Here is a 564,132-nt window from a genome sequence, read left to right as displayed (position 1 = left end):
TCACATCAGGTTAATTATTATATTCATTGAAAAGGTTTGCCTGGCATAGACAGGCTTGATGAACTGATATAAAATAACCACGGTATTTAATTGCACCTTTATTGCTTTTCCAGTTGCATATTGTATAATGTATTGTTCTCCCAGCTATAACTGTACGAACTCATCATTGGGAGCCATGGTCAATCCACTGCTGGATGAACACGCATTGCTCGCGTTTAAACAAGCATGCTGATATGCACGGATCTTGAGCCTTAATCGATACTAATTCGCATGATACTAAGTGTTCAAAGTTATGTCTTTGTAAAAAAAAAATTAGTGTTTTCCTCCGGTGCAGTGCATTACATACTACGGAACAGAACACATTCATGCGAAGGGAGCTGGTAGGAACGTTGGGTTGCTCGGTCAATGGCCAGGGTCAACGGCGGCGTGGTGTATTCCGCAAATATGCCCGACTGTGAGGCGGGCACAAGCCGGCGTGAGTAGGTTAAACGTTGAGTTTTATAAGGGCACCACGGGGTGACCAGCCCCTCCCCACCTAGCCCCACCCCTCCTATTCCCCAGCCCCTCCCCACCCTCCCCACCCAGCCCCTCCCCACCCTCCCCTCCCGACCCAGCCCCACCTCCCCACCCAGCCCCTCCCCACCCTCCCCACCAAGCCCCTCCCTCCCCACCCAGCCCTCCCTGCACGACGGATGGACGGACACAATAATCCCCTGTGGGCTGGTGTTACCAGAGGTTCCTACCAGTACAACTGTCCATTGTAGTTTAATATAAGTGGCCACATTTCATATGTCCCTTGATGATGCTACTTTAACGCCAATGGTTACACAAGCACAATTAACAAACTGAACACAGTCTTCAACAAAACTGTGGCCTTAAAAGGAAATATATATTCGGCAACGTGTCGGGCAATAGCCCTTCTTCGTACGAATATAACTGTGCTAGTGATATATATTTACACGTTCTTATGTTGTTCCAATTTAGAACGCAGTTAATAAGGAAACATGAATACGGAGCTTCAGTTGAAGTTGCCATGAGCTAATTAAAACTCACTCTGGCACATTGTGTTGGTTAATTAAACAAATACGCATGGCCTCCCTTATCTCCACGTCAAAATAGTCTTGGTCGGTTAACCTATGGCCGTTCCACAGCAACGTTATTCAGTTCTAGATTTGAAGCTTTCGTGACTGCAAGGATTCAAGTCGTGTTTAGCTACAGCATTGTTCATTATTAACGGAACTGCCCTGCAAATATTCAAGAGCAGAGTGGGTGTTTTCCGTATGGAAGAAATGTATGTTATTACTCTTCTGTGTCATGCATTTTTATAAAATATATATTTTTACATCCGCAAAATAACGGCTCCCATAACAACGCAGGAGGCCAAACACTGACATCTGGAAAGAATTATCTCTGCGAAGACATACTTAAATCTATATGTTTCCGGAGCGTTAAATTATTAAAATCATGATATATACGAGCTCAACGCTGCAATTATGGTATTTTACAATCATGACCAGGTTACAATGACTGCCACCATCACGCAATGAACGAACCCCCCTCCCCTCTCCCTTCTCATTCATCACGTTTGTGATACTTGAATGACCAACTCACCCGATGTGCACCCGATCTCACTGGATCTCGGGTAAGCTCATACTTGTCAACCCCTTATCAGTGCTCTACCTTATTACAGACCAATTCAGACTACCATACACTATACACTACACTATACACTACACTATACACTGCACTACTATACACTACACTAATACATACCTGTCAACCCCTTATCAGTGCCCTACCTTATTACAGACCAATTCAGACCTTATTGGTCAACCCGTGCCCATTATAACTCTCAGCGTTCATCCTCCAAAGTCCAATCACAAGGGAGAAACACAAACAAATAGACGGAAATTATTTTGCCCGTACTGAGACGGCTGTACGCCGTATGGACCTGAAAACTAAATCTCCCTGTACAAGGATAGGGGTAGGTTGACATCTATGGTAGCTGGTAAGGTACTAGAGTTATGTTTTTTGTTGTTGTTAAAGTTATTTAAGGGGTAATCGGGGATGGACTTGCTGTAATGAAAGCATTACAAGGTTGTGAGTTAACTTGACTTCCACTCCACTTTTTTGGTTGACTTTGAATCAATATGCGCTTGAACAAGTTAGTTTCCATCCATCTTAACGGAAACCCCAATGTGTTAAAAAGTCGAACCGAAGATCTGAACTAACTGCAAATTTCCACGAACATAAGCCAGAAGCATGACCGAAACTAAATAACTTATCTCGAAACAAAGGATTTTAACCGGATCAGTAGTTGTTGAGTCTTTCGATACGAGGCCCTTATTGTTGGGGCAGGTATTGTCATATAATGGGATGGGCATGGGAAACCACCACGACGTTTACAAACGTCACAGACTAATTTTGACCTCGTGGAGCTCCAGAACCGGTTTTAGACGTCACTCACGATAACCGTGGCCGGGAAATCGAACCGAGAGGGCCAGGTTCGTATCGCAGTGCGCGCTCGCCGCTCCACCTGATGGCAGCAGGTCACGGGACAAAGGTTTTGTGTGTCGACTGCCCGAGATGTCACGCGCAAAAGACAAAAATCCCCCGTCTAGTCTCTTCCAGGTTCCCGAGGCAAGTGCTGTTAGCGAGCACCTATGAAGGTCGGCACGGCGCACCACACCCGGCCGCCTTCGCCTCCCCAGCGGCGATGTTTATACACGACACCAGGTGCTCATTTGAGGCCGAGTCGACCTAGGGGTGGGCCCAGGACCGGTTCAGATAATCGTCACTGGTGTTGGCCACGATCAAGAATCGAACACGGGTCGCCGGGTTCGTAGCGCAGCTCGCTAACCACGATACCACCGCTCCCCGGGACCGGTTCAGATAATCGTCACTGGCTTTGGCCGCGAGCTGGAATCGAACTCGGGTGGCCGGGTTGTTCGGGAGCTGTAGCGCGCTAACCGCGGCGCCACCGCTCCACGCATCGCACATCAACGACAGCACGCGAGGTCCCCCCTCACTCCCTCCCTCTGTTGACTCATCCAAGCGCACCCTTGCACCCCCCCTACCCGCCTCCGCCAATAATGACGTCTGTGGATGGAGGTTTCCTCCTCCTGCCTTTCGCGTGAGTAACCCAGAGCAGAGAGAGACCCACACACACACAGAGAGAGAGGCACCTTGTATATATACCCCGAGCCGAGTCGAGGGTGGGTCGCCGTGGATCGATCGAGTGCTCGTGTATTTATTGACAGGGGGCTCTCTCACCTGGTGAAGTTGGGTTCACCTGGACACCTTTGGAGCCAGCACCAGTAAAGGTATGTTCTGTGCAACACAGCCCGAGCCACAGAATACGAAATCACAGCGATTCCACTCTGCTACTCATGACGCCGTGATTTGGGCTTGACCATCCGAATGTGAAAATCGCAGTCGTTGCTTTGCCACTCAATCAGCCGCACGAAAGAAGAAGATACAAAAAGCGTTGTGTTTTTTTTAGTTGTATATATACGCACACACACATACAGTTATGGTTATGCAGACGTAGTTGTCCGTACGAAGATCCCGTGATGGTTGATGGTTGGCACACTGGAACTGCATTTCAATTCATAGGACGCCGAAACGATTGCAGTTGAAGCAATTGGTACCCATTTATACCCAGTGGTATAACTACCCAGTGGCGTCAATGGGTACACCGGAGTCAATGGGCAGGCAAGGTCATGGCGTGCGGTGTGGTGGGGTAAAGCGTGGGTGACTCCCGCCTCTTGAAACGCGTGTGGCCCAGCGGCAGCATTGGAAAACTTCGACCATACTTCACCGCGCTGGTCAATGAGGGTCGGATTCCGATGGTCACACAGTGAGACTTACAGCCAACAGTGTCACCTGCAAGGGGCTGTAAGTTACACTTATACTGTGTGATAGTTAGTGTGTTGTCATGTGAAGCCCTTTGATACATTGTTTTATATCAGCGCTGTAGTGGCCGTGTTTGTGTCTATGGATACCGGTTAGATGGGCCATAGCACATGAAGAAGGGTCATTGCCCGAAACGTCGCCGATTATATATTTGTATTTATTTTAAGACAGTGTTATTAACGATTGCGTCTATACGCACTTACTACAGATCGACTGTTTTTTTTATACACCGCATTGGATATAGCGTGACTGATAATTCGATGAAGTCACGGTATACTGTATATCGTATCAAAGGCGAAAGTCGATATCAGGGTCTATATCTGGAGGTAGGCGAATGCTCTTTTGAAGGTGGACCTTTGTTCATCAGAACACAGATTGGCAGTCTGTGGTGGGGGAGAGGACACACTGTTTTGATGTGTTCGTGTGATTATTCACTTCGAGTTCGATTTAATTGGGTTGTTTGGAGCAAAAGCAGTGAACAAAAGATGTGTTATGTCATTGGTTTACGTTTTCTGTGGGCCAAGAATGTTAATGACTCGCTTAACAGAAACAGTATTTGTACTACTCCAAAAGCAATTTGGCCAGGGAATTACAGTATTATCATTAGGTTGACAACGTTCGCTATGTCGTAATTATATGTTAACAACAACAAAAAAGGCTAAACGTATTTGTCAATAACACTGTTGGCCTTTAAAGGAAACACTTCAATCGGTGACATGTTGGGCAATACATCTTCTTGGAAGCACGCAGAGAGGCAAGAGAAGACGGTGGATAAGAGTTGGAGTCTGCACTTTACACCTTGGGACCTGATAAGAATTAAACAATATTTATTTTCCCTGAAGAATTGGCATATGAAGTCACCTATTACTAGCTATTGAGTAACAGACAAGCCCTTCAATTTGTACTCAAAGTAAAATGACAGCATGCTTTTGGCAACGTGATTATTATTACTATTTTCACATGTTGGTGGTGGTGAGTGGTGGCACGTTGTTCCAGTACGCCTCGAGTCGATTCCAGGCCACGGCTACCAACATCAGTGGCGACGTGTGGTATGTGAACCGCACCGAGATCATGGCCCTTTAAATTTCGATTTAAAGCTTTCGTGACTGCAGAGATTAATCTTCTTGGTTCTTTCGGTAAAGTCACGTAGAAGGGAAATAATAAAAATAAAACATAATAAAATACAATTATTTCCCTTCTACGTGACTTTACCGAAAGAACCAAGAAGATCAGACTCTGTCTCCTCGACAGACCTGTTCTCCACCTGAGGACGGCTACTTGCGTTGTGGCCGAAACGTCGTGAGAATTATTTTATTATGTTTTATTTTTATTATTTTATATTTCCATTCTACGTGACTTTACCGAAAGAACCAAGAAGAAGATCATGGCCCTTTGTTTTACAGCGTCATTTAACAACGTGCGGTGAAATCATAGCCACTGCTGGCTTACCACCACACCCCCCGGCATAAACGTGCCCCTTGTGCGAAAACCAAAGCCTACCGAATGATGTCACATCTCCGGCGTGCACTCACTCGTGTGTAGCTGGTTTCTTTTTGCGCGCGGTATCATAGGATTTGCATGAGGTTCAGTGATGCTCTTATTTGTTGTTGTTGCTGAGTGGGAAAAGGAAACCGCTTGTGGGGGAATAACCTAGGATTGAAGTTTTCGAGACTGCAGAAATTATACTCATTGGTTTTTTTACCGAAAAAACGCTTGAGGGGGGGGGGGGGGTTAAGAAGCCGAAACGTCCAGATCTTTTTCTCTCTGGAATGGATTTTGTTTTTTTTTAAAGAGGTATTTATCGTTAGGTCGTTTAAAGGAGAACCACTGCAGCTTGCCACACGAGAGCAAGTAAACCATTTTAGAGATGTGGTCTGAAGAAGGGCCATTGCCTGAAACGTCGAAAATGATATATACATTAGAGATTTTATATATATTAGTTGTAATTACTGGCGAAACGTCGTACTCACATTGTAAATGTTGTGGCTTTGCTTTCCAACACACCGGTGTGCTGTACTAGTGACGAATTGGCACGTTCTGTTTACGTGACAACCCTTACTAATTTACTGTGCCGGATAGTGACGGGTTTAACGACACTTTTATATATTTACGCGATCTAACCCAACAAAAACCTATATTATATACATTCGAGATATTTACAATAATGCAGTGTTGTTGACAACTGTGTTGAATTTTAGGTGTTTGAAAGTACACAGTTATTTTATTTTTAAATTCTCAGGGCCATTTACATGAGTGATACGCAGTGGTTTGTGCATTGCACTCAGAACCCAGATTCCTGACTTCCAAGAATCACAGCCACAGCTATCGGTCCTGCTCGCCCGCCGGCGTGGAAAGCATTGGTGTACGGGAGTGCACACTGAGTGTGCTTGGGAGTTTTACATCAATTGCACCCATTGCGATCTTGTGCTGGGGAAATCCTTTCTTTCAAATGCATTCCTCAAACCCCTTGTGGCCACGCCCTGTACAATGTTCCACACTATTCACGACGTTAATGTATAGCCCCTGCCGCGTAATGTATACAATCTAATGTCGACTGCGCAGTGTGGTTGTCACAAGCCATGGTTGGTTGGTTCACTGCCTGAGTGTGTGTACGCGTAACAATACTAACAACACCACTCACAGCAGTGAAGAGAGGCGCTTTTCCAAAGCATCACCTTAATTCACCGAAGCACGTGAGGAATGCACCCGTTGTCTGTTTAAATATTCGCAAAGAAGTCACCGTACATCTGTTTATTGTTTCTGCACATTCATATAATAATTTTCCTATGATCGGTGAAAAAAATACAATCAACCCGAGCCCACTTACGCTCGCAGGGGATGTATGATTTCACGCTAATTTATGCCTGTGCAGTAGCCTGGTCACTCGACGCGTGGTTAAACAAAACAACCCAGACACTTGAAGATCGACAATACATTCCAATCGAATAAGGCAGTTTACTAGATGCAGTGCTCGTTAGGCAACAACAAAAAATCAACGCATTAGTAAACAACACCGCCTGTAAAGGAACATGTAAACTGGACACTGGACAGTAAAAAAAACGGGTGACGTTTTGGAGCTAATGGACAATATTCGTAGGTACGAAGAAGGGTCATTCCGCGAAACGTCGTTTATTTCATACAATTGTTTTCTTTTTAAGGCAGTGTTATTCTTGGTTCTTTCGGTAAAGTCACGTAGAAGGGAAATAATAAAATAATGAAAATAAAACATAATAAAATAATTCTCACGACGTTTCGGCCACAACGCAAGCAGCCGTCCTCAGGTGAAGAATGAAACACCACCAAGCTTGGAGCGTATATTTAAGCTGGGTTGGAGGGGGAAAAAGAGCGCCTTGACAAAATAATTTGCATATCAAGAGAAATTTTGCACATTTATGGGAAATGCGTAGGAGGTGGGCGGGGGGTTTGTGTTGAGTTTGCTGTTACGTGCGCTTGAGCACCACTGCCCACGCAATTCTCTATCCACTGGCAGAAGTGGAATTAAATGAGTTTGGTTGTCTCGTTTTGCCATCAGCAATGTCAGTTCCGTGGGCGAAACAAAAACTTTAAGTCGTGATGGATTGGGGGTTTTCCTTGTGCGTATGACTGATGACTTTTTGACACTTCCCGTGTGAACAATTCCCCCTCGATTTTTAAGATCCCATTTGTCACGGTGATTTAAAGAGACGTCGTCGAAGATGGAACAAAAAAATAACATGCAAATAAGGGAGTCCCCACTGTTAAGGGTGTAATTACAAGCTACGCGTGTCCAAAAAAGTGGGGATTTGACTCATGATGTAAAGATCTCACAGCTGCCAGCAAGCAGGTCTCTAACGAACACTTGCCATGTGATATGTGAGCTTGACTCTGCATAATAAACAGCCCATCGACACGCATTACCTTTTGTTGCGCTATAGTCCTGGCGATAAACTTCTTTAATGTATTTCTGTGATTGCCTATAGCTATGCACTGAAGATGACTCGGCTAACGTTAATGCGCGGTGTGTGAGTGACTGTCGAATGGGGAGTGGTGGTGCAGTGGTTAGCGCGCTGCACTGCCACGAACCCCTGCGATCCAAGTTCGCGTCCCGCTCACGGCCAACACCAGTGACGATTATCTGAGCTGGTCTTGGGTCTCCCCTAGGTCGACTCAGCCTCAAATGAGTACCTCGTGCGGTGTGTAAATATCGCCACTGGGGAGACAAAGGTGGTCGGGCGTGGTGCTGGCCACCCACGCCATCGTGTGCTGTGTCGGCCTTCATAGGTGCTCGCTGACAGCACTTGTCCGAACAGTCTGTTAAGGCTATATGGGGAATCTTTGTCTTTGTTGTCAAATTGGGAGTAGCGGTGCAGTGGTTAGCGCACTGAGCTGCCACACTCCCCCCCCCGCGACCCGGGTTTTGATTCCTGCCCAACAACCAACATAAGTGACGAATATCGGAACCGGTCATGCGCCTCCCCTAAGTCGACTCAGCCTTAAATGAGTACCTAGTGTGTAAACATCAGCACTTGGAGAAACAAAGGCGGCCGAGCCCGGTGCTGGCCACCCACTTCCCACTATACCGTGTCGGCCTTCATAGGTGCTCGCTAACATCACTTTCCCCAACAGTCTGTGTAGGCTATACGGGGATCTTTGTCTTTGTGTAGTCAGATGCACTATATGTAGTCTATCCTAGATCTGGTATTTATACTGGTAGGAACCTCCTGGTTATACCAGCGCAGAGGGGATTATTGTGTCCGTCCGTCGTGCATCCAAAAATGGGAGGGGTGGGGCTGGGTGGAGAGGGGAGGGTGGGGAGGGGCTGGGTGGGGAGGGGCTGGGTGGGGAGGGTGGGGAGGGGCTGGGTGGGGAGGGGAGATTGTACCCCAAAAAACAACCTCTATTATGGATCATGTTGGCCGCGAAAGCCTGCCACGTGTTAATGTGCCGTGCGTCTATTCTCTTTGCAGGCTGCGAACACACAGAGACAACTCCAACATGGACCTTACTCTTGACTTTGACTCGGAAGCCTTCTTGAACTTCACCGACTACTGGGATCTGGAGCCGTTGTGCAACGAGTCTACGGACGCAAACTGCAGCTCTTCCTACAAGCACTTCGAATGCCCACAGGTCCTCAATAAGGGCGCCATTCTCATCGGCATATCCATCGTTTACCTCTTCATCTTCGTCGTAGGAGTCGCAGGCAACGTGGCCGTGTTCTGCTTCAACGTGTTCTTTCACAAAAACAGGTTCGAGACTCATCTGTACGTCGTCAACCTCGCCATTTCCAACATCTGCATCGTACTCGTCATGCCCGTGATGGTGGCCTCGTTTTTGCACGACGACCAGTGGCTCTATGGCAACTTCCTGTGCAAGCTCACCAACGTCACCTTCAGCGTCAACTTGTTCGCCGGCGTGTTCTTCGTGACCGCCATGAGCGTCGACAGGTACATCACCTTCGTGCACTTCCACGAGGCGTCCAGCCGGCGGAAGCAACGCGCGCGCCTCCTGATATGCGCCATCGCGTGGCTGCTGGCCGTGGTGGCGTCGCTGCCCGAGATCATCTACATCCGAGCCGTGACAACTCCCAACGGCGAGACCCACTGCCGCGCGGACCTGCCCCCGGACCACTTTTTCAAGTGGATGGCTGGCATCACCCTGCTGTACAACACGCTGGGCTTCCTCGTGCCCTTCCCAATGATCGTCGTCAGCTCGGTGCTCCTCTACCGGGCCATCGCGTGGCACGGCCTCTCGGAGAGGAACAACGGCCGCACGATCGTGCTGGTGTACGCGACGGTCTTCGCGGTCTGCTGGACGCCCTACCACGTGCTCTTGCTGGCGGACGCGCTGGCGCTGCTGCGCGTGCTGCGGTTGGGCTGCGCGCTGGACGAGGCGCTGTACGTGGGGCTGCACGTGGCGCAGTGCCTCGCCGTGGGCCAGTGCTGCGTCAACCCCGTGCTCTACTGCTTCGTGGACAAGCGGCGCCGGCAGGAGTTCATCCGCTCAGTCGTGGTCAAGTTCAAGGCGAGCACCGCCTCGCACGACCTGCTCGCGGAGGACTGCACCTATGTCACTCAGAACACGGAATGCGCGGTCATACTGCCGAACCGATCCGAGGCGGACCGCTGACTTTGAAGCCAGTTTGTCTGGAAAAATTCAAGACCCCCCGCACGGTGCACGCGATTACCCAGTCATAGATACGGCTTGTACCCAAATGTAAAACTTTGCTGCTTAAATTGTCAACTGTATTCTATGATGTGTAAAGAATGACCAAGTAAGAGTTTGCTCGCCGTGAGAAAAACCTGTAGATGCTAAAATACTTTTTATATATATAAAATGTCGCATTTATACAGAGTGCTTGTATGTAATACTGGATAATATTGGTAAGTAAAATATATTTTACGACATGTATTTTCTAGGTATGAGACAAACAGGACTAAAAAGCAATGGTATACATTTCCCGAGCTGAACTTTTTTTATTGTATAGAATTATCAATTCCATAATGAAGACTTATTTACAAAATAAAGACTGGAACGCCAATGTTTAATAACTACAATTTAAAATACTCGAGAGAGACGATGAACGTTGTAACGGATCTACTGTTACAAATCATTCAACATTTCAACTATTGGATCGTAAAGATACTGCACGGTTTTCGAATAAAAAAAATAAACCCTCTTTGGAATCGCACGAATGGAGTACTGTATTCAAGATATAAACAATATACAACTATATTGAGGTTGGTTACTCATAACGAGCTGTAAGTTGTAACAACATGTGCTGTAGAGCCATTCATAGTCTTACCCATTAATGCTATTTCAGATTATCAGTTCAATACCTTAACTGGATAAAGTGAAATAGTTGTTGGGGGGGATGTCTCTGCCTCTGCTCCCACATGTGCCGCTGGACGGGAGGTGATGGGTGGGGGCTTGGTGATGTCATCATCACACTGGGCGTGGCTTGTAGGGGTTTCCCACCTTCAGGAGGCACGATGCCGTCGGGGCGAGCACAATTTTTAAAGGGACCCAAGAAATCGACCGCAACAAAAAAAATGCGGATTACTCAATTCACTCCATTGATCGACTTCATCGTCGCAGCTACATTTTTGTTTTACCATCGTCCATCAAATGCAGAAGGATGTCCGTTTCTGTCTCAATACAGAAATTTCAAACACAACGTGTGTGGGATGGGGGGGGTGGTCACTCTGCAGACGCAAGCAAAGTTGTCATTCGGGCTGCACTACCAAGGGGGGTGCAGCAGGGTACGGCTGGATGACGCTAACGTCTCGCCAAGGCCACGGTGGGGGGGGGGGGGGGCGGAGGGGCTTGCTTCATCACACATCTGACGAAAGCGACTCACGCAACATGCTGCTTCCTCGACCCCCCCCCCTGCCAAACCACCACGTCATTACGCAGTGGGGCTGCATGACCAAGGTACGCGCACATTTGGTGGAAACAAAGGTATCCATTTAAATGCCAGCGTAGGATTTCTGTGCGTGACCGTCGTTGAATGTTTGGAATTTTGCCAGAGAAATTTCGTCGGAGAAATGTTGCCAGAACTTCTTCGAATCCGCAAAGCTCAACAACGCGTTCGTCAATAACACTGCGGCCCTCCTGCCTGCATATGGAGAAGAATCACATGAGGCAATTGCCCAAAAGTCGCCTAATATCAACGTTTTAATTTTAAGGGCAGTACCGCCAAATAATGTTTGATTTGGTCCGAACTTAGGTAAGCCAGATATTTATTTCGCATCGTTCCTTTACAGGCCAGTGTTGAGGCGCTACCGCTAGCGCGCACAATACCATGGATGAAATCGAGCCGTGGGACACGACCTCGAATTACTCCTACTTGGACCCACCGCTGCCGGACGTGTCCGACAGAGTGTGCGACTTCCTCGACTGCCTGCCGTGCAAGACGGTGGACAACGACGCCTTCAACACTGGAATCTCCGTCCTCTACGGCGCGGCGTTTGTCCTCGGCCTCGTGCCAAACCTCGCCGTCCTGTGGCTGCTGGCCACCGACCACCCGCCGGGCGCCCGCGTGTCGACAGCGCTGCTGCCCCTGAGCCACACCGCCGCGTGCCTATGCGGCATCTCCACGCTGCCGGCGCTCGTCGTGGTCACGCGACACGGCGTCGGCCACTGGCCGTCGGGCGCCGAGGCCCTGTGCAAGCTGCTGTTCTTCACGTTCGAGCTCTACCAGTACGGCACTGCCCTCTCCGTGGCCTCCATGGGAGTGGAACAGTTCTCCACTTTCGGGAGCGGGACGGTCGCGAGGGCGTCGATGTGCGCCGCGTCGTGGCTCCTCGCCCTCGGCGCTTCGCTGCCCAGCCTCGTCGTCGTGACGGCGGCGGGCGGCCAGAGGTGCGAGCCGGACCTCGACTTCGAGAGCGCGCGCACGTGGGAGGCGGCCGTCGGCGTCCTCGGCGTCTCCTTGGGGTGCGCGACGGCCGTCGTGGTTTTCGCGTCGTTTTACATCGCCGCCCGCAGGAACCCGGCGTTCGACTGCAGCGGGCGGCGAGAGCTTGCGCGCGTTTACTTCTGCTTGTTCTTGGTCTGCTGGCTGCCGTACCACACCCTGCTCTTGGCGGAGGCGCTGAAGTCGGCGGATTTCTTGACGTTTAACTGCGTCGCGGCCGAGGGGGTCTTCTACGGGAAACAAGCCGCGCAGTGCCTGGCGTTCCTTTACAGCGGCGCGACTGCGTGGGCATTCGTCGTTTTGAAATACGCGAGGCCCGCGCGACAAGCAGATGGCACGGCGCAAACCGCCCTTGCCCTATCTTAGGCGTGGATGTACGGACGTTGAACTTCAATCACAATGTGCACGTAGCCAGCCCGTGCTGATCAGATGAGGTGCAGAGTCAACGATATGATCGGCGCGACTTCCTCCCGCGTTTGTAACCTCCGCTTGCGGTGCAGTGGTTAAAAGCCGCTGAGCGACAATTTCCGGCGACCCGAGTTTGATTCCCGACCACGGCTAACATCGGCGGCGGGCGATATCCGAAGCGGTCCTGGACCACCCTCCGCCTGGGTCGCTTCGCCAACCCGCACTGAACCGGCGTGGTGAAGTATGGTCGTACGACACGGGGCGGAGAGGAATCCATCAAGTTGTGGACTGGCAAACGGCCGGTACAGTTCTTATGTCACGACCGTGGTTAGGCTGCAAAGCAAAAAAAGACGCGGCGAATGGTTACACGAAGACTTAAAAATAATACACCGAAAAGGCTGACTTCATATTCAGAGGCTCCCCAAGGCCTTTTCTAATTCAGCCGCATGCAGCCTGGGAGTGGCGGGGTGCAACTCTTTACATCTTCATGTACGTTACAAAAGCATTTAAATAGATACATTGTCACGACTGCAAGTGTCCCATGTGTGCCGATGGCAAGACAAACGAGCGAATGCGTTCGGAAGGAGAGCATTACGGTATTAATGAACGAGGCTTGGTAAAACGCGACCGTAAATCAACAGTGCTCCTTGGGTTGGGAAATCAACAGAGTTTTATTGGGATGAAGCAAGCAGCCTTCTTCCGCGAATTAAAGATCTGCGGGAAGATAATGCCTCGGGCTGACGTGGCGTGAAGCCACGTGAGGGGTCATGGCGATAATCTCCGGCCCGCCAGCAAGAACTGCGGCTCTAAGCATCTCGTTGCTTTCACTGATCCTGGGTTCATTTTCTACGGCTCATTCATATTTATTGATTTTTAAATTCAGCGTGTGTGTGCAACAAAATATATATATGCTCAACCATTAATACTGGTAGGAACCTCCTGGCTACACCAACCCACAGGGGATTATTGTGTCCTGTCCGTCGTGGAGGGAGGGGCTGGGTGGGGAGGGGCTGGGTGGGGAGAGGAGGGTGGGGAGGGGCTGGGTGGAGAGGGTGGGGCTGGGTGGGGAGAGGAGGGTGGGGAGGGGCTGGGTGGGGAGAGGAGGGTGGGGAGGGGCTGGGTGGGGAGAGTGGGGAGGGGCTGGGTGGGGAGGGTGGGGCTGGGTGGGGGGTGGGAGGGGTGGGGCTGGGTGGGGAGGGGCTGCTCACCCCGTGGTGCCCTTATAAAACTCAACGTTTAACCTACTCACGCCGGCTTGTGCCCGCCCTCACAGTCGGCCATATTTGTGGAATACACCACGCCGCCATTGACCCTGGCCATTGACCGAGCAACCCAACGTTCCTACCAGCTACCTCCGCAGGAATGTTTTGCAGCTACTTGGCTCATCGGTGCATTTTGACGTACAGGCACTTTGTGTTATAGAGTTGTTTGGGTATTTTTTAGCTATGACATTAACCTCTGATACTTTTTTTTTATTAGAGGGACAATGCACCCGCGAATTGTCGGAGTTCCACCGCCTGTTGCTGAGATGCCATTCCATCCGAAATATAAGTCTCTAAACATCGTGATACTGTCTGTAGCATTAAGGCTAAACAGGTTTCCTTCGCTCTGTGCGGGAGGAAATGCGTTACATAAGGGGGGGAGACACACAAAGTGAAATCGCGCAAATTAACCCATCGACTATCTAAAAATCGATGTCTTTGTGTGTTTTCGAATAGGCATAATTTTTTACATTGTAGTATCAATTAAATAATATATTTATACTACATATTAACAAGGCCCCTGTGAGTGTAAGAATGCGTTCCATTTCCATCAGGTTAAGAAACGTGCGAGTTTGTTTTTCTCCGATTAAAATTAATGGCTCGAAATAATATTCGTAATTATATGTACATTAACTTCAATGATTACACGTGCTCTATCATATACCTTTGTACTGCACTCAAAAAAAATAAACACTGTGAAATTATTACATATTTCTAAACCCTTTCATCACATTCCACGTGACACTTTTGTAAATCCCTTATTCTTAACTGTAAATCACAAACCTTTACAGCACATCGCCAAAAAGGTACTTGCATGTGCCGGATAAACGTCACACGAAGCCCGATCAGAAGAACAAATTCCCCTTGAGTCTCCCTACGATAGCAAACATCAGTCACAATCACCACGACCGAAATTGCGCAGCGCAGTCCTCTGCCCGATATGCCTGGGCAGCTCACGCGGTGGTCACATGATCACAGCCTCGCCTTCAGCTGCTCCCCGAGTTCTTGCTTGCCAATGGCCGAGAGGTGGACCTCATCCGGCCCGTCTGCCAACCGCAGGGTGCGCGCCAACGCGAGCCTGCAAACGCAGACGCACGCGCCGCCGGGCGACGACCAAGTCGGCGGATCTTCACAAAAAGGGATGCCCGCGAGGGAAAGATAGGGCACATGGCCGACAGTTGGCCTCCCTGCCCCCCACCCGCAACCCCCCTTTGGAGTACACGCAGAGAGCAGAGAGAACAATAAAAAGATAAAAAGGGGCACAGGTTGGGAAGTGGTTGCATTTACTTCTTGCTCGACTGAATTTGAGGGGAGATGAGGAGGTTGAGATGGGTCGGGGATGTAAGCGGAAAGGAGAAAGGCAGGTTACCTATACAGACACTAGAGTGGCATTCTGGAGTTGGAATGCGAGCGGATCACCTAAAGTCAAACGGTGATGAGATCCCAAGAGGAGACTTTGCAGATATGGTATCAACTGTGCAAGAGTTGCATTGTCTGGCAGAAAGAAATCATTGTCGAGGTGTGGTTAACAGCTCGGGCAATGGCTGCGTTCAATTATCGGCCTTGATCTCAGGACTGGAAGAAAAAAAACCCGAACTATCTGTAAAGGACCGCTCTGTAAACCCTGAAAACGGCAATGTGCTTACATATGCGCGAGAGGGAAGTCTTCCGAGACCCCTGCACCCCCGTGCACCTGAATGGCGCGGTCCAACACTTTGCAGGCCATGCGGGGGGCGGCCACTTTGATCATGGAAATCTGCGGCAGCGACGACGACAGGAAGAAGACCACACAGAGTCCACGGAGGCGTCATCCTATCATCGTCGCATGCTGCAAACAAAGTCCGTTAGCAAAAACAAAGATCCCTCGTGTAGCCTGAACAGACTGTTGGGGCAAGCACTGCGAACGATTTGCACCTATGAAGGCCGGCAAGGCACACGGAGGGGTGGGTGGTAAGCACCCCGCCCGGCAGCAACGTTTACACACCGCACCAGGTCATCATTCTAGTCTAAGCCGACCTAGTGGAGGCCCAGGACCGGTTCAAATAATCATCACTGGTGTTGGCCGTGAGCGGGAATCGAACTCGGATCGCCGGGTTCGCAGTGTGGCGTGCTAACATTCTACGCTACTGCTGCCCCATAGTCTCTTACACATACACTACATAACATACACATGCAGAATTGAAGCCTAAACTTGAAATAGTTTAGTCATGCATACCGATCGTCATTGTAGAGCGAGCGCTTGTAACACATGCCAAATGCGGGGAGGCCCAGGACTGGTTCAGATAATCGTCACAGGTGTTCGCCGTGAGCAGCGTACTGCACGTCCACCGTGCCACACTCTGCAACTGTGCGATTGCGATCGACCATCGTGCCACGCGAGTTGAGACTCGCCATAATTCATCATCACCGCTGCCCAACGACGGGAAAAATACAACAGCCGTGCGGCGGTGTATTGGGAAATGGCCCCTAGCGGAGGGAGGGGCAGGGAGACTAACTGACCTGGAGTTGGAAAAGAATGCCCCTACCCCGTGTGATGCTGAGAGAACTGGAAGCCCTTTTAGAGAAAGTTGACAAAAATAACCATTTTAGAATTGCGCGTGAGCAGTTCCCCGGCGGACGACGTTGATTATCCAAACTCTTAGTAAATCAAAACGTGCACGCGTCTATTGCATTTTAAAGAGTAAAATGTGCGCGTTGAAATGCATAAAGGGAAGATTGAGTGTGGACAGAAAGACTGCAAGTCAGCTGAATTTATGAAGAAGACAATTCACATTTTCTCCCTGCACCAATGAACAATAGCGCAGCACTCATCCCCGCTGGTGACCATAAGCCAGTGGTGGAAATTCCACGTTTCCATGGAAGGGGCCAGTCTATCAGCGCGATGCACCGCTGTTGACCGCTGTCGACCTCCCATGGAGCGGTTACTCATCGGCCGCGGATGGACGACAGGCCGAGTCCTACTGGACATCTGTGTAAAATAGCTCTGTAGAGCTCATGTGGGATTCCTCCAGGACAAATAAACATTCTGATTCTGACCCCCGACCCGGATTTGAGCCCACTGGCTACAACGCCACCTCGGGCCGGATGACAAGACGGGAAAGCAGAGTCGCCACACCTCCTTGCGGGCACGGGCGGCGCCGACGGCGTCGATGGCGTGCGCAGCTTTCAGCGTCAGCAGCCGCGACTGCTCAATCTCCAGCCGGCACTCGGCCACCTGGTGAAGGACGACCTCCTGGGGGGGGCATGAAGGGGGGGGGGGGGGGTATGCAAGAGGGGGGTGAGGGGGTATGCAGGCCCACACGAGGTCACGGTGCGAGAACACTCCAGGGTCAGCAAGGGACTTGGGGCGCTCGCAAACGACCTCTACGCGACGTCGAAAACAAGTTTCAAAACAACACACGGAGATGTGTAAAGAGCACAAAGACAAAGACCACGGTATAGCTTTGACAGGCTGTTGGGGCAAGTGCTGTTGGGGCAGCACCGATGAAGGCCGGCACGGCACACGAGGGGAGGTGGGTGACCAGCACCACACCCGACCGCGATTTGTCCCAGATCGCACCAGGTACTCATTTGAGGCTGAGTCGACCTAGAGGTGCTGCCACTGCTATCCAGTGGCCTGAAATCAAATATATAACTATAGATGACCAATGCGAGAAATTATCATGTATTTTGATTATAGTGTGCTGCTACTACTATTGTTACTTCAGCTAGCGAAGGATGCTATGTTTAGTAATATGTGTTATGTATGTCGCTATTGTAAACTTTCAATCACATTTTTTACGATCACTGTTACATTGTTTTTATAGCATTATTTCAGTAATTTCTAGAGAGGCTTAGTTTAGCCCGATTATTGATGTAGTATAGAGTTATACCTAAATTTTTTATCAATATTGTATTATGATTGTTATTGTGATCTAACATGAAAATAGGATTTTGTTGCCCATTTTTGTACGCAGCATAAACAAACGGTGCTTTTTCTGGAAGATGTTATTGTTTTTGTATCTTGTAATTGTATTGTTTGTTGCGGTTGCACCCAAATCAAGAGCCGCATGGCTCACAGGGTTATTCCAAATAAATGAAACTGAAACTGAGGCCAAGGACCGGTTCAGTTGGCCGGGTTCGTAGCACAACTCACTAACCGCTGCGCCACTGTTCCCCACCTGTGCACACAGCTTCTGTGCACGTGCAAATAATGTGGGCATTTGCTGAAGAAGTGCATTTTTTTTTGCAATTGCACAAAAGGTTGCGTGCTTTTTAAAAAATGTTGAGTGTTTTTTTTTACTTGTGGATTTTCCGGCCTGCACTGTTATTCCGTTACAATGGGGGTTTTCGCGTCATTTACAGATGTGATTACTGTTGGCATTAGCCGAGCTAATGGGGCCCATAGCGTGCATGTGGGGACTCCGCACACGTAGTTTTCAGAGGAAAGCCTTTGCAGCAGTAGACTCTGATGACTGACTCTACTGTACTGATGAGATCTAATGATGATGTAACCCGTCCACAGTTGTCTATTACTGTGTCACCACTGTCGATCACGTTTGTTCAAATTTCTTTTGATGTTGACCTAAGTAAGACAAGGGGGGACCACAATGCAGTTTCAAGAACTGACGATATTTTCCCAAAATGCACATACAGTGCAAAGAGGAGTGGGACAAAATCCCTCCTGAGATGTGTAAAAACCTGGTGGCCAACTACAAGAAACGTCTGACCTCTGTGATTGCCAACAAGGGTTTTGCCACCAAGTACTAAGTCATGTTTTGCAGAGGGGTCAAATACTTATTTCCCTCATTAAAATGCAAATCAATGTATAACATTTTTGACATGCGTTTTTTCTGGATTTTGTTGTTGTTATTCTGTCTCTCACTGTTCAAATAAACCTACCATTAAAATTATAGACTGATCATTTCTTTGTCAGTGGGCAAACGTACAAAATCAGCAGGGGATCAAATACTTTTTTTCCCTCACTGTAGGCTGTGATGTTTTTTGCACGTTACCGTGTGTTGTTGTTTGAAATGTATGGTTTCTCCAGCCTGCGCTATTATTCCGTTATGACGATTGGGTTATTCTCCTCATGTACAGATTTGACTTACAAAAATGTAAATAAAGTCAACGTGCCTCATTTGTCATTTACTGCTTCATATTTACGACTTAAGCATGAGATTCGAGCCTAAAAATAAAGAATAAAGTGATCACGTGTCTCCATAATCAATTGAACTCATGAGGAATGAGCAGCCGAGTCGACTTGACCTTAGATTTGACCTTTGACACGAGTCCCGATGCGAGTGGCACGCTCTAACTCGGCTTGGGTTCGCCGCAGGTGCGCAGGCAAACAGCAACATTACTTGGCAGGCACGGCAACTGGAAATTTGAAAGAGTGTTATGAGATTATTTACTCTATCTGATATCCGTTACGGCTTTGCGCGGACGATGAATCAATAAGAAATAAAAACGCGTTAGCCGCCGGGCCAGGGAATGCTGCGGAGACGCACATGTGCGGAATTGCGTTTGAGAACCCCGTGGAATGTTGTGGCAGGCTCGGAAATACTTTATTTATTCCCAGGAAATTTTACCGTTCGTACGGAACTCTTGAGAACACCTCTCGTGCCAAAAGAATGCCGTGCGGAATTACTCATTTGGGGATTCCACATAGCAGCATCGATCACCCCCCCCCCCCCCCGAAGCCTCCTGACAAAAGTTCCGAGACTCGGTGAGGCTTTCCTAGCTCCACAAGTGCAGTACATAATAACAATAAATAAGCATCCTTAAAGCACTTGTGAGAAATTGGAGGCGCTGTCATTTTCCCAATTAACCCTTTCCCCTTCCGGTGAATGTTATCGGTATCGAGACTCCCAGCTATCGTAGAGTGCGGTCGTGTCACTACAGTTCTCTGCGGTGAGTACAATGTCTTTAAAAACAGCTGTGCGACGCCTCTCTCAATGATGTTAACCCCTGGGACCCACTCTGCAACTTGCAGATATTCCGTAATGGTGCTAATACAAAAAACCTGTCAAAACCTCTCCGCGCACGAACCACGAGGAGGTGCGGGGCAGCGCTTACGTGCTCGTAGAGCTTGCGGCCGAACGCCTGCCTGGTGGCCGCTCGCTGGCACAGCAACTCAAGCGCCCTCTCGGCCAGTCCCACCGTTCGCATGCAGTGGTGGATGCGGCCTGGCCCCAGCCTGCCCTGGGCGATCTCAAACCCCCGGCCGTCGCCTGCGACAAACGGAGAACGTACGCGCGGAATGCTCTCCTATTAACGCTGCGTGTTTCCATCACGCGGATTGGACGCAACGCGATTAATGTGTTCGGGGACGTATTTTTGCTATAACGCGGATGCGAATTGGATCAAACGCGATTGAGTGAACAGAACTACGTTGCGCGAGTAGGAATAAGCGGCTGTACGGCTGCCTCGGCGTAGCATCACACAAGAAGCTGGATGCTTCTAGATGCTACCCACGTGCCTCAGTCTTTGTTTTCCCTGCGTACGCATCTCACGTGGTATCGCGGACTGCGCTTAACCCTATATTAATAATTATTTATTAGAACGCAATTTTTCCTAAACGCGGTATTCTTCAGGGACGCAACTACCGCAGCGTTGTAGGAGAACGGACCGTACACGCACGTTGGAACTAATTTCCCACCGCACGTAACACAACCGCGCACTTATAACCGGACGTGCAGGGAGAATGCCACTCGGCAATCGGTCGGCGTGGGTTTGTTGCGAGCGAGGACTCGTCAAGCTCCCTTGTTTGTCCACGGCAACCGGGCCAGAGCGGCGGGCACGTTACGCGGGAAGGCACGACTGTTTGCAAGGGTTCATCTTCTTGGTTCTTTCGGTAAAATCACGTAGAATGGAAATAATAAAATAATAATAAATATTTAAACATAATAAAATAATTCTCACGATGTTTCGGCCACAATGCAAGCAGCCGTCCTCAGGTGGAGAACAGGTCTGTCGAGAAGACAGAGTCTCCACCTGAGGACGGTTGCTTGCGTTGTGGCTGAAACGTCGTGAGAATTATTTGATTATGTTTAATTTTTTATTATTATTATTATTATTTTCCCATTCTACGTGACTTTACGGAAAAAACCAAGAAGATGAATCCCTGCAGTCACGAAAGCTTTAAATCGAAATGTTTGCAAGGGCTTGGACACAAGAGTCCGCGGGCCCAAACCAGATATTCACTTGTCGGTACCGCCGGAGGTGTGCGTACGCTGAACTTCTTTCGCACTGCACGTAGCCAACGGTGCTAATTGGGGGTGGCCATCGCTTCAGCTGTGTGTGGCCAACGACGGCGACTCACGTGATAACGCTTTAACGTGAGTCGGGCTGTCAAATAATACACATTAGTAATCGCCATTTTATGTGCGGTGATATTATTACGTATATTTTATGCAAAAAACGTGCAAATGATGTAATGTCAGATTTAGGCAAATTTGGAGGAAAGGAAACCGTATGAATGAGGGAGTCACCCTGAGCAGTCACCCTGGAGAGTCACTCACCCAGCAGTATGTTGGAGGCAGGAACTCGCACGTTCTCAAAGTGGATTTCAAAGTGCCCTCCATGAATGGCATCTGCACAGCACAGACACCACCGCCACCACACCGTTACCACACCACCAGCACACCACCGCCACACCACCACCACCGCCGCCACACCACCACCACCGCCACACCACCGTCGCTCGGAACGCTCGGGCAATGCCGTTCGTGATCGTTAAGTGAGCATTCGACAAGGTCGGACAAAACAGCTCACCGTCATAGCCGAACACCATCAGGGGCCTGATGATCTTGACTCCCGGTGTGTCCATGGCAACCAGTATCATGCTGTGCTGCTTGTGTCTGGAGATGACAGCCAACCACAAGTGGCATTAGGCATGTGTTACCAGTGCTCACTCGACAATGACGACAGGTACTCATGACCAAACTATTCCAAGTTTAGGCTTCAATTCTGCATGTGTGTGTGTGTTATATAGTGTACGTGTAATGGACTATGGGGCAGCAGCAGTGTAGCGGTTAGTGCAACGCACTGCGAACCTGGTGACCCGAGTTCGATTCCCGTTCACGGCCAACACCATTGACGATTATCTGAAACGGTCCTAGGCCTCCACTAAGTCTGCTGCGCCTAGAATACCTGGTGTGGTGTGTAGAAACATCGCCGCTGGGGAGACAAAGGCGACCGGGCCTGGTGCTGGCCACCCACCCCTTTAGTGTGCCGTGCCGGCCGTCATAAGTGCTCGCTAACAGTACTTGCCCCCACAGTCTAAGGCTACATGGGGGAATCTTTATCTTTGTGTAGGAACTATGGGGTAACGGTACGTTAGCGGATAGCGCACTGCACTACGAACTCAGCGACCCGAGTTTGATTCCCACTCACGACCAATAACGGTGGACAATATTTGAACGTGACACCTAACCCTCCCCCCCCCCACACCCACCACCGACCTGGCCAGGGAATCATCTCCAGTCTTTCCCATCACCACCGCCAACGTGCAGTTTGGGTTACCAGCTCCTGAGCAACAGAGACAAGGGGAGCGTGGGTACAAACGGAGAGGAGATCGTGCGGCGAGCTCAAAATATCCTGTCCCTCGCTGGAGATGTACGTGCTATGAAGCAGGGCCATCGCCCAAAAACGTTGCCGATTTCAGATATGTTTTGTAAGGCAGTGTCATTGATGGACGTCTCGTGTTGCGTCTTTAGTTGTTGTTGTTGTTGTTGTTAATTGTGCTTGTGCACAACTGCTAATGCGGCAGCAGCATCTGCCTCTTTGACGAGTGCTAGCTTCAAGGGTTTTAGAGAAGGCGGTGGCTACTCTGCACCTCACTGCCTGCGATCCAGCGCTGTGGAGGCAGCAGCGAGGGTAGGTGCATCACACCCAGATCATTGTTGTGAAACTCCCTTCACGTGGGTGATGAAGAGGAGCCCACACCCTTGCTTTCCGGGAGAAGGCAGTACAGCCATTGGACTCATCGCCATCTGTTTCAATCTGTACGGGGATAGTGTGTTGCCCCCTCGCACAAAGCATGGGTTTTTCAGCAGATGCTCTGGTTTCCTCCACAACGTGTAACAATAAACACAACTCATCATGAGTTGGGCTGAAAACATCTTAAAATACAAACCCCAAATGTAGCAGCAGGAGCCACTTTAAGAAGAGTCCTACGACTCAGTGTGGCTCTCCTGGGTAAATAAGTAGTTTATTATAAACATCGAACCCCTAAGACTATTGAAGGTGACAGACTGGCTCCCACAGCTTTGAGCAATAATACCCTGAACCCCTGGGAAATTCCAAGGGCATCTTGGCTTGGATCTGTGCACATTATCACTCGCTGACACAGATGCGGTATTCGAGATGACAATCAAAACCATCCACATTAACTTGTATCTTGCCTTGGGCCCTCTAATTGTACTTCCTTTCATAGCCTCGCAGTTTACAGCTGCAGAGCGCAGTAATGATAACAAAACACGCGACAACGGTTACGTAAATTACAAACACAGGGGAACGCAAAACGAGTTCAGATAACCATCGCAAGCAAGGAGTAACATCGCAGAAAAAGCCCTGATCAGCTGACAGTCAGGGTTGCTGCTGTTTGTCCGCACCGAGCTGTAACAGCCAGTACCACCACCTCGTAGGGGTGGTAGCAGGCAGTACCACCACCTCGTGTTGTGGGCTAGAGGTGGTAGCAGCCAGTACCACCACCCCGTGTGGTGGGCTAGAAGTGGTACCAGGCAGTACCACCCCGTGACGTGGGCTAGAAGTGGTACCAGCCAGTACCACCACCCCGTGACGTGGGCTAGAAGTGGTACCAGAAAGTACCACCCCATGCTAGTCCATGACTGCCGATGCCAGACTGTTGGGTGGTGCTAGAACCGGTGCCGCTTCAAGGGCAATCGGGGTCCCAAGTGAAAAGCAGTCCCGGGTCATTGGAAATAGGCCTAAGTTAGGGACGTACCTTGGTGGGGTCCACGAGGATAGAGGGTTGCGAGTGGCACCGCCCCGAGCGATTCAATTAATTATCAACATTCGGTTCGTACGATTCAAATTCAGGTGTCGATTCATTGTTGCCTCGTTCATACGGTCTCATGTTGTATTCTCCGCCTCGTATCGTGTCCTGCTTGTTCCATCTGGTTTGTTTCGTTAGCCCAAAGGTTAAGTACGTCGAGTATTTAATTTACATCCGAGGCTAAAGGTGCAGCCCTGAAAATACTGGCACGCGAAACTGCTGGCAGAAGAGCCTCCATTGGAGGAAGCTCAAGGAAGCCCCTGTCAATGGTGTTTGGCCTTCTCTTACGTGCAAATTTGAACATACCGTGCACGTAAGAATCGATTGCGGATTCGCCTAAATCGGTGAATCGGTACTGTTGTGATGCAAGTCTGCGCGTGTTTGCCGCCCTTGCAGCCGTGAGCCCTCGGCACAAACACCAGCCGCCCCGTCGCCCATCCGGCCGGGCCTGGCATCGCTCACCACTGCTCCACCACTTGCGCCCATTCACCACGTAGTGGTTGCCGTCCCTCCGGATGCTGCACCTGATGTTGGTGGCGTCGCTGGATGCCACGTCGGGTTCTGTATGGGGGGGGGGAGAATGTATGAATGTAAATATGTCTAGATGTCGAACTTCTTTCGCACACCGTACGTAGCCAACCATGCAAATTGGACGTGCGGACTATATTACCATGGACTATATACAATGATGCGAACAATATTATGTCCGCTATATAACTCAGCTCAAGCCTCCCGTCAATAATGTGACTGCTGTGTGGCCACCCCCACGCTGAATCCCTCCGCTCCTCCTTGCTGCCCCCTGTCTAAACACAAAAACACGCTGCACCGTGCAGCTCACCTCTCCTTGCTCCTTCCTTGTTTCCATCTATTTCCTCCCCTCTCAACGTCGCCCTCTCATCGTCGCCCTCTCAACGTCGCCCCTCTCAACGCCGCCCTCTCATCCCCGACAGCTGGGCCTGGTCATTTCCTACTCCCCTTCCTCCTCCTCCTACCCCTTCCTCCCTGATGCTCATCTCGAGCTATTCCCTCTTTGTTTGCCTTGGGGACTTTCCGTCCTGGCATCTCTTCCCTTTGCCGATGCAACAGATTCTTACTTCCGTGGCGTGGCCCCCAAAACAACAAAAAAATCACAGCACTTGGTCGCTGGAAGGCTACGCGCTTTAAATCCGGCGCTTATATAAATCATAACCCCGGCGCGAACACAGAGCCAAAGTTTAAACACCCGGCGCCCGCAAGGGCCCGACAACACGGCGCGTTACGCAAGTGCGCGCGCCCCGTTACGAAAGTAACTCGGAGCAGGTGGAGGTGGCGGTGGTGGTGGTGGGGGCTCTCGTCTGCCAGGTTGGCGGCAAAACCGTTTGTGTCTGGCCAGACATTCGACGCCGTCGGGCCAGTGCGTCAGGGGCAGCCTTCATCTGTCCACCGGGTTATCTATTGCGGCTTGGAGTGCAGCCCTCGCGGCGTGCCGATGACCTGTCATGCAAAAGCAGGAGTGGATCTCCCCGCGCAGCAGGGGCTCCAGCCAATCCCTCTTCTGTTGCTCCGTCCCGTAGAGATGAAGAACCTCCATGTTGCCCGTGTCTGCAATGATAATAATTACGATGTAATATACGTGCCATGCAGAAGGGCCATTGCCCGAAACGTCGCCTGCTATGCACCTTCCCTATTAAGGGCGCAGTATTGTTGAGATAAGCATTGAGTCTTGTTGTCAATTATAACAACGATGATGACGATGAGGACACGTTGCTGTTAAAGGTGGAAATAAAGTCCACACGTATCCACGACATGCGATGCTTGTGCATAGCCCCGGTGGCTTCCTAATATCGGAAGGAAGAGCGTTCCAGATGGCCGCAGATGCACATCTGAAAGCGCGCGATGCGGTGACCATCTTTGTTCGATGGCCAGCCAAAAGCTGCTGCTGCTGCTGCGTGGATGACCAGAGTTTGCAATAACCACCGCCGCCCCTCTATAATGGTCTGTATGTATGTGTAACTTCGTTTTGCACCATCCGTAGCCAACCGTGCGAATCAAAGGACAACACGCTAAACGCGCGCTGTCTCTCGCTGCGTCTCCCAAGTGGAGGTGCTGGTATACTGGCCCCGGTGCTCGTCGCAGATAAAATCAACTCAGGGGAGGCTCAAAGAAAACAAAAGAGGGTCTCTCGCTACGACGGAGCGCCAACGGACACGGCCAGGAAGGAGGACGCCAGCGAGCGCAGCGCGGGATACAAACAAACGGCGCCATCGTGTAAACACAGCACAAGCGCGACCACAGTCACGCACGCGTGGAAAGGGCACCTTGTGAAGAGCGGACAAAGTGTCCGACGTTACCTTCGTGCTCACATGTTTGGGAGACGAGACCCTTAGCAGTTGTTTGGCAGTGATGCTGCTACTGCTGCTGCATTAGCAGTGGTCCACAAGCATGGATAACGACAAAACCGCGCAACACATCCGTCAATACAACTGTGTGGCCCTTAAAAGGAAATGTATATGGTAGGCAATATCTATGGGACCCTTTTGCCATTATCATTATCTTGATACTGGCCAAAGGGTCCCCACAGATATAACTGCTTTACACAAACTGTTAATGCTTTGATGGATTGCCCTTGTACTGGTCGCCTTTTGGTGGAATTTGGTCTTTCACTGGTGAGACAGAGCTGTCTCTGGCGTAGGCCAATCCGTTTCAATTACATCATCAAAGCACGTTTGTTTAGATTATTTTCTTGTTCCACACGTACGTGTGGTTCATGCAGACTCGTTGCCTTGTCATAACACCGGTATTTATGGCAGACAGGCTAAATCATTAAATAAGCAATGTTTCAGGCAATGGGCCTCCTTCATAACACATACATTATATATAGATTTTAAGGCAGTGTTGTTGACGAACGTGTTGGGATCGTGTTAACCACTGTTAGTTCTAAACTAGCTTCAAATAAAACATCGGAGTGCTCACGTCACTCCGGTTACACACCGCGCGTCAGGACGTTTTTTTGCCAGAGGATGTTTCTGATTTTCCCAACAAACGCGTCACAAACGCACGCACAAGTTTAATTCGAGTACAACGTTCGATGACGGATTCTTGAGACTGCTGCTAAAACGTGACCACTTCATCTCCATAAGGTCAAACATATCCAGCCAAATGTTTCTTCCATAATAGAGGTTTTTGGGTTAGTGACGAATTGTCATCACTTGTGACGAATTGGCCACGTTCTGTTTACGTGACAACCCTTACTAGTTGGCTGTGTCGGGCAGTGGCGGGTTTTAACGACACATTTATATATTTACGCGATCTAACCCCAAAAACCACTATTATGAATGATATCGGTCGCGAAAGCCTACGTGTTAAACCAAATGTTGCTTCGTAATAATAATTTCAAAATGTAATAATAATAATCTTCATCATCTTCTTCTTCTTTCGTATGGCCGATGTAGATGCAGGGCAGGGAGTTTCACAACGTCCGTGCGTGGTGATCGACCAACCCTTGCTGCTACCTCCGGTGCTGGTTGACAGGCAGCCACGTGCATAGTCAGCCACAACCGCCCGACTAAACTTCTGGTTTGTGATGTAAACCAAAATAGCCCTCTACTCGATATCCAATACTGCTAAAACCCATGAGACCCGTGAAGACCATTAAACCCGACCTATTGAGAGTTTGCACAGCGGGAGAGTGAGAGATGGTGGACGGGTTCGGGAAGAAAGGCTTTCATCCGGCAGTGGATTGAGCGTGGCCGATAATGATGAGGATGATGATGCATAATAAATGGCGACCTGTCTGCCTAAACAACAGAGGCTCGCGTGAGCCGCATTTCACTAGCACAGGGGGTCGGTAAACCAAAATGACAAGAAGAGGCATTTTTTGTTCGAATTCGGTACAAAAAACTATTTCATAACGCGGCGGAGCAGTCCGTAAAAACCCCGCGTGCGGCTACGGAGCCGACAAAAAATGTTTTACGTATAAATTTGCTTGATTTATTCACAATTTCCCGTGGAATTTTTTCTTTTAAAATATCGACGTCAGCCCGGCATCATTTCGAAGGTAACCAAAAGTAATTTCCTGCCACGAATGAGTCACACTTTGTATAAATCTCACGTTGACCACAAGAACAACGAAGGATGCTGTGATACGGTATGTGACGACGAAGCAGTCCGTATCCGTCGTTGTTGCGACGTATACCTCGCTGATCTTGTCAAGGAAAATAAACCATCATCGCGCAAACTCCAGTCATCCTTGCATCAGCAGCCGTTTTTTGGCTGGCCATCGGACAAAGACGGTCCAACGCATCGCGCGGCGCTTTCAGATGCCGCTTCTGCTGCCGTTTGGAACGCTCTTTGGATATCAGGAAGCCACTGGAACTGTACACTTTTAAAACACATTCCTGCTGCGGAGGGAGCTGCTGGTAGGAACGTTGGGTTGCTCGGTCAATGGCCAGGGTCAACGGCCAGGGCGTGGTGTATTCCGCAAATATGCCCGACTGTGAGGGCGGGCACAAGCCGGCGTGAGTAGGTTAAACGTTGAGTTTTATAAAGGCACCACGGGGTGACCAGCCCCTCCACACCCTGTCCCACCCAGCCCCACCCTTCCCACCCAGCCCCACCCTCCCCACCCAGCCCCTCCCCACCCTCCCCACCCAGTCCCTCCCCTCCACACCCAGTCCCTCCCTCCCCACCCAGCCCCTCCCTTCACGACGGACGGACACAATAATCCCCTGTGGGCTGGTGTAACCAGGAGGCTCCTACCAGTATAATCGAGATTGAAAACTAATTTCTTTAGACCTGCTTGTTTGTGTTTAGATTGTTGCTCTTCCCCCCGCATCTCCGATTAGACACAATTGGCTACGTACGGAGCGAAATAATTTCAACATACATACATTAATATTTCGCTACAAACTAAACTGTGGGTGTGTGACATTTCGCCCTATACAATTAACCAGAAAATATTCCCGCGCACCTCAAAAGGAAATTGCATGCCAATGGTCAAAAGGAAAAAAACTTTTTTAACTCGACACCGAAGGAAGCAGTTGTACGTTTTAAGAAAGTGCCACCATATGAACCCATTTCCACCTTCCAAGGGAAACCATCAATGTGGAAAGGCTACCAATGCGAGCATATGGAACACTACGCTCATCCTCATGCTGCTGCATATTCCCGTATAAACATTTCCAAGTATTCGAGAGAAAAACACAGAGATTTACCGCATTGAAACTGAGGCAATTCAGACATATATCAACGTTTGCTTTATATGGAAAACGTTGGCTCTAAGTCTGTTGAAATCATGTGTATTTCCCCCCCCCCCCCATCCTCCCCCCCCCCCTTCTCACCTCCACTTCTCACCTCCAGATGCTCGGGATCTCCCTCCTCAAGTTGGTCTTACCACCCCCCATCACCTCCCCTTCCCCTATTAATCCCCCGCCCCGCAACCAACCAATCCATTTAAGAGCCGACTTCCCGCCCACCACCGGCCTGACGCCCCCACGTGATTGGGGCAGTGGTCCAGCTTGTCCCCATCCTTTATCCCCCACCACCCCTTCCCTTAAATGGCTTTGTCGTTTTGGGATTGTTTTTCCAGCGAACGAAATCAGCCGGTTGTGCACGCTTCGCAGCAACGTGCTGTGTGACGGGCCTGCGTTCTTGTTCAAAAAAAAAAAAGTAATTCCGTAAGACAGGTTTTTTTTGGGTTAGATCGCGTAAATATAAATGTGTCGTTAAACCCGCCGCCACCCGACACAGCCAATTAGTCAATAAAATAAATATTTTTATTTTATTTTATACCTACACGACTTTACCAAAAGAACCAAAGAGTATGGATCCCTGCAGTCACAAAAACTTCAAATCTAGATCCAATTAGTCAAGTTTGTCACGTAAACAGAACGTGCCAATTCGCTACTAGTACAGCACACCGGTGTGTTGGAGAGCAAAGCCACAACATTTACAATCTGAGTACGACGTTTCGCCAGTAATTACAACAGCCAGATTTGTGGAGAAGTCCTCCTGTTTCGTTCCTTAAATAATTAATCGTACGTGTATCAAGGCTTCCCCTTTTGATGCAAAGGGTTTATCAGGGGCAATGCAATCGCTGCCGCAGAAACCTGAATCCTTCTTGAGGCTGAAGGAGGAATCCAATGAGCTATGAAGCTCTTTTTCACAGATGTCCAGCAGGGGCGGTTCAGAAAGTTACAACAACAAACTAAACCAAAACAGATAGGAGTGCAAAGTATAGGAATGGTAAGCAGGTCATTAAAAATAAGTGAATAAACAGACGCAAATAAATAAAGTTTAAGTACAAACTGCAGAAGTACATCGATTTTTCAACAACAAATGCAAACTTGGGCGAGGCAACAAAACAACAAAAACAGTCCCAGACCAGGGAAAGACAACACACAGTAGTCCTCAAAAACAACTGCACATTCAAGCGGAACTGTCGATACAACAGGCTAAAAGGATCCAAGTTGGGAGGCCGCAGTGCGTGTCATTATCCAATCGTGCAAACTACCTGAAACACATGTTTACCACGTGTATGTGTTTATGTGTGTGTGTGTTGGGGGTATGTGTGCAATTTTAGTGTTTCTGGGGCCAATAGGGTTACCCTAACGAGATTCTCCGTCTTTGAACTAAGCATGAAACGAGAGACTAATTTTTTAAGCGTGAAGATTAAAGCCTCGGGGGGGGTTGGGCAGGAAGTGTCCCCCCTTGCAGGCAGGATGGCGAACGCCGTTTCTTTGTACGTTAAACTTCTTTCGCACCGCACGTAGCCAACCGCGCTAATCCGAGTTGCGGGGGAAGGACAACAAACTAAACACAAAAGCAGTTGTGTAAAAAGAAACGAGTTTTCAATATAGATTTAAAAGAGCGTAGCTCCAGCGGCTTCCTACCATCGGAAGAGCGTTCCAGACGGCCGCAGAAGCGCATCGGAAAGCACCGCAGCGATGCGGTGACCCTCTTTGCTCGCCGGCCAGCCAAAAGCCGCTTACCCGGCGCCTGGCAGTTGAAGATTTCGGGAGCGAAGACGCAGCGTCCCGTCTCCTCCGCCACGAAGGCATAGTCCAGCTGGCCAAGGCCGCTCACCGCCGGCAGGAACAGGTTCCACAGGCCCGCCGCCTTAGCCCTGTCCTGAAGCGGGCCGCCGTACAATACAGCAGGGCGGCAGTTTAAACCACAAAAACATCTTAAACGTATCTTCTTGGTTCTTTCGGTAAAGTCACGTAGAATGGAAACGATAAAAGTAATAAAATAAAACGTAATCAAATAATTATCACGACGTTTCGGCCACAACGCAAGCAGCCGTCATCAGGTGAAGACCAGGTCTATTTTTATTGTTTCCATTCTACGTGACTTTACCGAAAGAACCAAGAAGATGGATCCCTGCAGTCACGAAAGCTTTAAATCGAAATCTTAAACGTAATTTAACGTGAAGATAATTGATTCAATATGGCAGGGAATTGGGTGATGATGGAATGTCTCGGTGAGAACAAACTGTACAAGAGTCAAACTGTGTTGTTTAAGAATAACTAAGGGGGGGGAAACTAAATAGATGCAGTTTATTCCATCACCTATTTTGCTTAAGTCAGAATGCGTTTTTGCCATCTGATGTATACCTGCTGCTGTGTTCGTGTATGTGTACAAGCAGCTCTGCGTGTGATGCAGCTCTGGAACTATTTTGGTCAAAGACAAAAACAAATAAAAAAGGCTCTTCTTCTTCTTGCCGACCCCAGCAATGCACGGTGTTCATAAAATCACCTTTCCCATTTTAAATGTAAATTGAAAAAAAACACCCAAAACTAATTAGACAATAAAACGAGCGGTTAGCGCAATCTTTGTAGCCCAACGCCAAGAGTTTTTATTGACACTGCCAGCCGACTTGCACGTGTGAACCGTCAGTAGCTCTCGGCACGTCCGACGTTCAATTTCAATCCACGGTGCCTGCAACAAGTTTTTCACGGTCGCCGGTTTGCGGGTTTGCTCCGCGCACAGGAGTGCGAACCGTAAGTAAACGGTGTCAAGGAAAAAAAACCGATCTTGAATCAGGCTACAAGATGATGCCAATTGCTCTTTTTTAATGTCTTATCAGTAGTTTTAAATGAACGGTCATCCTCGCAGCAGCGACGTTTGGCTGGCCATCGAACAAAGACGGTAAATGCATCGTGCGCTTTCAAATGCGCTTCTGCGTCCGTCTGGAACGCTCTTCCTTCCGATATTAGGAAGCCACTGGAACTATGCACTTTTATATTATATACATTGAAAACTCGTTTCTTTAGAACTGCTTTTTGTTTCTAATTGTTGTCCTTCCCTCGCACCTCCGATTAGCGCGGCCGGCCACGTACTGTGCGAGAGAAGTTCAACATACATGCAAACACCCAACCACGGAACCAACGCCCGTCCGTATTCATAGAGAGGCTCCTCTCTCTCCCTCTCCAGGGTGGCACCTTGAGCTGCTGGATGATGGGAGGGCGTTTCCACCGCAGTGGGGACGAGGCGTGCTGATGGTAGTACTGCAGCACCTCCTGCGGGACGCAGAGGGGCAGCGCACGTCACCGACCGTGCCCAGCTCTCCTCTGGGTTCCGTAGTCCAAACAATATCACCGTGTCCGCGTCCTCAAACAAGGCTTTCCCAGGCTAAGAAAATTCATAAGTAATGCCACTTATTTACTTAGTTGAGTTTTACGCCTTGTGAAGAAGGGCAATTACCCGAAACTTTTCCTTTCAGAAATTTCCTTTTTTAGCACCACAGTGTTTTTGATTATTGTGCCGAGTTTAGTTTTTTAGTAAAGTCTTATGTCTTCTTGGTTCTTTCGGTAAAGTCACGTAGAAGGGAAATAATAAAATAATACAAATAAAACATAATAAAATAAAATAATTCTCACGACGTTTCGGCTACAACGCAAGCAGCCGTCTTCACGTGACTTTACCGAAAGAACCAAGAAGATGAATCCCTGCAGTCACGAAAGCTTTAAATCGAAAAGTCTTATGTCTCAAGGGTCCAACATTGGGATGTTTGGCCAATCCTGGTTAATGAGAGTGTGGCTTGTTGGTCACACCTCAGGGGCCACACAAGTAGCTTCAAGAATCCATTTGATTCAATTACCTCTCCTGGCCACCTCGCATCCCGAGCCTCCAAAGCACCCGGTATTCTTAACCATTTCCCATTCCGATTAAGTACTAAAATAACGGGGGAGGGCGTGTGGCACAGTTTTGGCGCCAGCTATCGTAGAGTGCGGTCGTGTCGCTACGGTCATCTGCGGTGAGTACGATGTCTTAAAAAAAAAGTTTTTGCGCGATGCTTCTCTAAATAAAAATGTACGCCAACCGCTTGCGCAGTTCCCAGATTCAGCGGTGAGCGGGGCAACCCACCCTTCGACTTGCAGACATCTCGGAACAGGAAAGGGTTAAGTTAAGCAGGCTCCAGACCTGGGATCACAATTTAGAAATTGTAACGGACTGCATATTGTTGTTGTATTTTCAGCAAACAGAACTGCCAAAGATCTACCGTATTTATAATTGAGCCCATGTCTGTCCTGAGAATTATGAAAGTCTAAGTCTAAGAAGGGACTACGAGACTGTTGTTGATATTCCACTATCTAGTACCTATGTTATCGACCCTGTAAGCATGATGGCCTCGGCTGCCCTCCACGATCTGGAGATCTGATGTCACCACGTCCCCAGTACGAGACTGTACACTCGGCCATGGTACGACTGCACCGTCCGGATTACAAAAAAAATCAACAGGACAAATTAATTCCTGTTCCCATTGTCTGCATACCCCCGAATGTGTTTCCATGCTCTCCTGTCAGGCGTGGCCAGTAGATTGATGGGGAAAGTTTCATCTGCAACCATAAATTTTGTACCAGCTGTTACGGGCACACCCCAAGCGGGTGAGCGTTTGGATAACAGAGAACAACATGCTGACGCATTTGCTCTCTCGGAGGAAGTGTGGTTGAGATCATTCCGAGAACTAACGGCGCTTATGTCCAAGAGAAAAAAACATGAAAAACGGGGGCGACAGGGTGGGTGGTGCAGTGGGAACACATGCGCATCGCAGCAAGGGCCTGGGTTCGATTCCCCACTTGAGTGACTTTCTGCTCTAGTTTCCTCCAGCTTCTGCGGTTTACTCCATAGCTAAAAAAAAAAAACCATCCCATCTAACTGGTATCACAGCAACAAGCGCCTGAGTTCGAATCCCGATCCGGGTGGCTTTCTGTGTTCCGCTCGAGTTTCCTCCGGTGTGCTTCGGTTAACTCCAAAGCTAAAATAAAACGGTATAATGTAACCGATATTATCCCAAAACATCCCAGTGCTGAGGGATTATCTGCAAATCACTCACTTGCGATTATACAAAGCAGCAACACCTCCCCCCCCCCCCACTCCTCTTGCCAAAACTTGAGAGGACCCTCCTGCAAAAGCCTTCTGAGAGTCAGCGTAGCTTTCCCGGGTAAAAAAGCATAAACGATTTGAGAAAATGAAATGACAGCTTCTCAAAAGCCTGAGGCTCACCGGCTCTGCAGGGTAGATATGCTCGCGGAGGAAGGCCCGGACCTTGTCGAGCATCAGCTGGCCCACTGGGGAAGGCCTGAAGAGCTCAGGGGAACTGAACTTCCCTTCGACCTTGGCAGGCACCCTGCTGTAGAGAGAAACAGGCTGTGTGCTTTACGCATCAAGTGCAGATGTATGAATGTACGTTGAACCCCTCTCGCGCCGAACGTAGCCAACCGTGCTAATCGGAAGTGCGGGGGCAGGAGGATAAACTTTAACGCAGCTGCGGTAAAAGCGCAACTTTTTTTGCAGTGTCGGCGATCAGAAAATCACGGAGCGTGTCAATTTGATTCGTCTTTGCACAACGATGAAATAAACGCCATGACAAGTTAGTGGGAGTTTTTATTATATTTTCACGACAACTTAAATGTACTTTAGAGTCGAAAGGTTGGCGACGAGACTCACGCTGTGGCTAAAGCGAGCGCCGTCTCGGCCAGAGGCTGCACGGCGCCGCAGAACTGGGAGGCGTTCTCCGCGCTGGCGTTGCCCAGCAGGTGGCGGGCGTACACTCCCTGTGCGCCACACCGCACCGCGCCACACCACGCCGCACCACACGGATTAACCCGATCAAGCAGGCATTATGGAGTTCTTCATTGGCACTCGTAAGTCAGTGGTGAAAACCACGCACAAAAGCGACGGGTCTCCTGGCAGGTTGAGTCAACACCTGAATGCGATTTTGACTCGACAAAAAAAAAACCCTGACAAATATCAGTCAACTGGTATGTCCACACATGCACTGAACTGTATCAACGCGATCAGAGCGTCACTGTGATTTTATTTGATCGAGTTTCAAAAGGACGGTGGCGTTGATTCGATTTCTGTTATATGAAGGGGATTATGGAGAGCCATAAATAAACTCGTTGAAAGAATTCCGCTTTTAAACATTGGTCCGAAAATATCGCTAGTCCAGTGGACTAAAATATAATATTAACAATGTCAAGGGTGAGAGCAAGGCCACCGTTAACCAGAGTCAACAATGCGTTGTTTTTCGGGGCGACGCGCTGTTCATTTGGTGCGCTTGGCTAACTGTGTCCGCGTACTTGGGCAATGGAAGCGATCTTGAACAGAGCCAAGGCCATGAAGAAATTCCAGTGGGGCAGGGGGGACGCTGGGCGTTTCCCGGCAGCGGCAGTACACGGACAGGAGCTCGGCCTCCTGTGGGAACTCCTGACAACGCACGGGGGCGAGGGGCAGGGCGGGCGTGGTGGGGAGGCATGACAAAGAAAACAGCTCATGCCACTGGACTTCGATCCGTATCGCGCAACTTTTGAAACAGTTAACAATTTGCGCGTAACATTTTTTTGCTAGAATACACGATGATCTCCATTCTGCGATCGCATGATGGCGTAACCTGCTCGGATATTTTTCGTAGAATATTGTTCGTTTTTCAATGCAGGGTACAGTAATGAGTGGATGCATGCCTTTGAAAAATTGGGTGAAAGGCGGTGTTGCATCCTTCTCAGCTGAAAGTCCACAACAACGTCGTCGGGCTGATAAAATCAACAAAATGCCACGGCGAAATGACATACAAACCTTTGCTCTTCTCCCTGCCAAGTTGAACTCAAATACCCCGAGACTCCAGGCACGGCACTGCGATAAGAGCTGAAACTCGCAGTAAATTCCTCCCCTTCTTCTTCTTCTTGTTCTCCCCACCATGTTTCCCCACTCACACAGGGCCAGCCGTTTCTGCCCCTCTATCGCCGCATATATTTTGGCCAAACAAAATTTCTGATCATGAATTGTACTTGAGGACCCGAAGCCGGAACATCACAAAGGAGAAAAAAAACAACAACAAAGACTGCGATGGCTGGAGTGGCCACGCCCTACGAATAGAACAGAAGCGCAACCCTAAAATTGCCCTGAGATGGACGCCTCCTGTGTTGTGATCGAAACGTCGTGATTTTTTTTTCCTATGTGCCTTTATTGAAAGACCCAAAGAGTATGAATTCCTGCAGTCACGAAAGCTTTAAGTCAAGATCAGGGGCGGTTTCTTCATTAGGGCGATTGGGCGACGCACCGCCAATGTCATTCAACCACAGAGTCACGCTAGCCGTCACTGTGCCTCTGGATATAGTCCAATCAGCGTCATGTCACGTTCTGTGGAGTACCGCCTCTTTTTGGGCGATTTCACTCCGGCTGAGAATCGCCCCGAGTGGCCCCATAGACTTACATTCAAAGATGTTTTTTTTCGACCGGGGGGCGCTGCAATGCATTCTCTATGGCTTCCGGGAGGGCTCGCCCTAACGTGCTTACGTCATCATACGTAAGCACGTTTCATCCAACAATATAATTTGTCGCCACCTAGTGGAATCTTTAATAAAAGAAACTTGAGTGGATTGTATTAATAGTGAGTATAGAAACAAACAAGATGTATTGTAAGAGTCACTTTATTTTTCATTAATATTAAAGAAGTGAAGTTGCCTTTACATGCTTAAGCTGTTAATTTATCCATTGCATGGGTGGACCTTATCCTTATCAATCATCCAGACATTTGCCCCCCCCTGAGAGATTTTGCAGGAGCCGCCACTGGTCAAGATTCATTCGCTTAGAATTGCTTTTTGTGTTTAGTTTGTTGTCCTGCACCCGCACCTCCAATTAGCACGGTTGCCTACATACGGGCGAAGAAGTTCAACAAACATATATCAAAGAATCGCCGAACTGCGACTGGGGTGATGTCCAAACCAACAAATGGCAACATCCTGGTGGTGCGGTAACGCTGTGATCCGCACAGTGTCTCTGCCGTTGTCTCCTTGGACTGGTTGAACAAACATAGCATTCAACCATAACGTGTTTCAACACTGTTCCTTTTCCCTCCTGCCATATGAAACATAAAAAAATCTGCAAAGTCCTTCGTACCCTGGTTCACCACCTCACACCGTCGCCCCTCGCCTCTCGGTCCCCACCCTGCTGCTTCTTCCCAGTTCCGTCACCTTTGTTCTTTGGATGTAATTTTTCCTCCACTCCATATGGCTTTGTTAAACATGAAGACACAACTCACCGGGCACGGTTGGGATGGGGACGCTGCCCAGTACCGAGGTCATGGCACCAGTTGGGAGCTGGTGGTACGGCAGGAAATTGTAGGCCAGGTCAGCCAGCGGGTGCCCGATCGTCGCCAGCTCCCAGTCCAATACCGCGATCACACGAGCCTGGGGATGCAAGCGTTTTGACGCGCACAAGACAAGCCACCGGTCACCAACTGCCACCGACTTTCGTCAGCGATGGTCTTCGCTTTCTACGCGGGCGTTCATTGCCTGGCCCGAAGGCGCCGTGGCAAGGGAGCCAAAGACACAGTCGGAAAGGTTCGTGTTAAAATCACGGCTGCGGGTCGATTCACGCATTCATCCCTCTAGGGTCAATACATTTATCACGACTCTGTGAACGGCTGGCCTGTTGAGACTGGCCCTGACCACAGCGATGTATGCCGCTGATGGAGATGAGCACATCGCTCTCCTCCTAAGTTTTATTTATATATGGCCATGGAAGTTAAACTTCAGGTCTTTAATTGGGCATACGGTGTCAGATAAAGTGGAGTTCTGAATTCATTGTAAGCGTAACTCTACAGTACATTATGGGATGGCCACACTTTTTAAACTCTTTTTAACTCGATGGTCTAAACGACGATACATCCACGCATTCAGTGCTCTTGAGCTCGTGGTGTGGGCAAGGCCGAGGGAGCTTTTGCCCCCCCCCCCCCCCAGCGCTGCGCATGATACGTGTGTTGTTGGGTCTATGCGTACCTCTGTGGGGTGATAAATCAGATTGTCTATCCTGAAGTCTCCGTGCACAAGCTTCGCTTCGCTGTCGTCGCCCGGAAGGTTTTTCTGCAGCCAATCGGACAGCTTGTTCATGCTGTCGATGTCCGTGTGTGCCGCGGCGTTGTATTGCTTGGTCCAGGTGAGCACCTACGGACACGCGTTCCAAGGTTGCTTCACTTCATGACGTAAAAAACAAAACAAAAAAACAACATACGCCGCCGAAATTGTGCACTCCCAGAAATGTGGTGCGGCTGATATGGGTTGTGTGAGAAATAATTTGATATTTTTACGTAGCGAGATGAATATTAAAAGGAGAGACGGATTTTCTTCCCATCATATTATTTTTAACTAGTTTATTTTTCAATTCGTTTTGGCTCATTGCGGCTGTGAAAATTAAAAATGTGGTTTAATTGTTACATGACGAACACCCTTTTATATATGGCCATAGGAGTCAAACTCCAGTTTTTAAATGGGTATATACTGGGCAATCTATCTACGTCACTTTAGCGAAGACCCAAAAAATTTAATGGACAACCGGTGACGATGATGACGATGATGTCGCATGGAGACACAGGAACATTTTGCCGTATGATCTTAGGTTTTGATATCCAGGCAAGAGGAAGGTACACAGTGAATCTTCAGAGACGTTCCTGGGGAGTCAGCACCATGGATAGCCGAACACCTTGGCACTGCCAAGTGATCGTAGCTCACACGCTCACGAAGACCACGATCCGCCGCAGACACTGTTGGGACAAGTGCTGTTAGCGAGCACCATCTGGTGTTTGGTTACTGTGAGCGAAAATAGAACTTGAGCCCCCGGGTTCAGTAGCGCAGCGCACCAACTGCTACGCTACACCCCACGATCATACACAACAACAACCGCCATTCGCCATTAAGTGGCGGTGACGTCACCACGACGCTTGTGCCAGGCCAATGTGCACCTTGAGGCCATAAGCACACACGTACACACACGTACGTACACGCACGTACACACGCACCTGTCGTTTGCAGTATCCTCCTTTCTTGCCAAAGCCACTGAGACCGAGGCCCTCCCAGTCCAGCGAGTGGAGCCTGGCCAGGGTCTCGATCATGGCCACGTACAGCGCCGCACGCTCGGCCGGGCTGTGCCCCGGCAAGGCCGGATCTCGGAATATGCGGCCCTAGGGCGCAGACACGGGCGGTGAGGCTGTGGCCCATCGGTGACGCGTTCTCTTTGCCTTTGACTTTATGACTTTGAAAACCCCTCGTCCACCTCCTATGCATTTCACAAGTAGTGACTAATCCCATATCTGCCTTTCCCATAAATATGCTAAATTCGTCTTGATATGCGAATTCCTTTGTCAAGGCGCTCTTCCCCCTCCAACCCAGCTTAAATATACGCTGCCAAACCTGGTGGTGTTTCATTCAGACGCTGTCTTTCCGACAGACCTGTTCTTCACTTGAGGACGGCTGCCTGCGTTGTGGCCGAAACGTCGTGAGAATTATTTTATTATTTTTATTTGTATTATTTTATTATTTCCCTTCTACGTGACTTTACCGAAAGAACCAAGAAGATAAATCCCTGCAGTCACGAAAGCTTTAAATCGAAATCTCTCTGCCTTGTTGCAGGGGTTCGCGGGTCGTATGTACGTATGTTGAATTCATTTCGCACCGTACGTAGGCAGCCATGCTAATCTGAAGTTCGGGGGAAGAAAAATTCATCGCAAAAAGCAGCTCTAAAGAAATGAGTTAGTAATCTAGATTTCAAAGTGCATAGCTCCCAGTAGCTTCCTGATATCGGAAGGAAGAGCGTTCCAGACGACCGCGTTAGTGCATCTAAATGCGCGCGATGCGGTGGCCGTCTTTGTTCGATGGCCAGATAAAAGCTGCTGCTGCTGCTGCGAGGATGACCAGAGTTCGCGTCATGGTGGTTTACGCTCCGTTGACGAGATCAGCAGCAAGGTAATTGTGGTTCATTTGTGGCAAGCACTTTGTGTGTTAATGAGTGCGACCTTATAATGTGTCATGAATGCGACCGTATTACTGTGCCGCCCCCCCAGTAAATAATTATTAGTGTGGTTGTGTGGATTAACCGTTAAAATACTACCCGCCGCGTGCTTCATCACAAGCGGATGCTAAGGAGACAGTGACGGCCGTTCAGACGAGTGGGCCGTAGCGTGCCGGGGGGGGGGGGGGGGTGTCACAGTCCAAATTTGGCAAATTTGGACAAGTGACAAGAAAGTTACTCAATTTGAGCATAGAGTATGTGGGTAATGGTCGCCCCCTACTGCGTAAACTTGGTAAGGCCCTTCTGATACAAAAAAAAACATGAGACTCAGGCTTTTCTGGGTAACCAATAAAAAAAAATGTATAAAAACATGGGCCACAAGGCTAATAATAACTAATGAACAAGCAATGCACACAAACGTTGTTACCGCGTGGTGCTTCACTGGCTAGCGTGCCACACCGTGAACCCAGTGACCCGAGTATTGATTTCCAGCGACGGTTAACATCAGTGGCGAGCGATGTCGGAATGAGTCCTGCCCTGCACCCCCCACCCCACCCCCCTTTTAAACACCCGCGCTGACGAGCGTGGTGAAGTATGGTTAAAAAAAACCCATGCCTGTCATGGTGTGGACGTTCTTCTGTTTGTGGATTCAGGAGAATGGCTGAAATAAATTGCCATTCATTTATTGCAGGACAGTTCCACTGGGTCAAACTAATTATGGACTAAACAATATTTGAGATTAGATGTAGGTGGTTGACAGTGCAGAAGGTGCGTGGAACGATGCACCGGTTCATCGACATCGATTCTCGAGCTCACGACACATGAGATGAATCGCATACAAAGTGCCGTATATGCAAGAATGTTATCTTTTCGATTCACGTGCGTTGCATGTAAAGGGTTAACTTCTATCACCTGTGCAGCTCCCGAGAGACGACGCCAGCACTCACTTAAAAATGAATACAAGAACCAATTCTTGACTTGAATGAACGCCCGGAAGTGATAATTCAATCTAATGGCCACGGGTGGAGATGGAAAGGGTGGTACATGGTTGCAACCCCGGGCGCAGCAGTCTGACCAGGCACGTGCCCTTGCTCCAACGAGCAATCAGGAGACATACCTCGACGTGCTCCATCACGTAAAATGGAGTTCCGATGATGGACTTGTCTTGGCAGTACAGAAGTGGCCGGGGCACAGGAAACCCCACGGAGCTCAGGGCTTGCTGCACCCGAAACTCCCTGTCCACCTGCATGATGACACGCAACTCATGGGCACCGCGATGTACAAGGTCAGACTCGAAGCCTTGTCCCATTGCTCTGCCTACAAATGAATGTTCCCACGTCTTTGGTCAGTACAGAAAGTCACCTTGCGCCAGTTTCTTCCTCTCCCTACCTTGTCCCTTCATTCACCAAAAAATAAAAAACACCTGCCCCCAGGATGCTCTTCCCCATAACCGACTTTCCATTTCCTTCTTGTACATCACCCTGAGATGCAACTGCATGATTCCACCTTGTACAGTCTAAATGCACAGTTGTTGACCATGTGCATTTGTTTTTGAATTGCATTGTTTTTTGTTTTTGTTGCTGTTGCTGTAACCGGGTTTCTCTTGTGCAAGCGGGGAACATCCCGAGTGGCCGAGACGCCCCTTGACGCATGGGGCGAACGAGGGCCACGTTAGCAGCATGCTGGAGGGGCTAATGGCAAGAACGTTGCCACACAAACTACCACTGCACGTGGCCGAACCCTCAAAATCAAATGTGGGCCAGCAGGTTTCAAGTGTGTTTGTTTGGAGATGAGGGCCACCGAATGCCTGACTGATGGGTGAAAATAAAGATCCCCCCCCCTTGCAGCCTTAACAGACTTTTGGGCCAAGTGCAGTTAGCGAGCACCTATCAATGTCGGTACGGCACACGAGGGGGCGGTTGGCCAGCATCACGCCCGGCTACCTATCTCGCCAGTGGCGTTGTTTACACGTCGCACCAGGTACTCAATTGATGCTTAGTCGACCTAGGCGAGGCCCAGGACCGATTCAAATATTCGCCACTGATGTTCGCCTTGAGCGGGAATCGAATCCGGGTTTCCGGGGGTTTTGTAGTGCAGCACACTGACCGCTACCCGCGCACACAGACACACACACACACACGCCGACTTTGCGCTCTGCAAATCGAGAGGGCACGCGACCACCCCCTTGCTCACACACCTGGTGAGCTCCAGGCAGGAGGGCACCGGGAGGACTCTTGCGCAGTACCAGCTCCTGTCCCGCGGCCGTGCGGAGGTAATACGTGGGGTTGGACTGACCCGCGCTGACAAGACAGGGTCATGTGGGTGGGTGGGGGGAGACAATCAGGTTAGAGCCGTTAGCGGAGCTTCGTCTGCGCACAAACGTTCCCGACACATCACAGAATATTGGTTGGTTTTTGGCAATTGCAGTACAATTGTATCTCCCCACCGCCCCCTCCCCAATGCCTCTTGAGTCTATCTGGCTGAACCAGGCCAGGTGGCATCGTTGGTGAAGAATGCAACTCACAATGAGGTGAGCTGTAAGTTCAAATCGGGAGTTTTACTGACAATAATAGTTTCAACTTGGAACGCGCCACGCAATATTCTCTTTCTCACAAGGCGCGAGGAACTGCAAGCAGGAAAGCAGCCAGGGAGCGAGCCGGCGTCAACAATTGCCCACGCTCTGCAGTCCTCTCTATATGAAGGAAACCCGAGCATCTGCGAGGAGGAAACACTCTACACCATAGAGACGGTAGGGGTCCACATTTTTCGCTCAACGGTGGAGTACTGTGTCCTGCCTTCGCAACAAATGTGCAATCCACCAACCCTCGCATCCACAGCACTGGATTACCGACGCGGCCCATCATGATGCGAGTGGTCCGCCAAATGGGGCCGTCCATAAATGACGTCACACGATTTTGGACAATTTTTGATCCCCCCCCCCCCTCGTCACACGGCGTCACAAAAAGTCAGATCCCCCCCCCCTCAAATATGACGTCACAAAGCTCTGCCCCCCCCAAAATAAAACATGCTTCAAATCGCTTTAAACTATTGTAATTGTAGTGCGTATTTAATGTGGCGCTGCACTCTGATGTTGTAGGAGAAAACATTTATTAAAAAGTCTATTTAATTAAGTAGAACGTGTTGTCTATATTTATTTAAAGTTGCGCATTTTGATGTAACGTCACATTTCTCAAACCTCCCCCCCCCTCGTCACACATCGTCACAAATGTCTGACCTCCCCCTCCTAAGTGCGTGACGTCATTTATGGACGGCCCCAAATGCGTATCGCGTATTTTTTAAATCCTTTATATTAAGTTCGCTTGCTTGCTTGCTTGCGTGCTTGCTTGCTTACGACCGTGCAAATCTTTCGGTCGTGTTTTAACCCACTTCCCGTGATACAATCGAGCTGACATTTGGCACACAGACTCGTTGTGCGAGACAATTAATGTTCGTGTAAAATTTTTTCCAAATTTTTACACTGTTTAGGGAAAACAAATTAAATATTTAATTACCAATTGCTTAATACTGGCAGACAATCATCTGACCCATAGGTGGCAGCCATCTCAAGCCAGAGGACGAGAGGACTCTAGCCGCCACGCATATAAAGGATTTAGAGTGAAAAACTTTGTTTTTACGGGTTATACTTTTATGGGTCAACAGTGCGGAAAGTGTAAATGTGAAATTGCCACCGCTGGGTGCGTGCCGCAAAGTTTGCTCTTGTAAAGGAGACACTTTATCCGGACTTCTCAGACGTTGGTTTAACACTTGGCCGTGTTGCAGTCCGTGTGTGTGAGTGGCAAAGACAAAGATCCCCCGCATAGCCTTTAACAGCCTGTCGAGGCAAGTGCTGTTAGCGGTAAGCGCGCTGCGCTACGAACCCGGCGACCCGAGTTCGATTCACACCGGGTGACGATTACCTGAACAGATCCTGGGCCTCCCCTAGGTCGACTCAGCCTCAAATGAGTACCTGGTGTGGCGTGTTAACATCACCACTGGGGGAGACAAAGGCGGCCGGGCGTGGTGTTGGCCACCCACCCCCCCTCGCTTGCCGCGGCCGGCCTTCACAGGTGCTGCTCGCTTACAGCACTTGCCCCAACAGTCTGTCGCAGGCTACACGGTGGACCTTTGTCTTTGTGTGCGAGTGGCACCTGTACTGACGCACGGAGAGAGGCCCCCAGGGCCCAGGGCGAGCCGGGAGATTGCGCTGCAGGAATTCCTGGAGGGCTCTCACGTCCAGAGGGATGCGGACCTCTGTGCTGTCTGCCATCTCTGCGTGGACAGAGCTTTTGCCTTCTGCGTCTATGGAATGTCTCCCCCTTTGATCGCTCGCTCGCTCTCGATTTCGTCCGCAGTCCACAGTCCACGGACACTGTATCGGAGTCTCCTCCCTCTGCATGGATCTGGGGTCATTCCGCCCCACGGTGACCCCACGCGGTCGAGCAGCGTCTCTTCCGCAAGCCGTGGGTGGGTTGGTTGTGGTGTGGATTCCACTCCCCTCCTCCGTCGACTTTGCAACAGAGGGGCAGGGACACGGCGAGTTTGCGCCGCTAGAGTGCGCTACTAAGACAAAGATCCACCTTCAGCAGACTGTTGGGGCAAGTGCTGTGAGGGGGGGGTTGGAGGTCAGATATTTGTGACGATGTGTGACGAGGGGGGGACGGGGGGTTTGAGAATTGTGAGATCACATCAAAATGCGCAACTTTAAATAAATATTAATTAAATAAAATTGTTATAACAACACAAATTTTGATAAATTTTCATCATTAACTATTTGATTATTTAAATTTACTAAGGTCAAGTTTTATTTATTCCATGAGAGAATGGAAAAGCATACATTTTGTAAATTTGTTGAATGATTGTTATTTTTTAAAAATATTCTAATGATCCTACCAGAGCTTTTCATTCTGTGGAATGAATATGTGATTGTTATAATTGTACTCTCCATTTTGCTTAGTTCTACTACAAAGTTTCAAGTATATCAATATCATATTCTGAACATCTGCAGTTTTAGTTAGACGGTGAATATTTTCAAGTGAATTGCATACTAAATTTCAGCTTTCCAACGCCTCCTTTTTAATGTGTTTTCTCCTACAACATCAGAGTGCAGCGCCACACTAAATACGCACTACAATGACAATAGTTTAAAGCGATTTGAAGCATGTTTTATTTTCAAAATGGGAAGAAAAAAAATTTGGGGGGGGGGGGGCAGAGCTTTGTGACGTCATATTTGAGGGGGCTCTGACTTTTTGTGACGGCCAAAATCGCGTGACGTCATTTATGGACGGCCCCTAACCGCTATAATTCCGTTTAGCACGTAGGCTTTCGCGACCAATATCATCCATAATACAGGTTTTTTTGGGGGTTAAATCGCGTAAATATATGTGGTGTAGTGACATCGGCGCTGTCTAGCTCAGTGGGCCTTACCTGGTAAAATGAAAACAGTTTACAGTTTCACTCCACTTGAAAACCCAATTTAATCACACGCAGTTGAAATCTGGATTTGAACCCAGATCCCAATGGTGACAGCCCAGTGAAAATCCCTCTCTCCCCCCAGCCACTTCATCTTATTTACACTTTTCATTGGGTGTGTGTGCATGTGTCGAGTAAATGTGTTAAATGTGTACTTTACCATTTGGAATGTATGATTATTTTTAAACTAGTTTGTAAGTGCTTCAAGAGTTATGATTGCAGAACATAAATCTATTGGGGAACAACTTATTCTCGGGAGAGAGGCCTGCGACCATACGATGATCAATCGCCCAATTCCGTTGTGCCAGAGATTATAATCTCGGCATTAAGGCACTGATGAGGCTCGCTATTGTCTAAATATAGCTAAGTAGTCTTTTGCCCACCAAAGAACGGGTGTATTGCAGTAAATCTGAAACTTGCAAGCGAAAAGCAGACCGCGACGTGATATTCATTGCATCCATTCGTGTGCAATTTGTAAGGCCGCGGTGACACAGACTTGTTTCATTCAAAGGTTATAATCCCTTGTTCGTCACGACGTCCTTTTTACTTCGAGGTCTCAACAGCGTTACGCAGATCGCGTGACGTGAGGGTTCTGCCTTTGTAGTGAGGGTTGTAAGTTGACGCCGAGGAGAGGAGAGGAGGCGCCTCGCCCCCCCCCCTTCCATGTGGAGTGACGTCACCCGCTAATTATTATTAATGCTATGGTGTCCATTTGGAGGACGTCACCTGTTCATGATTATTAATGAGGGGGGCTGTTCAATGTGGAGTGACGTCACCTTCTCATGATTATTAATGAGGGGGGGTTCTCCATGCGAAGTGACGTCATCCACTCATGATTATTAATGAGGGGTGGGGGGTCCGTGTGGAGAACGTCACCTGTTCATGATTATTAATGAGGGGGGCTGGTCGACGTGGAGTGACGTCACGCGCGGGACACACAGATATTCTTGGCTCATTATAGTAGTAAATAATGTCACAGCCTATAACATCCTCTTCATGGAAGATGGCATTCTTTGATGATATTCTGCATGTCTGGTCGAGTTGAGATGTTAATTTACGTTTGATACTTACGTGAGTAGAATGTACTCTCAACAGGTATAATGCATTGTATTGAAGTCACGAGTCATTTTGATAAATGCCCGACAATATTTAAAGATAACCTATGGGGAGATGCATAAACGAGAGCCTTGCACTATTTTACTGCAATGTTGCAATGAACTACCGTACAAAAACTTGGTCTAAAAATAAAATAAAAACTGCGAACATGATGCAAGAACAAAAAAACCTGAGAGAGGTTTATTAATGAAAATATTTTTAAAACCTTGCACTCAAAATAAACAAAAACAACACACTGTGGCACACCTTATGAACGTACCTGAACAGACTCCAAGGATCACGTGACCTCTCCTTAACCGCGCGTGCGTGATCGTTTTTTTCTCATGCAAACTCAACCTTTGCAGAGTAATTATTGTTCTGTGCGAGTTAAACCCTCATCAACTGGCTCGTGTACACAGCCTCTATTCCGCTATAAATCCACGCAGGCTTCTGTTTGTAGACAAAATGTTGTTATTGTTTTTTACTCCGTTAGTGATGAAACAAACTGAAGCTTTCAACAAATGAATTCGAATATTAACACAGCATGTACTTTTTGGGAAAAACTAACTTTCATCTGAAAATGTTCAAAACATTATTTCACAGATGCGTGGCCTTTTATTTCGGCCAGCCCATCATCCTTCGCCATGGTGTAGAAGATGCCCCTCTTCTTCAGGAGAGCAGCCGTCGAGCACCATGACTCTGAAAGCGACACACACAGATTCCCACTGGCCATGCCCACATCAGCACCTGTGCCTAGTAACTAATGGCCACCAGTTATTCCCGGCCAGATGCCAATCTCGAGGGTTGTAGTGTCCTGTGTGAATTGCCAGCAAAAGTGGCTATTGGCCACGTGTTCTTGCCAAAAGAAGCGGCTGGAAATGGTGCTACCTGCAAAGGTGGGAATAGCATCCAATTAAAGCAAATTGCCAATCCACTTCTAGATGAAGACGTTCCCGAGGCTCCGATATGGAACAATATTTAAACATCAGTAAAAGTATTCTTGAAGTTATGTCTATGTTTGTATAACATAGACATAATTTCAACCGAGAGGATGGATTCAAATTGAGCAATCATTGGAAGGATGTAATTAACCAAGTTAAACTTTAGCTGCCGTGAAGTTTACTGCTAGACAGCCAGTTTAGATTTATTTTCATAATCATATCCATATTCCCATTCTGTTATCCCCAGCTTCACACACTACCATCACCATTACCACGTTGTTTTTCATCTTGCGTATTTCTAATTTACCTCCCCCCCCCGGCAGCATAACAAAAGGCTGCTTAATCTTAGCTTTCTTATCTACTTCTGTCTCCTGCATCACAAAGCTTCAGTTTGAACTCCATGCGTTGCCTCCCAGCGTCCGTTGCTTCACAACGTTGTCTCCCAGTCCACAGCCCGCCCACACACTCACCATGGCCCCTCCCCTCCCTCCACCCCCCGCGACTATATAATTCCTCGTCACAGCCATCTCTTAGACACACTTAAGCGGTTGCGCTTTCGCTACGTTGTCCCCGCCTGAAGGACCCTTGTGTTGCGCCCGAAACGTCGTGATTTAATTTAGTTGTTTTCATTCATTTAATTTTTTACCTACGTGACTTTACCGAAAAAAAAATAACAGACTGTTGGGCCAAGTTTTGTTAGCGAGCACCTACGAAGGCCGGCACGGCACACGAGGGGGTGGGTAGTCATGACCACGCCCGGCCGCCTTTGTCTCCCCAGTGGCTATGTTTTTACACACCGCACCAGGTACTCATTTGGGGCTGAGTGGACTTAGGGGAGAAGGTCCCGGACCGGTTTAGAGAATCATCACCGATGTTGGCCGTGAGTGGGCACCGAACCCAGGTCTCGTCGGGTTTGTAGCGCGCAGCGCGCTAGCCGCTGTCCCACCACTCCCCCCCCCCCCCATTGAGGCTCATGCATGCCCGTTCACATCGACACGCAGTCGCTCACGCGCGCATCTCCACACCAATTTGTTACGCGACGCCCCGGAGAGCGGCCAATTAATTGTGAAGACGAGCTGGGGGATGGGGAGGGGGTGCTGGGCACGTGTTGTTTCGGGAGGTGGTGGTGAGAGTGGTGGTGGTGAGGTTTGTCGTGAGTGAGCACACGGGAGCAGACGGATACGTTGCTGGAGAGGCGCGTTGGAGGCTTCGACGCTGGACGGAGGGACCCCATCCCATCGCTGCCCTCACCCCGAGAGAAGCTCAGTGGGGAGGGGAGGAGGCGGAGGCGGCACGAGAGTTAACGCTCTAACCTGAAGACGGTCGTTTGTTGTTGCGATCGAAACGTCGTGATCCATTATTGTTTTTCGACCTACGTGAATTTTACCGAAAGAACCAAAGAGTATAACGCTGGGAGGTGAAGAAGGAGCCGCACGCAGGAGTGGGATGTGTGGGTGGGCAGCGCTGGTGACCTCGACCCCTGTCCACGTGTGATCGATCCTCTCTGCCGTCAACTCGTATCGGAAGGGGGGCAGTTCGATGACCATGTGCACCCGGAGTCGGCGTCTTTGGCGTCTCGCTGTGCCGCTCCCCATCTTCTTACTGCTGCAGCTGCTGCCCGTAAGTGCCCGAGGGGGCGCGGTGACCCCTTTGCCACACACCTCGAGCCACCCCCTTGCTATACCGCAGATGTCCCCCGTGTTGTCGCGATGTTTGATGGTTCAAACCGAGACCCCCCGAATGTATCCATAACTCTCGTAATTGATGAATAATGACGACGATTGCTGAATAATACGAATGACAATAATTGTTATGATGATGGTGGCGGTGATTCGTATTGTTTGAGGATAATGGTTAATGATGATTGACTGATGATAATCATATGTGGTTGATGATGATGGTGATGACGGTGACGACCGCGTTTGCTGTAATCTGCACAGACGAGGATCCTCGTGAGCTCGAGTCCCGACGAGTCGTCTCGGTCCCGCGGGGTCCCTGGCTGGGTCTCCCAGCCCTGCGTCGGGACGCACAGAGGGGACACCAGCGCCTCCTGCGTGGGACACGTGCCCTTGTTACTGATATCAGCAGCACTAGCAGAATCAGGCTTACCATCACTTGTAGCAACTGACGATTTATCAGCATCAGCAACATCAGTTGTAGTAGCAGCAGCAACAGCAGATGAGTCACCATCATCAGCAACCCTATCAGTAGCAGGAGATACAATAACATCTGCGGGGGCAGCAATAGAAACAAAATCATCATCAACAGCGCTCGTAGCAGCAGCAGCGCCAACAGAATCATCACCATCATCAGCAGCTGCAATTCCATCAACAGCATCATCGTCGTCAAGTGTCACCTCAATGCATCTACGGCGGCTCCGAGCGGTGTACGTGCACGGATACAATCAGGGTGCAGGTACCAGTCCTGGTCCAGGTCCAGGTGGCAGACCCCGAAAGCTCTTCAGCTGGGGGGACTTCAGCGCCAGCATCCGCACGTCCCGGCTCCAGCTGCTCATCACGGCGAAGATGGTGGACCACGGCAACGGCTCAGTGAGCGTGCACTTTCGGCACAACGCCACGGGCAGAGGCAGCGTGTCGGTGAGTCTCGGGCCGCCCACAGTGCCGCTGTGCCTCACCCCTCACAGACCCTTCACAAGCCAGCAGCAGCAGGAGCGGCAGAATCATCATCAGCAGCAACAGCAGTGTAGTGACAACCAGCAGTGGGATCATAACCAGCAGAACCAACAGCAGCAGCAGCAGGCTGAGTCAAAGGCGCCCAGGGACACGGAGCCTTTCCGCTGCCGTGTCGAGTACGAAAAAGTGGATCGAGCGCTCAAGAGCGTGCCCTGCACCCAGCCACGCAGGTCGGACCCTGCTGCCAGTTTGAGTCCTGGTCCTGGCATAGGTCCCGGTCAAAGTGCTGGTTCGGTGCCCGGCGCGGGCAGCTCTTGCTACCGCGAGCAGGTTCAGAGTCACGTGTCGTGGATCTGTTCGAAGCCGATCAGCGCATTTTGTATCTACGTCGCATTTCAGGGCACGAACTACCGCCTGGCACACAAAGTCTGCCCGGACCTCCACATGGTGCGTACGCCCAGCGGATGAGCAGTGTGGGACGGGTGGTGGATACAGAAGGTGGACGGACGGGCAGCAAAGGTGACGAACAGACCATGCTGGATAATTATAAGTGTCAGAATGTAGCCCAATTAATTGAAAATGTCGTATTTCAACCATATTCAGCGTAACGTATATGTGTTAACTTACTACCCATGTCGCAAAAAATAACTGGACTATGAATATACGAGAAAGAGAGTTGAATAGTTTCAGTGTTATTCGATATTTTGAGATACATTTTGTTTAATTATATGCATTATATTTATAAGTTTGTTGTGAATATTAGATTGGTACTTTCTTTCTGTTTCAGCAGAAACCTCATTTTCTGATATAATGACAATTCCGCCCATTCACCCGACTTGATGCCTTTAGATCTTTTTTTAATCTCTTTCTTCTTTAAAGTAAGGTCTACAACTAGCAAACCAAGGGACCTTGCATTATTGATGATGCTGTGTCATCATTCATCCCTACAGCGGTCTTGGAAAATGTGTTCTCAGAGTGTAAACGCCGAATTAGATTGATGACAGTGAATGATGGACCACATGTAGAAGTTTATTCAAAATTTGAGAGTATCTAATCAATAGCAGTATTTCGAATTACATTTAATATGTACTCATATTAAATTCATGTCAGTGTTTCGAATTACAATAAAGCTATTCAATGTTCTTTTTGGTATATCCATTTTCGAGCACCCTGTATATTCTTCATTTATCTGTCTCTCCATTTCACTCATAATTTTATCAGCAGTGATCCAAAACAAGCAAAATTTTCCGACAACATCTAACAGTTCACCAGCATTAATTCAAGCAAGCGTGACTCTGCTTGCCACTGTTTGTCAACACCGGTTCAGGATTGAATTTGCTTTTACAGAATCAATGCTGCAGAAAGTATATGCACGCCCAAAAGGTCGTGGAGCCGACGGGTTGTGTAGGAAAAACGTTTTATTGTTCATGTAGAGAGACACATATGCAGAAGACTTTTTTTTAATGGAGCTACAGTAATACCCCGATTTACGCCCTCCGCACTTTCGCTATAATGTACTCAACTCATTGATACCCAGTCCCATTAAGCGTACTGTGGTACCTCGCCAAAACATACTCGAGATTTACGAACTTTACCGCAAAGACTCTGTTGTCCTTCCCCCGCACCTCCAATTAGCACAGTAGTGTCAGTGAGTCGGAGACGAGGTTTGTCGAGGCACCTTCTTTATTGAACACACATTATCTCGCCTGCACACTCGACAGTCGCTAGCCTCTACACAACACTCGCCATCTAACATCGATGGCGCTGACCGAGACAGCCAACAGGCTATCTAGCAGCGCAATATCGAGCGACGATGGCGATGAGACGACAGCAACGAGACGATCCAATCCCCAAAACCAGCAGCCTCGAACTCCTGCTCTTGGCTCCTTTTATGCTACCAATGCGGCCTGGCTCCGACCTAGCCACGCCTCCCTTCTCGAACTCACTAGCAGGTTCCAGGAGCTTCCAGATAGGGTCCTCCATGACCCTTGCCCCAGTTCATCCGCCCTGCCGACACCCCTGTATATGCTCACCGGCGTGTGCACTGTTTGTCCACCACAGTTTCCGTTGCTGGATACTAGCCAGCGCTATTACACTACACATACATACACAGAGATCCAACATTGTTTACGCTACAAGGTGACATTCACGTGCCATATGTTGCCCTAACATTATCGTCCCTGACTACAGGAGTCTCTTTCTGGCGACTATTTTTATACAAGTGTAAACATTGTTTTATATGATGAACAACTAATGTTACCTATAAACGCCATTTTTGTCTGTCTGCCTGTGTCTCTGTCTGTCTACGCACGCCTTACAAAGCTTTTAACTGACAAGCTGTTGGGTTTACGTTTCAAAAAATTACACAGATACAACACACTAAGCCCCCGGATGAAAATGTGCTATTTGTTTTGCCCTCGGTCAAATGTAAACTAATAAAATCACTCTTCATAATAATTTATTATTACACAAAGCATGCATCTGCGCATGCGCAGAAATGCTGACTCGCGGTTGCCCCGAGCAATGCACACCACCTCACTGAGCGGCGACTGGAGAGAGAAGCACAACACTGAAATAAATTCTGAACAGTGTGATGTTCTCTTCTCCCCCACCCAATGTGTGCAGTTACTACTGTATAGTCAGTAGATACCACTGTAGAGTCGGTAGATACTGCTGTACAGTCGGTAGATACTAATGTACAGTCGGTAGATACTACTGGAGAGTCGGGAGATACTACTGTCGAGTCTGTAGTTCTGTCGAGTGGGTTGATACTACTGTGGATTCGGTAGATACTACTATAGAGACAGTAGATACTACTGTAGGGTCGGTAGATACTACTCTACAGTCGGTAGATACTACTATAGAGTCGGTAGATACTACTGTAGAGTCGGTAGATACTACTACTATAGATGAATAGATACTACTATTAATTCGTAGATACTAATATTGGTCTGCCTCACGGCAGGGGTGGGGGTGTGCGTACACAGGAATTTCCTGTATTGATGTTGTTTGGTCACGTGACCAGGAAGTTAGGATTTGACATTCTCTAAGCCACGTGGCAGGGTGTCAGCCATTACACAGTACAAAATGGAGGCACAAATAGCGTCTCAGTGAAGACAGGTGCATCTGTTCATTGTGGGACTTTAAGAAGCATTGTTTGTAAGTTCGTTTATGTTTTTATAATACTCGTGATGATGTTATGTTAGAATGGCCGTTATAATGCTGTAAATGCCTTTATAATGCTGTTAAATTGTTATGATACATATGAGGCCTAGTTACCAACAAAGCCTGTCACTTGCATTATTGCGAATGTTACTTGTAATTGAATAAGTCGAGTCAGACTTGTACCCATGTAACTTTATTGCGATCTTGAGAGCAAGGATGACGAAATATCTCACCCACAGTTCAGTGTTATGTCCAGTGCTGTACATTTAGGCTGCAGTATGGTGATTACACGATGTGCCCTTATTTAACAAAGTAGCTTATTCTCTTGTATAGCTATTCAGTACTAATGTAGGTACCTGGTCCATCCAGGATATATTGTTGAGTTTCATGTCATCTAAGACAATGTTATGATGCTGTAGTAGTTCATTCATTGTATTGATATTTCCAAGTATTAACATATGCTGTATTTGTGCTGTGTTTTTCCATCAGTTTTACCTCATTCAATCATTAAATACGCTTGGAGTCAGATGTTCACCCTGGCTCTGAAGGTTTATTGAATGCGAGGTTATCTACTTGGATAGTGGTGCAACGCAGCACACAGCGAGACCGAGATAGTAAAAAGACATTCTTCTTGGAGCTCCGAACCAGCCAGCTCCTCAGGCTTGGAGCTCTCAAGCAGCCAGCTCTGCAGCGAGTCTACATTAAACTTGTGTTGCAAGCATCGCAGCATGGAAAGCCACAGTTCAGCAGGGAGAGATGTTGAAGCAAGTGATTTGAGCAATGCAGGACCTCCCATCGTGCCTCAAGAAGACCAAGGGAGTTCAAGGCCCCAAAGAGAGGTGAAGCTGACACAACAGGCCTTGGAAAGCTATGATGCTGAGAAGCAGGACCTTGATGCCAGGATACAAAGGGCATGGGACCAGGTTGAAGCAAACATCTGAAGCTCAAAACGCCTCAGACACAGTGGCCTCAATTCAGCGGGCCATACATCGAGTGAAGGTGAGCAGTTCAAGCTACAAGCTGCTGGCGAATAAATACATCTCCCTCCTGATGAAGGTGAAAACAGACGAGGGCATCGAGGGAGTGCTCATTCAAGAGCACTTCCTTGAACTGCTCGATGATAATGTGAAGGCAGTGATACAAGACGCAATGGACCGTGTGTAAGTCTTAACAGAGACACGATCTCAGCACTCTGTCTCCTCCAAGTCCACCACAGGATCTAAAGGCGCAACACACTCACAGATATCATCTACCAGTATGGCAGCAGCTCAGGCACGTGCAGCAGCAGAAGCAGCACCCGGCGCGGTAGGCAAAGATTCATACTGGGGAGACGAAAGTCGGCCGGGCGTGTACTGGCCACCCACCCCCACCCCCTTGTTTGCCATGTTGGCCTTGGTAGGTGCTCGCTAAAAGCACTTGTCCCAACGGTCTTTTAAAGGTTATATGGGGGGGTGGGGGGGTCTTTGCGTACGTTGTGAGTGGGCAACAATTGATGATTTACATTTGGTATTTTCATATTCAATCTTCACAAATTTGCCACTTTGTACAATCTGACCTCGTTAGCCAACACCTCGCACCGTCACTGATTTTGTGTAAGCACAATCCCCATAACACAGACAACGATATTACATGCAACTGTCAGCATTATATGCGACTAATTACCTACTATAATCAATGTCTGTCCGTCCCGCGCGTGACGTCACTCCCCATGAGGTCCACCCCCCCCCCCCCCGCGTTACCTTACTCCACATGAGACCCAACCCACCTCATTAATATTCATGAGTGGGTGGATTTTTACAAACGCAGAGGAAGGTCACGCTAAATTAAATAATTTATTGCGCAAAGTCGCTTCAAATATGACGTGTCTTACAGAAAGTGACGGGAAAAAATCTATACGCAGCACAGTGCTACATCCGTGCGTGACGTCACTGCCCCCCCCCCCCTTAATTAATATTCATGCCCGGCTGAAAATTTACACTGACACACTCGGTCGTGCACTCCACATACCGCACCCCTCCCCTCATTAATAATCAAGAGTGGGTGACGTCACTCCACATGCTGCACCCCTCCACAATAACCATGAGGAGGTGACGTCACTCCAGATGCCACACTCCTCCACAATAACCATGAGCGGGTGACGTCACTCCACGTGGGGCAAACCCCCCTCATTAATAATCATGAGCTGAACAATTTTTCTATTTAATATTTCAGATTTACTGCAATATACACCCGTCCTTGGATGGGCAAAAAAGCGTGTGTATCCATTAAAAGCTCAGTTGATGAAATCATAAAAAATCGCCATCAGCAGCATCAATATCAGTAGTATCAGTTTCAACAACACGCAGAAAAGTGTACAAAATGCACTCAGTCTTGTGCATTATAAAATAAAAAATATCCAGTTCATGAAAAACTGTATTGTGGTCATATACCTTAGGTTGCCATCAAATACATTTTAGCAAATGTGACCAACTGAAAGGCAGCAGTGACACAGACAACTCTACCCTGGATTTGTTCTTAAGACGATGGTACTTTGCAACCGTCAGCAGTGTGGGTGTGTGGAGCAAGGAGCAATGATTGCCTGGCGGCCCTTTGATTGGTGTAGACCCACTGCAGGTGTTAATTGTTTTCGCCTACATTAATATTAGCTGCCCCGCCCATGCTGCTGACACACTTGGGCGAAGCCCATCTCTAAACCTTTATAAACAGTTTGCCTTTAGAGGCTAACCCCCCTTTTCCTGATGACGACCGCTTGTGTTGCGATCGAAACGCCGTGGTTTTTGTTTTAAATTTATTTGTGTTACTGAAAGAACTAAGTCGACATGAGACTGCCAGTATGCTCACTCAGGTTAAGAACCAGGCTACAGTCTACAGTATAGACTGCCAGTACTCACCCAGATTAATAATCATTGCTACAGGCTACATTATAGACTGCCAGTACACTCACTCCGATTAAAAACCAGGCTACAGTCTACATTAGTTTTTTTTTTTACTTTATTTTTTTTCAATCTACGCGACTTTACAGAAAGAATCAAAGAACATAGGGTTATATTTACTTTAACACATCACATAGGGTTGCAGAATTTATTTTAACAAATGTTCAAACTGACTGCCATTAACATTAATCCATGCATGAATTCGCCTTTGAAATGAATTCAGGACTTTTTCAAAGATTACAGGTGTGTAATCTTTGAACATTCATAAATTCAGTTTTGTCTCAATTCATTCCAGGGTCTTGGTCGAGTGTTGTAAACGTCGGATTTAAGTAACCCCACAGAAAAAAAATACACTATTACCTTAACGAATAATTAATGCGTGCATTAACGTTAATCAAAGTCAGTTTGAACATGTGTTAAAATAAATGCAAAAAACCCTTTGTGATGTGATAATATTAAATAACCCTGTGTCCTGACTTTTGAGCCACTCTGTATTAAAACTAAATAATCAAATCCCTAAATGTAATGACATTGAGCGATCATTAGGTCGGGGTGAAAAACCAAATCTAAAGTTACGGGGGGGGGGGGGGGGGGGTATTGTTTAAAAGCTATTAATCAGAATATTTATACTGGACGAATCCGATGAGCTATGAAGCTCTTTTTGCACAGATGTGGGGGGGTAAGAACGTTACAACCAACAATATACGATGGCAGTACAAATAGCAGTACTGCTATTTCAAAGGAGAATTCATGCATGGAGTACTGCTATTTGTACAAATATTTGTACAAATATCAGTACTGCTATTTGCAGTACTTTGTACTGATATTTGTACAAATAGCGGTACAAAGAACTGCTATTAGTGGACTGGGTTGACACCACCAACTTACTCCGCTAGAGAACCTGGTTCAACTGTGGTGGGGGGGGGGGGGGGTATTGCGGCTGAAACCCAGAGTCTCGGGGCAATGTTGGCTTCAATGTCTCCGACCTCCGGACCCCCGATCTGCCGCTCCTCACCAACTGCGTGAAGTCCTCGCCTGGCCTTGAGACTCGTTCGTATTTATGCAGTTTCACCCCCCCCCCCCCCCCCCCATTAGGATTCCTCACTGCGTTGTGATGAATTCCCACGGGAGCGGTGTTTTTAATTAAAAGCGATGTCTGCCGTTAAGTGGATGTTTAAAAAAAAAATCTGACGTCGCCGGCAGATGAGCCCCCCCCCTCCCCCACCGTGCATGGCTGAAGGCATCCAACATCTCAACGAAAGAGGTTTTTTGGGTTAGATCATGTAGATGTGTCCTTAAACCTGCCCCCACCTGACACAGCCGATGAGTAAGGGGGGGGGGGGGGGTTCTCCAACGCACTGGGGTGCTGAACTAGTAACGAATTGGCACATTTTGCTTACGTGACAAACCTTACCAATTGGCCGTGCCGGGTGGGGGCGGGTTTGACGACATTCAATTACTGAGCGGCTTGTTACCAGTGTTGTCCCCGGTCCCCATGGCCGAATTTCCTTGGCGTTTACCGACTGCCCAGCAGCCCAACCCATGCAGGAGGCGGCAGGGTCCGTTCCAAAGGTTCGCTACTCTTCGAGGTCTCAACAATGAGATACAGTACTCCAAAAATGTAACATTGTACGACGATCATTACGATATCAGTTCCCATGCATGTTGTAGTATCGTCCCGTTTTCTTTCCATTAATGCAATTCAAATGCGAATACAAAATATTTCAAATCTGTTCAACACAAATGACATTCTCTCAGGCAGCCATCAACTTAATAAGCCTCGCGGAGTCTTTTAACCAAGTGTTTCGTAACTTCTGTGCCATGCTGCGGGAACCCCCCAAGTGTGCCCTGTGGTATTTTCAGGGTTATAGGAAAGGCGAGAATTTCAAGGCCTCCATCGTCGCTCTGTCGTGTCCCAACCGAGTCGTTAGCCTCCCAGCCACGGCCCTTGAAACTCCACGTCGGTCACGCATGCCCCGTTGGGCAGACACGGAGACACGCAGAGACATGCTGTAATGGTGCGTCCTTTTGGGACATGCTTTGGCGGGTTTCGGTTTATATCCACAACCCTAGCTCGCATCACTGTTGTTTAAATTATGGCGGGGGCATCTATTTCACGCGACGCCCCAAATTACCGTGTGCGGAATATAACCAAGACCACTGCCGGTATATTACAAATGTATCGGGTTTACTAAGAATTCAATCTCTACACAAATCTTACATTTCGATTTAAAGCGGTCTCATTCAGACGCCGTCTTTCCGACAGACCTGTTCTTCACCTGAGGACGGCTGCTTGCGTTGTGGCCGAAACGTCGTGAGAATTGTATTTTAATCACGTTGTATTTTTATTATTTTATTATTTCCCTTCTACGTGACTTACCGAAAGAACCAAGACGAGAAATCTTACATTGCCAAAGGACAACAGGCACACTACTTCCCCGGGAGGAGTGCACGCATCACAAGCCACTATACCAACCCAAATGACCCTCGCAACAACACAACCAACACCGTCATACAACAACCCGACGACCACGGCTTCACAGACCAGCAGGATCAGCAGGCCACTTTCAGCAGGATCAGTAGTGGAATAAAATCCCACCCGCCTCAGTCTCCATCTCCAGCACAGCAGCCGCCTCGAACAAGCCGAGGCGCAAAATGAAATCCCACGCCCTCTTCCCTTAGTTCCCCACGATGGGGCCTTTTATTCAATTACATCCAAGGGCTCTTCTCCCATTCGATTAGCACAGCGTGCCCACGAGTCAAAACCCCCGTGCCCACGAGGCAATTCAATCCCACACACCTGCAACCACTTTCACACAAAGCCTCACCCCCCCCCCCCCCCCCGCAAGTCCCCTGCTTCTCCCCAATCAAAGAAACACCCCGTCCCCAAACCCATCAATCCGACTGCCACACATGTGGAGTAGCATGGTTGGGCACTGTGTACATTTCCCATTCATCCTTACCTGTAGTAGCAGGCATGTGTCAATGGCGGGTGGTATACTGAATGGGTAAGATGAGTCGGCCCGTTGGGCAAATAGGGCTCCCCAGACCTCAAGAGAGGGGTTGGGGGGATATTCCAGAGCCCCCTAGAGAGTTCCAGAAACAAGGCGGGGCTAGGAGCGAAGAGACACTGGAACGGGTATAAAAGCCGCGCTAACCGCTACGCTACTGCACCCCACAACACACAGAGACAGACACACAGGCATGGAGACACGCACACAAACAACAACAACCGCCATTCGCCATTACGTGGCTGTGACATCACCAAGAGGCTTGTGCCAGGCTATGTGCACCTTGAGGCCACGTGAAGTGTCGAACACCCGTTGGCAGGAGGTCACGGGGCAGACCCAGATGTCACAGGTCGACTGACTGAGATGACTGGCTGACGCACAGACACACACTGAGACACGCACAGACACGAATATACTCACGCAGTGGGGGATATTATTGTTAAGGATTTTGACAGCGACACTTGATGTCCATGTTCTCGATGAGATGAGTATAAGCGAGGGATTGTTAACGCATTCCCACCGACCAAGCCGGTCGTTCGGTCTGCCGGGACGATGGAGCAAGATCTAAAGTGAGTGCCATGGAATTAAAACAATTGAGAAGCCCTGGGATAAACCAATGCGATTGTACAATCTACAACGCTTATGATGCACATGCAATAATAAAACATTTAAGACGTCATATAACAACAATGCAATCAATGTATTCTGAAAAGCTGAAGCCAGGTGGTATATGGAGTTAAAACAATGCAGCCTCTGTGCATTGTGCAACAACAAAAAACCCCATCAGAGATTCCTGAAGAAGTGCATTGTGTCTTGACTTAAAGCTTTCGTGACTGCAGGAATTCATATTCTTGGGTCTTTCGGTAAAGTCACGTAGATAGGTTCAAAGAAAATAACTTGTTATTTTTGTTATTTGTGGGTTTCGTCAGACAGCAGCAGTAATGGACACGTGGTTTCGTTCTCATTAGGACTCATCAGTACAGGATAGTCACTCGTGCTCACTGCTGCGAAGCCTGCCTCAAGGGAACCAGGCTTATGGAGTCCCCGCTTCCACCCCTTAGGGGTCCATTTGTGTCTACTATGATGGCGTTTCCTCATCATCTAAAGATGTCATTATTGAGCCAGAGAATAGAACGGTCTTTAAATGGACCGTGTCCAATTTGAGGGGTGCATCGGCCCAAACGGGGCTTTAAATTTACTGAATCTGTCGCTGGAGACAAAAAAGTCGATTAATCAACAAATATATGTCAGAAGCGACAAATGCCCCGCAAGCCACATGCAGCTACACAACCCAACAAAATCATTATTTTATTATTTTATTATGTTTTTATTTTATTATTTCCATTCTACGTGACTTTACCGAAAGAACCAAGAAGATGAATCCCTGCAGTCACGAAAGCTTTAAATCGAAATGTGTCGTGTTATCTGGGCAATCGTGCAATCAAACCGATAATCGATAAGAGCAATTGCTCACTTAAGTAATAATAACAGCCCAGATTGCAGTGAGACCGCAAGAGTGGTCCTTAAAGGATCAGAGGGACATGCGGGCAGCTCTGGCCTTCGGGCACGGCAGCCGCTCTCAAAACATCCCAACGTTATTGGGGTGAGTATGTGAGGCACCGCTGCTGGTGTTTAACAAAGAAAAGAACTGGATTTAAAAACACAAAACAAAAACACATCAATGCGGAGGATGCTGGGAATTGCAGAGCAGAATCCGGTAAACAACTTGAATGTTGGGAACAGATCGTGACGAGAGTGGGTTGTGGACGCAATTAAGGGCGGTCCATAAATGACGTCACGCACCTAGGGGGGGGGGTCAGACATTTGTGACGATGTGTGACGAAGAGGGGGGGGGGGGGTTTGAGAAATGTGACGTCACGTAAAAATGCGCAACTTTAAATAAATATAGAATTGTTATAACAACACTCCTACAACATCATCATTAAATACGCACTACAATGACAATAGGTTAAAGCGATTTGAAGCATGTTTTATTTTAAAAATGGAAATATGGTTTTGGGGGAGAGGGGGCAGAGCTTTGTGACGTCATATTTGAGGGGGGGTCTGACTTTTTGTGACGCCGTGTGACGAGCGGGGAGAGGGTAAAAAATCGTCCAAAATAGCGTGACGTCATTTATGGACAGCCCCTAAGTGGAATCCGTGGCGAGGACGGAGGACAGTTTACGGAGTATGGCAGTGGAAATGAGACGGACTTGAAGAGCAACAATTAAGAGCGTGTCCGCTTTTGTGACAATGGGAAGACCTTTGCTGCGGTCACGACTTCACAACCGTTGTGGAATCTCTCAGAAAAGGGAAAGCGCTGTCGAGGTGCGGAAGCGTTCAGGGCATTGGTGTGGCCACGATGACCTCTGGACCTTGACCTTACAGAATCACCAAACAGGGAGGGTTTCTCGATTCATGAATAATGCTCCCGGGACCGCATTGTCACTTAAATCGCGTCTAAAGGCGGCGCCAGGAGCATCCCCAGGAGTCACGTGACATCCCGAGCATGCGAAAGGGCACCCCCGAGGGACAGATTTCCCCTTCTGGGACCACAAGCGACTCGCGGTACATGGCCTGCAAAAAAACAGGCATTCGTTTTCCAGGATGAGCGGTGATGATTCTCCAAGGGATACGTCGAATGCCAATTTATTAACATCGAGGTGGCGAAACGCACCGCGAAATTAGCCGGGCATGCTGGAGAGAAGGAAATGTCATGTAAAAGCTGATTGTAGGATTAAGAGCTGGGGGGGGATTGTGGGGGTGGGTGCGGGGGGGGCTAGCGCGGTGCGCTACGAACCTGACCACCCGGCTCACGGCCAGCAACAGCAGTGACGATTATCTGAACCGGTCCTGGGCCTCGCCTATGTCGACTCAGCCTCAAATGAGTACCTGGTGCGGTGGTGTGTGAACATCACCACGATAAAGGCGGCCGGGTGTGGTGCTGGCCACCCACCCCCCCCCTCGTGTGCCGTTCTGGCCTCTACAGGTGCTCGCTAACAGCACTTGCCCCTACAGTCTGTTAAGGCTATGCGGAGGGTCTTTGTCTTTGTTTTGCAGGGGGGTGTTGCCGCTGGTTATTGAACGATCCCGCGGCCACCGAAGCAGCTCCGACTCCGCTGCGCGCTTAATTCCTCGCAGACGCGAAGGGCATTAACGGCGCCCATAACGGAGAAATATACGCGACGAGATGAGCGGGCACTCCGCGAGGGGCCGGGGTTGGGAGGAGGAGGGGCAAGGCTGTACTCTATATATATAAAAATTAACCCGTAAAAACAAAGTTTTTCACTATAAATCCTTTATATGCGTGGCGGCTAGAGTCCTCTCGTCCTCTGGCTTGAGATGGCTGCCACCTATGGGTCAGATGATTGCCTGCCACCATTAAGCAATTGGTAATTAAATATAAAAAAATAATTCCTAAAAAGTGTAAAGTTATGGGAAAAAATTTTCACGAAAATAAATTGTCACGCGCAACGAGTCTGTGTGCAAAATGTCAGCTCGATTGGATCACGGGAAGTGGGTTAAAAAACGACCGAAATATTTGCACGGTCGTAAGCGCGCAAGCAAGCAAGTGAACTTAATATGAAGGATTTAAAAAAGGACATTTGTGGTTATGTGTGTCTGTTCAAAATGTTTAGCGTACTTCCCGACATGCAACAAACTTGAAATTTGGCATGTGGGTACTTTCCAGAGTGTACACAATGCAAAAATTATAAAAATTGACTTTTGTAATTGTTTGTGGGGAGGGGGGGCGCAATAATGGATATATTTTGCACGGCAAGTGAGCGGTGACGTCACATCTGTGATGTCACCAGCATGCGGCAGCGTCACGCAGTGTGCCTTCTGACGTCACGCACCCCCCCCCCCACCCTCCGCGTAGGCCGTGTGTTAATCCAAGACAAGAATCCAAGTCTCGGGCGAAGCCGGGTAGTAAAGCTTGTTATAATATATATTGGGGGGGGGGGCACATCTCCCCCCAATAATCAACTATGCTTAAAATGTCCCCCCCTCAATATATTGCTATTTTTCTAAATAATAATTGCGATGATATGTAAATAAATAAAAACTATTTGCTAAACCTTGGCCACAATATCTGGACTTGTCTTCATATAACAATGCATGGATTTCTGTTAATATGATTGTGGTTATGGTTGTACTTTATAAATCCCTAATCTCTGCCATTACATACAGTTAAACAAGAAAAGGTAAAACATAAAAAACAGCAATGTAATACATTACACTATTAGACATTATTGTAAAAAAAAAAAATCCAAAGTCCATCCCATGTGTTAGTGAATTTTTTTTTATATTTTAGGCAGGAAATGGCCAGGAAATTATTTTCAAAATTAGATTTTTTTCTGGGGGGGGGGAGGACCCCAGACCCCCGGAAGATTTGCCCCCCCCCCAATGTTGACTCCATGGCTACGGCCTTGAGGAGAGGGTTGCGGGGATGGTCAGAGTCGGAGACGTCGCGGTTGTCAAGTTTTCTTGCGTGCTCGAGTAGGAATGAGTTGTTGATGATGGCGAGTGGCAGGGCAGGAGGGAAAGGGGTTGGCAGAGATCGGAGGGTTACGGTGGGGATTGAAAGGTGGAGAACTGGGGGCTGGGGAGGGGGGGATTTGGAGTGGTCGGCAAGGACAGGCGGAGAGGTTTCCCCCGGCCGCTTTCATATTTAATTAGGAGTGCTGCAACGCGGCTCCTTAATGGCCCACGCGCTCCAGTTAAACGACTTTTTTGTTCCAATTAAGAAGAGGCGAGCGCCATTACTCACGTGGTACCTATTATGGGGCAGCGGGGTAATTATCGGTGAAGGAATGAGCTTAGAGGTTCCGTCCGTATTTCTGCGAGGTGGTGGCGCTAAGAGGCTGCAGGAATTCATATTCTTGGTTCTTTCGGTAAAGTCACGTAGAATGGAAATAATATAAATAAAACATAATAAAATAATTCTCACGACGTTTCGGCCACAACGCAAGCAGCCGTCCTCAGGTGGAGAACAGGTCTTTCGAGGCCAAGGTCTCCTCGACATAGCCAACCGTGCTTATTGGAGGTGGGGAGGAAGGACAACACACTAAACATAAAAAAGCAGTTCTAGAGAAATTAGTGTTATGACTTTTATACATTCGTTCTTATATTTAATGTCCAAGCATTTTCAAAAACTGTAATTTTGATCACCATATCCACGTCAAAATGGTGAGTGTCATATAAATGCTTGAAGATTCTATTTTTATAAATACATTTTAACATCACTGTTTTTTGTGTGTCAGACATTAATGAACAGGCTGAGACCACGACCGCGCTGCACTCGATGAGATCCCGGTTTAGTCACGGCCGATGGAAACCCTGCGTCCTCATAGCCATGTTTTAGGGTTGGTCCGTGAGGAGGAGGACGAAGTGAGTGATGCGAACGGTGGTGTATTCGTCTACATTTGACCCTGGTGTGTTTTATTTTGTCAAGGCGCCCCTTCCCCCCTCCAAACCAGCTTAAAAATACGCTGCCAAGCCTGGAGGTGCCCATTCAGACGCTGTCTTTCCGACAGACCTGTTCTTCACCTTAGGACGGCTGCTTGCGTTGTGGCCGAAACGTCGCGAGAATTATTTTATTATGTTTTATTTTTTTTATTTTATTATTTCCCTTCTACGTGACTTTACCGAAAGAACCAAGTAGCTGGTGTGTTTTGTTAAAGATATGCCCTGCTGATCCTAAACGAGGATACAATCCGTTGACAATGTCTTGTTTTGTGGGCAGTTCTTTGCCATCCAGGAATAGTTTTTGTTTGGTAGAACGCCTTGCTTTCCTTTGGTTTCAACTGCCAGAGGAGTCTTGGGTTTTTGTGTGAATGTGGAATAGTTTGATGGATCATATGAAAATGTAGCGTTTCTTATTTGGCGAGTACATCTGCTTCTTAGTGTTCTATAGGTAACGGGTGCCGCGATGGCGAGATGGTAACTAACTTGCCTGGTATAGGGGTGGTTGTGGGTTCGTAACCCGACCCTGACGCCTGTATATTTGGAGTTTGCATGTTCTCCCCGTGGTTACGTGGAATTTTTCTCTGGGTCCTCCGGGTTTTCCCTCCACATTTAGAAACACGCGTTTAGAGTATTTGGATGCTATAAAGTCCCACACAGTAAGTCACTTTGTTGCTGGACATTTGTGAAAAAGAGCTTTATAGCTAATCGGATTCTTACAGTATAAATACATATTCTGATTTTGCTGAGCTATCATTTGTGGCCAGGTCGCTTCTGAAAAATAGCTTTTAGCTCAGTGGGCCTTACCTGGTAAAATAAATAATAGTTTAGTGTTAAAAAATCCAATCAGAGGTTGTTTGATATTCTTTCCTTATTCCAGGCTATATTTCTAGTTTTTATTATTTCAGAAATGTTTGGATCAAACCATTGTGGACGATCACTCTTAATTCTGAACTGTTTTAAGGAGCATTATTGTAATTAATTTGGTTTATAAATTGGTTCTTAAAATATGTCCAAGCACTATCAAAAACTGTCATTTTCCTCACCATATAAAAATTGTGGGTGTCATGGATAAATGCTTGAAGGTAAATTATTTTTTTTTATAAAAAAAAAAGTAACAATTTTTTTTAACAGCCATTGACGACCGGGCGAAGACCATGAACTCACTGCACTCAATGAGAACCCGGTTTAATCACGGGCGATTGAAGCCCTGCCGTCACCATAGCCATGCTGTAGTGGGGCTGGCTTCGTGTCTCTGAACACGGCTATTATGAGGCCACGCCTCGAGGCTCTGCTATCGCGTGGAGATGTTACAGCTCAGAGTCGCCTTTTATGAAAATTACCCGCGACTGATTATAATAAAAACGTCACGAAGCAAGGATTTACTGATTTGGCTCCAACCGCAGCTCCACTTGCGCGTGACATGACACACTATTTGGTGGTGGTTTGATGTGGTGCAGTGTAGTGGTGGTAGTCGTGGCGAGGGTCGTCGTGTGTTGGAGTGATTGTGGTGGTGGTGGGATGAAGGATTCAGTGTGTTGTTGCTGTTTTGGAAAATGAGCGGTGTGTGGTGATAGCGAGGCATTGTTGGCCAGGATGGATGATTCGAAGGGAGATTGCCGGTGAGGTGGAGGGAGGGTGTGGTGGTGGTGGTTATTGGTTGTAATGGATAGTTACGTGTGATGTTGATGGTGGCGATGGTGAAGGAGGCTGTGGTGGAGGGGGTTGACGTTTTGGTTGTGGTGTCGCTGTCGGGGAGGAGGGGTGGGTGGTGTGTTGCGTGAGTGCCAGGGGGACCCGCGGTAGTGAGAGTTAAACGGGGACTCGGTGACCTCCGGGGACAAACAACAACGCGTGCAAACGTGACGGATGCCAATTAATTAAGCTACCAGCCTCATCCGCTTAATGACAGAGCACGTAACGAGGCAATTAGGCGCAGATGGGGAGTAAGGGATATTTATAGGCGACATGAAACGGGGAACAGCGGAAGCGAGAGGAGGATCAAAAGGGATCGCGGTTCTTTCGTGGAGGGAAGAGCGTGGGCACGACGACTGGCCCAGATCCGACGGGATGGCGAAATCCTGATTCGAGTGGGAAAACAGTGCCGAGTGTAGTATTCAGACTCTCGAGTCTGATCCTGAATTCTTCCCTATCGAATGGGACTCTAGTCAAAGTCTAAAGTCGCTTTTAATTCGGCTCAGGTATCCCTTTGTAAGAGAACCGCTTTCTCAATGGAATCAATGGATAAGCGTTCGCGGCCGTCGCCCCACCTCCCCCCAGGGAAGCTCATGATCCAAACAAGCACTGACCGAAATTCTGCGAGCTCCAACTCAATTACGAACCCTGATGACAGCCTGCAGATGGCATCGTCGTGTAACCCTCCGGGTTCCCTTGCCTTGGAGCCCGCATTGCGAATTCGAAAAGTCAACGTCGAGGGTTTGTCTGCAGCCTAGCGCAGCAGCCCTGGATTATACTATTATTAAACTATATTTAGTTTTACCAGGTAAGCCCCACTGAGATTATATCACTCTTTTGCAGAAGCGATCCGGCTCAACAAAGTGGCTTATTTCGTGGGACATTTATACCAGCGAAATACTCTAAAAGGCATGTTTCTAAATGTGGAGGGATAAACCAGAGGACCCAGAGAAACATCCACGCGACCACGGAGAGAACATGCAAACTCCACATATACAGGCGTCAGGGTCAGGATTGAACCCACGTCCTCCTGTATACCAAGTGAGGGAGTTAACATCTCGCCACCGTGGCGCCCCACAACCACTCCGACCTAAATGCATTTACTGTAAACAATTAAAGGACACGTACATATTCGAATTTTTTTACGTGATACATTTTAAGGACGTCTACTTTGATAACCGTCCAATTTTTTTTAAGTCTGCAGCGTGTACTCGGTTAAAAGCCAACTGAGTACAATCACTGCGGAGATGGAGCGACTGACATACATCAGTTTGTTTTGTTTAACACGTAGGCTTTCGCGACCAATATTATTCAAGAGCAGAGCCTCACCATTCTGGCGAATTGCCCGATGATGCTGGATGCAATTACCAGCGAAACGTCGTACTCAAAAAATGTAAATGTTGTGGTTTCTTGCTTCAACACACCGGTGGGCTAAAGCAGTGAACTATTTGTCTTTTGTCAACGTGACACTTTTTTTGCTGATTGGCCGTGTCGGGTGGTGGAGGGTTACGACACATTTATAAATAACGCGATCTAACCAAAAAACGTTGATTATGAATACATCAGTTTGTGTGCAGGCATGAGATGGATTGCTACATCGTAGGACCGTGAGATTCGGCGACATCTTGGAGAGGCCTTCATCCAGCGGTGGAACAATCGTGGCTTCCACTGCTAATATTGATGATGTAGTAGGTGGGTGTGAGATAGATCGTGTAGGTTAGGTGTCGGGAGCCACGGCTGAGTAACGGTGCCCGGATCGATTTTACTTCAGCGTGAAGATGAACAGGGCCACGCAGAGGGCATGGGGACACTTTGGGAGTCACCGCCACTGCCGCCGCCACCACCACCAGCACCACCATTTACATCGCCACCATCACTACTACCCACCACCAACATCACCAGCTGTTGCAGCAGGTACACAATTTTAATCAGACTTTAGTAGCGACTATCGGAACCTGTCATGGGCCTCTCGCGAGCGCGACCCCGCCTTAAATGAATGCCTGGTGCAATGTGTACAAGTACTGGAAGGACAAAGGCGGCCAGGCGTGGTTCTGGCAACACCACCACATCCTGCGCCATGCCGGTCTTCTCGGTACTCGCGAACAGCATTGTCTGTTTATATTGGGGATATGTATGTGTTCCATTATACGTAGTGAACGCTGATTAAAACCAGTTACATGTTATGTGTTGAACTGTCATTCGGCGTGTGTAGCATGTAACCACCTACAATCATTTGCATTTAAAAGATGACATTTGCGAATCGGAAACATTAAATTTATATTTTTTGTTTACCCAGGAAAGCGTCATTAGGTCCCATGGGTCTCTTGAAGGAACGTCCTGCCAGGTTTTCCTTGTTAAGAGGTGACGATTGCTATGCATATTTAAATAGTGTAATTTGTAGGGAACTTTTAAAATGTGGCAATTTTGGATCATGACGCCAGCACACAACGGCCAAATCATGTGCATGGCATCAGGTGATATTTAATGTCCACTTTAAAGCAGACGACGCAGACATTTTTTACGGTAAATACAACCCGCAGCATTAATCAGGACGGCTGCTGAATTCGAACCGTAAACATCTGCCACAAGCGGTTAACGGGCTCCCGCTCGGCCATGTCACCGAGCGTACTGTGATACATGGAGTTTACGACACTTTTGAGCCGTAGGATTGACCGAATAAATGAAAATAAAGTAAAGTCGTCTAGCATCACTGCAGGACCGACTTGCGCTTCTCACAAATAACACGGAATGGGCAGATCTGGGAAGTGAGCGCGCCCTGCCGACAATCTACACCCAGCGCCACGCGGGGCTCTGAGCTGCGTCCGCGGTCCCAACATTGGGCCGAGATCTCAATTAATCTTCGCCGCGCACCGAGGGGAAGTGGGGGGGGGGGCGTCCTGCATGCATTCCTGTCTGATTATAATTACATCCAATTTCATTTAATCTATTTAACTGCGCGAGGGCCCATCGAGAGCCCTCGTCTTCTGGGAGGGAGGCTTGAGTGCGCGCGTAGTTGCATGCATACAGATATTCAATATTTCACACAGCTGGGAATGGAGTTCACAACGGGCACCCACCCGGGATGTGCCATTGGACGTCGTGTGAAAGCCCCTCTTCACGCTCAACGCACCCAATCTCATTAGATCTCAGAAACGAAGCAGGTTTAAACCTGGCTAATGTTCGGGTGTCTGGGCACTGGCTGCAGGAGCAGTGCTCACGTTGTCACTAGACGCTGCACCAATACCGCCAAATATTAGTTTGGAAAGTCATGCCACACTTTGTAGATTCACTTAAAGAGTCTAAGAGGGTTGATAATGGAAACATTACTCAACTTTTAACGATTAGATTTAGCATGCAAAGCTATCCAGCATTGCATGTACAATATCGTTCAGCCTTTTCTAGACCACAAGCTCCAAATAACTGAATGTGGACATTTGATAGTTTAGACTAGAAACTTAAAAAGTTGAGAAAATGGACACGGGCAGCAGCGATAGAAAGCCACAACCCCAGTGTAGATCTAGGCCCTCTCCATACATGGGGCTCCCAGAAGTATTTGGCAACAGCGAACATCAATAAATGTACTCTACGAATTAGTCGTGATGAAGACAAAGACCGGCCGAACAGTAGCGTCTTTGTTTTACTCCTGTCTGTACATATTGCCACTTTTTCCCAAAATGGAAAAATAAACAATTAATTCAGTTATTTTGAGCTGGCGGTCTGAAAAAAGGAGTGAGCTTTTGCACGTAGGATGCCACACCTTTGTGTGTTGTGAAATTAGTTTCCAGACTGCATCAACTTTTCTGTTTTGAAAGGGTCACTCATCATTTAGACGTTAACATTTTAATTGGCTTAATTTGTGTTTCCAATATCATTATTATTCCAGCTGTCCAACATATAATCGGCTCATGACCAAGCGAGAGAACAATAAACACAAGCACTGATTTGTTTAAAAATAAACAGTATATACAAACGCGAGCGCGCACAGCTAAATATTGAGCAAGAACGAGGTGGCAGAATATGGGGGAACAGCCCCTCCACCCTTTTCCGCACTACCCAACGCCGGCTTTAATCCTAGCAGATTAGGGAGTCGCCTTGCCTCTTAGTCAGGATCTGCGGCAGAAGCCTTTGCCAATGGTAAACTGGCAAGGAGGGGAGAGGACAGAGAGGGAGAGAGCAGAAGGCGAGTTCTGAGTGCTGAAGGCTGAAGCGTTACCTGCTGTATGACCGGTTGCATTACATGTGAGTTGTCAATAATGAGACCTTGGCCGAACACCGCGTGAGCCGAATCCTTTCACCCACATTGGGTCGATCCGAGCCATGACCCCCCCCCACCTCCAAATCCCATTCCTTAACCCTTCCAACTCGTTCAGCCGTTCCCACCACACAATCCCCTATCGTACTCTTAGGTTTTTTCGGTAAAGTCACGTAGGTAAAATGGCACCTTCTACAAACAGAATGAGGGTACCCCTATGGGCCCCCCCTTGTCACCAGTGATAGCCAACATGTTCATGGAAAAGTTTGAATCAGACGCCATCCAGACATCCACCCTACGTCCTTCCCTGTGGAAGAGGTATGTGGATGACACTTTCGTCATTTGGCCACATGGCCTCCCAGCATTGAACCACTTTTTGGACCACATCAATTCCAGACACACATCCATCAGATTCACCATGGAAGTGGAGAAAGATGGCAAACTACCATTCTTAGATATTCTGTTTGAGAGGAGACCTGACGGATCCTTGGGACATTCTGTCTACAGGAAAGCCACCCGCACAGATTCCTACTTGAAACCTGATTCCGACCACCACCCATCTCAAAAGAATTCTCTCATTAAAACGCTATACCACAGAGCTCATGGCATTTCTGACCAACACCACCTGGCCAGTGAATTAAGACATGTACATCAGGCCCTCAGGATGAACGGATACTCTGACCGCACCATCCGCCAAGCTGTTTCTCCCACCATACAGAAACGGCCACTTGAAACTCCGATCAAAACTATCACGTTGCCATACTTATCAGGCGTGATACACACGGCGTCACAAAAAGTCAGACCCCCCCCTCAAATATGACGTCATAAAGCTCTGCCCCCCCCCCCCAAATAAAACATGCTTCAAATCGCTTTAAACTATTGTCATTGTAGTGCGTATTTAATATGGCGCTGCACTCTGATGTTGTAGGAGAAAACATTTATTAAAAAGTCTATTTAATTAAGTAGACCGTGTTGTCTATATTTATTTAAAGTTGCGCATTTTGATGTGACGTCACATTCTCACCCCCCCCCCCCCCCCGCCATGTCACACATCGTCACAAATGTCTGACCCCTCCCCCCCCTAGGTGCGTGACGTCATTTATGGACGGCCCCTATGATACCATGAAAATGACTTGAATTCACTTTTGTTTGCCATTTAATAAAAATCACTAAAATCGTACCACTTCAGGTGGTATAATTTTTCCTATGTTCCATGGAATACCGTGTGTAACTCCGCCTATTCAGATGTCACTCAATGCGTCAGTCTCCAGGGAATGCGTGTTGCACGACCCTGGTAATTGGTTGCTGGAAACTGAAGATACTAATCGTAATCAATAATTATTGCAGTCAGCACCACATTCACGCCGCAACCATCAACACTAATATCATAATTACTGTGAGGCCTTCCATTTTCATAACCATCAATATCATCGATTCCATCATGATAACTCATGTAATTGCCACCACTACCCGCAGCGTCATATTCACAACAATACTTTTCACCACCATCATCACCAACACCATGTGGATGGTGACATGGCGTTAGCAGTAGCGTCTTCGCCGCTTGTTGATGAGGGTCAGTTCCAACTCAGCGGTTCCCCCGATTATATTATTACTGCTGGTGTTGTAACCCAAAAAATATACGTGCCGTCTGCTTCAAAGTGGACGTCGTAGGCCTGTGACGATATTCACAACAGTAGGCCATTGTGTGGCAGTGTCGTAATCCAAATAAAAAGATACTTGCAATGGACTCAATTGGGATACACATTGCAATCATTGCCCCGACTGTAAAATCCATAAAATGCATCACAAGACTCGGCGAGGTTTGCCTAGTTAAACGAGCGTCAGTGTCCACAATCATCTCTACCATGATCACACCTGCCCGGCCATCGCTGCACGAGTTCTCCAAGGACTTGCCCGAGCACGCCACTTGCCCTGGACAATTGAGAGACAGCCACTCGTCAATTAAGGGGGCATTCGTTAACAGTGTGTGTGCGAGGGCACGTCACATTCTCTCCATACGCCTCCAAAACATCCCCCAGTCAAGACCAACTGTAGGATGCGCTGCTATCACGAAACATCTCTCAGAATCAGAAGTTTATTATCCGAGTAAATTGCCCATTGAGCTATACAGATCTTTTTATAAGGGTGACTCGGTCCGGCAGACAGACACGGCTGCAGCAAGAGTTAATAATCAAGATATAAAATATTAAAAAATATTAAATAAATAAAAACTAATGATCTTACGAAATAATTAAGTACATTCGCATTTGTATTGTTTCGATCTCTATAATGTCTCCCTCGGCGAACGGCAATCGTTTTGCCATCAAGTTTCTGCAACGATGCATTAGGTTCACTTGGTACTTAGTGTATCCAGGCGGGAGTGCCAGAATTAATTCCCTTTTGCAAGGCAAACCTGGCGCAATGCAGATATATTCTGCAATCTTCACATTTGTTGAACTGTTACTTAAATGCGTTATATTTTATTTACCAATGCATTGTTTTTAACAATACATTCTGGTTAGTTTTCTATATATGTAGTGACTGTGAATGTCAGTGCGTGGTGCCAGGCGTCTTTCCGACAGACCTGTCTTTCCGACAGACCTGTTCTTCACCTGAGGACGGCTGCTTGCGTTGTGGCCGAAACGTCGTGAGAATTGTATTTTATTATGTTTTATTTTTAATATTTTATTATTTCCCTTCTACGTGACTTTACCGAAAGAACCAAGATGAATCTCTGCAGTCACGAAAGCTTTAAATCGAAAATTGTGGAGCTGGTTGAGTCTCTGGTGAAGAACTACGGCACAATGGGCTGTAGGATGTCCGTCAAAGTCCATATCCTTGATGCTCATCTTGATAAATTTAAGGAGAACATGGGAGCGTACTCGGAGGAGCAAGGCAAGCGCTTCCACCAGGATATACTGGACTTTGAACGCCGCTACCAAGGACAGTATGACGAGAACATGATGGGAGACTGCATTTGGGGGCTGATTCGTGAATAGTGATTTACAGTATAATCGTAAATCTCAAAAAACTACTCACTTCTAAATCTTTTGTAGTCATTTTTGTATTACTTTAGTATAAATACATGTTAATTTTGATTCATGTTATTTTTGCTGACTTTATATGAACGAAAAGACACAAATTCACCTGTTTTCTCATTGAAAATAGGTACATTTCTAAATATCACTGTCCTGGTCATAAAAGTAAAGTTTGAGGGGAATAATAGCCAATTTATATACTGTTGAGGCATAAGCAATTACAAAATAATACTCACTACCCAGGAACAAAAATTGTGTTACATATTGGAATCATAGAAAGGCCTCTCAAGCAGTCGGTGTGGATTTCCGAAAGTCTGGAAATCGTTTGCGATGGTCACTGATAACACTATGTAATACGAGTTTTGTCCCTGGGTAGTGTTATTAAATCCTTTATATTAAGTTCGCTTGCTTGCTTAGGACAGTGCAAATCTTTCGGTCGTTTTTTAACCCACTTCCCGTGATCCAATCGAGCTGACATTTTCCACACAGACTCGTTGTGCGTGACAATTAATGTTCGTGAAAATGTTTTTCCTAAATTTTACACTTTTTAGGACAAAAATATTATATTTAATTACCAATTGCTTAATGGTGCAATGCAATCATCTGACCCATAGGTGGCAGCCATCTCAAGCCAGAGGACGAGAGGACTCTAGCCGCCACGCATATAAAGGATTTATAGTGAAAAACTTAGTTTTTACTGGTTATACTTATTTTTTTATTTCGTATGCCTAAAACGTATAGAAAAGTGCAATTATTCCCCACAAACTTTGCTTTTCTGACCAGGACTATATTTGAAGGAATGACACAAATGCACACATTTTCTCATTGAACCGGATCACGCGAGGTATTTCCCGGTATGGGGGGACTCTCCCTTGCATAGGGGAGGGGATCCGAGGGAGAGGAGGTGTTGGGGCTAAGGGCCTGGGAGAGAAAGGGGAATTAAAGGTGTGCCGATTGCGGGGGTGGAGGAGCACCCTGCTGTGTAAGGTGTTGCCGATTCACCAATGGGGGGCGCCGTGCTGTGTAGAATGTTGCTGATTCACCGATGGGGGGCGCCGTGCTGTGTAGAATGTTGCTGATTCACGGATGTGGGGCGCCGTGCTGTGTAGAATGTTGCTGATTCACCGATGGGGGGCGCCGTGCTGTGTAGAATGTTGCTGATTCACGGATGTGGGGCGCCGTGCTGAGTAGAATGTTGCTGATTCACCGATGGGGGGCGCCTTGCTGTGTAGAATGTTGCTGATTCACGGATGTGGGGCGCCGTGCTGTGTAGAATGTTGCTGATTCATGGATGTGGGGCGCCGTGCTGAGTAGAATGTTGCTGATTCACCGATGGGGGGCGCCGTGCTGTGTAGAATGTTGCTGATTCACCGATGGGGGGCGCCGTGCTGTGTAGAATGTTGCTGATTCACCGATGGGGGGCGCCGTGCTGAGTAGAATGTTGCTGATTCACCAATGGGGGGCGCCGTGCTGTGTAGAATGTTGCTGATTCACGGATGTGGGGCGCCGTGCTGTGTAGAATGTTGCTGATTCTCCGATGGGAGGTGCCGTGCTGTGTAGAATGTTGCTGATTCACCGATGGGGGGCGCCATGCTGTGTAGAATGTTGCTGATTCACCGATGGGGGGCGCCGTGCTGTGTAGAATGTTGCCGATTCACGGATGTAGGGTGCCGTGCTGTGCAAAATGTCGCCGATTCACGGAAGTGCGCGCCGTGCTGAGTAAGATGTTGCCGATTTGCGAGATTGGGAGCGTCGCGTTGGGTTGAGTGTTAAGTTGGTTAGCAGGGGGCACCGGGGTGGTAGCGAAGTGTGCCGTTGATTCGCGGGGGGGGGGGGGGGGGGCACCGCGGTTGTAACGGGATTGTGGGAATTTTTTATTCCTTCGTTGAGTTGACATTAGGAGTGTTCATTGAGATTAGGGGGTTGCTCTGCCTGTCCACCAGTTGCGGCTGCTGTATTGGCAGCCGGGACGGCTGTTTTTTTAACGAAGGGGGGTGATGTAGTGACACAGCGCCGACTGCTGTACAGCAGCAGCAACTGCAGTGGACACTTAGCGTACACGCCGTTGAGCATATACACGGGTGTGTCGGCAGGGCAGAGGAACTGGGGCAAGTGTTACGGTAGACCTTATAGGGAGGCTCCTGGAACCCTCTGGTGGGTTCAAGAAGGGAGGCACAGCGAGGGCGGAGCCAAGCTGCACGGAAGGGAATATCAGCAGCGGAGCGCGAGAGCTCTGGACAATGTGTGCGCCGCATGCCACACGCACGCCTCGGACACTACAGTATTTACCGACTGTAGTAGTAACTACTGACTGTATAGTAGTATCTACTGACTGTAGTGCTGTCTAATGACTACAGTAGTATCTGACTCTATAGTAGTATCTACAGCCTCAATAGTAGTATCAACCGACTCTATAGTAGTAGTAGTACACTTGCACTGTTTTTTTATTTGGTGTTTTGTATACAACTGTTACATACCCCGTTTGTTATTGTGCAATATTCTTTTAGGATCTATTAACTCATTCTCTGCAATACTGACGTTTTTGTCTGTGTTTTTGTTAATGTGCTCATGCACCACAGATCTCCCTTGTAAAATATCTGGGCAAAGTGGCTTGGCTATGTACGGTGCGAAAGAAGTTCAACACATATACATATATTCTTTGGGTCTTTTGGTAAAGTCATGTAGATAGGTTCAACCTATCTACATGACTTTACCGCAGTATTAATCAGAACGTCTGCTAAGATTCAAACAGTGAACCCTCTGCAATAAACGGCAAACATGTTACCGCTATGGACATGTCATAATCAACTTCATCCCGAGGTAAAAATATACCAAGGAAATTTTTATAATTCAGAACCAGTAAATTTTAGGCAAACATGAGACTTAATGACTAATCCACTTGACATTTTATAACAAAAATATGAATCCGGTGATAAAACCACTCGGGTGGTAATTTCCCAGATGCAATCACAACTTAGCTTATGACAAAGAAGAGAATGAGGTGTTATATTTGTTAACTTTATTTAGCAACTGTTCAATCAACATATTCACAAAAGTGGTATGCATAAACAAGAATAGCAATGAATGAACTGTATTGAAAAATTAAAATAATGAACTGACATCCCTCGGGATAAAACAAACACTGATGTGCTTCCACAACTGGCAGTCAAGGGAAGAGTGTGTGCTGGGGCAGAATGTTCAGCTGGAAAGTAAGAGTGGGTGGGCGCACTGGCAACAAGAGACAACCTTGGCAATCGAATAAGGTTGGCAATGCCTGTTGCATTGTTCCTGCGGGCGGAGCGAGGGTTTACGCGATAAGACGTGGCCGGGTTACAGAACGAATGCTTTGTAAATGCGTGCGACAGCTTTACACGTCAACCGAGTGAGATGTGTCCAACACTAACTCGGAATTGGGACTTCTCCACGTACCACAGGGAGTTATCAGGTAAATTAAGATTTCTGCTTTAGAGAAAGAGAGCAGAGCTCCAAGCCCTCTCCCCTCCCAGGCTGAGATGTGCTGCTGTCGCCTCTCTTGTTCATGTTTCTTCCAAGCAACACATACAAAACTTCAGTGAGCACCGGCTGGTTCTTGCCACTTCCCCTTGCCAGGCATGGCTAACACAGAGGCAAGCTAGTGCTCCGAGCCGGCTGCTGTTACATTCAGGCTGAAATCCTCAACAAAGGCTTGTGCAGGAAAGTGGCAAAGCTCACAGGCAAGCTTCATGGCTCTGCTAACCGATGGACATTACCTTATTCATTCTCACATGTGACCAAAACAGGCTGCACCAAACTCTTTGGTTCTTTCGGTAAAGTCACGTAAGTAGAAAAATAATAGATCACGACGTTTCGATCGCAACACAAGAAATCGTCATCAGGTGGGACAATCACTATTATTCTTCTACCTACGTGACTTTACCAAAAGAATCAAAGAGTATGGATTCCTGCAGTCAAGAAAGCTCCAAATCAAGGCTGCACCAAGTAAGACTCAGACACTTTGGCCAACCCAGGTCATGTTTGAGAAGTCATTGTGTGCCAGACGTGGCCACGTTGTGGTTGCATCGCATCAGCACGGCTGCTGAAGTTGAGGATCTTGCTTGATTCTCTCTCCATCGGGCATGGGTAGTGATGCCGTTGGTTTGCGGGTGGCCAAGGCCGGGTTGCAGGAAACAAGGGCGTTTCACTGAGGTGGTGCTCATCGCCGCGCCATTGCCTGAGCGACGTGCACCAGTGCGGAGAGAAGCTCACCGTGCGCCTGCAGTAGCAGAGGCAGCGGCGTGGCCCTCAGCTCTTCGCTAGGATTATGGTGCGTCAGCGCTGACACCGCCGTCAAGAACCCCGTGCCCGCTGCAGAGACAGGAGCGCCTGGGGCTTCAGCTCTGCTCGCCTCCTCGCTCAGCCCATTCACCAGCGCCTTGGAGTCTACTATGTTGGAAGCAACATAGAAAAAGACACAATGCCAACATCCTCAGTCAAGAACTAGCCAAACATCTCAGGGCAGGCTCCGAAAGTGGTTCACAAAAAAACTCAACTTATTTGTCGAAACAATGTTTAACTCAGTGAGGATTATATATATTTTTTAAAAACACTGACATGGCGCTGGTGGCACGCATGATAATTATAAATACTTTTATGCTTTTGATTTGTGTCAGGGGTAATATTTCTGCATTTTAAATCAGCTTAAACTCAGGTTTATTTTCCATCAGAGAAAATCTCAGCAAGTTCTCCTAGGCAGAGAATTTGAACTGATTATTCTTATTTATTAATAAGAATTTGGAGAATGGAAACAAGAAAACGTTGCATAACACAAGAGCTCTGTATATCACGAAATGATAGCAATGCTTTAACACGTAGGCTTTCGCGACCAATATCATCCTCAGAGTTTTTTTTGGGTTAGATCGCGTAAATATATAAATGAGTCATTAAAACCCGCCACCACCCGACAGAGTCAACTGGTAAGGGTTGTCACGTAAACAGAACGTGCCAATTCGTCACTAGTACAGCACACCGGTGTGTTGGAGAGCCAAGCCACAACATTTACAAACGGAGTACGATGTTTCGCCAGGAATTACAACCAGCTTCATCAGGCAACAGCCAGATTTGTTTTCTGATGGAGCTAGTTGTAATTACTGGTGAAACATTTAAATGATTAAGACGATTTACATTCGGTGGCTGCTACCGTTTTTCTTATATGGCCTCAATCCAAAGACTTTTTTGACTGTCCCCTCATCAGGGTTGAGAGAGGAGATAAACACTGGCTTCAGGGAGAGGTCACCTTGGTCGTCGGGAGGCAGCACCAGCGCCATCTCCTGCTCCGTGGCCCCTGGCCCCTTCTACAAACCACAATAACATCAACCACCACCATCATCATCCTGTTTAGAATGCGGATCTCTGGGCAGCAGAGAGCAAGCACTGAAAGCGAACCCACATTAAAGTCACATCATTTGGTGATACAGCCTGTTCTCCTATAACGGCAGGAAGAGGTTGTGTTCCTGAAGAACACAACGTGATGGGAAAAATGGCGTTATAATAATTTTATATATAATATAGGGATGAACAAAGACTAAGGCGTGTGGTGGGTAGCATCTAGAAGCATCCGGCAGCATCCCGCCGTACAACAGCTTATTCCTACTCGCGCGACATATTTACTTTCACTGGATTGTGTTCCCGAATATATTCATCGCGTTCTATCCAATTAGTGTGATGAAAACACGCGTTATAGGAGAACAGACTGTACTGCGTTTGCAGTCGTGCACGAGCATAAATAACAACAAAACGCAAAATATTTATTAGTAACTTATAAAAGTCCCTTCGGTCCAAATATTTATTGAGTTTCTCTAATCCGGTTGAAATGATCATTTGGCCCAGGAATGCATCACTAAGCAGATGATGTTAATGATGGTTCTGTTGGCCTCACTATAACAGCATACCAAAAACGCAATGTGCCAGGAACATAAACATTTACTTTGAATCCAAATGAGCTTATTGAGTGACACATTGTTGATCATTGCAGAGTTTGCCTGTTCATCAAAAGCTACTAATAAGCACCTATTCAAGTGCTAACTAAAACAAAAAAGTTCGAAAGAAACTCTATTCTAATTTTATTATCATCATGCCCCACGGTGTAAAGTGCAGCATCCAACAGTTATCTACTGTCTCCCTGGCCTCTCTATGTTCCATGAAGAAAGTCTATAGTCCGAAAACGTCGCCTGCAATATATTTATTCCTATTAAGGTCAGCAGAGTGGGGTGGTGGTAGTGAAAGCAGGAAACAACACCAGTCCAACCCCCCCCCCCCTCCCCAAAGTACTTATATGTTACATATAATTAACCTTGAGGAGCTTAAAGCCCGATTAAGAGACTGATCATTGCTGCTAACGCTGTGTGTGGGAAATGACGCCCAGCCACTGGAGTCATGGTAATGTTGTTGCTGACCCACCCACAGGTCTGCCCCTTCACGCCCACACATGCATAGTATTTAAACCATACAAACTATATTTTAGCAGGTAAGGCCCACTAAGCTATAGAGATCTTTTTCAGAAGCGACCTGGCTACAAATAATAGCTCAACGAAGTGGCTTATCACGTGGAAATGAACACCAGCCAAATACTCTAAAAGCATGTTTCTAAACGTGCAGGATAAAACTGGAGGACCAGGATACAAAACCACGCGACCAAAGGGAGAACATGCAAACTCCAAATGTACAGGCGTCAGGGTTGGGTTTGAACTCACAACCTCCTGTATACCATGAGAGGTAGTTAACATCTCGCCACCATGGCATACACACACACATCACTGTCTGCTTCACCCGTTTTGCTTAATTCCCTGAATCTATATTGCACAGGGGAACAAAGTGCCAATTAGCACTTACGTACACTTTAATGTATTCAAGCAATGAAAACAAAACAAAGGAAGCCAATTATAGCATTTCGAGTAATGTTCCCATTATCAACCCTCAAAGAGATTTTACAAACTAATGTATTGTATTATTGCGCCATGGCTGATGATGCTGTGAAGACTACTCCTGGAGTGATTGGGCATTTCCAATTTAAAGCCAAGAGTGACTATTATGTCAAGAGAGAAGGATAAGTGCATTAGAAATATAACGTTATCTATATATCAGTACAATAGGCACTATATAGCTGTTTACTGTACCTTAATTGTAATTGTACTATGATTAGCTTAAACATAACCTGTCATAGCCAACTTATGCTTAAGCCAATTTGTTATTTAGCACCGATGCAGATTTGTGCAATATTTACAATGTCTCGTGTGAAAAGGTTGTTTTTGCAGGGTTTTCGATTTTCTTCATTGATGTACTTTGTCTCGCTTTTGTAATTTTGGTGACAGATCACTCTCCCAAACTGGACTATCCTGGTCTCTTGACCTCTCAATTGCTTAAACAAATAAAATGTAATTTGATTGGCGATGGGACACCGACTACCTACACGTAGTCTATACACCATCGTTGTAAAGCCGAATCATTATCCCTTCACTAGTTAGCTTCTGCAGTGGTTAACACAATGCACTTTGAACCCGGTGACTGAAATTCAATTCCCGGCAAATAATTTGGGGTGTATTTTTCACATTTGGCAACGTTTTACCATGGTGCCAGCACTAAAATGGCCTACTTTTTCTTCCAATGTCACGGGATCTTAAATATACATTGTGGAACAGACCGGAGGGGGGGGGGCTATTTTACGGTTAATTGGGCAGAAGGATGGCACAGTAGTAACACTTGTCTCAAAGCACGAATATCCGACGTTCGATTCCGGACTTGGGGCCTTTCTGTGTGGAATTAGTATGTTCTCCTTCTATTCTGGATCTTCTAATTTCCTCCAATAGAAAAAAACAAGTAAGTGGTATTGGCCAAACAGCCCTATGCTTAGACATTTCCTGACAATTACTCAATTGGCATCATTACCTCCTCCTGAGAAAACTTGGTAGGTCTATGCTGAAAAGAGTGTTGATACTCGGTCAGGCTTTCCTGGGAAAGCTTACAGAATGCATCCACAAAATTAATCAGAGTTGCGGCTAGGTTCCAACCACAAACCTGTGCAAATCAGCGGATGTGCAACCGCTGGGCCATGTCACCAAAATACCGGCCATCTCATCTCCCTCTAAATGCCCACGAGTCGATGGGCTGCAGCAGGACCAGTCTCATCAACATCACCACCACCACCAATAAAAGGAAAAAAAACAAGGTTGCACCTGCTCATGGAAAATCTTCAGCACTCTGTGCAGCGTGTGAAGCTTGGGTGAGCGGATGGGGAGGGAGTGCAGGTCTGCGGCGTTCAGTGCCGCCAGGTCGCCCACGGTGCTGATGGAGCGCGCTCGCACCAAGTGGCCTAGCCCACGGGCCCTGCACACAACACACACACACACGCGCACGTGTCAAGACAAAAAAATATCCCGTGTGTAGCTGTTCACACCGTTGGGTAAAACTATAACTATAAAGCCTCATTGAGTTTCACGACTATGTTTCAGGAAGGATCCTGCCATGTCGCAGTAGGGAGCGATGGTTGCCATGTATGAATAAAATCGATTTAAAAAAATGTATACGGAACATTTTGAGCACAATGTCGGAATATAATGGGCCTACCCTTGCGGATGACATGACCGTGAAGCATAGCCTTCGGGAGTATAGTACAGTACAACAAAGGATTTCGCTAGACATGTATTATTTATTGTAAAATAATATTGGTCTGCCTCAGTCCACTGAGTAGTAGGTTCAACACAGTCAGTTCTGAATCCCTCGCTGGTCTGAGATCACGTCTCGTGAAGTTTCATAACAACATCCACTTGTTCAAAATGCAGAACTAACTTAAATGGAAACTTTCCTATCAACTATGTTTATTTTACCAGGTAAGGCCCACTGAGTTATATAGCTCTCTTTCAGAAGTGACCTGGCCACAAATGATAGCTCAACAAAGTGGATTATCACATGGAAATTTATATCAGCCAAACACTCTAGTAAAGGCATGTTTATAAATGTGGAGGGGAAAACCAGAAGATCTGCAGAAAAACCCACGCAACCACGGGGAGAGACATGCAAATTCCAAACATACAGGCATCAGGGTAGGGATCGACGTCACAGCCTCCTGTATAGCAGGCGTGTTAGTTAACATCTTGCCACCGCGGCGCTCTGTGATACACATGGTTGTGGCACTGTGCGATTGTATATGTGTAACAGGACTGCTGTACATGTGGCCGTGCCAATAGTTAACACTGGCCTCACCATATCGCCGGCGTGAGCTGGTGCAGCACGGCCTCCACTGGAGTTTTACAGCCGATGAGCGCGGGGAAAATGGGGCCCACGCTCTGCACGGGAACCACTTCCAGTGGCTGGGACAACATGGTGCACAGCTGTTCCTGCTGAGGATGCACGGAGCAGTGAAAGCGTGGAAAGTCATGCTGCGCAACGCACATAGCAGCAGCACAGCCAACCTGGCTGTAACTCGAAACCCGATGAGACTTGGCACATCAAAACAAGGTAGGGGGCAAGTAAGGGAGCAACAAAAATGCTTTCGACACAGCTTGGCACAAGGACGTGGCACTCATCTCTAAGGTCGTCTTCATGAACCGTAAATTAAAGCCCCACATGCCTAGCTACTAGCCATGTTGCTTGCTGTACTATTTGGACACTTGGTTATCAAGTCAAGTTTATTTATTTTCCTAGGTTAGAACTCAAGAGACCATGATTGTCTCATTTGCAAGTGGCCTATGTCACGATAACGACAAAAAAAGTCAGGGAAAAAATAATGGCAACAGGAGAATCGGAAATATTGCAAACATAAATCAATGTTAAATAAAATATTCCCTGTAATGTAAGTTGGTTCAGGCAGATCATTTTATCACTGACCATCATAAGAATTACAATTAAGTTACAGACACATACCAACTATAATCACCCAGGAATGTCCTTAATGCTCGTGACGTCACTCCAAATCGACCATCCCCCCTCATTAATATTCATGAGCAAGTGACGTCCTCCAAATGAACACGCCCCCCACCCCTCATTAATGAGCGGGTGATGTCAGTCTGCACGGAGAACCCCCCCTCATTAATAATGAGCAGGTGACATCACTCCACATCAAACAGTCCCCCTCATTAATAATCATGAACAGGTGACGTCCTCCAAATGGGCTACCCCCCTCAATTAATAATAATTAGCGAGTGACGTCACTCCACGTGGGGGGTCGATGCGCCTCCTCCCACCTCCTCGGCGTCAACTGACAACCCTCACCACAAAGGCAGAACCCTCACGTCACGCGATCTCCGTAACGCTCTTGAGACATCAAAGTAAAAAGGACGTCATGATGAACAAGGGATTATAACCTTAAAATGAAACAGGTCTGTGTCACCCCGCCCTTACAAATTGCACACGAATTCATACAATGAATATCAGTCACGGTCTGCTTTTCGCTTGCAAGTTTCACATTTACTGCAATACACCGGCCTTGGACGGGCAAAAGGCTAGTTAAACAGAAATAGAGTTACTATTGTACAAATATGTAAACAACAATCTGCCACTCCTACTGGCCGACGATTTTTTTGTGTAATTTACAATGCCTCTAGTACTTCGTCGAAATGCGCTTTATAAATGTAATTCATAATTATTACACTCACTCGCCTGCTGTATTCCCTAACACTCCCTGCCACCACACTACCGCCCCTGGCACTCCCTTGCTCTCTCCATTGCCACTGCCACTCCTCCACTCACCAGCCGCTTCTTGGGTGGGGTGTTTCCGAGAGCACGACGAGAAAGGGGCCGCCGGCTCATCGGGGAGGTCCGCGTCGGAGTCAAAAGGTGCTGTGCAACACACACACACGCACAACTGTCACCATAGATGGGGGCTCACAACCACCTGTGTGCTGGTGTGGGCAATGCGGAGCCAGGATTTTCAGGTGGGCGGGGGGGGGGGCAACCCCTCCAGCAATGAAAAATTATAGTTGTTAGTAAGTAAGGACTTATCCCTTGCTTTTTATTCGACGCGTGTGCAGCGATGATGCAGCCATCGATCGAGGGTCGAATTCATACCGTGTGTGATGGGCATCGCGCTCGCTGAAGGTGTTTGCCTTCAGGGAAGTCGTGTACTGTATACGCAACTGCGCACAATTCTGCGAGTCACTTGTAACTGCTTTACCATTACTTATTGCCAATTATGGACTCGGACTATTGTCCTATCATCTCACAGAGTCCCTGGCACGTAATAATATGCTACACAGTGGCAGTGGGGGTCGCCGAATCCCGATTTATTACTAATAAACACCAATGATCTGATCGAAATTAGGGATTTCGATCAGATCATTGCGGGGGGGGGGGGGGGGCGCACGTACCACCCCACCCCCCCCCCCCCCACTGGCTCCGCCAAGCAGTTGCCCTCTAACAACAACGGAGAGCAGAAGAGTGCAGCTCACAACAACGAGTGGAGCATTGGGCGGCTAAAATACAACAAAAGTTGACACAGTCAGGGGCACAGGTGGTGCATCTGCCAGTCATCTCAGTCAACCCATGGCACCTGGGTCTGTCCCGTGACCTCCTGCCAGTGAGCTTTCCATTCTTCAGGTGGCTTCAAAGTGTACCTAGTCTGGCACAAGCGTCATGGTGACGTAACCGCCACCGAGTGGCGAATAGCGGTTGTTATCCGTGTTCGTACGTACCTGTGTGAACGTGCGGGACTGGCTGCGGCTGGGACTGCGGCGGTCGATGTCATCTGCCAGCGTTTCGTGCCGGATGGGGTTAGCAAATGACACGCGTCGTGTCTGTACACATACACACAGAGACATGCTGCCATGTTTAAACTAAAGTAAACAAGTCAAAGCGTCCCCCTGTTGAAACAAGCGTCGTGCAAAGCACATCTCTGTTAGCGATTGTGAGATGCCGGAAATTCCACGTAAATGGTGGCACCAAATTCTCCTTATAACAACCGCTGTTGGGCATCCCACATGTAATGACCATGGAAAAGTGATGGACTGAGTCGATGCATTAGCAGGATCTGAATAATTCTAGATTTGAAGCTTTCGTGACTGCAATGATTCATATGATTCATATTCTTAGGATCTGAATATTCCACTCTCTTAACTGGCAGTAATAGGATGTTTTTTGTGACGCAGGTCTCACCTTGTTTGGTGGAGAGTCTGACGGCAGCTGCTCAGCCTCCGACTTCATGCCCGCTGCCTTCTTGAGGATGCTGGGGGATGGGGATGCAGCTGGGGACCACGTGCCTCTTGCTGCGACCGGCGGAGGGCTGCTTGCCCTCTGGGCGATGTCTCCGTTCAACCGCATAAGAGTGCTGCACCCTGGTGAGGCTGGAGCCTCCGTAGTTTGGGCTGCAATGTCCTTTTTTTTCTCCTCCTCCTCCTGTTGCCCCTCCTCCATCTTGCTGTCACCCATGTTCCTCTTCTCCTCCCCCGACACTTTCTGCTCTCCTCCTGCCACTGCCTCAGTCACCGTAACCATCACCTCCTCGCATACGGCACTGACCAAGGGCTCTGCTGGGGAGGCCCTGCTGGAGTTGATGATCTCCAGCTCGCTGCCATCCTCCCCAGGCAATATCTCCTGGCCCTTGGGATTGCTCTCTTCTGCTGGGTTCTCCTGAGCGGTCAAGATTGGTGATGCTGTCTCCTTGCTCATCTCACTTGAAACGACACCAAATTCTTCCTCCACAAATCCGCCTTCGGTTGGCACGGAATGAGATGCGGTGGCGATTGTATCAATTGTGTCGGGATCCGCTCCACATGAGAGAGAGGTGGAGGCAGCACAGTCACTCCCTCTGGAGACCAGCAGCGAGGGAGAGGGGGGCAGCATCACATTGTCCGGCTGTTCCCTATCTACAACTTGAGACGTCTTCCCCTCGTCATCTCCTGCATTGACAAACTCTGTTTCGGGGTCTTGCTCCTTGGCTTTAAAATCAGACGTGGCGATACAGTTCAAATCTATAACCGATTGTTCCTGAGCAGCGCATTCCATGGTGTTTTTTGTTTCGCTGAGCCGTGGAGATTCTTCAGGCCCCACCTGATCACTCACATTATACTCCTCCTCCCCATCCTCCTCCATATCCTCCTCCATCTTCTCCTTGGCAGTCCCTTCCTCCATCTCATCCTCAACATTCTTTAGTAACTTTGTATCCTTCCCGCTTCCTTTTTCTCCTTCAACTGTTCTATGCGACAGTTGCGAATCTGACTCGGTGATGGCATCTCCACAAAGCCTGGCGCAGGCTTTGCCCTCCAATTCACAATCGTCTATGTCGCTCACAGCGGCTCCGCCAGCTGCTGGGTTTGACTCTAGGGCGGACGCCACGGGCATCGAGCTTCTCCTCTTCATGGAGACATTCTCCCAACTGTACCTTCCGCAGCCCCAGCTCTTCCTCTTCCTCTGGGACCGCCTCAGAAAGTTGCTCAAGCCGAGCTTAGTCTCCAAATGTGAGCTACCCGAGAGGACGAGCTCCGAGCACAAAACACTTGTTTCTGCAGATGCCGATGTCTCCGTGGGTTGCGGGTTGGTGTCCACAGCTGTGTTTTCCCTGTCCAAGATTCCGGCTGCTCCATTGTCCCTCGTCACACCTGCACTCTGCTCACTCCTCTCGAATGCAGTAAGCGCTTTCTCCCCATTCGTTGGTGTGCGCACCACATCGCGTACAGAAATACGGACACTCCCGTTTGCCCACCCAGAGTTTACCTGCCCACCTGGGATGCTCACCAAATTCACCCTCCTCTTCTTTGGCTCTCCACTTAATTGGATCCGACCGTCAGAACTAGTCGGTCTGCTAGGGCTGGCCTGTGGGCTGAACACAGTACTGTCACCGCTGGTGCCATTAATCTCCTCTTCCGTTGCCACCGCTGCAGTGTCACTTGTTTCTGTTACACCATCTCCAACATTTGAGCTGGAGGAGCCGTCCTTTGCTTGACTACTAGATTGTTTACCGGAATTGAAGACCTTGAGCAGGCTCAGTGCAACTATTGGTGAAGGAGATGAGGACTCTTCAACCGCAGATGAGATCGTGGGGGATTCTGCCATCATAGGAGTGGATGACTTTACCACTGCAGAGAAATATTTGGAGGATTCTTCCATTTCAGAAGAAATCATAGGGAATTGTTCAACTGGAGCAGCAACAGGTAACTGTGCCACTACAGGAGAGGTCGTGGCAGGTTGTGAAACCACGAGGGAAGACACAAGAGATTGTTCTGCTGTAGTGGAGGGTGTGCTGTTGTTGGTGCTTAGCATGGAGATCTGCGACAGCTTTAGCTGTCGCCCCCGGATTGCTTTGCTGCGAGGAGTGTTGAGGTCGTTGCTACATCCTGGGATTGCTGCATCTCCCACTGCAACACCAAAATTAGCATTCCCTTTCAAACTGCTGTCGGCCATTAAGCCCTTGCAAGAACCATGCTCTTGAAAAGAAGCGCTATCTGAGAGGGATTCAAGTCTGCTCTTATCAGAACTAGATTCTGCTTTCGTCACTTCCACCTCTGAATCTCCCATGTACATGCCGGGCTCGCTAGTAAGCAGCTTCCTGCGGGATTTGCTTGCGCTCAACATCCGCCCCTTTTGAGATGCTCTCTTTTGGTTAGCTGCCTGACCATCGGTCCGGGTGTTGGCTGTGGAATGTCGCTCTCCATGACCAACTTACTCCTTGGGGTCACGATGGGAGCAGCATGATCACTGCTCTTTACGCGGCACTGCCTGAGGCCGCGTCGAGGCTGTAAAGCGCCATCTGGTGGGACTTCCTCCTGGCTGTCGACCATTACGTTCCGTTCTGCCGTCAACTTGCCATCCGACTCCGAGTTCGGGCCCTCACGCGCAGCGTTTTCCCGACTCTTACTGCGGCGGGTTCTCGGTTGTGTCACCGGCGTGACCGGCAGCTCCCCGGAGGCATCCTCCTGCTCCTGCTCCTCCTCCATTTCAAGATCGACTTCAACTCCTGAAACGTCTTTCTCGATTGGCTGCCAAGAGTGGGGAGGGCTCGCTCTCCCGGAGTGTGCTTTGGCGGGGTACCAGCCACCATCTCTATCGACTCATTGCTGCTGTTGGCAGGGCCCACAGCCACATTATCTTCACTGGCTTCCTCCGTGTCGACTGCAAGCCCCATTGCTTTCCCGTCCGAATCCAGGTTCGCTCCATCTTTATCTGTGCTGCCATTACAGCCCAGAAGCTCCGGTTCGGCCTCTCCGTTGTGAGCGTCGCATTCTGGAGCATCGTTTCCACTCGGAGGGGCCTGCGCTTTGTCGTCCACGCATGAGGAACTTACTTCAATCTCTTTGCTGCTGGCACTATTGATGATCTCGTCTTTACCACACGGTGTTGACTGCACCACCTCTTGAGCGTTGTCGGCGCTTCCATTCAAGTGTCCGCTTGACACCAGTGCAGTGTGGTTATTTTCATCCACTGTTGTGTCCGTTGACTCTATTTCTGCAATGGCTCCTGTCTCCACCACCCTCTTCACAGCCGTCTCATCCGCATTCATCTGACCGGCGAATATCGGAGTCTTGTGTGTGAGAGGGCAGGACCCACTGCTCCTGCAGAACCAGTCATGGAACACGCAAGTCAAGCTAATGTTTGTCAAACTCAACAACAGCCACCGGTTAAAACACACCTACTACCGTCAGGTCAAAACATCTACAGGCAGGGCTACGGCAGCCATTTATCAATTCCAGTCCTCAAGCCCCAACCACAGCATAGGCTTCAGTGTTTATAAATCATCAGCTGGCTACCATGTGTAACTATTTATTTTGGTTCTGAACAATAAAATATTTATTTGGTGATGCTGCGTTGTCAGTGTACCACAAGCACAAAAACTCACATTCATCACTAACACCGTCTATTCTGGGCACTGATGGCGCACACCTGTAATCCAGCACGATGACAAAATGTTACCTACATCGCCTGGTAGGCAGGACATCGTAGGTTCAATCCCAACCCTGACGCCTGTATACGTGGAGTTTGCATGTTCTCCCCATGGTCATGTGGAATTTTCTCCGAGTATTTGGCTGGTATACATTTCCACATGATAAGCCACTTCGTTGAGCTATCATTTGTGGCCAGGTTACTTCTGAAAAGAATCTCTATAGCTCAGTAGACCTTACCTGGTAAAAAAAATAGTATTTTATAGTTTAAATAGTATGCATGGTAACATAAAAATAGTTTTAGTTCAAGTGTTGGTCGATCTGATATGTTGTGAAACTCCCTTCTAGTGGTCATCGAGGTGCCATACCATGGCTGTCAAGAAGGCAGTAGAGCAAGTGGAATAATCGCCCCCCCTCTTTCCATGTGCAATGGGATGGTGTTGCACCATCAAATGCGTAGGATTTCTCCGGGTTGCTCCAGTTTCCTCTAGCATGTATAAACACTCACCATTAATTGGCTGTAAACATCTTAAAATAAAATATAAACCCAAAACAGGACCCTCCTAAAAAAAAAGAGTCCTATAATTCAGTGTGGCTTTCCTGAAAAAGTAAGTAAAGCCAAAAAGTAAAAACAAATAAAAGGTGACGTATTATGTTAATATATTAAATATTTTTAAGCATATATTATCAGAGCATGTTTGTTTGCATGTTTTGCCACAAGAATATGTGGTTAATGCAGACTTGATGCCTTGCAAAGGGTATCTGACATCTGCTGCTGTCACTTCTCCTAATGCTGAACGGATCTTGTTCAGGGCCGGCCTAGCCCTGATCTCAGAGAGAATATTATTGCTCTGATTTGAACGAGACAATTTATGACAAGACTCTCTTGCAATCACACTTAACATTGACAGAAAAAATGTCTACATCTGATTGGGGCCATGTAGATAACATGACAGCCTCTTCAGCTGCATAAATGTCAGCTAAATGCAAAGATAGCCTGATTTCCAAGTTCAACCTCCTTTCCAAGAAGAAGCCAGATCCACACGTTAAAAAGTTAGATGGTGACAAAAAATTTTTCGATTTAAAGTTTTCGTGATTGCATGGATTAATATTCTTGGTTCTTTCGGTAAAGTCACGTAAAAATAAAACATAATAAAATAAAATTATCACGTTTCCACTACAACGCAAGCAGCCGTCCTCAGGTGAAGAACAGGGCTGTCGGAGTTACATACACGCTAAATGTCTCATTAACACAGCCACCGTTTCATATTCTTGGTTCTTTCGGTAAAGTCACGTAGAAGGGAAATAATAAAATAATATAAATATAAAACAAGCAATCATCATGTGTGAAATCCACACCTGATGATGATTGCTTGCGTTGTGGCCGAAACGTCATGAGAATTATTTTACGATGTTTTATTTTATTATTTTATTATTTCCCTTCTACGTGACTTTACCGAAAGAACCAAGAATATGAATCCCTGCAGTCACGAAAGCTTGTAATAACAAATACAGCCACCGTTGCTTCTTGTCCTCGAGTTGGCGGTGTCCCTCGTATTTTAACGAGCTGGATGTCTCACTAGCACAGCCACCGTTGCGGTGGTTCGCTTACATTGACATTCTAATCTCTCACAATACAATGGCCACCTCCACAGCTGCATCGTCGTGGATGTATATCTGCTCTCCGATCTTACATTTACACGCAAATTCCATCTCTAGCCCCACCCACTTACCCTTGGGCTAAACCCATCTCAAACCTATATAACATCCTGCTTCAGCAGCTCTCCCGCTATATTTTTTCACCTGATGACGATTGCTCGTGTTGCGATCGAAACGTCGTGATATTTTATTATTATTCTATCCCCGTGCCTTTACCGAAAGACCTGAAGAATACAAAGAATATCTATCTGGCGTTAACACCTCCTGTTTCATTGCTAGTAATAGTAAAACCGATTCTTATTGTTAATCAATTTGGATACTCGCAAAAAGGTCACAGATATTTAACATGTTTACATCTCCCATTATAGATTTGTTCCATTTCAGGCAGTGTTTCAATTTCTAAATGCTAAAGATCAGTGAATTGTAAAAGCAGGCAGAGGGCAAGATAATGCTTACAATGCGAGAGGATAAAAAAAATACTATTATAATTGAGATTAACACCTTGCCATGGATATAACTAGTTTAATAGGCAGGGTAAGGAGTGTTTAAGATGTGTGGTGATGATCATGATAATGACGATGGTCCGTGCCGTGAGCGTGTGGACGTGGGGGCAGAGTACTCACTCAGAGTCCTGCGTGCCGGACAGCTGAGAAAACATGGTGGAGTCCTGAGAGGCGTCCAGTGTGTTGTACATGGTCGGTATGTCCACCCTGCTCGCCAATGGTGGGACATGGGCGGTGGGGGAGGGAACGTAGCAAGAAGCAAGGGTGAGAAGAGACAGGCGGAGGCAGAGAGTGTGATGCCATGCATTGCGTACCACGCTCTCTCACACCATACGCTTGGACTGGTGGCCTTGAAGTTAGTGCATTCCAGTTCACATGTGGTCAGTTAGGCATCGTTCATGCAGATAGCCGGTTATGTCTGCGAGGAATTGGCAAAGCGCACAATCATCTACAAGATCGACTTGTATGAAGCCAAAGCATTTACCATTCCCAAGACTATGCACCTGTGCCCATATCCCAAACGAAATTTCAAATCGAATTGTTGTGATACCCAGAACTGATTGGTATGGTATGGTGAACCTGTATCATGACACACGGAATGCTAAACTGTGCATTATCCATAATAGAGGTTTTTGGATTAGATCGCGAATCGCTAAACCCGCCACCACCCGACACACCCAATTAGTAAGGTTTGTCACGTAAACAAAACATGCCAATTGGTTACAAGTTCAACACACCGGTGTGTTGGAGAGTAATCCCACAACATTTACAAGTCGAGTATGACATTTCACCGGTAATTACAACCAGCCTCATCAGGCGACAGTGAGAATTGTAAACAAATCCTCCTGTTTTGGTATTAGAGGGATAGATGTTATGTCGTCTCTTGCGAGCCAATCAGCCGCGGGGGGACAAGAGGGGGGGGGGGAAGATTAATGTATTCATATAAATTACAATCGATATCTATTATTGGTTGGGTTATTCACAGTTAAATCAACATACATAATGTATGTACATCATGTATGGCCATTATGCATAGACATTATGTGCATTGTACGGGTCAGTCAGCACCTCTTGGTCCGCAGCACCTCCTTCTGATGCTCTGTGAGCACACGGGATCGGCTGGCAGCTGTAGCTGGCGGGGGGATGAACACAAAGTCCTGGGAGCTCTCCTCCTCGAGCTGAACACGTTGGCGTGTGCGTACTGTCCTGGGCGACTGCAGGCTGCTTGCCTGTTGTGCAGCACAGCGCGCGTGGCACAGCAACAGTCCGTTTTAACCAATTAACACTTTTTCAAAGAGCCTCAAAAATTAACGGGCTCAAATGGAGTCCAACGCTGTTCAGAAAAACACTGACATTTTCAAAACAGCACGTGTAAATCATAACCGACAACTTATATTTTGTAACATTTTGTCTGCTGCACAACACAGTTCCTGCAGTGTTTGTGGAAGGGCCGGCATATAACATTACATGCATATACCCAGCAGGAAATGTTTAACATACCAAATTCTGCTGAAGAAGCTTAGAAAGTTTGAACAAGGTTAGAGTTTGCCCACGTAAACAAATGCTGCCGAAAAGACCTACAGATGCAAATATTTCTGGTTTCTTGCAGTTAAAAAGATCATTGTCTTTATCTTAACGTATTGCCTATTATCCATTTTCGTGGTACATTTGTAATGACAAAACCAGAAACGGACTGACACTAAAAAGAAGACAAAAATAACCTACTTTTGAACAGAATCGTGACCCCAAAATGTGACAGTTCAAACTGCCGTGAAGTTTCATTTTTAAATGGCTTGTAAGAAGTCCTAGTGGCAAACAAGTGGGCGCTTGCCAGGCTGCAACAACAAAAACTGATATTCGCCTCAAAGTGAGTGACATCACCACAGCGCTTGTGCCAGGCTAGGCGCACTTTTGAGGCTAATTGAACTGTCAACGGCTTGCTGACAGGTCAGAGGACCGACCCAGGTACTGAGATTACTGACAGATGCACCCCATCTGTGTTCCCCACTGTGCCAACCTGCTGGGTTTTAGATGCCCGGCCATTGTTGTGAGCGTCACCCCTCTGCCTTCCGCTGTTGATAAGAGGGCAACTGCCTCTAACTGCCAAGTAACGTCCTTCACAAGCCTTCTACACAGAGGCGGATCTTGACACTGCTTATACCAGTCTTCAGCAAGTCCAGAGTTCCAGATCCTTCTGCACAACATCGGCCCCTCTCTTCTCTCGCCTGTGCCGTGCTGGTTTAGTGCCCGCTATCCATAAAAACAGAAGCTGCTTGGGCATGCCAAGCTGCACACAAACACACACGTACGTACGTGTGCGTGAACGAGCGTGTACCTTCGGTGTGGCTGCCTTTTCCACAGGCAGGCACGGAGAGGCCCAGGTAGCTATGGCGGTCTTATTACGGGTTGGGGTAACAGGTGTGGGAATGGTTGGCTGTGTCTCCTTGTGGATCGCTTGTGCCTCCTTTACGCTGGTCTCCGTGGGATGCCGACCATCCTGGACTGTGGCTTCCTGCTGTCGGAGTGTACAAATGAGATGATGCAATGCGATACCAATGTCTTGAAATCAGCTTCAGAAGTAACCGACAGAACAATTCAAGCGACATTTTATGAAAGGTTCACAATGGGCAGATTTTCTTTGACTAACCATTGGTCATAATACACGGTTGTGTAATGTGGTGTGTCATGGTGTGTGTGTGTAATGTGGTGTGTGGGGAGCTGTGGCACAGTGATTAGCACATTGCGCTACAAACCCGGTGAACCGGGTTCGATTCCCGCTCACGGCCAACATCGGTGACGAATATTTGAACTGGTCCTGGGCCTCCCCTAGGTCGACTCAGCCTCAGATGAGTACCTGGTGTGGTGTGTAAACATTGCCACCTCGTGTGCCGTGTCAGCCATCATTGGTACTACTCGCTAACAGCACTTGCCCCAACAGTTTGTGAAGACTATACGGGGGATCTTTGTCTTCGTCTTTATCAAGGGTTGTGTGTCGGAGTGGTGAAGCAGTGATTTGTGCATTGCACGACAATCCCCGTGAGCTTGGCAAGATTCCCAACCATGCCCATCAGTGTCAAGTGGTATTTGGCATTGTCTTGTGTACCAGTGCAGCACACAAAGGGTAGTCAGGCATGGCACTGACAACACCGTTCCCTCTTGTGTAGGGCTCGGCAGCATTTCTGCAAGGAGAATTTTCTCCAATTGTTTATATAAGTATGTTGAAATTATTTCACACCGTACATAGCTTACCATGCTAATCGGAGGTGCATCCTTCACAGTACAGTTAAGAACACCCATGTCTCCCCATGGCATGAGCCCATCCCACAGTAGAATGACAAAAAGGGCTCTACATGGGCCAACATTTAATGCTGGCTGCTGCACCTTGACAGCGAAGCGATTGGAGTCCCCTTTGTCAGCAACAGCGTCGTTGTCGTCGTCGTCATCATTCGAGTCGTCAAGCAGCGGGGCGGAGCGTGCCTCCTCGTCTGTGAGCTCCACACCAGGCAACGCAAGCAGAGATCGCTGGCGCTGCATCACCAACCTGCGCAGCAGCCACGTCAGCACACAGAAACAGAATATTTATACCGGAGGAATCCGATGAACTATAAAGCTCTTTTTCAAAAAATGTCCAGTCGGGTCATGGGGGTAAGAATGCCATAACAAACAATACAAAAACAAAATAGTTGTGCAAAGTACAGGAAAGTACAAGAAAGGCAAACAAATCACCAAAATACGTGTGCATACCCCGATACCACCACCACACATACAAATAAAACGAAACCATCCCCAGCCTACCATGCAAAGCCCACTGAGGTATAAACTTACTTTTCAGAAACGACCTGGCCACAAATGATCACTCAACAAAGTGGCTTATCATGCGGCAATTTATAGTAGCAACATCATCTAAACAATCTCAATGCATGTTTCTAAATGTGGAGGGAAAAACCAGAGGACCGGGAAAATATAAATCCACCCAACCACGGGGAGAACATGCAAACTCCAAATATACAGCAAGCATGCACACACATCGTTAGCCTCATCAAGACGTCAAGGATTAATCTATTAATGATGACCTGCATCAACAAGTCTATGTAATTACGTGAATTATTAATGTGATAAATATATAATAAGAGACGACACTGCAAAAGGATTGCCGATAATATAATGTGCCAACAACATGTTTTAATATTACTACAAATGAGTTTGTAGGAATACATTTTTGATTATCGGAGAGTTTTTCTGTTACACAATATCTAGTAATAGGTAACTACACACGTCATTTTTAAACTTAATCAGAAAATATTTGTAAAATGCAATTCTTATCAGGCCCCATTGTGTATCTCCAACTACTCTTCACCATGGCTCTTTGGCCTCTCTAAATGTGGTAAGAAGAAGGACCATTGCCCGAAACCTCGCCCAGTAGATATTTTTCCTCTTAAGGACGCAGTCTTCTTGATACAGAGGATGCCGTTTGAGACGAGGCTCAAAAGAAAGCTGTCTCTGATGTGGACCAATCAGTTTCAAGGACAATGCATATATTATCAGTGTTTTTGTTTTGCATTTTGACCATAAACATTGTAGTTAATGCAGACATGATTCCTTGTAAAAGGTTTCAGTTTGGTGTTTTAACATCTTAACCACTGTTTTGTTGCCAGAAAAAAGGGGAAAAACCTATTATCATATCCACATTTATCAGCCACACGGGGCTTCTTTGAGTGCATAATTTTAGTAGCATTGATTCAACACGAGCAAACTCTGGACCAGTTTCAACACGCAGTCTCATCAGCAGTCAGGATTGCTTGAATCAATGCTGGCAAACTGCCAAATGTTATAGGCAAGAACTCTTCTTTTTAATATATGGGTCTTAGTTTTATGCAAAATCAAATGATAAATAACTCAAAATAATGGTTTGTGTAAAACATAATTTATTTTAATAGATATGTGAAGGAGACATTGTCTGCTTATGTATTTTGTTATTTATATTCTCCACACTGGCTAATGATTATTTTAAATTAATCATCAAACTGAATGCTTAAAGAAACACTGAGCAAGAAAATGGATAAATATTTCATAGCAAGGCACATCCAAGTACAGACAAGATATGCACACACTCACAGACACACGAATCGCAGCTGTTCACACAAGCAATAAACAACATACACAAAATATATAATGAGCGCAGATGTCACACGATTAAGCGGCGGCTGCTATTTGAGAACAGTGCACAGCAGGGTTCCCATGAACATGTTGCAAGTGCATGACAGCGGCACAGACAAGCTGCCTCATTCAGACAGCCTATACCCTCATAATAAGCTCGTGCATGTGCACTGAAGCAACGGAAATGTGGTGGCTTTGCTACCAACACTGGCGAGACAAAGGTGAACAGGTATGCCAAACCAAAAACTTGCGTTTGGCCAACGCAAATAGTCCCCTAAAGCAAGGGTCCCCAAACCCCGGACCAAGGAACTGGTACCGGTCCGTGGCCTGTTAGGAACCGGGCCGCACAGCAGGAGGTGGTGAGCGGTGAGTCCGCGCGTGGCCCGCTCATTATATTATTTACCACTTTTGTCCGCCCCTCTTTCCCGCACTGCGCACTTGTCTCAGTCACAGTTTTGGTAAGCCCACAAGCTATAACCCCGAGCCACAATGAGTAAAACACAAACGTCGCTGGAGAGCTTCTTTCAATGATGAACACCCCCCGGTCTGTGAAAAAATTGTTATCCACCAAACCGGTCCCTGGTGCCAAAAGGTTGGGGACCGCTGCCCGAAAGGAGAAATTAAATGGGCTCCATGGTGGCGAGATGTTAACTACCTCGCCTAGTACGCAAGAAGGCATGGGATCGATCCCAACCCTTGATGCCTGTATATTTGGAGTTTGCATATCTCTTTCCCTGTGGCCATGTAGATTTTTCTCCAGGTCCTTGGGTTTTTTCCTCCACATCCTGAAACATGCGTTTAAGAGTATTTGGCTGCTATACATTTCCATATGACGGGCCACTTCATTGGAAAATCATTTGTGGCCAGGTCACTTCTAAAAAAGAGCTACATAGTTCAGTGGGTCTTACTCGGTAAAATAAAAAGTTTTAATAGGTTTTTTTGGTTTTTCATCTGGAAAGTATGAGTGAGAAGCCAGACAGTACCCCCCGTGTCACACCATCTTCCCTTGTCTCACACGAACACACCCCCTGCGTCACACCACACGTGTCCCAGAACGCACACGCTCCAAGCACCTGAGCTGCTCAGGGTAGTTCAAAGGCGCTTTCGTCCTCCCGAAGGTGGCGTCCCAAAATTGTGCAGCGCGCGATCGCACAGCAGGGGTCCGGTGAGGCAGTGTGTGGCACAGCAGCGGTGACAGGAGCTGCAGCAGCGAGTCGTCGTGAGGTCCCGCCGACGGGCCCTCCAGGAGGCCTGCCACAACCTCCCACAGCTCAGGCAGCTATTCGACACACGTGGGGCCGAACAAGACGGCGCAATTAGCAACCCGGCGTTTCTTGTTCCTCGCCACGATTAACACTGCATCACGTTTTCTGTATTGTTGGAAACGAAGAGGGACTCGCTCGCTCACATCGCTTCAAATTAAAGTGGCTGGGTAGCTTTGGAGGGTGTTGGTACTGAAACAGCAAAACTGTGGCTTATTTCAGCAATTAAGTTTTCAATTTTCAGTTTGAATCAAATCGAAAGAGGTCAGTTGCCATCACAAAGGCTTGTTTGGCAGGTCACAGGACAAATCCATATTTTGACTGGCTGACTACAGTGACTAGTGAGCCAGCAGTATGGGCGTAAACACAAAGATCCCCCATATTGCCTTAACAGACGATTAGGGAAAGGTTCTGTGAGCGAGCAACTATGAAGACCGGCACATCACATGAGGAGGTGGGTGGTCAACACCACGCCCGGTTGCCTTTGTCTTCCAAATTCTGATGTTTACTCAAAGTACCAGCTACTCATCCCGGCTCCCCGTGGTCATTTGTGGCCAGGTCACTTCTGAAAAAGAGCTACATAGCTCAGTGGGCCTTACCTGGTAAAAGACAAATATTTTTTTTAAGGCAGTCAGGCATGGTGCTGTTACACCCCCATTTCCCCTGTTGGCCGTCATTGATGCTCGTGAACAGCACTTGCCTTCACAGCGCGCTAGAGGCTATATTATGACACTACAGTACTGATGATGCTGAAACTGCTTCTGATGATGATAGGCCGATTATGCACTCTGATGATGATGCTGCTTCTGTTATGACCCAATTGATCAGCTTTCAAACAACAAGTTTTACTTTAGAGTAATGGCTGTCCCTTAAAAAGAGGTTGCACAGCACATTCAGTGTGAGGTGCAGATTCCACGGGAAACTATTTATCGGTGCAGCAGGTGCTCCAGGCGCATCGCCGGAGAAGTATGGATGTCACTTAGGATGTCACAACCGATTTCCCCGAATACTTATCGTGAAAATCTGTCATCGCCACAGCTCTCACCTTTGAGTGGGGGAATTCAGAGCCCTTTCTGTAACTGGTCTACCCTGCACTGGGCTACCCAGTCAAGGCCACATGTCACCGGGTGAACCCTGTGTGACTTACACCAAAAGTCAGAATTGTCACCAATAGGAGTTATACCCTTGCCAAATTGACTGATGTCGAGATTGCAAGAGTAAATCATGCACTGACTTGCTAAGCCCTAGAGCCGAAAAGCATGCCCTCTCAACAGCCATACTGACAAATTCAATTCCGGCAGATCCTGGCACCAATTGCCCCTCTAGGACAACAGGTCTGGGCGACTTGGTAGGTCACCTCGTTTGGCCCTAACTGCACAGCCAGAAGGTCCAAGAACCAAACTTGAGTTTAGAGAGTTTGGTTGCTATAGATTTCCAAATGATAAGCCACTTCATTGAGCTATAATTTGTGGCCAGGTTGCTTCTAGAAACAGCTATATAGCTCAGTGGGCCTTACCAGGAGAAAAAAATAGTTTATAGCTGCCGCCATGTGTCCCAGCACCACGGGGAAGACCCTGGCGGTGGACCCGCCATGTGAGAGCATAGTTTCCTTATCACGTGCACCAGCTGTTCCCACTTTTCCTCTCGCACAAACAATGGCCTTCCACTTCGTATCCCACACCAGTCCGAGGTGTATGATGCGTTGGGAGGGCTGAATGTTGCACTTCGGTTCGTTTAGCATGAACCCACAATGCTGGAGGCCATCCACCACCAGACATATCAAACCCTGCAGCGCCACTGCCGATGATGAAGACACTCGGAAAAACCGAGAGGTCAAACAGTAGGAGGAGGCAAAAAAGTCCTCTTTGGGTTTTCCAGTCTCAGCTGATATGGCTGTGCAGGTGAACTAATTGATAATTTAAACACAAAGGCAGCGTGTGGTAGTGGCGATTCCTGGGAACATGCGTGGGTTATGGATGCCCGCCTGTTGAAGAAAGCAGTGCTGATGAAGCCACTGCCAGACCATTTAAGTTTTTGCATGTGTCATCTTAGACTGGAAAACCCAAGATGATAGACTTTGTTGGCTCCTCAACCTGAAGCCACAAACCGGCACCGACACATGCACGCACACGTGTTCGTAGTGTGACGTCTTACCTTGCCCATCAGCAGGGGGCTGTAACGATGGCCCTTTCTCCCACTCCTAGAAACGGGACACAGTTGAGTGCATTAACACAAGACAGCAACTCAACAACTCACAGGATGAAAAAAAAATCACCCCAAATACCCCGTAATTGCGATCATCCTCGAGATGCTCACTGTGCGTAAAGGCTGGCAATGGGAGGCACCATCATGGTCATAGCCGCCCGGATCTCAGACGACGTCTGCAATCGGCGAAGCAGCGTAGCCGCCGCATCCACCAACTTCGCGCCTGTCGCCCAAAGCTTGGTCTGCGCTGTCTCCACTGTCGCCGGCGTTGCTGCAGTACTGCCGAACGCCTCAATGGCCCTTGCGAGCAAAGTGATCAGCGAGCTCAGGTTTCCCAGGGAGTCCTTCCTCACCCGGCGAGGACACACGGGGCTCAGGCACCCTGGCGTTTGGGGGGGGTGGAACACGGTGGACATGCCATGATTCGCTATTGCCACGATTCAATTCATTCCGATGATTGGGAGCTACAATTCAAATTTAAGAAATGTATTTTGTCGTCCAGCTTATACTGTCACGTTTGAATCGTCTGTTTCTTCTGTTCAGTGTCATTTTTCCTGTCTTGTTTTGTTTCATAAGCAGAAAAAAGTTAAAGTTGCATATCTGGAATGCACAGTTTCTGTAAATTCAGAGGCCCAAGAACAATTTCCCAAGCTCTATGGGCCTAAATTTTGATGTTTGGCTAACTTCATGAATATGGGAAAAAACAGGACCACTCTGAGAAAACCCACACATAGGAGAGGGCAACAACACTCTATTCTTGCAGAGAGCCAATAGATGGAGATTGGTCCACATTTGCCAGACTGCCTTATGAGGTAAGACAGGGTATGGCACCTCAGCACTCATGGGAAGGGAGTTTCACAACATTTGTGCGATCCACAAACCCCTCGCCACCTAGCCACCAACACCGCCTGGCAGAAATCTAACATTTGCATAACTTCAACAATGCATTCTTATACCCACCATTTTAAACATTCAACCCAAGTGTAGCAATGAATTTGAATCCAAGAATTCATGAACAATTACATGCCGTGAGCCAGCCTCCACGCGATTGAGGGAAAACCCGTGGGGGCGATGGGGCACGCAACCCCTACGGGCAGGGTAGCAAGCTCACCTTTGGAACTGTCCGTGGCAGCCCGATTCTGCGCCAGAGCGGAGAAGTCGAAGTTGGCGAGCATCACGATCACCAGGTGAGCCGTTGCACGCAGAGAATGCCAGTGCTGTGGAGGGAGAGGTGAGGAGGGTGATGATACGGAGTCCACAATGGGGTGACCGCACTGCTCAGGGGATGTGAGGTGATGACATTATTATAAACTACGCAAAAAAATACTTGTAAAGTGAAAATATTATCAATACGCTAAATGTGAAGGTGTATTTCCTTTGCAATTTTTTTTCAAAACGTTGTGGTCACTCATCCAAAGACCCAACCAGGCATATATCCTTATGAGTGTAGCATGGAACTCTGAAGCAGAGCTCCAAATTGAGTAATGAGTTCCGGTGCATGGGCCATGTGTACACAAACCATTAATGGGATTATAACGCAGTGCATCACAGCGGAGTGCCGAACAAGCGATGTGCAGCGCCATGCAGACTAGTGTGCGATGCAGTGCAGTTGGATTTGATACAGTGCAACACGTTACAGTGTGGTGCAATTGAGTGAACAGTACTATAAAGTAATGCAATAATGTGCAGTTATAATTGATAGGCCTTTGTCTATACATTGTTGGACAAGGCTTACAACAACGCTGTGCGAGCCATGTTTCAGGTGAAACAGTTATTTTGTTAATTACAATATTTTGGTAAGGTTCATTCAATATATTGCTAGTTTTTACATTATTGTAATCAAATAATATATTGCTTTAACTTGAAATGCTAGAGCTATGATACTATAATTTGGTATAATTTATATATAATTTAGTATCATTTATACTAAATTATAGTATAACTAGCACACTACACCTAAACATAATTAAGTATGGCCTATTTTCATCAATCATTAAACAGATGCAGTTTTTTTACACTATTTTAAACCTTGTAAATTATAATGAAATTAATCAGCAATCAATTTATTCTCAAAGCGATTCACTTGTATGGCTGTTCTGATGACATGATGGGATCTACTTAAGGATCCAGATCAGGAAGCACTATCAATTAAGATCTGAGCTCATGCTAATTAGGCTGTGCTTGTTTTTCAACATTGCGGTTTGCTGAAAAACTATTATGGTGGCACATTTGCCCACGTGACAACTTGCTTTGGTTGGCTTTGTTGGGTGGCTCTAATCAACATTACACCTACAGAATTATACCAAAAGAAACCCTTTCTTTGGTTTTTTCGGTGAAGTCACGTATAAAAATAAAATAATAAATTAAATAAGAGCATACGACGTTTCGATTGCAACACAAGCAACCATCATCAGGTATAATGAAATAGCGACATAGAATATAACCAGAAAACTATAGACAGACATATAAGCAGACAGATATCACCAAGATACATAGAGAGAGCAACCCAGGTACAGAGAGAGGTGATCGTCTCTGTGGGGTGGCCTTAAATAGACAGAGGGGGGCAGAGGCAGAGAGAGGGAGGGGGTAGGGAAAACATTTACATGTCAATGAGTACGAAGGGAGGGGAGTAAGGTAAGCAGGCTTAGAGGGAGACAGAACACACTAAATTAAATAACCTAGCAAAGTATCGAAATGTTATGTAAAACGACACAGAGAGTCGGTCTGTGTCGTTTTACATAACATTTCGATACTTTGCTAGGTTATTTAATTTAGTGTGTTCTGTCTCCCTCTAAGCCTGCTTACCTTACTCCCCTCCCTTCGTACTCATTGACATGTAAATGTTTTCCCTACCCCCTCCCTCTCTCTGCCTCTGCCCCCCTCTGTCTATTTAAGGCCACCCCACAGAGACGATCACCTCTCTCTGTACCTGGGTTGCTCTCTCTATGTATCTTGGTGATATCTGTCTGCTTATGTCTGTCTATAGTTTTCTGGTTATATTCTATGTCGCTATTTCATTATACCTGATGATGGTTGCTTGTGTTGCAATCGAAACGTCGTATGCTCTTATTTAATTTATTATTTTATTTTTATACGTGACTTCACCGAAAAAACCAAAGAATAATTCCTGCAGTCACTGAAAGCTCCAAAATTAAGACAAAAGAAACCCATTGTGAATCAAACTTCACCACGCTGGTCAGTGTGGGTTGGCAACAGTCAGGAGCTAAGACCAGTTCAGATATTACTCGCCACCAATGTTAGCCGCAGCCTAGAATTTAACCCAAGGTTGCCGAGTTCAACGTGCATGTTATTTGGTTTACGACTGCGCTAACTCTCCCCACCTGAACAGCAGAGCATAGAGTGCAGTAGAGTAAGGCTCGGCCACACGGGGCTCAGTAACATTGGACGTCGATCGGCGTGGTGGACTGGGACGCTCACCGCGAGCTGGTCAACATGCAGGTGCGGCAACGCAAGGGCGCACAGCTCCTCGCACCACACGTTTGCCTCGGCGGTGCACACGAGGGAGGCACAGCACGAGAAGGCCTGGTATAGCTGCTTCCAGCTGTGCAGCACCGCCGTCAAGCTGGCCTGCAGACGCACACGCACTCTGATCACCAACAACTACCGGAAAAAAAACCATCGCTGGTCCAGCCCGGTTCTGAAGCACTTTCCTTGTACACAGACATCGAGAAAAACAATGCGCTCCTCTGCATCACTAAATAAAGTTGTTGAGATGCTACATTAAAAGACACCTTTTCAGGATGTCAGGTGTAACCGCAAGCATTGAACCTCCGAGTTAACTACTTCTGGAAATATATTTAGGGTGCCATGTATTTCATCTAGATTTTAATATAATTAAGGGGGAGACTGGCAGTAATATCCTATGCAAGTGTGGGTGTGGTACCGGACGTAGGCTGGCCGCTGGGAAGATGAACTGGATGGGCAAAAGCAGGGCCTTGTAAAGTGCCGTGAAGTTGTGCTCCAGCGTATCTCCCTGGTTCACCTCCTTGGTCTGAGACAAAACCACACAAGTAAACACACACATCATACTCGCCCCTTTACCCTGCCACCCTTAGCACAATCCGAGTGTTCACACAAAAGACAAAAATCTCCAATGTTGCCGACACAGTCTGTTGGGGTAAATGCTGTTGGCGAGGGGGTGGTCTGGCCAGTACCACATCCTGTCACCTCTTGTTTCCCTAGCACTGATGTTTTCACATATTGGAAAGTTAACCTAGGGGAGACCCAGACCTAGTTAAGATATCACATACCTGTCAACCCATGTGGTTTACCAGTATTCTTGCACAGGAAAATTGAGTTTTCAAGTCCATATGGTATACAGCCATTTCAATACTGGCAAAAAAAAGTCCATTTGTTTTTCTTCGTTGTGATGAGACTTTGTAGGATGAATTTTCAGATTTATAAGGGACACGGGGTGACCAATACGGTCTGAATTGATCTGTAATAAGGTAGGCACTGCTGATAAGGGGTTGACAGGTATGATATCACTTGCCACTCACATTAACCATGGCTGGGAATCGAATCGTTGCTGGGTACATACCGCAGCGTGCTAATACATACACGTCTGCACATACCGAGTTCACTTAACAGGAAGCCCACAACAGATTGGCAAACAATCGAACTGCAGTGGATGGGATTCTCGCGAAACAATGCATCTCTACAAGAGGCAGAATTACGTTTCAAGGATATTTACAAAAGCCAGTACAGCACAGTAGAGCAAGTCTGATTTTTTATCCATCGGTGCATTAACTGTATAGCTTAAATGAGTACTTCTCTAAATACTCAAGTGGAAATTGGTCAAACATTGCATGTGTAGCACATCGAATTGTAGAGCGTATGTCTAGTTCAGTGGCTGCACGTTTATTGTTTAAAAATAAAGAAAATTAGTCAATTCAGGTGTCAACGGGCACACAACAATGGACGTAGAGACTTCTTTGTGGTGTTTTTTTTATATGGAACTTCAGCTCGAACCTCCTGTATGCAAAAAGTAACACTCTCACTTTAGCCCGTTTTCTCCCTGCCTCACGGGCTGACAACATCTCTGCTGTGAATCTGATATTGGTTTTCTATCTACCCACTATTTCATATGAATAACAATATAATTACTGGCATTCAACAGTATTAACACATTTAAAATATTAAACACTAAAACAATAACTTAAAATCAAAACCACCAAGCGAATTAAATAAACTCTTTGACAATAACTACAGTACTGTATTCATTTACGCAGCAGCTGACAACGTTCAGTGAGTAAATTACCACACACATTAATCGAGCCAGTCTCTTAAGGCTCTGTATACCTGTACTCTCATGGACTAATTAATCATATAAATGAATACACCAGTCGATTTTAATAAAATAAACATTTCACAAATGACTTTATATTCTGGTCTAATTTATTCAAATTAATGATAAATTATACAATTATTATATAATTGTTCAACCATTATTATGCTTTATGCTCATTCGCCTCCTTAAGACAATTAATTAAGGTTAATTACAGCATATTTCCCAATCATATTTGCTTGTAATCATATGCAAACATGCAAACGGGTTTTGAAAATCATGTAAGCTACGTAACTATGTTATTCTGGATGCGTAACTATCCATATTACATCTGTAGTGACTGCCCACCATCATCTAGTTCCTTAATTAATGTGAGCAGAGTCAGGGATTGTGTAAGTACGAAGAACAAGCCAGAGCCCAGGCCTATTGATAGTATCATAGGCCTTGACCAGGTCAATAAAGCAGATGTAGGTGCTGCTAGAATTCCCTCCACCTCTGCTGTAGCAGATGGACGTAAAATATGGCATCTGTGCAAGACCGACCTAGCCTGAGACCACACACACACACGCACCTGCTGAATGCGGGCCGTCAGAGGGTGCACCACCAACTCCCAAATGGTGCACAGGCGCTGGCAGGGCAGGGTGGTGCCCACCGCGGCTTGCTCAAGCAGCCCCAGCACCGCTGCGCTGAAGCCCAGGGGGGACGCCGGCCCGTCCAGTACGCAGCCAACAAGCGTGTGCAGAAGCGACTCCAGCCTGCGCCCGCAACCCACATGTGTAGGCGCACTCGGCATGTAACGATTCACACACTCCTGCCCCCAACCATCGATACGATCATGTGTCATGATTTCGGGATATAATTCAGTAAAAAAAAATTTTTTGTATCTTTTTGACTATCTAATATGTGAGTTTAACACGTAGGCTTTCGCGACCAATATCATACATAGAGCTTTTTTGGGTTAAATCGTGTAAATATAGAACATGTCAAAGAAGCGCTTCAAATGAATGGTTACAATGATGCACAAATCAACAGGGCATTGAATTCCAAAACCAAATCAAATAACACGAGCATTGAAACTGCCCAAGTAATTAAAACGATCAAAATACCATACATTGCGGGAGTAACTGATAAACTAGCCAGATGGGAAAAACAAAACATGCGAGTCACATTTGGCACGGTACATAAAATACTGAAGCTATCAACAGAAGGTGTGTACAGGATTAACTGCACGTGTGGTGAATATTATGTTGGGCAAACAGGACGAATGATCAGCACGAGACTAAAATATCATCAGAGAAATATTAATTTCTCCCAAATACAACGGTCAGCAGTAGGAGAACACACGTGTCAACAAGGACACTCAAAACTAGCGACTACGAGCCAAGACAAATTAGATAATCTATGGAAATTGAAAGAAATAAAAATTATTTTAACCGTTCAGATAGTTACCGCCTTAGTGCTGCGTGGAAGCGAATCGTCAAATAATACATTATTAAAATGCATGCCTATAAAGGGCAGAATACCTCAATAGGGATTACCGTTGGTACGGCTATTTTAATACACAATAGACAGGAAGGACAAGATCGAAGGGCTCACATAATGCATAATGTAGTTGACTCAGTAATCCCCCCCCCCCCACACTTGGCGCAAGAGCGCAGAAGCATGGTCACCACATCTACGCCTCTATATAAGGAACGAAATAGTTAGACTTCTCCACAAATCTGGCTGTCACCTGATGAAGCTAGTTGTGATTACTGGCGAAACGTCGTACTCAGATTGTAAATGTTGTGGCTTGGCTCTCAAACAAACCGGTGTGTTGTACTAGTGACGAATTGGCATGTTCTGCTTACGTGACAACCCTTACTAGTTGGCTGTGTCGGGTGGTGGCGGGTTCGAATGACATGACACTTTTATATATTTACGCGATCTAACCAAACAAAACCTCTCTGATGCATCTAATTTGTATTGTTTGGTCTATCTCGTTTCTACCCCTTTGTTTATATCTTTAGCTGAAGTGTTACACGAGATTATACATTTTGTATACCTTGTATCAATCATAAATAACCAATTCTTACAAGCACGAATCAATGCACATATCGTATGTACGAATACATTGTAATCAATGCATTGTTACAATGAAGAGCAACATATATGAGCAGGGCAAGTCTCCTTCATGTATGGGTCTCTCAACCTAAAAGCCCCATGGCTTTTCTGAGTGTGCATAAATTCAGCAGTGTTTATTTAATACGAGTCTGACTCTTTTCAGGAGGGTCCTGCCAATTTTTTGCAGGAGGTTCTGCTGATTGCTATGCATAGCAAGTCCTCTATGTTGCTCCTGTATTAAAACTGAAATCTATAAAAAAAAGGAAAAATGTATTTTACCAGGTAAGGCCCACTGAGCTATATATCTCCTTGTCAGAAGCAACCTGGACACAAATGATAGCTCAATGAAGTGGCTCATCGTGTGGAAATTTATAGCAGCCAAATACTCTAAACGCATGTTGATTGTAAACGTGGAGGGAAAAACCGCAGGACCCGGAGAAAAAATTCCACGCAACCACGGGGGGAACATGCAAACTCAAAATATACAGGTTGGGATCGTACCTATGAGCTACCTAACAGGCAAGGGAGTTAACATCTTCGCTACCACGGTGCCTTGAGAGCATGAGTGCAGGCACAGGCCTGCCCCCCTTATACATGATCACTACTGGTTTAGCCCCGCTCACTTCCCCTCCCCACTCCGGCATTTTGCCGTGTATGTGTCTTAGCTTCAGCACTCCACCACCCTCTCTATCTGTCCTCCCTGGCTCCTCCCCCCTTCTCTTACCTATATAGTCTCTTGTTACAGCAGCCCTTTTGCCCACTTCAGCAATTGTTTCTTGCTGTGGTTGTCCCACCTGATGACGGACGCTTGTGTTGTGCCCGAAACGTCGTGATTAATTTTATTTTTTTATACCTACGTGACTTTACCGAAAGAACCAAAGAGTACTGGATTCACTCGTTTCGTATTATCAAGGCAGTACGGTATTTTTTGCCACTCTGTATATAACCTCGATACTGTATAATGGTTTTGTTATGAATAGCCGGGTAGTGGTGGTGGCTGCTGCCTGTCGTGAGATCGTGCGCTGTGGAGGCAGCAGCGAAGGTTGGTGGATTATCGCACTGATGGTGTGAAACTCCCTTCTACTCCTGGGCGTCAAGGAGTTGCCGTACCCCGGGCTAGCCAGGAGGAGGCGGTATAGCGAGTGGACTAATCGCCATCTGTGTCCATCTGTACAGGAATAGAGTGTTGCCCCCTTGCACAAGACGTGGGTTTTCTCTGGGTGCTCTAGTTACCATCCACGTGTATCACAAACACTTTGTTAATTGGCTGAAAACATTTTAACATAAAACCCCAATGTAGGATCAGGACTCTCCTGAAAATAGTCCTACGACTCAGTGTGGCTTTCCTGGATAAATAAGTAAATTACAGTATTATTTAATTGCAAAAAAAATTAGTAAGGAAAACTGGAGAGGTAGTGCCACCAGGTTAGTATATTTTGAATCGACAGCTCAGTGTGCTCTTAAAAGATGTAAGGCTCATGTGCTAAGCGTAAGCGAGCGCATGTGCATTTGTGCATGTTCGCGTGTTTACCGTTGCTCTGCTGAGTCAAGTTGCAGCAGGCTGTCATGGAAAAGAATCTGAATAAGGAATAGTGCAGAGGTGCCCTACACACACATACAAAAAAAAACAGTAAAAACTACTACACCAGCTGTAAAGCAATCACAGCGAAAAAAAAACTATTCACCTGATGACGATTGCTTGTGTTGCGATCGAAACGTCGTGATATTTTTTTTCTATCTACGCGGCTTTACCTGAAAGACCCAAAGAATATTATCCAAGATAACTTTTAAAACGGAGCCCAGTGGTATTGTAGGTCGCATCCTGGGCAAAGCAAATAACCTAATGGTAGAGTCACCTGATGACAATTGCTCGTGTTGCTATCGAAACGTCGTGATATTTTTTTTTCTATCGACAAAGCTTTACCGAAAGACCCAAAGAATATGAATTCCTGCAGTCACGAAAGCTTTAAGTCAAGATTTATCTTGGTTAATTCCGCTAAATACTTGATGGATATATTTTCCCCCAAAAGAAAATAAAGAAAGCATTGAGCAAAGTCAACGCTTAACACGAGTCAATAAAAGTTCAACAATCTCCACATCCACCCTCCTACACACACATCCACCAGTCTCCGGCCAGCCTAGCCTCTTCCCCTCTATCTCCACCCTCCTCTATGTCCACCGGTCTCCAATCCATCTCTACCCGTCATCTCCTTGCCCACAGCTGTCCACATCCCGGGGCAAAGCGCTCACCTGCATAACGTCCATGCTCGCCACATGGTACGCTGGAGAGCCCAGAACCTTCTTGGGTAGCCCGGCCACCGTGGCCTCCAGTAGGGACTGCAAAAAGGAGCAAGGCAAGTGCACGGGCACTCATTTACGACATGTCAACTTAAGACACCACGTGACCGAGACCAGGGTGGTGACATGGCCAAAAGTAACACATTTGCCACTTGTTGCCAAGGTTCACGGTTCAAATCTAGTGGCCACTCAGGTTAATACTTCTGGGTGTATTAGCCGTAAAAATACCCCCCTCTATTTAAGAAATAGGAAGATTTCTACACAATTCTGGCTGTCGCCTGATGAGGCTGGTTGTAATTACCGGCGAAACGTCGTAGTCGAATTGTAAATGTTGTGGGTTTACTTTCCCACACACCGGTGTGCTGAACTCATAACTAATTGGCATGTTTTGTTTATTTGACAAAGTTACTGATTGGCCTATGTCGGGTGGTGGCGGGTTTAACGACACATTTATATTTACGAGATCTAACTTTCTTTCGAGCCTAGTCTCAAACAGTGTTAGACTAGAGGACGCCTTTTGGCGTCTCTGGTGTGGACAAATCAGTTTAAAAGACTGCATATATTATCAGAGTATGTTTTTTTTTGCATTCTGACCACAAGTATTGTGGTTAATGCAGACATGATTCCTTGTAAAAGGTTTCAGTTTGGTGTTTCAACATCTCAACACCTGTTTTGTTGCCAGAAAAAAGGGGAAAACCTATTCTCATATTTTGGTACTGGCAAAGGAGGTCCCATGATGTGTATCTATGCTTGTAATAATGATGGGAGACAGAAAGATAAACACATGAATTGGGGAACATACACAGGTGAAGTGGGTTATTTGTGCTCACCATGGAGAGGGAGGCAGGCAGGTTCTCCGATCGCACCAGATGCTGGAGGCTCATCAGCAGTAGTGCGAAATTGTCCGTTCCATGCCGCTCTTTGCGGTTGCCAGCTAGCCATGCCGCATATGTACGCAAGTGCAGAGATGCACACACGCACACAGGGAGAATTCACACACCAAGAGCCACCTGAGCAAGCACAATTACACAATTGCATTTTGGGGAGAGGGTAGCTGACGCATACCCCACATCCGAGCAGTAGCACATTTGCCGCTTGTTGCAGGAGTTCACGGTTAGTATCCAGCGTCTACCACGACTTATATTGGCGGGTACGTAAACATACGCGGTCAGCTTCACAGTGGATGTTGAAGATCCGGTGACATCATTTGTAAGAGTAGGCCAATTGCGTTCCAGTGTTTTGGGATCAAATGAGCCAAAAAAAATTATTAACCAAAAATACCCCATTGGAATGTGTAGTGGTTATCGCCACCCCCCTTCTGTGAAAACTTGGCAAGACCCTGCTGAAAACGTCATGAAACTCAGCGAGGCTTTCCTAGGTACACAAGCATAATAACAATAATGTCTGCCTTTACCTGACTCGATGCCTGCTGCCACGTGGCTCAGGAGCTTATGCCACACCGGCAACACCAGCGAACCTGGCAATGACAACAGCAAGGATTGCAGAAATGAGGTGTGGTAATGATGACGATACATTGTCGAGCGAAAGGTGTCTAAGTATGTGCAGACGGACAGAAATAGTCACCCATAAATTTCACTACCCTGCTTGCAAGGTTCAGGAATTTAAAACAGATGAAAGACCCTTTGATCCTAACAAATAGTGAACGCCTCTCCAACCATATTGAAATGACAATGATAATTGGGACAAGGAATGCATTATTAAGTGGATTATGCTAATTATGGTTTGTGAACCTCACTGCAACAGGGATATCCAAATTGCAATGTGCTAGCAACATTTTTATCATTTTACTTTTGATACAAATTAGTTTATTTAGTAATATTTGGTATTATTATTAAAGGGTTTGTCTGTTACTCAGTAGCTACTAATATATATATTTTTTTTATTCTTATCGGACCCAAACGTGTATGGTATAGCCTCCAAATCTATCTATGGCCTCCATACGTACGTGTTATGATGAAGAGGGTACATTGCCTGAAATGTCTCCTAAATATATATTTCCTTTTAAGGCAGTGTTTTTGATGAATGTGTTGAATTTTTGTTCACGAAGACAAGTCATCTGCCTCCTTGCTATTCCATCACCTGCTGGTGGCCACATCATAGCCCTGTATGTTGGGACACCTCCAACAGAATGAATTCTGCACGTGCTATCACAACTCCACCACTGACTTCATTACAGTCGTGCATTACCACGATGATTGAAATTAGTTTTAATCACTGCGTATATGTGAGAGCATGCGTGTTGCGTGTATGTTGTGTGTGCGTTGCGTGTATTACGTGTGCGTTGTGTGTTGTGTGCGCTGTGTGTGTTGCGTGTTATATTGTGCTGCATGTGTTGTGTGTTACGTGTGTTGCATGTGCGTTGTGTATGTTGTATGTGCTGTGTGCGTGTGTTGTGTGTGCTGTATATACTGCGTTTGCGTGTGCTGTGTATGCTGTGTTTGGGTGTGTTGTGTGTGCTGCATGTGCTGTGTGTGGTGTGTGCTGCGTGTGTATTGTGTTTGCTGCGTGTTGCGTGCAGGCGCTGCTCACTTTGCACATCACTGCCGGCGATGCTGAGGGCGTTGTGTGTGGCCATAATCAGAGTGGGGGCCAGGCGCGTAAACGAGCTCCCCGCCGTGATCGGCACGCTAGCCAGCGGCGCTGCAAAGAGATCGACAAAGACATCACGCACAAAGAATCAAAGCAAAACTTTGTATAAACCTAAATCAAAAACCTGCGTACAAAAATTCACAATAACAACAAATCACTAAACGTAATGGGGCATTTACACATTTTGTGCTTTTTTAGTTTCAATTGTAAAGCTGCAGCTTGAAGCAACAATGGCTGCTTCGAGGAAACACTTTTGTCACAACATAGATACATACCTACGAGTTAAGTTTATTTTCTTTAACCAGTTGAGAACTCAAGGGACCAGGATGGTCTCATTTGCAAGAGTGATATGGGTCACCAAAACGACAAAAGCCAAACAAAGAAAATAAATCGCAACAATGAAGCAGTTAGGCAGGCCTGGGAACACTTGGGAATTCCCCAGGGAGACCTTGAGTCTTGTTGCCAGGGAAAGGGAGGTCTGGACCGTCCTACTCAACATGCTACCGCCGCGACCCTCACCAGGAAAAGCGGATTGAGAAACGAACGAACAATTAAGCAAATAGAACTCAGAACTAAAACAAATATAACACATAAAAAAATTAAATTGTTCAATAAATATAAATAGATGTCAAATAACAAATTTCCTGCAGCACAAGTTGGCTCTGGCAGATTACTTTTCTATTCGTCATTATACAATAACAATTAAGTTACATAAACCATGCAAGAGATATAGGGTGACTGTTGCACTAATATGTAAACAGATACAAGTCAAATGCAATTGCAGGTGAAGATAAGGAATGATTGTTTTCTGCCAGTTAATGTCTTCCATTTAAGGCGTACGTACCCAAGGTCAGCGGGAGGCCAAGCACTGCAATGTCAGGACCCAGGAGCAGATGTCCGATCACCTCACAGCCTCGAAGCTGCATGGCACGGGAGGACACGCGTGCCGACCCCGAGCCCGTACCCAGTGACAGTCGGAAATTGGGCGTCAAGGTCACTGGCAAGCCTGGACAAATGCACAAAACATCATCTCATCAACCACATGGGTGAAAGGTCGTGATATGGCCCAAAGGTACCGAGTTTTCTGATTGCTGCAGAGGTTCACGGTTCAAATCCAGTGGCTGCCCTGGTTAATACTGTGCTTGTCATAGCCATAAAACACTACGCACCATCTGCTGCACAATCGACATTAAAAGACTCTGTGACGTCATTCACAAGAGTAGGCCATCATGTTCCGGTGTCGTGGTCCAAATTTGGCAACTATAAAAAAAATCCCCGCAAATTACTCAAGTGGAATCGACATAGCGATCATCGCCCACGACTGCAAAAACTTGGCAGGACCCTCCTGAAAAACATGATCCAATGAAATTTTCCTGGGTAAATAAGCGTAATAGGAATAATTGAAATGAACCACATGACCACATTCTTAATTGAAGCTCAATTATTTAACCAGGTGAGAACTCGAGATCAGGATAGTGCTGCCCCCTGGTGGTAATACAATTGCAATGCGAGTATGATGCACATCGTTACCGGGCTTCAGTGACCCAGTTGGGGTGGAAGCGGAGGTCAGCAGTTGTCTCGTTCAGCGGTGAGCCCAGGACAAACTGCAGCAGTGGAACACACACCTGGGCATCGTCCGGGGAGAGCAGACAAGGGGTGAGGTTGGCAGATGACGTTCTTAGGGTGGTGCCAACTTTATTTGTTTAACCAGGTGAAAACTCAAAAGAGACGCTGATAGTCTCCAAGACCACCAAAATAAATAAAAAATAAAGTACAGCAATGAGGCAAAGAGAAGTCGGCACAATACAACTGTTCTCACAAGAGAAGCATAAAATATTGCACAAATATGAAACAATTTGAAATTATACATTCCCTGGAGCAGATTATTCTTATACCGATTATAATGCAATCATAATTAAGTTACAAAAAGCATAAACAGATATAGGATGACTTGTACTGATGTGTAAACAAACAAGGCTACATGTCAATTGCAGAGATCAAGTGACCGATTATACAATTTTGCAAAGATCCTGGCACTGCTAATTCCATTGGCTGAATACAATCAAGGCAAAACCTCATGGAAAAAAAATACGTAACAATATTCCACTAAAGTGGATGTTAGGATTCCTGCTGCAGTTGCTTCAACACTTCACCATTGCTTCCATCCGCTAGATCCCGTAGATGTTATCAAGTATATCCCCGATCTCAAAATAATCATCGGCGTAGTTGTGGAGATTATAACAACATAAATAACCAGACGCTAAGTCCCCTTCGTACATCCATCATTCCATCCAAAAGAGAAAAGTATGTGTTACACAACCCATAATATGTTGCTGTTTATACTCTTCAAAACCGTGATGATCATTTTGAGTTACGTATTATAGAATTTTGCATGAAACTAGGACCCCTGTCTTAAAGAAAGGGTCCTTGCCTGTAACCTATGGTAGTTCAACCCTAACGATCGCCTGGCGTCAATCGCAAGAGAAGGCCATTTGTGTTCTTGCAACAGGGTCCAAATTTGTCTAATAAAAAAAATTACCCAAAAATTATTCAATTGGTATTTTACATAGCAATCACTGCCCCCTTCTCAGACTTATGCCCCTTTGTGTGCTGTACTAGTAACGAATTGGCATGTTCTGATTACATGACAAACCTTAATAATTGGCTGTGTCGGGTGGTGGCGGGTTTAACGACACATTTATATTTACGCAATCTAACTCAAGAAACCTGTATTTCAGGCCAGGTGTTGAGTCAATTTGAATCAACAGGGACAGATGCCACTTGTGGGTGACCTTTAAAATATTTGAGATGAGATGGAAGTACTCTGAGATGCTTATGGTGCTTTACCCAAAAGCAAATAATTATTCAACTACTTTAAAGATGGTGATGACCGATAACGAAAATGGACTGAAGGCGACTGGAAGGTGAAGCCTTGAGGTTAATAAGCCTTACCTGCTCAAAGCTGCTTGCCACCTGCTGTTTGAGGCGGCCAACCAGGTGCCACCACGTATGAAGCATGGCCTGGGCCAGCACCTCGACCCGCACCGTCGTCACCAACAGTGGCTGCAGCAATAGACGCAGACGCTTCCCGTTGCTCAGGAGCTCTGCAGCCGGTCGCACACAGCGCGATGAGCAAGCAGCACGCACGCAAAGGCCGTCTCAAGAGGCGAGGCTAAGCCACGTGCCTTCACCGCGACTATTGTCGTCATGACTTTAATCCACGCGGCTTAACGGTATGGCGTTTGCTGCTTGTGTGGTTCATGGTATGGATCCAGCAGTCACCCTGGTGAATACTGCCATGTGTATCAATCCTAAAAATAAAATGCAAGGTCTGCTTCACGATTGATGTTAAAGATCTCGGAACATAATTTGCAAGAATGGGCCATTGCGTGCCAGCAACCTAGTCCAAAATTTAAATTAAACACCGCAAAATACTCAATTGGAAGATGCACAGCAATTCACCCCCTACTCCGTAAAACTGGCAGAAACCTCCTGAAAACGAGTCAAAACACTCAGTGAGGCTTTCCTGGGTGTAAAAAAAACGTGATATAAAAAGTTTAGTGGTCGGAATGAAACATTGCAGATTCATACATTATCTCACAACTTATGCATGCTTTAAATTGTGCATGCTAGAATGTATTCATTATGGTCTATGTAAATGATAAGCGAATTACAGGAAAAGCTCTGTTATCCAGCACTTTACCATCCAGGAATTCTCTATTAATCAACATCTGCTATAGACGGCAATTCAAATCTTCCTTCACGCATGTGGGAAAATTTCCGATAGCCATCCGGCAGCTTTCCGTGCGCTTCTCATAGATCCACTGCTTACAGAAGCTTCAAGACACTGACAAGTGGTGTCGCTATTGGCAGCCTCAATTGTAAACATCCGCCATTGCGATCGCTTTGTGCTTGTACCGTACCCTTAAGTTAAGTTATAAGTGTAGTGTTATAAGTGCGACACTTTAGTGATCTGGGTAAACGCCATGAACTGCCTAACCTAATTTAGTTTCACTGTACTGTATATACAGTATTGTACTACTGTATACTGTACTCTAAACTGCCCCACTGCTTCTATAACATTAACTTAGAATGCTCTACAACTGACTGGTGACTACCTCTGTAAAAGAACTAATTATTTCTCAAATCATCGTTAAAATGGAGACTTCATTTCTTTCTTAAAAATTGTATGTTCTAGCCAAATTTTGGTGAACCAAAAGTTTCACTCAGAAAACCGGCATATTCGATTAATCTCCATTCTCCATGGATACAGGATAACCGCGGCTTTTCCTATAAATGCTGGTTAGATTTGGGCGAGCAGAGTTCACAAAATTTACAATAAAGAGAAAATGAGGAACAATGCACAAAATATATTCTCGAACCGATTCTTGTAGGGGCAAACATTTTTCTGAAATCTGGCACTCCCAGAAGGCTGTGTGGCCGATGGGTTGTTAAAACAACAAGAAGAAGAAATATAGTTTGCTCATCTATTTAAATATAAATATCGTTTGCATATTATATTAAAGACGGCACTGCATCGCACGCTTTCGGATGCGCTTCTGCGGCTATTTGAAACGCTCTTCCTTCCGATATTAGAAAGCCACTGAAGCTATGCACTTCTAAAAAATCTAAGTTGAAAACTAATTTCTTTAAAACTGACTTTTGTGTTTAGTTTGTTGTCCTTCCCCCGCACTTCCGATTTGCATGGTTGACTCCGTAAGGTGCGAAAGAAGTTAAATCATAAGTGTTTTCGTGAGTCAAAATTATCATTATCTTCATTGCTGCTGCTCACCGGGCTCGGAGGTAAAGTTGTCGATGAGGTTCTTCCACGCGGAATAAGCCGCGCTCTTAACCTCCGAGGAGCTGCTACGGAAGCCCAGCTCTGCCAGGTGAAGCACGGCATTGGTGAGCTTCCCTCCTTTGCGCAGCACCTGTGCAGGGCAGCATGGAGTACAGACAACACAGGGCGTATAGTACGGTGCACACAAAACAAGGTGCGTGGCACACAAAGGAGAAGACACACAGAACGTAGTACAATCCTTGAGACTTGGCACACGAGACTAAGCAATGCAGCGCAGTTCAACGTAGAAAAGTGCAGTTTGATGTTCATTGGAGTGTCGAACAAGGAAGTGCTGCAGTGAATGCGCAATGCATCAAATAGACCCTCCCGCACCTCCGATTAACACAGTTGGCTACGTACGGTGTGAAAGAAGTTATACATACATACCGAGTACAAGAGCGTGACGCACAGAGCCCACACGCGCATCACGTGCACCTCGTTCTTGGCAGCGAAAAGCTTCTCCATCTCCTTAAGCAGGTTCTGCAAGGCAACCAAAGTCACGTACAAGCAGTCACACAAGGGCAGCACAATGTCGCACACGTGCACGCACTCTATAAACACCGCTCTTGCTCCAGCGCTGCGTGCAACAAACGACTTGAGATATCCAGGGAGCAGGTGTGTACATACAGGAGTGGAATTATTGTCTCTACCAAACCTATTTACCCAGGAAAGCCTCACCGAGCCTCAAGACTGTTTTCAACAGCAACTTGCACAATATTCGCCTAAGGGTGTGATTGCCATGTATATTTGCAGTAAAATCTGGGCCATGACGATGGCACACAATGGCCCACTTTTATGAATTAAGTCATTTAACGTCAACTGTAAGCAGACTGTGCGTAGTATTTTCTTGGAATTCAATCCGTGAACCTTTGCAACGAGCGGCGAAAGCGTTTGTGCTGGGGCGATGTCACCGGGCCAACCCTGTCGTACGTTCGTGCGCATGCGTAATTTCTCTCACTCACGCTTTTGAGCTGAGCCTCAACGACGACGGAGATAGCAGCGGAGTCGGAGGCTGAGAGCTCCGCCGACGAGCCGGGGGTTAGCAGCGGCATCGCCGCCTCCAACACGGACAGGGCCCGCGCACGCACCTTAGCGATGGAGTGGGCAAGCATAGGCAGCAGCAGCGCAAGCCACGAGGTGGACTTCTGTGTCATCGCACGCGGAACCTGCTGCAACATCCTGCGATCGGGAAGCACAAGCGCACTGTTCATGTCGCCATCCTTCCACGTCAACTCAGTTGTCATCATCATCACATCAATAATGTCACCGTCAATATTCAACAACAACGATCTATCCACTTGAAGATGAAGGTCTATCCAAGCCGGTGCTACCCCTTACGGTCTCCTGATGAAACAAGCGATCTCAATGCTGCACAAGGGCTGATCTCATTGCTCTGTCCATAGTGGTAGATGCTAAAACGTGTTGCCTGCTTTAGCTATATTATGAGTTTCGACCACTAGCCATCATCACTGCGAGAAATGTATCTACCCAAGCTCACTTTTATGTCTCTGATTCGCGTTCTCTGATAAATGTATTATTTTTTTCTTTTTTTTAAGTACAATTCCAAGTATGCACCTCTCCTTGCCTTCAGACATCAGCTTTTGTTTTTTACATCGTCCATGTTTCCAATTCAAATAGATTTGAGGTAATACACAGTGATTAATACATATTCTATAGGCATAAGAGAAAATTCATATTCATGATATAATTAATTATTCCAAAAGCACTCCAACTTGCTCTCGCCAGCCTCTTTATTTCATCAATTTAACCATGGTCCATTTTCAATAAATACCTTAAATTATTTTACATTTTCAGTAATTCAACAGAGATCTGTTCGGAGTGAAATTATACATGTCCATTAATTACTTTTTCTCTTCGGCTCTATTTAAAAGTGTAACGTTGAGCAAACTAGCGTGTGACCACTTCCCGTGTCGAATTTGTGGAGGAAAGAGAAGCCTCTGACAAACCTTAGAATCAGACTTTATCCCCTGCAATAACCAGCATGGCAAAGAATGGTAAAATAACACCCTACGAATGACATGGTGAGGTAAGGTCTTCATTCAGCAGTGGACTAAGAAAGGGTTGTAAATGACTATAATACATTTATTTTGTCACAGTTAACCCAAGCATCATAACTTCACAGTAGTTGCTTCACGGATGCCTTGTGATTTCAATGCAGGATGCCTCTGTTGTTAGCACAGACAAGTGACGGTGCCCAGTGCGATGCTAACCTGCTCAATACTTTGAGAGCCTCATTCTCTACCACAAAGTGAGCCTCCCCTGGCGCCATTAGCTTCTCCAGGAGTGACAGCAGCGAAGACAGCTGTGCAGATGCCACGGGAATGCACGGGTTGATGTCAACCACAATCGCCTCAACCACAATACATCAAGCACACACACCACAGGCACATGTCAACCACAAACTCCACCGCCATAAGCGAAGGCCAACCAAACACACACCACACCATCATAGGCACACATAGGACGCATGCATTTCATTCATATTTATACAAATCAACCACACACACCATTGTCATGTCGACCACCCATAACACACTGCCACAAACAGCACATGTAAACAATACATCACATATTGCATGGCTACCACACTTGATCAATGAAAACCTTTCATCCTTATTGGATTGCTCCATTCAGGCATGACATCTCCTTTTTTATTTTAATGATTTTCGTAAGTATTAAGAATATTCTTTCCGGTATTCCAGATCGCACCTCAGGTTTGTTTAAAAGACAGGATTATGTAGGTCACGATTGTCCTGCGAGCAGCACACCTCATTCTGCAGCGAATCCCTCTGAATTTTAAATACAAACCGTGGAAGCTTAAACAACCTGTCTGTGAAATAAACGCTGCACTACAGCCACTTGTGAGTGCAGTTTGGCAATAGCCCAGTGGTGTAACGTGGTTGACACGGGCGCTGGAGCGAGGAGTAAAAGGGGGCGCCCTGTTCTGCACAGCGCATGCAGACTCAATCGCTACGCCATAGCAAAAGCCTCACTGCTTGTACACCACAACCATGAGATAATTCAATGCGACAAAACACATGACAACAAAACACAATACAACACCATGCAACGTGGCACAATCCCACGCTTAGGCCGGCAGTGATGGGAGAAAGTGCCTGAACCACTACAAGGTTCCAGAGACAAACCTTTGCCTCCATGAAGGTGGGTGGCAGCAACTGCTGAGAGAGGGCCCACAGCACCCTGGTGGAGGTGTTCAGATCACCTGAGCCGTGTGCCACATCCAGCAGCATGCACAGCAGGCTATCGGCAGTGTCATCTGCACACGCAGACATGAAAGCACAAGCTCGTTAGCACAGAGGCACATGGGCGGATCACGAAGCATGTGCGGAGGACCAAGCGGACAGAAAAAAAAAGAGATTCCGCATATAGCTTTGTAGGCCATTGTACTCTTCTGCCAACAGGAGACAATCCTAGCAGACAAGCTCCACACAAATGGCTCACAAACAAGCCCCCAGGACACCTCATCCAGGTTGGATTCAAACCAAGGGATCTTCGACTTGCAAATCCAACCATCGGATCGTGCTGCCAACTGACACCACAGAGAAGAACGTCAATGACATGCCAAGAATTGCATCATTACCGGAGAGAGTAGCAACGAGCAAGGGTTGTGCCAGGCAGAAGCCCAGTGTCCGCAGGGCGGCATTCTGAACCTCCGCTGGAGGCACCTGCTGGGAGCTACCCACTCGTGACTGAGAAGATGGATGGAAGTGGGAAACAAGAGACAAGGGGGCGTTCGGAGACATTGATTATGGGCATGTGGAGATTTTTTTTCATTTGGACCAACTTGGTTTGGGTTCAGCATGAATATAGGTACAAGTGACATGCACACACCTGCAGTAGTGTGAAGAGGTGTTCCGATTTGGGAACCAGTTCCATAACCACCTCACCAGCTGTTTCAGAGCTCAAGTTACTGCACACACAGACAGACATGCTCATCTATTTAACTATTTTAAATTTTACCAGGTAAATCCACTGAGCTATATAGCTCTTTTTTTAGGAAACGATCTGGCCACAAATGATAGCGCAACCAAGTGGCTTATCGTCACGTAGAAATTTATAGTAGCCAAATACTCTAAACGCATGTTTCTAAATGTGGAGGGAAAAACCGGGGGACCCGGAGAAAAATCCACACGACCACGGGCATTAGGGTCGGGATCGAACCCACGACCTCCTGTATACCAGGCAAGGTAGTTAACATCTTGCCACACGAGCAATGCTAGTTGACATTAATACACAAAACGCAATCAATGCTGCATTGCTACGATAATGCACACAGTGCTTGTGTAATAATCATTTCATTATCACATAGTTACCATGTACTCGTAGGTCACTTTTGTGGTGAATGTAGTTATACTACAACTGTCTTCACCATTGGTGCAATTAAACATCACCACAACTTACATTGCCAGGTTTGGGCTGCAACAGTGCAGTGATTTCTCCGCATTATTACCACTGCAATTGATGCTACTTGTAAAACGGACTGAAAGAGAAATTTCATTATTTGCTGTTCATTGAAAAGGACCGAGGATACTGCACTACAGATTCAGGTTAGAGAAAAGACAGTTTAGACACACCATCATTAGTTCTAAACCCTAACTCATAATCTCTGATCCCTATTCCTAAACCCCTAACCCTAAACAAAGCAGCGTCCCTTCATACTTGGTTAACTAAAAGACAAATAAAGACAACACGTAGAGAGGACCATCGATGGGCAACTATAACCCAAACATTTTCTACGACTGGATGAACATATGCGTAGACAATAGCGGCAGAGACTAAGTTTCCATCCCCAAAAATAATCTCCAAAATAACAGTACAGTGGTACCTCGGTATACGTTGTTAATTCGTTCCAGAAGGTAGGACTTATACCGAAAATGACGTACACCAAACGAATTTTTCCCATAAGAAATAAAGGGAAAGGAAATAATCCGTTCCAAAGTATAAGAAATAATATTTTATATATGGCATATTATACATTAATGGGGTTGTATAAAATAATTTAGACACTTCTTTTTACTAAAATGCATACATAAATTAAAATAAATGTATAAATAAATTAAAATAAATTGAAATAAAAATACAATTTAACATGAATAATTCGCAAAAATTTCACGTTAAAATGACAAAAAACACGTGAAAATTCACGGAGAGTTATAGCACGGGTTGTGCACTGAACGAGATCTACTGTACAGGCAGACTGAGGAGTGGCGCTTTGTTTTAGTCGTGAACGGGGTCTACGCGGGTACGCGGTGACTCAACCCGACCCATACAAGTTCTAGCAAGCGGGTCGTATCCCAAGCAAGACGTCGTATCCCAAGCAAGACGTCGTATCCCAAGACATTTTTTGCTCGTCAAAATATGATGTATACCAAATGTGACGTATTCCAAAAGCGGTCGCATACCGAGGTATGACTGTACTTACATATTCGCAAAGAGGTGACCCTAGGCAGACTGATATGTGCACCACAGCTGCATTTCAATTCTTGCTGAGCAGCTACCCCTGACCACCATTGGCCACGCCTGGACAGGTGCAACTAGGAACACAAACTCGGCAGCCCAACAGACATAGCTAAAGTGCATCTTCACCTGGAGAGGGTGAGCAGCGCATCCACCTGGTCATCCGGGGGACCATCCTGAAGCGTGCGGAGGAGGCCCTCCACGGCCGGGAGCGGCATTGCCTATGCACACACCGACAACACACCACTCAGTGTCACTGCTCAAGACTCATGAGGCCGAGTCCATCTATTGCAGTGGTTCTCAACCGGGGGTACGCAGACCCCTGGGGGTACGTGGCAATGTCCCAGGGGGCACGTGAGGTGATTAATGTGTAAAATTATATCATAAATGTAGTAATTGGTGAATAATCAGGTATGAATCTGCTACTATAAATAACTACGATAACATTCAAATCCTTATAGTAACCTAGAATGATATAAAATACTTTTCTAAACTCATTAATAGTAAACAATGTGGGTTTGAAGAGTAACCAGCGAGCGTTTTCGGGGCACAGTTTTGTTCTCATTATTCGCCTTAACGCAACTTTGGACATCACGTGAATTTAGATTTATTTTTTAGCGCAAATCTAGTCTCACAGTGCATTGTAAACCTAAATGATTCAATACATAAATCTAAGTTTCCATAGATGCCCCCTGTGGCACTCGATCTTGACAGCAAATAATCTGCACAATACAGTACAATATTAAGTTTCCAACTATCTGCGCAAAGCCTTGAGCGTCACCCCGGTTTCCTTCCACATGCTAAACATTCCTGAATGGAATAAACAAGTTTGTTGGAGAGCTTACACGAGTGAGGTGGCTCTACATTCGCAAATTACACCTTACACAGATAACTTCTGAATTGAATGGCAAAACATCCGAATACAAGACCCTCTTGTATATGACTAATAGGAGTATTAAGGCTAAACGCTTTACCAGAAGAGACCTGGCCACTAATGATAGTCCAGCGAATTGTCTTATCACGTGGAAATGTATAGCAGCAGCAGCCAAATACGCGTGATATTGATTCTAAACGTGGAGGGAAAAAACCGGAGGACCCGGAGAAAAATCCACACAACCACGGGGAGAGAGACACGCAGACTCCAAATACAGAGCAGCCGTCAGGGTCGGGAACGAACCCACGACCTCCTGTATCCCAGGCGAGGTAGTTAACATCTCCTAGCCACTATGATGATGAAGAGAGAGACAAGCAGACTCCAAATACACAGCAGACGTCAGGGTCGGGAACGAACCCACGACCTCCTGTATACCAGGCGAGGTAGTTAACATCTCCTAGCCACTGTGATGATGAAGAGAGAAAGACACGCAGACTCCAAATATACAGCAGGCGTCAGGGTTGGTGATAGAACCCACGACCTCCTGTATACCAGGCGAGGTAGTTAACATCTCCTAGCCACTGTGATGATGAAGAGAGAGAGACACGCAGACTCCAAATACACAGCAGGCGTCAGGGTCGGGAACGAACCCACGACCTCCTGTATACCAGGCGAGGTAGTTAACATCTCCTAGCCACTATGATGATGAAGAGAGAGACAAGCAGACTCCAAATACACAGCAGACGTCAGGGTCGGGAACGAACCCACGACCTCCTGTATACCAGGCGAGGTAGTTAACATCTCCTAGCCACTATGATGATGAAGAGAGAGACAAGCAGACTCCAAATACACAGCAGACGTCAGGGTCGGGAACGAACCCACGACCTCCTGTATACCAGGCGAGGTAGTTAACATCTCCTAGCCACTGTGATGATGAAGAGAGAGACGAACCCATGACCTCCTGTATACCAGGCGAGGTAGTTAACATCTCCTAGCCACTGTGATGATGAAGAGAGAGACGAACCCATGACCTCCTGTATACCAGGCGAGGTAGTTAACATCTCCTAGCCACTGTGATGATGAAGAGAGAGACGAACCCATGACCTCCTGTATACCAGGCGAGGTAGTTAACATCTCCTAGCCACCGTGGAGCCTGGACGAAGGATTGTATTTGTACGCCTGCCTGCTAATTAAGCTCCTGCAAGTGCAACACAAGACGCATAAAATCTCACCACCTAAGGTTAGTCGTGTACCGACATGTATACAAGATTTAATTACTTGACGACCCGCTTATTTCAGTAGATTATTAAATGTTTCAGCCGACTTGGCCGCATATGGAGAACACTGAACGCTCAAGTAACGTTCACTTCAGGTGGTACCCACGGGTGAAACATTTGGCTTGGGCTTATGGCAGGTGACGTGTAGAGAAAAGGGAGTCCCGATAGACGAACAGGAGTCAGTGACAGAAGAATTAAGACGAAACGAGACGAGAGAAAAACACGCGGGCGCAAGATAGCGACGGGGCAAGGGGGTGACACAGGAGGGACGAGAGAGGGCAGACGGTGGGGAAGGGTCGTGCGTGCGACACAAGGGGGGACAGTGTGCGAGGAGGTTCTCACGGGAGGCCGTGAGACAGAGACAACAACAACAACAACAAGGGAGGCCGACGGAGATGGAATGCGAGAGATTTTAAATCGCTTGCTACGGAACCGAGTGCTCCTACTACAGTCGCGATTGTTACCGCTGGGTGTTGATGTCGCAGTCGTTGCGGGTTGCGTGCTTGCTACTGCTGCTGTTGTTTTGAAGCGGCACGGCGATAAGGTTCCAGGGAGGCGACGACGACGATGAGGAGGACGAGGAGAAGGTGGCGGGCGGGAATCTTGGGTCGCCACTTTCGCGGGAAACGCGAGGGCGCGTGCGCGCAGCTTCCGCTTCCAGGTCACTAAGCCACGCCCCCGCACGGGGTCACGAGAAATGCTTTTTTTAAATCCTTTATATTAAGGTCACTTGCTTGCTGGCTTGCTTGCTTAGGACCGTGCAAATCTTTCGGTCGTTTTTTAACCCACTTCCCGTGATCCAATCGAGCTGACATTTTCCACACAGACTCGTTGTGCCAGACAATTATTGTTCGTGAAAAAAAATTCCCAAAATTTTACACTTTTTAGGCAAAAAAAATGTATTTTACATATATTCAAATAGAACTAATTCATGGCTTTGGCTGAACGTCAGAGTGTAAGAGCCAAGAGCGTAACCCCTCCACAGGCCGTGGCGGAGTAGCGCAGTTGGTAGCGCCCTCGCTTCCCATGCCAAAGGTCGCGGGATTGATCCCCGCGTCCTCCACAGGCGAATATATTTTTAAATCCTTTATATTAAGTTCGCTGCCACGCATATAAAGGATTTATAGTGAAAAACTTTGTTTTTACAGGTTATACTTATTTAATGCGAAAACCTCACAACACAAATATACTCTTTGGTTCTTTCGGTAAAGTCACGTACATGTAGGTATAAAATATAATTATTTTATAAGATAATATTTTATAAAATAAAAATATTTTATCAAATAATTAAAATAAATTTATTTATTTTATTTTAAAATATTTTCTAAAATATTATTTTATAAAATAATTTTATTTTATACCTACGTGACTTTACCGAAAGAACCAATAATTTATTTTATAAATTAATTTTATTTTTCTACCTACGTGACTTTACCGAAAGAACCAAAGATTTTATTTTATAAAATAATTGTATTTTTCTACCTATGTGACGTTACCGAAAGAACCAAACATTTTATTTTATAAACGAATTTTATTTTTCTACCTACGTGACTTTACCGAAAGAACCAATAATTATATTTCATAAAATAATTATATTTTTCTATCTACGTGACTTTACCGAAAGAACCAAAGAGTATGGATTCCTGCAGTCACGAAAGCTTCAAACCCACAACACAACTCTCATAATAGAGGTTTTTTTTTTACTTTGGATTGGATCGTGTAAATTTAAATGCGTCCTTAAACCCGACACAGCCAATTAGTAAGGTTTGTCGCGGAAAACAGAACGTGCCAATTCGTTACGAGTACAGCACACCGGTTGTGTGTCGGAGAGCAAATGCACAACATTTACAATCTGAGTGGATTTGCTCTCCAACACACCGGTGTGCTGTACGAGTAATGAATTTCCACGTTCTGTTTACGTGCCAAACCTTACTAACTGGCTGTGTCGGCGAGTTTAACGACGCATTTACATTTACGCGACCTAATCCAAAACAAAAATAAAACCTATATTACGGATATTGGTCGCGAAAGCCAACGTGTAACAACGTGTGTACGAAACAATCGTTTTAAATCGGCGTTCGAAGTGTTCGCAACGCTGCGTGAGACACGAAATCGTCGCTGTTCGCAGCAGGTGTGGAAGAGGCCCTCTGGGATCGAAGGAAGATCGTCTCTGGGGGAGGAGGGGTGGTTGTTGTTGATCTCCCACGAGAAGCTTATGGTGAACCCTGAACCGCATCCACTGTGGTAGCATTCCTATATATGACCTCTATACTGTAAAATGGTTTTGTTATGAACAGCCGGGTAGTGGTGGTGGCTGCTGCCTGTCGTGATCGTGCGTCAAGGAGTTGCCGTACCCCGGACTAGCCAGGAGGAGGCGGTATAGCGAGTGGACTAATCGCCATCTGTGTCCATCTGTACAGTGATAAAGTGTTGCCCCCTCGCACAAAACATGGGTTTTCTCCGGGTGCTCTAGTTACCATCCACGTGTATCACAAACACTGTTCGTTAATTGGCTGAATTTTTTAACATAAAACCCCAATGTAGGATCAGGACCCTCCTGAAAATAGTCCTACGACTCAGTGTGGCTTTCATGTATAAATAAGTAAATTACAGTATTATTTAATTGAACTCAATCATAATAATGTATTATGCATTTTCAGTTCATATGTGTCCCTGAATACGACTGCAGTGCATTGGCTTCACTCTTATTGGGGATGAGCAGTGAATCATACCACTTCTACACTATGCATGGTCATTGGGTACTGCACAAGTTTCAGCATTATTAGGAATCTTCAGTGTTGCGTGGTCAGGTTCAACTCAACATGACCTGTGGTTCAAAATGTATTAGACATCATTCAGCATTATAGTCCTGCTACCTTGTGCATATGACAACTCTGTGGAATGGTGCCATTCGTTATTAGACGTAATCAGTAGTTACCAGACATGACCAGTGTGAGATGGTTTCACCTTCATTATACATCATCCGTGCTGAACAGCACTGGTACTCACACTGATGCTTTCAATGGTTGCTGAAGAACCTCTATCAATTATATAATTTAAAACTAGGGCTGACCGATTTGGGGGAAATATCTAATTGCGATTTTTCTGACAGATATTGTGATTAAAACATTTTAAGCCAAGCTTCAGTTCATAATTCACTGTGTAATAGATTTAAACATGTGATGGAGCATTACCATATGATACCATTAAAATATGAACTGCTCTTTATTTTCTCATGCAAGGATGAGCACTTAAAAGATAGTAATTGCTTCCAACATGTATTTATTTAAAAAATAAAATGAAATAGAACAATCAAACATAGAAAAATTGTTAAGTTAAGTAAATAAAGTTATAATAACAATAAATAATACTATTCGAATAAGAAAGTAATAGGACTTTTAAATATCAAAAAAATCGCAGCCTTTGCGATTTGCTAACCGCATTGTTTCAAATTGCGATTTCGATTTGAAATCGATTAATCGTTCAGCCCTAATAGAAAATATTGGTTTCCGGGTGCACCGAAAACCGTTAGAAAAGGTTTACGGTTCAATGGGTTAAATGCTTTTTAAAAGTTCGGATTCGGGTAAACGTTTGAAAAAACCCGGTTTTAATTTTCATATTGGCTAAGTAAAAAAACTCACGTATACTGTAACTTAAATTGAAGGCTACACCGGAGGCTTTTGTTTTGTTAAAATTATCCTAAACATTCTTGAACGTGCAACGTTAATTGCACGCGGTCTTTGCCTCCCAAGAGGGGCGGGGGAGAGAGAGATGGGGGGCTCATTCGCACGCCCGTGATTGGCTCCCGGCGCACCCCCCCGCCCCCCGAGTGACGTCACGGAAAGCGCTCCGACCATAAAAGGAAATCCGCACGCGAATTCCTAACAGTTGCCGCTCCACTCACGCAGCAGCACCACGCACGCAGCACGCTTTGTCTCGTCGGGGGGGAGACATCAACATCATATCTGAGAGCTCAAAAAATACCTCGCGGCGGTCATGATGGGACGGGCGCAGTTATTGGCAGGAATCGCTCGCTGGGCTCGAGCCCCCGGGTGGTCTCCGGTGGCCTCGGCGCGCTGGGCGAGCGGCGGGGAGGCGGCCGGAGGCGCTGCCGAGGGCACCGCCAAAGCAGCCGGGGCCGGGGCCGATTCTCCCGGGGCGCCCGTCGCCTTCAAGCCGTTTCGCCTGGAGGGCAAACCGGGCAAAAGGCATTTGTGGTGCGCGTGTGGCTTCAGTCGTAACCAGGTACGGCGGGGTTGTGTCGGGGGCTGGGATCGCACGGGCGGCAACTTTTTTGCAAGGGGGTCAACCAACGTGACCGGGCCCGAGGTGGTGTGGGATGGTGTGGGATGGTGCCCTCCTTAGGGTTCCAAATCCTCGTATCGTGTCAGAAATAGTTGCTGGAAGGTGTATGCGTAAAACCAATTCGATAACTTGTTTCATCGTATGTTAATCTTTTACAAGTGTTCGCGTCGATGAGCGTGTACGTAACGTTGAGAACGACGATGGGAAATGTAGCCACCAAGTGTGTCTAACATGTGTTCCCCAACATCCTACTAGTGTAACATTTTGCTTTATAGCCAAATAAAGGGGGGGGGGAGACGATTATTTCAGGTACATTTAGACACCAAAAAAACCCACAATTAAATTTCGATTTAAAGCTTTCGTGACTGCAGGGATTCCTCTTCTTGGTTCTTTCGGTAAAGTCACGTAGAAGGGAAAAAAAAAATAATGGCACTGCTTTGGAAAGTTTCGCAATCGCCTGAACAGTGACCGGGGCAAGTTTAGAGTTCGAACTCTCCCACATTTCGCCCTCAAGCCCCAGCTTCCAGACGCTTCGCCACTAACAATACAACACACACGTTTAGCTTTGTGTTCATAAAAAACACACGTGGGATTTTTGGCCTGAAGAAGAATAGCACAAGGTGTGCATTTAATTGTATTTACGGTCTTTGCGCAGCTGTTCCATGTTGCACATACGGTGTACGGCGCCTTGTCAAGGTCACAGTGGCTTCTTGAGTCGAGAGCGTGCAATACCGCAGTTGCCGTGCACTCTCCGTGCACCTCCGACAAGCACGGACGATTCACGTAGGGTGCGAAAAAAGTCCACCGCCTGCAGTGTTTCCACACTGCTCTTCGCCGATTGCAACTCCTCAAAGGCTGTGTAGTTTGAGATTTTCAAATAAAACCTCCATAAACTTCCTCCACCGCAGTCCGAGACACACCTACGCCTCCGAGAGTTTAAGCGGTTCTTGTGTTTGCAGTGCAAATTTCGACACGTGTTTATTTAGGTGATAATCCTTTTCCGTTTGTCCAAGGCGCGGGCGACCCAACCAACGGGGAGCGCCTTGAGAGCGCCGTGCAGTAGTAACATGTATCACACACACACATCATTCATAATACACTTTTTGGGTTAGATCGCGTTATTTATAAACGTGTCGTAACCCTCCACCACCCGACACGGCCAATCAGTAAAAAAGTGTCACGTTGACAAAAGACAAACAGTTAACTACTTTAGCCCACCGGTGTGTTGAAGCGTGAAACCACAACATTTACAATTTTTGAGTACGACGTTTCGCTGGTAATTACATCCAGCATCATCGCAATTCGCCAGAATTGATTATGCTGGATGTAACGCGATCTAACCCAAAATAAAGCTTCTTATGGATATTAGGTCGCGAAAGCCTACGTGTTAAACTGAGGCAGTTCTACATGTAAGAGAATTCCAAATCTGAGGGCCGATAAAGGCCAAGCTCCAGAACGCTTTTTTTGCCGAAAGCATGGATGACGAGAGGCGCATGGTACGTGATGACCTCAAAATCCTTACAAGGGTTGTAAAGCTGCACAGTTTACCGGTCAAATGTTGAGGCTATTGCTGAAAGATGGCTTTGTAAATTAGGAACGATAATTTGAATCGTGCACAGAGCTCAATTGGAAGCAAGAGTCGGTCCAGTAAAGTTTGGGAGGTTGGGTACCAACAAGAACGATGTGGGTCAAACGTTGCACACAGGCGTTCTGAATGCATTGGCGTCGTCTTAACTCGACACCGTAGAAGACCCACGCACAGGGCATTGCCAGTCGAGACGAGATGTTCGGAACGATAGCACGATCTCAGTCCGGGAGGAATGGTTTCAGCTTTTTTATGTCTTCAGTGGAGCAGAAACAGCAGTGGATTGATTATTATCCAACACCAAGCCTCTCGAGTCCTATATACTAGTTGGGGTGTCATTCAATTGACAGTTAAAGATGCTGGCATGAGGCACGTTAACAAGTTTAGACTCCTGTCCAACCAGCAAATATTGCTTTGTCCGGGTTTCAGCCAGTTATCAGACATCCAACTATCGATATCCAACAGACAAGCGGGCAGGGTAGTAAAGTCTTGCTTGTCCCAGATTTCAAATGTCATAAGCACACTGGTGAACAGAAAGTCCATGTCCTCTGATCAGATCTTCCGTGGCGGAATGTAAATAAACGTGATAATACCGATCCCTGTGGAACTTAACGCGACTGGCTGGGCTGAAGAAAAATTAGAAATCGATGATGATTTTTTGGGGAACAGATGGTCGAGAATTACCTTAATCCTTTGACAGCAGTCCCGCAGATTCCCACATTCCACTTACAAATGGCAGTCGCCCGCATTCATCATTGTGGTATGCGTAAAACATGTTGCTGGAATAGGCATTTGAAACCATGCTCTTTTATTCAAGATAGCATCACGTGTATTCATTCCCATGAATCTGTGTTGGTGCTAGGCATATGCAAACGAAACAAAGGCATCGTGCACCCCACAGCGGCAGTTTATTAATCTTCTCCATTCACGTGTCAATTGATTAAGTTGATTTACCGTCTATCTTGGTGATTGTCAAAATGTGAACATTTAGGCAAACACCTGGGTCGTAGACTTGCGGCAAACCCATTTCTTGTTGCATATGACTTTTGCTTTTTTCTCTTCATGTATCTGCCTTATCAAGTTCTCACGTTTGCTGTAGTTACTTTCCAATGGTAATGCCAATACCTTCTGGTCTGCAAATCTAAGACCGTTAATGTTTTCTAGGTGTCAACCACCAGTCGCAGCAAACCATGGAAATTCGCCATTACGCACATTATACCTGTCAAACTGAATGCATATCTACGTGATGTATTTGCATGTACAGCCCTTTTGTCAATCCACTGCTGGATGAGCCCCCCCCCCCACCACTGGGCAGATCGTCAGCGTTATTTCACGCGGGTTGGTGGAGTGGGAAATTGAACTTAGGTCGTTCGGCTCCGAGATAATCACTGCTGCACCCTTTCTGCATGGAGTAAAAGACCAACAAGCATGTAGGTGTGCAACCCACCTCAACGCAGTGAGGAATAGATGGAGTTTTATGAATTGTAAAAAAAATACATTTGTAAGGGGCATTACATCAGTAGATCCCTTAGCCGATATGGTCAAGGGGTCACCACTGATGCCTTGGCTTCTGCACATCACTGGTGATTTAATTTGTGCCAATTTGCGTAATTTGTATCACTGGTTTCAAGATGCAAAGTGAAGTTTGTTTTCACGGAAGGGTTTTAATTCCTCACTGAATATTTTCTGGGTGATTGGGAGCTAAAAAAAAATCTGGGAGGGATCACGTGACAAGTAGCCACAGCGAGGACAGGTACTGCATGTGATGTGCCGAGTGAGGAAATCTCTTGGTCGCCGAGTCTAACTTTCACGTTTTCTGACTCTCCCTCCTCCCCCATCCCAAAGCCGTTCTGCGATGGCTCTCACTTCAAGGCGCGTTGGAAGGGGGAATCCAAGAAGTGGCCCGTGCTCTTCAAGGTGCCCGAGAGTGGCGTCGCGTGGCTCTGTCTGTGCAAGCAGACAGGCAAGCCACCCTTCTGTGACGGTGCGCACAAAAAGATTGGCACGGCGCCATCCGAGAATCCTCCCTCGCAATGACAGGCTTCTGGGTGGCGCAGGCTGCTCCTGTCAGCTGCACAGGGGGCACAAGAGCCTCGCCGACAACAGGGCCCTCAAGTGCCACCTGGTGGTTATGCCATTGTCGTCCATCGCCTGCTGTGACGCCGACACGGCCCAAACAACACCCAGTGGTGGACCCTCATTTAGAGCCAGTGGGGGCTGGGGCTTGCTACTAAAAATGCAGAGTAATAATACCTCGATGATACTTTCCTGCTCAGATTATAAACTGCATACACCCCTTCCCCACCCCCCGCAGGCTTCCATGACCCAATGTCCACCAGATGCCACTTCTGACACAATCGTTATGTTAATGCAAATGTGAAAAAACTCGCCAAGCTCACCTCAAAACTTAAACCTCAGTCAAGTCAAATGTTCTCACTCTGGACCCATCTGTCCATTGTGATGGTATTATTTTATCCTGTCTTGGCACGTTAAATAATCATTTACTTGATTTGTGTGAATGTTGTTTATATAAGTCACAAAATAAAAAAAATCTTCAATGGAAGTGTGCAGTGTCTGTGGGACAATAATGGGATGCATGGACACAAGTTGTGCATTTTCACTGATTAAACGACTAATCAACACGGAGCCCATGTGACCTCTCATACCATGTAGCCATGGGGTCTGGCAAAAACCAGTGGTCTGCAACAGCTGTGTTACGACAGACCATGAAACACCTGGGAGATTAAGGCATGACCTAAGATAATATGGCACAGCAGTGGCGAAGTGGAGTTATAACTCACCAAGCCGTTAAACCTTGGGTACTAATTTAACTTGTGATCTAATTGGAAGTTTCCATGCCATTTGCCCTCTAAGACAGGGCAACCTGCTACCCGTGGTCTCGACTTCAGTTTCATATGGCCTATAGCCACGTGAGCCCTACCACAATATCCACTGGAGGTATTTCTGCATCCCCAATTCAATACTAGACGAGCATACTTTTGGAAACGTGAACTTTAGTGCACTGAATCACTTGTCACTTTCAAGAGCCTCGTGTTCAGAGATGTAATCAAGGTGTGTATATGGTAATGTGCTGTGCCGACCAAATATATTCCAGAGTCCTGTTTGATCTGCAGTAAGGAATGCTCCCCACCCTTTTTCTAGAGTAGAAGGGAAGGAATTGGCTTTTTCCAAATTTGGGAAGCAATATTTTGCACCAAAGAAATATCAAATGCCAGTGATATGGGTACCCTTAAATTCCCCCCTATCTTTTTTATCAAAACGCCACATGCCCAACTTTCACAAATTGAAGCATGATGCACGAGACTTGAAACGTATCGGCAGGAATTATCAGGATAATCTCGATTCTAAATGGACAACTGTATCACTGCAAGCACCTGAACGCCTTCTCACAGGTGAAATTAAACAAGCTTGTACATATGCAGGCTTGAAGGCAGAGCAGTGAATCGGCTTGGGGAAGTTGCATTCAGAGAATGGAATGCAGGGCTTGGTGTCACATTGGAGGGTTGATGTCCACGTCAGTTCTTGCTGGCAACACTGCGTTTAATCAATTCAAGTGAAGCTGCCCCCTCCATCAGACATCAGCTGGGTTGTCAGGAGGGAAAGGACAGGTTTGGGGACTCTGGCCAGCAGCAACCTGAAGCCCTATCGTTTCAAGACTGCGCAAAAACAGTATTTGTTGCTGCAGGACATCTTATGCAAACTGATCGGACTATCTGGAGAACACTTTAAAGTTGGTAAAACTGCTAATTTTAGTGCAGTCACTTATTGCAAGCGACGTTAATGCGTGCCTTTCCAGAGGTGAGGAAAGTTTCCCCAACTCTGCTGTAGGAAGTGTTGGCCAAAGCATTCCCTTCCTAGACGGTGGTTATCGGTTTATAATCATTAATGTCTAAGTGAGTTCTCATTCTTGTCACCACTTGATAGCATATCCACACTTCATATTCATACTGTCATTGACAAATCGAGTTTTGCACACAATGCACTGGGGTGGAGCCTGGTTGCTGAAAACACTGAATTTAAGTGTTGGCCATGGACTCGCATTGTAAACAAGGAATGCGGTCCACCCAAATTAAGTGGTGTGGTGGTGCATTCCTTAAGGCAAGAACCATATAGATTAGTGAAACTCCCAAAGCTCGGAGTGCAATTCAACCACAACGGTACAGCAGGAAGGTTCATGAACAATTGTGTTGTCCTCATACAAGTGGGGTTTGTTTAAGCACTAGTTTACAATTTTAGGAACTTCCTCAAAAGTATTTATTGGCAAGGCTTTCCTGGATAAATCTCATGATCCATCCACGAGAGGTTGAAGACATCTCCAATCTATTACCCGATTGTAAATAAATTGAGCGATTACAAGATACCTGTAAATCCTCACAATACCAGCTGATACAGTCCCAGGCAAATGGCCAGTTACGGTTGGACAGAGCAAACCTAGATCCTGCAGGCACAAGCACAGACAGTTTAGTACAGTGTCCAGGCGAGTTTAAAACCTCACGAGGTTCATTCAGACGGGCACCATTCCTCGCAAGCCGGAATTCATAGCTGATGTCATTTTTTACAACTTTCATGTCATTTAATTCTTCAAAAAATTTGATTAGCACAAAAATATGTAAAAAAATATTAAACTGCAAAAGACATTTAATTACCCATTTACACTTTAGGAAGTATCAGGTACAAATTTGTACAAAAATTGTACACATTATTACGCAACTGGGAAGAAAAATCACCCACTGTACATCCTACAAACCAGACTTGTTTCCCAGGAAAACGTGTAGAAATAAATTAGAAATACAAACACATCTGCTGGGCCTCTTCAACGTACAAAATGAAATGAAAATGTGAGTTAATATGCAGAACCCCATTGCGTGTTGAGCAGGACGCAGGTGTGCTACCATCGTGCCCCCCCCCCCCCACTCCTTCCCCATCGCGACATGCACGGGCTAAGACCAGGGGCCGGGCCAGTGCTCAGCAAACCCCCTACAGGAATATTTTCAACTGCGTAGCGCTACAACACAACATGCCCATTACCCGCGACATGATGACACGTGCACAACGTGAACGTTTCGCTCGTTCGCCACGGAGATGATCGACCTTTCGAACAGAGACGCTGCAGAAAGAGCTTCGAGGAAGAGAATGGAGGAGCTTCCGGAAGCGGTCGCACCAACGGCCTTTTGGAGGCCCCTCGCCAAAGAGTGGCATGGAAGATGCATCGTGGAGGAATCTTCGTGAATGAAACCCTAATCAAAATAAAATGAAGAGGGCATCACGAAGTTTTCTGGACGAGCCCACACAAAAGTACTGAATGTAAGATCGATTGTGGAGACATCTCAAGGAGCCCGCCACGTTGCGACCCTTTCATTGCGCGCGTTTTACGTTCGATGGCCATGCTTGTCATTGCTAGTGCATACGTGTGTAGTGCTTCAGTGTTGGTAAGGCAACGGGCTAAACGGTGCCCCGATGGCACAGCGACACGTATGGACACGGGCACGTCCACATGCGTTTCGCTCGCGTCCCTGAGCAGAACGTTTCAGAGGCTCGTAGGAACATGCCACCGAGCTGCCTCCCCGAAGAACTATTCCCACAGTACAGTTCTGATAAAACCCATGCAAGTTTGTGTGCAGGGCGGCTAAAAAAGGCCTGTGCTCTTTTTTTGTATTATGGGGCAGAGGAAGCTGTGGGGAGCGTGGCCTTTGTTGGGCAGTTTGCAGAGCGCCCTAAGGTGAGGTGTGGCCAGTGCATTTAAATGTACAAAGATAACACAATAACACAGATTGAAATAATTTCCTGACCTGGGCAGTAAAAATCCTGGAGATAGTCGGAGAATGGGGTATGGGCTGGTTCATGATGTTCTCAGGCTAATTTCCCATCTGGATAATTTGTTTGAAAGTAGCTATGTTGCTGCTCATTTCTGAACCAAAATGTGTTGAATAACTGTATGGGTGTTTGTCGCTACACTGGCTGTTGTACATTTCTTAAGTGGTTCATACAAGATCATGGAATATGTTTTTTTGCGTTGCACCAGTTTGATGGTAAATGCAAATCAGTCTCCAACAAAAATCTGATTCAGTCTGAAACACGCGAGTTATCACGAGGTACGGAGAACCATTCTCAGCATGCAACAAGAAATCAAATTTTTCTCCAGCAACAACCAAAGAGTTCCTCCAGGATATTCAGGAGCCAACATATTCATAATGGTTGTCAGATCTTTAGGCAGAAATTTAAAGAACTTAATTTTTACCACTTCATTAGCACTCATTTGTCTCCCAATTGTGCACGTTTGTTAATTTCATAGGTCGAAACATTTGCTATTGCATACAATTGCATGAATTGTAAATAACCAATTCTCAAATGACAAATTGATGCACGCACCGCAAGCATAAGAATCAGTTCTATTCCATGAATGTTATGCCACCGACTATCAAATGTTGGCGATCACTAACTGCGAATGCATTTTCCACATACAGTTGAAGTTAGAGATGGGGTTGAATTTACGTGTTAAAAGATCGATGTGTAATCACCAGGACGACAGCTGGAACAATGGCCAATCATTTTAGCTCCGTCGCCAAAATCTGCGGATGGAGAAGCCAGGGTGTGAGACTGCCCACCGCCAACTTCGACTGCACATCCTGTCCATACTGTAAACAGGTGGTGGTAGTTACACGTGCAATCACGCGTAGTTTCGTGCATTAGAAAAAAAGGTATACATACAATAACGTATACATTACTGGCACCACAAATTAATCACTCATGAAATAGTTCTTTCAAGAATAGCAAAAGGTGGATATTAAAAAAAAACAAGTATCCTAGGCATTGAGATCCCATGCTGGGCGAGCTCCTGCCATATCATCAATGGCAGATGGAGTTTATAGAGTTCAAGAGCCAGCGTCTTGGGTTGAATGAAGAGGCACCTGGGTCAGCTGACGAGGCCCCCACGACACGGGCAAGATCTAATGCACCCCCGCCTTTACACTTTGAGGAAAACAAAAATAGTGTAAACATGGAAACATTTCATCGAAACAATACCTGAAGATGAACGCGTCTGTCTGTGGAGACCTCGGGGAGATCATTGCCGGGTAAAAATGGGTAAAAAGCGACACCATCAAACCTCAGCCGCAATGATCAACGTTGAGGCCCAAAGCACATGGGGAGGGGGCCCTCGATCCCCAAACGGCCGCTCGTGCCTTCACCGCAACCGCACGCACGCAGGGCCTCGAGGTCTAAGGCGCGTGTCGGCTAGCACCCCCCTCTTCTCTCTTCACACACCCCCATTGCGTTTGCAATAATCTCATTTTTTAATACGTATAATTTAGCTTTGTTTATAAAAGATCTAGTAGTGCTAAAAACCTGATTTTCCACGAGGCACAACTATAAAGGTATTTGCTACCATCGGTCTAAAACTGTCGCGCGCGAGGGCGGGGGGGCGAGCGGCTTCCAAGATGAGCAGCGACGCAGGCGCAAAACGGGCACGGGCGGTGGCAGCAACGTCATTCGGGTCGGAGTTTTACAAAATGAAGAGGAGAGAAACAAGGCCAGGCATGTGAGTCCCTGCACTGTTAACTTTCCCCTCGCACCTTTTCGCTTGTGACGACTCCTGTGGCCACATCCAGTGTTTGTGCACAGTGCACAGACTTCAGTTAATGCTACACGGCATGCAAGCAGCCTTCTCAGGGACAAAGAGAGGCCTGGGAACGTGCATGGGGGCTCGACTCGGGCTTGCTCATGAGTGACCGTCGTGCGTGTGGCAGCAAGAGTTCACTCGCTGCGAATGCGCACGGCTCTGAAACTCGGTCGTGGTGTTCGCGACAGGCAAAAAACCACTGCCCGAGAGAGCCGTATGCCAACGGCCTGGCCGCCAATTTCAGCGTGGTGCAGAATTGGCAATGCAGCGCAGGTTTGGGAACGGCGCAGTTCTACTTCAACGAATACCGCGTCTCGTTCAGATTGCGGCGACCACGCTCTCTGCTGCTGGGGACAGATGCTGCCCCCCCAGTCCAGCAGCTGCTGGCAGCGTGAACCCCAACGGCACAAACTCGCCGTGACCGGGACTCGCAAATTGAGGCATTGTGCCTGGCGTAAAGGGAACCTGTGCCTGCACACAAACTACCATAGTAGCAGATTTCATTGTCTGCTGCCAGGACTGAATATATCCCTCTACGGCTCGGTCAAGAAGATGCGTGCAAGGGAGGTGTCGATGTGCATCAGGGGCCACAATATGCTGGCCTCTCATTGGTGAATTGTGCAGTGGATATAGGGAGGGGGGTGGGGGCACTTGCAGGGATGATTTTCCTGGGTTTGAGTCCTTGTCCATGAATTTCTGTAACTTAAGCCCCCCTCGTGACGGATAGACCATTTGCAAAATAAAATCCCAATGTGGGCCCCCCCCTAAGCACACACGTGTCCATTTCAATACGGAAAAACATAAATAAAATTATCAAGTTCATAAAAACAAATAAACTTTACTTTTTCTATAAACGTGGTCTCGTCAGCTCCGCCATATCCTGGGCCAAGACGGGCGACTGCTAGTCCTACTATCCACAATCCGTTTTTTGCGAAAATCCAAGCAATTTTCCCACATTAAGTTAAACCTAGTGGGCCACTCGCTAAATATTTATACATTCTGGGAATTGTAAAAAATATATATAATACCACTCAAAAGCTTGCCTCCCACTCATCCTCACGCACCATAAGAGCAGTGAGAAAGTGGAGCGGCAGGCGTGCAGAGCAGCCGTTGCCGAGACCATGCCAGAGGAGGTAGGTACATTTTTGGTGTCTTGTCGATGCCTCTCCGTGTGCTCCCCCAAGTGAGTTCAGTTTCTCTGGGCTCAGCTCAAGTAATCGGTGATCTCAACGGCCGTGCGACGAGGGCAAGCCGTCACCGCTGCCATCTCCATGCCAGCATAGCATGACATCCCCCACCCCTGCCCCGTCTTCTTCCTCTTCTCCTCAACCCCCTGCACTGCTCACGCTAGCTGCCCTGCGCAAACTCCGCAGATCCGGCCCTGCGGAGACGACCCTTCAGCTTCCATCGCCGCTGCCGGGGGTGCCTCTCTCGCTGCGCTTCTGTGGTGGACGAGAAAGTGGAGAGCGCAGAGGAGTCAGGGGGCGATCATGGGGCCAAATATGCATCGTCGGGCTTTTACAAACATATAAAGAAGAAAAAAAATCTATATTTGAGCCAGGTGATGTCGTACATGTGAAGGAGCAACTTCAAGAGTTTAAATATTTGCATCTTCAACCCAAACCCAGCCAATATTAGCTCAGTGTACCAGTCCACATTGTTACTGTATACCATATCGAGACAAAGTCAAGCCACATCTGCCAGTGCATGAAACTTTTGAAGAAAAAATGCAGCTTATTTATTACTAACTAGCTTTATACTACCCGGCTTCGCCCGAGACTTGAATTCTTGTCTTGGATTAATACACGGCCTACGCGGAGGGTGGGGGTGCGTGACGTCAGCAGGCACACAGCGTGACGCTGCTGCATGCAGGTGACGTCACAGATGTGACGTCATCACAGATGTGACGTCATCACAGATGTGATGTCATCACAGATGTGATGTCATCACAGATGTGACGTCATCACAGATGTGACGTCATCACAGATGTGACGTCACCGCTCACTTGCCGTGCAAAATATATCCATTATTGCGCCCCCCACCCCTCCCCCCTCAAAAATACAAAAGTCTATTTTTATACTTTTTGCATTGTGTCCAGTCTGGAAGCTACCCACATGCCAAATTTCAAGTTTGTTGCATGTCGGGAAGTATGCTAAACATTTCGAACAGGCACACATACACAAATTTCCATTTTATATATATAGATATATCAGCAAGATGTCAATGCATGTACACTGCCATCACTGGGCCACATTGAAACCCAGGAGGTTTGGCATTTCAGAGCACAAGATGAAATCAGCTCGATCGACCAACCCTGCCACCAAAGTGGTTTGGTCTGCAGGCGTGCGCCGCCACGGCCGCCACCACGCCCGCCACCGCCGCCACCGCCACCTAGTTTACAGCCCAAATCAAAGGAGAAGAGCAAAGCAGCAGCAGCAGCTTGTGCAGACGGTTCACCTTCAGAGCAGCCTGGTCAGAATGAAGACTCAGGAAGGGGTTTGCCTGGCCAGGAGCAGAGACGGGCACAGGGGTGCCGCCCAGGGGGGGCAGCGTGCACGATGGGCCCCCCGCCAGGTGCTGCTCGTGAGAGGCGGCGTTGCTGGGGCCCTGCTGCTGGTGCTGCTGCTGGTGCTGCTGTTGCTGCTGGTGCTGTTGCTGCTGGTGCTGCTGCTGCATGAGGTGGTACATCAGTTGCTGAGGATCCTGTCCAGTGGCCATGCAGGATGGGGGACTCAAATCAGTAATTGTAACTTCTATGCTCCTGTTATCTATTCAAGCAACCTTCACCAATTGACACAGACCAGCGTAGTTAAGGATAGTCAAATAACCCCCATGTCCCGCATGATGTAGGGAGGCCCTTATCTATCAACGGGTTGACAAACGGGCTTTACCTGGACAGATTCATTCCAAATTTTGATTTAAAGCTTTCGTGACTGCAGGGATTCATATTCTTGGTTCTTTCGGTAAAGTCACGTAGAAGGGAAATAATAAAATATAATAAATATTAAACAATAAAAGATTCATTCCATCCTTGTGCATGGCAATATATTCAGGGCTTCAGGAGAGAGTTAGTGCAATTTTGCTATTCTTCCTCAGTTGACGGAGCGTAGACCAGTGGTTTATTATATGGTCCGTAATTTGGGTTTCATGGGCTCAATCGCACTGTGGCTTGTATTTAATATTCCAATTATGAAGGAGGTGTGCGCATTGACCTATTGTTCTGATGCAATTGACGGTACACATGTTAGTTATTACACTTATGGTTCACTCTAAATTGCATCCGCACAAACAGTGGCAGATGCGAAGACCTGATGCACAAATGGAACATTTACAACTCTCCAGTAGTGTGCGACTGGTCATCCAGAATAGAGGCCGTACAACCATATAACGACGCAATGCCCGATCCACAAATGCAAAGGAGACATCACAGCGATCGATACACTCCGCTGCTCCCGATGCGGTTATCTGGCTTGACCACCTGAATGTGAAATTGTAGTTGTTGCTCTGCATCTACGTCAGCCATACGAAAGAAGAAAATAACGCTGCAATACACAACAGTCCATGGTGGAGGAGGGGGGCTTGAGGGGCCCTGTGTAAAATCATTACACGTAGAAAACTAAACTTTTCTTAGACGACTGCTTTAGAAATGGCACGGGGTAAATATGCAAACAGATACAAAATACACTTGGGTACGAAAATTCCCTTAAATGTTAAGGTTTTAAATAATGGATTATTACAAGGTGTAAATACTCCTCTATAACTGTATTTAGAGCAATAAAAACTATATATTGATCGACAAATCGTTGCATCCGCCAAGCGAATCAATAATTGGCGAACTCACTGGTGCTTGCTTGCACCTCTGACAGCCCAAGAGTCTGACCTGTGTGAAGAGCTGGTCTCCCAGGAGTTGGTGGAAGGATTGCTGTTGGTGCATCAAAATCTGGCGCTGCTGGTCTTGCAGCAGGGCGAGCCCAGAGATGCTGCATACACACGAGAGAGTCAAAGACATGCACCGGCGGAGATAAACACGCACGCGGACGCAATTCTGCAGCAGCAAGCCACACAAAAGCATGTCAATATTTGCCAGAGGATGCAAATGAAAGTCGGCAGCAAACAACTCTGGAAGATAAAGCACACAGTAAAAGTGGCCCAATTAATGACGTGTTTTTCAGAGGCTATTCCCACTTCAAACCACCTGGTCAGACCATCTGGGTTTCATCCTTTAAAAATCTCTCTGTCTGGCTGCATTGCACAATGGGCCTAAGGTGACGATAATTAGAATACACATTTTTTTTTTTTATAAAAGAGTGCTTGGATCATAAAATAAGACCAGATGTCATTAGATGTGGCCGGGAGGAAGGGGGGTCAGTAAGCGCCCTCATTCGGCACTGCTGAGATTCTGGGTTTGAATCCACGCAGCCACCTGTGATGACATCAGGTTCTCAAGTATAACTAGTCGATGGTCTCAGCCTGTTTAACAATGACTGTAAAAGAGGAAAAACATTAAAGTGGGTTTGGGATTTTAATTTGATGAAAACGTTTTATTCTTAGAAATTCAAAATTTCAACATTATATTCTCAGAAGCAGAATTGGTGGGAAAGTGCTGCCCCCGACTCGGTGGAAGGAGAGGTCACTTGATGGGCTTGCAGAGGTGGCTCTGTGAATTTACCTTGCGCACAGCACATTTTTAAACTTGCAGTGTTTAAAGCAACTGCTCTGTGAGAAATCCCAATAGATTCTAACTTCGTGATGATGCCGAGCAAAATTAGGTAAAAATTGTGGACAAAAGCCAGACAAGTCAAAATAAACAACAACAACAAGTGAGCGGGCGCATGTGGACGTTGGCAGCGCGCGGGCGGGTTCATCTCCACACCTGTTGCCGAGGCTGCTGGGCATCGAAAGGCCCAGCGTGGGGTGGTTGGGGCTCGAGTTTTGCCCCATGGGCGCTGCCGCTGGCGTCTGCACGACGCTGTTGAGTGCCCCCACGAGTCCATTGATTGAGATTTGGCTGCCGGGGAGGCCGCTTAACATCCTGCCGGCGCCGCCTTGCATCGCGCCGACACCAGCTGCCACCTGCTGCTGCACACCCGTCAGTCCGGCGCCCTGATGCTGCTGCTGCTGCTGCTGCACGCTCATCGACGGCATTCCAACGGTGTTATGCTGCTGCAAGCTGAGCGACTGCTGCATCCCCAGGCTCTGTTGTTGCTGCTGCTGCTGTGGCGACTGCTGTACAACCAGACTTGGTATGGAGTTGCTGCTGCCAGGGCCCTGAGGGTGCACGAGCATTCCCGTGGGCACGCACGCCGCCCCTTGAGCTGGCGTCAGGGTGGGCATGGCTGCTCCTTTCTGCTGCTGCTGTTGCATGCCGAGCATGCCGGAGGCGACAGGCAGTGAGTGCTGCTGCTGCTGGTGCAGAACGCCGGCCACTCCGGCCGGGGTGAGGGAGGCGCCCGGGAGGAGAGGGGAGCTGCTTGGTACGGACAGAGGGGTGCCCGAGCCCGACTCCTGTTGACCACGGGGGCATAAGCAAACGAATCTGAGCGGCTCATCTCACTGCCACATTCACAACATTGCGATTAAGTCTGCGACTGGATTTGAACTTTAAAACGAGACTTGAGGAGTTGTAAAACTGTCCTAACTACCAGCAAACGGGAAAGCCAACACGTGGCTGCAGCGATCCATTTAAGAGTGAGGCCTTCACCACAGTAGCTTAGTTTGTTTAAGAAAAACATACCCTCAGACATAACTACAGTACACTGTAACATACAAATACCTTTGATAAGCACGGTTAACTACATACGATGCGAAAGAAGTTCAACAGATACATACCACAAAGTACTTTTAATTTTTTGATATGTACACGAATACACACATACCCAACACACTCACGTTTGTACTACATATACTGGAGAGCTTATTTGTGTGTGTAATACACATACACGTGTTTTTTAATGTATATTTTTATTGAAATTACGGCTAGCCCCCGAATTTTCAGCTGGTCGGACCAGGGCTCCCCCACCGAATCGGTTGAGCGGTGAGGAATAGCGATACAGAAGAACGAGGGGGGGAAGGGGGGGGGGAGACGACTCACAGCGGCAGACATGGTGAGCGACCCGTCCATGTGAAACCCGGCACCACCCGGCGGAGTCTTCCTGCTGCACTGCTGATCTGTGGCAATAAACACAAGGCCCCGGGCGGGTTTGACAAGAAGCATTATAATCCCAAAGTGAAAACAAACAACAACAAACCTGAGTCGTTAGGAAATCCACCACGGGACATTGTTTTGTGTGCTTGTAAAAGTTGACGGCTGTTTTTCCCAGAGTGATCACCCCTGGGCGGCAACACCCTGCGGTTCAATGTGACCATCTCGTAAGATCTTTTTATCGATTCTCTCTCCGGGTTCGTTTTCATTGCTCTATCAGCCTAAATGTAACATCGCCACATCACTTGCAAATAACGATTGATTCGTGAGTGCAAGAATTTGTTTAAATTAGGCATCGTTTCACATCAGATCGGTGGGAGGTGGTGAAAGTAAGAGGGGAGTGTGCGATGTTGGCGAGGGAGCAGAGGCTGTGCTGTAATTACAAAAGTGTAACTATGCGTGAGATTTATGGATAAACACGTAATGCAAGAGAGACACTGTTTATCTAAATAGAATGATAATATAATACTGCACGAATGCCAGCTCTCATGCTGTCCTGTCAATTAGGACCGTAATGATTCAGTCCCCCATAACTGATTTAATTGTCAAAATTTGAGCTCGTGATCCCATTGGGGGATTGATAATTACTTTGTCGAGTTCGCATGTGTTCTATCGTGGTCAGTATCACTTCTTCCATTACTTGGACGACCTCCCCTTCCCTCCACCACCAACTCAGTTCTGACTTCTGACTTGCAATTCTGTATGGAAATCAGAGGCTTAAGTCTGCTCAGGGTTCACAACTGGTAAGGATAAGTAGTCTTGTGGTATTTCTTTTATATTTTGGTAGATTTATCTTATTTACATGATACACAATTAACACTGTCCAAATGCATCCCTTGTGTGTGCTTGCCCCATTGATATAGACGATATGATACCAATATTTGCTGACGCCTGCAGATACATTATCTCTATTTACAACCAGGTAACCAGGTAAGAACGCACTGACAGCACAGGTTTGTTTTTCACGGGTAATTTACATTTGTTAAGTAATTGCCATGCCCAACTAATATATTCAACACTGCACCCATATGGGGCCTCCAGTTTAACTCGAGTTCCGGTCCTCCAGTTGTGACGATCAATGAAGTGGTGCTATAACCTGCATGGTGTGCCACACTGCCTCGCTTTCGCCACACCGATTAGCGCTCACCGGTACCCGCCAGTGCCAGTCTGTGTCTGTTAATGCCTTTTAATTCCTGCTTATGTCCGCCCATGCCCCTTAGTGCTTACCAGTGTCTGCCAGCACCCGCTAGTGCCTGCCAGTACTTGCCCGCGTCCACCAATGCCCGCCCATGCCTACCAATGCCCGCCAGCGCCCACCCACGTTTAGCAGCACCGTACCAGCGTGCCCCAGCGGCAGAGCGAGCTGGCTGCTGAGCAGCATGAGGCGTTCGCGTCGCGCCGTCAGCATGCGGATCTGCTCCTCGAGACGACGGTTCTCCGTCTGCAGCCGGTGCAGGCCCCGCAAGTAGCCTATGACTGCACGCGCAGTCGGACAGGATGGGCGGGGGGTTTGGTACTGAACGTGGGTCGCCGTGTGCGTCACCGTGAGTGTGTTGTGTGGGTCAGAGTGACCGTAATATGTGGGTCACTTAGCGGAGGGGAGATGTTAACTACCTCGCCTGGTATACAGGTCGTGGGTTCGATCCCGACCTTGACGCCTATATATTTGGAGTTTTTATGTTCTCCCCTTGGTCGTGTGGATTTTTATCTGGGTCCTCCGGTTTTCCCCTCCGCATTTAGAAACATGCGTTTAGAGTGTTTAGATTTTATAAATTTCCACATAAGCCACTTCATTGGGCTATCATTTGTGGCCAGGTCACTTCTGAAAAATAGCTATATAGCTCAGTGGGCCTTACTTGGTAAAATAAAAAATAGGTTTAGTTTTAAATAGTTTTAGTTTAGTGAATGACGGCAAGCTGGAACGCACCATCAGGCGGAGCGGCTTGCTCAATCAGGAAGTGTTGCCCCTCGTTCAGCTGCCGCTCCAAGAGCTGCTCGATGCTGGTGGGTGTTGGTTGCTGGGCAGCCTCCAGCCCGGCAGGGCCAGGGCCCATGCCCATGCCTGCCTGGCCCAGGTCAAAGCGGTTCGGCGTGTTTCCCAGGGCCTGGTCGAAGCGGCCCATCCCGGGCCCCAGGTGGCCCGGCTCGTAGCGCACGGACAGGCCAGGCTGCGGGACATCGTAGCGCCCGGAGGGAGCGCTCGGAGCGGCGTCGAAGCGCACTTGCATGTCGGACGTCTGCAGACTGCACGCACCGGGCATGGTGTCGCACGTTCAGGCAATAACGCGTGGGCGCACACCAAGCTAAACAAATTTTTTTTTATTTGACCAAGGCCCACTGATCTGTGTAGCTCTTTTTCACATTGCAGTCGGTGCAATTCGTCAAAAGTCAAGGGGGAGCTCTGGGGGCAGCCCTCATTCCCGTTGAGAACTCACACCACCCATGGCTGGGCCAGCTTCTGCATGGGATGATCACAAAGTTGACGTTCCACAAAGTTGTGCTTTACTCCTCTACTATGAGCAACTTTGGCAACTGCTACAAAGTGACAGTTGTTTTCTGGCCAATGAGACAGAGTTTTTGAAAACTGTATTTGATGAACGCTAATAGGTCGACAGAGCACACAACCTTGGATTGTCATGTGATCTCTGTTCTGATTGAAAGTTGTCATCCCAGTTGTCAACGAGGGGGTGGATCCAATATTTGGAGATAACTCGTTTTTTTACCACGAAGAATGGTGGTGGCAACCAGCAACAGAGAGAATTTCTGGCACCAACTTGTTTTCAAATTGCCCCGACTTGATAATCGCCTCAACTCACGATTGTGCATGGCAGACACACGCCAGCCGGAAGGTGTTCTCGTGTGGATACTCACAAAGATGGGGCGCTGTTGTGCGACGCGACGCTCTTTTTATGTAGCCTCGAGTCAGAGCTGTCCACTGCCTTGTCTACAAACGCACGTGCACCATCACGCAAACGTCAGCGAGATGCAACTGCTAGTGCAAAAATTTGACAAAATGTCGGTGTCTGCAGCGTGTACACGCATCGTTAATCGTAAACTTGGCATATGCAAGAGCAATCGATGTAAAAATCTTATTGCAAAAGTTTTAATGATGATGTAAAATTAATACTGCACGTATAGAATGATTGTGTACATCTTCAAATGTTCAGAAAATGACGACAGTAGTGATAAAACTTATTGCGATAAGGACGATGACGATGATGGTAACGATGATATGAAGACGACAGTGGTGACGGCGCTAGGAGTTTTGCCGATGGCTGCGCTGGCGACACCGACTGCGTTCGAGAAGCTGACTCGCACCGTCCAGGGCGCTTGTTTCGGCGGCGGGTGTAATGGTGGGCAGGGCGGCCACGTTGGTGGCCGTACTGAGGGGACTCCCGTACAGATGAGCCGGTGCCAGACCATGGGGAGACCGCAGACACCCTCCACTCTGCGCACACAAACACGCAAATAACCTTGCGTAACACCTACATAGGCTGTTAGTGAACACCTATGAAGACTGGCATGGCGCACAAGTGTGCGGCGTGCTTAGTACTACACCTGGCTGCCTCCCTCTCTTCAGCGCTGACCTATATACACCGTGCCATGTACTCATTCAAAGCCGAGTCGACCGAGGGGAGACCAAGGTCTGGTTGCGATATCGCTTGCCACCGGGGTGAGCATCAGTGGCAAGTGACCAAATTAATCAGCCTCTCTCGTGTTCGAATAGAACATGATCGTGACGGATAACAGTACCAAGCGCGACACCGCGTGTGCATGTTGCCCGCTGCTCACTTGAGCAGCTCAGTGGGCTGAGAGTCGAGGAACGGCATCGTCTTCAATAAGAGGAGGCGGTGAGGGGGTGGGGCATACAAGAAGCAGGCGCAGACGTACGGGGGAGGTAGGGATGTAGGGAGGGAGGTAGGGAGGTCAACCGCACCTGTGTGGAGAGCGTTGGTGGGAAAGCGGGCGAGGAAAACTGCAATGGGGGCAGCGTGGGTAGGTGCGGCTGGGCCAGCGCCGACGGAAACAGAGGAGAGGGCCCCCCTGAGCTCTGCAGGGACGGTGGTGCGTCCCCACTCAGGAAACCACCTGAACGCGCCCACAAGTGCACAGCACGCACACATCGCACGCTCTGCTGGGGAATATGCACCACATGCATCACCAGCAGCATACGGACCACAATGACCGTACACACCGCACGCAGAGAATTCACCACACACAAGCACCGCATACGAAGACAAAGATCCCCCGTATAGCCTTTACAGACTGTTGGGGCAAGTGCTGTTAGCAAGCACCTATGAAGGCTGGCACACGGCACAAGAGGGGGTGGGATGGCCAACACCACGCCCGGCCTCCGTCTCGCTAGTAGCGATGCTTACACACCGCACCGGGTACTCATTTGAGGCCAAGTCGACCTAGGGGAGGCCCAGAACCGGTTCAGATAAACGTCACTCGTGTTGGCCGTGAGTGGGAATCGAACTTTGGTTGCCGGGTTCGTAGCGCATCGTGCTGACCGCTACACTCCCGCTCCACGTGCACAACACACACTGCCATATAAACCAAAATACACCCTGACAACGACAAGGAAAATAACGTTGATGGCGACGATGGTGACACGGCGTACCCGAGGCAGGCAGACCAGGCGGAGGCGGGCTGTGCGAACACGAGCCGGGAGGGGAGGCGCTCGCTGCCCTCATGCTGTGGAAGCTGCCGTTGCGCTGCGACGACGGCGACTTGGCGCTCGAACCGCAAGCGCTGCTCGTCGACGACGCCACCGAGGACGCCGACGAAGAGTTGGAGGAGCTCGATAGGCGCGAGGACGTGGGCAAGGCGTCGGGCCGCCCTGCGCCGCCAGCCCTTCCTCCCCCGCCACCGCCGCCACCTCCTACTCCACCACCTGTCGCCAGCCCGTCCAGCGCGGGGGGCCCCGCCGCACCTCCGCTAACGGCGCCGCCTCCGGGGCACGTCGCGGCACTGGCGATCGACGAGGCGGCGGCGGCGGCGGCGGGTGGTGGCGCCCCCCCGGGCCCACCGACCGACGCGGCTGCGGCCCTGGCGAGGCCCACCGAAGGCTTGGCCTTCTTGCTCGCCTTGCGCTTGTTCTCCCAGCCGGGGCCCGACTCGTCTTTTCCGGACGAGCAGGGGTGCGAACGCTTCCCAGCCACGGTGCTGAAGCCACTCATGACGTACTCCTCGTAGGCCTTCTCGTATAGTTTGGGGGGCGACGAGTGCTCGTAGGCCTTCTCGTAGAGCCTCGGTGGCGATGCGGTGGGGGCCGGCGCGCACAACGACGGGGGCGGCGGAGGCAGTGGCGGCGGCGGAGGCGGAGCGGCCGAGCCGCCGAGCGCGGCCTTGCTCTGGACCGCCGCGGGGTCCTGGCAGGCACCATCCATGGCCTTGGGGCCATCGCGAGTGGCGCCGGAGCCCTGGCCGGATCCTTTGAGGCCGCTCGCCGGCGCGTAACCGTCCTTGTGCGTGTTGAGGTCCACGTAGCCCAGCAGCTCCTGGGCTGACTGCACGAGGCTTACCGACTTGACGGCGCCACTGCCGCCTGTGGCGTGCACGTACGATTGTGAGACGTTGCGTCGTCGCCAAGTGGGAAGGGAAGGGGCCATGTGTGGAAACTAAAGTATCAATGGCCGCGTGCAGGGACTCAACTACCAAGGTCACCAATTTCAATGTTTAACTTCAGTTTTTATGAACATTTTATACCGAAGTTTTTACTAATTTAAGTCAAACATGTTATTATTCAATACTAGTACAGAAAATGTAAGAATGGATTTTAATGTATTTAATGTATCAAACGGTGAATCTTTACATGCCCTATTACTATTGTTACCACAAGACATTTTCAAATCAGCATTTCGTCATTATGTACACCGCACGCGTTTTGGCGTGTGGCCCTGGACGATAATGAAATCACAACTTTTACAAAAATACTCCCCACACTCACCTTTCTTTCCCTTCTGCCCCGAGCCATGGGGCAGTTTCTTCTTCTTGCCATCCTGACCTTTGCCCTCGGAGCCCTCACTGCCGGTGCCAGAGTGCACCGGCACCTCCTTGAAGTTGGCATGGGTGAATCGAGAAGTCGGGTCGTCTAGGCGCTTGAGCGACGCGTTCAGGAAGGCGCCACTCGGGCTGGTGTACGTCTGTACCACGCGGCATCCGACGGACATCGCCTGCTGTTAATTCATGTAAAGACTAGCTTTACTCGCGTCACTACACATGCCTAAGGCCGACCATCACCACTTGCCACTCTTGATAAGCACCGGACATTCACTACTCGCCACTCACCAGACACGCACCACGCTTGGTGATAACGGACCGACAACGAGGAGGATCAAATAAACTCATTTACATTTTCCACTTCACGTAGGCAGCTGCCAAATTAACCCCGATTGGTCAGTGGTGGCAAATGGGAGACCGGACAGTAGTATTTTAATCGAGAGATTTGTTACATCACTCCAGAGAGCGTAAGTACAACCAGAGAGCCAAATGCAGCACGAGGATGAGAAATAATAGGTTTTACCCTTTCTGGCAATAAAATAGGTGTGTTAAGATGTTCAAACACCAAATAGACGCCTATTGCAAGGAATCAAGTCTGCATTAACCACACATGCTTGTGGTAAGCATGCAAACAACATGCTTTGATGTTTGCCACAAGTACGTATGGTTAATGGAGACTTGATTCCTTGCAAAAGTTATCTATTTGGTGTTTGAACATATTAACACCTGTTTAATTGCCAAAAATGGCAAAAACCTATTGTTATTTTTCATACTTTGATACTGGCAAAAGAATGTCCCATAGGATGAGAAATACACCAATTATCCAGAGAAAGATCGCCCCCCCACCTTGCCAAAGAACCAAGTTTGATTTTGAAGAGGGCCACACCCTGCCCTGGAGTGCCAGGAGAAAAAAATGTTTGATGAAGAGAACAGTTCCGGTGAGAACTACCTGCTCGGCATGTACCGCCTCTTCCATCTGCGTGTCGCAAAGCAATGGATAACGAGCGAATATCAGAGAAGTACGTATTTGGTCACTCCAATTAATCCCCCATCTTTCACGACGATCACACGACGACAACAACACCTGTGGATATGGTCACCACCATTAGGCACTACGGATGCGAGTCATTTTACGCGATAACATTTACCTCGCCTATTAAGTTCTAATTTTTTTCCCCACCAAAAAAAACACAGAAGCCCTCTCCCGAAGTAAATTACCAAAAAACATATGTCAATTATAGCTTTGATGCAGCTTACCAAACGGTTAATTTGTCTTGGAAAGTAAACGAGAATAAACGGACTACACCTTGTCAAGCGTGCACGGGAACAAAACGTCTTGGGTGTTTAATGCAACCCAAACCCTCCCGAAGATGGCACAGCAAAAGGGACATCTGGGAAAAATAAGACAATTAAGGACATCGATGGCATGACTTCTGACCTTCTCAGTGGTGACGGTGAGGGAAGGCAGTAGGGGGCTCGGCTCCCCCACTCGTTTATGCCTCTTTTGCTTTTCCTTCTCTCGATTCTTCTGCAAACACGGAACGGGTAATGAGCCGGGCTGGGATCCGGATTGACCCAACGTGCCTCCCTGTGTTTTTGCACAGTGCGCACATCACCACTCGTCAGTCGTGTCACATCAAGCGCTTTACCACAACTTGCACATTTTTCCCGAACAATTCGCACAAAGACTCAATGCCACACCCACAAACGGAATTCCATAAAACCCGTTTGGGCACGTCAGGACAACCGGGACAAACCTCACACAAAAATGTGATGTTCTCTGCAGGTGTCCGACAAAAGCCACTGGAACTCTAAGCCACTGGGAGACAGTGTCTGGCAGTACTACGTATGGTGCGAAAGAAGTTCAACATTCACACACACACAACCGAGCTTTGTAGCCGGTGTGCCGTGGTATTTTTGGAATAATAGGAAGGGAAAGAACCTCAAACACCCACAGCCCACCTCCCGCCCTCCCCTCTCCATTGGTCGTGGCAAAGTAGACAGCCATCAGTCCGTACCCCCCGCCTTCATAACTCCCTCGGTCGTGCATACGCAGTTAGACAAACCGATACGAAGGCATACACACTAAGACACATGCAGAGACACACATAGAGACCAAGCAGGCTGTTGTATTGAAGGATACATACAAATATTCACAGGAACCCATCAGTACAGAGACTGGTACAGCAGTACAGATTGCATCCCTGTAGTACTGACACTGATCTAGCAGTATTGACTGCGATGTATTAATACTGATGGAGGATCATTATCCTAAATCAGTGTTCTTCACCAACTTTCAGAGGGGGGCCACTTTCGCCGATAAGACATCGTCAGTATGAGGGCCACCACATATTTGAAACCATTGGGTTTGACAGCACGATGATGGGGGGTGTTTTCACATTTATGTATTGTCAGGGGCTGCACGTCAAAGGCCGCATTCAAGGCCACCAGTGGCCCGCGGGCCTTGCAATGAAGAACACTGGCCTCAGTAGACTCCAACTTTACTAACCCAATACCCATCAGTCCTGACAGATACTCAGTAGCACTGAGACTCATGAGTAATGGTCAAAAATCAGTACGACTGAGACTCATTGGTACCCAATGAATCCCAGGAGCACTGAGACTCATTTATACTGACTGGGAACCTAGCAGCACTGACCCGAGCCCCATTAGGACTGAGCGCATCCCGTTTGCACGGACATGGACACAGCGTGTGCAGCGGTACAAACGAACCTTCTTGTCGCGCTCGTGTTTTTCCTGAGAGTGCGACGCAGCCTCGCCGAGCCCGGCATCAAACGCACTCCGTCCAGCCGGGCGCCCCTTCTGTTGGACAACACCGTGAGCGTTACAGTGGCAGCAGCGACAATCACAACATCGCCGCTAATATCAACCCTGCACCAGCAGTGCCAACTACCTACGTAAGCATCAATGTCCTGATACTATAAAACGAAACTATTTTTTATTTTACCAGGTAAGGTCCAGGGAGCTATATAGCTTTCAGAAGCGACCTGGCCACAAACGATAATTAACGCTGCGACTTACCACGTGGAAATTTATAGCAGCCAAATACAGTAGACTCTCGATTATCCGCTTGCGGCTTATCCGATTTGCTTTAGCAAGCAACTGCAATTAAGAGCGAGATAGGAACGTCACAAACTCCACGACACGTGCCATTTACCATCTTGCTGTAGTGGTACTTGCAGTAGCCACAGTACTTGACATTGTCGGCCCCCACTCCCTCCTCCTCGCACAGCAGGCCGGCCATCTGCGCGCTGTCAAGGCACACACCGGCATCACTATGTGCAGCAGGCATCGCACTGAACGATAATCACTATTTTTAATTTTTATTTACCAGGGTAATGCCCACGGAGCTATACAGCTCTTATTTAGAAGCGACCTGGCCACACAAATGATAGATCGACGAAGTGGCCTATCGCCACGTGGAAATGTATAGCAGTAGCCAAATACTCTAAACGCGCGATGTTCATTCTAAATGTGGAGGGGAAAAACCGGAGAACCAAGAAAAAAAACCACGCGATTACGGGGAGAACTCGCACACTCCAAATATACAGCAGGCGTCAGGGCCTGGATCGAACCCACAACCTCCTGCATACCAGGCGAGGTAGTTAACATCTCGCCACCGTGCCGCACCACATGTATAGGTGTGCGGCCACACTGAAGCAAGCACATAGTACTCCCCTTCAGATACCGACACCTGGGCATGTTATGGCCATCGCTGCTGGCAAGTGACCCTGGTAATAGTTGCTGCAGTTTTCCAATGTAAAAGAAATGCAGTTTCCCATATCTGAATGTCATCGATGCTTCCCCCCTGATGGGCTATTGGAAAGGCAATTTCCAACCAGATCACAGAGGTCACATGACAACCCCCAGAGTTGTGTGTATGCTCTCAAACAATAATTGTTATTAAAATACACCTAAATAAACTGTCCTCGTTGGCCAGAAAAAAACTCCGTCATGCTATGCCATCATACAATTAAAACAGGTCCGTTAGCGTACACATGTGGGAGAGTACCACCGTATGAACTCTGGGTGGGAAATTCCGTATAAGACTTTCAAATACCTTTGTGGGCCACACAAACACACACATCTGTTAACGCAAGATGCCCTTGTAGCGAACGAAATGACCGAATGCATGAACATTAAATGTACAACATTGTCCTTTCATGCCAAATCAGTGAGGCCAAATCGTTTGCAACGACGGATTTCGTTTTTGGGCCATTTTCAAGTGGTCGGCCTCATGTGGCCGCGGAGTATCTGAAATGATGCCTCGGGCCATAGGATCCTCATCCCTGCTGATATAAACCAACACAATTATAAACTACTGTCGTCCCTCGGTTAACAGCGACATCGTTTAACGTTTTTTTGCTTAACATTTCGCCTCCGATAGGACCGCATCATTTCGACTAACGTTAAAATGTTGATAAATACTTTTCTAAAGAAAATGTTGATTAACGATATGTTTGCGTTATGCATGCAATGGCGCCAACTTCGGCCAATCCGAGCGTGCACTCGGCCAATCAGCGATGCCCATTTGAGCGTTTAGACCACGATGGGCTTTGTTTATATTATATTTCTATTTTGGCAGTGGAAACAGCTCTCTTGCAGACTCAGTGATTTTTTTTTACTTCTTTTTTTTAGTATAAGTGAATTCAATCAACAGTTATTTTGGTTAACAGTAGTTTTCGTGGAACGGATAAAAAAAAGTTTAACCGAGGGACTAATATAGAATGTTTTGTGTGTGTATGCATCTGTGCAGGCACGAGCGCTCATTGTACCATGTGACATGAAAAGCCTGCCGGCACCCATGCTTGTTGCAGGTCATGCAGGCGCCCGTGGCCGCCTTGCTCTCGCGCCCTTGCTCTTCGCACAGGTAGCACGTCTGCGTGCGCAAACGCGGCGACAACGAAGCGGCACTCCTCAGCTCGGCCGAAACGGAAAAGTGCGACGCGACACAGCTCGGCAAAGAATGGCGCCTCTTGGCAGAGGCGGCGATGGCTTCGACGGAAAGTGCAGCGGGGGAGGTGGGCGGCACTCACCTTATTGTAGCGATCGTGAGGCACGTACTGGAGTACTATGGGCTCCATGGTGGACACATTGGCAAACTGAACCTCAGGAATATATAGCGCACACACCACGTGTGCCCAGCCTGCATGCCCGAGGTGAGAGAAAAATTGCCGTCAGCGTGCACCTGTGAAGAGACGAGCTCGATGCACACGCCAACGACTACGTCGCCACCCCCCACATGCGTATACATGAAGATGCATCGTAACCTTACGGATAGCAGGTACAAATGTTTGTAGCGAGATACTTAATTAGGCTGACCTGCCATACAAGGGGGTCAAGTGACCAGTACTGTACTATGACCAGTCCATCTGTGTCTCCGCTTTGCAGTTTTTAAGTAACCATGCAACAGTGTAGACACACAGGTGATTGAATCGACGACTTTGGATTCAATGTACCACGCATTAAACATGCGCAGACATTAAAAGATGTGGCAATGCAAACCAGCGGCAGATTACAGAACTGATTGTAATGAGGATGGCCAAGTTACCCACTTCCTTTTTGGACGTTTCATCTCATCAGGCTCATTGGGCCATGAGATCCGCTTACACGAGTGGGCATGTGAGAAGGATAGCCTGGGCTCGTCTCTGGTGGAAGCCCGCCGATCCGAACAGCATGCCACACAAGCTCGCCTTTCCCGTCTGTGGATGTAACCATTTTCCCTGATGGCCAGTCAGTTACCTCCGTTATCCGTCCTCTTCAATGCTCCATCCTTATGTGGACAAAGCTCACATCTCTGTGGGAACATCAATCAGCGTTGCGTGCGTTAACATCGAGCAGCAGGTGACGATGGATCAGAGGGCTTGAATGCACTGCAGGGATCTACATCCAAAGTGCGCCGTCTGCCGCGACACATACGCTTAAGAAACCCACGAAGGCGCATTCTGAAAGCAGGCCCATTTGCCACACACTTGAACAAGTCGGCATCTTTCCCATTGAAGCCATGCGATCAATCAAACCTACTTGTGCATGTAAATAGTTCACAAATTACTATTGACAATGGTGACCCTTGCAGGAAGGTAATGAGTAAAAAGGGACACACCCTGGGTTTTTTTTTTTGAAGGAGCAATCTGACAAGCCGCTGACCGTTGACCCAACACTCAGCATGTGCCAATTGTGTTTGCGCCCCGAACGTGCAACAAAAAAAATTGAGCCTCTTATTAAAATGATAAAACCAAAAAATGTGGTTTCTCTTAGACAACGCCCGGCACAGACAACCAAACTGGAATTAAGATAACGAACAAATATTAATGTCAAAAATCGCTTTGCTGCGTTAACATTTCGAACCGAGGTCTGTTCAACAAAAACATTTAACTAATGTACATATACAGCCCTTTTGAAGGCCTCTAATGCCATATGGGTCACCATGCTGGTCAACAATGCGGGTTAGCGAATGTGAGTGTGATATGGGAGCACGTAAGCAAAATACAAGAGTGGATATTTCTGCACTGCCAAATGCTGGCCCTGACTTAGCTCTACAATAACAATACTCTTAATGTACAAAGTATAAATGGGGCATTTTAACAGATAGGCATTCACCAGCAATATTATTCATGATGAAGTTTTTTCGGTTAGATTGCGTAAATGTAAATTTGTCGTACACTTACCTCCAACAGCCACAGCAAATTAGTAAGGTTGTCACATGAACAGAACCAGCAAAATGTCACTCAATTGGTAATGTTGTAGGTGTGTTCCATCACACCGGTGTGGTGGAGCAATACATGCCAGGTCAACCTTACTAATGGTCTGTGTTGGGTGGAGGTGGGTATACGACACAATTACGCAAACTAACCCAACAAACTTTATCACGAATAAAAGGGGCATCTCAAGACTGTACCAAAAAAAAACCCTTGAATAAGTTGCATGGAGGGACGTGGAATGCAGCAGTGCATGGGAGCGTTAGCATCAATCGTGGCAAGCGGGGAAGAATCTGATTCGCGCACCCATTCTAAGCAGGAGGGGCTCTTGTCGGAGGCTGTCATCGCCTGCTGTCACCCATTGAAAACGCCTCCACGCGGCCGGGCACACAGACACAATAGTGTCTTCAGTGGCTATTTATGCGCGCAGAATGCAGAGCGCACTACACGGCAAGCCAAAGATAAAAGTGCGGTGCCGCAAGTTGCTATTGTGACCTGAAGAAAAACCAACGGTTCGAATTCCATTTTGGCAAATAAGAAAAATCTTTCCTGAAGTTTCTTTTAGGCACAAAGTACACCTTCCTTCAGAAGGATGGTATTAATTTCCCTTTCTAAGACTGGGCAAAGATAACAAGTGGCTATTAAATAGTTTTGCCTCTTCAAAAGTATTGCAGCTCAGTTACTTAACTAAGCAAATAACATATCTACCTATTCATTTGTTAAAATGTACCTATTTCTCACACTCGTGATAGACACCAAATGTTCATGCAAAAATCAGACATTGATCTCTATGCAAATCAAATGCACATATGCTGTTGTATTTATGCTAATGTTTTAAAGTTGTACAAATGACACAGAATACCTAAGAAAACAAGCAATACAGTAGAAAAAATGGGACAATGAGAATTGATTTAATGGGGTGGGGGCGGGGTGTTGAATCGTTACATGCCGATAGCAATGCTAAAGTATCGCAAAAGATTAAGAAGCATTCCGAGGTCCTAGGCCACTACTAATGTAAGTAGGTGGACAGTCTTGAATGCATGCAGAGCGATCATGCACATGTGCAGGGTGAGCATGCATGCATGTGTGAAAGTGTGCAGGACCATTTGCACTACTCACCACTCGCGCTGCTCGCTCCTGCGACTCACACTTTCGGCAGAACCACGGCCCCGTGGGGACATGCACTATCCCGTAACAAGCTGCGGACGACAGCAGCAGGCGCATGATGCAACGGGGAGGGCCATGCGTGCGTACACATACGCACACCAGCTAGATAACACCACACTGCCTGGTTATAAAACTACGGTGCACAGCGTGAATGAAACATCGATTAAGTTTTACCTGATTTAATTACACGTTTTAATTTCTTATCAATATCTTACGCCACAGTTTAAACGTGTCGTGAATTAACTATTAATTGCGATTATATCATTGGGCAATCGTTCAATTTGAGCAGTTGGACAGGAATTTGTTAGCAAGCATTGGATCACACAACAAAGTCACAGTCATTAATAGAATTTCCACATCTGTCCAATACACACTTTGTGTAAGTCTTCTGAAGGTGTATTTTACTTGATACTTATTAACAAATTCCAACAACACTTGTGATGAAAGTTGTGAAAGTGATATTGAAAGAGAAATTATTTTAGGAAGAAATTACATGAACTTGTGAAAGAAAAAAAATTGACAGGTACCCTTCATGTCACCAGTTAAATAAACAAAGAAAAGTATGTAGACTGATGTTTTTTTATGCAAATGTTTTAAGTGGAAGGATAAACCACAGCCCATTTAAAAAAATATAACTCTTTATCAAGTCTTGGTACTCAGTTTGTAAATGTTGTGGCTTCCAACACACGGGTGTGCTGTACAGTACTAGTGACGAATTGGCATGTTCTGTTATATGACAACCCTTACTAGTTGGCTGTGTCGGGTGGTGGCGGGTTTTTACACATTTATATATTTACGCGATCTAACCCAAAAACCTCTATTATGCTTCATACTGTTAACTTTTAAACAATACAGAAATAATCTTTAAACACAGAAAACCCGAAGGCAAGAGGCCCCTTGGGTTATGTTTGCAAGTAAAGCGGTGTCAATGATTATGGGTGATCTCCGATTATCTCTTGAGCAGCTTGAAAGAGCAAATGAGTTGCATGTATTGTTGTTCATCGTAAAAATATCAACGACGGCCTCGTAAGATGCATCATCTTCAGTGCTGGAACTGTAAGTACGAAGTTCCATGTACACGGAGGCTGACAATAGAGATCTCAGGCAAGATTGAGCCAGTGGATCGTATTGCAAATATACACACATGAGCGTTATTTAATACTAGGTGAGAACCCATTGATACAAAACTATATTATGCAAATTATATATATACATTTTCACTACTACATTAATGACAGCATGTCACAGTAATAAATAGGTTTCTGTGTGAAAGGACCAAAATACCCAGAGAAATTCCATACTTAAGAATGGAAAATTCAAGTCCACAAAGAGGGTTCTTGAGCCACATTTCCATCCTGTTATCTCCTTGGTCCTCTTGCAGCCCAGGGGATTTGGGAGTTCTGGACCATAGTGGTGTGCGCCAGTATGTCGTGCCCATCAGTCGTTAATTTGTCGAACGGTAGTAGTCTACATCGAATGAAGATAATGTTACACAAACTGCATTTGACTGTATGTCTGCACAGTAATTTGATACCACATAGATTGTTGTAGCACACTACTGGTACGAAACAGTGGTATTTGGTGATTCGTCCTGACCACAGTGTTGTATAGTTTACACAGTGTCAGTTCTGCACTAAACACTGAATGCACTTCTCACATTCACTACAATTCGGCAGGCACAGGTTAGGTGTCCTTTGACAAACATTATTAAGTCTACGGCAGATGCTACTGTTAATAATCCAGCAGGGCCCTACTGATCTGAGTGTCTAGTGGGCAGTTGCCCCCCCACTCTCTACCACCTCTCATTTCCATGGGAGTGTGAGTTAGCTGGCAATTCTGGCACTGTCCCCCATGTCTCCTCTGGGGCTGCCCTGAATTCTGTCACTATTCTGGTCAAAATGGAGTACATTACCAAATGTGAATAAAAAATATTGTAGGCAGAATTAAAATTTAATTTTACATACTACGCAAGTGATCCAACTAACTTTTGTGACAACTTGAGTAACTTGGGAAAAAACCGTGAAACTCCGTGTTATCAACACAACTTGAGTTGTCATTCAAGTGCTGGGAGAAATCAGGCCAACTTGAGTCCACTCAAGTTCACTTGAGTGGGTGGCCAATGACAAAAAGGTGGAAGTGGAATTTTCCACTTAGATTCTCACGTCTCTCAATGTACAAAAGTTACTGGCCAATGATTGTTAGCCATATATATAGCGGACAAGCCTCTCGGCAGGGTCTCTACACTACCTTTATAGAGGTGAAGTCTATCATGTCACCTGACATCATGCAAGAAATACCTGCGTTAAAGGATAATGGTTTTGAACTCGTCTGATATGAGCTGGAAGAGTCGAGGACTACACCACCCACAGGGATAAACATCTAAAAGTCGCGCCAAATACAGAACATAAATCGATGCGGTCCATTGGTCTATGGGCATTTCATACAAATGTTTTTCAGCAGCATAAAACTGGGCCAGTTGTATGTTCTCGGTCTCATCAACAAACACAAATGAATTACATAATCTACTTTTGCCTGGTGTTTGTAATGAAGCCTGTATATATGTAGTTTTCCTGTTCTCCCCGTGGTCGCATGGATTTTTCTCCGAGTCCTCCGGTTTTTCCCTCCAGATTTAGAAACATGCATTTATATAATTTGGGCGCTATAAATTTCCAAATGATAAGCCACTTCTATGAGAAATAATTTGTGCCCAGGTCACTTCTGAAAAAGAGCTATATAGCTCCGTGGGACTTACCTTTAAAAAAAAGTTAACACGAAGGCTTTCACGACCAATATCATCCATAATACAGGGTTTTTTTGGGTTAGATCTCGTAAATATAAATGTGTCGTTATACCCACCACAAATCTGGCTGCCGCCTGATGCCGGTTGTAATTACCGGTGAAACGTCGTACTCAGATTGTAAATGTTATAGATTTGCTCTCCAAAACATCGGTGGGCTGTACTAGCAACGAATTGGCATGTTCTGTTTACGTGACAAACCTAATTGGCTGTGTCGGGTGGTGGCGGGTTTAACGACACATTCATTATTTACGCGATAAAACCCCAAAAAAACCTTTATTATGCAAAATAGTTTAGTTTCTAATAGCCAGCATGGAATATTCTCCCGAATGAACCTTTAACTCACACCCTAACCACAAGCCAACGTCACAGCAGTCAAAACATCTCATGGCAGTGAAAGCACGCATCTCACACGTGGCCAATTCGAAAAACCTCTGCTGCAGTAGAACGCGAGAGGACCTCATTAAAGGGAACGAGGGCAGGCTCGGCGCGGAACCGACGCCGCATCCTCACCTTGATGCACGGCCACGCTGCAGCCGTGTCCATCGCAATACACGAGCGGGTTCTCAGCCCAGCCTCGCTCGTCAGAGCACACACAGCAACCGCCGACCATCTCCTTCATCGCGCTCGGGCCCAATAAGCCAAGCGCGGGCCCCGTCCAGACGCCACCGCCACCACCAGCGCAGCCTGCGCCGCCAGCGCAGCTGTCGTGTCCGCCTCCTCCTCCTCCTCCCGCCGCCGCCGCCGCGTCCGTGCCGACGCGGTCCAACCGCTAAGAGGCACGAGAAGAGACAGAGAACAACAACAACAACCACAACAACAACAACAGTGTCAACGCAGCAGCACGCAGTCAGTCAGTCAGTGTCACGCGCGCGCAGATTGAAACAAAAACAGGCTGGACATTGACAACGTCACACGCACATGGCAATGCGGAGGGAAAGGCATTAAAACACGGCGGAACGCAGAGACAAGCAGTCACACACGCAGGTATACAGAGAGACACGGCGCGACAGCGAGGCGCGCACACACACAGGGGCACACTCACGAGGTGTAAGCCACACAGACGCGCGTTGAAAGAAACGCACGGAAACACGGAAGCAGAAAATAAGACGCAGAAAAAAGTCGAGAGAGGAGGAGCAGCAGTAGCAGCAGCAGCGGCGGCGGCGGCGGCGCATCGGGACGGCGCCGAGAAACGAACGCGGCAACACGCGGGCAAGTCTCGCTCGAGGAGCCACGTACACAACCACACTCATCATCGACCTACACCGACGTAGTAGAGAGACAGCGAGAGACAGCGAGAGACAGAGAGGAGCGGGTGGAGTTTAAACCCTCGCCGCCACGCAGGGCGAGAGGCCGCGCCGGCATTGCCCCCACAATGGTGACAGTGGCCTCTTGGGCCAGGCGGACACGTGGGGGGCGGCGGAGGAGGGGAGGGGGGGTGGGAGTTCAACTCGCCCTCGCCTTTACCGCACTCCCATCGCCCTGCGTCGTCGTTGTTGCTATCCCTCTACGTGTCGCGATCGCTACGGCGCGGTGGTTACGGTGGTCGTGGTTGGCGGCGGGAGTTGTGCTCGGATGGGTGGGGTAGGGGAGGGGGGGGGTCAGTGAGGCCTAGTGATCAGGCCACCCCGGGTGACCCCTCCGGCGGCAGGAGAACTAGGAAACGCGGGGCTCCCGACGCGACCCCCGAGTGCGCGCGCGCGCGCGCGGCCTCTTACCGACGGCGAAGGGCGCGCGGGTCACGTGGCCCAAGCCTCGTGACGTCACCCGGCTTAAGGGGGGGGGGTGTCAGGGAGGGGAGATGGAGGAGCCGCGGTGGGGGGGGGTCAAGTCACGTGGTACGAAGTCTGCGCGCGCGCGCGCGGCCCTCGTGACATCACGCGAAGTTGGGAGGGGCTAACGTGGGTGGGGGTGGTCTCGGTCGTCACGTGACGCAGCCGCTTTAAATAGTGTGACGTCACGGCGGCCCGCTGGAGGTCGTGGGTTCGATCCCGACGCTGATGCCTAAAATAAAATAAAATGTTTCGCTCCGGATGACCGCTGCAAAGTATGATCTGTGTTTTGATTTAGTGTGCTGATCTTAAAAGTGCATTGACAATTTTTTGATACTCCGACTGATGCTCCTGCTGTTGTGGAGTGACTCATGCAGCCAGCTATGGCTACAGGGTTTTTGGTGGTACATGTGGTTTATGTCGTTTATTGTGAAAATTCGGTCACAGTTTCTATGATCATTGTTACATTGCTTTTATGGCTTTATTTTGGTGATTTCGAAAAGTTTTTTGGTTTGGCCATGTTTGTTGTAGTACGGCGTTAGACTGATGGCTTTAATCTAAGTTGTCTTGTGGTTGTTGTTTGACTTGCATCCCACTGGGATTTTTGCACACAGCGTTGGTGTACGGTGATTTTTCTGCAATATTTTGCTGCCTTTTCTTGGATTTGCTGTTTGCACAAAGTCACTTTAAGATGTTTTATTGTTCATGTTTTTGTTTGTTGCGGTTGCACCCGATTCAAGAGCCGAATAGCTCACAGGGCTCTACCAAATAAATGAAATGAATGAAACTGAAATGCCTCCTGCGTCTCTCGCTTTCTCTTAGGGGCCGTCCATAAATGACGTCACGCATCTAGGGGGGGTCAGACATTTGTGACGATGTGTGACGAGGGGGGGGGGTGTTTGAGAAATGTGACGTCACATAAAAATGCGCAACTTTAAATAAATGTAGACAACACGTTCTACTTAATTAAATATAATTTTGAATACATGTTTTCTCCTACAACATCAGAGTGCAGCGCCACATTAAATACGCACTACAAAGACAATAGCTTAAAGCGATTTGAAGCATGTTTTATTTGGGGGGGGGGGGCAGAGCTTTGTGACGTCATAGTTGAGGGGAGGGGGGTCTGACTTTTTGTGACACCGTGTGACGAGGGGGGGGGGTCAAACATCGTCCAAAATCGCGTGACGTCATTTATGGACGGCCCCTTTCCCCTCCACGTTTAGAATCAACATCAACGCGTTCTGAGTATTCGGCTGCTGCTATAAATGTCCACGTGGTGACGATCAGTCCACTTTGTCTGGCCATCATTTGTGATAGCCAGTGGGCCTTACCTGGTAACATACAAATAAGTATAACCCGTAAAAACAAAGTTTTTCACTCTAAATCCTTTATATGCGTGGCGGCTAGAGTCCTCTCGTCCTCTGGCTTGAGATGGCTGCCACCTATGGGTCAGATGATTGTCTGCAGTATTAAACAATTGGTAATTAAATATTTAATTTGTTTTCCCTAAACAGTATAAAATTTTGGACATTTTTTTCACGAACATTAATTGTCTCGCACAACGAGTCTGTGTGCAAAATGTCAGCTCGATTGGATCACGGGAAGTGGGTTAAAAAACGACCAAAAGGTTTGCACGGTCGTAAGCAAGCAAGCAAACAAGCAAGCGAACTTAATATAAAGGATTTAAAAATAGTTCATAGTTTTGTTATACCGTATGATAATTGTTTTTTACATTTTTATCTGGCAACAAAACTGACACCTTTTTTACAAGGAGTCATGTTTGCATAGACCACAATACCTGCAGTCGGAATGCAAACAAAAAACACAACTCTGATAATGTATGCACTGTCCTTGAAATTGATTGGTCCACACCCGAGACAGCTTTCCTTAGAGCCTAGTCTCACATGGTGTTATACCGTATTTTAACTATAATTGACTTCCTTTCAAGTGTGGGAACGACGTCATAAACCAGCCCCGAACGGGACTTCAAGTGGCGATGGTTGCGAGCAGATCTCCAATAGAGCCCGCCGGGTGGCGCTGTGAGCCCGTGCAGAACCACCCAGACCCCAATAATTAGAATCGGAATATTGTATTTAAACTGCAGGAGGAATCCGATGAGCTATAAAGCTCTTTTTCACACATGTCTAGTAGGGGCTTGTCAGAATGTACAACAACAAAAACAATACAAAAACACGCGATAGGAGTTCAAAGTATAGGTAAACAAATAAATTATAAAATAGACACAAATAAAACTAAACAATATATTTTTTAAATCTTATCACGTAAAACCCACTGAGCTAGTAACTTATATTTTATCCAGCGGGTACCTAAGAAGGCCGGAGGGGCGGGGCACAACCACGCCCGGCCGCCTTTGTCTCTCCAGTGATGTTTATGCACCATCAGGTAGTCATACTCTTAGGTTTTTTTGGTAAAGTCACGTAGATAAAAAATAAATAATAAATAAGAAAAAGTATAGAAATAATAATAGAAATAAAATTATTAAATAAAGTTTTTTCTATTATTTTTATTATTTATTTTTACCTACGTGACTTTACCGAAAAAACCTAAGAGTATGAATCCTTGCAGTCACGAAAGCTTCAAATCTAGAATTAACACCATCAGGTACTTATTTTATGGTAGGGCGCAGGACCGGTTCACATATTCGCCACTGATGTTAGCCGTGGCCGGGAATCGAACCCACGTGGCGCAGTGTCCTCACCAATATTCCCACCTTGTGTTACGTGCAACCAAAGACAAAGATCCCCCGTATATCCTAAACAGACTTGGGGCAAGTGCTGTTAGCGAGCACCTATGCAGGCCGGCACGGCACACGAGGAGATGGGTAGCCAACACCACGCCCGTCCGCCTTTGTCTCTCGAGTGGATATATTTACACACCGCACCAGGTACTCATTTGAGGCTGAGTCAACCTAGGGGAGGCCCAGGACCGGTTCAGATAATAATCGTCACTGGTGTTGGCCGTGAGCGGGAATCGAACCCTGGTGTCCAGGTTTGTAGCGCAGCGTGCTAATCGCTGCACATACACACACCTAGGTGCACATTGGAGGAATTGCCTTGTCACTGGACACGTGTAGTCGTTGCTTGTTGTCACTGGGACGACTGTTACAGCTGTGAGTCCGTGTGCACCTCCCATTATCACGGTTGGCTACGTACGGTGCGAAAGAAGTTCAAGGTGCTGGCCACCCAACCCCTCCTGTGCCGTGCCCACCTTCATAGGTGCTAATCGCCTACAGCACTTGCCCTAACAGTCTGTGAAGGCTATACGGGGGGTCTTTGTGTAGATTCCTGGGTGTGAATTCTATTTATCGAGCAAGGCAGTCTGACAAGCCACACGCGCATCTGCATATTGCGTGTATGAAAGAGTAATTAAAACTCTGTCCGACTATCCATAACACTAACCACGTCAGTCCAACACACCGGTGGTGCTGTACTAGTAACGAATTGGCACGTTCTGTTTACGTGACAAACCTTACTAGTTGGCTGTCGGGTGGTGGCGGTTTTAACGACACATTTATATTTACGCGATCTAACCCAAAAAACCCTATATCATGGATGATATTGGTCGCGAAAGCCTACGTATTGAATTGTCTTTAACAGTTTAAATTCATGTCTTTAACGTGCGCGTGTTCTCTAAGCCACGTGTTCCTATTTCTGTCTATCTCCAAGCGTGCGATCGCTTTACGAGTACGCATTTTATGAGTTGTTTTGTTCCACATGGGGACATTCAGTCAACACAATCCCCGACGGTGACACCAGCCACTGAGTGGCGCACGCGTGCCTAGGCAGCCACCCCAGAGCCCACGGCGCTGACTTGGCACGGGGCTCCCGACACGAGAAATAAGAAAGTTAACCACCCCCACTCCTCCCTCTTAATTGTTTTCTATAAACGCTGGACGTCTAAAAGCCCAACAATGATTTGTAATGCGGCATCGCAAAATCATGCGCGTGTCCTGTTCTTAAAATAATGATTATAAAAAATATGGGTTGACGTTATTCGTGAAGAACCGTCGTCTTGTATTCACATGTATTGTGGTTCTTTAAATATTTAGTTTTTTTCACGGAATTCGAAGAAAATAGCTCTTCTTGTTAACCGTTAAAGGCGCTACCCAGAAATGGCCTTGCTCACGCCACTGCTGGCGAAAGATCCTCCACTAAAATGATCCCTCGGGAGAATTTGAGTGGTTGATTTTTTTCTCTGCACAGCCCTCTACAGGCCACGAAGCCTATAGCACCTGTTATTTTTGCGCGAAGTGGTCACCAGCCCATGAATGAACGTATTATAGAACGCGAACGGAATGATAACACAGTGTAACACAATATTTGTTCCTGGGTAATAAGTGTTATTTCCTAATTGCTTAAGCCTAAAAAGTATAGAACATGGCTATTATTCCTCACAAACTTTACTTTTGTGACCAGGACAGTGATATTTTGAAATGTACATATTTTCAATGAGAAAACGGGCAACTTTGTGTCTTGTCGTTCATAAAGTTATTAAAAAAACATGAATCAAAATTAACATGTATTTATACTAAAGTAATACAAAAATTACTACTAAAGATTTAGAAGTGAGTAGTTTTTCGAGATTTACGATTATACTGTAAATCACTTTCACGAATCAGCCCCCAAATGTAGTCTCCCATCATGTTCTCGTCATACTATCCTTGGTAGTGGCGTTCCAGTCCAGTATATCCTGGTGGAAGCGCTCGCCTTGCTCCTTCGAGTACGCTCCCATGTTCTCCTTGAATGTATCAAGATGAGCATCACAGATATGGACTTTGAGGGACATCCTACAGCCCATTGTGCCGTAGTTCTTCACCAGAGTTTCAACCAGCTCCACATAGTTTTCGACCTTGTGATTGCCCAGGAAGCCACGAACCACTGCGACAAAGCTGTTCCAAGCCGCTTTCCCCTTCCTAGTGAGCTTCTTGGGGAATTAATTGCACTCCAGGATCTTCTTTATCTGTGGTCCAACGAAGACACCAGCTTTGACCTTCGACTCAGACAGCTTAATGAAGACGTCTTGAAGGTACTTGAAGGCTGCCAACTCCTTTTCTACAGCTCTGACAAATTGTTTCATAAGGCCCATGTGCAGTGGTGGCATCAGCACCTTCCGGGGGTCGACCAGTGGATCCCACTTGACGTTGTTCCTCCCCACAGAGAACTCGGCCCGCTGTGGCCAGTCCCGCCTGTGGTAGTGCGCCTTGGTGTCCCTGCTGTCCAAAAGCAAAGATAGCAGGGAAATTCGGTAAAACCGCCTTGGAGACCCATCAGGAATGCCACCATTTTGAAGTCTCCGATAACCTTGCAAGTGTACTCATCATACTTCAAGGCATCCAGCAAGGTCTTTATGCTGTTGTAATCCTCTTTGTGGTGCATCGAGTGAGCCAGGGGAAAAGACAGGTACTTGTTACCATTATGGAGCAGCACGGCTTTGAGGCTTCTGGATGAGCTGTCAATGAAGAGGCGCCACTCATTCTGGTTATAGGCAATTCCGATTATCTCGAACAGACTGGTCACATTGTGGCAGAAGCAGAGCCCATCTTGACGGGTGTAGAAGCTGCAAAAAGGTTGGTGACGCTTCCTCTGATCTGCGACTTTCACACTTACATTTCGGCACGACAAGCCACTTCGTTGGGCTATCATTTGTGGCCAGGTCACTTCTGAAAACGAGTATAGCTCAGTGGGCCTTACCTGGTAAAACAGTTATTTCTTATATAGCTGGCTCAAAAACGCAATCAGCAAATGAACAAGATGCACCTACGCCCCCCACACCTCATACACCATTAGACCACTACACGCACGCGGGGAGAGAGGAGCCTAAAATACAGTCCTGGCGTCAGACTTCCCCACCTGATGACTTTCTCCTGAGGCAACCCGGACAGTGATTCGGCCCAAGGTGTCCTCAGTGGACGCCTGGAGGTTACATGTCAATGTCCCATGAGCGACGTGAGCTGATTTATAAATGTGTGAAATGATAAAATACATGGCAGTCATTGGTGAATAATCGCGTATGAATATGCTGATATAAAATAACTACGATATATTGTAAATCCATATTGTAGCCGACAAAAATACAAACCTTTATAAACTCATTGATAGTAAACAAAGTACCCAGCGAACAACTTACCTCACGCATGCAGAGCGTCCATAGGAAATCAGTTTTTATCTGCTTGCGGTTTCTAGGAAAATGGACAATTGGTAAAAATATTGATGTTCATTATTCATACATTTATTTATCAGAACCAAAGGGGGGTTTACTCGGTTGAAACAAAATTCAAGAAGCAACCGTTGGCCTAGGGCAGGGGCGGGGAACCTTTTTTCTGCCAAGGGCCATTTGGATATTTAGAACATCATTCGCGGGCCATACTAAATTATCAACTTAAAAATTTGCCCGTTATATTTGGTCAAACATTTAATTAACTCGCCCCTAATGTGATGGTTGGAACTGCTTCTCTTTGGCGAGGCGTGTGATGTTAGCTGGTATTGATGATGTTGCTACTCGCAACTGCGTTTCCAGGTTTGCTCCTAGATTTATTGAATTTCGAGTCCCGCCTGCGGTTGCCTTGGCAGGGCCAGACCCAAATGATTTTGCGGGCCTCATACGGCCCGCGGGCCGGACGTTCCCCACCCCTGGCCTAGGAGATTATGTAATGCAGTGGAGAGGTCGCATCGGGACAAGCGACCACTAAGGGGGAGAGTTTCAGGACCTGGCAGCCCAGCAATGGATTAAGCCACGAATTCAAAGAGTCACGTAGGTATAAAATAAAATAAATCACGACGTTTCGGGCGCAACACAAGCGTCCATCATCAGGTGGGATGATGACGGACGCTTGTGTTGCGCCCGAAACGTTGTGATTTATTTTATTTTATATCTACGTGACTTCACCGAAAGAACCAAAGAGTATGGATTCCTGCAGTCACGAAAGCTTGAAATCAAGATTGAATTCAAGGAGGTTTGGGAATTCTGAGCGACATCGAGAGCTTTAGTTCGCGAGGGAGACGGCTGTCACCTTTTGGACGCGTCACCCGTCTCGACGCGCAAACTCCAGCATCGCTCCGCGGTGGCGAGATGTCAACTATCTCGCCTGGTATACAGGAGGTCGTGGGTTCGATCCCGACTCTGACGCCTGCTGTTTATCTGGAGTTTGCATGTTCTCCCCGTGGTCGTGTGTATTTTTTCTCTTGGTCCTCCGATTTTTCCCCTCCACATTTAAAATTAACCTTAAGCGTTTAGAGTATTTGGCTACTGATATACATTTCCACGTGGCGATAGGCGACTTCCTTGAGCTATCATTTGTGTGGCCAGGTCGCTTCTGAAAAATAGCTGTATAGCTCAGTGGGCATTACCTGGTAAAAAAAAAATTGCTGTTTCAATGGCACACTTCAGTTTGCGGTTGATGTTCCAAGTGGACTGCGACCTTCAAAAGAACTGCGCCATCCCCGTGGTTGCCCCCCCCCCCACCCCCCGTGATCCGTGGATCAAACAAATCACTCGAGACGCCGGGTGCATGGCAGCAGAAGTTAATGCGAACGTCGTCTTAAGCGGTCACGCGTTTTTGCGCTATGGTCTTTTGCTGGCTATGCGTGATGAATGAACGTTAACAGACAGGTGAGTGGTCGGTAGCACGGAAGGCTGCCAGTTGTAAGGAATCGGCTCCCCTAATGTCAGGTGCAATGGACAGGTTGGACGGAGATAAACACAGAAAGAACCAAAGACAGAAAGAACCAAAGAGCATGGATTTCTGCAGTCACGAAAGCTTCAAATCAAGATCAAATCAAGATAAAAAATTTTTTATTTATTTTACTTTGATTAATTTTAATTTTTTTTACCTACGTGACTTTACCGAAAAAAACCTAAGAATATAAACACAGAGGTAAGAGCACCCCCATCTTGCCAGCCCGAACGCCGACCTTACCTGTGCGTGTCTCTCTAATCCCACGCTGACCCCGTCCGAGTGTCGATCTCTTCTCGGCGAACAATAGAGGCAGGGCGCACGGTGGAAGCCGAGTGAGCTAACGCCGCAGCAAAGTCCCCAAGAGAGAGAGAGAGAGGGAGAGAGACAGATGGGTACGAGGGAGGTCGCTTGTCCTGCCGAGGTCATTTTCAAGGTCGCAAATAAACCTGTCAACTTTAGCAAACGTTGTGTGCCAGGTGGGCAGCGTAGTGGCATAGGGCGTGTCGGGGATATGTCCAGCAGCAATGTAGAGTCCCGCTAGCATCGGTGGTCGGCGTGACCAGGGCAGTCCATACGGGGGTGCGGGGTGCGGGGCACGGGGCAGATCACACTAAACTATTTTAAAAACTTAAACCGTTTTTATTTTACCAGGTAAGGTCTACTAAACGATATAGCTCTATTTCAGAAGCTAACTGGCCACAAATTATAGCCAAATTAAGTGAATTATTAGCCATATACTCTTAACGCGTGCTTCTAAATGTGGAAGGGAAAACCCTGGAGAACACTGAGAAAAATCCACGCGATCACAAGGAGAGAGACGCGCAAACTTCTAATAAAAAACAGGCGTCAGGATCGAACCCGCGGCCACCTGCATACCAGGCGATTGATATAACACCGCGCCACATTGTGTGGGGCCCCCGACGCCTTTAAAACTATACCGTAAGTATATACATCTGAAACCGTGACGATGAAGCACAGCTACCCCCGCCCCCCAAAGCGCGGGGCCCGGGCGGTCGCCCTCATTCGCCGTGTAACCCTCGGGACGGGCTCTGGGCGTAACCCGAGGAAACCCAATCTAGATTTGAAGTTTTCGTGACTGCAGGGATCCATACTCTTTGGTTCTTTCGGTAAAGTCACGTAGGTATAAAATAAATTAAATCACGACGTTTCGGGCGCAACACAAGCGTCCGTCATCAGGTGGGACAACCACAGCAAGAAACGTCGTGGTTTAATTTATTTTATACCTACGTGACTTTACCGAAAGAACCGAGGAAACCGCTTGGTTTGTGCAGAAGCCGCGTTGGCCACCGAACAGACGCAGCGATATTGACGCCGTGGGTTCCCTTTTGGGTAGAGCAGCATCGCCACCTCGTGGGCCTCTTGACGCAGTGCGAGGTGTGGGCGCCAACGGTGGCGACGTGGTTAACTACCTCTCCTGGTATAACAGGAGGTCGTGGGTTGAGATATCGACCCGGACGCCTGCTGCTGTATATTTGGAAATAATAAAATAATAAAAAATAAAACATAATAAAATTATTCTCACGACGTATCGGCCACAACGCAAGCAGCCGTCCTCAGACGCTGTCTTCCCGACAGACCTGTTCTTCACCTGAGGACGGCTGCTTGCGTTGTGGCCGAAACGTCGTCAGAGTTATTTTATGTTTTATTTTTATTATTTTATTATTTCCCTTCTACGTGACTTTACCGAAAGAACCAAGAAGATGAATCCCTGCAGTCACGAAAGCTTTAAATCGAAATGTATATTTGGAGTTTACATGTCTATCCCTGTGGTCGCGTGGATTTTTCCCCGGGTCCTCTGTTTTTTTTCTCCACATTTAGAATCATGCGCTTATATTATTTGGCTGATAGACATTTCCACACGATGAGCCACTTCGTTAAGCTATCATTTGTGGCCATGTCGATTCTGAAAAATTAACCCGTAAAAACAAAGTTTTTCACTATAAATCCTTTATATGTGTGGCGGCTAGAGTCCTCTCGTCCTCTGGCTTGAGATGGCTGCCACCTATGGGTCAGATGATTGCCTGCCACCATTAAGTAATTGGTAATTAAATATAATTTTTTTTTCCTAAAAAGTGTAAAGTTATGGAAAAAAAATTTCACTAAAATAAATTGTCACGCACAACGAGTCTGTGTGCAAAATGCCAGCTCGATTGGATCACGGGAAGTGGGTTAAAAAACGACCGAAAGATTTGCACGGTCGTAAGCAAGCAAGCAAGCACGCAAGCAAGTGAACTTAATATAAAGGATTTAAAAAGAGCTACATAGCTCAGTGGACCTTGTTAAAATTAAAAAAATATATATAGTTTCTAATCGTTTCATTCGTTGCATTCCTCCTCGGTATGTCACCTTTCTCTCTCCTCTTCTTTGGTGCCATCTCATCACCCACGTTGCTTGGGTTTCGGTCAAAGCTCCCCGAAGCGTTTCGCTTCAGCATGTTGGGGTTGTTCTCTCACGCACACGCATGGCATATCCACAGGGGCCAGTGGGCCAAGTAGATTTAGATGACATCCGTCAGGCCTAGCCAAGGGCTTTACGGTCACACCACTGCGCACACTCGCAGCGAGCGAGGTCTGGGTCATCTTCACTGACGACCCTCAGCCATTCCATATTCCCATGGCGGGGACTAGTGTATCCATAGAACAACCATTGTTAGCTTTTCCACAACGCGGTAAACGTTGCATCGACCCCTGGCAGATGATGAACTGAATCGACCCGAGACTGGGATGTGAACTTCGAACATTCACATTGATCGGTAGACGCAGTCTATAACTCTACGGTACAGGGTGTGTGTGTGTACAACAAGCTTCTGAGCCAGGCCACTAAACGTAGCCTCCGTTACATAAGGAGATCTGCGGCTGTGCAAAGAAATTTGCGCACGAAACACACGCAAGATGTATACAGACTCGCACAAGACACCCCGTACATTGACTTACATTGAGACCCACAGACTTACGTGATGCTGGGCTAAGTCTGGATACGCCCACCTCTTCCACGGTGGCGAGATGTTAACTACCTCGCCTGGTATACAGGAGGCATGGGGTCGATCCCGACCCTGACGCCTGCTGTGTATGAAGTGGTCGCGTGGATTTTTCTCCGAGTCCTCCAGGGTTTTTCCATCCACATTTAGAATCAACATCAAGCGTTTAGAATATTTGGCTGCTCTACATTTCCACGTGATGAGCCACTTCGTTGAGCTATCATTCGTGGCCCAGGTCGCTTCTGAAAAAGAGCTACATGGCTCATTGGGCGTTAACTGGTAAAACAGATAATAATTTATATTCTTGGTTCTTTCGGTAAAGTCACGTAGAAGGGAAATAATAAAATAATACAAATATAAAACAATAAAAATTCTCACGACGTTTCGACTGCAACACAAGCAATCCTCATCAGGTGTGAAAATTTTATTGTTTTATATTGGTATTATTGTATTGTTTCCCTTCTACGTGACTTTCTTCCAAGTCGTCTGGTCAGCATCGAAGAGTAGGCCAAAAATGGCCTCATGGGCTCCTTTTCGTGGACCACCTTGGCCAGCTGTTTCCTGATGAGGCAAGGGTCCTGTCGCGACCTTTGACCTTTTGAGAAATGCGCGCGATCGTCCCATGAATGTCCAACATGCCACTGGAAACGGTTATCGGTTACTGGAACCGGTAATTGAATGAGGAAACGGTTACCGGTTTATATGCTCCGTTTTAACACCGAAATATATACAGACTCACGGGGTTATACTGACATATACTGTAGACGCATACACACAAAGAGACCCATAGAGTTACATAAAGTACGTGTTATGAAGATCTTGTCCCACCAACAGACCCACGCGCGCTGTAGTGGTTGGTGGCTTCTTACCTCAAACGCTTAATTCATCACGAAGCCTCATGCGCGCGGGCGATGTTGGGATCACATTCGCAAAGTTGAGCCTTAAGACTCATCTTTTTTCAAAAGAATATCCCTATAAATTTTCCAGTCCGCATCTTTAAAACCTTCACCATCCTCCCCCCGTCCCCTTCCTAACCTCCCCCTATCACCACCCTTCCTTGCCACCCCTTCCCAACACTCAAACCCCATCACTTTTCCCCATCAGTCAATAACTAATGAAAATGTTATAATTATTGTAAAGCGCTTTGACGAAGCGCTATATATCCTTGATAAGATCAGTGTCGTTTAAAATCACCCTCGATTTAAATAGAGGCGGCTTAATTCACCATCGCAATCCATTCGTGGAGATTAACTCTGGACTTGAGCACGGACAGGGAGCCAACAGCACGGGGGCTGCGAGCGGGGAGTGAATGACTATGGCAGGCAGCAGAGGAGATTGGACTATTTTTTTTTATAACTTTTTGTTGTTATTTTACCGGAGAGGGCCCCGCACCGAGCTGTATAGTTATTTTTAGAAGCGACCTGGCCACAGATGATAGCACAACGAAGTGGCTCGTCGTGCGGAAATTGATTTCAGCCAAATAATCAAAGCGCACGTAAAATGATCTAAATGTGGCGAGAATAATGGGAGAAAAATCCACACGACGACGAGCTCGTGAAAACTCCAAATATACAGCAGGCGTCAGTGTCTGGATCGAACCCACGACCTCCTGTATACGAGGCGAGGTAGTTAACATCTCGCCACCGTGGCGCCCATTTGAACATCATCATCATCACCACAAGCATCACAAACTATTAATGCGATTTCAATCAAACGGTTGAATCGGACCCGGACTGGACGATTCGCGAGTTCTAGTTCGAGCAGTCCCCCGTCGATTTCCGCCGACACAAACATCGCGCAAAATCGGCGGAAAGTTGCGGCTGAGACGGCAGGTGGTGAGACACGGACGACGGGTGGGGGATTGAGGATAAGGAGTCGGGGGGTGGGTGGGGGAAGAGGTGGGACGTGGATATAGGGGAGGGGAGAGAAGGAGCTGTGGTGGGAGGGTGATGAGGGTGGTAGTGGGGGGGGGGTCGGAGAGGTGGGAGGGGGGACAGAGGGGAGGGGGCAGGGAGGGGAAGCAGGTGGGGAAGAGGTGGGAGCAGGAACCCCCGCTGCGCTCGCGCGCTCTCATTGGCTCGCGACTCGTGAATCGCACGTGCGCGCGCGCGCGCGACCCGGGACCCGGGGACCGATAAAGAGGCCACGCGCAGAAGCCCGGGGCTTCAAACCGCACCTGCACCGGTGCTGCACCGGGGGACCACGTCCCATCCGGATCCGAACCACTCTCTACTACCGAGACCCCGCATCGCCGTGCCCTCAGAAACGGGCCACCCTCCAACAGAACCACTCCTACCTCCTACACCCCGCACCTCCTACACCCGGTCAACATTATTCTCACACCTGTACCATTACACTTGTAGGCGACGTCTACAACCGTGCGTTACACATCGAGACGTGAGCGCTAAGTTCGCCTGTTGGCTTTGCTCACAAACCTGACGCAGTAGCAACAGCAGTAACCCACTCCACCTGCACGCCGTACTAAAGGACACGCATATTTATCAAACACGTGCATACCCACGCAGCGGTACATACACAGGTGCACATATACTCGCGCGCGCACACACACAGTGTGTGTGTATGTACACTGGTATAGACACACGTGCATATAGACGCAAGCGCACATAGTCGAGTACGTACACGTACGGAGTGCAGCACGCGCACGGCAAGATACACGTGTGTACACAGAGGCACGCAGCGAACACAACGCGCAGACACGCACGACCGCTCGTGTGCACGTGTGCAGACACATACACGAGCACGCTCACACGTGTGCTCACACCCACACGTGTGCTCACACTCGCAGGTGTACACACACGTGTGCACACACATCCACACGTGCACTCACCCACACGCACACGTGTGCACACACATCCACACGTGCACTCACCCACACGCACACGTGTGCACACACATCCACACGTGCACTCACCCACACGCACACGTGTGCACACACATCCACACGTGCACTCACCCACACGCACACGTGTGCACACACATCCACACGTGCACTCACCGACACGCACACGTGTGCACACACACTCGTGTACCGACCCACGCGTGCACACGTCGAGACGCACGCGCGCACGCAGCATGGACGCCGTGCTGGAGCAATTTGTGGACATGGAGCGCTTCTCCTCCTCCTACCTCATCGACGACGACGACGACTTCTTCAGCGACGAGGGCGGCGGCGGCGGCTCCTCGTCGCCGCGCGACCAAGTGGACCTCATCATGTGCGACAGCGTAGACTACCTCGCGCACTCCCTCAGCGACTACTACCCCGACGACGACGACGAGGAGGACGAGGAGGAGGAGGACCGCCAGCACCACCACTCACATGGACAGCAGCAGCGTGGAGATCCCGGGTCCCTTTTGCTCGCGGGGGGAGGCTTCGAAGGTGGCGTGGGGACACCTGGCGGCGGCGACGGCGGCGGCGGCGGTGATGGGTCCGCTCCTCCGGCGCATCGGAGGTCATCGGGCAGAAGGCGCAGATCGCGCGTTCACGGCGACATGTCGCACCTGCGGCAGGCGGCCAACCAGCGAGAGAGGAGGCGCATGCAGTCAATCAACGCGGCCTTCGAGGGCCTCCGCGCGCATATCCCCACGCTGCCGTACGAGAAGCGGTTATCCAAAGTGGACACTCTGCGCCTCGCCATCGGCTACATCTCCTTCCTGGGCGAGCTGGTCCACTCGGAGAGGCCCCTCCGCGCACAAGCGGGACAACCGCTGCTGTCCCAGCAAAAGAAGATCATCATTTTCCATCGCGCGTCCGGTGAGTGAACTTGACTGCTCCTCGTCTGTCTTCCTCATCTTCCTCCTCCTCCTCTTCCTCCTCTTCGCGGCACGCGTGTTTCGGCCCGTGTCATCTCTCGTGTGGCTCGCTGTGTCCCTTTTTATTGACGAGTCTCAAGGCTACTTTTTAGGAGAGACCTGCTCAGGGCTATAATTCTTGACTGCGTATTTTCCGTGTCGCTGTGAGACCAGATTGGGTACGTGCCGAGTAGCCCAGACCGTTGCGAATATATCTACTCTACTGTATGTGGTGTTCATTATACAGTTTTTTGGGGTTAGATCGCGTAAATATAAATGTGTCGTTAAACCCGCCACCACCCGACGCAGCCAACTAGTAAGGGTTGTCACGTCAAAAAGCATGCAAATTCGTCACTAGTACAGCACACCGGTGTGTTGGAGAGCGAATCTGCAACATTTACAAGCTGAGTACGACGTTTCGCCAGTAATTACAACTTGCTTCATCAGGCCACAGCCAGATTTCGTTGTACTCGGATTGTAAATGTGGATTTGCTCTCCAACACACCGGTGTGCTGTACTCGTAACGAATTTGCACGTTTTGTTTTACGCGACAAAACTTACTAATTGGCTGTGTCGGGTGGTTGCGGGTTTAACGACGCATTTATATTTACGCGATCTAACCCATAAAAAAACTGTATTATGGATGATATTGGTCGCGAAAGCCCTCTACGTGTTAAACTGTATGTGGTGTGCCGGTGACGGAAATATTGTCCGACTCGTTGTGTCGGAGAGACTCGGATGACAGTAAGCCATGGTCCTGTTACATGGCCATGTTTGGTCAATCCATTATCGTTTGGGTGGAAACTGGAGTACCTGGAGAAAACCCATCACGCATGTCAGGAGATATCACTCAAAAAGGTCCGCACAGATAGATTCAATGGCATATCGGTGTACTCCTCCCTACTGATCACTCGCTGCAGCCCAATCCTACAGTACCTGTTATTCCCAGACAGTCTAGCATCCAAGTACCAACCAGTCTCAAGCCTGCTTAGTTTCGCAATGATTTGGTCGTAGGCTGCGTGGATGTATCTGTCTCTCTGAGTCTGTGAGGAGCGGGTGACCCAGCGTTAGACTCCCTGCCGAGGCTATCAGCGGCGGGTCATCTGAAACAGCCCTGGGTCGCAATCCCCTCTGTCAATTTAGCCGGGAACGAGGACCTGGCGCGTTGTTGAGCTATGAACACGGGATACATTGGCAGGCAGGGCGATGTTCTGGCCGCACCGACTCTCCATGCTCCGTGTTGGCCGCAACAGGTGCGGTGCTCACGAACAACACTTGCCCGAACAGTCTGTATGGTGTCTTCTTGGTTCTTTCGGTAAAGTCACGTAGAATGGAAATAATAAAATAATAAATAAATAAAATACAGCTATCGTGCTGTGACGGTTCCACCTGAAGACGGAAGCTTGTGTTGCCTCCGAAACGTCGTGAGAATTATTTTATTATGTTTTATTTTTATTATTTTATTATTTCCATTCTACGTGACTTTACCGAAAGAACCAAGAAGATGAATCCCTGCAGTCACGAAAGCTTTAAATCGAAATTTAGTCTATATGGTGGTTTTGCGGGGAACCTGTATCTGTTCTGCCACTCTGCCTCTTTATAAGTTGTGCGTTTGAAGTTTGTTCTGAATATTAGACTACTCTGTGATATTTATTTAGATAGTGTTTGCTCTCTATATTTATTTTGTGCGTTTGTTGATATATTATGGGGGGATCAACGATCGCATGGCTAGAAAAATAAACGTAACTTGATTAAGAAGTAATACCTTCAAGACCTTGACAAATACACGTACATAAACCTTTGTTTCGCTTCATCACTCTGCCCCCCCTTCATCTCCACACAGCATCAGAATATATATTCATACTGGAGGAATCCGATAACCTATAAACTCTTTTCCACAGATGTCCAGTACACTGTCGCTCCTTCCATCCCTCCCCCTCTTTCTCCTCGTCTCTGCCTCTCGCTCAACCCCCGCTCTCTGTCTCTTGATCGTCTCTTCGTTTCCACTTGGCGCACGCACGCAGGGTCACCGTCCGCGGCTCTCTCTCCCCCAGGTTTGTCGCCGGGTCTCACCCCGCTGGCCGGACATTCCCTCTCCTGGACGGACGAGAGGCAGCGCCGAGAGCGACACGTGGTCCGCACGGCCCGGGTCTGGACCCCCGAGGATCCCCGCTCCCCGGAGGGTGCCGACGCGCCGAGAGAGGGCCCTTTATGACCACCCCACCCCGTGCGAATTCCCAGGCATCCTTGCCCGCACGCGCGGCGTTCATCCCTCCAACCGCGTACACGGGGATCTGACCCACGGTGGCCAAGCGGGTGACCCTGTGGAATGGACTGACACCATGGATAGGCTGATTCCCGCGCTGCTGAAAATGTGGATTTTTCACCACTGTCCCACCGCCGCTGCGGGCAGCAAATGAAGCCACTAAAAGTTAGTTACGGTAGAAGCCCTCTTCTTAACGACGGTAATTTGTTCCAAGAAACCGGTCATTACGGTAAGCGATTTGGTCGTTAAGCAAGTATAGGGAATACACGGTTAAAGGGTTCATTCGTTGCGATAGCATCGAAAGTTACACTTTTCACCCCAAAAACGTGCTTTATTATAATATGTAAACAATGGACATGCATACATGAAGGTACTAACAACAATATGAACACATATTTAAAATAAAACATGGTTAATCAATGCATTCATTAATATTACTGTACCTACAACAGCGATTAGTCGTTAGCAGCAGGGGTGGTCGTTAAGAGGGGGTTCTACTGTTTAAGGACTTTAGTTTAATCACTTTGATGACATTTTTTTGCGACTAAGCCATTAGACAAAAAATGATTTCAGATAAAATTCAACCCAAGTGGGATGCATTTTCCATTAAAATGGTAGTGTGGTACAACGTGAATCTCGCGAGTTCAAATCCAGGTCGCGAGTCGAATTATCGTCATCCCCACGAGGTGGATAAATGAGACTAACTTAGTGGGACATCGGGAATGGTTATCTTTTGGATGAACCAGCCCCTGGCATAGAAATGGGGAGTGTCCAATAATGTCTCAGGGACCGTCAGTGACAGGGAGACGCTCAGTTTTGGCTGTATTATATAAGTACCGTAGTAACTTATACAAAAATTGCTAGAATGTAATTGTGCTATACAAGAACTGTATAAATTACTTTGTAAAATGTGATGAAATTGACCGTATTGTCTCGCATTAAAACCGACTCGACTCCATCACGCACATGTGCAGAAATTTTCTCAATTTACCACTGGATACTTACTTTGTCGAGATGTTAACTACCTTGCCTGGTATACAGGAGGTTACAGGTTCGATCCCAAGCCTGACGCCTGCTGTATATTTGTAGTTTGCGTGTCTCTCTCCCCGTGGTCTCGTGGATTTTTCTTCGGGTTCTCCGGTTTTTCCCTCCACATTTAGAATCAACATCACGCTTTCAGAGTATTTGGCTGTTTTACATTTCCACGTGGTAAGCCACTTCGTTGTGGCTATCATTTGTGGCCAAATCGATTCTGAAAAAGAGAGCTATATGGCTAAGTGGGCCTTTCCTGGTAAAATAATATAAAAGTTTATAGTTTAGTCTACTTCACCACGCCGGTCAATGCGGGTTGGTTAAAACGTTGAGCATAAACGTGGTAACACATGAACACAGTACAACAACAGATGCTGCTGCTCTTCCCTCTGATGATCACCCACCAAGCACAGCCACGCGGTCGGCCCGTTCCACCAACACACGCGGTCAGGCTCAAACATTTCTGAGCCTCACAGACACGAACAAGGTCGTTGCGCGTTCGGTGATAAGCGAGCAGCACCACGAAAGTGAGAATTGTAGTTCATTAAGTTGCACGTGGATTGCGGGGAGAGCATTACCAAAACCACGAACACGCCTCTCACCCCCGAGTTACATCACCCCTCGCCCCCCAGCAACAAGGCAAACTGATCGAGACATGAAGCGATTCACACCCTCCTCCCCCTCCTCCCCACATGATTAGATTATTCGTCATGATTCATGGTCACGTTTCAAGTCAATAATCGATGTTTTTTTGCGTCTAGATTATTTCGATTAATTTGCTGCTGTGGATTTCCACGTGATGTTGGGCCACTTCGTTGAGCTATCATTTGTGGCCAGGTCGCTTCTAAAAAAAAGAAGCAAATGGGCCAGTGGGCATTACCTGGTAAGATACAATGAATAGTTTAGTTTTATTTGTATATATTTTCAATGTGATGTGTTTTTACCCTGTCTATAATTTGCACTCCGATCGTGTTTTTTTGCAATTGTGTTGTTGTTGTATCGTTCTAACCTCCCGACTGGACATCTGTGTAAAAGAGCTTTATAACTCATCGGATTCCTCCTCCGGTATAAATACATATCCTGATTCTGTCGTCTCGTTTCTGTTGGCTGCCTCGTGTTCTTGGTGTCGCTCGTTCAGTCCCTTGAGTTCATTTAAGCTAAATGCAACATTTGCATAACATTTGCATACGCTTTACATCTCATCTGCACATAAGAGTGTATGTATAGCCACGCCAGGCCGTTATGAAAGGCGGACGTGGGTGATCATGATAATTATTATAGAAGGCGGTGGACGAAAGCGGCTTGCAAGAGTGCGTTGGCGAAGATTGAAGTTGACAATGAGCAGTAGGTCACGCTCGTGATGGAAGAAGAAGGCTCTCAGTCGAAGCGTGGCGTGCGGATCCTCTTGAGCCAGCAGTGGAGTGGCCAAGGAATGGCAAATTATCAACACGAGATAGCACCAAAAAACACACACATACACACACAGAGATACAGACACACGCAAATACACACACAAACACAGTAACACAAACATACAAACGCACGCACTGACACACACAGACGCACACAAACACAGTAACACAGACATACAGACGCACGCACTGACACACACAGACACACACAAACACAGTAACACACAAACACACAAGACACACTAACACAGTCACACACACAAACACAGTAACACACAAACACACAGACGCACGCACTGACACACACAGACACACACACAGACACACACACAGTCACACAGACACACACACAGTAACACACAAACACACAGACACACAAACACATACACAAACACAGTCACACACACAAACACAGTCACACACACAAACACACAAGACACATAAACACAGTCACACACACAAACACACAGACGCACGCACACACAGACACACACGCAGACACACACAAATACACACAGTAACACACAAACACAGTAACACACAAACACACAGACGCACGCACACACAGGCACACACGCAGACACACACAAATACACACAGTAAGACACAAACACAGTAACACACAAACACAGAGACGCACGTACTGACACACACAGACACACACAGACACAGAGACGCACGCACTGACACACACAGACACACACACACTGACACACACACATGCATACGCAACACACACGGCGCTCTTGTGGCAGAGCGAAACACGAAGACGTTCACCCCCCCCCCCCCCACCAAGTTCGAAGTCTTGCGAGTCAAATGAAACTTCAAATTCACATTCATTTCGCGCCGCCGTGACGTCAGTGCGGTGGCACTTTAGTCCTGTGACGTCACTGGAGCCCACCTGACGGATTTAAAACGAAAAAATTTTGGTCGCTCGAGCGAAGCTTTTAAACTCGCGTGGGACAGGACACAGGCAAGACAATACGTCCATATTTTAACGTAAAATCGCATTTTATATCCGTCCATCGAAATAATGACCCCCAAATTGTTGTTGTTTTAAGCAGAGGTTTTCTACTTTTTTTCGGGTCTCGTCAGCAATGGTGAGGCTCTTAAAAACTAAAAATAATAAAAACGACTCCTGGCTTTTTCGCCATGCGCCGGAAAAGAAAACGTCGCTTCTCAGGCCGATCTGAGGCACCCCACCCAAAAACGTGTGAAATCAGACACGGTTTAGGCGGTGGGAATATATTTATTTAAAGGCTTAAGATGACATTTTTTTTTTTACTCTTAGGTTTTTTCGGTAAAGTCACGTAGGTAAAAATGTTTAAATTAATAAAAAGTAAAATAAAATACATTTTTTACCTACGTGACTTTACCGAAAAAACCCAAGAGTATGAATCCTTGCAGTCACGAAAGCTTCAAATCTAAAAAAAAAATTTGTCAGCAAAGAGGTCTTGGCATTTTCTTTTTAATTCGTAACGTCTAAGATGCGAGAGGTCCATGCCCCTTCCTCCGGGCTCGCGAAATCACGCGGGAGATGAGCTTCCTTCGGCCTTGTGTAACACCATCACTTGCTGCACACGAGGAGCCAGTTGACCAGGCCAACATGCACCAGTGGATAGGTCCTGGTGTACGACTATTGTTGTTGTGCATCACAAGTGTCACGACACAGTCAGTTCATGCACCATGCAGAGTGCTGTGGAGCCGACGGGAGTTGGAAGATTCCTCAGAATAGGAAAGCGTCAAACGCTGGGGGGGGGGGCAGGGGGGGTCTAACGATGTATCGATTATTTAGGACTCTTGACATCCACGTCATCGTGGGGTGTATAATAATAATCGATATGGTTCGCTTCGTACGCATTTCCATTACAGCAGAGAGGTACGCGTGGCCCGTGCAGGCCCTTACATGCCGCTATTTTCACCACATCGCCGATTTTCTGTTGTGTATATATTTATTTACGGTGCTGCGTGTTATTGCATCGAATCGCACGAACTTAGTTCGCGACAATTGACCGAATTTCAGGGGAGGGAGGGGGGGATGGGGGAGGGGCTGGGGGAGAGGTGCGGGAATCAATAAACCCTCGCTAACACGAAACGATCGATACCGTAATTGATGTATTGATCCCACCACCTTCAGATAAGATAGCGGGCAAGGTCAACACACAACATCACACACACACACACACATCCACGGTGATTGGCCACCGAGCGAAGCGACACGTGGCTCTGTACGACCTCTTGAGGCCATGCCCGTACCGAGACGCTATACAAATGGAAACAATCATCAACGACTCTTTGTAATTGAAGACCGAAAACACGAGGAGGATTTCTCCACAACTCTGGCTGTCTCCTGATGATGCTGGTTGTAATCACCGGCGGAACGGCACAGTGCCCGAATTGTAAATGCTGTGGGTTTACTCTCCAACACGCGGGTGTGCTGAACTAGTAACTAATTGGTACGTTTTGTTTACGTGACAACCTTACTAATTGGCTGTGTCGGGTGGTGGCGGGATTAACGACACATTGAAATTCACGCGATCTAACCCCCACAAAAAACCCGCTCTATTATGTATAATATTGGTTGCGAAAGCCTACGTGTTAAACTGGCTATGTATGTATGTTGAACTTTTTTCGCACCCAGATGTAGCCAGCCGTGCTCATCCACTGCTGGCTGAAGGCCTACCCGTGCCATGGAGGTTGTTTTGACCATACTTCACCACGTTGATCGTTAGGGGGGGGGGGGAGGCGAAGGTTGAATTGACACGACAGCAGTTTTCCGTCTCGCAGTGCAACGTTACTTAGCAAACAAACGTATGCAACAGTAAAACACCCATAAACTTATTAAGATTGAAACTCTAAATGCGACTGAACTACTGCATTATTGGAGCTGATGCGTACCAGCGCAGGTCACAGTGTTGTAGCAAACGAGTCACAGCTTTGCGTGGGTGAGCGAGTTCATAGCTGCGCGCATCATAGGTACTGCTCGCTAATAGCACTTGCCCCAACAGTCTGTTCAGGCTACAGGAGGGTGGTCGTTGTCTTTACAGCTGCACATGATGGGGAGCACCTGGCTAGGTGTGAACGAACCTGTTCTGCAGTTGTTCTCTGCTCTGAAGAAGGGTTATTGCCCAAAACGTCAGCCTATTATATATATCTATGTAATATTGCAGTGAATGACAAATGTCAGTAGTTATTTTGAATTGTATAAATAAAAAAACATCATGACACGTGCCCATCTGCACGCGCCCATACACCTTGACTTGATTTAAAGTCGAACCGTGATACGATTTCTGCAGTCATGGCTGCAGATTCGGGGGGTGGGGGCGAGGTGGGCAGGAGAGTTGGGGGGGGGCTGACCCTAAATGTACGCACACGAGATCGCGTCTTGCTCACACACCCCCAACACTCGGCAACTCACGTGTCCCCTTTCCACGTGTCCACCAAACACCACGGAGATCGTTTCCTTAGTCACGCGTTTATTATTTTCTACCAAATTTCCAGCTAAGGCTTTCGTTTCCTGCATCGCAGCGGTGGCGCGATGTTAACTACCTCACTTGGTATACAGGGGTTCGTGGGTTCGAGCCCGACCCTGACGCCTGCTCTATATTTGGAGTTTGCGTGTCTCTTTCCCCGTGGGCGCGTGGATTTTTCTCCGGGCATTTGCGTTTAGAGCAGCGGTTCTTAACCTGGGGTGCACGCACTCGCTGGGGGTGCGAGATGACCTTTCTGGGGCTGCCAGACGTAGCCAGATTTTTTGAGAAAGTAAAGAATCGAAACACAAATTAAGCACGGGCACGAAAGTTATATCTACTTTGTTTTTTTAATCAAACCTGATGTATTTATTAACATTATAAAAAATTACGATTGATAACCAAAGGGGTGCAAGGCTGCAGTAAAGGGTTAAGAACCACCGGATTAGAGTATTTGGCTGCTATACATTAATTTGGCTATCATTTGTGGCCATGTCGCTTCTCACAAAGAAATTTACAGCTCAGTGGGCCTTACGTGGTAGAATAAAAAAAATAGTTCAGTTCAGTTTGACTTTCTCTATCACGTTCCACACGACCGTCTCCACTTACAAAGCTCCCAAAATTCCCGTCACCGCCAATGTTCGAGGCGTCCGTTTCGACCACGAAATCGGTGTGTGTTAGTCCTCTTCATATCCCATGGACCCATGGCCCACAAAAAAATCTCGGCTGCTCATCTCCATCCCATTGTCAAATTTTCACTCGGTTGATGTTGTGAATGGAGGAGACGCGCGTGGCAGGAACGTAAACGCCTCGTTAGGCGCTGACGTGCCACATTACGTGACATAAATGCACTAAACATGCCTCCGCGAGACTCTCAGATATTCAATTGACAGCCTGCGACAAATACAACACTCGACCGAGAGGTCCATCTATCGCATACATGACAACATCACTACATTTCGTTTTGGTACACCAACATCACCGACGTTCAGTGTTTCAGTCGTTATTACTCGTCTTGTTTCTTATTGTGTAAAAAAACACGTCTGTGAGAATTGCTCGCCTACGCAGATTGGTGGTCCATAAATGCGTGGCATTTGTGGACTGTTTTGCTCGTGATATTTATTTATTAAAAGTTAAAAGTCGAGCGGGTCTTTGAATAAGTGACCTCGACCGAGTTGTTTTTCATTCGTGGGCCCGTGTTCCACTCTCAGTGCCACTTCCTCACTGTCGGGTGGACGGCATCTTAAACGCTCCCCTCCTGCTCACGGGCAAGCCGTGCAAGCCACAGGTAACAAAAAAAAGACGCGAATCATTAGGGACCAATTTGAACAAACGCTGGTTTTTTTGCCGTCTCTAGAAATCTCTCTGCCCCAGTTGGCTCAGTGGCGGTGGGTAAAATTGTAGGTAAGCGCCCATCGCCTGTCAGCTCTTTTATCCGACGCGTCTGGCCAGCTTGGCAGAGTTGGCTGGGTGCCCTCTCGTGCCGGTTGCGAGTGGGCGGTGCGCGGGAGCCGGGGCTTCACCCGTCCACACGACGTTAATGCGATGCCCTTTATTCGACCGCCACGTGAGAGTCCCCCTGGCTCTTCTGTCGGGGCGTCTGGCAAACACATACTGACACTGTCGACGTTGGTTGTTGAATCTGGTTTGCAGGTGAACGTTTATTAATGTCACATTTTTAAAATGTGAGATAATCCCCGCACCCCCCGCACCCGCCCGCCGCCCCCTTCTCCGAGCACGCATAGGAAAGATTAAGGCGATTAATGCGTTGTTGCTGTCATTTATTTAACCAATTGAGATTTATAATTTCAGTTTAAGAAGAGAGCTGGGATACAGTTGTAGCTTCACATATGTGAATATATATTATTTTCCAAAAATTGTCGTTAAGTTTCAGGAGATATTATTGAATTTTCGCAACAGCACACAAACGTCCCACGCTTACAGAAGGTGCCCTAACAATCCAATGTCTACTTTTCAGCAGCAATAACATTCTGTACAATTCACCAGGCCAGAGATCTAATTGTGAATTCCGTGGCTCCGTGGCTCAGTGGCAAGAGCGGGCACCGATTCCAAGCCACTTTGAACGCTCTGCCATGGGAGTGAGGAGCCGCTCGGGATAATTCGACTCGCAACTCCACCTCGCCGTTCCGATGGCCGATGCCCCGAGCCGTCGCCAAATCCCATGCCCAGCAGGGTCCGCCATCTGTAGACCCATGCACGCCCCCACACGCCTCAGTTTCTCCCTCTCTCTCTCCGTCTCTCTCCGATATCTCTCCCCCACTGTCTCGCACCCCTCCACTCGATCTGGCTCTCCTTCAGTCTCTCGCGGACTCCCGCAGGTGACCCGTGTGGCAGAGCGAGAGGGAAACGCACCCGGGGGTCCAAGCGAACGCCGCGTGGGAGCCAAAAGCTCTCCAGGGTCTCATGGAGCTTTGGGAGCCACGATGCCGCTTGGCTCCCACCACCAAAGCCCCCCCCCCCACACACCATCTCCCCGTCCACCCCCACCTTCCCATCACCTTCACGTACACCCCCACTGTGCACCAGCGCCACCCTGCGCCGTGCCTCCCGCGACGCCGACCAACAGGTGTGGAGTCGGGGACAGCCAACAGCTCACCCCGAGGGGACGAAACGGACACACGGGGAACCTCTGAGCTCGTGGAAGTGGGGGGTTGGGGTTGGGGTGGGACCCAAACCCCACGAGCCGCAAAGGCCGAATTCACCCGCGCGACGGTGTCCCTTGAACCCGGAGCGCGGATACGAATCGGAGATCCCTCCCAAAACCAATTGCCTCTCGTGCCCGGGGTTGTGCGCCTAGTGATTCTCAAACGCAAGTCGATTGGGACATCTCTAAAATGTGACAAACACGAGCAGAGCACTCTCCTGTCCGGCTCATCCCAGCGCACCCATTCACAACCCCCCCCCGCGCCTCCCCTTATTATCGCCCCCCCGCCCGCCCGCCCCCACCCCCCCCAGCTTGCGCTGCGTGGCACGGCGATTATTTATTTATTTGCACATTAAATTAATTTACTGTAGGGGTCTGACCGATCATAAATACAGCGACATGCACACGCTCGCACTCACGGGAGGCAGAGCGGCGCGCACAATTAAAGCCAGACCTTCTGCTTTGTAATCAGCCAATTAAATTTTATGTCTCTCGATTTTTCACATCCAGAAAGTCTTTCTGTTTGACCCAAACACATTGATTTTCCGAACATCACCTGGCGCCGCGAAGCCGCGCTCCATCTATCACGGGGGTGGGGGGGGGGACCCGCCAAGCGTTATATAAAGTGACTCCAGTCACCATAAGGGCCTCACCATAATGTGCCATTGTTTGGCCCTGTTAATAACTCATTACCAGGATTTAACAAATCAAGCATTACATATGTTTTGTCCCTCCATATTTTGATGCCTGCGATCAAGCAGATGTTGCAATTGAAGTGGGAGCGCGCGGGGCGAGTCCCCTCTTAAAAGGGAACCGGCTTGTCGAGAGCTCAGACAATGAGCGGCGCCCGCCGATTGAGATAGACACAACGAGAAACCGGGCACATCGCGTCGAGCCGCGGCCACCGTGGACTCTGAATAATTAGGGCAAAAAGAAATCAAAATAAAAGGTGTTTTGTGTCCCTTGAATGCGCCGAGCACAGGTGCGGGCGGGTGACACGGATGAAATATACAGTCTCTTTTTTCCCCCCGCAACACAAAAGAGAAACTTGCCAACTTCGCGTGATCTATTACACGCAGAGGTAGACGCTGTCCTTTGCCAACCGGGGGTCCATGAGCGGCGGGACAAAGCGACCCACGGGAGGCAGCGAAGCCGCGGGCGCCGGCGCTGGGCACAGTGGCGCGTCCCCCGCGCGTAACGCTCCTCTCTCGCCTCCTGCACAGATTCTGAGTTTTGTGCTTTGTCCTCGCTAAACGAGCCCCCCCCCCCCACGTCACCGCACGCCCGCCCGGCAGCCGCGAACCCTCGGGCCGTCGCGCGCAGTTTTCACGCCCAGAAGCCGCCGCTGGGCGCGACGCCGGGAGCCCCTGGGCGGTCTCCACGCCGCGGTGTCCGCGGCTGCCGGTACCGGGCCACGGCGCAGCGCGCAGCGCGTCCCGCGGGGGCTCTCTTTGCGCAGTGGAGCGTGACGAGGGGGCGACCCGACCCGACTCGACCCGACGCCCCGCGGAGCCCGCCCGACCCGGGCCCCACGTCCTGCCCCGTTGGGCCGCGACCGCGCGCGCCGTGAGCCCGCGGGGACGACACGAGCGAGGGGACCGCGTGCGGGGCCGCCCGCATCTTCCTCGACGCGTCGCGAATGCGTAAAGACGCGTGGGGACCCGCGGGGCGCGCGAGGGCGCCCCGCGGGGCACGTTCCCGTGCGCCGGGCGCGCGCCCGCGGAGGGAGAGAGGGAGCGAGCGGGCGAGGGTGGATTCGTGGAACTTGGCAAGGTCCCCGATTTGGAGAGGAAGGGGGAATCTCTTCGCCGTTGTTTCACTTTGCGGGGAGAGATGGAGACGCGTCTGCGAATCGGGCGGGCGGTACCTGCCGTGCGTAAACGTTGCGCAACTCGGAGCAGTGGCGGGAGGTGCGGCCTGAACCCCGTTGAGCCCCGAACCTGGCTCGCGCCGGCTTCGATTCTGCCCACGGCTCTCACCCCGATGTTGTTGTTGTTGTTGTCGGATTTGAGTCGTAAACGGTAAGAGGACGCGCAGCCGGCTCGGTTCCCAGCGGCTTCCCCCGCCCTGTGCGCGCTCCTCTCGCGGGGTCCGACCCCGAGGAGAAAGGGTCTGGGAGCACGGAGAGCGGGGATCGAGCCCGGGTACGTGGGGGGGTCTCAGGTCACCCCCTCGCCACCGTCCGTACCTGAGCTCGCGTCCATGGCTCCAGGTCGGGGGGGTGGGGGCTGGGGGCGGGGGGTGGGGGGGGAGATGTGGGGGGCATCAGGGGGTGTACAAAAAGGGGGTGGGGGCTAGGGGAGGTTGGTAATGGGGGGGGGGCGAGGGTGGGGGCTGATCCATGGTGGTGTTTCCGCGCTTGCCCCCCCCCCCCTCTCTCCCCGACGCTCTTGACCCCATAGCCCCCCCTCCCTCCCAAACTCTTAATTTATGATCCGTCGCGCACCTGTGCTGGGCACACGATGCGAGTCATTTACAGCCAGAGATGTCACGCACGCACGGTACACACGCACACACACACGGCGCGTACACGCACACGGCGCACACACACACGGCGTACACGCACACACACGGCGCACACGCACACACACACACGGTACACACGGCGCACACACACCCACACACGGTACACACGGCGCACACACACACACACACGGTACACACACGAGATCATAGATACAAAGCAAGTGCTATTTGCGCGTTCATCTAACTTAGAGGCCACTAAAGAAACTCAACGCGTGTTCGTTTACCACCCATGTGTGCCATCTTGTTTATGGGCATGTCGAAAGCGTGAGTGGTGTAATTTAACGCAGAACTTTTTTCGTTTTAAATCGTTACCTGGTCATATAAAGCCCCAAAAGGCTCATGTCAACACGTGTGTGTGAGTGTGTGCAGTTGGATGCAGAGGCGCGGCGATCACAACAACGAGCAGAGCGCCGGGCGGCTGAAATGCAGCAAGTTGGCACAGAAGGGGGCACAGGTGGTGCGTCTGCCAGTCATCTCGGTCAGCCAGCCCATGGCACCTGCAGGGTCTGTCCCGTGACCTCATGCCAGCGAGCCTTCGACACCTCACGTGGCCTCAACGTGCACCTGGCCTGGCACAGGTCCCGTGGTGACGTCAACGTCACTTTGTGGCATTGGTATTGGTGTGTATGTGCCATGCGTACCGTAGGTGTGCATTTATACCTACAATGGTTCCACGTGATGTCCACCACCGTCGGTGGAAAGCTTGCGTGTGTCGGACAATGTCTTCATTATCGTTTGGGATTTTCCACGTGGACCACGCATCGACTGCGTTGGCGATGCGTTGTGTGCCACACTTTCACCTGTTGCATCCGAACACGGTTACGCGGGGACACACCATTCGTACGCTGCTGCAATGATTGTGACCAATTATCGAGGAAGTAGCCACCGCCGCTGTTATGGGGGCTCCCGTGCGGGTGCAGGGGACGCAGTCGTGACTGCTGTGCACATCGCTGGCGCCAATGGTCGGCCGTATCCCCTTGACGACATCATCACCACCACCACCAGGTGGACCAAGCACTCGCCACCAAGCGTTCCCAAACCCCCCCCCCCCCCCCCGTCCTCGTGCACCACAAGTGTCCGCCCTTCCTACTGAACCAATCATTCCCGTAAGTGGGAATGCAGGAGGTCGTGGGTTCGAACCCGACCCTGACGCCTGCTGCTGTATGTTTGGAGTTTGTGTGTCTCTCTATACCGTGGTCGCGTGGATTTTTTTCTCCGGGTCCTCCGGGTTTCCCCTCCACATTTAGAATCAACATCACGCGTTTAGAGCATTTGGCTGATATAAATGTACACGTGATAGCCACTTCGCTGAGCTACCATCTGTGATAGTCAGGTCTCTTCTGAAGAAGAGCTACATAGCTCAGTGGACCTTACCTGGTGGGCCTTACCTCAAACACATTCAGGACTATCACGTGAAATTATTCTTATCGCTGTTTAGGGAACGCTCAGAATTCACGCAGACTGTCCATGGACAGCGCCTGACATTAATGGGACTTACTCTTTAGTTCTTTCGGTAAAGTCACGTAGTTAGAAATAAAATAAATCACGACGTTTCGATCGCAACACAAGCGATCGTCATCAGGCGGTCGTCATCAGACTGATGACGGACGCTTGTGTTGCGATCGAAACGTCGTGATTTGTTTTTTTTTATTTTCTACCAACGTGACTTTACCCAAAGAACCAAAGAGTATGGATTCCTGCAGTCACGAAAGCTTCAAATCAAGATTAATGGGACTGTCCGAATATTGGAGAATGCGGGCAGCAGCTAATTCAGATTGCTTGCAAACTCAACAAATCCGCCTGAAATGTTGTGAGATGTTCAAGGAAATGTTTGAAGGGTGTACACGCTGATTATTGTGGTGATAAACACTGCCAATGTGACCATTCCGTAAATATGATGGTGGCACCGGTGTAACTTAAAACGATATAAAACGAATCGCCAGTCGCAGGGGGTGTCAGTTTGGGGGACGCTATTTTGCCTTCACCAAAACCCCAACGGAACGCGTGCACATAGATCCAGGAAGCAAGACAGGCGAGCGGTGTGTCCTGGACGCTGCTCATGCTCAGGGACTGAATGGTTGTTGTTGTTGTTTGACTTGCATCCCACTGGGATTTTTGCACACAGCGTTGGTGTATTGTGTTTTTTCTGCAATATTTTGCTGTCTTTTCTTGGATTTTCTGTTTGCACTTAGTCACATATTCACTTTAAGATGTTTTTTGTTCATGTTTTTGTTTTTTGTTTGTTGCGGTTGCACCCGATTCAAGAGCCGAATGGCTCACAGGGCGATACCTAATAAATGAACTTGAACTTGAAGCGGTGGTGGGGGATCAGTGGGAGCGGGGGAGAGCTGGAAACGACTGGTCGTACGCTCGATGTCAACGAAGATGCGAATCGATGCGGAACACCTGGGCCATGTGAATGGGACGAGCTCAATGAGCCAAGTCGGAGAGGCGCGGAGTCCCCTCTTAGTGAATCAATGATCATTATCGTCATCTAGATTTGAAGCTTTCGTGACTGCAATGATTCATACTCGTAGTTCTTTCGGTAAAGTCACGTAGGTAAAAAATGAAATTAAAATTAACAAAAATAAAACAATAAAATCACGACGTTTCGGAGGCAACACAAGTCTCCGTCATCAGGTGGGACCGTCATCAGGTGGGATGCAGCAAATCTGGCTGTGACGGTCCCACCTGATGACGGAGACTTGTGTTGCCTCCGAAACGTCGTGATTTTATTTTTTATTTTTATTAATTTTAATTACATTTTTTACCTACGTGACTTTACCGAAAGAACTAATAGTATTATCGTCATCGTCGTGCGTGTGGCGAGCGGCAGGGAGAGGGTTTTGGTGTTGAGCCGGAGCCAAGAGCCAGCAGTGGAAAATTCCACGTTCCTATGAGGAGGATCAGTCCATCGAATCAGGAAAACTACCTGTGATCAGGCCAATTGGTGCTGCCCCAGTAGACGGTATTCGATGAATTGTAGCCGGTAAAAAATAGTTGTATATTACAGTACGTATAGTACTTATAAATTCACGTCCAGAGGGTCGCGAAAGTGCACGTGTTCCACGCGGCTGCAAGAAAATGTCACCATCAGCGGCCATGAACAATCCACTGCTGGACGGAGATCCTCCACACGAGGTCGCCATTCATCATTGCCCCAAAACGCAATGACGTAATATGAAAAGCAGCCCGACTGATGATGACGAGGAGGACGATTAGTCGATGGTGCTGCTGCTGATGGTGCCGATGGTGACGACGACGGGGAGAGAAATGATATTGGGGACAGGCGGATATGGGGAGACAAATGTACGGAGACACAAGATGCGGACACGAATAGACAGGTGGCTAGGATTCATACTCTTAGTTCTTTCGGTAAAGTCACGTAGGTAAAAATGAAATTAAAATTATAAAAAATAAAACAATAAAAATCACGACGTTTCGGAGGCAACACAAGTCTCCGTCATCAGGTGGGACTTGTGTTGCCTCCGAAACGTCGTGATTTTTATTGTTTTATTTGTATTAATTTGAATTTAAATTTTTACCTACGTGACTTTACCGGAAGAACTAAGAGTATGAATCCTTGCAGTCACGAAAGTTTCAAATCTAGAATTAGGTGGCTAGGAGATGTGTAACTACCTCGCCTGGTATATAGGAGGTCGTGGGTGCGATCCCGACCCTGACGCCTGCTGCTGTATATTTGGAGTTTGCGATGTCTCTCTCTCTCCCCGTGGTCGCGTGGATTTTTCTCCGGGTCCTCCGGGTTTCCCCTCCACGTTTAGAAAAACGCGTTTAGAGTTATTGGCAACTGCTGTACATTTCCACGTGATGAGAAGCCACTTCGTTGAGCTATCATTTGTGATAGCCAGGTGGCTTCTGAAGAAGCGCTATACAGTATAGCTCAGTGGGCCTTACCTGGTAAGGGGCCGTCCATAAATGACGTCACGCGATTTTGGACATTTTTTGACCCCCCCTCCCCTCGTCACACGGCGTCACAAAAAGTCAGACCCCCCCCCTCAAATATGACGTCAAAAAGCTCTGCCCCCCCCCCCCCCCCCAAAATAAAACATGCTTAAAATCGCTTTAAACCATTGTCATTGTAGCGCGTATTTAATGCGCCGCTGCACTCTGATGCTGTAGGAGAAAACATTTATTTAAAAAAAGTCTATTTAATTAAGTAGAACGTGTTGTCTATATTTATTTTAAGTTGCGCATTTTGATGTGACGTCACATTTCTCAACCCCCCCCCCCCCCCTCGTCACACATCGTCACAAATGTCTGACCCCCCCCACCCCCCTAGGTGCGTGACGTCATTTATGGACGGCCCCTAATATAGTGAATAGTTTATGGTTAGGTACATGGGGAGTCGAGAAAATGGGGATGCGAAAGGTAGAGTGTGTACAGTAATAAGTACGCAGGGGTTCGACGTTTAAAGGACAACTCAAGGACAACTTTAAAGTTGTGTGTGCCACCGGTCACCGATGCATGTGTATCGAGACGACAGCGATGGACGGGCGTTGGGCATGGCGCCGGTTCCATCACGCACATTGACGACTCTCGGATTTCTATCGATCCTGTGATGCCAATCGTCATCGAAAGTTGTACTTCACCAGGAGACGGCAAAACACGCCGAGACAACACGAAGCATGGTCTTGTTCGCAAAGAGTGTCCCGGGTTACATCGCACGGATATTGATTTCAAAAATCATACAGGCAAAACAGGGCATCGATAACATATCTGATCAACAACAACAACCACGGAAACTCGAGATTGAGGTGAAATTGTACGTTAACAGGACTCCGAAAGTGATATTCGCAAATTGTTACAAACGCACAGCAATCATATAAACGACGCATCCCCCGTGAGTCTCGTTGACACACCTCCAAGATTAGCACGGCCAAACAACGACACGGAAATAAACCACAGCGCTGAACGATAGTGCACAGTCGATTTGATGATACCATTAATTCTAGATTTGAAGCTTTCGTGACTGCAAGGATTCATATTCTTAGGTTTTTTCGGTAAAGTCACGTAGGTAAAAAAATTGAAATTAAATTAATAAAAGTAAAATAAAATAAAAAATCACGACGTTTCGGAGGCAACACAAGCCTCCGTCTTCAGGTGGAACCGTCACAGCCACGACAGCTGTATCAAGTAAATGAGAGATTACAAGAGCTACCACTCCGTATATATAATACCATTACTGTGCTCTGTTTAAACTCTCGTGTTTTCATTGTATCTGAACCAGGTAATACCTTGCACGATATTCCTGTATGACAGGTTCCCGCTTGGATTTAAATTTCGTTTTGGTGCTGGTGGTGTGTGGAGCGGTGGCGCAAGTGTTAGGGGCCGTCCATAAATGACGTCACGCACCTAGGGGGGGGGGGGTCAGACATTCGTGACGATGTGTGACGAGGGGGCGGGGGTTTGAGAAATGTGACGTCACATCAAAATGCGCAACTTTAAATATAGACAACACGTTCTACTTAATTAAATAGACTTTTTAATAAATGTTTTCTCCAACAACATCAGATTGCAGCGCCACATTAAATACGCACTACAATGACAATAGTTTAAAGCGATTTGAAGCATGTTTGATTTTTTTTTGGGGGGGGGGGTGGGGCAGAGCTTTGTGACGTCATATTTGAGGGGGGGTCTGACTTTTTGTGATGCCGTATGACGAAGGGGGGGGGGGTCAAAAAACCGTCCAAAATCGCGTGACGTCATTTATGGACGGCCCCTTAAGGGCGCCACGCTACATACCTGGCGACCAGAGTTCAATTCCTGCTCACGGCCAACACCACTGAACCAGTCAATGAAAAAATGTATGCAACTACATCGGCCATGGGAAAGAAAGAAGTACGGACTGATGAAGGGGAAGGGGGGTGCAGGACCAGTTGAAATCTCATGCTCCACTGAGTTTAGCTGTGGCCAGAAACTAAACTTAAGTTAAATTTCGATTAAAATTTCATTGGGACACTGTCTTTCCGACAGCCCTGTTCTTCACCTGAGGACGGCTGCTTGCGTTGTGGCCGAAACGTCGTGAGAATTTTATTTAATGTTTTATTTTCATTATTTTATTATTTCCCTTCTACGTGACTTTACCGAAAGAACCAAGATGATAAACTTAAGTTTATTTGTTGAGCTTTCATTTGTGGCCAGGTCTCGCTTCTGAAAAACGAGTTAATACCTCAGTGGGCTTTGCCTGGTGGAATGGGGATGGTTTATTTTAATTTGTATGTCTTTGGGTGATTTGATTACCTTACTTGTACTTTGCACTCCGATCGTGCTTTTGTACCGCTTGCTGTTGTAACGCGCTTACCCCGTGCCCCGACTGGACATCTGTCAAAAAGAGCTTAATAGCTCATCGGATTCCTCCAGTACGAATACAAATTCTTATTCTGAAGTCGCTGGGTTCATAGCTCAGTGCGCTAACAATTGTGTCACCCAAATGTGATTATTAGATCTCACAAAAAAATGTGGAAGAAATCAATAACCGGCAATCGACGATCATTCGTTGCAAAGACACCGAGGTGCGCACTCATTGCCAGGGTCAACGCAGGGTGAATGACTATGTATGACGGTCACAGTTGCAAACCGCGCAGCAGACAACACGCACCAGTGCATTTAAAATTAAATGGGCATTTTTAAAAGTGCCCGCGACGACCCTTGGGGGCTGCTATCCCCGGTACACGTGGAGTTTTCACCGTTTCCATTTTCTCTCTCTCTCTCTCGCAAAAAACACAAGACAGGGCGTTGGGGAAAAACGTTGCACACAAGATCCTCTTGTAAATAATGGCCTCGATGTATCACACTCGTGGAGAGATGATGGAAATAAACTTACGTTGTGATCTTGATTTGAAGCTTTCGTGAATGCAGGAATCCATACTCACGTTTTAAACTATCCTCCATGTATCGAGAAAGCCTCACTGAATCCAATAATATTTTGCCGGCAACATCCCTTTGATAGATCCGAATTGATATGAATACACCTTTAGCTTCTGGAGAAAACCCACCGTGCATACGAGGGCATAACACAAGTCAGCAAAGACGAATCGGGAAGCCACTTTATCTCCTGCTATTGCCGAGCCATCTTGTATCCCTCTGTGTGTATTGGGGAGCCTTTCAAACACACGACGATGATCATCTCAAAGGCTTAGGACACATCCAAATGGACGTTGCGAAAGCTGAAATAGCCACTATCCTCAAGAATGTTAAGAACCTCACCTTTTAACTACCTTTCCTGGTATACAGGAGGTTGTGGGTTCGTCCCTGACCCTGACGCCTGCAGCATATTTGGTGTTTGCGCGTTCTCTCTGTGGTTGCATGGATTTTTCTCCGAGTCCTCCGGTTGTTCCCTCCGCATTCACAAACGTGCGTTTAAAGTATTTGGCTGCTGTACATTTCCACGCGATAAGCCACTTCGTTGAGCTATCATTTGTGTCCAGGCTGCGTCTGAGAAAGAACTACAAAGCTCAGTGGGCCTTACCTGGTAAAATAAAAAGTTGACTTTTTTGTTTAATAGTTGAGAATGAACATGTGATGGGCGTTATTTGCATTTATTATTTCCCTTCTACGTGGTGACTTTACCGAAAGAACCAAGAAGAGAAAAAAATGTCACTCGGATCAGACGAGAGAGACAGCGTGGGTTTTGAAGAGACACTGTCGGTAAAATCCTCCAACTGAATTTACAAGTGAAAGGGGGAGAATGTGATGACGCGGAAGGCTAGAGACATGACGCTGTCTCATACAGCTGAGTCAATACTAACAGATTTCAGTCCCTTACACACAAGAATCACGAGGAATTGTATAATCCATAATCAACAAACACAAGATTGGTAACCATCAGCTGCATTTGGCCAGTATCGCCCAGAAACAATTCGTTGATTGTGGAAATAAGTTAAAAGGACTGGCGGTCTCAGATTCTCAAAATGGAATATAACTCACAAGTTCAGATGTACAGATAACCAGATAAGAGGCCTATACTAATTATCATGATGGCTAAAGACTAGTTTCTGCCAAAATTTAGGGGGACAATGGCTAAATGCTAATTTGGCAGAAACCTGCCGGCACTTGAATTAGGTCCCAGTTTCTGCACAATGGTACAAAGGTAAAAGACATTTGAAAAGTAATTTGCTCAAGTATGTCTCACTTGAAGTGGATACAATGCTCCTGCAGGTTTTCAGTTTGATCTGCCCTCTTTATCTCTCCAAAGGTCTTCCACTTTGCATTCAACGAAATTCTCAGCGATGAAAAGGAATGGCTCCATGCGGTTCTAAAGCCAGCCATTATGAATCACGAGGGTCACCGTGAAACCCGGCATCCTTGTTAATGTTTCTCTGAAGTGTAAATAACAGCGGGTGCTAGGTCGAGTTCTGTGCTTTGCCTATTGAGTGGATGTTGAGTTTTGTGTTTGAAAGGTGTAAAATTGCAGCGGGAATGGTTGCGATAAATGTGTCCACACCAGCACAATGCAACACCAGGCACCGTCCCCGTGCCAGATGAACGTAGACATGACCGTGAGGGTTACTTGGCGGTGGCTGGGGGCCCCGGCGGACGAGTCAGGAGGGCGCATGACTCTTCCTGTGTACCCAAGAACATCCCTGAGCCTGTGGTACAGAAAATTTACTTCAGGGAAATATTACTTAACCCTCTTCTTGGTTCTTTCAGTAAAGTCACGTAGAAGGGAAATAATAAAGTAATAAAAATAAACATAATAAAATACAATTCTCACGAATTGTATTTATTTCCCTTCTACGTGACTTTACCGAAAGAACCAAGAAGATGAATCCCTGCAGTCACGAAAGCTTTAAATCTAAATTTACTTAACCCTGCCATATATGATGATCCACGCTCTTAATTCAAACTTTACGAAAAGACACAGTTCTAGATCCACGTGTGTATGTATGTTGAACTTCTTTTGCACCGTACTTAGCCAACCGTGCTAATCGGAGGTGCGGGGGATGATCAACAAACCGAACACAAAAAGCCGTTCTAAAGAAATTAGTTTTCAATCTATATTTTTTTTAAAGTGAGTTTTGAGTTCATGCTGGGGTGGCCCGTGTGCGAGCACTGTCGTACCCCACAGTGAATCACGCGAACCAGCAGGGGTCCCTTTCCACCCTCCGCCACCCCCACTCGGCGAGGAAACTTGCTGGCTGACGTGAGGCTGCAAAGACAAAGATCCCTCGTGTAGCCAGTTTAACATATAAGATTGTTGGTTATGATCGCAAGTTGCGATATACCCAGCCCATGACGTCGCAGGTGAGACATTTCGATAACAGCAAGGAAATTGTAGTCATTGTCCATTTGATATTCTGTACATTTGGAACCCGAATTTTCGTTCGTTATTCAGTTTTGGCTCGGTCACAGTGACGTCCTATACTGGGCACCTGCCGGTCTTGTCGCGGTCTGTCGTGGAGCCCATGAGCACCGCAATGACCCCACGTGTGCCAGGGTCACCGATTGGCAGTGCTGTAAACGTGCCCCCCCTTGGCGGCCCGTGCCGATAACGAGATTCAAAGGACAACGCGGTCCCGACTGCTGCAGGAAACCATGGAGGGCTCGGCGGTCAGGCAGTAAGAGCCACTGTTATAAAATATCTGTGGGCTGAGGGGCTGGGTGCTGTGGTTGAGATTACGGTGGTGATTAGTGTCTTTGTTAGGGTGCATGCCCGTTTTAGGATTACAGGTTTGAGCGAGGGTTACGATATGGCGAGCATTAGGTTTACAGTAAAGGTTTGATACGGGGCTAGGACCAAAGTTAAGTTGACGCGAGGGTTTAAAATAATAATTATTCAACCTCTTTGCTCTGTCACCATCGTAACTCACACTGCCTCTAAGTGTACAGGATGTTGAGGTGATATTCTATTCTTTACAAATTCCCATCTGGTATTACATTGCTCCAAGAGGGATTTTGGTTGGAGTTGTGAATCTGGACCACCTCTCACGTCGCCAACCACCACTATCACTGTTGTGTGCACACTGCCCCCCCCCCGCCCCGTCCCCTTCCACATCCTCCACCACCACCCAAACCAGCCCAATCCCCGTGTCTTGGGGGAGCGGTGGGGCCTAAACAGAAAGAGGCGGGGCCTAAAGAGGAAGGGGTGGGGTCTAAAAAGGAAAGGCACAGAGCGAAAGGAAAGGCACAGGGAAAAGACATTGGGGCCGAACAAGGAAGCGACGGGGCCTAAATAGAAGAGGTGGGGACCTACAGAGGTCGAACTTTTTTGTTGATTTAAGGCAATAGGAGCACAGACTCAATTATGTACAGCAGGCAGCATACCTTTAGTGCTGCAGAAGCCCAACTGTCCAACTCGTCGTTTTTTCCGGTTGTGCCTAGGAAGAGGGCTAAGGCTAGAGGAATTGCGAGTATGGGTATCAATTAAAATAAATGTGCCAGCCATGCTCAGAGCTATGGTTTTTGTTAAGTTGACATCCAGTATATGGGATAAGCTGGTGCCTTTACTTTTGCTTGTTCACGACGGAAGGCAAAGGTTACAGTTCAAAGTTTAGGCCAGAGGTCGAGTGTGATGCTGTCCCTGCCATTTGACCCCTGGGTCTTACCATGTAGCCAACGGCGGCATGGTGCAGGATGGCCGCCTGCCGCTGAAGCGAGGTCCTCAGAAACATCTCGTCCTTAACGGCATGCAGACTGTGCGCCAACACAACCCACAGCGTGGAAACACACGAGGCACGCAGTCATCGCTCACTGCTGAGGCACGTCATGAGGAGTTGAATAGATGTTATATACCCTGTGACAGCATTTAACAGAAGGGCCTCTAGTGTGGCAGTGTGACAGTAAAAATCCCAGTTATGATTACCATTATATTACAATAATTACATCACTGGGGTGGTGGGGTGGGGTGGCAACGCAGTTGTTCAATGCACTTGCACTGTGAATCCAGCGACTTGAGCGATTAGCACAGTCGGCTACGCACGGCGCGAAATACGTTCAACATAGATATACTAATACTTCACTGATATCTTAACATAATTTGGGCACCCCTTCACCAACCTGCCCTGGCCCGTGTGGTGAAATATGGTCAAACCACTCCCACAATGGATACGGCATAGAAAGACCATCCTTCATCCAGCTGTAGACTTAAAAGATGCTGTATATCATCACCGATGAATTGAGGACACCAAGCTCCTCCAAAAGAAAAACCTGCCGAATTGAATTTCGATGACAATTTCTACATTTTCTAAATTACATGCGAACTGGGAGACTTTTCAAGGCACCAGCCGTCCGTGCTAAGGTCCGACAGCGCGCAGAGGCTGGAGAGGGCCTGGCACTCCTCGGTGATGCCACAGCTGCTGGCGCTCACCTCTGCTGCAGCACGGCAACCTTCTGCTCCCACATCTTGTTTGTCCTCTCCAGCTGCTTTCGGAGGCTGTTGAGACAAGCGCAGACGGTGAAACAAACCCACCGTCGCCGCTTGCCCCTCCCAAAGAGATGAAACCGCTGCAAATATTTCCCGGCCCATTTAGATCACGAAAGACGAAAGACGCACTCATGCGCTGCGTTAAAGAGGCCGCATGCGGCGCTTGTGCGATCTGCCAGGCGTGTGTTTAATGTGGGCGAGTACTGGCGAGTGTGGGTGTGCGTGCAGTGGAGTACCGATTATCAGCGACGGTTATCTCAACCGGTTCTGGGCCTCCCCTAGGTTTACTCAGCCTCAAATGAGTACCTGGTGCAGTGCGTAAAAACATTGGTACTGGGAAGACAGAGGTGGCCGGGCATGGTTGTTGGCCACCCACCCCCTCGTGTGCCGTGTCGGCCTTCATAGGTGCTCGCTAACATCACTTGCCTCAACAGTTTGTTACGGCTATACGGGGGTTCTTTGTCTTTGCAGTGGAGTAAACGGAGAATAGCAATTCACTACCATGACTTATCTCAATAGTCTAAATATATTTAGACATTCTTCGATCCATGTATAAGCGCTGACCCAGTGACATCACTATAGGGCGACGACAGTGTGACTGAAAACGAGTTTACAGTTTGATCTTGTTACGAATAAAGCGTCAAACAAATGTCAGGCAGTCTAGGACATACCGCCTAAGTGTGTATCTGCAAGATAAGAGATATTTATTTTGGGTTGCATCTTATTGTGAGCATGCATTGCTGCACTTTAGAAAGGGATGCAATGACCACTACAAACCCCCCCGTGCAGTAGTGTAGCCACGGAGTGTGCCGGCGGTGCAACTGCAATGGGTCCCGCAGGCCAGACTAGAAAGTGGACAGAAGGCCCCTTTTATTCCTTGCCCCAGGGCCCGTGCCAACCCCGCTGCGCTGCTTCCCGTGACCCATCGCCATCGGCACTTGCACAGGCCGACGGGCAGCGCCGAGACAAGCTGACAGGGAGGTCTCAAACACACTCAGGGCTCGAGACTCCCGCACCGTGTGATCTGGGCCCTCTGGTCTTCCGTCTCCGCTCCTCCTTCCCAGCTTCTTGGAGACTCTCGTTTGTTTTTAGCAGAGGCCCTGGCCTGCAGGCGAATGGAAAAATCACGCACCCAAGGGGCAGACAGACACCGAGCTCAAAAAACGACACCGAGCTCAAAAAACGACACCAGGCAACAGTTCTGTGATGGGAAATGTCCTTGGCAAGGGAAGGTGTTCTGTGTATCGCAGAAAAAGTCCCACCTCCAGGTTAACTCCTGAAAAGGGATGATCTCATTGCCATTGTTAAAAAAAAGAGGTTGGGAGGTCTATCGAGACCAGAAGTTTCTTTCTCAAGGGAGACTTTGGAAATAACCCAATTTTTTTAAAACAGGTTCCTAAGTTCAAACAGAATTTAAACTAATTCCAGGTTTAGGAATATTACTTAACGAGTTTTGTTGAAAGATGAACAACATCAAATATATGAAAGAGCACGGTCTTGTGGACTCCTCTTCACGGAGCTGAGCACGGCTGCAACACAGGCTCCTCTGTTTCTCTGGTTTATGCTCGCCCTGAAATTTCTAATCAGCCACGATTGGCAAATTGTTGCTGGGGTTTATTGCATGCGACGTCACGACAAAGTCTCAGAATAACTCAATCAATATCGCACCGACTGTGCCATCTCCCACAGACGAGTGCACACGACCCTATTTGTGGTGGTGTGTGGTTTCGTGTACAAAACGTGCGGTTGTCAACCCGGGTACTAATGTTGATGAGGGCACAGGTCGTTTTGCGGAGCTGTAAACACTGGCTTTCATAATAAAGTTTTTTTTGGGTTAGATCGCATGAATATAAATGTGTCGTTAACCCACCACCACCCGACACAGGGAATTAGTAAGGTTTATCACGTTAAACAGAACGTGCCAATTAATTATGTCTTCAGCACACCGATGTGTAGGAGAGTAAACCGACAATATTTACAATGTAATAACTGAGGCACCTACTTGCTTATACAAATTAATTATCAAAACACGGATGAAGATCCAGCAGTGAATGGATCAGAGCTGATAATGATGATGCACATAATATTAATATGATACCTTTGGACCAATGTTTCTCGTATTCCAGACCTCATGTCCCCACACGGTAAAACTTTCTGAAATTACCAATCGTATCCATCCATATGCAAAATAATATGCTACGTTGCACAAACCCGATGGTTGATAATCACGGATTTTCTGCTCCGTAAGACAAATTTAAGCTGAATGGAATAAACAGGACGGAACAAACAAGGCAGACAACATGAACGAGACAGTACAAATGAGACAAATAATAACTCATTCTTGAATGAAATTGTGACCATGATTCCTGACAATCCAATTGCAGGGAGAGAAAGGTGAATTGTTCACACAGGGCTTAATTTTCAACTGAACATTTTCCAGGGCACTGGCAGACTAGAGTAGGTACGTGCATAGAAGCCACAGCCACAGGCGAGAGGTGTATTGGATGTGGCATGCCAGGTGTGGAATTCTTTTCCGAGCCGTTGATCCTTAAAGTCCCGGCTAAATACAACCCTGGTTCAATGCCGAGTGATTGCAGTCCGAGGCCCTGTGGCTGAAGGCAGACGGGGCCGCAAAATATACGCTCCAAGCGTGGTGGTGTTTCATTCAGACGCTGTCTCCCCGACAGACCTGGTCTTCACCTGAGGACGGCTGTTTGCGTTGTGGCCGAAACGTCGTGAGAATTATTTTATTATGTTTTATTTTTATTATTTTATTACTTCCCTTCTACGTGACTTTACCGAAAGAACCAAGAAGAAGGAGAGTCGTTCATTCTTAGCTGCAGTCCCCATCGTCAATCACGCAGACGGGGGGGGGGGAGGTTGAGGGGGTGGGGTGGTGCCTACCGCGGCGCTGGCGCGCGCCGTCTCGACAGCCCGGTGAGCGTCTTTGAGGGACAGGGATTCTCGCTCCGCCTCCATCTTCTTCGACTCCATCGCCTCCTTTTCCGCCGCCTCTCGCTTGGCCAGTGTCTCGGCCTCCGCTGTCCTCTGCTTCTCGGCCCGCAGCTGGAGACGTCACGTCGGGAAAAACCCACCCACAGCTGTGAGCGGTGCAGTCTGGCAGATCCTGGTACTCTGAAACTATTTTTATTTGACCAGATAAGGTCCTCTGAGCTATATAGTAGCTCGTTTTCAGAAGTGACCTGACCAAATTATAGATCAACGAAATGGATTATACTCTTTGGTTCTTTCGGTAATGGCTTATGATAATAGGGTTTTCCCCTTTTTCTGGCAAAAAAACCGGTGTTAAGATGTTAAAACACCAAACTGAAACTTTTTACAAGGAATCATGTCTGCATTAACCACAATGCTTGTGGTCAAAATGCAAAAAAAAACATACGCTGATAATATATGCATTGTCCTTGAAACAGAGGACGTCCTCTGGTCTAACACAGTTTGAGACGAGGCTCAAAAGAAAGCTGTCTCTGGTGTAGACCAATCAGTTTCGAGGACAATGCAAATATTATCAGAGTATGTTTTTTTTGCATTCTGATCACAATCATTGTGGTTAATGCAGACATGATTCCTTGTAAGAGGTTTCAGTTTGGTGTTTTAACATCTTAACACCTGTTTTGTTGCCAGAAAAAAGGGGAAAAACCTATGATCCTATTTTGGTACTGGCAAAGGAAGTCTCATGATGAAATGGCTGACCTTGTAGAAATTTGCAGCAGCCACATTACTCTAAATGCACGTTTCTAAATGTGGAGGGAAAAACCAGAGGACCCGGAGAAAAATCCATGTGACCACGTGGAGAGAGACATGCAAACTCCAAATATACAGCAGGCGTCAGGATTGGGATCAAACCCACAACCTCTTTCATACCACGCAGGGGACTTAATGTCTCTCCTCCGTTGGCGCCTCTAAAATAGAACCTCAAATTCTATCAGGCACATGCCTGTAGTTTGTTTCTCAGTGGGATGCTTGTCTCTCTTCTATCATAGGGGTTTCCAAAAAGGAAACCGCACCTACAGATGTCGATAGCTCTACTGGGATGTAATTCATTAAAAAAAGAAAGTGGATAAAAACTCAGCAACTCAATGTACATGAACCCATTATTGATGGTTGTAAACACTGTGGGTAATTCTATCATTATGATTATATAATTATATAAATTAAGCCCTCAATTCGTCTCTCTCAATAACACAATCTATTTTACAAACAAATATCATCTGGCAGCCTCTGTTTAAACAAGCAGCAAGTGCCTCACACACTCTTGCAACAAAATTATATTTGAGGGGCAATTTGTGGACCGGATGGGGACCTGTTCATTAATAAAAAAGTCACACAAAAGTCACTTCTAAATATTTACACAGTGCTCAGCAATGCTCGCATTTTTATATTTGGGCTGTGTATATTTATTTTAATTGGAACCTGTGGCTCACGGGGGGGGGAGTATCAACGCGGGTAACGAAGTGGCTCATTGTGTCCAGGCATACATATCCACACTATCAATGTATATGGCACCCGCGGAGGAAGTTTGTACGATTTGAAAACAAATAACAGATTGAAAAAAAAAACCCCAGCTTCATAAAGCGAGGCCTGTGCGCGTATTTTTTCGCGCTGCCGACTGCCGGAATGGTCTTCCTCCGGCAATATAAGTTGTACATTAACTCTCAGACCGCACGCGCGCGCGTATCGGCTCACGTTGAAGGGACCCTGAGGCCAAACCACAGCCGTGACCCCCCCACGCCACCCCGCTGTTGTTGCCTGCTGGTGGAGCACGGAAGACAGCCCAATAAAGTGCGTCGGTTTTAGGGGCCATCCATTTAGTACGTACGCATGGAGGGGGGAGCGGGCGGGGGGGGTCTACTGACAATGTACTTACGCATAGGAAACGAGGGGGGGGGGGTGAAGCCTCGATAATAATTTAATTTGTCTATATTGGTCTTCAAATTAGTCCGGCGGTTGGACTATCTGTTTGCTTAAACACGTTAATATTAATTCTAGATTTGAAGCTTTCGTGACTGCAAGAATTCATATTCTTAGGTTTTTTTCGGTAAAGTTACGTAGGTAAAAAAATTAAATTAATAAAAGTAAAATAAAAATAAAATACAAATCACGACGTTTCGGAGGCAACACAAGCTTCCGTCTTCAGGAGGAACTGTCACAGCACGATAGCTGTACTTTTATTAATTTAAATTTTTTACCTACGTGACTTTACCGAAAAAAACAAAAAATACGTTATTATTCATCCTTGATCGTTTCTGCGTGGATTAAATATCGGCCGTTCTATAGGATTCAGGAGGGGGGGTGTAAAAAGTTCGCGTGCGTACAGGGAGGGGGGGGGTCAAGTTTAAACAGATTTTTGCGTTACCTACTAAATGGATGGCCCCTTATCTAAACGCTCTCCAATTCAACGCGGGAACGCGATAACTCTCGTAAAAGTGGTCCAACACGAATTACATTTTCAATGTAAAGGAGCGTTGCTGTTCAGGACTTGCCCTGCAGAACAAAAAACGATTGTTTTGGCGATGCTGCACTGCTATTGGTGTGCAAGCGCAGATGACAAAAAGTCAACAAACTCGTCAACAACACTGCCTTAAAAGACAAAGGTATGCAATTGGTAACGTTTCGGGTAATGGCCTTTCTTAATAGCACATAAACATAGAGGATATAGAGAGAGACAGAGTTAATAGGGGTACTGAGACTGCACTCAACACCACAGGGCCTGATGAGAATTAAATGTTTAAAATGTTTTCTGATTACCAGTTTTCAAATATGCATATGAATAGTTACCTATAGAAATAGTTACCTATAGAAAACCGGACACATATATGGAAGGGTTTGCTAAAACTCGGTGATAAAAATCCAGTGCTAATCAAAAATAATTTCTGGCTGTGTCGGGTGGTGGCGGTTTTAATTACACATTTATATTTACGCAATCTAACCCCAAAAAAAACTCTATTATGGACGATGACATATTGGAAAGCAGATGCAACAACATGCATGTGCATGTTTTTTTATTCTTGCTTTATAGTACCTGCCCAGACGCGTCAAAGTATAGATCCATACTCTTTGGTTCTTTCGGTAAAGTCACGTAGTTACAAATACGTGACTTTACCGAAAGAACCAAAGAGTATGGTTTCCTGCAGTCACGAAAGCTTCAAATCTAGATTAAAGTATAGATCCTAAAGCCAGAGCGAGTAAAGGTTACACTGATGCACTCTTCGTCAATTAATATCGATTCTTCTAGGTCAGGATACATGCGTAGAAAGGTAAGAATGAAGAATGAATGTTTTCCAACTTGTATATAAGTTGTATGTGATGGGCTGATGTCATCACTACAGCCACTGGAGGTGAAATACATCTCTACAATTCAAATAATATCGATTCATTAGTGTAGTGAATTGTTCCACCCTGAAAACGCTGTTTTATAGCAATGAACAATTACTGCTTATATACCCTGGGTTAGCAAAAATGCGTATCATACAATTTGCATTTATTAAACATTTTATCATGACTGCATCTCCAAATTCGGTTCAGAGTGAAGTGACACACACAAGAAGGGGTGCTTTATCAGGCAAAGCCTGAGACTAAATTGGGTTCTCAAGTGCAGTACGTTAATTGGTCTCAGTCCCATCTCCCCTGGCCGCATGAAATCTCACATGGTCAGTATGCACAGATCGCCCCCTTGTCCTCCGCTAGGAGTAGGTAGCCAATCACAATATAAACCCTGCCTGATTTACATCATGCAAAGGTGTATTGTTCTGGATACTATTGCAGCTGCTCAGGCGACAAACTCTTCAAACAAGATTGCTTAAGAAGAGCAAATTAGGCGGTGAGGCAAAGTAACTTGGCGTATCATTGTCAAGATATGAGGAGAGGTTGAACCATTTCTTATTTCAAGGTTACGGATGCTCTCTTCCCGACGGGATGCACTGGTCATGGTATACAACACTGTGATCGGTCTCAACTGACTGTTTCACAATTCCGGACGGGCTTGGTTCTAATTTGCGAGGTGATGCTTGCAAAGCCGTTCAACAGTAATTTGGTGTCTTGTCAATTCACAAGAAAATCCACACAAGGTGTGCATGAGTACGCAGTCGGCCAAAACCGGCAACAAGAAAAAATTAATAACAGACATTTTGTCATCATTTTAGGACTCCCACAGTTTAAAAAAAACAAACATAATAACAATGGCACCATTTCTGTCTATCTGTGCCATAGGAACTAGCGGTTAGGGTCGTTCTGTATTGTCAAGTAATTTTCAGATAACACGCATGCAAAATAAATATAAAACGCTGCTCTCGCAACACTCTTTTATGACTGTAATTCAGCGCCGGTGGCGGCGATGGTATTTGTGTAAACCGGTGCCTGCCGGTGCGTTTGGTTACTTTGGCCTCTGTTGACATCCTGTGGAGATAACGCACACCATGGACTGGGAGGCTGCTGGCACACTGTGCGCTGGGAGGCTGCCCCATGCCGCACGACTTGTGCACGGGCGTCGCACCACCACTGTGAGCGAGGGCACTGCTGCACCACTGCGTTTTTAAGGAAGGACACTTTTTTAATACAATTTTAATTAACCCAACAATTTCTCATCGAATGTGTGCAATACGGCAGTGCTAGTAGTGAACGATGGGCGCATTCTGATGCGCGACTACTTTTTTGTGCAAGCGCAGATTTTTGTTCGGTCACTGATTATTGTCTCCCACCAAAAGAATGTGTGGCGTTGCCTTGCCACGAGATGCCAGGACATTAAAACAAACAATAAATGCCCCTTTCTGATGGCGCTGGAATGGCGCCACAGGGGCCGCCCGCTGTGCCCATTCCGCGGCCTGAAACCCGGAGTCCTGGAGCCAGCTTCAAGCGAGAGAGTGCTTCTGTGTTCCCTCAGCCGCAGAACCAGCCCTTCTCCCTCCCAGCCAAATGAAGCGTACCCTCGAACCCAAGCCGCGCACACTTCCAGGTACATTTTAATAATATTATAACAGCCCAGCCATCTGAACTGGTAATTGCGAGCCAATTTGTCTCTGGGCTCAATGTGAAACGAGTTACGAATGACGGCGGTGCAAAGCGCACACTCACCTCCATCTTCATCGACGACAGCCTCTGCTTGGCTTCCTTCTCCAGGCTCTCTCTCTGTTTCTGCAGCTGAACATCGGCACATGGCTGTGGTTACTATGTGGCAGGTGCGGGCCTCAGTGACCTGGTCGCAGGTCAGAATATTAGTAATGCCCCTATATGTACTAAATATAAAACCTATAAGTCACGCTCCATACACCATATATACACCCTCTCTGTTCACTTTCCATAGATCCTCTATCATATCATATATCAACCACCATGCATACAACCGATTGTTAAAGGCTGCTGTGGGGCTATGCTACATTGTGGGCATCAGAGGACAGTGCAGCAAAATCCATTGTTGCACTGTGCTCATATGCTCCCACCTTGTTAAACAAGTAAACTTGGTTTACGCTCTCTGCCCTCGCCAACCCGCACTTGCCAGAGTGGTGAACTGTGGCCACACAACCTCTAAGACTGCGTACAGGCATCGGGAGGCCCTCATCCAGCAGTGACAAAAGGGCTGCACGTGAACTCGACATAAATCCACGTCGTATTGTGTCGTCGCGGCGTGGGAGTGGTGTGGGAGCGGCGCGGGCGCCAGCGCCGTGGCACCTGTGCGCTGTGGAGCGCCTGCTCCCTCTCCAGCGCTGCCCTCAGTCCATCGCGCTCCTCTTGCAGCTGCACAGGACACAGGGGATGGTAACCACACGTGCGCCACTATCAGGCGTTGGATGGTACATGGTGGGGGGGAGGGGGTGTCTGCACCCTGCTCACTCTCCCAGACGCCCGTACACTGTGAGGCACAGAGAACAACACAGCAAGGTGGGGGGGAAGTAGTGATGGGATTGGGTGGAGGCCAGAAATGTGCAGCATTCATAGGTTTGTAAGATCTTTAGAGTGTTTGGCATTCCGGGTGGACTACCATGCTTACTTGGTACGTAACAAAGCATTGGTTAATTGATTAAAATATATTCCTATGCTCATGATACATGAATCGAATTGTGGATGTGAGAAACAATGATTTATACTTTACGCAAACTTTCTTGGAATCACACTCCACTGTTACTTTACACGAATGGAGTGAACAAAACCACTCAAACGAGACGGCCCAAAGAGACAAAAAAAGCATCATTCTCTTTTTTAATTAATCGACTTAGAATTGTGACAAATCGGCAGGGGTATGAATATTTACCATTTCCCGCTCCTGAATTATTGGGCTTGCCACTGACCCATTTCTCACTAAGACGTTGGCTCAATTTCCATAAACGCTCGGTGATTACCGCAAATGGCATCTTTAGCAAAGCATGCACCCTGCCATAAGTGTATGTTTGTTGAACATCTTTCGCACTGAACGTAGCCAACCGTGCTAATCGGAGGTGCAAAGTAAAGTGGACGTGAAAGACCGTGTGACGTTGTTCGTAATAGGAGGCAAATCTATTCACCACAATTCAAAAATGCACATTAAAAAACCAATATGCAACTAACTGTTACATTTTTTTCCATTTATTCACATGGATATCACCGAAAAAATGACAAAATCAATCGCAGTGTGTTATAAATTGGTTAAACAAAGTATAATGAAGTGAAAATGTTCCACTTACTGTCAAACACTGCCTGTTCATCTTCTCTTTCATTTTAACTATCTCACTTTCTGAAAACACAAACATACACACATATATACACAACAACAACAACCGCCATTCGCCACTGAGTGGCGGTGACGTCACCACGACGCTTGTGCCCGGCCACATATACACACAAATGTGAGAAGACATGCAACAACGGCCGTCACTTGTCTCTAAGTGAAGGTGACGTAATTACAGGAGTTGTGCCAGACTAAGTGCAATTTGACGTCTCGTGAACTGTCAAAGGCTCACAGGCAGGAAGTCACGGGACAGGCCCCGGTGTAATGAGTTAATTATGGTTAACAGAGATCTACACATACACACGCACGCACAAAGACACACACGATGACGATTGGCTACGGCTACCACGGCCGAGATTTGAACCCTTGAGATCCTTCAGCTAAGTCAAGTGACCTTTATCTGGGTCGTCACATCGTGCAGCCACGCGCTGTGTAAGTGTAAACACACAGTGCATAACTTCAGCGCTCTTGACTGCCGGGCTGACGTGCATGGGCAGCACGTGAAGATGAGGGCAGCGTGTTAAGGCGACTAGTCTCACCGAGCTCCGTGCTCTGCTGCTCCTTGGCCAGCAATGCACTGTGAGATGCCTCTACGCGGCTCTGCAGGGCCGACAAGGCCAACTGCAGCGCCATGTTCTCCTCAGCGAGACGTGCGGCCTCTTCAAGATCCGTGGTGTCCACCGGCTAGTAAGGGCAGAGAGGGCGACAGAGGGCGCGAGTAATGGCCGCTTGTTACGGATGGCTTGGTCAGTTCTACGCACACTGCACTGGCCCCTCTACACTAGAGAGCACGTGCCTCTGCATACCACGCGAGTCGGTCCCGCTGCCTGTCCCCTATTACTGTTCTGAAACGGTTTCCAGTTAACTTTTGTGTTCACGTAAGTACCGGTAAAACTTGCTTAGAAAATATGTGTGTGCATTAGCAGAGAGCGGTGGAGTAATAATTAGCGCACTGCGCGAAAAAACTTGGCGATCAGAGTGCAATTCCCAACCATGGCTAACATAACATGCCCTGGGCCTTCACTAGGTCGACTCAGCCTGAAATTGAGTACCTAGTGTGTTGAGTAAACAAGAAGGGCCGGGCGTCGTGCTGACCACGTCACCCCTTCGTACATCATGCAGGCCCTTTATGGGCGCTCGACTAACATCACTTGTTCCCACATTCTCCTCAAGGCTATAGAGGGCAGCAGTGGCCAACTGGCATCCCCTGAGCCGCATGCGGTTCTTTGGTCCACCACACGTGGCTCTATCGAAGGGGAATAACGTAGAACGTGCTACTTTCACAGAAGCAAGAAATAATGATTGTCTCCCGTACTCTTTGGTTCTTGCGGTAAAGTCACGTAGGTAGAAAAATAAAAGAACTGTTGACATAGGAACTCCTATGTCAGCAGTTCTCCTGCTGTATCTGTTCCACCTGATGACGGTCGCTTGTGTTGCGATCGAAACGTCGTCATCTATTATTTTTCTACCCACGTGACTTTACCGAAAGAAACACAGAGTATGGATTCCTGCAGTCACGAAAGCTTCAAATCAAGATTGTCTCCCGTGTTGTGCCAAAAACTGTCAATATATATACTCATATACATTTGGCTCTTAGTCTGTTCCAGGTTGACTCTTCCTGCCATAGGGGGATCTTTGTCGTTGTAAATGAGTGCGTAATGACTACCGGTGTGGGCGAGGGCTGATTTCCCTCTTCCTCCCTCAGAGCCTCCAACTGCAGTGTCAGCCGCTCCACCAGTGCCTCCTGCTCCTCCAGACGCTCCCGCAGCCGCGCCAGCTGCAGCTTCGCGTCCGAGCCAGCCGGGCATCCTCCTTCTGCCTTTCGTTGCCCATGCGAGTCCTGTCAACAGCCAGAGTACCCGTAGCAGCAGCAGCATCAGTCTTTGAGCCTTAATTAACCCAGATCACCCTTATGTATAAGATCACACTTCGTATTGTCTTAACTCGTTGTTGTTTTTTTTACCTTCTGGCACATATATTTGAAAACATTGAAAAATTCACCATGCAGCGCACTCACCATGCAGCGCAATTTTACATATCACAAGAGTTTTTTTTATCTCAATCACTAGGCCCCCAATTGTGACACTTGATAGCGCACGATATGTGCGATAGTGGTGCATATGGAACGCGGGCTGGCGCAGTGCGGTGAGCGCGCTGTATGGTGAGTGTGGTGAGTGCGCTGCACACTTTCTTCACCTTCTGTGCACCATCGCGCTGCACCAGGGCATCCTCCAGCTGCTGTCGGAAACTCCTCCGGGCAGTGTTCAGCCTCTGCAGCGAGACAGACAGGAAGGGAAAATGAGGTGGGGAGCTTGGGGTTAACAATTCACCCGCTAGACCACCCCACAGTGATTCCATGAATTGTCACAATTCGGGGTCATGACTTGATGTACGGCTATGACCAAATCACTCGGAATGCACTCGATCTTGTCAGATCTCAGAAGCTACGCATATTTGAGCCTGGGCAGTGCTTCAGCAGCAGACGGCAGTCCAGAAATATCCATTGCTGCACTGTACTTCTACGCTTACACATCCCAACTTCACCAATTCATGCGATTGGATATAAGAATTGATTGCCACGATCGGGCAAGTAGTCTCCAGTGGCTGCGGGAGTCACGTCCACCAATAACATACTATAGGTGTGAAACAATAAATTGTAGTGATCCAGGCCATGATTCCATTAGGCCAGTGGTTCTCAACGTTTTTTGGCTACGACTGCACCTCCTTGTTGAATTTAGTTTCAACCGAGTAAGCCCCTTGGCCTGACCCAACACGGTTCTGAGAAATAAATGCATGCATAACGAACATCAATATTTTAACCAATTGTCCATTTTGTGAGGTATCCTAACCAACTAATAACTGCAAGCGAATAGAAACGAAAATCTACGGACGCTCTGCACGCGTGACGTAATGTGTTCGTGCTCGCCGGTTACTCTCGGAAACCACATCGTTTACTCTTAATGAGTTTAGAAAGGTCTTTTATATCGTGCCAGGCTACCATATGGATTTACATTTAATTACAGTTATTTTATATTGGCAGATTCATACATGATTATTCATCAATGACTCATGTACGATATAATTTCACGCATTTATAAATCACCTCAGGTACCCCCTGGGGCTTTGCCACGTACCCCGGAGCATCCGCGTACCCCCCCGGTTGAGAACCACTGGCTTAGACAACCAATTGTTTTCCGTCTCAATTTTACTGTCTAGTTTCTATAGTTTCTTGTTGACCTCTCTGGTTTGTACAGTTTTCTCTGTTCTGGAGCCATTCTCTAACACAAGGAAGTCTGCAGTAGAGTGCCTATTGTGAAAGTTCTAAATGGCAAAAGCCTTAATTTCATAACTTGGCGACAAAATGTCAACTGATATATAATTACAAAAACTTAAAAAGAAATACCCTCGAAAACTAAATTCGCAGAAGCACATCCACTTGGAGGGAAAGCAGACGCAACGACAGAAGCAGCTGAAACAGTGGAGCGCAGCAGAATAAACAGATGCAGAAGCAGCAACAGCAGTCTGAGAAATGGAAGCAGACGCCACAGCAGTCAACGTGAACTCTGTGTCACGCCAGTGCGGCGCCACCCCCTCGCCTCCTCGTGCAGCGTCTCCAAATGTCTGAGCTTCTGGTTGAGCGCCGCGTGCAGCTCTGAGGCTTTGTCGCGAATGTTCTCCTCGTACTCGGCCCTCAGTAAGCGCTTCTGCAGCTGCAGCTCCTGCTTCAGCTCACTCAGCCTCTGAGGACGCACCGGCACACAGAGACGGGGAGCATCGAGCGAAACCATCGCTTACCCACGCAGTGGAACGCAAGCCTCTATTAAACTAAACTTTGTATTTTACCAAGGCGCACTGAGCTGTATAGCTCTTTTTCGGAAGTGACCTGGCCCCAAATTATTGCTCAAAAAAGTGACTTATCACGTGGGAATTTATCGCAGCCAAATACTCTGAATGCATGTTGATTCCTAGTGTGGAGGGAAATACCAGAGGACGAAGAGAAAAATCCACATGACCACGGTGAGAACATCTAACCTACAAAAATACAGGTGTCAGAGTCGGGATTGAACCTACTACCTCCTGTATACCAGGCGAGGTAGTTAGCATCTCGCCAACACGGCACCCGATTGAGCAAGCAAGAAAAATAAATCAATGGGTGGAGCCCTGCAAGTTCCAGGTTGGTTCCCTGCTACAACTAATCTTTGCTGTAGGGACAGTGTCATAGCAGAGGCCAGTATCCCCATAATACAAGAATGACTATTGAGTTGTTGAGTTTCCAAAGTGCAACTTATTATTAATAAAAAATTGCAGTCAAAACAATTCACATGTCGATGGAAATGTGTAGGTGGAATGATCAACATCTCCACTTTGGCATGAGGGGCTGGTCCTGCGAGAGTGTGGGGTAGCGGTGCGTTCGCGTAGCGGTTAGCGCACTGCGCTATGCACCCGGCAACTCGGGTTTGATTGCCACTCACGGCCACCATCAGTGACGATTATCCGAACCGGTCCTTGGCCTCCTCTAGGTCGACTCAATCTCAAAATAAGTACCAGGTGCGGTGTGTAAACATCGCCACAGGGGATACAAAGGCGGCCGAGTGTGGTGCTGGCCACCCACCCCCTCGTGTGCGGTGCTGGCCCTCATAGGTGCTCGCTAACAGCACTTTCCGCAGCAGTCTGTTCAAGCTATACGGGGGGGATCTTTGTCTTTTTGAGGAGAATGAGCCTCAAACCTGACTGCAAATGCAAGTGCGGCGCCATCTCCTGAAGCGCCGCTCACATTGCACTCACGGCTTCCCCTCGCTTTCTCGCGTAACATGCAGTGAGAAAGGCTCACCCCGTCAATTCAATTCCTTCCATGAGTATCGGTTTATAATCACAAGCATCATGGCTAAAAATAGTGCTTGTGTTGAGGCTAGGAATCGTATTTGTGTTTGATTAAGGGGGTAGGTCTGGGGCTATGTTAGGAGTCAGAGTTCGGGTTTGTTCAAGGACTATGACTTCGGTTTGGTTTTAGGACACGGATTTAATGTTAGGACCAGAGTTCGGTTATGGCTAGGGCCACGGTTGTTGTTCGGGGTAAGGCTAGGTTTAAAGATAGAACTGAGGCATGGGCTATTGCTCATGGCAGGGTCAAGTTCAGGGTCAGGTTACTTATAAATAGTTGACGTGATGGACACTGCTTGGATTACGATTTTGGTTGTAATTATGGTTTGGTTAAAATTCCTCATCTTTATTGGAAACACTACTGTCATGTGTCACGTTTTCCACACCATTGTCGTCCGCCATGATAAATCCACTGCTAGATCAAGGCCGCTCAAAACTGTTGCCATCTCTCACGTTCTGCGATGTAACGATCCACCTCGCACATGCACACGAGATGATTTCGTCGCTCCATCTCCATGGTGTCTCCTACCCCGATCATGTTCCCTCCTTTGGCTCCTTTTTTTTTATTCTTGACCACCGTCCATCATCCTCTCTAGCAATGGGTTTCTGCCCAAGTCCACGAACTCTTCTTCAGAGTCAATATGATGTCTCTAACTTTGCATATCTTCTTTAGTCCATGTGTTCCCTTATCTGTATCTCCGTGTAGGCATTGTGTTTAAAGTGCGTGTTATTTAACAATGTCACAAATGGACCGTGATAACAACTTCTTCAGACGCAACAATGTATCTTAGAAACAAACAGGGTCCTTTCCCAGAGATGAACTACAATAATTTTTTAAATACCCAACCGCTTAGTCCAATAAAATACAAATAACTACATCACGTCGCTTTAAAACTGCATGAGAAAATGTTTCTGCCGTTAATCATATTTGTAATAGTTCCAAAAGTTAATAATAGGTTGAAAATTATAAAAAATAAGTATTATTATTATCAGCCCTGCACACGAGTTCTCTATCTGCCAATAGTTACAATGATGGCTTTTAAAAGCCCTGCATCAATCGGCGGTTATTAGTGGTGACTCAGTTGTTCTGAGACTCCTCTATTTATAGGCGATGAACGGTGACACCAATCCGAGAGGCAAGGGTATCTCCACATGCTCTCCCTCACAGCTGTGCTCATGCATCACTCACTCTGAGTGCCCCACTGAGCACATTTCTTTGCAAAGAGCTCAGTGGTTCGATTTAGATAAAGCACCTGGAATGCACTTCATCAGACACAATCAAGGCCCAAGGTTAATCACTATAGGCAGATATCAGTGCTTGACTTAGCAGCATAGAGGTTGTGGTTTCTGCATAGAGTCAGCCTGTAACTCAAGGTTTACCAAACGCCACTCCTCGGGGCCCACCATGGTCCACTTTTTCACATTTTCGACCAATCTTGTCCGTTAAAATACAAATTATGCCTTTAGAAATAGCACAGGCCCGATGACCGATGAACATGCGCCACGCGACACCAAGAGCACCCGCAGCGGCGGACACCGAAGAGCTGCGCTCCTCACCAGCGTGAGCGTGCGAACGGTGGCCCGGAGCTCCTGCAGAGTGCAGATGTCGCTCGCCTCCGTCTGCGTTGCCTTGTTCTCTCCAAACAGGTTGAGCTCTAGGAACTCAGCCAGGCAAGGTCTGAGCGGTGGGAGAGAGGGGAGGGAGGGAGAGATGTGTGGAGAGCAGAGACATACAGGCATGGAGCAGAAGGGCTTGTAGTGACTTTCCACCACGCTGGAAGGTTTGATATTAAGTAATTGGGTGAAGCTCTGTTTATGAAAAAAAAAGTTCCCCTGTTAATTTCCATTGGTGGACCTAACCCAATGGAAAAAATATCAACACTCATTTGACAAGGCCCCATCTGTCCATAGGAAAACCACTGATGACTTTCGTTCAGCTTATAAAATGTGGCCCTCAATATCTTCCACTTGAGCAATTTCCCATGCTACGGGTGAGCTCTGTAAATTGAGCAAGGTTGCGTAAATTTCCACGCAATCGCCAAGACGCAAAGGGAAAATACCATGAAGTAGTTATTCCTCAGTGACTGAAAAGATGAAATTGGATTGTTAAGTTAGGACAACTGTGTTCAAGTCACAGTAATCGGCGAGTTGTTGCACATTTTGTACCTGCCTTGTGGCTCTTACACTACTGGGTTGGTGTGAAGGCCATCAGCTTATCAGTCTCTGTGTATCGATGATGCAGTCCTTCAAATACTGGACTGTACTCTACATTTTCCAGTGGTCAAGCTCTGGAAGACCCGAACAAGTAACGACGTGCATTTGCTCACGAAAAAATCTACTTGTTGAATATTTTACGTAATAAGACATTAAATGGCTTGAATAAGCTCAAGCAAGAGCCTGTAACACAATACCAAAGCCATCATACCGAGTCTCTTGGCCCAAGGATTGTGTCCTAGGCTAAACCGCTAATGGCTTTCATGACAACTCAACCTGTTTGGAGAGAATTGCTTTTTGTTTTTAGTGTTGTTGTCCTACCCCCCGCACCTTCGATTAGCACGGTTGACTACGTACGGTGCGAAAGAAGTTCTACGTTTCAAGTTTCATTTATTAGGTGAGCCATGCGGCTCTAGAAACAAAATATGAACAGAGAACATCTCAAAGCGACGACGCGCAACAGAAACATCCTGGATGAAACCAGCAAATCTTCCAGAAAAAACCCACCGCATTACAACGCTGTGTGCAAAAATCCCAGTGTGATGCAAGTCAAACAATAACCATAAGACAATTTAGATGAAAGTTATCAGGCCAACTCCGCACTTCTGCAAGAAACATGGCTTAACCATGTTTTCGAAATCACCAAAATAAAGCTATAAAATACAATGTAACAACAATAATCATAGGAAGTATGATTATTGTTGTTACAATACCTGCAGTCATAATGCAAACAAAAAACACAACTCTGATAATGTGCACTGTCCTTGAAGTTGATTGGTCCACACAGTGCACATTATCAGAGTTGTGTTTTTGGTTTGCATTATGACTGCAGGTATTGTGGTCTATGCAAACATGACTCCTCGTAAAAAGGTGTCAGTTTTGTTGCCAGGTAGAAGGGTAAAAAACCAATTATCATATTGCATCATTGTAAACGTTGCAACGTGACGACAAAAATCTCTGCGATGACGTTTGTCTCAATCCCATTCCGCGTGGGTATGACGTCATCACTCATTACGTAATGTCCACTGCGCATGCGCACGATAGCGGCAGAACACCTCTTTAAGATGGCGGCAGAAGCCTAAGGCGAATAGGCCTTTCGCCGTGAACAGCTGCGGTGAGGGCTATGGGGGGGCGGGGGAGTGGTTTGTTGCGCACTGGTGGCGCCCTGATCGCCATACCTGGCTGTCCCGGCCGTGTGCCAGAGGCCGTGCAGAGCGAGCGCCGCGTCCTGGCGACCCTCACACACGGCGCTCGCACACTGGCCCAGGGCCGAAGCCCCGCGTCGCCTCGTCGCCATGGCAACTGGGTCACGTGCTGAGCCCGGGGGGAGGAGAGGGGTCACGTGGGCACGCTAGGGAAGTCATGGGGGCGGGGCGGGGGGGGAGTCATGGGGGGGGGGGGAGTCATGGGGGCGGGGCGGGGGGGGCGTCATGGGGGCGGGGCGGGGGGGGGAGTCATGGGGGCGGGGCGGGGGGGGTCCACGTGGGGACATCGACAGACAATCTTCGTGGGCAGCTGGTCGGGGTTGCAATGTTGGGGTGGTGGCCGGGTTCTAAATTAAATGCCTTAAGTTGATCAAATAACGAAGCAGACAATTCGCCTCCCCATATCTGTCCCCTTGTCCCCTCCACAGACAAAATATAGACGTATATTTTGCACATCCAATCAGCCACGCGGGCCTTCTGGGAGTGTGTAATGTCAACATTGGGGCAAAATACGCGAAAAACTCTGGACCGGTGCCGACGTTGGTTTTAAAAGTAATGCTGGCGAACTGCCAAACGTGTCCCTCTCTCTTAGATTATTAAGTATGTTTGTCTTTCAGCGCCATGAATGCCAAACTAATTGGACAATTCCACTTAGGTTAATTTATTTCACCTAAGTGGTCTTGCAAGCGAGACCTGGAAAAATACTAGTAATATATATGTCCCATCAGAAATTTAATAAAAACTACTTCGTTCCGTTACCCCATGGGTCTTTTGGACGAATGTCCAGCAACATTCGTTTAAGTAGGAACATTTTGGACTGGTTTCGATTTAATCACGGAACAAGGCCTGTTTAATAAATGTTACAGTACTAAGTTGTGTGTGATGTTATTAAGGTGTGAAACCTATCTGATTCATACCAAATGTATGTCTAATAAAATAATATTAACACCGTTAATTAATAACCAAAGCAACACGACACGTTGGGGTTCCACGGTGGATTTGGAACCTTATTGGAACTTGACAACTGGAAAGAAGGCTGATAAAATACTACATTTCGATTTAAAGCTTTCGTGAATGCAGGGATTCATATTCTTGGTTCTTTCGGTAAAGTCACGTAGAAGGGAAATAATAAAGATGAAACAATAACATTCTTTCGACGTTTCGATTGTAACACAAGCAATCATCATCAGTTGTGAAAACCAAACATTTTCTTGCTGTGATTTTCACACCTGATGATGATTGCTTGTGTTGCAATCGAAACGTCGTGATAATTTAATTGTTTTATTTTTATTAGTTTATTATTTCCCTTCTACGTGACTTTACCGAAAGAACCAAGAATAAAAATACTACATATCTATGTGAATAGGCATGATACAAGCTACACAGCATCGTGTGTACAGAAAGTATCACAGGAATAGCATCGCTCGTGGCCTCCCTGCATGTGGTTATTGTTGGTGGAAACCCCAATCAGAAGTTTTGAGAATTCAAATCCCTGTCGTGTGTTGACTACGCCCATATCTTCTTGCCAGGGTCTGTATAAATAAGAAACTGTTTATATGAAGTCAAGTCAATGGTGGGTGCCTAATGGAAATACTGACCGGCAATGGAAATATGGAATTTCCAACACTGGCTTAGGGCTGCCAACAGCGACGAGTGCCGTTCTATTTGTGCCACGGTGGCTATGAGATGTGAACTACCTCGCCTGGTATTCAAGGAGGTCGTGGGTTCGATACAGACCCTGACGCCTGCTGTGTATGTGTACCAGAGGTGTGGACTCGAGTCATGTGACTTGGACTCGAGTCAGACTCGAGTCATGAATTTGATGACTTCAGACTCGACTTGGACTTGCATAACAATGACTTTGTCCCACCTCTGAGGTGTGGACTCGAGTCATGTGACTTGGACTCGAGTCAGACTCGAGTCATGAATTTGATGACTTCAGACTCGACTTGGACTTGCATAACAATGACTTTGTCCCACCTCTGATGTGGAGTTTGCTTGTGTTTCTCTCTCTCCCTCCGGGGTCGCGTGGATTTTTCTCTGGGTCCTCCGATTTTTCCCATCTACATTTAGAATCAACATCACGCGTTTAGAGTATTTGCCTGCTATAAAATTCCACATGATGATAAGCCACTTCGTTGAGCTATCATTTGTGATAGCCAGATCGTTTCTGCAAAATAGCTATATTTCTCAGTGGGCCTTACCTGGTAAAATAAAAATAGTAAATAGTTTATAGTTAGTTACATGGGGAGTCGGGAAAATGGGAACACGGAAGGTAGAGATTATATACAGGATAAGTACACAGGGGTTCAAGGTTTAAAGGACAACTCCAGGACAATTTTAAGTTAAAGGTTTTTGTGCAGCCGGTCACTGATGCATGTGTATCGAGACAATGCGCTGGGGAGACAAACGAGGAATTGTTTTCTATTTGCTTGATTTGAGAAGGGAAACGTTTTGATCTCTTGCTTTTTACTTTCTTTTGTTTAGATCGTGCATATAAAAAAAACCACAACACGACAGTTTCATGCTTTCACAGATATCGTGGTAAGCTCGCTCCTTCAGACGAGGAAAATGGCAAAGCAGTTTCCACGTAACAAGTCTTTAAGGTCATCTCCCAACATCGCGGGCTATGTTTGACTGTTGATGTTTCTCGGACATGATCCATCCGCAGGGATGAAGACGCTCGCCATAGCAGCAGGACAACACACCAGTTGCTCTGCGTTGCAGATAAGCTGTCTCAACGTCACGTCCTTAAAAAATACGCAATCCTTTAAATACACACACAGAACATTGCATATCCTGAAGCAAAGCACCCTCAAACAATGTGAAGACAAACTCAGTAAGCCATATTTAACGAGGCCAGTCCACATGCACCAAACAGATCCTCCGTTTGTACCGCTCACATTCGCCAATTTTCATTTCAGGACGCTTCTACCTGGAGAGAGCACGAATCACTTGATGTGAACATGGACCAGGAATCGAAACCGGCTCACTGGGATAATTGTGCTAAAAAAAATACACTCAAGAATTGGATGCAACGACTAATTGGTACAAAGACATACTCTTTGTTTTTTTCGGTAAAGTCACGTAGGTAAAAAATCATAATAAATTGAAACATAAATTAAATCACGACGTTTCGGAGGCAACAATTTACGTTGAATTTTTTACCTACGTGACTTTACCGAAAAAAACAAAGAGTATGAAATCCTTGCAGTCACGAAAACTTCAAATCTAGAATGGTACAAAGACACACAAACATGCCACGTTGGAGACCCACCGACACATGTGCTCTTTAGTGTCGTGCAGCGCACACACAGAGAGAGGCTCTGACAAGCGTTGTCTCGTGAACGCGGTGAGTTTAAAGTGTGGATAAAGTTCAGCGATGAGTAATATCAATGGCATTTTAAGTACTGTCCGAGCAGTGGAACGCAGTCGTCACCGTGCTAAACACTGCCTCGCCATCGTTGGGCACGCAGCCCGTCGAGAGGAGGGAATGTAATTGGCAGCCACGGTGGGAGCCATTCTCGCTCCGCTGTTGGACGATTCTTCTCCATTCGTACGGCCGACGTTTTAGGCACAGAGCTACAGCCACAATGTTTTTTTACGTTTGGGGTGGTTTGAGCTGGCCAGGAGTACGTGGAGTGCAAGGCCATAATTATAATTATATTGGGAGGGATGTCCCCCCCCCCCCCAATGTTCAAATATGCTCGAAATGTCCCCCCCAAAATATTGCTATAAAATAGATTTCTGTTTACATGATTGTGGTTATGGTTGTACTTTATTAATCCCTAATCTCTGCCATTACATACAATGAATCAAGAAAAGGTAAAAAAAATTTTAACAAAGCAATGTAAATACAATACACTATTAGACATTATTGTAAAAAATAAATACAAAGTCCATCCTATGTGCTAGTGAATTTTTTTAACATTTTAGGCAGGAAATTTGTTTTAAAATTGATATTTTTTTCTGGGGGGGGACCCCCTGGAACATTTGCCCCCCCCAATGTTGAGTCCATGGCTACAGCCTTGGCGGAGTCTATCGGCTGCGAAGTCTCCTTCGTGTTTGTGCAGATCAGGAAGGGGGGGAGGCATTGCGTCGTTGCACGTTCTCTTGTTCTGGACAACCACAATCGATGGAGGAATCTCTTCCACCACCACCATCCCACAACACATCCCCATTGATCACCATCGCTCGCCAGCAGAGGGGGTGGGAGAGCGTCAACAAAGTTAACGACGCCACTGCGGAACAGCACCGGGCGAGGTGTGGTTCAGGCAGGCAAGAGGGGGCGGTGGTAACATCCCACGTTCTAGAAGCCTTCCCATGTTGTATGTTGTTCATGTAGAGAGTTAAAGGGCGTCCACACACACACAGACAGGAGGACGAGGTGAACGCCGCCTGCACGCCTGTGCCGTTTAAGCCATTTTGCAATGTCGGCGTGTTTATAATTCGCGGATGGCACGCAATTTAGTTTAGTTGTATCTTTTAAACGGCACGGTACTGTTGTATATGTTATTGTGCCATTAATACTTGTGAAGTAAGCGCTTACTGGAGGGAGGGAGGGAGGTAGTGGGTGGTGAAACGTAAACAGACCGAGACAAGTTTGGAAGAGTTCCGCCATCACGTCAGTGGGCCCTCTCTCTCTCTGTATTTTTAACCCGAGCACGTAAGGCGAATATATTTAAACTCTTGCTGCAGCCGTGACGCGAGCCGCTTATTATAATCCCACCGTGTACAGAGAGAGAGAGAGAGGAGATAGAGAGAGAGAGAGCTATGGAGAAGGAGGAGGAGTTGAGCAGGAAGTTTTTTTTCGGGGCAATAAAAGAGACGGGGGACCCACGTCCACCGCCAGAGAACGGCCAAGGGAGTTGTTGTTGTTGTTAAACAACAAAAGTGGGGACCCGGACGCCGATATAAGAGTTTACAACTCGTGTTTTTCTCGACATTCCTTCGGCGAAAGCGGATTAGCCCGAGGGCTAGTGGTTTTGTCGACAGTGTCGGGGGATCAGTGCTCTGAAATTTTGTTTTTGTACCGTGTTTGTACACCGCCAACAGAGAGGAGAGATGCCGGCCCTGTCCACCTACTGCCACGACTCAGTGGCCCCGGAGAGGGCCTCGTTGGTCATCATGCCCAGGAGGACCGCCGCGTACTCCACGCAGCCAGGGCCATCCCGAGAGAGGGTCGTGCCCGTCATGGTGATGGGACGAGCTGGCAGCGTCCACCACCACCACCACCCTGGGTCGACCAGCCCAGCCAGGGACACCATCTCGTTCCTGACCGGCATGAGGTTCGAGCTCAGCCCCAAGTCGCGAATTCATCATCCGGAGGTGACAACCCCCACGTGCGTTGGTTATTGCCCAGACGACGACGACAACGACGATTGTTGGATAAGAACAAGGGCTGAGAAGAAGGAGGAGGATGATGATGAGCAGCAGAGGCAGAGATGCTGCATGGAGAAACCCTGGGGTCGCTTGCACCTCAAGCCCGCCACTGCACACAACGCGCGCTCTGCTGGAGGAGACGTGGGTGGTGGACAACGTGGCGACGAGACGACACGGTCACCCATCCTCCGGAGTGTCCGCACGCCGCCGCCGCCGGTGGTGGTGGTGGAGGCGATCCCCCCCGTGAGCGAAAGGCTTCGGAGTCAGCTGTCGGTGCCGTGCGTCCGCCAGTCGAGCTTGGAGATCGAGCCCCCACAGCCCCAGCCCACGGGGCTGGCCGCTGGCACCACGGATGCCACCACCACCACGGCCACCACCACCACGGATGCCACCACCACCACGGATGCCACCACCACCACGGATGCCACCACCACGGTCCCCACCGCAGTGCTCCACGTGGCCACCGCACCGGGGGGTCATCATCGTGGTGGCAAGCAGCCTGATGCATCATCCGTGACCACGCACCACAAAACTCCAGACACCACCACCACCAGCAAAAGCAGCAGCAGCATCAGCAGCAAGCAGGATGACCACCGCTCAGAAATGGAGAAACAGGACGATTACCTGCGCTCCAGCAGCCGCTACCGATTTCACATCATCCCGGACGGCAACTGCCTGTACCGGGCCGTGTCGAAGGCGGTGTACGGCAGCCAGGACATGCACGCCGAGCTCCGCGAGCAGACGATCCACCACATCGTGGACCACCTGGACGAGTTCGGTGCCCTCATCGAGGGAGACGTGGGCGAATTCATCGTGGCCGCGGCGCAGAACGGCGCGTGGGCCGGCTACCCGGAGCTCACGGCCATGAGCCAGATGCTCGGCGTGGGAGTTCGACTCACCACAGGTGGCAGCGCCAATTGTCCCACCGTGTCGACCATGCTGCACCGATTCGGCAAGGGCAACAATGAGGATGGCCCCACCATCTGGCTCAGCTGGCTCAGCAACGGCCACTACGACGCCGTGTTCGACACGCCGCTGCCAAACGATGAGTACGAACGCTGGTACGAGCGCTACGTGGCACAGCAGCGGGACGACGAGGAGATGGCCAAAGCCATGGCAATGTCTCTCTCCAGACTCTTCAAGGAGCAGAACATCAGGACCCGTTAGCTTGAAAGGTCTCCCTTTTGCCTGGTGGGGTGGGTGGGTGGCTCGTGACCAAAGTTTGAGGATGATCTGAAGTTCCGAACTCGAATGATTTGTATCGGGTGAAATGATTGGAACGTGGAGGAAAGTTTATTATTTACAAGGCAACTTATGAATGGCAATGGCTGGGCTCCCGGCAGACCAGTTCTCCTGGGAAGCTACATGCGCTGATTTTTGGTTGAAGATAGAGAACTTGCTCATGAATCCATCTGCATCACACGTCACCCGAGACTATGAAACCAGAGATTGGAGTGTGTTGCCACCTCGGTCTGGAGCCGAATCATGAGAGGCAGGCACAACGTTGCCTGCGTAGCAAGTGGACATTGTTGGTTTGTGCAGAAGAGATGGCTGGGCCACATGTTTTCAGTGTGCTTTTGGTGTAGGAGGGTGAAGGTTTTTGTTTATGCATGTGTAGTTATCGGACCAACTGTTTCAAACACGCACAGTCAAGCATTTGCAAATATTTTATAAGTAGCATTTTAAAAGCAGTTGTTAAACAAATGTCTACTTTCGCCTTTATTTACACAAATTCTGGTTGCGGATTGCTTGCAGATGTGGAATGTTAACCGGTCACTTTGATAATATTGGTCGGAGTCGGGAACATTTCTAAAATGTAAATGCTGGACACTGTAAGTTATATTACTTTGCTGGGTTAAAGGTTAAGCTTTTATAGAGTACAAAGTTAACTGGATTTACACTGGAAGGCCCTCTGTTTGAGGGTGACAATAGTTAAGATTACAAGTTTTAGTCGAGTTTTCAATTTAATGTTTGGCATTGTGACACGATTTGTCCCTTGTAAAACATTGTGAAAGGTGTCGAATAAGCGCAAATTATTACATGTCGCGATTGAGTTCCAGTCTAGGAATGTTTCACATTGCTGTTTTGTCAACACTGGAAAAATAAACATTTAACTTTGCATAAAAAAAATTGGCTTCGTGTTTTCATGCATGTTGCAACGTCAAGGATATCAAGTGGGAAAATGCATATTACAAACCTTTTTGCCAATGGGTTTCATACATTGACTTAATGAGGGGGCCACAGAGCCGCACTGTAAAACAAAGCTGACTTTTCCTAATGCCATGTTAATGCTCTTAATTTAATGATATGGGCCTCGGGCAGAAACAACTCGAAGGGCTGCTGACCAATAACAGCCAAGAAAAACAAAAGCACCCGAAAGGATTTCTAATTTCTAACTGTAGAGATGCAGTGTTGAAGTCAAATTGTTAACAATTGAATTGTGTTAAAGGGCATTGATAGCAATGGTAATGTCAGCCTGTCATTGTCAACAGCTCCGATTAACATGGTTGGCTACGAACAGTGTGAAATAAGTTCAAAATACATACGAGTAATGGCTGATGAAGCATCGAAGCAGTTAATCAACCATTGTCACCTTGCCCCTTGCTGTGTTCTTAGTTACAGCCCTTTTTCAAATAAAAGCCGTTTTAAAATATTTTCTATCCTCGGAGAGATTTGACCATACAGTATTTTACTATGGACAGTGGGAGATCGTGTTCACCCATCATCGATGTCAGCCACAGCTGGGAAACAAACTGGGGCAACCGGTTTCATAGTGCAGAAAACTAACCACTTCGCCACCACTCCACCCACCGCCTGATTATAATTTAAGCTTAAGTCACTGGCTTTTCAATTGCTCGTGGAATATTCTGGCAGGATCTGGATTTTTTAAATACAGTACATTATCATTCACAGACATGGTCGTTCTTTTCCCCAATTATTTGGGTTTAGTGAAAGTGGTACTCATTGGCAACAATTAACCTGCAATTATTTTCAAGTGTCCACACTACTGTTTGTTACTTTTAAACCAGCATATTACACAAGTACATTCAAATAAAACCACTGCATTAACCTGTCAATATAGTTGGCATAGCTATCTACGGGTCAATATAATTGTGGTCACGTCTTCTTTTAACGATGTTTATCTGCTTTGTTATTCCTGACATTGAGCACACGTCTCATGTGCAAAGTACGCTTGATATATTACCAGGCTCTCAGCTGATTAAACAAAGACCAACTGCTCTTTGAAGGATGTGTTGGCTTAAATCGGATCACAGTATGTTGCCAGAGCGGTCTGGACTGCAGCACTTGATGCATGGAAGACATATAGCAGTGTTCTTCACTAATTTTCAGGGGGGGGCACTTTCACCGATAAGACATCAGTGCGAGGGCTGCCACACCGCCTGCAAGGGGTGTTGTCACATGTTTGTATTGTCGGGGTCCGCACGTCAGGGGCGCACTAAAGGCCACCAGGGTGGCCAATGTGTTTGCGCACAATCGGAGGCATTCCACAGAGTCATACTGAAGCAGGCAACACCCAAATAATGTGTACTTTATTTACAAACCATAATTCTTGGCATTTAGCTGGTCATTGATGGTCTCGAAGCCATGATAAGCACAAGAAATCAGCGTCAATTCTGTCTGCCAGAAATCACAGGAGCCAAAGGCATTGCTTGCAGAGACTATGGTCTCATTGAGGAGCTGTGCATTCGTGATCAGCACATCCCACTTATGACTGAGGGTTTCCTTTCCAATAAGATGCAAACGAGTTGTAGGTCATCTGCCAATTGCAGAAATCTTTCGCTCATTTGTACCACTGCAGAGCAGGGGCTTTCTGCTCAACCATGGTGGTCTCATCCAGCTCTGTCCACGGTTGCAGTTTGGGTCCAGGAATCATTATTGTCTGCAAAAGAGATTGTGAAAATTAGCATCATGGGTATGCCAAAATAACAGCTGCGATGCAACAGTACATGCCATTTACAAGTTTTATTAAGCTATGATGCTAATGTGTGAATGGACTCCCAGTTGTCTAAAGCAGCGGTCCCCAACCTTTTGGGCACCAGGGACCGTTTTCGTGGAAGACAATTTTTTCATGGACTGGAGTGGGGGGGGGTTCAACATTGGGTCTTTCCTCCTTTTCAAAGAAGCTCTCCAGCGACGTTAGTTTTTTACTCATTTTGGCTAGGGGTTAGCTTGTGGGCTTACCAAAACTGTTACTGAGACAAGTTCGCAGTGTGGGAAAGAATCGCGGACGGAAGTGGTAAATAAAACAATGGGCGGGCCAAGCGCGGACTCACCGCTCTCACCTGCTGTGCGGCCCGGTTCCTAACAGGCCACGGACCAGTACCGGGCTGCGGACCGGGGGTTGGGGATCCCTGAGTCTAAAGGACCCAATATGTAATGATGGCAATGACTGACCGAAGCATACTTAATTCCAATAAATAACAAAAACAATTCTAATTGCTGTGGATTGCGCTGTTCAGCTGCAGATTTTTTGCATGTAAAATGTGCAGCTGTGCTGTGAGCACCTTAATGATGGGGTCCTTCTCCTTCGTCCACTGTGGCACGATCTTGCCATGGAGCCTCCAGTTGCCATAAGGGTTGGGCAAGTGCCTCTCGAACACCACATATTCTAGCACGTCCTTGGGCACCTCCTCACTGCCATACATGAGCCGTCCGAAGCGGTCATACAGGGCCATCGTCTGCAGGCCCATGCAGATGAGGCGTCATTCAGGCCATTGTTCGGGCAAAACAAGAGACATAATAGCATTGTGGCAAAGATGGCAAATATGAATGTGACAGCACAATGCGCGGTGCTACAGTGGGAGCCAAGGAGGCGATGCTGAATCCTACAGAGATAATTACTGCCCGTGTGCAATCAATTAATACAACACGGTACACGGGGGATTGTGTGGCCAGCATCACATGCCAAGTCGCCTTCTCTGCTCAGTGCTGGCATTAATAAATATTGAACTTAATAATAAATATTGAACTTTCTGCAAAAACGTAATACAAATTGCCTAGCAACGGCACAGTGGGGGAGGGGGCCGGCCCACGTGCAGAGTTTGGGGGTGAAAAGCTGACCTGCTTGGATAGCAGGCGCACGGTGACCTGCCCGTACAGGTTGCCGGGGTCGATAGTCTTGGGGCACCGCACGTGCACTAGGCGTGGGGGTTCCAGGGACTCCAGGAAGCGCCAGCGCAGCGTCTTCAGCCGGTTCCCTCGCACCATTTCCTGATCGGGAAAGTGTAAGGAAAAACAAAGAATATTAAGTGCATTGATATATGTTGATAAAATATTTATTAAGGGGCTTGTGCTTAATGTGACTTGATATAACGCATTCAAAAGTTAAAGTATCCCTCACGTTGATTATCGACTTCCAATTTGGAAGACCTATTTAACTGGTAGAACATCTTTTTTCCCTATGGCTGGGACCAATTTCTACATTGCACAGCCAAGTTCGCACAGAGTGAAACGACCTTAACAAGGACGTGCTTACTTTACTCAGCTCAGAGGGATGATGGGCTAAATTGACCCTGTCCAGGATTTGGATGTGATTAAAAATGGGATATTGCTGCTCTATCAAGCTCACATTACTGGCTATTAGCAAACATATCTCTTATCATTCATGCATCTGAGTCTATCATATAATAACATTAGTATTTACAATGGTGCATTTGCATATTTCACAGTTTATATAGTTGCAAACTGAAGACCATATCTTAATAATGTTGTTATATAAATCAATTGCAGTGCAACTGCTACAAGAATCAGCTCAAGCTGTGTGCCGAACAAACAGTAATATGTTACGGGTGCTGTGCACAGTGCTTTTCTCACCGGGAAGCATCGCTCTGTTACCAGCTGGTGCAGTCTCACTTTGTTGAAACTGCAAAGCATCGATCGGGCATGACAAGTCACGTTATGACACAAAGCAAGGATAGAGCCGTGAATGCTTGAGCTGGGCTACGGTGCGAGGTGCTGCCACTTACTTCACCAGGCAATCATGTGCTTCCACGTAAATGTCTTGGGCCTTGGTGGGAAACGTTTTAGTGCTAAATCCATCATCGTATTCCTTTACCTTCCGAATCCTGCATATGAGACAAAAACGTATATAGATATGGGGGGTGGCATAGGCATAAGAACATGTTACTTTGAACTATTTGTTGCTATATGTAACTTATTCGGAACAATTAATGGATGTTAATGAGATGGTGAGAAATAGAGACGTGCAAGGAAATACATTGTTTTATTTTAATCTAAGCTCCCAAGCATATGCTCTCTGCCATCACCAACCCGCACTAAATAGTATAAAGTCCAGTTTTAAAAAAACATGATCTCCATGATTATATAGGCCCTCATCCAGCTGTGGATTAACAAAGCGCTGAATACATGTAAACACACACATTAATGAGAGTTTGAATTATTAGGCCGATGTGGGAAGTGAAACATCTATCCGTACAAACTAGCGAAGTAACACGTGTACGCTCCCTTTATGCATCCCCAACCACAACATGGTGAATACATAACACTGGTCAACACACTTTTTCTGGCATAAGGTATTCTAACGGTTATAAGGTAATTTTGGGGTGCTGATTCCAAATCTAGCATCAGTTTTTGTCTATCACATCAGGTTTTTGAGATATCAAATATTGCATTTTCAATAAAAACTGCAGAAGAAAAATATTAAATAAATGTGGATATCTACATAAAATACAGCACCATATTTTAACACTAAAGCAGTCAATGACTCGCAACAACTTGCAATCATAAGTGACAGAGTTAATTTCGGGTAAAATCAATGAAAATGGTGTATGCCGATAGCATAAAAATGATGTGATAGAGCAAATATGAGATCAGATTTGGAATAAGCACCCTGAAATTAGTCTAAAAAAGCTGCAAAAGTCCAGGCCAGAAAAAAATGGGTTTTTTGTTGTTGACCAGTGTTATCAGACTTTACATCAGCTAAACATTCTGTAAAGAAATACACAACCGTGTGCATCTTCTCTGGAGAATTGTGCACTGGCCAATCGAATGCATCATCCTGATGAACTCACGCAAGCTGTGAAGCTGCAGTCTGCCTTATCTGCATGGCACGTTGCTTCAGGCCTTCTGAGCTCATTGACGTCAGTCGGCTGTCTCCCTCCGGAGGGACATAGCCATCAAAGATGCCGGCTGTGGGACATAAAAGGGAATGTTATTTTCATTTGTGCATTAACCCATGTACAATGACTGATACAGTATTTTTTACCCCTGATGAAGCTTCACTCTTGTGTTGGGCAGCTCAGGTCACAGAGTCTTGGTATGGGTCAACAAGACAGGCCCTACTGTGTTTATGACATGCCATCGTTAAAGAACTTTCCACTAAGTTTTTTTTTATCCATCTGGATCTCTCGCAGAACAGTGCAACCCTTCATGTCAGAGAACGTCCTACGGAAACGGATATTACAGAGCTACTACTGAGATCCCTTCGTGTAGCCCCTGTTCAATACATTAGGGGGACAGCACTTTTCCACCCATTCTGCCACCGAGAGTAACGTTCGTCGCACTGCAAGTCGCACTGACAATTTAAATTCTCAAAGCTGCAATTAAGCCGAATTGTGACGGAACCAATTTCCATGTCACGGGGTTTTTTTGTGCAATGATGACAGGGCCAAAACCATGAACTCGCTACCCTTAAAAATCCGGTTTTCGAACCCAGGATACCAGTGGTGCCAACTCAGTTGCTCCGACTCCTGAGCCAGCCAGTAACCTGCAGACCTTTGCACTACCGTGTAACAGCCAGGGCAGCCCTCATAGGTGAAGAGCGTAAGCAGCGCGTGTGGGGCGGCATCCACCTGTGCAGGTGATGTTGATGGGCCTCTCCACATACTGCTGCCGCACCACGACCCCAGCCGCCCGGGCCCGTGCCTCTCTGTCAACATCTTGCTTGTACTTGGCTTTGATGGCTGGCGGAATGAAAAACCTTTTCTTTGTTCTCACTGGGATCACGATGCTTTGGAACGCTGGCTTGATGTCACTCAGAACACCCTGCGAGGTAAAAACGGGACACATCGAGAGCGTGGGGTTTTTTGCTCAAGTACTGTACTAAAAAACGTGCGTTTAATAAGGCTGCTATGAATTCCCACATGAGCCACTTCGCTGAGCTATTATTTGTGGCCAGGTCGCTTCTGAAAAAGAGCTACATAGCTCATTGGGCTGAACCAGGTAAAATGAAAACAACTTAAGTTTATAGTTTATTTTATATTGTAACCACATTATTACACGTGCTCAAACATCCCCTATGACCTTCATCCAGCAGTAGATTAAAAACGAGCTGTACAATAATTCAAGGGGCAAAGCTGGACAGATGGCTGGGTCGAGCAAATGTGTTTACACTTCATCATTAGCCATTGTCTATCTACTGCTGGATGTTGGGCCTCCGCGCATCTTCACCATCCCTGCATTGCCAGAACCCATTTCACTCATTCACATGACCTATAGACTAATTTTTTGTCTTTTACCAGAAGAAACCTGGCTATCACAAATGATAGCACAACGAAGTGGCTTATCATTTGGAAATTTACAGCAGCCAAATACTCTAAACGCATGTTGATTGTAAATGTGGTGGGAAAACCCGAAAGACCCGGAGAAAAATCCACTCTACCACGGAGAAAGAGACACGCGAACTCCAAATACAGCAGCAGGTGCCAGGGTCAGGATCGAACCCACGACCTCCTGTAGGCCAGCCGAGGTAGTTAACATCTCATAGCCACCGTGGCGCCTCAGGACAACGTAGCTGATTAATTTTACGGCTGACGATGAGGCTACAGATAATTATGGAGCTGGTGATGCAGCTTATGATGAATATACTGATGTTGAACATAGATTCGAGATGACCCAAAACCCTCGACCTTGACCACAACTCTGGGAACCCACGCGGCTCGCCGGCCTGGCCGCGGCGACACGGGCAGAGACAGAACGAGCCACCTGCCACCTCCCGCGACTGATGCACAAGAGTGGCGCGCTGCAGATATACAACAACAACAACGAACAACATCATGAGGAGGCCCTTTCCTTGTCAGGGCCGCGACGAGCGTAGGACGAACGGGATAACCGCGGAGCGCGCTCAACGTACGACGGACGTGGGGACGTTCACAACGGCGCCCACACAACCTCTTAAATCGACGCAACTGGGCGATTAAGGGGAGCCGTCGCCGGTAACTTATTTAAGGCGTCTTGAAGCCCGCAAGGGAGCGACTCACGCGTGCCAGCGGTGACAGCCACGCCGCCTGGCTCAACCTGAGCGCCGCCATGATGCTTCCGGCCTACCGGCAAAAGGGGCGGTGCCAGATCCTGGAGGGAAAACCTCTAGCGGGGTGGTGGGTGGTGGTGGGGGGTTGGGGGTGGGTAGGGTGGGTGGTGAGGGTGGGGGGTGGGTGGTGAGGGTGGGGGGTGGGTGGTGGTGGGGGGGGGTTGGGGGTTGGTAGGGTGGGTGGTGGGGTGGGTGGTGGGGTGGGGGTGGGTGGTGAGGGTGGGGGGTGGGTGGTGGTGGGGGGTTGGGGGTGGGTAGGGTGGGTGGTGGGGGGTTGGGGGTGGGTAGGGTGGGTGGTGAGGGGTGGGGGGGTTGGGGGTGGGTAGGGTGGGTGGTGGTGGGGAGTTGGGGGTGGGTAGGGTGGGTGGTGGGAGGTTGGGGGTGGGTAGGGTGGGGGGTTGGGGGTGGGTGGTGGTGGGTGGGTGGGTGGTGGGGGGTGGGGTTTCAGTTTCAATTTTCAGTTTCATATATTTGGTATAGCCCTGTGAGCCATTCGGCTCTTGAATAGGGTGCAACCGCAACATACAAAAAACTAAAACATGAACAAGAAAAACATCTAAAAGTGACTATGCGCAAACAGAAAAATCCAGGAAAAACTGCAAAGTCTTCCAGAAAAAAAGCACCGTACACCAACGCTGTGCAAAAATCCCAGTGGGATGCAAGTCAAACAACAATAACAATCACAAGACAACTTAGATTAAAGCCATCATTCTAACTCCGTACTACAACAAAATAACATGGCCAAACCAAGACACGTCTTCGAAATCACCAAAATAAAGCCATAAGCATTGTAACAGTGATAGGGGTGTGTGTGAGGGGTGGGTGGTGGGTGGGGACAATCTGAATATTTGAGCCACCTGGTAAGCTTTGGGGCCGTCCATAAATGACGTCACGCACCTAGGGGGGGGGGGTCACACATTTGTGACGATGTGTGACGAGGGGGGGGGGGTGAGAAATGTGACGTCACGTAAAATGCGCAACTTTAAATAAATATAGACAACACGTTCTACTTCATTAAATAGACTTTTTAATAAAAAAAATTATCCTACAACATAAGAGTGCAGCGCCACATTAAATACGCACTACAATGACAATAGTTTAAAGCGATTTGAAGCATGTTTTATATTTTTTTTCGGGGGGGGGCAGAGCTTTGTGACGTCATATTTGAGGGGGGGTTTGACTTTTTGTGACGCCGTGTGACTAGGGGGGGGTCAAAAATCGTGGTGGCGGGTTTAACGACACATTTATATAGACGCGACCTAACCCAATAAAACCTCTATTATGGATGATATTGGTCGCGAAAGCCATCTTCGTATTAAACTGACAATTCAAGAACCCACTTGCTGTACTGCCATCTCGTGGCCACCTCAGCCTATCGGGGTTTAGAAACTTCACCAATGCTGTGATCCATCAACCTTCAAAGGACTGAAAAAGTACCTGAAACTCCTGTAATAGGAGACCTGATTAGTATTGTGCGAAAGAAGTTCAACATACATACATTGAGATTTAGCAAGACCCCTAAACAGGCATTTGTGCAGCTATACACTAGTCAGATACAATACACAGACAAGCACACTCATCAGATACACATCGACAGGCAGCGAGAGACACGCAGATAGAGATAAAGGGGGCAGGTAGAGACAGACACAGAGATCGACAGAGACAGACGGATAGACAAGCAGACAGAGACGCAGACAGCTAGACAAATAGACACAGCAGAAACACAGAACAGACGTCTGGCTGGCAGAGTGGAGCGGTGGCTCTGGTTAGCGCACTCCGTTCCTTAATGTTGACACTCCGACTAATGCTCCTGCTGTTGTGGAGTGACTCTTGCAGCCAGCTATGGCTGCAGAGTTTGGTAGTACATGTTGTTTACGTCGTTTATTGTGGAAATTCGGTCACAGTTCCTATGATCACTGTTTCATTGCTTTTATGGCTTTATTTTTGTGATTTTTGAAAAGTTTTTCGGTTTGGCCATGTTTGTTTGTTGTCGTACAGAGTTAGACTGATGGCCTTAATCTAAGTTGTCTTGTGGTTGTTGTTTGACTTGCACCCCACTGGGATTTTTGCACACAGTGTTGGTGTACGGTGCTTTTTCTGCAATATTTTGCTGTCTTTTCTTGGCTTTTCTGTTTGCACTCAGTCACATATTCACTTTAAGATGTTTTTTTTGTTCATGTTTTTGTTTTTTTGTTTGTTGCGGTTGCACCCGATTCAAGAGCCGAATGGCTCACAGGGCAAAACTTAATAAATGAAACTTGAAACTTGCTTTAGGTTCGATTCCCGACCACAGCTAACATTAGTGACGAATATCTGAACCGGTCCTGGGACTCCATTAGGTCAACTCAACCCTTAAATGAGTACCGAACACAGTGTTGTCCTTCCCCCACACCTCCGATAAGGGAACGTCCATAAATGACGTCACGCACCGAGGGGGGGGGGTCAGACATTTGTGACGATGTGTGACGATTGGGGGGGGGGGGGGGTGAGAAATGTGACGTCACATCAAAATGCGCAACTTTAAATAAATCTAGACAACACGTTCTACTTAATTAAATAGACTTTTTAATAAATGTTTTCTCCTACAACATCAGAATGCAGCGGCACATTAAATACGCACTACAATGACAATAGTTTAAAGCGATTTGAAGCATGTTTTATATATTTTTTTTTGGGGGGGGAGAGCTTTGTGACGTCATATTTGAGGGGGGGGGTCTGACTTTTTGTGACGCCGTGTGACGAAGGAGGGGGGGGGGGGTAAAAAATCGTCCAAAATCGCGTGACGTCATTTATGGACGGCCCCAAAGAACGGTTGGCTATGTACTGTGCGACAGAAGTTCAACGTAAATACACACAGACACACACACATAGTAGACATACAACCAGTTAAAGACATAAATGACAGAGGCTCACACACCGGGTAGCATTAATACACATTTATTGGGTATCTCTGTACAGGACAGGGTTTTCATAATTCATTACTGGCCAATCATCCATAACTGGCCACGACTGTGCGCGTCACCGAAACTCGAAAACATGAAGTGCGAGATGACGCGTCCCGTCTTCATCACAGCTCCACGAAGCATCCTCCTTCATCCACCCGGGACGCAGCACAATAAGTTTCACCGCACCTCATTCCAATATAATTCATATATATATACTATAAGTGACATAAATTACATTTTACATGGGCCAAATAAATTACAGCAGTCCGCTTCACGTAATTACACGAACAATCTTGTGGTGCTGTGTCAAGCGGCATTCCACGCACCCCAAGAGAACAGGCAGGCATGTTTATACCCTGTAGCTTCGTCACAGGGCGAGGGAAGTTCAGTGTCGCCCTGCTCAAATGGACGTGGCCCGAACGCTCAACTCCGTCGTCAGCCCTGAGCCGGTGGTGGAAATTCCACATTCATATGGCAGGGGTCAGCTTCCCCCTCGGAGGACCACCACTCTTTAATGTCTCACAAAGTAGTGGGTGTGTGTGTGTGTGTCTTGTTAACCTTGAAAGGGTGACGGGCCAAGTTTGAAAACCCGACCTGGATTTGAACTCGCAACCTTGTGATTGCGAGTGGACGATAAACCGACAAACATTAAATACAGGTACTCGAGTGGCACACTGGTTAACGTGGCTGAATTCCAGGCAGGGTGTGCGCTGCCGTGAACATACATTGGACCACATCAGTTATGAGTTGGTGAAAAGGCAAATTCCTCCGATTTTCTGTGGAGGGGAAAAAGTTCAACATTACAGAAGGCGGCAGCTACTTTGCTATTATTTCTGCGGCACGACTGCTTAAGTTGCCTCTTTTGAGCACATCTGATGCAGAGATGCGAACACACACAGCTGCCTCGGATCAAATTGTATCTCCTGAGATCGCTGTCCTTCGTAACAGAAGTTAGGCATGTAACGAATACTTTATTTATCGATGAAAAATTTAATTCTCAGCTCAAGATACATGCATGGAGTACGAGAATCAATTATTTACGTTGTATGCAAATGCTACCTATAGGCGAACAGAATTAACGAAAAGGAACATACGAGGGAGGAAATATCGAGACGGTACAATTGAGGCAAATAGAGATTCTTGAATCAAATCGTAACTGAATCATTAAAGTTTATCGAATTGCGGGGGGATTCAATCGGTACATGGATGTAATGGCGTTACCACACCGGTGCAGCAAAACAACACACCAGACCTCATAAAAGTTTGACGATGTCGCTGTTGCCCCTTGAGCGAGCTGCAGGGCTCATCCATGAGAAGTTCCACTGGGAATCAGCAGCCGATTTACCATTCGAACGTGTGACGCCACGAGTTCGTAATCTTTTGATGCCACCGTCTGCCGAGAAATGATTCCGGAAATAAATCTAGGAACCGTCCGGCCAAGTCTAAGGCACGAGGAGTCAAATCTCGCCTTTGGAACACGGAGCCAGGGTCATCAGGCTGGGTGCTATCATGTGATGTTTCTTGTTCGGCCGCTCATAACGTTCTTCTTCCGACTGCCTTCAACATCACGAGAAGTGATGTTGACGCACCCCGCAAGATTTTCCTGACCGCGGTTGTGAATCACGGACAAATAAATAATGATTGCGAAAAAAAGTGTTTCATACCGCGCATCACCGGTGTATCGCCAATACATTGACATGCACAACGGGGGAAAAACCCCGACACACTCGGCATAGCCAGCTGTACCACCTCTCTGTTATTCTCAGCTATAATGCTGCAGCATAGAGCCTTCTTCCTACCGTAGGCTTATCTCGCAGCGTTTGAATCTAAATATTACGAAATTAATGCCCACGAGATGACCCTCTCATTTCGATCCCGGAATACAACTCTTGCATGTGTGACAGTGACAGGCGTCACACGCTGCACAGGATCAGCCTCACCCGACAAAGGGGGGGGGGGGGTGAAGGGAGGTCATTGCCCTCTCAGTGTCACTCGTGGTGCCACAACACGCAGATGCTGCATCACGCACCACGCACACCTCGGGGTCGAGAGGACACGCAACGCTTGCCGCGTGGAGGGCGGTTCAGCCACACCGCGGCACGAGCACGGTCCGCGTGCGACACTCTGGCCGGAGCATCTCTCTCCTTCACTCAGTGGCGTAATGCGTACACGCGAAAGTCAAATGTCTCCACAAAGACGGGTTAACGCAACATCGTCCTCGAACAGAAAGTGTAACAACAGCACGAAGTCACGCGCAGTTGGGTTCCCGTGAGCGCCTTCGATCCCCCCACCACCCCCATCCCTGCACGCAGGATGATAATTCATGCATACGCATCATGGGTTACGTGGTAAGGCGGTTCCAACATGCAACCCTGCCCTCGGCCAGTGCCCATTTAGTCGACCACAGCCAAGGCCAAGCGCGCAGGAAGAGCAGCGGCACCCGTGGGCCACGATGAGGCAAAATGCGGGCCTCGAGAATAATTTCCCTACTCTTAGTTCGTTCGGTAAAGTCACGTAGGTAAAAAAATGAAATTAAAATTAATTAAAAATAAAGTAAAAAAATATATACATTTTGATATTTTATTTTTTATTAATTTTATTTTAATTTTTTTACCTACGTGACTTTACCGAAAGAACTAAGAGTATGAATCCTTGCAGTCACGAAAGCTTCAAATCTAGAAATAATTTCCCTGCCAGGGAGACTTGGTTCAGGAGGGCCGGGACACCTCGGCGGGCCCGTTAGCCCTTGCGTCTCCCGAGTTTCGGGGACAATCGTTTGATCAATGTTGGCTGGCTTTCGGTCGGCGAAGTCCCTGCTAGTAACTTAACTTGCCGCAATTGAATCATTTTTATGAGAGTAATTGTCCACCACACCCTCCCCCCCCCGACTCCATTACCTACAGACGTAATGCACAAACGCTTAAATAATAAAGGTGGCGCCTCTCCGCGGGGCCCTTGGACACCGTGGCTCAGATTTCTGCCGAAGGACCCCAACGGAGTGCCTCGCTTCGGATTCACTGCAGTGCAGGGGCACAGCCGGGGAGAATGCAGCGACGGGTGCAGTGTGTGGGTGCCGACACAAAAACAACAATACACACGGCACGTCTTCCAGTGACATGTACACACAGACTCAAACACAGTGTCACACGGCACCTTCTCTCCGTGTGACACGCACGCACACACACACACGTGGATCTCCAGAGTCTCAGACACAATATCACAAAGTATAGTAACGCTCTCATTGTCGCGCACACACACACAAAATAGCGTCGCAGCGTTTCACTGAGTCTCCTTACACAACGCGCCACACATTCTAATTACGCAGTACTGGACATTGTCTAATTTCCACAAGTACGCGCAGTGTTTCAGTCTCGAAGACAACGTGTGAGTGTCACACGGTACGGGTGTCACACACACACACAACAACAACAACTGCCAATAGCCACTAAGTGGCGCTTGTGCCAGGCTACGTGCACGTTGAGGCCACACACACACACAGTGTTTCACAGTCTTAGTGTCAACACACACACACACCAAAGTGCAGTGTCACAGCTCTCCTTCATCTACCTCACCCTCAAATATTAGGACTACAACATAATTTTAAAATACTACTTTCTTTAGCTTTCCGTCATTCATGTTTCTTTATAGACCTTGTATTTTTTTTTCTAAAATAATTAACATAAAGGAACAATTATATAAGTTAGACAGGAGTGACCCTTGCAAGCGTAGATTCACTGCTGCAGGATCACTGTGGAAGAGTTAGTCACGGGCTGACCGGGTAATCCCATCATTAAACGCCAATGAGGTATGTTCTCTACACTCAACGTTCCGCAACTTTTGATCACCTTCAGCTATTGCGATAAAACTCAGGATCGTGAAGTGCAACGGGGCAGCACGGCAGAGATCCCAAGGGTACACGGAGCTGCGGTTGGCATCACTCTGCACAGGAGGTCCCCTAGGAGGTTGAGCGCTATTCTGGATGTGCTGTGCCAGGAGCATACATATATTACTGGTAGGAACCTCCTAGTTACACCAGCCCACAGGGGATTATTGTGTCTGTCGTGCAGGGAGGGGCTGGGTGGGGAGGGAGGAGCTGGGTAGGGGGTGGGAGGGTGGGGAGGCGCTGAGTGGGGGGTGGGAGGGGTGGGGCTGGGTGGGGAGGGGCTGGTCACCCCGTGGTGCCCTTATACAACTCAACGTTTAACCTACTCACGCCGGCTTGTGCCCACCCTCACAGGCGGGCATATTTGCGGAATACACCACGCTGCCGTTGACCCTGGCCACTGACCGAGCAACCCAACGTTCCTACCAGCTCCCTCCGCAGGAATGTGTATATATTTTCCAAGTCATTGAGCTGGACAGACACGACTGAAACAAAGTCCTCGTGGTGGTGGAGTTCAGTGTGGGGCTGCGTGCGGAGCGCAGCCACTGCAATGGATCGTCGTTGCCGCTCGTCTTACACAATGACCATCAATACCAGGGTCGAATGAAAACCGCGGCGAACGCTGTGGAGTTCTGCCGAGGTTCATAATCAAACCCTCCTCGGAGGAGCCCACCACTGCTCCGCACGGCTTTGATCTGCCAAGAAAACCTGCGGCGCTCCATTCACCGCTTCAGAACAGCGACTGGTTTGCTGCGCCCACCTCCCTCCACAAGTGGGAAGTTAAAGGTGACCTTCAGTGTGACTGCAGCTGCCCGAACCAAACAACGGACCGTATTGCGAGCAACTGCAATCGACGCCCGTTTTATGGCAGACTGGACAGTAACTCCCGAAGCTGTCACGAACTTAAACCGGGACTCATAATTTACACATGCAGTACTTGCCAATTGAAAATAGATTTCCAAATGAACACGTGGGGTTTGGCACGTGCACGCCAGCGGAAGGGCATATTCTACACAAGGCTTTTTTTTTGGTTAAATTGGATAATTATAAATGTGTCGTTAAACCCGCGACCACCCGACACAGCCAATTAGTAAGGTTTGGCATGCAAACAAAATATGCCAATCAGTTACTAGTTCAGCACACCGGTGTGTTGGAGAGTAAACCCACAGAATTTACAATTCGACTGCAATGCTTTGCCGGTAATTCCAAGCAGCCTCATCAGGTGACAGCCAGAATTGTGGATAATTCTTCCTGTTTCGGTCTTAAATAGAGGGATAAATGTGATGTCGTCACTGTGAGCTAATCAGGTGCAAAGACTAGAGGGGGATTAATGTCGTCATATACATTACAATGGACATCTATCATTAGCCTCTATGATGGATAAAATTGGTCGCGAAAGCCTACGTGTTAAAAAGGGCATATTCTTCCGATGTACACTTTAAGCCCTTGTGCAAATACACTGCTGGATCAGGGCCTTATTACGCCGTGCAGATCTTGAGATGTTATTTGACCATACATCACCGTGAGGGTTAGTAAAGGCTGCGAGCAGTCGTTGGGGGGGATAGGACAGTACAATAGATCTTGCTGCAATGTCCACTGCAGAGGATGAAGTCTCGTATCTTTTCCCCAATTGAATAAAAAGAAAATCACAATTTTCCAGCACATTTGCCAATTTTTCTCCCAACCAAAATGTGACGCAAAAATGTGTTTCCGCCAACACGAAAATTACCCCCCCAAGTGTTCGTTGATCAATTTATACGCACGCGCGTGTGTAAATTTTTTTGTTTACCGGTGTCCAGTCTCTCGAAAACACCACGGGCCAATGTGAGAGCCACGCTCAGTTTAGGGAGGCAGCGTCACGCTCCTACTTTTCACGCTCCCTCGATCGTTCACGCCGTGCCCGTGGCTATCGAGCTCACTGGCACCCGCGAAGCAAACAACTGGCGCTCGCATCAGCGGACGTCCTGTGATCTTTGTCACCTGGGTGCAGATGACAAAGCCATGATGAGAGAGTGTGTGCGCGAGCGGTGGAGCTTGCGGGGGTTCGAGCGCAGCTCTGTAGTGTTCCACACGACGGAAAAACATGGCCAGAAAAATAAACATCTCTTATGGGAGCCACATTTGTTTTTGCATTAGGCTACACGTGGTGGTAGTTTTGTGGGCAAGATTCTTGTCATGAATCCGGCAACACCCGACAAGATTTCCACGTTTGGCTTCAGAATTTTCACTGCTGAATTTAATATTTTTGTAAACGTGGCAATGTTGTCGGGTGGCTGAGGGTTAATGATAAGAATTTTTGCCTAAATCTACTACGTGGCCTCACTCAAAAACAAATACATATCGGCGACAAAAAAAACACTTTAAGTTATTTTGCATGAATTTTTAATCTTCTTGGTTCTTTCGGTAGTCACGTAGAAGGGAAATAATACGTGACTTTACCGAAAGAACCAAGAAGATGAATCCCTGCATTCACGAAAGCTTTAAATTTAATTTAAAATATTTTTTCTTCATTACCGAAAATTTCAAATTTGTGTTAGATAAACCCGGAACACACAACCTGTGTTGTGTTTTTACAACTATGAGACATTTGTTTTGCATGTCATACAGTTCGCGTTTGGATACATTTCCTCGGACCATAACAAATAAATAGGAATGAGTGTCCGCGTCACTAAACTGTGATGCGTACTCGCTGTCGCAGCCTAGCAAATGAGGGCCGGCGTCTTGATCGACTTCCCTTCCCCTGCACACATGTTACATCATCGTAAAAATTGGAATCGTCAAGCGGAGCCACTCAGTGCAAATTGGTGTGCACGGGAAATGTTCACCGACTCCGTCGACATAAAATACGAACGGCATGATGGGAGCCGAGTGCTTCAGGACAAACAGTGAGCTTGCTGGCGTTGTGCTGCCAATTTGTTAAACAGGACACACACAAGTGGCGGAGACTGAGCTGGCTTGATAATACAGCCCATGGACATGTTGAAGCAGTAAAGGAAACGCTCGTGCATAGGCAGAGTGTACAACTAAGACGGGGCGGATGGCCCCCAGTGGTGTAGCGTGGTTGGCATGGACCCTGGTGCGCTGAATGAAATGGGAGGGGCTGTCCATTTCCCTCGCCCATCTTTGTAGCCCGTGGCCTGGGCCCCTCAGAGCTGTGGGCCCCGGTGTAGGTGAACCACCTGCACACGTGATACGTACATCACTGCGTTGCTCCCTTGAGGAGTTTTTAGTAAAGACGCTGCTGCTCCGAAAATCAGATTACGTAAATTGCAAAACCTGTGGGACAGCAAATTGTCAGCGACCAAGAAGCAGAGCTACGTCATCTTGATGGCGTGCAATGTGGTCTGCAGCGATGCGAGCGTGGGGACGACAAAGGAAAGCATCCTCAAGTGCGAAAACACCGTGCTGCTGACGACTTGCTGAGCTGATGATTCCTTAATGACGTTGGGCCAAGTGCGACGTTGCCAAATGCGACGACAAGTTTACCGGGATAATTTCCAGTTGCAAATTGGCCCCGTCCAACCGTGTATGGGGGTGGGTGGTGAGAAATGGTTGGTGGTGGTGAGCAGTGCGTGCGTGAAGGTGATGGTGATTTTGTAAAACCACAATACAGGGAGCAACGCCGGGAAGCTTTTGGGTTGCGTTGTAAGCGGTTGAAGGGGAATGAGGTTTGGGCGAGAATCGGTGGGAATGTTTGAGCGAGTGGTTGAAAAAAATGGAAGTTTGAACACAAAGTTCGGGAGTCGGCGTCGCATTGCGTGGGAGGCGAGGCTGTGCGCCGATGTTGAGCCATGCTGATGTGAGGTCCCGGGACGTGACGTCCACCTCGGTGGCTGGGAGTCAAGGGGTCACCAACTGAAGACGCGAGCCCTGGCTGTGGCCACGGTGGAGTCGGAGGCCTCGCCCTCCGAGGTGTCTGAGCCCGAGTCACGGAAGGCCAACGCGCTCTGCACGACCACACGCGGCACACATGGAACGCCGCGTCATCCAAAATTATCGGCGCGAGCGGTGCTGACGAACGCCTATCAAGGCTGGCAGGGGGCTGAGGCTAAGTTGACTTAAAGGTGGTCCAAGCATGGCTGCGGCCACGTGCAACACTTCCACGAACCCCCGTTCCGCATCTGCGGCCCCCCCGTTCCGCACCCCCTATCCATAAACCCCGTGCCACGGCCGTGCGCGCACCTGCACGGGGCTGGGCACCGGCGGGTGCATAATCTCGTCGCGCGCCAGCTTGCCCAGCGAGATCTGCGTCTTGACGCGCCGCACGGCCGTCTCCTTGTCGGACAGCCCGTCCGACTGAGTCGAGATCTCGATGGGGACCTCGGGGGACTTGGACGCAAGCCCTCGCCCGCTGCCATCCTCCTCCTCGTCGTCAAACTCATCTTCGTCGTCTTCGTCGTCGCACCGCCGACGATCGCGCCCATCCTCGGTGGCCCCCGTGCCACCACCCGCTCCCCGCGGCGGGGTCAAGGGTCGGGCCGGCTGGGGCACCGGGGCATGAGTGGGCGGGGGCGGCTCCGACTGGTCGCTGGTGTTGCCCTCCTCCAGGTCGTCCGACGCCGACAGGTTCTCGGAGCTGAACGTGGAGTATGACTGGAAGCCGCTGACGCACCGGTGTGGCCTGTTGGTGGTGGGATGGGAGATGGGGGGAGGGACGACTTGGTAATGTTGTCGGTAACTCATCCTGAGGTGTTAGTGCAGCTCAGGGTGTAAAGCATTGTGGGTGAAATTAAATCCGTGCAACTAAATGGGCAATCTATCATCATTGCTTTTCCATGCACTGCAGCCAAATTCTTAACCACTGCCTTCAAGACTGCTGGAAATTAACCATTCGTGGCTGTAATGTAGCATGGCCACTGAGGTGCATTGCTCCCACCTCTGCCTGCGTGGGAAGTCGATTTCGCTGTCCACCTCCCCTTCCTCCTCCTCGGACGAATCCGGTTGGGCCTGTCCACGAAAGCCACGGAACACGACGTCGCATTAGCGTGACACCCACACACATACAGGTACACGCAGGCACCCGCGTCCACCGCCGGACAAAACCCAACAAAAAGAATCAGCCTCGGCAAAGCGACCGCCATTCCCACGCCGATGCCCGAGCGCTGCACCCCGAGCCCTCACCGCGTCGGCGCTCGTGCGCTGTTGCAGCCTGAGATGCTTCCCCGCTACACTTGCTGCGGTGACGTCATGAGGCGCGTCCGCCCTGCTACCGCGACCGGGCAGCATTGCCGCCGCTCCGGAAACTCGCGGCGGCTGGCTCGCCGAACCAACGCCGTGGCCCGCTGCGGCATCGCTCCCGCCGCCACCGCCGGCCTCCGCTCGCCGCGGGTCGCCGTCCGGCCGCGGGGCGCCGTCATCGTCGATCCTCCCGGCGCCGATCCTGGCCGCGCCGACGAGGTCGGGGTCGGCGCAAGGCCGCGGCGGTGCGGGGGCACCACGCGCGCCGTCCTCCGCGAGATCGGCACCGTCGTCTCGACGGTGCCGGGCGGGCGTCCCGTTCGCCGCGCTGTCGGCGTCGGGCCGAGGCAGCGCCACCAGCCAGGAGAAGTCGCCGTGGCTGCCCCGGCTGTTGGTGCGGCGGTGGCGTGCGCGGCCCCGGTAGCGGCCCTTGCCAGGCGGCGTGGACAGCTGCGGCTTGTGGGGCACGGCAGACGCGACGGGGGGCGCGGGCGGCGCGCGAGACGGCACGGGGCTTGATTCCATGCTGCCGGGAATTCCCTCCGAGCGCAGCAGGTCGGGTCTGTCGACGCAGGAGGGCGGGAGCGCTACGCGTCACAGCCCGCGCGCATATGTCGCGGCCCCCGTACGCGCGCACGCAGGTGATGGTGCGCTGCCTGGCTCGCCCACCTGCTGTCACGCCCCGCGTGACCCCACCTGCGTCCGTGCGACGAGGGTTTGTGGGTCGAGGGTTTTTTCTTGATGAGACGCTCAACGGCCGATGGCCGGAGGGCCGGACGAGCCGGGAGCCGCTTGTAAACGCCGGGGTACTTTCTCTCCAGGTCCTGTTCACGCCTGCGTCACGCACATACACATTTCACATCGCCCAGTTATAGAGACTTTTGGGAGTAAGTGGAGTTAAGTGAGCACTCATAAAGATTGGCTCAGCACATGAATGGGTGGTTTGGTCAGCAAGGCACTCTGTAAATATCAGCACGTGGACGCACACAAGTATTCACAAACAAACCAAGGTCCCCCCGATAGCCTTAACAGGCAAGTATTGTTAGCGAGCACCTATGAAGTCCGGAACGGCACATGAGGGGATGGGTGGCCAACACCACGCCTGGCCGCCTTTGTCTCCCTAATGGCGATGTTAACACACCGCATCAGGTACTTATTTGAGGCTGAGTCGACCTAGGGAAGGGCCAGGACCGATTCAGGTGTTGGCCGTGAGCGCGAAAACGAACTCGGGCCGTCGGGTTCGTTTCGCAGCTCGCTAACCACTGCGCCACTACTCTCTACCCACAACTGCTACAGGCACGCAGGTGTGCAGGTGTTCCAATATGCTCATGCCCACCTGAGTAGGTCCTTTTCCCAGGCCTCGAGCTGCACCATGACAGCGCTGAGCTCCAGGTAGAGGTTGTTGGCTCGCTCCAGCTTGCGCTCGTAGTGCTCGCGGATGTCCAGGGCGTGCCTGCATCAGCAGCAACAGCAGCAACAGCAGCGACAGCAAGGCGGTTGGATCACGTGGCGGGGTCAGGGGTGGCGGCGAGCGGGGAGACATCGATGAAGAGAACGTGCAGGACAAACAAGAGGGTGGGTAAACATGAAACCAAATTAGCAAATGCATGCATGTATGGACGATGAACTTATTTCACACCGTACGTAGCCAACCGTGCTAATCGCAATGCACCAAATCTCGTGAGGACCTAAGCAGGGTTGAGCATGGGTAGTGCTTGGATGGGTGACCGCTGTGCATAGCAGGGGTTATAGGGTGCTGCCGGCCTACATCGTCAGCAGAGGGCACTGTGGAAACATTCATTGTTTTACTGCGCGATGCTCCCCACCTTCACCGATCCCCATTGACCAGCGTAGTGAAGTATGGTCAAACAACCCCCCAGGGACTGCACTGTGTAGAGACGCACTCATCCAGCAGCAGATTGACAAAAAGGGCTGCACGTGTACGTGGGTGAAAACGGTATGGAGGGAGTGTAGTGGAGGGGGGGGAGATAGGGAAGAGGGAGGTAGGGGGCGGGGAGGGGAGCGGACCGGAGCTCATGGCGCCGGCGTCGGATGAGCTCGTCGTCGAGGCGCTGGATGCAGGTGCCCTCGCTCTTGATCTTCTCAAAGTGTGCGCGCACCTCCTCCCGCCACTCCGCCTGCGCCCGCGCACGCATCAACGTCACTGCTGCGGCACGCAGGGCGGTGACACGGGCACGGCTGGGGGCGGGCGTGGTGCAGGGCGCCGTGCCGCAGAGCGGCGATTCCCAACCCTCGTGGACGATGCGGTGCATGGGAATCGCAGGGTGCACAAACTGCAATCTGGGTGCACGTGTAGGATGCTCTCGCGAGTGTGGGGAACGGTAGTGTGGCGGTTAGTGCACAGCGCTACGAACCCGGCAACCCAAGTTCGATTCCCGTTCTACGGCTGACAGCAGTGACCATTATCTTAACCGGTCCTGAGCCTCCCTAGCTTGACTCAGCCTCAAGTGAGTAACTGCTGCAGTGTGTAAACATCGCCACTGGGGAGACAAAGGCGGCCAGGCGTGGTGCTGGCCACCTACCCTGTCACGTCCCGTGCCGGCCTTCATAGGTGCTCGCTAACAGCACTTGCCCCAACAGTATGTTAAGGCTATACTGCGGATCTTTGTCTTTGCATGCTGGCCGCACCTGCGACTGGAAGTACGTCTCGTGCGGCGTGGCGAGGACGTCCGCCGCTGCGATGTCCAGGTGTAACAGGATCTGCCGGAACGACGGCCGGTTCCGTGGTTTGCTGTTCCTGTCCGCGTAGGACGCACACAAACATAAATGTACACACGGAGGGGGCAGGGGGTGGGAGAAAGGACGATCGTGCGCGCATTTCCAGGTTGGGATCAGGAGGGAGGGACCCCCTCCTCCCACAGAGCGAAGCTCAAAAACCTCTCACTCGGCGGTCAACGGGCGGTTCACGAAGGTTTGGCAAGGGGGTGGAATGACGAATTTCGGCCGCGTGCAGGCACCAAACGGGTTGCTGCATCCCAGGACAGCGATCTATGACGGCATGCTGGGGGAGGCTTTCATCCAGTCGTGGATAAATCATTGCTGAGAGTAATTTCACGCATATATTTGATTTTTATTGAACAAAACACGTCCCACAACTCCCAAGTCCAGGAGTCAACAGTCACGGAGAAGCGCCCTCACGCGACGGAGCCGTAAATATACCGGTAGTCCCCGACTTACGATGGTCCGACTTACGATATTTCGATCTTACGATGGCGATAGCGATACGACAAAATTGTTAAATATTTTACATTTCGCGCGGCAGGCAAACGCAGCAGCAGCGTGCGAGGTACGATGCTGTACGTTGGGACGCTGCCGGGATGTGCTGTACGCATCTCCCGCCTTGTGTGGTGATGCCTCTCACTCTCACCAGCTGTCTCGGTGTTCAATGCATGTTAAAAAAATTTTATAGCAGATAGGAATGTTTGCTGAAAAAACTTTCTATGAAATTGCAGTTCATATAGGTAGGCTAAGAATTTACCTTATTTCTTTTTACTTCACATTTAATGTGCAATACAGTATTGTAATTAATAAATACATACAGTATATAGTTTATACAGTACGGTACTGTAAATTGCTCGGTTTTGTTAAATTATCACCATTCTTTAAGACTCCTGGCTGGGTAGGCCATCTTCGACTTACGATATTTTCGACTTACGACGATGGGCTCGTCGTAACGCATCTCCATCGTAAGTCGGGGACTACCTGTATACTTAGGGCAGGGGTCGGGAACCTTTTTGACTGGGAGAGCCATAAAAGCCAAATATTTCTAGATATATTTAATTGAGAGCCATATAGTATTTTGAACGTATAATAAATTAAATATGTCTTACTTTTAATGCGACTTCTGGTGCTGCATGGTTTTGCTGATGGCCTTGTAGTCTGATTCATACGTGGTGAGGTTGAGCTTCGTGCAGGCGTGACCCGTGAAATTTATCTTCAAAACTAATTTCTGTTTACTTTAAAATGACACAGTATTATTAAGCAATATCACAAGTATTTTTTTAAATCAGTTCCAAACTGCTTTTTTATTTTTTATTTTTTTATTCTTTTTTCAACTCAAAATTGGCTGGGAGCCATATGCAGTCACCGGAAGAGCCATATATGGCTCGCGAGCCATAGGTTCCCGACCGCTGCTGTAGGGGGTGGGAATTACATTGCATTTTTAAAACCACCACCACCACCGCCTCTTACCAGCACTGCTGCAGCAGCAGGGAGAAACCGTCAGGGCAGGAGGCGGGGACTGGCAGGTGGAGGCTGTTGCTGCCCACGCCCCAGATGATGGCTGACGAGTCGACGTCGCGGTAGGGAACCTCCCCGGTGAGCAGCTCCCACAGCACCACGCCGAACGACCTGCCCGGCGAGGACGCGACGTTATAAAACGTTGAGCTGAAGTTGGAGCTGAGCGATGAATACAAATATTTAAAAAACGCGTACGGTTGCAGTCATCCACAGTCGACATCCCCACACTCAGCGGTGTCCATTCCACATTTCTGTGACAGAGATCATCACAACTTGCTGTTGACATCCCTCAAAGTGGGACTCATCGAACCTGTAAAAGTCGACGACTAAGCGCTGGGTTGGACTGTTTCCCAACGGGATTTGAATTTGCGACCTTCCGATTTGCTGAAACTAAAAATAAACTTATTTTTATTTTATTTTTTGTTATTTTCTTTGAACCTATCTATTTGACTTTACCGAAAGACCCAAAGAATATTAATTCCTGCAGTCACGAAAGCTTTAAGTCAAGATATTTTTTTTTTTTTTACCAGGTAAGGCCCACTGAGCTATGTAGCTCTTTTCAGAAGCGACCTGCCCACAAATGATACCTCAACGAAGTGGTTTTATCGTCATGTGGAAATTTATAGCAGCCAAATACTCTAAACGCGTGTTGATTCTAAATGTGGAGGGGAAAACCAGAGGACCCAGAGAAAATCCACACGACCAAAGGGAGAGAGACATTCACACTTAAAATACACAGCAGGCGCCAGGGTCGGGATCGAACCCACGACCTCCTGTATACCCAGGCGAGGTAGTGAACATCTCATAGCCACTGTGATGATGAAGAGAGAGAGACACGCAGACTTCAAATATACAGCAGGCGTCAGGGTTGGTGATCGAACCCACGATCTCCTGTATACCAGGCGAGGTAGTTAACATCTCCTAGCCACTGTGATGATGAAGAGAGAGAGACACGCAGACTCCAAATATACAGCAGGCGCCAGGGTCGGGATCGAACCCACGACCTCCTGTATACCAGGCGAGGTAGTTAACATCTCACCTGGGGAGAGAGAGACACGCAAACTCCAAATACACAGCAGGCGTCAGGGTTGGTGATCGAACCCACGACCTCCTGTATACCAGGCGAGGTAGTTAACACCTCACCACCGGGGCACCCCTTGCGGGACTACGTGCACTCTGACCACGGGGGGGACTCACCAGATGTCCACCTTCTCGGAGACGGGCTCGTTGCGGATCACCTCCGGCGCCATCCACGCCACCGTGCCGGCAAACGACATCTTGGTGCTTTTGTCACTCATCTCCTTGGACGTCCCGAAGTCGGAGATCTTCACCTTGTCGTCTTGGGTCACCAGCACGCTGGCGCGCAAGGGGAGGGCAAGCGGCACGATGTGTGAGGTCGATGTAACAACGCGGCAGCAACGCAAAGAGAGGGCATAGATTCCCCCACATAGACCTTTTTAACGGACTGTCGGGGCAAGTGCTGTTTGCGAGCACCTATTAAGACTGGAGTGGTACCAGGACCACGCCCGGCCGCCTTTGCGATACCTGTGCTGATGTTTTTATACACTGCACCAGGTCCTTATTTAAGGCTGAGCCGACCTAGGGGAAGCCCGAGACCAGTTTGGATGTCGCCATGGCTGGAAATGGAACTCAGATGCGAGGTTTGCAGCGCAATGCGCAAACCACTGCACCACCGCTCCCTGAGTGCATACACACAGACACGCAAACGAACGCACACACTATGCATATTTTATCAATCAATTCATTGATTCAGATATATTCTGACACTCATGATGCACATACTCCAAATGTTCATGCACACCTATGCATGCACATATCCACAAAACCTCCCATAACGACTTTGGGGCAAGGGCTGTTTGCTACGCCGCATCTAGATCATTCTTCCGACTTGAGCTCCCGACTCCAGATTCAGATACCAAAAGTCACTTGAACCAGTGGCCAGTGGCCCCGTGTCTGATGAGATGAGTATAAAGTATAAATTTGTTTTATGTGAAGGGACATATGGACGTATCGGTGGTACACCGGTGCAGCATAACACACCGGTCCTCATACAAGTCTAAAATCAATTGACCCTGTCGTCAAGGTTTTATTCTGTGTACTGGGACTTGCTACAAAAGCTCAATATTGACCGATGATTTGGGTCCGTGGAATCGAGGAACCGTCCTACCAAGTCTAGGGCACGAGAAGTAAAATCTGCCTTTGGGACACGAGGCCAATCGTCACCAGGCTGGGGGCTACGATACGGCAACACACTTGTGCAAAGCTTCACGTTCAACTGCTCGTATAAACGTTCGTCTTGCGATCGCTTCGACATCACGAGAACCGATTTTGACGCATCCTGCAAGATTTTCTGACCAGGGTTGCGAATCGCAGACAACATTTTTTTATCCAAATTATGTTTTTATTTAGATCTTAAGTTTTCGTGACTGCAATGTTCCATACTCTTTAGTTATTTTTTCGGTAAGGTCACGTAGGTATAAAATAAAATTAAAATAATCTAAAATGAATTGTGTTGCTTCCGAAACGTCGTGATTTTATTTATTTTTGATTATCTAAATGTTGTTTTATACCTACGTGACTTTACCGAAAGACCTAAAGAGTATGTGTTTATTTATTTGTTATACTGCGTACCAATTCTAGATTTGAAGCTTTCGTGACTGCAAGGATTCATATTCTTAGGTTTTTTTTGGTAAAGTCACGTAGGTAAAAATATTTAAATTAATAAAAGTAAAATAAAAATAAAATAAAAATCACGACGTTTCGGAGGCAACACAAGCTTCCGTCTTCAGGTGAAACTGTCACAGCACGATAGCTGTATCAAGTGAGGGAGATACAGCTATCGTGCTGTGACGGTTCCACCTGAAGACGGAAGCTTGTGTTGCCTCCGAAACGTCGTAATTTTTAATTTATTTTTATTTTACTTTTATTAATTTTATTTTTTTACATACGTGACTTTACCGAAAAAAAAACCTAAGAATACTGCGTACCACCGGCATACCGCCAATACGTGGCAGGGAGACGCGTCGTCTCCCACTCAGCTGTTACGATCCTCACTTGGGCGACTTGAGGTCGCGGTGGACGATCTTGTGGGTGTGCAGGTAGTGCATGCCGCTCGCGATCCCGCATGTCCAGTCGACGAGGAGGCGCGGGGACACGAGGCGGCCCACGCGCAGCACCTCAAACAGCTGCCCCTGCGCGCAGTACTCCATGATGATGCAGAAGCACGGTGCCTGAGTGCACACGCCCCTGTGGGGGAAGGGAGGGGGAGCGGAGGGCAACATGGCGGAATTGCGAGAGAGGTTAGAGGTCACCGGGCTGAAGAGTGTGAGCTCTGAGGGTGAGAGTTCAAAGTTCAAGGAGATGAACGGCAAAAAGGTCGGAGGACATGCGTTGTAAAGGTCAACAGATATCGGATTAAAGGGTGAGAGTTCAGAGAGCATGGGGTTGAAGATTTCGAGTTCAGAGGTTATGGGGCACAAAGTCGATGGGTCAGAGGGTACAGGAGGGGGGGGAGGGTCAGGGTTGGGAGAGTCACGAGTCAGAGGGTACGGGAGTGGGGGGAGGGTCACGGGCGGCCCCGGCGTACTTGAAGGCGATGATGTTGGGGTGCTTCAGCTTGCGCAGCGGCTTGATGTCCGTCTCGCGCTGCTCGCGCACCTTCTTGATGGCGACCTCCTCGCCGCGGAACTTGCCCAGGAAGACGGCGCCCTGAGCGCCGCTGCCCAGCCACTGCAGCTCTGCTATCTCCTCGAATGCCACCTCCCACTTGTCTGCGCCGGCCGGCACGGGGGGACAGTCAAAATAACAGGGAGGAAGAAGGGGCGGAGGAGCGATGGCGGTGAGAGGGACCGGCCGAGGCGAACAGGGCGAAGGCAACGGGCTGGTGGGGGGACGAGGGTATGGGGGGGATCCCTCCGCTCACCCTGGAGAACGGAAATCGTGGCATCACTGCTGGGAGTCACAGTCGGGGGTTAAACCGCTCGCCCATTTAACAGCCAAGCACCCAAACAGCCCCAACCAATGAGAGGCGGGGTTAAATAGTCGGAGTTGGAGTTTACCGGTTGAGGTTAGTTTGGCAATAGGTTGTATATTCCGGTTAAAGTTTAGCTTTATAGCGTAGGGTTAAAGATTAATGGATGAGGTTACACATTTTAGATCGCAATCAGTTTGGGGGGTTTTGTAAGGGATGGCCTATCACCTTGCTGCTGGAGCTTGTACTCGGTGGAGTAGGCCTTGCCCAGGATGCTCCACACAGGCCGCAGGCATCCGAGCAGCCCCTCCAGGAAGCTGCCGCCCGTCGACTTGCTGCGCTGCATCTTCCTCCGCATGCCCTCGAGGCTGCTCTCGCCGCCGTCCCCGCGCCCGCCGTTCGGCTGCCCCTCTCCGTACTCCTTCTTGCCTTCATCCTCCGCCTCATCCTCCTCCTCCTCCTCCGCCTCCTCCTGCCCTTCGTCATCGTCGTAAACATCTTCGTCCCTAAGGTCGCTCCGGGGCAGCCGCACCAAGTCGCCACCTCCGGGAACGGAGGTAGCGACTCTCCGCGAAGAAGAAGATGAGGATGTTGACGATGACGAATTGGAAGAGGGCAGCTCCACCGTGGTCGCGTCGCGGAGGCCGGCGTTGCCGCCCTCCCCCACGTTGCCGCCGCCACCGCCCCCTTTGCCGCCAACCTCCGGGCGCCGGCAATCCGTGGGGGGGCGGCCCCGCGCGCCGCCCTCTCCCGCGTCCTCGCCGCCCCCGTCAAGGATGGTGAGCGTGACGAGGCTGTCCCCACCGGCGCCGGCATCGCCGTCGCCCAACGCCACCTCCTGGCGCCGGCACAAGAGCCCGGCGCTCATCGCCCGGCCCGCGGACGCCAGCTCCTCCGGAGATGACGAAAGCAATGCCAATCGGTCTCCATCCACCTCCCGCTGCTGCTGCTGCTGCCGCTGCTGCTTCGTCGCGTCCGGCTCCTTCACGCAGATTTCCGTGAAGCCGCGGTCGTCGCCAGGCTTGCTCGGGGAGACGCCGCGGCGGGGACCCCGGGAACCGTCGGGGGGCCCCAGCGTGCAAGCCACGATGTCGGTCGGAGGGGGGGCAGCCGCCGGGCGCTGGGGGGCCGGCTCGCCCCCCAGCATCACAGGGGGGCCACCGCGGCCGCTCTGCGTGTGCATGGCGACGTGCGGAGAGCGAAGGAGAGCAGAGAGCGGAGGAGAGCGTGGAACTTTGGCCTACCTTTAATGGGGGACAGAGGAGGAGGACGTGGGAGGAAAAAAGACAGAGGGGGAGTGGGGGGGGCAGGCAGGGAGAGAGATAAGGTATGCAGAGAATCGTTGTGTATGTGTAGGGGTGTGTAATTGTGAGACAAAGTGAAAAAGGAGACAGGGAGGAGACAATTCCGATTAGTATTACCATTTGGATGGTCATAAACCTCATAATTTCACTTCATTATCATCTTATGTACAATTGTATACCATTGGAACCTCATTTGCCAGTAAAAAATATAATTGTTTTTTACCCTTCTATCTGGCAACAAAACTGACACCTTTTTTTTTACAAGGAGTCATGTTTGCATAGACCACAATACCTGCAGCCATAATGCAAACAAAAAACATAACTCTGATAATAAAGGACAGTGCATATATCATCAGAGTTATGTTTTTTGTTTGCATTATGGCTGCAGGTATTGTGGTCTATGCAAACATGACTTCTTGTAAAAAAAGGTGTCAGTTTTGTTGCCAGATAGAAGGGTAAAAAAAACAATTATCATACAATTGTATAATTGCTGTAAAGCGCCTCGGAAAAGGAACTTTATAAATCATTCCATCGCTGTGCTCGTTATCTGTCAGTAGTCCATCGAAGTGCATCTGTGGTGCTCATTCCCTCTACAGGATCACCCCCTCGACACCTGTCAACGTCAAGGAGAAGCCCCTGCGTTCACTTTCTTGCCACGAGAAGGCGGTAGGGCCAAGTGTGGACTGGCGCCATCGGTCCATTCTGTACGGGATGGAGTGTTGCCCCCTCGTCCGCGTGATCTGTGTTTTTCCCGAACGTATCAAAACTCATTGGTCGGCTAAAGGCATCTCGAATCGTAAAGAGTTTGGGCAATTGTTGGTAGCGGCGGCTCACCGCCTGACTGCCCTGTGGTTCATCGGCGATTGTTTGATGCAAATTTCATGGACGCCGACGCAATATAAAAGGCAACTTTACATTACGTATAAGTCACGACGTTTCGATCGCAAACACAAGCGGTCGTCCTCAGGCGGAAAAAATCATCCAGCAGTGGAACTGCTGAACCAGCGAGAGAGCTGTTACAACAAGAGGTTATGTATGTTGGCGAAGGGCAAGCAGGCTGGGTCTGAGCTGGAAAGGAATTCCATCTCCGGACGCAAGCACGTCAGTTGTGTTAATGAGGTCGATTAGGCAGAGAGAGATTAGGGAGAGAGATTAGCATGGAATGAGCTTCTGTCGCTGCATAAGAGTATCGTCCCCGCATATATTATGTTTTGTTTTATTTTATTTTTCTACCTACGTGACTTTACCGAAAGAACCAAAGAGTATGGATTGCTGCAGTCACGAAAGATTCAATTCAAGTTTACATAAAATGTTTGAGGATGTACACACACGAGGTGTGTTTTTGTAAATCAAGTGGCCGTGGCCCACGCAATTCACCGGCGCTTACATCACCGCTCGCCGCCGACAATGACCAGGGGGCAGCACTCTGACACCCAACACTCGCCCGTGTTCAGTTCCCATGCATCATTTACACAAGCTCCTGCTGGGGAGCGGTGGTGCAGTGGTTAGCACACATATCCTGCGAATCCCGCAGCCTTCCTGAATGACGGCTAGAAAAAGTCTTGGGCTTTCCATCGGAGAACACCGCATGAAATGATTACCTGGAGCAGTCTAGCTTGGCTCCGGCCACACCAAACCTCTCGTGCGCTTGTGTTGACCTCGGTGGGAGCTTGCTAACAGCACCTCCGATTAGCACCAAGGTAGCCATCCAGTCCATTTATTAATCCAGTGTTGGAGAAAGGCCTTCCTCTGGATGTTTGACCATGATTTATAATGCAGCAGCACCTTGCTGAAAAAGAGCCTTGAGACTCATCGAGGGTGTCCTGGATAACTGAAAGGCTTTTTCTAAATTATTTTTACAGTTCGTCGCTAGGGCTTATTGTGGCGTGGATCTCGGTACAGCTGCGTCCCTCCGCATGTCCTCGGCCCCGGCATCCGTGCAGTCCCACTGGGTGCGGAGTTTTATGACCCCGGCAGATGGAGGCCCTGCGAGCGAGTGGCCGCGGGCGCCGGGTGGCGATGCCGTCGAGTCTCGTTTCCGTTATCAGACCGGTGGGTACAAGGGAGAGTAGATAGAGTGCGATGCTGTTACTGATATGGGGAAACGCCATCTCGCCCAGAGGGGAGATGTTTTGGTTGTGAAAGTATTATCTGCGGAGAAACGCCTCTTTTCAGCGATGACGTAGGAGGGGTATTCTTGCCAGATATTTATTTTGAAGCTGCACTTATCTCTTAACCACACGGATAATCGCCGACAACGGGATGGATTTACACCGCTTCTGCGTGACGCCTCCTAATGTCCACGAATAAATATGAATGATTTGAAGATCATTTTTGCAGAAAATATAACCAATTCTAGGGCACAATCTATATTAGTAAAAAACAACAACTTTATTTTAGGTAAGTTTAGTTATCGCGTTGTCGTTAATATCTTGTCTCCAGCTCTGGTCCTGTCTGCTGTCTCACAGTATAGCGATTGTTTCCTCCAAGAAGCGGTGCAGCAGTGTCAGATGGTTCCCGTGTCACTGACCCCCTGTTCAATAAAAGTGTGGCATGACCCTGACCCGGGTTTGAACATATGTTTTTATGATCAGAGGCCCCCGTTGCTCAGTTGTGCCATCGCAGCCATCACAGCGGAAACGTGAGCTGTGTGCCACCTGGCTGAGAGCAGTGAGCGTTCCAAAACACACGCTCACAACCCACACGCGTGAACACACAGCATGAACCACACACACACAAACCATGATCAACATCACGCAAAACAATCATAAGACATCCACAACGCAAACCAGAACACACAACACAAAATACACAACGCAAACATAATACAAAAGCACACAACATAACTGATAGCACAAACACACAACGCACACAAACCAAACCGGAAAAACACAACATAAAAAAACACGAACACAGCACGTACATGCTCTTACGTATAAGGAAGGTGAACGTTGTAGACTGGTTGATGGGTGGTGGCAGAGACGGTGGTGGTTGAGAGGCGGTGGTGGTGGTGGTGGCAGTGGTCGTGGCGATGTTGGTGGTGGTTGTGGTGGTCATGTGGGTTAGTTTGCTCAATATATTTTACAGACCCAACCCGTGCCTATCCCCACTGCCATTGTCGATTTTATGAGCCCCTTGATTAACCACAAAACCCCAGCCAAACGACGCAGATCACAAACCAGCGTGCGTCACCACCGTCGATTCCACCCCACAAATCTGTTGAGATACTTTTCACCAGATGAAGCAGTGGTTAGCGCACGTCGCTCTGAACCCACGGGCATGAGATTTATTCTCTGCATAGGATAACATAATTGGGGAACAATATGTCCAACTGGTCCTGGGCCCCCCTATCACCAACCAGCATCGAGCAGTGTGGTGAAGTATGGTCAAACAACCTCCATGGCACGGAGGTTGTTTTGTAGAGGCTGACGAAGAGCCACACAATGTGTAGTCTAATCTAGATTTGAAGCTTTCGTGACTGCAGGAATCCATACTCTTTGGTTCTTTCGGTAAAGTCACGTAGGTATAAAATATATAAGAGTATAATGTGTAGCCTATCAACCTGTATTACGGCATGGGCTTGTTTCTACACAGGACGACCACCGTTATTGCCACACAGTTTCATCGACACAGGATGCGTGCGATTGCCCGAATTAAACCACGGCCGGAATTTGAACATTTTCTCGTCCGACGGGGAGTTGGGTGCTCTGACCTCTGCACTGGACACTTGCTGAAAAACAATTCAGCGAGATTTCAACTGGGCGCTGTCCGTTGCGTACCGAGAACAATGCCATGACTGCCGTCTTCGTACCGAAGCGTGTCAGGAAATCGATTCAATGTGAAACAAAACAAGGCACGCAGGCACCAAAGCCACGTCATCAAAGCCCTAATGGGGGAGGAGGATTAGGAGGAGGAGGGCGAGCAAGAGGCACATTCCACTTAAAACGAGCCTTCAAATGAGCAACTGAGACAGCAAACCTCAGGGATTGTGATTAATTTTACCGGTGCAGCCATGAATGTCGTCAGCATTGCACAGAGCAAATAAAATATGTCTCTGCTGTGGAATAAAATGGGGAGAATGGCTCATCCACTCCCTGAAAACGTGGTTCTGACACTGCTGACGAGCTCTGAAGCCAATTATAGGGAGATGAGATGTGTGCAGTTATGGGTGTACGTGTGTGTGGGGAGCGGTTCCATTCCCGCTCACGGCCAACACCAGTGACGATTCTCTAAATCGGTCCTGGACCTCCTCTAGGTCGACTCAGCCTCAAATGAGTACCTGGTGCAGTGTGTAAACATCGCCACTGGGGATACAAAGACGTCTGGGCGTGGTGCTGGCCACCCTTATGTGCCGTCCCGGCCTTAATAGGTGCTCGCTAACAGCACTTGCCCCAACAGTCTGTTAAGGCTATCTTTGTCTTTGTGTGTGTATGCATGTGCGTAGCTGCATGTCTTTTTTATGAACACATCTTCCAATGTATTTGGCTGTGTATGTCGAACAATATGGAAGTGTGTATAACTGCGCTTGTACGTCTACAATTGTGCGGATGTGTGATTTATGTCTCAGCGCATGCATGCGCGTGCGGGGGCGTGCGCATGTGTATACGTGCGTGCACTACCAACCAAAACACCCCGTCACAATGCCCGTCACATTATTGGCATACGAAGGTGGTCCGAGCCTACGCTGGGTCCACTCAGCCTAAAATAATTTGTAAGTGCATTTTTACAGTCAACGTCAGCACATCGGCACCGAGTCCACAAAGGCGCCGAGGCTGTAGCTTACCGCAGTGACGCTCCGCACGCACGCACGCTCGGGGCTGAGCCAGGGATCTCTGTGGCTGCATTTAATGTTCTCTGTGCACACGCTACAACATCGCTCCATGAAGCCCCGTGGCCACAAGGGAATGGCAATCGCATTTACAGGAATATCGAGGACACAGCTGCGACCACATACGTCATTCTCCCCCTCACCATCCCCACCGCCCGCCGCCCTCCCAGCTCAGTCTCAGCCTCCCCTTCCCCTGCCATCGAAAAACAGTGCCACCCACCAATGGTTTTGGATGGTGAGCGGTTTGGGATGGTGAGCGGTTAGGGATAGTGTGTGGTCTGGGATGGTGAGTGGTTTGGGATGGTGAGTGTTTTGGGATGGTGAGCGGTTTGGGATAGTGTGTGGTTAGGGATGGTGTGTGGTCTGGAATGGTGAGTGGTTTGGGATGGTGAGCGGTTTGGGATAGTGTGTGGTTAGGGATGGTTTGCGGTTTCGGATGGTGAGCGGTTTGGGATGGTGAGTGGTTAGGGATGGTGAGCGGTTTGGGATGGGGAGTGGGTTTGGCTGGAACCTCTCCTGCAATGGTCCTGTTCATCTGCTCAGCGTCAGGACCATGGACAGTGCCTTCAAGGGCGCATGTGGCACAACAGCTGATAAATGCGCAATCGTGGTGGTGACATTTCCCTGTGGAATTTGGGTCGCGCGCTGGAGCTGCGAATGAGAAACAGCTCTTCTTTTGTAGCCACACACCTCAGCTGTGTGTCGGTTGCTGTCCTACACGAGTTGAAAGCTGCGTGAATAAAAAAAAAAGGTCAAAACTTGCCGTCTTGTGGTCCATCATAGCACTTCATTGGATATTGTATACTCTGGCTGTACCTGGTTATTTCCATGGTAATAGAATTATGGAATGGGACAGCCTTTCAGGAACGCAATGATGGAGTGGTGAGCACATTGGGCTCTGAAGCCAGCAATACGAGCTTGATTCCTGGCCACGGTTAGCGACAGTGGCGAGTGATGTCTGGACAGCTGCTGGCCTTCCACCCTTCACCAACCCTGCAGTTGACAACAAAGGTCTGTATATTTTTGTTTGGTATAAAGATTATAAACGAGCTTACACAGCCGGTTTCATACGGTACACAAACAGCTCTAATGAGTCAGCATTGTAATTCCGTTGCCATGCTGATGAACGAGTATACGGGCAGTTGTACATCTCTCTTGATGATCCTAAGTCAGTGATGAAAATTCCACATTGTTACTTAGAAAAGCCAGTCTCCCCGGAAAGACAACCACTGTTTTGACTTCCCACGAAGTGTTAGCTATTTTATCAACCCCGGAGGTATGATGGAACCCTAAGTCGATGCAAACAGTGGAAGCCAGGCACGACCACAAGTGTTGATTCATCATCTAAACTGTTTTTTACGCTCGGAATGCATCCAACAAATTGTCTGCGTATGTTTGGGTAAATCAAAATGATTCATTATTTATACAACTTATATTATATGCTAGTGTTGTATTTCTGCTCATAGAGCAACCGAGGAGGCATGGCATTCAATAGACAATATTAAAGTGATAATACACACGGAGCAAAGAAGAATCGACTCTTCACTACAATAAAACAAAGATTTGATGACGCTACTGCTGTGTTGGCGATGGTGAACAAGCACAGATAGCAATGAACACATTCGTCAATAACACTTGTGCTGTGAAGGGACATCGCCAATGCGTTATTGACAAATGTGCTGTGATTTATTGATACAAATAGTCAAGAGAGAATCATCACAAAACAATAAAAAACACGATTTATACTGCGTGTATATTTGGCAAATCGGACGCATAGTTCGATCGAGAACTCAGAGGCGCAAAGCCGGAGCTTAAAATTCGCACATATGCGAGCTTGAACAGACCAGGGCTTGAACAAGTGAGGGCCTCAATAGATGAGGGCCTCAACAGACGGGGGCCTTAACAGGTGAAAACCCTGAAACAGGTGGAGGCCTCAATAGATGAGGGCCTCAACAGATGGGGACCTTAACAGGTGAAGGCCTGAAACAGGTGGAGGCCTCAACAGATGAGGGCCTGAACAAGTGAGAAGCTTGAGCTGCTGCGTGAAGGTGGATGGTGCTTAGATGCTGCTGCGTGTGTGCAGTGGGAGAGATTTCCAGATGGCTGCCAGTGCAGCTACGGAGGAGTAACGTGGCTCAACCACGATGGTCCTGGTTCCGGGTACGATGAGGCAGATTATTGGACGTGCTCCGTAGGACCACGCGGCGGTTTGCTACGGTCAGTGGAGTGAGAAGGGTGGATAGGTATGGGGGAGACTTTGAGAGACAGCTAGATGGCACAAGATAGTGCTTTTATACTATATCCTTGATTTAATATGGGAACCAACGCAAGTATTTTTTTAGCCAAGCCTTGGAAGCCATATGACCGCGTCCATGCAGAAGACGGCAGGAGTTGCTTTTAAGCCGCTGTAGTTTGCTGAGGTTTTTTCTCTCTCCTGAAGTCCCAGTAAGGATTGGCTCTGCAGTAATCAAGGCAGTTAGCCACACAGCGCTCTCCGTTAACACCTGCAACTGTGATACACGCTGGGTCGATTATTCTGAGTAGGCTGCAGCAGGAGTGGGCTGGCAGATTGTACAGTGGTTTGCGGGCTTGGAGGGCACCCTCCCATCTGCTGCCTGCCGTCAGCTGTGCCCGTGTTTCGTTGGTTAACACGCGACTGGCAAGCAATTGGCTCTCGCGAAATCCATTACTGTGCTTCCATTACAGTACTGTGCTTCCTGGCTAAATACGTCCCTCTAGAGCAGCGTTCTTAATTCCAAGGCCCAACGGCCCAATGGCGGCCCCTTGGGGTACATGAGGTTTTTTTGGGTTAAATCACGTAAATATAAATGTGTCGTTAAACCCGCCACCACCCGACACAGCCAATTAGTAAGGATTGTCACGTCAACAAAACGTGCCAATTAGTTACTAATTCATCACACCGGTGTGTTGGAGAATAAAAACCTACAACATTTACAATTCGCGATCTAACCCAAAAACATTTATTATGGATAATATTGGTCACGAAAGCATCCTACTCGGTGTTAAACTGGATTACATTTGTTTACGAACAGGCATGAGCCCACCGGCAGTGACCGTCACAGTTTGGGGAGGTCTTCATTCAGCAGGGGCTGGGCAGAGGCTACCATCGTTATGATTAAGAGCTAATTGAAACCTGGGGGAGTCTCCTTTTCAAAGGAGGTCTGAAAGGACACCGAGCCCCACATTCAGACACAGCTGTACGGAGATTAATCATTCATCCAACGCGTGTGTGCGTGTACGTTTGTATGTATTGCTGTGTGTGAAGGTGCCTTTGTAGATGAATGCGTTTACATACCCCAACAGTCTGTTAAAAGGCAATACGGGGGATCTGTGTCTGTGTGTACGCACTATATTGGTGCGTGTATACGTGTACGTATGTCGGTGTTTATATAGATATGTGTATATGTGTGGGTATGTGTGTGTGTTTATGCGTATCTATGTAGAGCTTTCACCCGTAACATCAGCTGTAAAAGAGACGAGTTTAATTGGATCATAATTTAGGGAGCGAGAGAGATTCTAGATTTGAAGCTTTCGTGACTGCAAGGATTCATATTCTTAGGTTTTTCCGGTAAAGTCACGTAGGTAAAAAATTAAAATTAATAAAAGTAAAATAAAATAAAAATCACGACGTTTCGGAGGCAACACAAGCTTCCGTCTTCAGGTGGAACCGTCACAGCCCGACAGCTGTATCAAGTAAATGAGAGATTACAAGAGATACCACTCCGTATATATAATGGTTGAGGGGGGGGGGCAGGAACGGTACACTTTTTATTATTATGGTAAAGAGATGGCTGAGTCTGTAAGGCAGAAGGCGAGGAGAGGGAGGTCAGCGGAGAGAAGAGTGAAACACCCGAAGCTCGCACCACAAGCGCCGATTCGCATCACAACTGCCGTCAACAAAACCGCGACGATCCCTCCGCTATTCACACGACCTCAACAATCCCCCCCCCCCCGAGGATGCAATGCGCCAAGTTCAACTCCAATTCCAGTCGTCTATCTCTGTGGTCAACATTTCAGTTCCACCTGACTTTGGTTTACATCTCGCAGTGGTCGGATGTTAACTACCTCGCCTGGTATACAGGAGGTCATGGGTTTGATCCCTACCCTGACGCCTGCTGCTGTATATTTGGAGTGTGTATTTTCTCCCGGTGGTCACGTGGATTTTTCTCCGGATCCTCCGGTTTTTCCCTCCGCATTTAAAAACATGCTTTTAGAGTATTTGGATGTTGTACATTTCTGCATGATAAGCCACTTCGTTGAGCTATCATCTGTGGTCAGCTCGCTTCTGAAAAAGAGCCTTGTATCTCAGTGGGCCTTACCTGGTAAAATAAAGATAAAACATATTATTGGTTCTTTCGGTAAAGTCACAAAGAAGGGAAATAATCAAAATAAACATTTTATTTTATTTTATTATTTCCCTTCTACGTGACTTTATCGAAAGAACCAAGAATATGAATCCCTGCAGTCACGAAAGCTTTAAATCGAAAAGAGAAAACAGTTCATAGTTTAGTAATAGGTTTTTACCCTTTCAACTGGTACAAAAACTGACACCTTTATACAAGGGATCATGTTTGCAATAACCACAACACAAGCAGTCAAAATGCAAACAAAAATAAACAACTCTGATAATGATATGCACTGTCCTTGAAGTTGATTGGTCCACACCCGAGACAGCTTTTCTTAGAGCCTAGTCTCCATTGGTGTTGGACAAGATGACGCCAAAAGGCGTACAACTCAGCATACTATCAGAGTATATAAAGGTGTCAGTTTTTCAGTTTTTGTACCAGTTGAAAGGGTAAAAACCTATTACTATATTTTGCCACTGGTAAAGGAGGTCTCATAGAGTGCATAGTTTAGTTCACGTTTAAATGAGTTATGCATTCTGACCAAGTGTGGCGTTGGTTTGAAACAAGTTCAAGAGACGTAACCTCAGACGAGCGAGGGATTCGTAATTCTGACTGCGGTGGACCGATAGATGCTGCTCAATGCACAGGGGCCGGTGGGGATTGAAGACTCTCGGACACACATTGAAACTGCCGAGCCGAGGGGGGACAGATTGGAGACCTCCACCGAATTTCGAGTCGTGCGTTGCTCAACGTTACTCCACGGCAGCACCACTGTAGGTACCCCGACGTAAAGCCATAATAAGCCTTACATTTTGGAGTAATTTTCGTGATTTTGTCAAAATCCGCCAGCACTGGGGCATCCGGGTGGCTCAGAGGGAGGCCGATTGTCGTCGTCTGAGAATTGTCGTGGCAGCAGCTGGTGGTGAAACAGGGGTTATGGAATGATTGCCGAAAAAATAAGTAATATTAAAAAATACTTTTTTTAAAAACACGCTTTAATGAAATGGCAGAACTCCACGACTCCAGGAAGTGGCCCTGAAGCTTGTCATAACGTAAGGGACCGTGGCCAATTACAGCCAACGTCAGTTGAGTGTGGACAATTAGACCCAAGCCGAAACATAACATATAAAAAAGATGGTTTAAAAAAAATATAATTTATGATAGAATATGGTATTGTCATCAGTAAGACATAAGTATATCAAGTTTGCAGTCGATACCACATTGGAAAGTGGGTTAAAATTGAGTTACAAGATTTGAGGATAAGACAACAACAACAGACAGAGTGAGTTAAATAAAAGCGTGTAAAAAAAGATCTTTCACGTTCAAATACGGTTTAACATATGTTTCCGCGACCAATATTACTCTCCAACACACCAATCTGCTGAACTAGTAACGAATTGGCATTTTTTTTTATCCTGACAGACCTTAGTAATCGGCCGTGTCGGGTGGTGGCGGGTTCAATGACACATTTATATATTTACGCGATATAACCCAACAAAACCCCCTCCCCTCTATTTTGGTTAAATATGCTCTTCTAATTAATTTGCCGTTTCTGGCTCTGAGGACGAATTATTTCGGGTTTAATTTGCGTGCAGGCGAAGCTCTCTGCAGGGCACACGAAAGCTATAACCACAGCATGGATAAAGAGATCTACTTAAAGTGACTTTTAAATTAGTTTTGTGACATCAAAGTCAGGAGTCAGTCTCTGCTGAAACAGGCTGTTTCACTGCTCCCTGAGAAAACCGACCGTAAATGTCTTCATCTAGTTATGCAGATATCACGATATTCACACGACTTGACAATTTCTTGCAAAGATGAAGAATACGGCTCAAGATAGGCATGTTACTATCGCCACAAATTACTTTACACACGGTATAGCTTCACGTACAATAGCCATTGTCTATCTCATGGCCATGTTGGAGAGTGGTGCTTTGTGTCTTGCGAGCACTGACCACGCAGCTCCATCACGACATCCAGGATGTACACCTACCTACACGTATACAATTGTATAATCGCACTGCATTCATCCTTAACGATGGCCGATTTACCAAAAAAAACATCTTGAATAATGTTTTTAAATCAAGTTTGGCGCGAGCAGGTGGATTTCGAGTGGCCTAGTTGAAGGAGGCAATAGAGATCGACACGTGCACTGACTCTGAACGGGAGAACGCCCGCCCGGTGGATGATGTCAGGGGATAAAAATAGGGTCACGGTAAACGAGGGGAGTCGAGTGTGCGACTCGTTCGCTCACTCCTGACAAGATATTCATGAGGCCACTTTGAACTTCATCCCTCACGCCACCCTTTACACCACCGCCCACTCACCCACCCACCCGCCCACTTGCCCTATCAGACAGCCAGCCAGCCAGCTCTCCATCCACTTAGCCGGCCGGTAAGTCAGCCAATCGCTTACTCTGGTGCTCACTATCGACCAAGGTAGCCGGCCACTCACCCAGGCACTCACGAACCGAGCCAGCCAAGCCAGCCATCCAGCCAGCTACATATACCCAAAGTATTCACCGACCCATATAGTCAGCCACTCACCCACCCAGCACATGCCCAGCCTGGCACTCACTCACACAACTAGTGAGGTAGCCTTCCAGCTACCCGTCCAGCTAATAACCCTCCCAGGCACTCAAAAAGCAACCCGCTTACCTAGCTAGAGACACTCATCCACCCAGCCACATACTCGGACAGCACCTCCGCTTAGTACAGTTGGCTACGTACGGTGCGAAAAAAGTTACACGTACATACATGCAAGATACAACCAGAAAGACAGCCACCAACACAACGTACCTGTCTCCCACCACGTGACCCATCCAGGTGGCTATCTAGACAACCAGTCACCCAACCAATCAGCCAGTCACACAGCCCGTTTGCGTTCTTCACCTGGACAGAACAGCTTGCAGCGACGAGTGTCTCGGGGAGTGATGAGGTCAGCTGACTCCACTGGCCCCTCTATCACACCGTTAATGGGAGGGAGCACGCCAGTGCGGGATTAAGCTAGGGCGGTTCCTGTAGCATATGTTATCAAGGGGCCCTAAATAAAAACACGTAAATATTAAAACACAAAATTTGTACTTGCATAGTAAAATATTAACACATTTCTTACTTACATAGTAAAGTAATTAGTTGTTTTCATTTGCTATAAAGCCAGAAAATACGAGAAATCGCTAACCTTAAACACCCAGTCGTTCATAAAAGTTGAAGGCGGTATAGTACTATAGTAATAGAGCAAGTGCTGAACCGGAAATTGATAGCTTGAAAGCATTTAGCGCAGGGCCTTTGAAAAGTGCGGGACCCGTAGCATATGTCGCGACTTTTGCTACGAGGATAATCCACCTGTGAACGCCGCCAACTTCACCAAATTCCCCGGCACACGCGCACCTGTGCCCCTGGTGTGCGCGTAGTCTCCTCGGCAATATTGACCGAGCAGAGGGCCCAGAGAGCCTGGCCAGATGCCCGCGAACCGAACACTCGGAGATAAAGGTCGTGGAACTCGCCACGTAAAGGGAATGTTTTGTATTTTGTTGCCTTGCCACTGAGGCACGGAGTTCAAAGTTCACCCTGTGGTACGCCAACAGTGTTTGTCTTATCGATAGGGATTGGGCCCCCGCATCATAAAAAAAATGTCAAAATGTAAACAACAACTTACCACCGTTTGACAATCTGATGCTGGATGAATGCCTTCCCCATGATGTGTCCGTCCATCATGGGGGTTGTTTGACCGTACCTCACCACGCTGGTCAATGCGGGTTGCTGAAGTGGTCAAGGGGAGCCCAAAAACCGGTTTTAATATCACTTGCCATGACCAGGTTATATCACCCAGGTCACATGGTTTATAGTGCAGCACGCCGACCACTGTGTTACCAGTATGTCTCTCCGTGTGTCTCTCTGTGTGTCTCTCCACGTGTGTCTCCGTGTGTCTCTCCGTGTCTCTCCGTGTGTGTCTCCCCGTGTCTCCATGTGTCTCCGTGTGTCTCTCCGTGTGTCTCCCCGTGTGTCTCCCCGTGTGTCTCCGTGTGTCTCTCCGTGTGTCTCTCCGTGTGTCTCCCCGTGTGTCTCCCCGTGTGTCTCCGTGTGTCTCTCCGTGTGTCTCCCTGTGTGTCTCCCTGTGTGTCTCTCTGTGTGTCTCCGTGTGTCTTCCCGTGTGTCTCCGGGTGTCTCCGTGTGTGTCTCCGTGTGTCTCTCCGTATGTCTCTACGTATGTCTCTCCGTGTGTCTCTCCGTGTGTCTCCGTGTGTATCTCTCCGTCTCTCCCCATGTGTTTGCAGGGGGACGTTCATTCAGGTGCGGTAAATAAGCGTAGAAATCGATAAGTAACAAAGGGTAACTGATCAACGCAATAAGCTAATTTACCGGCTTTCATGTGTGTAGAACTTCTTTCACACTGTACGTAGCCAACCGTGCTAATCGGAGGTGCGGGAGGACGACAAACTTAACACAAGAAGGAGTTCTAAAGAAATTCGTTTTCAACCTAGGTGATTTAAAAGTGCATAGCTCCAGTGGCTTCCTAATATCGCAAGGAAGAGCGTTCCAGACGGCCACAGAAACGCATCTGAAGGCGAGCGTGTTCGATGGCTCAGCCAAAAGCCGCTGCGAGGATGACCGGAGTCCGCGTGATGATTTGTGCTTCTTGACGAGACCAGCGAGGTGTTTGTGGTTCACTTGTGGCAGCACCTTGCGAGTGGTGAGGAGTGTGACCTTATAATATATTCGTTTGGCAACTGGAAAAAAACAATGATTCGGTTCTTCAGGCGTTGCTAAAATGAGCTCCATTATCTGGGAGGTGATAAGCGGCCGTGCTGATGGAGACATGACTGAACAGAACTTTACAAACGAGGCAGAATACGAATGACATACAATACAAACAAGACAGCCAAGAATCGGCTCTTGAATAAAAACCTTGACCCCGAATCGTGGCGATTAATCGAATTGCTGAGCAGAAGAAGGGAGCTAATAACCACATCCCAAGTACAGTCTGCTCTCCTATAACTCGGTAGTCGCGTTCCTAAAGAACACCGCGTTATAATAAATAATAATATATAATAGAGGGTAAAGCACAGTCCGCGGTGACAACACGTGAGATGCGTAACTCGGGCTGAACAAAGACTGAGGTGCGTGGGTGGCATATAGAAGCATCCAGCAGCATCCCGCTGCCTTGCGCCACGCTACACCGACGCGGCCGTACAACCGCTTATTCCTCCTCACGGGAAATAGTTCCGTTCACTCGATCGCGTTATATACAATTCGCATCCGCGTCATAAAAAAACGTCTTCCCTTATAAATTCATCGGGTTACATATATCCAATTCGCGTTATGAGAAAACACGCAGGAAAGCAGACTGCATTCATATTCCAGGCTGGCCCCGAGTTCGTATCACACCCAAGGCTGCCATGGCGGAGACACACAGGGGCTCTGCTTTCTTAGGTCAACGTCGCCTTTCAGTCCCTGTCATCAAAGTCCTCCAGCGAGGGAAGTGGCCCTCAAGGGCCACTGCGGTTCTGCTCTCGGCAACTCAAGAGCCCCCTTCGCTCAACTCAACGTGGACTTGGCGCTATTTTGAGCTCCCGGTTGTGCCCGTGCTTGGACCCAACACCACCCCACCCCTCTCTCTAGCACTCCCTTGCCTGGGCGGACCCTTGTTGGGTCTGCCGAGCCAAGAGCACCGCTCTCCGGCGTTAGCTTGGAGCTCTCGAGATGTTGAGCAGTCCAGTCCCCCCACTCTCCGGCCGGTTTGAAGTGTGTCACCCCACTGAGCCGAGTTGTTGACACCGATACAGACGCGCGGCGCCGGCGTCAACAACGTGAGCGTTCAGCAAAGCGCCACGACAAACAGAATATTTGTCGCTGTATTTTTCGCTTGTTTTGTGTTGTGTTTCAGAGGTTCTTTATGGTTCCTAAAGCTTCGCGAGATAACTCTGAGAGCGTTTCGTGTGCGTCTGTCCGACCGTCTGCCGCGCGTGGGCACGTTACGACTGTCGTAACGATGGCTCGCGTGAAGATGACCCAATACTCAAGATGCGACGCCGTTTTCCCCAAGGGTTGCCCAAAACTTTGAGACCCAAAACAAATGGCAAACGTTCATTGCCCTGACAGCCCCCCCCTCCCGTCAGCTTCCGCACTGCTACCTTGTGAAGACAAACGTGCAGCGTCGTAACGAGCGTGGGGGGGGGGGGCAGGCAGGGGGTGCCTTGGCCCCCCTCCCTGGTGGCCAAAGCTAAGCGTTAGGGTCCCCTTGACAACTACCATGAGACACTATGAGACCTCCTTTACCAGTGGCAAAATATAGTAGTAGGTTTTTACCCTTAAAACTGGTACAAAAACTGACACCTTTATACAAGGCATCATGTTTGCAATAACCACAACACAGGCAGTCAAAATGCAAACAAAAAGAAAACAACTCTGATAATGATATGCACTGTCATTGAAGTTGATTGGTCCACACCCGAGACAGCTTTTCTTAGAGCCTGGTCTCCATTGGTGTTGGACCAGATCTGGTTTATTATCAGAGTTGTTTTCTTTTTGTTTGCATTTTGACTGCTTGTGTTGTGGTTATTGCAAACATGATGCCTTGTATAAAGGTGTCAGTTTTTGTACCAGTTGAAAGGGTAAAAACCTACAACTACCATGAGATTTGTTTTCGACAACAGTGCAAAAGAACAACAACGCTTATTCGAAAAGCGGTTTACATTTTTTGTTTAATGAAATGACTTTCATTTAGAGCAGCGACGTAATACTGCAAAGAGGTACTAATGGAGCTGTAGGGGCTGCATTTTGCGAAGACGGAGCGCCCCATACAGCGTTAAATGTTCTAGACCGTGAGCGTAACGATGATGTGAGTAGGCAAGAGGAGGAGATACACAATAGCCTAGGTGCGACCAGGCGAGACAAATAAAAAATTGGGGCCCCCACCTGACCAATTGTCGCACCCCCTGAGCTGACGATGTTGTTACTACGCCGCTGCAAACGCGAGTTGGAGCACGTTGCAGGGTCCGAGCGTATGTATGACTTCTCCTAACTTGTTTCTGTTCTCAGTTTGGCGACCGTAACGGCGTGTTTAGTTGTGCGGTTATCCCAGGACCCAAATGTAAATAGGACTGTGTCTTGTTGAGTGTTGAGTCGAGTGGATTTGTCACACGGATGATGGTCCCGTTTAGCCAGATGCCCGGCTGTTTTACAAGGGAGATCCGTGGTGCGTGAGCACAGCAGCAACAACAAACCAAATTTAAAAAAACAACACACACAATTGAGCGTAATCACGGGCATGGAATCCCGATGGATGAGAACCTCATTTGCCAGTTCCCATTGTGTAGATGCTTGCCCCGAGCTCTCATACTCTGATGGTGCATTGTCTTTGAGTTGTCTTTGAGTTGTGAGCCTTTTGGCATCATCTGGTCCAACCCATGTGAGACTAGGCTCTAAGGAAAGCTGTCTCGGGTGTGGACCAATCAACTTCAAGGACAGTGCATACATTATCAGAGTTATGTTTTTTGTTTGTATTATGACTGCAGGTATTGCGGTCTATGCAAACATGACTCCTTGTAAAAAGGTGTCAGTTTTGTTGCCAGATAGAAGGGTAAAAAAACAATTATCCCAATGAATGAGTTAACGAGTGAACACACGAGTGAGGCCGCGATGTCCAGCAGCCAGCTCGATGTGCGTGCATTCACTGGAGGTGTTCTCCAAGGGTCAGAGTTTCTCGGTCCCCCCACTTTTCTCTCTCTCTCTCTATTTCACCACTCGAATCTCTCCTTTCTTCGCTGACATTTCCCCATAATTTCGTCACGGATGACATCCACATTTTATTCCCCTTCCATTCCCTTTCCCCTGACCTCACTCACCGCATCTCATCCTGCCTGGTTCTCCATCCAATCTTGGATGTCACGTCACTCTCTGTCCATCAACCCTTCCAAAACCCAAATTATATTTTTCCCTGCATCCCATTTCCCCACCCGTCCCACCATCTCTTCCACCATTTCAATATTTCCTCAGCCCGCAACCTCGCTGTTACTTTTTTTTACCCATCCCTCTCCCCCACCGATAACATTTCCGCCACTGCCCGCGATTGCCGGTTTTACTTGTTCGACGTTCGCTAAATCCGAATAAAGGAAGACATAAAGACGGTCAACGCATCCCCTGAAGATGCCCTGGACCGAGCCAAATGGAGAAGACAATGCCGAAAAGCGGACCCTGCGCCACAGCGGGAACAACGCTAGGAAGAAGAACGTTCGCAAAATCCGACCTCATCCATTCCCTTATCTTTCCTCGTCTGGACTGCTGACATTGTACCTATCGTAAGCTCGGTCTCCCCCATTAACACCTTTGCCCCCCTTAGACAAATCCAAAACGCCTCTGCACGTTTCATATTCAACCTTCCCTACAACTCCCATTCCTCGACGCGCTTCGCTCAACTCCACAGACTCCCTGCTGACCACTATGAGATCTCTTTTAAACTGGTACAAAACGGACACCTTTATTCAAGGCATCATGTTTGCAATAACCACAACACAAGTAGTCAAAAAAGCAAACAAAAAGAAGCAACTCTGATGATGATAATGATATGCACTGTCCTTGAAGTTGATTGGTCCACACCCGAGACGGCTTTCTTTAGAGCCTAGTCCCCATTGGTGTTGGACCAGATGACACCAGAAGGCGTACAACTCAAACACAGTGCAATATCAGAGTATTGAGAGCTCGGGGTAAGCATTTACACTATGAGATCTCTTTTACCAGTGGCAAAATATAGTAGTAGGTTTTTACCCTTTTAAACTGGTACAAAACTGACACCTTTATTCAAGGCATCATGTTTGCAATAACCACAACACAAGTAGTCAAAAAAGCAAACAAAAAGAAGCAACTCTGATAATGATAATAATATGCACTGTCCTTGAAGTTGATTGGTCCACACCCGAGACGGCTTTCTTTAGAGCCTAGTCCCCATTGGTGTTGGACCAAATGACACCAGAAGGCGTACCGTTGCCTGTTCAGATTCCCCACCCTGGTCTACAGATCCCTTCATGGTCTCACTCCACCCTCTCTTGCCGCTCTCGTATCCTTCCCTCTCCTTGTCGCCCTCTACGTTCTCAATCTTCGTTGTCTCCGTTCTGTTCCTCCTCCTCGTTGTGCCCAATCACACAATCTCTCTTCTTGCTACCCCCCCCCCCCCAACCTTCACTCGAACAAACTCCCCCTCCACGTGGATCTTCGCTCACCAGTCTCCACTGCTCCCTCACAACTCACTTTTTCTTCTCCGAGCTCATCCCACGACCCCCTGATCTCCTCTTTGAACCAATACCTCCGTTCCTGTTCATTCCTCATAATCTCTCTCAATAGCCGCCACGCATTCCCCATCCATCCAATCCATTCGTCATTATTTCCTTTCATCAATTTCAATTGGCCTTAATTCACGCATCACAGGTTCGCCCATTACTTCGTCTCATCCATTTTATTCAAGTCATCTTCACCATTACATTAATTTCTACCTAATTCTCTGTAAAGCACCTTGGTCAAGGCGCTATATAAATTATGCTAAGGTAGGATACGATTTTATGCACACTGTGTACGGTTTATACGAGGAGCGCAATGCACTCACCACTGCGCCACTGCTCCCCAACCAATTTAGACATGAAATACAATCAGCCCGTCAATTATTTTTGCAAGGGAGATCCAGATAACGAAGACAAATACGAGGAAAGTTTATTTTTTATTTTTCACGAGCCAGTCCCACGCAAGGCAGAGTGCGAGCGAACCATCGCTCAATACTACGGAGTTCACCTCCTGTAACGAGGAGCATCCATATTATTGCGCTGCACTTTCTACACTCACACGCTCACGTTCCCCACTTTCACGAAGCCACGCTGACCAGCGTGGGGATGGAGGGTCACACAGCCCCCACGGACCGCACGACGTAGGGAGCTGTAGGCCCGGCGCTCGGGCGTCAATGGGATGGGCCCTGCACCACCGATCGTACCTTTAGTTCCCCAACTCCCTCGCCCGGTATGTGGGAGGTCGTGGGTTCAATCCCGACCTTGACGCCTGCTGTTGTATATTTGGAGTTTGCGTGTTTCTTTTCCCGTGGACGCGTGGATTTTTCTCCGTGTCCTCCGGTTTTTCCCTACACGTTTAGAATCAACATCACGCGCTTAGAGTATTTGAACGCTATATATTTCCACGTGATAAGCCACTTCGTTGAGCTATCATTTGTGGCCATGTTGCTTCTGAAAAAAAGCTACGTCGCCCAGTGGGCCTTACTTGGTAAAATAAAACAATTCCTTCATTTAGTATAGTTTAGACTCTCCTGCCTAGCGTTGTGAATCATTTTTTGCAGTGGTTACCCGCCACACAGAAGCTCTGCTACCACTCCGCCCCAGAGATCCGGAGGCAGGGCTAGTGGAGAGACCATCAATCCATGAATAAGCAACACCAGTTCTACTTGGGTCAACTTTTAGCACAGGCCAATATTTGGTGCAGAGGTCACAATGGCTGCATTCGCATTTAAATTGGCAGCACGAAATAAACAAAAAAAACGTTCAATATTTAATGAGCTTGTTAGGAAGGCGCTGCATGGGTGTGTGCGTTGTTTATCGAGAACGAGGTCCTGTCATGGGGAGTGGGACAGCATGGATCTGGAGACTCGAAATGTCAACTGGGATCACTGGTTTGAATAATATAACCAGCACCATCATCATCTGCACTAACACCATCACTACCACCACCACTGGCACCATCATCATCACCATCACTACCAACACAACATCACCATCACTACACTTGCACCATCATGGCTACCAGCAGCAGCATAACCACCACCACCACCACCACAGGTCACTCATATGGTCTTTCAGAAAGGAAATAATGAACTACAAATACAGGCGAGGAGCTGAAGGGAGCCGTGAAATATGTAGAGGAGGGCAGAGGACAGATGAGGTGGCAGCCCAGGAGCAGGTATCAAGGCAGAGCTCCAATAAAAGAAGAGGACAGAAGGAGAAACACATAAACGCGCTGTGTGCAGCACTATGGCATCGATGAGGTCACACAAATACCCGTTATCTGCAGGAATAAAGCTAGGCAAACACATCGGTGAAGCCCCGTGCTGGGACAAGGTTAAATAAAGGGTCAGGGTGTGTCCACACTCGAATGCACATGGGGCAGTGCTCGTCACCATAGGCGTTTTCGATTCTATTGGTAGGAATGGAAGCCATTACTGGCGAAACGTCGTACTCAGATTGTAAATGCTGTGGCTTGGCTCTCCAACACACCGGTGTGCTGTACTAGTAACGAATTGGCACGTTCTGTTTACGTGACAAACCTTTACTAATTGGCCGTGTCGGGTGGTGGCGGGTTTAACGACACATTTATATTTACTCGGTCTAACCCAAAACACCTCTATTATGGATAATATTCGTCGCAATAAACATTGGTAGGAATTCCACATTCCTATGACAAGGGCCAGTTTCTTCAAAGGACACCCAATGCTGACTTCCCACAAAGTGGCACTCGTTTAATCAATCAGTTGAGGATGAAAACGCCGAGTTGACGCACCAGCTGGGATTTGAACTCACAAGTTTCCCTATCGCGAGCTGACTGCTCTGACCACAGAGCCACGTGTGGTTCACTCTTGCACCACCACCACCACCACCACCTTTGACCACAGTTCCACTTGTGGGGACCTCTAGCACCACCACCAGCTTTGACCACAGATACACTTGTGGTTAACTTTGCTATAAAAAATCACGGCGCTCCTCTGCAGATGCCCTCACAGCACAAAAACACACACACACAAGTCACTCGAGTGGTCTCGGGGTTTGGTTGTTTTGGGTCAAGGCTAACCCGGACACAACACCGGCGGGGTCACGATTACAATGAAAACAGACACACGTAGTTATGAGCATCCATGGCGTCACAGTCTCATCCAAACGTCACGAACTGCCCCACCACCGTCATTCGGCAAACACCGCCTCTGCTCCCCGGCAGCTGTGTCGCCGGGGCCGTCATCCCTCACTGAATTTGGTAGACTGCTGTAAGAGAGGAGGCAACGTGCATCGTTGCCAACAGCAGCCGTGGCTAGAAGGGCGATACTGGACGTAATGTGCCAGGTGCGGGAAACATTTTGCGAGTCACCTGCCCGGACAGACCCGGCTGAAACGAAGCTCCCGAGGTGCTGTGATGTGCGTGTGCACGTCCTCCCAGAATGTTCTCTCTATCGGCAACTCTACGAACACGTCTTTGTGCTTTGTCTCTGTAGCGTCTCTCTATCTGTGTCTAAGTCTGTATCCATGCGTGCGTGTGTGTCTCTCTCTCTCATATCTGGTTTGTGTGTGTGTCTTTGTTTTTGTGTCTCTCTCCAAATATATCACTCGTGTGTCTGTCTCAGTATCTGCCTCCCGGGATTATGTCTCTCTCCGTATCTCTCTCTCTGTGTGTGTCTCCGTGTCGGTCTCCCGAGCTTATTCCTCCTATCCGTACAGGACGCAGTGTTCTTGTCTTTGAGTCGAATGCTTACAACCGGCAAAGGGGGTGGAGGCAGTGGCGCTCTTGGTACGCGCACTGCGCTATGAACCCACAAAACCTAAGCTCGATTCCCGGCTAGGGCTGGGTGGTGATGAGTGATACGTGAAACCATCCCAGGCGCCTCCCCCTCCCCACCCCAAAGATAAAGATCCCCCCTATAGCCCGTAACAGACTGTTGAGACTAATGCTGTTAGCGAGTAGCACCAATGAAGGGCCGGCCCGGTACACGAGGGGTGGGATGGTGGGTCGGTGGCCCGACCGCATTTGTCTCCCTAGTGGCAATGTTTACACACCACACCACGTCCTCATTTGAGGCTGAGTCGACCTTCCTTGGGGAGGCCCATGGCGGGTTCAGATAAACCGTCGCCGGTGTTGGCCGTGAGCGGGAATCGAACCCGTGTCCCCCGGGTTCGTAGCGCAGTGCGTGCGCCAGAGGTCGCAACCGGGTACCCGATACCCGTACCCTACCCGATACCCGGCTACCCGTACCCGGCCGGGTACGGGTAGCCGTTTGCGACCCTGGTGCGGCCGGGTACGGGTACGGGTAGGACCGTGAGTCACTGGTGAGTAACCGTTTGTCACTCATTTCGGGTAGGGTACGGGTACGGGTAGGGAACGGGTACCCATTTGCGACCCTGGTGCGGCCGGGTACGGGTACGGAATCAAAACCCGTTTGCGACCTCTGGTGTGCGCTCTTAATCGCCACTTCACCAACCTGCACTGCCCACCAGCGTTCGATCAAACAACGCAACGGGTTCATCAACCCCTTCTCGATCACAAAAGGTTCAGTACGGCCGAGGTTCATAGAGGACACGCCAAGGCACCTTCAGGATTTCTTCTGATTCGGTGCTCACAACAGAACATAGACCGAGGCACGCTTGCGATGATTTCGTGTTCGCCGTCACTAACTGAGATTCAATGAAACTTCCGCAACATTGAATGGCATTCTGAGGGTCCGGTGTCAATAACTGAGGCTCACAGAGCCAGACAAAGGCACCTTCCGGTTTGTTGTTATGATTATTGGGATTCAATGTTTAGGCTCGTGCACACTTAAGCCATTGGAAGCAGCAGGCTCCGAAAATAGCTCCAGCCCTGGCCAGCAATGCACCACCGCTGCTGTGTTTGTTGCCAGAAGATTGTTTTTACGCTACAGGGGAAGGCCCCCAAATTGCGACATCGGAGACGCGCGCTCGTGCGTGCGTGTGTGCGTGTGTGTGTACAACCTGGGGAATCTGTTCTCTTACAAACATAAACAACAACAGCAGCAGCAGCAGCGACAGAGTGGCAATCAGCAACAGCGCAAACGGCAGCACGAACAGCAGCAGCAGCAACAATGAAAGATTACTGAGCAGCAGCAGCAGCAAGCATCATTGGGCAACATCAGCATCGACCACAACGGAAGAAGAAGCATAAAAATCCCAGCGGGTCATAATCGAAGCCAGTAACAGCAGCAAGCAATGGCTACATTAGCAATGGCAAAGGTAGCAAGCAAGCTCCAGCCACGTCAAAACAGCCTCTGCATGGACGGTGGCAGCCACAGGAATCAGTTGTGGTGGCAGGAAGAACGCCAACACCGGCAGGAGCCATATCACGGCAGCGGCAGCGGCGGCGACAACAATAGCCGCAACACCTGGGCAGATCCATGAACGCAGCGATGTCTAGCGCAACAACAGCCGTGTCGCCGAGATCACCAGCAAACACACAGCGACAGAATCAATCGTCGAGCAGAAGTAATGCCAGCAGAAGCGACAGCGACAGCAGCAGCGACGGCTCACACGGACACCACCACCAGTAACAGCTGCCTCAACAGCCGTAGCGGGGAAGAGCCCAGCGCTGGTGTCGATCCGTTGCCCCTTGGAGCCAATTATTCCGGAGTGTCCCTTACACCCTCGGCTATCCAAACGTCCCCGTGACCACCTCCCCCACCCCCCCACTAGCATCCTCCCTCGCCCGACGATCCCGCCGATGAGACCCTCCGGCGTACACAGGCATCTCCCGTGCGGCGTGCACGATCTGCGTGCACCACCCCGCACACACCGTGTACACACACGCGCCACGTATGATGCTCCTGTGTGTCTCATTGCACCCCCCCCTCAATGGTACCCAATGCTCCCCGCGCAGCGTATCAATTGCCGCAATGCCCCGGTGTGTACATGGCTATTCACGCATTTCGTGCTCAGTGTTCCCACGACATCATCTAGCAGTGTCGGGGGGGGGGGGGGGTACGACCCCGTGTGGCACAATGCCCCCCCCCCCCGCCCCCCTCGTGTGCCCTCACCTCTTCGCGGCTACGTCGTCATCGGGAGAGATGCGGGATTCGCTCCGTCCATCTTCCGCGTGCCCCCGCTCGCCTTCGGCCGTCGCTCCGCTCACCGCCTTGCCCGCTTATCAGCCCGTCGGCCCGTCTGCGGGACCCCTTATCCGCACTGCGCGGTCCGTTCGCCTGCTTGCCTGCCCCCCCCCCCCTCCTTCAGCCCTCCTCGTCCGCCCGACCAGCCGCCTGTACGTGTCCAGCGATCGGCCGGTCCGCCCGTCTCCCCCCCCCCCCCTTGTTGATCTGCTCGCCTCTTCCGTTCGTCCGTCCGTCCGCGCGCACGAATATGTCTTCTCGTTTGGCAGCGCCCGCACGCTCCCTCGCACGCACGCCGATGTATTGGCCGGGATCTGAGCTACGCGCGGTGCCTCTGTCCACCGGTGTCTCTCTCTCTCTGTCTCTCGTTCTCTCTGTCTCGCTGTCTCGCTCTCTCTGTCTCTCGCTCTCTCTCTGTCTCTCGTGTCCCGTCTCCTCCTCCTCCTCCGCCGCCGCGTCTCTCGGCTTCGTGACGTCTCCGTGCCCGGGGCGTCACGCGCGGGTCGTGACGCCCCGCGCGTGACGCGGGTGCTGTGCTCGCTGAGCCAAACGGCGCTGGGGGGGGAGGGGGGGAGAGACAAAGGCGGCCGGGCGTGGGGACTCGAGGCGCTGCCGGGGTTTTTTTTGTGCTCGCTGAGCCATACGGTGCTGGAGGTGGGGGGGGGGAGGGGGGAGAGACAAAGGTGGCCGGGCGTGGGGGCTCGAGGTGCGGGGCCTTTTTGTGCTCGCTGCGTCCCGGCAGGTTTAGGGGTTAAAGTCCCCTGACCGTCTTCCTGTTATCCGCTAAATTGTGAATAACAGGAATTGTGGATAACAAGATGCCCCTGTTATGTGTATAGTTGGGAGGCAGGGCTTAATTTTTATCCCGGGTCGGTGACCCGGACGAAAAAAAAATAGTCCGCACTCGGCATACCACATCCAGTATGCCACCCACCACCACCTGCTCAAGTCGACGAACATTTGAAGTGGGAGATGGATCCCTGGCGACACGGCTGTTGAGGCAGAGGCGGTGTGTTTGCCAATGACGGTAGGTGCGACTCGTTGTTTTCACACTGCTTCTGCAATACCAAGAGCAGTTCCTCATGACATTTGATTTGTGAACATTGCATTTTATTTCTCTGTTACGCCCTGGGCGATCGAGGGGAGCGGGGGGGGGGGCGCCGTGGTGGCGAGATGTTATCTCCCTCGCCTGGTATACAGGATGTCCTGGGTTCGATCCCGACACGGACGCCTGCTGCGTATTTGGAATTTGCATGTTCTCCCCGTGGTCGCGTGGATTTTTCTCCGGATCCTCCCGGTTTCCCCCCAGACATTTAGAATCAACATCACGCGTTCCGAGTATTTGGCTGTGAGAAATGTCCACATGATAAGCCACTTGGTTGAGCTATCAGTTGTGGACAGATCGCTTCTGTAAAAAGAGCTCGTGGGCATTACCTGCTAAAGTAAAACATATTTCAGTTTTTAAATAGATCGTAACTCATCATGATCTTGCCATGTGTTGCGTTCGGGTTCGCCAATCCCAAGACCACTCGAACGACTTGAGTGTGGTGTGGTGTGGGTGTGTGAGGGCCATCCGCACAGGAGCGCGTGTTCAAGTGTTTCCGAGCACGACAGATGATGGGTCTTTTGTGCGTTGGTGAAGGCGTGGAGATAAGACACGGGAGCCTAGACGTACAGTGCAAACAATGGATCCATAATAAGTTTCAAACTGACTGCAGGAATTACTCTTTGGTTCTTTCGGTAAAGTCACGGAGAAAGAAAAAATAAATTGAATAATAGCATACGACGTTTCGATTGCAACACAAGCAATCATAATCAGGTACAAATGAAAGAGAAAACAAACTTCGTAAACTTAGAAATCTAATTCTTGGATCTTTCGGTAAAGTCACGTAGGAGGGAAATAATAAAATAATAAAAATAAAACAATTAAATTCTCACGACGTTTCGGCCACAACACAAGCAGCCGTCCTCAGGTGAAGAAAAGAGCTGTCGGAAAGACAGCGTCCTAATGAACGCTGAAAGAAAGATCCAAGAATATGAATCCCTGCAGTCACGAAAGCTTTAAATCGAAATTTAGAAATATAATGCAATACAATACAGAGAGTCGGCTAACATAATAGTCAACACCCTACCTGCTTGATTACGTTCTTCCAAAGATTGCTAAATTTGAGAGAGAGACAAAACACAGACACAGAGACACAAAGACACATAAGCAGAGAGAGAGAGAGACAACACAGAGACACACACACAGAGAGAGACGCACACTGGCACACAGAAAAACAACGCCTCTGTGTCGAGGCCTTAAATAGAGAGAGAGGGGGCCAGAGAGAGAGGGAGGTAGAGAAATTAGCATGTCAACGAGATATTTGGAGCTTTCGTGACTGCAGGAAATACTAGAGCAATAACACAGAGAGAGAGAAAACACACTTAATCAAACAAACTTAGTAAAATTTGTAAATGTAATGCAATGCAACACAGAGAGTCGGTCAACACACAATTAACACATTGCCTGGTTGATTACGTTCTTCCAAAGATTGCTAAATTAGAAGATAAGTGTGACATTTTTTGCTTTTCTGTGTGCCTATGTGTGCGTCTCTCTCTCTGTGTCTCTGTGTTATTTCTCTCTGCTTATGTGTCTATGTGTCTCCGTGTCTGTGTTTTGTCTCTCTCTCAAATTTAGCAATCTTTGGAAGAACGTAATCAACCAGGTAGGGTGTTGACTGTTATGTTAGCCGACTCTCTGTATTGTATTGCATTATATTTATACGTTTACTAGGTTTGTTTTCGCTTTCATTCGTACCTGATTATGATTGTTTGTGTTGCAATCGAAACGTCGTATGCAATTATTTAATTATTATTTTCTTTCTACGTGACTTTACCGAAAGAACCAAAGCAATAATGCGTTTCGCCAGCAATTGCAACTCGCTTTACAAATCTGGCCGTCGCCTGATGAAGCTAGTCGTCCTCAGATGGTAAATGCTGTGGCTTGGCTCTCCAACACACACCGGTGAGTGCTGTACTAGTATACTACACTACAATACACTATACACTACACTATACACTGCACTACTATACACTACACTACACACCAGTGCTGTACTAGTGAGGAATTGGCCACGTTCTGTTGACGTGACGACCCTTACTAATTGGCTGTGTCGGGTGGTGGCGGGTTTAACGACACATTCATACATTAACGCGATCTAACCCCAAAAAAACCCTCTGTTCCGGATGATATTGGTCGCGAAAGCTGGCTACGTGTACAACAATGGATGTTGCCGCTGGAGCAGCGATCGTCACGTCCACCCCAGCCACGGCGCTCACCCTGCCACTCACTGTGTTCACAAACGTTGAGATTTTGTCGAATCTTCACCGACCCCGAGTTGCTACAACCGCCTACGAGCTGTGTGGATATCCGTCAGAGCAACTCGGCTCGGTGGAAATCGTGGGATAGGTGTGCGAATGCACGAAATGTCGCTTCATTTGAATGCATCGCATTGCGGCCACGAACCCAGCCGCGCTGCGCGGAGTAAAAAAAAACCTCGCCATCAGCCACGATTGATCTACTGCTGGATGAAGGTATCCCCTAGCCGTCGCCATCCTTTACGGTCTTGCGATGTCGGAAAAGGAAGAAAAAAAACCGTATCTACCTAGCACCTCCTGCCCACGAGCCGATTCCATCGCTCCATCTCCGCGGTGGATGTGCCGAGATGGTGGTTCACTGCATCAGCGCGCACTTTCAGATGCGCTTCTGTGACCGTCTGGATAGCTCTTCCTCTCGATACTGCATTAAGAACCCACTGGAGCTAAGCACTTTTAAATCGTCTCGATTGAAAACAAATTGATTTAAAACTGCGTTTTGTGTTCAGTTTGTTGTCCTTCCCCCGCACCTCCGATTGGCACGGTTGGCTACGTAAGGTGTGAAAGAAGTTCAACATCCATAGCTTTCTCTATTGAAGTTTGCACTCCGTAGTTATTATCGCCCGTCACGTGTCCTTGAACCAACCCACATCTGACACTCAGTAACTCACACGGGCGGACCAGTCATAGAACTGTAGTTGAATTGATCTTGATTTGAAGCTTTCGTGACTGCAGGAATCCATACTCTTTGGTTCTTTCGGTAAAGTCACGTGGGTATAAAATACAATATTTTAAAATATTTTTTTATAAATAATAATTTTTTTATTTTAAAATAAAATACACTTTTATTTTAGTTTAAAGTAAAATTTTAAAATACTATTTTATTTTAAAATAACATTTTATTTTATTTTAAAAGAAAATTATACTTTATTTTATACCTACGTGACTTTACCGAAATAACCAAATGGTATTTAGTGGCATGGTTGGACATTATCGCCACTACTCATAGCCGGCAGTACTAGCTTGTGTCAATAGGGGGCGGAAGAGTGACAGATCCCAGCGTCCAAGGACTACAGCCCAAGGGACCAACGGTAACCCCTTTATGGGATAGCGGATCCAGGGACCCAGACCCCAGGAGGGGGCTGGGGGATGACGTCACCATCCCAGGACCTTCTGGAAGGTTCTAGAATATGAATCCTTGCAGTCACGAAAGCTTCAAATCTAAAACCACACGGGACTTTGTTTCATTCGGTCCGCCATTTCGAAACAAAATGTGCACACTACTGTGCTGCATCTCAGCTTAAAAAGGGCATAATTGGAATAGGCGACGTTTCGGGCACTGCTCCTATTTCCAGAGCACCATTGCTCGATCTGTGACATGGAGGACCATTTCCTAAAACGTCGCCTAAATATATTAAGTCCCACAATGTATAAACAACTCATCAATTGCCGAACAAACCCTTCACAGGTAGCGGACCGCAGAGCTTTGCGAAATTAACGTATTGGCGGTAACACCGGTGATGCACGCGATATAAACAAAAACACCTTCTTGCGCAATGATGATTTATTTTCCTGCGATTCACAACCGCGGTCAGGAAAATCTTGCGGGGTGCGTCAACATCACTTCTCGTGATGTTGAAGGCAGTCGGAAGAAGAACGTTATGAGCGGCCGAACAAGAAAAATCACACGATAGCACCCAGCCTGATGACCCTTGGCTCCGTGTTCCAAAGGCAAGATTTGACTCCTCGTGCCTTAGACTTGATCGGACGGTTCCTCGATTTATTTCCGGAATCATTTCTCGGCGAACGGTGACATCAAAAGATTACGAACTCGTGGCGTCACACGTTCGAATGGGAAATCGGCTGCTGAATCCCAGTGGAACTTCTCATGGAGGAGTCCTGCAGCTCGCTCAAGGGGCAACAGCGACATCGTCAGACCTTTACGAGGTCTGGTGTGTTGTTTTGCTGCACCGGTGTGGTAACCGCTAATATTGGTGCGCGCTGGCTTGCCACTTTGGCTGCTGCCTTCCACGCTCCATCTGTGTAGTTTCCCATTCTCGTCACCCCCCCCCCCCCCACCACTATCTCTTTACGAGAGTGAGCGACTCCTGTGTGACCGTTACACGTTGACATTATAAATACGCGATGTTCTTACGCGTGCGATTCCATCCACGGTGCGTCGCTGGCGTAAGAACTGAACGTCGAGTGCATCTTTGCGCCGCTGCTGTTGTCTACACGCACGAGGTGGGTGCATTGCGTTTAACAGCGCCCTCTGTCGGTCGCGAAACATGCAAATTACAGCGTCAAAATATTCACCGTTGGATGAGAGTTGTTAGCGAGCACTTATTAAAGTACCCAGTGCCGCATTGTCCTAGTGGAAAAAGTAGCTACGTATCCTACGGGCCCCGCACTTTCAAGGGCCCCGTGCTAAATTATTTCAAGCTATCAATTCCGGTTCAGTAATTCCGCACTTGCTCTATTACTATAGTACTATACTGCCTTCAACTTTTATGAACGACTGGGCGTTTAAGGTGAGAGATTTGTCGTATTATCTGGCTGTATAACAAATTAAAAAAATTAATTACTTTAGTATGTAAGTAAAAAAAAAAATGTGTTTTATATTTGTGTTTTTTTATGTAATGCCCCTTAATAACATCAGGCTACAAGTCCCGCACCGATCTCAATCCGCCACTGGAAGTACCTATAACAGGGCGCTCGACGGCGTGGGGCGGTCGAGCGCCACATTCGGCCGCTCTATGCCTCCTGGGGTGCCGCTAGCGAGCGCCTGTTAAGAAAGCGATGGTGTTCATATTCTTAGGTTTTTTTCGGTAAAGTCACGTAGATAAAAAAAATAGAATTAAAAAAAGTGGAGTAAAAATCACGTTTCGGAGGCAACACAAGCTTCCGCCTTCAGGTGGAACCGTCACAGCACGATTGCTGTATCAAGCTATCGTGCTGTGCCTCCGAAACGTTGTGATTTTTACTGTACTTTCATTAATTTTATTTTTTATCTACGTGACTTTACCGAAAAAACCTAAGAATATGAATCCTTGCAGTCACGAAAGCTTCAAATCTAGAAAAAGCGATGGTGCACAAATATGAAATCACACATAGACCCCTCCCACCACCCACCGCCAATCCCCCATCTCACCTTGCCCGCCGATGTCAAACGCTCCTCCACAATCATCTTTTGTCCGTGGGAAAACATTCCGACTCCTGCAGATCCCCCCTAGATATTGGCACACGCCGGGGAGACCCCCCCCCCCCCGCTCCCCACGTGTACAGCAGCGAGACGGATGGATGGCGTGGGGGGCCGTGAGACGACCAAGATTCTGGCTGCCCCCCCCCACCCTTGCTGCTTGTATTAATTTCTGTCTGGAATGTTGCAGGGCCAGCCCATTCCAGGTGGGGGGGGACGCCACTCCGCCGTTTGCCACGCGGCTGATTTTGTCTCGCTGCTCATTGCTTGCTGTGAAGCTCACGGTCGGCACGCGGTGAGGTGGTGGGGGGCGTCTGTGGCGACGCCAGTAGGCACTTGCAGGCACGCTGCAGCCGTGGAGTCGAGGTGTCTACTCCCTCCTCCTCCTCCCCGCTCCCGTTTGGTTTCACTCCTGCAGCAACCCCGCTGCTGCTGCTGCTATTTGTTGCATTCAATTTAATCCCAGGTCTCCCTTGAAAAAAATAGAATTGTGGTCTTAGCGGGCTTTATGTATGTTGAACTTCTTTCGCGCCGTACGTAGCCCACCGTGCTAAATCGGAGGTGCTTTAAATGGTATACACGAATCGACACAAGCCCTGGGAGCAATGGCTGCACTTAACCAGTGGTGGAAAGTCCACATTGTTTAGGGCGATGTCAAGTTCATCCGTGCATCATCCATCGAGAGGACACGCACTGCCAATTTTCACTTCCCATATAGTAGTGCTCACCGCACGGATCACCGTCAAGCGGTCACACGCTTACACACACACAGGATGGAATCGGTAGCACAGTGTGGGTTGACATGGGAACTGTTCACAGGAATTAATTGGAGCGCCTTGTCCAGTCTCCTCCCCATTTGTTGCCCGGGGCCTGGGACTATCCGTCCCATGAGCTCCTGATGGCAGTTGTACCGCCGGCACACTCGATCGCTAACCGCCACTAGTGGTTCCATTCACACCAGGGACAATGGTTTTCACGTTATATAACGAACACGAAAGCGACACCACGCATTGTCCTGAAGGTGGCTGGTCGCCCAAAACGTCGTGACTTTCTTGCCAACTTGTCGAGACACTGCTCGTTTTTTTTATTTGTTACAGGACCAAACTGTGAAACTTATTGTGCGTCAAGACGGGGGGAGGGAGGAGGGATAAGAAGTGAGTGCATGCGTGAGACACGTGTGTGTGTGCATACACATTGCGTGTATGTTGAAGTTCGTCAACACCGTACGTAGCCAACAGTGTTCATCGGAGGTGCGATCGTGTGTGGCACCACAGCAAAGCAGTGGTCATTAGGAGGGGGGGGGGGGGTGATGGATCATCTAGAGATTCACAGGCGCTAACATACTTGACTGACCCTCCAGATTTAAGCGGCAGGCTTGTCGATGTTCAAACCGTTTTCACCGCATATGAATTTTCAAAGCAGTAGTTGCTACAATTTTTCTTCTGCACAATGTTGAGATAGAGCGGTGCGATTAGCTCTGAAGCTCCTTATAGGGGGGAGGGGGGGGGGGGTCGCAGGATAAAACAAAATCATCGGCAGCTTATCGCTTCGGCCATCGGTAAGGTTGGCAGGTTATCCAAACACACCTGCTGGGGGGGGGGGGGGGGGCTGCGAGGTGGGCACAAAAGAACGGCAGCAGAACAAGTGGGGTTCGCGAACCCGCCGCCTTGGGGGTTTCTCTTGGGCTCTACGATTTATATTTCACGCGAAGCAAAACACTCATTAATAAAGTCATTAAAAAAAGAAATAATTATCCAAACAGCCCATTGCAGCAAGACCCCCCGGAAAAAGAGCTTTGGGACTCATGCTTTCCTGAAGAAAGCAAATTATTATAATTATTATTATACTTTTAATAGTGCGGGGATGTGTATACTTTGACATGTGGCACCGACAGCTTGAATGCACACAGCATGGATCACGTGTGTATACATATGCATGTATATGTTTATATACACATTATATGTATATACAGTGCCATAGTATGTGTACGTATGCCAATACACATCTAGGTCTATATACATATATATTTATAAAGTGACTATAGTCTATACAATAGAATACAGTATACGCATACATATGTATACGCACATGAACGCATACTGTGTGCGACATATTATATATGCTATTCTGCGCGTGTGCATAAACGCCTAATATGCACGTGTATGCAATGCATCAATGGTTATCTGACAAATCTGTCTACTAAAAATGAACCGTCTGCAGAAATCAGGAGTTTAAAAAGCACCCCCAAACTCAATGATAACAACAGCAACAACATGAACAGGACAATCACGAAACACATCTTAACAACCCTAACTCAAGTGGATCCATTTAAAAAAAACACTACATAAGACTTTAAATAATGATTTAAAAAAAAGACAGAATAGTCCCTGATCCATCCATGAACGACAATGATAATAATAAGTCACTTGTGCAGAATGTCACCAATACAAATTGCTGCCTTGGGCAAATGAACTACGTGGACACGCGTTCAAACACATGCTCATGATGATACACGTTCAAAAACAAGAGCACCGAGCAGCTGAACGAGATCGTCGTGATTTCAGCCGAACTGGTCACTGAGATCGCGGCCTGTCCATCAGCGATGTCCAGCTGGGCGGCACGACTGGCAAGAGCATTCGAACGGTGAACCCCATGGGTCGGGGAGTTCAAAGTTCAAACCTGGGCCGAGGTCGACCCGGCACTCCGCATTACCCAGAGGGCTCGATGGATGACTTGACGAGAGATTAACAGCAATTGTGTTTACGGATGGACTGGCCTCCACCACGGGAATATGGAATTTCCACCACTGGCTCCGAGCTGCAAGCCTTAAGGTGAGAGACCGCCCCACCGTTCCGTTGAGCGTGGGAGACCTTCGTTATTCGCGTATTGACCGCGGGACAAAAGCTGCTCGAACCGTTTGCGTGCTCTTGGCAGACATCGGTACACCACGGTCGCTGCAGGTCTCTGAAATTTGAACGATCACCCGTCGGCCAAAATGTGAATCGTGGTTGAGCTTTGGCGAATGCAAGAAGTGTTCTTTTTGTTGTTGTTGTTGTAAAAGTTCCAACGGAGGTGATCGCGGGGCGACGGCTTACCCGCAAGTTGCCACGCCGTGGCAAACGTGAACACAAAACGGTGAGTGTGCAGGAGAAAAATCAAAACCGCGATTCGCGACGGCACGCAACGCCGGGCCGCCACGCTCGTGACGCGAGCGCATCGCGGATGAAACTGCCTGGTGCGTACAAGCCCCTCTCCTCTCATCTCGGCGCGCACGAATACCGCAAGGCTCGGCCAAAGAACCCTTCGAGAATGTGACATTACAAAAGCAAACACGGACTCAAGCGCATTCCTGTTTCAATATAATCGCTCTCAGTAATATATTACTATTTTCATCGTCATTTTCGTCATCACGTGATATAATTAATACAGAAATATGGGGGGGGCTTCAAAACAAGCCTAACATTAGATAGGTGTGGCTTTTCTATTGACTCGTTCTCAATATTTTTTGACCACTCCCTTACGTATACTGTATGACAATGTCTGCTGCGAACGGCATCACAGCAACACTCCAAACACTTTCTGTCCATCCACTGGTTGCGTCTCCGCAGGGAGTGAGGCGGGAAGAGGGAGGTGGATGGAGTTCATCAACTCCTCCCTGCCTCCCAGAGGGAGCCGAGGTACAGGGTCAGGGGTCAGGGGCCGGTTCAGCTGGGGTGTGATCTCTGAAGTCCGGATCTCCATGGATTCCCCACTGCCACTGCCCACAACAACCCCAGCAACGCAACGTGGAGGCCCTGCATGCACCATCAGCAGCAGCAAAGCCATTACCACCACCACCACTATCACCATCATTATCAAAATCACCACCACCACCAAGGCTATCACCACCATCACCACTGCCTGAACCATCACTATCATCATCACCACCACCACTACCAGAACAATCAAAACCACCACCACTATACCAGTGCCAACAGCGGCACAAATAGTCCAAAAGAGACGTCCAAGTAGATTTGGAATGAGAGAAACAGAACGGTGTCATTCATCATCGCGATCGCAGTGGTTCATTCACTTTAACGGTAATTATTGAATTTTAAACATTACTCTTGTATGGGACAGTGTCTTTCTAACTGACACTCGGGGGAGGTTGAGGTGGAAAATCCATGCGTGAGCGAGTGGGCAAGTGGCACGTTAAAGCACAAATCCGATTTGCAGCCAAGCCAAAAAAGAAGAACCCCTTCACACCAGACCGTGCAGTCGGTCACAGAACAGACCAACGCGACCCCATTACAAAACCACCCCCCCCCCTCCAGGAGCACACCGTACAGCAGCTACAAAATAAAACAACACCGAGCCACATTCTCGCCTCGCGATGGACAAAGCATAATCTTCTTTGTTTTTCTTTCAATTGAAAAGAAAACGACAATTTAAATGGGCAGGAAGAAATGTTTGCCGGTGAGACTTCCTTTTCTGGCTTCTTCAGTGCTCGTCGCGATGGGCGACCCAACCCGACCGTTTGCGGTTCATCCCCAACCCCCAAGGCCCGACAGGGAGGCCCTCTCTGCAATGTGGAGGGGGAGTCACGTGGTCCACCGTGGTGGTTGTTGCCGCGGCCTGGCGACGTTGCCGCCATGGCACAGATCCCTTCCAGCGCGCGTCCGTCCGTCCGTGTGGCACAAGCATGGCATCGCCGGCCGATCTGCCGTCCTGCGATATGAACGCTTTTAACAAAAAAATTATAAAATTAAAAAAACCTAATCAGAGGAACCATCCGTGCTGCCTCATGCTGAAACGCGCAGAATGGGGAAGGTGACTGCCGGCGACGGTGGACGTGGCGGCGGCGGCCTGTGAACGCGCGGCCGGCCGATCGTGGTCTCCTCATGCTTGGCCAGTCAAGTTCGTTCGAGGCCGACAAGCCGGCAGCCGACCGGGCTGAAGTCCACTTCGCTCCGCACGCTGGCACCTGGCGTGATGCACGCTGGCACCTGGCGTGATGCACGCTAAACGAGGGCGTGATCGTCGTGGTCGGGGGTGGGGAGTGTTCGTGTTCATTGTTCCGCATGTCACCGTCGGCGGCACGTTGCGCCGTACACTGCCGGATCGAGGCGTGCCGAGGGCACGCTGCGCTCTGGCGGGATGTCACTCGCCGTGCCGGCGTAACGCGTATACGTGCGTATACTCGCGCACCGCAGGGGTGGCTCGCCGCGCCCGCGTCACATGTTGTAGGCGACGTAGATGGGATCCAGCTGGTCGGCCAGGAAGCCATCCCGCAGGTGCATGCGCTGTTTCTCCCCGCGCGAGTTGATCGGGATGACGCCCACGTCCACCACGACCACCACGCCCACCTGCGCCACACGCGGCCCCCCGGGAGGCAGCCGGCAACCGTCATACGAGGAGTGTCGTGGTGGAGGTGTCGCGCTGTGGGTTCTGTCATGTGATACGCGTGGCGGAGTGCTGCGTGTAATTTGTACGACGTGCGGCCGTTGTTGTGCGTGCCCGCACACCGGTCTGCGGCGGTGTGGCGGTTGTTGTTGAAATGAGCGATGGGAGAACGGATGAGGCTGCCTGGGGAGCGGGGCACGGTGCCACGTGGCGTGTGGCGTGGTACACATGGTGTGCCACACGTGGATTAAACTAAAAAATATAGATCCACTGAGCTATATAGCTCTTTGTCAGAAGCAACCTGGACACAAATGATAGCTCAACGAAGTGGCTTAGAATGTGCAAATGTATCGCACTTCTAAATGTGGAGGGAAAGACCAGAGCACCCGGAGAAAAATCCACGTGACCACGGGGAGAACACGTAGACTCCAAATTAACTAGCATCAGGGTTGGGATCGAAACTATCACCACCTGTATACCAGGAGAGGTAGTTAACATTTCGCCACCGTGGATTGCCATTATGGTGCCGTGTGGTGCCGTGTGGTGCGGTGTGGTGCGGTGTGGTGCGGTGGGGTGCGGTGTGGTGCGGTGTGGTGCGGTGTGGCGTGCTGCGCTCCACCCACCAGGAGGTGGTGTTCCTCCAGCGCTGTCCCCGTCACCAGCGGCACCAGATCCAGCGCCTCCTGCTCCGAGCCGTCGAGCTCCACCACGACCACCAGCAGGTTCGTCCACGTGAACACCGCACTGCAACCACCACCAGGAATATTTGCGCGTGTGAACACCACGCTGAGACAGCGCGACAGACAAGTGTGTTCGCGGTGTCGCGTTAGAGGTCAGGGGATTGGGAGTGGGTCGGAGTATTTCGATTGGAGAAGAAGGCGCCGCTGGCAGTGGCTGCCGTACCACTCGGCGATGTTCCTGTGGGCGCGCAGCACCGAGATCTCGATGTCGATGGGGTGGTAGCGCATCCCGCGCAGCTCCATCGTCTCGTCTAGCGAACCCACCACGTACAGCGCATCGTGCCTCTCTGCACACACACACACACACAAAAACAAAGGTCCCCCGTGTACCCTTAACAAACTGTTGGGGCAAGTGCTGTTAGCGAGCAGCACCTATGAAGGCCAGCACGGCACACGAAGGAGTGTGTGGCAAGCACCACGCCCGGCTGCCTTTGTCTCCCCAGTGGTGATGTTTACACACAGCACCGGGTACTCATTTTAGGCTGAGTCGACCTAGGGGAGGCCCATGACCGGTTCAGATAATCGTCACCGGTGTTGACTGTGAGCAGGAATCGAACTCGGGTCGCGGGGTTCGTAGCGCAGCGCGCTTACCGCTACGCTGCCGCTCCCCACTATGCGAAGTGACACATCCACACACACACAGACAGCCTGTGAGTTCGTGCGTTCAAGGCAAGAGGTGACAGTTGGGTGCGTGAGAAGACAGGGAGATGTACAATTCGATTCGAATTAATGTGGCCTCCATAAGTCAAAGCCGATTCAAATGCTGAATAAAATAGTTCAACTTTGAAGCTACAAGACCAGCGTAAGCGTCGGCCAACATAACCTCTAGAGCAGCGGGTCCCAACCTGTGATCCCGCAGTCCACGGGAGCTCCGCAAGGCCATGGCAAGGGGTCCGCGGGACCCACACAGATCCCATTTCCGATCACAGAACACTGGAACGTTCACTACGCGAAGGTCGAGGATATGTTGGGAACCACTGCTCCTGAGGAAGCAACAGTGGAGTGAGAGCAGGCGATGGTAGGGCTGTCCCTTCGTTAACTCTTTTTCGTTCAGAGATGCCTGCAAGTTGCAGGGTGGGTGTCCCGTTCACCGCTGAATCGTCACTGACACTGCACAGATTGTCAAAACGCAAATTTAGAGTGGCCCACGTCAATCCCTTCTAGTTTGGAAGCGGCACGTGACGGAGTTTACACTTACGCGGAACATTAAACACATTTTCTTTCATATTCACACACAAACAAACAAATGTGTTCTTCGTTAGCCTTTGTATGCAGCACTCGCTAAGTCTAAACTTTAGTTTTTACCTGGTAAAGGCCCACTGAGCTGTTAACTCTTTTAAGAAGCGACCTGGCTACAAATGATAGCTCAACAAAGTGGTTTATCACGTGGGAATGGATCGCAGGCAAATACTATAAATGCATTTTAATTATAATTTGTGGAGGGAAAAACCGGAGGATCCGGAGAAAAATCCACGCGACCACGGGGAGAACATGCAAACTCCAGATAAACAGGCGTCAGGGTCGGGATCTAACCCACGACCTCCTCCATACCGGGCGAGAGAGTTAACATCTCACCACCGTGGTGCCTGTTAGGTGACTAGCACCTATGAAGGTGCTAGTCAGCAACTATGAAGGTCGGAATGGCACACAGGAGGTGTTGTGGCCAGGACCATGCCCAGCTGCCTTTGTCTCCCCAGTGCTGATGTTTAACCACCACATCTGGCACTCGTTAATGCTGAATTTACCTAGGCGAGGTCCAGGATAGGTTCAAATATTCGCCATTGTTATTGGTCGCGAGTGGCAATCGAACGCTGGTCGCCGGGTATGGAACGCAGTGCGCTAAACCACGACACTATTGCTCTCACACATACAATTATACACACAATCACAAATTCACATGGAAAGTACACACAGCGCCAAATATCCCCCGTATAACCTTAACAGACTGTTCGAGCAAGTGCTGTTAGTGAGCACCTATGAAGGCCGGCACGGTACACGAGGGGGTGGGTGGCCAGCACCACGCCCACGAACTTAGCACGGTTGGCTATGCGCGGTGTGAAAGAAGTTCATCATACATACACTGATACGCAAACACGCGCACATACAGACACACAAACAACAACGGCAGCTGCCATTTGTCGCTAAGCGGCGGTGACATCACCACAACCCCCAGTGCCAAGAACGGCGGACAGCAGGGCCACAAGAATTGGCACCGCGTCTCTGGCAGGTGGTCACGGCGCAGACAATGAGTTGACGCAAAGCATCGCCCTACTGGTCAACAGTTAGCAAAGGAGGATATGTTTTGTATGCTGGCAACTGGGTAAGGTAATAATACATCCTGAAATGCCTTTTGAAAAGAGGTGATGCTGTTGCATGTGTTTCATTGGGGTCATTTAATTTCCTGTTTCAATAAATATTACGGGAAAAAAAACCAAATACAAGACGCTGTTGAAAACTCACACAAGCACGCACACACACACACATTCTGGCATGCACACACCCTTCTGCAGATACACGTGCGCACACACATGCACAGGCTCCAGGATGCACACACGCACGAACGTTCGCGTGCACCCTTCAGCATGGACACGCTCGCGCACGCTCTAGGGCGCACCAGGAGGGTTAGTCAGCACCACCGTACCAGGTACTCATTTTGAGGCTGAGTCTATTTAGGGGAGGCCCAGGATGGTTCAGATAATCATCGCTAGTGTGAGCGTAAATTAAACTCGGGTCGTCAGGTTAGGGTGAGGATGCACAAAGACAAAGACCTCCTGTATAGCATTAACAGACTGTTGGGGCAAGTGCTGTTCGCCAGCACCTATGAAGGCCTGGCACGGCACACACACACACACACATTCTGACACGCACGCACACAGGGCAAACATTCAGCAATAAACGAATGCACACGCAGGGCTTTTCTTATCGCGTCTCGTGGTGACAAAGATAAATATCACAAAACGAAGGTCGTCTTTAGACAGACATTTCCTGAGAAATACCATGACAGCAGCCATCTACCACGCTCGTACCCGACCAATCAGATAAGGTAGATGCTGACAGAAACACCCGGCGTGCAGATCTCTATTAACCCTTTCCCACTCGGAGACATCTGCAAGTTGCAGGGTCGGTGCCGTTCACCGCTGAATTTCAGAATGCGTGAGCGGTTAGCGTTCATTTTATTTACAGGCATAGCGCAGTTATGTTTTTTAAGACATTGTGCTGTGCTCCCCGCAGAAAACTGTAGTGACATGACCGCACTCTATGATAGCTGGCGCAAAGCGGTGGCACATGCCCTCCCGCATGGCCTTGTACTGATAAGTCTCTATCCAAAATGAAAGAACCTCTCAAAATGAATTAACGGTGGCAACGTGTGGAAATTGCACAAACTGAGGCTTGCACGGGTACATGCGCACGCACAAACAAGGACATTCAGAGGCACAAGACAATGATTTCTCCGTATTGCCTATGACTCTTGGGGCAAGTGCTGTTCGTGGGTGGCCAACAGCACGCCTGGCCGCCTTTGTCTCCCCAACGCTGATGTCAACACCATACCAGGTACTCATTTGAGGCTGAGTCAACCTAGGGGAGGCCCAGTGGACCGGTTCAGATATTTGAACTCGGGTCGCGCGGGTTCGTGGCGCGGTGCGCATTAACCGCTACGCCGGCGCTGTCGGCAGACGTACCCCCGCTGGCGTCGGTGAGCTCGGTACGGCGCAGGAAGCCCAGGTAGCCGGTGCGCGCCCACACGGTCTGCGTGTCGCCAAAGCTGAGGCGCGCGCTGAAGTGGTCGGAGTGCAGCGGCTCGTCCCCGTACAGCGTGTAGTACCCGCTCGCGTTGTGCGGGCTGCTCACCCAGATCTGCCTCGCGCGTGCGTAAAAACAAAGACAAAGATCCCCCATATAGCCTTCACAGACTGTTGGGGCAAGTGCAGCGAGCACCTATGAAGGCTGGTACTGGTACACACACACACACATTCTGAAACGATTGCACACAGGGCAAACATTCAGCAGGAAAATAATGCACACACAGGAGCGTTTCTTATCGAGTCTCAGTGGTGACAAAGAGAAATATCACAAAATGGTCGACTTAAGACAGACATTTCCTGCAAAACCCCATGACAGCGATATGGCGATGTTTACACACCGCACCAGGTACTTCATTTGAGGCTGAGCCAAACTAGGGGATGCCCAGGACCGGTTTAGATAATCGTGATTGGTGTTGTATTATCATTTCAATCTTTTAGCCCTAGATTTACAAAATAGGTATACATTTTATACTTGGTAATAATAATTTTAATATTACAAAATTTACTTAATAAGGAGTTTAATGACAAAAGACAATAATGAAGATTAACTTTAGGGCTACTTGAACGCTTCCGTGGGCTGCTTCTACTCTCAGGCAGATCTCAGAATCAGAAGAATATTTATTTTTACCCACCCCCCCGTGACTTTTTGCAAGGAGGGGGTGGGTGAGGTGGGGGTGCTTCAGGCTGTGGCATGAATACCGCACATTTTTATCTCTTATTTTTAGGTCATTTTATTTTTTACCGACGTGACTTTACCGAAAGAACCAAAGATATGAGACAAATGCTTTCCCGAACACCACGTTCATTGGAGACGTGGACATGTGATCTCCCTGTGGCCTTAGTAACCTTGTGGTTTTGGGGCTCAATGGGGTGGGGGGGTGGGCGGCAGGGACCGATGGTCTTGATTGAAGGGCCGCCATACCAAAAAGTTTGAGACCCACCGGTGTTAACAAAGATCCCCAACATAATCGTACGGGGCAAGTGCTGTTAGCGAGCATATATTAAGGCCGGTACGTCGATTGGGGAGATGGTGTGGCTAGCATCACGCCACTACCTCCTCATTTACCGTGCCGGGCTAAATACACACACACTGTTTAGTTTGTTGTCCTCCCCCGCACGGTTGGCTACGTACGGTGCAAAAGAAGTTCAACATGCATATATACACATATATAAGTACACAAAACGCACCGCACATAAAGCGCATGACCCAAAGCAGGCACCCAAGAAATGGCAAGCGCGTTATACCACACATTAAGGGGCCATCAATTTAGTACGTACGCATGGAGGGGGGAGGGGGGGGTTAACGCAAATGAGTACGCTTGCGTATGGGGGATCTACTGACAATGTGAAGCCTCGATAATAATTTGTCTACATTGGCCTTCAAATGAGTTAGATAGTCTGGCAGTGTGGACTGTCTGTTTGCTTCAACACGTTGATATGATTAATCCTTGATCGTTTCTGCGTGGATTAAATATCGGCCGTTCTATAGGATTCGGGGGGGGGGGGGGTGCGTCAAGCGTACGTACGCAGGCGGGGGGGGGGGTTGTAAAAAGTACGCGTGCGTACAAGGAGGGGGGGAGGGGTCAAGTTTTGACAGATTTCTGCGTACGTACTAAATAGATGTTTTCGACTTACGTACTAAATGGATGGCCCCTAACGCAGGATGACCCAGAACCTGCAATCGCCGTCATCAAGGCCTCAACCGCCCATTCTCTCTCCACTGCCGCGGTGAAGGCGTTGCGTACCTCCCCGAGGTGCGAGTCTCCGAGCGGGCCCTTGTTCTCCGGGTTGACGATGATCACGCGCACACCCGGCAGGATCTGTCAATGGCAACAGTCATCTTGTTTTCACCGTCGGGAGCATTGGCAACGGAATCGAGACAGCCACCACGTGCAGGCGCGACGGGGCTGAGTGGTACGTGGCTAGCGGAGGGCTCACGGAGCTCAACTCCCTTAAAGCTATTCACCGGCAAGCATTCAACACAGCCCATACGGTAAAACCTCCAGAAGGCAAATTCTCGGGAGCGCTAGCAGAGCGTGTGATAGAGGCATTCAGTGGATCTGGGCACTAGGGCGTGTACCCTTGCCGATTGCCCTGGCAGCTGTGAACTCAACCTTGGGCTCGATTTGCTGATGCAAGCCTTGGCCTACACTCAAAGGCCTTGCGCTTTGGCCTGCTGTAGTAATTCTTGACCTTTTAAAATCCTCGGCCTAGGTTTCCTCTCAGAAGCCTCATGCATAATCAGGCCTACTATTATTCATCACTAAGGTCCCTTTGCGCCTTTCAAGCCTTACCTTGCCAGACTCCATGAGTGGTAAACTATGTGGCGATCCCCTCTCCACCAACCGCACCCTGCCGAGCAAAAAAACACAACACGTGGAGGTCAGAGGTGACTGTTGGCATGCCGCAATTCGTTTTTTTTGTCGTGTTGAGGTTGTCGTGCGTTCACGTGATTTCACATCCATTGCGGTGGGGCCACTGTACGGCCTCAATATTAGCATATGTTGGCCTCGATATAGGTCCAATAACCCTAATGGCGATGCACCAAATAACTCAAAATGGAAACGAGGAATCACAACACGGTGACAATATAAACGGGGCATGGCTTGGCACGGCACAACTTGACAGCACGCCACATTGCCAAGGCGACATTTTCGAGAACAAACAGCGATGGTGGCTTTATTAGAGTGGGACTTGCAGGGCCTCACCTGTCATGGCGGAGTGCGCGCATGTCCACGTAAACCGTTGTGGGGTCCGGTCCAGCCGTGCCCTGCATCAGCACAGCAGTGCACGACGAACGTATATACACATGTACACACACGCGCGCATGTATGCACGGACACAAATACGTACAGTGTAATTGCACAGCTATTTAGACTGCTCGGGCAAGTCCTGATAGCGAGCACCTGTGAAGGCCGGCACTGCGCAGAAAGGATGACGTGGCCAGCATAACGGACTGGCCGCCATTGTCTCCACAGTGTTGATGTTTACATACTGCACCAGGTACTCATTTCAAGCTGAGTCGACCTAAGTGCATGCAATCTTGGAAATGGTGGTAAAAACATGTGAGATTGGTTGCGTCCTGTACCAGCCTCACACGTGATCAGCCTTCTTTCTTAAAGAGGCATTTGCAATGCCTTCTGGTTCAGTATATCCAGCATTGTATGGACAGCTGAAAGGGGATATTTTTCGTAAAACGTTCAAGTTGGTCACTGGATAATTTGGGTTTTGGAAGATGATTTTGACTTCCACAACTATGAAAAGATTATGACACTATCTCATTACCATACACAAATTGAGGAAAAATAAAACTCCGTGGAAGCACTAAATCGAGCGAATAACTTTGGATGTGGTTGTGCGGTATTATGATGAATGCGATAAAAAATAAAATTTAATCTCAGATGCCTCCGCAGGTTCCAATTTGGCCACAACTCACGAATCGCAGGGGAAATTTTCAGCAGGGTCCGGTGCACATTCATGAATTCACATGGAGCGGCAATTTCATTCGTCGCTGGAGCAAGCCATTGCACATTCCCCCGTGAATTTGTTTTTATCCCGATTCTCCTATTGGCACCACGTCACGAAGTGAAGGATCCAAACAAAACTCTTGCAGAGCAGTGAGACCCCTCAGGCTGGGGAGCTGCCCACAGAAGCAAATATCGCATAACTACTTTTTAAATCTCTTTCCCACTCACCCCGCCAAACATAAATGATTATTCTCAGAGCTTGTTTTTTTGTGGGCCAATTTATAACCACATTTATATATAACTCACTGCACTTGAGAAGCTGGTCTAGTCACAGGTGGCTGCGTGGATTGGAATCCAGGATCTCAGCGGTACCAGCTCAGTGTCTTTGAGCCACCAGGCTTGGCTCTCCTTCGTGGATTGGAAAAGTTCTGAACCGTCTCCAGCGATGAATGCCGATGCACGCTCAAGCGGCGTTCACGCTCGCGAGGATTTCACCGACCACAGGCGGGGCCCCCCACCACCGTTTAGCAATCATATGGTGGGGGGGGGGGGAGCGAGGGGGGCCAGGGTCACGAGGTGGGGACGCAGTGGAGGGGGTAGGAAGGCGGAGGATTACGGCAGCTGTTAGCAGCTCTCACCGCCGCGCACACAGCCTGCCGCACACAACAAACGCACAAACGCACATAAGCAGCATGGCTGGTGTATGTCACTGAACCAGGCGTGGCCATGTAGCCCAAAGTGCACCCAGCCTGGAGAGAATGAAACGGAGCACCTCCACCCAGCATGGGGATCGCGATAGCAAGGCGAGCAGCTGATTTGTTGCGCCCATGATTGATCATGCCCACGATTGATTGGACGGGAAAAGAAAGAGAGGGGGGAGCAGCGGAATAAATGTTGGCCAAGTGAGGGGGCGACAGGATAGACACAGAAGCAGGATGGCAGGGGACGGGAGGGGAGTCAAGAGTTGGTCAACTTAAAACCGTACCTGCTCTGCCAACTTCCCCAGTCTGTGAGGCTATAAGCAGGAGGCAAGGAAAGGGAGGGAGGGGGGAGCAGGGTGGGGGGGGCGGTGGGGAGGGAGGAATGGGGGTGGTTAGTGGAGGATAAAGGGGAATGGGACATGGGCATGGCGTGAGGTGGACAGCGGGTGGCGTCGCCGAGTTTTATCCGTGGCGTTTAAAAAGTGTGGTGTAGAAAACGTAATGGGTTTGGTTTCGTTTGCCAGTCCACATGGGTGGGCGCAGGAGACACACACACACACGTGTGGAAGTGGAGGAATGATGGGAATGCACGTTTGCTCAAACGTCAATCGATGGGCGGTAAGATGTATGATGGAGAAACAAAAATAAAACAACAATAAACACAACACGTCATGGTACACTTAACGATGAAAGATGAGGTCGGTTTGATTGTAAAACCACCAAGAAGGAAAAAGGTTATGTTTAAAAATGTACGTGTGACAGAGAGAGAGATTGGGATGGGGAGAGACAAGAGAGATATTGGGGGGGGGGGGGGGATGAGGTGGCAATGTGCATGGAAAGAGGATTGGGGCATTTGCAAGCCAGGGAGAAAAATGGAGAAGAGAGAAATAAGTCAAACACTTGAAACACGGACGGCTTGGAAGCAGTCGGGGGCCGGGGTGAACCCCTCACGGCCTCCGTCGTGCGAGTCACAGGCCGAGGCGTCGGGAAAATTCTGCCCCAGTGACGGCAAAATCCTTGGCCCGGCGACAGAAATAAACCCCTGAGCCCAGCTTGCCTCCCCGAGAGCAACTCGTCTGGGCTTCTGGAGATTTCACAGAAGTCAACAAAACGGAAAACCTAACCCGACCCGCTCGTCTTCATTGTTTGTGTGCGTAATTGTAAAAAACAGGTAGCATGCAAGCGTGCGCGCGCGATTTGAAGAGCGCGGTGTTGAAAAGGGTCAACCCGGACTAATGTTCATCTCACGGCGAGACCCCACGGCACGCGCCAATTTTCCCGACCCGCCCATTGCTGCTGTCGCGGGGCTTGTTAAATCCTTTATATTAAGTTCGCTTGCTTGCTTAGGACCGTGCAAATCTTTCAGTCGTTTTTTAACCCACTTCCCGTGATCCAATCGAGCTGACATTTTCCACACAGACTCGTTGTGCGTGACAATTCATGTTCGTGAACATTTTTTTCCAAAATGTTACACTTTTTAGGACAAAAATATTCTATTTAATTACCAATTGCTTAATGGTGCAATGCAATCATCTGACCCATAGGTGGCAGCCATCTCAAGACAGAGGACTCTAGCCGCCACGCATATAAAGGATTTATAGTGAAAAACTTTGTTTTTACGGGTTATACTTATTTAGCCCTGCCTCACGAAGCTGGTCAAGTGCGCAGGATCAGTTGGATATCACTCGCCACTGGTGTTAGCCGTGGCTGGGAAATAAAACCTCAGGTCGGTGTGTTTACAGCACAGTCCATTAACCAATGCACCAACACCCCCACCTCACATTTCAGTGTTGAATAGAATTTGCGCGCCGCCAATGTTAAGGAGCTACTCCCGTCAATATTTATGATCGCCCCATTTCCACAAACTCTTGCCCGGCTAAAACAGATCTCTAACGCAGCAGCATCTCTATTTTTAATGCGCGTTCTCAGCACAAGCCTCGATGTGCAGTTGCCAAAAGTCGTTTTCTCAAGCGTATGCCACGAACCGGTAAAGTGATATAAAAATATCATCGCATCCAAAACCGCGTGTAACAAAGCCAGACAAAAAGGATGAATACAAAATCATACACAAGAATACACAAGAGATGAGGTCAGAGGTGAGGTGCTTGCAGACTCCCGGTGACGCGCGTGCGAAAAAATTGATCGAGAGCAATCAGAATCCTTATCCATCCTGGAGGAATCCGATGAGTTATGAAGCTCTTTTCCCACAGATGTCCAGTAGGGGCACGGGGTCACCTTACATTGAGGTGCAGAAAGGGGAGCGAGATGGCGACATCAACTCAAATCACAGGACCAGGCTCTCCCCTCACGCCGCTCAGTTCGGCTTCAGCCGAGGAGACCACGGGGAGCAGTGGGGGCGGGCGGGCGGGGGTGGGGGTGGGGGGGGTCCTGGAGGGGACCCTGAAGGTGGGGGTGGCCCTAGCCGCCTTTGGATGGCGGGGGGCCCGGGCAGGGCGCGCGTGGGCGACGGCTCCCGTACCTGCAGGCACACGGCGAGGTTGACGCGGCAGCCGAAGGCGGTGCTGATGGCACGCGGGTGGAGGCCCAGGTCCTTGAAGAGCTTTGAGAACGACTGAGTGAGGGCGATGCGGGGCCGCTCCTCGGCCACCACCACGCACGTGCGCACGCGCGACAGGTCCACGCCGCGTGCCTGCACATGCCACAACAAACGCGCAAATCCCCCGTATAGCCTTTAACAGACGCTTGGGGCAAGTGCTGTTAGCGAGTAGCACCTATGAAGGTCGCCACGGCACGTGAGGGAGTGGGTGGCCAACACCACGCCCGGCCGCTTTTGTCTCCTTAATGGCGATGTTTACACATCGTACCAGATACTCATTTGAGGCTGAGTCGACCTAGTTGAGGCCCAGGACCGGTTCAGATAATCGTCACTGGTGTTGGCAGTGAGCGGGAATCGAACCCGGGTCGCCAGGTTCGTAGCGCAGCGCACTAACCGCTACACTGCCGCTCCCCACAACGATACACACACATCAACAGCCACGATCTATCCACTGATGGACAAATCAATTCCCAAGACGTTTCCATCTCTCACGGGTTTTGATGCAATAAAACCATCTAGCTTCTACACATGAGTTGATGTTGTAACTCCATCTCCGAGGAAGGCGTTCTCTCCGGTGTGTTTCCTCCTTTGGTTCCCACTTCACCGTTATTGTCGACCACTTCCAGCACTTTTAGCGATGCGTCGGGCCCAAGCCCAATGACTTTCTTAACAGTCAATGTGACGCCTCTAACTTGCGTGTGTTCACCGGTCCACGTGTTCCCCTTTTGTCTCTTGGCGCAATTCGAAGCGCGCATTTGTTGCACACTTCTTAGTCAATGTCCACGTATCATCTCACACGCACGGGCACGTGAAACACAAGAGGACGGAACGGCGGCAAGATCCGCCGAAAACCTGACCTTCAGGGCCTCGGTCTGCGCGCCCAGGCCTCGCGTGCACAGCTCCATGGCGGAGTATGAGCAGAAGGTGTCGCGCACGCGGTACTGGCTCACGGCCGACAGCCACAGCGACACATTCCCCTCCAGCTCCGACGGCGGGATCAGGATCGACTGGTGGCCCGAGTACACGCTGCACGCACGCACACACGCGCGCACGTACGTACACACGTGCCGTCACAGCGAGCCGGCGACCGGGCAAACGCGACTCAGGCGAGCGTCGTCGACGCGGAGTGTGTGCGTTGAACTTCTTTCGCTCCGCACGTAGCCAACCGCGCTAATCGGAAGGTGCGTATTACAGTGGCAACGGGCGGCGCACGCCGCGGGAGCACGGACCTGCTGATGCACCAGAGCACGAAGCCCAGGCCGCAGTAGGGGTCGAGGCAGACGGCGACCTCGCGCGACGGGTACAGCTCGCACTGCAGCTTCATGGAGCGGCACAGCGCGCTCGTGGCCGCGTGCGACATCTGGGAGGCGCGCACGCGGACACGCATGCGCGGCAAACGCACAGACGGCACACGCAGACACGCACGCAGCCCGTGATTGCACGCCCCCCAAGGCAGACAGGCGTAGCCGTGAGCGAACGCCTATTCAGGCTGTCACGGCACAGCAGGGCACGGTTTAGCCAGCGCCACAATCCAGTACTGTTAACCAGCCACGGTGGCGAGATGTTAACTACCTCGCCTGGTAAGACAGGAGGTCATGGGTTTGATCCCGACCCTGACACCTACTATATATTTGGAGTTTGTATGTCTCTTTCCCACGTGGTCACGGAGATTTTTTATCCGGGTCCTCCGGTTTTTCCCTCCACATTTAGAATCAACATCACCCGTTTAGAGTGTTTGGTTGCCATCAACTTCCACGTGATCAGCCACTTCGTTGGGCTATCTTTTGTGGCCGGGATCGCTTCTGAAAAAGAGCCACATAGCTCAGTGAAACCTTACATAGTAAAATAAAAAGAGTCTACAGTTTTTAGTTTAATCCACGTGTGGCACACCATGTGTACAACGCCACGTGGCACCGTGCCCCACTCCCCAAGCAGCCTCATCCGTTCTCCCATCGCTCGTTTCAACAAAAACCGAACGCACGCACGCACCTTGACGCCAGCGAGCATGCCCGTGGTGGAGACGCTGAAGTCGAGGTAGGCCAGGGCGTCTGCGCTGCCCAGCGACACGATTTGTGGCGGCCGCTTCCTGGGCAGGTCGTCTGCACGCGCAAACATCCCACGGGCAGCCTCACGCACTGTGCGCATGGAACGCTGTCGACTGCCTTTGTCTTAACGGTGCTCGTTTACAAGACGCCACTGAGGTACGCATTTTAGGCCGAGTTGACCTAGGGGAGTCCCATGACAAGGTCGAATTCATCTCGCCGGTGTTATCCACGTGTTTGCGAACCGCGCACACATTTCACCGCGATGATCCCGCAGCGATCATATCTAAGTCGTATATATAGAAGTTTTCACAACTCTTAGATGAAAAGCCTCCCGTGAGAGATCAGTTGCCTTCATCACTGTCACTCATCTTCAATTTCACACCGAATCTCAAGGTGCGGCGCTCACACCCACGTGCCCGAGGGTGTTCTATGACAAAATGTGACAAGACTTACGTACGATTTCTTCTGTATGTGTGCGTGCGTTCTTGCACGTGTGAACGCGTGTTCGTGAGATTGTGCGTGCGCGTGAGTGTGTATGTGCGAGCGTGTCAGCACGTGTACTTGAAGCGCACATCGCCTGACACAAGCGCCGTGGTGATGTCACTGCCACTTAGTGGCGAATGGCGGTTGTTGCTGCTGTCAGCGCGTGTTTCAACGAATGTGTGAGTGAGCGAGCGAGTGAGTGAATGAGCGGGCGAGTGAGAGAGACAGCAAGCAAGCGAGTGAGTAAGCGAGTGAACGAGCGAGTGAGCAAGCAAGTAAGCGGGTGAGACAGAGCGAGCGAATGAGTGAGCGCATGAGCGGGAGAGCGAGCGAGTGAGTAAGCGAGCGAGAGAGAGAGCGAGTAAGTGAAGCGAGTGAGCGAGAGAGAGCGAGCGAGTGAGTAAGCGAGCGAGAAAGAGAAGCGAATGAGTGAGAGAGCGAGCGAGTGAGTAAGCGAGCGAGAGAGAGAGCGAGTGAGTGAAGCGAGTGAGCGAGAGAGAGAGAGCGAGTGAGTGAGCGAGCAGTCGTACCGGTGTCCAGCATGGGGGGCCACGTCTTCATGTCGACGGTGCCGCTCGCGTCTTTGGAGCGAAGCAGCTTCATGACGGTCTGCGTGGTGAGCACGCACACTGCTCGGCTCACCTGACCCCCCCGGGACCACGGAGGTCACGGCACCACAGGAGACAAAACACAGAGAGCGGTCAGGTTGCCGTTCTATAGATAGTCCCAGCCGGACGTGGAATCTTTCAATTAGGTAGAATTTCAATCGATCCATTATTTCCAGTTCAGTGTGAAGCAGATACATCAATTATGATGTTGTATTTGTGATAACTCATTCATTATATGTGGGATTTTGAGTTCCAGTGGAAGAAGGAAGAGGTAGAGGCGAAGTGATGGGTCAACTCAGATTTCACCCAGGCGGTGAGAACTCAAGAGACCAGGACGTGAGTCTCATTTGCAAGTGGCCTGGGTCACCAAAAATGACAAAAATTTATATGTAAAAAATACAACAACAATGAAGCAAATGGAAATCAGAGTAAACGCTACCAAACAGAGCCAGGGCAAAGGTAATCAAGGTTTTTTGGGTTAGATCGCGTAAATATGAATGTGTCCTTCACACACAACCACCCGAGGAAGCCAATTAGTAAGGCTTGTCACGTAAACAAAATGTGCCAATTAGTTACTACTGCAGCACCACCGGTGTGTTGGAGAGTAAACCCACATTTACAATTTGAGTACGACGTTTCACTAACGATTACGACCAGCCTCATCAGGCGATTTGCCACAATTGTGAACAAGTCCTCCTGTTTGGGTCTCAAATAGAGTAAGAAGATTAAATCAACGTGTGCCTATCAAGTGCGAAAGTAAAAGGGGAGTTAATGTCATCGCATGAATTATATTTACGCGACTTAACCCAAAAACCTTCTGCATGAACATAAATATGACGTAAAATCAATTCCCTGTAATGAAAGTTGGCTCTCACAAGTGGATTGAGGGTGATTATGGACCTGGTATGGAGGAGGCTCGTGAAGGACGCTACTACTGGTCAGTTGCAGGCAGTCGCCCTCCGACAACAACGGAGGGCAGAGAAGCGACTCTCGCAACAATGAGCGGAGCTCCTGGCGGCTAGAAATGCAGCAAGTTGGCATAATAGGGGGCACAGGTGGTGCATCGGTCAGTCATCTCAGTCAGTCAGTGAACCTATAGCCCCTGGGTCTGTCCCCTGAAATCCTGTCAGCGAGCTTTCGACACTTCACGTGGCCTCAATGTGCACCTGGCCTGGCACAGGCGCCGTGGTGAGATCACTGTCACTTAGTGGCGAATGGCGGGTCTTGGCATTGGTGTGTATAAGCAGGTGAGGGTGTACGGCAAACACCTCGATGATCATCTTGACGGTGGGGAGGGTGCTGGGGATGTTGTGGGGGTGAGGGGGCCGCACGGTCACAGGAACGCAGCCCAGGAAGAGGCAGCCGTAGAACGCCACGATCAGGTCGATGCCTGCGGTCACGTGCACACATGCAAATACACGCACACACGCACACAGCTAGGGTCAGCAGCTTTACACCAACACACGCGTGCGAGTGTGAGCATACGTGTGCTTGCAAGTGTGTGGGGAGCGGGAGTGTAGCGTTAGCGCGCTGCGCTACAAACCCAAAGACCCGGGTTCGATTCCGGCTCACGGCCAATACCAGTGATGATTATCGTAACCGGTTCTGGGCCTCCCCTAGGTCGACTCAGCTTCAGATGATTACCTGGCACGGTGTGTAAACATCGGTACTTGGGAGACAAAGGCGGCCGGGCGTGGTGCTGGCCACCCACCCCTCATAGGTGCTCGCTAACAGCACTTGCCCATACTGTCTGCTAAGGCTGTACGGGGGATTGTTTGTGGTATTATGCCATGAACTTGGCGACCCGAGTTCTATTCTTGCTCACGACCAATAACAGTGGCGAATATTTGCAACCCGTCCTGGGCCTCCCCTCAGTCGACTCAGCCTTAAATGACTACCTGGTGCGGTGTGTAAATAACAGCAATGTCGAGTGAAATTCGGCCGAGTTAGGTGCTGGCTGCACCGCGCCCACGTGTGCCTTGCTGCTCGCTAACAACAGCACTTGCCCCAACAGTCTGTTCAGGCTAGACGGGGGATCTTTGCCTTTGCGTGCGAGTACCGGGCGGGTAGACGAGGGCCACGTGGTCGCCCGGGTTGAGCCGTCCCCTCTCGGCCATCGCGGCCGCCACGCGCTCCGCTCGCCGCTGCAGCTGCACGCACGTGACGGCACTCGCGACGGCGCCCTGTGGGAAGACACCGGGGTGGGGGGCACAGGGGGGCAAGGGGGGCAGGCACAGGGGTCATTGGGAGCGTGGGGAAGCTGTCGGTGGGTTGTCCCACCCAGAATTCAGGCTCCTGCCGAGGTTGACTCCTCATCGCCGTCGTCGTCAATGTCATCATCATCATCTACGACACTTACATTATTGAAATTACGTAGGTGTAGTGGATGATGACCACCATTATCATCCCCATCAATGCTGTCGTGATAATCAATATCTATATCCCAACGTGGGGAAAAAAAAACTACAATGTTGATACCATAGATAAGATTGGCCCCCGCCATAAGAGCGTGGAGTTTCCATCACCAGCTCGTTGTGTTTGAGCAGAGACTCATTGACAGAATGGCGATTCTTTCCGTCTGCGTTTTTCGACGTCTCCATCACCAACATTTGTCTCCATTGATGCCATGAGCTTGAACGTTACAGCTCGCAAATGGAAGTTCACACACGTTGGGTAATTGTAAATAATCCAAACCACAACAACAACAACAGCAAGTGATCCGCAATGTTGCAACAACAACATGAGCACGTTGGGTGCGGACCGACGCGTCGGCACGCGTCACGCGTGTGCTCGCACGCGCGTCGTACCCGTGCGTTGAGCAGAATGAAGAGCGTGTGGTCGGGCGTGCTCTGTGCCCGCCACTGCAGCAGCTCGGCGACGAACAGGTTCTGTGGACACGGCGGAGAGACACGTGGAGAAGCCGAGCAGCGGGGTGAGCGAGCGAGCGAGGGAACACTCTTCGCTTTCCGGGCACACGCGCTCATTATGAGAATTATGGGCGATGTACTACTACAGCACTACTATTTTAAATCCTTTATATTAAGTTCACTTGCTTGCTTGCTTGCGCACTTACGACCGTGCAAATCTTTCGGTCGTTTTTTAACACACTTCCCGTGATCCAATAGAGCTGACATTTTGCACACAGACTCGTTGTGCGTGACAATTAATTTTCGTGAAATTTTTTTCCCAAAATTTTACACTTTTTAGGATTTTTTTTTTTATATTTAATTACCGATTGCTTAATGGAGGCAGGCAATCATCTGACCCATAGGTGGCAGCTATCTCAAGCCAGAGGACGAGAGGACTCTAGCCGCCACGCATAAAAAGGATTTATAGTGAAAAACTTTGTTTTTACGGGTTAATTTTTTATGTTACGAGGTAAGGCCCAAATAACCTGGAATGCAGCTTTGAGCCTGTTCTAGGCTGCTGCTGCAGAGTTAGGTGATGGGCAGCAGAGGGCCGTGCAGCGAAAACAAACGGACTCTATCTCTCTGCTCTAACATCGATGCTCAACCGCCATTCACCACCCTGCCCGCACTGACCGGTGTGACGAAGTATGGTCAAATAATCCCCACAAACAGCACAGCGTGGGGAAGCCCTCATCCAGCAACGGACCACCAGAAGTGCCGTACTCGTGTGTGAGCCGTCGTACACTGTGGAAGACTGCGTTGTCGCAGCCTGATGGTTGCAACGGCAAGGTCAGCGGCTCTGGGCCCTATGTATGTACAGTATGTTGAACTTCTTTCGCACCATACGTAGCCAACCATGCTAAGAGGAGGTGCGTTTTTGCCAGACCTCCTGTAGAGTAGCGAGTTGCAATAATCGAACCTTGTCGATGCTCTGCTGCACGTCACCACGTTGCCTACAACACGACTCAATAGTGGTCGAATGTGTCGTAGAGCCCTAAAATAAAAAAACTGCAGGACTCGACTATATTTTTGCACGTGGTGATCCAACGACATGAGACGGTAACGTGGCCACGGCAATGTGGAACGTGCAGAGTGCCGGCACCTTCTTTGCGTGTTCGCTGTCGTCCAGAGGCCCAACGTCTCGCCCGCTCGCTTGCGCAATCCGCTTCCCGGCCACCAGGTTCCCAACCATCACGGAGGCGGGCCCCACCTCTGCACGAGCGCACACGAGGGGCCACCCACATACGGACGCCCAGCCCCACGTTCAGCCCTCCTTGCATGCAGGGAGGTGCATTTCATATGCAGACTCTCACGGCCAGCATTACCATTCACATTTGAGTTTCTTTCGGGTCGGATCACCGTGAAGGTCTGATGCCAAATCTTAACTGTAACCGCCCTTCCAACCAATCGATTCAAGTTGTCACGTGGGCAAATATGCACATTTATTTGGTTTCATCAGCATATAAATTGGCATACGTTGACAATTTTTATTTTACCTTTTTCTGGAGATTAGATCCAGCATCATAAACTGTTACGAGCTCAGCTTAACACGGAGCATTACAATTGAAAACAGAAGCGGGTGCAATTGGTTGCTCATTTTTGTGCTGTCAGCATCATGCCATGCGAAAAAGCGTCCATTCCAATTCCTCGCAGAGCGGTACAGCCCCACCAATGTCAGAGACCGGCCGAGAGAAGCAGATCTCACAGAGCTACCTCCCAGATCCTTTTGCCTGTGACCTTGCCCGCACAGCAGAGGGCGCACTTTCCCATCCGATCTGCCATGTGAGAACAGTAATAGCCAAACCGAAATATTTTTTAATTCTCAGAGATGGAAATTGGCTAAATTAATTGCAGAACCAAATTTTTCTGTGCGGCCGTTGACGACCTGGCTGAGACCATCAACATGCACACGTGTACACAAAAGCACACACGAAGACAAAGATCCCCCGTACAGCCTTAACAAACTGTTTGGGCAAGTGCTGTTAGCGAGCATCGATGAAGACCGGCACGGCACACAAGGGGGTAGGAGTCCAGCACCACGCACGGCCGCCTTTGTCTCCCCAGTGTCGATGTTTACAAATCTGAGTCGACCTCGGCAAGGCCCAGGACCGGTTCAGATAATCGTCACTAGTGTTGGTGGCCGTAAGCGGGAGTCTAACTCGGGTCATCGGGTCCGTAGCAAAGTGCGCTAACCGCTGTACTATCGCTCCCTAAGCATGCAAGCACGCACACACGCACGGGCACCTGGCTGCTTCTGCCGCGGCTTGGGCAGGTTGGTGACACAGGTGTGGGGGCACATGAGCACGTTGCAGGGGTGTAGGGCCCCCTCGAGGAAGCGCTGGCGCGTCTCCGACAGGTGGATTCCGCCCAGCGGCGTCTTGGGCAGCGTGTTGGCCGGCACCAGCGCCAGGCAGTACACGCCCGTCTGGTGGATGCTGTCGATGGCCTGGGAGGGGGGGGCAGATAGGGGGGGTAATTTGGAGGGGTGGGGAGGGGAGGGATGCAGCATGGAAGAGGTGTGAGAGGGGGGGTCAGGACGAGGGAGGAGGCAGTGCGGAGCAGAGCGAGAGAGATAAGAGTGAGGGACGAGGAGGAGGTCACGAGTGAAATCAATAAACCGATGCCTTTCATTTAACCTCGTGATACTCCACTGAGATTTGTTATCTGTTCGTCAAAGAACGCTTCGGGTAGCTACGGCCACGCAAGGAGGAGCTTTATGAATTATCACAACTTTAATGGCTGGGCAATTAAAAAAATGCGCAGCGGGGGGTGGGAAGGGTGTCAATTGCGACGGCAGGCGACTTCCGGCTGCGTCGGCGCCAACGGCGTTGCGGGGGCGTTTCACGATGGCCACGTTGGGGGCCACAGGCATCGATCGGCGACCCCGCGAAGGTCACGCAGCCCGCCGAGCCGTGGCGGCTGGCAGGTTGCCTCGTTAGCGGCTAACGAGGCGGGCGGGCGAGCGGGCGGGCGAGCGGGCGAGCGGGCGCTGTACCTGCAGCACGCGGCTCATCCACTGGAAGCTGTCCTCCTCCGAGGCGTCCGGGCGTTGCTCGGCCACCACCACGATCCGCTCCTCGTGCAGGACGGTGACGGAGAACACCGTGATGCTGCACCGCGCCGCCACGCACGCAAAATGATGATGTTTACACACCACACCAGGTACTCATTTGAGGCTGAGTCGACTTAGGGGAGGCCCAAAACTAGTTCAGATATTCCTCATTAGTGTTGGCTGTGATCGGGAATCGAACTCGGATCGCTGGATTTGTAGCGCAGCGCACTAACCACAACACTACCGCTCCCCACACACGCACAGACACACGCACAGACACACGCACGCTCGCTGGTTATAAAAAGCCCAGGATTTTGTCAATTTGCATAATTATAGTGAGAGGCATAACTCTGCAACTGTTTGCGCATGCCACTGGTATCTTTGGCCTTCTATACTGACCAGACATCATAATATGTCAAGGTTATTTGTACCTCAGAGGTACCTCAGTGCCCATACAAGCTCACACTTTTAACATTTTATATTTTGCTCCCGTTTGCATGCTATTCGTGCATATGGTGCCATGGCACGAGGCTACCGTATCTCTCTCAGAGCCACCCTCCGAGTTGCCTTCTTCAAGTGACCTCCACTCCACACGGTCGGGGGGCAGCACATTCCCCACCCGCTTTGCTCGCCACTGAGAGTTGCGTTTGTCACATGACAGTCAAACGAGATAATTTTTTTAAAAATTTCTATCAGCTGGAATTTATCCCAATTGAGTGCACAACTAAATTTAACGTGATGGTGATCGGGCTGAGACGATCGACTCAGGCACTCGTGTACAGCTCAGCGTGTGCACGTTCGGCCATGACGGCTACGTTGCTACGCGTGCCCTCGCACGCCCACGTGTGCCGCACGCTGCACCAGCAGGAGGTCACGCGACAGACCGCGGCGCCATGGGTTGACTGACGGACATGGTAGACGCAACACCTGTTGTGCCCAATGCGCCGCCTTCGCTGCCGTTTTAGCCACCCGGCGCTCGGCTCGTCGTTCAGAGTGCCACTCTCAGCTCTCCGTTGTACACGCATGCACAAAGACAAAGATCCCCCGTATAGCCTGAACAGACTGTTGGGGCAAGTGCTGTTAGTCAGCACCTATGAAGGCCGGCACGGCACACGAAGGGGTGGGTGGCCAACACCACGCCCGGCCGCCTTTGTCTCCTGAGTGGCGATGTTTACATACCGCACCAGGTACTCATTTGAGGCTGAGTCGACCTAGGGGAAAGCATTGGGCCGTGATCGGGAAACGAACCTGGGTCGCTGGGTTTGTAGCGCAGCGCTCGAACCGCTACAATACACTACCGCTCCCCACAGACGCATGTGCGGATGCACACGCACACATGCACACGCACACATGCACACGCACGCGCAAGCTCACCGTCCGCGGTAGACGAACTTCATGGGCTCCACGGCGAGCGCGGTGGCCACGATGTCGTCCCCGTTGTGTCGACGGCCGCCCACCACCATGAGCCCGTCCATCTTCCCCACCACGAACACGAGCCCGCCCTGCGCAAAGACAAAGATCTCCCATGTAGGCCTCACACAGGCTGTTGAGGCAAGCGCTATTAGCGAGCACCTATGAAGGCCGGCATGGCATATGAGGGGGTGGGTGGCCAACACCACACCTGGCCGCCTTGGTCTCCCCAGTGCATTTACATCCCATACCAGGTACTTATTTCAGGCCGAGCCGACCTAGGGGAGGCCTAGGACCAGGTCAAATAAACGTAACTGGTGTTGGTGGCCATGAGCGGGAGTCGAACTCGATTTGCCGAGTTATGCTGCTGCTACGTACATACGTACAGACACAAACATACATCCATGCAGACGCACACATGCGCACAAACACGCGCAGATATGGCATTTTCGACACACGGCACGCGCACGGTCATCTCGGCCGTCGCGGGCTGCGCTGTTCCTGTCTGGCCACACGTGCCGTGACAATGTCCACCCACAGCGACGACAAGTTTGTTCTCAGACTCAGTGGCCGCTATCCGAGTGAACGAGCTCGCGTTTAGTTTTGTGCGTTCGTCGCGTCGCAAGGCTGCGGTCGCTCGCTGCTCGGGCACGGGTCTCTCTCTCTCTCTCCGTGCGTCTCTGTCATTTTGTCCGTGTGCGAGGAACTCACGGGCCCCAGGAATCCCAGCATGCTGCTGCGCACAAAGGGGACTCCGCTGACGGGGACCCCCGCGTCGTCCACCGGGAAAACCTGCCGCCCCCGCACGCAAACGCCCGGTTCAGGGGGCAGAAGGGTACAACGCACGACGCGGTGATGACGGTGGTGGTGGTGACCGTATGTGTGGGCGCCAAGGTGGATAGATGTTAACTACCTCGCCTGGTATACAGGAAGTCGTCGGTTCGATTCCGAACCTGACGCCTGCTGTGTATTTGGAGTTTGCGTGTCTCTCTCCTCGTGGTCGCGTGGCTTTTTTTCCGGGCCCTCTGGTTTACCCTCCACATTTAGAATCAACATCACGTGTTCAGAGTATTTGGCTACTGCTATACATCTCCACGTGATAAGCCACTTTGTTGAGCTATTATTTGTGGCCAGGTCGGTTCTGAAAAAGACCCTTATAGCTCAATGGGCCTTACCTGTTAAAATATTATTTTTATAAATATCTCAGTATGAATGTTGAACTTATTTCGCACAGTACGTAGCCCTACCGTGCTAATCGGAGGTGCGGCGGAAGGAAAACAAACTAAACGCTAAAATCAGTTCTAAAGAAATTCGTTTTCAATCTAGATGATGTAAAAGTGCATTGCTCCGGTGGTTTCCTAATAATGGAAGGAAGAGCGTTCCAGACGGCCGCAGAAGCGCATCTGAAAGCACTCAATGCGGTTACCATATTTGTTCGACGGCTAGCCAAAAGCCGCTGCGAGGATGACCATGATGGTTTATGTTCCTTGACGAGATCAGCGAGGTACTGTGGTTAATTTGTGGCAAGCCACAAATTAATTGACGTGGTGCTGGGCAGGGCAGCAGACAGCGGGGCAGAATAGGGATGGGCAGGACTGGGTAGGGTAGAGCAGAGTATGCCAGGACAGGGTAGCTAGCGGTAGGTAAGAGGTGGGTACACAAGGGTAAGGTAGAGCGGGTGGAAATGGGAAGGCTGCAAGAGGTGGAGAAGAGCAGGGCTGGGCTGGGCAGGACATGGCAGCAGGGCAGGGTAGGGGAGGGGATGGTAGAGCACGGTAAGAGTACAGCACGGTAAGAGTACAGCAGGGTAGCGTAGGGCAGGGTAGGGGAGGGGAGGGTAGAGCAGGGCAGGGTGGGGCAATGGCAGGAAAGAGCAGGGTATGGCAGGATCCAGCAAGGTAGGGAAATGGCAGGGTATAGAATGGCAGGGTACAGCAGTGCAGGGTAGAGCAGAGTAGACAGGGCACGGTAGGGCAGTGTAAAGTAGGGCAGGGCAGGGTAGGGCAGGGTAAGAGTTGGGCAGGGCAGGGCAGGGTAAGAGTAGAGCACGGAAGAACAGGGTAGAGAAATGGCAAGCAAGAGCAGGGCTGGGAAGGGCGGGGCACCTCAAAGGTGTGCTTGGTGATGCCAGCGAGTCCCAGGTAGGAGGTGCCGGTGCAGGGGGAAGACACGCACAGCTCCCCCACCTCGTCGGTGCGGCACAGGAACGGCACCCCGTCCGGCCGCACCACGCACACCGCGGCTGGAGACCAACGAAAAGATCGCCCACGGAGGCTGTACAACGTTTCGGGGCAAGCTCTGTCGTGAAGGACGGAACGGTGCACCCACGAGGGGGGTGATGTGGCCAGCGTGACGCCCGCCGGGATAACGTTTGTCACCCCGGTGCTGATATTCAGACACCACGCCAGGTACTCGTTTGAGGCTGAGTCGACATAGGGGATACCCAGGATCGGTTGAAATATATATTTGTGTGGCCAGGTTCGTAATGCAGCGCGTTAACCGCGACACTGCCGCTTCCCACGCACACGTGCGTGTACGCACGCATACACGCACGCATACACGCACGCACGCATACACGCACGCATGTACACACGCATACACGCATGCAGGCGGGCAGCCATACGCACCTCCCGGCATGACGCTGCCCACGTCCTGCACCGTGAGCACCGAGAGCTTCTCCTCCGAGTCGACGCGGATCGTTCCGTGGCTCAGGCCGTGCATCGAGAGGACGCCGCGGCCCGCGGGGAGCGGCAACCCGTCCTCGCTCGGCCTGCACGCACGTACACACACATGCCCGCGTGCACGCACGCACCAGCATGCCAAGTGTGAACCCTCACACACAGTCACGACAGTATGGTGCTGTGTGCCGCAATGGCACACAGCACCATGGTAGTGGTGGTGCGGTGCGTGACGGTGGTACGGTGCGGTGTGTGGTGGTGGTGCGGTGTCTGTTGTGAGGTGGTGGTGCGGTGGTAAGGCGGTGGTGCGGTGGTAAGGCGGTGGTGCGAACCTGCGGATGGCGATGGTGAGCACCTCGGGGGAGCCGGCGCAGGGGCAGATTGCCTCGGGCAGCAGCCCCTTGCTCTGGAACACGTTGAGGAACGCGTCGCATGACGAGATCGACCCTACGCCACACGCACACGCACGCAGGCATGCACACACACACACACATGCAGTCTCTCGCAACACGATCACCACCAACAACAATCACCATTTGCCTCTGTCTCTCTCTCCTCTTGCGTACGGCTGCATGCATAACAACGCACAAGGCTCTGCTCGGATTAGATCGCTTCGGTTGATGTGCAGTGGATCGCTTCAATGCCTCTGTAGAATTTGTTCACAAGGGTTTGTTCTCTGCTTTGTGGCCGACGGTCACCGCCTGCGCACACTCGCAGGGCCAACTCACTCATCAACGCAGCAGCGCAGGCGGATCCGCCGTTCCATTTAGTTGGGGCGCCACGGTAGCTATGAGATGTTAACTACCTCGTCTGGTATACAGGAGGTCGTGGGTTCAATCCCGACCCTGATGCCTGTTGTATATTTGGAGATTGCATGACCTCCCTCTGGTCGTGTGGATTTTTCCTGGGTCCTCTAGTCTTTCCCTCCACATTTAGAATCAACATCACGCGTTTAGATCATTTGGCTGCGATAAAGTTCCACGTGACAAGCCACTTCGTCGAGCTATCATCTGTGGCCAGGTCGCTTCTGAAAAAGAGCTACACAGCTCAGTGGGCCTTACCTGGTAAAATAAAAAATTGCTTTTAGTTTAGTAAACTGTGGATCATTAAACTCATCACCAAGAACTGGTGACAATGTGACCAAGGATTTCGTGCCAGGCACAGTGCACAATGCGGATGCACGGTGCACGGGGGGAAGTAAAGGTGTGCACGCGCAAGCGTAGGTGTGCACCAGTAAGCAGCGGTGTCTGTTGTATACAGCTGAGTGTGGTGCTGGACATCAACCCCCACGTGTACTGTGCCAGCCTTCATAGGTGCTCGCTAACAGCACTTGCCCCAACAGTCCATTGCGGGCTATACGGGGGACCTTTGCCTCTGTTGTGTACAGCTGAGCGTTGTTGTGCGCCGTTGCGCGACGCGCTTTTGTGCTCGGGAAAACGTGCATGCGACGAGCGTTGTGCGCGCGTGCGCGCGTGTGAATGCGTGAGTGCAGACGTGTGTAGGCGAGTGTAAGGCGAGTACTTGTGTGAGTGCGGGTGAGTGGTTACTCACAGGGGTTGGCTCCGTCCGCCACAATGAGCATGCGCAGGGCGCGCAGGTTGATGTCACGCTGGTCTCGGTGTGCCACCAGTGCCCAGTGCATGTCCCGTGACTTAACACACGCCACCCGCGCTGTACGGCACCACCACCACCATCATCATCATCAACATCACCATCGTACGTCACGAGGATGATCATCACCACCACCACCATCATCATCATGGTCACTACGATTATTATCACCACCATGATCATCATCGTCGTCGTCGTTACGATTATCATGAACACCGTCATTGTCATCATCATCATTACGATTGTGGCCAATTTATCAAGACGAGAGCGAAAAAGTACTCTGTGGAAGCATCTGCTAAGATGTGTGAGGCCTATAAGGCATATTTCGGCATGCCTGTCGGGGATCAAGACAAACCCTGGGCACCTCATTTCTCCTGCGAGCAATGCAAAAAAACTCTGGCTGGTAAGATGGACAATTGTTGCTGGGAATTTTATGTTATAAAATTTGTTTGAAAAAATTTAAATGTATTTTTTTTTACAATTTTCAATGTCCGAAATTAATCATCAAAACCATCTTGATCACCATGATGATCAGTTTAACATGTAGGCCTCTGCAACCAATATCATCCATAATCGCCTAGTATATAACGAATTGGCATGTTCTGTTTACGTGACAAACCTTACTAATTGGTTGTGTTGGGCTGTGGCGGGTTTAACGACACATTTATATATTTACCCGACCGAACCCAAAAAACCCGTATTATGCACCATGATGATCTTTACACACCGCGCCAGGTTACCGTAATCCCGCACCTCCCATTCGCACGGTTGGCTACGTACGGTGCGAAAGAAGTTCAACATACAGTACATACAGTGAGGGAAAAAAGTATTTGATCCCCTAATGATTTTGTACGTTTGCCCACTGACAAAGAAATGATCAGTCTATAATTTTAATAGTAGGTTTATTTGACATGCGTTTTTCTGGATTTTGTTGTTGTTATTCTGTCTCTCACTGTTCAAATAAACCTACCATTAAAATTATAGACTGATCATTTCTTTGTCAGTGGGCAAACGTACAAAATCAGCAGGGGATCAAATACTTTTTTCCCTCACTTTACATCACTGCCAATCGTTGCTTCCATTCGTTACCGCATTCACCGCCGCAATTACCAGCAACTACTGCCTTCACCCTCTTCTGAGGAAGAGAAGGCAAAGTGAGGTGGCGGATGAGCGATGCTTTACCTTTGTAGGCGTAGACTTTCTGAATCCAGGAGACCGGGTTCACCTTCATGAGCGAGTACGGCACGCAAACCACGTGCAGCATGTTCATCACGCTCTGTGCACCCGCCACACACACGCACACACACAAAGATCCCCCGTACAGCCTTAACGAGTAGCAAGTGCTGTTAGTGAGTAGCACCTACGAAGGCCGGCACGGCATACGAGGGGGCGGGTGGCCGGCACCACACCTGCCCGCCTTTGTCTCCTTAGTGGTGATCTTTACACATCACACCAGGTACTTATTTGAGACTGAGTCGACCTCGGGGAGAATCCGTGACCGGTTCAGATAATCGTCACTGGCGTTGGCCATGAACGGGAATCAAACTCGGGTTGCTGGGTTCGTAGCGCACTGCGCTAAACCGCCACACTACCGCTCCCCTACACGCAACTAGAGACACACAGCAAAACGCCGCGCACACAGCACCGCGCCGCACACAGCATGACGCAGCGAGCGACGGGCCTGAATCGGTGAGTGCTACACCCTCACTCAGCCTGGCTCCCTTCACGTCGAATTCTACCCACAGTGCAGCGAGGTAGGAGCTGAGTGCAGCACCCCATATCGGCCCAATCAGTGCTCTGTGCAGCTGCTGTAACAATTGTACGCTAGACGGCCGCGGCAACGATCGCTCGGGGGTTGCAGAACGAGGCTTCGGCACGGAAAAAAAAACACCAAGCTTCTCCGATGCCTCCTTCGCCATCGGAGAGAGACAGCCATTCCGTGACAGCGCAGCACGAGGAGAAGGGAGAATATAGAAGGGAGAGAGCCAAGCGGAGACGAGAGGGATCGTTAGATCTAGATGAGTGGGATCTGTAGTATCTAGATGAGTGGGATTGGTAGATCTAGGCGAGTAGGATCGGTGGATCCAGACAAGAGGGTTCTGTGGATCTAGACGAGTGGAATCTGTGGTATCTAGATGAGTGGAATCGATGGATCTAGATGAGAGGGATCTGTGGTATCTAGATGAGTGGGATTGGTAGATCTAGGCGAGTGGAATCGGTGGATCTAGACGCGTAGGATCGGTGGATCCAGACGAGAGGGATTGATGGATCGAGAAGAGCGGGATCGGTAGATCTAGATGAGAGGGATCGGTCGATCTAGACGCGAGGGATCGGTGGATCTAGACGAGTGGAATCTATGGTATCTAGATGAGCGGGATCGGTGGATCTAGACGAGAGGGATCGGTAGATCGAGAAGAGCGGGATCGGTAGATCTAGATGAGAGGGATTGGTAGATCGAGAAGAGCGGGATCGGTAGATCTAGATGAGAGGGATCGGTGGATCTAGACGAGAGGGATCAGTGGTGTGTTGAGTTGCGCGCCCTCACGGTGAGGATGCCGTGCCACAGCCCCACGTCCTTCTTGAAGTCGAGGACGTTCACCAGCGTCTCTCCTGCGTGGGGGAGACAACGGTTGCCCGCTCAGCAACACCGTGATCGCACAACCCTCATGCGTGTGTGCGTGTGTGCGTGTGTGCGTGCAGTGTGTGTGTGTGCGTGCAGTGCATGCGTGCGTGTCCGTGCGCACACCCTCGATGTAGCTGCAGGCCTGCGTGAGTGCCTGGCAGTGGGTGAGCATCGCCGCTCGCGACACCGTGACGCCCATCACGCTCCCCTCCTTGCTCGTCTTGTACTGAGCCGCACCCACGAACCACGAGCACGTGCGTCATCACCACCGTTACCGACCATCACCACCACTATCATCAGCACCACCGCCACCATCACCACATTGACATGCTCACCATTACCAACACCACCACTATCATCAGCACCACCGCCACCATCACCATCCTCACCATTACCAACACCATCACCACCACTATCATCAGCACCACCATCACCATTGACATCCTCACCATTACCAACACCATCACCACCACTATCATCAGCACCACCGTCACCATCACCATTGACATCCTCACCATTACCAACACCATCACCAACACTATCATCAGCACCACCGCCACCATCACCATCCTCACCATTACCAACACCACCACCACTATCATCAGCACCACCGCCACCATCACCATCCTCACCATTACCAACACCACCACCACTATCATTAGCACCACCGCCACCATCACCACCACGATCATCAGCACCGTTACCACCACGACGATCATCATCGTCAGCATGCTCATCACCATCGTCACCACCATCACCATCACTCTCGACACTACCGTCACTATCATCCTTACAATTACCACCATCACCATTGACATCCTCGCCATGACCACCACCACCACGATCATCATCATCACCACCCGCAACCATCACCCCCCACCATCACTGCCATCCCCGGTACCCGGTCGATGATGAAGCGGCCAGTCACCTCAATGTAGGCGATGTCGCCGTTGGCGTCACAGATGTGGGGAGTCCAGTCCTTGGGAGCTTTCCCCACGTTCCTCGACTCCGTCACGAACCACGTGAGCTTGGGCCAGCCTGGGGAGCCACACGCAGCAGTGACACACACCACACGCAGCAGTGACACACACGCAGCAGTGACACACACGCAGCAGTGTCACGCAACACACGCAGCAGTGACACACACGCAGCAGTGTCACACACCACACGCAGCAGCGTCATACACGCAGCAGTGTCACACACCACATGCAGCAGTGACACACACGCAGCAGTGTCACACACCACACGCAGCAGTGACACACACGCAGCAGTGACACACACGCAGCAGTGACACACACGCAGCAGCGTCATACACGCAGCAGTGTCACACACCACATGCAGCAGCGTCATACACGCAGCAGTGTCACACACCACACGCAGCAGTGACACACACGCAGCAGTGACACACACGCAGCAGTGACACACACGCAGCAGCGTCATACACGCAGCAGTGTCACACACCACATGCAGCAGCGTCATACACGCAGCAGTGTCACACACCACACGCAGCAGTGACACACACGCAGCAGTGTCACACACCACACGCAGCAGTGACACACACGCAGCAGTGTCACACACCACATGCAGCAGTGACACACACGCAGCAGTGTCACACACCACATGCAGCAGTAACATACACGCAGCAGTGTCACACACCACACGCAGCAGTGACACACACGCAGCAGTGTCACACACCACACGCAGCAGTGACACACACGCAGCAGTGTCACACACCACACGCAGCAGTGACACACACGCAGCAGTGTCACACACCACACGCAGCAGTGACACAGTCGCAGCAGTGACACACACGCAGCAGTGTCACACACCACACGCAGCAGTGACACACACGCAGCAGTGACACACACCACACCACACGTAGCATGCAACTGGTAGCACGTGCCAAATTTCACTCGCACCTTGCACACGTTGGTGCTGCTACGGTGAAGTTACTATAAGATCCCCCGTCCAGCCTTCACCAGACTGTTGGGGCAAGTACTTTTAGCAAACACCTATAAAGGCCGGCACGGCTCATCAGAGGATGGGTGGCCAACACCATGCCTGGCCGCCTTTTCTACCCCAGCCGTCATGTTCACACATGGAAACCGGGTACTTATTTAAGGCTAAGTTGACCCAGGGGAGGATCAGCACAAATTCAAATATTAGTGACTGTAATGAGTCGTGAGCAGGAATTGACCACGGGTCACCTGGTTCTTAGTGCAGTGGAGCTAACCACTATCGGCCAGAAGTTACGACACACAAACACACTCCACAATTCACACGACACGCACAACGCACACACACGACACGCACACACACGACACGCACACAAAACACGCAGTGTCGCTCTCTGCTCGCCGTTCACCATGCCCTAATAAGGTGCAGCCCAGCGTCTAACGGTAACGCAGCCTCCTAGCAGCACATCACATGCGCCGATGCCATCATCATCATCACCATCACCACCATAATCACCCTCACCATCACCATCATCAATCGTTACATCATCACCATCATAACCACCTTGTATCCGCGCCGCACCCGCCACACATCGCCCCATTTACCGACAGCGACCTCCACCCCACGCAGGCAGTGACCTTTGAACTGGCTGATGTCACCGGTGGGCGTCTTGGGGAGGCCTTTGTAGCAGGCGTCGCTCGTCATCGCCACGGTAACGCAGCAACTTCCCAGCAAGAATCCAATCTGTTGGCTCCCGGCATCCTGCACGGACACGCACGCACACACACACACGCACGCACACACACGCACGCACACACACACACGCACACACACACGCGCACGCACACACACGTACACACACACGCGCACGTCAGTACACACGTGCACGTGGGTAAGCTCGACGTGCGTTGTCACGTGTGCCGCGCGGGTAACCGCGCCGGCGGGCACTGAAGAAGGGGTGTGGGGGGCGCGCACTCAAGAGTCAGAATATTGATTCATACTGGGGGAATTCGATGAGCTATAAAGCTCACAGAAGTCCAGTAGGGGCGGGTAAGAACGTTACAACAACAAACAATACAAAAACACGATAGGAGTGCAAGAAGGGCAACCGAATCATCCAACAGCACACAAATAAGACGAAACCACCCCGACCTTGCGCGTGAGCGGCACCTCGATAGGCACGGGCACCAGCTCAGCGAGCAGGCAGCCGTAGAACGCCACCAGGAATGCCACCGGGTCGTTGTTTGGGTACACGAGCGCCACCTACGCGCACGCACACACGCAGGAACGCACACACACGCGCGCACACACACGCAACGCGCGCACACACACACGCAACACGCACACACGCATGCCACGTCGTGAGCTTTTCTGATTCTGAAACGTCTTTTAGACGTGGGAGTAGCCACACTTTAACCCACCACGCGCATCCTGCTGATCGATTCACTGCGGTGCAACCTGTTGATGCTGCTGGGCAGAGGGAGGCAGTGGTGGTGGGGTGTAGATTTAAGAATCTTGCCCCATTGTTTCAACTGCCGTGTCGGGAGATGGAATCGAACTGGTGTCCTCTAAATTTCGATTTAAAGCTTTCGTGACTGCAGGGATTAATCTTCTTGGTTCTTTCGGTAAAGTCACGTAAAATGGAAATAATAAAATAATAAAAATAAAACATAATAAAGTAATTCTCATGACGTTTCGGCCACAACGCAAGTAGCCGTCCTCAGGTGGAGAACAGGTCTGTCGAGGAGACAGAGTCTGAATGACAAGCCCCAGGCTTGGAGCGACTGATGGTGTCCTCTAGATCGCGAGTTCAGCACGCTGACCGTTAACGCCGCCACTGGCAGCTCTCTGGCATGTGTGCGTGCACTCGTAATAGCCGAACAATCCCAGGGGGATGTCCAGGCCTGGTTCAGACACTCACGGAATCCAGGTCACACGGTTTCGAGCGCAGTGAGCTACGGACCCTGTGACCACCGCTCCTCACGCACGCACGCACGCACGCACGGATGCACGCAGCACACACGCACACACGCACACACGCACGCCGGATCCCTGCTGACACTCGATGACGACGTTCAGGACACGTCACCAGCACACTCCTGTACACCGAGGCGACGTCATTATTCCACTTCCACGATCGACCCAACCGGGCCAGAGCAGCGGTGCATCGGTTGGCTCCCTCCGCCATGAACACGGCAACCCGAGTTGAATTCCTGGCCATCGCTGGAAAGTGTGCATCCCAACCGAATGGGGCGCTCCCCTAGCCCGAACTCAGCCTTACACGAGTACCTGGCGCGGTGCGTAAACATCAGGCCTCGGGGATGGCAAAGGCAGTCGGGGCGTGGTGCTGGCCACACCGTACCCTCGCGCCCTGCCCTGGCCTTACAGTACTTGCACCAACAGTCTAGAAAGGCTCCACAAGGTGGACCTTTGTCTTTGTTTGAGTGGGGGGCGCAGCGCCCGGCTGGGTGCTAGGCTCGCCTTGTCTCCGGGCTTGAGCAGCGCCTCCTGCTTGCCTCCCAGTTTGTGCAGCAGCGTGTACGCCAGCTTCACGCTCCGGCTCCACAGCTTGCCTGGGCGTGCACACCACAACGATTATCCACACACAATGTCTGTCCACACACCATGTGTGTCCACATACAATGTCTGTCCACACACCATGTGTGTCCACATATAATGTCTGTCCACACACCACGTGTGTCCACACACAATGTCTGTCCATACACAATGTCTATCCACAAACGTCTATCCACAAACGTCTGTCCACATACAATGTCTGTCCACACACCACGTGTGTCCACACACAATGTCTGTCCATACATAACGTGTGTCCACACGCAACGCCTATCCATACACAGTGTATGCACACACACAATGTGTGTCCACACAAGTCACTTAAATGACCATTTTACAAAGCACAACACTTCTCATGCACATTTGTACGCAGACCTGGATGGGACACATCACGGCCAGAAAAGGGTGAAGACTAAAAAACAATTTTTATTTTACCAGGTAAGGCCCACTGAGCTATATAGATCTTTTTCAGAAGCGACCTGGCCACAAATGACAGCTCAACGAAGTGGCTTATCACGTGCAAATTTAAAGCAGCCACATACTCTAAATGTGGAGAAAAAACCAAAAAAAATCCATGCAACCACGGGAAGAACATGCAATATCCAAATATACAGGCGTCAGGGTTGAGATTGAACCCAAGACCTCCTGTATAACGAGACGAAATTGATATTTACACATCAAGTTTCATCCTGTCCACAAGATATATTGTTGGGAAGGATGTGTGCATTTGTTCCTGTTCTATCAACTTCTCAAACTATTTTTTTCAATAGGACGATCGCGACTTTATTTTAGTACAAAAAATGAATTTTTCCATTTAAAGCTTTCGTGACTGCAGGGATTGGTTCTTTCGGTAAAGTCACGTAGAAGGGCAACAATAAAATAATACAAATTAAACCTAATAAAATACAATTCTCACGACGTTTCGGCCACAATGAGTTGTGGCCGAAACGTCATGAGAATTGTATTTTATTATGTTTTATTTTTATTATTTTATTATTTCCCTTCTATGTGACTTTACAAAAAATGAATTGGAAAGCTGCGAATGGCCGGCAAAATCATTTCATCTTAAGCAACCAGACCACTGAGAGAGAGAGAAGGGTGGGGTGGGGGGTGGGACACTCAAGAGGGTGTCCATTGCGAGAGATGCGGTGATGGAATCAGCTTGTGTGCAGGAGATGGGCGAATGTTTGCACCACGAGATTGTGAGAATGGCGACTGCTTGTGGTGGTGCCTCCATCCAGCAGTAAATAGATCACGGCCGATGACGATGGTGTTGACAAGGACACTGTGGGAAAGCCAGTGACTCAAAGGTCAGCGATCTGAACCGGCACCGCTGAAGACCTGGGTTCGAATCCAGGCAGCCACCTGTGATGAGTTGATGTTCATAGCCCAGTCACCAACGATCGGGCAAAAAAACCCATGACATTTACTTTAGTTTTGCACTTCATTTGACTAAATTTCACAGAAGTTAAATAACAGATTGACTCACGTGCAACGAATATCACTCTTAGGACCATAGCATGTGGGAAAGTGCTGCCCCCTTAGTGTGCGGACCAGAGGGCACTTAATGGGATCTCAGTAGAAGCTCTGTGATATCCACTTCCAAGGGCAGCTCTCTAACAGTACGGGCTGCATTGTGCCGTAAGAGATTCAAATAGATGATTCATCTCATAGCGATGTCGATAGCGCGATCAACTCGGGAAAGGGGTTTTTAGAAACGCCAGGGTTCGTGAGTGTGCATACTCGTGCATGTGAGCGTGTGAGTGAGCGTGCGGGTGAGTATGAGTGTGGGTAAGCGTGCGTGTCAGCGAGCGTGTGTGCGAGTGACCATGCGAGTGTGCGAGTGATGGTGCATGTGGGTGAACGTGCGTGCGAGCGAGCGTGCACACGAGGGGGCCGCACCGTAAGTGAGGGTGACGGTCGGCTTGCCGGCCGTGTCGAGGGCGGTGAGGCACGGCATGCGGCCCGACGTGGTCCCCCAGCGGTGCAGCGCTGCCTCCAGCGCGGGCGGCCATGCTGTGACGCCGGCGCCCAGCGGCTCGCCGCGTACCACGCTCGTCATCGCGCCCTCGGGCCGCGGCTGGTTCGGGTCGGCCTGCTGCACTGCTCACCGCCGCACCGTCGACACCGCCGACACACGCGGCTGTCACGTCTCACGGAAATCGTTTTCTGGGTCGCTGCTACCCGCTAATACCACCGGCACCTGTTGTGACCCCGCTGGTACCCCGCCGGTGCCCGCTGTCTCTCTCTCCCCTTCTCTCGCTCTGTCTCCCTCTCTGTCTCCCTCTCTGTCTCTCTCCCTCGCTGTCTGTCTGTCTGTCTCTCTCTCCCTCTCTCTGAGTCTGTGGCGCGCGTGAGCCCGGTGCCAACGTCCGCTTCAGTAGAGATTCTTCACCTACGTGGCACGATACGCGACCGCCAGGCCGCGCTTATTCATTCACATACCTCTGAGATGGCATTTTTGTCGCAACCTTTTCCGATTTGTATCTGAGCACCAATGATATTATTACTTGGTGTCTATCCTGTTTGCAGTGACTTCTGGAGTGGGTTTCGTTGAAACTATTTGTTGTTGTTTTTGCTCCGGTTCAATTGCACGTTCCTTCCCTCCCTGCCGACGGCCTCGGGCTGTGGTCATCTTCGTGACAGAGCTGCTTGGCTCAAGGGAGTGCTGATAAAGTCGCCGTTCCGTCGCGACACAATAGGCAGGGAAGGGCAACGGGGCTTGGCAATGCCAAGTCCACATGCCAATCGGCGACGACCGTGACGGGACGTATCCAGCTCGGTGACCAGCCCTCGCAGCCTTGCACTCGTTGCCCTAAGAATTCAGGTGCAGGAAGTAACGTCCAGGATTTCTCTTGATTTAAATGATTATTCTACTAGGTGAGGCCCGCTGAGCTATGCAGCTCTTTTTCATAAACGAACTGGCCACAAATGACACCTCGACGAAGTGGCTTATCGCGTGCAAATTCATAGCAGCCAAATACTATAAAAGCACGTTGATTCTAAATGAGGAGGGTGAAAAAACCAGAGGACCCAGAGAAAAATCCACACGACCACGGTGGAAAACATACAAATTCCAAATATACAGGCGTCAGGGTCGGGATCTAACCCACGACTCCATGTAAACCAGGGGAGATAGCTAACATCTCTCCACCACCGCACCCTCCGCGCCACCGTGGCGAGGAGGAAGTGGAGTCGCGTGTGTTTGTTCGTTGGCTCGTCGCCCAACACTTCTCTAGGCCCACCAAGACGTTGCGCGAAACGAAGCGAGCGAGACTTGAGACAAACACCTCGCCACAATCCCCCTCGGGGGGTCATTAAATAGGTACCACTTTGCGTGGAAGTCTACGGTGGTTGTAAACGGGTCATTTGAGACAGAAAGCCACTTTGATTTCACCACGCTGGTCGATTCGGGTGAGTGAGGGTGGGGGAAGTATACAAGTACAGTGCTACCACTGTCCACCCACGTAGCCCCACAGCAGCCTATAACACCTGTTATGCATGGCAGTCACCCATCCAAACGCACGCTCGAATCTCATCACGGCAGAACAACTGCAAAGCACTGCCACATGGTGGATGGGTGGGTGGTGGTGGTGATGTTGGTGATGCTGGTGGCGGTGGTGCTGGTGGCGGTGATGCTGGTGGTGGTGGTGCTGGTGGTGCTGGCGGTGGTGGCACTAGTGGTGGTGGTGCTGGTGATGCTGGTGGTGCTGGTGATGCTGGTGGTGGTGATGCTGCTGGTACTGGTGGCGGTGGTGCTGGCAGTGGTGCTGTTGGTGGTGGTGCTGGTGGTGGTGATGCTGGTGGTGCTGGTGGACGTGGCGGTGCTGGCACTGGCGGTGGTGGTGCTGGTGGCGGTGTTGGTGGTGGTGATGCTGATCGTGCTCGTGGTGGTGCTGGTGGTTGTGGGGGCGGTGCTGGCAGTGGTGGTGGTGGTGCCGATGGTGGCGGTGGTAGAGTGGTCGGTTGCCTCGTCTCACCGTCGAGGAGCTCCTCAAAGTCTTCCACGAAGAACTCTCTGAGCGGCGGCCGCTTGGGCCGCTTGAGCGTGTTGAGCAGCTGCTGGATCTTGGAGGAGACGCGGCTGCTCACGGGGACTCCTGCCGCAGTGGGGATAACAGAGGACCAGTTCAGAGGTCAAAGGCGTAGAATGCAGTGAGAGAATGGAATGGATTTGGATGGGGATGGAATTGATCAACCAAATGCTTTGGATTGAGATATTATTAGGCTCTCGGGCGGTGACCCCATTCAACTTTGATGCCCTCAATTTAAGGACAGAGGATCGCTCCGCTGGCTCCCAATCTAACCCTGGATGAAATTCAGATCACGCCCGCCATCTTCAAGATCGTCCATTGACTCGCCCCTGCCTACCTCTCCCCTCTCATCTCACTCTACTCCCCTCCACGCACTCTCCTACCTCTCCCCTCTCATATCACTCCACTCCCCTCCACGCACTCTCCTACCTCTCATCTTACTATACTCCCATCCACGCACTCTCCTACCTCTCCCCTCTCATCTCACTCTACTCCCCTCCACGTACTCTCCTGCCTCTCCTACCTCTCATCTCACTCCACTCTCCTCCACGCACTCTGCTACCTGTGTGATAGTAGGGAGCGGTACTCCCCTCTGCCTATGACCGATTCGCCTTCACTCTCTGCACAACAAACACGCCCACCGCTTCTGACCAGCTTCTTCATATGTGGTCACATTCAGACGCGACGCAAATCTAAAATGCATTGGATTGTGTTCAAGTCAGGGACACGATGGCATTTGTGCAACTTGGGTTGCGGAAGTTTTAGAGGTTTTCGGTGGCTGCGCCGAGAGTCAGATGCAGCAGTGGAGTGAATAAAAACAACTGGGACTGGGTCATCAACCGCATGACACACTGGCCCACAACGGCCAACTTCTGCGACTGACGCTCGCTTGGCCAAAGGGTTTTTAATCGACCGGTCAACAGATTTCCCAATCCTATACGCAAGCCACGTAGTTTACTAACAGCGGTGGTCCATGAGAGAGACCAGTCACTTGCTTTGGCACAGGGCCAAGACAAAGATCCCCGTATGGAATGAACAGACTGTATGGACAAGTGCTGTTAGCGAGCACTGATGAAGGCCGACATGGCACACGAAGGGGTGAGTGGCCAAGCACCACAGCCAAACCCGCCTTTGTCTCCCAAGTGCACCGGACCAGGTATTCATTTAAGGCTGAGTCGACCTAGGGGATGTCCAGAACCGGTTCAGATATTCGTCACTGGTGTTGACCGTGAGCGAGAATCAAACTCTGGTCTCCAGGTTCGTAGCGCAGTGCACTAACCGTCACACTACTGCTCCCTACTATCACACACAGGCGCACGTGCAACGCAATATGGTTTAGATTTACACAGCATCCCACAACGTGACTAAACATTGCAACTCGATATCTATTACCGACACCAAATTGAGGATGGCCTCCAGCCAGCAGCGCACTGAGAATGTGTTGGAATTTAAAAAACTTTTTTCAACAAAGATCTGCTCTGGAAATGTACGCCCCCCTTTGACGGGAGCCGTGAAGCTCAACTTTTACAAAACGAAAACACCAACAACAACTTACAAAAGGTGATCATTCCTCTCCTCTGGCCACGCACACACCAGGCGCACACACTCGATGCGACTCGTCCCCGGGCCAAGCCGCCACGCACGGCGACGAGACCGCAAAGACCAGCAACACCTACGCACTTTAAACCTTGGGCTTAACGCACCGGTGACGAGCAGCAGCCTTCACCCCGAGGCAAGACGCCGCCATAGAACCGACACCCCACGTCAAGCAAAATCCGTTACAAGCAGCCGGGTGGGTAAAAGCGATGGGCAAAAAATTGATTGACAGCCGATCAACAACACTCATCATTATGATATTCGTTTAACCAGGGAAACCTCATCGAGTCCCAAGACTCGTTCAGGAGGTTCCTCCATTGAGTGGGTGGATACATCTGAGAGACAAGCTACCGTGCGACATTCAAGAGCTCTCTACAGATGGATTCAAGGTCAAGTGCTGAACTACAATCTCCTGGCTCCCCCCTAACAGTCCAAGCCTACAGCACCTGATGAGTCCCATGCAGTCGCCCATCCCAAGTACAAAACCTGGACCAAACCGGCTTATAGCTTCTGCAATAAACATTACAGCAACATCCGCAGAATTGTGTCTCAGGGCGGTGTTAATACCCACGTGTTGACCAGAGTGGGCGCAGCGTGGTTGACACAGCACCTGGCGAAAAAAAAATGTATGTAGCTCCCCCCCCTCCACTGCCCCCGTCCAATTCATCCTCGAATGGCATCTGGCACACTCGGTGGCTACCAACGCCATCGGCGTGTCACCTCCATAGCCAAAAGGATGCCTCACTGCAGTAAACGGATAATTGCATTCCGCTGAACGAAGTGTTTACCAGCTCGTTTAAATTAAACGAGCCCCCTCGGTTTTAACGACACGAATACACCGCCTCCCCCACCCCCCCACACCTACCCCCACCCCCAAAAAAAAGCCTATAAACGACCTCATCTCTTCACTCTGTTCTCTCCTCCTTTTTTGTTAGTTTTTTTATTTGTCGAGGCAGCGAACGCCCCCCCCCCCGCCGCGCCACGCCACGTCCCTTCCTGGGCCGCCCGCCCGATCCTCCCCACGGCTGTCGTAAACGTGCGGCGAGCGCTTTTACAGGGGGCGGTCGGGGTGGGGGGGGCACGGGTGGGCAGGAAGGAGGGAGGGGGGTCACATTGTTTTATTGTTAACCGTGGCTACAGGCTAATATGGGCACGACATAGACACATTATTGGAATAATAATAATGACATTAGTAACAAAAAATGGCCAATCTCGACTTGAAGAAAACGACTTTTTTCGGCCCATTCATGAAGTTATTACACGCGTGATATGTATGTACGCGCGTGCGTGCATCTGTGAGCGTGCGCGCATGTGCGCGTGAAGATGCAAACGTGCGGCAGTTGCGTGTACGCGCGTACAGGTGTGTGTACACAAGTGCATGCGTGTGCGTGCATCCCCACCGTCTCCCGTCTCCATGAGTTGCGCGTTGCCCAGCTGACGCGGGAGACTTCGCACGGACGACACCTGCACCCGCTCCACGCAGGGGAGCCGCTCGGGGGGCCCGTGGGTCGCCACGTCTGGGGGGCCCTGGGGGGCCTCTACTTTGGAGCGGGAGGAAAGTGAACCAGGGGGCGGGGGAGGGGGGGGGAGGGCAAATTTGGTAAAAACAATCTGGGATGCGCAGCGAAAGAAAATTCAATGAAGATCAAATCAAGTAGGCAACTTCAGCAATTGCTGTGGTTGTCCCCACCTAATGACGGACGCTTGTGTTGCGCCCGAAACGTCGTGATTGAATTTACTTTTATTTAGTTTTATTTTTCACCTACGTGACTTTACCGAAAGAACCAAAGAGCAAAGATCAAATCGTTCGACGGACGAATTGATAATTCATCGTGCACGAGCGACCGGCGCGTTCTGGGTTTGGTGCGCGGCGCAAACCACACGGAGCGTTGGAGAGATACGGTCCACGCAACCGGCAGGATGGTGCTAATCACGGCTCTTGCATTCGCCAGGCTCGGCAGCGGAGCTCAGAAAAACGGGGTTTGACTCCTCGCCGTGACCCCACGGTCGCACGGCACGGCCGACAACTCGGCATCATTCTCTGCACAGCGCTCGTGACCAGCGGACGCTCAGGCTTTCATTTAGCAGTGGACTCTCAGACCATCGTGTCTGCTGTACATGCATTCCCACCGCACACTCCCTCGTGTGCCTGCACACCAGCGATGCAGTAGCACGGCTGACATGGGTCCTGACGCGAGGAATGAAACGGGACCCCTCCCTGTCAAGTTTCCCCCCAACTCTCTTCGTCGCTTGGCGCCCGGGGTCGCTCCGGCCCGTGGGCCCGCCGGTTCCAGGCACGCCGCCTGCACGCTCGGTAATGACGCCACCTTCTGAACACTGCGTCTGCACGGAAGCGGGAGGAGTGAATGACCCACCTATGTGCAAGCAGCCGACGCCATCGGCGAGGTCCTCCACGACCGCTTTATTGGCACCGCGCCCGCCCCCGGGTGACGCCTGCTTCCTCTCCACCTCGTCGTCGTCGTCATCCACTCCCTCAACGATTTCCCCATCCCCCACCACCTCGCTTCCATCCCCGCCGCCGCCGCCACCGCCCCCCCCGGTGTCCAAACCGCTGGGGCCGTCCCCGGTGCCGGGGCTGCAGGAGGAGGAGGCTCGCGACGCCGTGCTGGCGGTGACGGAGGACGAGCGCGCCGACGAGGTGGAGTGAGCCGAGGACGAGGTGGACGAGGAGGCGTGGAGCGTAGCGGAGGTGGTGGCGGCCGCAGGGCCGAGGCTTCCCCGGCTCGAGGAGGGGCGGCACCGCGCCCGCGAGCGCGACCGCGAGCGGGAGCGGGAGCGCGAGCGCGAGCGGCGAGCCGCCTCCGCCGCCGGCAATGGAGGAGGCGGCCGCTGGGAGCCGCCGCCATTGCCGGCGCCGGCGGCGCCACCGCCGCCGCCCCCCCTCTCCTCTCCGCCGCCCCGGCTGCTCCGGCTGCCCCGGCTGCCACCGCTGCTCCCGCGCTCGGCGCGCCGCCCGCCGCTGCCGCTGCCGCTACCGCCGTCGGCCTCCTCGTCCGACGATGTGTCTGTCGCGGGCAACGGGCGCCGGGGTCAAAACGCGGAGAGGGAATCCGGCGCCAACGAACGCGAACTGCGGCAGAGCGGTGCAACTCGCTGCGGCGAACAGCAGCTAGCCAGACGGTTGTTGAGAATTGGGACTCATCCTGGTCTCTTGCATTCTAAAACTAAAATTTAACTGAAAATCAAAACTCAGTGATTGACACCTGCACCGGTGCTGGGCCTGACACATCACCAAGTTGCAGCGTAAAATAAGGTCACACAACCACAATGACCGACACAGCCTGCGGAAGGCCTTCATCCAGCAGTGGATAGAAAGCAGGCTGAACAGGAACTAATCGGTGACATTTGAATTAGTCCAAGGCCACCTTCTTCACCAACCTAATGAACAAAGTGTACAAAAGTACGTGATGTACCCTGTCCAGCCGCTTGCTCTGTGACTTGGAACGCGAGGTCCACTCGCCCACACCAACGCGCCGATGCGCAAAGCTTCCCAGCCCAAGGCCATCAACAACACGGCTCCCGGTCGGCAGTGCGTACCATACAACCGGACCGCAATCGTCAAGATGGCATCGCCGCTGTCGCGTGACTACAAACGCCTCGGTATGAAACCATGGTGGCCGTAAAGTCTTGCACTGCGTAATATTTATGGTGATGCGTCATTGTTCGGCCTTCATCGGTGCATTGCTGGACGAAGGCCTCCCGATGCCGTTGGTCACCATGCCCGTCAGTGCCAGTCGGTGTAAAATAAAAATATTTTATTTTATTTTTATTTTACTTTTAGAAATTTATATTTTTTACCTACGTGACTTTACCGAAAAAACCTAAGAATATGAATCCTTGCAGTCACGAAAGCTTCAAATCTATAATTTATTCAGATGTCACCGATTAGTTGCTCTTTGAGTTTGTTTGAATCTTTTGTATTCAAAAATGCAAACAAACTTTTGAATGGAGCAACATAACTTTGTTGCACTTTGTGTGGAAGCAAGGATGGCGACAGCCAAGTTTATTTCTACAACACGGTTGCCGAGCACGCACGGCTGAGAGAGCAGAAAGACTTACAATCGGCCAATAAAAAAACATCACGAAAAAAGTTGGAGTAGATAAGAGTGAATGCGTTTCTTGAATCACACTAGGTGGTAACAACTTGGAATAATGACTCACTCGGATCACGCACCATGTGCACAAATGTGCAGATTTAGAGATTGAGCATTGTTCAAGGCATAACACCTACGGAATATAATGGTGTTAAATCGGAATTTACTGCATCACACGAAACATTTTCTTTTATAAAAAAAAAAGGGTGACGTAATTAAGCAATTGCATTACGTTCCGAATCAGTACCAAATATTACGTTACTTTACTCATGTAAAAAAAGCAGGTGATTAGAAATCAGCAACCAATTCCTTACCAACAGCGACCTTCCGGGTACTCCGCACTGTGCGGTGCCTCGAGTGCAGCCGCTCGTGAGGTTGGGCTAACGAGCGCATCGCTCCCATCGCTCCCATCGCTCCCATCGCTCCCGTCGCTCCCGTCGCTCCCATCGACCGCGACCAGCGACATCAACCACCCAGGCGCCCGTCCTGAGTACCGGAGGCGGTTTTTAAACCCCCAGCGGGGGTCACTGGACTGAGTACCTCCTGCCGAACCGAAGCCAGCCTGATGCCAAAACGAATGAGGCCACGGCGCTTTTGACCGCCGGACGCCGCCCGAGCGTGCGGTTGGTGGAGTTTACCCCGGCTAGCCGACCGCCTGATATACTGTAGTGCACTGTTACATGTGTACCGGAGCCGATTCATCGATTCAATTTGAGGAAGCAACAAAGTCCGCCCCGGGATTTCCAACCTCAGCTGATAACGTGTTGGTGCAGACGGACTATTTGATAAATGAAACGTGAAGGCAATGTGCAGTGGCGGTGGTGGTGATGATAATGAAGATGTTGCAACCTGGGCTGCGAGTGTTGACCTGGACGCAGCAGAAAGCGGAGATAATGATGCCACTGCCAGCCCAGTTCAGTTTGCCAATGGGTGTCAATGACAGTCTATGGATCTCGATATGAATCGATGAGATAAGTCTGTTTAAACAAATTAGTTGGTGACACTGCATTGGCAGTGGTGCAAAAGCATGTTTTGTTTATAACACTGTGGCCTTACCAGGAAACATATATATATAAGTGATGTTTGAGCAATTGCTCTTTTTCATAGCACATCAATCATTTATGTTTGTTGAGTCTTTTTTTATATGGGTCGCCAAACATGCCAGTGCTGAAAAATTACCTGCAAATTACTCAATTGGGATGACACATTGCAACATCGCCCCCTACCGTAAGCAAGTTTAGTAATTATAATAACGTGTGTTTTGTTCGCGTTTCTATGTTTCGATGTGGTGACAGCTTGGGCAGGCCTTAACCTTTCCCATTCCGATGACGTACGTGTCAAAAACTTTATCGGTACATCTTCCAACCTGAAGACGTACAGAGTCTCCCACAAGGCCATGCGGGAGGGCGTGTGGCACAGTTGGGTGCCGGCTATCGTAGAGTTGCGGTCGTGTTGCACGGATTCTCTGCGGTGAGTACAATGTCTTTAAAAACAACGGCTCGACGCCTCCGTAAATTAAATTAACGCTGATTTGCTTGCGCGTTCCGAAATTCAGCGGTGAACGGGACACCTACCCTGCAACCTGCAGAAGTTTCGGAACGGGAAAGGGTTAGGTAGCTATTTCTGCCCTCCTGCCTTATTTAATAGTAATGCACGAAGCTGCTGCTTCTGTGAAGTCACAGAGTGAATAATAGGTTAATTAAAAATAATAACAGGGTGTTTTATTGCCACTGAGAGAAAAATAAATATCTTGACTGGCACTCTTAGGGAGATATAAAGGCCAGTCGACCAAAACGTCGATATCTTTATTTTCTCTCAGCGCCAATGCAACACCCTGTTATTATGTTAATTGACCCGCTATTCATTGTGTTATCGTATCGTACGTTTAACGTCTATTTTGAGGCCGCACAAGAAAAAGATCGACTTGTACTTTAACCATCAGGATGTGATCTGTTGTCAGATGTGGAGGGAGGACGGTGTGGTTGATGTCATTTTGCGTGTGTGTGTGTGGGGAGCGGTAGTGTAGCAGTTAGCGCGCTGCGCTATGAACCCGGGTTCGATTCCCGCTCACGGTCAACACCAGTGACGAATATCTGAACCGGTCCTGGGCCTCCCCTAGGTCAACTCAGCCTCAAATGAGTACCTGGTGCGGTGTGTAAACATTGCCACTGGGGAGACAAAGGCGGCTTGGCCACCCAGCCCATCGTGTGCCGTAGGTGCTGCTACTTGTTAACAGCACTCGCCCCAGCAGTCTATAGGGGGAATCTTTGTCTCGGTCGTGGCGGTGCGTACCGGGCGGGGTGTACGCGTCGATGGACGTCTGCGCGACGAGAGAGCGCCGCTTGCTCGGCATGGGCATCTTCCTGTCCACGTGCTTGGCTAGCGCCGCCTGCACTGCTTCCGTGTGTACATCTGGGACGGGTCGCAAGGGGTCGGAGGTGAGAAGGGGGGTGGGGGTCACAGGGGTTACAGAGACGGAGTAAGCAGGGCTGGGTTTGGGGGGGGACCACTCGATCCATCGTCGCAGCCGCAGTGTGCGCCCCTCGCACGCCGCCAAGAGGCTGCGGCATCGGCACTCCCCGCTGCGATGGTGCACGCCGTGCTGCGTGTTGCTGTACCGGCGTGTAGCAAGGGTCCGGTAACGGTGCGGTAACGGTGCGGTAACGGTGCGGTAACGCGGTGTGCAGTGGCGGATCTGGGAGAGGCCTCACCGGAGCGGTAGCGTTCATCGCGAGTGCCGGAGGGACGGCGCCGTCGGCCGTACTTTGAGCAAGACGAGGAGGAGGAGAGAGGAGTGACGGGAGAGGCGCGGCGCTCCCCTCCGTACGCCGCATCCGACACTGTTGCCGTGGCAACCGAGCCAACCCCACCGTTGTCGGCAATGAGGGAAGGGGTGCGGGGGTCGGGGGGGGGGACGAGAAACCACCATCGTCACCATCACAAATCAGCAAAGCCATTCACAGCACACCCGGTGCGGATGCGAACAGCGTTCAACAACGCGGGCGACCACCACCAACCACTGGAAAAACGATGTCAGCAGTTACCAAGCAAATGCCACCATTACCCTCGCCAAGGAAAAAACGAATCGTCAGAACCAACAACATCATCAACAGCATCACATTCAGAAGCAGCAACATTCAACAGCAACAATAGTACCACCAGGCCACCACCACCCCCACCGCCATCCCCGAGTGCATGAGCCGTCGCTATCAATAAAACTAGGAAAGTGACCCTTTGTCTTGAAGACGGCGGTGTCCATTAGCATGCCGGCCCATGGCTGCTGCAGAAGCAGCAGGTAGGTGTGGCTGGGAGCGAGAGGTGTTGTGGATGGGTGGGTGGTGAGGAGGGAGGAGGGGAGAGGGAGGGGATATCCGCACCGCAAAAAGCACCTGCGTGTATAGAAACTAAAAGCGGTTACTGTTTTCCGCGCACACAGTAATCTGAAGCAACAGATAGAACCTTTTTAAAAATAAAAATGTAAATGGGCCAACGCAGAGAAGCCGTCACAGCGGTGTTAACGGTTGGCACAGTGGGCCCGAAAAATCCAGAGACCGCCGGTTCGATTCCATCTCCTGACGCGGCAGTTGAAGCGCTGCCTCTTGCTGCCCAGCAGCATCAATGCGTTACACCGCAGTGAGTGGATTAGCGGCAGGCACGTGTGGTGGGGTTAAAGTGCGGGTGGCTCCCACCTCTCCCAACGCACACAGCCAGCGTGGAGGAGTCGGCCAAATACCGTCTAGGGCAGGGGCGGGGAACCTTTTTTCTGCCAAGGGCCATTTGGATATTGAAAACATCATTTGCGGGCCATACTAAATTATAAACTTAAAAATGTGCCCGTTATATTTGGTCAAACATTTAATTAATTCACCACTAATGCGATGGCTGGAACTGCTTCTCTTTGGCGAGGCGTGTGATGTTAGCTGGTATTGATGATGTCGCTACTCGCAACTGCTTTTCCAGGTTTGCTCCTAGATTTATTGAATTTCGAGTCCCGCCTGCAGTTGCCTTGGCAGGGCCAGACCAAATGATTTTGAGGGCCTGATACGGCCCACGGGCCGGACGTTCCCCACCCCTGCTCTAGGGCTCCCTTCTAATGGAGGCCCTTCGCCAGCAGTGGCGTGAGCAATGAAGACATTTGAGTTTTGCGCCTTGACCTTTTGACCGAGCAATGAAGGCAAATGTACCATGCTGTGACTTAGACCGCCGTGCGGTTGGTACGTTCACGAATGCCAAACCTCGCATTCAAGGCGAACACTCCAATGGCATCGGTGACCGGCTCCTGACTTTCGGGAACCGGTAATCAATTCTGAAAACGGTCATGGGTTTAGTGACTGTTGTTGATTGACACCACTAGTTTATATGCATGGCTCCTGTGTGTGTGTGGCCGTGTGTGCTAACCATTTGTGGCGGACGCTGTGTAGCAGTGTCCCACCAAACAGGGCTTCATTGAAGCTGGGTCTGTCCAGGTGAGCAGCCCAAAAAAACATGCCCACACTCGGCACACCGTATCCATTAAACCTCTCGCACTGCTGTGGTTACCTGTCGCCTGCCGACTGTAGTCTACCAGCAACCCAGAAAATAAATATTTAGTGAGAAATGAAGGCCTAATTACAGGTGCACCCATCTGTCGATCTGCGCATGAGTGTGTCTGTGTGCATCTGTCAGTCACCCTCCCTCGTCATGTAACGCATAACACCTGGGCCTATCTCATGACCCCGTCCCAGTGAGTAGAGTGCATCTCGTGCCATGATGATGACACCAAGATGACACCACGGGCCCTGTAGTATACGGCTCCTCTTGTTGTGAGTACTGGATGGGTGAGTGTAGGTGGCCCTGCACGTGTGTACTGTCACGTAGAGATGTTAAATGGGGAGCGGTAGTGTAGCGGTTAGCATGCTGCGTGTGTGTGAGGAGAGGTAGTGTAGCAGTTAGCACGCTGCATGTGTGTGTGTGGGGAGCGGCAGTGTTAGCAGTCAGCGTGCTATGCTACGAACCCGGCGAGCCGAATTCGATTCCCGCTCACGGCCAACACAGTTAAGATTATCTCAACCAGTCCTAGGCCTCCCCTCGGTCGACTCAGCCTCAAATGAGGACCTGGTGCAGTGTGTAAACATCACCACTGGGGAGACAAAGGCGGTCAGCCGTGGTGCTGGTCACCGGTCCCCTCGTGTGCCGTGCCGGCCTTCATAGGCGCTTGCTAACAGCACTTGCCCCAACAGTTTATTAAGGCTATACGGGGGATCTTTGTATGCACGTTGAACTTCTTTCGCACCGTACGTAGCCAACCGTGCGAATCGTAGGTGCGGGCCTTGTGTCACGTAGTGGTGGTTAGTGCACTGCTCTCCGGACCGGGCTGCATGAGTTTGACTCTAGGTCACGGCTAACATCAGAGGCGTGCGAGAACCAGTCCCAGGTGAACTCCACCTGAAAAACGAGCACCTGGTGCAGTGTGCAAACATCAGCCCTGGGTGAAGCCAGAGGCAGCCCTCGGGCGTGGTCCAGTTCTGGCCACACCACCCCCTGCTTGTGCACTGTGACTGCCTTAACAGGTGCTCGCAAACATAACTTGCCCCATCATCAACTTGTGTAGGCGGGGTGCGGTCTCTGTGTGTGTGGCATTATAATTTACAGCACACCTTCACACACCCCCCCCTGCCCCCATGTAAAAACAACCCCGCGCCACCCTCCCAAAGACAAACAGCATCAAACCGTGCAAACAGCACGGGCTGGCCTTGTGTGCACTCGTTCACACACATTTACATAACACCTGCGTATTTGTCTACGCGACTGTAAGTTGCCGGTGTGCACCACGCGTGCAGAAGCTGGGCGCTCGCGATTATCCGAGCGACCGATTGCTCGAACGATTTCTCATCGGCACGATTATTCATCAACTCTTTCCGTCCGTGCGCCACCGGCAGAAATGTTGGCTCCGTTAGCCAAACGCCAATGTCGCGGTCTGCTGCTAGCCGCGACGAGAGGGCTTCGGGAGAGAGTTCGTCTCGTCTCGCCGTTCCTCCTCCTCCGTCGAAGGAGCACTGACCAGTGTGGTTTACTAAAGGGTCCATAGCATGGGTCGAATGCCCACAATCACACGACTGGGGCGTGCGTATTTCATGTATATCTACGTGTCTCTACGTGTCTCTGTGGGTCTCTATGTATCTCTACGTGTCTCTATGTATCTCTATGTGTCTCTATGTCGGGAGGAAGGACGTGGGGGGTAGCCACAATTGTGAAAGGGGCCCCGTAACACGAACCCAAAGATACAGATCCCCGTATAACCTTAACAGACTGTTGGGGCAAGTGCTGTTAGCGAACAGCACCTATGAAGACCGGCCACGGTACACGAGGGGGTGGGGTGGCCACCACCACGCCCGACCGCCTTTGTCTCCCTAGTGGCGATGTTTACACACTGTACCAGGTACACATTTTGAGGCTGAGTCGACCTAAGGGAGGCCCAGGACCGGTTCAATTAATCGTCACTGGTGAGCGGGAATCGAACTTCGGTCACCGGGTTCGTAGCGCAGAACGCGAACCACTTCGCCACCGCTCGCCACTACGCCACGTATGTATGTTGAACTTCTTTTGCACCGTACGTAGCCAACCGTGCTAATCGGAGGTGTACCACACGCACACACACACATACGAAGACACAACCGCAAACACCCCCCCCCCCGAGAGGGCCACGTAATGTGGAGCGGATTCCACTGGAGCCAGGGAATCGGCACCGCCAGCTGCCGGCTCAATCCCCTTTTATCCCTCCACGCATCATCACTTTGATTTCACACAAACCGCTCCGTGTACACGCATTGACACGCGCAAGTGTTGCTGGACACAAGCGCGCCAACCCACATCGACACGCGTGCACGAGGCGAGACAGAGGTCGTCTTGTTTTCGCTCGGGGTGTTTTTTTTCGCGAGTCTCCTCCAGTTTTGGGGGTCGGTCTCGAGGCATCCGTGAGCCTCCTCCCTCCCCCCTCCACCTGTCGAGGCTCGCGGCGCCGTTGCGGTGGTGGCACCAAATCCACAGAGCCACGAGCGGGGACCAGGGGTCGCAACCGGGTACCCGATACCCGTACCCTACCCGATACTCGGCTACCTGTACCCAGCCGGCTACCCGTTTGCGACCCTGGTGCGGCCGGGTACGGGTACGGGTAGGCCGTGAGTCACTGGTGAGTAACCGTTTTATCACTCATTTGCGAGCCTGGTGCAGCCGGGTACGGGTACGGGTAAGGAATCAAAACCCGTTTGCGACCTCTGGCGGGGACCCGCTTTTATTTAGCTCACTCTGTCTGTTGTTGTCGTCGTTGTCGTTGTATCCTCAAATCTTGTAAGTCAATTTTAACCCCACTTCCCAATGTGGTATCGACTGCAAACTTGGTATACTTAGGGGCCGTCCATAAATGACGTCACGCGATTTTGGACGATTTTTGACTCCCTTCGTCACACGACGTCACAAAAAGGCAGACCCCCCCCACTCAAATATGACGTCACAAAGCTCTGCACCCCCCCGAACAAAATAAAACTTGCTTCAAATCGCTTTAAACTATTGTCATTGTAGTGCGTATTTAATGTGGCGCTGCACTCTGATGTTGTAGGAGAAAACATTTAACAAATTCCTGTGGAGGGAGCTGGTAGGAACGTTGGGTTGCTCGGTCAATGGCCAGGGTCAATGGCGGCGTGGTGTATTCCGCAAATATGCCCGCCTGTGAGGGCGGGCACAAGCCGGCGTGAGTAGGTTAAACGTTGAGTTTTATAAGGGCACCACGGGGTGACCAGCCCCTCCCCACCCAGTCCCACCACCCCCACCCTCCCCAGCGTACTACACTTAAGAGCCCGGTTTGGTCACAGAGGGGCTAAACCTGGTTTCAAGCCCAGGCCCTCAGCAGTGTCGGCTCAGTGCTCTGAACCCTGAGCCACCTGGCCACCTACTTCAAAATCCAAATTTCAATGACTGACAGTGGTTTGGATGAGAATGCAGAATAAACTAAACTACACCACGTCCGTCCACACACAACGTATATCCACACACAATCTGTGTCCACACACGCAATGTGTGTTCATACACAAGTCACTTAAATGACCATTTTACAAAGAACAACGCTTCTCATGCACATTTGAAAATACACCTGCGAGGCATTAGAGAACATGTACGCGCACCTGGGTGAGACACATCACGGCCAGAAGCGGTGAAGAGCTAAATAGATATTTTTCAGAAGCTCAACGAAGTGGCTTATCACGTGGAGATTTTGTTGCAGCCGAAAATTTCTAAACGCACGTTTATAAATGTAGAGGGAAAAGCCGGAGCACCCGGAGAAAAATCCACGCGACCACGGGGAGAGAGACACCGCAAACTCAAAATATACAGGGAGCGTCAGGGTCGGGATCGATCCCACGGCCTCCTGTATACCAGGCGAGGCAGTTAACATCACGCCACCACGGAGTCTCAACCTGGTTACAGAATCTCGGCAACGCCGGCCAACCGAGCGCTACAACACGACAATTAAGAGTCACTCAATAAGCGAATCCTCTTATCGTGGATCTGCTGTCTAAAAACACACTCTAAGGACGTTCATCCAACGGCAAAAACTGACAGAGAAACCCCACTGCATCCAGCCTCGTCGCTGCCACGTTGCAGTGCAATGCAGCATTCGTACCTGGCAGTGAACTCTCACTTGCCTCAGGGAAAACATTTGTTCTGCAGTTAAGACTTCCAATTCATTGCACTGCCGAGATCCTGGGATTTAATCCAGGAAGATGCCCATGATTACACCGGGTTCTCAAAGATGATGATCTCAATCTGGTCAGTCTCATAACAAAAAAATTCACTGAATTTGGCTAAATTGCTGCTCTGAGAATTAAACATTTCACTTTGATTGCCACATTACTAACATTATTCTTGGAGGCAGAGTGGGTGGGAATCGCTTCCCCCCCCCATCCCTTTACTTTGAACTAGATGTCACTTCAAGGGCTCTCAGAGGTTGGGGGCCGTCCATAAATGACGTCACGCACCTAGGGGGGGAGGGGGGTCAGACATTTGTGACGATGCGTGACGAGGGGGGGAGGGGGGGGTTTGAGAAATGTGACGTCACGTAAAAATGCGCAACTTTAAATAAATATAAACACGTTCTACTTAATTAAATAGAATTGTTATAACAACACAATTTTGATTAATTTTCTTGATTAACTATTTTATTATTTAATTTACTAAGGTCACCTTTTATTTATTCCATGAAGGAGCATTTTGCTTCTCCATGGGACAATGGAGAAGCTTATATTTTGTAAAAATTTTGAATGATTGTTATTAAACATTTTGATTTTAATGATTCTACCAGGGCTTTTCATTCTGTGGAATGAATATGTGATTGTTATAATTGTACTCTCCATTTTGCTTCGTTCTACTACAAAGTTTCAAGTATTTTTTTATAGTTATAATTACTTTTATTATATTTTAAAAGATAATTTCAATATAATATTCTGAACATCTGCAGTTTTAGTTAGACGTTGAATATTTTCAAGTGAATTTTATGCAAAATTTCAGCTTTTCCAACGTCTCCTTTTTAATACGTGTTTTCTCCTACAACATCAGAGTGCAGCGCCACATTAAATACGCACTATAATGACAATAGTTTAAAGTGATTTGAAGCATGTTTTATTTTCAAAATGGAAATATGGGGGGGGTCTGACTTTTTCTGACGCCGTGTGACGAGGGAGGGAGGGGGGGGTAAAAAATCGGGTAAAATTGCGTGACGTCATTTATCCACTTCAACGGGTCATTCTTTAACGTGAAGGGCTGCACCGCTGTGAGGGATCCAGATGGACCCTTCATTGTTACAACGCCGATAGCGCAATCATAATAAAACAATTGAATTTATATGTAGACATATTTAAAGGCCTCAAAGCTCAACGTACGACAGCCTCCGTTTTGTGAACATCCGCGTCTGTTCGTGCTCCCGAACAACATCCGCGACGATCAGGGGACAGGCACGCGCTGCATCACGCCGTATATTCCCGGTGAATGGCACACCCCAAGGGACCGCTGGAATGCCGCGTTCTATCCGAGGCGCAGGAACGAGACATTCACTACGGAAGAGTCACCGCCGTGGCAGCCACACTGTTCCTGATTAAGCTCCCGTCGTCGTTTCATTCTGGCAGGAGGCCAGAAAGGCATCGGTGGCTCTGAGACGTTCACTGCCTCGTCTAAGTATGTAGGAGGTCGTGGGTTCGATCCAGAGGTCGCAAACGGGGTTTGATTCCTTACCCGTACCCGTACCCGGCCGCACCAGGGTCGCAAACGGGTACCCGTACCCGGCCGTACCCGTACCCGTACCCTACCCGTACCCGGGTAGGGTACGGGTATCGGGTACCTGATTGCGACCTCTGGGATGAAGCCATGTTGCAGGCGTGGGTGGGTTGATTCTAGGAACTTGAATTGTGAGAAGAGACAAGACGTTGGGAAATGAGTGACAACAGTTACTCACCAGTGACTCACGGTCTACCCGTACCCGGCCGCACCAGGGTCGCAAACGGGTACCCGTACCCGGCCGGGTACAGGTAGCCAGGTATCGGGTAGGATACGGGTATCGGGTACCCGGTTGCGACCTCTGGGTCGATCCCAATCCCTGACGCCTGTGTATTTGGAGTTTGCATGTCTCTCTCCCCATGGTCACATGGATTTTTCTCCGGGTCCTCCTCCTCAGGGTTTTCTCTCCACATTTAGAATCGTGCGTTTAGAATGTTTGGCTGTTATAACATGTCCACGTGATAAGCCACTTCGTTGAGCTATCATTTGTGGCCAGGTCGTTTCTCAAAAAGAGCAATATACTTCAGTGGGCCTTAGCTGGTAAAATAAAAGCGTTTAGTTTTAGATCAGGAGGGTTCTCTATTCGGATGTTTAGCCGGTTGAATTTTTAAAATGAGTATTTTGCTTGTGGGAGACACTCAGAGAAATCGGGATAGGATCACACAAAGGAGAGGCGAACACAAATATATCCACACGGACGGATGAATGACCCCACTTGACCACACTTCCTGTACTGTCACTTCCCAGCCGTATTGCAGTTCCATTGAGGTTGGTCGTTTAACAAATATGATTGCATCCACCAACCATAGCTTCCAAAGCGTTGGATTACAAAAACAACGCACGTACAATCATCATCCATCACCATAATCACCTCGAGAGAGAGCTTTGTGTCGCTAACTCAGTAATTGGCCGCAGTTCCGACTGGGCTCACACCGATCATCGCTGTGTGAAAGACAAAAGATCCTCCGTATAGCTGTAATATACTTGGGGAAAGTGCTGTTCCGAGCACCTTTGAAGGCTGGCAAGGCACACGAGGGGAGGTGGGTACCCAGCACCACACCCGGCCGCCTTTGTCCCTCTATTAGCGATCTTTACACACCGCACTAGGTACTCATTTGAGGCTAATTTGAGCTAGGGGAGGCCCAGGACCAGTTCGGATAATCGTCACTGGTGTTGGCCGTGAGCAGGAATCGAACTCGTGCGTTCGCTGTGAGCGTGCTAACGGCGACCAGTGAGTTTCAGGCACAGTGATAACCTCACGTCCCCAAGCCCTCATCCCATCTCTTCCATAAATCGTAAATGAGATCTCCTATCGATGATCATTGCTAACAAGCGAGAAGCCTCTCCATCTTTTAACGAGCGCTGGGCGGTGCTCATCTCCTCCACTGGCGACCCCGAGGTAGTTGTGGATATTCCACATTCCTATGGCAGGAGTATATAAGTGCATAGGCCAACTACAGTTGGATACCAGGATTTGAATATGCATCTTTCTGATCGTGAGGAAGGTATGCTGACATATACAATGGTCGTGGTTGTGAGGATGATGATGATGATAATAATGGTATCGGTGGGTCATGAGGATTACGTTGACCTTAACGATGTTGACGATAACAACCGACGTACGAATTGAGACATACAGCATCTCTTTCGCACGCAATTCGATGCGTGTCTCGTGAGTTTAAGGATCCATATTAATCAATGAGGCATCGTTGCAACCCCTAATGATTACAAATGTGACAGCGAGAACGAAGGTTAGAGATTTCCCGATGACCTCATCGTGTTGCTTCGGCACCAAAAACAAGAGGCTGATCCCCCGGGGGGGGGGGGGGGGGGGTTGAGAAATGTGACGTCACATCAAAATGGGCAACTTGAAATGAATATAGACAACACGTTCTATTTAATTAAATAGACTTTTAAATAAATGTGTTCTCCTACATCAGAGTGCAGCGCCGCATTAAATACGCACTACAATGACAATAGTTTAAAGCGAATTGAAGCATGTTTTATTTTTTTGTGGGGGGAGGGGGGCAGAATTTTGTGACGTCATATTTGAGGGGGGGTCTGGCTTTTTGTGACGTCGTGTGACGAAGGGGGGGGGGGGAGGGGTCAAAAATCGCGTGACGTCATTTATGGACGGCCCCTTTGAAGCATGTTTAATATTTTGGTGGGGGGGGGGCAGAGCTTTGTGACGTCAAATTTGAGGGGGGGGGTCTGACTTTTTGTGACGTCGTGTGGCGAGGGGTGGGGGAGGGGTCAAAAATCGTCAAAAATCGCGTGACGTCATTTATGGACGGCCCCCAAGGTCTTGGACACTGGGATTTGAGTCAGGACAGGGAGTCTCCAGCACAGACGGCTGGGGGAGGCAATTCATCACTGTGGAAAACGGTCGACCTCTGACTCACTTCACCAACGAGCTGTCGGTCGGCTAAGCACGTGGGCTGCCTCGGTTTGAGTCGTTTAAATTACGACAAATACAATGTTTATATATTAATACCTTAAAGAACAAGACAATAAACAACACGCACGGTGTCAAATGTCAAAGGGAAGCCAATACGTTCAGTAGCAATCACCATCGTTGTGATGTGGGGGGGGGGTAGGTATATAATTGTGTATAATATATACGTGAAATTTTTGTGATTTGAGAGGTTATTGTCGTGGTTAAACACATTCCTGCGGAGGGAGCTGGTAGGAACGTTGGGTTGCTCGGTCAATGGCCAGGGTCAACGGCGGCGTGGTGTATTCCGCAAATATGCCCGACTCTGAGGGCGGGCACAAGCCGGCGTGAGTAGGTTAAACGTTGAGTTTTATAAGGGCACCACGGGGTGACCAGCCCCTCCCCACCCAGCCCCACCCCCCACCCAGCCCCTCCCAACCCTCCCCACCCAGCCCCACCCTCCCCACCCAGCCCCTCCCCACCCTCCCCACCCAGCCCCTCCCCACCCTCCCCACCCAGCCCCTCTCCACCCTCCCCACCCAGCCCCTCCCACCCCCCCACCCAGCCCCACCCCTCCCCACCCAGCCCCTCCCTGCACGACGGACGGACACAATAATCCCCTGTGGGCTGGTGTAACCAGGAGGTTCGTACCAGTATTACTTCTACTGATGCCGGTGATCATCATGATCATTATGAACATCACCAAGACCAACATCATTTTGAGCATCACGATCAACCGTCACGAACCATCATCAACATTGACATGATGTTGATGATGATGACCATCACCTTATCGATCATTATTCTTTATCGATCGTCGATTGCCATCACTCACACCATGGCCACGACTATCAAACAGCATGCAACAGCAGCTGCCCTGCACTCTAACGGGAGAGGAGAAAATCTAAAGGAGACGGAGAAAAAATAAAATTCGAGAGGGGGGCGGGAGAGGAGAGAGACGTGAGAATAGCAAAGAGGAGCGGGAGAGACACGAGAGGGCAGGGAGGGGGTGGAGAGGGCAGGGAGGAGAGGGCAGGGAGGATCAGAGCAAAACGAGGATAGGGGAGGGAAGGTGGGAAGAGGGAATTTAGGAGCGAAGCAATCTGCCCACGCGCGACCAGGGAGCGAATGAGGCTCACAGCCCGCGGCGAACGCACGGCGCGGGTCCTGACCCACTCACCCCCCTCATCCTCCTCCTCCTCCTCACCCATCACCACCCGCCCGCCCACCTGCGTCCATGGGGAGGCCTCTATGCCCCCGTAGTCTTGCCGCCGCCGCCGCCGCCGGTACCGACCGCCCAGCCGCCTCCTCCTCTTCTTCTTCCCGCCATCTTCCCAGAGAGCCCTGCTGCTCCGCGTTGCCGTGGTAACGCGGTAATAGCGCTGCCCCGCAGCCCCCAAGTCCCCCCACCCCTCCCACTCGCCATATCCCCCCTCCCTCTCGCCCCCCCTCTGGCCCCCCCTCTGCCCCTCCCCCCTCTCGCCCTATCCCCCCCCTCTCTCGCCCTATCCCTCCCCCTCCCTCTCGCCATACCCCCCCTCCCTCTCGCCATACCCCCCCTCCCTCTCGCCATACCCCCCCTCCCTCTCGCCCCCCCTCCCTCTCGCCGCCCCCCCCCCCTCTCGCCCCCCCCCCTCTCGCCCTACCCCCCCTCCCTCTCGCCCTATCCCCCCCCCCTCTCGCCCTATCCCCCCCCCTCTCGCCCTATCCCTCCCCCTCCCTCTCGCCATACCCCCCCTCCCTCTCGCCCCCGCTCCCTCTCGCCGCCCCCCCCCTCTCGCCCCCCCCTCTCGCCCTACCCCCCCCCTCTCGCCCTATCCCCCCCTCCTCTCGCCCCCCCCTCTCGCCCCCCCTCTCGCCCTACCCCCCTCCCTCTCGCCCCCCCCTCTCGCCCTATCCCCCCCTCCCTCTCGCCCCCCCTCTCGCCCTACCCCCCCTCCCTCTCGCCCCCCCCCCCCCTCTCGCCCCCCCCTCTCGCCCTATCCCCCTCCCTCTCGCCCCCCCCCTCCCTCTCGCCCCCCCCTCCCTCTCGCCCTATCCCCCCCCCTCTCGCCCCCCTCCTCTCGCCCTATCCCCCCTCCCTCTCGCCCTATCCCCCTCCCTCTCGCCCTATCCCCCCTCCCTCTCGCCCTATCCCCCCCCTCCTCTCGCCCTACCCCTCCCTCTCGCCCTATCCCCCCTCCCTCTCGCCCCCCTCTCGCCCTATCCCCCCCCCCCCCCTCTCGCCCCCCTCCCTCTCGCCCTACCCCCCCTCCCTCTCGCCCTATCCCCCCTCCCTCTCGCCCCCCCCTCTGCCCCCCCCTCTCGCCCTATCCCCCCCCCCCTCGCCCTGCCCCCCCTCTCGCCCCCTCCCTCTCGCCCTATCCCCCCCCTCTCGCCCTACCCCCCCCTCTCGCCCTATCCCCCCCCCTCTCGCCCCCCCCCCCCTCTCGCCCTATCCCCCCCCCCTCTCGCCCTATCCCCCCCCCTCTCGCCCCTCCCTCTCGCCCTACCCCCTCTCGCCCTATCCCCCCCCCTCTCGCCCTACCCCCTCCCCGTCGCTCTCCGCCCGCACGCCGGCCCCTCCTCCCTCCCTCCCTCCACATCCTCCCGCCCTTCTGCCTGCAAAGCCCATCTCCATGGCTACCGTCTCCACGTGACCTGCATCCGAGTCGGCGTCACAGGGATATTGGTGGTGGTGGGGGGGGGGGCAGCAGAGAGACGGATAAGCAGGCAGGCAGCAGGCCGAGAGGAAAACTGAGAGAGAAAGTCAGAGAAGGCTGGAATCGTGGGGAGAGACAGAGATGCACATGGGAGAAAGGGCGGGAGCCAGACAGCCTATTACTCCTACTACTATGATATTAACCAGGTGAATCCCGCTGAGCTTCGAGCTCTTTTTCAGAGGCGACCTGGCCGCACGTGATGGCTCGTCGTCGAAGTTGCAGGTATCATCATCGTGAGCATCAACACGTGGGAATTTGTAGCAGCAGTTAGATAATATGTTGATTCTCAACGTGAAAGAGGGCGAACAGCAGAATAACACGGAGAAAAATCCACGTGACCAATATTATCCATAATAGTTTTTTTTCTGGGTTAGTTCGCAGAAATATAAATGTGTCGTTAAACCCGCCATCACCTGACACAGCCAATTAGTAAGGTTTGACACTTTAACAAAACATGCCAATTTTAGTTACTAGTTCAGCACACCGGTGTGTTGGAGAGTAAAACCACAACATTTACAATTCGTGTACCGTGGCATTTCACCGGTGATTACAACCAGCCTCATCAGGCGGACAGCCATAAATGTGAAGAAATTCTGGGACTTTTAGACTAGGTAATTGAATAATAACTATAAATAACGTATTAATGCAAATAGGTAACCGAATCAAATGACGAGAGAACAGAGGTCGCAAACGGGTTTTGATTCCTTACCCGTACCCGGCCGCACCAGGGTCGCAAACGGGTACCCGTACCCGGCCGTACCCGTACCCTACCCGTACCCGCACGGGTACGGGTAAGGTACGGGTATCGGGTACCTGATTGCGACCTCTGGGATGAAGCCATGTTGCAGGCGTGGGTGGGTTGATTCTAGGAACTTGAATTGTGAGAAGAGACAATACGTTGGGAAATTAGTAACAAACAGTTACTCACCAGTGACTCACGGTCTACCCGTACCCGTACCCGTACCCGGCCGCACCAGGGTCGCAAACGGGTACCCGTACCCGGCCGGGTACGGGTAGCCGGGTATCGGGTAGGGGAACGGGTATCGGGTACCCGGTTGCGACCTCTGCGAGAGAGGCAAAATGATGAAAGGGGTTGTTCACCACTGGAATAAAAAAAACACTTCCATAGTAATGGCCTGAGAGTAGAGGCAGAAAGTTAAGTCACGAAGACAAGAAGCTAGTTCTGCTTCCACACAAAAATGAGACTTAATAATAGGGATGGAAATGCCAAACAAAAGTCCCCAAGACACACAATTCCAGAAAATCCGTTTAGCACAACAATGAGAATATAAATGAGCACGCGATACGAAAATTGTTGATGATGTCACGGCAAGCAATGGGGAGCGTGAGAGCAAGAAAAAAGGACAATGATGATTGATAGATCACAACAACAGCCCTTGGAGACAAAAATGGAATCTTAGGGCACAAAAGGCAGAATGATAAAACCAGAGAGGAATTCTATGGCTAAGGTCTTCTGCAAAAAGAGAAATAAGAAGCCACTGCCCTCTGCAGTGTTACAGAAGTGAGAGCTGCCAGACTAGAGGAGATCGCTGTAGAAACTGTCAACATCGTCAGATAAGCAGGAGCCCACGTTGGAACAAATTGAGCAGACTTATTGTCTCAATAGTTACACAGAAACGAAAACACCTCCATCGTGAAATTACGCTTTTCAACCGCCCTTCTAATCACAAACGGTAGTGACACGACTGACAGCGTGCAGAATTTAAAGACCTGGCTTTAGCCACGGCCCACCAAGCCAGGCCCCCATTAACAAACGCAACTAAATCGTCACGAGCGTGTTCGTCCGTCGATAAACTTGTACAAATTGCGGCAGGGGCAAGAAAATAAAGATTCAAACCAAAAAAAAACTTCACGGTACGGAGACGCAGCATGCGAAAGCGATTCGCAACGACGTGAGGCAGGCCACAAGCCCTGCAGCAGGCGCCGCGAGACGCGCCAAGCGGCCGGGTGCTGACCACCGCGGCCTCCTCCTCAACCCCTGGGGTCTCGCGTCGCGTTGTGGCTCCAGTGGCGCGGTGTGGTGCGGCGCAGAGGTCGCAACCGGGTACCCGATACCCGGCTACCCGTACCCGGCCGGGTACGGGTACGGGTACCCGTTTGCGACCCTGGTGCGGCCGGGTACGGGTACGGGTAGGCCGTGAGTCACCGGTGAGTAACCGTTTGTCACTCATTTCGGGTAGGGTAGGGTACGGGTAGGGAACGGGTACCCATACCCGGCCGGGTACGGGTACCCATTTGCGACCCTGGTGCGGCCGGGTACGGGTACGGGTAAGGAATCAAAACCCGTTTGCGACCTCTGGTGTGGCGCGGTGCGGCGAGCGCGGTGGGAGCGCTCGTTCGGGCCGCCCCACGAGAGACGCGCAGAGCGACGGTGACGGTGCCAGCGGCGGTGACAGCGACGGGTGGGATGGGGGTTGGGGGGGTTAGGCAATGACGAGCGGTGTCAGGTGGAGCAGTCCACCAGATGAATCCAGCCGCATAGAACTCCCCAGACGGAACTCAATCAGATTCAATGTTGCCTCATGTGGCAAGCAGGAGGGAATTGTGTCCAACGGAGCAGACCGCGTGAATCGTCCGGTGTGCTTCATGTCACGTCATTCAAGGGCTGCCCTTCGCTTAACTTCGTTTGTCTGGTGTGTGTTGCATCTCATAATTCATCCGGTGCGCACCACGTGAAGCGTGTTGAATGAACCCCACCGGATAACACCGTGCCAGATGAAACACGCCAGATGATGATCCATGCCAGATGGAGCATAGCATTGTCACGGTACTCCAAAACAACCGTGCCAGCTGGAACTCGGCTCGATGAATGATGCCAAATATAGCCCGCAAGATAAATTGTGTTGAATGGATCCCACCAGATGAGGCAAACCTCATCAGACAAGTCTTTATCAGATTAACCTCACCTGATAGATCACACCAGATGGATCTCGCCAGAGAGCACAACACTCGAAGCTCCACACAGATAGATTGCGCACACTTGCTGTACTCCCATCTCCTGGCCTTCTCCAAGCCCGTGTATGATTCGCCAACCCTCACCTCCGAAACGCTGGATCACAGGCATGCGCCATCGTGCCCGGTGCAAACAGGGCGGAGAAGGGAGATGGACATCGGGCAACCGCACGCGCTGCTCAATCCACGGGGCCTACGGGGGCCCGTGGGTTCCCGGGAAAACCGACCCCCGACGCACAACGAGGGTTCAACACCAGCCGAGGCAACCGCCCCGAGGCCGTCATTCCACCCAACCGCAACAACCACACCGACCATCGCAGACACACCAACCACAACAACCACACCGACCATCGCAGACACACCAACCACAACAACTACAACAACCATCGCAGACACATCAACCACAACACCCACACCGACCATCGCAGACACACCAACCACAACAACCACACCGACCATCGCAGACACACAGACTCCACAGTATTTCTGTTGTCTCTGAAACCGTGGCAACCAAAGTAATTCCGTGAGCCCAGAGGCATGGTATAGTGGCCCTCGCCTGCACACTCAATTGATTTAAGTTTATCGACGACCCAATGTAATACAAATTGGATTGATAAGGCTTCTAAATGTGGCCACATCTCAAGATGCTGCACAGAAGCAGTGGACGTGTTTACTTTGTGGTTATCTAAATAGGTAGTGAGTCTCAGGCAGAGGAACAGACGGAAGATCTTGAGCCTGGACTTTAACAGGGCCAGGGAGTCCACAGCACAGGTAGCAGGGGGGGGGGGGAAGTTTCAGACTGTGGGAGCAGCAGAGGAGGATGAGCGACCTCTCACTGAGCAAAAGTTGACTGGGGGATTCGAAATAAAATGTTGGTTGCTGAAGTAGGAGAGTGCGTGGAGGGGAGTAGAGTGAGATGAGAGGGGAGAGGCAGGAGAGTGCGTGGAGGGAAATAGAGTGAGATGAGAGGGGAGAGGCAGGAGAGTGCGTGGAGGGAAGTAGAGTGAGATGAGAGGGGAGAGGCAGGAGAGTGCGTGGAGGGGAGTAGAGTGAGATGAGAGGGGAGAGGCAGGAGAGTGCGTGGAGGGGAGTAGAGTGAGATGAGAGGGGAGAGGAAGGAGAGTGCGTGGAGGGGAGTAGAGTGAGATGAGAGGGGAGTGGAGTGAGATGAGAGGGGATTGGAGTGAGATGAGAGGGGAGAGGCAGGAGAGTGCGTGGAGGGGAGTAGAGTGAGATGAGAGGGGAGAGGCAGGAGAGTGCGTGGAGGGGAGTAGAGTGAGATGAGAGGGGAGAGGCAGGAGAGTGCGTGGAGGGGAGTAGAGTGAGATGAGAGGGGAGTAGAGTGAGATGAGAGGGGAGAGGCAGGAGAGTGCGTGGAGGGGAGTAGAGTGAGATGAGAGAGGCAGGAGAGTGCGTGAGGGGGGGGGAGTAAAGTGAGATGAGAGGGGAGAAATAGGAGAGTGCGTGGAGGGGAGTAGAGTGAGATGAGAGGGGAGTAGAGTGAGATGAGAGGGGAGAGGCAGGAGAGTGCGTGGAGGGGAGTAGAGTGAGATGAGAGAGGAGAGGTAGGAGAGTGCGTGGAGGGGAGTAGAGTGAGATGAGAGAGGTAGGAGAGTGCGTGGAGGGGAGTAGAGTGAGATGAGAGAGGAGAAATAGGAGAGTGCGTGGAGGGAAGTAGAGTGAGATGAGAGGGGAGAGGTAGGAGAGTGCGTGGAGGGGAGTAGAGTGAGATGAGAGGGGAGAGGTAGGAGAGTGCGTGGAGGGGAGTAGAGTGAGATGAGAGGGGAGAGGTAGGAGAGTGCGTGGAGGGGAGTAGAGTGAGATGAGAGGGGAGAGGTTTGAGAGTGTGTCGTGGGGAGTAGAGTGAGATGAGAGGCTTGAAGATACATCATTCTCTGTTCCTCTCAGTGGTTTCACGTCACATTGTCCATGTGCTGCCTCCCCTTCTTCTCTTTTAATGACCCTTGCATGGTTGGGGCATCCTTGAAGTGCCTCGCATCTCTTTGACAGTCTATCAATGACCGAGTGCCACCAAGCGTGTCAACCAATTTGCATCACTCATGCCTCCCCTACAAAACCAACTGATTATGCACAACTTGCATTCCGCAGTGGCGAGATATCAATTCCATCGCTTGCTATACAGGAGGTCGTGTGTTCGATCCCGACCCTGACTCCTGCATATTTAGAGTATGCATGTTCTCTCTGTGGTCACGTGGATTTTTCTCCGGGTCCTCCATTTTCCCCCCTCCACAATTACATGCAACATGCGTTTAGAGTACCGTATATGGCTGCGATAGATTTCCATATGATAAACCACTTCATTGGGATGGGATTTGTGCCCAGGTCGCTTCTAATACAGAAATACATAGCTCAGTGGAGCTTACCTGGTTTTTTTTGTTTAGTTTGGTAGAGGACCCGAATAATTAAAAGCAGTAATTAATCATCGCTCTAACATGTATGGGTCAGTACTCCAGTTTCCTCTGACATGAAGCCAAACATCCATGAATAGAACTGATCAAACAAAAAATGCAGGGCCCACCTGAAAATTTGTCATGACACTCAGTGAGGCCTTTCTAGCTAAAATAATAATTGGAAGTTCATCCTCTGCGGAGATGGAGTGCTGAAATCGGCTCATGCCCAGGTGCTATACGGATTGTTGCATGGCAGCACCGTGACAGATCAAGCTTTAGAGCAGTGTTCTTCAATAATTTTCAGAGGGGGGCCGCTTTCGCCGATAACACATCATCAGTGGTGAGGGCCGCCACCCATTTGAAACCATTGTTGGGTTTGATGATGATGGGGGTGTGTGGTGTTCACGTGTTGTGTGTTGTCGGGGGCCACACGTCAGGGGCCGCACTAAAGGCCACCAGGGGCCGCCAGTGGCCCGCGGGCCTTGCGATGAAGAACACTGAGATAAAGTGTCCTATGTCTCTGTGACTGCGATATAATTACCTACGGTGCAATTACCGAGACTGGCTGGTGGCTGTGACTGTACTGGTGTCATACAAGCCCCCCCGCCCATTGAGAAGAGAGTCGGAAGGGTGGGGAGTGGGGTGTGTGCAGGCAGTGTAACTGCACCAGGGTTCACGAGCCGGATGGAACCAGGCGTCGCACTCCGAGTTCAACCTTCAAGTTGGTTTTATGTCACCAGTTGTGAGTTTTGTGTAACCAGCTGTGAGTTTTGTGTCACCAGCTGTGAGAAGTCAAGAGAACGGGAAGCTGCGTCATGTGCAAGAGTGACCTGGGTCACCAAACAATTGACGAAAGCAAAACGCAAACGAAACCAAGTTTGCGGCGACGACGCAAAGCAATCGGAACGGAGACCACAAAAAGCGCCGCGTCACGGCGACTTGGCGAGTCATCCGGCAGCGGACAGATTGCGTCCGATGATGGAGCGAGAAGATGCTGCTGTCGACGTCAAATCTCGGCGAAGCGCTCCACCCACGGGTTTATTCCACGCGGCAATCCAAAGACACGGCGATCTGCTGCCCCCGCTCCGCCCGCCCGGCTTCCTTGGCGGGGGATTGCAACCGATTGTCTCAATGGGCCTCCTGGCTCGTTTCTCAACAACCGCCGCCGATCGAGCCGCCCGCCGCCGTCGCTTCATCGCGGCCGCACGACGCACGGGACCGCACATCCTCAGTGGCCCTCCTGCGCCGAGGAACCCTGTGGACACCCCCCCCCCCCCTTCGTGCCGCCCCCGTGGAATATGAGGAATGCCTACGGACAGAATGGTGGCACGGGCAGTGAAGGTCGTGATGGCGATGATAACGGCGGAGCTGTAAGAGCGGCCCTTGAAGGATGTGTCAACTGTGTAAGAAGGGGAAGGCCCAATTAGCTAAATCCAGATGCTGGTATTGCTCACTGATTCCTTGCATTTATCATCGTCATCGTCATCAGCCATGGGTTATCCAATGCTGGATGAGGACTGCCTCAGGCCTTTGTCACTTCTCTCGGTCTCACAACGTTTCCTGCCCAAGCCCAATTACTTGGGCAATTTGTACTTCATTTATATTTATTTATGTTATTAAATGTTCTCATGTATCCTTCATTTTCTTTTCCCTACGGTAAATGTGATGTCTCTAACTTGCGTATGCCCTCTGATCGAGGTGTTCATCTCCGTCTCTCTCTCTCTGTCTCGCGCGCGGACGGCGCGATTCCAAGCATTCATTAATCTGGATTGAAAAGCTCTCATTAAATCCTCAACCGACGAGTGGCACATTTGACTGCTGCAAACTCGAACAACAACGACAACGACGGGTCTGGAAAAATCTCCGAGGACGAGCAATCCTGCGCATATCATCCCCCAGGTCCCAGCACCCCACGCCCTGTCCACCCACAAAAAGTCAAACCCCCCCCCTCAAATATGACGTCACAAAGCTCTGCCCCCCCCCCCAAGAAATAAAACATGCTACAAATCGCTTAAAAATATTGTCATTGTAGCGCGTATTTAATGTGGCGCTGCACTCTGATGTTGTAGGAGAAAATATTTAATAAAAAGTCTATTTAATTAAGTAGAACGTGTTGTCTATATTTATTTAAAGTTACGCATTTTGATGTGACGTCACATTTCTCAAACCCCGCCCCTCCCTCGTCACACATCGTCACAAATGTCTGACCCCCCCCCCTCCCGAGGGGCCGTCCATAGATGACGTCATCTATGGACGGCCCCTAACCCTCCCGGCACCATCAATATTCCAACCCTTGTTTCTCGCTTTGGCCCAAATCCCAGGTGGAGCTCGCAGGAACGTGTTGAGGCCAAGATGGACTCATGGAGTGATGATGGTTATGCGATGATGGATACACTCTCAGATATAATAGAGGTTTTTGTTGGGTTAGATCTCGTAAATATATAAATGTGTCGTTAAAACCCGCCACCACCCGACAGAGCCAACTAGTAAGGGTTGTCGCGTAAACAGAACATGGCCAATTCGTCACTAGTACAGCACTAGCGTGTAGTGTATAGTGTAGTATACTAGTACAGCACACCGGTGTGTTGGAGAGCCAAGCCACAACATTTACAATCTGAGTACGACGTTTTGCCAGTAATTACAACTAGCTTCATCAGGCGACAGCCAGATTTGGGGAGAAGTCCACCTGTTTCGTTCCTTATATAGAGGCGTAGATGTGGTGACCACACTTCTGCGCTCTTGCGTAAAGTGGGGGGGGAGGGGATTACTGAGTCAACGTACATTATGCATGTGCATTATGCGAGCCCTTTGAACTTGTCCTTCCTGTCTATTGTGTGTATTAAAATAGCCGTACCAACGGTAATCCCTATTTAAGTATGCTGCCCCTTGTAGGCATGCATTTAAAAAACGTGTTATTTGATTATTTGATTCCATGCAGTACTAAGGCGGTAGCTATCGGAACGGTCATTTTTATTTCTTTAAATTTCGATAGATTCTCTAATTAGTCTTGGCCAGTAGTAGCTAGTTTCGCACAGAACTTCAACATTATCAAACTCAATTGAGTGTCCTTGTTGGCACGCGTGTTCTGCTACAGCTGACAGTTGCATTTGGGAGAATTTCATATTTCTCTGATGTTCTTTTAGTCTCGTGCTGATCATTCGTCCTGTTTGCCCAACATAACATTTACCACACGTGCAGTTAATCCCGTACACACCTTCTGTTGATAGCTTCGGTAATACATCTTCTGTATCAGATATTAAATTCTTTATTTTATGTACCATGCCAAATCTGACTCGGATGTTTTGTTTTTCCAACATCTGGCTAATTTATCAGTTACTCCCGCAATGTACGGTATTTTGATCATTTTAATTACTGGGGCAGTTTCAATGCTCGTGTTATTTGATTTGTCTTCTTGGTTCTTTCGGTAAAGTCACGTAGAAGGGAAAGAACCAAGAAGATGAATCCTTGCAGTCACGAAAGCTTTAAATCGAAATTTATTTGATTTGGTTTTGGCATTTGTGTATCACTGTAACCGTTCATTTCCAGCGCTTATTTAACATGTTGAATTTCACTTTTCAGACTGTCACCATCTGACACTTTCTTAGCTCGATGAATGAGCGTCTTGATAAGAGCAGATTTCTGCGCGGGGTGATGGTGTGACTACATTCAGACAGGCGTCAGTATGCGTTTTCTTTCGGTAAACACTCTGTCTTATTTTACTATTTCGACCGCGTCCGAGCAGAATATCCAGAAATGGTGGAGTTCTGTCAGCTTCCACTTCCATGGTGAACTGGATAGATGGGTTTTGAGAGTTGAGTTGATTTAGAAATGTGTTCAGTGTATCTTTGCCGTGTGGCCAGACCACCAATGTGTCATCCACATATCTAAACCAAGCAGATGGTTTTAGTGTGCTTGAAGCTATTGCTTTTGTTTCAAAATCTTCCATGTACAAATTCGCTATCACAGGAGACAAAGGAGAGCCCATTGCTGCTCCTTCCTTTTGTTTATAAAAGTCACCTTGCCACAAGAAGTAGGTGTTCTTTAAACAGTGTTCAGCTCGTCTTGGGATATCCTTCGCTAAACCTTTGTTCGTTACCAGAGTGTCGAGTAATTAATTGACTCGTTGACCGGAACCCAGAGAAGTCACGTGAAAACTTACGAGAATATCATTAGGGTTAAGCTTAATATCTTTGATTATATTTACGAGATGTTCAGAGTTTTTTTTTATGAACGAAGAGGTCCAACCGATGGAGGGTTGTATTTGTCTAAATGGTAAAATAACACGCAGTGTTTACCGAAAGAAAACACATACTGACGCCTATCTGAATGCAGAGTCACACCATCACCCCGCACAGAAATCTCCTCTTATCAAGACGCTCATTCATGGAGCTGATTAAAGTGTCAGATGCTGACAGTCTGAAAAGTGAAATTCAACATGTTAAAGAAGCGCTGCCAAAGAACGGCTACAATGATGCACAAATCAACAGGGCATTGAATGCCAAAACCAAATCAAATAACACGAGCATTGAAACTGCCCAAGTAATTAAAATGATCAAGATACCGTACATTGTGGGAGTAATTGATAAATTAGCCAGATATTTGGAAAAACAAAAAATCCGAGTCAGATTTGGCATGGTACATAAAATACAGAAATTAATATCTCGTACAAAATATGTATTACCGAAGCTGTCAACAGAAGGTGTGTACGGGATTAACTGCACGTGTGGACAATGTTATGTTTGGAAAACAGGATGAATGATCAGCACAAGACTAAAAGAACATCAGAGAAATATGAAATTCTCCCAAATACAACTGTCAGCAGTAGCAGAACCAACAAGGTCACTCAATTGATTTTGATGATGTTGAAGTTCTGTGCAAAAATAGCTACTACTGGCCAAGACTAATTAGATAATCTATCGAAATTAAAATAAACAAAAAATAACTTTAACGGTTCGGATAGCTACCGCCTTAGTGCTGCGTGGAAGCGAATCATCAAACAATACGTTATTTAAATGCATGCCTACAAAAGTCAGCATACTTCAATAGGGATTACCGTTGGTACGGCCATTTAAATACACACTATAGACAGGAAGGACAACTTCCAAGGGATCGCATAATGAACATGCATAATGTACGTTGCCTCAGTAATCCCCCTCCCCACGTGGCACAAGAGTGCAGAAGCGTGGTCACCACATCTACGCCTCTATATGAGGAACGAAACAGGTGGACTTCTCCACAAATCTGGCTGTCGCCTGATGAAGCTAGTTGTAATTACTGGCGAAACGTCGTACTCAGATTGTAAATGTTGTGGCTTGGCTCTCCAACACACCGATGTGCTGTACTAGTGACGAATTGGCCACGTTCTGTTTACGTGACAACCCTTACTAGTTGGCTGTGTCGGGTGGTGACGAGTTTTAACGACACATATTTTCGCGATTTCACCCAAAAAAAACCTCTATTATGGATGATATTTGTTGCGAAAGCCTATGTGTTCAACTGACACTCTCAGATAATAATTTCAGGCTCAATTTGGAGGAATATTTCTGGGCCCACAACGTACACAGGTACTTTGCTCATGGATGAAGATAACAATAACGATGGCGGTGATATGATTACAACGACAACGGGTATGACGGCTAAATTCCCATGTAGCATTTGGAGGGATGCCTCTGTCCAATTGCTGTGCGAGGTTTTTTTCGTGGGTTAAATCGCGTAAATGTCGTTATACACCCCACCACCCGACACAGCTAATAAGTAAGGTTTGTCACGTAAACAGAACATGCCAATTCGTTACTAGTACAGCACCCCGGTGCTGTCCTAGTAACGTGTTGGAGAGCAAATCAGCAACATTTACAATCTGAGTACGACGTTTCGCCAGTAATTACAACTAGCATCATCAGCCAGATTTGTGGAGAAGTCCTGTTTCGTTCCTTTAATAGAGGGATAGATGTGATAACGATGGCGATTATAAAGATGAATGGCTCAACTCCAGTTGTTGTGAGCTGGAGTACCTCTTTGGTAAAAGCGCGGCACTTACGTGCGAGAGACAATAATGGCAGTGACGACGACGACGGCGGTGATGTTGATGGCAGTCGTTTTAGGCTGCATGGCGCCACGAGGGAATTGCTTCAGCTGTCTCTCCATACGGCCGGGTAAGGCACCCGTGGGACGAGCGATGGGAAGGATTACGGTCGCGCTACCTGCAAGCGCCCATTCATCGCCCCCAACCCCCCATGCACCTCGACTGCCTCTTTTCGACATCGCCGCTCTGCAGGTCCCTCTGCCGCACCGCCCACGCCGTGCGCAGATCGCACAACGGGGGCCGTGAGTCACCGCCGCGGCAGCTCGTAAGCGCCGTTCGTTCTGCGTGTGCGTAACACAAAGGTTCTCCGTGCGACCCGCACGGACCATCGGGACAAGCCCTCTAAACGAATTGACCCGTAGGAAGGGCCCAGAAACCAGAGTGGGTATTAATCATCACGTTCTTAGGTTTTTTCGGTAAAGTCACGTAGGTAAAAAATTTAAATTACTGAAAGTAAAATAAAAATAAAATAAAAATAAAAATCACGACGTTTCGGAGGCAACACAAGCTTCCATCTTCAGGTGGAACCGTCACAGCACGACAGCTGTATCAAGTAGACGGAAGCTTGTGTTGCCTCCGAAACGTCGTGATTTTTATTTTATTTTTATTTTATTAATTACATTTTTTTACCTACGTGACTTTACCGAAAAAACCTAAGAATATGAATCCTTGCAGTCACGAAAGCTTCAAATCTAGAAATAATCATCACGGTTGAGAATCGAACGCGAGACCGCCGGGTTCGCAGTGCAGTGCGCTGACCTAGGACGCAATCCCAGACACACACAAACATGCAAACCTGTACACCCACACACTCCGTAGGACAAAGACAAAGATCCCCCTTCAAGCCCGAGCAGACTGTTGGAGCAGGTGCTGTTAGCGAGCATCTACGAAGGCCAGCAACACCATTCAACAGGGTGTCGATGTTGATTCAGAGGAGGCCCAGGACTGGTTCAGATATCAATCATAAGAGATCAAATGCGTTCTATAAATATAACATAATAGATGAGATAAGATGTTGGCTGTTCTCTGGGATCAGGTCGCCGAGTTCGTAGTGCAGTGTGCTCACCACTGCATCACCGCTCCACCCACACAAAAAGACAAAGATCCCCCGTATAGCCTTCACAGACTGTTGTGGCAAGTGCTGTTAGCGAGCACCTGTGAAGGCTGACAAAGCACACGATGGGGTGGGTGGCCAGCAACACGCCCGGCCGCCTTTGTCTCCTCAGTGGCGATGTTTGTATATTGCACCAGCTACTTATTTAAGACTGAGTCGACCTAGGGGAGGCCCGGGACCGATTCAGATAATCGCCACTGCTGTTGGCCATGAGTGGGAATCGAACTCGTGCCACCGGGATCGTAACGCAGCACTCTAACTGCTACACTACCGCTCCCCCCCACACTATGACACGCACACACATAAGAATACAAACGCATACACGAATATACACCAACACCTACTGACCCATGCACTGACCTACGGATAGAGAAGCACACGTAATTATAGGCACACACACACACACATACTGACAAACACCAGTGGATCCATGCGCATCACAAGGGCGCATGCCCTTGAGAAGTGAGAGACAAGGACGTCCATGTAAAGCAATGCAGATAAAGCCCACAGCGTTAGATTCTACCGTGTAAACTCACGGGGGCTGGGGGGGGAATAGCAGCGAGCGGTGGCGCAACGGTCGGCGCACTGCACTGTGAACCCGGCGAGCCGAGTTCAATCCCCGGCCACGGCTGAGACCAGTGGCAAGTAACGTCTGAACCGGTCCCGTGCGCCCAAATAAAAATCACGACGTTTCGGACACAGCACGATAGCTGTATCAAGCTATCGTGCTGTGACTGTTCCACCTGAAGACAGAAGCTTGTGTTGCCTCCGAAACGTCGTGATTTTTATTTTTATTTTACTTTAATTAATTTAAATTTTTTTACCTACGTGACTTTACCGAAAAAACCTAAGAATATAATAATAACCCCATCAGAGCAGAGGAGCACGTGGCCAGGCAGCCCACGGGCGCCTGGGCAGAAGCAACGGCCTCTCGTCCCCCGAGGTTGATGTCTCCCTTGGTCTCTTAACATTCGTCACTGACCCTCCCGTGGCTCGGCCACCTCCACAACGATGCCTGCGGTGGCACGGGCAGCAGAGCCAAATCCTGGGAACTACAGACGGTGCCCCGCCGTGCCTCGCTGTAACCAAACTCGTCCGCACCTCATCAGATCTCAACAAGCCAAGCTGGGGGGGGCTTGAGCCTCGCACAGTGAATACGAACGGGTGCAGTTGTCGGCCGCTGTATGGAAACCCCCCATTGTTGTATTGTACCTGGGGTTCGGCAATCAAAACAACAGACAGAGGCATTATTATATTCTTGGTTCTTTTGGTAAAGTCACGTAAAAGGGAAATAATCAAATAATATAAATATAAAACAATAAAAAATCTCACGACATTTCGACTGCAACACAAGCAATCGTCATCAGGTGTGTTGCAGTCGAAACGTCGTGAGAATTGTTATTGTTTTATATTTATATTATTAAATGATTTCCCTTCTACATGACTTTACCGAAAGAACCAAGAATATGAATCCCTGCAGTCACGAAAGCTTTAAATCAAGAGGCATTATTTTTTCGAAATTGGTATGAAAAAAAAAACTCCTCTATTTCAGGAGGTGCAGTCCCCATGGTGAATACGAGCCGGCCGGCCCTTCATAAACAACGGTCACGAAGCAGTCCTCATACAGAGCCGCAGGTTGCCGACCCCTCTACCGTGCTCCAAAGGCTATTGCTCCCCGTCTTAACCAACCCGCATTAAACAGCGTGGGTGAAATCACGGCCAAGTAACCCCCACGGCCCTTGTGCGGTAGGGAGGCCCCTCCTCATCCAGCAGTGGATCGACAATACGAGGTGTGCAGGTGCGTGACGACCTCCTGGCAGGTTGCGGTCAGCATGGGATGGCTTAGAGAACAGCGGCAGCCTCGAATACAGCATCTCTGGAACACAAGTAGCCTAGAACAGAGTAGCTAGGACACTGTAACCTCTATAGTAGTAGGTTTTTACCCTTTAAACTGGTACAAAACTGACACCTTTATACAAGGCATCATGTTTGCAATAACCACAACACAAGTAGTCAAAATGCAAACAAAAAGAAACAACTCTGATGATGATAATAATATGCACTGTCCTTGAAGTTGATTGGTCCACACCCGAGACAGCTTTCCTTAGAGCCTAGTCTCCATTGGTGTTGGACCAGATGACACCAGAAGGCGTACAACTCAATCAACTTCAAGGACAGTGCATATCATTATCATCATCAGAATTGTTTCTTTTTGTTTGCATTTTGACTACTTGTGTTGTGGTTATTGCAAACATGATGCCCTGTATAAAGGTGCCAGTTTTGTACCAGTTTAAAGGGTAAAAACCTACTACTATATTTTGCCACCGGTAAAGGAGGTCTCATAGTGTAAATTCTGTGGCCTCTGTCAAAGAGCAGTCACAACTGGCAAATAGCTGCCTCATACCACACAGCGAACATCCAATTTGAAACGGCTGTTGCGGCTGGAATTCCAATGCATGACCAAGGAGGCGTTGCCATGGCGACAGAGCGGTCCTCGGCCAAGGTAACCCAGGAGCGGTTGCCATGGTGACCGAGTGGGAGCTACGGAGGTGATCAGAGAGACGTCTTCGTCGAGGTGACAAGAGGGAGCCGCCCTTGTCAAGGTGACGATGGGGCTGTCGTCATGGTGACCAGCGGGGCATTGCCATGGTAACCAGGCATTTCCTCTGGCTTGTGGTCACATTGCAAACTACCGGGCCCCTCGTGCAAGACCTCCATGGGCCCAAGAGTCAGTGAGCAACTTCTGTTCTAACAGAGGTGGCCCTAATAATAATAACAACAATACTGTACATGTTAGATAATGATCATTCATGCTTAAGCATAATATCGTTTTTTTATGGTTAGATCAAGTGTCGTTAAACCCGCCACCACCTCGACACAGCCAACTAGTAAGGTTTGTCACGTAAACAGAACGTGGCCAATTCGTTACTAATTCAGCACACCGGTGTGTTGGAGAGCAAATCCACAACATTTACAAACCGAGTACGTGCTAAAAGCATCCCATGACACTTTTGGTTTTACTTCATAACTGCGCATCAGGACCAGAGTGTTAACTACACTGGTGGATGAAGAACCCACGCCCCTCCCCCCACCCACCCAACTTGTTTCGGCTATGAGGGTTAATTGATCATACTTCACCACATTTGTCCCCACTGCAAAACATTTCACCGATGTCTCATAATATATTTTTTATACATTTCAATATGGTTTGCAGTCATTTGCACTTTGCTTACGGCAGCTTTTTGTCCAGCAATTATTGCTTTAGTGGCCCATGTCTCCCTCGAATGGGCTCTCGCCTGGTTGCGAATATATAATTGCCTCATCGATCCGTGCTGACCAGCGTGGTGAAGTATGACCACACAACCCCCTCGACCACCGTGGCATGAGGGGTGGGGGGGGGGCCCTCATCCGTTCACACGAGGCTGCGATTACTTTCGATCCACAGATCAAAAACACATCAATCATAATTTATCCGCCTACCGTTGTACAATTTTTTTAAATTAAAATTAGTGTTGTTTATTCGAAATCGAAATTGTTTTTGACAGGATACATAAAATAAGGTACAAGGAGTCCCAAAAACACATCCCACTTCCAAACATATCTATTGCCCGTGACATCACGCAATGCGGTTTTAAGTTGTAATCGGCTACAATTGACGGATTCCACCCAATTAATAAACAGTTTGTAATCGGAACTCTGCTGTAAAAAAGTAAATAATTATTTCAAAGCAAATTTCACGAAACAGTTCCGTTTTGGAAGATGGCAGATTACTCGAATCAGTTAAATAAACACAGATTCGTTTTTCTCCTTCTCAACGGAACTCTGCATTACAACAGACTAGCTGTACTACCCGGCTTTGCCCGGGACTTGGATTCTTGTCTTGGATTAGTACACGGCCTACGCGGAGGGTGGGGGGGTGACGTCAGCAGCCACACTGTGTGACGCTGCCGCATGCGGGTGACATCACATATGTGACGTCACCGCTCACTTGCCGTGCAAAATATAACCATTATTGCGCCCCCCCCCCCCCCCCCCCGAAATACAAAAGTCTATTTGTATACGTTTTGCATTGTGTACAGTCTGCAAGCTGCCCACATGCCGAATTTCAAGTTTGTTGCATGTCGGGAAGTATGCTAAACATTTCGAACAGACACACACATTCACAAATTTCCCTTTTATATATATGTACACATACGAGGGCAACTAAATCATCATGGTAATCACAATGATTTACTCTGGATATCCCGAGTCTCAACCAGCTTATTCAGCGGGGTCCTGCCTTTGCTTGTTTGGCCAATACCACGAATGAGCATTTAGCTTCATGTGGGAGCAAAAAATAGAAAATCAACCCCGGAGCAAGACTCACCACCAATGTGAGGAGATAACTCTGAGCACTGACATCTCCCGGTCACCTCGCAGCTCCGCGCCTGCGACACTTGGGGCTCAACACTGCCGAGCGTTATGATATTCAAATTAAACCAGGTGCACTTTTAGCCGTGTGAACGAATGGATTAGGCACACGTCTAGCGCAATGGCCCTTCTCACGACTGTCGAGCCAGACGCAGCCCATGGGCCACAACAGAAATCGGTAACACAAAAGGGTAGCACGGCTTTGTAAGCGTATTATCAAGCGATACTACACTGTTTAATTGCATGCCGATACAGATCACCATACGTGATTAACTGTGAGTAGCCAATAATAGGCCTTGTGTATCATCTGCATACTATTAGATTAACATAATGCACGTACATAATGTATGTTCATTAACTGTGACTAGCCCAAATCATAATATATATATATAAGACCGAAAACAGAGGATCCCTCACACAATTCTGTCTGTCGCCTGATGAGGCTGGTTGTAATTACCGGTGAAACGTCGTACTCGAATTGTAAATGTTGTCGTGGGTTTACTCTCCAACACACCGGTGTGCTGTACTAGTAACTAATTGGCATGTTTGGTTCACGTGACAAACCTTACTAACTGGCTGTGGTGGGCTGGTCGCGGGTTTAACGGCACACTTATACTATTTACACTATGAGATCTCTTTTACCAGTGGCAAAATATAGTAGTAGGTTTTTACCCTTTTAAACTGGTACAAAACTGACACCTTTATTCAAGGCATCATGTTTGCAATAACCACAACACAAGTAGTCAAAAAAGAAAACAAAAAGAAGCAACTCTGATAATGATAATAATATGCAATCAACTTCAAGGACAGTACTACTATGGCACACTTATATTTACGTGATCTAACCCCCCCCCCAAAAAAAAAACCTTTATTGTACCTCGAGCAGCACCGATGTAGTTGTATGGCTATGAGAGTGAATGACTTGATAACCCCCACTCAGTTCAAATGGTTATCACATAATTCACTGTTATTGGCCACGGAGAGATATTGCAACCATTAAAGTTATGCCACCTGAGGTGGGGCCTACAATTGCAGCATCTGTGGCCTGGGCTCGTGGACCAAGGGGGGGGGGGCGGATTCAAGGCAGAATTCTACAATGTGGTGCCGAGAAAAACACGGGGAACATTTCGGTGACATTTTGAACCTCAAGGGACCGGATCTCGTGTGCAGCAAACGTGCGCGGAATGTTTTATGTCACGGGAAGGCGAAGCCGCCGTCGTTGTTATTGTTGCAAGGTGACGCTTGGAACGCGACGAAGACGCGTTCCACGTAAGAGAGCCCGCTTTAGTGAAAGAAAAATAAACCCTCTTAGAAATCAAGACATGTACGCACAAGTACGAGTTCATCGCAAGGGTGGAGCGGTGGCGCAGTGGTTAGCACACTGCACAATGAGCCTCGGCCACCCAAGCGGCGAGTTGAATCTAAACCCTTCACCAATCCGCACGAGCCAGTGCGGTGAAGTATGGTCAAACAAATCCCCTTGACCAACACGCTGCGGATAGTCCTTCACCCAGCAGCGGATTGACAAAAGGCTACAAATTATTTACCTCGTTTATTATTGTCGTGGGGGGGCTAGGGGGGGGTTGCCCGTTTAGACTGAAAGTATTTTTTTTCTGCCAGGGAGACCTGGGCATGAATATGTAAAGACACACGCAGCGTGGGCTGGCAAGGTGAGCGGGCAAGCTGCACACTCACCGCCTGGACGGGGGACTGGGGGATAACCGGCGAAACTGGGGGACCGAGGGGGTCTGGGAGACCAGGGAACCGAGGTACCATGGGAGTGTGGGACCATGGAAAGGGGGAACCGTGGCACCGGGGATCACGCGAAGCATGTCTACGAGCGCAGCGGCTCTGCACGCCGCATGCCTGCGCATGCCTGTCAACCTCTTAATTATTGTATCAGTGCCCTACCTTATTTACAGACCAATTCAGACTTTATTGGTCACCCCGTGCCCCTTATACACCTCAACGTTCATCCTATAAAGTCCCCATCACAAGGGAGAAACACAAACAAAATGGACAAACATCTTTGGTACTCAATTTCCCTGTACAAGAATACGGGTAAACCGCACGGGTTGGCAGGTAAACCTGTGCGACGCAGCCAGACAGAAAATAACCCCGGCGCAGTCCCCTCCGCGCAGCGCCATTCAACCGGTGCCGCCGGCACGCGAGACCGGAGCTGCCGGGACGCGAGACCGGAGCCGCCGGGATGCGAGACCGGTGCCGCCGGGACGCGAGACCGGTGCCGCCGGGACGCGAGACCGGAGCCGCCGGGACGCGAGACCGGAGCCGCGCTCTCCGACGAGGTGTGAAGCGAGCCAGCAAATCACGGTGAGCGGCCATTGCTAATTACATCAGCGGCCACGGCCGAGAACGGGAACGTCGCAAAAGGCCGCCACGGCAGCACGATGATGGCGTCGCGACGATCCGTATTTGCTAATCGATTAAAAGAGAAGCGCACGCGCATTTCCATCGAGTGGCAAATGAAACAAATTTGAAAAATTCTGCGTTTTAAACGAAAAGCGGTCGTGCGCATTCGTGGTTTCCGCAACGTTTCTCATCACCCATGGCAATGCAGGTACTTTACCCTGTGATATACAGACCATATTTTTACATACAACAAAGGAAGACTGTGAAAACACGTAAACTATATATATTTTAAATGTAATTACTGACATACTGGGGTGCAACGGTGGCGGAGTGGTTATCGAAACTGCACGATGCATCAAGCAGCCCGAGTTTGAATCCCTGGCACGGCTAACATCAGTGGCGAGTGATATCTCAACCGGTCCCCCCTCCACCGCCACTCTGCCCCTCCACGTTCACCAATCCACACTTCACCATGACCAGCATGGTGAAGTGTGGTTCAACAAACAACCACCGTGACCGACGACACAGCACGGAGGAGGCTTTCATCCATCAATGGATTTACCAAAGGCTGTAAATAACAGTAATTATTATGAATTGTAATATTACCGTACTGCGCGTGTGCATTCGGGTCGTCGTGCCAAACGAGGGCGCGACGACGATAACGAAGAGAAGCAGCGGCGCCTCACAAGATATTGCTCGTTTCAAATCCATTCCCTCTCCCCCCAGCACGGAGTGGGCAATCGGGACTCGTTGCTTGGTCGCTGTGAACGCGGACGCTCATGGCGCGATTAGAAATGCATCTCACTGGGGATGCAAGTTTAATTACGAACTTGGAATTTATTTTATTTGCTGTACGTTTCGTCTCGTGCGTACCGTGCTCAACCGCCAGAAATCCACGCGCCGTCCGACTCTGAAATTCCCTCCCACCAAATCTTTTTTTTTTTTACAAATTTTCATAACCTAGCTCAACTCATGTTTTCTCCACCTCCAATAGTGCGGCTTGTTACTGGCCACTGGATGCTTTTGGGGGGCTTTGGCCCTTTTCTCAGCAACCAATGAACAAAAACCGCGTTTGTCTTTACTGAGAATTCTTGGCATGGAAAGATTTCTGGCTTTGCTCCAACATTTGTCTCACGCTTTCCTCGCAGTTACATCGACCGAACCGGGCCCCGTGTCTTCGTGATGTTGCTACCCTGCTGCTTGTTGGTTGCTTGATCCTGAAAGTATTTGACCTTCAATTCACCCACAGTTTCTGTTACCCAGTTTCAAGTTCATTTCGTTTAACCAGGTGCAAACGCAAGAGAATAGAAGCGTCTCACTGGTAAGAGTGACCTGGGGCACGAACCTGCCAGTGGGAGTGCGATGATCGCTGCTGTGAATAATCCAAATTGCGTCATTCGCAAGCAGTTTTTGGATTGGGCGAATGTGGACCCTGATGCCAGCACGCGACGGCCTACTCTTGCGAACGATGCCAAGGGATCTGTGAACGTTCACTGCGAGTGAAGCAGACGATGTGTGGTACTGTCACGGTTAACTCACGCTGCAGCATTGACCAGGGCGGCCGCTGGGTTGGAACCGCGAACCTCGGCAACAAGCGGCGACGTGGCGGCGCCGCCGGGACACGCCACGCCACGGCCCCAGGTCAGTGGAGACCTGGGGACCTGGAGACCTGGGTGACGGATCCCCCCAGAGACTTCCAGTCTTACTGCACCCTCGCCCAGCTTTAATAAGGATCTTAACTGCTGGCGGTGACCCATCCTGGTCCCTTCTGGCGCGCGCGAGGACATTCGTACCATTGCCGTCCTGGGCATTTGTGACCGTTACTACAATCGTAGCCTGCCGGACCAGGAGCATTTCCTGCACTCTGGCACCTGGGGTTTAATTTCAACCAGGTCTGTCTGGGTTAGCGACCCCAAAATATATTCCCACACTCGGCACACCACATCCAGTATGCCTCTACTGGTCACGTGCCGCCTACTCCAGCCTACTAGCAGACCCGTACGACGCTCGGCGAGAAAACAAATCCCCGGTGGTGGTGGTGGACGTCGGAAACTCACCCTCGCGGACGCGATCACGCGCGCAGCCGAGGAGCCGCCCGGCCGAGAGACGGTGACCACGCAAACGCGACCCGTCCGGCTACCGCCGCCACCGCCAGCGATGCCCTCCACTGCTCCCGGCGACATTCTCCCTCCTTCCACGAACTCGGCCGCACGGAAACCATGTCTCCAGACGCGCACCCTCTCACGCTCTCGCCCTCTCACGCTCCCGCGCTGGCTCGCTCGCTCGCCGCAGACTCCCGCGTGCGCGCGCTCGCTCGATGGCTCGCTCTCCAAGCCCACGCACGCTGACACGCACTCTCCACGCGTGCACGTCTTACGTTGCTCGCTCTGCGCGCACCCGCTCCATGCAAGCGCACGCACGCACACGCGCATGCACCCGCGCGCACGATCAGGAGCACAGGACACGACGATCGCAGCCGATTTGTTTTCCTGCTGTCCGTAACGCTCGCTCACCGTCACGCCTCACGGCCGCTCCGCCTCCTCTCACAAAATCTTTCGCCGCCTTCTGCCCTGGACTCCCGTCCTCCCCTCCGGCATCATCCCCTGCCCCTCGTCGCCAGCACCTCCCCCCCCCCCTCCTCCCCCAAAGGCGCTCCCCCCACCACTACATCCTCCGCTCTCCTCTCCCGCCGCCCCCATCCAACACCCTCCCCCGCTCCCAGCCCCCTCTCTCAGCTCCATCATCCCTGCATCCGTTGCCAGGGCGATGCTCTGTTTGCCGTGACATTTTTTTGCGGAACGTAGCGTTCCAGGAGGGGCTGCCCCCCCCGTTACGGCGCCCCCCCCCACAACAGCTCGTTAAGCAGCCATAATTAACGGGTGACACTCACTGATTTTCTCCGCTAGAATCTCAGCGGCTGACCCTGCGACCCCGTGGGATGCCGATGGCGGCAGGCGAGGCTGCCGCTGTCGCTGCAGCAGCGGCTGTTGTCACTGCTGCTGCTGCGGTAGCAGTAGCGGAGCGTCTTGTGAGCACGCGCCAGCGCGAAGGGATGTTGTGATTATAATTTTTTCACAGTGACGTTTAAACCTCTGCGCGCTATTAATAGACCGCTGCCTTCTCCAGGGGAGTGAGGTGCTGTTGAGTGCCGCAAATGTCGACCCGATTCGTTCTTCCACTTCACCTTAGACCAATCACTTCGTGTGCGCACAAGTACAATCGCAGTCGTGCGTGGACTTGTGCGGCTGGTGTGGGTGTGCAAGTGGGCGGCAGGGTATGGCGCAGTGGTGACACTCCTCGTGCCTCACAACAACATTGCTACTGTGTGGCGTTGCGATATTCTCTCTCTCTCTCTCCCTGTTCCGATTTTTTAAAAAAAACCAGTGTCTTTTTTCGATTTAAAGCTTTCGTGACTGCAGGGATTCATCTTCTTGGTTCTTTCTGTAAAGTCACGTAGAAGGGAAATAATAAAATAAAATGTTTTCTTTTTATTATTTTATTATTTCCCTTCTACGTGACTTTACCGAAAGAACCAAGAAGAACATACAGTGTCACCTATATTGGCCAAACATCCCGATGCTGAAAAATGTACCTGCAAACTACTCAATTGGGGGAAAAAATAAAAATAGGCTTTACCCTAAACGGTGTTAAGATGCTCCAAGACGAATTAAATAAACTATTACAAGGCATCAAGTCTGCATTAACCACACGTACCTGTGGCAAAAGATGCAAACAAACATTATAATATATGCACCGCTTTTGAAACTGATTGGCCTACACCAATCAAAACATGTACCGATTTGGTGTTTCAGCACTTTAACACCTCCTGTGTTTATTGCCAGAAAGGCTAAAGCCTGTCCTTGTATTTCCACTCTCGTCATTTTGATCCTGGCAATGGCAAAAAGGTTTCACAGGTAGCCAAGTGGTACCACTCACAGCAGCAGCAGCAACAGCAGCAGCGTCGTGCTACATTTGGGATCGTTTTCACCGCGGGGCAGCTTCGGGTGAGAGTCTGGGGAGCCACCAGCGCACGTCTGTTTTGTTTTCTTAAATGCATTTGTTTTAGACGACATTACACTGCAGCTTGCGCGGCGTATGTCTGTACGCACGTATTTGCTTTGGGTCTTTCGGTAAAGTCACGTAGATCGGTTTAAATTAATAAAAACATTTTTTATTAATTTTAACCAAATAAAAAAAATATTTTAAATAAATTTTAACCTATCTACCAAATTAATAAAAAATATTTTTTATTAATTTTAACCTATCTACGTGACTTTACCGAAAGACCCAAAGACTATGAATTCCTGCAGTCACGAAAGCTTTAAGTCAAGATGTATGCACGTATGTTGAACTTCTTTCGCGCCGTACGTGGCCAACCGTGCTAATCGGAGGTGCGGAGGAAGGACAACTAAACACAAAAAGCAGCTCTAAAGAAAGTAGTTTTCAACCTCGATGATTTTAAAGTGCACAACTCCAGTGGCTTCCTAATATCAGACGGAAGAGCGTTCCAGACGGCCGCAGAAGCGCATCTGAAAGCTCGCGATGCAGTGACCGTCTTTGTTCGACGACTAGCCGAAAGCCGCTTGCGAAGACGAGCGGAGTTCGCGTGGCGGTAACACTCGTGCCGCACAGCAAAAGCGCCCCTGAGTTCGATCTCCGACTCGCTGTATTAACCATATGTGCTGGTGACATAGACTGCCAGATTCAGGCGCCTTTCCTGTGTCAAAAACTGGGCCCTGGAGCAACCGGCTCCCCATGTCGCCAGGTCCCACTGCCCTCTGCCCCCCCCCGCCCCCCCTTGTGCTGCCTACATTCCCATGTCACATGGAGGCGGGTTTCTCATGAACCCTGACCCCTCGCGGGGAAGGGGAGGCGGTGCCGGGGAAAACGCGGCGCTCGTCCGTCGCCTGTCCCAGCGTCTCCCCGTGGCAGCGACAACTCCCAGCTGAGGAGGAAGAAACCATGCTGGCACTGAGCGGCAGGTGGGACAGCGGTCAGCAGAGGAGACGGCACTTTTACTGGCCCTCGTCGATTGGCGGTGATGATACGCCCGTAGCCGCTGCCACACACGTACACAGATGAAGATCCCCCCCTCCGCCCGCTGTAGCCTATGGAGGCTGTTGGCCATGAGCATCGACTACTTATGTGAGGCTGCATCGACCTAAAGGAGGCCCAGAAAACGCACACAAGACAAAGATCTTGACTTGAAGCTTTCGTGACTGCAGGAATTAATATTCTTTGGGTCTTTCGGCAAAGTCACGTAGATAGGTTCAAAGAAAATAACAAAAAATTACAAAAAACTACCCCCTCATCTTCCTGATGACGAATGCTTGTGTTGCGATCGAAACGCCGTAGTTTTTTTTAATTTTTAGTTATTTTCTTTGAACCTATCTACGTGACTTTACCGAAAGACCCAAAGAATATGAGACAAAGATCCGCCGCATAGCCTTAATACACATCAGCACTGGGAAAACCAAGGCGGCCGAACACGGTGCTGGCCAGATCACCCTCTCGTGCGACCGGGCCGGTTTTCATAGGTGCTGCTCGCTAACAGCACTTGCCCTGTCGGCGTGTGTGGGCTACATGGAGGACCTTTGCGTTTGTACAAAGTCTGTGTCCCGCGCGGCATGGACGGCGCCGATTATAACCAAGGCCCTGTCAATGTGAACTGGTGCCCCTGCGCGTCACACGAGAAGTCTTGAGAAATGATCAGACGCCGGCAAAGTGTCACGTCTTAGCTTGCATGAAGCAAAGGGAGATTGGCCGTGGGGTGTTATGAGAAATGTAATTCTACCCTACATGGACCACTGGGCGTCACAGGAGCTTACCACCATGACGCTAGGGACACCTCATAGTCACAGCAGGAACAGCTCATCGTCACGCCTCGTCATTTTGGTGACGACGTCGCTCGACTGGACGTCGTACCGGGAAGGCCCCGTGACCACTCGGCACGTGAGGCCCCCAGGGCCCAGGAGGCACCAAGGGGGGCCGAGTCGCGAGGCCTCGGTCAAGGCCCTTTCACCTTTCACGAAAAACAACAACGACGAAATGGAGAAACAAAAACCGAGCACGGGGGGGGGGGGGGGGGGGGCGCGGGCACGGAGTAAAGGGAGGGGGATGCCGCATATCGTTTGCATGTGAATGCGCGAGCGTGCGCGTGAGTTGGCGTGCGTGAGCGTTCGTTCAATAGACCGGCGCGCTGCCCCCCACCCCCCTCCCCCCGCTCCCACGCAGGCGAGACAACGCGGCGTTTCTCGACAGCAGCTGGGGAATGTGGCAACGTGAACCACCCTCCGTCACGCCGGGCCACGCTGCGTCACGCCATCGCACGGCGCTGCGGGAGCGTTGGGGAGCCGGGCGCTAGCGCCGTCGCTGCTCGTTGCAGGAGGTCCGCAGTCTGAAATCTGGCAGCCCCCCACCCCCCCCCCCCCCCCCGGCTAATACAGTGGTGTGCGGATCAACCTTTAAATTACTCCGCGCCGCCTGCGCCACCGTAGACGCTAAAATATCCCGTCAGCGTCGTTCGCGGAGGATAGGCCGTTGTCTGCTGGTGACGTAGCTTCAAATTTGCCAGGACTGCGAGTATTTCACGGCACATTACTCGATTGGGAAAATACAGAGCAACATCGACGCCGACTCCGGAAAGAGTCTTGAGACTCGGCAAGGCCTACTGGGCAAGCAGGAGCACATTGTAAAACCGCTGTTAATAATGATGCCGTGCTATCAACACCATCCAACGCCACACCATGCCCATGCCAAGCGACGAAACAATCCCACCATGCCCCGCCAAGCGCCATGCAACGCACACACACAGTGCCACATCGGACATCAACATCACATACACCACCACCACGCCGCCCCCCCACAGCGAATCACTGCACAGCCACCCAATACTCGCCAGACACCGCACGGCGCCACCAGGAAGCACTCCGGCAGCCCAACTCAACCCAACTCCACCCAAACCACCACGCCAAGCCACCCGGAACGATTCCCAGTTACCTGGTGGGTGTGGCAGGTATGGGGCAAGCAACTTGGCTTTCTTCTTCTCATAGCCCTTCTGTGTGATGTCCCCTGCAACGATCACGCACAACACGCGCACACACACACACGCACGCGTGTTCGCACGCATATGCACACGCGCAGATGCGCGCACGCACACGCGCACGCCTACACACATCTCCCCTGTTGTCGCCTGGATGTACTCCTGGGACAAGTATTGACGGCGAGTAGTTAACGTTCCAAATTCCAGTGACGAGCGAATCCGCGAAAATCATGAAATTTAACCACCGCGATGTTCAAGATGCGTGCTCGCCATGCGAGAGTTCCTGACTTGACCAGGAGGGCAGCAATAATCACTGCACCGAGGGAGCACCGCCTCACTGCCATCTGCGAGTCGCAAAGCGAGCAACGTTCCAGCGAACACCAAGAGAATGCGAAGACGGTGCTTGTTTGGACAAGGTGAAGGACGAGAGAGTAGGGACTGCAATTCAAGACTGCACTAACGAGAGAACTAAGGGGCCGTCCATAAATGACGTCACGCGATTGTGGACGATTTTTGACCCCCCCCCCATCGTCACACGGCGTCACAAAAAGTCAGACCCCCCCCGAAAAAAAATTAAACAAGCTTCAAATCGCTTTAAACTATTGTCATTGTAGTGCATATTTAATGTGGCGCTGCACTCTGATGTTGTAGGAGAAAACATTTATTACAAAGTATATTTAATTAAGTAGAACGTGTTGTCTATATTTATTTAATGTTGCTCATTTTGATGTGACGTCACATTTCTCACCCCCCCGCCCTCGTCACACATCGTCACAAATATCTGACACCCCCCCCCCCCCAGGTGCGTGACGTCATTTATGGACGGCCCCTAACCCCATCCCGTCGCGAGAACGGTGAACGCACCTCACGTGAGCTGGCAACAAACTCCCCCCCCTCCCCATCAACAATCCCCCCTCCAATTAGCGCTCATTAATGCTGCCAATCACGGCCAATTCATCATCTCTGCGTGACGCTCCTCCCCATGTCTGGCCATCTGCTCCCGCAGGGTAGCACCGGGTGGGCCCGGAGCCACCCGGCGGTTCGTTCTTGCGCGCAGCGTTCTGGCCATCGCGGCAGAACCGCTCCACGCCCGGCACACCACATCCAGGATGCACACACCTCTCGGCGCCGTATGGCCCCTGGGCTACTGAATCGTCAGGCGGCACCAGCCGCGGTCGACCCGGCGACCCAGGCGTGCGAGAGCGAACGACGCCTTTGGGCTGCTCGTTGTCTGGTGGGTGGGCGGGCAGGTCAGGCCGTGAAAGGCGAGTTTCACTTTTGTTGGCAGCCGCACGAGGATATTCCCGAGGGATTCGCGATCATTTTCCGAGCGGTTTAATTTTAGGGGGCGCTTATCGCCGTCCTCGGTGAGCGGTTGGAGGGTTCCCCGCGAGCCCTCCCCGCCCTCCGCGCGGCGCTCACAGTCGCTCTCCCAAATAAACGACGCGAGGCATCTGGCAGCTGTCGCCTCCTCGTACACAAAGGCAAAGGTTCACCCCCCCCCCACCGTGTAGCCTCAACAGGCTGTTGGGGCAAGTGCTGCTGGCGAGGGCTTATGAAGGCTGGCACGGCACACGAGGGCGTGGGTGGCCAACACCACGCCCGACCGCCTTTGTCCCCCCCCCCCCCCCCCCGTGGCGATGTTTACGCACCGCAGCAGGTACTCGTTTGAGGCTGAGTCGACCTAGGGGAGGCCCGGGACCGGTTCAAATAATCGTCACCGGTGTTGGCCGTGAGCGGGAGTCGAACCCGGGTGGCCGGGTTTATAGCGCAGCGCGCTAACGGCTACACCACCGCTCCCCACGCACACACACAAACACACGGTATACTATATATATAACATGCGCGTACAAAGAGCCCCCGTGTCGCCTCGTACAGGCTGTTGGAGCAGGTGCTGTTCGCGAGTACAGTACTTATGAAGGCTGCCACAGCACACGAGGGGTTGGTGGCCAACAGCAAGCCCGACCGCCTTTGTCTCCCCAGTGCTGATGCTTACACACCACGCCAGGTACTTATTTACGGCTCAGCCAACCTAGGCGAGGCCCAGGGCTAGTTGAAATATTTTGCCACTCTTGTTGGCCGTGAGCAGGAATTGAACTTGGGTCTTCGGCTTGGTTGTGTAGTGCGCGAACCACGACGTTACCGCTCTCCACCGATAAACAAGAGCCGCCATTCGCCACTAAGTGACGGTGACGTCCCACGGCGAATGTGCCAGGCCGGGTGCACATTGAGGCCACGTGACGTGTCTGGCTGACAGGAGGAGGTCTCGGGACAGACCCAGCAGATGCAATGGGTTGACTGACTGAGATGACCGGCAGATGCACCAGCTGTACCCCCTACTGTGCCAACTTGCTGCACTTTATCCGCCAGGCGCTCCGTTCGTTGTTGTGAGCGTCGCTCCTCTGCCCTCAGTTGTTGCTGGAGGGTGACTGCCTCTAACTGCCCATTAGCGTCCTTCACGAGCCTCCTCCACAGAGGCCGATCTTGACACCGCTGGTACCAGTCATCGGCAAGTCCACTCAGCTCCACATCCTCACGTACCGCATCAGTCCATCTATTCTCCAGCCCATATCATGCCCGTTTAGTCCTCTCTTTGCGGCAAACAGAAGCTGCTTGGGGATGCGGTGGCTGGGCATGCGGGCAACATGACCCAGCCAACGCAGCCTTGCCTACCAGAGGCGTTCACTGATGGAAATGTGTCCAGATCTTAAAATGATTTGTGAGCTCCTCACACAATCCAGCCTGGTTGAACCCAGGAAGGATCGTAGCCAGGCCAGCCTGAATGTTTCCAACCAGCGCAGATGTTTCACCAGAGGGGCCCACGTTTCACAAGCATAGAGAAGGGAGGTCATGACTTTGGCCGAGAAGACCCGAAGCTTCGTGTTGAGCGACAGACCAGGTAGCTTGTGGTTGTTGTTTGACTTGCATCCCACTGGGATTTTTGCACACAGCGTTGGTGTACGGTTTTTTTTCTGCAATATTTTGCTGTCTTTTCTTGGATTTTCTGTTTGCACTTAGTCACATATTCACTTTAAGATGTTTTTTGTTCATGTTTTTGTTTTTTGTTTGTTGCGGTTGCACCCGATTCAAGAGCCGAATGGCTCACAGGGCTATACCTAATAAATGAACTTGAACTTGAAACTTCCACCGCAGCATGACGCAGTCCATGAAAACATCATGCCGCTCGACTGATTCGGAGTGAGACCTCTGCTGTCACAAGTGAGTGCGCGCGGTGTAGGGCTTCATTTCTGGCCACCTGGAAGTGGGAACGTGACCATTGGGGCCCACAGCCAGCGAAAGAGGCATGCTGGGAGTCGCGTGCCGGGTTTCTGAGATACTTCCGGGGTCACAGACCCAAGTGACACGAATCCCCGGTAGGGCTTGGAAAACACACCACGTACAAATGGCACGTGCACACACACACAAATCAAAGACAAAGATTCCCCCATATAGCCTTAAACAGGACTGTAGGGGCAAACGCTGTTAGAGAGCACCTATGAAGGCTGGCACGGCACACGAAGGGGTGGGTGGCTAATATCACGCCCGGCCGCTTTTGTCTCCCCAGTGGCTATATTTATATATCGCACCAGGTACTAATTTGAGGCTGAGTCGACCTAGGGGGAGGCCAAAGACCGGTTCAGATAATCGTCACGGGTCTTCGTGTTCATAGCGCAGCGCGCTGACCGCTACACTACCGCTCCCCACACTTACATCACACACACGTGCTTTGTCTACACAGCTTATAGCAAACACAGCGCTGCAATAGACATAGGCGCAAAGTAACACAGCAACAACAACAGCTGCCATTCCCCATTATATGATGGTGGCATCACCCAAGCGCTTGTAAAAACTATGAACTATTTTTTATTTTAACAGGTTAGGCCCACTGAGCTATGTAGCTCTTTTTCAGAAGCAACATGGCCACAAATGATAGCTCAACGAAGTGGCTTATCACGTGGAAATATACAGCATCCAAATACTCTCAACGCGTGATGTTGATTCTAAATGTGGAGGGAAAAACCGGAGGACCCGGAGAAAAATCCACGCGGCCACGGGAAGAGAGAGAGACACGCAAACTCCAAATATACAGCAGGCGTCAAGAGAATCAGGATCAAACCCACGACCTCATGTAAACCAGGCGAGGTATTTAACACCTCGCCACCATGGCGCTTGTGCCAGGCTAGGTACACTTTGAGACCACATAGAGTATCGAAGGCTCCTTCAGGTGGCCTCACACACACACACGCTTAGTAATGTACAACAACAACAATCGCCATTCTCCACTAAGTGGCGGTGACGTCACCACGACGCTTGTGCCAGGCCAAGTGCACCTTGAGGCCACGTGAAGTGTCGAACGCCCGCTGGCAGGAGGTCACAGGGCAGACCCAGCAGGTGCCACGGGTCGACTGACCGAGATGACCGAGATGACTGGCTGATGCACCACCTGTGCCCCCTACTGTACCAACTTGCTGTGCTTTAGCCACCCGGCGCTTGTGGGGGTGGAGTGTCCGATGGTACAAAATACCCTGGCAGGTGGTTAGTTTTGGAGGGGCTGATAGTAAGGCCCCACCTCTTAGTGGCAAGCTCCAGGTTCAGCAGCAGCGCCTTCAACTCCTCATTTGAGTGAGCAGCGATTACCAGATCATCGGCATGCTTGAGCAATAGCGAGCCATGCCTTGACAGCACCTGGGCATAGATCAACCTCCCATTGTATCTGTACCAGATGGAAATTCCTCCGGTACAGCTATTGGACGCTTCACGAACTACGTGGTCGAAATATATGTTGAATAATGTGGGAGCCAGAGGACATCCCTGTCGCACGACCACCACTCCTCGCCTCTGGTTGATGGGAAGGCGAGCCCAGAGTAGCCTGGGGCTTACAGCTTCCCACACCTCGCCACCACGCTCCCACGCCCCCTTCATTATTTTGTTCAGAAGAAGAGCCATTCCCTGTTGTTTGGCAGTCTCCTGCCCCGAGAAGAGGACTGTCCACCCCTCATGATGGCAGGAGCCAGAGCCGATCCACCAGACCTCCTGAATACCACAGAGATCCAGGCGGTCCCGGTCCAACTCCCGACAAAGGAGTGGCAACCTCTCCTCTGCAGTGAGCGTTCGAACATTCCACGTGGCCACACGTAGTGGTTTTTTGTTGTTTCTGGAGGAGCCCCGAGGGTAAGGATTCAGTCTCCTGGCTCTGCCAAATGGGATTTGGCCAGGAGACATCATAGACGCCTGTCACCCCGGGGCCTCCGGCACAAGCTTATTAATTACATTTTTTCAGTCGTGGTTTACTGGTAATTAATTGAAAGTGGAGGGATTACCAGCCCCTCGCACCCGTCCAGAGCCCCCATTGGGCCACTGTGGTGGTTACAAACGCCATGAGTGGAAAGGCCAATTTAAATTGGCCCTCCCCCCACGGCACTGCCCACCACGGCGTTGCCGTCCGGCACCACGAGGAGGTAGGGAATTGTTTTTGCACACACACACACACGCATTCACACGCACACACAAACAGATATGCGCACGCACGCGCGCACACGAAACCCGACTAAAGTTTGAAAGTTTCTGTGCTGTTCGCACCCAGACGTGGATCAATTTGTTTAAACAAAATCCTTACAACAATTACGTGGCAGACAAAAGCAGCGATTGCTATTTAGGTCTAAATTACTCCTTCTGATGAGATGGGTTAACGGCACCCTTCATTTCCAGGCGAAGAGCCAGACAACTCCACGGAGCAGCATCCTCCCCATTGCCAGGCGATCCTGGCATTAACTCCTCGCAGCGGAGTTGCCACGGTGACTCCCCATTGTCTCTACATGGAGACACAAAGCTCAAAGACAGAGATCCACCGTATAGGCTGAACAGACCGTTGGGGCAAGTGCTGTTAGCGAGCACCTATGAAGGCCGGCACGGCACACGAGGGGGTGGGAGGCCAACACCTCTCCCCAGTGGCGATGTTTACACACCGCACAAGGTACTCATTTTGAGAGCTGAGTTGACCTAGGGGAGGCCCCAGGACCGGTTCAGATAATCTTCACTTGTGTTGGCCGTGAGCGGCAATTGAACTTGGGTCGCCAGGTTCGTAGTGCAGCGGACGAACCGCTGCACTATCGCTCTACACTACATGGAGATACACACACACACAACAGTGTATATTCTAAAAAAACTCAACACAATCGTCACCAACACTGCCTTAAAAGTATATGACAGGTGACGTTTCGGGCAATGGCCCTTCACAGCACATAAGTGATGCTTATTCTTCACAGCACATAAGTGAAGCTAAACTATGCTTGTTGATGCGCTATAAAAAAAGGGCCACTGCCCGAAACGTCGCCTATTACATACTTCTGCTTTCATGGCCACACACACGCACCCACGGCGTTATGTATATTCGGGTCGCGTGCCGAAAATATTTCGAAAATGACGCAACCTCTACCGTCACGTAATGACGGGGCCACGCTCAATCCACTGCCGCACGAAGGCCTCTCCAAGCCACCGTCATCCCTCCCGCGGTGCAACGCCCCGCCGGGCGTCTGCCTGTGAGGCAGAGGTCGCAACCGGGTACCCGATGCCCGTACTCTACCCGATACCCGGCTACCCGTATCTGGCCGGGTACGGGTACGGGTACCCGTTTGCGACCCCGGTGCGGCCGCGTACGGCTACGGGTAAGGAATCAAAACCCGTTTGCGACCTCTGCCGTGAGGCGACCTCAATGCTGGATCCCCGCGGTGGATGTCCTCACGGTCAGTCGGCTTCCACATCGGTGTTATTAGTCTCGTCCACCGAGGGCCAGCATCCCCCGTACAGGCCCAAGTCCACGCCTATTGCTCTCAATGGTCAACGTGCGTACGTCCTGGGTATCCGTGAGCTCTCCTCTCTTCTGTCTCCCCAGTGGGATCCCACGTGCGCACCTCGCAACTCATCAGCTGCTCGTATGCAACCACCCACGTGCCACTTTTGAAACCTGTGCGAAAGGAAGCATTTTCGAAAATGTGTTTATCATCATCATCAGATCCCCTGGTGTAAAGTGCAGCCTCCAACTTGTATTATCCATCCTGTGTCTCTCTGTTTTGTATGTTATTATGTAAATATGTATGTATGTGCGTTTAACTTATTTTGTACCGTACGTAGCCAACCGTGCTAATTGGAGGTGCCGGGGAAGGACTAAAACGAAACACAAAAGCAGTGTTTTTCTATTAAGAAGGCCCATTGCCCGAACGCTAGCTTGCATTTGTTCTACATCACGCCAGCGTTCTTGATGTATGTGTTGAGTTTTCTCTCTCAACCGGAGAAAACTTTCACGATTTTAGGATTTGGCTGCGACATCCAAAGACACAACGGTCGGTGATGACTTGACCTGACGAATTGGGGTCACGGGGGTCGTTAATGTTCACTTAACAGCAGATGGCGTGCTGCGGCAATGACAGCAGCATCGCAAGGCATCTGTGGAAGTCACTCACGACACACGCACACACGCACATACACACACACGCACATACACACACATACACACACACATACACACGCACACACATACACGCACACACACACACGCACACACGCACACACACACACATACACACACACTCACGCACACACATACACACGCACGCACACACACACATACACGCAAACACATACACACGCACACACATACACGCACACACACGCATACAAAGAGCCACCGTGTGTAGCCTTCACAGCAGTGGCGGCTCGTCAATAGAGGGCGCAGGGGCGCCGCCCCCATCAATATTCCAGAAATATACATATACAAAATTTATATAAAAATACATAAATAAAATCTTTTTTTCATACGATGTGCCGGCTGGTAGTAAGAAAAGCATCAGCATTTAATAAAAACTGGCTTTAATCGGTCAACTATTTTCTATGTTTTTCAATGTGTTTTATGCGGGGCGCCGGACAAATGGATGTCTATGTGAGACTTTACATTTTCGGACAGCATGTGACCTGAAGCTGGTCTCTAATTGGTTTCTTAAAGATTCTCCTCGGGGCGCAAGTCGTTGCGTCCCTGGCCAATCAGAATTGGATACATGTTATTTTATCCAATCTGATTGGTTCTCGTCACCTGTCATTCAAATTTACGCTGTAGGCCACTACTGCGAGTGCGAAGGCGACACCACTTTGACACTTGCTAGGCTGATCAAATTTTTTGTGTAAACAATGGCAGCAGTTCATCCAAATTCTGTAATTTATTTACAAAAAAACCCTTTCACAAGGCTTTCGCTGGAAGAAATAAAAAAGATAAAGGATCTCGGACCGGACCAACCCGATTTACAAATCCAGCAGCAGGCCAGTGACAGAGGACGAAGCTACACACGAAGCTTCACCCGCGCTTGTTATGAGAAACGGAGGTGGCTGGCTGGATGTGATGTTAGCAATTCTCTTTTTTGTTTTCCCTGTCTTTTATTTCAAAGTGTCGGCACTGAAGTTTTGTGGACAACGACGGGGGTAAGAGACCTCAAACATCTCTCTGACAAATGCAAACGTCATGAAAGTAGCCGCAGCCATATTGATAATTGCATGAAACTAACGTTTTTATGTTCAAGTAGGAAACATGCTTTTTGGTACTTTGGTCTGAAATGTATATAAAAGAGAAACATTTATGTTCAAGTAGGAAACATGCTTTTTGGTACTTTGGTCTGAAATGTATATAAAAGAGAAACATTTATGTTCAAGTAGGAAACATGCTTTTTGGTACTTCTTTTGGTCTGAAATGTAAATAAAGATTATCAAAATTTATATTCAAGTAGTCAAAATGGCTTTTGGTACTGCTTTATATTTATTTGCCCCCCTCAATAAAATTTAAAAAATGCGCCCCCCCAAAAATAAATATCACCAGCCGCCACTGCTTCACAGACTGTTGGGGGCGTTTGCGAGCACCTAGGAAGGACGGCACGGTGTGGTCAAAACCATGCCTGGCCGCCTTTGTCTCTCCCGTACTGATGTTTACACCGTGCAACAGTTGTGTATTGAAGGCTGAGTCGACCCAGGGGAAGGCCAGCACCGCTTCGTATCACTCACAACAAATGTTTAGTCGTAGCCAGAAATCTAGCCGGGTTTGTAACGCAAAGGCACGGACCGTCACGTGACGCACTCGCGCACACACTCTGGCATCTGGATCTAAAGAGGGGCATCACAAAATCAGAAAAACACGAGATGGACGGAGCGAGCGAGCGAGCAAAGGACGGGCAGCAGGTAGGGCGCAGGCGGGCGGGCGGGCGGGCGGGGAACGCTCCGCAGAGATGAAGAGATGGTAATCGAACCCCCCTAAAGTGATTTGTCTATGAATGCGTCTGCGTTGCGCCTCCCGATGTCTCGAGCGAGCCCGCATTTAATCCGCGGGCCACTACCACGAATTGAATTCGAGTCGTTTCATAACGGGGGCCACGCAGAGCAGGGTGCGAGGTTGCTCCTCTCCCAAAACCCCAAAAGCCTCGAATGGACGGTGGCTGGGACCTGGCACCACTTGGCTCCTCCTGAAAACACGAGCCGACGCTCGTGTCGCGAGGCCGGTACTTCGGTCGTGGGACACGTGGGGCCAGGACGGCTCGCGGTGGGCAAAACCCTTGGCCGTACCAACGTCACCGCGCTCTTCAACGTACAAGTTACTCAAGCAGGAGGAACCTTCAGAAGCCAGAGGTCTTTTATTTAACCCCCTCTCCCACCCCCCAAGAGCAGTCCTTCATTTAAAACAAAACTAATCGAGGCTCGTGAAAAGTCGCCTCTTTTGCTCGGGTGACCTGGGGCTGCTACATCGACTCCATCACCAGAGGCGTCATCCCAGCCGGGTGCATCAGAGTCGGCGACACGGAAGATATTTGCGCGGCCGACCCACCGCACCCACCGTGGCCACGCTCGCGATGGCTCTGGCTACGAGTCGCACGGCTTGCTGCGGTCTGCGCTAGCGACCTGTGAGATGCCAGTACGAGATGAACCCCACTTGGTCGGGTCACGTGACGGCCATGTTTGCACTGTGTGCAGGGACGTAATTCTAGATTTGAAGCTTTCGTGACTGCAAGGATTCATATTCTTGGGTTTTTTCGGTAAAGTCACGTAGGTAAAATTTTTTATTTTTTACCTACGTGACTTTACCGAAAAAACCTAAGAATAGGGACGTAATTTTTTTGCTCGATATTTTCGAAGGTCGCTCGCTGGTGGAGTTGAGTCGGTGGCAGGTGAGACGAGTGGCCGTGGCCAGAGCGAGAGTCACGTAGGGTTGTGGTGTGTGCCGGGTTCGCCTACTCTGACAGAAGCCAAGCTCAGGACGCAGCGTGACCTGAGCTATTTGTTTTTTTTTAAAGGTCAATCAGTCGAGATTTTAACCGAACGCTGGCAACCAAAGGTTAGAATCTCGCCGCACAGCGTTCACTCCTCACGCTCGCAGAGAGCAGCCACGCGGGTGAGGAGTCGGCACCAAATCCCCCCCCCCCACCACCACCACCCCCTGCAAGATCTGCAGTCCTTTATATATGAAGGCATTAACAGCCAATTCATGAGCGTTTACTAGTGGGAGGATAGCGGAGTACCTGAAGAAACCCCATGCGTGCGAGTGAGGGAGCAACACCCTATCCCACATTTTGCCGTGCCGCTTTCTCCCGGCGAGTCGGGACACGGCTCCTTCTCGAGAGGGCAGGGGAGGTTTGACCGCATCGGTGCGGCGGTCCGCCAACCCTCGCCGCTGCCTCCACAGCGCCGGATCGCCGGCTGCGTCGCGAAGTCGTACGAGCGCCGTTCAAAGTCGATAGCAGCGAACCCCCCCCCCCCCCTCCCGCGCAGAATTCCCTTCATAAGCAGCATCAGCAGCAGCAGCAGCGCGGTTATTTATACCAAAGAGCGAACGCGAGCGTTGCAACAGCTGTTAAATCGTGAACTTTCACCTCCCACTGACCCCCCTCGCCCCCGCCGCCCCTTCCCTAATCACGCAGTCCCCCCTCTCGCCTCGCACTTGACTCCTCTCGGCTCCCAGTGGAGTGAGCTCCACGCCGCCCTCTCCACATTCCTCACGGGCTCGCAGGCGGTCACGGGCACCCCCCCCCCCCTGCTCCCAACCCCTGCTCCCACCCCCCCCAACCCCACGTGCAAGTCTCAGGTGTGGCCTTTAGCCAGCGGCGCAAATTCCATGGATCTATGGCAGGACCTCGCCTGTGCTTGACGTGGCCACGACTGTGGCGGTGGTGACTTTAGTGATGCTGATGATCGACGGAGATTATGGTGACAACGGCAGTAGATAATCATGATGATGGTAGCAACAAGATATGATGAACAACCTCTTGACAATGATGCTGTATGTTGAACTTCTTTCACATCGTACATAGCCAACCGTGCTAATTGGAGGTGCCGGGGAAGGACAATAAACTAAACACAAAAAGCAGTGACGAAGAAATTAGCTTTCAACTTAGATGATTTAAAAGTGCGTAGCTCCAGTGGCTTCCTAATATCGGAAGGAAGAGTGCGTTTCAGACGGCCGCAGAAACGCATCTGAACGCGCGCGATGCGGTGACCGCCTTTGGTTGACGGTTCGCCGAAAGCTGCTGCGAGGATGAGCGGAGTTCGCGTGATGATGGTTTGTGCTCCTTGACGACATCAGCAAGGTATCGTGGTTCATTTGTGGCGAGCACTTTGTGTGCGTAACGAGCGCGACCTCACGATGTATTCGTTTGGTAACCGGAAACCAATGCAACTCGGCGAGCACTGGACGGACAGGGTCGATCAAGACATCGGCGCTAATCGCGTTGATTGATATTGATGATGATGATGATGGCGGCGGCGGCGATGGTGTTAATGACGGGGACACGGTGACAGACGCACAAAGAGTGATCCGAACAAAGCGAGAGAAACAGAGAGAATTCTAGATTTGAAGCTTTCGTGACTGCAAGGATTCATAGTTTTTTCGGTAAAGTCACGTGACTTGTATTTAAGAACTTGCATCTTGGAATCCCTGCCTCACTTGATACAGCAAATCTGGCTGTGACGGTCCCACCTGATGACGGAGACTTGTGTTGCCTCCGAAATGTCATGATTTTTTATTATTATTTTATTTTTGTAAATTTTTATTTCATTTTTTACCTTCGTGACTTTACCGAAAAAACCAAGAGTATAAACAGAGAGAACTTGGGGGGAGTCGTTTGAAGGCGAGTGGGGCCCGTGAGTGTGCACGTGGGCACGGCGAGGGTTATACCACTGGACACCTCAAGTCCACTCCATTGTTCCGAGCAGCAGCAGCAGCGAGGCACACAATGAAAACACGTGACCAGGTTGCAACAGAACATCGATTTAAAAAAAAAATCTAAATCCGTGATCGATTGTCCATGGCTAATCATTGGCCCACCGCCATCCCGACTCGCTCCACTTGTCCTCACGAAGTCGCGGTGAACACAATGAGATTTCTTGAACAAAGAGAGAGAGAGAGGGGGAAGGCGTGGAGGGGTGGAGGGGGCGAGGGTCAAACTCCATCCTTGACCCCCGCCCGACACGACCTCCGGCAGCAAGCGGCTGCCACAACAATGGGACGCACGGAAATCCGCGGAAGACCCCGGACGATGCCGTCGCACGCAAGGTTCATGCGCGCGCGAGGGTCGGCAACTGCGAGCGACTCCTTAAAGGCATCCGTGGGTGTGGGTTGAAATATCTGGACGTCCCAAACGTGATCAATTCACTGCTCGGACGTGCGTGGCGATGTGTAATCGTTTTACCTTTCCCAACTCCTCATGAGGCAACGCCAATGATGATGCTGCCCTGATGATAAAGTCATGATGATGATGACGACGACGATGGTGGTGATAACAGGCGATGACTATGCTGCTGTTGATGATGATGATGATGAATTGCTGCCACTGTCGTAAATAACGCTGCTATTGTTATTCCTGCTACTCCCGATGACGATAAAAACGCCACCGCCACCATTGCTGCTGCTGCTGCCACTGCTGATACTGTTGCTACTGCTTGATGACGACACCTGCGAACCTTCAAACCCAGCCACGTGACAACCGAATGAGAGTCCACAGAGCCGTCTCCCCTGCAGGGATGGAGAACGAAAGGTCATCACGATCCGTGCTACTGCCGCCGCGACCAGGTGACCTCTGCTCAGGCAGCCTTGCTGCCGGGTCCACACGCCGCTGATGGGATTTGCTGGCATCACAAGAACACGGCGTCCTGCGCTGTACGCACGTCGACAGCAGGACACCCCATGCCCCTAACTCCACCGAGGCACAAAGCTCCATCCCCTGTAGGCCCCTGTACCAGAGGTCGCAACCGGGTACCCGATACCCGTACCCTACCCGATACCCGGCTACCCGTACCCGGCCAGGTTACGGGTACCCGTTTGCGACCCTAGTGCGGCCGGGTACGGGTAGGCCGTGAGTCACTTTTAAATCATCTAGGTTGTAAGCTAATTTCTTTGTCACTGCTTTTGGTGTTTCGTTTATTGTCCTTCCCCCGCACCTCCAATTAGCGCGGTTGGCTAGGTACGGCGTGAAAGAATTTCAACATACAGCATCATTGTCAAGAGGTTGCTCATCATCTCTTGTTGCTACCATCATCATGTACTCCCGTCAGCATCTGTACTCGGGAAGGAGCACGTCAGAGCTTGTGTTTTGTTTTGCACGTTCACCATAAGGTTGTACTGTGCGTGGTTAAGGGGCCGTCCATAAATGACGTCACGCGATTTTGGACGATTTTTGACCCCCCCCCCTGACGTCACACGGCGTCACAAAAAGTCAGACCCCCCCCTCAAATATGACGTCACAAAGCTCTGCCCCCCTCCCCCCCCAAAAAATATCTCCATTTTGAAAATAAAAGATGCTTCAAATCGCTTTAAACTGTTGTCATTGTAGTGCGTGTTTAATGTGCCGCTGCACTCTGATGTTGTAGGAGAAAACGTTTATTAAAAGTCTATTAATTAAGTAGAACGTGTTGTCTATATTTATTTAAAGTTGCGCATTTTGACGTGACGTCACATTTCTCAACCCACCCCCCCATCGTCACACATCGTCACACAAATATCCGACCCCCCCCCGCCCCCTAGGTGCGTGACGTCATTTATGGACGACCCCTAATGCAGACAGGAATTCCTTGAATAAGGATTCTGCACGGTGTTTTAACATCTTGACACCGGTTTGATTGGCAGCAAGTGTAAAAGCTATTGTTATAGTTTAATATGATGACAAGAAAGGTCCCATCACATAGTTGCCCAAAGTCGCTCATGCCGGGGAAGACAACATGTGTTGCCACGTGCGTCAAGTTTTCATCGTACAATAAACAAAACATTAATCCCAAATTAAATACGCACACTGGGCACTCAGAAATGTGTCATTTAAATCTGCACACACGCGGACCACGGCACAAAACTGTGCACCCTGCGTGTCGCCCTCCCCCCCTCGAGTCGCCCCCCCCCCCCACTACGTCGCCCCCCCCCCCCCCGAGTCGTCGCCCCCCCCCCGCGTCTCCCCACCCCCCTCTGCGCCCCCCCCCACCCGCATCGTCAACGGCCACAGCTACCGGCACCTCCGATTAGCGAGGTTGGCTACTGACGGTGCGAAAGAAGTTCAACACACACACAAACACAGACACACACACACAAACACACACAGAGACACACACACACAGACACACACACACAGAGACACACAGACACACACAGAGACACACAGACACACAGACACACACAGACACACACACAAACACACACAGACACACACAGACACACACACACAGACACACACACAGAGACACACACAGACACACACACAGACACACAAACACACACAGAGACACACACACACAGACACACACAGACACACACAGAGACACACACAGACACACACACACACAAACACACACAGAGACACACACACATACACACACACAGACACACACACACAGAGACACACACAGACATACACACAGACACACACACACAGACACACACAGACACACAGACACACACAAGCACACACAGACACACACACACAGACACACACACACAAACACACACACAGAAACACACACACAGACACACAGACACACAAACACACAGACACACACACAGACACACAAACAGACACAAACACACACAGACACATTCCTTGCACCAAGACCCGTGCCAACCGCGCCAGGCCCCAGGAGGGGACGAGGAGGAGGGGGGGGCACATTGCCCCCCCCCCTACCCCCAGCAGCTCTTCTGTTGTGTTGGTTGTGGGCATTCAGAGCATCTCCCTCGGGCGAAGTGGAATGAGAGAATGTGTGCGTGTCACTGCCGCTTGGTGGTACATCTCATACAATGCCGGCGGTTGTTGTTGTGTCTGCGTGAGTTGTATGGAACTATGCAAGTGTATCTGTGTGTGTGCGCTCGCTAACAGCACTTGCCCTCGACAGTCTGTTAAGGCTATACGGGGGAGCTTTGTCTTTGCTGGGGCGTGTGCGCGGGGAGCGGTGGTGTAAGTGGTTAGCGCTACGCTGCGCTACGAACACGGCTCACCCGAGTTCGATTCCCGGTGACGATTATATGATTCGGTCCTGGGCCTCCCCTAGGTAGACTCAGTCTCAAATGAGTACCCGGTGCGATGTGTAAACATCGCCACTGGGGAGACAAAGGCGGTCGGGCGTGGTGCTGGCCACCCACCCCCTCGTGTGCCGTGCCGGCCTTCATAGGGGCTCGCTAACAGCACTTGCCCCAACAGTCTGTTTAGGCTACACGGGGGATCTTTGGCTGTGTGTGTTGGGGAGCGGTAGTGTAGTGGTTATCACACTGCGCTATGAACCCGGCGACCTGGGTTTGAGTCCTAGCCAAGGTAAACATCCGTGGCGAGTGATTTATGAACTTGTTCTGGGCCTCCTCTGGGTCAACTCAGTCTTAGAAGCTGAGTAACAACATCACACGAACCTTGACTTAAAACTTTCGCGACTGCAGGAATTCATATTCTATGGTTCTTTCGGTAAAGTCACGTTGATAAAAAAAAATTAAGTCAATAAAAAATCATCACGACCGATTGTGGTTGCGATCGAAACGTCGTGATATTTTTTATTGACTTTATTTTTATTATTTTATTATCGTCATCACGACCGATTGTGTTTGCGATCGAAACGTCGTGATATTTGATTTTTTTTAATTCACATTATTTGTATTATATTTTTTCTATCTACGTGACTTTACCGAAAGAAGCACAGCATATCACACGAAACGTCTCTCTATAAACCTCCATGGGGGATGTCTGTGTAAAGGAATGCCAATGTACACGCGCGTGTATATTTAGCGCGCGCAGAGTGCCTGCGGTGCTATCCGAGCACAGACATCGCTCCCAAGCCTCACTGTCACTGCCCACACATGGCCTCCTCGGTATCGGCACTAAACAATTACATCTACATCGCTGCCTTTAGTCAAAAAGGCGCTCGCTGTAGAATAGCAACGGCATGTTTCAAGTTCAAGTTCATTTATTAGGTAAAGCCCTGTGAGCCGTTCGGCTCTTGAATCGGGTGTCTACATTTCCACACGATAAGCCCACTTCGTTGAGCTATCATTTGTGATAGCCAAGTCGCTCCTGAAAAATTAGAGCTACATAGCTCAGTGGGCCTTAACTATTAAAAACAATCTTTTTAAAGAGTTTATAATGAGGGCTTCTAAAACCCTGCGAGGAAAGGCTCCCTCTAGTTGTGAGCTCGAGGCAAAGGGGGCGATGCACGGGACCGGTGACTGCTCACTGTGGTTCGGTAAACGAGCCACTCTGTCTCCCGAGCGCGATTCAGATGTTTTACTTGAATAATCATAACCACCTCTATTTTATAAAGCGCCTTTGACATTGAAGTACATTCAGAAATACTGTGTAGGTAAAATCTAAGCGAAATAAAAAGCTGATAAAAATATCAATGACTACTCTCCAAATTCCAATAAGATGAAGAACTATGATTGAATTTATTTCATTTTCTACCTACGCGACTTTACCGAAACAACCAGCGAGTATGGAATCCTACAGTCACGAAAACTTCAAATCTATATATGATTAAAAAAAGCGAATCATAATGATTGCAGAGTAATCCAATTAGACAACATGATTTTTTTTTCAAAATCTCAAGTTCCAGGGAAAGCTTGCCAGTACAAACGGGCGACTTCTAAGACGTTGTTTAAAAAAAGAAAGCGACACAAACTCGAAATCCCAAATGGACCGAGTAAGGAGATTCCACAGTCGCGGAGTCTGGCTGCAGGAGGCACCGCGTCTCCCTTAGAACAACATCACGGTCCGGTCTGCTCGCCAAGTTTAAACGGACAACTACGGGACGTTTGTATCAACAACAACAAAAAACCCCAACATTTAATAAGTAATAACCCTCTTAACCCCTGAAAGCCCTAAACTCCTCACCTTCTAATTCCCGAAACCCCCTAAACCCCTAACCCGATAAATCCTTAACCCTCTAAACCCACAATAAAGGTTTTTTTGTTGGAGTGAGATGAAAGGGGAGAGGCAGGAGAGTGCGTGGAGGGGAGTAGAGTGAGATGAGAGGGGAGAGGTAGGAGAGGGCGTGGAGGGGAGTAGAGTGAGATGAGAGGGGATAGGTAAGAGTGTGTGGAGTCAATTGAGATGAGAGAGGAGAGGTAGGGGAGTTCGTGGAGGGGAGTAGAGTGAGATGAGAGAGGAGAGGCAGGAGAGTGCGTGGAGGGGAGTAGAATGAGATGACAGGGGAGAGGTAGGCAGGGATGAGACAAAGACGGCCGGGCGTGGTGCTGTCCACCCACCCGCTCGTGTGCCGTGTTGGCCTTCATTAGATGCTCGCGAACAGCACTGACCCCAGCAGCGTGTTAAAGGCTAGACGGGGGATCTTTGGCTTTGTGTGCGTCGTCGTGTTCTCACGCCCGCGTGATTTGTGCGCACACTGTGCACCGGTCCGAGCGCGCTGGGACAAAACACGCTGCCGCGACTGCGTTGAGTCACACTGCGCCTGCGACGAATACCAAATGTGAGCAACGCACACGGAGTGAGCGAGCGAGTGAGCGAGCGCCACTCGAGTTCACGCGGAGCGAGCGAGCGAGGTGGACTTGTACGCATTGCACGCCCGCCAGAGTTGGGTGCCGGCGTGGGGAAGCCCTCATCCAGCAGTGGATCGACAATGTGCCATGCCAAAGACGACGACGACGATGATGATGATGATGGTGGAGGGGCCATGCATTTATCCAGCGGTGGATAAACAACAGCTGACTGCCATTTGACAGACGATGGGATGGGATGGTGATGACGGCAATGGAGATGCCTTCATATGGATAGATGGACAGACGCATCCAGAAACCTCCCAACGGGGAAGGAGTGCGCGCGGGAGGGGGGGGCAGAACCGAGCTACAAGCACGAGGATCATGAATCGACGATGGCGCGAGAGGACTTTCTTCCAGCAGCGAATATATGCAACGGATGGTGAATATGATGATGTGGAGGGAGAGACCCTCACGGTTAGACAGACAAAGCGTGATGATGATGATGATGGCCCGGAGATGCTTTAAACGATAACAATGGAAGGTCTCCGTCCAACGGTTTGAAGTTTATTGTATTTAGCCAGGTGAGAACTCAAGAGGCCTGAATAACCTCAAGTGCGAGAGTGACCTAGGCCATCGGTCAGCCAGCAGAAGGCGATTATCGCATGGCATGATCCCAATTGAGTAAATGGCAGGTGTGGTTATTTTCTAATAGGCAAAATGCGGACCCTGACACACCGACACGCGATGGCCTACTGTTGCGAACGACGCCACGGGGTCTTTAACGTCCTACCGTGAAGCAGACGGAACGTGGTATACGCCGCGGTTATTCCACCCGCAGTATTGATCGGAGCGAACGCTGAATTCGAACCGTGAACCTCTGCAACGAGCAGCAAACTCGCTACCGCTGGGCCACGTCACCGCCGCCGTAGGCAAGGACTCGTGGCGACGATGATGATGATGATGCCAAGGTATGCAGCTGGAGAAATGATGAGAGCATAGAGATGTGTGGGGATTAATCCACCGACGCCTATAAACCATTATTAATTTCACCAGGTAAGGCCCACTGCACTGCGTAGCTCATTTACAGAAGCGACCTGGCCACAAATGATAGCTCAACGAAAGTGGCTTATCACGTGGAAATCCGTGATGTTGATTCTAAATGTGGAGGGAAAACCCGGAGGACCTGGAAAAAAAATTACACGCGATCACGGCGAGGGAGACATGCAGACTCCAAATACACAGCAGCAGGCATCCGGGTCGGGATCAAACCCACGATATCCTGCATACCAGGCGAGGTAGTTAACATCTCCCAGCCACCGAGATGATGATGAGAGAGAGAGACACGCAAACTCCAAATACACAGCAGGCATCCGGGTCGCGATCGAACTCACGACATCCTGCATACCAGGCGAGGTAGTTAACATCTCCTAGCCACTGTGATGATGAAGAGAGAGGGAGACACGCAAACTCCAAATACACAGCAGGCATCCGGGTCGGGATTGAACCCACGACATCCTGCATACCAGGTGAGGTAGTTAACATCTCACCATCGCAGCACCTGCACAACCTACGAATGCTACACAGCTTTGTCGAGGACAGAGCCAGGTAAAAAAAATGAAAATCTCACGGAAGGGGGCCAGCGACGGGCAACGGGTGTGCCGCGTTTAGCACGAGGTGCCTGGCACAAGGGCCGTGGGACAGAGGTCGCAAACGGGTTTTGATTCCTTACCCGTACCCGGCCGCACCAGGGTCGCAAACGGGTACCCGTACCCATACCCGGCTGTACCCGTACCCTACCCGTACCCGGCCGGGTACGGGTAGGGTACGGGTATCGGGTACCTGTTGCGACCTCTGGGATGAAGCCATGTTGCAGGTGCGGGTGGGTTGATTCTAGGAACTTGAATTGGGAGAAGAGACATGACGTTGGGAAATGAGTGACAAACGGTTACTCACCAGTGACTCACGGTCTACCCGTACCCGTACCCGGCCGCACCAGGGTCGCAAACGGCTACCCGTACCCGTACCCGGCTGGGTACGGGTAGCCGGGTATCGGGTAGGATACGGGTATCGGGTACCCGGTTGCGACCTCTGCCGTGGGGGCACACCGCGGAGTGACCGGGCAGCGTGCGGTGCCCCAACATTCGATCATTTATCCGCGTCCCCTCCACGCGGCTTAGAGGATTAAAGTCGCTCATCGCTGGGTCACAAGGCAGCCCCAGCTCACGACCCGCCCTCGCATCCATCCCCGATCAGTGGCTTCGGTTCGTACCGAATATATATTCTGGGTTTCTGATGTGACTGGAGCAGGTGGGCACGTAGTCACAGCTGCGGCGAGAGGCATCCTGAATGCGGTGTTCTGGATGTGGAAATATTTTCCGGGTCGCGGGCACAGGCAGGTCCATCTTACTATGCGGCGTCGGTCTCCTTTGGGCAAGACTGGCGACAGAATGGGAGCCGAAGGAGAGAAGCCCATACACAGGAGGACAACCAGAGTGGAGATGGAGGGAAGGGACCAGTGGCACGTGCACGAGATAGATTGGCAGCAGCACTGGACCGTGACGGATGCCGTGGGTGTGGGGAGGGATTCATTGTGATTTACTGGGAAACCAAATGGTCGCTTCCAGGCTGATGCTGCGTTCACCTTTGTGCCACACAGGTAGAGTCTAGCCAAAGAAGGTGGGGGGGAAGGGCGGGTAGAGGGGCTTTGGCTTACTGGAGTTGAGACGTGATAATATTAATTGGCGCTTTGATTTGAGGAGGCATTTAAGTGCCCTATAAATGCAAATCCCTGAATCTTGAAAGAAAAAACAAATGACGAGAAAGGATGTGACCCCGAAAAAAATATCTGGAAGCGAGAGAACAACTCCCATTAGAGGGAGAGGCAGCGACCCGGGGGGGCTGGCGCTCACCGGGGGGGGGAGTGGGTTAGTGAACGCTGCTGCTGCTGCTGCTGCAGCTGCGTTTGCAGGGATTGTCAGAGTTTCCATTGCGCCGACGGCGGGGCATTGTCGCGACGGTTCAAACAACGCCGACTGCTCCTCCTGGTCATAGTACTCCTGCTCCCCACCATGCTTCTACTCCTCCTCCTCCTGCTCCGTTGAGGGCGCGCGAGGAGGAGGTGCGGGAGATCGAGCAGAGAGAGAGAGATGGCGGAGCGAGTCGCCCGGCCTACGAAGGGGGGAGCGCGTGCAGCCACGCTCACCTATCCACTGCTGGATGAGGGCCTCCCCCACTCTGTGCAGGAAGTGAGGGTGATTTGACTGTGCTTCTCCACGATGGTCAGTGCGGGTTGGTGAAGGTGGGGGGCAAGGGGGGGGGGGGTAGAAAATGTTTTGTTTTACACAGGTAGCGTCGTTCGTGCAAACTGTCCTGGACGAACGAGCAATGAGGAGCCGGCGGCGCTACCACCAATCGCCCACGCTCTGCGATCCTCAACATATGAAGATGTTTTCAGCCAATTAATGAGTCTTAATACATGATGTTTGCTGCTCTGCCCTCTACTTTCCCACGACACCTGTTCGATACGTGGTGGTCTCACCCATCCGAGATCTATTAAGGCTCAGCCTTGCTCGGCCTCTGAGGTGTGATGGGATCAGGCAACATTCCAGATGATTCGAACAGGTCACACCACAGGGCTTAGCTCAATCTGGGTCCGTCCGTGTCAGCAACCCAGAAGATATTTTACAGTGAAGCTCTTACTTTGGCTGTGGCTCCAGCAGTCGCATGCCACCTAGGCGGGTCGGCGAAGAGACCAGGGGACATATTCGGTCGTAAATGAAGCCCTGGGTAGCACTGCGTCCAGGTTTAAAGAGTGGCAGGGGACCGATTCACGTATGTTCTAAATAGCTGCAACGATTCAAAATAAAAAAACCCGGGTCACTCTTGCAGATGAGACTGTCCTTATCACTTGAATGAGTTCCGGTTAAATAACTATAAGCTTAAACTAAATAAACTTAAACAAAACAATGTTTATTTTTATTTTACCAGGCAAGGTCCACTGAGCTATGTAGCTCTTTTTCAGAAGCAATCTGGCCAACAAATGATAGCTCAACAAAGTGGCTTATCACGTGGAAATGTACAGCAGCGAAATGCGAAAGAAATTCAACATGCGTAATACTCTAAACGCATGTTTCTAAATGTGGAGGCAAAAACCAGAGAAAAAGCCACATGACCACAGGGAGAGAGACTTGCAGACTCCAAATATACAGCAGGCGTCAAGGTCGTGATCGAACTCACGACCTCCCGTATACCAGGCGAGGTAGTTAACATCTCCGAGGCGTGGAGTTCACCCATTTACGGTTCAAGTTGATTTGTGTAACCGGCTGAGAGACTTCAAGAGCTAGATTCCCATTGGCGACGGTGATCCCTGCGGTCACCAATAGGATAAAAGCACAAACAAATAACGTACAGCGATGAGGCGAACAAAAATCACAGAGAAAACAACGGCGTTACAGAACAATTAGAAAACGTCGCACTAACCCACCGCCCTCTGCAGGCCGATCAGATCAGCGTCCTTCATCGCAAGGCCCGCGGGCCACTGGCAGCCCCTGGTGGCTTTTAGTGCGGCCCCTGACGTGCGGCCCCCGACAACACACAACACGTGAACACCACACACCCATCATCATCATCACCGTGCTGCTGTCAAACCCAACAATGGTCTCAAACGTGTGGCGGCCCTCACCACTGATGATGTCGTATCGGCGAAAGTCCCCCCCCCCCCCACGAAAATTCGTAAAGAACACTGAATTAGAGGTAACGAGTGAGTAATTCTAGATTTGAAGCTTGATACAGTAAATTTAGCTGTGACGGTCCCACCTGATGACGGAGACTTGTGTTGCCTCCGAAACGTCGTGATTTATTATTATTTTTCTATTATTTTTTTATTTTTTTACCTACGTGACTTTACGAAAAAAACATAAGAGTATGTAACGAGTGAGGCTACGCCGGGTGGGATGGCGTCTGCGAGACGATGGCTACACGCGGTGTTGATGGTGCAATGCTGGGTCGACACGGACCCTCACAAGGTCACAAAGGTCAGCTGTCTGCATGCAGAGCTGCAGTCGTGCAGGGCTGAGTGAGCCTGGACATCTTGACATGAAAGCCACCACTGCCAAGCAAGTTCCAGCTTCTCACTTGGTCTCTATGCGAGTCTCCTCTGGATTTCCCCTCCACATGTAGAATCACCGTGCGAGTATTTGCCTCCAATACATCTCCACGTGATAAGCCAATTCGTTTGAGCTGTTATTTCCGGCCAGATTGCTTCTGAAAAATAACCTTACCTGGTAAAATTTTAAAAAGAGTAAAAACATTGTCCCTAGGTTCCTTTGTGCCTCTATATAACTCTGTGCGAGTCTTTGAAAATCTGTGGGAATCCACGTGCCCCTTGTGAGTCCACAGGTTTATTTGTGCCACTGGGGGTGTTAATTGATCAATTTGTTTATAGAAAGAAAAGCAACTCTCCTACGACGCCCGCAGCGACTAAAGGTGCGACAACGCACGCAAACATCGAAACAAGGAAGGGGAAAAAAAAATAGATTCACGGATCTAACGGCGATGGAGGGGCGACTAATCACAGGAGCAGTCAGGAACTCCATGCACGTGTCGCCGGGGAAATTATACTCCATCACTGGTGCCAGGTGCGAGCGCGCGGCTTGACCGATGGATGAACTCGTCTGAACATCTGAGCATCCCGCACCTCCGGTTAGCACGGTTGGCTATGTACGATGCAAAGGAAGTTCAACATACAGACAGACATCCATCTCGTCGCGGACACGGCGAATTCTACGCAAGCTGGCGGCGATTATTCCACCAGCGTGAGAAAACAAAGACAAAGATCCCCCGTACAGCCTGAACAGACTAAAGGGGTAAGTGCTGTTAGCGAGCACCTATGAAGGCTGGCACAGTACACGAGGGGGTTGGTGGCCAAAACCACGCCCGGCCGCCTTTGCCTCACCAGTGGCGATGTTTACACACAGCACCGGTTATTCATTTGAGGCTGAATCGACCTAGGGGAGACCCAGGACCAGTTCAGATAATCGTCACTTGTGTTGGCCGTGAGTGGGAATCGAACCCAGTTCGCCAGGATCGTAGCGCCGCACACGACCGCTCCTCATTCACTACACAAAGACAAATATCCCCCGTATAGCCTTACCATATTGTGAGGGCAAGTGCTCCCGCTTTACAAGGCAAGACACACCGTGACATACACACATACACGCTTATATGTGTATGTGTGTATAGGTGCTAGCTAACGGCACTTGCCCAACAGGATGTTAATGCTATAAGGGGGATCTTTGTCTTTGTATACACGACTCACGGGCAAATGTTGAAACAGACACAATTAAGCTGTATAAATACACACACGCATGTAAACACACATTGATACAAGCATGCACAATTAAGCACACAAACACACACGTACTAAAACACACAGACAAACGTGCAAATGTTTACACACAGATTGGCACTTGTAATAGAAAAACATACCAACACACGCGCGCATGCAAAACATAAAACAAACGCATTAACAGGTAGCAACCACGCAAAAATACACAAACTGGTTGTCAAAAACACATGCACACACACACACACGCGCTAAAGACAGAGCCACATGTCAACACAAACATCCCCCCCGTATCGCCTCTGAAGAGGGCAAGCGCCCTCTTAGCGAGCACCTATTAAGGCCAGCACGACCCACAATGCCCCCCGCACACGGAATCTAGGCCACACACTGGGCCTGCTGTGAGGCCGTCGTGCCAAGCGGCCTTCTTTGCGTTTGCCGCGAGTGCCGCTTGACGCAAGTTCCACACGTGGCCACCACGAGGGCGTCTGCTGGCCACCAACGCCTCCTCACCTCGCTCACCACCACCCCCCCCCCCCCCCGTATCATTGCCCTGACTAAAACCACATTTTTATTTTACCAGGTAATGCTCACTGAGCTGTATCGCTATTTTTTCAGAAGCGACCATCACAAATGGTAGCTCAACGATCATCATCATCAACACGTGGAAATTGATAGCAGTATCCAAATCTTATAAACGCGTGACGCTGATTTTAAATGTGGAGGACGAAAACCCGAAGGACCAGAGAGAGAGAGAGACACGCAAACTCCAAAAATACAGCAGGCGTCAGGGTTGAGATCGAACCCACGACCTCCGAGGGAGTTCACATCTCTTAGCCACCATGGTGGCACTGCACACTCCTGGTGGCCAAACTCCAGGTGTGGGTCACCCAGCCACACCTGGCGGCCCCATCCCACCAACGTATCCTCACCGCTCACCAAAACTATTCCCTCCCAAAACCTTCCACAACCGAGCCTCCTTGCCCTCTGACCCCCACGTCCCCTCCACTCCACTCCCCCCCACCCACCCCCGCACCACAACACCACTCATCATGGAATTTTGAGATGAAGTCACCCAACAGAGCTCGCACGTGGTGAGCTGTCGCCACGCATCCAATATACCCCCAGCCGGGCCTGCCACCCGCACAGGCGCGCTGCTGCTGCTGCTTCGTGTCCTGTTTGTCGGCTCTGCGTGCAGCGCCACGAGGCGGCCGAGTGCCAAGCGTTGCTTCGTCGCAATGTCACCCAAAAGGAGCTTCGTGGAATCTCAAAATAACTCTTTGTCTGGGGCGGGTGGATGGGGGAGAGGGAACAGCCACCATTGTTTCGTAAAATTACAGTTGCTGAGCGCAGCCTCAACTCCCCTTCACATGGCCCCAAAAACACGCGAAGCGGCCAGCAACGAACGGCACCATTTATAAAGCGTTGACTGCGTTTCTTGGATTGGGAAACGTTCGACAAAGCTGGGTAAATTAGGCGAGCGGATGGTGGGGGGGGCTTGGACTTGACGCGAGAGGGAGCGGCAGAGTGCTGGGAGGCGACAACGAGATGGAGGGGGAGAGAGAGGAGAGAGAGCGCGCAAAGCTCCGTACAGCTGGGTTCAAAAGTCCATTCATTGCTGTACCGCCATAGCTTGCTTGGCCATCAGCTCTCGCGTCTTGCACGGGCGTTGCACGAGGGCGCACTCTGCGTCGATATTCAAACGCGCGCAATCATCATCGCCAGTAGAGGGTGGCGGAGAAAATAAAAAGAACACGGTTGTACTGTACTCTGCTCCAACGTCTATGTCCCCCCTACCGTCACCACTGCACGTGCCGCTAGAAGACGGCCAAAATCATCCCCACGACCCACAAGGTGTAGGCAGCAGGGCCTTCATCCAGCCAGGAGATTTACAAAAGGGGCCATCGTACAATCGTTGGACATTCTAAATCCACTGCTGGATGGAAGACTCGTCAATCCCCCACCAAGTCACCAGTGCAGCTTCGCAATGCCACCCTCCGCAGTGACTCGAGCAACAGCGCGGGAGTGAATGCTTCCCATCACCACCGCGCATCAACACGGCCTATTACTTACTGCAGAGATGAACATCACGGCCCCCCCAAACCCCCCTCCACTTCGCCACTCTCGATCAGCCCAACCCACGCCCATCACCAGCAAAGACGAAGATCCCCCGTATAGCCTGCACTGACTGTAGGGGCAAGTGCTGTTAGCGAGCACCTACGAAGGCCGGCACGGCAACACGAGGGGGTGGGTGGCCAGCACCACGCCCGGCTGCCTTTGTCTCCCCAGTGGCGATGCTTTTACACACCGCACCAGGAACTCATTTGAGGCTGAGTCGACTTAGGGGATGCCCAGCACCGGTTCAGATAATCTCCACTCGTATTGTGCCGTGAGCGGGAATCGAACTCGGTGTCGCCGGGTCCGTAACGCAGCGCGCTAACCGCGACACCGCGCCTCCCCATCACCACCATCACCATCGGCAAGCAGCATGCAGCAATCCATCCCTCGAGGAGGCGTCCCTCCTCACACGAGTGTCGCTCCCCACAAGAGCGCCCTTTTCGCTCTCCACCATCGCCCATCGATAGTCACTCTCCCTCCCCCGCCTCCATCTCCCGCACCCGCGCCCACCCCACCGTGGCAAAATTCCATCCCGCTGAGCTCAGGGATCTTGGAGCACGTGGTCTGGAGCAGTAACACAAAACACACGCGGGGCTGGCACCCCACGCAAGACGCGCAGAAGAACAAAGACGAAAGCTCCCCAGCCCCCCACCCCCCCCCCCCGTATGGTATAAACAGACTGTTGGGGCAAGTGCTGTTAGCGGGGCACCCGATGAAGGGGTAACGCAGAACACGAGGTGGTGGCGGGGGGGAGTGTGTGTGTCGACTAGCAACCACGCCCGGCCGCCTTTGTCTTCCCAGTGGAGGGTTGTTCTGCACACACTGGGGCCGGGCACGGTACTCGTTTCAGGCTGAGTCGATGTAAAGGGGAGGCCCAGGACCGGTTCAGATATTCGTCTCTGATGTTGGCAGCGAGCGGGAATCTTACTCGTTTCCGCCGGATTGGGAGCGCAGTGCCCCAAACCGCTATACTACCGCTCCCCACACACCAATACCCGCCATTTGCGCTGGTGCCATGCGAGGTGCACCCTGAGGCCACGTGAAGTGTCGAAGACTCGCTGACAGGATTTCACGGGACAGACCCAGGTGTCATGGGTCGGCTGACTGAGATGATGCACCAGCTGTGCCCCCTATTATGCCAACTTTCTGCATCTTAGCCGCCCGGCGCTCCACTCTTTGTTGTAAGCGTCGCTCCTCCGCCCTCCGTTGTTGCTGGAGGGCGATTGCCTCCAACTGCCCCGTAGCGTCCTTCACGAGCCTCCTCCACAGAGGCCGATCTTGACACCGCTGGTACCGGTCATCGGCAAGTCCACTCAGCTCCACATCCTCCCGTACCGCATTAGTCCATCTGTTCTCCAGCCCATGTTGTACCCGTTTAGCCCTCTCTATGCACACACACACTTGCATAGATACACGTATGGATACACAGACCACACATGATACACATACACACATGCAATCACGCCTTTTGGCGTCCTCTGGTCTAACACCGTTTGAGACTAGGCTCTAAAGAAAGCTGTCTCTGGTGTGGACCAATCAGTTTCAAAGACAATGCACATACTATCAAAGCATGTTTTTGTTTGTTTGAATTTTCACCACATGTAAATATGGTTAATGCAGACGTGATTCCTTGCAAAGGTTTCAGTTTGGTGTTTTAACATCTTAACACAGCTGTTTCATTGCCAGAAAGGGGAAACACCCTATTATCATACCATTCATTAATATTTGCAATTCGGTGGGGGAGGACCCCCTTTGCAACAACAACCGCCGTTCACCATTAAGTGGCAGTGGCGTCAGCACGGCGCTTGTGCCAGGCTAGGTGCACCTTAAGGCCGACGCGTGAAGTGTCGAAGGCTTCAAACTTAATTTGGAGCTTTCGTGACTGCAGGAATTATTCTTTGGTTCTTTCGGTAAAGTCACGTATAAAGCTAAAATATTAAATTAAATTTATTATTTTATCTTTATACGTGACTTTGTCGAAGGCTTGCTGCTGACAGGTCACGGATCAACCCCAGGTGCCATGGTTTTACCGACTGAGATGACTGGCAGATGACTGGCAGATGACTGCCCCCTCTCTCTCATCCCCACCCCTTCCCCTCTCACCCCCCTCACCCCTCCTCTCACCCCACCCACCCCTCCCCTCCTCTCGCCCCCCTCTCACCCCACCCACTTCTCACCCCTTAGTCCCACCCCTCCCCCTCTAACACTTAGAATCACACTTAGACTCAACATCACCGTTGAGCTCTCCTTTGTGGCCTGGTCGCTTCTGAACAAGAGCTATGCAGCTCAGTGGGCCTTACCTGGTAAAATAACAAAAATAGAATGTTTTAATTAGTGAAGCACCAAACACGTCCCACACTCTGCGGCCGAGGAAGGGCTCTGGCGGATTGCCAGTGCCGGGCTCCAACAGTTAAACATCAAACAAGCCAGCCAGCCAGCCACACGAGTCAAGGACACTTTTGTCCTTAGGGCACAGAGGGGCCGGAGAGGTGGAGTGTATCGCCAAATAATTCGTTTCGTTTAAACGAAGATTTGGTATCTCTCTCTTTCTCGGTTTTATGTTACGGCCATAAGCGGGGGTGGGGATCGTTGTCTTTGTATGCAGTGGACGTCGCGTCTGTGCTGCGTCTGTGCTGCGTGTGTCCTGTGTGTGTGTCCTGTGCGTGTGTCCTGTGCGTGCATTGTGTGCACGTGTGCCGAGTACATGCGTGCGCTTGTGCACATCCATATGGGGCGCATGTGTGTTTGTGTGCAGTAGATCGACTCGATCTCAAATCAGTTACGAGTGCCGTGTATAAACATCGTCGCTGGGGAGACAAAGGCGACCGGGCGTGGTGCTGGCCACCCACCCCCTCGTGTACCCGTGCCGGCCTTCATAGGTGCTCGCTAACAGCACTTGCAGTCGGTTCTTCAAAGGCTCTACGTGGGATCTTTGTAAATGTGGAAGTGTCTATTGACACTTTGTGTTTGTTTATTGCGTCCTTTTGTTTCGTACATACGTGCGACACGTGTCATGCTGTGCGTGTTCATGCATGTGTCTGCATTGTGTGTTTTGTGTACGTTGGCGTGTGTCACTGTGTGTGTGTGCGTGTGTCTGGGACTCAGTCTTGTGCTCGTAATGTAGTGGGGAGCGGTGGTGTAGCGGTTAGCGCGACGCTGCGCTATGAACCCGGCTCACCCGTGTTCGATTCCCGCTCACGGCCAACACCAGTGACGATTATCTGAACCGGTCCTGGGCCTCCCCTAGGTCAACTCAGCCTCAAATGAGTACCTGGTGCGGTGTGTAAACATCGCCAACTGGGGAGACAAAGGCGGTCGGGCATGGTGCTGGCCATCCACCCCTCATGTGCTGTTAAAAGCACTTGCTCCTACAGTCTGTTAGGGCTACACGGGGGATCTTTGTCTTTGCTTGGGACTCAGTCTTGTGCTCGTGATGTAATTTGTTTATTTTCCTGTCCAGCATCTCGGGCTGGTGTCTTCTCCTCCTCCAGTGGACTGGCGTGGGAAGGTGACCCCCACGCCAAACACGTGTGTGCGAGTGTCAGCACCATCACCACCACCATCACGACCGGCATCGTTATCATCATCTCCAGTCTGCCATCATCACCATCATTAAAACCACCAACACCATCATCAACACCACCATGGTAACCATCATCACCATCATCACCACCATCGTCGTTTCCACTGCCATGAGCACCACCATTAACGATCATCACCACAATGATCACCATAATCATCATCACCACCACCGTCACTACCATCGTCTGCCATCTACAGCTGTCATTTACTCTTCAGTGGTAGTGACATCACCATGGTGCACACACACACACACAAATATTTATACACGCATCAACAGAGAACACTCACGTGCACAAGCCTACACACACACAGATGGATACACAAACACAATGAACAGAGACATGCACATACACACACAGCACATAACTTCACATAACACACACATGCAAGAATATACACACACACAAACATAATATACACACACAAACAAAATATACACACAAACACAGCCACACACCCATTCACAGATAACACACACATACAAAACTACAAAAGCCAAAGATCCCCCGTGTAGCCTCAACAGACGGTTGGGGCAAGTGCTGTTAGCGAGCATCTATGAAGGCCGGAACGGCACACGAGGGGGTGGGTGGCCAGCACCACGCCCGGCTGCCTTTCTCTCCCCAGTGGCGATGTTTACACACCGCATCGGGTACTAATTTGAGGCTGAGTCGACCTAGGGGATGCCCAGCACCGGTTCAGATAATCGTCACCGGTGATGTGCCGTGAGCGGGAATCGAACTCGGGTCGCCGGGTTCGTAGCGCAGCGCGCTCGCCGCTACACACACGCGCGCCATCGCGTGCACACTTACATGGCCCCCACAATGACACGGGATCCCTTGTTGTCATCATTCATCACGATAACGTCAACTTGTAATGCCGCTGCAGCACAGTAAATGATCTCATCGCTCTCGTCGGAGGAAGAGCCACGGAGGAGCGGGAACCCGGCAGCAACCACGTTGCAGGCCAGTGCCAAATTCACCGCACCCCCCCCCCTCCTCCAAGCTCTGCGGTCCTCTATATATGAAGGTGTTATTGAGCAATTCATGACAGTTTTACGCGTGGTAGGAAACGGAACGACCCGAGGAACAAACCCACGTGTGTGCGAGGGGGCAACGCTCTATCCTGCACAGGTGGAACAGGTCGAGTCCGCGATTGCTGCACCTCCTCGACGCCCACGGGTAGAAGGGGAGTTCCACACCATCAGCGCGGTGATCCACAAACCCTCGCTGCCGCCTCCACAGCGCTGGATCACGGCCTGCAGCCACGCTGCGTATCCTGGCTGCTCGCCACAGTCGGAGGCAAGTGCTGTTTGGGAGCACCTATTGAGCTTGGCACGGTGCACCACAGGGGGCGAGGGTGCGGATTGCAGTAAGCCTGGCCACATCTAAGATGAGGATTATTCATCGGCTGAAAGAACAGCACCGATTTGATCGCTCTCCCACCAAACGTCGACGAAATCCTCCCCCCCCTCCCCCTCTCGTTCCCACTGCTAGAGCTCATTGGTATCTGCCCATGGATCGTGATGATGATGATGGTGATCATTTGTGATGGCAAAGTCGCTTCTGTAAAAGAGCTATGTAGCTCAGTGGGCCTTACCTGGTAAAATACAAAGTTCAATTAACATAGTTCAGTTTTAGTTTATTCTGCCAAAGTAAGCATTGGTGCAGAAAGCTCCTTGGCTGATGGGACTCGCCGTTCAATTTTAGTGACGGCACAGGCACTAACTCTTTGTTCACTACTACACATCGTTATACCACAGGGCTGTTAAAAACCGGAGATGGCTTTTATCGATTCTAATAGTCAGGGATTTTCACACGATTATTACCGGTGAATGCAAGAACAACTCTCGCATCAAAGCCTAAACCAGGCGCGGGGAACCTTTTTTTCTGCCAAGGGCCATTTGGATATTTAGAACATCATTCGCGGGCCATACAAAATTATCAACTTAAAAATTATCCCGTTATATTTGGTCAAACATTGAATTAACTCACCCCTAATGTGATGGGCTAAAACTGCTTCTCTTTGGTGAGGCGTGTGATGTTAGCTGGTGTTGATGATGCTGCTGCTACTCGCAACTGCTTTTCCAGGTTTGCTCCTAGATTTATTGAATTTCGAGTCCCGCCTGCGGTTGCCTTGGCAGGGCCACACCAAATTATTTTGCGGGCCTCACACGGCCCGTTGGCCGGACGTTCCCCACCCCTGGCCTAAACGCTACGTCAAATAAAAAGTGTCGGCCTACCATGACGCGGACAAGAGCCGGGCACGCGCGTAGGGGACATCGAGCATGAGTCTCCGCCTCGTGTATTGTTGCTGTTGTGATGTATCATTGCCCAAGGGCACATCGGCCGCAGGCAAATAAATAAATAACTAGCCGCCGCCAATGAAGACACACGCACTCAATGACCACCAGATGTCTGAAAATAGCCCGGCTTTAGTATTATTGTTGTTAAGCACAGCCGCGGATTCGAAATGTTCCCTCCGCCGTCATTCGTGCTCCAGTTATTCGGACGTGCCGCATTCATTCATTCCAATTTGGTGCAATGTTCATTCTCCGTGCGTGCATTATTCATTCACCGGTCCATTATGCTCTGTGCGGGGGTGGGGGGGGGGCACGACACCAAACCCCCCCCACCACCCCCGTCCCCGCAAACTTCACGAACAAATCAAAGTGGTCTTCTTGGTTCTTTCGGTAAAGTCACGTAGAATTGAAATAATAAAATAATAAAAAGAAAACATAATAAAATAGCGCAGCGCGCTAACCGCTACACTCCCGCTCCCCGTACAAGCACACACACACACGCACGGACACACTCGCATGCGTACACAAACGCAAGTGGCGGTGAAGTCTCGTCTCTTCAAGTGACACTCTCTCCCCGCAGTAATTGAGCCGCTAATTGAGAACACGGCGGGAGAAGGAGTGGCTCGGTGAAAATAGAAGAGCTCCGAGCCTCCGAGTCACCTTCACTCCAGGAGCTGCCGCTCGCTTACACCCCTCCCTCCGTCGCAACGCGCACGCGCGCACGCACACATATCCACGTGCAATTAGCGAGCATCTATTTAGGCTGGCACCCAGCACAAAAGAGTGATGTACTGATCCGGCAGCGCCTTGTGGGCACCACGGTGGGAAGATGTTGTGCCAGGCCCTCGTGGTAAACGCGGCACATCCGTTGCCCGTCGCTGGCCCCCTTCCGTGAGATGTTTTTTTTACCTGGCTCTGTCCTCGACAAAGCTGTGTAGCATTCGTAGGCTGTGCAGGTGCCGCGATGGTGAGATGTTAACTACCTCGCCTGGTATGCAGGAGGTCGTGGGTTCGATCCCCACACTGACTATATTTGGAGTTTGCATGTTCTCCCGGTGGTCGCGTGGATTTTTCTCTGGGTCCTCCGGGTTTTCCCTCCACATTTTGAGTATTTGGCTGCTATACATTTCCACATGATAAGCCACTTCATTGACCTCCTATCATTTGTGGCCAGGTTGCTTCTAAAAACGAGCTATATAACTCAGTGGGCCTTACCTGGTAAAATAAAAAATAGTTCCTAGTTTTTCCTTCTCAGTGATAATGCCCGAAACATCACAGAGAATCAGGACTTCATTTTAGGCTGAGCAAACCGAGTGGTGACCCAAGCAAGGCTCAGATCCTCATTTTCACCGGTGTTGTGCATGTGTAGTGGGTTCCACGGAGGCACACACTTGAACTTGCAGGCAACACGTTTATTCTCACACCCCAACAGGGTAACTACATAAACGTACAACAGGTTAACTAGACCACAACGGGGTAACTACATAACCGGGTCAGTCAGTAACACATTGCCTGACCCACGATGCCGAGCGTAAAGACCGTAGACCGAGGATCGAAGAGACGTAGCACCGACAGGTTTCATTTAAACAGACAGCCTCGATCGGCTCTCGGGACCTCCCTTTTATGCCCCTGGGCGTGGCCTGGCTCAGCCCTCGGCCACTCCCCCTTTCTGGATCCCACCAGAAGGTTCTGGGCCATACATCACGTGTCCCTCTCACCACATTTCGGCCCCCCTCGACACCCTGTCCTGGTCACGTGCCCTGTCGGGTTCACCCAGACTGTCACGTCATCAACTGCCCTCTCTGTGACAGTCACCAGAACCATGCCCTCTAGGGCCCCCTTCCATGCCATACATCCTCTGGTGCCAGAAAGAGACTCTAACACGCACAGTTGTACTCTTCTCTAAAGTAACTGGCGCTTATCGCCGTAGTGACTCAATACACGGCACTACACATTCATGGCGTTCTAATCTATATAAATGGGACCGTTCAGGCGTAGAGGCGATTTGACTTGATGATTTAATGCACCAGCCATTGACTAACGTTTTTTATGACACGTGCATGTTAAATATTAAATGCAGTAGTTTGAAACATGTCGCACATCCATAAGCCAATTGTCCTTACGTGACCTTTCGAACGACTAGTCTTCTGGAGCTGGCGGTGTTGCTGTTGTGGGTCTCACATGAGCAGAGTGAGGCTTGTTAAACAATGACAAACGGGTCACCAGACGTAATTGGCAAGCGCCCTCCATGGACACTATAGGGCCCTGTTTATCACAACGATTGCTCGCTCACAGCCGCCACCTCTGGCGCTGTGAAGCGACTGAAATATTGAGGCCTAAATTACAACGCGAAGTCAGTGTGTCGTGCCCAAATCGCGTTTCCCCTGGGCATGGGCTGTCCCATATTGGGAGTTGTGAAACAGGAATCGAGAGAAAGCATGCTCGACCCCATGCTCAAACCCACGCTCAAACGCACACACGTCGAACCCATGCTGGACCGCTTCCCATTGGCTGTTCATTGTGAGCCGTCGCTTCCCATTGGCTACATGAGGCTCATAAACTACATTTTTAAACTAAACTTTTTTTAAAATATATAATACCGCATAAGGCCCACTGAGCTACATAGCTCTTTTTCATAAGTGGCCTGGCCACAAATAGCTCAACGAAATGGCTCACCATCAAGTGGACATTTATAGAAGCCAAATACTCTAAACGAATGTTCATGAACGTCGAGGGAAAAACCGGGAGTACGCGGAGAGAGACGCGCAAACTCGAAATATACAACAGGCGTCAGGGTTCGAGATCGAACCCACGACCTCCTGCATACCGGGCGAGGGAGATCACATCTCGCGCTCCCCGCCACGTCCATGCATAATCCCGAATTTATTTGCAACTCAGCGCCGCGTGCTGTGACGAGGACACGTGGCGTTCACAGAGGCGTTGCCGATTGTTGCTGGCTGCGTTCGGACGCCATCCACCGCTGTGTGGAGCAGCTCACATGCACTCGCTTTTCATTCCCTGGGTCCCAAAACGCACCGTGTTCCACACTGCGCAAGGACGAATACTGTGGACACAGAGTCTGTATGTTGCGTGCGTGCATGTTGGACTTATTTCGCGCGCCGTACGTAGCCAACCGCGCTAATCGGAGGTGCGGGGGGAAGGACAACAAACTAAACACGCAAAACGTAGATCCTTCGACACGTACTTTTGGTAAGATGTTTCCAAACGACGTTAAATCAAATGAACCGCACCCGCTCCAACAAATCGCCCGGGGATGAGCCCAGACGCGTTGCATCTGTTAAGCTAAGCAGCTTTGAGCCTGGGGAGTGCTTTGGAGGAGTGTGGGAGGGGTGGGGCCGTGGGGGAGGAGGTGGGGGAGGGGTGGAGGAGGGGGAATCAACCCCCCCGTGAGGGCGTTTAGACTGCACGGCCCCCGACTGCCATCGCGGGCAGTCGGGGGCCGTGCAGCAACATGCATTGTTGCTCTGTACTATGCCCCGAGATTCCGAGGCGCACAGAGCATGGAGCCAGCGTGCAGCTCAGGGCCAACCCACCCCCTGTGGGTTGGCAGCAACGTGGAGGTTGACTGACAGCCACATGGCGCACTGCAGAACGCTACAAAAAAAAACCACCGAGAATTGAACGTCAAATCCCGTGATCCGTGGGCTCTGAACTCGAGGTGGCCTCACCGCTGCCAGCTCCGTGGTTTCCACGCAGCGCGCTTATGCCCATAACGGGAGGCTCCCCGTGGCGTTTCTTAACGACTGCGAAGGCGCCGCGCCGACACCAAACTTGGGTCTCGGCTCGGCGGCCGCACGAAATAAAAATAAAACCGCGTGCGTGAGCGGGAGGGAGGAGAGGGAGGAGAGGGAGGGAGGAGAGGGAGGAGAGGGAGGGGAGGGAGTGAGGAGAGGGAGGGAGGAGAGGGACGGAGGGCGTGAGGAGAGGGAGTGAGGATAGTGAGGAGAGGGAGGGAGGGAGGAGAGGGAGGAAGTGAGGAGATGGAGGGAGGGAGTGAGGAGTTCTAAGACACAGAACTAACCGTTGCCATGTTATAGGAATACACTTGGCCCCCCCCACCCCTGGTAACTTTCATCCTGACCCGTGGATCGATAGTTCAATTTTAATGTGCAATGTGACAGACGGACTGTACCGTTGCCTTGGTGTGGTCTGGGGCTGCTGTTGTTTTGCTGCTTTGCCCAAGCTTTGCAATCGGTGAACTAATATCATTGATCTGTGCTCCGATCGTGGTTTTGCATTCCTCGTTGTCGTGACCGTCTGACCAGTAAAAGAAATAAAAGCGCTTCACGGCTCATCGGATTTCTCAATTCATGAGCTAAAGATTCTGATTCTCACACGAACGTGTGGCGCTGCCCGGCACTGCCCTTCCGTCTCGCGGGCTGTCGCGAGACGCTGCGCTGTGGCGTCGCCTCGTTCCCCTCCCACTCTGCTCCACTTCCAGTCGGCAAATTCTCACTCCGGATGCATTTTCGTTATTTTCGGTTTCGCTCGTGGCCCCTGGAGTCGGTGGCACGCGACAAGTCGCCACGGCGAGAAAGAGAGAGAGAGAGACAAATAAATATACACACACTGTATGTGGTGCGCAAGGTTGGCTGAAATTAAGCCCCTGGTAGCCACCTGCCATCTGAGTACCCATGTGTGCGTCTTCTACCCTGTCAATCAAATAAGTCAATGCACTCGATCAGGGGGTTGCCAACCTGCGGCTCAGAAGTCGCACGCTGCTCCTATAGTGACCGCTGCTCTGCGGCGTTATTCAACACAAACTCCTGCGGAGGGAGCTGGAAGGAACGTTGGGTTGCTCGGTCAATGGCCAGGGTCAACGGCCAGGGCGTGGTGTATTCCGCAAATATGGCCGACTGTGAGGGCGGGCACAAGCCGGCGTGAGTAGGTTAAACGTTGAGTTTTATAAGGGCACCACGGGGTGACCAGCCCCTCCACACCCGGCCCCACCCCTCCCACACCCCCCACCCAGCCCCACCCTCTAGACCCAGCCCCTCCCCACCCTCCCCACCCAGCACCACCCTCCCCTCCCCACCCAGCCCCTCCCTCCCCACCCAGCCCCTCCCTGCACGACGGACACAATAATCCCCTGTGGGTTGGTGTAACCAGGAGGTTCCTCCCAGTATTAAGGAGTCACCGTCTCGTCGTCACCGCACGGTGCATTATGGTGCTTGTTAGAACTGAGGTCTTTTTTACACGCTTTCTTTGAACTCACTCTGTCTGTTGTTGTTGTATCCTCAAATCTTGTAACTCAAATTTAACCCACTTCCCAATGTGGTATCCACTGCAAACTTTGTATACTTATGTCATACTGATGACAATACTATATTCTATCATAAATATATTTTAGACAATCTTTTTACACGCTTTCTTTGAACTCACTCTGTTGTTTTTGTATCCTCAAATCTTGTAACTCAATTTTAACCCACTTCCCAATGTGGTATCGACTGCAAACTTGGTATACTTATGTGATACTGATGACAATACTATATTCTATCATAAGAAATATATTTTAAACAATCTTTTTACACGCTTTCTTTGAACTCATTTTGTTTGTTGTCGTTGTTGTATCGCCAAATCTTGTAACTCAATTTTAACCCACTTCCCAAAGTGGTATCGACTGCAAACTTGGTATACTTATGTCATACTGATGACAATACTATATTCTATCATAAAAACAAAAATTAAACATAATTTTTTAGATGTTATGTTTCGGCTTGGGTCTAATTGTCCACGCTCAACTGACGTTGGCTGTAATTGGCCACGGTCCCTTACGTTATGGCAAGCTTCGGGGCCACTTCCTGGAGTCGTGGAGTTCTACCATTAGTAGTACATTTCATAAAAGCGTGTTTAAAAAAGAGTTAAAAAAAAAGATTACTTATTTATTTATAGAAGTCGAACACAAATGGCTCTTCTTGTTATTTTGGTTGCCAGCCCCTGACACTCGATGAAGCCCCCCCCCCCCCCCCCGCCTCCTGCCAGTCTGTTGCGGTCGTGGGGAGCTGTTTGACCATACTTCACCACGTTGGTTCACGGCCCTGTCAATCTACACGTCTCGTTCTCGACTCTCTCTCTCTCTGGAGATGCACGCGCAGTGCGGGCGTACGCGCGAATTCCACGTGCGAGGCGGGCCGGCATCCGCACCCCCCCCCGACTCACACGGTCGGCTACGTGCGGAGCTAAAAACGAAGCTCAACATCCACAAGTTATTGGTACGAAATCTCTAAATGTATATCCACGTGCGTATTTGATCATCTGTGCAGTAACACGTGCACGTGTGCTGCGAATAGAACACAAGGATCAAAGTTGGTGGCTGTGACGATTTGGGGCCGTCCATAAATGACGTCACGCACCTGGGGGGGGGGGGGTCAGACATTTGTGACGATGTGTGACGAGGGGAGAGGGGGGGTTGAGAAATGTGACGTCGCATCAAAATGCGCAACTTTAAATAAATCTAGACAACACGTTCTACTTAATTAAATAGACGTTTTAATAAATGTTTTCTCCTGCAACATCAGAGTGCAGCGGCACATTAAATACGCACTACAATGACAATAGTTTAAAGCGATTCTAAGCATGTTTTATGGTTTTGGGGGGGTGGGTGGAGGCAGAGCTTCGTGACGTCATATTTGAGGGGGGGGGGGGTCTGACTTTTTGTGACGCAGTGTGGGGTCCAAAATCGTCCAAAATCGCGTGACGTCATTTATGGACGACCCCTTTGGGAACCCGGTGAACGCGTTCCGCACAACGGCGGGTGAGGATCTATAGTCGCACTCAGGTCTCGCGTTCATTTCGTTGAAACCACGCGAGAGAACTCAAGAGACGAAGAATCGTCTCCGTTTTAAGAGTCATCTGGCTTAGTCATCACGGTTCAGCTGCCTATCCGTGTATCTGTTTGTCTACATACCCCCGAATTCGTGTCTATCTCTACACCTATCTGCCTATGTATGTAAACAGCTGTCAATCTGCCTATCTTCCTCTTTATTTATAGAGCTGCCTATTCACGCGGTATCTGCAGGCTATTGTGTTTGGCTGCGTGTCTCTCTGTACCCTGTCCACGCGTCTGTTGTTCTACATTAACGTTTCTATTTTGCCAGGTAAGAACACACTGAGCTAAGCGATCTGGCAATCACAACTGAAAGCTCAACGAAGTGGCTTATCGTGTGGACATTTATAGCAAGCAAATACTCTACTCCAAACGCGTGACGTTGATTCTAAATGTGGAGGGGAAAACCGGAGGACTCGGAGAAAATCCACGCGGCCACGGGGAGAGAGACTATGTAAAAACTCCATATATAAAAAAAGGCATCAGGATCGGGATCGAACCCACGACCTCCTGTACACCAGGCGAGATAGTTGACATCTCGCCACTAGATAGCACGTGATTCACACACACACAACAACAACAACAAACACCACCACCACACGATCACACGCACGCCACTTGTGTATTCTGAATGCTTTGTGTCTACACACCGCGTCAGCGACTCGTTTAAGGCTCAGTCGACCTAGGGTAGACCCAAGACATGTTAAAATATTCGCCACTGATGTTGGCCGTGGGCGGCAATCTAATTCGGGTCGCCGGATTTGTAGTACAACTCGCTAGCCACTATTATGCCGCTTCCAAAGACAAAGATCCCCCGTGTAGCCTTAACAGACTGCTGGAGCAAGTGCTATTCACGAGCCTTTATAAAAGCCGGCACGGCACACGAGGGGTGGGTGCCCAGCACCACGCCCGGCCACCTTTGTCTCCCCACATCGCACCAGGTACTCATTTGAGGCTGAGTCTACCTAGGTGAGGCCCACGACCGATTCATATAATCGTCACTGGTATTGGCCGTGAGCGGGAATCGAACTCGGGTGAGCCGTGTTGGTAGCGCAGCGTAGCGCTAACCGCTACACCACCGCTCCCCGCACACACGCCCCAGCAAAGACAAAGATCCCCTTTATAGCCTTAACAGACTGTCGGGGCAAGCACCAGCACACACACACGCCCCGCGCGTCTCGGCACCAGCCACTCGCAGCTGTTTCCTGTTGCTGCTGCTGCTCGTGTCTCAAGGTGCAATAACAAACTCATAAATCCGGGGGCCGGGCAGGCACCCCCCTCACCCACCCAGATGACCGCGCCGATAGCCTCCAGCGGCGACACGTGCTGTGCGCGAGCCCCTGTTAACAACGCCAGGGGCGACACGTACAGAAAGAACCCCTCCTCGACCATTCCTCGTATAACCTTCACAGACGGTCGGGCCAAGCGCCGCGAAGGACAACACGGCACGCGCGGGGTGCTGTGGCAGGAACCACGCCCGCCCGCCCGCCTTTGTCTCCAGAGTGGCGACGTTTATCCGTCACAATCATTTAAGGCTGAGTCGACGTAGGGGAGGCCCCAGACTGGTTACGTTATTCGCCGCTATTGCGAAGTTCAACTTGGGACCGCCGGGTTTGCAGCGCACGGCTCTCCACATGCACACGACTGCCACTTACTACTTTTATTTGAGCGGGTGAGGCCCACTTGAGCTTTCACAGCTCATTTTCAGAAGCGAACTGGCTATCACAAACGATGGCTCAGCCAAGTGGCTTATCGCGTGGAAATGTATAGCAGCCAAATACTCCGAACGCGTGACGTTGCTTCTAAATGTGGAAGGAAAAACTGGAGGACCCGGAGAAAAATCCACGCGACTACGGAGAGAGAGAGACACGCAAACTCCAAAATATACGGCAGTCAGGGTCGGGATGAAACCCACGACCTCCTGCAAACCAGGCGAGGGAGTTAACATCTCATAGCCACCGTGGCGCCCCGGGACACACATCCGAGGTGTATAACTACAAGATAACAGCCGATTGCGTTTTGGATCACATTCACTGTTTTCTTTTGAATTGTATCCCACTTTTGTGTTCTGGGCGTGGTGCCACAAGACGAGGGTGTCCGTTAGGAAATCGGACGATGAGCAGTGCACCCACACAGTGCTGGAGAACGGCCCGCAGAAGTTGAGAGCGTAGATATCCATACTCCTGGGATTCCTTCAAGCACTCTTTGTTATCCGCACTTGGGCGGTTTTCTGGGACCTTCGCGCAAAGAACATGATTTCAGCATGTCCGTGAAGACCTTTGCCACAGTAAGTGAAACCAAATTCACATTTCCCCACGATGAGTGTTTTGTGCAGTCAATTGTTGAGACCATGAATTTGCTACAATTGAGAACCACGCGGTTTGATCAGCTGCAATCCAGATTCGAACCCAGGAAGTCAGCGATTCTGGATCAGCGCTTTAACCCCTGAGCTATCCAACGCCTCGCATCTTCATGTAGCCAGTGTCACATCTGGCACGGTGCTGCTGATGATGCTGGTGATGATGTTGGTAGTGGCGGTGGATGCTCTGTTGCGGTTCGTGATGGCTGTGGTAGTGCTGCTGTTGCTGCTGCTGTTGGTGATGATGGTGGGTGTTGGTTCGAATAGCGCTGCTGATGATTATGATATGGATGATGATGATATTACTAATGCTGCACTAAGCCGCTCATGCCTTCAGCAGACAGGGCACATTACGGGGAGACACGTGACTCAATCAATGTCACGCCACTCGTCTCCGGTCTGAGCGCTTCACCACTCCTGCACGACAAAGACAAATATCCCTCCCCCGTGTAGTCTCCTCAGGCTGTTGGGGCAAGTGCTGTTAGCGAACACCTATTAAAGCCAGCCCCCACGCCCGGCCTCCCCAGCTCTGAGGTTCACAACCACTGCGCCACCGCTCGCCCGACAAAACGCGCGCGCGTGATTGTGGTCACGTGCTGTTTGGGACGTGATTTGTATGAGCACAGAGTGCGAGAAGTCGCCAGAATTTCTCACGCATTTCGGTAAATTCCGTGATTAAACTGTGACACCACAGACACGCTGCGACACACGCGGGCACACGGAGTAACGCGTGAAGCAACGGCGCTCACAGCCAAAGATCCCCCGTATAGCCTTAACAAACTGCTGGGACAAGTGCTGTTAGCGAGCACCTAGAGGTGGCCTTAAAGCCGGTATGGAACACGAGGGGGTGGGTGGCCAGTACCACGCCCAGCCGCCTTTATCTCCTCAATGGCGATGTTTACACACGGCACCACCTACTAATTTGAAGCTGAGTCGACCTAGGCGAGGCCCAGAAGCTGATTCATATCATCGTCACTGGTGTTGACCGTGAGCGAGAATCGAACTCGGGTTTGCCGGGTTTGTAGCGCAGCGCGCTAACCGCTACACTACCGCTCCCCACAGTAACACGTACGCACGCACACACAGGAACATGCGTGCACTCATAGACCCTGTTCATCACAGATCGCACATTCATGCGCACACAATACGTCCACAAAGACAAAGATCCCCCATGTAGCGTAACACGCACACACTCATACAAAGATCACCCGCATAGCTGTTAACAATGTGTTGGGGCAAGAGCTATTTGCGAGCAACCTATGAAGGTCGGCACGGCCCACGAAGGGAAGGATGTAAGTGACCATCACTGCGCCCGGCAGTCTTTGAGGATTACACACCGCATCGGGTTGTTATTTAAGGCCGAGTCAACCTAGGGGAGGACCATGACCGGTTCAGATATTCGCCGCTGTGAGCGGGGATGGAACTCTGGTGGCGCAGTGCACTAACACACACACAGGGTAACGTATACACAGGGACATCCACGCGGAACACACAGACACAACGTAACGCACACACACAACGGCACTCATCGATAGACGCACAGTGCTACTGAGTGGCACAAAGACAAAGATCCCTCGTACAGCCTTAACAGACTGTTGGGGCAAGTGCTGTTAGCGAGCACCCCTGAAGGCCGATACGGCACACGAGGGCGTGGGGCGGTCAAAGCCACGCCTGGCCGCCTTTGTCTCCCCAGTGGCGATGTTTTTACACACCGCACCAGGAACTACATTTGAGGCTGAGTCGACCTAGGGGAGGCCCAGGACCGGTTCAGATAATCGTCACCGATGTTGGCCGTGAGCGGGAATTGAACTCAGGTCACCGGGTTCGTAGCGCAGCACGCGAACCACTACACTCCAGATCAGCACGAACACACTATATATATAATAACACACACACATACACAATGACACACACTCCACACACACACACGCACTCCACGCGCACGCGCACGCTCACGTCCGGTCACCTGTCACAAAAGGGTCCGAGCCCCAGCAGAGCCCCATGTGCGACACCCCCCGCTGCGGCTCCAGCGCCCCCGTGCACCGCTCCACGCGAGCCCCCAGTCCAAGCCTCCAGTCCAAGCCTCCTCCTCCTCTTCCTCCTCCTCCTCTTCCTCCTCCTCCTCCCGACAGCACCGGCTCAGCTGTCATCCATCAAGGTGCCGCATCAACTCTCCCCTCCGCATGCCCCACGCACCGCTCCAACGATTCACCTCTCTGCTCTCCCCTCCCTCCCTCCCTCTCTCCCTTCCCCTCTTTTTGTGTCTCTTCCTTCCTCGCCTCGCTCCGCTCCTTATCTCCACGTATCGGCCGCGCTCGCGAGTGATTTCCCGTGAGGACGCACGCAACACTCGTGTAATTGCGCCGCTGCTACTGCCGCCGCTGCTGCTGGAGTGGCCGTATGAGGCTGGCGAGACGGGTGCATGGAGATGGGAGGGGAGGAGGAGGAGGGGGGGGTTGAGAGGGGGGGGGGGTGAGGAGGGAGAGGGGGAGGGAGAGGGAGGAGTCGAGCAGGTGCGTGTTGCGCAACGCGCCCTGCACATCTTGGGTGAGCGAGGAGCCTCGTAAAATGACCTGGGGAACCGACGTGAGGTCACCTCAACGCCGACACCCAAAGATCCCCCCCGTGTTGTCTTAACAGACTGCAGGATTCCCACCACCGCATCGGCATCGGCAGCAGCATCAGGGCGAGCGAACACCACAATGACGGCGATCGGCATCGGCACTTTCGCTACCGAGACCATCACGAAGAGCCGCGACAAGCCACCACTACAAATACAACTACCGTCACCATCACCATCATGCAAACAGGCACCATCACCATCGACAATACACAATCATCGGCAGCTGCGGCACCAGCAGCGTGCCGTGATCATCACCAAATCCGCGTGTGACTGGCGGCCCGGAGTGTTTTTCGCAGCGGCAGTGTTTTGATCAGAGCACCGAAGGGGTTGACACGCGGTGAAGGACGGGACAGTGGAGACGGGAAGAGGGGAGGGAGTGGGAGGGAGTGAAGGGAGGGAGGGAGGAGGGAGGCGGGGTGGGGGGAGGTGCAGCGGCCACTTCAAGGGACAGCGTCATCCCGGTCTCATTTGCATGCTCAAGGTCACTCCGGCACCACCACGACCCCGCCCCCCACAATGCCCCCCCCATCCCACCCCCTCCCGTTCCCGTCCCGCATCACTCCTCCACCTCGCGCTCTCTGCTCTCACCCACTCTGCGTCTTCGTCTCCGTTCAGTAAATGCGTTCCTCCTCTTCCTCCTCTCCAAGAGACTGCGTCTAAAAATAACCTGCCGGCGGGTGCAGCTAGCCACGTGCGAGCGCGTGCGTGTGTATCACCACGCACGCGCACACACACGCACGCGCACACACACGCACGCGCACACACAAACACGCGCACACACACGCGCGCGCACACGCACGCACACACACGCACACACACACGTGCACACACACGCACACACACGTGCACACACACAAACGTGCACACACACATGCACACACACACGTTCGCACACACACACGTGCACACGCACGCACACACGCACACACACGCGCGCGCACACACACGCGCACAACATCCGCCCTTCACCACTCAGCAACGGTGACGTCCCCGGTGCGCTTGTGCCAGGCTAGGTACACTTTGAGACCGTTACGTAAAGTGTGGAAGGATCGCTGCCGGCAGGTCACGGGACGGACCCGGGCGCCATTCAGTAGACCGACTGAGATGACTGACAGATGCCTCCCACCTGTGCTCCCTGACCGTGCCAACTCGCTGCGTTTAGCCGCCCCGGCGTTCCGCTCATTGTGAGCGTCGCTCCTCCGCCCTCCGAGTGCGGCACACACGCACACAAAGATCCTCCGCATAGCGAGGCCTTTAAAGTACTGTTAGCGAGCACCTATTGAGGCCGTAACAGCACACGAGGGGGTTGCGTGGCCAACACAACGCAACGCCCGGCCACCTTTTATCTCCCCACACACCGCTCCAGACACCTCGGGGAGGCCAAGGTCGGCTTCAAATAATCGTCACTGTCCTTGGTCACGAGCGGGAATCGAACTCGTAGCGCCACCACTCCCCACGTACGAACGCACAAACGCAAAGATTCCCCCGTGTAGCATCAACAGACTGTAGGGGGCAAGGCTGTTAGTGATCACCGATGAAGGCCGGCACGGCACACGAGGGGGGTGGGTGGCCAGCACCACTGCCGGCCGACATTGTCTTCGTGGGGGTGTTTTTCACACCGCCACCAGGTACTCATTTGAGGCCGAGTCGACCTATGAGAGGCCCAGGACCGGTTCAGATAATCGTCACTGGTGTTGGCCGTGAGCGGGAATCACGCACGCTTACGCACAACCAAGCTTATCCATGCGCACGCACGCAAGCACGCTTACGCACGCAAGCACGCTTACGCACGCGCGCGCACGCACGCGCACGCACGCACGCGCACGCACGATTACTCACGCGCACGCACGCGCACGCACGCGGCTCCCACGTGACGCAGCGCGTGCCGATCACCGCTGGGAGCGCGCGCGCGCTCTGCGTGGTCGCGCGCGACCACCAGGGAGGGCTCCATCCATTGGCTGTGCGTTGGAACTAAAGTATGTTTTTATTTTTACCAGGTAAGGGCCACTGAGCTATACGGCTCTTTTTCAGAGGCGACCTGGCAATCACAAATGACAGCGCAACGAAGCGGCTTATCACGTGGAAATGTATAGCAGTAGCCAAATAAATACTCGAGACGCTTGATGTTCATTCCACATATGGAGGGAAACACCGGAGGACCCAAAGACAAATCCATGGAGAGAGAGACATGCAAACTCCAAATATACAGCAGCGTTAATTGGTTCTTTACCCTTCTATCTGGCAACAAAACTGACACCTTTTTGCAAGGAGTCATGTTTGCATAGACCGCAATACCTGCAGTCATAATACAAACAAAAGAACATAACTCTGATAATGTGCACTGTCCTTATTATCAGAGTTATGTTCTTTTGTTTGTATTATGACTGCAGGTATTGCGGTCTATGCAAACATGACTCCTTGCAAAAAGGTGTCAGTTTTGTTGCCAGATAGAAGGGTAAAGAACCAATTATCATATTTTTACTGGCAAATGAGGTCCCCATAGTATACAGCAGCGGTCAGGGTCGGGATCGAACCCAGGATCTGCTAAACACGAGGCGCGCCACCGTGGCGACCTATTGAATCGCGAGGCACCGAGTAAGGGCGCAGCCCTGCAATTGCCTACTCGCGCCCACTGTCGGCAGTATGACCTCTAAACTCGAGACCGGTGAGCGTTTTATTTTCGTCTGCTCTTATTGATTATTTATCAAGGAGACCCACACAGAGTCGTGGGACTGTTTTCAGGTGGGTACTACTGCTGCTGCTGCTGCTCCTACATTGGGGTTTATGTTGAGATGTTTTCAGCCAATGTACGATGATGCTGCGTGTTTATTCTACACGTGTGGGAGGAAACCGGAGCACGCCGAGAAAACCGACCCAACGCGCGAGGGAGCAACGCTCTATCCCCGTGCAGATGACCAACAGATGGCCATTAGTCCAAACTCACTTTAACGCCTGCTTCTGGCTTAGCCCAGGCTACGGCTCCTCCTCGAGTAGAAGGGGAGTTCCACACCATCAGCGCGGTGATCCATCGACCCTCGCTCCTGCCTCCAAAGCGCTGGATCACAGCCTGCAGCCACATCACTGCCCGGCTCTTGCACGCTGACCTGTGCAAGTTGTACGTCTCGATGCACAGGCTTTACCCCGCCGCACACAGCCTGCCGATCGACGAACTGCGATTGACCCATTTACACGGCTGGGTAGACGGAGGTGTGGGACGTGGGTGGATTTAAAAACAAACGTCCTCACTGTTTCACTCCACCGCGGGGGAGCATCAGTCGGACAGCGCTAATAACAGGAGTGGCACGACTCATCGAGATCCATCGATAAGATCACGATACTCGTTTCTTCCCCCGAGTGTGTAATCATGGAGGTATTACATTCATACTTAGGGGGCCGTCCATAAATGACGTCACGCGATTTTGGACGGTTTTTGATCCCCCCTTCGTCGTCACACGGCGTCACAAAAAGTCAGACCCCCCCTCAAATATGACGTCACAAAGCTCTGCCACCTCCCCCCCAAAATAAAACATGCTTCAAATCGCTTTAAACTATTGTCATTGTAGTGCGTATTTAATGTGGCGCTGCACTCTGATGTTGTAGGAGAATACATTTATTAAAAAGTATATTTAATTAAGTAGAACGTGTTGTCCATATTTATTTAAAGTTGCGCATTTGATGTGACGTCACATTACTCACCCCCCCCCTCCTCGTCACACATCGTCACAAATGTCTGACCCCCCCCCCCACCCTAGGTGCGTGACGTCATTTATGGACGGCCCCTTATGCTACTGTGCGTATCATTACGTTGCGACGCTGCTTGCAGCGTTGGCCAACAACAGCCACTTTAACGCGTCCATCAATAGCACGGTGTGGCCTTGTACAGAAGAGTACATAATAGGTGACGTTTTGTGTTATGAAGGGCTATGAAGAACGTTTTTTTTACGCGTTATGAATTAGGGCAATTGCCCGAAACGCCTTCTCTTGACTACTTTTTGTCCCTTTTGCGCGGATGTGTTGAGGGTCGTGCCGCAACACGTGCACTCGGCACGCGAAGCCACCAAATCTGTAAACGAATCGAGACCCTCAAAGCGAAGAGACCGCGCCGCTCGGGGTTTCGCTGCCCGCCGAAACGAACGGCTGCGCGAAAATATTTGGCCGGGAAAAGCCATGGGCACGGACTAAAAATCATCTCACTCAGTAATAAAGACAAACGTCCCCTGTGTAGCCTACGCAGCCTGTTAGGGCAAGCACATGAAGGCCGCGGCGGCTTACCACGGGCGATATGGTGAGCGAGGGGAGGACCAGGACTGGTCGAGATGTCACTTTGCACTGATGTTAGTCATGGCCAGGAATGGAACTGGGGTGAACCGGGTTCGTAGTGCAGTGCGCTAACCACTGCGCCATCGCTCTCCCATTGCTCGCTGTACACGCCACAAACGCACACGTTCACACAAAAAAGACAAAGCTCCCCCGTGTAGCCTGAACAGACTGTTGGGGCAAGTGCTGTTAGCGAGCAGCACCTATGAAGGCCGGCACGGCACACGAGGGGGTGGGTGGGTGGCCAGCACCACTGCCGGCCGCCTTTGTCTCCCCAGTGGCGATGTTTCCCACATCGCATCAAGTACTCATTTGAGGCTGAGTCGACCTTGGGGAGGCTCAGGACCGATTTCAGATAATCGTCACTGGTGTTGGCCATGATCGGAATCGAACTCGAGTCGCCGGGTTCGTAGCGCAGCGTAGCGCTAACCACTGCACGTCTGCCCCCCCCCACACACACACACATCACACGCACGCAGGCACAACACACAATTTCTTACACTCAATCTCACACCTCGCACACTCGAAGTGCTCACGACAATCACATTGCACTCGCGCCATTAAACCGTGCTGAAAGTTGCAGTTGAAATGGCTTATTTAAAGCCACTTTTACATTTAAGACTTCAAAAGAGCAGACAGAGAGCCGCATCGAAAATCACACAACGACCCTTTCCTGCGCGGCGTTCGTTTGACGCGTCTCGTGCGATATGTTAACATGACGACTACGTTGCAATGCTGAATTCGTGGCGGCACTGTGTTTGATGATGTATTGTATAACAAATGTTACCCTTTCTGGCACTAAAACAGGTGTAAATATATATTCTTAGGTTTTTTTCGGTAAAGCCGCGTAGGTAAAAAATTTAAATTAATAAAAGTAAAATAAAAATAAAATAAAAATCACGACGTTTCGGAGGCAATACAAGCCTCCGTTCTTCAGGTGGAACCGTCACAGCACGATAGCTGTGTCAAGTAAGTAAGGTGTTAATATCTTCTTGGTTCTTTCGGTAAAGTCACGTAGAAGGGAAATAATAAAATAAATAAAATAAAACATCATAAAATATTAAATAATAAAAATAAAACATAATAAAAGATTGTTTTTTCTTATTTCCCTTCTACGTGACTTTACCGAAAGAACCAAGAAGATGTATCCCTGCAGTCACGAAAGCTTTAAATCGAAGGTGTTAATATGTTCATACGCCAAACAGAACCCTTTTGCAACGAATCGTATCTGCATTCACCACACGAACTTGTGGTGAACATGCAAACAAAAGTATGCACTTGTAACATATGGCATTGTCTTTGTGCTGGTCGCCTTTTGGCGTTCTCTGGCCTAACACTGTTTGAGGCTAGGCCCTAAAGTGGCCGTCCATAAATGACGTCACGCGATTTTGGACGATTTTTGACCCCCCCCCCTTCGTCACACGGCGTCACAAAAAGTCAGACCCCCCCCCCTCAAATATGACGTCACAACGCTCTGCCCCCCCCCAAATAAAACATGCTTCAAATCGCTTTAAACTATTTTCATTGTAGTGCGTATTTAAATGCCGCTGCACTCTGATGTAGGAGAAAACATGTATTAAAAAGTCTATTTAATTAAGTAGAACGTGTTGTCTATATTTATTTAAAGTTGCGCATTTTGATGTGACGTCACATTTCTCAACCCCCCCCCCCCTCGTCACACATCGTCACAAATGTCTGACCTCCCCCCTCCACCTAGGTGCGTGACGTCATTTATGGACGGCCCCAAAGAAGGAGGCTGTCTCTGGCCTAGACCAATCCGTTTCAAAGACAAAACATCTCTTACCAGAGACGTTTTACTGCCAGCGTGGCCTGGCTCCGCCCCAGGACACGCCCCCTTTCTAGAACCTACCAGCGGGTTCTTGGTGTGCCCCTTCTGTGACCTTTACCCCCGAGATCCCCCTATGGTGTGCCACGTGGCCTGCCGACCTTTAGGGCTGCCCTAAGCCGCAGATCCCTTTCCTGCCAGCAGCCAGTGCTACGCTGCAGCTATTCTAGGCCACTACACTGAGAACACGTGGCAGGGCACCAAACTCAGGAGGGTGCAAAGCAGAGGTCGCAAACGGGTTTTGATTTCTTACCCGTACCCGGCCGCACCAGGGTCGCAAATGGGTACCCGTACCCGGCCGGGTACGGGTACCCGTTCCCTACCCATACCCTACCCGAAATGAGTGACAAACGGTTACTCACCAGTGACTCACGGCCTACCCGTACCCGTACCTGGCCACACCAGGGTCGCAAACGGGTACCCGTAACCGTACCCGGCCGGGTACGGGTAGCCGGGTATCGGGTAGGGTACGGGTATCGGGTACCCGGTTTGGACCTCTGGTACAAAGTCTATTTGACGATGGGGGTGGTGGGAGAAGGGCCCCCCTCCCCCCCCAGTTATAAAATCATCGACACGTCTCCACCGCCTCTCCGCAGAGCACACTCCCACCCATCAGCGCCCCCCACCCCCCTCCCAGCTCTCCGATGGTGTGGGAATGAGTGGAGCGCAATCGATCTGACCAACTTGAGCACGAACAAGAGACGGATGTTTCCCGACGGAGAAATCTGCGGAATCCATTAATCCGAGCGCACGACGAAGCCGCTTTAATCCTTCGATTTTTTTTTGGTACGTGTACGTACCGGTTCTTGTAGTCAGTCCACTGCTGGATGATGGGCTCCCCGCCACAACCATACAGGTTGTGGAGGTTTATTTAACATACTTCACCACGCTGGTAAGGGGCCGTCCATAAATGACGTCACGCGATTTTGGACGATTTTTGACTCCCCCCCCTCCCCCCCTCGTCACACGGCGTCACAAAAAGTCAGACCCCCCCCCCCTCAAATATGACGTCACAAAAAATAAAACATGCTTCAAATCGCTTTAAACTATTGTCATTGTAGTGCGTATTTAATGTGCCGCTGCACACTGATGTTGTAGGAGAAAACATTTATTAAAAAGTCTATTTAATTAAGTAGAACGTGTTGTCTATATTTATTTAAAGTTGCGAATTTTGATGTGACGTCACATTTCTCACCCCCCCCCTCACACATCGTCACAAATGTCTGACCCCCCACCCCCCCGCCTAGGTGCGTGACGTCATTTATGGACGGCCCCTAAGTGGAGTCGCAGGCGCTTCCGCGGATATCTAAAGGCGTTGCTCAGCGCCAAGAAGAGAGAGCCTTTTGACTTTGAGCTCCTGCCAATTGACAAAGCTGCCGCGGGTTTCTTCGGGGGCGTGTTTAAATGTAACGGACACGCTTTTATGTAAAACACATGGCACATTTAAAATCCTGCTACAGCGCGAGAATGGGTAGTGTGGGGGAAACGCTGTTGTATGGGAATACGTTTCCCCGTCATGGGAACGTGGAAATCTCCGGTGTTCTCTCTGATGAGCCACACTGATGCCATGGATCACAACTCTTTCCTGCGCTGAATCTTGTACAACCCAGAAACACGTCAGGCCGGCGATGACTTCTATAATTATATCAATTCACGCCGTGACGGTGGCAAGGATTTTTAGTGCCGACGTAAAAAAGGTGCTGCTGCGGATTTCTACTCCCCACGCACTCACGATGCTGCCGCGGATTTCTACTCCCCACGCACTTACGATGCTGCTACGGATTTCTACTCCCCACGCACTCACGATGCTGCCGCGGATTTCTACTCCCCACGCACTCACGATGCTGCTACGGATTTCTACTCCCCACGCACTCACGATGCTGCTGCGGATTTCTACTCCCCACGCACTCACGATGCTGCCGCGGATTTCTACTCCCCACGCACTCACGATGCTGCTGCGTATTTCTACTATCCACGCACGCACGATTCCACAGAGGATTTCCGACGGTTTTATGAGCAATTGCAGCTGCCGAGGATTTCTAAGCAGCAACCCCCTCCCCCCTGCCCCCCCCACATTGCAAGTCGCATTGGGGCCACCCCTCCGGGGGTGCCACGAACGTTGAGAAAAACTGGAATCCGCTCAGCAAGTGTCGTGATTTTAATTCCTTTTCTTGTTTGCGGTCTCACGGAGGACGCCGCTCGCGTTTGGGGTTTGATCAAAGCAGCGACGTTGTCGCCAGGACGCAGGGTGCGAGGTGATCCACGTGATCGCGTGGATTTTCTGTCGGGGGTCCTCCGGTTTGCCCCCCCCCCTCTTCTCCGCCCACTCCACGTTCAGAATTAACATCACGCATTTGGGGCCGTCCATAAATGGCGTCACGCGATTTTGGACGATTTTTGACCCCCCCCCTCCTCGTCACACGGCGTTACAAAAAGTCAGACCCCCCTCCCTCAAATATGACGTCACAAAGCTCTGCCCCCCCCCCAAAAAAAATCAAACATGCTTCAAAGGGCTATCTGCCCGTGGAACGTAATGATGATGAATTAAAATGTGTTAATTAAAATTGCTTCATCTGTACTCTTAGGTTTTGTCGGTCACGTAGGTAAAAAATAAAATTAATAGAAACAAAATAAAATAATAAATCACGACGTTTCGGTGGCAACACAAGTCTCCGTCATCAGGTGGGACCGTCACAGCCAGATTTACTGTATCAAGTGATTGCAAAACATTCCAAGATACAAGTTCTTAAATACAAGTTACGTGACTTTACCGAAAAAACCTAACAGCATGAATCCTTGCCGTCACGAAAGCTTCAAATCTAGAATTGCTTCATCTGGTGTGCGAGCCTCTTCGCTGTGTGTCGATGTGGAACCATACGTCATGTTCCCGGGTGCTCTCTGAATACGGAGACCTGTGGTCTCCAGGGACAATATATAAAGGAGATTGAATTGGGGGGAAAAGCAAACAAATAAATAAACAACAAACAATAACTCGTAATTTATAGCGATCGATCAATGGCCCTCCTAGACCGCAATGCGTCCCAGTCTACTTTCGTTAAAGCAATGTGGCAGCAAGGTGAAGTCGCGTCAAACACAGCGTGCTTGACTCAACACACGGCGTGCTTGACCCGGGTCACCGGCGGCTTGGCAAAGGCTGAACATCAACCCCTGGGGGCCGTTTCGGTGAACATTTAGACTCATACTCTTTGGTTCTTTCGGTAAAGTCACGTGGGTATGAAATAAAATAAATCACGACGTTTCGGGCGCACACACAAGCATCCGTCATCAGGTGGGAAAGCGTGATCTGCTGCTGGAGTCAGACTGTTTTAAAAGGTTTGAAATGGGCGTAGCCCAAGGGTCTTTATAACCCTTGGGCTACACCCAGCAGCAGACGATGATTTCCCACCTGATGACGGACGCTTGTGTTGCGCCCGAAACGTCGTGATTTATTTTATTTCATACCCATGTGACTTTACCGAAAGAACCAAAGAGTATGGATTCCTGCAGTCACGAAAGCTTCAAATCAATTTAGAATCATCAGCAGGGTGTGGCCCTGTTAAACGAATACTGCCGGTGACACTGAGACATCTAGACCGGTCCAGCGATTTCGCCGTTTCAACCAACGCTGCTGGAAGGCATTGCACCGCAAGCACTCATTCAACGCTCGAACTAATCCACCAAGCCACGGTCAACCCACCGCAGGATAAGAAGTCAATCATAAATGAACGAAGGCCTCCTCGCTCTCCACCTTGTCCGTCGCGATGACTGTTCGACCATACTTCACCACGCTGGCGATTGCGTCCTGACCATCGAGATGCATTCGCTACCTCCCAAAAACCCCGGGCACCCCCCCCCCCCCCCCCGCGTCTCGCCGCGACGTCTGCCCACCGCAGATCGGCCATGCGACGCTACGGGGCCTCCAAGCGGCGAGCGAGTGGCAGGCTGCGTTTTTGCGCACCGCGGCTCCGATTTAATCCGCTAATGGCGTTGACGCAACAGCAACAAAAAACCGCGTGCTACTACTGCTGCTGCTGTTGCTGCTGTTGCCGGGGAGTCGAGGCGAGGTCAGCCGCGTGCTCACAGCTCACACGGCGGCAGGAGGCGGCAGCAGTAGTAGTTGCGGCTGCAGCGCCACTTAAGCCCAAGCGAGCGAGCCCACAGCTAATGAGCGACTTTCTGACACGCGGACGTGCACGGTGCTGCAAAAAAGCGCTCCGTGGAATGAGTGTGCAGGCGCGTGGCACGGTATTGTATTGCAAGTCCGTAATTATATATATATTGGGGGGGGGGGACACATGCCCCCCCCCCAATATTCAAATATGCTTAAAATGTCCCCTCCCCCCCCCCAATATATTGCTATGCTATGTAAATAAAACAAGAATTTTCCAAACCTTGGCCACAATATCTGGACTTGTCTTCATATAAATCGATGCATGTCTGCTTATATGATTGTGCTTATGGTTGTACTTTATGTCTGCCATTACATACAATGAAACAATAAAAGGTAAAAAAGTAAAAACAGAGCAATGTAATACAATTCACTATTAGACATTATTGTAAATAATAAAAAGTCCATCCCATGCGTTAGTGAATTTTTTGATATTTTAGGCAGAAAATGAGTTTTCAAATTTTTATCTTTTTCTGGGTTGGGACCCCCAGACACCCTAGAAGACTTGCTCCCCCCCAATGTTGACTCCATGGCTACGGCCTTGTTGTAGTGTACGCATTGTTCGATGCTGCTGATGCTGTTGCTGCGTTGGCAGTGGTGCTTCAAGCACGTGTCAGAAAAATAAAACCAAGCACGCTGTTTTATAGCACCGTGCGTGTGTGTGTGGCCTGAACGAGAAAGTATATAGTAGGCGACGTTTCGGGCAATGGCCCTTCTTCATAAGGCATATTTAGAGAGGCCAGAGAGAAAGATAGAGAGTGGATAATACGAGTTTGTTTCTGCACTTTACACCATGGCGGTCTGATAAGAATAACTTTCATTCATAATGGTTGACGGGGCTTTGTTGTGATACAGTATTACAAACATAAATGCAAACTCAAAACAATAGTAACGGCAGTTGTGCACAATGATAAACAAACACACAGTCCTCTTTGGTTCGTTCGGTAAAGTCACGTAGGTATAAAATAAACAATTGTTTCTTGCTGTGGTTGTCCCACCTGATGACGGACGCTTGCGTTGCGCCCGAAACGTCGTGATTTATTTAAATTTATACCCACGTGACTTTACCGAAAGAACCAAAAAGTATGGGTCCATGCAGTCACGAAAACTTCAAATCTAGATTTAACACACCGTCGCAAACAGACTGTTGGGGCAAGAGCTGTGAGCGAGAACCTCTGTCAAGGGGGGTGGGGGGGTGGGCGGTGTGGCCAGAGCCAATACCGATCGCGATGGTCTGACCAGCGCTGGTAGTTGGCAGAGCGCAACAGACTTGGCCCGGGACTCGAACTCAGTCTGGCAGGTTCACAGCTGAGTGCGCGAACCACTGCGCCACTGCTCTCCGCCAATCCATAACAAAGATTCCCCGTATAGCCTTAACAGATTGGTGAGGCAAGTGCTGTCAGCAAGCACCTATGAAGGCCGGCACGGCACACGAAGGGATGGGTGGCTAACACCACGCCCGGCCGCCTTTGTCTCCCTAGTGGCAATGTTTTTTTACACATAGCACTAGGTACTCATTTGAGGCTGAGTCGACCTAGGGGAGGCCCACGACCGATTCAGATAATCGTCACCGATGTTGGCCGTGAGCACACACACACACATTGCATACAGACGCGTGTATGCACTTCGCACACATACACAGACACGTCCCACACATGCCTGTGACTGACACGATGCCACGTGAAGTGAACGCCGTCCCCTTCATAAGTGCTGGGACCCGGGGCCTTCCTGTCGCTTAAAGGGTCAGGGGGAAGCCACGGGAGCCAGCGTCCCTGTTAGAGAGGATCAGTCTAAACCACGCCCATTGTCTTAAGGGGACTGTGCCCAAGTGCAGTCCAGATTTGTTTCCAGGATAATGGATGCAATCATCACAATCACAGTGATGATCACAACGATACCATCCTCATAATGACTATCATATACATCGTGACCATCACCACTTGAATAATAATTCACTTATTTATGAAGGAAAGCAACAACGGACACTTTTTTAAGGAGGGTCTTTCTGCTACATTGGGTTTTTATTAATTTTAAGATGTTTTCAGCCAATTAATGACCAGAGTTTATAAAACACGTGGTCGGATGTTTTATAAACTATGGTCATTAATTGGGGGGGGGGGGGTAACACTCCACCCCCCTACAGATGGAAACATATGGCGATCAGTCCACTCGCTGTACTGCCTTCTCCTGGCGAGAGTTCCACACCATCAGTGCGGTGAACCATCAACCCTCGCTGCTGCCTCCACACAGCGCAGCCACCACCACCACAGCAGCCCAGCTACTCTTATCATCATCATGGCAACTCCCATCATAATCACCGTAAAGTGTGCATTGAGATGCAGCTGTATGCGCGCGTAATATCAATCTAGATGCTACTGCATCGTCATTGCCAGCGCGATAACCATTATGAAGACCATCATTGCAAACATAATAAACGGCGTAATTATCATTACCACCACCAGCAGCAGCACCACCACCATCACCACCATCATCACCCGCCACGGCCTCGCCCTGCAAGACGCACGCGGCGTGGCTCAGGAACTCTCCGCACTTGAGTAATAAATAGGCGGTGAATGGGAGCGCATTAATATTTAAAATTAACACGCACCCATTAATTATTCACCTGGCGCATTTGGCCTAAAAATGACAGAGACAGAGTGCGAGGCACACACAGACAGCGAGACGGAAACACACACACACAAGACAAAGATCCCCCGTATAGCCTTAACATACTGTAAGAGCAAGTGCAGTTAGCGGGCACCTATGACGGCAACACAAGGGGTTGGGTGGTGTGATCAGCACCACGCCCGGCTGCCTTTGTCACACCGTACCAGGTACTCATTCAAGGCTGAGTCGACCTAGAGAAATCCCAGCACCGGTTCAGATATTCGCCACTGATTGTGGCCGCCGTGAGCGGAAATGGAATTGTGGTCGCCAGGTGCCAGGTTCGTAGCGCAGTGCGCTAAGCAGCATTACACTACCGCTCCCCGCAAAGACACCCAAGCAAACTCACACAAAACAAATGCAAAGATCCCCCGTACAGCATTAACAGGCTGTTGGGGGGCAAGTGCTGTTAGCGAGAAGCACCTATGAACGCTGACACATCACACGAGGGCGGTGGTCGGCAAGCACCACGCCCAACCGCCTTTGTCTCCCTAGTGGCTAATTTGAGGCCGAGTAGACCTAAAGGAGGCCCAGGACCGGGTCGGATAATCGTCACCGGTTGTTGACCGTGAGCGGGAAATCGAACCCGGGTGGCCAGGTTCGTAGCGCAGCGTAGCGCTAACCACTACCCCACCGCTCCCCGCAGGGACACGCGCACAGAGATTGCTTCGCGTTGGTGGGCACGGCTTGGTGCACGGTTATTTTTGGTCGATCTCAGCCGCTCAACAGCGACAGGAAGACAAAGAGGGAAAAGGAGGAGAGTGCTATGATGAATGTCCACGCTCTCACGACGACGATGATGATGATGGCGGTAGTTGTGATGGAGATGATAACGGCGGTGGCCATGGTTGACGGTGGTGGTGAGGATAACGATTGTGACGACGGTCATCACGATGAAGATCGCGATATTAATAACACCAACGGCCGGTCAGAGTGATTAAACAATTGAATAATATTAATAGTTAAAACGGAAAGCAATGATGAACGTTACGTAACCACATTTCCTCGGTCGCTTTAAGACAGTGCGCGGCTGATCCCCTCCAACCGGGACCCTGCCGACTCCGCCCTCCCCGTGACGCTTTAAGGGAACAGCTGACAGCAGTTTATTCGAGCCATCACGACGACGACGATGATGATGATGGAGATCATGGGAGATGGGCCTCGCCGTGATTTCACCATTCCCGCATCGTAGAACGTCCGTCCCACCATCATCATCATTAGCTCGGGTGTTTTCAACAATGAACAAACCCCAAGCCGAGGTGCCTTCAGCACCGAATTGGCACCGAACCGACACGGAAAAGATCTTCCTCTGGCGCGTAAACGCATCGAGTCGTCATCGCACGGCGATGACTGCGCGCACCGGAGCGAGACGTGGCGCGTTCCGAGTGCAGCACGCGGCTCACGGAGCGCAAGGAACGGGCAGCCACCGCCCCCCCCCCCACATCGACGGATCCGTGGCCGAGATTCGCTAAAAAGACTCGAGCAGCAGTGCGAGAGAGAGAGAGGGGGAGTGAGATGGATCGATCATTGACTTCGATTTTGTAGCTCCGCGATGCACGTATCTGATCACGTGCGCACAGACCCGCGCGTCCACAGACGTGGCTCGTGATGTCAGTGGTGCCCTACTTCTCGTACAGTATCTTGAGATGCAGATTCTATAAATACTATATTTTGTTGAACTGAATAACCATACAGGACCTCACACAAACACCCAGATCCCCTGTAGGGTCTTAACAAACTGTTGAGGCAGGTGATGTTAGCGAGCACCTATAAAGGGCTGGCACGGCACACGAGGGGTTGGGTGGTTAGCACCACGCCCGGCCGCCTTTGTCTCCCCAGTGGCGATGTTTACTACACACCGCACCAGGTACTCATTTGAGGCTCAGTCGACCTGGGGGAGGCCCAGGACCGGTTCAGTTGTTAACCGCTGCACCACCGCTCTCTTAATACACACAAAGCCACACACATGTACAGCTATTTTTTTCAATCCACTGCTGGATGAAGGCCTCCACACGCAACGCGGGTAGCTGGGGTTTATTTGACTCTACTTCATGCTGGTCAGGGCAGGTGGGTGAAGGCAAAGGGCATAGCTGGGAGCATAGAAGTACAGTACAACAATGGATGTTGTCGGCCTTCAATTTCCTACCCCCCACTTAGCCAAGCAACCACACAACCACGAACGCGTTCAACAGAACCCATCGACTACAACCACCACCACCACCACGAGTGAAATCAAGTCACCGATCAAGCATTGGGACGGCGATCGCCTTTCAGCCGTTAGCCCGAGCCAGAAGTGGAAATTCCACATTTTTATGGCCGGGGGGGGGGGGGTGTTCACAGCTGGTCCGCGGAACGAGCCGGATTGACTCTCTCGCACAAAAGCGATGCTCGCAATGATCACGAACAAAATCGGCAGCGGCAACTCATCATCAACAGCAACAGCAACCGCGCGCACAGCACGCGCCTCGTCATCTGCCGTGTCTCGTGCGTGCATGCGATCACGACAGCCGTCGCGCAGAAGATGTGCTGCAAATCACCCCTTGCACGCAAGCCTCTACACCCTGTGCATGCGCACGCCACGACCCTCTCTGCGTGTGCACACTACGACGCAGCAATGCATGTGCCCACAAACTGATCCGTACATGTGCACATTGCTCAATGCACGTATCTCACCCACCCGTCATTATGCATATCGGCATATGCACGCGCGTCAGCGGCTGCGCATCAATGACCCCCGTACATGGACACACGTGGGGGAACGCACAGAGAAGGGAGGAGGGAGACAGTACGGGGAAGCAGGGGCAAGCAGGGAGATATTAGGGAGAGACTCCGGGCGACGGGGAGAATGCACGGAGATCGACGGGGAGCAGGGATTGGAGCAGCACAGAGGGATACAACTCGGGAGATCACGGCTAGAGCTGGAAGCGCGGTGCACAGATAATGGAGACAACACGAAGATCACATAAAGAGCTGAGAGATAGAGAGAGCTGGGAGAGATTCGAAAGCTTCGTGGGGGCGGTCGGGGGGGGGGAGGAGGTGGCACAGAAAACGAGGACTCCGCATCCACAGCGGAGAGATGGAAAAACTCGTGGAGATTTACGGAGAGAGCTGGGACGGGAAGAGGATAGACGAGGGAGATAAACAGCGGAGAGGAGAGAGGGCCGGGGGGAGAGAGAGGGCCGGGGGGGGGGGGGGGAGAGAGGGTGGGGAGAGAGTCAAATCCCTCTCGGTACCTTCCGAGAGTTCCAGCTCCAGTTCGGCGAGGCGCGCGCTCACGTCGGGCGGGAGACGCGGAATCGCGTCGCCCCCACGCTCGGCCATGCGGGCTCCCTCTCCCCGCGGTGCTGGGGGCAGCAGCAGCCAGGGGCAGCCTCGCCTGGGCTGGGCTTAGGGGCTGGGGGATTATCCCTCCGACTCTCAGTTCCCCCGGTCTGCGTATCCGTCGGTCCCTTCGTCCGCGTGTCTTCACGTAACCTTTGTTTCTCCGCGTCTCTCTGTTGGCCTGTGAATCTGTGTGTGTCTCTCTCGCGCTGTCTCTGTATCTCCCCCGAGTCTTTGTGTCGCGTCTCTCTGCGTTGTCAGTCGATGTGCCCGTGTCCTATTCTGCCCGTGTGTCTAACTGCGGAAGAGCTGACTGACTCTCCCGTCTGCGCCTGTATGTCCGTGCGTGTTGCTACTGCTGCCGTACGCTGGAGCGCACGAGTGCACGGCACCATGCGAACAACGCCACAGCCTCCCTCCCCCCCCAGCCACCACCACCACCACTCCTCCTGCTCTCTCCTCTCCGCGCCGCGCTCTCCGATTCCTCCAGCGTCTCCCCGCACCCACCTCCTATAACCATCCTCTCCCCTTCCCCACCTCCCACATCGAGAGCTTGACTGCTCCTCCCTCCAGCTGCCACCACTAACGCCACTCTATCTATAGTTCTGTAGCCGCTACCCGTCTCCTCCCTGCCCAGCAGCCCTCTTCATCATACATCCACAGCGACTCTACAACGACTCCTCCACCTTCTCTCCATCTACACAAACTCCACCCCTCCTCCTTCTCATCCCATCAACTCCACTCTTCACCCCCCCCCCACCACCATCTCTACACAGCCCCCCTACCCCTCCCTCCTCTTCATCCCATTCACTCCACCCAACCCCCCCCCACCGGTCTCTCCCCCCCCCCCCCACTTCCACTATCCAGGCCACGTGACACAGCCATATCGGCGCGGTCACGTGACGCTCTCCGTGTCGCCTTGCGCAGGAATCTCGAGGAAGAAATCTGCGGAAGTCACTCGCGTCGACCACGCCGCTGGTCGACGCGCCGATATGCGCGTTGGTCGACTGTTTTAGGGCCCCCACCCCCCGCCCCCCGACCCCGTCGTCGAATTCCTGTGTCGTCATCGCGCCGAATAATGTCCCAATTCCGAACTCGAGACGCGTCGGAATAACGGCCCTCGGAAGATGATATCACAGAGCTCGTTCAGAAAGTCGTATCCCCTTGTCGGCTATTGGCCACTCACAGGGGTGTCGTTTGGATGTGCCCTACAAAGTATTTATTGCACGTCAGTCGAAGCGAATAGTTTTTTTTTATTTTCAGCAAAGGGATTTAACGAAATTATGTATGAAAAAAAATTGCCACACCTTGCTTCTAATGTAATAAAAATGTTCGTGCACTCATTGGTGACACGGCTGAGACCATCAACTTACAGCGTTTGAGAACCCGGTTTAATCACGGGCCGATGATCTCAGCTGTACCGGCTCGGTGTCTATGACAAGGCCATTATGAACCCACTGATTCACCGGCGGTATAATATGTCATCTAGAGTTCTATCACTTCTTGTAAACGATGAGCAAACTCATCTGACATAAAAAATATAAAGTTGTGTGCAGGCTAGGAACACGAGTCTGCCTACGTACACACGCACATTGTGGTTTATAGCCGGGACGTGCGGTCAGGGGAGGCACAGCCTCACCTGTCATACTCCAATGAAAATAGCTGTTACGAAAAGTAAAAAATAACAAACTAAAAATTAAGATTTTTTCTACTGATCTATGTTATAAATGTCATTTCTGTACGATTCCAATCATTTTTATAGTCAAAATCTCCAAATTTGCGGAGCTTTGCTGCAAATACAGGGGGAGACGAGAGGTGAGGCAGCGACGAGCTCAGCCTCCCCTCTGATTGCGCAACCCCTCAGAAACTGGATGGAGCGCGGGCAATAATCGCGTGTCTGTTACTATCTCTCTGTGTGTCACCAACGTAATGTTTGTAGACCCCTTCATTTCATGTCCTCGCCTTCCATACTCCAGGTAACTTATTTCACGTATGTGTATAAATATATTTAAGCTCGCTGGTCTCGTCATTGAAATTGCAATGAAAAAGCACCAGGGGAGGCAGCTGTCACATCTGCCTCACTGAGGGGGGCGTGTCGGACACGCCTCCTAAGTGAAGCCACGCCCCCTCAGTGAGGCCACGCCCCCCGGCTCTGACACGAGCCAGTGCCTCCCCAGCCGTTGACCTCACCGCACGTCACTGTATATTCTTAGATTTTTTCTCGGTAAGGTCACGTAGGTAAAAAATTAAAATTAATAAAAGTAAAATAAAAATAAAAATCACGACGTTTCGGAGGCAACACAAGCTTCCGTCTTTGCCTCCGAAACGTCGTGATTTTTATTTTTATTTTTTATTTTACTTTTATTAATTTGAATTTTTTACCTACGTGACTTTACCGAAAAAAACCTCAGAATATGAATCCTTGCAGTCACGAAAGCTTCAAATCTAGAATTAACGCACGTCACTGGTTTATAGGCAGCAAAAGGAGCGATTGTCACGACCAAAGGGGCGGTTTATCCCATCACGGGACACCAGCACGAGGGGTGTTTAACAAACCGCAGCCTTGGACTGGACCGCCGATTCTCGAGACAAAACTGTGGACAATTATATTCGTCGGAAGGGCAAGAGAGACAATTGTGCATCGGTTCTCATCGTGCTTAGTAATCGTCAGCACGGAATCGCCATAATAACCCACTGCGGCCCGGTGAATTGGCCGTGGCTGGTGATGGCAAAGTGTTGTTGTTTGTGTGAACATTTAATGGAAAATGGGAAAATGGGAAAATGCACACGTCTGTCTAAAAAGAACGTATCTCACACGTGACCAGGATATATACGTGATGTTTATATTTTAACTGCGTCCTTTTCTTGTTTTATTCGAGTAAAAGCATTATCAACGCCCGGTACTACCACATCCAGTATACCGAACCCGGCTACGCGCACGGCTACTCGCTCCGTGCTCATTCCAGTCCGCACCGCCGCACCGCAACACAATCGGTGGGGAAACTCACCCCCCGTCTCTGCCTGCGTGGGGACATCTCGGGCGCGCGGGGGGTTGGCGGGGGGGTCATGTGACCCGAAAATTGATACCAGATTTCTCCGGCTGATAGGAAGAGAAGGGAGTTCTTTATTAAATCCAACTGCCCGCGTGGTTTGAAGGCCAATGCGGGAACAAAGTGGCCGGCAGACTGTGTCAACGAGGCTTGGACAACGGTTGCATATACAAACGATTATTTGCGTTAAAATATAGAAGCTATTTCTTACTTAAATGTCTACTGTACGCAAGTTGGAGATATCGTCTTGACTGGTTATGGAAGGTTGTCGCGGGCTTGGGCCGGACTCTAGGGCTGAACGATTTGGGGAAAATATCTAATTGCTATTTTTCTGACATTGCGATTGCAATTTGATTTGCGATTACATTTTTTTTAAGTCATAGATTTAAAACATGTGATGGAGCATTACCACATGACACCATCAAAATATGAACTGCTCTATATATTCTCATGCAAGGATGATAACTTAAAAGATATGAATTGCTTTCAACATGTATTTTTAAAATGTTTTAATTGAAATAGAACAATCGAACATAGAACAATTAATAAGTGAAATAAATAAAGTTATTATAACAATAAAAATAAAAATTCCAATAAGAAAGTAATAGGACTTTTCAAATCGCAAAAAATCGCAGCCTTTGCGATTTGCTAATCGCATTGTTTTCTAAATTGCAATTTCAATTTTAAATCGATTAATCGTTCAGCGATTAATCGGGTTTCAGCCATGGTAGCTGTCGACGAGGCTCGTGATGAAACGCGTGATGAAACACATCCATCCCTGATTGCACCACTGTGTGGATTATGTCTAAACTAGAAACTAAAATCTTGTTGGTTCTTTCAGTAAAGTCGCGTAGAAGGGAAATAATAAAATAATAGAAAGAAAACATTTAATATATAACATTTTTATTTTTATTATTTTATTATTTACCTTCTACGTGACTTTACCGAAAGAACCAAGAAGATGAATCCCTGCAGTCACGAAAGCTTTAAATCAAACTAGAAACTAAAACTCTACTTTTTTATTTTCTCAGGCAAGGCCCACTGAGCCTCTGTAGCTCTTTGTCGGAAGCGACCTGGCCACAGATGATAGCTCAACAAAGTGCCCGATCGTGTGGAAATGTCGAGCAGCCAAATACTCAAAATGCATGTTGGTTCTAAATGTGGAGGGAAAACCGGAGGACCCGGATAAAAATCCACGTGACCACGGGGAGAGAGACACATAAACTCCAAATGTACAGGCGTCAGGGGTCAGGATGGCACCGAATGATGATCCTTACCAACTCCAACAACCATCACACCGACTGGGCTCTCATTGACAGTTTGTGTACGGCCATGGTTCACTAATGAGCCCTAATATCTACGAAGATGTAGCTTGACATGGCCCACTGGTGATCCATAATAATTACAAGGGCCATTAGAACACGCTGGTGTGTGTTATTGGAAGTCTGTCTTGGCGTAGCGCACTGCTGTGCTCTCATTATAACGAGACCCATACAGAACTGGCTTCTTCTTTGCTCGCCTGTGGTAGGGAATTTCTCACTGATGCCTCATCATAAAGGCTAATAACAGTATAGACGTTACATAATTGAATCGCGAGGAAGACGGTGGCTATTTAATCGCAAAATAGTAATTTATCGATTACAGGCGATTCTTGCGTGCACACTATGCATCAGATCGTGCGTCTGAGACTCGGTTATTTATGATTTATTTAAATTCTACGCATACCATATGTGCGAATGATGTGCGAACGTTTCGAAACTTGAATAACGAAGAGGACCAAAATTAGACAAATATTATCGATTAGAAAGCAAGTGGAGATTCCAATCGAATCGCTTGGGCGGTGTGTTGCTACGGTCTTTAACTCCAGTCCTCGCGACCCTTCGAGGTGCAGATATACGTGAGTCCCACCAATCTCTTATATTCACGTGCATGCCTTTAGAGCACATATTTGGCTGCAACAGATGTCCACGTGATAAGGCCACTTCGTTGAGCTATTACTTGTGAAATCTTGACTCGAAGCTTTCGCGACTGCAAGAATTCATATTCTTGGGTCTTTCGGTAAAGTGGCCAGGTCGCTTCTGAAAAGAGCTATATAGTTTAGTGGGCTTTACCTATTAAAAAATATACTTTAGTTTAATAGTTTACGCTACTACACGCTGGCCGCGTCTGACGTGAACTGCGGAGGACTGGAGGTTAAGGGTCATTGCCTCTAAACATCGGGCAGTTCACGAAGCAAGCCGGATAGTGAGGGTCTAAACCGGTTCAGGATTTGCTTTCGCTAGAACGAATGCTGCTGAAATTGTGCACTGCCAGACTGCCGTGTAGCTGATGGGATGTGTAAAAAATACTTGTATATCTTTATGTGTAAGCACGAATAAGGCCTATTGTTTTGTTCGATTATGTTGTTACTTGGCGGGGAGGGAGTGTTTAGAGGGGGCTAAACGGGCGTGGCACGGGCTGGAGAAGAGATGGACTGATGTGGTACAGAAGGATGTGGAGCTGATAGGGCTTGCCAATGACTGGTACCAGCGGTGTCAAGATGGGTCTCTGTGGAGCAGTTTCCTGAGAAGTTGGAGGCAGTTGCCCTCCAACAATACAAGAGGGCAGAGGAGCGTCGCTCACAACAACGAGCGGAGCGCAGGACGGATACAACGCAGAAAGTTGGCACAGTCAGTGCATCTGCCAGTCATCTCAATCAACCCATGGCGCATGGGTCTGTTTCGTGGCATCATGCCAGCGGGCCTTCGACGCTTTGCGTAGCCTCAAAGTGCACCGAGCCTGGCACAAGCGCCGTGGTGACGTCGGTTGTTGTTGTGTCGCTTTTCATTGATGTGCCCACACTGCCCTCGTGTGAGCTACTCGCGGTAGTGACGGCACCACCACCACCACCACCACTCCCACCACCCCACGTGGATGAATCACGGCACCGGAGAGCAGAGGTCGCAACCGGGTACCCGATACCCGTACCCGACCCGATATCCCTGGTGCGGCCGGGTACGGGTACGGGTAGACCGTGAGTCACTGGTGAGTAACTGTTTGTCACTCATTTCCCAACGTCTTGTGTTTCTTCTCACAATTCAAGTTCCTAGAATCAACCCACCCGCGCCTGCAACATGGCTTCATCCCAGAGGTCGCAATCAGGTACCCGATACCCGTACCCTACCCGTACCCGGCCGGGTAGGGTACGGGTACGGCCGGGTACGGGTACCTGTTTGCGACCCTGGTGCGGCCGGGTACAGGTACGGGTAAGGAGTATGAATCAAAACCCGTTTGCGACCTCTGCCGGAGAGCCACAGGCGAGGCTCACAACTCAGCACAATGTGGAGTGCGGTAAAGCACCAAAGGTACAAGTTGGCGAGCCAGTACAACAGCAGAGTCTCAATTGCTCTTAGGGGTGACTATTCTCGGAAATCAGCCGATGATGCTGGATGTAATTACTAGCGAAACGTCGAACTACTCAATTTGTAAATGTTGTGGATTTACTCTCCAACACGCCGGTGGGCTGAAGTAGTAACTAATTGGCGCGTTTGGTTGACGTGACAAACCTTACTGGTTGTGTCGGGTGGTGGAGGGTTACGACACATTCATACTTACGCGATCTAACCCAAAAACCGTTATTATGAATAATATTTGTCGCGAAAGCATACTGTTAAACTACTCTTCGGGATTCGCGACTACGAAGGAAAGTGCACACGGAAAATAACTTTCAATCACAGAGACTTACACATAAACCCATTTACTCGCAGACTTGTTGAGCCCTACAGACTCACATCGAGACCCATAGACTCACACAGAAACCCATAGAGCAGGGGTCGGCAACCAAAATAACCAGAAAGTCAAAGTTTTTTAAAAATTTGGTATAAAAAAAACTCAATATTTCAAGAGTCGCAATGCATGTGAATAGCGTCACCAACCAGTCCTTAAAGTACCATAAGGGAGAAACACAAATAGACTGATAAGAGGTTGACAGCTATGCGATCATATTCTTGGTTCTTTCGGTAAAGTCACATATATAAAAAATAAAAATAAAACTTCAAAATAGAAATACATTTTAAATAACAAAAGCGATCACTCGGCCATCGTTTGACTCGACACAAATAATACTCCGATTGATGCTCCTGCTGTTGTGGAGTGACTCATGCAGCCAGCTATGGCTGCAGGGTTTTGGTAGTACATGTTTATGCCATTTATTGTGAAAATTCCGTCACAGTTCCTATGATCACTGTTTCATTGCTTTCATGGCTTTATTTTGGTGATTTCGAAACGTGTATTGGTTTAGCCATGTTTGTTTGTTGTAGTACAGAGTTAGACTGATGGCCTTAATCTAAGTTGTCTTATGGTTGTTGTTGTTGTTTGACTTGCATCCCACTGGGATTTTTGCACACAGCGTTGTTGTACGGTGTTTTTTTCTGCAATATTTTGCTGTCTTTTCTTGGATTTTCTGTTTGCACTTAGTCACAAATTCAATTTAAGATGTTTTTTGTTCGTGTTTTTGTTTTTTTGTTTGTTGCGGTTGCACCCGATTCAAGAGCCGAATGGCTCACAGGGCGATACCTAATACATGAACTTTGAATTTGAGTCGCCGCTTCGTACACAACAATCGACGTTCATAAGCCCCGCCCCTCCCCCTCATCGCCCCTCCCCCTCATCGCCCCTCCCCCTCATCGCCCCTCCCCCTCATCGCCCCTCCCCCTCATCGCCCCTCCCCCTCATCGCCCCTCCCCCTCATCGCCCCTCCCCCACATCGCCCCTCCCCCTCATCGCCCCGCCCCCTCATCGCCCCGCCCCCTCATCGCCCCGCCCCCTCTCCTCCGCCCCCGCATCCTCCCTCCCGAGGAACCCCGGGGGCCACCGGAACCGGTATGTCCGTGACGTCATGCGGCCTAACTTCCGGCGCAGCCCCCACCGTTGGCCTGCTCTCCCGGCCGACTCCGCCCGCGGCCGCACGGCTCGAGACGCTCCTCCTGAACCGCGCTCCTAGGAGTGGCATCCCGCTCGTAGGCGGTGCTCGCTCTCTCCGCGCGAGGTATTTGCCTCTCGTCCCGTCTGTTGTTTTTTTTTTGTCCCCCGCCTCCCGCGTTCCGTGCCACACCGCCGCGATTGCCTGAGGGCGGGAGGAGCGAAGGCCTAGTTGGGCCGGAGGTCCTCACGGAGCCTCGGTCTTGCCTGGATTTCTCCCCCCCCCACCCCTCCCCCTCCCCGGGCGATGGCTGCATCTCCTCTCGTCGGGCTTCGTAGCCCGGAGGTGGTTTCCGTCGGGATTGTGCGCTTTTTGGCGTTGGGTTGTTGTTGGGGTCGTTCGTTTTTGTGGAGTCTTGCAATCTCGAGCCTACGCGAGGGGGAATGGGGCTTTGAATGACGCTTGGTTTTGTGTGGCGGGGGAAAGTGGCGGTGCTGGTGGCGGCGGTTTTTGGTGCTGAGAACGCCGGAGTTGGTTTGTGCGCGGGGATATCGGCGTCTCCTTAGCAAAGAAACCGCAAACCCGGTTCATTACGAGTAGCATTTGTTTATTGCATACGAGACAAACATGTCCAGTGTCCTTGATTCATCAGACGTAGCCCGTATCGTGTGTGTAACCCCTCGGCTATTACAAGAGACATGAGTGTAATTACTCCAATTAGACGATAAATAATACAAATGCTCAATGTAATTTTGCTCTCTTATTACACGAGAGATACACAGCACGTCGGTTTTGCGTGATCTGCCTTCATTAAGCGAGAAGGAAGTCATGTTGTGTAATTAGGAATTATGTCATTGGTGTTATCCGGAGGAATGTACTGCATCCACTACACACACTAACTGGGTTTCGTGTAATTATCCCGGTGTGTACTATGAGGCAATACAAACCCTTTTATGTAATTCCTATATCTAATTACGTACGTGTTGACGCGCGCGCACTGATGCAGTCTTACCTCACGGCATAGCGCGGCGCGTTGCTACTGTACAGTAATGTCACTTGGCTGGAACGTCTTCGCAGCTGCGTGTATCCCCCAGCAGGTATCGTGTTCAAAGTCTCCGTTTCTCTCGAATCCATTCGCTCACGACGATTGAAATAACTGGAACCTTAAAAAAATTACCACGAGCAACATCTTACCACCTTTGTCGCTGACACTGCATTTTTTGACATCGCTCTAAAATAGCATTAACGCAGCATCATCCTAAGCCATACATTGTTTTCGTTCGAGCTTGCGACCCAGAGTTAACGGGCCACGCATGCACACCTGTACGGCCGGCTATGCGGTGTCCGTGACTGACCGTCGTTTCGCGGTGGTCACAGCTTTGTGGAGGTAAAGGCGAGACCTGTTTGATTGCGTGACTCGCTCCCGACCGCTTGTGTGCTTCTTTTTGTATTCGCTCCCGACGTGAAAGAGATGGAAACAAGACGGCGCGCTGGTGGTCGTCACTGCAGTTGCAACGCTGCGACACGGCTGATGGGCCTAGAGTTGTTTTTCGCATTCGACCCGCGTTGTTTTTACACTACGATAAAGAATTATTTTGGTTAAAAAAACTACTTACGAAAGCAGATTAAACGACTTCATTGAGATGATGGGTTTTTTTTTTAATTCGAAACTTTTTTTTTATTCTAAGTTAAATTGGTTCAACGAAATCGGATTATATTGCTACATGTAATAAGGGGCCACTGGCACTAGTGAAAGAATGCGTGGTCACTCCACTCAAACGTTTCATCTGCTCCCAGGGCCCTCTCCCTGCGTTTCGCCTCATGAATGAGCAGTTGTAAGAAACGGACAACAGCTGTGTGGTTCATTCAAAAACGCGGGGGGGGGGGGGGTGGGAATTGTAATCCGCGCAAAGAAATTCAATAATCTACCGCACAAAATCCATGCTAAATGGATATTTGAACCTTATGGCGGGACCCCGGGGTCCCGAATAAACGGAAGTCAAAATCGTAATTTTTTTTATTTTTGGCGACTCCGTTCCACCACGCACATAAACGCCGCGACCCACCCGGCACGCGGATCATTCTGTTGTCGTGTCGTGTCCAAGCGCAGAAGAGCTGAACAAGCGAATGCACTCCATGCTGGGGTACAGGCAGGATCATAAGTCGTATCCAAAGCTGCTCAAACTGCCTACACGATTTAAGTCCTTTATTTGTCATCACGGGATGCATAATACAGTGAAACTGCTCTTATCTTCATTATTATTTGTGAACTACCAATGTCTGCAGCCAGGATCATTTGATGACAATCCTATTACCTGCAGATATTTAACAGATGAGATGCGTTGCACCGTTAATTCCTCCTGTTTGATAATACTTATCTTCATCATGGGACCTTTTTTGCCAGTACCAAAATATGAGAATAGGTTTTCCCCTTTTTGCTGGCAAAAAAACGGTTGTTAAGATGTTTAAACACCAAAGTGAAACCTTTGACAAGGAATCATGTCTGTCTGTGTGTGTGTTTCTGTGTCTGTGTTTTGTCTCTCTCTCTCAAAGTTAGTTCTACCTGATGACGGTTGCTTGTGTTTAATCGAAACGTCGTATTCTATTTAAATTATTTTCTTTCTACGTGACTTTACCGAAATAACCAAAGCGTAATATATGCATTGTCTTTTAAACTGATTGGTCCACACCAGAGACAGCTTTCTTTTGAGCCAAGTCTCAAAACGGTGTTAGACCAGAGGACGACATTTTGAGACTAGGCTCAAAAGAAAGCTGTCTCTGGTGTGGAACAATCAGTTTAAAAGACAATACCTATATTATCAGAGTATGTTTTTTGTTTGCATTCTGACCACAAGTATTGTGGTTAATGCAGACATGATTCCTTGTAAAAGGTTTCAGTTTGGTGTTTTGACATCTTAACACCTGTTTTGTTGCCAAAAAAGGGGAAAACCTATTCTCAATACTTATCTTGTCCGTATGCATCTGCGGTTAAGCCATAGTCCCCACATACTATTCGTATCAATGCGGATAAGAGGAGCGGCGACCCACTACTCTGTAGAGTAACATTGGTATAAACGCTTATTACAATATGAACAGCGCATTGAAAACGCGTACTATTTTATGTACTGTTTACAAAGTCTGTTCACAAATCCACACTGAGAAACACGATGATTGACAGGGATGTAAATACTTTTTCGATATTGTATTTAAATAGAGGTACAGCAGGTAAGTAGTTTTCAGTTTTAAAGGCATAGTTTAACAAGACAACACTTGCCACCATCCTTCAAATCCATTGGTGAAAAAGAGCAAAGTTTTTCTTTACATTATAATATAATGTTTATGCGCGAGCCAGGGGCTCATGGGACCCTGAGGTCCCGCCATGAGGTTCATTTCCACACCATGGAAATGACAAGGACATCGTTGTGTTTTTTCCGCGGCAAGGATGGCCGCCTTTAGATCTCTTGGATCACACACGGCTCATCTTCCACATCAAGTAATCTTCTACGATGACATGCGAGCTCTGTATCAAGTGTCCGGTCACACATCTGCTCATTATTTTATGTTGACGTGCACACTGTTGAGTAATCCGGACCCACAGGCACCCGCCCAGCACTCTGTGCTAAGCGATGTTGTAGCTGTGGTGGCCGATGGACGAATGTATTACCCACATCAACACCGTTTCATCATCTCAGAGATCCCGGAGTAATGCTTCGTGTTTAATCTCAGCGTGGAAAGGGTTCCTATGTAGTAGAATGGGGTCAGCCCAAGCAAAACGCCATTGTTTAGATTTTTAGTAGATGTGAGTCAGCCTGAATACAATGAAATCGGCAGAGATGCAGTGTATCACATGGATACGCCCATAAAACAAGTCCCACCAATTAAAAATAGATTCTTGTAGTGTCATACTGATGCTATGAACCATGGAGGATGGTTGATATTATTTCCGTGGAAACATTATGATCGGGTGAAGCCTCACTCCGTATCTAAAGCTTGTAACAAAAACTGTCCGATTGGAAACAACAGCCTTTCTTGAAACGCCGCTTGTTATTTCCGCAGGACTGGCTGGCCGAAGCAGGTTGCTGCATCGACGGCGGCGCGCATTTGTTCCCCGCTTTCCGGTCCCGTCTGCAGCACGAACGAGTACCATCGCTGTCCACAAAATTGACCGCCGACTCAACGGGGGACGAAAATGATTGCGCGGTGTCACCAGAGAGGTGCGTCGTGGGAGCGCCCCGCTGCCAACGATGGCACCGCCTGCACGACAACTTTATGATAACGTCTCGGGCTTTTCCAAGAAACGCGCAGGCCCCTCTCCGATGTTCGCCTCCAGAGAAAACAGATGAAGAAACAGAAGCGCAAACGCTTGTTTAGGTTAGGTCTGACGAGCGCTGTCTTTTGAAAAATTAACACATCCACCGCACCTCGCCAAAGAACTGCTCGTAGAAAAATTTGGGGGGGGGGGGGTGGGGGGGAAAAAAACTGGATTATCGTTACCTTTAGTTTAAAAAAAAAAGCAAACGTTTTACGAGTCCTGTGCAATCTTTGATTTGATTGCTCGCAGGGAGAACCTTCTTGCCCAGTTGCAGAGCTTTGTTTCTGACAAGGAGAAAGCTGCGCATCCTGAGCCGTGCAACCTCCCCCTCTTCCCCTTGCCCCGTTCCCCCAAAGCAACCGGATCCCATCGCCTGCCCCGGTCTCTCTACCCTGCCCAACGCGCACCTCCCTTCCTCTTCCTCCCCCTCCTCCTCCTCCCCCCCCCATCGTCGCCCTCGTCCCACCGCACAAGGCGCCCGGCTTGCCTCCTGTCCCGCCCGATTGTCCTCTCCTTCATATTTTCGGCACCGCTGCGAGTCCGCGTCGGCGACCATGTCAGAGGGGTGCGGGCGCGAACGGCGCGTGGACGCGGAGTACGCCGTGTGCCTGCTGGAGCAGCTGCGCGGTTTCTACGAGCGCCAGCTGCTCACCGACGTCGTGCTGGTTGCCGAGGGCAACGAGTTCCCGTGCCACCGGACTGTGCTGGCCGCGTGCAGCTCCTACTTCCGGTTAGTGGAGCCGATATTCGCGCGCACGCGTACATACACACGCGCACGCACACAGACGCGCGCGGTTGTCGTCACAGTTATTTGACCTTGACTTAAAGCTTTCGTGACTGCAGGAATTCATGTTCTTTGGAAATTTCGGTAAAGCCACGTAGATAGAAAAATAATAAAAATATCACGACATTTCGATCGCTGTATTCTTTTCACCCGATGGCGATTGCTTGTGTTGCGATCGAAACGTCGTGATATTTTTTATTGTTCAACGGTTTTACTTAACTTGATTCCTCTGTTTGTCGTGGTCAAATCTTGTAATCAAAATTTCGTCCACTTCCCGTTGTCCGATCAATTCCACATTTTGCACACGTACTCAGATCCGGTGACAAATGCATGCCTGTATCAAAATCGGCATCAATTAATAAATTAATTCGCTACTTTAAAGCCATTTCATTTTGTATGGACGACTTTTTTTTGTGGAAGTCAAAAACGCCGCGATCCCTAAACTGTGGAATCTGCTCGCACAAAAGCAGGCGCCGCATGTCTCAGACACCATTGACGTACTTCTCGGCCGTGAGTTAAACTAAGTTATTTAAAAAAACACTTTTTTAAAGGAGTTAATTTTTTTTTATTTCCGTGGCTTTACCGAAAGACCCAAAGAATAGTTATTTGACCGTACGCCTTGTCACGCTAGAGAGTGTAGCTTATGAAGGCAGATGGCCTCTGAATGTTCGAGCATGGTACAGTAAAACCATGGATTTTGCTAAACTGCCGTTTACTGCCACCATTATAGCCCCGTTGCTATTCAAAACAACCTGGCATCATGCATGGTGGTTGCCCATCAAAGCGCTATTCAGGCTTAACCCTACTTAAATTATCTGACGGAATTGAGTGCAACACACACATGTAAAACGACGGAGAGTTGAGGCTGTTTGCAGCATCCGTTAAGATCTGTACAGCACGCGAGGAGGTCGTGTGTTCTCTAACCCAGGATTCAACCTCACAGCTCGCGTGCACATAGGCGTCCATGCGGGTCCACATTCCTGCATGAGTCACTCGCATCATGTCCGCCCACACGCACAGACTCCTTCCTTTTGTGACCATGACTTATACCTAGCGATGGATACCCAATGTGCAAAGCCTGGCCATGCCGCATTTAGTTGCTGATGAAGGGTTGAAGCCGGGCAAGCGTTTGAACTGCACTTCACGACACGGTGAGCACGTGTACAGTTTCTGTGCCATTCGTGGCGAAGCTGGAAATTATAACGTTTTGTGGGGTTCTTCAACCCTGATCTCACGATGGGGCCTGTGCAGTTTCCACTGATGTACTGCCCTTTGCCATTCCGCTGATGGACGAAGGGCTCCCCCGTGCAGCGTCGGTCACGGGAATGATTTAACCATACGTTGCCACGCTGGTCGGTACGGGTTGGTGAAGCGGAAGGGTCGCCCTGGACCGGTTTTGGCGTCGCTCAGAGGTGCAGACATCACTTCATTGTTTTAGCCATGATTGGGAATGGAATTGAGATCATCTGGTTCGCAGAGCAATATGCTTTGAACCGTTTAACCCCTCTACCTGTATTTAAATGAAAAAGAGCTAATAAAATAATATTTCTGCCACTTACCATTTTGAGAATACTGAGTGTATTAGGTTTGCTAGTACAGAAATGGATTCATGAACTAATCTGTATAGCGTTGATAGTGTATTATCCCCTTGTGTGCTTGGGATAAAAAAAAATGTTGGTTCTCTGGTTTCATTCACATGCCAAATGCGCATTAATGAGATTGGCTGAATCTCCGAATGCAATTACTTACCCTCTTGAAAAAAAAAGTCTTAAGAATCTTGAAACTTTCCTGGTTGGCATTACTATTTTGACTGTTATCAAGAGGGACCTGGGTGACAAATGAGGCATTCCTGGATAAATAAAGTGCATGTTTATTTGAATGATTTTCCACTAAAAATTATGAAAGAGAGGATTTTGGTCATCGTATCAATAGGTTGGTTATTGAAGGCAGACCTCGATAAAAATTCTGAATTGAACTGGCACGTGACATTCACTTGGAGGGACTTTGGAAATGTAAAATTGATGATGAAAAGCAACAAAGATATCAATGTCCGTAGAGCAGCGGTCCCCAACCTTTTGGCACCAGGGACCGGTTTTGTAGAAGACTATTTTTTCACGGACCGGGGTGGGGGAGGGTCATCATTGGGTCTTTCCCCCTTTTCAAAGAAGCTCTCCAGCGACGTTTGTTTTTTACTCATGTTGGCTAGGGGTTAGCAGCTTGTGGGCTTACCAAAAAACTGTGACTGAGACAAGTGCGCAGTGCGGGAAGGAGGCGCGGACAGAAGTGGTGAATTAAATAATGGGCGGGCCACGCGCGGACTCACCGCTCACCTCCTGCTGTGCGGCCCGGTTCCTAACAGGCCACGGACCGGTACCGGTCCACGGCCTGGGGGTTGGGGACCCCTGCCCGAGAGGACAACAGAGTTTTGAATCTGTGTGAAGTGCCCGCTGTGACAGGGATAATAAGCATGTAGACACCGCTGAAGGCAATATAAGAAAAGCAGAGTAATGTCCACAAGAGCATGGAGAGATAACAAAATAATATTATCATCAACTTGTAATGCACCACTGAGTAATATCTTACTCTTGAAGAGAGAGAGCGACGCAGAGGTACGAGGAACCACAGACGAGCGGGGAAGGGCGGTTGAACCGGTGCCACGTGGGAGGAAACCGGAGGGTCTGAAGAAAACTCACACGTGCGAGAGGTCAACACTATCCTGCCTTCTCCTTGCGGGCCAGGGTATGGTATCTCAACAGCCACGGAAAGGGCGTTACGCAATGTTTTTGCGATCCACCAACCTTTGCCTCCGCAGTGCTGGATTTGGGGTGTACGGCACCACCGACTGGCTAAGATGAGTGCTTGGTAGTTTTATTTTAGAGATAGAAAGAAGCAACATGGATTATGACACACGTGCATTTTAGAGACATCATATTCACTCTGAACAAGTTTAAGAGGATATCTGCCGAGGAGATGGAGCGATAAAATCAGGTTTTATGCAGGTGCTAGGTGGATTGTTACATCACTGGACCGTGATGGATATTGAATGCTTTTTGGGAAGCCTTCATCCGGCAGTGGATTGGTCATGGCTGAAGATTTTTATTTTTAAACACACTTTCTAGAACTTTCCAGGCCTCGTTGCAATCACTGCACATGCCAAGCCGCAGAACTTGCTGTGCGCGCTGGAGTTTATAATTTGTATTGATTTTGTGAGTGTTGAGTCTGCGTCAGCGTCTCTGTTTTTTTTTTTAGTCTGGCTGGATGATGCATTAGGGGAGGGGATTAGCATGCAGGGAGAGCACTATAAGAGGGTTGCGGTGACTAATGATGAAAGTTTTCGCATCGTGACGAAAATATGAGAGAAAATGTTCCTTTTTGGTACGAAGCAACACTGGGAAATATAGTATTTCCACAAGGCAGGAGCACTCTTGAATCTGTGACTAAACACGACGTTTTTAGGTTTGGCCTTGTTGCGGTTCAGGGTTTTTTTTGTTTACGACATTGTTCTTCACTAATTTTCAGAGGGAAGGGGGCACTTTCATCGGTAAGACATCATCTCTGTAAGGGCTGTCACATTTGAAAACATTGGGGTTTGGCAGCACGATGATGGGGGTGTTTTCACATTTGTGTATTGTCGGGGGCCGCACGTTAGGGGTCGCACTAAATGCCACCAGGGACAGCCACTGGCCCGCGCGAGCCTTGCAATTAAGGACACTGATTTACGGTGCCTCGAGACACCGACGGAATTAAGCTCTTCACGTGTACTCATTGTAATAACATTACACATTCACAAATTGATATTGACCCGCTGAATAATTGCTCCCACTTTCAATTGTCTCTTCAAGTCGTCCAGACATCGGCCCTTGATCTGGAGACGCAGGAGCACGTTGAAGCGAGCAACATTGATCCATTGTTGATGGTAGTTTCGACTTAGATAATGTCCTTGGGTCATTTTTTATTGGACGGTGTTCTTGAGCTTCATGACATAGACAACACTAATAGTCAATCAAATGAGCTGACATTAACCATGTGACAGCATCGCCGGTTTTCTATAATGCAGGCTTCAATGGTACCACATTACCCAGGTACTCGCTTGCACAAGAGATGGTGAGCCTCTGGACTCTCACTGGATTGAATACATAAAGTAAAATGAGTCTTCTTGGTTCTTTCGGTAAAGTCATGTAGAAGGGAAATAATAAAATAATAAAAATTAAACATAATAAAATCATTCTCACGACGTTTCAGCCACAACGCAAGCAGCCGTCCTCAGGTGAAGACCAGGTCTGTCGGGGAGACAGCGTCTGAATGAAACACCACCACGCTTGGAGCGTATATTTAAGCTGGGTTGGAAGGGGAAGAGCGCCTTGACAAAAGAATTTGCATATCAAAAGGAATTTAGCATATTTATGGGAAATACAGATAAAATAATGAGCTTCCCCTTGTTAGTCCACTGCTGGATGAAAGCCTTCCCATGTCAGGGGGGTTATCCGACCGTACTTTATCGCGCTGCGTCAGTGCGGTGTGGTAAAGCACGGAACCCCAGGACCGGTTCGTATCACTCGACACTGATGTTAGTCATTGCCAGGATTCGAACTCGGGTGGCCAGGTTCGCTACTCACTGAGGATTGACTTGCGAACAGTGGGCCACAGCATTCAGTGGACATTGATTTGTGCCAATAAGGCCTCGGCAAAAGATGATACCTTGTGGTTTGACTCGTCCATTGTTTCTCGATGTTCAAGTGCATTTATATTTTTCTTTATAAAGTTCATATTAAAATAAGCACCACATGCCTATGTTGGTGCTGGCTTGGCAATAACAAACTCTCCCCACTGTTGTCCTCCTTACCCCCCTTCCCTTCCCCAACCGCCTTTCTCTCCAATAATAACCCCCCCCTCCCCGCCCAGGGCCATGTTCATGAGCGGGCTGAGTGAGAGCAAGCAGACCCATGTGAACCTGCACAACGTGGACTCGGCGACGCTGCAGATCATCGTGGCTTACGCGTACACGGGCCACCTGGAGATGAGTGACGGGGTCGCGGAGCAGCTGTTTGAGACGGCCACCTTCCTGCAGGTCTGCCGCGTCATTCCGCGCCGTGTCATTCCACACCGTGTCATTCCACGCCGTGTCATTCCACGCCGTGTCAATCCACGCCGAGTCATTCCACTCCGTGTCATTCCACGCCGAGTCATTCCACGCCGTGTCATTCCATGCCGCGTCATTCCGCACCGCGTCACTCCTCACCACGTCACCCCGCACCGCATGTTATTGGCACCGTGTCACTCTGCGCCCTGCACCTCATTCCTCCGCTGTCCTTTACTGCGCACCGCGTTAGTCCACGCCATTCTCATAAAAGACCCGGCATGTAAACACGGTGTTGTCCATGACTCTGACATTGAAATGAAAACTCGAGATACTGGTGGCTAGGTTGCTCGAAGGTCGGAGCACTCGGTGGTGTCGCTGAGATGCTTCAGACATCCGTGTTTAAGAGATTATTTCAAGTGCAGTGAGTTGATGATGAAGCCGTTGTTTTAAATTTTGGTTTTCACTTAATTTGACTGAATTCTGTCTTGGAGAAAAACAAACACATTTTACTGCAATGCAAACAGGAAAGTAACAAATAACCTAAACACATTTGTCAATATCACCTCCTTAAAAAAATACGTAATCGGCGACATTTCGAGAAATAGCCCTTGGTTATTGCTCGTAAACATAGGAAAGTAGTTGAGAAGTGGTTCAACCCCTTGGGTGTGGATTGAAACAAAACCACTAGCTGTTTACTAACACACTGGGGGGCGGGTGGTCACTCTTGTGCTGGAGTTCCATGTTCCTCCTTCATTTCATGGAATGACGCTGACAGCATATTTGTACTACACTGTGGTAACATTTTTTTCAATTATTAAAATAAATGACAAATGTGTCTGCATTTCAAGAGCATCGTGTTCACTTGGCCTCCCTCCCTCCCGCCACTTTCTGCCGCCCACCGCTGCACTGCCTCGTGCAGGTAGAGGAGGTGGTGTGTCGCTGCCGTGACTACCTGGTGAAGAAGGTGTGCACGGAGAACTGCCTGCACCTGCTCGGCTTTGCAGACATGTATGCGTGCGGCGAGCTCAAGACGGCGGCTCGTCGCATGGTGGAGCACCGCTTCCCGGCGCTGTGCCGGCACGAGCACTTCCTTCAGCTCCAGCCGCAGCTGCTCATGGAGGTGAGCGGAACAGAGACGTCCAATGGCATCGACGACGGCGACAGTAACATCCGTTTAGCGGTTTCTGACGGTGTCCCGGTGCGACCAGAGGAATTGTAACTCGCTTAAGTATTGTTGAATTTCCTTCGCACAGTACATAGCCAGCCGATCTGATCGCAGGAGCGGAAAGGGCAGTACCAGTTGATTTTTTTTTTATCAACGTTTTTATCATCGTGATTTTCTTTAGATTACCCTCTTGCCTATGACCTTATTCACCAAGGAGGATGTGACCGATCGTGTCGCCTTTCGGAAGCTAATGGCAAGGTTGAGCGGGGGGGGGATATTGCTCACAAACATGCGAGATTAATTTTAGGTGACCACACGGCTGTTCCATTTGGTCGTCAGCAGAGGGCAGTGGTGCAGCAAATTCGAAGATGTTAAGTGACTCGAATGCTTCTTGACTTAACCAACCTGCGCTGATCACCTCGAGTCGTGTGGTGTGACTTGATAGCAATGTTTCATTATCCCCTCCGCAGGTGCTCGGCAGCGACAACCTCAACGTGGAGAAGGAGGAGACGGTGCGGGAAGCGGCCATGCTGTGGCTGGAGTACAGCCCGTCGTCGCGCTCGCAGTACCTCTCCGCCGTGCTCGGGCACATCCGCATCGACGCGCTGTCTGAGGTGCTGCCCCCCCCCTCCCTCCACGTGACCCTGAGCCCCGTGACCTCATGACACCATGCGACCCCTCGCCTCCAAATCCTACCACACTTTGCCCCACGAACTCACGACCTCACGACCTCACAACCCCACAACCCCACAACCCCACATCCCACAAGCTGCAATCCCTGGCCCGGCCCCTTTAACCCCTATGACCGGTTGCATAAGCGTTCGACGCGTACCGTTGCACCGTTAAATAAAAAAAAAGTCCTTTTTTTTTTTACATCTGTTCCCCCCAGCTCACGGTTTCTATGTTCATGATAACTGTTGATAATATTAGACAATGCCCGAGAAGACACGGGGTGAGGACCGTCCACCGTTTTGGCTGACGGCTGAGTGATGGTGCTTGGCACATCAGCAACTCAAATGTGGGTAAAAAACAAAACAGGCCATAGGTTGCATTGGGGAGGAGGTGGCAAGTAGCCAATAAAATTTCAACCCTTACCATAACCACCTTGCCACTATCACGAGCCCTGACAATGACCCTCATCAACTGACCAAATTGCCACTAGTTTCAGCCCTCCCACTAACCAAAACCAGATCGTCAACCTCACCAGGTAGTCGGCGACCAACCAGCCTCTAGTACTCATCCTCCCAATTGACGCACTATGAATGCATGTTGAACTTCTTTAGCACCGTACGTAGCCATCCATGTAATTTGTTGGTTGCACTAATCGGTTGGCCCCTGTTCAATTACGGGCTCACAAGATATTCCTATTCTCCTCTGCCCATGACTGACTGTCGCTTCTCTACGAAGTGTTTTCATTCACACTTTTCCGTAGAAGTACACGAACCCTCCCTTTTCTGCAAAGACCATATCCGTTTTGTACAGCATTTTGAGATGCATTTGCAGTTAGACGTTATAAATCAATTGGAATGACACTAATCCGACTGGCGGTCCTAACACTAAACGATGACTCCGATCCTGCCAGGGGTGCCCCAGTTAAAATCTATCCAGGGCCTTGTGTCACGTGCGTCCAGTACAAACTTGTAATCAGAGAGCCCAGCCACTACTAGTGGCTGTCGCATCAACTCCAATCCTGCGAAGCATCCTTGTCTCTCTTCGTCTGCGGCCTCCCTCCCACGCAATGCTCCTCTGTGAACCACATCCGCACGGTCCAGCGGAAGGTGTGGACACCTGCTCCGTAAATGGGAGATGAACGAATCTGCAACGCGTCACCATGGAGCAGCCAAACAAACGATGGCCTGCTTGGTAAACGCGCTGTTGCTGTGCTCATTCGCAGGAGGACTGCGTGGAATACATGGGGCGTCGCGGTGGCCAGATGTTAACTCTGTCGCCTGGTATGCAGGAGTTTGTGGTTTCGATCCTGACCCTGATGCCTGTATATTTGGAGTTTGCATGTTCTCCCCTGTGGTCGCGTGGATTTTTGTACGGGTCCTCCGGTTTTTTTCCTCCATGTGTAAAAGTGTGCGTTTAGAGTAGTAGTTGTTTGCTATAAGTTTCCACACAATAAGCCACTTCGTTGAGTTATCATTTGTAGCCAGGTCACTTCTTAAAAAGAGCTATCTAGCTCAGTGGGCCTTACCTGGTCAAATCTAAAATAGTTTTCTTTAGTACATTCACCGTCCCTTGATTCCATCAACTGGATTTCGAACTTCACGTATGCCACGCAGATTTCTTCCATTCGAGGTGGTCCCAGCGCCGCGTGGCGGTGGTGTCTGTGGTGCTATCTTTGCGTGTGGCGTGCTGTGTAGGTGACGCAACGCGCCTGGTTCCAGGGCCTCCCGCCCAACGACAAGTCTGTGGTGGTGCAGGGCCTCTACAAGTCCATGCCACGCTTCTTCAAGCCGCGACTGGGCATGACCAAGGAGGAGATGGTGGTGTTTGTGGAGGTGCCGGTTGGGGATGAGGGCAGCCGCCCGGGAGCCCAGGCGGCCATCTGCTACAGCCCTCAGGCCGGAAAGGCAATGCCCTTTAAATATATTTTGATATAAATACGTGTGTGTGTGTATTTATGACGTTCTTTTAAATTACTTTATGGCTGAAAGCAAGATATACGGTAACATCTCAGCTCGCCGGACCCCGATTAACCGGGGTTTGCATTTAGCCGCACCAAGAATCTGAATGCATGATCTGTACGAAAGAGGCTCGGCACCCCGAGCCTGGGTTAACTGAGTCCCCTCTTTGGCTCCACGTTCGACGCATCCGATCGTGACGGTTGCCCCCCCCCCCTACCCCTCGTGTGCACCCCACAGGTTTACCGCTTGTGCAGCCCTCCCGGCGAGCTGCGCAAGGTGGGCGTGCTGGTCACGCCGGACAACGACCTCTATATTGCCGGGGGCATGGCGCTCTCGGGCTCCCCGGGCTTCGGGGCGAGTGGCGGCGGCGGCTCGGAGCCTGCGCCGGCCACTCCGCAGCAAGCCCACCCGCACGGCCGCGTGCCAGTGCGCTCCTTCTACTGGTTCGACGCGCAGCAAAACGCCTGGGTGGGCAAGGCGCCCATGCTGCAGGCGCGGACGCAACCGGCGCTCGTATACTGCCGTGCGCAGGTGGGGGAGGGGGTGGAACCGCACGGCCGACATCGCCCTCGCCAGTCCCGTCCCCCAAAACACCCCCCCGACACCTCGCTCGTCCCCATCCTCCGCTCCTTCCCCCGTGACAATCCCTGAAGTGCCATCGTCACCTCAACTCCACTCCTCTCATCTCCCCCTACTCTACGATCACCGCTCCTTCCCGTCCACCCACTTCCTCCCCTTGCTGTCTTCTCCCTTTCCTGGGCGCCAGTTGCCCCGTCTGGTTCTGCCTTCCCAACTCTCAACTCCTCTCCTCCCCGCCACACTTCACAATGCTAACCACCGCCACGTACACCTCACCCGTGCGCGCACGTTCTCGCAGGTGGAAATGTACACGTGTGCTTGCGTGCGTGCGCGTCCAGGTGTACGCGCTGGGTGGCGAGGTGGTGGTGGAGCCGGGCCGGCGCTCGGTGGAGCGCTACGACGTGCGGCGCGACGCGTGGTCGCCCGTGTCGCCGGCCCCCTTCCCGTGGCAGTGGTGCGCGGCGGTGGAGTGCCGCGGGCGCGTCTACGCCATGGCGCACGACCGCACCTTCTGCTACGACCCGGCCGCTGACTCGTGGACGGAGCTGTCGCTGCGCCGCACGAGCCGCTGCTTCGCCTCGGCCGCCGCCCTCGACGGCCGCATCTACTACATCGGCGGGCTGCACATCAGCGGCGGCGGCTGCGGCATCAGGGTGCCGTCGGGCACTCTCAACGGCTCCTCCATCTCGGTGGAGGTGTTCGACTCGCAGGCCAACGCGTGGGAGATGCGCGCCTGCATCCCCGCGCGCCGCTACTCGGACCCGTGCGTGCGCGCCTTCGCGCTGCTCGGCTCGCTCTGCGTGTTCCTGCGCGAGACGCACCTGGCCGACCGGCCGCGCTACGCCGTCTACCGCTACGACGCGGCGCTCGACCGCTGGGAGCTGCTGCAGCAGGTGTCGGAGCGCGTGCTCTGGGACCTGGGCCGCGACTTCAAGTGCACCGTGGTGAAGCTCTACCCGTCGTGCCTCGCCGAGTCGCCGTGGAAGCCGCCGCCGCCGCCCGCGTCGCTCTCGCCCATGGTGGAGATCGACAGCTTCGACGATATCGAGGAGGTGGTGCTCATCCCACCCGACTGACGAGACGAGGCGGAGGGAGGCGGGCGGACACCGAGGAGAGAGGGGCGAGCGGGGGCAGAGAACGCACCCGAGCGGAGAGAGAGATAGAGACGGAGAGGGAGCGACAGAGGAGTAGGACTGAGGAACGCGACACGGGAAGCGAGGGAAGACGACCGACCTCAAAGACCCTCCTCGGTCAAATCCTCGGGCTGACCGAAATTGCAGTTGCGAATGGAAAAAAAGAGTAAAATAAAAAAATACGTGTGCATCATTATGTTGGGGTCAAACGCGGGGTTAGGTGAAAAAGTCGTTTGTCAGCTGTCCGTATCTCCCGCCCTCCGAGACACATTCACGGACGACGCTTTGTGCATGCTGGGCACACGACGTGCGTAATTATATCTTTGAGACGTCGCCGGAGCCCGCTGCTTGCGCCATGACCACCGCGTGACCTCTGCGTGCGGAGCGCCAGCCCCCCCCCCACCCCCCCACCGACGGCTCGTGTGCAGTAATGAAGTAATAGCGAGCCGCTCGCCCGCCCGCTTGCCCAGCCGGCGCCGTGTCCACAGCTCGGCGCTGCGACGCATCAATCAGCCTACACGTCGTGTGACTATGTAAACCGTTCATTTGTTTTGTATATTTAGCCCCTCATCGGTGCAGTGTGGCTGCTGCTCATTTTTCGTCGTCTTTTTTTTTTCCACCTGATCAGTGTTTTCCTGGATGCACCTTCATTATTAGGGTGAACCCCACCCCCCCACCCCCCCTCCTCCCTCCCCTCTCCCCCCCGTGTCGTGTTTTGTATATTTGTATAATTTCCAGCGGACTGCATACTATAGCCTACAGACCCCAGACCCTTCCGAACCCCCCCCCATCAAACTCTGCCTCTTGACCATCCTTGACCACCCCTCCCCCTTGCCTCCTCATCCATCGCCTCTTTCCTCGTCTGCAGTCTGGAGTTCTTGGTTGGGGTCTGGCGATTCCCCCCCCCCCCCCCGTTCGTGCGTTATGCAGCGTCGCGAAACTGGGAGAGCTGCAGACTGCCGACGACTCCGTTCGTGGCTAGGAACCGTTGAGTTCTGCGGCGACCGTTGATCTTTCTGTGAGCCGCCTGTCGAGCCCTGCCAATCAAACGTGTTTATTAGGAAGTCATTGGCCGGTGAGTTTCCAGCGATCGCATGCATTGCCCACCGCCGCTAGGGATCTGACGGCCACATTTGAATGATATAGCCTTGAGAGTCCATCAGCCTGTCGGTCTGGGTTGGTCCGAAGCTCTTGAGGACCAATCCCGGCAAACGTATGTTCTCGCATCAAACTCTGGATGGGTCTCTTACTTTCAGAGTCTCATCAGCAGGACCTTGGGTGTCGGGGTGAGAGCACTGTTCCAGCACTGTTGTTGTACGGTGCAGTGCATCGAATTTCGTAAATAAATGAGGGGGACATTTACTTATTGTTGATCTCCTGGAGAAGAGGAGTTGAGTACTCATCTGCCCTGGAACTGGTTGGTGTATGAAGATCTGAGCTGGCACTGCACTGCAGCTAGCACCCTGTAGTTTTTTAAACAACAACAACAACAACAAAGGAGTTTGCGTTTATAGTTTTAATTCCCACAATGTCTCACGTGGGCACTGCTACTTTCAACATTGAGTTCCCCTCGCGTGTTGTTCAAGAGACCATTGATGGTCCGTAACCTTCACTTGGCTGGAAACTGGACGAACGATCGCAGAACTCGGCAGTTCATCGCCGTAACAGGGAGGCGTTGGCATCATTTTGTCATCGCGAGTCTCGGCCGGGAGAGTGGGGGGGGGTGACGCACGCGCTGCAGACGCGAGAGAGACGCAACGCCCATCGTGGGTTCACGGCGATGGCTTGCGCATGTCCCCCCACTTGCACTGCGGACAAGCGCTCTCCGTGGCGGAGATGGCGACTTACCCTCGAGTCGGCATGGCAAAGAGCAATTTAACCAAGTAACGGCAGCGTGCGGGCGCTCTCCAATTGGTCGGACGTTAACTCTCATCGCGATGTGTTGAAAGCATTGGCCGCTTCCTTCTGTGCTACTCGACTTCTGGTGTGCTCACTTGAATGAAGCCCAGCGGTTGTGGGGCCGTTGCTGCCGTGAGTAATCACTGCAGGCCAGCGCCATGACAGAGACACTGAAGCTGATGTCGCAGAGATCCTGGCTTCGAATCCGGGTTTCAGCCACCCATGACTTTTAACTGGGTTCTCAAGAGTAGCGAGTTGATCATTTCCGCCCGGTCACCAATAACTGCATTAAAAAAAGTCACATTTGTTCGACTAAAATCTGGCTCTGGGGATTGCATAGGAAAATGCATACGTGTATTAATATTATATATGGTAAGGTGGGAGTCTCTTTTTGCAGGATGGGACCTGGGGTGCAGAAAGAATATACGCTATGGACAAAGTTGTCACGGATATTTGCGTTAAGCATTGAGCAAAAATGGGACATAAGTGGTCCATCGAGGGCTGTTCTGTGGCTCCGAAGTCCTGTTGAAGGGTCTTGAGAAACAATCTTCGGAGCCATTCTCTGACACAAAATTGGTATGGCTAGAGTTTTTAATTAGTGACATATCATGACTCTACCGTACTACAATTGGAATACAGTGTTGCTGTTAAAAAAAACTAATAGGAAATTATTATTCTCAGCACTGATGTTGGTGAAATGATGTGGCGATCGATTCGGAGCAAATCCCTTTGGAAGTGGACGTTGATCGTTTTTCTGTTCATGAACCGGGCCACGGGAAAAGTGAGCGGGTCGAGTGAGAGATTGGTCCAGACGAAGCGATTGTCCTTGCTAAATTCCTCCCCGCGGCGCCCACGTTAGACCGCACCGCATGCCTCTTTATCGGCGCTTCCCTGTGATTACTGGGTGACGACACTATTAAATATGTTCAAAATAAAGGAGTGGTGCTTCCGCAGATTTGTGTGGGCCTGACCGGGGCCAGTGAATCCAGAGGCAATCGTGAAGCACGTTGGTGCAGCCAATCACACTCGAGGATTTGCGGTTATCTCACGGCGTCAATCGGACACGTGTTGGAGAGCTGAACGATATGTTTTTTGTTTGTTGGAGAAGTTTTGAGCAACGCGCGAATGCTGCCGTGCGATTGGCTGCGTGTTCGTTTTGCCGACGAGCTGCGGGACACCGTGACCTTTACATTTCAGCGAAGGCTTTTAATGGCGGGGAGGCAATGCCATTGTCGGAATCGACGCAGAAGTGGGATTTTTACGGAACGTACAAATAATGAAAGTACAAAGCAAATCGTTTTATCACCGTTGCTAATATTGTTATCCCAACACTGATCTTTCCCGGGTGAGAGCAAAGCCTGTCCATGCAACTTGGGGCCCCACCACCTATGGGGACGGCCGTTGAAACGCAACGGCGTAACGATGACGCCGTGTGAAAGTCACCCGTGTTCTGTCGCGAGTGACTGAATCCTGTTGCGAGTAACCGAATCCACTCCGGGGACCTGGGAAGACGTTTTGCGAGTGCCGACCGGGAATTGGGTGGGTGGGTGGGTGAGGGAAGGGTGTCGGGGGCGAAGTTTTTCGAGCGCTCCGTGTCGATTCTCGACCTCTCGCCGAAGGAGGTGCACGCGATGGGGCAGGGAAAACGTGCGCCTGCCTCACACCCCGCTTCCAACTCTGTCCCCCCCCACTCCCTCCCTTCCTCTGCATCCTCGCAATCTATGCCTTCCCTCGTTTACCATGGTGTAACGGTTCTTTTTCTATGTAAATGTTTTATTTTATCGCCCTCCTTGACGGAGGCATTTTTGTACGTTGAGCCGTTGTTGGCCAAAGATTCGTCTCAAGTCCCCTCCGCTCCAGGTTGGCCCTCGAGTCTGAACCGAGGTTTTTTTGTTGTTTTTACAGAGCGCAGCACGTCAGCTGTGGTGACACGGCCACAATTGGCACGATATTGAGGATGATGAACAGTTATTTCCACAAACTTCAAATTTTTGCCCGCTACACTGCCTGGGCAGATATGGCTCCAGGTCAGAAACCCCTTGCATCAATGTTGTTGTTACACGGCCAAAAACAGTGCTTGTTGATGTAAAAGGTGCGTGTTTAAAATAAAATATAAACCTTTGGAAAAGGTTTTCGCAGTGATTGACCCGATCACAATTGGTGTTGTTAATATCTTACTGCATTGGGTGGTACCGACAAGTGTAGTTTCAAATCCGAGCCCATGAACTACACAATGGGTTTGAGGAAATGATTATCGGCAACCCGGACCGGATTCTTGGGGGGCAAACTGGAGCAGATTGCACCACGTCCTTCTCTTCCTCTGAGCTTCGTGCTGCAGTCCAGTGCGTCCGGTAGCTCCACCCCTAGTTTTCGACTGTTTACAGGGTTGGACTTGCATATTGTTACTGGCAGCTTGGCTGCATCGCTTCTCTTCGGGTTCTGCCGAGTTGCACATTCTGGTAATGTGATGCTCACACACGTGAACGCGCACACAATGCACCCTCGCGCGTACACACACACACGTGCACACCGTGTGTCCAGGAAGCTCAATGCTCTGAACTTGGGTTCTATAACTTGTTGCCTGTGACTGTGCAACCCCGTCCACAACCAGTGTCCGTCGTAGACGCAGAACCACTCCCACGCCCGGCCATTTCAAATCGAGCAATGAGGGAGTGTGACGAACTCGCGCGGAAAGGTGAACTGGCAGGCTATACCCAGGAGGCCAAAACATAACGGAATTGGCATTCAATGGCATTTATTCACGGATTCATTAATGCCGCTCTTTTTTTTTTGTTGACTTGCGAAGGAGGGCGATTGCTCGAGATGTTCGCTCGGGTGTTGGATTTTTCCCTGCAATGCATCCTCGCGGTTTAGCCTGCAGTTGCCCCTTCGCTCGCGTGGTCTCGTGCACTCCGCGTCCCCCTCGACGATGTCGCTGTTCGCCCAAGTGGCTTCCTGATTGGAGTGTCGGTGGACAAAGCCATCGACCTGAACGTAAAAGGAATCGCAGCGGTGTGTGGGGCGAGACGCTGATACGATTCCGCACGCCTCTCATTATTATCAACACTTGGGTTGTGGAGTTGGGCCCTCTCGGCCTCGGAGGTTCAAAATTGTTGTTGCTTTGGAAATGCCGAACCGGTGAATAAATTAAACTGCTCTGTGCGAACCCTCCACCCCCACCTGTGTGTTGGAGACGCATGCGACGGGAAGCTTTTGTGACCGATAAACCGCAGACCTTGGGGCCTGTACCGCGCACTGCATCCCACACTGAGCAGTCGTCTCGTGTTGACGCACACGGTGAGCCCGTGTGCACTCGGCTCTTTGTTCAGTCTACTGCTGGATGAGGACCTTTCCATGTGTGAGTTATGGTGGTTGTCTGACCGTACTCTTTCTATGTGGGGGACATAGACGTAGGAGCATAGTTCAGTACAGCTTTTGATTTCTGCACTGCCCTCTGATTAAATGGTAGTCGTGCTGCGGTCTAGAGCACCAATTGTGTGCGTGACGGTCGCCCATCCAAGCACTATCCAGGCTCAAGCCTGCTGTGCATGTATTGGTTATCGACCTCGATTACATAGACGGCATGATTCGGATTGGTACACGCTAAACTCAGATCTACCGTCGATATAGAGAAATCATTCGTGGATTGTGAGCAATACGGTGGAAGCTATGCACGCATCGAATCCAGCACTGGAGGCAGTGAGGGTTGGTGGATGACCATCATACTCCCTTTCCTATGGGCGTCGAAATTCCATACCCTGTATAAATTTCGATTTAAAGCTTTCGTGACTGCAGGGATTCATCTTCCTGGTTCTTTCGGTAAAGTCACGTAGAAGGGAAGTAATAAAATACAAATAAAACAATAAAATTATTCTCATTACGTTTCGGCCACAACGCAAGCAGCCGTCCTCAGGTGAAAACCAGGTCTGTCGAGGCGACAGCGTCTGAATGAGCTTCATTCACAAACCAGGTCTGTCGAGGCGACAGCGTCTGAATGAAGCTCGACAGACCTGGTTTTCACCTGAGAACGGCTGCTTGCGTTGTGGCCGAAACGTCGTGAGAATAATTTTATTATGTTTTATTTTTATTATTTTATTACTTCTACGTGACTTTACCGAAAGAACCAAGAAGATGCCATACCCTGGCTTACCAAGAGAAGGCGGTACAGCGACTGATACCTTTCGTCTCTTCTGTCTGGAACAGTGTTGCCCCCTCGCTATTCGTGGGGTTTCTCCGGGTGCTTCAGTTTCCTCCCACATGTATGATCACTCAACAGTTGGCTGACAAGAAAAATAATTTATAGAGAACCGCAGAGCTTAGGCATTTGCTCAAAGTGGCGGCTAGCCATCAGGCTGATGATGCCTTCCGGTTTGTGGTTCCTGGACGATTGCGAGATGCAATTTTCCTGAATGACGACGCAATATAAAACTACACATGATTACAATAGAATAATAATGATACACGGGTCTTCACCAAAAGTTAAAAAAGTCGCAGTTTAGTCCATCAGCCTCTTGGCTTTCTGAACCATGGTTATTCAGCACCATTTGAACAGAAAATACTGCACCGATTTTGACTTCTCCAAGTCTCATCAACGCAGTGGTGGCCTAAGAAGACATTTCTGTTGGGTTGCCTGATGTTAAAGACAAGGAGCCATTCGGTACGACCGTTACGTGTTCGTGGATGGCAGAACATCAACACTCCCAAGATGTATTGTGCATCGTCATAACGTGAACTGATTGCTTGAACAAATGCTGGTGGAAATAATTGGTCCAGGAGGCCCAGAGGCTGATGGAACTAAATTCTAAATTTATGTTTATATTGCGAACACAGCCAGCTCTCTTTTGAGATTTATACTATTGACCGAAATCGTACTTCTCCCGCTTTACAAAAGCTTCAGCATCTCAAATTTCGATTTAAAGCTTTCGTGACTGCAGGGATTCATCTTCTTGGTTCTTTCGGTAAAGTCACGTAGAAGGGAAGTCGCCTCGACAGACCTGGTTTTCACCTGAGGACGGCTGCTTGCGTTGTGGCCGAAACGTCGTGAGAATTGTTTTATGTTTTATTTTTATTATTTCAGCATTTCACTTTATGGGAGGTCAATTATTTGTGTTAATAATCGGGAAGACAAATGTTAATTGCCTGGCTTTTGGGTGAAGTTCTGTACAAGATCAGAGCCACTTGAACCATCATGTGAATTGCAGTCCTCCTCCCCCGTGTCCTTGCCTCGTCTCCCACTCACCCTGCCACTCTGCCCGCGTCTCTCGGTGCATTATTGATGACACTTGCTCTGCCAGGCAGCCCATCCGCAGTAATGGCTCGCTGATGAGCCTAGAGGGACACGCTCGCACTCATCGTCGAAGCCAGGACACCGCCAGCGTCGTCTCCTCGCTCCCTCGTGGCACGCCGCGTGTGCAGAGGAGTTATTTTAGAGACTCGCGACGCACTCCGTCCCTGTCCCTCGAATTAACTCCCGTCCCGTCCTCTTTTCGTCTCTCTCTCCCCTTAGTGTTCCCCTAAGTGTACTCCCACCCACCCACACACGTACTGCAGATCCCCGATTAGCTTCATCGGCATGGTGGAGTGCTATATAATTGAGAGCGCGCACACTCGGACATACAAACACAAAGATCCCTTCTACCTCTTTGTGATTTGTCAGGGCAAGTGCTGATAGCGATGATTGAATGAAGACCGTGACGGCGCACGAGCGAGTGGTGTGGTCGGAAACCACGCCCAGCCGCCTTTGTCTCCCCATTGCTGATGTATAGCCCCCGCACAAGGTGTTGAATTATGGCCGAGTCAATATATGGTAACCCAGGACAGATTCAGATATCACTTGCTACTTGATGGTAGCCATGGCTGGGAATTGAATCCAAGTTACCAGCTTCATAGCACAGTGATAATACTGGTAGGAACCACCTGGTTACACCAGCCCACAGGGGATTATTGTGTCCGTCCGTCGTGCATCCTAAAATGGGTGGGGCTGGGTGGGGAGGGTGGGGTGAGGTGAGGCTGGGCGGGGTTGGTCACCCCGTGGTGCCCTTGTAAAACTCAACGTTTAATCTACTCACGCCGGCTTGTGCCCGCCCTCACAGTCGGCCATATTTGCAGAATACACCACGCCGCCGTTGACCCTGGCCATTGACCGAGCAAACCAACGTTCCTACCAGCTTCCTCCGCAGGAATGTGTTACGTATCTACTGCCACCGCTTTCCACGGATAGAAATAGCAGCTGCCATTCGCTACCCGACAGTCGTGCTCGTGCGTGGCTGCTATAAAATGCCACAAGCCACTCTCGCTATTATTTGTGGCCAGGTCACTTCTGAAAAAAACTGCGAAATAGCTCAGTGGGCCTTACCTGGTAAAGTAAAAAAAAAAGTTGGTGTGCCATTTTGAGGCCACCTGCAGTGTCGAAGGCTCGCTGGCAGGTCATGAGACATGGCCAGGTGTTCACTGAGATGACTGCCAGATGTCTCCACCTTCACTCCCCACTGTTAACGCTGGAAATGACGATGAAAAAAGTAATCGGAACAGCGTTTCCCATCATTAGCAAAGTTTATTTTTTTATCGGAACAGTATTAGCCAAGCGAATGGGCGGGTCCCCCTAGTGTGAAAGTGGGGGCCTTCGCATGCAGAGTATCCAGCAGTAGTCTGCAGTTAAGTGAGTCCTACTAATGATGATACCGGTCTACATTTGTCTATCACTGCTGTGTGCTCTCAGTCGGTCACATTTGCTGACATTTATTTGATGGCCCAAGACTAGCGGATTACAATGCGCTTCTTAATGTTTGTATAATGCATAACGTCTGGCTTGTTTTAAACCGTATTATGTTATTTTAAACTCCCACTCTGCTATCTTGCTGTATTTTATCCGCCCGGTACTTTGCTCATTGTTGTGAGTATTGCTCCTCCGCCCCCCATTGCTGTTGGAAGGCGACTGCCTCCAATTGCCTAAGTAGCGTCCTTCACGAGCTTGCTCCACAGAGGCCGATCTTGACACCGCTGGTACCAGTCATCGGCAAGTCCATTCAGCTTAACAGCCTCCTGTGCCAGATTAGTCCTCTCCCCAGCCCTTGCCGTGCCCATGTTGCTTCCTCTGTCCGGCCAAAGATAAGCTGCGAGGGTTATGGGTCGGCAACCAAAATAACAAGAACAATTTTTTGGGAATTCGGTCAAAAAACCGAAATATTTCAAGAGCCGTAATGTGAATAGGAGACGGTCCTCATAATGAACGTCACGAAGCAGCCCTGAAAGAGAGCCGCGGGTTGCCGACCGCTGTGTTCGGGCATGCGGTGGCTGGATATGCGGGCTGCATGACCCAGCCAATGTATCCTCCCTCGCCTGTTGAATGAGCTCACCGGCGCTTTCTGTTGGTGGATCTGTGCCACTGCTTCCCGTTTCACGTCCAGGCGAACACACAGGAACGCCTACACACAAAGGCAAATATCCCCCGTGTAGTATTTAACAGACTGTTGGGGCAAGTGCTGTAAGCGAGCACTTGTGAAAGCCGGTGCAGCACACGGTGACCAACATTTCGCCCGGCCGCCTTTGCCTCCCCATTGTATTGTGTTTAACTTCTTTTGTATCGTATGTAGCCAACCACACCAGGTACAGTACTAATTTAAGGCTGAGTCGACCCAGGTTCACCCACACAAGAACACCTACCCAGTCTACAAGCAGTTTCGAGTTTCAAGGGTAAAGCCGATTGTTATTTTTCATGCAGTTTCAAGTTTGTTTGTAAGGGCGAGAATTCAGAGACCAAGATGAGTGTCGTTGGCAAGTGAAAATAACAAAAAGCAATCTGTGCAAAAACAATTGTCACACGAGAAACGTAAAACATCGCACGAACATAACGTTACATCATGAATTCCCTGTAGTGTAAGCCGGCACGGGCAGATGATGTTTGGACTGATCACAGTACACTTAGAGAAACGTAGAACAGTTCAATATTGATTTAAAACTTTCGAGACTGCAGGAATCCATCCTCTTTGTTTCTTTCGGTAAAGTCACACGTGTTGCGATCGAAACGTCGTGATTTGTTTGATTTTATTTCGAACTCCGTGACTTTACCGAAAGAACCAAAGCGTATGCGTAGAACAGTTGTAGGCTGACCTATTGTGCTCGTGTGTGAACAGACAGGGACTCGTGTCCATTGAGCTGCAGTGACGCCGCCGTGCATGCTCGTTTTAACGCTGTTCCGTCTATTCTCATCGGACACGGGAGCGCGCTGCACGCGCTTGACAACACGCAAGGCGCGCGTCAACAGACACACAGACACCCTTGAACACGATTTAAAGCTTTCGTGACTGCAGGGATTCATCTTCTTGGTTCTTTCGGTAAAGTCACGTAGAAGGGAAGTAATAAAATAATAAAAATAAAACATAGTAAAATAATTTCGATTTAAAGCTTTCGTGGCTGCAGGGATTCATCTTCTTGGTTCTTTCGGTAAAGTCACGTAGAAGGGAAGTAATAAAATAATAAAAATAAAACATAGTAAAATAATTTCGATTTAAAGCTTTCGTGACTGCAGGGATTCATCTTCTTGGTTCTTTCGGTAAAGTCACGTAGAAGGGAAGTAATAAAATAATAAAAATAAAACAATTCTCACGACGTTTCGGCCACAACGCAAGCAGCCGTCCTCAGGTGAAAACCAGGTCCGTCGAGGCGACAGACGGACGCAAACCCGACACGTCCGCCTCGACGGACCTGGTTTTCACCTGAGGACGGCTGCTTGCGTTGTGGCCGAAACGTCGTGAGAATTGTTTTATTATGTTTTATTTTTATTATTTTATTACTTCCCTTCTACGTGACTTTACCGAAAGAACCAAGAAGATAGTAAAATAATATAAGGATATTATTTTATTACAATATTATTTTATTATTTTATTTTATAATGTTTTTGTTTTTATTATTTATTATTTTATCACTTCCCTTCTACGTGACTTTACCGAAAGAACCAAGAAGATGAACCCTTGAACACGTTACATTGCTTGTTGATGCTGCGCACGCAGTGGAACACGCGAACAACGGACGCAAACCCGACACGTCCGTCAATAACGCTGCAATAAAGGGCAACAACAGGCGACGTTTCAGACAATGGTCCTTCTTCATAGCACGTCACACTTGCCATTAGTTTCGAACGACACACGTGTTGAAAGCGCCCTGCTGTGCGTCATGCATTCTGTCCTCCCCCCGCACGGTTTGGCTACGCACGGCGTGAAAGAAGTTCAACGTACACGGGAAATAACCCCATCGCGCAGTCCCCCTACAGCACCGCACACTGCAGCTATCGCCGTGCCGGGGCCGGCGTCGTGGCGCAGGCCAGGGGGAAGGTGAGCGCGTCGCGGACGCTCGTGAAGCCCGCGATCGGCCGGGCCGTCTCCCACGCCGCGTCCCGCGGGCGACCGCACCGGGCGTAGAACCGCGCCGAGAAGGCGAAGAGGCGCGCCCCGTGCACCACCAGCGCCGTGAGCGCCGCGGCACGGCCCGGCGTCTCGCTTGGCAGCTCCGTGAAGCCGCCGCCACCGCCGCCGTCACCCTCCTGCTGCGGGTCGTATTGCAGGAGGCGCCGCGGCGGACAGCCGCCCGCCCGGGCCGCCAGGTACACGCGGCCCTCGAACGCCACGGCCAGCACCAGCTCGGCGACCGGCATGTCCCTCAGCAGCTCCGTGGTCTCGCTCCGCGGGTCGTAGCGCTGCACGGCCGCCACCGTTCCGCCGTGACCCCCCGCGGTCCGGGAGCCCCCCGCTGCGCCGGTGCCGTCGCTCTCCCCTCCGAACAGGTAGATCCAGCCCCCCAAACTCACGGCCGCTGGGGAAGCGACGGCCAGCTCCAGATGGCCGGCTGCCCTCCACGTGTTGCTGCGGGGGTCGTAAGAGGAGACGGAACGCACGCCGCCTCCCAGCAAGTACAGGCGCTCGCCGGCCGCCACGAGCGCTGGGGAGTTCCTCCTCTTCGTCGTCGTCGTCTTCGCGGTGGGAGTCGGGGCGCGGCACTCGATCCAGCCGTCGGCGCACGGCTCGTACTTCCAGAGCGACTCGGCGCCCTCGAGCCCCGTGCGGCACAGCACGAACACGAAGCCGCCCAGCGCCGCCGCGTTCGACGTGGGCAGCAGCGCGCAGCCCGACGATGACAACGGCGGCGACGGCGAGGTGGAGGAGGTTGTCCGCGGCAGCCGTGCCATGCGAGTCGAAAAAGAGAACTCGTGATCGACTGCTGCTGCTGGTGGTGGTGATACAGGCGACTCTACAGCTACTGCCGGTGACGACGAAGATGCAAACGCTACCGCCGTTGATGACAATGCAGCTGATGAAGGCAGTGGTGCTGCTGATGACGCTGAGGCTGACGATGATGACGATGTTGCGGTCGACAACACCGCTGACAACGACGCCGATGACGACGACGACGACGACAGTGATGGTAACGACGGTGATGGTGACGGCAGCAGGGGCCGCATCACGCACACGCTGGCATCGCTGCCCATCAGCAGCAGCGCCTCGACCCGTCCCGTGGAGGGCCGTGGGGAGGACCTCTCCGACTTGAGCTCCTCCCGCCGCGCGGGGCTCAGCCTGTAGCTCCATGCCTCCTCCACCAGCCGCCGGCACTTGGGGCCCATCTCGGCGGCGAGATTCTCGGCGGCTCGGAGCGCGGCACCCGGGAGGCACGGGAACTTGACGTGCCGCAGGACGCCGTACGCCGCCTCTTCGTCCTCGCACCGGGGCCGTTCCGCGCCGGGCCACTTGAGCCATGCCACGGCTGCCGTGAGCACCTGCCGGGGGGCAGGGGAGGGGGGCGACACGCGCCTGTGATCCGAGGGTTGGTTGATCACGTGGAGGTGGGTAGCAAATGAAGTAGAGTCCGGTCTCCTATAACGCGTGTTTTCATAAAGCGAATTGGATATGACGCGATTGAGTGAATAGAACTTGCGTCGCGCGAGTAGGAATAGGCGATTGTACGGCCGACTTGGCGTAGCATCACACGAGGCATTGGGATGCTGCTGGATTCTTCTAGATGCTACCCACGCACCTCGCGGACTGCGCTTTACCCTATATTATATATTATTTATACATAACGCGATTTTTTTCCCATCATGCGGTGTTCTTTAGGAACGCGACTACTACCGCGTTATAGGAGAACAGGATGTACAACACGTGGGTTCGTTGACCCGTCTGTACGGATCTTTCGAGCGGTGTCTACTAGTTACGTGTGTGTGGTGGCTTTTCTCCGGGTAATCCAGCTTCCAGTCCCAGGTGCCTGCAAATCGAGGGCTAGAGCTTTACTGCAGAAATAGTGGATACAACCACCGACACAGTCACCCTTTAAGTTACATTCACGGGAATTGTCATCATTACAACGGACTGCATATAGCCACGTGAGAGGCCCTCAGCATAGCGCGCTTGGCATGGGCCCTGGTGCACGGAATGGAAGGAAAGGTAAGAAAAACCTCTCGATTCATTCAACAATAACAGCCTGAAATAAAAAATAAAGATATAACTGTTTTAATAAAAAAATAACAATATATAACAGTCGACGTTTCGGGCAATGATCCTTCACAGCACACAGAGAGGCCAGAACGGTAAAGCAACGCAGGTGTGGGGATTGCTGCTGAGAGCGGTGCAGTCGTAGCGATTGTGCCATTGAAACAATGAGCGCGTCACCTCCTCCTCGCTCGCCACGTTGAGCTTCAGGTCTCCCAGGAGCTCCTCCACGAGGTCCTGGGGCAGCTGCAGGAACTCGACCGTAGGCCACACGGCCCCAAAGGCCGCCAGGGTTTGCGTCGTGGCCTCGGCCCTCAGCTCCGGGCAGCCGAAGCGCGCCGCCAGCGCCAGGAGCGCCGCGCAGTTCTCCTCGCTCACGGAGGCCACGAGCGAGCGCTCGCACTGCGCCTTGAGGCTCAGGACCTGCGCGGCCACACGTAGGTGGACACACGTGGGTAGGGGTGCCACGGTGGCTAGAAGATGATAACTATCTCGATTGGTATACAGGAGGTCATGGGTTCGATCCCAAGCCTGACGCCTGCTGTGTATACGGAGTTTGCATGTTCTCTCTCCCCCTGGTCGCGTAGATTTTTCTCCGAGTCCTCTGTTTTTTTCCCTCCATAATTTAGAAGCATGCTACTGCTATACATTTGCACATGACGATAAGCCACTTCGTTGAGCTATAATTTGTGATAGCCAGGTCGCTTCTGAAAAAGAGCTACATAGCTCAGTGGGCCTTTCCTGGAAAATATTTTTTTTATATTAATTTAGTTGAAAGGATGCATCTCCAGTGGGAGAGATGTGTCAGCCTTGATAATGATACACCTGTTCCAGGTGCGTTATCAGTTCACACCGGCCCCACGTGGATCTGGAGAATATCTCAAGAGGTGTTTCCTCCCAAATTACGCACGCGTCCACCCTCACCTCCCCTCCACGTCCTTCTCCAGTCCACACCCTAAAATTAATTATGGTGGTAGGAACCTCCTGGTTACACCAGCCCACAGGGGATTATTGTGTCCGTCCGTCGTGCAGGGAGGGGCTGGGTGGGAAGGGGCTGGGTGGGGAGGGAGGGGCTGGGTGGGGAGGGGCTGGGTGGGGAGGGTGGGGAGGGGGAGGGTGGGGAGGGGCTGGGTGGGGCTGGGTGGGGGGTGGGTGGGAGGGGTTGGGCTGGGTGGGGGTGGGAGGGGTGGGGCTGGGTGGGGGGTGGGAGGGGTGGGGCTGGGTGGGGGGTGGGAGGGGTGGGGCTGGGTGGGGAGGGGCTGGTCACTCCGTGGTGCCTTTATAAAACTCAACGTTTAACCTACTCACGCCGGCTTGTGCCCGCCCTCACAGTCGGCCATATTTGCGGAATACACCACGCCGCCGTTGACCCTGGCCATTGACCGAGCAACCCAACGTTCCTACCAGCTCCCTCCGTAGGAATGTGTTAATTGACTTTTATCCAGGGAAGCAACACTGAGTCGTAGGACTCGTTTTCAGGTGGGTCCTGCTGCCACATTGATGTAGGAAACCGAAGCACCCGGAGACAACCCAAGCGAGTGAAGGGGGTAACACTCGATTTGACCGTGTCCGTCCAGTGCTCGCCAAACTGCATTGGCTTCCCAAAATGTTATCAGTTCGCTCTCATTCCACACAAACAGCTTACCACAAATGAACCAGAGTACCTTTGCCGATCTCGTCACAAGGAGCATAAACCATCACGCGAACTCCGGTCACCATCGCAGCAGCGGCTTTTGGCCGTCCATCAATCAAGACAGTCACTGCACTGCGCTTTAAGATGCGCGTATGCGGCCGTCTGGAATGCTTTTCCTCCGATATTCTGTAGCCATTGGAGCTATGCACTTTTAAATAATTTGGATTAAACACTCATTCCTTTAGAACTGCTTTTTGTGTTTAGTTTGTTGTCCTCCCCCCCCCCCCCACCTCCGATTACCACGATTGTCTACGTACGGTGCGAAAGAAGCCCAACATGCATGTGCACACAACTGACTCGCCAACAGTGCACACATCTGGTGTCTCCGTGGTCCGCCAACCCACACCCATAACCCGCCAAGCAGCAGGACCTTTGCTCAGTCGGTCCTCGCGTGACGGGACAGTGTGAAGCTGTGAGGCCTGTGTTTGTTCCAAATACACACATACAGATGGAAACAGCTGGCAATAAAATTTCGAATTAAAGCTTTCGTGACTTTCGTGACTGCAGGGATTTCAGACGCTGTCTCCCCGACAGACCTGGTCTTCACCTGAGGACGGCTGCTTGCGTTGTGGCCGAAACGTCGTGGAAATTATGTTATTATGTTTTATTTTTATTATTTTATTACTTCCCTTCTACGTGATGACTTTACCGTAAAGAACCAAGAAGATGGCAATTAGTCCACTTGCTCTACCGCCTCCTGGCGAGCAAGGGTACGACCTCTCCTCGACGCCCACGGCAAGGGAGGGTTCCTACATCAGCGCGGTGATCCACAAACCCTCGCTGCTACCTCCACAGTTTTGAATGACAGGCAGCAGCAGCAGCAACGTGCGGCTCCGCATGTCCCTACGCGCGTCCCACCCCACACGTCCCCACCACCAGCACCACCGCAGCCGTCGACCCTCGCCCCCCCTCTCTCACCCGCATCATGTCCGCGGCCACGAGCAGCGCGGCCGCTTGCTCCGACCGCAGGGCCTCCGCTGCGGGCACCCGGCCCGAGTAGACGAAGTCGAGCAGGAGGGCGAGCGTGGGCGCGGCGACGGCGCGCAGCTCCACCACGCCGCTGCGCGACTCCCGCATCGAGCCCGCGGCGAACATGGCCCTGAAGAAGGGGGAGGCCGCGGCGAGCACGGCGCGGTGAGCGGGGAACAGGCGCCGAGGGTTCGGCGCTCAGCAGCACCACGTCCGTGAGCTCCTCGCTCGCGCGCAGAGACGCCAGCCCCACGAGCAGCTCGCCGGGGTACGAGGGGTCCCGCGGGGTCGCGGTCGGCTGCGGCGGGCTGGTGGTCACCCTGCCGGGAGACGGGATGGGGGTTATGGCGAGGGGGTGAAAGGCGCGGCCCTGCAATGCCTCGCTCGCGACACTGCTGGCTGAAGAGGGATTTCTTGCAGAGCACGCCGATGGGGAGTATTTGGGTCGACTGCTTTCAGGCGTCTCGGGAGGGGTGGGAGCACACACTATTTGCGCCACCGCGCGCGACCTGCCGATTGATGAAAGGTGGTGTACACATGTGACTCTTGGGTTCTGTCGGTAAAGTCGCGGAGGTAGAAATAAACTAAAACAAATCACGACGTTTCGATCGCAACGCAAGCGAACTTCATCAGGTGGGACAACCACAGCAGGAAATAATGTTGAGAGACTTGATCATGCGAGCCTTCTTGTCTCGTAGTCTGTTATAAGCTCTCACAGATGTGTGGAAACCCTTCCCGTAGAGGCGGTTCAATCTTGATTTGAAGCTCTCGTGACTGCAGGAATCCATACTCTTTGGTTTACCCATGTACTGTTGACACTATTTTCACACCCTGCACACAACATCCAGTATACATTTCGCGAGGGCTGTGGCTACTCTTGACTTATTGCCTACTCCAGTCCACCAGCGACCCGGACAATATGCGGCGAAAAGTTAGAACTTAAGCCCTGGATGTGGGTGGTGTTGGGTGATGTAAGTGATGTCGGGTCATGTGGGTGATGTTGGGTGATGTAGGTGATGTGGCTGATGTGGCTGATGTTGGGTGATGTGGCTGACGTTGGGTGATGTGGCTGATGTTGGGTGATGTGGGTAATTTGCGTGCGCGGGTCGAGGATGTTGGAGGAGGAGAGGTCAGTGTTGGAAAACTGACAATTGAAAGCATATATGTGGACGCATAGCAGTATAATAACGACGGATCTCTCTGTACCACCCTCTGCTACACCCCCCTCCCCCCACTATATTGAGTCTCGCTGCCTCTGGGACTGCGTGCGCTCGCAAAGAGAGAGAGAGAGAGCACGAGAAGGAGGATGCGACAGAGGAGACCGCGAGACGCGTGAGCGTGGAAAAGGAAGACAGAGAAGAGACGAGAGGAGATGTGGAGATTAGAGTGTACAACAGGAGATGGGTAGTGAAAATAGGATGAGACAGGAGGATGTAGAGAGGAGTGTGAAGAGACCGGGAGGAAAGCGGCACTTGTCATCGTATTTTTTTTTTTACAAATATTACATAAAAAACAGGGGGGACATAGAGTAGAGAGATAGAGGGGGGTGGAGAGAGGGGGTAGAGAGAGAGGGAAGGGGTAAGAAGGAGGAGAGCGGAGCGTGAAGTCTTTTGTGAAATCTTTCATTTAAAAAAAAGAGGGGGGGGGGGCATTGGAAAAAAAAAAATGATGAACGAAGCAAAGTGCCAACTACACCGAGCATCTTCTTGTTTCCTCTGATCGTAAAAAAATGAGACGAGGGAGAGATGCGGAGGGGGGGGAGATGACGAGGCAGGAGAATGAGATGGGAGACGTGGAGCAGAGAGAGAGAGAAAGAGAGCGAAGTAGAGAAACCTGGGAGACGAGACGGTGAGATGAGAGGAAGAACGAGGAGCAAGATGCTAAGGATGAGGTGCGATGGAGCAGGAGATGGGAGGGCATTACGATGTCTATAACAACCCCGGCTCAGCGCGAGGCTGAAGAGTCCTCACCGGGATGTGTCGAGACTCCGCGTAGCCGAGTTCGATTCCACTCCAGGGTCGGGTGAATCGGGAATTCGTTGGGTCACTCCAAGTCGGTGCGTCTCGAGGATGAAAGGTCCAGGTTGGGCCCCTTGCTGTGCGCATTCAGCGTTGGAGCCGAAGCGAAAACACGTGAAGCTCATGGTGCCGAGCTGGAGCCGGGAGGGCGGTAAGAGGTGGGTGGGTGGGTGGTGGTGGGGGGGCGGTCATCCCGGCCTCTTAAACGCTGCTCTGGTGTGATGTCACCATGCTTCCCCCACACCCCAAACTCTCCCCCCACTCCCTCTCCACACTCCCCCCACCACACACACGATGCTGATGTTTACACCCCGCACCAGGTATTCGTTTAAAGCCGAGTCGCCCGCGAGAACGCCCAGGACGGTTTTTGGATATCACTCGCCAATAATGACAGACCTGACCGAAGCACGCCAACCACTGCGCCACCGGTCCCCGAAGTCCACGCGGCGACGCGCTCATATACGCGTCATTAACAGGACGTCTTCATGAGATTTCAGCCAATACCAATACCCGCCTTTCGCCACGAAGTGACGGTGACGCCTGTAACCAGGCCAGGTGCCTCGACCAGGAGATTGCAGCTCGAACATACACACACACATGCATGCAGCGACAGACACAACCCTGATAGACACAGCCGCCGTTCTCGTGATGGTAACTTCACTATAACGCTTGTGCCAGGATAGGTGCACTATGAGATCATCACATGGTGTGGAAGACTCTCGATGCTGGCAAGTCACAGGACAAACTCAAACCGTTTGGGCGAACCGACCGAGATGACTGGCAGATGCACCATCCGTGCTCCTCACTGTGCCACCTCGCTGCATTTTAGGATTTTATCCGCCTGGCGCTCTGCTCATTGTTGTGAGCGTCGTTCTTCTGCCCTCTGTTGTTGCTGGAGGGCGACTGCCTCCAATTGCCTAAGTAGCGTCCTTTACGAGCCTCCTCCACAGATGCTGATCTTGGCGCTGCTGGTACCGGTCATCGGCAAAGTCCACTCAGCTCCACATCATCCTGTACCACATCAGGCGTCATCTCTTCTCAAACCCGTGCAGCGCCCGTTTAGCTGCCTCTATTCGGTCAAACAGAAGCTGCTTGGGCATGCGGGCTACATGACCCAGCAAACGCAGCCTCGCTTGCTGGAATAGCTTCCTGATGGGACGATGTCTAGATATTTCAAGGACATACCCATACACATACATAGAGGCAGGAGTAATGAGAATAGATTATAGCCCTCGTTTGGTTCTCGTTAAATAAAGGGGAATTTAATGGTATTTTTAAAGCATAGAACTGAATGTTTCATTTATGAAGGTAGCCCATCCCTTCCCTGGATGACCTCCAGACTCGCGTCGCCTGTTGCTGAAGCTCAGGCTTTTGCCAGCGAGTCTCATCAATTATTGAGGACCCTGCCATTACACGTGATTGCCAATGTGACAAGCAGAAGAAAAAAAGATTAAAGGCGGCTGGGTCAAGTTGCCAGCAGAGGTGGACTATAGGAGTATGGTTAGCACAAGGGGTAGTAGCAGTAAGGAGCTGCTTTGCAAGCTTGTAAAAGGGTTGGGATGTAGTGAGAATGTTCAGAGGGCTGAGATGGGAGCCGATGCTCATTTTCAGGCAGTGATTAAAATGGGAAGTCAAGGGAAGTGTATTTATGTTGAACTTCTTTCACGCCGTACGTAGCCAGCCATGATAATCGGAGGTGTGGGGGAAGGTCAACAAACTATACGCAACAAGCAGTTTTAAATGAGTTTTGAAACTTAAGATAAATTAGTTTTCAATCTAGGATATGGAGTTTTCAATCTAGAGAAAGTAGTTTTCAATCTTGAGAAAATAGTTTTCAATATAGAGAAATTAGTTTTCAATCTAGAAAAGTGAGTTTTAAATCTAGAGAAATTAGTTTTCAATCGAGGGAAATTAGTTTTAAAATTAGGGAAATTTGTTTTCAATCTAGCGAAATGGGGTTTCAAACTAGATAAAAAAAAATTCAAACTAGAGAAATTTGTTTTCAATCTAGAGACATTAGTTTCAATCTAGCGAAATTAGTTTTCAAACGAGAGAAATTAGTTTTCAATCGAAAAAAATTAGTTTTCAATATAGCGAAATAAGTTTTCAATCAAGAGAAAATATTTTCAATCGACACATTAGTTTTCAATCTAGAGAAATTAGGCTTCAATCTAGAGAAATTCGTTTTCAAACTAGAGAAATTTGTTTTCAATCGAGAGAAATTAATTTTCAATCGATAGAAATTTGTTTTCAAACTAGAAAAATTTGTTTTCAAACTAGAGAAATTCGTTTTCAAACTAGATAAATAAGGTAAAGTCACGTAGGTAAAACATTAAAATTAATAAAAGTAAAATAAGACGGAAGCTTGTGTTGCCTCCGAAACGTCGTGATTTTTATTTTATTTCACTTTTATTAATTTTAATGTTTTACCTACGTGACTTTACCGAAAAAACCTAAGAATATGAATCCTTGCAGTCACGAAAGCTTCAAATCTAGAATTAGATAAATAAGTTGTCCAACTGGAGAAGTTTGTTTTCAATCTAGCGAAATGAGTTTTCAAACTGGAGAAATTTGTTTTCAATCTAGAGAAATTAGTTTTCATTTCTAGAGAATTTAGTTTTCAATCTAGCGAAATGAGTTTTCAAACTGGAGAACATTTTTCTATCACGTGAGTTGATCGTCTCAGTGAGGTCACCAATGCCTGCACACAGAAAGACACTTGATCCTTCACTTCATTTTGAACACAATTTTAGCCCTGATAATAAAAAAAAAACCCATGGAATTGAGCATCAATACGATGATTGCGGGTGGGAAGTGCTGCACCCTGCTGCGTAAAACAGAGTTTACTCACATGGATATAACAATAGGTTTTACTATTTATACTGGTAGGAACCTCCTGGTTACACCAGCCCACAGGTGATTATTGTGTCCATCGTGCAGGGAGGGGCTGGATTGGGAGAGGAGGGTGGGGAGGGGCTGGGTGGGGAGGGTGGGGAGGGGCTGGGTGGGGAGGGTGGGGCTGGGTGGGGGGTGGGAGGGGTGTAGCTGGGTGGGGAGGGGAGGGGCTGGTCACCCCGTGGTGCCCTGATAAAACTCAACGTTTAACCTACTCACGCCGGCTTGTGCCCGCCCTCACAGTCGGGCATATTTGAGGAATACACCACGCCGCCGTTGACCCTGGCCATTGACCGAGCAACCCAACGTTCCTACCAGCTCCCTCCGCAGGAATGTGTTGGCAATAAAACAGGTGTTAAGATGCTCAAACACCATATTTTGTTTACAAGGAATCAATTCTGCATTAAGCACGCAGACTTGTGGTGAACACTTAAACAAACATGCTCAGATAATTAATATATGCATTGCCTTTGAAACTGATTGGGCTACACGAGAACGCCAACAGGCGAACAGTACGAAGCTGTGTACTGGTCTGACACTGCCATAAAGAAGGCTGTCTTCTGGTGTAGCCCAATCAGTTTCAAAGACAATGCATACATTATCAGAGCATGTTTGTTTGCATGTTCACCACAAGTACGTGTGGTTAATGCAGACTTGATTCCTTGCAAAAGGTTTAAATTTGGTGTCTGAACATCTTAACATCTATATTCTTGGTTCTTTCGGTAAAGTCACGTAGAAGGGAAACAATAAAATAAAATTAATATAAAACAATAAAAATTCTCACGACATTTCGACTGCAACACAAGCAATCATCATGTGTGAAATCCACAGAAAGAAAACTTTATTGTGGATTTCACACCTGATAATGATTGCTTGTGTTGCGGTCGAAACGTCGTGAGAATTTTTATTGTTTTATATTAATAATATTTATTATTTTATTGTTTCCCTTCTACGTGACTTTACCGAAAGAACCAATAATATGAATCCCTGCAGTCACGAAAGCTTTAAATCAAGATCTTAACACCTGCTTTATTGTTGGGAAGCGTCTAACCTATTCCTATTTTTCATACTTTGATACTGCCAAAAAAGGTCCCATGATACAGGGATAAAGAGATCCGCTTCCGTGGTCGTCTCTAGCAGTGTTCTTCACAACATTTCAGAGGGGGGCCACTTTCGCCGTTAAGACATGATCAGTGGTGAGGGCCGCCACACGTGTGAAACCATTGTTGGGTTTGACAGCAGCACTATGGTGATGATGATGGGTGTGTGGTGTTCACGTGTTGTGTGTTGTCGGAGGGACCGCACTAAAGGCCACCAGAGCCCACGGGCCTCGCAATGAAGAGCGATGCTCTTGCAATGACATGAAGCGAATCGCACAATTGAGTTGTACTGGGGATTTCGTTTATCGCTGCTTAACAGGTGAGCCTGCTTCCCTTACGCATCAGTAGCGCGGTGGGGGGGGGGGGGGGGATTGCGGAGGCTTTCATGGATTGTTTTGCTGTTTGGGAGGTAAATCAGAGTACCCAGAGAGAACCCGCCACGGACACGTGAAAAAAAAAAACACGGGGCCGCACAGATGGGTTCCCGAACCCCACTTGCTGCACTGTTCAAGTGAATTTCACAAATCTCCACGTGATCCACCCAACCCCTTTCCCCCAAAGCACTGGGCCACAAGCGTTGCAGGGCAATCGCACGCGGCCCCCGACGCTGACAAAGCCCCGAACACGTGCCACCCAATACAGGAATTGCACTCGAATTCTAGATTTGAAGCTTTCGTGACTGCAAGGATTCATGCTCTTAGATTTTTTTCGGTAAAGTCACGTAGGGAAAAGTAAATAATAAATAAATAATTAAATAAATAAATAAGCATTAATAATAATAATAATAGAAATAAAATAATAAATCACGACGTTTCGGGCGCAACACAAGCGTCCGTCATCAGGTGGGAAATCATCGTCTGCTGAAGTGGGCCGGATTTGCCTCTGGCCAAAGTCGAATTGTGCGTCGTTCAAAACGAAGTGACGTCATCGCGCACAACCGTCTCCTCCCTGCGTGATGACGTCACGGACACGCCCCGCCTCCGCCCCGCCCCGCACTGCGGCACGAGCCGCGCGCGCGCGCGCACGCGCGTTCGTTCGGCTCGTCGAACAAAGTAGTGCCGCGTTTGCACGCAAGCGGTTTCAACAAAACATCGCCTGAGTTACCGAATAAAAAAAATGAGCGAGCTTCCTTGGCCCGAGCGCCTCATCGTTGAAAGCGACGGCGCGTCAAATGAACCGCAGGGCGATTACTAAAAAAAAGAAAAAAGAGCGCCGATCAACGCCCGCCAACACGGGCGGCGGCGCACTGATTTGGCCGCGGGGCCCACCGGGTTGTGAAGTGGCGGAAGAGGCGTTTGAAATTCTCCCCCCCCCCCCCTCTTTCTCAGCCCCCCCCCTCAACGCAAGAACACGTAACCTAGCAACCCTCGATTAGTTATGCAAATGAGATGTAAATTATATGCAAACGTGCTCTGACTAATTCACCCTAAGGAAAAGGTTCTTAACCTTTTTTAAAAAATCCTCAGCCTTGCGCCCCTTTGTTATCAATGGTAGTTAAGGGAAAAATGCATGTTTAATGAAAACCTAGGTTTGATTAAACAAAGTGGTAGTTTAACACGCGGGCTTTCGCGACATATCATCCATAATAAGAGTTTTTGTTGGGGTTAGATCGCTTAAATATAAACCCGACAGCCAATTATCAAGGTTTGTCACGTAAACAGAACGTGGCCAATTCGTTACTAGTACAGCACGCCGGTGTGTTGGAGAGCAAAGCCACATTTATAATCTCAGTACGACGTTACAAGTTAATAATCATAAAAATAACTAGCCATTACACTATGAGACGTCCTTTACCAGTGGCAAAATATAGTAATAGGTTTTTACCCTTTCAACTGGTACAAAAACTGACACCTTTATACAAGGCATCATGTTTGCAATAACCACAACACAAGCAGTCAAAATGCAAACAAAAATAAACAACTCTGATAATGATATGCACTGTCCTTGAAGTTGCCTTGTATAAAGGTGTCCGTTTTTGTACCAGTTGAAAGGGTAAAAACCTATTACTATATTTTGCCACTGGTAAAGGAGGACTCATAGTGTAAATGCTTACCCCGAGCTCTCAATACTTTGATAGTGCGCTGTTTTTGAGTTGTACGCCTTTTGGCGTCATCTGGTCCAACACCAATGGAGACTAGGCTCTAAGAAAATCTGTCTCGGGTGTGGACCAATCAACTTCAAGGACAGTGCATATCATTATCATTATCAGAGTTGTTTCTTTTTGTTTGCATTTTGACTGCTTGTGTTGTGGTTATTGCAAACATGATGCCTTGTATAAAGGTGTCAGTTTTTGTACCAGTTGAAAGGGTAAAAACCTATTACTATAACTAGCCATGTCTCGCTACCCCCAGGCAGGGCATCTCATACCCACAGGTTTAGAACCACTTCCCTAAGGAAGCATTATTTAATCGGCGACGTTTTGGGCAATGAACCTTTTTTTAAATCCTTTATATTAAGTTCGCTTGCTTGCGTGCTTGCTTGCTTACGACCGTGCAAACCTTTCGGTCGTTTTTTAACCCACTTCCCGTGATCCAATCAAGCTGACATTTGGCACACAGACTCGTTGTGCGAGACAATTAATGTTCGTGAATTTTTTTTCCAAAATTTTACACTGTTTAGGGAAAACAAATTAAATAATTAATTACCAATTGCTTAATACTGGCAGACAATCATCTGACCCATAGGTGGCAGCCATCTCAAGCCAGAGGACGAGAGGACTCTAGCCGCCACGCATATAAAGGATTTAGAGTGACAAACTTTGTTTTTACGGGTTATACTTATTCATGGCACTTAACACCACGGGGACTGATATTAATAACAAAAAAAGTTTCCTGATTAAATTAGTAAATTGCCATATGGAAATTAAGGGGAAGCTAAGCAGATTTGGGGGTTGGATAGTATCCTTTGGATTGGTAAACACCATAGACGATCATGGGTACGCTAGATTTGGGCTAATGGAGCCAAAGTAAACATGTTCAGAAACATCGTAACTCAGAATGATGGAAATTAATTGGATTTCTAAGGGTTGTGTCATGATTATATTCCAAGTTTCTCATACCAAGTACAGCACTGGAAATTATTCCCACTTAGAATCCGATGTGTACGCGATCATGTACATCCCATTTGTCAATCTCATACACCAGAGCGATTTGATGGCAGGGAGGAGCACAGAAGTGCAGGACAACAACAGATCGAGCAGCGCCGCCTTCTCTGCTGCTCGCTACGTGGCCCAGCAGAATGTGCCAGGCTAGGTGCATACTCTTAGATTTTTTCGGTAAAGTCACGTAGGTAAAAATAAAAAATTATAATAGAAATAAAATAATTATTTTATGAATAATAAAAAGTTTCCTGATTAAATTAGTGAATTGCCACATGGAAATTAAGGGGAAGCTAAGCAGATTTGAGGGTTGGATAGTATCCTTTGGATTGGTAAACACCATAGACGATCATGGTTACGCTAGATTTGGGCTAATGGAGCCAAAGTAAACATGATCAGAAAAATAATAATAAAAAAAATATTTTATTTCTATTATTTTAATAATATAAATTATTTATATTATTTAAATATAACAAAAAATTATATAAATAAAAGAACAAATAATTATTTTTTTAATATTATTTTAGATTATTTATTTTTATTTTTACCTACGTGACTTTACCAAAAAAACCTAAGAGTATGAATCCTTGCAGTCACGAAAGCTTCAAATCTAGAATTAGGCTCGGTGCACTTTGAGGCCACGTGAAGTGTCAAAGGCTCGCCGCTGCAGGAGGTCACGGGGCAGAAACGTGGGTCGACTGAATGCCCCGAGGAAAACGAACGACTCGTCCCGTGCTGCAGGCGGGTGGGGAAGTTCGTAGGAGGTCGAGGGGTGGGGGAGGGCGCCGCGGGAAAGCGTGAGAAGGACGCGGAGGAGGAAGAGGCGGGAAAGCGTGAGAACGACGCGGAGGAGGAGGAAAAGACGCGAGCTCATGGAGTTTCCGGCCAGAAGGGCGCGCTCGCTCACGTGTTATGTGACCTCAACCAACTCTAGCCCCGCCCCTCATCTCTAGCCCCGCCCCCCAACTCTAGCCCCGCCCCTCAACTCCTGACCACGCCCCTCCACCACTAAACACGCCTCTCCACATTCTTAGGTGTTTTCGGTAAAGTCACGTAGGTAAAACATTAAAATTAATAAAAGTAAAATAAAATAAAAATCACGACGTTTCGGAGGCAACACAAGGCTCCTCCGTCTTCAGGTGGAACCGTCACAGCCACGACAGCTGTATCAAGTAAATGAGAGATTGTAGGAGCTACCACTTCGTTTATATAATGGTTGGAGAGGGGGGGGGGGGAAAGGGCCAAGTCAAGCACACTTTTTATTCATATGGTAAGGTGAGGCTTAAGACTAAGAATAGAATGCATAACAAAGGCTCAGCCTTTGTTATCGTGGCTGTGACGGTTCCACCTGAAGACGGAAGCTTGTGTTGCCTCCGAAACGTCGTGATTTTTATTTGATTTTACTTTTATTAATTTTAATGTTTTACCTACGTGACTTTACCGAAAAACCTAAGAATATCACCCACTCACCATTTAACTCCGCCCATTTACAGCCCTGACCCGCTGACACCACCCATAGCCCCGCCCATTTTTCTCGTAAACACGCCCACTTTCGACTCATAGCCACGCCCACTCATCATTTAACTCCGCCCATTTACAGCCCTGACCAGCTGGCATCACCCATAGCCACGCCCATTTGCCTCGTAAACACGCCCACCCCTGCCATTCACACCCCCCTCCCCACTCATATGCCCCGCCCATTTTCTTATTAACCCCGCCCACTTACCATTTAACCCCGCCCACTTACCATTAAACCCCGCCCACTTACCATCGCCCCTCCCCCTCCTCCTCACAGCCCCGCCCCTCTGCTCGAGCCCGCCTCGTGCCCGTCCGTTGAGAGCGCGGAGGGAGCGAGTGGAGAGCGGCGGCGCTCCTCTTCTTCACCTTCTCGCTACTCGGGGTGAGGCGAGGCGGCGAGCGGGCTAGTTAACGTGCCCCCGTTGTAGCCGCGTTGTTGTTGTTGTTGTCGTCGTGCGTTTGTGCACGGCGAGCGAGCGAGAGAGAGCGGCGCGCTGGCGCTGAGTGAGCGGGGGGGGAGGGCGGTCAGACCGAGCGGCGCCATGTTAAAGGGACCGCGAACGAGTTCGACGTCGCCTCAACGTTTGTAACGTTCTCTTGCTTTGTGTATATTGGTGTTGTGTGTGTGTACCGGTACAATTGTCACCGTGCCGGTGTTGCTCTCGCGTTAATGTCGCAGCTTCAACGTTTCCACCATCTCCCCTTTGACGACCGCGCGCGGCGGCGCCTTCTTTGCGGTTTTGTCGCGAGGCGATTCGCGCCAGCGCGTTCTGGAAGCCTCCGTTAGGGTCATCATCATCGTCGTCGTACACGAATTAATCAATCGCTACCGTAACACGGAGGCATTGATTAACACCGCCGATTGCGGAGGGTTTGAGGCTGAATAGTATTACCACCGCCACCACCGCCACCTGTCACCGTGAGTGTTTTTTTTCGTCATCAATTCGCAGCTCGACTAGCGCAGGCCTCCATCGCGTTGCCGTCACAAATCTCGCACGTGCGTCTGTGGGGGGGAGCGGTGGTGCAGTGGTTAGCGCGCTACGCTACGAACTCCCCAAGGTCGATTGGCCGTCCGCTCACGGCTAATATCGGTGACGATTATCTGAACCGGTCCTCGGCCTCCCCCCTAGGTCGACTCGGCCTCAAATGAGTTACCCGGCGCGGTGGTGTGTAAACATCGCTACTGGGGGAGACGAAGGCGGTCGGGAGTGTTGTTGGTGTGCCGTGTCGGCCTTCGTAGGTGCTCGCTAACAGCACTTGCCCCTACAGTCTGTTAAGGTTATACGGGGGGGGGGGGGGGGGGTATTTGAATCTTCGTCCCGTACGTTGCAACGTGCACCGCCGATATACCCCATGTGCAAGGTTATTACGGTGCTGTGTATACGTACGTGATCGTTCCCGTGTGCAGGGTCATACGAACTTTAACGCCCGGCAAGACAAAAGTTATTTACACGTATGAACGTGTCCCATGGTTATTGACACGATTGTAAGTGCAGGGTGACGTACACGCTGGAAGCACGCGCGATTATATTCACGACTGTGTTATAGGGTGTTCAAGGTTATTTGCACATCAAATACGTGGATAGGAGTATACGATTATACGCACAATTTCATCTGTGTGCCAAGGTTATATGTGCGTGTTGACAAATGAGTACAAGGTTATGCATACTGCAAGGCTATACACACGTTTATACATTGATTTGATTATACACTTGAACCTGTGCAAGGTTATATCTACTTAAATTGTACGGTATATGCACGCGTTGATACATTTTCAAGGTTATGTCTATAATGGCGTACGCAAGCTTTAACTACAGGTAAACCTGCACAAGTGTGTGGACGTGTTTACGAGTTTGTGTGCACGTTTCCAAACTCGTAAATACGACATCGCATTGCCAGTCCACTGCGACGTGGTCTGCCCACGTGTCACTCACGGGGGTTGTTTGACCATACTTCACCACGCTGGTAAATGCGAGTTGGGCAAGTCGAGGCTCATGATAGGAATCGAATTTGTGGCCGGGTTCGTAGTGCAGTTCGATAACACCGTCCCAACACTTGAATAAACACGTGTACAAAAATAGACACGTTCGTGAACGTTTATACGTTCATAAGGTACGCGATTGTAAGCAGAGTGTGTTTCTATGCTTGTACATGTTGCATATAAGCACGTTTATTCGTGTACACGTTTGTAAATTGACAACACGTTTCTAAGCGTGTACAACACGTATAACACACCTTGACATGCATGTGCATTGCTCGTGTACACCGTGCTGCATCTGTACGTTTTTCAGTACGCACGGTTTTATCTGTGCGTTTCACCATCGGTGCTTCGTGTACGCATTCTTGAATTGAATGTACACTGGTAAAAAAATTATGTACACTTCTGCATGTACACGTTTCTAAGTGCGTCGCACTTATGTGCATGTCTAAGCATATATACTGTACACTGCGAACTAGACACAACGTTTGTTGGGCGTGTGTCAGTCGCTGTGTGTGCACAGTGGGTGAGTGTGAGTGGCTGTGTGTACACAGTGGGTGAGTGTGAGTGACTGTGTGTACACAGTGGGTGAGTGTCAGTCGCAATGTGTACACCGTGTGTGAGTGTGTCAGTCGCTGTGTGTACACAGTGGGTGAGTGTGAGTCTCTGTGTGCACACAGTGGGTGAGTGTGAGTCTCTGTGTGTGCACAGTGGATGAGTGTGAGTCTCTGTGTGTGCACAGTGGGTGAGTGTGAGTCTCTGTGTGTGCACAGTGGGTGAGTGTGAGTCTCTGTGTGTACACAGTGGGTGAGTGTGTGTGGCTGTGTGTGTACAGTGGGTGAATGTGAGTCTATGTGTGTGCACAGTGGGTGAGTGTGAGTCTCTGTGTGTACACAGTGGGTGAGTGTGTGTGGCTGTGTGTGTACAGTGGGTGAGTGTGAGTCTCTGTGTGTGCACAGTGGGTGAGTGTGTGTGGCTGTGTGTGTACAGTGGGTGAGTGTGAGTCTCTGTGTGTGCACAGTGGGTGAGTGTGTGTGGCTGTGTGTGTACAGTGGGTGAGTGTGAGTCTCTGTGTGCACAGTGGGTGAGTGTGAGTCTCTGTGTGTACACAGTGGGCGAGTGTGTGTGGCTGTGTGTGTACAGTAGGTGAGTGTGAGTCTCTGTGTGTACACAGTGGGTGAGTGTGAGTCTCTGTGTGTGCACAGTGGGTGAGTGTGAGTCTCTGTGTGTGCACAGTGGGTGAGTGTGAGTGGCTGTGTGTACACAGTGGGTGAGTGTGAGTGACTGTGTGTACACAGTGGGTGAGTGTCAGTCGCAGTGTGTACACCGTGTGTGAGTGTGTCAGTCGCTGTGTGTACACAGTGGGTGAGTGTGAGTTTCTGTGTACACAGTGGGTGAGTGTGAGTCTCTGTGTGTGCACAGTGGGCGAGTGTGAGTCTCTGTGTGTGCACAGTGGGTGAGTGTGAGTCTCTGTGTGTACACAGTGGGTGAGTGTGTGTGGCTGTGTGTGTACAGTAGGTGAGTGTGAGTCTCTGTGTGTACACAGTGGGTGAGTGTGAGTCTCTGTGTGTGCACAGTGGGTGAGTGTGAGTCTCTGTGTGTGCACAGTGGGTGAGTGTGAGTGGCTGTGTGTACACAGTGGGTGAGTGTGAGTGACTGTGTGTACACAGTGGGTGAGTGTCAGTCGCAGTGTGTACACCGTGTGTGAGTGTGTCAGTCGCTGTGTGTACACAGTGGGTGAGTGTGAGTTTCTGTGTACACAGTGGGTGAGTGTGAGTCTCTGTGTGTGCACAGTGGGCGAGTGTGAGTCTCTGTGTGTGCACAGTGGGTGAGTGTGAGTCTCTGTGTGTACACAGTGGGTGAGTGTGTGTGGCTGTGTGTGTACAGTAGGTGAGTGTGAGTCTCTGTGTGTGCACAGTGGGTGAGTGTATGTGGCTGTGTGTGTACAGTGGGTGAGTGTGAGTCTCTGTGTGTGCACAGTGGGTGAGTGTGAGTCTGTGTGTACACAGTGGGTGAGTGACTGTGTGTGCACAGTGGGTGAGTGTGAGTGACTGTGTACATAGTGGGTGAGTGTGAGTCTGTGTACACAGTGGGTGAGTGTGTGTGGCTGTGTGTACACAGTGGGTGAGTGTGTGTGGCTGTGTGTGTACAGTGGGTGAGTGTGTGTGGCTGTGTGTGTACAGTGGGTGAGTGTGAGTCTCTGTGTGTGCACAGTGGGTGAGTGTGTGTGGCTGTGTGTGCACAGTGGGTGAGTGTGAGTCTCTGCGTGTGCACAGTGGGTGAGTGTGTGTGGCTGTGTGTGCACAGTGGGTGAGTGTGTGTGGCTGTGTGTGTACAGTAGGTGAGTGTGAGTCTCTGTGTGTGCACAGTGGGTGAGTGTGTGTGGCTGTGTGTGCACAGTGGGTGAGTGTGAGTCTCTGTGTGCACAGTGGGTGAGTGTATGTGGCTGTGTGTGCACAGTGGGTGAGTGTGAGTCTCTGTGTGTGCACAGTGGGTGAGTGTCAGTCGCAGTGTGTACACCGTGGGTGAGTGTGTCAGTCGCTGTGTGTACACAGTGGGTGAGTGTGAGTCGCTGTGTGCACACAGTGGGTGAGTGTGAGTCTTTGTGTGCACACAGTGGGTGTGAGTCTCTGTGTACACAGTGGGTGAGTGTGAGTCTCTGTGTGTGCACAGTGGGTGAGTGTGAGTGTCTGTGTGTGCACAGTGGGTGAGTGTGAGTGGCTGTGTGCACAGTGGGTGAGTGTGAGTCGCTGTGTGTGCACAGTGGGTGAGTGTGAGTCTCTGTGTGTGCACAGTGGGTGAGTGTGAGTCTCTGTGCACAGTGGGTGAGTGTGAGTCTCTGTGTGCACAGTGGGTGACTGTGAGTGACTGTGTACACAGTGGGTGAGTGTGAGTCTCTGTGGACACAGTGGGTGAGTGTGAGTCTCTGCGTGTGCACAGTGGGTGAGTGTGTGTGGCTGTGTGTGCACAGTGGGTGAGTGTGTGTGGCTGTGTGTGTACAGTAGGTGAGTGTGAGTCTCTGTGTGTGCACAGTGGGTGAGTGTGAGTGTCTGTGTGTGCACAGTGGGTGAGTGTGAGTGGCTGTGTGCACAGTGGGTGAGTGTGAGTCGCTGTGTGTGCACAGTGGGTGAGTGTGAGTCTCTGTGTGTGCACAGTGGGTGAGTGTGAGTCTCTGTGCACAGTGGGTGAGTGTGAGTCTCTGTGTGCACAGTGGGTGACTGTGAGTGACTGTGTACACAGTGGGTGAGTGTGAGTCTCTGTGGACACAGTGGGTGAGTGTGAGTCTCTGTATGCACAGTGGGTGTGTGTCAGTCGCAGTGTGTACACCGTGGGTGAGTGTGTCAGTCGCTGTGTGTACACATTGGGTGAGTGTCAGTCGCTGTGTACACATTGGGTGAGTGTGAGTCGCTGTGTGCACACATTGGGTGAGTGTGAGTCGCTGTGTGCACACATTGGGTGAGTGTGAGTCTCTGTGTGCACACAGTGGGTGAGTGTGAGTGGCTGTGTCTGCACAGTGGGTGAGTGTCAGTGGCTGTGTGTACACAGTGAGTGAGTGTGAGTCGCTGTGTGTGCACCGTGGTGATTGACGGTGCACACCCGACCCTCGTGGTGTGTGCGCACTGCTGCTGCTTGTAGCTGCGACATTCACTGCGGGCGTGTTCAGCCCCTGCTACGCCCTCCTCGGCTTACCCTCGGATCGGGCTGGTGGGGAAACAGTGCGCCGGCAATTGCCGACTCAACCGACATCGTGTGTGGGGCTTTTGTTAATCTTTGCTTTTAATACGTGGGTACAAATAATAATAATAGCGCTGCCGTGGTAAAGTCTCTCCAGAGATTTCCGCGTAGACGTACGCGTACGGGCCTTTATGCAATTCGCTGTTGTGGCGGCGACAGTTTTACGGTGAAGGGCCTACCGCATGTTTGCGTTACGGTGGTGGCGACAACTCGCAATGATGCATTATTTTTTTACCCTGCCGGGGGTGGTACCCAATGAAGCGAGTGTTGTATAGCGCATTGACCTCTTGCGAATCTTCACATTTGCAGGAAGGAATGAGTGGCGCGGAGTGGGGGGGGTTATGCTTTACACACACGCTTTCTCTCGCGGTCTTTGCAGGCTTCAATTGAGATTGTTAATGACATTGCGTCGTGGCGCAAGCCGCCACACACGCGGCTAGGCCTCATTGCATTGCCGAGGTGGCCATTTGACCGCTCACAATGCAAAGGGTTGTGCCCGCCACCCCACCACAGCTGTTCAACACGCACGCGTGGTTTGAAAGTGGACACCAGCCCCGTTCACAATGCCTGGGGGCCCCGAATTCGGTGTGTGTGGCGTTTTCTTTCACCCTTGAAGCGAGACAGTGCGCGCGCACAGCATGGGAGGCCCCATTCATTGTGTTGATGCTCGGACGCGTACTGGGAAGTAGAGCTTTCGTAAACAGGAGACGTGGCCCAGTACGTGCCTTTTAAAGTTAACGTGCGTTTCTTCACTCCGGTCGAGAGTTGGTGACTGAAGGTTTGATTGATTTCTCGGCCTGTCTGTGTGTTGCGCGTCGTCGATTTGTCAATAACTTGGTTACTTTGTTTCATTTTTTTTGCTTCCAGTGTTAGAAGACTAAAAGGGCCAAAATGACATCGGACCGGGACAGTGAAGTCGTGGCTGAAACTGCCCAAGGATCCACGTTGCCGGTGCGTGTGTGTGTGTAGCAGTCGGCACACCGCCACTCACTGTGGGCGGGCGCGCTGCAGTGCTTACATTACACTGTTGCGTAGCAGTGTACCCGGGTCGAGGCGGCGATGCCAGCTCTAACTTGTACCAGCTACAGAGAGCCGTGCAACTCTGCAAGGTCACTGTGCACATTACCCGACTGCGTATTTGCCTGGCTGTTGGCTTTGCTGCTTTCAGCTGTGGCTTGTGAACTCTTGAGTGTTGTGTGCGATTTTTACGTTCCAAGCTGATTTATTTATTTCACTCGGCACCATGAAGGGTGTGCAATGCTGTTGAATTTTAATTAAAACGTGTTAACTATTGGATATTTTTAGACGTGCGTTGTGGTTTCCAAAGTCGACGTTCTTTGGCTTGAAATTAAGTGGGCACATTATTGTTTACAGTGAAAGCTCTTTCTCGGTTATACTTTATTAAGGATTGCATAACCTCTGACATTTCACTGTGTAACAGTTTTTATTTTATTTTTTGTTCCTTGGTAGTAAGTGTTATTTCCTAATTGCTTACGCCTCAAAAGTACATAAAATGGCTATTATTCCCCACAAACTTTTCTTTTGTGACCAGGACAGTGATATTTAGAAATTTACTGGTATATATTTTCAATAAAAAAAGCGTGTGCATTTGTGTCATTCCTTCACATAAAGTCCTGGTCACAAAAGCAAAGTTTGTGGGGAATGATAGCCTTTTTCTATACTTTTGAGGCCTAAGCAATTGGAAAATAATACTACCCAGGAACAAAAATCGTGTTACATAGTGATATATATTAATTGGTATATGGCTTAATGGAAAAATACAAATAGTGCTCAACAATCACCTAAAGTGTTGGTTAACCTGCCTGCGTATTGAGGAGAGTCGAATGTGAGTGTCTAATGAATTGAGGTTCAATTGTGTGTTTTCACTTATGCAATTCAACCACTTGTGTTTTGCCTGTTAAATTACACACGTTATTAATAACCACTCGTGGATTGAGTGCCATACAATTCAAAATGTACATTTTCCAAATTCCATTGACCAATAACAGATGGTGAGTAATTTTAACGGCTGTGTTAACTGAAGATTTTTTACGTGATTAATTAAAATGGTCATACAGAAAAGTGCCCGATTTAAGAATCAAACCCAGGCCCTTGATGTTTGTGAGACATAAAGTGTTACCGCTGCTCTGCCCTACCTGCCCATGCTTGTTTTAGCTGCAGGTGGGCACCATCGTCACCCTGATCAATGTGAATGGTTTTTGTTACTAACATCAAATTTTTGTCGCAGTGCTAAGTACACTCTCACTGTCGATTGCAATCAGTGAGTTTGAGCTCTTGCACATCTTGTTTGCAGGTTAATACTGGGCACAGATTAGATTTTTGGCTTTCCATGGGGGTCAATTGGACACTGAGAACAGTTGGCATTGGATATTCTACCAATTGTGCAGATGCACTGCATTTGTCCACTTCGAACTATATGATATTTACATTGCTCAGACTGTTTTTGTTGTTGTTTGTGTTCAGGTAAATTATATTCTAATCAGACGAAATAAACGTGAATGGTTTGAGTTCTAGTCCAATAATACACATCGTTTTAGTAATGTTTTTAATTTATCTTAATTTTAGCATGTGGAATATTTTAGTGGCAATGCTTATTTTGCGAGCCTGTGCATGACGTTTATTCGTTTTGATTTGCTGCTGTTTAAAGTCCTCCCTTTCAGCTCCGATGGCACATACAACCGAGCTTTGGGGAATGATGTTAAAATAGGCCACTTGTGTTTCTTTGTTCAACATTGTGTACGTTTGGAGTGTCAGGCTGAGAATGATCAAATTGTTCAGTATTGTACTTTAAAGTTTACTTGAAAGGCACGACTGGCTTTGGCTATTATCTTTCCCATCAAAGGTTGCCACAGGTTGGTAGCTTCATTGCAGGGAATATATTGAATGACTACTTGTAAATATTATGAATGGTTTACATTTACGAACTGAATTGACATCAATTCATATTCTCCTGCTGGTGGCGTCGACGCTTGCTCGATGCTATTCTTTTGGTGAGATGCCCACAAGACATTTCTCAGGTTAAAGCAATATCTGTGTCAGACTCGGTTTACTTCAATAGACATATGGCAAGTATGTATGTATTTTGAACGTTTTTCGCACCTTGCGTAAACTGATAATAATTATCGGGTGGTGTATGTAGACAATTTTTGCACCGCTTATGTCAAACAGTAATGTTTAAAGTTCTTTCAGTTATGGGAGTTCCTGATTTTGATGAACTAGTCATGACGATAAAATTCATTTAAATTATTTGGGGCCATTATTACATTAATTTGCAGATTCATTTGGACTGCATTTTCCTTTTTGTATCTTACTGCCTTTCAGGGGGAGCGGGAGTGTAGCGGTTAGCGCACTGCTCTACGAACCTGGCGACCTGGGTTCGATTCCTGCTCACGGCCAATACCAATGACTGTTATTTTAACCGGTCCTGGGCCTCCGCTAGGTCGACTCAGCCTCATATGAGTACCTGGTGCGATGTGTAAACATCGCCACTTGGGAGACAAAGGTGGCCGGGCGTGGTGCTGGTCACCCCCACCCTCTTGTGTGCCGTGCCGGCCTTAATAGGTGCTCGCCAACAGCACTTGCCCCAACGGCCTATTAAGGCTATATGGGGGATCTTTGTCTTGTTTGTCTTTAATACTGCGTTTCTATTTTGTTTTAGTCTCATTGATTGCAGTCTTTAGGAATAATTTGCATAAAACCCCTGTAAAAAACCCTATCAATTCTTACATGCACGATTTCATTCAGATAATGTTAATGAATAATTTAATGGATAGTTTCTAGAGTTCAATTTGTACGTGTCTGTTGGTGAGGCTGTGTATCTATGGATGTTGTTTTTCCAATCTCAATTTAATGTGTTTGAGGGGCAGAGAGCATTTTTGTGAAGATAGCTTATCTCCTGGGATAAGCCATTTTCAGATTTGAAGTCGCTTATTGAGATTGTCTCATGAAGTATATTTTCATGTTAAGTTTACCAAAGGGTTATGCCCATAATTTGAATCCAGGATAAAAGGCAAATGAACACCAAACCAATTTGTTTCGAGTTAATTCTATGTACCGTATAGAGTTAATTCTAAGTACGGTCTAGAGTTAATTCTAAGTACGGTCTAGAGTTAATTCTAAATACGGTCTAGAGTTAATTCTAAGTACGGTCTAGAGTTAATTCTAAGTACGGTGAACCTTCTCTATCCGCGAGGGCGACGTTCTTGAAAACGCCTGCGAATGCCCAATTCGCGAATGTCAGAAACCTTGTCGCAATGGTACGAGTGAACATGGGGGGGGAAATGTTAAATGTTTCATAACAATGACTACAATAAATAATGATTTAAAAAGGATTTTTTAAAATTTACTTTGAGATGGTGCCGATGGAGGTGATGGTGCATAATTCAGGTGGATGACTCCTAGGGAGATACAGGTGTTGGATAACAACGCCACAGTTTTTATCATTTAAGCACTCTGGGGAGCACGAGCCGCAACACTTTCCCCGATTGCATTCGCGTTCTTTTTAATGGACCTCACAGTCGAGTCGTTTATAGCAAAATGTCGGCCTACCGCAGACACTCTCACTGGTGTCTCGTCAAAAATGTTACCTTTTCACTCGAACACTTTCCTCTGCCTTTTTTCAGCAGACACACTTTCTTCTCATTGGACGCTTGGGAACTGCTATCACTCCAGTAGTGCACACTGACTGGCGGTATCTGTTATCACTACAGCAATGCACACTGACTGTGGCGGTACCTGCTATCACTACAGCTGTGCATGCTGACTCTGTCGGTATGTGCTATCACTACAGCAGTGCATGCTGACTCTGGTGGTACCTGCTATCACTACAGTGGTGCACGCTGACTCTGGCGGTACCTGCTATCACTACAGTGGTGCATGCTGACTGGTGGTACCTGCTATCACTACAGCGGTGCATGCTGACTCCGGCGGTACCTGCTATCACTACAGCGGTGCATGCTGACTGTGGTGGTACCTGTTATCACTACAGCGGTGCACACTGACTGGCGGTACCTGCTATCACTACCACGGTCCATGCTGACTGTGGTGGTACCTGCTATCACTACAGTGGTGCATGCTGACTCTGGTGGTACCTGCTATCACTACAGTGGTGCACGCTGACTGGCGGTACCTGCTATCACTGCAGCGGTGCATGCTGACTGGCGGTACCTGCTATCACTACAGCAGTGCACACTGACTGTGGCGATACCTGCTATCACAACAGTAGTGCACACTGACTGTGGTGGTACCTGCTATCACTACAGTGGTGCACGCTGACTCTGGTGGTACCTGCTATCACTACAGCGGTGCATGCTGACTGTGGTGGTACCTGCTATCACTACAGCGGTGCATGCTGACTCTGGCGGTACCTGCTATCACTACAGCAGTGCATGCTGACTCTGGTGGTACCTGCTATCACTACAGCGGTGCACACTGACTGTGGTGGTACCTGCTATCACTACAGCGGTGCATGCTGACTGATGGTACCTGCTATCACTACAGCGGTGCATACCGACTGTGGTGGTACCTGCTATCACTATAGTTGTACATGCTGACTGGAGCGGTACCTGCTATCACAACAGCGGTGCATACTGACTGTGGCAGTATTTGCTATCACTATAGTTGTACATGCTGACTGGAGCGGTATCTGCTATCACTACAGGAGTACATGCTGACTCTCTAGCAGTATATATCGATTCTACAGAGGCCTAGTCCCATGCAGAGCCCCCGGCCTCGCCTAGATTGCCCAGCCGGCCGAGGTGACACCTTGGCAGGCTGGGGCTGGGCTGCTACACCCCCCCCACCGCCCGCTCTACAGTAGCAGTAACTACAAACTCTACAGTAGTATCTTCCTACTCTATAGTTGTATATATCGACTGTATAATAGTACTAACTTCACAGTGTAGTGGTGAGGCCTAGTCTCGTGCATAGCCCCCGGCCTTGCCTAGATTTCCCAGCCGGCCGAGGTGGCACCTTTGCAGGCTGGGCTGCTACCCCTTGCCCGCTCTACAATAATATCATCTAAGGACTATAATAGTAGCATCTACCGACCCTATAGTAGTAAGTGCACACATTTTTAGCATTTTAACGCGAATGAGAATTCCTCCCACATATCACGTGTGTGTGTTGCTCGGGCAACCACCACCGTGGAGCCTACTTTCTCGCGCATGCGCAGATGCGTGCTCTGGCGCCACCCTTTGTTGATAAAAGGGAATAAATTGTTAATGTAACTACTTTAAACTTGACAGATGTGAAATTCGAATTGCGCTTTCTCGTCCCGGGGCATACGGCGTGGTATCCGTGTACTTTTTCGATCCGTAAACCCCATAGTTTGTCAGTAAAAAATGTCACAAGGTACCCACGCAGACAGACAGACAAAAAATGCCTTTTATAGGTTGGATAACGGTATGCATAATACAGTGAAACTGCTCTCTTATTTTCATTATTATTTGTGACCTACCAATGTCTCCAGTCAGGATCAATCGATGACAATCCTATTACCTGCAGATATTTAACGGATGAGATGCGTTGCACCGTGAATTCCTCCTGTTTAATAATACTTATCTTGTCCGTATGCATCTGTGCAGATAGTTTTTTTTTGCTGTTTATAAATGCGGATAAGACGATATGAACAGCGCATTGAAAACGCGTACTATTTTATGTACTGTTTACAAAGTATGTTCACAAATCCACTCTGAGAAAGACGATGATTGACAGGGGTGTAAATTATTATGTCGATAGTGTATTTAAATAGAGGTTCTGCAGGTAAGTAGTTTTCGGTTTTAAAGGCATAGTTTAACAAGACAACACTTGCCGCCATCCTTCAAACCCATTGGTGAAAACTAGCAGAGTTTTTGTTTGCATTAAAATATAATGTTTATGCGAGAGCCGGGGCCTTATGGGGCCCCGGAGTCCCGCCATAAGGTTCAAATGTTCAAATATTAACAAATGTTAGTGAGTGTCTGGGTTATGTGCTGCCGCCAAGGAATGCGTTCACTCAGTGCCGACTTGGAGGCGGGATGATACGACTTGTTTAAACCAGGATTAAAGTAAGATTTGACTGAAATCCTAGTTTTAAACAGCAGCGGCGGGAGAGGGTGTGGGGATTGCTGTATGCGGAGGTTGAGCATGTTGTTGATGCATGCCTCTTGAGCAAGGAGTGCCAAATGCTAGGAATAGAACAGTGGTGACATTAGCTAGCTGGCAACTCGGTATGGTGCTGCCTGATGTGTGGGGCAAACTATGTTTTACAATTTTCTTTCTAAAACGTATCGCGATATTTTTTTTGTGCAGTTGACAGCTGTTTCTCTACCCTTTTGTAAATTTAAAAACGCTCAATTAAATTGCATGGTAATACTCCAAATCAATGTTTGCAGAGTACATTAAAAGAGCAACTTTCATTGGTGCAATGTTTACAGTTGTATTCCTATTTTAAACCTGACGAAGGTAATTTGCTACTAATATACGAATTGGTTTTTACCCTTTCTGGCAATATAACAGGTGTTAGGATGTTAAAACGCCAAACAGAAACCTTTTGCAAGGAATCATGTCTACATTAACCAAACATACTTGTATTGAACATGCAAACAAAAACACGCTCTGGTAATCTATGCATTGTCTATGAAACTGATTGGTCCACACCAGAGACAGCTTTCTTTAGCGCCGAGTCTCAAACCGCGTTAGATCAGAGAACGCTAAAAGACGAACGGCTGCTAATGTTACGCATGGTGCTTCGGCTGCATGAAAATCTCAGGCAGATTTCTCGCACTCATGTATTTTTAAATCCTTTATATTAAGTTGACTTGCTTGCTTGCACGCTTACGACCGTGCAAATCTTTTGGTCGTTTTTTAACCCACTTCCCGTGATCCAATCGAGCTGACATTTTGCACACAGACTCGTTGTGCGTGCGTGACAATTTATTTTCGTGAAATTTTTTTTCCTAAATTTCCCACTTTTTAGGAAAAAAAATGTCATATTTAATTTAAAATACCAATGTGATAAAATGAAACTCTTACTCAAGAAAAACAGAAATGAATAATAAAATAAAACCGATGCCACGCATATAAAGGATTTATAGTGAAAAACTTTGTTTTTACGGGTTAATTTTTTACACGCTTTTATTTAACTCACCTCATCTGTTGTATCCTCAAAAAATAAATCTTGTAACTCAATTTTTACACACTTACCAATGTGCTATCGACTGCAAACTTGGTATAGGTATGTCATACTGATGACAACACGATATTCTATCATAAAAAAAAATCCAAAAATATATTTTACACGCATTTATTTAACTTACTGTATGTGTTGTCGTATCCAAAAATCTTGTAACTCAATTTCAACCGTATTCCCAATGTATCGACTGCAAACTTTTGGTATAGGTATGTCATACTGATGATAATACTATATTCTATCATTGAAAATTTAAAATAAATATTTTTAAACAATCTTTTTTACGGCTCTAATTGTCCACGCTCAACTCACGTTGGCTGTAAATCACCACGTGGTCCCTGATGTCACGGCAAGCCTCGGGGAGTCACTCCGAGGGGCGAGGGATGTGGAAGGAGGGGAGGGGCGATGGGGGAAGGAGTCAGGGGGAGGGGCAGCTCGGATAGTACATTTAATTAAAGCGTGTTTAAAATTTAAAAAATATTTTATTCGGAGATACTGATGTCCCGATAGTGTTAACAGGAGCTCACTTGAGTAGTGTATTTGTTGACAGCTGCATTGGAGGGAGATTGGCTGATTGGTGTGTACAGCTGTATGTAATTAAACTGAAGGACTTTCTCACTTTTTACCAAATATCTTGACTGGGTAGAGGCCTCGGATGATATTCATGATCAGTCGAACAATATTGTTCATCGTGGTGTTCTTGATTTTAATTCCATCCATGGAACGAGTCAAACATGATCAGTTTATAAGGTTATTTTGTCTTCGCATAGCTAATTCGACGAGTCTTGATTTTAGTTACAGTGCAACATGTTGACTGCATCAGTGCTGGTCCATCGACACAGCAAGCCTGAGATGCACCAGAGACGTGATTGCACCTGACATCGACAAGAATTTACCATAAAGCAGAGTGTACATTTCCTTAAATGCGCATAAGGAAAGGAACGATTTAGTGTTACAGCATTTTGAGGTTTTTGTGGTTCTGGAAGAAATTTAAATGCAAAGTGAATACTGACGGATGGGTTTGCTTTCAGGTTACATCAGATGGCGTGATGTTGAATCCAAACGCTGAAGCTTGGCATAATCCCATGGAGGAGGCGGTGGGAGGGATGGATGGTGGAAGTGATGGAGTTGCAGTGGTGGAGCTGGACGGTGGTGGCTGCACCAAGGATGGAGCTTTAAAGGAAACCATCCCAGCATGTGCGATCGGTAAGCTTTATGAAGAGCTGTTAAGAATTGTATTCAAATGGAACACATTTTAGCACCCATGGCACCTGAAAATTACATGCCAGCAAAACACGCTCCAGTGAGGTACATTCGAGCCAGGCGCACCAAAGGTGGTAATCAAAGTGACCAATTATATTATCTAATAAAACCTATGAAACAGCACAAGTATAAACACAAAGCAAACTTCTAATAGGGTTTTTCCCCTTTTTTCTGGCAACAAAACTGACACCTTTTGCAAGGAATCATGCTTACATTAACCACAATGCGTGCAGTCAAATGCAAACAAAAAACAATACTCTGATAAGTTATGCATTGTCTTTCAAAGACAATGCATAAAAAATTGTCTTTCAAAGACAATGCATAAATTATCAGAGTTTTGTTTTTTGTTTGCATTTGACTGCAAGTATTGTGGTTAATGTAAGCATGATTCCTTGCAAAAGGTGTCAGTTTTGTTGCCAGAAAAGGGGAAAAACCCTATTAGTATATTTTGGTACTGGCAAAGGTGGTCCCATGACAAAGCAAACTTATAAATGATTTATGCTTTTTGTCGAAGTGCAAAAATGAGCAAGCGTAGAAAAAAAAAACCTATTACCCCAACTCATCCTAGTTCCTCGAACAATTTCTGAGGCAGATTTGTTTAAAAGTGTAATTTGCCCATATGCATTTTGTCAGTTCGAATGTTAAGTGGCCTTGCCGTAGGAACTACAGTCGGCAAATTGTTGATTTTTTTTTGGCATGACAAGTATACATGATTTGTGTGCTGCATGCATAAACTACTTAAAAAGATGAAGAGGTAAAGCTTCCACAGTTAGAAAATATAATACAGATTTTTTTAACCTAACACGTCTTTGGCCGAACATTACTGCCGTATGCATGGAAACGTCTGGAGAAAACCCCCCACAGGTTTTGTGTGCTCACCTGAAATGCTGCTTTGCCAAGAGAGTTAAACTGTTTGTACACACCGCATGATTGAGCATGTTTGCAATGCACACGTTTTCACGGGTGCGTGCGATATGTGTTTCGTAGCGGTCTATGCACGGATGAATGGCAATGGCGGAACGGAGACACCAACGGCGGGTGCGGACGTGCAGTCTCATCTTCACGCCGAGCCAGAGGAAGCCCAGTCCGTGGCCGTTATCCCACCGGGCGAACCCGACGGCCCCATCGATGAGCCTCAGGTCGCGACTGCTGAGCAGCAGCAGGATCCCCGTTCCAGTTCCCAAGAACCGCCTTCCAATCCGGCGCCGCTCGCTCCGGCCTCAACGCAGAGCCCACTGGCCGAGAGCTCATCCCCGGTCACTGGCACCGTCACCGCGCCACCCGAAACCCCGTGTCCCACCGCCAGCGCCACTGGCGACTTGCCTTTCGAGACGCAGGCCGCTGTGGCTCGCGAGCCGCACGGCGACGCTGCTGGTGTCGTTGGGGAGGTTCGGTTGGCGTTGGCAGCAGAGCCCGCGGATGCCTTGGCCACGGAGGCGCCAGCCTTGAACGGAGAGGTGGTTTTGCCGGTGGCGGCGGCGGCGGCACCGCAGGAGCCTTTCCCCGGAGAGTACGAAGCCTTGCAAAAGATAACGCAAATTGGTAAGGTGGTCTTGGCACAAATGGGCGCAAAACTGTTGGCAGCTTTATTTAGTTTGAATGTTTTTGTTAACTAAAATATTTGGCATTAATGAACATAATCCTCCCCATCTGTAAGAAACACAGGGCTGAAAATTTGAGGCACACGTACATTGACTTCCTCTCCATTTCATAGCCTGGCAACAGTGAAATGAAACATTTGAAGTTGATTTATATGCAAATCATTATTTATTAATAATGTTATACCAGTTTTCCAGGAGAATTGACCTTTTTTAATGCAACCATTATTTATTAATGATTGGTTATACCAGTTTTCCAGGAGAATTTACCTTTTTAAAACAATCAACGGGTTTTACTAAAATGCAGGCATTCTCCCGCTATACGTTGTCGCATAATGAGTTGTGTCACATCTAAGTTGCTGATGAATAACGGAACATTTGCCTAAAAGTGTAATGTTTCGCATACGCGTTCCTCTAGAAAATACGCACTCATTTCTTCGCGCAATATTGAAATGAGGAATTCACACGGTGGAAGATTAAAAATGCTGTCCAGCTGTCTTGGAGCAGAATTTCTTAAACATTCTGTAATCAAGCCAAGAAGGTTCATAGACGAGCCCAGAAGAGAGTCTTTTTCCTCTGGTGGCCATCGCTGTGGCTCTGGCTTGATCGCAGAGGTCGCAAACGGGTTTTAATTCCTTAGTCGTACCCGGCCGCACCAGGGTTGCAAACGGGTAGCCGTATCCTACCCGTACCCGGCCGGGTACGGGTATCGGGTACCTGATTGCGACCTCTGGGATGAAGCCATGTTGCAGGCGCGGGTGGGTTGATTCTAGGAACTTGAATTGTGAGAAGAGACAAGACGTTGGGAAATGAGTGACAGTCACTCACCAGTGACTCACGGTCTACCCGTACCTGGCCGCACCAGGGTCGCAAACGGGTACCCGTACCCGGCTGGGTACGGGTAGCCGGGGTATCGGGTAGGGTGCGGGTATCGGGTACCCGGTTGCGACCTCTGCTTGATCGTCAGATGAAGAGGCAGTTGAACCTGCCCCTTCGTCGTCTACATCACTCCACCACTGTTGGAGCAGCAGCAAGCCCTTAAACAATTTCTGGAAAAGTTTTATGCAACTCCTTTTGTTTATTAGGCGTTCAAATGTATGTAAATGTATATGCGTTTTTGGACACTTATGACATTTAGTCACATATTCACCAGATACAGGTAGGAACACAACCCCTGATTTTAACATGTATTCGGGAAGCTAGAGTTTGCTTTAAATAATTTAGAAGTAAGAAGCATTTCACTGGAACAAATTCCTTGCGTAAAGCAGGGATTGCTGTAGTTGTTAAGATTAATGGTTGTCTGATTGTCTAACTTAACACTTAATAAAGCCTGTAAAATGTCATAATGTTAAATATTTATTTTTAGGTGGATCCGAACTACAAGAAAGTAACACTATGAGTCCAGAGGAGCTGAAGGAAGTCCTGAAAAAGCAACTGGAATACTACTTTTCAAGGTACTTATCTCGCTGAACCGAACAATGTAAAAGTATGGTGTCTTTTGTCATGAGCTTAGAAGGTTGTTGAGCTGGCCAGGTGAGCATTGCTACCTGTTTGTTTATTGACAAGTAATGGATTTGAGTGAATGTTAAAGGTCACAATCACCAGCAGGTCAGCATTGTCGGGACACTTTAAATTATTGGGCAGTTAATAAAGATCAGGGACGCCATCAGGAAACAGACTACAGAGCTCAAGAATGTACTTGAGTTCCTCCCCCAGACCTGCTTCCATGTTTTTGTACAACTCGAACTTGCTACCGATTTGGCAAGATGAATGACGGTGAAGATTTCACGGCATGGACTGGTCTGAATTTTACATCCGAATTTGAGCAGAGTGGAAATTATGCTCTTCTGAGAAACGACCTGTCGCTCGATTAACTCTGATGGTCGTGGAGACATAACTGTTTAAAATCAACTTGAGGTGTCTATAAACTGAGTTGGCTGGAGAACTCAACTCCATTTGGTTGTGCATGAAAAGGAGTTCTAAGTCTCAATGTGGGGCTCTGCCCTTATTAAATAAACGTCTCGGCTCTCGCTAGGAATTTGCGGTGCATGCCCCATCATTTCTCCCTTTTAGCCCGCTTGTGTTGAGTGTCTAATATTGTGAGAAAATAGTTTATTGGAAAATATTTCTAAGGGAAAAGATAAATTATCGTGCGTGGCTATAATATATTTTTTGTTGCAAAGGGTTAAAAGTGAATCTAGGTTGAATCTGAAAGTCAATCTGGAACCTTTGTTGCCTCGGTGCACGCTGCTTGCATTCACAGAAACGTATTTCATCGGGAAGCTTCATGTTGCTTCTTTACTTGTAGCATCCATTACAGACGTGCACGGAGGGATACAGATTCAATTGAGTTAATCAGTTGTGTTTTCCTTGGCACAATTAAATTTTACATTTGCTGAAATTTTTGTTTTGCCTTTGACCATATCACCCATACTGCTATGTTCCCTGCCTTCAGACCGCACAGACTAGTACGGTGAACTATGGTCAAATAACGCCCCACGTCCAGCACTTTGCGGAGAGACCGTCATGCAGCGTTGCATTGGCTAAACGAGTCGACATGCACATGAATACTATGGGTCTTTTGGTCAAGTCACGTGGGTAGAAAAAATCTAATAGATGACGACGTTTCGATCGCCACACAGGTGGAAGACGGTTGCTTGTGCGGCGACCGTAACGTCGTGATCTTTCATAGTTTACCTACTTGACTTTACCGAAAGAACCAAAGAGCGTGGATTCCTGCAGTCATGAAAAGCTTCGAATCAAAAATGCACATGAATGTTTCTTGATATTTGCGTGAATTGTGACGATTCGTGTAATTAAAACTTAACCGCGTGTGCCGTTTTGATGTTGATGATGATTTGGTGAGTGTAGCGAGGTGCTGTGCACTGTGCGGCGGTGAGTAACGGAGGAGTGTGTACGATGTGCAGAGAGAACCTGGCAAACGACCTGTACCTGGTGTCCCAGATGGACAGTGACCAGTATGTCCCCATCTGGACCATTGCCAACTTTAACCAAGTCAAGCGGCTCACCTCCGACCTGCAACTCATCGTAGACACACTCAAGTGTGAGTAGTGCGCACGCCACCCTGGCTTCCATGGCTACAAGCAGAACGGAGCGGTACAGTTTGTGTTTGAAGTTTCCTTGTCCCGCATTGCCGTGTATACCCTCCTAAGGCCATAATTTATATTCTAGGAGATGTTTTTTTTCTTCTTCAGATGTTGTTTGGGAATCCAGGTTTCAACTACGGGCATGTAGCAGCGTTTTAATGCAGTCACATTTTGATGCTGTACAAATTCTAATTGCATTTTTGACTTTTGGTGGTTACGTGATCAACATGTTCACAATCCGTATTAAAGCATGGCAGTTTTGTTGATTGGATTTCACCGAAAACCTTTTTTCTATACTCTTTGGTTCTTTCGGTAAAGTCACGTAGGTGAAAAAGCAAAAAAAAACTAAATTAAATCACGACGTTTCGATTGCAATACAAGCAATCATCATCAGTTTATATATAAACTCCTTAGCCCCGACATTTCTCCCACTTTAGTAAAACATTTCTAGCTGTGATTTCCACACCTGATGATGATTGCTTGTGTTGCATTCTAAACATCGGAGTTTAATTTAGTTATTTTAATTTGTATTGAATTCTTATTTTTATTTTATTATTTTTCACCTACGTGACTTTACCGAAAGAACCAAAGAGTATCGATCCTTGCAGTTACGAAAACTTCTAATCTAGAATTATCTATCGTCTACTCACTCATGCTGAATTGCCAGCTCACTATCTCCTCTGCTGTGGCCGCATGCCCCTGAATCTTGGTGCACTTGGCTGCAAAAGCAGCGGCCTAATAGAGAAAGACATTCCCAGCCACAAAGATGATTGCGCACACCCTTACATTGTCATCCATTGAGGTTGGGCTGTTGTGGCATAGAAGAGCATAAAGGGAGGGGGGTGGGGGACCTTTGCTTGGCATGTAATTTCAGAAGCGCCGCTCTGCAATTATATATGTTTTGTTCATATGTTAAATAGTAGGGCGTATACCTGGATAGTTTGTGGGTTAGCTATTAATAGGATCTTCATGAACATTAACTGATTTGGCTAAATAGAAGGGGGTATTAGGCTTGGTAAAGGGGACAAAGGTTGAACTGAGTGTGCAAAGGCATGTGGGCGAGCAAAAGTAGCATATGATGCAAGAATGTTACTTTGCACACCATATAGCAGACGAGAATGTTGCAGTGCGCAACCCTTAGTCATCAGTCCTTGCTCATCGGTGGCGGTGCATCGGAGCAATGAGGCTTACGCAGTGATTGATGATGAACTTGGAATCCATTGGCCCAGTTTTCAGAGGAAACGAGAGCATTTGCAAAGGATGAATGGATGGTTGAACTGCTTTCACACCGTACATAGCCAACTGTGCTCTTCTGAGGTGTGGGTGAAGAACAGCAAACGACATGTCGACGGGCTTGTGTGTGTGTGTGCGCGTGTGTAGCATCTGCCCTGGTGCATGTGGATGAGAAGGGTGAGAGGGTAAGGCCGAATCAAAAGCGCTGCATTGTGATCCTGAGAGAGGTTCCCGCGAGCACGCCTGTGGAGGTAAGGCTACCTCCGCTGCTCATGGCCAGCATGGCGACAATGAGTTAGGGACTTTGGGGGGGTGGGGGGCGGTGGTTGGAGATGTTGGCACACACGTGAGAGTCGTGCTGGCGTGTCCTTGGCTTGGCAGGCATTTATTCTCTCCATTGGCTACTGTTGGTAGATGTGAGCTCTGTCACCTCCACACAGGCCTGCTATGGATAATTTTGTCACAGCAGTTGCAGTGCCATGATATGCAAAATAAGGAAGCAGCGAGTGTGTTTGTGTTTCCCTTTGAAAGGGAATGCTCACGTGGAGCTTTTCTATTATTAAACAGAACATTTGAAAATAAATGTATTTATTTACTAAACTATAATATATTGGCTGATTTCAGGAGGTTTATCAGTATTTTTAAGTTACTAACATTCCGGAAAATATATGTGCATTGACTCGAAGTAAAATACAGTAAAGCTGTTATACGGTGAAGAACACTTTCCTTAACGTTTCAGAAGATTTGCTTACATGTGTTCTCTGGTCTATGGCCACACTTTGCCCTATTGTTGTTCCAAGTTTCCAGTCAAAGTCCATGTTTCTTGTCCCATGTACTTTATGGCAGGTGATAATATGTACCAATTGAAGATGTTCTTCTTTATGCACATTGTTGAGCTGCGTTTCATGATCAAATTGAGTAAATATTTTCTTTGGTTCAATTAACTCGTTGTTATACAGGACTTGTTTCGCTCGTATCTTAAGTGTTCGTTTTTCTATTGTTTCCTGTAGCTTGTGTCCATTGGTTGTAACAATGTTTACGTAATCAGTGGAACTTATACTTTCACTGCTTCTCTTCAGTTCTCCAATCCAGTTTTGGGAAAATATCGTGAAATGTTGCTGTGAATAGCCTTGCCAAGAGGATATCTTCTTATTTAGATGATGCAGATCACACCTTCATTTTAGTTGAGCACAAACATTTGCAGGCATAGGGAATTTTGTTGAACGTATACGTCACGTATTCAACTGCATTCGTTATTCTAACTTTTCAGATAATATTTGCTATTATCCAAACGTTACTAAAATAGTGTTTTACCTATCAACTGGGTGGGAAATATGGCGAAACAGCGTATATTAAGTATTATTTTAAATTGTAATTTCTCAAATTATTAGTGCCACATGTTTTTATATTTCCTTATTTTAATGTCGATGTTAGAAATGTAAGTAATTTAAAACCTGTCCGTACATTGTGTATATTGCCATGTATACTGCTATTACCATTTGTCATAATTAAGCTGCCCTAATTACACATTGCTGAGAACACAACTTGGTTGTTTGAGCCATTTGATGCGAATGTGACACCACATACTTAGACTGCATTTGAGGTCGGCATTTTAATTAAAACTCCCTGAGATAATGGATCCCTGCTGAAATTGAAAATGAATGCACGTGTAATGCATATTTTATTCTTGAATAACAATACTCACACACACCTCTATGCTTTGGGGCCCTGATGCTGTATACGAAATATGTTTTCTTTTTATATTGCTTTATTGGAATTTATTTTTGCTTTATGTTTTAGAATACTGCTGTATGTAAATAGCTTCAGACTAAAACATTTTTTCTGCAATTTTAAATTTTTAACCAGATTGCTTTACCGAGTGTTAAGTGTAAAAATACACACTTTAAGTTAATTTCATTGAGCATATGTGGCGTGCATAATGCAAGGACCAAATGACCGGCAAGTAAAGGTTTTTCTCCGAGTCTGGAGAGAATGAAACCTGATTTGAAGCTTTCGTGACTGCAGGAATTACTCTTTGGTTCTTTCGGTAAAGTCGCGTAGAGAAGAGAGAATGAGCTTCTTTACTCTGTGGGGGAATGCAGGAGGTTGAGAAGCTGTTCACCAACGGCAACTGCGGACGGTTCGTGAGCTGCGAGTTTGCCCACAATGACAGCTGGTACATCACGTTTGAGACAGACGCCGACGCTCAGCAGGTGCGTGCACTCCCCGCGTGGAAAGTCCTGGCTCTGGTCTTCTCTCATATCTGCGTTGGTCTATCCATGTGCACACTGTCAGGCACTTCCAGCGCTTGATGTGTATCGCTGCTCATTTTGCTGCTCTTTGTTGCAAGTTGAATGGTTTGTGTGGCCAAGGGTTTCTGTTGAAGCCCCGAAGGCAATATTCAACCATTTTAAGGTCGCTAATTCTCTGCTTTCTTTATAAAATGGAGTTTTTTTTGGGTTATATTGCGTCAATATGTAAATGTGTCGTTAAAACCCACCACCACCCAACAGCCAGTTGTCACGTAAACAGAACGTGCCAATTCGTCACTAGTACAGCACACCCGTGCGTTGGATAGCCAAGCCACAACATTTTGCTGTGTCGGGTGGTGGCGGGTTTTAGCGACACATTTATATATTTACGCGATCTAATCCAAAAAAAACCTCTCATGGATGATATTGGTTGCGAAAGCCTGTGTGTTAAACTGCTTCCCTCATAGTTGGCAAAGCCTTCAGCCTGATTGCCTATTTGTCTCTATGAAATATATGTTTTGTACGTCATCTTGAATCGCATTTAGAAGCTAAATTAATCCAAATTGTATCGCATTCAAATGATGTCACAGCAGCCTAGTTTCAGAATGCTTTTTTCAGAAGTGAATGGTTTTTACAAGTTCCTCTGAACTGGGATTGCCAAGTGGCTTAGTATTTGAGCGCCTGTCACCGTTGGTTGTTGGTGGAGCCCCCTGTTTTGCACGCTTGGTAGAAATCTTGTACTGTGAGTACTGTCTACAGAGGAGCAGTCTTATTTTCCTGTGCATTCAAAACATGGACCTGAGGTTGCCAACGCACTTTGGAAGGAAATACTTTTTCTAGAGCAAGGGCGAATGTTCCCGAAAGTGTTTGCTTCACTGTTTTAAATCTTCAGTTGAAGTAAGCTCCCGTTAAATGGGATAATGAAAATATGCATGTTGCAGTGGAATGACGACAAGGATTTTTAGTTTGAAGTATTGAATCTTGCCGTCGTGTAACAGTTCTCGCATGGGAGGTCGCCGGGTCCATCTCCTGGCTCGGCAGTTGAAACAATAGTGCAGGTCTTTTTTAAATCCTTCATATTAAGTTCACTTGCTTGCTTGCGCGCTTACGACTGTGCAAATCTTTCGGTAGTTTTTTAACCCACTTCCCGTGATCCAATCGAGCTGACATTTTGCACACAGACTCGTTGTGCGTGACAATTTTTTTCCAAAATGTTCAACATTTTAGGATTTTTTTTAATATTTAATTACCAGTTGCTTAATGGTGGCAGGCAATCATCTGACCCATAGGTGGCAGCCATCTCAAGCCAGAGGACGAGAGGACTCTAGCCACCACGCATGTAAAGGATTTATAGTGAAAAACTTTGTTTTTACGGGTTAATTTTTTAAATCCTCCCATCTGTGTCTCCTCATTTCTGTAGAACTGCTTGTTGTGTTTAGTTTTGTTGTCCTTCGCCCGCACCTCCGATTAGCACGGTTGGCTACGTACGGTGCAAAAGAAGTTAAACATACGTACACACACAAGTGGGTGCACCACAGTCAAATGGCACGTCACTTGTGGTGGAGTAAACTGTGTTCCTTCACCTCTTCCAAGTCGTTTGACGAGCATGGAAGAGTGCCAAAAACACCTGCTAGAGATCCCTCGTGTGGGAAGGGGAGACCCTTTCGCCTACAGTGGCGTGAGCAAGTAGAGACTCACGGTTGCACATGAACATTTGGCAAGAATATATAGCAACGAGTGCACATCGCATTGGTGAAATAATGCTTCTTTATCACTTGTGGTTTGTATCGCGATGCAAAAGTATGAATCGACAACCGTAAAGCTCGTGTAGAAGGCATACCATGCATTTCTTAGAATCTTATTTAAATGCTGTACAGTCAGAAAGCGAAGCTCATTTGATGGAGTGATTTTTTAAAAACTTTTTTTATTTGCGTTTGGCAGGCTTACAAGTATCTGAGGGAAGATGCAAAAACATTTCTGGGAAAACCCATTATGGTAAGTCCCTTCTGCCTGTCTGTCACTCGTGACGTTGAGCCCATTGTTGTTCACGTACGGAGAGAATGGAGAAGCAATAACATTCTATTTCTGTGAACTTGAGTTAGAAGGACAGGAGACGAGAGGGTATTATGCCAAGCTGCAGCTCATGCTCCTGTTAATGAAGACGTTACATTGTACTTGCCAACTACCTCAATTACATAGGAATATAACCTTCATAGCTTTATGAAGTGTTAACGCAGCTCTTGAGCAGTTTCTGTTGTTGCTTATGTTTTGTGTTTGGCATGAATACCTAGCAGTGCGTGATAATGTTATAGACACCGTTAATTGGTTGACATAAAAAAAATGGTTACGTAGAGCAGCTTTAAATGTAGTTGTCCTATTCTGGGTCACTACATTGGTTAATTCTCATAAAAATATGAAGAAAAAAAAACACTTCAATACTAGTTAACACTTTTAATTTGATATTCTTCAGCATTGACACAAGCACATAGAGTCAATGCTTGTTGATATTTTTCTTTAAAGTGAGGTTTTGTGGCACCAATTTTCGCTTATCTTCAGTGCTTGTTTTGTTTTATTGCTGCTTTTGTTATTTCGGTGACCCAGGTCGCGCTCTCAAATGAGACTCCATATCCTGTTCTTGTAAGTTCTCACCTTGGTGAAACAAAACAAACTTGACGTGTGAAAACGTATCTCGTGCAGGCACGGATAAAGGCCAAGCCCATGGCCATGAATGTCTTCATGCCGAAGAACGGGCTGCGCTCGGCGGAGGGAGGTGGCGTAGCGGGTGGCGGTGGGGCAATTTATGCGCAGCAACAGCAGCAGCACCAGCAGCACCAGCAACAGCAGCAGTATGCGCCGACCATGTACATGCAGCCTGTGTACGCCCCACCTCCGGCACCGCCACCCCCCACTCAACAGCAGCAGCAGCAGTACCCGCTCTACAGCGTGCTGCCCCAGCCCTGGTCGGCCACACCGCAGGGATATTTCGACACCGCATCTCTGGTAGGGCCGCTTGCTAGTCACAGGTTCCCTCTCTCTGTGTCTGGCATTTGTGTTGCTCCCACCCTCCTCTGGCGGTCCCGATCCAGTGATGGAAACCACGTATGCTCGTATTGATGGGCTTTTGGAGTAGGCAGCGGTGGCGCGCGGTGGTTAGCAGCACTGCCACAAGTCTGGCGACCGGAGTTCGATTTGCAGCCGTGACTGGCATCATTGGCGAGTGATCTATCAACCGGTCCTTGACACGCACCCATCCCACTTTATTGATCTGCACTGACCGACGTGGTGAAGTATGGTCAGACAAACCCTTTGACCCACACGGCGTGGAGAGCACTTCATCCATGACTGGATTTGTAACAGGCTGGGAATTGCGTAATTTTTGAATGCCCGACTTGTAGTTGGAACATTGCGAGTTCAAATCCCAGTTGGTGATTGGTTCATCACTCGATGGTTAATGTTATAAGTACCACTTTATGGGAGTCACCAGTGGTTGTCCTTTCGAGGGAATTTTCATTTCTGTAGGAATGTGGAATTTTTATAATTCATCCCACAATTTTATTGAGGGACTGTTGTCTTGGTGAGGTTTGGGACTGTTTTTGCTGTTGTTTTACTGCCTTTCCCAAGCGTGGGAATTGATGTACTAATGCAATTTGAACTTGTATACAGTTTAAGGGGCGCTAAGGTGGTGTGATGTTATCTTCCTTGCCTGGTATGCAGGAGGTCAGGGGGTTCAATCCAGACCCTGACGCTTGTATATTTGGAGTTGGCATGTTCTCCCCGTGGTCGCGGGGATTTTTCTCCGAGTCCTCCAGTTTTTCCCTCCACATTTAGAAACATGCATCGAGATTATTTGTGTTAATTAGCTGCTGTAAATTTCCACGTGATTAGCCACTTTGTTGAGTTATCATTTGTGGCTAGGACCCTTCTGAAAAATTAATGAATGCCTCAGTGGTTTTTGCCTGGTAGGTTCAGGATGGTTTAGTGTTATTTGCATCTGTTTGGGTGATGTGTTTACCTTTCCAATACTCTGCACTCCTATCGTGTTTTTGTATTGTTTGTTGTTACGTTCTGATCTGCCCCTACTGCACAAATGTGAAAAGAGCTTTATAGCTCCTCTGATTCCTCCAGTATAAATATATATTCTGATTATTACGCTGAATCAACTTGGAATTCGTGGTTTAGGAGTGGATGCCTGCTACTCCAGTAGCTGATCTATAGCCCATGGTGAAGCTCCTGTGATAATATAAATTAACGGTGTTGACATGCACTGTCTTCAATGTAATAACATTTAATTTTAAGCTAGACATGTATGTATTTTGATTAACATCTGTCAGGAAATCAAAGTGTAATGCTTGTTGGTAGCACTTGGCTATAATATCATTAATATCTGAAATGAACATTTAGGTATCGTAAAAACTATTTCTCAAAAACAAAGGCGGTGAGTTTTTTTGAGCTGCAAAGTTATGCAAACTTGCCTTCTTGGTGCTTTCGGTAAAGTCACGTAGAAGGGAAATAATAAAATAATAGAAATAAAACAATAAAATTCTTCACATGAGGACGGCTGCTTGCATTGTGGCCGAAACGTCGTGAGAATTATAATGTTTTATTTTTATTATTTTATTATTTCCCTTCTACGTGACTTTACCGAATGAACCAAGAAGATGAATCCCTGCAGTCACGAAAGCTTTAAATCGAAATCAAACTTGCCTTGTTTTTTTCATTACTTTAATGAAGATTAAAAGCTAAAAACACTAATACCTCTTGTTGTCTTTTACATATGCACCCAGTTTGTGTGCCCCGGGCTTGTCCGGTATGCTTTATGGACGGTGAAAAGTATATTTTAGTTGGGTCAAGCTAGTCAAAGGCGGCACTGTTAACAACAGTGGTGTTTGGGACGTTACTGAATTGACTTTGGTGTGTGTTGCGGTGGCATCACTTTTAACATTGCCGTCTTCACTTTATTTACAGGCGCAGGCGACGCAGGCACCACCTGTTTACAGGGGCGACGTGTCTGTGGATGCGTGGTTGCATGTGCAGGCTTTTCAGAATGCGACCTTCCTGAATGGGTTCTCAGCGCCCGGCCACTACAAGCACGGAAACTCGCTGCCTCACAGGCATTTCTCCAGCAGGGGCAGGTGAGGGGGGGATGTTCCTGGTGTGCTTGATTGGCGTGCCGATTGCATTGTGCTCATTTGCAGTTGTTCGGTTTTGAAATCCAAATGTATCTGCTCCGGACAAGCATTGGGGGGGTGTGTAGCATTTTTATTGGTGGGCGAAGCGGTGACGTGTGGCTTGCACACACCGCAGTGGCTAGAACTTGACGAACCGAGTTTGGTGCCTAGCCGTGTCTAACGTAAGTGGTGAGTTATACAGGTAGGAACAACAGTTTTCCCTTCCTCTTCCCTCCCCTCGCCTCTCAACTCCGCCTTCCCCTATAGCCCTTTCGTGACCTCACATGCCCATGCCCTCTGTTACAGTCACTCATTCCTAGGCACTTTTGTACCCCCTTGCCATCTAAATTACTCTTTTTGTTACTACTTTGAAACTATGTAAAGTGTCTTGAGCTAAGGTACTCTATAAATTTAAAATAAGATGTCCTTTTTCATGAAAGTAGAAGATTGAGTACACTACTCCACACAGCGCGTACTTGGCTCACTTAATCCTACACTGATATTGATTGACTCGTTGATGATGGGTGGTGTCCTTTAAAGTCAGGTCACAACTCGTACCCATTGATTGACTGTTTTAATAGTTCTGACCAATAACATTTCTACGTGCCTGCAGCTGTTGCACTGAAAACGTTTATTAAATTTGGCAGGTTTTTGTACGAAGTTTTAACATTTTTTGTATGCCAATATTTTTTGTTTGTTTCAATGGGTTTATTTAATCGTGATAAAATAATAGATACTGCCTGAATATAGATACGTCACCCACATGACTATAAAGCACATCTCTTCAAAATTCTGCCAGAATCGCCTAATGAAGCTGGATGTAATTACCAGCGAAATTTCGTACTCAAATTGTTTATTTTGTGGATTTACTCTCCATCACATTCGTGGGCTGAAGTAGTAACTTATTTTCACGTGTTTATGTGACAAACCTTACTGGTTGGCTGTGTTGGGTGGTGGTGGATTAACGATACATTTGAATATTTATGCGATCTAACCCAAAAAAAGTATTTCATGAAAGCTTTTTCTAGGCATGTTTGCGTACGCTCTCTGCGCTTGTGTAATCGACTGTGCCGCGTGCGTGTTGTACGCAACGTGAAAACAGGGGCGGCGGTGGCGGCGGTGGTGGTGCCAAGTCACACATGAGGAGCCACATCGACAAGTTGTCGTCCTCCTTCTCCGATAGCAGCGGGGGCAGCACCGCCACGGCGCTGGCCTCGTCCACCTCTCACTTCACGCAGGACCGGGCGCCGCTTGCCAACGGGGGGGACGGGCGCGGCGTGCCGCCCCAGCGAAGGCCCCTTAGCGCCGGCGGCGGCAGCGCCGTCTTGGCCGCCGTGGGCGGCGGAGTCGGTGGCGTCGGCAGTGGCCACCGCGCCAGCTCGGAGGGCGGCTACAGATCTGGGGCAGAGCCGCACTACCGGGCAGTTTACGAGCCGATAGCACGCACAAAGTCGGAGACATCCTACCCGCGGAGAGATGAGCCCTCGCCTTCACGCCGAACGGAAATAGACCTCGTAGACGCCAGCCTTGTGTCCGCTAGAGGAAGGTATGTACTCAGAGTTTGATTGGTGGGGGCGGGGGCATGGGGTTCAAGTGTTGGTTTTAAAGCTTTTTATGGCGGTTGCTAAGTGGATGCATTAAATTGTATAAAGCAAAGAAGTCGGTAACCCTGGGAATCACAGTAAGGACTGTAGGCGAGTGTTAATAAGGGTAGGAGATTGTTGTAATTGGCAGCAACGATATTTACTACTATGAGCCAAGAATGTCTGTGTGTCCCGCGCGTGACGTCACTCCACGTCGGCCAGCCCCCCTCATTAATACTGATGAACAGGTGACGTCTTCCAAATGGACACCCCCCCTCATTAATATTAATTAGCGGGTGACGCCACTCTACATGGGGGGGCGAGGCGCCTCCTTCCCCCTCAAAGTCAACTTACAACCCTCACTCGCTACAAAGGCAGAACCCTCAGGTCAAAGTAAAAAGGACGTCATGATGAACAAGGGATTATAACCTTCAAATGAAACAAGTCTGTGTCACCGCGGCCTTACAAATTGCACACGAATTGATGCAATGAATATATCACGTCGCGGTCTGCTTTTCGCTTGCAAGTTTCAGATTTACTGCAATACACCCGTCGTCCTTGGACGGACAAAAGGCTAGTTAACATTTCAGGGGTCAATCGGGGGCAGCAGTCAAGCATACTCTGTTTTTTTTCGGTAAAGTCACGTAGGTAGTAAAAAATAAAATTAAAATAAATTAAATCACGACGTTTCGGAGGCAACACAAGCTTCCTCCGAAACGTCGTGATTTAATTTATTTTATTTTTTACCTACGTGACTTTACCGAAAAACCGGAAGAGTATTAACCCTTGCAGTCACGAAAACTTCAAATCTAGAAGCAGTCAAGCAGTTCATCCGGTGGCCTTCGGATAAGTGTCTCTCGACATCTCAGAATAAACGCAATTGACTAAACTTTCTCGAAGTAAAGACGTGTCGCTCTTCAACCCTTTTGTGTCGTTATGAGAGAGAAAGGTTCGTAAACGCAATTCTCTTTCAGGAAAACTTTCAGAGGGAGAAGACGGCGGGAAGATGACAGGACCAGCGTAAGTTTTTACCCCTTTCACCCGTTGCATGTCTAAGATGCTTTTAGAAATCTTCCTGCCATCTCCTTTTGGTTGCGGTTTATATGAACATAATCAATTTGTATTTGAAAAAATAACGGGCCTTGTCCTTTCTGGCAAGAATACAGGTGTGTTAAGATGTTCAAACACCAAATAAGCACCTATTGCAAGGCATCACATCTGCATTAACCACACATGCTTGTGGTAAGCATGCAAACATACATGCTTTGATGATATGTGCATTATCTTTGAAACTGATAGGCCTACATAAGATACAAGGCCATAATGGAGGCTGTCTCACTGGTGTTAGATCAGAGAACGTCAAAAGGCAAAACAACACATGGGCATTGCAAATTTCAAAACATGAGTGGCTCTGGTCGAGTGGTTTAATTTATGAGACCTTTTTTGCTCGTATTAAGATGATGAAAAACAGCTTGACTGCCTTTTAGTCCATGGTATTTGTGAATTATACGTTTCGATATAAATTGTTCTCCACATTGCCTATGTACGCAATATGCGTCAATTGATTCAGCCCCTGGTGTTCGTTTCGTTGGAGTCCCGATTTTCACATTTTTACCATATATTTGTTCATCACGCCATATGCACGTACCGCACCTTGTACTGGACACGCCCATGCCAATATTGCACGTGAAAAAAACCAACCCCTTCACGTGGCGGAGAGAAACTGGACGCGACAATATGGAGGAGTCTTGACGTGTAGCTCGAACAACAATGAGCTGAGGAAGAGGCTGATGAAGCGATACCACCACCACTTGTATTAAGTGGCATTCACTTTCACAAGGAGCTGTACCACCACCAGCAGAAGACGAAGAAAAATGCTGTCCGGTGGTCTTTGGACAGATTTTCTTAAACGTTCTGCAATCAAGCCAGAAGGTCCAAATAAGAGCCCAGAAGAGTGGCAATTTTTTCCGGTGAACAATGATGTGAACACTAGCTTGATTGTCAGATGAAGAGGCATTTGATCCTGACCCCTTCGTCAGCATAACTCCACCACTGCTCAGCCCAAGAGGCCTCGATCATCAAGCTCTTAAATAAATTGTGAATAAGTTTCATATCATAATTTGTACTTATTAGGCGTTAAAATGTTTGTATCTTGACTTAAAGTTTTCGTGACTGCAGGAATTCATATTCTTTGGGACTTTCGGTAAAGTCACGTAGATGGGTTGAAAGAACGTGACTTTACCGAACGACCCAAAGAATATAAAAATGTGTGTACTTTTATATGCATTTTTCTACACTTCATGACATTTAGTCACATTTTCACTATACATCGTCTAGGAACGCAACCCCTGATTTTAACATTTTCTCTGGGAAATTAGGGTTCGCTTAAAGAGTTAAGTAGCATTTCCCGGAACGCATTCCTTCTAGCGGGGGAATCCCCTATTGTAGCAAGCCTCGTGTACAGCAGCCCTCTTGCACACTGGGTGGCGCTGTAGTACAATAAAATCGGGACACCCGACGAAATCGCCGATCAGCCCATGTATGGAAGACAGTAGGCATGGCGGTGCCTGTAGGGGCATGTCTGCCCATATATGGTCTTGTGGATTGTGACTCGAGGTGTATTGTAATCGATTCTGCTCATAGTCGATCCGACAGCCACGTTAGTGTCGATTCATCGAGGGTTAATCACTGCGTCAATTCATTGGCCAAGGGATCCATGGATCGAGTTAATCTCATTGGTTGGTCAAGTGAAATGCCCCCATTTTTTTTGAACGGCTAACATCTGCGTGACCGGTGAGCCACTCGCAGTCTGTTTTTATGGCATGACAGCGCCGCTGCGAATTGGTGACGCGCGACGCCTTGTCCCCAGCGTGAGCTTGCGTTGCCTGCACCGTCTCGGCAGGTCACCCCCCAGGCCTCGGCAGAGCCGAACCAGCCGGTGCCACCGCTACTGGCTGCTGCTGCTGCTGTAACAGCGACGACGTCAACGGCGGCGCCACCGCTGCCGCCTCCCCCCCCGCCGCCCCTGCCAGCGCCGTGCGCCAAGCTGCTGGAGCTGGTGCCGTCGGATTTCCCCCCCTTGCCGGGTAGTGCCCTGGCAGCGCCGGGGGCCGCGGCGCCGTGCGTGCGAGAGGGCGGCCGGCACGAGAGCCGCATGGCGGACGTGGTGCGCTCCGGCATCGGCAAGGTGAGGCCACGGCGGCGGCAGAGGCGCGTGGGCTCCCGGGGGCCGCCGTTGTTGATTTGTAATCATTTAGAGGCGTCCAAGTGGGACGAGCACTAATGCAGTGGTTCCCGCACTACACACACACACACACCACAGTCTTCCGTGACCTAGGTTTGATTCCAGTGCTGGTGCTGGGCAACCCCCCCAATTTTTTCACCAACCCGCATTGACCGGTGTGGTGAAGTATGGTGAAACCTCTGACCGACACGGTGTGGCAAAAGCATCAAATATTGATTCTCATAGCTGTGAATTATACATTTAACGATTCATTCATTTATCAATTACAACCAATTCTTATGCTCATTATACACGCATCGAATTGTGCATATGAGCTTCAATTATATGTAACACATTAAATTTGTCAGAACATTAACAGGTTGATGCGCGCATTTTCTTTTTATGAATGTAAGATCAAAGATAAGCCACAGTGTGTTCCGACTGGCCATGCAAGTGGCACCGCACTGTGGTGGTGGTGGGTTTAAAGACCCATTTATATTTACGCGATTTTAAAAAAACGTATGGATAATATTGGTCGCGAAAGCCTCCGTGTTAAACCAACCCAAACTGTGGACCGTGTCGTAGACCACTAGTCCACGCTCCTCAATGGAGCAATGGCCAATGTACACAGGCTCTCTCCTGAAACCCTCTCGGGGCTATCAGAGATCGACATTGGCATTTAGCTCCTGGACATATTGGCGCGTGCAAGAATAGAATATGCAAGTTCATCATTAGACCTCCTTTGCCAGTACCAAAATATAATAATAGGGTTTTTCCCCTTTTTTCTGGCAACAAAACTGAAAACTTTTTACAAGGATTCATGTCTGCATTAACCACAATACTTGCAGTCGAAATGCAAACAAAAACACACTATATGATAATATATGCATTGTCCTTGAAACTGATTGGTCCACACCAAGGGACGGCTTTCTTTTTTAAAGAAAAGGTTCCAGTTTTGTTGCCAGAAAAAAGGGGGAAAACCCTATTATAATATGCAAGTTTGTATGCATATTATTATTATGACTGCACTCATTGACCCGGGTATGCTTTGCCATGTCTCATGATTTTTTCAGGGGGTGTCTTGCCAACCTCTTTTGGTAGGGGGGGCAATAGTTACTGTGTATATTCCGGTTGAGTAATTTGCGGAATTTTTTATGCGAATTTTGTTTTTCTACTGATGCTAATAAAGCAAACAAAACTGCACAACTAAGAGACAATAATGAGAAACTATACAATCCATGTTAACGACGAAATAAAACAACTCATTCCGGAATCACGGTTGAATCATGGCAGTTCATATAATTATTGCATGAATTGTTATGTGCCTTGTGATAATGTATTTTTTATTTGAATTCAGAAGGTAATGTACTGGTAGGGAAGTACTTCCCATCACGAATGGTCTGACCCAGTGGTGGTATATGTTACGTATGCAGCGAAAATCACACTCTATCAAAGGACAATGACCGTTTTTTTGATGCACTTGTACTCAATCCGTCGATCCTGCATGGATGATGAATATGCTCTCCAACCGGGGCTTGAAGTTACTCCCTCGAGCATGGGATTTAAAACAAGTGCACCGAAGAAAGCCATCGGAACATTGAACATTTTGTGGACGGTTTTTTAGAGTGGCCAAGCAAATGTTGTAGGATGTGTAGCGATCGGGTGACTCGTGTTGTTTCTAGAAAGTAGATATTTTTGCTGCCCGATGATGACCAAAGTACCGCGCTGTGAGGGAAACCCGACAGGCCAAGGACCCGGCCCTCAACTCCCCCCCTACTCACCTCTCCACTGCCTGTGCCACTATCTCATTCGATTGTTCATTGCATCCACGTGTCGTTCTGTCTCCACTCGTCACCATCTCCCCTCCCCCCTCCTCCACAACACTCCTCTATTTCTCTGTGGACGGGCTCCTTTGGACTTGACACGGGTCCCTATGATAACACAGATTATGAGATCTGAGGGCAGCACTTGGGATGAATGCAATTATTAGTTGCAGTTTCTATCGTGCGATTTTAATTATATTGATTATGAACCATTTGAAATGTGAAATCGATTCTTAAATGCCAGTGTGGTGTGCTCATTCGTCTGCAATTTCATGCTCCGTTTTTTATTTATTTGAAACAATAGACTTTGCACGAGGAAACTTTCAAATCCGTCACGATTGACCGTGAACTTGCGGGGCGAACGGGGATGGTGGGGGAGAGGCGCACTTTGGTCAAATTGTCGGTTGTGTAACGTTTGGCTGCTTCTTGACACGCGAGCTAAACAGAAACTTGGTCCCTGTTGCTGTGCTGCGTCTGGCGTGCGCAGGGCGGGAGCGTGAACGGCGCAGCGGTGGTCGTCGCGGCCAAGGTGCCTCCGGCCCAGCCTCCCTCCGTGGCCCCTGTCTCTCTGCCCCCCAAGCCTCAGAGCCCCTCCCCGTCGCCACGTGTCACATTTGGCAGGTGGGTGTTTGCGTTTTATTTAACCTTGGCATGTGCCAGCTGCGTCTCAACGTGATGCCCCCATTCGGGCTGCGAAGTGTTGTGGAGTCCGGACCTCTTGTGAAAAAGTTTATTAAGACTGTTTTGATTTGACTGGTAGGAAATTGCGTTGAATTCCCTCTTGTGTGTTTTACTTTGAGAAGTAATTAAGGGTATTGGCAGAGCTGTACTAACGTTTGTTTTCGGGCACTTTCATGATATTGCTTTTTCACACTGGCACTTAGTTGTTTTAAAATGATTTTGTGGATTAGTCAATTGAGTTAAGGGTCAGGCGATCGGATCATCCCTGAAGAAAATTTGGACGAGTCGCAGCATTCAGATTGGAACGAAGATCAGTCTTCTGCATTCTCTTGTGTGGCTATTTGCAACACATGGTTGTGAAAGTTAGACGGTTACGAAGAACGATGTGGCACGGATAAAAATGCCTTTGAAATGAAAGGATTCGGGTGGATATTACATGTATCGTGGACTGAAAATAAAACAATGAATGGGTTCTGGAGAAAGCTGGTGTTCAAAGAAAACTGTTAGAGGTGATAAACTGAAGAATGCTCTCCTACTATGGTTGTTTCATGAGAAAACATGGAACTTGTTTGGAAAAGCAGATTAGGCAAGGCACAATACCCGGTTCATGTGCACGAGGAAGACCAATGATCACGTGGGTAGATAACGTCAAAGCGTGGACGAGGCTCACGCTGGGACAGACAATGAGGATGGCATAAAACCGATGTACATGGCGAAGAATTGCCCATGGTGTGGCCACCCCTCGGAACGAGGATGGCTGATGACAAGACAAGAGGTCAATTTAACATTTCTCACCTTTGGTGCCTTTCCACCAGCCATTGATACATTCACATAATGTGTTGGATTGGGGGGGAAGCATTACCAGGGTAGAACATTTAACAAATTGTTATTTCAAGAAATACATTAATTGTCATGTTGTTGCATTCTAAGTGTAAACATTTTGTTATTCACCGTTTTAACTGACAGCTGAAAGCATTTTGCAAGGTCAGAAAATAGGAAGATGATCTTACCTCTCTTCAGCAGAAGTTGTTGCCTCGTTTTGCTGTCACTTGCTAAATGCAGTGCCTCGCCCAATGATGACCAAAGTACCGTGCTGTGAGGGAAACCCTACAGACCCTCCTCCCTCTCAACCTGTCTCCACATCGACCACTCGCCATCTCTCTCCACTGTTCATTTCACCCGAGTTTTGTGCCGTCATCATAACCATCAATCCTCATTTTCCCTCTCATCGTCACTGCTTTGTCTATCTCTGGATGGGCTGCTCGGTTCCTGGACGGGTCCCTGTGATCGCACAGATTGAGATGTGAATGCAGCACTTGGACATTATGCAGAAGTGTGCCATTGGCCTCTTTCTTGTACTCTTAGGTTTTTTCGGTAAAGTCACGTAGGTAAAAATTAAAATTAATAAAGTAAAATAAAAAATCACGACGTTTCGGAGGCAACACAAGCTTCCGTCTTCAGGTGGAACCGTCACAGTACGATTGCTGTATCTTTACTTGATATCAAGTAAAGATACAGCAATCGTACGTGACTTTACCGAAAAAACCTAAGAGTATGAATCCTTGCAGTCACGAAAGCTTCAAATCTCTCTTTCTTGTACTTTTATATTTAGCTATATTAGACGTGTGCTGATGCATCAATTCATTGGTTTAAATAGAATCTCAAGGTCACGATTACGTGTGTAGAATTATGGCTGTCAAAATCGATAGTTTGAGATGTATGCAAACCTCACACTAATAACATGGGAAAGTTACATTTAGCTAATGGAGTTAACAGAGCTGTGCAAAGAAAACCCAAAGGTTAAACAATACAAAGCAGATGGTGAAAATGAGAGAATAAATGTTTTAATTTATTCGTTGCCTGGAATCTTGATGTTGGACTATACTGTGAATCGCATTACGCCCCAACGCTACGGATGGTTTTGTATACGTGTGTGTTTGCGTGCGCATGTGATGTGTCCGTTAGTAGTGAAAGCTGCGTCTCCAGGGAGAGTGTCCTTCCTGGGCCCCCTCACCTCCAGGAGGCTTCCCCACCGGTCATCGGCTCAAGCCCGAGTTCAGCCCCTGCAGTGTCTCAGAGCAAACACAGCACCAGCACGACTGTGAGCCCCCACTGCCTCTTTCCCACCTTGACGTTTACCGCATTACTACAATCAGCAGCAGTAGCTCAACCAGTGGATTGTGCATGTTCACTACAGTTATTATTGATGCGGTTATTTTTTACGCTGTCCAATGAAGGTAGAAAGCATCATTACATTAGATGTCTTCTTCTTGGTTCTTTCGGTAAAGTCACGTAGAATGGAAATAATAAAATAATAAAAATAAAACATGGAAATAATTTAAATCGAAAGATACATTAGATGTGTCCATCTGCAAGGTGCAATATGAACTCAACTTTTGTATAAAGTTGTTTAATCCATTTGACCAGTTGTCAATAATAGCAAAGGGTTGTTCAAAACTTGCAGACATGATCCAGAGTTCCATAGTTCAAGTATGCAAATACATTTTGCCCTGGCAGTTACTTCTGAACACGTATGTATGTGGAACTTCTTTAGCGCACCGTATGTTGCCAACTGTGCTATTAATGAATAAGCACTTTCAAACACATGAACGCATGGTTGAAAGTGATAATTGATCCATGCGCAACCTTGGTTTTTTCTCATCCTTGTTTTGTTTTAATCAGGAACCAAAGAAGCTGAGTTATGCCGAAATTTGCCAGAGGCCTCCCAAAGAACCGCCTCCCATGCCTCCACCTTCAAGCGCCAGCAACGGTGTATCGGCGGCGGCGGCCCCAGGAGATGGGGAGGACTGGGAGAATGGCGTGGATGCGCACGGCGGCGCCACGACGCCGCAGGGTGGCAGCACCGCCACGGGGCCTCAGGGCGGTGGCACGACGGGCCCCGGGCCGGCAGAGAAGTGGAGGGGGCGGGACACGCATACGCGACGGCCGCCGCCCGCTTCGTCCCGTCGGTACTCTCCACCCGCGGCGCATGGGGCCGCGCGGCGGCCGTACAGAGGTGGCTACCACAGCGGACCTTTCAGGCCTTACGTGGCGCAGGCCCGGACCCCGCAGTGAGGGCTCTGGCTGAAGAGAGGAGTCCGATGCCGGTGGCCTCCATTGGTGGGGGTCTTTGCAAATCTGAAGGGACCCCATTAACATTGAGACTCTTAACACTTGAGAGAGAGAGAGAGAGCAATGTACGGAGCACAGAGACAAGTGAAAGCAACTTGTAAACCTCTTCTTAATCTCCCTAAAACACCACAATGAGCCATATGGGACCTACAGAATGATGTGGATCTATGGAGTAAGCAAATAACTGTGAAGCAAGATCGCTGACATTTCGATCTCCAAGGAAGAAATGCGACTTTGCTGTTTAGTCAGACATTGTGCGCTTGAAGAAAGCCTCTTGATTTCTTCGGGCTCTTAGACACAATGCACGAGTAAATTGCAGCGCTGTTTTGTACATGTGCAGGAGGGAGGCTGTGGTCTCGAGGAACCTATTGCAAGCAAGGAGGGGGAGGGGTTGGTGGGGGGGAGGCAGTGTGTGCTTGATGGACGTGGTGGGTGGCCCTGTCGAGAGAAACTCGCAACACTGCCACTCGGTGAGCCGCAATGCTGGCAGGCGAGAGACGTTCAATACAATCATCCGGACGTCTCCTGGAAGAGTGTAGTGTATATGTAAGCACACTAGCTATGTACCAAAAGCCATTAACTGCTTTTGGGGGGTGGGTGTTTGTGACCTGTGATGTACAAAAAATGAATTCCCTTAATGCGAAGTGTGAACATAGTTGTATTTTTGCGCTACTGTACAGACACCTTAATTGATTTGCTTAGAAGACAATTTTTCCGTGAAAGCTTTGCGAGTTGTCACCTTCCAGCGTGTCCCCTCCGTCGTGCCGTCTCTGGGCAGATTGGCGTACGCACAGGGTTTCAGGTGAATATTGTTTCTTCAGTTCAGGAATCGGGAGGTTTTGGCCTGGTAGCTACTGTAAAGACATGGGCATCCGGACCGTCCCAGGTGTGTCCACAGCTTCACCTGGGCTCGTGTGTCCTTTAGCACTGTCAGCTGATCGTGCCTGAATGCCAGTTTCTTAAATTTCAGACACGCTTGTGTTGCTGCATCAATTTTCAAGATGGCTTGGTGTTTTTTTATTTACTTACCGTTATATATCATCGCGCTTTTGCTATACATCAACGTGCTTCTCTACTTCTGTGTTGCTCACTCGCCTATGATGGCGCTTCACAGGCGACGCTCAAGTAGTTGCTGTGCTTCTCTGCAGGCTGTCTGCGGCCAAATGTGTAAATGTGACCAAAGGCTTTTCAGGCACTTAGCTCAAAGGCCTGGCCTCCACGTGAGATCCAGATGACAAAAACCAGCTGCACTCTCTTTAGCCAGGCTATTGAAACTAGTGGGCTCAAAGAAAACCTAAATTAAATATACATTTTTGGCTCCAGAATTTTTGTTGAATTTCCATTCCGGAGGGTGCGGCAATGTCGCTAGCGTGCGTCATCCAGGCGCTCGCAGGAAGGGGCCTGAACGTTAGAGCGTGGGTTTTTTAATGACGCCGAATATGAAATGCTCGTATCGGAGTGCAGTGCCTGAAGAAGGCACAATTCCTATTCTACGTTGTTTATCGAACTGCGTTGATCGTTGATTCTAACAAATTTACCACGAAACACAGCCCCCCCTCCTCCACCCCCTCACTAGTCTAAATAAACGGTTGTGCACAAGAGGGTATATTTCACAGCTGTGAGTGATGTCAAACAGCAACAAACTGAGTGGTTTCCCGTCATCACCAATAGCCTGAGATTGACCTGACATTTCCTGGAACGTGACGCTGTGGGGGATTACACTGTTGTGTTTTATTCTCGCTCTGAGGGTGATTCTGTAGCAGGTTTCACAATTGTGATCACGTTGGGCTCTGCTTTTGTGTAAGAAAGACCCAACTGGGATCGTCAATGTCACATTTTGGGCTCGTGATGTAGCCTTTATGTTTTTATAGTTTGACCGTTGTGTACCGTATTCCCTCGCTGTTCGTGTGGAATACGCTCCGGAGATGCTCGTGAATACAACATTTCGGGGATACTAATAATTATTGGCCTACGAAAACCTATCTTTTAAAAAATACATAAATAAGCTATTAAATACGTGAAAAAAAAGAAAAAAAAATTATTATATGAAAAAATTACTTAAATAAAAAATAAAGTATGAAATAATAGTTCATGAATCAACTTGCCTTAAATTAAGATGATCCTGCTCATCATCATTTTATCTCTTTCTCGCACCACATTCTCTCCCGTCACTTTATCTCATCGCTTTCGATGCAGCAGTCGTGTAGAGTTCCAGATGCGATTTGCGGATAGCCAAAATAGCCAACATCGCAGACGGCAAGTTTGTGAATAGTGAGGGGAGACTGTATTGTTGAACAAGCTGCATGCAAAAAGGGAAGGTTTCCGCAGTGCAGGTGATTACCTTGACCTTGGCAACATGCATTTGTTATTTTTTTTTTAAAGGCCCTTTTTGTGTTACGAATCTGCCTCCTCGGTGGCAAGATAGAGCACTGGCCCTGCCGCGCGTGGACTTTTGCTCTGGGACGGTGGGGGGGGGATTGATAGCAGGCATGGCGCAGATGCTTGTGACTGATGTCCGCGCTACAATTGAGGATGAGGTGTGAGAAGGTTTTAATTTGGCGAAAGGCTTCACTGAACTCGGCGAGCTGTGGAAGCCACATTTTAGAGATGACATTTGTATTTACATGCCAGAATTATAATTGGAAAAGGAAGTTTTACATTGAATATTAATGAATTTTTTAACAGTTGTATTACCCTGCTTGTATGTCAATCAATTACGCATAGTCGGTGAAGGACCGGTGCGTCAGACGTGTGACCTCTTGCGACAGCATTTCTGCTATCCCTGCCTTGCCGGTGTCACGAGTGATTTGTTTGATCCACGTCTCGTGGGTAGGGGGGGGTGGGGGGGATGACCACGGGGGCGGCGCCATTCTTTAGAGGGTCGCAGTCCACTTACAATGTCAACCGTCAACTGAAGTGCGCAATTTTCTGGAGTTTGCGTGTCAAAACGGGCAACGAGTCCAAAAGGTGATGGCCGTCTTCCCTCGAATTGAGCTCGCGATTGCTCCGAGACTGGTCCCGGATGCAGTGGTGACATTTCTCATGTGGAACCATTTATTTTGCACCGTATGTAGTCAACCGTGCTCATCAGAGGTACAGGGGAAGAACATACTGAACATTAAAAGCTGTAAAGAAAGTTCGATTTTAAGAAGGCATCTTTGGCATCGCATGTGGAAAGGACTGCAGCCGATGCATTGTCCAGGCCTCGGCATCGTACAACAAAACTGTCAAAACAGCACTGGTTAGACTCAATTTGGTGCCCAGACAGACCGAACCATTTCCGGGACTGAATGTGGTCCAGACTGTTCAATATTCCTGAGGCAATGCCGATTTAGCAGAGTGTGATATCGGGTCTACATAATCCAACAGTGGTCTGTACAGATCCCAGGTAGACAAATTCCTCCAGTGCCTCGACAGTGTTGCCCTTGATAACACGGGGTGCTTCGAGAGAGAGGTCTAGAACTCAAGTTCTGGCCTTGAGACACGGGGTCCCATTTTCCTCGCATTGTGCAAGTTTTGGGGGATCGGTGTGAATGTTTCAGGCTTCTCAATAAACCAAGCTGCATTATTGGTGTAGTCGAGGTCGGTCAAGTGGTGCCGGCCAATCCTTACTCCGAGGTCATTGGTCACGTTTTCAAATGATTCAGGAAATAGCTCGACAGAAGAGCACCGGTGCGTTGACGCATCCTTGACGTACTCCAGATGTAAGTGTCGAATCGTGGTGAGAATCCTGACCCGACACGAACCTTTGCGCTTGTGGCAGGATGCCAGGAATCCCAATCCCTCTCAAGACAGACAGACCAGATCGTGGATCGATCCACAGAGTCAAAATCCGCCTTCAAATCAATCTAAGCGACACGGAATAGGCAGTCGAACTCGCAGTGCAGTTCTGCAACAGTGTTTCGCAAGCAGCCTGCCCAGAATTACTTGAGCAAAAACCTTTCCTGGTCCCGAAAGTAGGGATTTAGGTCTCCAATTGCTGCATGCCATGCAGGATTCCTTCCCGTTGTAGAGAAGCTATTATACTCTCTCTCCAATCAGCATGTACTTTGCCGCACATCCCGATCTTGATGAAAAGCTCATGTGAACTTCTGGTGATAGGATGCAGAGCACCTTTCAACGGTTCTGGAGAAATACCATCTAGCCCAGCTGCTTAACCGTTTTTCATTTTCATGAGGGCATGCTGAACTTCCTCTGGAGGGAGGTGATGTTGACCTCCATATTACGCGATGGTTGTGCCGTCAACAGTGGCTTGACCACTCCCTGTGAGTTTGACCTCGCTGACACTGGAGATAATGATGTTATATTTGGCCAGTTGGTGTACGATGGCCTTTCATTGAGAGTATCTTCCAGATAAGTAAACGGAACAGTGCTTGCAGGTCTGGCTTGACCTTGCCACAGCTGGAATTTCATGCCAGTCATCCAAGCATTGCGTGCTCGTCGACAATGAACACCGTTTAAATGAGGGGCTGAAACCAGGTGCTGTAAGGTTGTCTTTTCATTTCACACGTTTGGGTTATCCAAAACACTCTGGCAGGGGAGGTGGAGAGTGCAGTTAAAGAGAACAGCTTTTCCGTTGATCCAGAGAGCAGCTTCTTCTGCCGAAGGTGCTAGAGACTATGCTGCTGCCCGATGTCCACAGCCGTTGAGGATGCAGGTATCCACTTCTGCCTGTTCTGCCGTTATGAAACTTGTCCCAGAGCCCCGTCGACTGGGGTATCATCCGGGTTCTCCTCACAGGCCATCACGGCTACAGTCGTGGCCCACTGTACTTGACCCTGTGAGGTAGGGTGGGCTGCCATTTCCCAGGTTCCACGATGGGGATTGGGCGGGAGGTGGACTTTGGAACGTTTGTGTGTCAATGTTACACAAATACCGTAGTAGCATTTACTTTCCAAGGCAGATTCGAAGGAGATTTTAATTGGTTTGCAGAATGTCTGGAATTAAATGTATTTTTACGTGGAGTTTGAAGGTTGTGTTTCCCACATCTTGTAAGTGTCCCCTCCCAGTAAAGTACACGCAGTTATAACCTTTTTTTTTACTTTGTGACAATTGCATCAAGCAAGCGCAGCACTGAACAGTTTGTGCCAGGCCTCGGTAATCTGTGGTGGAAAATGGTAGGAATGTACGCATTTGAGTTGGTCCGAATTAGAAGGACGTAATGCTTGTTTGGGAGATTCGTAAACCCATCGGCTCCAGCGCCCATGATAATATTCCCCACAACTGCTTTTTGCTAACAATACAGATTTCTGAAATCTAGAGAAAGTGACGGTCAAACTAGAACTCCTTCAGATTTCCCCTCCTCAATTGCTTGAAGTTACATACTTGAAGTCACAGCTTAGTCCACCTGTTGGTTGAGGTTCTTTTTTAGTATATCTGTGGAGCTTACCAGTGTTTACCGGGCTTATTTTATTTAAGGTTTATTTACTGTCTTGCACTGGTTGAGATTGAGTGTTACATTGTAAATGGAGTGGGAGGGAGCAATGTCACAAAACCCTTGCTGGAGCCAGCAAGCCGAGGCACCAACTTGGAGCACACACGAGTTTTGGATTCGAGCGATTGGCATGTCAACCGGACCGCTGGGCCAGCGAAACCCCCAAATATATACCCTCATTAGTTACGCGGAATACTTCAGCCTCACACGCCCCCTCCCCGTTGTGTTTTCATTAAATAGCTCTCGTCGTGACTAGCGTATACACTGTCTAATGCCGTGTGAGGTTTTATTGCCGGGGAACTTCCATCTCTTTAGCCCCCACCCAATTATGCGATTTAGATTTGTTCGTGTCTGGCCTCCTTCCCCCCCCACCCCCCATAACATACAGAGAGAGAGGGACTCTGCCCCAGTGAAATTTGCACCCAATGCACTTGCCATTGTGATGGGTTCTTTTAATGTGCACATTTTGTGTTGCATTTAACATTTTAAGTTGCTGTCGCGACCAAACTTTCATTTGTTGTTGCCGAGGGCATGGTGTGGGCATGGTGTTAAGAAGTGAAGGCACAGGACTTGAAACGTGGAAGCGACGCCTCTCCCCCCTGCTTTTATTTAAAGCAAGAAAGTATGAAATACACTAACACACACAATGCTTTATTAAACCAAAGTTTTGTTTGCTGGAGATGTGTGGTGGCAAACAAACCATCGTGTGGCACGGTTTGGGTTGCAATGCCACACCAGCCGTGCCTAGTTTCGTCTGATAAATTACACGCAGTAAAGTCTTGGCTACAATGGTTTCAGTGCACTAATGTGTACAGGGTTAATGAGGACTTGTCTATAAAATGCAATCGAAACTGCCAAAATGTATTTCGGACAAAAAGGCGTGCGTTTCGGTTGTTTACGCAATTTCAAAGTTGATTGAAGCTCTGGAAAGTAAAAATTTTAATAGAAGCCATAGCCTAAACATAGATTTATTTTGACTTCCACCCCTATATGTGTGTAATGCTTGTGTTATGCATTGTTACGTGTAGGCAGTAACGGTTTGTGGCGAACACGAATTAGCCAGTCTCTGGGCCTCGCAAGTGGAGAATTCTGTTGGCCAGACGAACCTCAATGCAAACCGTTAAAGTGATAGCTCGCACAGAAACCGAATTAACTTTAATGGAGAGGATAAACTGTGTGGGGGGGGGGGGGGGGCATTAACTCGTCAATGTTACTATATCAATTTGTTAACTTAGTGGGTCCTATAAGCAAGTCAATGCAATTTGTGCTCTACATGTGCATGGCAACGAAGCAGCCTTCACATTGGCCTAGCCCAGGGGTCGGCAACCAAAATAACAAGAAGAGCCATTTCTTTCCAATTCGGTACAAAATTCAGTATTTCAAGAGCCGCAATGCATCTGAGTACATACTGTACATACGTACATATCGTCAAGAAGCAGCCCGTAAAGAGCCGCATGCGGCTCCGCAGCCGTAGGTTGCCGACCCCTGGCCTAGCCAGTGGCATCTGGACAATTGCATAAACCACCAAAAGTGGAAGTGTCCCTTCGCATGCCATGTAAAGCAGTGCAATGGAAAACACAAATCACTACAGGTTTAGTGCAGTTCATAATTTCTCCTTGTGGTGTTGCGCTCCAGACTGGAATTGTGTTACACTGCCAGATTTTACCGATGCTCTCAGATTGTGGTGTTAGAGAGGCCTCGTTTCACCCACCCTCCTCACTCCACCTCGTAAGGGCTTCTTAAAAAATGCAGTTCATTTACGCGACAGTGACACAACAGATGGGGAGAGTACTAAATGTGAAATCGCACGCGTTTTAGCCACACTTGGACTTGGTGGAGGGGAGGCCGGTCTTTGACACCTCAACGCAGCTCTCCTCCGCGAGGTTGAGAGATGTTCAGTTCCGAGCAAGCCAGGAAGAAATTTGGCAACTTTACTCGAAGTGTGCAGGCAATGCTAGTTGTGAAACAAGCAGCCATCGATGCTACCCCACTACTGCCAAAACGCCGTTGGTGTTGGATTACGATTAACGAGAGCTGGATTTTTTTTAAATGCTCCTTAAAGATGTGTGTTTTTAAGTGTTTAGCAGCTTTGTCATGAAGCGGTATTATTACGTTTTACCTACGGATTTTGTAAACTTGTTTCAAGAATGCCGTCTCTTAAGTTTATCTGATGGAAAAAACAAGATGTAACTTTAAACGATCTGCAAATGCGAAAAGAAAATGTAAGCGTTCGCGCGTTGAGTTGTGAACTCAAAAGCGGAATCGATCAACCGTGATGGACGAGCGCCCGGCAACACTGGAGCGCGCGCGCGCAGACTTCAACGAACGTGCACGCTCATGCCTTACAATGGACGGAAGCAACTGTGGACCCACGGCAGCGTTCGCAAAACGGACGCCCCGGGAACGCTCGGAGATTTTAGGGGGACGGTCCTTGCCGCGGCGGGGCCGCCCGCACGCGACGGTGCTGAGCGATCGACTCGCCTCGCACAGGGACGTGCGTCGGGCACGTCAGGAGAGCTGGCACGCCTGAGATCAAACCCGGACTGGTTCTTTGGAGCGGAGCCTGCTGTATTGCTCATACGCGGAGAAACCCCCCGCCACACACACCGTTGTTTAGTTTTGTTGTGTGCGCGTGTTTTTTTAACTGCTTCTCAACGATGGGCCACTTGATGGCTCTTGGGCCGGACACTGAAGTACGTGTCCACGCAAGCCAATTTGCAGATTGTTTAATGGTCTTCTGCTGGAGTTGCATGGAGGAGGATAAGGGAGTGTGGGAAGTTGGGCTTATATTTTTCGCCCTTGAGGCACGTGGTGAGCCGCTCTTCTGTGGACTCGTTACCTGCGGTTTGGATTTAGACATTTGAATGCAGTTGGGTGGCTTGTTTTTAAAAAAGAAAATAATACCTAATGTGAAATAGATTTGTTTTCTCCCCCCCCCCCCCTCCGCTCCTATATTCTATCATGAATACTTTTCTGCATTCTATCATGAATACTTTTTTGTGGATTGTGAGTGTGGACAAAGTCAAACGGTGCTCACTTGCTTTGCGGGGCGGGTCCACGCAAAGCCCCTTTGCCCTGTTCCTTGCAATTGCCCCCCGCGATTCTCAAACTCCATAGCAGTCGCGGCGCACCGAACTCTCTCCCCACTCACTCGTGCTCCGCCAGCATTACCTCGCCTATTTTTTTTTTACCTGCCCTGGCTAAGAGAGATACGGTCGTGCGTTGAAACACCCAAGTGAAAATCTACTTTTCAATGTTGAAATCGGCTCTTGGGAGTATTGGCTTCTCTGGAAAAAAGAAAAACCATTCAAACTATTTAGTGAACGTTAAATAAAATATGAAATATCGGAGTCGCACACAAATATTAATCTACATCAAACCTATGTTGAATTGAAAAATCACTATCGTCATATCCCCCCCTCCCCTCTTCACGGTCATCACCTACCAGCAAGCATTATTATTGTTAGATGGACACGCCTATGCGAGGGCTGATTGACAATTCACCACTGCTCCTCGTGCTTGGCTATGCACCGATCTGATGAACGTGAAGCCCTGTGGCAGTTACTGCAGTCCAGACCAAGGCTGAAAATGTCACTCAAGGGGTGTTTGCCATCGCGTGCTCGCCTTGTGGAAGTTCGCAGTCCACTCTCCCTTATCGTCGGTACTATCACCCACCGGTATTTGATTGAGGTGTTGGGGCTCTGTTAGTGGCCACCACTCTCACTCTGTACTGAGCATCTGTGAATAAGCGCTTTATAGCTAATCGGATTCCTCCAGTATAAATACATTCTGATATGAGACACTGCGTGCATCCAAAAGGTTGAATTCGTTCCACAACTGCGCTGCATTTTTTATTAAATTACCAATGCGCGCACCGTCTGTTATAGAGCTCATGCCAAAGCACCACAAGCACCTTGTTGTGCTCGGCTATGTTTAGCCCGGATTTTCCACAAGTCATCAATGCCTATTTGCTCTCACTTGCCTAAATACAATTCTTGGGTCTTTCGGTAAAGTCACATAGATAGGTTCAAAGAAAATAACAAAAATAAAAAACGACGACGTTTCGATCGCAACACAAGCGTTAGTCATCAGGAAGATGATGAACGCTTGTGTTGCGATGGAAACGTTTTTTATTTTCTTTGAACCTATCTACGTGACTTTACCGAAAGACCCAAGAATATGAATTCCCGCAGTCACAAAAGCTTCCAGTAAGTCACAATTAATTGATTGACGTGTAGAAGTGACTTATCCTGCCCCCAGGGTTTTATTGTAATCGCGCCCTGGGGGTCTCACTGAAGAGCCCTAATTTAATAACACTGATTCTGTTTAGCACATGCATGCTAATCGGTGGCATCCTGCCGTTTAATGTTAGGCCATTTCCGTAATAAAAATTTCGTGTGTGGAAAGCAGCTGTAATGATTGGTGTGAACACGAGGAGCACGCACGAGGAGTAATGAAAACTCTTCACCTAGGCCAGGAAACACATTTGCCTTGGTACCATCTGGTCAAATTGGAATTCCAACAGCTCGGGAGCCTAACAGTGATTCTTCATCTCTGCGTAGCCCACCCACCCAGTCCTTCAGAGCGTTACATTAGAGGCCTCCACACCCGGCCACGCGGTCTACCCTCAGCCTCTCCTGCGCTGAAGCCAGCGCCTGCCCCTTGAACGGTCAGTTTCATTAAATATTTTTTTTGCAAATAAGCAGCCAATGTCCCAACAATAATGGGAGAAATTGCCAGGACGGTGGATTTCTCGCGGTCCTGCTTTTTCATCGGATGTGAATCTGGTCCATTTTGAGAGGGATTTTATTGCACTGCCTTCACATTGTGTTTGGGGGGGGGGGGGGTGCGTGGCTTCTCAATTTAAAGTGGCACTTTTCAAGTTTGAGTCCGAGTCGCACGTTTGAGGGGGACTGGGCTGGAGTTTGAGAATCGCTTGGTATTCACACGCGGGGAGTCCTGCTGGGTGGAGTTAGCATCGGTTCGGTCCAGGTCTTAAGCCTCGCCTCTCTTTCACCGCTGTCGAATGTCTGTCCTCGGATGGTGTAACGAGACGTGGTGCAGACGGCACCGTCTCCCCAAGGTGGAGGAGAGAGGTGCTTTGAAAAATATTGTTGCTAAAAAACAAAACACCAATCACAATTGGTTTTGGGATCGAGGGACATGGTAATGGGTGTGTTAATATGCGGCAAAAATAGGGCATACAGGGTAGGGATTGAGTTACGGTTCGTATGTATGTGGAGCTTTTGCACCGTACGTAGCCATCCGTGTTAACCGGAGGTGCGTGGGAAGGAGAACAAACAGAAAAAGTTCTAAAGATATTCGTTTTAATTGGCGACAGAGCTTTTTTTTTAAATAGCGGCAGTGTTTCTCACAACTGCGCTTTTCCGGGCCGCAGGGTTGTCGTGAGACGAGATGACGCGCTACGTTCACCACGGGGTGCTTAACAGGGTCTAGTGTAAGTGTGGCGGTGGGCTGCGTGTCAAGAGCGAAACTTCCCCTTCCAACTTTGTTTGGCAAATGTGGACGAGCCATTTCCCGCTGTGCCCCCTCCCCCCCCCCTCCTCGGGACGGAGCGCTGCTATTGGCTCTCCACACTCCCACACTCGAACATTGTTCGAACGCACCTCGGGGCTAAGTCGGAGAGTGGCCCTGATGGAGTCGGTTAGACATTTTAGACGCTCTTTGTGTGTGCGAAGAATGAAGCAAAGGTTTCGCGTCTATGGTTTTCATCAATTTGGCCGCTTCACGTGCAGTCCCCAACAGCGACTCTCTCGTGCGTGTGCCGCGTGCTTTCCCCGCGTGTTCTACTGTCGGCACAAACACCCCAAAAACTTGAATATTATATTTACTTGACGATATTTCTGCCTTAAGCGTTTTGTACAGCGATTCCCTGCTACAGTTCCCTGCACCCCGTAGGGTTTCCGGGTGAGTGGTCTGTAGGTCCCCGATCCCCCATTCCTCCCCCCATGCCCCCCCCCCCCACCCCCGGGACGTACAGACCAAGGGAACGGGGTGCTATGGCAGACCCTCGTCTCGCTGTGTTACGCAACCTTGATTCGATTTTACGTCGGCTCTGACTGGTGAAGAAGGGGCAGTGGGTGTCATCCTAAAACTTTAGCAATTGTAGATCACTTGGGCTCGTACACGACCGCTCTTTCACACGGGTTCTAAAAAAAAAAAAACGCCCGATTGGCTGAATTGAAATGCTATCCATTTAGTTGTAGTCTTAAAAAAAAACGTGTGCTAGAAAATCTCAATGAAATTGCGTATGATATGTACCGTGTTTTGTTGTGAATCGCTGGGAGTACGAGACGCCAATGTGTTGACAGGTTTCGATTCGCGACCAAATGCGAATGAATTCGTCTTCGTGCACATTAAATGTATTGGAAATCTGCGCGCAGAAAAGCAATCATGTTACTACTAACTGTGTTTGATATTTCACAAGGATACAGTCATGGAAGGGAGGGGGGGGGGGAGTGGGTTGCAGAAAAATCGTGGACATTTGCAAAGTAAGGGGGCAGCCACGCTTGTTGGGAAGTTGGGGAGTTTTCCCGAGCGAAATGGTTTCCGGTCGTGTTAACTGGTAAGATTACAGACGGGATCCGTGACCTGAGTACTGAGCCGACGATTGTTCGTACGATGCTGTCTGTATTTGAAGGTTCCGTCATCAGCATACATCGGCTTTCTTGTCACCTCATTGAAGGGAGAACAAAAGTTTGCCGACTAAAAACAGAACCCCCCAGGGCTTATTCAAAACGTGGGTTTCGTTTCGGCAAAGTTCCAAACCTTGCTGGGGGTGGGTGTCTGGACGCCCACGCCGCCCCGAGTTGCAAAGCCATGCAGCGAATATCGTTGTCTCCTCGGCGTTCAGTTCGTGACGTCGGGGGGAGGTGGGGGGCCGGGGAGCTTTCAACAGAATTCGGTTCCTTCCCACGCGTCCTGTCCCGACCCTCACGGGCTGAACACTGACCAATCACGCTGGGGCGTCGCTCTCGCACTGGCGATGGGAAACGTTGATTAAGGTGAACGCCCTTGGAGGTGTGCGGGAGGGGAGCTTGGGGCGGAGGTAGGAGGTGGTGGTGAGGTCAGATCAATGGGGATGCACCGTGAGCCTCGGAAACGACGAGTGGCCAGAAAGGGATGGTGTGCGACATTGGGATGGGGTGACCGGGGGGGGGGGGGGGGAGTCTCTTGAGAGTGGAGCACACTCGCCAGACGCAGTTTGGCTCGAACGAACCTTCCAAGTGCTGGTCCCCCCCCTAGCTGTAACCACCTTGCCAACAAGCAATGCGCACTGACAGCCACTGTAGCCTTACTCCCAATCAACCAGCCAGTAAATACTTCCCCTAATTTTAACCAACCGACTCGGAAGCCACTTTCATTCGCCCGAATGACCTAGCCTAACCAGTTATCCAAACAGCCACTGCAGTCCACAAGCCCTCTCGCGAACAAGAGCCCTATCCGCAACCCCACATCTCGTACTTTGCCAACTCTCCTGGTCTCTAATGCGACGTGTTCACGTTATGGTTGCGCTGCTCACCGCGCCGGGCCCACCCACCCCCCCTCCCTGACCTCGACATGAGCCGCACGCGACCCCGGTCACGTGGCTCCTAAACGCGATAATCGCGACTCTTGCGAGTGCTTGCCGTGCTTGTATTATATTTGTGTAAATAAAGAACACGATACGACGACTGGCTTAACGCAATGCCGTGATCTCGTTTCCTCTCGACGCCGTGAGTATCGTGCGCGCTGTGGTTGGGACGGTGCTTCGATCTGTCTGAATATTGCTTCTTAACCTTTTCCCGTTCCGAGACGTCTGCAAGTTGCAGGGCGGATCCCGTTCACCGCTGAATCTCGGAAGCGGTTGGCATATTTTTTTAGCGAGCCGTAGCGCCGTTTTTAAAGACCTTGTACTCACCGCAGAGAACTGCAGCGACACGACCGCAGTCAGATGGCTGGAGCCAAACTGTGCCACATGCACTCCAGCATGACCTTGTGGGAGCCTCGGTAAAAAGAAGTTACTTTTTCTTCCCGTTCCGATGACGTACACGCACGTACGCGTACGTCATCGAATGGGAAAGGGTTAAGGCCGTGACACGCGTGTAAGAAACGACGTTTGATTCGTAGCGTCGCGTCGCGTGTGGTGGTTTTACTTAACCCCTGCAGCCAGCAGAGGCCGCTACATTCGCAACTGCCTGGTAAATCCCACCAGTAATCCAGCAACTCAGAGCAAGCTCAGTGAGATCTCTGGCAGGCTGGTTATATTTACTTCATTGATTCCGTCTACAATGGGCCGTTGTCAATCAATACTTTACAAAATATAAATGTATCAGGTCAAGCGTGAATACTAAGGAACATTTCAACAAAATATATAGATGTAGTTTTGAGTAGTCTCGTGTCTCTGCACACTGGAACCCTGCCACACGATGGTTACTGGGCAGGCAACCCAGGCAGGATCCTCTGAAAAAAGGGGATCTTGAGACTCGGTGAGGCTCTTGGGAAATGACGCCATGAGTTTGCAAACGGACGCCGTGCGGCCTTGCACGGCTGCTGGTGTCGAGTCAGCGAATGACCGCGCAGTGTTCGGCCACGGCAGTGTTTACACTTGGACAATATTCTCCACAATTCCACTCGAGCAGAGATGAGGTATGATGACCTGGTGGCCCGGGCAGGATGTCTGTGAACCAGCCTCGTCGACTTCGTGAGTTGCCGATGTTTAATGTTGTTCTTTGTAGAAGGGCCAGGGAGCTGAGCATAGGTGCACGCATTTGGTGAGTCTACGCCTTACGTCTGGAAAACAATCTGAAAGCATAGTTTTCTAAATATAGATTCCCAAAAATGATGGATCGAAGATTGATCGTTTATCCTCAACAGCACGGTCAGCCTAACGTTTCGCATTGCTTACACAATTGATAAGCGGACTTGTTTTTTTGTTATATAGCCGTCTCGACATTAAAACTACAAGAACAATTTATTTTACACATCCCATCCGCACAACGGTCTTCTAAGACAAAGATCCCCCGTGTAGCCTTAACAGACTGTTGGGGCAAGTGCTGTTAACGAGCAACTACGCAGGCCAGAACATCACGAGGGGGTTGGGTGGCCAGCACTGCACCTAGCCGCCTTTGTCTCCCTAGTTGACGATATTTACACAGCACCAGGTACTCATATGAGGCTGAGGCGACCTAGGGGAGACCCAGGACGGGTTCAGATAATCTTCACTGATGTTGGCCTTGAGCGGGGAACGAATTCGGGTCGCCAGGTTCGTATTGCAGCGCGCTATCCGCTACACGACTGCATGTTGAACTTCTTTCGCACCGTACTTCGCCAACCGTGCAAAGCGGAGGTGCCTCGAAAGCAGACATCCCGCTGCCGATGACCGGTAACTATGTCTTCAATTCATGAACCCTCTCGCGAAGCTCCCACTTGATTTCGATCCGCCTGACATCACCATCATCACTCCACGCAACGCCCCTCGCATTAATTTCCCAAAGCGTTTGACAACGTTGGTCGGAAATTCCCAAGCCGTTTGCTCGCTCTAACCCTGCAGCTTGCTAGTACGCAGCCGTGGGTAATAGCTTTTCCCCATTTCCCGTAACGTTACCACGTACATTTAGCGGACGTATCAGCGGTGGTCCAATCCACTGCTGGATGAAGGCCTCCACCTCGCAGGCGCCGTCTCTCACGATCCTTTGACGTGTTCATTGCGCGTGGTGGACGAGTCTGGGTCATACCCCCGAGTTCGTGAAAGCGCGCGGGGTTGCGATGTATCGGTGTCCAAACATCAAAGTCCGCGCCGGATCGCAGAGGGGCGCGGTGCAGCCAATCACCGGGGTTCGTGGCCTTGGGGAGCGCGGGGGATGAGTGCGTGAAGCATATTCCTTTGTCAAGGCGCCCAGCTTATATATATGCTCCAAGCTCGTGTGCTGTTTCATTCAGACTCTGTCGCCTCGACGGACCTGGTTTTCACCTGAGGACGGCTGCTTGCGTTGTGGCCGAAACGTCGTGAGAATAATTTTATTATGTTTTATTATTATTATTTTTATTATTTTATTACTTCCCTTCTACGTGACTTTACCGATAGAACCAAGAAGATGAATCCCTGCAGTCACGAAAGCTTTAAATCAAAATTCATTGTGGGGTTGTTCGTGAAGAACACCGGGTGCGGATGGGATGGGATGGGTGGGCTCGATTCTACACACGCGTGGTGATGGCAGTAGTACGGTCCGGCAGCTACATGGCAAAGTCGAGGTCTGCTGGCCGCGGCGAGACGGCGTCAAGAGAGAGTTCGTGTCGTTTTGATGTTCCATCCTCCACCTTGCCCCATGGCTGGCCGTAGTCGTGAGTGTCGCGCCGTGACCCGCGTGCCGTGCCGGACCCTGCCGGCAGGCGGCGCCACGGGACCAGACGCGAATCCGCCTCCGCCGAGAGGACACTCGGCACCTTTCGTCTCCTTCGTCTCTTTTTTTCTCTTTCTCAAGCAGCACTGGAACGTTGTTACTACTTCGCTCACAGCCCATCGATCGTGCATGGAAGAATCGACTATTTACGATTAAAGCTATCGATTTATTTTGTCATAAAACGCGCAAAAGATTCGTCGTAATCTTAAAAAAGAATGCCCGTTTAGCAGGCTCATGATTCAGAACACACAGCGGGGTAATGGAGCGAGGCAGGCCACAAACGAGAGGGAGCAAACGAGACGTCAACAAGGACGCAACGAACGAATCGACGCTTGGGTTTGAATCGCGACCGAATCGTCACAATTATTGGTTGATGCGCCACTGGGCTGAACGAGTGTAAACTGCGTTGTCGCTCAGAGCGAAGATGGGAGATGTTTCACCCAAACTAAACTATGAACTAATCTTTGTTTTATTTTACCACGTAAGGCCCACTGAGCTATGTAAGCGACCTGGCAACAAGTGATAGCTCAATGAAGTGGCATACCATGTGAAAATATATATATCGGTAGCCAAATACTGTAAACGCGTGATGTTGATTCTAAATATGGAGGAAAAAAACTGGAGGACCCGGAGATAAATCCGTGCGACCACGGAGAGAGAGAGAGAGACACCGCAAACTCCAAATACACAGCAGGGGTCAGGGTCGGTATCGAACCCACGACCTCCTGCATACCAGGCGAGGGAGATCACATCTCGCCACCGCGGGGCGCTCCACGTGGTCCCATATGGACGAATTGGTCCCGGACTTGATCGTGCAAAGCGAGCACAGTTCCGTGGGGCTCCTGGTGAGCTTGTAGCCCCGCCCACTCTCACAGCCACGCCTACTCGCTCGCTAGCAGCGGTGGACACGTGACTTCGCTCATTCAGGCGGAGGGTTTTGCAGCAGTCCACACGTGGGGCAAAGTCTCCTGCATGCATCCGCAGTGATTCAGTCTCAACCGAAAATGCTCACCCGTTTTTTCTGGGACACGGCGTGCATGGCATGGACGGTCAGGAAATCAAACAAGCCCCTCAAAATTGGTACTTAACGGGGCCTGAAAAGGAGATTTGGTGAGATACTACTCGTGGTCTGAGCCGAATGGCCGAGGGATTAGAGGTTACATTCAGTTGTGAAAATAACGAGGAACGGAGGATGATTGACAGGGCGGCACGGTTGGAATTCGTTCGGGAAAGTGGGAAGGCCGTTGGCTGGAGGGAAAGCGGAAGGTCAAGGTACATTCGGGAAGGAGGCTTGAGGGATATATGGAGGGGGAGCGAGATAATTCTGGACGCTTCGAGTGAAGGGAATCAGTAGCCTGCTGGAAGAAATAAATACTCGTATTGTTGAAGACTTGCTGTGCCGGTTGTCACTACACATCTGTCCCTCCAGACACGAAATAAAAGTACGCGTACGTGTATTTCTTACACAGCCCATCGGCCCAACCGCCTTCTGGGAGTGCCAGGAACTCTGGGACCGCTTTCGACATGCAGTGTCTCATCAGCGGTCGGCTTTTTAAATCCTTTATATTAAGTTCACTTGCTTGCTTGCTTGCGCGCTTACGACCATGCAAATCTTTCGGCCGTTTTTTAACCCACTTACCGTGATCCAATCGAGCTGACATTTTGCACACAGACTCGTTGTGCGTGACAATTAATTTTCGTGAATTTTTTTTCCAAAATGTTCCACTTTTTAGGAAAAAAAAAATTTCATATTTAATTTAAAATACCAATGTGATAAAAATGAAACTCTTACTCAAGAAAAACATAAATAAATAATAAAATAAAACCGATGCCACGCATACAAAGGATTTATAGTGAAAAACTTTGTTTTTACGGGTTAATTTTTTCTCTTCCCCCCACAAATCAACGTTTGGTGAAGTTCCAGACGTTATCGGCACGCATCGTCTCGTCAGGGTTGTGGCACCACTCGGAGAGCTCCGCCCTGTGCCCGAATCGCGAGCCCGGAATAGAAACTTTGGGACAAACTTGATTCGGAGCTTTCGTGACTGCAGGAATTACTCTTTGGTTCTTTCGGTAAAGTCACGTAGAAATAATAATAAATTAATGAATAGCATACATATTTTTTAAACGTATTATTTTATCTTTCTACGTAACTTTACCGAAAGAACCAAAGAGTAAAGCTTTGGGACAATTTTAAAATCTACGACAAAATCGAGATTTTGTGAAATGTTACCGGGAGAGGAGGGTGGGGCACGGGGGGGACAAAGACAAAGATCCCCCGTATAGCCTTACAGACTGTAGGGGCAAGTGCTGTTAGCGAGCACCTACACACACACACACACACCGGTAGTACCCCTTCCGAAACAGGGACTGTCCCGACCAAACCGGGACAAGTTGGTAACTCTATGAAAGTGCGAAGATCTTCTCCTCGCCGCGTTCTCTGTATCCGCACGAGGTTACCTGAGCTCAGCAGCTCCCTCGGCTTCTCTCTCTCCCCGCGATCTGCAACAGCGGGTGTCTGTGCGTGTGTGTGGGGAGCGGTGGTGCAGCGGTTAGCGCTGCGCTGCACTACGAATCCGGCGAACCGAATTCGATTCCCGTCTCACGGCCAACACCCAGTGACGATTATCTGAACCGGTCCTGGGCCTCCCCTAGATCGACTCAGCCTCAAACGAGTACCCGGTGCGGTGTGTAAACATCGCCAACTGGGGAGACAAAGGTGTCCGTGAGTGGTGCTGGCCACCCACCCCATCGTGTGCCGTGCCGGCCTTTGCAGGTCGTCACTAACAGCACTTGCCCCAACCGTGTGTTAAGGCTACGCGGGGGATCTTTGTCTTTCTATGTGCATGTAGGTGTGCGTGTGATGTTGCTGTGTATGGGGGGTGGGGGGGATGTGGGGGGCTCGAGGTTGCCCATGCGCGCGCGCGCGCGCGCGAGCTCGTAAATCCCCCCCCCCACAACCACCCGGCGCGCGCCCGCCCGCCGTGCTGTGGCTGTCGAGCCGCGCGTGCCGCGTGAGTTAAGGGCGCGAGACCTCGGGGGTAGTGGGGGGAGGGCAGTGGGGGGAGGGGGCAGTGGGGGGGGGCGGTGGGAGGGGGCGGCGGGGGGAGGGCGGTGGGGTGGGGGGAGGGCGGTGGGGGGGGCGGTGGGGGAGGGCAGTGGGGGAAGGGGGGATGGGGGGAGGGCAGGGGGGGGGGCAGGGGGGGGGGGCAGGGGGGGGGCAGGGGGGGGGGCAGGGGGGGGGGGCAGGGGGGGGGCAGGGGGGGGGGCAGGGGGGGGGGCAGGGGGGGGGCAGGGGGGGGGCAGGGGGGGGGGGGCAGGGGGGGGGGGCAGGGGGGGGGGCAGGGGGGGGGGGCAGGGGGGGGGGCAGGGGGGGGGGCAGGGGGGGGGGCAGGGGGGGGGCAGGGGGGGGGGCAGGGGGGGGGGGGCAGGGGGGGGGGCAGGGGGGGGGGCAGGGGGGGGGGCAGGGGGGGGGGGCAGGGGGGGGGGGCAGGGGGGGGGGGCAGGGGGGGGGGGCAGGGGGGGGGGCAGGGGGGGGGGGCAGGGGGGGGGGGCAGGGGCAGGGGCGGGGCAGGGGGCGGGGCGGTGTGGGACTGGACCTGGAACGCGTAACGGAGCGTTCCGGCCAATGCCGACGCCGCTGGACATCTGCGGAGAAGAGCTTCATAGCTCATCGGATTCCTCCTGCGGTACAATGACAAGATTCGGATTCTGAGCCGTGCAGGAGCGGTTGCGATCCCGTTCCGTTGCACGCGACGCGTGCGACCGATCGGCTGTGGAATCGCGCGATTGGTTCCATTCGAATCGATTTCAGTCGATGTATTGATACCTGCTTAGGGAAGGAGTACGGCGGACGGAGAGGGAGTGGGGGGGGGGGTGCGCAATGCCCCCCCCCCCCTCTTTGCTTTCTGCGCTCTCCCGCTTCTAGACCTCCTCTTCTTGCTCCCTCTCCAACATCTCCCCGTTCCTCCTTGCGTCTCCCTCCTCCCGCGCCCCTCTGTGCTCCGCTCTCCTCTCCACCGTTCCACTCCGCCTCTCACCCCCCCACGCCATCCTCCTCCTCGTCCCCTCCCCTCCGCCCCTCCCCGCTCCTCTCGCCTGCTCTCCCATCCCCGCACGCAGAGTTACGCGACGCTGCGCTCGTCCGTCACTCACAAACACGATCCGTAACTGCGCCTGAAAGAGAGAGGAGCTGTGAAATTTAATGGGTTTAAAATTTATGATTTACAGGAGGCCATTTATAACGATTATGAATACCAGCACCCACCCGGGCTGCCTGCCTACTCCTCTTCCTCCTCCCCCACTCCCTTGCAGCAGCAGCAGCTGCAGCAGAAGCAGCAGCAGCAACAGAAGCAGCAGAAGCAGCAGCGCGCCCATCGCTCCAGTAGGGGGAGTCGCGTCCCCGCGGGGATGGAGAGCGTGTCGACTCATCATCCCTCCCGAGGCGAACGCAGAAACAAAAAAATAAAATAGGTACCATGTTGTGACGGGGTTAACGATTCGTCGCCACGCCGATAAACCTTCCAACCGCCATCATCGTCGTCGTCGTCAGCCACGATTGATCCACTGCTGGACGATGGCATACCCAAGTCGCCGCTGTCTCTCCGCATCCACCGCCATAGCAATGTGGAATTTCCACAACCGACTTCGGACCACCATCTTCTCTCCCAACGCCCCAATTCACGCGAGTTTTTTTCCACACGCGCCACCGATCAGGAAACCAACTTCGCCGTGAACTGCGCGCTGTTGCGTTTAGTATTGTTGTCATCTCCACCGCACCTCCGATGAGCACGGTTGGCTACGTACGGTGCGAAAGAAGTTTGTGCCGACAGTAGAACACGCGGGGAGAGCACGAGGCACACGAGAGAGCCGGTAGTTGGGGACTGCACGTGAAGTGGCCAAATAGATGAAAACCATAGACGCGAAACCACCTTTGCTTCACGGGGCGGCATTCTTCGCACACACAAAGAGCGTCTGAAAGGTCTCCCCGACTCCATCAGGGCCGCTCTCCGACTTAGCTCCGAGGTGCGTTCGAACAATGTTCGAGTGTGGGAGTGTGGAGAGCTAAAAGCAGCGCTCCGTCCCGAGGGCACAGCGGGAAATGGCTCATTCACATTTGCCAAACAAAGTTGGAAGGGGAAGTTTCGCTCTTGACACGCAGCCCACCGCCACACTTATACTAGACCCTGTTAAGCACCCCGTGGTGAACGTAGCGCGTCATCTCGTATCACGACAACCCTGCGGCCCGGAGAAGCGCGCAGTTGTGAGAAACACTGCCGCTATTGAAAAAAGAAAAAGCTCTGCGGCCAATTAAAACGAATATTTTTAGAACTTTTTCTGTGTTAGTTTGTTGGCTCCGTACGGTGCGAAAGAAGTTCAACGTAAATACGAATCGTGACTCAATCCCTACCCCAGTTTAGTCGCCTATTGACACACCCATTGCCACGCGGCTCAGGGCCGCTGCCTTCGGGCAAGTGAAATTTGTTCGTGCTGCAAATCAAAATACTTACGTATCCGGCATCGAGCTGGAACTTGGGTTGGGGATGGGGCGGTGGGGGTTGGGGGTTAGTGGGGGGCGCGTGGAGGGTGGGGATTGGCAGAACTGGAAACTCACCCCCATCGATCACCGGTCAACTAAGCCAACTTTTATTTTAAATTCCATTACCTTCCATAATACAGGTTTTTTTTTAGGGGGGGGGGGTTATATTGCGTACATTTTCAAATGTGTCTTTAAACCCGCCACCACCCGACACAGCCAACTAGTAAGGTTTGTCACGTAAACAGAACGTGGCCAATTCGTGACTAGTACAGCACTAACCGGTGTGTTGGAGAGCAAAGCCACAACATTTACAATCTGAGTAGCGTGACGTTTCGCCAATAATTACAACCGGCATCATCAGGCGACAGCCAGATTTGTGGAGAAATCCTCCTGTTTCGTTCCTTAAATCGAGGCGTAGATGTGAAGACGCCACTTGTTAGACCTTCTTGCGCGAAGTAAGGGGGAGGCGTTAATAAATGTCTGCATCGTTTGAATCTCTTCATCGCCTTCATTAAAGGTGCCGGCGTATTTGTTTTCTGTTTAGAATTTCGTCATCGCCGCTTCTGGTGATCACATCGGCAATGTTTCAACTGGGTCTGGGTAATCCCCGCCACACCTCTTTGCCGAACTGTGATGGCCACAGTGTGGTGAAGTATGGTCAAACCTCGCCTACGATCGACGCGGGATTCATCCAGCGGTGGATTGGCAACACCCTGAATTGTGACAATTCACTTGGGTCCGTGTCACGAAGAACTAGGAAAAACTTTATTCGGTCGAAAGAAAACGGTCAAATTGGCTCTGTGGTAGTTTTATCTGCGTGTGTGTGCGTGCACATGTCTAAACTAAAACAACGTTTTATTTTACCAGGTAAGGCCCACTGAGCTGTAGCGCTCTTTTCAGAAGCGACTTGGATATCACAAATGATAGCTCAACGAAGTGGGCTTATCACGTGGAGATTTACTCTCAACACGTGATGTTCATTCTTAATGTGGATGGAAAAAACCCCGAGGACCCGGAGAAAACTCCACGCCGGAGAGAGACACACGCGCAAACTCCAAATACACAGCAGGCTGCTTGCGTTGTGGCCGAAACGTCGTGAGAATTAGTGAGAATTATTTAATGATGTTTTATTTTTATTATTTTATTATTTCCATTCTACGTCACTTTACCGAAAGAACCAAGAAGATACACAGCAGGCGTCAGGGTCGGCATCAAAAACCCACCACCCCCTTACATACCATGCGAGGTAGTTAACATCTCGTAGCCACCCCATGAAAAAAATATGAAGGCGCGCGCGTGCGTGCGTTCGTCTGTTCTTAGACGCGGAGAGAGCGAGATGGGGTGAGCAGCTGCCAGGAGAAATCCCCCCCCCCCACCACCCACCACAGAGCAGCCGGCAGGCGCTTGCTCCCCGTGTTTAGTAAATTGTCCACATTAGCGTCGTGTTTATTAAATCCCCCATCGCGCCGCGTGACCGTGATTAGCCCGAGCGCCGCAGCATTGCGCCCAGGTCACCCCGCCCCCCCCGCCCCCCCCGCCCCCCCCCGCCCCCTCACTCCCCACCACCACCAGTCCTCACCGCGCGCGCTCACTCATTTCATTTCGCTTCATTTCATTTGGTTTTTAAACTCCTCTCTGAATCTTCACAGAGTCTCACCGCCGGCGAAGAGAGAATTCGTTTTTTTGTTGTCGTTGCGCCGTTTGCTGGCTGGGGCCGGTGGAGGTGGTGGCGGTGGTTCACGGTGGTTCACGGTGGTTCACGGTGGTTCAGGGTGGTTCACGGTGGTGTCAGGGTGGTGCACGGTGGTTCACGGTAGTTCACGGTGGTTCACGGTGGTTCAGGGTGGTTCACGGTAGTTCACGGTGGTTCAGGGTGGTGCACGGTGGTTCACGGTGGTTCACGGTAGTTCACGGTGGTTCACGGTGGTTCACGGTGGTTCAGGGTGGTTCACGGTGGTTCACGGTAGTTCACGGTAGTTCACGGTGGTTCAGGGTGGTTCACGGTGGTTCAGGGTGGTTCACGGTGGTTCACGGTAGTTCACGGTGGTTCACGGTGGTTCACGGTGGTTCAGGGTGGTTCACGGTGGTTCACGGTAGTTCACGGTAGTTCACGGTGGTTCACGGTGGTTCAGGGTGGTTCACGGTGGTTCACGGTAGTTCACGGTGGTTCACGGTGGTTCACGGTGGTTCACAGTGGGCAGGACTCACGGCCTCCACGCGTCGCCTCTTCTCGTCTGTCCAGAGACATCATTCACTCTACCCCCCTCCACCTTGCCCCCCCACCACCTCCCCCCTGTCCCCCCCTGACCCCCACCACCCAACTCCTCCCTCTGTCCTCCCCTGTCCACCGACACCACCCCACCACCTCCCCTGCCCCCCCTGCCCGCCCCCCACCTCCCCCCTGTCCCCCCCACCACCCCACCACCTCCCCCTGCCCCCCCTCTCCCTCCACCACCTCCCCTCTGTCCCCCCCTGCCCGCCCCCCACCTCCCCCCTGTCCCCCCCACCACCCCACCACCTCCCCCTGCCCCCCTCTCTCCCCCACCACCACCTCCCCCTGCCTCCCCCGTCCCCCCCACCACCTCCCCCGACGTCCCACCCGCGAAGTGGAACTCTTCCGGTCACCATTCGTTTCGAAACGCGTTCATTTCTTTTCTGAAGGACTCGTTTGTGTCGTTTTCTGAAAACGTTCTGCCTCGTTTGCACGGCCTCGTGCACGTGGCTTTCAGCACACGCGGTTCCGCTTGTGCGTTCACGTGTGTCGCTGTGTCACCCATCCTGGCTGAGTATCAGAGACTCACGCGAGATGATCGTGGTGGTAGTGGTGGTGATGGTGGCGTAGGCTTGGGTGATGGTGGTTGTTGCTGTGGTGGTAGTGGTGGTTAGTGGTGGTGGTAATGGATACGGTGGTGGTGATGATAGATATGGTGGTGGTCATGGTGGTGGTGGTAGTGACAGAGATCGTAGTGGTGATGGTAGCGTTGCCTGTGGTGGTGGTTGTTGCTGTGGTGGTGGTGGTAATGTGGTGGTGATGATGATGATAGACATGGTGGTGATGGTCATGGTGGTGGTGGTAGTGGCAGAGATCGTGGTGGTGATGGTAGCGTTGGCTGTGGTGGTGGTGGTTGCTGTGGTGGTGGTCGTGGTGGTAATGTGGTGATGATGATAGACATGGTGGTGATGGTCATGGTGGTGGTGGTTGTTGCTGTGGTGGTAATGTGGTGGTGATGATGATGATAGACATGGTGGTGATGGTCATGGTGGTGGTGGTTGTTGCTGTGGTGGTAATGTGGTGGTGGTGATGATGATGATGATAGACATGGTGGTGATGGTCATGGTGGTGGCAGCTCCCGCTGATGCCGCTCTCCGCGCAGTCTCATCTCAGCCGAGCCGTCCGCTCCTGCGCATCCCGTCACTGACTCGGAACGCGGCCGATGCCTCGGCCCACTGAGAACCCTGCACGGGGTGGTGACATTCGGAAAACCAACGCTGTCCCCCTTCCTCACACGCCAACCACCCTCGATGTCCAAATCTTAAGATTTTTTTTCTCCACCCCCCCAAAAAAAAACCCCCGATGTTATTTATTCCGCCTGGGTTAGCGGCGGGTCGGACGCGTTCGGAATCGCCGGGGTGTTTGTAACGAGGTCGTGACCTCTGCTGCACTCCATTCGCCCGCGGTGGATTGAGGAACAGTTGGTTTTCCGTACAGGTTCGTGTGTTTATATATATATGAAAATAACTCTGCTGTTAATGTTTTGAGTGCCTTTCAACTTCCTGAGTCGATCAAGAGCTGCTCGAAGCTGGAGCACAACCCCAAGCGAGCCCAAGCGTGCCGTGTCCCCACGACTATTATTTCATTATGTTTTATTTTTATTATTTTATTACTTCCATTCTACGTGACTTTACCGAAAGAACCAAGAAGTAAAATGTACAAATGTAACGGATTATAGGTTGGGATCTCGTGTCCACAGCTCGCGTTGACCCTTGTTCACTCGCGCTCCGCTCCGGGACGGGGCAGCTCTGGAAGCATTCTGGCGGTGGAAACGAGCCGTGCTGGACCCGTGCCGGGCCGTACATGGAACGGGCCGGCACGGCTCGATTCGGTTTTCCCACGGCCGCCGAGAAGGCGAGCTTAGGAGCGGTGGCGCAGTGGTCTTAACCAACTGCGTTGTGAACATGGTAAACTCGAGTTCGATTTCCGGCCACAGTAAAATCAGCGGCGAATAATAAATACGCGACAGCCCACCCACCCACCCCCCTCACCCCCTCACCCCCCCTCACCCCCTATCTCCTTTTCCAACTCGCACTGACTCTCGCGGTGAAGCATGGTCAAACGTACCGTCCAAACATCCCTCCGCGCGCGACGCGGCGTGGAGACGAGGGGGAGGTGCGGGGGGGGGGGAGGCGAGGTCCTCGATCCGTCGCGTGCATCGACGAAGAGCTGTAAATTATGATCGGTGATAAATAAATAAAGAACCCAGATCATCTTGATGGAGAAAAAGAGAGAGCGAGAGAGAGAGAAAGAGAGAGAAAGAGCAGATAGCCCGAGTACAGTTGTGTGTGTGGGGGGGGGGGGGGGATGTTTATTTATTTATTTAGAGAGAATCCATCACACCCCCCCCCTCCGATGCTCGTTTACGCGCGCGCCATCCCCTGGCCCACCGAATCAATGTAATCTCTTTTATTTCTTCCGCGCGAAGAGGAGCTCGATTTATCAAGCTTTGGCGAAAGTCGCGGCTACTAAAAAACCGGCGGCCGTAAATGGAACCACCCCCACAGCCCCCTCCCCCCCCCTCTCCCCCCCCCCCCTCTCTCCCTCCCCTCCTCGCCACCCATCCCCACCATTATCACGGCGAGGCCATCTCTCACTCGCTTTCGTTCCTGGCGCGAAGCCTCTAAACTTACGCCCGGCGCTGTTAATGCGAAGATGGAGTGCGGGGCGAACCACTCCACTCTGGACCCAACCAGCCAGAAATAATCCATTCCGGCTCGGCCAGTCGAGGTGTGTAGCGGTGACGGTGGTGGCGGCGGTGGTGGTGGTGGTGGGGGGGGGGGTTGAGTTGTGGTGGTGGGGGGGTTGAGTTGTGGTGGTGGGTGGGGGGGTTGAGTTGTGGTGGTGGTGGGGGGGGGGGCGAAGCGAGAGCGTGGGGGAGAAGGGAAGGAAGCCGCCGGGGTGATAAGTCGGGTGTGGGAGCGGTGGTGCAGTGGTTAGCGCACCGCGCTGTACGGACGCGGATTTTCGCTCACGGGCAAGAAGAAGTCACGAATATTTGAACCCCGGGTATCTGGGCCGCCCCCCCCTCCTTCCTCCCCCCCCTCACCAAGGTCGACTCACCCTTAAAGAAGTACGTGGCGCGGTGTGTGAACATCTGTCACACGCGGCCTTCGCGTGCCGTGCCGGCCATCATGAGCGCTCACTCACAGCACGTGCCCCAACATACTGACACGCGCCGACAGACGGGGCATCTGTCTGAGGTGGTGGTAGTCAGTGGAGGGTGGTAGTGCAGGGTGGTAGTGTTGGGTGGTAGTGCAGGGTGGTAGTGCAGGGTGGTAGTGCAGGGTGGTAGTGCAGGGTGGTAGTGCAGGGTGGTAGTGCAGGGTGTTAGTGCAGGGTGGTAGTGTTGGGTGGTAGTGCAGGGTGGTAGTGTTGGGTGGTAGTGCAGGGTGGTAGTGCTGGGTGTTAGTGCTGGGTGGTAGTGTTGGGTGGTAGTGCAGGGTGGTAGTGCAGGGTGCTAGTGCAGGATGGTAGTGCTGGGTGGTGGTGCAGGATGGTAGTGCTGGGTGGTAGTGCAGGGCGGTAGTGCAGGGTGTTAGTGCAGGGTGGTAGTGCAGGGTGTTTGTTGTGCTCGAGGAAGAAAGTGACAGAGAAGAAAGGAGGGAGAGAGGCAGCTGGAGGTGACGGGGTAGGGGGGGGATAAGGAGGTTTGTCCCACCGCCCCCCCCCAGGTAGAAATCACTTCCCCTGCCGCTCGGCTGCTGCTGTTCAGCGGCGGAGGGCGATCGAGAAAACTGGGAGACAGGATAAGCAATGGGCATTATCTTCCCATTACCGAGCGAGGCTCGGCAACACCCAGAGGTTCAGAAACAGCGGGGCAGCATTCTTCAACTGCAGTGAACGCTAACCTCTGCATTCAACATCAAGACCGATGGCATCATCATCATTATTACCATCACCACTGTCATCGCCATTATTATCGCCGTGATTCTCATGACCACTGTCATCATCACGGACATTACCAGCGTCATTAATTTGACCATTAAGTACTGTGGGGAATAGAGAGAGAGATGAGAGAGCAGACTTTTGACTTTTAAACAACTTTCATTGCCGCCAGCAGCAGCAGCAGCAGCAGAAACAGCACTGGAGGCGATTTCGATATGAAATACACAAAGTCACCAGCAAACAAATGACAATAAACGCTACAAATCCACGCGTTGTGGCGCTAAGAGCACCGAGCACAACACGAAAGAAAAGTCACGTGGTGGTGGTTGTGGTGGTGGTCATCGCGCACGCCACGGTGACGAGCGAGCGCTTCAGATGGTGAACACGAGGGTGGCGAAGAGAGACACTTTTTTGACTTTTAAACAACTTTTATTGCCGCCAGCAGCAAAAGCACTGGAGGCGATTCCAATAGAGAGAGCGAGAGAGATGACGGGGGGAGGCGGATGATGTTGTGGGCTCATATTGGCCTGCCCTAGAGGCCGCCCGTAGTCGTTTGATGATGATGATGGCGATGCAGAGAAGAATGGGGGGGGGGGGGGGTGGAGTAGAGGGGGGGGGGCTTCCGCGCGCCGGCTCGAATCGAAATGGGTGGCGAGATAATTCTGATATCAGGCGCAGTAATTAAGGCCGTCTCTTCGCTCCGTTCCCAGTTAAATTGTTCCCGATGGAGTCGTGGCTTTGTCGTCCTCCGTCTCCTGCCAAACCTCTTCCTCTGTCCCCTCGAATACAAACGCGCGGAGTGCGACGGCTCCAGTGATGCGCGTCTCTCTCTCTCTCTTTTTTTTTACGATCAGTGGAAACAAGAAGATGCTCGGTGTATTCGGCACTTTGCTTCGTTCATCATTTCGTAAAAAAAATTTGTACTTAAATGTTTAAACTTTGCTTTATGTAAACCCCCACCTCTCGCTCACACTCTCGCTCTCTCTCTCTCGCTTTCTCTCGTTCTGCACGCAGCCCTTCTCGCAGTCCGACGGCCTCCGACGGGCAGCTCATATCAGCACGCAGAGCTCCCCGTCATCTGCCACCGAGCACACGGCCTCCTCCATCGCCCACTGCTCCTTGAAGGCCGGCACGGCGTGGGTCAGCCGCACATGGCGGAATTCCAGCCCACACACCCTGGCTCTCTCTCTCCTCCTCATCGTCGTCATTGGCGTCTCCTCGTTTGTTTCATTACTCGGCGGCGCGCGCGCCGTGGGGATTGAACTCCTCGTTAGTCGAGGGCGCAAGCGTGCGTGGTGTGTATGTGTGTGGTGTGTGTGTATGTGTGTGGTGTGTGTGTGGTGTGGTGTGTGTGTTGTGTGTGTGGGGTGTGTATGTGTGGTGTGTGTGTGGTGTGTGTGTGTGTGTGTGTGTGTGTGTGGTGTGTGTGTGGTGTGTGTGTGGTGTGTGGTGTGTGGTGTGTGTGTGGTGTGTGTGTGGTGTGTGCGTGGTGTGTGGCGTGGTGTGTGTGGTGTGTGGTGTGTGTGTGGGGTGTGTATGTGTGCGTGGTGTGTGTGCGGTGTGTGGTGTGTGTGGTATGTTTGTGTGGCGTGTGTGTGTGTGGTGTGTGTATGTGTGTGGTGTGTGTGTATGTGTGGTGTGTGTATGTGTGAGTGGTGTGCATGGAGTGTGTATGTGTGTAGGGTGTGTGTGTATGGTGTGTGTATGTGTGTGTGGGGTGTATGGTGTGTGTGTATGTGTGTGTATGGAGTGTGTGTATGGTGTGTGGGGTGTGTATGTGTGTGGTGTGTGTGTGGTGTGTGTGTAGTGTGTGTATGTGTGTGGTGTGTGGTGTGTGTGTGTGGTGTGTGTATGTGTATGGTGTGTTTATGAGTGTATGATGTGTGTACGTGTGTTATTCTGGGGAGCGGTGGTGTAGCGGTTAGCGCGCTGTGCTACGAACCCAGCGCCCCGAGTTCGAATCCCGCTTACGGTCAAAAGCAGTGACGATTATCTGAACAGATCCTGGGCATCCCCTAGGTCGACTCAGCTTCAAATGAGTACCTTGTGTGGTATGTAAAAATCACCACTGGAAAGACAAAGGCGGCCGGGCGTGGCGCTGGCCACCCTCCCCCCTCGTGTGCCGTGCCGGCCTTCATAGGTGCTACTCGCTAACAGCACTTGCCCCAACGCGTCCGTGAAAGGCGACACGGGGTAGAACAATTGTTTCAGGGCGCTTTATAAATCATCAATATTATCTTTGTCTCTGTCTGTCACACCTTCTCCCAACTATCCGGTGCGACCCGGGGACACGCTAGAGGTCGCAAACGGGTTTTGATTCCTTACCCGTACCCGTACCCGGCCGCACCAGGGTCGCAAGCGGGTACCCGTACCCGTACCCGGCCGGGTATGGGTACCCGTACGCTACCCGTACCTGTACCCTACCAAAAATGAGTGACAAACGGTTACTCACCGGTGAATCACGGCCTACCCGTACCCGGCGGCACCAGGGTTGTTGTCTTCTCGACAGACCTGTTCTCCACCTGAGGACGGCTGCTTGCGTTGTGGCCGAAACGTCGTGAGAATTTATTTTATGATGTTTTATTTTTATTATTTTATTATTTACATTCTACGTGACTTTACCGAAAGAACCAAGAAGATCAATTTCTTTTGTCAGAAGCGACCGGCTATCACGAAGGAGAGGCACGACGCAGGGGCGTATCGTCATCACGTGGACACGAGGTTTGGCTTACGGCGTGGAAGGATCAGAGGATCGAACCCACCACCTCCTGCACACCAGGCGAGGCAGTTAACAACTTCGCCACCTTTACGGCAGATTAAAGTGTGGGGGGGTGAGGGGGGGGGGTGGTGAGGGGGGGGGTCTTCTGTCGATACCGAAATACGCAACAAAAAGTTGGGAGGGGTGGTGAAGGAAGGGGGGAAGGGGGAGGAGGGGGCAAGTTCTTTGCCCCCCTCCGCCGCTCCCCCCGTGTTGTTAGCACGGGTTGGCAGCGCGCGCTTTGAGCAGCTGCCGCGCCTTGAAGGGGGGGGGGGCAGGAGACGAGGAGAGGAGTGGGGGGGGGGTCACGACGCCGGAGTTCGGAGCAAGGCAGCTGCGAGGAGCAGTCGGGAGGGATGGAGGCCCGGGGGAGGGGGGCTGGGGTTAGGGGGGCGGGCTGATGCTGCCACAATGCTCGCGACACACACGTGCATGCGCACAGACCCCCACCGCCCCCCATAGCAATTTCAACGTTTTTAAAGACCCCAATATCGTTGGCTGTCTCTTAGTCTGTGTCTGTCTCTGTGTCTGGCGTTGTGTCTGTCTCTATCTGTATGGCGTTGTGTTTGTTTCTAAGTCTGTCTCTCTGTCTGTGCCAGTCTCTGTGCCAGTCTCTGTGTCTGTCTCTGTGTATGTCTCTGTGTTTGTTTCTGAGTCTGTCTCTCTGTCTGGGTCTGTCTCTGTGTCTGTCTCTGTGTCTGTCTCTCGGTCTGTGTCTCGGTCTGTGTCTGTGCCAGTCTCTGTCTGCTCTGCCCACCCCCTCTCTATCTCTCGCTCTCTCTCTCTGTCTCTCTGCCCCCCTCATTGTCTATTTCCCTGTCTCTCTGTCGATGTCTCGCTCGCTCTCTCTCTGTGTCTTCCGCTTCATTCGGGTACACGTCAAGCTCATTTATCTATCTCTGTCTGTCTCCGTGTCTCTCTCTCTCTGTCTGTCTCAGGATCTCTCCGTGTCTCTCTCTGTCTGTCTCCGTGTCTCTCTCTGTCTGTCTGTCGGTCCTGGCTAAGGGCACCTGGACACGGGGTCCTGTACAGGGGGACGTGGAGACGAGGATGTAGAGACGGGCACGTGGAGACGAGGATGTGGGGCGAACTCATGCGGCTCGCGATGACGGCAAACTTCCCTGATATCGCCAACTCTTCATCTCTCTCTCGTCTCGTCTCCTCTCTGTGTTTCACTTCTCTCCCCCCCTCCCCACCTACCTCGCCCCCTCCCCCCACCTCTTCTCTCTCTCTGTCTCCCATATTTTTTGTTTTGTAATTCGCTGCCGAAATCAATAACCCTAAATCACATTTGCGCTATGAATCTTTCGCGGAGGTAATGGCGCCGTTAGTGGCGCTAGCGGAGGCGGCTGTCGCTCTTCATTCATTTGAGAGGAGAGGGGGGAAGGGGGGGCAGGGGGGGGGCAGGGGGGGGTGGATAGACTCGGCGTGAGCTCTCAATCATCCCGCGCGCTCCTGACGTGCGGTGCCCCCCCCCCCCACAAACCCCGAAGCCAGCGTGAACCTTTAGCATCATCAGCAACTTCACAATCGTCATCGGCATAAAGCCGAACGTCTCAGCGGTCGTCGTCGTCGACAAAGTTAATGCCGCAGCAGCCTCGGGTCAGGGCGATTTCCCCGCTCAAGTCCGCACAAAGTGGTACTCGTTTTGTCGACCCCCTGTTGGGATGATGATGGATTGCATCAACCGTCCTCGACCTTCCAGTTGCGATCCAATCTCTTTAACCGCCGAGCTACCAGGGTGGATATTATATATATAATACTGGTAGGAACCTCCTGGTTACACCAGCCCACCAGGGATTATTGTGTCCGTCGTGCAGGGAGGGGCTGGGTGGGGAGGGAGGGGATGGGTGGGGAGGGGAGGGTGGAGAGGGGCTGGGTGGGGTGGGTGGGGCTGGGTGGGGAGGGGAGGGTGGGGAGGGGCTGGGTGGGGAGGGGCTGGGTGGGGAGTGGCTGGGTGGGGGGTGGGAGGGGTGGGGCTGGGTGGGGAGGGGAGGGGCTGGTCACCCCGTGGTGCCCTTATAAAACTCAACGTTTAACCTACTCACGCCGGCTTGTGCCCGCCCTCACAGTCGGGCATATTTGCGGAATACACCACGCCGCCGTTGACCCTGGCCATTGACCGAGCAATCCAACGTTCCTACCAGCTCCCTCCGCAGGAATGTGTTTTATATTCCACCTCTATTTCCACACCCACGCATGACATCGCGAGAAACATGAACGACCGCAGAACCATTCTTCTCCTCCTCCTCCTTATTCTTCTTCTCCAGGACACGTTCGTCTCATCCACACCACGCTGCAGGTTACAGCAACACACTCACCAACTTACCCTCACACCACACGACAGCTCGTAACCATGCACCCACTCACCCACTTACCCACCCACTCACTCACCACACTGCAGATCACAACAACACTCACTCACTCACCCAACAACTCACCCACTCACTCACCACACGGCGGATCACAACACTCACCCACCCACTCACCCACCCACTCACTCACCACACTGCGGATCACAACAACACTCACTCATCCATCCACCCACTCACTCACCACACTGCGGATCACAACAACACTCATCCATCCACCCACTCACTCACCAAACTACAGATCACAACAACACTCACTCACCCACTCACTCACCACACTGCGGATCACAACAACACTCATCCATCCACCCACTCACTCACCAAACTACAGATCACAACAACACTCACCCACTCACTTCACCCACCCACTCACTCACCACACTGCGGATCACAACAACACTCACTCATCCATCCACCCCCACTCACTCACCACACTGCAGATCACAAAATCTCTCTGCCTCTTCCCTCGCACGGCTCCGCTGTCTCGTCTCGCAAGCTCGCACACACGAAGCGCCTCTTGATTGTAGATCGACGCGTACGATATAGGGGGACTTGGGGAAACCTTGCCGAGATCACGTGACCCAGCCTTGCGGCAGGTTTGCTGGATCGCCTCTCTCCCTCCTCCCGATGCCGAGTAGGCAGTGGATCGACCACTGCGGATGCGGCTATTGAGAGACGCTCTTGGGGAGGTGAAGGCAGTCCGTCCTTCCAACAACAATCGCGCAACTCACCCGATGATGCTGCTGCTGCAGCGTTGCACAAGCAAAACATCAACTATTAAACGATAGCGATTATAATTGTAGTTGACCAGGTAATGCCCACTGAGCCATGGAGCTGTTTTTGACAAGCGAGCCGGCTATCACAAATGCTCTCCCAGCGCAGTGGCTCATCATCATCATCATGATCGGGTGGCAATGTACAGCGGCAGCCCAAATACTCTAAAGCGCGTGATGTCGATTCTAAATGTGGAGGGGAAAAAGCGGAGGAGAGCCGGAGAAAAATCCACGCGACCACGGGGAGAGAGAGACACGCAAAGTCCAAATATACAGCAGCAGGTGTCAGGATCCGGACCGAACCCACGACGTCATGTAAACCAGGCGAGGTAGTTAACATCTCATAGCCACCGTGGCAACCCCAAGCACACTTAACAACTTAACACACTGATCAACAAGACTTGTGTGGCCTTAAAAGAAAGCAAGAGATGATAACAACAACAACAATAGCAACAATGCAACGTGGCAGAGCGACGCTCACAACAACGAGCAGAACGCTGTGCGGATAAAGCACGACAAGGTGGTGGCATTGCGGCTCGCGGATGGCGTCTCGGCAACGTCACCCACGAGTGACGTCGCCTCGAGGCCCACCTATCCTGGCGCAAATTGCCATTGTGACGTCACAATTGCCATTGTGACGTCACTGCCAATCAGCGGCGAGCGGCGGCTGTTGTGCAGCGTCTACCGATGTGTGCATGCGAGTTCTGGATCTGCGTGTGAGTGTGCGTACACGCAGACTCGGCGTCAAGTGAGAAACTGGTGAGGTGTGCAAGCATCAGCATTGGGAAGACAAAGGCGTCCGGGAATGGTGCTGGCAACCCACCCCATCGTGTTGCCGTGGCAGCCTCCATAGGTGCTCGCGAACAGTACTTGCCCCAACGGTCTGTTAAAGCTACACGGGGGATCTTTGTCTTTGCGGTGCCCGTGTATGCGCGAGTGAATTTAGCGTGCGTGTGGGGAGCGGTGGTGTAGCGGTTAGCGCTACGCTGCGCTATGGCCCCTGCGACCCCGGGCTCCATTCCCGCTCACGGCCAACACCTGTGACGATTATCTGAACCGGTCCTGGGCCTCCCCTAGGTCGACTCAGCCTCAGATGAGTACCTGGTGCGGTGTGTAAACATCGCCGCTGGGGAGACAAAGGCGGCCGGGCGTGGTGTTGGCCACCCACCCACCCGTTCGCGTGCCGTGCCGGCCTTCATAGGAGCTCGCTAACGGCACTTGCCCCCACAGCCTGTCTAGGCTACACGGGGGATCTTTGTCTTTGTGCGCGTGTCTTTGTGAGCGTGAATGTACATGTGACTGTGTGCGCGCGCGCACGCACACACATCACGCCCGTTGCCTACACTCGCTGAATTATCGGCTGCATTTATGCCGCACATTAAAAACACGCGTCATTTGCATATAAATGTGATGTGGAGGGATTTGCATTTTATAGCTGTGGGTAACGGAGCAAATGTATTCATGCGGCGTTACAAATAGAAAGGGCTTACATTAATATTTTGTTTACCCAACCTACCTTATGTTGAATGTGCCGCGCATTTGTATAGGTGGTGTGTGTGTGTGCATTGTGTCCGTGGAGATTAGGAGGATTACATCATCATCTCAAACATCGTCAGGGTGCATTGCGTCATAATCATCACTCGCGTGTATGTCTGTCATCATTATCATCATCGTCGTCTTCGTCATAATCACCAGCGCGCATGTGTATAGGGACATCATCGTCACTATCACCACCATCACCACCATAATCACGACCCAGGGTGCACGTGTGGTGTGAGTGTGGTTACCACCACCACCACCACAATCACGACCCAGGGTGCACGTGCGGCGTGTGTGGTTACCACCACCTCCGCCACCATCGTCGCTCTGAGCGCATTCGAACATTGATCCGCATCAGGGGCACGCAGTGACCGAGTCTCCGTCTCGCCGGGTCTTTAACGTCCCGTGGCGCAGGACAGGGCTTTGGTGACGTCAGTCTCCCCGCCCTCGGCTCCGAGGCTGAGCTGAAGGTGGGCATTCCACGTTAGCATGGCGGGAACGCGGGCGCTTGCATTCGACAGCCACGACTGACTTTGCGCAGCGCGGTCGCTGTGTTTCGTCTCACACTTCGACGATGGGAACATCCACTCCCCATGTCCGCAGGCTGGGATAAAAAACACACAGTCAACAGGCCACGCATGGGTGATCTGGGGGACATTGGCGGGGGGGGGGGGTGCAGGGGAGGCGTCGAACTCGCTTATCTGCCACCAAATAATTACAGACAATTCGCCTCTTTGCCACGTGTCGCTCAACGTGAAACTTGTGTTTTTTTTTTACACATCACATCAGCTTCACGGCCTTCTCGGGGTGGATTGTTGCAGCTGCAATTGCTCACACGCAACACGACACTCTGGGACGGTTTTGACAATTCAGCGTCTCGTCGGCAGAGCGAGGCTTGCTTCAGGCAATGCTGGTGAACTTCCACATGTGTATTGGCAAGGACTCTATCCAGAACATAAGCTCAACACTTTAATCGTTAGCCTTGGGGAGAATGCAGGCCACTCGGCCGCGCTCTGTACTGAAAACTCAACGTTCAGACCACCGTGTGTGGGAGCATGTGGTGCGGTGTGTAAATATCAGCGTAGGGGAGACAAAGGCGGCCGGCAGTGGTTTCTGGCCACACCACCCCCACGTAGAAAGCACTTGCGCCAAAAGCTGTAGTGCGCTACATGGGGGATCTTTGTCTGTGTGTGTGTTCATGTGTTGAACCGGTGTGGGGAGCGCTAGTGTAGCGGTTAGCGCTACGCTGCGCTACGAACCCGGCGATTACCTGAACCGGTCCTGGGCCTCCCCTATGTCGACTCAGCCTCAAACGAGTACCTGGTGCGGTGTGTAAACATCGTCGCTAAAGAGACAAAGGCGGCCGGGCGTGGTGCTGGCCACCCACCCCATCGTGTGCCGTGCCTGCCTTTATAGGTGCTCGCTAACAGCACTTGCCCCTACAGCCTGTTAAGTCTTTACGGGGGATCTTTGTCTTGGTGTCTGTCTGTAGACAACCTCCATCAGGACACGCGACCGCAGCGGGGCGCAAAATGAAATCACTCGAAGCTGCTAC

The 564,132-nt window shown here is 49.6% G+C and overlaps 16 protein-coding genes across 36 annotated transcripts; 8 read left to right on the top strand and 8 right to left on the bottom strand.

The window, feature by feature from the left end:
- Positions 1-3,158: 3,158 nt before the first annotated feature.
- On the top strand, positions 3,159-10,582 carry LOC133345266 (atypical chemokine receptor 3-like). The gene is made up of 2 exons (XM_061555879.1): positions 3,159-3,323; positions 8,862-10,582. The coding sequence occupies exon 2, from the start codon at positions 8,890-8,892 to the stop codon at positions 10,018-10,020; it is 1,131 nt and encodes a 376-aa protein (XP_061411863.1). The 5' UTR covers positions 3,159-3,323; positions 8,862-8,889; the 3' UTR covers positions 10,021-10,582.
- Positions 10,583-11,284: 702 nt separating this feature from the next.
- On the top strand, positions 11,285-13,686 carry LOC133345267 (atypical chemokine receptor 3-like). 2 transcript variants are annotated; one of them, XM_061555881.1, is made up of 2 exons: positions 11,285-11,325; positions 11,658-13,686. In XM_061555881.1, the coding sequence occupies exon 2, from the start codon at positions 11,696-11,698 to the stop codon at positions 12,674-12,676; it is 981 nt and encodes a 326-aa protein (XP_061411865.1). In that variant the 5' UTR covers positions 11,285-11,325; positions 11,658-11,695; the 3' UTR covers positions 12,677-13,686. The 2 variants fall into 2 exon arrangements, with proteins under 2 accessions (XP_061411865.1, XP_061411864.1); XM_061555880.1 differs by having other exon boundaries at positions 11,315-11,352.
- Positions 13,687-13,824: 138 nt separating this feature from the next.
- On the bottom strand, positions 13,825-44,642 carry ACAD11 (acyl-CoA dehydrogenase family member 11). The gene is given in 21 exon segments (XM_061555882.1): positions 13,825-15,058; positions 15,627-15,736; positions 17,096-17,212; positions 20,038-20,192; positions 21,483-21,554; positions 21,736-21,821; positions 22,425-22,491; positions 24,443-24,541; positions 25,454-25,561; positions 30,949-31,087; positions 32,401-32,478; positions 34,466-34,589; positions 34,910-35,016; positions 35,545-35,616; positions 35,618-35,659; positions 37,510-37,650; positions 38,242-38,406; positions 39,258-39,419; positions 41,364-41,489; positions 42,444-42,546; positions 44,395-44,642. Coding segments are annotated over 21 exon segments (2,427 nt in total). The 3' UTR covers positions 13,825-14,952.
- Positions 44,643-48,869: 4,227 nt separating this feature from the next.
- On the top strand, positions 48,870-52,552 carry LOC133344985 (uncharacterized). Its single transcript, XM_061555320.1, has 2 exons — positions 48,870-49,371; positions 49,692-52,552. Exons 1-2 carry the CDS (start codon positions 49,291-49,293, stop codon positions 50,850-50,852), a joined length of 1,242 nt encoding a protein of 413 aa, XP_061411304.1. The 5' UTR covers positions 48,870-49,290; the 3' UTR covers positions 50,853-52,552.
- A 24,397-nt stretch (positions 52,553-76,949) lies between these two features.
- RIF1 (replication timing regulatory factor 1) lies at positions 76,950-126,014 on the bottom strand. Its single transcript, XM_061555878.1, is given in 38 exon segments — positions 76,950-78,369; positions 79,220-79,277; positions 82,155-82,305; positions 83,182-83,318; positions 84,667-84,756; positions 85,608-85,709; positions 86,068-88,529; positions 88,532-88,858; positions 88,861-89,459; positions 92,069-92,155; positions 93,017-93,177; positions 94,284-94,463; positions 95,330-95,489; positions 98,179-98,384; positions 100,522-100,567; positions 100,684-100,954; positions 101,684-101,789; positions 104,011-104,160; positions 104,477-104,584; positions 106,452-106,635; positions 109,515-109,588; positions 110,234-110,320; positions 111,112-111,215; positions 111,696-111,758; positions 112,832-112,942; positions 113,736-113,897; positions 114,422-114,461; positions 114,463-114,516; positions 115,844-115,995; positions 117,684-117,822; positions 118,119-118,211; positions 118,694-118,910; positions 119,963-120,054; positions 120,899-121,029; positions 121,354-121,462; positions 121,605-121,683; positions 123,360-123,451; positions 125,846-126,014. Coding segments are annotated over 37 exon segments (7,611 nt in total). The 5' UTR covers positions 123,449-123,451; positions 125,846-126,014; the 3' UTR covers positions 76,950-78,139.
- A 3,247-nt stretch (positions 126,015-129,261) lies between these two features.
- On the top strand, positions 129,262-133,834 carry CISD3 (CDGSH iron sulfur domain 3). Its single transcript, XM_061555876.1, has 2 exons — positions 129,262-129,626; positions 133,117-133,834. The coding sequence occupies exons 1-2, from the start codon at positions 129,378-129,380 to the stop codon at positions 133,306-133,308; spliced, it is 441 nt and encodes a 146-aa protein (XP_061411860.1). The 5' UTR covers positions 129,262-129,377; the 3' UTR covers positions 133,309-133,834.
- A 6,046-nt stretch (positions 133,835-139,880) lies between these two features.
- On the bottom strand, positions 139,881-163,617 carry LOC133345262 (protein AF-10-like). Of its 5 annotated transcripts, none has more exons than XM_061555871.1 (22): positions 163,520-163,617; positions 162,315-162,573; positions 158,957-159,036; positions 156,882-156,936; positions 156,176-156,285; positions 155,915-156,018; positions 154,297-154,390; positions 153,852-153,941; positions 152,557-152,706; positions 152,068-152,094; positions 151,066-151,261; positions 149,737-150,663; positions 149,050-149,201; positions 148,431-148,560; positions 147,984-148,056; positions 147,040-147,356; positions 146,451-146,588; positions 145,002-145,078; positions 143,784-144,415; positions 142,791-142,890; positions 141,368-141,613; positions 139,881-140,352 (listed from the first exon to the last, which is right to left on the bottom strand). In XM_061555871.1, the coding sequence occupies exons 2-22, from the start codon at positions 162,421-162,423 to the stop codon at positions 140,308-140,310; spliced, it is 3,852 nt and encodes a 1,283-aa protein (XP_061411855.1). In that variant the 5' UTR covers positions 162,424-162,573; positions 163,520-163,617; the 3' UTR covers positions 139,881-140,307. The 5 variants fall into 5 exon arrangements, with proteins under 5 accessions (XP_061411855.1, XP_061411856.1, XP_061411858.1 ...); XM_061555872.1 differs by lacking the exon at positions 163,520-163,617 and adding an exon at positions 163,343-163,507; XM_061555874.1 differs by lacking the exon at positions 163,520-163,617 and having other exon boundaries at positions 152,557-152,646; positions 162,315-163,229.
- Positions 163,618-176,559: 12,942 nt separating this feature from the next.
- Positions 176,560-182,389, top strand: PTF1A (pancreas associated transcription factor 1a). The gene is made up of 2 exons (XM_061555319.1): positions 176,560-178,042; positions 180,135-182,389. The coding sequence occupies exons 1-2, from the start codon at positions 177,364-177,366 to the stop codon at positions 180,293-180,295; spliced, it is 840 nt and encodes a 279-aa protein (XP_061411303.1). The 5' UTR covers positions 176,560-177,363; the 3' UTR covers positions 180,296-182,389.
- Positions 182,390-196,086: 13,697 nt separating this feature from the next.
- LOC133345259 (uncharacterized abhydrolase domain-containing protein DDB_G0269086-like) lies at positions 196,087-220,945 on the bottom strand. Of its 2 annotated transcripts, XM_061555867.1 has the most exons (15): positions 220,823-220,945; positions 218,988-219,108; positions 216,146-216,289; positions 214,746-214,820; positions 214,216-214,389; positions 213,089-213,233; positions 212,506-212,555; positions 211,517-211,582; positions 210,923-210,988; positions 205,739-205,900; positions 203,851-203,939; positions 202,778-202,843; positions 202,017-202,104; positions 200,533-200,620; positions 196,087-200,060 (listed from the first exon to the last, which is right to left on the bottom strand). In XM_061555867.1, exons 1-15 carry the CDS (start codon positions 220,939-220,941, stop codon positions 199,978-199,980), a joined length of 1,536 nt encoding a protein of 511 aa, XP_061411851.1. In that variant the 5' UTR covers positions 220,942-220,945; the 3' UTR covers positions 196,087-199,977. The 2 variants fall into 2 exon arrangements, with proteins under 2 accessions (XP_061411851.1, XP_061411852.1); XM_061555868.1 differs by lacking the exon at positions 200,533-200,620.
- Positions 220,946-225,104: 4,159 nt separating this feature from the next.
- OTUD1 (OTU deubiquitinase 1) lies at positions 225,105-228,361 on the top strand. Its single transcript, XM_061555869.1, has 2 exons — positions 225,105-225,112; positions 225,905-228,361. The coding sequence occupies exon 2, from the start codon at positions 225,914-225,916 to the stop codon at positions 227,396-227,398; it is 1,485 nt and encodes a 494-aa protein (XP_061411853.1). The 5' UTR covers positions 225,105-225,112; positions 225,905-225,913; the 3' UTR covers positions 227,399-228,361.
- A 1,404-nt stretch (positions 228,362-229,765) lies between these two features.
- On the bottom strand, positions 229,766-235,574 carry MRPL45 (mitochondrial ribosomal protein L45). The gene is made up of 8 exons (XM_061555870.1): positions 235,471-235,574; positions 234,064-234,256; positions 233,284-233,401; positions 232,219-232,317; positions 232,067-232,115; positions 231,314-231,463; positions 230,758-230,931; positions 229,766-230,132 (listed from the first exon to the last, which is right to left on the bottom strand). Exons 1-8 carry the CDS (start codon positions 235,519-235,521, stop codon positions 230,034-230,036), a joined length of 933 nt encoding a protein of 310 aa, XP_061411854.1. The 5' UTR covers positions 235,522-235,574; the 3' UTR covers positions 229,766-230,033.
- A 7,027-nt stretch (positions 235,575-242,601) lies between these two features.
- Positions 242,602-281,598, bottom strand: LOC133345258 (mitogen-activated protein kinase kinase kinase 13-like). Of its 2 annotated transcripts, none has more exons than XM_061555865.1 (14): positions 281,067-281,598; positions 256,006-257,021; positions 255,394-255,577; positions 254,862-255,053; positions 252,984-253,142; positions 251,739-251,897; positions 250,176-250,284; positions 249,555-249,664; positions 248,863-248,979; positions 248,196-248,360; positions 247,470-248,088; positions 247,225-247,295; positions 246,531-246,969; positions 242,602-246,295 (listed from the first exon to the last, which is right to left on the bottom strand). In XM_061555865.1, the coding sequence occupies exons 2-14, from the start codon at positions 256,958-256,960 to the stop codon at positions 246,197-246,199; spliced, it is 3,378 nt and encodes a 1,125-aa protein (XP_061411849.1). In that variant the 5' UTR covers positions 256,961-257,021; positions 281,067-281,598; the 3' UTR covers positions 242,602-246,196. The 2 variants fall into 2 exon arrangements, with proteins under 2 accessions (XP_061411849.1, XP_061411850.1); XM_061555866.1 differs by having other exon boundaries at positions 248,223-248,360.
- Positions 281,599-287,794: 6,196 nt separating this feature from the next.
- LOC133345256 (disco-interacting protein 2 homolog C-like) lies at positions 287,795-438,895 on the bottom strand. 12 transcript variants are annotated; one of them, XM_061555853.1, is made up of 40 exons: positions 438,249-438,895; positions 377,833-377,904; positions 338,750-338,878; positions 338,331-338,450; positions 334,299-334,949; positions 333,324-333,464; positions 330,274-330,393; positions 328,196-328,396; positions 326,201-326,292; positions 324,872-324,982; positions 324,325-324,481; positions 322,692-322,801; positions 321,887-321,989; positions 321,686-321,750; positions 320,323-320,416; positions 319,081-319,200; positions 317,862-317,976; positions 317,479-317,621; positions 316,957-317,093; positions 315,563-315,643; positions 314,816-314,943; positions 313,385-313,499; positions 312,634-312,835; positions 311,492-311,601; positions 310,288-310,368; positions 309,540-309,663; positions 308,749-308,870; positions 307,403-307,514; positions 306,334-306,443; positions 305,574-305,704; positions 305,202-305,370; positions 304,267-304,437; positions 302,072-302,101; positions 300,328-300,389; positions 299,914-299,971; positions 299,365-299,439; positions 297,497-297,671; positions 293,980-294,103; positions 293,700-293,820; positions 287,795-293,039 (listed from the first exon to the last, which is right to left on the bottom strand). In XM_061555853.1, exons 1-40 carry the CDS (start codon positions 438,334-438,336, stop codon positions 292,908-292,910), a joined length of 5,202 nt encoding a protein of 1,733 aa, XP_061411837.1. In that variant the 5' UTR covers positions 438,337-438,895; the 3' UTR covers positions 287,795-292,907. The 12 variants fall into 12 exon arrangements, with proteins under 12 accessions (XP_061411837.1, XP_061411842.1, XP_061411843.1 ...); XM_061555858.1 differs by lacking the exon at positions 438,249-438,895 and adding an exon at positions 421,364-421,460; XM_061555859.1 differs by lacking the exon at positions 377,833-377,904 and having other exon boundaries at positions 438,249-438,894.
- A 7,378-nt stretch (positions 438,896-446,273) lies between these two features.
- On the top strand, positions 446,274-467,034 carry KBTBD2 (kelch repeat and BTB domain containing 2). Its single transcript, XM_061555850.1, has 8 exons — positions 446,274-446,412; positions 450,343-451,328; positions 456,285-456,450; positions 457,382-457,582; positions 458,098-458,241; positions 459,994-460,203; positions 460,495-460,788; positions 461,175-467,034. The coding sequence occupies exons 2-8, from the start codon at positions 451,153-451,155 to the stop codon at positions 461,910-461,912; spliced, it is 1,929 nt and encodes a 642-aa protein (XP_061411834.1). The 5' UTR covers positions 446,274-446,412; positions 450,343-451,152; the 3' UTR covers positions 461,913-467,034.
- Positions 467,035-472,808: 5,774 nt separating this feature from the next.
- LOC133344983 (kelch-like protein 20) lies at positions 472,809-485,303 on the bottom strand. Of its 2 annotated transcripts, none has more exons than XM_061555318.1 (4): positions 485,286-485,303; positions 477,954-478,324; positions 475,523-475,765; positions 472,809-474,633 (listed from the first exon to the last, which is right to left on the bottom strand). In XM_061555318.1, the coding sequence occupies exons 2-4, from the start codon at positions 478,128-478,130 to the stop codon at positions 473,152-473,154; spliced, it is 1,902 nt and encodes a 633-aa protein (XP_061411302.1). In that variant the 5' UTR covers positions 478,131-478,324; positions 485,286-485,303; the 3' UTR covers positions 472,809-473,151. The 2 variants fall into 2 exon arrangements, with proteins under 2 accessions (XP_061411302.1, XP_061411301.1); XM_061555317.1 differs by lacking the exon at positions 485,286-485,303 and adding an exon at positions 479,975-480,102.
- Positions 485,304-488,877: 3,574 nt separating this feature from the next.
- On the top strand, positions 488,878-534,503 carry LOC133345254 (la-related protein 4-like). Of its 2 annotated transcripts, none has more exons than XM_061555849.1 (17): positions 488,878-489,014; positions 495,213-495,296; positions 503,568-503,742; positions 504,787-505,341; positions 506,764-506,851; positions 508,325-508,461; positions 509,885-509,988; positions 511,840-511,950; positions 513,931-513,984; positions 514,687-514,989; positions 517,024-517,121; positions 518,260-518,703; positions 519,715-519,760; positions 521,643-521,927; positions 524,274-524,407; positions 526,433-526,568; positions 527,150-534,503. In XM_061555849.1, the coding sequence occupies exons 2-17, from the start codon at positions 495,237-495,239 to the stop codon at positions 527,540-527,542; spliced, it is 3,123 nt and encodes a 1,040-aa protein (XP_061411833.1). In that variant the 5' UTR covers positions 488,878-489,014; positions 495,213-495,236; the 3' UTR covers positions 527,543-534,503. The 2 variants fall into 2 exon arrangements, with proteins under 2 accessions (XP_061411833.1, XP_061411832.1); XM_061555848.1 differs by having other exon boundaries at positions 516,955-517,121.
- Positions 534,504-564,132: the final 29,629 nt, after the last annotated feature.

The sequence above is a fragment of the Lethenteron reissneri genome, chromosome 21 (assembly GCF_015708825.2).
Source record: "Lethenteron reissneri isolate LAM-NWPU_2019-01 chromosome 21, ASM1570882v1, whole genome shotgun sequence".
NCBI lineage: Eukaryota > Metazoa > Chordata > Hyperoartia > Petromyzontiformes > Petromyzontidae > Lethenteron > Lethenteron reissneri.
This window is presented reverse-complemented; position numbering and strand designations above follow the sequence as displayed.

Excerpts from the sequence above, each read along its gene's own strand:
- LOC133345266 (XM_061555879.1), top strand. The coding sequence starts at position 8,890 with ATGGACCTTACTCTTGACTTTGACTCGGAAGCCTTCTTGAACTTCACC.
- LOC133345254 (XM_061555848.1), top strand. The coding sequence starts at position 495,237 with ATGACATCGGACCGGGACAGTGAAGTCGTGGCTGAAACTGCCCAAGGA. Across the intron at positions 495,297-503,567 it reads CCCAAGGATCCACGTTGCCG|GTTACATCAGATGGCGTGAT; the intron begins GTGCGTGTGTGT and ends GTTTGCTTTCAG. Across the intron at positions 506,852-508,324 it reads CTGGAATACTACTTTTCAAG|AGAGAACCTGGCAAACGACC; the intron begins GTACTTATCTCG and ends TACGATGTGCAG.
- OTUD1 (XM_061555869.1), top strand. The coding sequence starts at position 225,914 with ATGCCGGCCCTGTCCACCTACTGCCACGACTCAGTGGCCCCGGAGAGG.
- LOC133344985 (XM_061555320.1), top strand. The coding sequence starts at position 49,291 with ATGACCATGTGCACCCGGAGTCGGCGTCTTTGGCGTCTCGCTGTGCCG. Across the intron at positions 49,372-49,691 it reads TACTGCTGCAGCTGCTGCCC|ACGAGGATCCTCGTGAGCTC; the intron begins GTAAGTGCCCGA and ends TAATCTGCACAG.
- LOC133345256 (XM_061555851.1), bottom strand. The coding sequence starts at position 378,010 with ATGTGTGTAGGCGTGCGCGTGTGCGTGCGCGCATCTGCGCGTGTGCAT. Across the intron at positions 338,879-377,832 it reads ATACCTGCCACACCCACCAG|TGTCGGATGCGGCGTACGGA; the intron begins GTAACTGGGAAT and ends CCACGGCAACAG. Across the intron at positions 326,293-328,195 it reads GACCGTCACCCTCACTTACG|GCAAGCTGTGGAGCCGGAGC; the intron begins GTGCGGCCCCCT and ends GTGCACGCCCAG.
- KBTBD2 (XM_061555850.1), top strand. The coding sequence starts at position 451,153 with ATGTCAGAGGGGTGCGGGCGCGAACGGCGCGTGGACGCGGAGTACGCC. Across the intron at positions 456,451-457,381 it reads AGACGGCCACCTTCCTGCAG|GTAGAGGAGGTGGTGTGTCG; the intron begins GTCTGCCGCGTC and ends TGCCTCGTGCAG. Across the intron at positions 460,789-461,174 it reads TCGTATACTGCCGTGCGCAG|GTGTACGCGCTGGGTGGCGA; the intron begins GTGGGGGAGGGG and ends GTGCGCGTCCAG.
- LOC133345262 (XM_061555871.1), bottom strand. The coding sequence starts at position 162,423 with ATGAAGGAGATGGTCGGCGGTTGCTGTGTGTGCTCTGACGAGCGAGGC. Across the intron at positions 151,262-152,067 it reads AGGCGGTACATGCCGAGCAG|ACGTACACCAGCCCGAGTGG; the intron begins GTAGTTCTCACC and ends CGCGTGGTACAG. Across the intron at positions 141,614-142,790 it reads GAGACCAGCTCTTCACACAG|GATCCTCAGCAACTGATGTA; the intron begins GTCAGACTCTTG and ends GCCACTGGACAG.
- LOC133345258 (XM_061555865.1), bottom strand. The coding sequence starts at position 256,960 with ATGCACACGCAGAGCGGCCGCGGTGGCCCCCCTGTGATGCTGGGGGGC. Across the intron at positions 248,089-248,195 it reads CACGCGGGGCGTGACAGCAG|ACCCGACCTGCTGCGCTCGG; the intron begins GTGGGCGAGCCA and ends CTGCGTCGACAG. Across the intron at positions 246,970-247,224 it reads GACTTCCCACGCAGGCAGAG|GCCACACCGGTGCGTCAGCG; the intron begins GTGGGAGCAATG and ends CACCACCAACAG.
- PTF1A (XM_061555319.1), top strand. The coding sequence starts at position 177,364 with ATGGACGCCGTGCTGGAGCAATTTGTGGACATGGAGCGCTTCTCCTCC. Across the intron at positions 178,043-180,134 it reads CATTTTCCATCGCGCGTCCG|GTTTGTCGCCGGGTCTCACC; the intron begins GTGAGTGAACTT and ends TCTCTCCCCCAG.
- LOC133345267 (XM_061555881.1), top strand. The coding sequence starts at position 11,696 with ATGGATGAAATCGAGCCGTGGGACACGACCTCGAATTACTCCTACTTG.
- MRPL45 (XM_061555870.1), bottom strand. The coding sequence starts at position 235,521 with ATGGCGGCGCTCAGGTTGAGCCAGGCGGCGTGGCTGTCACCGCTGGCA. Across the intron at positions 234,257-235,470 it reads GGCTGTCACCGCTGGCACGC|GGTGTTCTGAGTGACATCAA; the intron begins GTGAGTCGCTCC and ends TTTACCTCGCAG. Across the intron at positions 232,318-233,283 it reads ACTGCAGCTTCACAGCTTGC|GATTCGGAAGGTAAAGGAAT; the intron begins GTGAGTTCATCA and ends TCTCATATGCAG.
- LOC133345259 (XM_061555867.1), bottom strand. The coding sequence starts at position 220,941 with ATGGCGACGAGGCGACGCGGGGCTTCGGCCCTGGGCCAGTGTGCGAGC. Across the intron at positions 214,821-216,145 it reads TGGAGACGCTGCACGAGGAG|AGGCTGAACACTGCCCGGAG; the intron begins GCGAGGGGGTGG and ends GTCTCGCTGCAG. Across the intron at positions 200,621-202,016 it reads ATGCCGCCGTTGGCTACATG|CCTCACGTCAGCCAGCAAGT; the intron begins GTAAGACCCAGG and ends TTGTCTTTGCAG.
- CISD3 (XM_061555876.1), top strand. The coding sequence starts at position 129,378 with ATGATGGGACGGGCGCAGTTATTGGCAGGAATCGCTCGCTGGGCTCGA. Across the intron at positions 129,627-133,116 it reads GTGGCTTCAGTCGTAACCAG|CCGTTCTGCGATGGCTCTCA; the intron begins GTACGGCGGGGT and ends CCCATCCCAAAG.
- LOC133344983 (XM_061555318.1), bottom strand. The coding sequence starts at position 478,130 with ATGTTCGCCGCGGGCTCGATGCGGGAGTCGCGCAGCGGCGTGGTGGAG. Across the intron at positions 475,766-477,953 it reads TGGCCGCGGACATGATGCGG|GTCCTGAGCCTCAAGGCGCA; the intron begins GTGAGAGAGGGG and ends GTGGCCGCGCAG. Across the intron at positions 474,634-475,522 it reads ACGTGGCGAGCGAGGAGGAG|GTGCTCACGGCAGCCGTGGC; the intron begins GTGACGCGCTCA and ends GCCCCCCGGCAG.